The sequence below is a fragment of the Lagenorhynchus albirostris genome, chromosome 14 (assembly GCF_949774975.1).
Source record: "Lagenorhynchus albirostris chromosome 14, mLagAlb1.1, whole genome shotgun sequence".
NCBI classification, from domain to species: Eukaryota; Metazoa; Chordata; class Mammalia; order Artiodactyla; family Delphinidae; genus Lagenorhynchus; species Lagenorhynchus albirostris.
In genome coordinates, this window is record NC_083108.1 from 78,090,552 (window position 1) to 78,667,054 (window position 576,503).

The window sequence follows — 576,503 nt, forward strand, 5'->3', positions numbered from 1 at the left end:
GCCCTTTCTACAGCTCCCGCTTCTTCTCTAGCTGTATCCCTAGCCCCGACGCCAATGAACTGAGCTACTTCTGGGAAGAGGCTCTGTTCTCTCCTACCTCCTGCTTTAGCCTGTGCTCTTGCCTCCGCCTGGGACACTCTCTGCTCCCACCTCCTCTCCTGGGGAACTCTTATTACTGTTTTACGGTTCAGCTCAGCTGTTGCTTCCTCTAAGAATCTTCCTGTAACTCCCTCGGGCTGGGCCAAGGACCCTTCTCAAAAGCTGTCTCCGTTAGAGCGCCGATCACTCTGAATTCTGAATTTTGCCTGTTTAATGGTTTGTGCCGCAGCTACTGGATTGTGAGCTCCTTGAAGCAGGGGCTGTGGTTTTCATTAGACCCCAGTGCCCAGTACCGCTGTGTTCCAGGAGATGTTCTGTCAATACTCCCTGAATAAATTAATGGAGTGCCCCAGCCTTGTCCCCAAAAGGTCACTTCCTAGGCCGGTAGCTTTGATTTCCGTGTGACTCAAACCTGCATGTATGAACCCAGACTCCAGCTGACTTGCAGCCACGGGACTCTGGTTCACAATTATCATTACACTCAGGCCTTCCAGCGCCCGTCCCTGCGAGCAGCAGAAACTACCCGAAAGAGTTACTCACTTCACATAAAGCCCGCACTGAGGCGGCAGGCCCTGTGCTGCTTCTAGGATGTTTGCGATTTTACTCTGACCACTGGATCAGGCCCCCTCACTCCACAACCCACTGAATATCCTTACTACTTCTGAGCCGACATTCAGCAAGCACTTCATTTGGGTCATACCTGGCCCAGAGTAGGCTTTTTAAAACTTGGCTGCTCAGCGTGAGGTCTGGGGACTAGTATCTCCAGGCATCACTTGGGAGCTGGTTAGAAATGCAGAATCTCTGGCCCTACCTTCGACCTACTGAATCAGAATCTAAATTTTAACAAGATCCCAAAGCGATTATTGAAAAGTACTGGAACACACTGTTTTTCAACTTTGGTTGCACATTAGAATCACCCGGGAGCTTAAAAAAAATTACTAGGCACAACCTCAGACCAATTGAACCAGAATCTTAGGGAGTGCGGCCCAGGCATCAGTAATTTCAAGATGTGTCCAGGTGATCCTAGTGTGCGACCAGGGTCCAGAATCACTGGGAGTGGATGACTCCTCAGCATCAGCAGGTGCATCGCCATCACTGTATCAGTTCACTAGGAAGTAGGTACTGTCGCTGTCCCATTTCACAGGGCCTCAGAGAGGGCTTGTCTCATACCAAAAGTCACAAAGTTGGTAAGTGGAAGAGCTGGGGATTTATATCCAGGCCTGCAGGCTCCATTCCCAGCCCACACTCTTACGAAGCTTTCTAAGCTTTCTATTTCTTGCTGTACTAGCGCTGGAGTTTGTCTCCCAGGTAGGAGTTTTGTTCCTCCAGTTTTACTTGTAATTTATTTAGGAGCAGGCCTTTTACAGCATTAGCCCAGAGTTCTGAAGCCAAGATGCTCCCATCCATTCTCTTTGCTTCCTCCCTTCTCCCAAGATGTAGGTCCCTGCTCCCAAGCACTTGGGCAAAACCGTTTTAATGCAATTTCTGTTTTTTCCTGGTCTTCCTTCTTCCACTCTATCCTGCTTACCCAGCCTCTTAGGCTTACTATCATAGAGACTTGACTGTGCCGTCGGCCCAGTATTAGAAAAATTGACTGCCAAAGAGTGGACCCTTCTGCCCAGCGGATACCCAACCCCTGCCAGTCTCCTTGATTGTGACCCTCTGGTTTCTCCTCTCCCTTTATTGCTCTCCACTATCTGGGATTGATAAAGAGTCCAGGAGTCTGTTTACAACCCTACCACCTACGCAGTGCTTTATGAATTTAGGCATATCCTGTACCCACTCCAGCCTTCAGTTCCTTGACATGTAAAATGAGGGGTAGGTTCCTAGAAAAATGAAACATAGAATTACCACATGATCCAGCATTTCCATTCTTAGGCACATGCCCAAAATAACTTCAAGCAGAGATTCAAGCAGATACACATAAACCAATGTTAATCTTAGCATTATTCACAATAGCCAAATAAACACGTAATTAACAAGATGATTATGGGTGGAGATAAGAGCTATAAGAAAACAAAACAAGCTGAAGGGCGGGGCGGAGGAGAACAGAAGGACCATTTATTATTGGGTGATTAGAGGAATTAGTATTTGAACTGAGATCTGAATAATGAGAAGGAATTCGTATTTTTAAAGTCTGCAGGTAGAAGGTTGCAGGCAAATGGATCAGCAAATGCAAAGGCTTAGAGGGAGGAAGCAGCTGAGCAGTTTTGAGGAGCATTTATGTGGGTTGAAAAAGCCAGTGCCATGTCACTGCTCTTTCTGAAATCCTCGAAAGTGCCTCGTGGCCCTAAAGATAAGACCTTGATCACACAGGCTTTCTGTGACCCGGCCCCACCCTCCTCTCCAGCCACGCTTCCGACCCTCAGCCTCGAGGAAATCCTATTCTCTGCGTTCCTCACCTGGAGGACTTGTCAAAACAGATTGCTGGGTCCTACCTCCTAGAGTGCGCAACTCAATAAGCCTAGGGTGGGGCCTGGGAATTCGCATTTCCGTCAAGATCCCAGGAGATGCTGCTACTGCTGGTCTGGACTCCACTGTGAGAATCGCTGCTGGACTCTAAGCTCTGGGTCTGTGTACCTGTGAGCTCTCTCCCTGGAGTGGCCTCTCCCTCTCCCTGCCTCCTTGGCCTGGATAACCTACACTTAGGGTCTGGTTTTTCCCTGACCGCCTCAACACAGAGACGAGTACTCCTTCTGTGTGCATCCTCAGCCCTCTGAGTTGAGGGGTGATATCACAGATCGCAGCCCAGAGGCGTTGCCAGGCTGCTTGCCTACACCCCCTCCCCTCACCCTGGACTGTGGGCTCATTGAAGGCAGAGACAGTTTCCTACTTCTTGTTGAAACCTCAGCACTTGGTATAATCCCTGGCACTTAGTCTGTGCCCAATAAATTTTGTAAATGAGTTATAATAATTAGAAAGGGCACATAACTTGAATTACTTCTTTAAGAGTCAGTTACACTCTCTGTGGTTTGGGGCCAGAGCCATATTAAGTGGTCCACTTAATATTCATTCTAGCCTCCTTCAACTCATGTAGAAACCCACAGAACTGTCTTTCCAGGTCAGCTCCACCGCCCTTTTTTATTTCTAAGTTTCTGAAAGCAGGGAGCCTGTCTGTATTTCTGTTTCCCCATTTCTCCATCTCTCGGGAGACCTGTCCCCCAGAATCACCTGGCATCGTTGCCTTCTGTTCAACACCATTTTTTGTGTGTTTCTGGAACACATGTGCTAAAGATACCTTAGGTGCCTCTGACTCATCATGCAACGGGCTTAGTGGTGTGGTAAAGAGCAGTCCAGCCATGAAGCCAGAGAGCAGTTCCAGTCACACTGGATGTTTAATATTGAAGTACTTCCATTCATCTCAGTAAATACGTGCTCCTCTCATCCCCCTCCAGGGCCCACTGTCTGCACCATCCTGGTCACTCCATCCATTTCCCTGGAACCCAGGCTACCCTAGGCCTAGCATCCATCTGGTTAGTCGGCTCCATGCTGCCCATGCTCCATGCTGTTAAGTATTTTGAATATCGCTCCTGGGCTCAGAAAGGCCTAGACCTAAATCCCAGCTCTTCCACTTGTCACCACCTGTGTGACCTTGGGCAAAGCGCTTCGTCTCTTTGAGCCTCAGCTTCCACATATGCAAAGGGTGGACCACAGTAATAGCTTTGTCCTTGGATCATTATGAGAGGGAGAAAGATGACTCATGCTTAATCCAATGCAAAGGCAGACAGTAATCACTCAACAAATGCTAAATTTCTGCTCTTATTAAAATGACTCTTATGACTATTCCAAGCAAACAAAATCGTGAAGAAACTGTAAAATGTCACCCCTGGGAAGGCCCTTAGAGATGCCCAAGTCCAGGAGTTGCTGCTGGGTTGAGGGTGGAAATGTTTATGCCCGAGGAAGGCTGGGTGAGATGCAATTAAGAATGGTGGGGTCTGTGGCGAAAAGGAGAGCATTTGCCTTCGACCTGTAGTCATTGAAATTCTCTATTTTTGAATACCTTGTGGGCTTCAAACAGAACACATCTGTAGGCCAGAAATTCATCCTGTGGAGTGCCAGTTGAAGACCTCTGAGAACCCAACCGTATAATTTCCGGTGGGAAAACTGAGGCCAGAGTTAGGAATGAGTTGCCCAAGTTTAATGAGGACAGGAATCCTGGCCCTTCCAGCCTTCTGTACATTGCCCAGCCTCGTCTGAAGACCCCTTGAAGGAGAGGGGGCCAAGAGTCAAGCTTGTTGCTCAAATTCCTGAATCATAGACCCAGGGTATCCTCTATAAAGTCTAGTTGAGAGGGATTTTTTAAAAATAGCATTTATCACTTTTCTAAAAACAAAATTTATTTTGATTAATTTATTTATTTTAATCATGCCCCCCAAACAAAGTAAAAGAGAAATGCCCCCTAGACGTTCTGGATGTATAATCTCAGACAATCCCTTCGCTTCCTACAGAGCCTGCTTCAAAGGGCCGCAGCAGGGAGTAAAAGGTGAAAATGTTCGTAAAGTTCTTGCACAGAGAGGAAAGCTTAAATGCATTGGAAGGTATTCTGGGCTTTGGGCTGGCAGGAGCTTGCTTAGAATCTGGCCTGCCTGTAAGGCAAACTAAGTTTCCAGGAGGGAGATGATGCGTCAACAACTGTGGTCACGTCACAACACGGACTATCGGTTTGTTTGGTAATTATTTCTGCAACATCCAATCCAGGGGCAAGGCAATAGGGAGGGTCCTGCTGCCACAGAACTGTCCCCAAAGGCCCTGGCTGCAGAAGGTGCCTGGCTTCAGCTCTGCCTAGAGATCCGCGGCATGCAGGGGCATAGGAACAGCCTCGGTTTTCTCTTTCTGTCCTTTCTTTTTTCCAAACCAAAGGTCAGTTGCCTTTGTCTTCTGCTTCAAAGCATTCTAGGAGAGGCTTCTGTGCTCCTTTCAGGAGAAAAGAAGTAACAGACGAGACAAAGCGAGATACATTCAGAAGTTGCGTCCTATCTTTAACAGCAGAAGGCACTAGAGGCAATATACAGTACATACACACACATACACTAAATAAGGTGAGCCATCATGACAGGTGGAGGGATGCTTTTAGATGCAAAATTGGATTCTCTTAGGCAGGTTCTTTTCCCACCTTGCTGTTGAGAAGAACACAGATTTGTGTGTCCACATTTAAATATTACACCAGCATAGTGCAGTTGATGAGATGCCCACATGTGCATATGCCAGATACTTTCTGCTTATAAGTAAAGGAGCTCTGCTACACACCTCTGGGCAAAAAGGCCTTTGAGTCAAATGCTGGCAATGCCCCTTTCCAGGCCTGGAAAAGGCGGGTCAGGCTATTACACACAGATAGATGATACAATATGTCCTGAACATTAGTAGTTTGAATACTACTTTAGGATTTCTGTAGCATCTGTGTCTCACCTGTGCTCTTACTTAGTCTTGACACTTTAAGAAAAATGGAATAATTTTGGATGAGGAATAGTTTTTAAATGGAAAGATAAACCATAAAAAAAATTAAATTATCTATGGAGATAGAGTAAAGAGGGTGGACAGGACAGGGTGTCTAGACTTCTTCGAATATACTTTGTGGAATTTTTGACTTTAGAACACTGTAAATAGTTTACATAATTAAAAAATAAAGTTATATTAAAAACAATCCCTAAAAATCAAGCTTAAATGTAAATAAATACACCTCAATGTGATTTTATTCCACTTGACTTTAAAACAGTAATTTGGGGCTTCCCTGGTGGTGCAGTGGTTGAGAGTCCGCCTGCCGATGCAGGGGACACGGGTTCGTGCCCCGGTCCGGGAAGATCCCACATGCCGCAGAGCGGCTGGGCCTATGAGCCATGGCCGCTGAGCCTGCACGTCCGGAGCCTGTGCTCCGCAACGGGAGAGGCCACAACAGTGAGAGGCCCGCATACCGCAAAAAAACAAAACAAAACAAAATAAAACAGTAATCTGAATATACACCCAAGTGAGAGGTTAAAACAAAATCTGAAACTGATTTCAGTAATCATATTATAGGTGGTCGTATAAGTATGCTTATTCTAAAACGTGTGTATTGTGGGACAGAGAAAATGAGTAATTATGTTGGTGTCACTAAACTTGGATTTTTGGCATGTCAGAAAGGAAATACAAATGTGAGATTTATGGTTTATGAGAAAAACCTGCAGCGCTTATTTGAGCCAGAGATACCAGTAGAAAATCGTGATATATTTTTTTGTCTTAAAATAAAATTTCCTAGGTCTGTATATTAAAAAGTCCTAGAAACAATGACTGACTAATCTAGCAGGGATGAGCAACCTTGGCACTCATTAAAAGGAACCAGTGCTGTCTGGAGAAATGGCTGATTCCAGGTCTGGGGCAGTCAGGAAATTTGTAAGTTGAGCTTGGAATATCTGGACATAGCAGAAAGCAAGAAAGTCGTCAGAGGCTTCTAGGGTCATTTCACAGGACTCAGGAACCAATTGAATAGACTCTCCTGGCTAGAGGTGAAACAATTTTAGCATTAGTAAGGATAATAGTAGCAATTAAGGGCTTCCCGGGTGGCGCAGTGGTTAAGAATCTGCCTGCCAATTCAGGGAACACGGGTTCGAGCCTTGGTCCTGGAAGATCCCACATACTGCGGAGCAACTAATCCCCGGGCGCCACAACTACTGAGCCCGTGAGCCACAACTACTGAAGCCCTTGCTCTTAGAGCCCAAGCTCTGCAACAAGAGAAGCACCACAATGAGAAGCCCGTGCACCACAACGAAGATCCAACTCAGCCAAAAAAATAATAAAAATAGAAAATAATAATAAATTTTATTTAAAAAATAACAAAGCACATCAAATATATTTAAATCTATGAATTCATCGTAAGTATAAAAAAATTCAGTAGTACTTTCAAAGAATATTAGTACACCAACTCATTGTTATTTAAACTAGTAAATAAAGGGAAAGGATCAAGTATTTATTCTGCCTTTTCTTTACTAATGGTGCCTCGAGTTTCCCAAATAGTTGATGAGGGGATCTTTCTCTATAGGAGTATTCCAGCTAATACATAAAAATAAATGATGGATTAGAACAGCACAATTTTTGCAACCCCTAATAAATTAGGCAAAGATCTTCAGTCTCAGCTAGCGTCACAAGAAAAGAAAAAAATCATACATTATTAACCTTCTGGTGGAATTTCTTTTGAGCTTAAATCTGATTAAACTTCTAGATCTAGCCATCACTTAACAAGAAATAGAGAGCACAGAGAAATGCTATCAGTGTAATCAGGAAAATACAGATTATGGGAAATTCCACTAGACAAACAAGCAAGTTTCTTATCAAAAATAGAGAAGAAAGAGAAATGGAATGCATGTATGTATATGTGTGTGCGTGGTGGGGGGAACTTATAGAGAAGAGGATACTGAAGGAGAAGCATCAGTCAGCCACAATGAATGAGCCTTATTGGTATCCAAATTCAAACAAACAAATAAACAAAAAACAAACACTTAAGACAGTTGGGGAAAAGTGGACATTGACTGGATATTTGATGATACTAAGGAATTATTGTTAATTTTGTCTAGTGTGATAACGATATCACCATTATACTAAAAAAAAAAAAGCAATTTAGAGATACATCCTGCAGTATTTACAACTGGAATAATACAATGTCTTGGATTTGCTTCAGAATCATTTAGGAGTGTGGCAAGCGGGTCAGAGTAAGACCAAAAGCATCAACTATGTGTTGATAATTGTTGAACTTAGAAATGGGTACACAGGAGAAATGGGTACTTTATGCTAATCTTTACTTTTGAATATGTTTGAAATTGTCTATAGTAAAAAGTTGTTCAAATGTGAATCACCTCTTTACCTAACAAATTTCCTTAAAGAGGACATTTTAGAAAGGAAAAATTAGTGTCACATGCCAATAATGGAAGATAACTATAAAAATAAATACAATGAAGGCAAAGCAGCATTACTAAATACTAGGTGTCCATGCCTCTGAATCTGAAGGTACTTTCTCATTGTTGAAAAGTAAGTCCTAAGAGATGTGTTCAAGACATTTTCAGAAAATCAAAATATGGAGATTTACTTCTGGAGGTAACCTAATAGCTAGGAAGGCAAGTCATAAAAGGAATACTTTCTCATCATACATGACCATGTACTCTGAGGTTATTTAATACTTCATCTGCCTGGTTACCACCTAAAACCTTCTGTGGCGGGGGAGGGGGGGTGTGCCACCAGGGTTCCAAGGAACCTTACTTTGATAAATAATGATATAGTGTCATTGGCTTTTAAAATTGGGCAGAATAATGGCAGTGCTCTCATTTCATTGCATGGAGCATATTCCTCCATCACTAACTGTTCCATTTCTCCTCCATTCTTCCATCACTAACTGTGTTCTCTGGTCTTCAGCCTTTTTTTTGTGTGTACCCAACTCTTTCAATATGTGGTCTTTGCACACACTGAATCCTCTTACCACTCTGAAACTCAGTTTCCAAATCTGCAAAATTCAGACAATGATAGTTCCTTTCCCATAGAGTTGTTGAGAAGGATTAAATGAGATAATGCTTTTTTTAAAAATTGAAGTATATAGTTGATTTACGATATTGTGTTAGTTTCTGGTGTACAGCAAAGTGATTCAATTATATATATATATATATACAATAATTCAGTTATATATATATAATAGATTACATATATATAAATATATTAATTATATTTATGATGTAATTAAGATGTTATGGAAAATGCCAAATGAACTTTTTTGGCCAACCCAATATAATATATATATATATGGTCTTTTTCATTCTCTTCCATTATGGTTTATTACAGGATATTGAATATGGTTCCCTGTGCTGTACAGTAGGACCTTGTTGTTTAATCTGTTTTATTCATAGTAGTTTGTATCTGCTGATCTCAAACTCCTAATTTATCCCTCTCCCCCTTTCCCCTTTGGTAACCATAAGTTTGTTTTCTATGTCTGTGAGTCTGTTTCTGTTTTGTAAATAAGTTCATTTGTATCATATTTTAGATTCCACATATGAGTGATGATATATGATATTTGTCTTTCTCTTTCTGACTTGCTTCACTTAGTGTGATAATCTCTAGGTCCATCCATGTTGCTGCAAATGGCATTATTTCATTATTTTTTATGGCTGAGTACTATTCCATTTTATATATATACCACATCTTCTTTATCCATTTATCTGTTGATGGACATTGAGGTTGTTTCCATGTCTTGGCTATTGTACATAGTGCTGCTATGAACATAGGGGTGCATGTATCTTTTCGAATTATAGTTTTGTCTGGGTATATGCCCAGGAGTGGGATTGCTGGATCATATGGCAACTCTGTTTTTAACTTTTTGAGGAACCTCTGTAATGTTTTCCATAGTGGCTGCACCAATTTACATTCCCACCAACAGTGTAGGAGGATTCCCTTTTCTCCACACTCTCTCCAGAATTTATTATTTGTAGACTTTTTAATGATGGCCATTCTGATTGGTGTGAGGTGACACCTCATTGTAGTTCTGATTTGCATTTCTCTAATAATTAGCGACATTGAGCATCTTTTCATGCGCCTGTTGGCCATCTGGATGTCTTCTTTGGAGAAATGTCTATTTAGGTCTCTGCCCTAAATGAGATAACGTTTATCAAAGGTTTAACACAAATGGTGACTAGAACATAGAACACAGTAACACTCGATAAGTGCAGTTATTATTATCTGAGACAGCAATGAATGTATTTGTCTTATAGACTCTTGGGAACTACACAACCAGGAAGGAGGACTCCTGGTTTATCCATGTTGGTCCAGGGGCATTTGGAGCAGTTTATATCAATATTCTAGAAGAGAAATAGATATTAAACAGAGAAGGTGGGATTCAGATTAAACATAAAGTAGAACTTTCAAGAAGTGGGATTAGTAAGCCCTGAGTAATAGAATCATTTTTTCTCCTTAAAAGTCTGTACGAAAAAATACAGAATCTTGTAATTTGAATAGTTTAGCATGATCCTGTTTAAGGGCACAAAGATAGATGAATTGGTCTCATTATCATATTTCCTATTATCTCAGTAATTATTTGAATCATTTACTGTTCACTGGACTTTTGGAAATGGGTACAGACTGTCAAGTACCCTGGTGTCCCTTGATGATGGTGGATAATGATTAGCCATATTATACTCAGAGAATTTATGGACAGAGAGAGTAAGGGGTTTACCTCAACACAGTCATGTTAGTGAGGTGGGATTTGAACTGCCTCAGGAGGAGGGGCAGCTATTTCTCTGAGCTGGTGGTACTGCCTTTTTGCATCATCAGAGAGAAGGACGTATAAGAATCTCTTTAGCTCCTGCTCTAGAGTACCTGGGTTTGCAAATCCTGGAATCCCTTCTCCCTGGTCTCCCTTTTTCTAATGAAAGAACAATGCCGTTCAGGTAAAGAAGTACTCTCTAGACTTGGCCAGCAAATTGATTTTAATTGGAATGCCAACTCCAACCACTTAGTGGTGGCTATCTAAAGAATGTGTGGAGAAGGATTCTGAGGTCTTGTCTCAGAAAGAGTGCTGACACCGGCGTAGCACAGAGGATAGGCAGTGATTGTGCCACATGCTTGTATTCATTAACCAGCATACTGAAAGGTCTCAGCATGGTGACTGATTGCACCTGGTAAAACAGAGAGCAATATCCTATGGGAATGAGAACAAGGTGGTTACGCATAGATAAAGTGATGGAGGAACTGGAGTTTGAGTCGCATTGGAGAAGCCAGACCTAAAGTCCATTTACACACATGGTATTTGATTTTTATAGAATTTCATGTGACTGATGAGGAGACTGAGGCATAGACAAGTGAAGTCACTCTTCCAAGATCACACAATTAGGAAATAGCCGAGCTGAGATTTGAACACAGGCAGGCAGTCTGGCTTCGAGGCCCTGAATTTATCACCCAAGACTCCCAACTTAGAAGTCTAAACACTGTGTGCTTCTCCGTATGTGCCTCCTTTGGTATCTGACAGTTTTCACAGTGTGCCACCCTGGGGTGCCTGGTATCCCAAGATCCCCTATCCACCACGAAAAACCAGAAACTGTATTTTGTACAGACTTCCTTTGCTCTTATAGAATCACCTTGGGCAAGTCACTTGACCATCCTACACCTCAACTTCCTCACCTTTAAAATGCAACAGCAACAGCTTCCCCTCCCACCTTACCTGGCTGCTGTTCAGGTTCAAAAGAGACAATATTGTGCAAATGGAAACTTTATCAACATTCTAAGAACTTAGAACAGGAACATGCTGGGAAATGTTGATTGATCTGGTGGGGGTAGGATCCCATCTACCTCTCCCCCGGCATGTGACTCAATTCAGACCACAATGTCATGACTAAGGATGGTGTCAAATATCCCGGGCTACTTAAAGAGCCAGTTCTCAATGGCATTTCAAATGACAGCAACTTCAGGGTGGGAAATAGTGCCTGAGAGTGATGGGAGAGTGGGGAATTTGGGGCAGGAGGGAGAGAAGGGAACACATCTGGGCCTAGCCTCCACTTTCCTTCACCTCCAAGCTCCCCAGCCCTTACCTCCACCTGCTGGCTGGGCAACCCACATCAAGAAGCCAGCAAATGCATCTCTAGCTGTTGACCAGAAGGGGTCACTGCAGAGCGAGCAGTGCTCTCAGGCGCTCACACAAGCAGACACGCAAATATCCAAATACCCAAAAATCCAAATGTAGATACACTTCTGGAAGGATGCTCGGTGACTCCAGAGTCCTCTCTGCCTTCCTCCCCCCCTTTCTCTCCTCTTCCCCTCCTGTTGCCTTTCAGCGAGTTTCGGAAGTTCACATTGGTGCCTTGGTCCCTTTGGTCCCCATCGCTATCACCATCAGCAAGAAGTTTATTCCCACTGTGGCCAAGACCCAGTGCCAGGTGCTGGGAGGCCTTTAAGATTTGGCGAAGCCTCCTTCCAGGAATGCGAAGTCTGGGGAGTGGGAGTAGCAACTCTGCTGAGATTAAAGGACTCCAAGGGAGAGATGGGCTGAGGGGTCCCGTGTCTCTTTTCCTTAATGAAAACCCTGGGCGTGAAGGAGAGAGATTCTGCCCAGACCCTCTGCATCTGGGTTTTATTGTGATTCTGAACTTCCACTTTCTGGGATTAGGGCTGGACTGGGAAGGGGTAGCAGATGGGGAGACAGACAGAAGAGTATCCCCCTATAATCTTCTGATGTCCCCCTCAAAACCCACCCCCCAAAGCTTTCCTGTCCAAAACGGACTCCTCTCCCGAGACAAGCTGTCTTAAGGAAAAGCGGCTGCAGCAGAGTTCCGCAGGAGTGGATGGGGTGGGGTGGGGTGTGGGCACTCTTTCCTTTGCATGGGTTTGGCAGCAGGACGTTGGGCTGGCTGGCAGTGAGGCACAAAAGAGATAGCCCTTAGAGCCGCGTGCACAGATGCAACGCTGCACCCCTCTGCGGGCGGGGCCGGCTCGGCAGATGGCGAGAGGCCGAATTGTTGACGGATGGTCCATCAAACGGCACTTTCTGGGTGGTGGGGATCTCGCAGCACCCAGGCGCAAAGAGGAATTCCGAAGACGTCCCCCGTCCCCTCGCTGCTGTAGACAGCCCCTCCCAGAAGTGAGGCGGTGGCGGAGGGGCGGGGCAGGTTGGCGGGGGCGGATAGATTAAGTTTTTTTTCTCCCTTGATAGAAGATCTTCTTCAAGACTCGTGAAGGGGTTGGGAAGGGAGGCGGCGGGCCCAGAGAGCACGCAGGAGAGGGTAGGGGGAAGGCCCGCGGCGGAGGGGGAGGCGAGGGGGCTGGGAAGCAGGATCTCACGCCCGGTTCAGTTCGGGGTGCCGCGAGTGCTTTTCTCAGGGGTCAGCGCTGCAACTCCGTAGCCGCGGGGCCCCGGTGACGGGCGCGCGCCCCGCCCTTTCTCCTCCCTCGACCTGCGGGCTTTTGTTATGCAGATGGCGGCTGGAGGCTGAGGAGGCGGAGGGAGTTGGTGGGGCGGAGGAGAGGCGGAGAGGGGGGAGGAAAGTGCGGCTCGCGCGACCAGCCTCCTTTTCCAACGTCACATTGTGAGAGAGACAAAACCCGGGCGCTCCGGGGCTCACACGCGCACGCACACACGGACGACCCCGTCGCCTCTTCTCTCCGGCGCTGCCGAGAAAGCCAGCCCAGCGTTCCCTTCCTGGGGCGCGGAGGCTCTGCAAGCTCAGAGCGCAGCCCAGAGCCGACCCAGAAGGCGGAGAGAACCGGCGCACAAGCCTTCTCCCTCCCCTGCCGGCCCGGGCTGAGGCGCCCATCCCCCGCCCTGAACCCCTGTCTCTCCCACCCCACCCTTCTCGGTCTCACACGGACAGAGAGCGGGGCCGGGTGTGCCCCCGTCCGGAAGCCTCGTTTCAGCACTTCGGACAGCGCCCGGGAGCCCCGGGCCCTTTTGGTTGGCCATGGCGAGCGTTCAACAAGGAGAGAAACAGCTTTTTGAGAAGTTCTGGCGAGGAACCTTTAAAGCCGTGGCCACCCCGCGTCCCGAGAGCATCATTGTCGCCAGTATCACGGCCCGCAAGCCGCTGCCAAGGTAATGACCTCCTGCTTAAGAGGGGAGACCCTGATGGTCCCCCTTTCTGGCCTGTGCCCCAGAGCCCTGCGGGGTGGAGGCAGGCAGCTGGGCCAGAGCCCCTGTCTTTTCCCGTCACTACTCTGCATCTCCCACTGGAACATGGGAGAACGAATTGCTTGTGTGAGGTGGCAGCTGGTGGGGAGGGACGGGGAGTCTTTAAGGGGAGCAACGCTCAGCCGGCTGACCTGGCAGCCGCTGTTTGAAAGGTCTTGCTGTCTTTGGGTGGGCGGTGGAGGTGGGAGATGACTGAGAAACTTTTCTTGATATCCCAGGGCTCCGAGGACAGGGGGTGAAGGAATGGTGGATTTGAGGCAGTTAGCGGTGTTGTACAAGAAGAGATGAGGATTGAACTAGCTCAAGCCTTGTTCAGAGACAGCGGCACATTTCCGTGCTCAGCTCAGAAACTAGTGAGCTCTGACTGTTTTGACAAAAGCCCATATGCTATTCCCTCAAATACACCCTAAACAGCGCCCTCCTCCACACCTTCCTGGCGGCGGCTGCTGAACTATCTGGTCTCCAGCACGCAGAACCAGGAGTCTGAGCTCAAGAGTCAGGGAGGAGCCTTCCAAGAGCGTGAAGATGGTCTCAGAAGAGTTTTATTTGGTTTTTCAAAAAGAATCTGATTGCTTTGAACTCAGGCATAAGAACCGATCCTTGGGTGGTGGTATAGAAATAGTGTGATGGAGGGGGTATGAGGGAAGAAATGAAAGAAAGGCAGAAAGAGGGAGAAGAAGATGTGGGGTGAAACTGAGAGGAGGTTGGGGGGAACAGAAGCATTCCAATACAGAGAAGACCCAATTGTTTTCATAAATCATTCAATTTAGAGGAGTTCGAGAACGAAAGGAAGAAACCTGTGCCCTCCGTCAGGGAAAATCAAGGCTGAATGAAAACTCTTCTTTTGCTGGTGTTGGATGAGTAGTTGGGTGGGAGAAAAAGAAAGAAGTGGACCAGGGGAGACCACTTGGAGGATTTATTAATCCTGGCAGGCTGCATTAGGGAGTAGGTTGAAAACATGTCTGGGAAAGTGCGTCGGACAGAATGCCTGTTGTGGCACAGCTGCATCTGAACTTTCCAGTGGGTGTGGGGTGGAGGACCGAATCAAACTCAGACTGGAGAACTTTTCATAGTCTGATAGAGACCTGGCTCATACAGGTCTTTAAGAAAAACGGGTACCCCATGTTGGGAATGGGTGAACTAGAAACATGACGGGCCAGCAGGATGTAGCAGGCGGCAAGTGGCAGCAGCAGCAGCCAGTATTTGTGGCTGGGATGAGGGGACATCCTGTGACACAGGCTGGAGAAGGGGAACAGTAACACCAAATGCCACCAAAAGCTGGTGTTGCTCTGCTTGGAAGGAGGTTCTTTGTAGAGAGCTTTGACATCAGTGGTTTTATCTTCCTGGGTTTCTGCCATCCATTCCACCTTCGGAGTGCACCTCCTGTTGGCGAATGAGGTGCTGCATTGGCCAAAGAATATGCCCTTGTAGAAGGGACTAGAGGAAATTTCATTGGAAGCTAGAAGTGTGGCAGTTGGTCCTGAGTATTCCGTGTATTTCAGGGGTGCAGGGAGAGGAGAGCAGATTCCTGGTGGTATTTTAATTCAGATAAGCATACCTGATGGCCACCTTGCTTGGTAACTTCACCTTTTGCCTGTCAGTCTGTTCCTGTCATGCCTTTTTTCCTGGTCATCCTCTCAGTCATATGAATTGCTCACAAGGTCTCCCACCCCGCATGCTTCTGCAGCTTTGTGCAAATCCTGATTTAATCCATACGAGACTCATAATAGCCAACCCTCCCCACCCAGGCATCATTTCACTCCGGGTGTCTTTTAACGTCCTGAGTCTCCTTCCCCCTGAAAACCACTCCCGAGGTGGAAGTCTGAGCATTTAGTCCCTAATTTATGTCGTGCTGAAAGGATCCTCTTTAATACTTCTGTAACAGGCGTGGCCTCTCTGTAGGATAGATTCCACTTTGTGTTTAAGTCTTCAGGAGGGGGGGCTGGGTTGGAGTTGTCTTTTAACAGACTGGCTGTAAAGCCTGAAACATCCACATTTGCACCCACGCCAGCCACATCCGGCGATGGTCAATTTCTACCTCCTTTTTAAGGTTCTATGCTTACTTAAGGGTGAAAGTACCATGTTTCTAAAGCAGAGTTCTTAGGAAGGAAAGGGGCAGAGGCATGAGCTTAGCATCAGCAGCTTCCTCTAGAGGCAGTCTGGGGACTTGGTCTCATCAGAAATGTTGTCTAGTTCCATGAATGAGGCCCAGCTCACAGTCAGCGGATCTGCCCAAGTAGCTGTCTACAGGGAGATGGGGGAGGGGGAGGAGGAACCACCAGCCAGTCCTGTTGGTTGCACACTTAATACTTGTTTATGGATGAGGGCTACTACCCCCTGAGTGAACTTCCCCAGGATATTTTAAGTCTGTTTCTGAAGATAATTTAGTACCAGGATAGAAGCTTACATTCAATTCGTTGATTTCATAGCAATATGCATACATCATACAACCTTACTCCAAGCAAAGCATCCCCTGGTCCCTCCCTCTCCGCCTCTGTGAGGCATACTTGATGAGGCAATATCTTTATAATGTATCAAGTTGCGAGCAGATGTCTGACTCAAGTGTCCAAACGGTGTAGCAGTGTGGGAGGCGGTGCTTAAGGGCTCAGAGCTGAGCTTCGGCCCGAACCCCAGTACCTGGTTCTGCCGTTTAGCGGAGTGCCTTAGGCAAGTGGCTCTACCTTGCTGAGCCTGTTTTGTCAGCTTGAAAATAGAAACAATAATCGTAGCTGTCTCAGGCAGTGAGTTAGGAGGACTGAGTCAGGTGAAGCACTTCCCATAGTGTGAGGGACAGAGTGATTGTTTAAAACAAACAGCTCAGAGCTATAATGGCCAAAGGAAATCTACAGTTCCTTCCAGTATTGTGTTTTTCCTGCCTACCCATTTCTCGCCCTGATAATGCTGACCATAAAAATTGTGAGATTTCAGCTCCTGACAGGCGACAGGAGGTGGGGTGGGTGGGATGAGAGCAGTCCCATATTTTCCTCCCTAAGGTCCTATATTTCCTTCCCTGAGGGGAGGTTAGCTGCTTTGTGATCTGATGCTTTCAGTTAGGGGGTGGAGGGCTGGTGAAGAATTGTCTGGATTCAGAATGGATTGGTACGACATCCCTATGGAAGATTATTCTGTTTTGTGTAGGGATGACCAAGCACTGCCAGTCTAGCCAAGGCTCAAATTCCTTGAAAACCATAGTTTTAATCCCTAGCCCATCAACTCTAGAGTGACAATATAATTTGTAGTTCATATCAAGAGTGAAAAGGGTTGCCTGTGGGTGGTTATTCCAGGATGGAAGCTCTAATGGGAAGTATCCCAGGCAAACCTCACCCTGTACCAGCTGGAAGAGAGCCATCATGAATCAATAAGATACTTGGAGTGTACAAGACCCCCTCTTTTGTTCCTGCCAAAGAAGTATAGTCGTTTTCCTGGCATTAAGTCATTCTCTTTTTTAATTGCTTAGTCCAGAAAAGTTTTCACCTGAGAAGTTTAGGCTCAAAGTGGGAAACCTAGTGTCGGAGGCCAACTCAAACTGTAATATTCAGATCAACAAAGAGTAGTTGAGGACTTAATGAACACGTAACTATCATTTGTAATTAGTATCTCAGTTGTTTGTAGATACAGGAGTGTTTGTAAAGGGCTAGAGAGGTGGCCCCCTTAAGCAGACTATGCATTCCCTTTACCATTCTTTGGGCAAGCTATTAATTTTCTTCGAAAATCCTTTCCATGCAGAATAGTCCAGAAGCAGACTTCAGCCCAGTCCCTGTCTAAAGGATCATAAATTCCAAACTATTGGAGATTTTACTGCATAAAGGGAAAGACGGCCAAATTGTAAGGCAGGGAAAATGCCTTTGAACCACTTAATTCAAGTCTCCCCTTCGTGCCAAGAGATCAGTTAGCACATTTGTGCTGACTCTGTCTCTAGGAGCAGAGTGAGGGGCTGTTGGGAGGCGATGTCCTGTGGTTAAGAGCCAGGAGACGAGGGTCAGGGAAAATGCTTGCCCTGGCGATGAATGAACATTTTCTCTGGAAAGGGAGTGTTACTGTTTGGGTCAAACCTTTCTCCTTCTGAGAGGTGAAATTGGTTGAATGGTGTACAGGGTCAATGAGGGGAGCGTTTCTGACACTGCCATGTTCACCTGGCAACTGTGCTGTCTTAGAGACCCGAGCTGCGGTAGATGTTCAGTGAAAGTTGGATGCATTAATTGAATGAGTACACATGGTCCAGATCCAGTATGAGATTAGCCCTCTCCCAGCCCCACCCCGGTCCTGACAATCTGAGGATGCTGGTCAGTGCAACCCGGGAGGCTGGGAGACACACACACACACTGCAAATAGATTTGACTCTCACTAGTGTCAGGATGAAGCTCTCTAGATATAGATGTCTGTGTGGCTGGGTGAGTGAACATGTCGGCTTGTCCGGGGGCAGGAGGTTGAACTTAATGTCACTTGGAAGTGCTTTCCAGGCCCATGTCAGCCTCCGTCAACTCCACCCCAACTCCAGGCCACCAAAATGGGGCCACGTCCCTAAAAGCCTACCTCCTATAAATGAGGATGGAAGCCTGGGTCAGGTGCCTTCTGCTCCATGGCGCCTCAGTCATCCCACATGGGCACAGTACATTTTTTAAAATATCGTTTCTTTCAGAGTGGCTGGACTTACCTTCCTGCAAAGTGGAAGAGTTTGCAGGGGCTTAACAAAACCGGAGTTCTGTAATTGCTTGTTAGTAAGACTTTCTCTGAGGTACGAGAGAATATTTCTGGGGTGGAAGAGGTAGAATGGTGAAGAGCTTGGGCTCTGAAGTCAGATGGACCCAGGCTGACATTCTGCTGGGCTACTTCCCAGCTCTGGAATCTGTTAGTCACTTCACCTCTCTACGCTTCACTTTCCCCATCGGTGAAATATTCATCTCACGGAGTTGTAGTGAGATTATTCTCACTACAGTCGCCTAAAAGAGCCCCTGGAGATTTGTACAGAGCTGTTTTAAAAATCCGACAGGACCTGAAGGCAAACTAATCGCACGAAATGTTTCCTTTTACTGTTTACAGACGCTCACTGGCTCCGTGGCTTTTGGCAAGCAACTTGACCTTCTCAATCTCAGTTTCCTCATCCATAAAATGGGACTAATAATAGCAGCCACCTCCAAGAGCTGTTGGGGGGACTGAATGAGCTAATATATGGGAAGCACTGTTCGGCACACAGTGAGGGCTCCATCAGTGGTAGCTCTTACTATTAATAATAGATGATCGTTTTTATTATTCCTACGTGTCAGGCCCATCAGGGAGGAAAAGATGAATGAAATGCAGTCTTTCCATTTGAGGGCCTCGGAATTTAGCAGCAAAGGGAGACATAGGAGTGTGTATGACTGAGGCAGATCATCTTAAGTACTATAAATGTAGGTAGGAATAAAGAAAGAGGGATGTGGAAAACCAGAGGAAGAAGAGACCCTCAGTGAGACCTGGAGTCCCTTGCTTATTATCATACAGTAATCCTTAGTTATCTCACCTGTAAAATGGGAATGATTCTTTTTCTTCATCAGTTTTACCTACAAATGCAAGGAATGATCAGAATGAATGCAGCCTTTATTCCCTGTAGAGTCTCAAGAAAGAGCTTTCCTTTTCCCAGAAGAAAAAGCAGGTTAAACTCTGGAGGGGGCATTATCTGTGGGGAGTCCCAGTCAGTGCTAATGAAGGGAGGCTATGGAAAGGAACTGCCCTTATAATATAAATCTCCCAACTCCCCTGTCAGTGGCTTAAGGATACAGACTCGGGCATGGGCTGTTAGGTTTCTTGTCCTTCATGGTCCGGCGCTGGCTAAAACAAAATCCGGTCTTCATTCCTCAAGCAGCCACCGACGCTGCGGGGAGCAGAGTGAGCCCATACATGTCAAAGAGAAAATAAACCACCGGGGAATGAATGTACAAAGAAGAAGAAGCTGCCTGTGGCTAAAAACCAAAACTGTACTTCATTCATTCAACAATTTTCTTGAGCTCCTGCTTGGTATAGCAGTGAACAGCATGAAGCCCCCCGCTCTCATGGGGGAGAAAAATAGTAAATGAAGAAACAAACAAATAGTATAAGGTCAGGTGGTAGTAAGTGCTTTTAAAAAGAATGAAGCTGAGCAAAAGACTAGAGGGTGAGGGCGGGGATGGCTTTATTGGATGGAGTGGCCAGGGACCTGGAGAAGGGAGGGAGCCAGCCATGAGGATTGCTGGGGGGAAAGTGTTTGGGGGAACAGCATGTGCAAAGGCCCTGAGGTGGAAGCATGCTTGATGTATTTGAGAAATAGCAAGGAGGTCAGTGTGGCTGGAGCTGAATGGGTGAGGGGGAGACTGACAGGAGCTGACTCCCTAGACATAGGCAGAAACAGATCAAGCAGGGCCTTGTAAGACATCTAAGGACTTCCCAGGTCCTCAGCTCCTAGGCTGGGGGGATGGAGGGGGTCGCAGGGGCGCTCCTGCCCTCTCAGTCAGGGTCCCTGGTCTGATCTGCTTCTCTTGGCTCCTCTCTCCCGACTCTAGTGCAACCAGGGATGACTTTGAACGGCAGAGTCAGAAGCTTAGCTGGGCCCCTCCATGTGTTATGGACAAACATGAAATTTACACATCACTCTGATTGTGATCAATCAGATTAGGAAATTGAAAAAGACACTGTTTAGACTTCCAAATAGAAGTGGCAAATCTTATTCCCATGACGGTGAGGGCTTGGTGTATCTCTCATATCCATGGGTGCAAATCTATACTATCCCTCTCACCTCACAGCCCCCTTTGCCACACACCGTTGAAGCTACAGTCTGCGCTCGCACGCTCTTTCTCTCCCTCTCTCTCCCTCCCCCTCCCTCCCTCCCTCTCTCTCTCTCTCTCTCTCTCTCTCCCCCTCCCTCCCTCCCTCCCTCTCTCCCTCTCTCTCTCTCTCTCTCTCTCTCCCTCTCCCTCTCTCTCCCTCCCTCCCTCCCTCCCTCCCTCCCTCCCTTTCTCTCTCTCTCTCTTTCTCTCCCTCTCTCCCTCTCCCTCCCTCCCTCCCTCCCTCCCTCTCTCTCTCTCTCCCTCTCTCCCTCTCTCTCTCTCTCTCTCTCTCCCTCTCTCTCCCTCTCTCCTTCCCTCCCCCATCTCCATTGGAGATTTTGCTGAGGGAGCTCCCATATGCCACAGCCTGTATGTAGAGCTCTGAGAAATAAAACACAGAATTAAGATGTCATAGAGACAAAGCCAAACCAAATCCAGGAACCATGCCGAACCCTAAAACAGTCATTAAGTAATTCACGTCTGCATTTGTCTGTTGCAAACAAATATTAAGATCCTCTGGACGCAAATGTTTCTCATCAGAAGAATCCCTTCGTTGCTGAATTCCCTGGGCTTACATCCCGCTGACAGGTTCGCTGAGCAGAAACACCAGCGGATCACTGTTCTCTGGCTTCATTGAAAGTGAAGCTTAGGCAAGTGAGCTGGGATTTTACAAGGCAGTTACCACTCCTACGGGAAGAGAGGAGCCATCTGGGCCTGACGCGTGTGCATTCATAGCGTGTGCGCGCACTTGCTCACGGTGGGAATGTGTGTGCCGAGCTCCTTACGTTGTTATGTGCCCAGCCCTGTGCCAAACACGTTTCATCTGTTGTCTGATTCCATCCTCACAGTAACTTTAGGAGAGAGGTATTTTGAAGACCCAGTTTTACAGATGAGGAAACTGAGGCTCAGAGAGTAGAAGTGACCTGCTCATGGGAACATGGCTGGTGAGTCATAATTGGAATAAAAACCCAGAGCTCTTAACTGAGAAGTTTATAGTCTAGTACACTTTGCAGAAAAGGAAAAGCTGAGACCAGAGAGGTGAAGTGTGGCCTGTCCAAGGTCACATAGTATGTAAGTACGAAACCAGGATCTGAAATCGGGTCTGCTCAATGGCAAGTACGTTCTTCTCTACCTGCTGTACATCCTGTCACTGTGGTTTGGATTTTAAGGTCATGGGTGTTTTTGTGTTATTTTAATCATCGTATTTTACGTCCAGTCAGCTTAGGCAATTGCCATTGTTATAATCCCGTCTCACACCACTGACGGTAACACTGTCTTCCTCTGTCCTTTCCCTTCTTACCCATCTCCATGTCGAGCTAGAAGAACCTCTTTGAAAAGTAATCCAGACCATATGCACCCTCCTTACCCTCGTCTAAAGCCCTGCATCACTGTCCATTGGTTTGCAGAACTTTAGGCCTTGGTGACTCCCTGCCATGGTACAGCCCCTGGCCACCTCCCCCAAGATCATTTCTAAAATGCTGCTTCTCACTCCGTCTGCTCCGGCTGCATCCATTCCTCCTTGTAGTCACTCAAATTTTCCATGCCCTTCCTGCCACCAGGCCTTTGCACATGATGCCAAGAAAGCTGTCCCTCTCCCTTGGTGCCTAATTTATACCTACTCCGCTTTCAGATCTCAACTCAAATGTCATCTCCTTAGGGAATCCTCCCACAATGCTCTAGACTAGGTCACACCTGGCATTACAGACTCTCATCACCATAGTACCTCTCTTGGTTCTCGACACATTTGTAATTTTACACTGACTTATGGGATCATTGGTTGAAGTGTACCTCTTCTAATAGACCGAAAGCATCATGTCAATCTGCTTGGTGGTTTACCTTTTTCACTTGATACATAGTACGGGGCCAAACAAATGTTGGTTGAATGCATGAATTGTAGCAATTTCACCTCATTAAATCATTCTTATACCTAATAGTCTGAACCACATGGAATTTCCAATATTCAAAAACAGCAGTGTTTCCTTTGATTCACAGGAGAGCTCTTTGAACTACTGAGGGTGGAGACCATGTCTGTCTCATTCCTTGCTGTATCTCAGCACCTAGAACAGTGGCCTGTGGTTGGCCCATTTTCTTTAGATGTTTGTTGAATGAATGATTGAGGGTATATAAGTGCATGGTACAGATGAGGAAACTCAGAGACCTACAGACATACATCTTCAGAATTTTAGAGCTAAAGGGACCTTTAGGAGATTATCCAGTCTCCTCATTTTACACGTGGAGGACAGAAAGATATGTTTTATAATATTTATAATGTATTGGAACAACTGTACAGATATAATTTATAAATACACTTACCTGAGGGTTCATTCTCAAAACTTCTTACTGAGACAGTTAAGAGGTCAGAAGGTTTCTAGGACCTGCTCATGTAGTTCGGCTCCTCATTTTGCAGATAGGGGGACTGAGACCCACAAAAGGGGAAGGACTTGTCCAAGGCCCTTATGTAGCCTGAGTCAGCCTGGGTGAGCTCTGGGTTCGGTGAAGTGGTGTTTGCCCAACATCAAGGTTTGTGTGTGAGCTTCCCTGCTGTGGTCAGGAGATCAGACACTGCTCACTCTTGCCCCCGACCCCTCGCTGTGAGATATGGCATCCTGCCCCATGAAGACCTCTTGTGGCATATGCCGCCCAAAGCCTGGTCTGGGGATCCTGATGAGATGTCCATCTGTACTCAGCCTGGCTGTTCCTGGGATCATATTTCAGAGCTTTCAGCCACTAAGGAGGCTTTTCTCTGGCCAGCCGCCCTTCCAAGGCCAAGCGGCAGGTGATTCTGGGGCCCAGCCCACTCCCATAGAGGGTAGGTAGGCTCAGGGCAACTCTTTACCGTGTGGACGGTTTTTTCTAGCCGGAAACCATCACCACGATAGCACATCCCAGTGATCAGCTCCTTATTATCCAGTGTCAGCTCACTGGGGCATTTAGTCGGCAGTCAGAACGGGAGGGCCAGAGGGGACATTGGAGGGACTCGAACACAGCCTCTTTATTTTATAGATGGGGAGACAGGGGCACAGAGAGTCCACAGGGCACTTTGTGGAGCATCAGAATGTTAACGCCCAAGGTATAGCTGACATACGGGCCACCTGACACCCAGTTCTAAGACACCACACTGCTCAGAGTTCCTTGGAGAAGAAAGCAGAAAAATTAGTGTATTCCCATTTTACAAATAGGACAAATGAGGCTCAGAGATATGAAATGACTTGCCAAAAGTCACACCATGAAATCGTGATACATTATTGTGGTGGTGGTGGTGGTGGTTTAACTATTACTGTTGACCTCATTTGATTCTCACAACAGTTAAGTGCCAGTTTTATGTCCATTTTGCAGAAGAAGAAACTGAGGCTCAAGGTCTTATAAAGACCCAGAATAAACCCCGGGTCTCTTGACTCCAAGTTCAGTGTCCCCATCCCACTGCAGACAAAATGTGTGACCCCAGGAGCTTGTGCACTGAGCATGGATCCACCAGGCAAGGGGAGGAAAGGTGTGACCACCTCTGGTCATTGACCAGCCTGCATTGCCAGTGTTACCCCCATTGAAGCCCCCTTCTTTCTCTACACTAAGTGTACCAGCCTCATGCCTCACACAGCTGCCCCCTGTGTATGCTCCTTTTCGTAAGTGGAGACATCCCTTAGAGTGACATCCCTTTTAATGGCCAAGGGAGGAGGGAGACATTGGAGTGGGACCCCAAAACAGCAAGGGGGACTCAGAGCTCAGGAGCCTTAGGAAGAAATTTACCCCATCATTGCAGGGGCCTGATTGAGGGGAAACAGGCCCCAAACTACAGTGAGAGGAGCATGCGTCTGGAAACCTTCCTTCCATGGGGGAGGTTATGTGTGACCACCCCGCTCTCCCAAGAAAGGACATCTTGCCACTAAGAGAGTTAGGGGTGGCCTTAAGAGTCTCTTCATCCCACCCTCCCTAACTTCCTTTTATGGAAGGAATCCCACCCAGAGTAGTTAAGTAACTTGCCTAAGGCCTCACAAGCAATTAATGCCAGAGACAGTGGGTTCCTTGTAGAGCATCAGTGGGTTCCAGGGGAGAGCTAATGATTGCCATTCACTGCCTGTACTCATCCGCACCCCAAACCACTGGCTGTTCCACCCTGGACCTATAGCATTTATGGCCCTTTAGCAAATCAGCTCTCAGTCTATCCCCAGTGATAGTTTGAATGCAGGAACTGGGGACTGGTCTAAGTGCTCCTAGGTGTTTTTGATGTTTGCCGTCTTGTCGCTTGGGCTCGGTGCCGTCACAGCCAGCTGATGTTCGCTGTCCCCACTCTGGTCCAAAAGACCCCGTTGCCTTCCCTCTCCGTGGAAATTCTGGGTGCTCAGCATACTCCTCCAGCCACCCTGCTCATCCAGCCCTCAGGAAGGCATCACCTCCCATTCACCAAGCAAACGCGGCTATGACACATGCCAAGGGAAAGGGGTTGCATAGTTGGATGAGTTCTGGCTCTGTGGTTGATAAGCTTGGGCTTCAATCCTATCCCACCGTCTGTTAGCTGTGTGATTTTGAGCAAGTCACTTTGCTACCCTGAGCCTCATCTGCATCAGGGTGACAAAAGTCTCTAACTTGAATAGTTGCTGATTCCTGGTTTTACCTGTTAGGAGTGATTGCCCTTGGACATTAAGGTTCATGTTCAAAAGAGAATCAGTTTGGTAGAGGGGGAGGGTGAAAAGACACTGCGATTATACCCCTAAATCTCCGAGCTCATGGGTTCCATTCCCTATTACACAGGTAGAGAAAGAAAGGCTCAGAGAGGAAAAGGTACTTACCTGCCCAAAGATAAATAGTGAATCAGATCCCAGGTCTCCTGACTCCCAGGGTTTACTTCTCTGCCTCAGTGACCTCATGAATGTCAGTGTTTCAACTTCTTCACCTGTCAAAGTTTTAGTAATAGTTCCTAATCATAGTTTCTGAGTACTTACTACATGCCAATCACTGAGCAAAATGCTTTATCTGCAGTATATCACTTAATCCACTGAACCATTTTTTAAGGTAGTTAGATATTATGACAATTTCCATTTTGTAGATGGGAAAATTCAGGATCAGAAAGGTAAGTAACTTGTCTAAGTTCACACAGCTAGGTGATGTCAGAGATGCGATTTGAATCCTGTGCTGGTAACTCTTACTAGCTCTTGTTGGGAATGCCTGCTCTGCCAATCTCCTGGTGTAGGAAGGAAAGATCAGAAAAATTAGGAGCACCATAGGGAAATGAGGAAGTTCTTGACAAGCTGTTTACGTTGCTCCATCCCAGTGCCACAGTGATGCGTGAGAGAGAACATAGTTCAAGACATATGTCCACTAGTACTGCCCAGTTTTATTTTCAGGTGAACAAACTCACTGAAGGAGTTTGATGCTACATTAATGAGCAGCTTTCCTGGAAGCAAGTTTCCCTAGGGAAGGGAGGGAGAGAAACAAGGAGAATAAGTGTTTCTTGAGTGAGAAATCTGGGGCTTCTAATTGCAACACCTACCCCAAGCTGACCCATTTAGGTGCATCTATTATGCAGTCACGGTCATTCTTCATAGGCACAGTACTTCACACTTGCTACGAACTTGACCGACACATCCACCCATCCATCCATTAACTCATCATCTGTTCCTCTATTCATTTATTTATCCATCCACTACGTAGTCACTCATCCATCCCTCCATCCATCCATCCATCCATCTACCCTACACCCATCCATTGATCAAGGAACCATTCGTTTATTTATTCATTATTTCATCCATCCCTTCATCTATTCTCCAGCTATTTGTTCCTTCATCCTTTTTCCAGCTATTTTCTTCTCCCATCCATCCATCCATCCATTCATTCAACCAACCAGTCAATCAACCAACCAACCAACATTTATTGAGCATCTACTTTGTGCCTTTCTTTACCATTTCCCTATATTTATGGTAAAGTAAGGTTTATTGATTTCATTTAACAGATGATAAGAAATGGCAGCTCAGATCATTTATTTTCTAAGACCTTACAGGCATAAAGCCCGGTTGAACTTGTTCTCCCAATCTTAGTTCTTTGTAAGACACCTAAAACATTGTAGTCCCAAGGAATTTAGGCACTTTACGTTTGTTGGTTTTTCTCTGAGGCCTTTTGCTATTGAGATTTAAATGATTGTACTTATTCATTCTTGTCAGAAACAAAGAATCACAATTGCTATGCTCCTTTGTTAAAACTCGTGCAAGGGGATTTCACATCTGAAATCCCTTCTGATTATCCATTCATACCTTCACCCAGCACTGAGCTTCTACTATATGCAAAGCATAGTCATGAATAAAGATATCTCAAGTTGCTCACATTCTAGTAGGAGAGGCATGTCTATTAATAACTAGCAATTAGCAGGCATGGCAGGAGTTAATTTTGTCGAAAAGAGAGTTAAAGTCTGAGCAGGTAAAGCGACTGGCCAGAGATCAGCGAGTTAGTCGTAATGCCGTGCAATTGTAGATATCGCCTGCTTATAAACTAAGCTCTACGCTGGGCCATTTGTAGCTGTCACTTCACCGAATTCACCCCCAGTCCTATGCAGTAGATAGCACTGTCCCCATTTTGCTGATGGTGGAAGTGAGACTTAGAGGCTTTAAGCAACTTGGCCAAGGTTACCACCTTGTAAGGGTCAGAGTTAGGGTTATAACCGAGATGTACTTGCTGCCAGTCTTCTCTCCTACCCAACTCTTGCTTCCCCGCAGGCACGATATGGGGAATGTCACTGGTGAGGCCCAGCTTTCTCCTGCTTTCAAGTTTCTAGATGATCACTTCAGTGGAAGCTTCCGCAAAGACTGGGCTCCAGCAGAGAGGGAAGGGCCTGCCCAGCAGGGAGGCTGACCTCATGGGGCTGGGTGAGGGGTTGCCTAGGGGTAGTGGTGGTCCTTTTTCACACGGGGCAGTTACTCAGAAGGAGAGTCCGCCAGTGGGAATTGCCTTTCATGCCCAACAAGAGGATTATCGAACCATCCATGAAGAGGGACAACCCTTCAAGACAAGGACACAAGAGATATTGGTAGTTAACCATGTGTTTTCTTGCCCAGAGCTAAACCCAAACATGGCAATGCAGAGGATCGCAAGTGGAATCATTGGTGTTGAGGAAGAGCGTGGGAGAATAGATACTTGTTAAGCACAAGGATGTCCCATTTCCTTGCACTAAATTGTAGGGTGATTAAAGACAGCCTTACATTGTAAGAACACGGGTCCAGAGAGGTTATTTTACTTGCCCAAGGTTGCCCAGCTTGACCATCAATTCACACATATTACCATGGAGACACCCATCATTTCTGCCCACACGGGACTTTTCTGGTCTTACAGACCTCTCCCTCCTCCCCTCTCCTCCTCTCCCTTCCCCTCCCATCTTCTCTCCTCTCCACTCCCCAGCAGAGGCAATCTCTTTCTGCTCTGGAGAAATCTTTCTTCCTTTGTGTTTCTTCAGGACTCTCTCCTTAGGTCTGTAAATCCTCTTCCCCTAAAGGCTTTGAGTTTTCCAAAAAGCAAAAGCTAAAAACACTCTCATATTCTTCCTGTTTTCAGCCCTGACACATGCCTCCCCCGAGGCAAGGAGGGTAGAACCCATGATCTGCTTAAATGGTAAAAAAGAAAAGGGGAAAATACAGGGAGAAAAAAACCAAATAGATCAGGATCTCAAAACAGTATCCCATTTCCATGCAGTATTACCTTTACGCTTTTGAGGTGGGTACTATTAAGACATCTCCAGTTAACAGATGAGGAAGCTGAAGTTCAGAAACGTTATGTGACTTCTCCAAGGTAACACAGCTAGGAAGTGGATCCAGGATTCAAACCCAAGCTTGTAAGACCCCAGCAGTCAAGATTTTAACCACTGTGTTCTACTAACACACTACCTATGAGAAAATAATACCAAAATTGTCCAGAGATGAGAACTGACTTGCCCAAGATCATTCAACAAGTCAGCAGAATGGGAGCCACATTTGCTGATCAGAGGCACATCAGTCAATACATACATATAATGGGCACCACCTGCATGCATCTGGGCCTATGCCCATGTAGTTCAGTCTCTAAGGAGGTTACACTCAAGACCCAAGAGTAAAGTTCAGGGAGGAAAGAGATATTCATTGGAGTGTCAGCTAAACTACAGACCTATGCAACTGAGTGAAGTAAGGGCAGGATGGCAAAAAAAAAGTTCCATAGGGGCTTCCCTGGTGGCTCTGTGGTTGAGAGTCCGCCTGCCGATGCAGGGGACGCGGGTTTGTGCCCCAGTCCGGGAAGATCCCACATGCCGCGGAGCGGCTGGACCCGTGAGCCATGGCCGCTAAGCCTGCGCGTCTGGAGCCTGTGCTCTGCAACGGGAGAGGCCACAACAGTGAGAGGCCCGCGTACAACAACAACAACAACAAAAGTTCCATAGAGGATGTCAACAGCTTCAATCAATTAGTAGTATGTGCCCGAATCACTGTGCTGAGAAGGCTTCTGGGGCTACATCTGAGATGAGTAACAAAGAATGCTTTGATTCATTAGTGATGTCTGTCCTTGGTGCAAGAAAGGAAGGTCGCAGTATGCATGCTATATATTTATCTTGCCCAGGAAGGGAATGCTACAGCTTTGGGAAGGATCAGATCAAGTAGTATCCTTGCTGTTGGTGCTGCGCTTTTTACATTCATTGTTTCAATTAATGCTCATCACAAAACACCCCCTCCCCCCATTAAACAGATAAGAAAACAGACCTCACAAAGGGAAGGTCACTTGCCCAAGGCTAAAGAAGCTAGACAGTGGCTAACCAGCTCTGATAACTACTGTTAAATACATAAACCATTAGGTTGATGAATAGAAATGTCAATAGAAGAGCAATCCCGGAACCTGTTAGTTAGTGCCTGAATGTATATATCTGGCCAGAGGGCTTTGTCTTGTTTATCTCCATATACTCAGCCACTAGCACAGGACCCAGGACACAACCGATACCCAATCCATATTTACTTAGAGCTGTGAACAGGCATTGTGTTATACCCCAGGAGAGGTGGTTTAGAGAGCGAAGAGATTTGGCTGCGCTTGTTATGGGAAAGTATCTAGTTCAGTGCTTTGCACAAACTAGGTACACAGTAAGTATTTGTTGAATCAGCGAGTTCTAGAAGAGTTGGCTACCGGGAGAGATTCAGAAGACAAGACAATCTGGTTGGAGACAGGGCTCAAGGACCAGTACGCCAGGCCAAGCAGACACATTTCACCATCTCCTCAGGCCAGTCAGGGCGCTGAAGCAGGGCGAGGAGGAGAAGGGGTGGCCTGCACTGAGGGAGCCATTTCTGGCTTTGTGTTCTCCCAGCAGGATGCTGGGAGGCTGCAGGAGCCAGATCTGCTGCTGGGGCTCCGGAACTCAGAGCCAGGGCGATGGAGGCCAGCTTCGTCTTGCCTGGAGCGCCTGGGTTGCTGTGCAGCAAGGTGGGGGCGGGGAGGCAGCAGGGAGGGCTGGCCTCAGGGATGCCAGTCTTCTCCCGCCACATCTTTTTCCAGCTGTGTCCAGCCTCTGTTCAGTTTGGGGGTGATTTATCATCAGAATTGGCATACTGCATTCTTTTTTTTTTTTTTTTTTTTTTTTTTTTTTTTGCGGTACGCGGGCCTCTCACTGTTGTGGCCTCTCCCGTTGCGGAGCACAGGCTCCGGACGCGCAGGCTCAGCGGCCATGGCTCACGGGCCCAGCCGCTCCGCGGCATGTGGGATCTTCCCGGACCGGGGCACGAACCCGTGTCCTCTGCATTGGCAGGCGGACTCTCAACCGCTACACCACCAGGGAAACCCTGGCATACTGTATTCTTAAAAGAGTTTCAAATTATGAAAGCACCATGCGATGGGTCGAATTATTTTTTTCCATTTCACAGAAGAAAAAACTGAGACTAATAGAGTTATCTGTAAAAATAGTAGCAGTGTGAGTCAGACATTATACTAAACACTTCGTATATACTGACTCATTAAAGCTTCACGGTGCCTTATGAGACGGGAAATATTCTTATCTCTATTTCGAGGAAGAGGAAACTGAGATTCAGGGAGGTCAAAACTTCATCAAACCCAGTCCTATCTGATTCCAGAGCCCACGCGCTTAACCTCCATGCTATACAAACTCCTAGTCAATCAGTTAATTAGCCTATTAATTAATAATTTGCATTTATATAGTGTTTTACATTTTTCAAATACTTTGTGTATATTTGTGCCCTTGAGCTGTGCTCTAGTGCTTTAATTCTATAAGGTGGGTGGAGTAGGTATCCTTTTTCTTCACATCCTTTGACACATCAAAAATGGTGCCGGGAGTTTGGAAGATAATTTCTGCTCTGCTCGGACTGTACTTTGTACACTATGTGTGGCGTGTGATACTTTGAATAGCACAGCCAAGTAACCCCAGCATGGTACTATATTTCACTACCCCAAGCCCCAATTTTGTCACCTCTAAACTGGGGGAAATAACTTTCTTCCAAGGTTACTGTGAGCATTGGAGATGATAAGTTAGAAAAGAGCCTAGCACATCTGGCACACCAAAGAAGCACCCAGATGCACACCTGGGAGTCTCCCATTTTATAGGAGTGAGCAGATACTTCTCTTGCTGGTTCTCTTTAAAGATGGGAATGAACAATTGGGAGGTGACCGGCGGGAGTTGGCGTGGTCACCTGTAGCTAAGGAAGAGCGCCACTTACTCCTAGGATCCTCTCCTCACCCCTGCACAGCTAGTCACGGGAAAGGAAGGGACTTGGGCCCAGGCGCCATGGGATCTCCAATATATTTAACTCCAGTGGACCCTGTGTTTCCAGTGACTGGTCCTGTATTAAAGTCCATAGTGGTGTTGGTCACCATTTGGGCAAAGCCAGACCAGAGCTTTAGCCAGGATTGGGTTAAACTGTTTCTAGGTGCGAGAGAAATCTCTGGGAAAAGAGAGGCAAAGAGAACACAGAAAGTACACTTACCATTGGAACCTAGATTTTGTGATTACAAGTCATCTAGCCATGGACAGTCCTATCCTTGGGCTGTTCTGAGTTTTCTCAAGAAACAGCTAGAGGGGCTTACCTGGTGGCGCAGTGGTTAAGAATCCACCTGCCAAGGCAGGGGACATGGGTTCGAGCCCTGGTCCGGGAAGATCCCACGTGCCGTGGAGCAGCTAAGCCCGTGTGCCACAACTACTGAGCCTGCTCTCTAGAGCCCATGAGCCACAACTACTGAGCCCTCATGCAACAACTATTGAAGCCTGTGCGCCTAGAGCCCATGCTCTGCAACAAGAGAAGCCCCCGCAATGAGAAGCCCGCACACCGCAACGAAAAGTAGCCCCCGCTCACCGCAACTAGAGAAAGCCCGCGTGCAGCAACGAAGACCCAACACAGCCAAAAATAAGTAAAAATTAAAAAAAAAAGAAACAGCTGGAGATGAAGACATTCTGCTAGAACCTAACCTAAGTGGAAGCTTAGCACTCTGCATAGTCATGGGGTTGTTTGCCCAGTGGGGGAACCTGGAAGGCAGTGCCGCTGGAGAGACGGGACTTCCTTTCACGTCTCATGTTCTTTCTTAGGAATCCCTCAGACCACTGGAATCGATTCCCAGTGCTCTTTCTCTCCAAGGAACATAATCTCTCACCATGAGAGCACATCTGCTGGCTGCTTATACCATTAGACCTGAAGAATAAGTAGAATAGATATCATCTTAGATATTACAAGAAGGTCATTAAATAAAAATAGTGTGGTTAGGGTAGGCAAGAGGTAGCAGCTATGTGGGATCTCAGTGGCTTCACGTGAACCAGTCGTTTCTTGTTTGTATCTTAGTCCTAAATGGGTTGGAGGAGGGCTTTGCTTCATGTAGCCGTATAGGGACCCACCTCCGTAACGTGGCTTCCGTGCTATGTGGCATGATCCAGCTGGAAGACGAGGAAAGTGAACCAAAGTGGAGAGGTCACACCTGCTTTTAACTGCGTCCGCCTTGAAGTGACCCATTACTCCTGTGTATATTCCATTGGTGAAGGCTAGTTACAGGGTCCCTCCTAGGTGCTAAGAGAACTAGAAAGGTAATCTAGTAGCAGGTCTGGGTGGAAAGGGGAGGGAATTCGGTGCCATCCTCTCCCATACACAGGAAATGCCTTTCATTCCTGGAATCACATCCTGCGGTGAGCATCTGTGGCCTCTCTGATAAGCTCTTTCTCCATGTGAGAGGAAGGGGGCCGGAAGAATAACAGTTACTATTTCTTGAGCATTTCCTGTGATCCAGGCACTGTGCTAAAGTCTTCACATGCATTAACATTTTAAATAAATTAACTCCATCAGGTATATATTGTCATTCCCATCTTATAGACAAGGAAAGCCTCAAGGAAAGAAGTAATTGATCCAAGATCACACAGCTAGAAGCTGCTGAAGCTAGGATTTGCACACGGGTCTAATTCTGAAGCCTGTATTCTTTTTTTTTTTGAAGAAAAATTAAGTCTTATGTGTTTTTAAAACCAAACCACTAGGAAAATATATCACAGTCTTGAAACAGCAAACAGACAGGCTGTATTATCATTTCAAGTAATAAGTTGGTAAAAACACAAGGTCCTTAATAAGACGATAAGGTGCCAGAACTGCGGCAAGAGCAACGCGTGTCGCGGAAGTGGTATTTGGTAGTGGAGGGCCGCCCCGATTTTTGTAAAGCCTGTATTCTTGATTTTTTTTTTTTTTTTTTTTTGCGGTACGCGGGCCTCTCACTGTTGTGGCCTCTCCCGCTGCGGAGCACAGGCTCCGGACGCGCAGGCTCAGCGGCCATGGCTCACGGGCCCAGCCGCTCCGCGGCATGTGGGATCTTCCCGGACCGGGGCACGAACGCGCGTCCCCTGCATCGGCAGGCGGACTCTCAACCACTGCGCCACCAGGGAAGCCCTAGCCTGTATTCCTTACCATCAGACCACACTGCCTATGTCAAGAGCAACTTTCAGAGTGTTGTTGGGAGAACTAAATACAGTGATAGACAAAGTGATTAGGTCAGTGCCTCGACTGCCATTAATGCGTATTAAATGTGGCTACAAAAAAGAAAACAAGGAAAAATACTCAACTGTCAGAAAGTTTCTCTTTGATCTTTGGGAAGTAATCTCCCTTGATTGTTTTTTCCTTTGAAAATTTCATGTTCCATTTATTCACTCTCACATTCAGTAACATTTATCGGGTGTGTTTTAGGTGCCAGACCTGGTGCTGGATGCTTGGGTTGTGACAATGAACTGGATAAAGTCTCTGCTCTCCAGGAGCAGAGTTATGACATGGGATGGATTTATTCCCCCAGAATTCTTAGACATTCTCAGAAAGGACACCAGAGGTGTCAGAAAATTGGGGTCTGATTGGCCCGTTGGGATAGGACGGAAACTCAGTTGACTGAGAGGGTCTGATCTGTATCCCATTCATGGGGCAAACCTAGTCAGTAGGCAGGTGTAAAGGACCATATTATTTTTATTTGGGTCTTTCCAGGAAGCTTTCCTTTCCCGTATAGAGCCTTGCTTCCATACCAATTAGGGCTGCAAGAGGCACAATTCTATTTCTCAGTTACCCTAGATGCTATAACCGGTGCAGGGCTAGCATATGATATTAGGAGGGCCAGTCTCAGCCCTTCCCTGGGATCAGGGGCAAGGGAGGGGTCTCTCTCCTCGGGCTCTGGTGGCGAGAAGGGCCAAGCTGCACAGGAATCGTAACGCCCAGCATTTGCTGAGTGTTTATTCCAGTGCCAGGCACTGTGCTGAGAGCGGTGTGTGAATTGTACTGCTTCTATAGGTGGGTACATTTTCATCATGCTCGTCCGACACTTGAGAAGCCCGGAGGTCAGAGGAGGGTCACACAGCGAGTAAAGGGTGAATCGGGATTGGACTCACTGTACCGCATTGCTACCCATCGTCTCAGGGTCCCGGGCAGGAGGGGAGTTGTGGGAAGGCTCTGCTAGCCTTGCTGTACAGCCTGGGATCCAGGGCCAGGGGTGAGTAGATTGAACCCTTTGACTTGGCCTGCATTTCCCTGTCTTCCCTTACCCCCCAACAACAGCAGCGTCCAATCCAAGTCCTAAACCTCCGAGCTCTGTACCTTCATCGTCTCCGGTGTGTCCTGAGCCCCAGTCCCCAGGCTTCTGTGGCATTCTTGATTCTCTCAGGGAGCTGCTGCAAAAAGATTGAAGTCAGCAGCTGCGTATACCTCTATCAAAATGGAGGGCCATTTTGCATATATTTTCTGTTCCTGTTTTCCCCCAAGGGTGTGGGATTGTTAAGTAGGAGAGCTGGTAGAAGTTATGAGGGGACATAACCAACTGAAAATGCGCTGTCTTCTATGCATGAAGAGCTCAGTGCGGCTCAGATACCGCTCCTAGCACAGCTTCAAAAGGAAGCCCTCTTCACGGGCAGGAGAAAGACCACAGGGACCCTGGAACACCCCTGTCCTCACAAGCCCCTTTCAGGCTTGCCAGACGGCCTGACGTCGGTCACTGCCGTGGACTCCTTTCACTTTCACATCTCTTTGGGACCTTTGGACCTCTCAACCACGTGGTCTCCAGGTGCTCCTAAACAACCAACACAGAAAAAATGCAGAATTACCTTCCTATTCTCTCTGTAGTTGACGATATTACAAAATTGTCATATGATGAGGCAGTCGGAATATACAACCAAAAAGTCTAGAGTGTAAAGTATGATAGAAGTGGTTCAGGCTGTGTTTTTAAAGAAGGCCCCCAACTGTGTAAGCTTCGGGCCCCACACACCTGGTTATGCCCCTGGTTCTGAGATTCTGAGACCATAGGATCCCATGGTTCTTAAGTTCCATGGGTCCAAGACCTGTCATCTGCTGAGCCCGATGGGGTCACTCCCGCCTCCTCTGGGACATTGTTCATCAGGACATTTGATCCTAGACTTCACAATCGTGGAACTCCCGGCTTTGAGCCCAATGCATTTGTGGACCAGGACTGCGAGTTCCAAGGGGGCCAGGAAAGCACCACAGCTTCCCATGGCTCCTTCTCCTGGTGAGGGCAAGGGGGGTGGAGCAGAGAGCTCTCGAGGAGGCCTGATTTTCTTTGCATTTCTACATGCGTCTGAGTTTCTCTGTTATCCATCCTGCGGTTGACAGGTCTGATGGCAGCACTAGGTAGGTCAAGGTCAGGAGGGGCTCCAGTCTCCTTATTTACAGGCAGGGAAGTTGGCTGGAGCGTGCCAGCGGCCGGTCCAAGCCTGTGCAACAAGTTGGCCAACAGCCAGGACTTGAACCCAGGGAAGAGACCACCTTCCCTCTACACTTTGCTCCCCCAGACTCAGAAAGGAGAGCAGGCACAGAGAAGGCACTTTGCTTCCTTCTGAGGAGGCACCGGGGCGGGTGATTTCAAAGGCAGGAGTGAAGATGATTTCCAGAGTCTGGGAAAAACAGAACAAAACAAACCACTGTCCCAGTTTCCAGCAAGCCACAGCCCCTTCTTCCAGGATCTGTTTTCCTTTGTTCCCTTGGCGGTGCCCCAGGCTCCCCCTCCATTATGATTTCACTATATTTTGGGGGGACACCAAACGGGTTTGCCCAGAGAAGGTAAAGAATGCAGCTAGCAGCATCACAGTCCCTGTTGCTACAGATTCCAGTGTTTGCAGTTGCACAAAAGCCTGATTTGAAATAAACATCATAAAAGTTTTACAACAGGGTCAAGTGGGTATAGGGTTCCCACGCTCTAGCTGACTCTGGGGGAGCAGCTAGAGCTCTCAGCTCAAAGTTCTGGGGCCTTGACACTTTCCTGCCCCGAGCCTGGAGAGGATGGGTCCTAGTCAACAAAGCTAAAGGGGCTCCATTTTACAGGTAGGGAAACAGAGAAACTCAGCTGTCACAGAGCTCTTCTGAGATGATCAATGGAACAGTACCTGGGGAGAGTGTAGTATGGTGATTCCCAAACTGGGCTGCACAGTGGAATCACCTAGGAATCTTTAAGAAATACTGATGTCTGGGCCCCATGTCTGGGCGCCCTTATTTAATTGATTCAAGGTGACATCTGAGCATAGTGGATTTTTAAACTCATCTTAGGTGATTCTAATTTGCAGTGATGATTGGGAACCACTGGCGGTGGTGAAGGGTCAGGGTGATCTACATTTGAATCTTAGCTGCAGTGTTTTATAAATTTGTCCTTGAGCAACTGATTTCATTCATGTGAGTCTGTCTCCTCCATCTCTAAGTTGGAGCTAATAGTAATATCTACCTCATCCAGGGTCAAAGTGGAAATTAAATGAGATAGTATGAAGTGCTTAAAGCAGTGCCTATCATGTTATAAGTGATCAGTGCATGTTGGTTTTATTACTGTTTTTGTTGTTGCTATTTTATTACTAACATATATCATCATTCCAAGCCCCCAAGTTAGAAAATGAGGGGATCAAATCACAGGCCCACTGATGGATGAATTAGGATTCAGGAGACCTGATTCTCTTTTTGACTGTTCTGACCACACACGAGCTGTGTGACCTTGAGCAAACCTCTTAGCCTCTCTGAGTTTAGTTGCCTCATCTTGCCAGATGGGTCTTGTAGCGCCTGGCCATCTACTGTCCAGAAGAGTTGTGAGAGTCCAATAAGATAATGGATTTGAATGAGCTTTGAAAACCGGAATGCACCAGAGGAATTTGAGATATTATGATTATGACGGCCATCTCATCCCCCACACGCCAGGGCTGGCCCATCTGTTCTGGGAATTTTTGGGTCTCTCTCTGCATCTTTTGGCCGTCAGTCCGGAGCTGTTCAGTCTGACACGTGGGCAGGTTCCAGAGAGGATTCTGTCCGTTCTCCATCCGCCCCTCAAGTTAACTCTTTTCTCTCCCCTCGTTTGGCTCTCAGGACCAATATCTGACTCGAGTGGGTGCCAGTGGCGGGAGGAAGAGTTGCTCATCTTTTTCTTTTTCCTGGGGTCCGGAAGTAGTCAGAGGTCTTGGATTCCCCAAAATGGGAGAGTTGGAAGGTCCCCATAAGACTTTCTAGATCGACCAGCAGATGAGGCAGAGTGGGGAGATAGAGCAGGGATTCGAACCCAGCTTCCTAAAGATGCCCATCTTGTGTTCTTCTGCTTCACCTCCATCCCTGCCCCGTCGTCCCAAGCTCTTGGTGACAGGCTCTAGAATATCAGCCTCACCTGGCCCCTCAACTGCTCCTGGAGGAGTCGTTGCCCATGGGAGACTATCAGAGGATGGGGCGGGGCTCGCCGCTTCCCCCAGGAACCTGGGCTGTCTCCAAGAATCTGTATCCTTGGCCAACCGCCTTTGCCTTTGAGACTCAGTTTCCTCAGCTGTACAATGGGAAGACCTACCACGTCGTTGTCTACTAGTCACGTGAGAGCATTAAGTGGGCAAATCGGTAACCTCTGTTGCCTCGGATGCCAGTGCGGCTGCTGGGGATGGGGAGAGAGATGTGATAACTCTGCCAGGCCAGATCCCCTGGCTGGAGTCAGAGGCCAAGGCAGAGGCATCTGGGCTGCTCCGAGCTGTGCGGGCTGGGAGGAGCCTGCGAGAAGGCAGGGCCTGCCTGGATTGGCAGCTGCAGGCCTGCTGGCAGATGGTCTCCTAAGCGGGCCACCCCGGGGTCAGCTTTATGGATTTGCACATTAACCCTTCCCTCCCCAGCAGCCCTCAGACGCTGGTTCTTTATGACTTTGACCTGACCCACTGATGTTGTTGGGTCTCTAACTGAGCTGTAGACAAGACCCTGACCTACATCGTATCACTCCGCTCCCCATCTTATCACACCCCAGGAGACAAACCATGCCTCGGAGGTGTGGGTACTTTACAGTCTGCAGAGCCAGACTCTGGTCCTCACAATACTCAGGACTGGGCAAGACTGATGACAGAACAAACTTTTAATATTATCACTTGTATTCATACTCATTTTTGTAAACACATACAAAAAAAGAAAGTATCACTGCACAGAGAATAACCACTACAAATATTTTGGAGTTTATCCTTCTGGACTCACTAACTCACTCTTGTTCTCTCTTTCTCTCTCATTTTCTCATCTCACTCTTTCTCTCTATATGTTTTAATCAACTTGGGATAATATTGGGCATTTTTTTAATTTCAGATTTTTTTTTCTAATTTAACAATACAGTCCGAGTATCTTACTATGTCAGTAAATACCCAGCCACCTCGTCATTTTTAAAAGCCTGCATAATATTCCATTATAGGCATTAATCAGAAGTAATTTTCCTATCCACCGTTGTTGGATAACCTCACAGAGCAGAGGAAGAAACAAATTCAGAGAGGCTCAGTGACTTGCCCAAGGTCACACAGCTTGTCAGTAAGAGCTTGAACTTGAATTTTGGTCTTGGAACTTTAAAGTCTGTTCTGTTTTTTAGAGTAAAAGAAGTGAGGGTTTAAGAATGCTGCTCCTCAAAACCAACATGGACTGAAGCTCACTCCAAGGGCAAGTCCAGACAAGCCGTGCTTGTTGACTGTTCACTCCGCTCAGTTCTGTGTTAGAATCTCAGCCCCATCTTTATTTGCTTTGTGACTTTGGGCAGCCTCACTCCCCTCTCTGGGCCTCAATTTCTTCATCCATAAAACAGGGCTGTTAAGATCTAGCTTATCAGGCCATTGGGGGGATTAGATTAGGTAAGAAATTGTCCAGCAAGTATGTGGCACAAAGTAAGTGCTCAGCAGTGAGGCTCATATGATTTCACTGCTGCTAGGATTTTTGATATTACTACTGACAAGAATATTACTAATGTTCTTAGTATTATTATCTGATATCTATTATTATTATTATCTAATATTATCTAATGTTGTCTAATATCTAATAATATTAAAACTCTAATCGTAGTACTTGCCCCAGTGCAGGGGCTGTAAGACTTCCCGCTGAGCCTCTTCTGCTCCTGGGCCTCAGTTTACCCACCTGAAAGTGCGGTGCTGCCCTTGGTGATTTCTGAGGGTGGTTCTGTCCTCACTCCCAGCTCCTCGGGAGGATGCATGTTAACCCCTTGTGGGCTGCGGGCTGGTCTGGTCCCCTCTCCTGCATCAGTGCTCTCTCTCTCTCTGTCTCCTTCCCCCACCAGCCAGAGCCAACTGGCTGCCCCTCCTCCACCAAGTCCCCCGGCCTTTGACACTAATTGATACGGTGTTTCCCCCTCTAATCCTGCCTCTGCCTCCGGGGCCCTTGTTCCTAGGGCATCTGCTTGATGAGAGGAAGAGGAGGCAGGGCCCACCGCCACCCGCCTGTCTGCCATCTGGTCCCCTTCCCCTCCCTCCTCTCAACGCCGCCAAGAAAAATCTGTAATGAATCCGTGGCCCCCGCCCAAGGGGCTGGGGTGAGGCCAGGCACATGCTGGCTGTGTACATGCATGCGTGCGCACACACACACACACACACGCACACACGCACGCACACGCAGCTTGTAGACACAATTATTGGTAAAGCTTTTGTGCGCTCTCCCAGGCCCGCTCCAGCTGAACAGCTGCTGGAAGGGCTCAGGAGCGAGATGCTAACAGGAGGGGAACTTTAATTATCTGACCGAATGGCACCTTTGGCAGCCCCAGGGGACTGGACGAGATGGGGAAGAGGGAGGCAGGCAGGGGAGAGAAAGACCATTAAATAGGAGAATCAGGGGGCAAGAAAGGGATGGGATGCACTAGCTACTGGGGAGGGATGATGGAGGAGATTCACAGCGATCCCAGCCCCAAAGAACCAGACCTTCTCAAATCCACAGGTTGAAGAAAAGATTTGCAAAAGTTAGTTTTCTTCTTTCCTGAATCCATCTGCCCTGCATGACCTTCGCTCACTAAGCCATCAGGGCTGCCTTCTAAAGCCTGGTGTCAAGAGCAGAACTTTGGGTTCTGCACCTCTGGATTCTAATTGGCCCTCTGCTCCTTGCTGGCTGTGTGACCTTAGGCCAAGTACTTCACCTCTCTGAGCCTTGAGGTTCCTCTCTGTAAAATGGAGATAATAGCAATACCTACTCACAGGGTTTTTGAATGAGATAATATCATTCATTCAAAGGGCACATATTTAGGGAGTGCTTGCTGTATACCAGGTACTATGCTAGGAGTCAGAGATATAAGAGAACCTGTGACAGATTGGGGTGCAGGGAGGTGCTAACAATAAACAAGGAAACCAACTGATAAAAAAATAAGGTGTGAATAGGGCCCAAAGAGCAGTTGCTACAAGCAACTTTTCCAGATGCTTCTCCTTCCGCTCTTGTCAGTCAGACCATTTTCCCCCTTTGTTTCTTAGCTCCTGAGTTGGTGTGTGTCACGGCCAAAGCTGTTTGCTCTAATGTTTCATGACTGTGCCGTGGGAGATACTCTCTCTGCATCAGAACAGCTTCAGGCTCAGCGCCTGGTACATAGTAGGTGCTCAGAAAATATTTCCTGGGATGAGTCGCCCAGAGAGCCTGGGCGATGAAGTTAATATTAAGCGATTGAGGGTGAAGAGTACCAGCCTCAGAGGGAGGCCAAAGAGGGGTCTGTCCACTTCAAAAAGAATGATATATTCTTCACTGTGAGGAATTTCCTTTGCACTGTAGGATGTACATAAACTGCTGACAGTGTCACTGCTGATGAAGGGGGGTGGGGAGTGGCTGGATGTTTAGCTTTGTCTCTGTGGCTTATGTATTTAATGAGAAGGTTTTCGTAAATTACAAGATTTCCCCCTGTATTAGTTATGTGTATAAACATTAAAAAAAAAAATAAAAAAGACTAGGTGGAGGTACATGAGCAGCACTGTAGGATATTTAGCAGCTTGCCTGGGCGCTCTACTCACTAGATGCCAGTAGAGTCTCCACACTGCTCCCCCCACACCCCCGCCAAAAACACGCCGTTAGTTGTGACAACCAAAAACGTCCCCAGAGATTGCCAAATGTCTCCTGCAGAGCAAAATCGCTACTGGTTGAGACCCACTGATCCAGTCAGAAATATCTGACATGGCTGGAAAATCAGGACTGTTCAGCTTTGGAAGGCTTTGGAAATTAAAAAAAAAGCCACATTGAGTCACGTCTCCTGCCTTCCCATGGGATTAGAGAGGACCAGAGTTGCACAGAGGAAGGAGCACACGATTGGAGTCTGACAATCTGAACTTCCGTTGCCCGGGTCTCAGTCTTCTCATCTGTAAAATAGGGAGACTAACGCCTCCCCCACATGGGCCATTGTCAGTCTCTGGTATCTTGTTGCAAAGCTCTTGGGCTTTGGAATTGACAGATCTGGTTTCAAATCCCAACTGGGCACCCCCAGGCAGGCCACTTCACCTTTCTAAGCTCTTTCCTTATCTGTAAAAGGGGAGTGAGGATAACACCCACCTCCTAGGTTGGATTCAAGGATTACCTACGAGAATGTCCGCAAGCACTTCACAGTGTCCTGATGTGGCAAAGTGCTCAGTCACTGTGGCTACGACGCTTAGGGTGGCAACATTTGTAAGCTGTACTTTAGCCAAGGTCCTAATATAAGCCAATAGTAGTCACATGGGGAAGAAGGTTAGAGTCTCTCTTTTCACCTCCTTGGAAGGACATTTATTCGTGCAGCCAGCATTCACCACGTGCTCACGATGGGCCACCTCCTTTGGATAGAGATGAATCAAACACAGACACCCGCCCATGGGGAGTGCCAACACGCCAACGTAACAGGGTGTCTGAGCTGGGACTCACCCAGTGTCTTTCTAGCCAAGGTTCCCATGACATAATTCCCAGGTGGACATCCCCTGACTTAGCAACACTCCTCGGAGACAAAGCTTTCCGGGAACTCTTCCCAGCTTACCGTCCTCCCGGCCTCTGGAGTCAGCCTTTTCTACCCGTCCTCCTTGTCCCACTTTGGGATTGTAGGGCAAGTTGCTTATAATCGTTAAGAACAGTTTTCTTCTCCGTGTCCTTCAGCCTGTCTGTCCCCCCTTCCCTTTTTTTAATCAACCAATGAACGCCTCCAAGATGCTCTTTGTCTACTACTGAGGCCCTCCCTTTTCAACTGCACTCCTGCCGACTCAACCAGCTTCTTCCTTCTGCCCCACCATGGCCTCCATCTTCGTTCCTTAACCCACAATTCTTTGCAATTTCTCTGCAAAGACCCTGCAGAGTTCTTTTATTTTTTTTTTTCAGTTACCTCTCACCTAAGCGTTTCTGGTTTTCCTGTCCCTGTTAATAATATCTCCCCTGCTTAGTGATTTCCTCTGTTGACGTTTACTGTGTCTTTATTTCCTCCTACCCCAGATGGAGAATGACCCAATTTTGCCTTCTCAACTTGAGGGAAGGCAAGCATGAGCAAAATCTCGCCAGGTGTTTTACATCAACCCGGGAGGCGACGCTATTTAATCCCAGCATGCACTAGGCTACAGGCGGAATTAGCAGAAGGATGGGTGAAATTGGATGGCCCTCTAACATCTCCAATACGCCTTCACGGCCGGGAAGCATCACTATTATTTCTTTAACTAAGTAAGTGACATGATCGTCAAGAATATCCGATTGATGTTTGCACGTAACAAACAAAACAAATTTTAGAGCCAAACAATTAAGCTGCTTGCTTTTCTGCACCAGTTTGTCACTGCAGCAGCATAAAGAACATCAACAGTGACACCAGCACCAAGAAACCCATAACATCTCCAGTTAATGATGAGAAAGTCAGGTCCAGAGATTTGCCTGTGTTACCTGATGTAACACAGGTGAAAACAGAACATAAACTGCAGTTAGGATTCAGATGTTCCAAGTTCCAGATTTTAAGTCCGCTATTGAATCATCTGCTTTCTGCTAAATATTTTTTAAACAAGTTTTAATCATAAAGGTAACATTTGATCATAATTTATAAAAAGCACTGTAGAAGTATACAAAAGTGAAAGTCTCTTCATCTTCTACTCCTGTCTACTAGAGGCAATCGCTATTGTGCTTTTTTTATCCATTTTTCCATAAATGTTTTATATGAAAATACAATGCATTATGCCAGGAAAGTTGCCTTTTCTTCTGAACTTTGTACCTTGGGTTTTAAAATATATTAGTACATTTAGAGCTGCCCTGTTCTTTTTTTAATCGCTGCATTGTATTCTGTTGTATAGATGTATCATTCTTTATTTAGTCAATGTCCTATTGATTCACAGTCACTCTGTTTTCAGAATTTTCCCTTAAAAAACATTACTATAATAAGAATTTTGGTATATCTTTGCCCACTTTGGAGTTCATTATCTCTATATCTATCTATCTATCTATCTATCTATAATAAATTCCTAGAAATGGAATTGTTAATATCCCTAGCATAAGATACTGTCCTAAAAATTTTTTTTAATTTAAAAAAAAAGGAAAAGGAGGTGGGGGCAAAGAAAATGATACTGTCCTATTGCCCTCCCCAAAGTTTGCGCCCTCCCTTCCCGAGGGTATTGACATTTACAAGCTAGGGAATGGTCAAGCTCTTTCATCTATGTCACTCTGAGAGTTAGCCAGTATGTGCCTGTTCTGATTCCCCTTTCTTTTTTTTTTTTTTTTTTTTTTTTTTTTTTTTTTTTAATGATTCCCCTTTCTTTAATAATGAGCGAGGCTGCACATCTTTGCAGACTTGTTTGCTGTTTTGTATTTTTCTGTGATTGCTTTACTTCGTGTCCTTCATCCATTTAATAGAATTAGGTCATTCTCTTTTTTCTTTTTTTAATTTGTAAGGGCTCTTTGCATATTAAGCAAATTATTCTTCTGTCTGTCATGTGTGTTACCCCTTACAGTTTTTTTGTTTGTTTCTGATGAGGATAGAGATTCAGAGCAGACAAAAAAATTGTAGGTAGCATTTGGAAAAAGGATAGAAATGAAGCTAGATTGTATCTCCCTCCCCAATCCTCTCCCTCTCCCAAGAATGCTTTGCTGTAACAGATGGAGACCTATGAGTCAGAACAGGTATAAGGATCTAATCTCCTCTTCTCCTGCTGGACCTGCGTTCAAGTGAGGGCATGTATTAGAGAAAAGAAAAGCCGTCTGCAGGGAGAGTCTGGCCATTTCCCAGATCCAAGCTACACTTGGCAGCCTGGTCCCATTCCCCAAATGCCACTCCATGTTTTAAAGACCAGACACAAGGTAGCACATGGCCTACAGGAACCCTGAAATTTTTAAATTTAGGGAAGCACAGGAAGTGAGGAGGTGGCGTGCGATGGGGGCTTCCTGCAGGACTGTTCATCCTCAGAAGGTGGGGAAGGGATGGGCTTTCTCTGCTCAGTTAGGAACCAGCACATCTCTGGTCACTGAACCCATGGGAGTATACTTTGACAAAAACCTATAATCCCGTTAGAGTGGGAGTACCCTAGAACCCAGCTACACCCCTTCTAGCATGGAGAAAGCCTCAGGCACACGCCCAAATTCTGTTCCAGAAATCTGTTGAAGGCATGAGCAATTGGATGCACGTTTAGTGTAGCACTGATGTAACTGTGAGAAATCAGAAACAACCTAAGTGCCCAAGAATGGGGGAATTGAGAAATAATAAGTTGTGATCAACCCCAAATATGGAAGGCAGTGAAGCCAGTAAAAGGGATGAGGCTGAACTCCAAGTCTAGGCATGGGAAGAGGGCATGTGTTTGAGTGAAAATGCCAGCTGCAGGTGGATATATGTAGAGTAGAATTCTTAGGACAGCAGGATCATCTTTCCTTCCCCAACATATAATCGATCCGTCAGGGAGGCTGTCAGCTCCAAGTATAGCCGAAATCTCTTCTTCTCCATCCCTACAGCCCCTGAACTAGTCAGAGCTGTCATCCTCTCTCACCTGGACTCCCAGGGACAGTCTCCCAAATCCCCCACTGCCACTTACAGTTGTTTATTCTTCTCTGGGCTGTGCTTAATGCAGCCACCAGGCCGATCATTTAAAAACCAAACCTTTTCATTGTCACGCCTCTGCTCAAGACCTGCCCTGCTGCACTATGAATAAAATCCAAGCTCCTGGCAGTGGCCGCAGCTTCCTCCTGGCTCCTCTTGTGTCTCCGTGTCCCCCACTCTCCCCCCATGCTGCTGCAGGCACAGGGGCCCTGCTAGCCCTCCCACATACCATGTTCATCCCAGACTTAGGGCCTTCACACTTCACCCTGGACTGTTCCTCCCCCAGACGTGTGCCTGGCCGGGTCCTCCTCATTCTTCAGATGTCAGCAAAAAGGTCACCTCAGAAACGTGCTCTCTTACCACCTGTAACGGGCTGAATAGTGTCTCCCCTAAAATTCAAGTCCACCCAGGACCTCTGAACGTGACATTATTTGGAAATAGGGACAATGCAGATGTAATTTAAGATGAGGTCGTACTGGAGTAGGGTGTGCCCTTCATCCAGTATGACTGGTGTCCTTATGAGCCAAGAAGAGACACAGACGCAGAGGGAAGGCCATGTGAAGATGGAGGCAGGGGCTGGAGTGACGCTGTCACAAGCCAAGGAAAGCCAGAGCCAGCAGAAGCTGGAGGAGGCGAGGAAGGTCCTCCCCTAGAGCTTTTGGAGAGGGCCTGGCCCTAACAACACCTTGATTTTGGACTCCTGGCCTCCAGAACTGTGACAGAATAAATGTCTGTTGTTTTAAGCCACCTGGTTTGCCTATCTTGTTATGGCAGCTCTAGGAAACAGGTACACACACCCCACCCACCCACCCAATACAATAACACCTTTCACATTATTCTCGTCAGAGGACCCTTCATAGAGATGAGCAGGACGTGGTCTTTGCCCTCAAGAGTTCAGGGTTCAGTTCATATATATGTGTACATATACAGATTTTTTTTTTTTTTTTTTTTTTTTTTTTTTTGTACGCGGGCCTCTCACTGTTGTGGCCTCTTCCGTTGCGGAGCACAGGCTCCGGACGCGCAGGCTTAGTGGCCATGGCTTATGGGCCCAGCCGCTCCGCGGCATGTGGGATCTTCCCGGACCGGGGCACAAAGCCGTGTCCCCTGCATCAGCAGGCGGACTCTCAACCACTGCGCCACCAGGGAAACCCGATTTTTTTTTTTAAGAAAAAATAAACAGATTGTTGTATTTCCCTATAAGAAATTAAATTTTCTAATCAGAAATTATGAAAATAATATAACAGACTTTTTAATTTATGTTTTGTCTGCTAGGAGACATATCCAAATTTGCGGTTCATCACTAGTAATCCTGGGAAAGAATGCACGTACCTTACAAATCCCTGTTTTGTTTTCCCCTCCATCACCCTTGACTACTGTGTCATTTAGTTTTCTTAATACTGATTTCGTATTCTCTTGTATTTTTACCTATTTTATGGCATTTTAAGCAGCATATGGGCAGGGTTTTTTTTCCTTATATAATAACATGCTATGGGAGTGCTTGAGAACGGCAAAGTGGCAGCAGGCGGCCAGGCAGCCCATGTCTGAATCCCAGCTCTGCCACTTAGCAGCTGTGTAGCCTTCATCATTTCAGATCTCTGTACCTCAGTTTTCTCATCTACAAAATGGGGATAAAATAGTACCTACCTCATTGGGTTGTTGTGAGGATTGAATGAGATAATAATTGTAAATACTCTGGGGTCTAGAACATGGTAAGTACTATTATGCTTATTAAATATGTAGCCAACTTTAATATCCTCACGAATTAGAAAATTCCTTAACGTGGGAGCCATACCATCTACAGCCTCGACTGCAAGCCCCTTGAGACTGTTTTATTCCACTTTGTATCTCCAGCTCCTGTGACTGGCACACAATAGCTGCTTGATAAATCTTGGGTGAGCAAATGAATGAGTACATGAATGAAACCCAGGTTTTCCACCCATTAAGTGCATGACGGTAGAAAAGTCATTCCTTCTTTCTGCACTTCACTCTCCCCCATCTTGAAACCGACATACCTCTAAGGTTTCCTCCAGTTCTAAAGTTACCTGAGTCTGTGCCTGAAATGGCGCACCAGCACGCTGTTTCCTTGCTGAGACATTGCCCTGTCTCTGGATACTTTCCTCTGGAGCTTTTCCCTCACGACTGTGGACTTCAGCATCTGGGCTGCGGATTCAGCATGCGCTCAGGGGCAGGCAGCTGCTGCATTCCCTGCACTGGGGAAGATGGGAGGGGAACAGGAGGGTGGGTGGCAGGAGTAGGGGGCTTCTGGGAAGCAGGGGCGGAGATATGCATGGATGAGTGTTGCTCTGCCAACCAAACTGGGGACAAGAACCTAGGGACTTGGAGATTCTTAAAAGCAACAATAAGTGGAGTCCATTGAAGGGAGAGTCGAGAGTAAAGGTTTCTGGCATCCTTCACTGTAGGATGGGGGGGGGTGTGTGTCCATCTCCTCTTCACTTTAGCAGAGGCTCTCCTTCAACACTCCCCTTTCCCACCGTCTCCAGGCTCAGCCAGTTTACTAGTGGACTCATTCTGCCCCCCTTCCCTCAGCCCTTCTGCTCCCACCTCTCAGCAGAGGAGCGGCTCTGCTCTGCCCCATCCTCTGGACTCAGACTGACCGCTCAGACTGACCTTGACTCAAATCCTGACTCTGCTACGTACCTGCTGTGTGACCTCCAGCAAGTTACTTGACCCATCTAAACCCCAATTTCCTCATCATTAACATGGGGAAGAATAACTTAGCAGGTTGTTGTGAATATTAAAACAATGTCAATAGAAAGCTTAGCACAGCATTAGGACATAGTATGAGCTCCAAGCATGACAGCCATTGTACTTATGAGAAAAAGAGAAGCAGAGAGAGACAGGGAGGGAGAGAGAAATGCATGTGTTCTGGATGAGAGCTAGAATGAATGGGTTTAATTGGAAATACTGGGGGGCCACCAGGATGGAAGAGGAATCCTCTAGAGTAATGGAAACAATTACTCTAATTTACTTTGTTGTAAATTGGGATTTTATACCCTAGACTGATTTAAAGTGGGGCATACTTACTCTCAAGCCACCTAGGAGTCATGAGGGCCTCACTGAAGATTCTAGAGCATCTATCCTGCCATCACCACCACCCCCACACCCAGTGGTGGCTGAAGTTTGTGTCTCCTTAAGGATGGTTTGGTTGCAAGAAGCCAAAACTGACTCAATGAAGCCCAAGTAGAGTAGGGTTCATCACAGGGAAACACCCCAGAACCCAGCTGCTCCAAATGGCCAGATGAAACCCTCAATTCTCCATAATCTTCCAGATGTGCACCCCACCAATGATGCCCTGAATCTCCTTGCCCCAATTCCGCATTCCCAGAAGAGAGGACCTGACTGGCAAAGGTGATAAGTAAACCAATTTGATGTAAACCAAATCCTAATTTAAATGCTCTGGGGGCCAGCCCCTTAAATATTTAATAGAAGCTTAAAGAAAAAGGTGAGCACAAAATCCTTTGTGCCATATGGACGGTTAAGCCCTAATCACAGACACACTTGCCATCCCTAGGTGGAAATAATGGATTTGCTGCCTGCAGAAAAGGGGCCGCCTGCAGATCCAGTCCTGTTATCTTCCTTCTTCCGATCAGCATGGGTAAAAGAGGGACTCAAGTAATCCCTGAAGTTTCCCAGGATTTGAATTCCCACAAGCATGTTCCCATCATCCACTCACCTCAGCTGAGTTTGTTTTAAATTTTCACTCTCAGCCCCGAACCCCAAACAGCAACTGCTTTTCGCCTTTTCTGGCAGCGGCTGCCTTTGTACCCTGTTACCTCCTCCCCAAATAAGACATTTAGTTAATTTTTTACCCCACTATTCCTAACAGCTCCTTCCTCTGCCCTTGAGCATTCTCCCTCAGCCTCCCTTGGGTCAAACTCCTTCACTGAGAAATGAAACAGTCGTCCCAGACAAGACCTCTCTTCTCCAGCAGTTTTATTCGAGGAGTAGGGCTCTGTGCTTACGGATCATTTCAGAGCTAGAAGTGAGGGTATTTGAAGGGGAAAGGAAATACCAGCAAACTCACTGGAGGCAGGGAAGCAAGAGGCTGGAGAGACCATGCAAATGAATGGTTTTGAATCCTTCAGGGGGACTGGGATGCCTTGAGAAACTGGAAAGCTCTGGATGCTTTTCCCAGAACAATCATGCGCATACAACAGCGCCAGGGCCGCTGCTTAGTGGCAAGGCACCTTGAGTTAGGGAAGGGAACCCCTTTCTCCGGGTGGACTTCCGCCCTCAACTTAGCCCCTTAACAGGGTATCCCTGTACAGGCAGCAACTTGCACAATTGAGAGTGGTGGCCCTGCGTGGACTCCCTGCTGGATCGATCACCCCTCTCCAATTTAACACTCAACCCCTTCATTTTACTGATGGGACCCTGAGACTCAGAGTGGGGAATTGACTTTCTCAAGGTCAGACGGTGAGTCAGGTACCTGGGATGAGAGTCTTGACGCTTAGCCTTTCTAACTTTATCCCCTGCACCCCACATACGCAGACCCTTTCACCTACCTCCTGATTAAAGCCAAAGGATTATCCCCACTCTACTCAGAGGCAAAGCAACTGGTGTGGTAGATAAAAATCTGTTGTCTAAATATCTAAATTAAATCCTTGTAGAAGATGCTTGCATTGAGGTGTTAGTTAAACCCAGTGGCCCCAAGCAGGGAAGAGCTATCCATCTTATCAGCACAGTCTGGGTTGAATGATCCATTTCCAACAGTGCAAGGAATGAAATCATGGAAAGGATAAGAGTCGGGATGGAAAGGGCGTGAGTCAGGGCTGTTGGCATTGAAAAAGTGCAGCTCAAAGTTGTTCTGAAGAGTACCATGGAGGTGTGTTAAAGACAGGCCCGGTGTGAAAGCGCAAATGAATTGCCCAAAATAGATGAGATTTCTCTCGGTGGTAATTGCAGGCAGAGCTGGAGAAAGGTTTTCTATTGAGAGCACAGGAAGGAAAGAGCTGGGGAAATAAAGAGGATATTATCTTGTAGCCAAGAATGAGGAAGGGCTTTTGAAAAAAGGGGGTGATTAAGCTCATCTTTTTCAAAGAGAAATAGTCCTATTGGGTGGACAGGAAAAGGTGATGCTGATCCCCCCGCAGAGAGGAGCTATCATGGCACCAAGAAAGTGATTCACAGAGACAGTGGAGAAGAGCTATGGGTTCCATTGGTTGTCTGGGGACCTTGCTTGTGATTCCTCTTTCTCAGCCTCAGTTTTCTTATCTGTACAATGGGTATGAGCAAACTTCTATAGGCAACAAGAGTGATGGATCTTACAAACTTAGCGTTGAGCCAAAGAAACCAGGCACAAAACGGCATCTACAGTATGATTCCATTTATATTGTTGGGGCTCAGAGCAGGCTGCCCCAAAATATGCCACAAAGGCATATTGATTATTTTGAATTAAAGTTATTTTAAGAAATGGCCAATGCAAGAGGGACACTTTGGCCCTCCTTTCTGTCTCCCCAAAAGCAGGAAATAAATCTCTCATGCGCAAGATGCACTCCCTGCCTCTGGAGGTAGAAGGATGCCCTTATCACCGGAGATATAGGACCCCGTGGGCCATGGGCGCTGAGCCTGCGCATCCGGAGCCTGTGCTCCGCAACGGGAGAGGCCACAACAGTGAGAGGCCCGCGTACCGCAAAAAAAAAAAAAAAAACAGTACTAATTCAAGCCCAAACTCTGTTTAGGTTTCTTACTAATTAAGCACCCAAAACCCAAGTTTCTTTGTCCTGTCAATTCCTCACAAATTTATTGTTTCTTTGTCTAAAAAGTATAAAAGCTGCCTGCTTTGGCGACTTCTTAGGTCCTGTTTCTATGAGACCTTCATGCGCATGAATTAAAATTTGTGTCTTTTTCTCTTGTTAACCTGCCTTGTGTCAATTTTATCATCAGTCCAGCCACAAGAACTCAAGAGGGTTACAGGGAGAAATTTCCCCTCCCTAACAATATTCAGCCCCAAGACAGGCAAAACTCATCTAGAAGTCAGAAAAGTCAGGAGAGGAAGATGAGAGAGTGACCAGGAGTGAGCATGGCGGTGGAGGGGGGGTCTGGGTATTGGAAAAATTCTGTTTCTTTAATCTGGTGGAAGTGCGTTGAGCTGTATCTTGATGATTTGGGAACTCTTCTGTAGGGCTGTTATATTTCACTTAGAAGTTTACTTGAAAAAAGAAAAAGAACTAACCTGTGCTCGTAGAGGAGGTGGAATCTGTAGGCAAATGACTACCTATAAATTCAAGGCAGACAATACAGGAGTTTTGGAATTGAGGCAGAACAGTCAGCAGAGAGCAGCTGATTTGTAGGTAGGGGAGGGGTGTACGTTCATCACCGTGTGGCTTCAGAGAATGAAGACTTTAGGGACACCTTGGATCAGCCTGAGTAGACTAGAGCCTCCCAAGGATCAGACAGGTGAGGGAGTGTGGGCACCACTGCCCTCCAGTGGCCACTGGTGCTGGAATCCCTCTCATAAAGGGCTGAGAATTCTGGCTTTTGTCCTGCCGCACTAGGGGCACCACGCCTGAACTGAGGTTAATAGAAAGGGACGTGGTTGTGACTAAATCAAAAGAGGAGAACGCTTGTTTTTTTCTCTTATAGTGAAGCCTCCGCTCGACCCTCTGGTGAAGACCTCATGTTTATTTGTTCATTTAAAAAACCCTTTTTCAAGACCCACTCTGTGCTGGGCACTGGTCCAGGTGCTAGGGATCCAACCACAGCTAAGGTTATCATCCCATGGGGGGCCAAGGTTCTAGGTGGTTGTTTAAGGCAAAGAGATGATCTCCATGGGACTTGCTTCACGGGGAGAGTCCCTAAAACAGCAGTAGAAATGTAAGCCAGATGCCCGGCAGAACTTCCTGGCATCCTGACTGCATAATTAGTTGAACATCTACCTGATATGAAGGAGGGAAGCTTTACTGGACATAGATTTCATATATCATGGAGCTGAGTTCTAGCCATCACCTACGTAATATTGGCAGAGGAATTTTGAAATTTATAAGGCATTTTATATATATATATATATATATATATATATATATATATATATATAGTCTCAAATGTGGGCCCAGAGAACCTGTGCGAGTTAAGGTGTATTCAGCTGCAGGTCCCAGGAAACACAATGGAAAATGGCTTCAATGATGAGGGAAATGTATTCTCCCACTTAACAGAAGTCCTGAGGGAGGGTAGGTTAATTGAGCAACTCAACCAGACCTCAGGTTTGGCTCTGCCATTCTCAGGGTGTTAATGATATTTCCCCTCCACACTGCAAGAAGGATGCAGCACCTCCGGCCACCGCATGCAGACACAGTGAGACAGAGCATCCTCTCTCGTCCTATTTTAGGAATAGTACAATATGAATTCCCTCGAGGCCTCTCGGAATTCTATCACATGCTTATACCTAAGCCGTCACCGGCAAGGAGAATGGACTTTCCGTGATTGGCTTTGATTAATCAACATTCGTTCTGTGGTGCTGCCCAGCCTTCCGTAATGAGGCACACCCTCTTCCTCCAGCCCAAATGCCTGAACAGAATCAGGGTTCTGGTTAACAAGGACACCTGGATCACAGCATGGAGAACAACTGGGTGCCTTTGCAAAAGGACGAGACTGCCAACAGCTTAGTATTTGCTGGTGCGGTTGTGTTTATTCCCCTCTCACTCCTTCTAGACCAACAGCTCCCCTAGCTGGGGGGGACTGGGACAGCCAAGATCCCATAAGGCATAGCAACTCCTCTGGTCCCCACTGAGAGCCAGATGATAAAGGGAAAGGTCACAGGTCTCAGGTCACGTGGCCAAGGGCTGCTTGTTGTGTCTCGGGGGAGCAGAGCTAGAGGCCTCAGCGTCATCCCAACAGCAGCCCACAGGCACTGAGCCCCTGGTGCGCGCTAGGCTCTGGTCTCCCAACTGGGCTGGCTTCTGGCCTCAAATTCTTTCCTGGAGTCTGGCCCCACCTCACTCCGGGTTGCTGCTGGCTCATGGTGTATCTCTGTGCAGTCACCAAAGGTGCCCTCTCTAGGTGGTTGGATTCTGCTGATGCAACCTGACAGCTGGGCACACAGGCTGGTGGAATGAATTCGGGCTGGGTTCAACCTCTGTAAGCCCCCTAGGCTGAGCACCTTTGGGTAATTCATCAACTGCACACACACACAGAAGCGCTGCTCTTCCCAAGCCCCGGTTTGCTGTGTATTCTACACCCAACCTCTCCTTGTATGTCCTGGCTGGCCCCTGCCTCGAGCAGGCAGCCTGTCAGCTTTGATCTTTTAATCCAGGATTTGCCAGAGCGTGATTGACGTGCGTTTAAACTCAGCCTCCCTGGGGCAAAGACTTGTTCCTGTGGAAACAGAGGGCGAGGCAGGCTGGCCAGATCTCTGAGCTGGATCTTGGGGCCGTTGGATCTTTTCTGATCCCTCTACATCCAAACAGGCTGATGCTGGGGATGTCACTTGCATGTGTTTCAGGGCCCTATCAGGGACTCTGTGTCTTCCCAGCCATGTATTGGGGCCATAGGAGGAGAAGGGGACCATTAGCTGTTAAACACTTACAGTGTGGCAGGTCCTGTCCTGGGTACTGGACAAATAGGAGAAATGAGAAGACATGGTCCTGCGCTCTGCAGGCTTGATCCTCTGTGGAGAGGCACCTGAGTCAAAAGTTATAACATAGGGCTTCCCTGGTGGCGCAGTGGGTGAGAGTCTGCCTGCCGATGCAGGGGACGTGGGTTCGTGCCCCAGTCTGGGAGGATCCCACATGCCGCGGAGTGGCTGGGCCCGTGAGCCATGGGCGCTGAGCCTGCGCGTCCGGAGCTTGTGCTCCGCAACGGGAGAGGCCACAACAGTGAGAGGCCCGCGTACCGCAAAAAAGAAAAAAGAAGTTATACACTGAGGAGTGATGGGGATCTGGGAAGAGTGTGGGTGTCCGTGGCACAGGCATGTATCGTGTGTGTGTGTGTGTGTGTGTGTGTGTGTGTGTGTAGGGGGAGACAGAGGGTAAAGATTTCCAGAAGAAATGAGACTTTAGTCAAACAGGGAGTGTAGACTAAAGGGGGTGGCATTGGGGCAGAGGAGCAGCGTGTGCAAAACCAGGGGTAAAGGGGAGCCGTCTGTGTTTCAGGGTGGCCGGCACATCTAGTGCGGGTGGTAAGCAGTGAGAGGCGAGGCTGGATCACATCATGGAGATCCTCACTCTTGTGAGTCCAGGTCCTCCGAGAGGCAGATGCCGAGACAGGATTACATAAGGATTTTACTTGGGGGACTGCCCAGGAGCCAAATGGGGTGGTTGGGAGCAGGGAAGGCTGGGAGAGCATCAGACCTTAAACAGAGGAGAAAGGGGAGGAAGAAAGGTCGAGTGGAAGCATCCTAGCCTGCTGTGCAGTCTGAGGAAGTTTCAGCAAGGTTCTTGGGGAACCCTCCAGCTAAAGTCGGCGGCCGTCAGAGGAGTTTCTTGCGTCCCTGCCTTGGTATCCCAGCCATTGATTCCGCAGAGGTCAGAGCTCGGTATTGGAGGCCTTCGGCCAGTTATGCTCCCTCTGGTTGGAGATCTGGGGAATACATTCTCATGACCCCCACATCTGGATTTGATTTCATTCTAGGGAGAATTGGGAGCCCTAGAAGGTTTTAAGCAATTTATGTTTTTTAAGAAAATCACTCTAGTGGCTGTGCAGAGGATGGGTAAGAAGAGGTCAATAATATTATTTTTTTAAAGTGTGGAGTGGAGCAATTGCAGAGGTTCAAGACAAGCATGATGTGGACTGGACTTGGGGGTGATGGGATCTATGGAGAAATGGACAAATTGGAATTAAATTAAAGAGGCAGAATGCTTAGAACTTGGTTGATGTATGGGGGAGGTGAAAGAAGGGACGGAGAGAGGACCCTATCACGTGTCATTTGTGTGCTGGATATAGTGTGTGGTACAATGGTCTCATTTAATTGCCACAACAACCCTGTAAATTTGGTTCTATGTAGTGGCATTGGTGCACCCCCAAGCCAGCCACACAACCCAGGTGATAGGTCTAAACCAATCCCGTTCTCTCACCTGCAATTGTTTTAAGATGTTTTATATGTAACCCAGTCTAAGTTAATAAGACATAATGAGAAGTTTGCTGGGGAAATTTCAGGAAAGATTTCTCCTTTCTTAAGAAGGAGTCACATTTAAAGACAGTCTTTTTCTTTCTCTGGACATTCTGGTGTCTGGGTAGAATGTCTGGGACAGGCAGCCAATCTGAAATCAAGACAGTGCAGCCTGAGAGCACAGCCCTCACACCAAGGATGGGAGAGCAAAAATATGGAAAGAACCTGGGCTCTGAATGACATCATCAAGTCACTGAGTAAACCAGCTCTGGAGCCCACCTGACCACTGGACTTCTTAGAATTCAGATCATATATTTCTTTATGATTTGCACCAATCTGAGTCAGGATTTTCGTTTCTAAACTCAAGCAAAGCATAATCCCTGTTTTACTGATAAAGAAATGGAATCTTAAAGTCACATAGCTGATAGATGGCAGAGTAAGGACACAATCCCAGGTTTTCCTACAAGATCACTTTCTTTTGTCAACGACAGTGTTCCTCTTCGATGTCAACTCGAATCACCTGATAACGCTAAAGCTCAGGCTCTTACCCTGTATGATATTAGTATATGTGGCAATGAGAGATCTACGAGCAGTAGTTGTGCCCTTGCTCTATACTCTGCACGATGCAAATCATTGTGGAGGGCATAAATGACCTAGATGTTAGCCCCGCTCTTAAAGAGTCTATGGTATAACTGAGGATAAATGAACATAGTTGGAGACTAGAATAATCCATCTTTTTTTTTTTTTTTTAATGCGGGCCTCTCACTGTTGTGGCCTCTCCCGTTGCGGAGCACAGGCTCCGGATGCGCAGGCTCAGTGGCCATGGCTCACGGGCCCAGCCGCTCTGCGGCATGTGGGATCTTCCCGGACGAGGGCACGAACTCGTGTCCCCTGCATTGGCAGGCAGACTCTCAACCACTGCGCCACCAGGGAAGCCCATCGATCACTTTTAAGGGTCACTTATTACATGGTAGACAATGGGATAAGTATTCAACACGTCTTATCACAGATATTCCTCACAACAAACAACAGACTATTTTCTTTTACTGTCATTGTCATCATATTACAGATATGGAGGCACAGAGATTACTAACTCACCGAAGACCACAAAGCTGGTATAGATGGAAGTTAAGGCTTTCTGACTCCAGAGCCTGTACTCTTAACCACTGTGCTACACTGCCTGCTGTAATAGACATTCATTAGTGCAAGGCAGCATCGAGCTGAGTGACGGATGTACAGGTTGATAGCAGTGAAGATTCTTAAACACATATGTGCAGGTGCTTTGCACATGTTATTGCTAATCTTTAGTGGTTCTCAAACTTGAGCAATGAAATCACCTGGAGGGCTTGTTAAAAGCACAGATTGCTGGGACCCACCCCCAGTTTCTGATTCAGCAGATATGGGCTGGGGAGGTATCTCAGGATTTGCATTTCTAACAAGTTCCCAGGTGATACGGAATGTCTGGGGACCGCACTGTAAGGGCCACTGCCTTAGAATGAGTCCCTCTGTAGTTGAGGGATTAGTATCCCTCATTACTATCCCCATTTTGCAAATGGAGAAAGTGGACCATACTGGGAAAACTCATCTGCCCACACCTTACCATGGGTAAGTGCTAGGCCCAGGATTTGAACCTGGTTCAGGCTGGGTCCAAAGTCCATGTTCTGTCTGTTGCACCATGCTACCTCAAGATAGAAATGCATCTCAAACTCAGGAGGAAAGAACGCTGTGGGCTGGAATGCTCAGGGAAGGCTTCCTGGAGGGGGAGGAGGAGACCTTGAAAAAAATTGAGTTTAAGTTGGCCATCCTAGGCTACAGCCATGACCAAAGGAACGCTTGACTTGCTGCGTTATAGCTGTGCAAACACTCTTGGCTTGAATTTCTGCATAGCGGGAGGCTTGCGGTGATGACACATAGTGAGGGCTGCTCCATAAAAGGAGGTCTGGGCAGAATAGTAGGAAAATTGCAGGGATCTGAGGGGCAGGAAGGAGCTGATTAAGGAGACCAACACCGAAAAAGGTAAACACAGGTGGGAAAACACTGTGCCCCATACCCAAAGTGGAGGAACAACTTACAATATCTTTTTTCATGTGAGGGGATGGGTAGGCATTACACCATCCCCATTCATTCATGAGCAACATGGCCTGGATCTACTCCCACCAGCACCTGCTCCCTTATTACCATTCTAATTTCCTTAATCAAAGCAAAGGACAAGGACAGAGATTTTTCCTTTGTCATTGATTGAAAAATGATAATGTTCTGTGATTGAAGCCACCGGGGTTGTTAAGCTTCAAGGAAACAGTCAACACAGACATGAAGACACAAGCGTTGTGAGCAAACATTTCAAGAATGATATGCAAAAGAGGTTTACTCTGTGTGGTTGCCAAGATTAGAAGTTGGACCAACCGGTGGGAATTCCAAACTACGAAAGAGCATGCTAGCAATTCTTGATGTCATCCATTAATCCAGTCACTGAGTCATTCGACAGCCATCCACTAGGAGCCCACTGTGTGCCAGGGACGGTCCCAGGTGCTTGGTGAATCGAACAGAAATGGTTCTTGTCTTCACGGTTGGCCTGAATCCATCTTGTTAAAACTTAGGCTCTTTTGAAGTTGAAGTACTTTAAGTCCCTCGTCAGCGAGAGAAAATGTGGATAGTCACCAACTAACCCTTCTCCTAACACCCCCATTTCTTCCTGCAGTGATAACATATGCCTTTGATGGTAATGAAATCTGCCAAAACCACATCACTCAAATCCTGTCTCCTCCACGGAGTGGGAGCCTTGGATTCAATGCAGACACGACATGGTCAGGGACACAGTAGGCAGGCTGTACCAAGTAGAGGGGGTAGGAACACATTCTGATGTAAGGGGATAATTCCCAGCTAATGGCCCATCCCTCAGGGGCCCACACAGCTGTCCCAAGGCGCTTCTGGGATCTGGGAGAGAAAATCCAGCAGCCATTCACCACGAAGCCGGGGAGCATCTGGCTTTCTAACAGGGTCATTAGCTGGGTAACAGATGAAACTGAATAGTGGACAGAAGGGCAGAGGTAACTGAAATAGGAGAGAAAAATACATGGTGAGTTTCCACATTCTTTTAGAACACATGTTTTCCTCAAAATTCCCTGGACTGCCGGGGCACCACGAAATGTCAGAAGCCAAGGGATTTGTAAAGAGCAAATCAGAGAACCTAGGGTATGCCACAAGATGAGGAAGAATCTGTCCACAAGGGAGGGTTGACAAATTTCCAGAAACCAGCAAGCGAATCGGGCAGAGCTGTTGATGATATCACAGGGCACTTAACAGATACACTCCCAGGGATTCTGTAAAGCCTGGAAATCAGGCAGGATGATTTGTGAGAAACAAGCGTCCGCCTTATAAGCAGGAAGTTTAGTTCTGGTTTAGGAATTTATTCCGTTGTTGACTGATGTGTATTAATTAACTTTGCTTTCTGATCATTAAAAATAATATATGTCTGTTGCAGAAAGTATAGAAAGAAAGAAAATAAAAATCACTCCAAAGCCCATAATTTAAAGATAAATACGGTTAGGTTTTTATTGATATCCCTGCAGTCTTTTTCACATGCATATGTGTATATCTCTCTCTATTGCAAAATTAAAATCATACTTCCATAGTTTTATAAACTTGTTCTCACTTAACAATATGTCATGAAATTTTCACGAGGTTTTCCCACCACATTGAAAACTGTTTTTTGCGATTACTATTTTTTAATGTCTATACTGTATGAGTACCTTAGGTTGAGACATAACATTAGTGATATTTGACCTTTTTTAACCTATAAAAATGGCAATTTCATATGGTTCACCTGTATTATAATTGATTTTTCCAGCCTGATACTCATTGACATTTAGACTGTTCCCAAATGTTCTCAATTATAAAAATTTTGCAGTGAACTTCTTTGTGTCCAGATCATTGCACACATCCACGATTGTTTTCTGATGGTAAATCCTTATGCACTAGTTATGTATTGCTATGTAACAAATTAACATAACGCAAATCTAGCAGCTTAAACAACACACACTTTTTTAGCTCACGGTTTCCACGGATCAGGTTTAGCTGGCTCTTCTGCTTCAGGATCTCTCACAAGGCTGCAATCTTGGTGTAAGCCAGAGCTGAGGTCTCATTCAAAGCCTCGACTGGGCCAGCTAGGATCTGCTTCCAAGTTCATTTAGGTGGTTGTGGGCAGGATTCAGCTCCTCGTTAGCTGTAGACCTGAGACCTCCCTCAGTTTCTTGCCACGTGTGCTCCTCCATAGAATGGCTCACAGCATCACAGCCATCTTCATTAGAGCCAGCAAGGGGAAGAGTCGGCTTGCCAGATGGAAGTTACAATCTTATGTAACTTAATCACAGACATTATAGCCCATCACTCTTGCCATATTCTGTCTGTTAGAAGCAAGTCACAGGTCTGTTTTGCAGGTGGGGTTCCCTGGGAAGCAGGATCTGAGATGGAGATTAGATGCAGGGAATTTACGAGAAATGACTTTGGGGTCAAGTGACACTTGTGGGAAGGAAGGGAAGGGAAGGAAGCAGGATGCACAGAGGGAAAAGTTAGTCTGCAAAGAAGTCTCAGTGGAGACCGCAGCTGACCCCACAGAGAGCTCTGAAGCAGAGAGGACCCTTCAGAGTTGTCTGGAGTTGGGGGAAGAGGATGAACCTTTATCTCCCACATCAATCATTGGATGCAGGCTGCCTTAGGAAGAGGCAGAGCTTTGCACTCTGCAGTGGGGGCAGTCCCTGATAGGGCTGGCAGCTGAGTGTTGTCTGCTGGCAGGACTTCCAGGGTCTGGGAGAATACACCCTTCACTCTTAAAGGTGAATCTGGAAAGGGCATCCCAACCTCTACCAGTCTGGGGATTTATTTTTTCATAAATTATCCACCTATGTTCAAGAATCTTGTGCATGCCTCAGAAGGAAAAACATCTAATACATATAATTACTCAGACTTACTAATTTTTACCTACTTAGTTTTTTGAAGTACGTTAAAATATTCTAATAAAATTATGATTTGGGCATTAGATATCTATGGTTTATTTACTACTCATTATAAGTTTGTATCCTTAAACACCATCAATCATATCCCCCACACCCCATCCCCTGCTAACCACCATTTTACTCTCTTTTTAAAAATAGGTTTGACTTTTTCAGATTCCACATATAACTGATATCCTACAGTACTTGTCTTTGTCTGTCTTATCTCACTTAGCATAATATGCTCAAGGTTCACCCATGTCGTTACAAATGGCATGATATCCTCCTTTCTAATGGCTGAATAATATTCTATTGTGTATATACAGTATTTACTCATCCATAGATGGGATTTCAGGTTGTTTCAATATCTTGGCTATTGGGAATAATGCTGCAGTACACATGGGTGTGCATATATCTTACTGAAACCCTGTTCTCATTTCCTTTGGGTATATACCCAGAAGTGGAATTGCTGGATTGTATGGTAGATCTATTTAAAACAAATTTTAGGAACCTCTGTATTGTTTGCCATAGTGGTTGGACTAATTCAGAGTCCTATTAACAACGTAGAGAGGTTCCCTTTTCACCACATCCTTGCCAGCACTTGTGATCACTTGTCTTCCTGATGATGGCCATTCTAACTGATGTGAGGTGGTGTCTCATTGTGGGGATTTTTAAAAATAAATTTATTTATTTATTTGTTTGTTTATTTTTGGCTGTGTTGGGTCTTCGTTGCTGCACGCAGGCTTTCTCTAGTTGCGGCGAGCGGGGGCTACTCTTTGTTGCGGTGCGCGGGCTTCTCACTGCGGTGGCTTCTCTTGTTGTGGAGCACGGGCTCTAGGCGCGCAGGCTTCAGTGGTTGTGGCACACGGGCTCAGTAGTTGTGGCTCGTGGGCTCTAGAGCTCAGGCTCAGTAGTTGTGGCACACTGGCTCAGTTGCTCCGCGGCATGTGGGATCTTCCCGGATTCTTAATCACTGCACCACCAGGGAAGTCCCTCATTGTGGTTTTAATTTGCATCTCTCTGGTGATTAGTGATGAGCATCTTTTCATGGGCTTGTTGGCCATTTTGATGTCCTCTTTGTTTTTTGTTTTTGTTTTTTTAAATTTATTTTGTTGACATATAATTGATTTACAGTGTTGTGTTAATTTCTGCTGTTCAGCAAAGTGATTCAGTTTTATATATATATACATATATATATATATTCCTTTACATATTCTTTTCTATTATGGTTTATCATAGGATACTGAATATAGTTCCCTGTGCCATACAGTAGGACCTTGTTGTTTATCCATTCTCTATATAATAGTTTGCATCTGCTAATCCCAAACCCCTAATCCCTCCCTCCCCCACCCACCATCCCCCTTGGCAACCACACATCTGTTCTCTATGTCTGAGTCTGTTTCTGTTTCGCAGATAAGTTCATTTGTGTCATATTTTGGATTCCACATATAAGTTATATCATACGGTATTTGTCTTTCTCTTTCTGACTTACTTCACTTAGTATGATCATCTCTAGGTCCATCCATGTTGCTGCAAATGGCATTATTTCATTCTTTTCATGGCTGAGTAATATTCCAGTGTATATATGTAGCACATCTTCTTTTCGCTGTCCTCTTTGGATCAGCGAAATTTTCTTCACTGTATCTTGGTTCTCTTGCCCCTCCTTCTCGTTCTACAGTATTGGATGTTGTGGATCCATCCTTTGTGTCTCTTCGTTTTCCTTTTTCATTTACATGTTTCTGAATTAGGGGAGATTTCCTTGAGCTTATCTTTACATTTCAAAAAATCTGATCCTTCGTAATAAGCAGTCTACTGTTTTAATGCTTCTATTGCGACCTTATTTGTAACTGAGCCCGTATGTTTTTCATTTCCATGACATTTTCCAGATTTCTTAGTACCCCTCTCAGATTATCTCTTCTAGCTACATAGATGCAACACCCTCTTTCATCTTAGCAAGAAAATTTCTGAATTTTTCTCCTTGTAGTATCTCTATATTGTTGAGTCTTCTTTATCATCTTTTTCTAAACTTTGAGTCTTTTCATGTAGCCAAACATTATTCTCTGTTTGTTCATGCTTATAGAGTGAGGTACATGCTTATCATAAATTGGAAGCTTGTACAGGTTCTAAGAGGTATTTAGTAGATCTTTGATTGGATATATCAGGCCAGATGAAGGGAAAAGGGAAACGTTTAAATTTATTGCAATTTGCCTTTTCCTTTTTATAGATTCAGCTGCTTGGAGAGATAAGAGAGGTAGCTAGGGCCAAAGATATCTTTGGTGAGGAGTTTTGACTGTGTGAAAGATTTTCTTGTTTGTGGGGAAGCCAGCAAGATACCAGCAGTGCCCTACCTTTTCTCACACTCCAAGTATGAATCAGTGCTATTTCGTGTGGCCACTAGCTCCACTTCAATTTCCAGAGGTACCAGTGGGTTCCAAAATTATCCCCTGATGATTTTGTGGCCCACCCTGGCTCCAGCAGATGTTTGTAAGGTCCAGCCAGAGTCTCTTCCTTTGCTTCCAGACCCGTTGTTCTGAGCACACAGTGGCCTGTATCTGAGCCTGGGCCTTCTTTTTTTTTTTTTGCGGTATGCGGGCCTCTCACTGCTGTGGCCTCTCCCGTTGCGGGGCACAGGCTCCGGACGCACAGACTCAGTGGCCATAGCTCACGGGCCCAGCCGCTTCGCGGCATGTGGGATCTTCCCGGACCGGGACACGAACCCGTGTCCCCTGCCTCGGCAGGCGGGCTCTCAACCACTGCGCCACCAGGGAAGCCCAGCCTCCATGCGTTCCCTGTGAACCCTCCACCTTGCTGATGTTCTTCAGTTTTCCTCTGGCTTGTGAGGGTTGCCCTTCCTCAGCTTCTAGCATAAACAGAAGGTCCCGTGGTTGAATAAAGGAAGAAGACAGTTTTCTCTCTGTGTTTGTAGTCTCTTGGTCATCTCAGTGGCAGAGTAGGGACCACAAGTGGAAGGACATGGATAACACCTTTGGGGAGTTCCTGATTGCCAGTTTGGTTGCGAATACTGCTCAAGCAAGTAATTGTCCAAGTTTAAAGGAGAAGGAAAGAGGGAAAGAAGCAGTTGAATGCAGAAGGGCAAGGAAGAGAGGGGGAAGGACACAGGGCAGAAAGGAGGACGAAGCCACAGAACGGTCTGTGCTGCCCACTTGTGCCTCATGATAGCTCACATTGCTGTGACCAGCTGTGTCCAGGGTTGCTAGAGTGGTCCCAGATTCTCCAGTGGTATTTGAGGAACGTGTTGATGCTATGGATGCTGTTCTGGGTGAGCTCTTTTCACTTCTGCCACCCACTCTTCTGGGGAAAGAGGGCACCCCAAAATTTTTTTTGGTCTCATTCTCCAAAGGTCTTAGAAATTATTTGTGGTGGCATCAACAGGGGATATTGAAGGCAAGGGGGATATCCTCGCCCCCTGCTGGTGAAAACAAGAAGTGACTCCGCCTCTCTTTCTCGGGTAGCTCACCATTTTGGTGTTTCTTGGTCTAATGGGAATGCGAGGCAGAAGGGAAAAGGGAGGGAGGGAAGGAGAGGGGTAGGGACACACACACACACACACACACACACACACACACACACACACACACACACACACACACACACACACACACACACACACACACACACACACACACACACACACACACACACACACACACACACACACACACACACACACACACACGAAGACAGAGATCCCAGAATATATGCCACCCAGATTGCAAAAGGCCATACCGTATGAGGGGAAGTATACCCTGGGAGTTAAGGACCATTATCAGAAAATAGATTTTTCTATCCCGAATGCAAAACAGAAAGTAGGGGTCTTGTGGGTGAGGCAGGAGGGGAGACTAGGAGATAAGGAGAGAGAGGGCACCACTAACCCTTCCGAATGAAAACTGGATTTCTGTTGAATGTTTTATAGATGTCTGTTTTCCTCCCCATCACATTACAGTCTGGGTGAAAAATTATCCCAGGCCCACCAAGGAAAATAGAGCTGCATGAATCAAGATTCTGTTGCCAAGGGCCACGTTTTCACATGGAATTTCTCCATGGGTCAACATGGTTGATTTATTTATATGTGTACCCTGCGGGTGTCTATTAGGCCTTCCACACTGTGTTCACCACAGGGACAGCTGGCTTGTATGTGTTGCCCAGGCACATGGTAAAACCCCTGCAGTACATTTGCTCAAGAGAAGGAGAGAGAAGACATGAAAGTGTATCTGGGCTGCCTCTGAGCCCTCAAGACCTGAGTCCAGGGCTGGTGATTGAGACACCTGGGTTCCCATTCCAGCTCCATCCATTGCTGGATACATAAACTTGGGCAACAGCATCATCTGGCTGAATCTCATTTTCCTCAACTGTAGAATGAGGGTAGTTGTATCCTCTGCTAGTCCAGCAGGTCAGTGAAGTATGATTGTGGCTGAAATACTGTAGGAGTGACTAACTTGGGCAAGCGTTAATAATACTCTTACCTGCTTTTACTTAATTCATTCAACAAACACTTATTCAGCAGCTATTGGGTTGGCCAGAAAGTTCCTTTGGGTTTTTCTGTAACATCTTATAGGAAAACCCAAGTGAACTTTTTGTCCAGCACAATACTATGAGCCATGTGCTTTGACAGGTGCTGGGGACACAGCTGTGACCAAGGTGAGCCCCACCACTGTCTCTGCTCTACTCGTAATCCAGTGGCTAAGCAGATAATTAACCTTTCTCCCCTGCCTCCTTGCATCCTTGCTTCTCTGTTCTCGAAATTCAAATCATTTACCAAGATTTCTAGGTGTTTGCTTTTTCTCATTCTTTGTTCCCGGAATTTGCTCCGTCTGTTTGATTTGCCAACAGAAGTTGTTCCTCAACTCAGCAAAGTTTTCTTCATTATTTCATCATGCTCTGTTATCTCCTGTGTCCTGAATTCATGCTCTGCATTTCTTCTTTTATCCTCTTCATTTGCACGTCTTCCTGGAATGCCACAAGAGGGTGGTGTCCCTGGGAATTTGCTAATAGGAACTCCTGCTGCCCACCTAGACCCAGTTTATTATCAGTTCCCCCTGGAAAGCCATTACTCCCTCACCTTCTCTGAAGACAGGAGCCCAGGGGGTGAAAAAGGAGGAGCTGAATTGGCCTCTCAATATCCAGCTGTTTTCTTGATAACGAGCCCTAGTGATTGAGAGAGAGTAGGTCTCATCCGCCTCCGTCCTCTGTCCCAGCACTCCAAGTCCAAGAGCACAGAGCAGGAAGCTGAGGCAGTTAAGGAGGTCAGGGGCGGGACTTGGCTCAAACACAGCAGGCTAACAATTCTCATCACCAACCAGCACCACACACACTCCTCGTTCTGCTGTTCGCCCCCCTCGGAACACAGGAGAAAAGGCCACAAAACAAGATTGGTGACGCTGTGGTCAGCGCTGACACACTGCCCAGCACCAAGAAGGCCCCAGTTGTGTTATGGCCAAGGTAAAGTGTGTGCCCTTGAGAGCACCCGGGAGTGTCTCCTGGTGGGCCTGGCTGGAGGAGTCCCTGAGTGGTGAGATTAGGGGTGACTTCAAATTTTTTTACATGTTTCAAATGTTCTGTAGTCTTCATGTTTTATGACTGCTATGACTGTAATTATTATTACTTGTTTAAGCGGCTTGGGATGTCACTCATCACTTCAAAGTTTGAACCAGTGTTCAGGGTGACCAAGTGGTCCCAGTTTGCTCAGGATTTTCCCAGTCTGCTCAGGATTTTCCCAGTCTTTGCCCTGAAAGTTCTATACCAGGGAACTCCCCTCAGTCCCAGGCAAACCGAGATGGTCGGCCATCCAACCAATGTGATGTATAAGCAGTGTGGCAGGTAAATAACCACATGAAAACCAGAGTACTGACGTGAACAGCCAGGGCTGAATTTGGGAAAGCTGCAGGAGAAAAGGTGACCTGGCCCTGAGGCTCAGTGAAGACATTCATCTTTGACACCTGAACTAAGCGCTGGACCTTGAGAGCCACCTTTTCAGATGTGGCTGGAGAGTGTGAGAGAGCTTTTCTCACCCACACAGACACAGCGGGAAGAGACAGCCTGTAGAGCACCTGCATTGTCTATGTACACAGCGAACCCCCCATCCCAGTAAAGCATGACCCAGTTATTTCCCTACTCTGACCAATCGGACTGACAACCTTCACCCAGAAAGGAGTGAATTTGGGAGTGGAGAGGAGGCCAGAAATGCTCCTTATAATTTTACAGGACTGGAGAGAGAGTGGGGGAAGCCACCTCCCCTAAGGGGCAAGGCATAAATGTGAGGACGGGGGAAGACACCTGTCCCAACATCAGTAGCAGTAAGAACAATAGTAACAGTGGCTGCTCTTTACTGATTTGCTCACTGTGATCAAGGCATCATATTAAGCATCTTACATATATTAGCTTATTTGATCGTCATAATAACCCTCATTCTTTGAGGGGATTTCGTTTTAACCTCCATCATTCAAAGGAGAAAACTGAGACACAGAGAGGTGAAACCATTTGCCTAAGAGATAATAAGTACAGAGCTTGGGTTCAAATCCAGTTCTGTCTAGGTCTAATTAGGTGATCTGGGTTATAGTCAAAAATCTAAATCTGTGTGACTTTGTTGGAGCCCCTTAAGGTGTCTACACTTCAGTTTCCTCATCTGTCAAGTGAGGATAATGTCCCCTGACTATCTTACAGAGATATTATAAAGATGCAGTGAAATGGTAGCTGTGAAAGTACTTTCCTAGTCTTACTCATGTAAGCTGTTTTTACATAATTTCTATAATATCAACGATATTTCAATTCAAGAATAAAACAGCAAACCATACAACTTCAGAAGACAGCCCTGGGACACGGAGCCCATGAACGTTTAAGACACTGTTTTTTCTAGTGGGAAGAAGAGGAAAGCTGCTTTCTGCTTGCTCCCTGCTGAATCCAATGCGTTCGTAGGTTTAAGTGCCAGCAATAGTGTCGGACATTTCTGAGCGGCACTCAGGAAAGTAAAGGGATGGGGTGAAGTCTGTCCCCAGACCAAAATCCCTGTTTACTCCAGCTTTTGTAAGATGCCTGTGTGTACTGAGGGGGATCTGAGGTGCAATGTGTACAAATGGAGCCCAACCAACGCCTCGTTTGGTTCTTGACTGAGAATCACGTAGTGTTGAGACTTCCATCTGCAAAATGGGAATAATGGGACCGAGGTGATTGGATGCTCTGGCTTGCGGTCTGCATTCTCGGTGAGAGGAGAGAGTGAATAACGGCCGCCAGAGCGAGCTGAGATCTCTCTGCTCAGCTTGCCTTGGTCCCACCAGGGATCTTGCTTCAAGGCAGGGAGGTGGGACCAGATGGTCTCTTCAGGATCCTCAACTCTAGGAATCATTGACATCATTCAACAGCACTGGCCACGAAACTGTAGACTTCAGAAGCTAGGAATGACCTTGGCAATAGCTTGGTCCAGGGCCTTCATTGGGCAGGTGACAAGAGCTTAGAGAGATCCCAGGACTTTCCCAGAATAGTCAGTGAGAGGCAAAACCAAAAACTAGAGCTCAAGTCTCTTGACTCCCGGTTCAGCTCTCTTTTCGTCTGACCAACTGCCTAGAATGTAGTCGGAATCCCAGGTTGGGGAAGCAGGCTGTGCGCCGGGTGGGTGGCTGGGTGAAGCAGGCAGAGCTGGCGAGAGAGGGAAGGGGAAAGCGTCTGAGGATGAAGAAAGCGAGAGAGAAGACTGAGGAGGAAGGGGAGAGGTGGGGCGGGAACGAGAGAAGGCAGCACGAGAAACGGGATTTGCAGCCGCGAATACGAGGGATGCTATGGAAATTACTTTTTGAAAGGCATTTAATTGGTTTATTAGTGTAATTCAGTTGCAGTTTGATTTGATTCAAACCTCTGATGTGAGTGATCCACTGCCCACCAATGACACTGCCAGCCTTTGCAGACAGCAACAAACAGCAGGCCCTAGAGTGGGGGGGTGGGCGATGTAGGATGAGAGAGGGAGGGAGAGGACGGCGGATCCGGAGGGAGGATGTGGGAGGAGAGGGAAAGTGGGGCGGGGGGAGAAAGGAAAAAGAAGAGGGAGGTGGAGAGAGGAGAGGGAGAAGAGAGGTAAGAGCTGAGGAAAGAGAGGAGACGGAGAGAAAATAGCTAAAGGACCAGAAAGAAGGCTGGAGGTGGAAGGGTGAGAGAGAGGTGGGACGGAAAGCAAGGAGCGGGGAGAGACTGAGGGGAGAGCAGAAACGAGGGGAAAAATAAACACAGCAGAGGGGAGATCAGGGAGACCTGGGAGACCGAGGAAGTCAGAAGGGGACAGAGGACAGATGCTCAGACAAGGAGAGGCAAAGAGAATGAATGAATAAGAGAGAGAGGACGAGGGGGGCGAAGAGAAAAGTCTAGCGGAAGAATGAGCTGCAAATGCCCGCACCCACCCCTGCACTCAGAGCCGTGTCATGGGCACATCTCCTGGTACCCCTGGGGGCCCATCGGCTGGACATGTTCTGGACTCCTGACACTAGGGTGGCCGCCCCAAGGGCCTGCCACGCTCCAGGTTATTTTCCAGTCTCCTGAAAAGGAAATGCTTCTAGGTCACTGGCGCTAGCTCCATCTGCATGACAAGGGTCGGAGCACAGCTGAACAGCTCCTTGTGGCCACCTCGGGAGATGAGGGGGAGATCGGAGATCGGGGCCGGGGAGGCATACTGGTAGTATCTCAGAGCCGCAAAGACCCAGAGCCTTTCACAGATGGGGAGATGGGGACCCAGGGAGGAGAACAGAGTCAGAGGCAAAGTTTCCCAGGCTGCTTGTCCCTCCTCCCGGATCAGGGCTGGAACTCCCACAACAGACCATGGAAAGAGTGTCGCGGTGGCTGTGAGCACAGGCTCTGGACCCAGACTCAGTCCGGCAGACTCGGCCAAGACCCTTCACCTCTCTGAGCCGCACTTTCTGCGAAATGTAGATCAATGTTGCTTTGTGCCATAAGGCTGCCGCGAGGCACCACAGAGATAAAAATATGTGGGGAGTATCTAGAAGAAGCCTGGCACATACTAAGTGCTTGATATGTTATGATTTTCATTATTAATAAAAAGAGGGCACTGAGATGCCCAGCAGAGCTGGGAAGATTCTCCTTAGCTAGAGTTTGAGAAACTCAATATGGCGCTGTGGTTATGATATAAACCCTGTAAATTGGAATGCCTGGGTGGAGATCCCAGTTCTGCTATTTATGCACTTGGGCCAGTTAAATACCTTGCTGTGCCTCAGTTTCTTCATCTTTGAAATGGGAATGTCACCAGTTCCTACCTCATTGGATTGTTCACAAATATCAGATGAGATGATACAGAGGAAATATATCAGGGTCTGAGCCATAGTAGGTGTTAGATAAAGGTTAGCTCTCATTATTAATGTCACTGGGCTCAGCTATATGCATGTGGGGACCGAGGACCAAAAACTAGACACACCCATAGTCACAAGCAGTTGGTGCAGAGCTGGGATCTGAACCCAGACCTGCCTGCTGGCTCAAGATGTCCCCAAACTCCAGAATCCTGGGCGAGGAATCTTCCCACATGCCACACTTTCCCAAGGAGAAGATCTCCCACCCCGCTCCATCCCCACTGCCAGCACCCTGTAGCTTGTTCCTTCTGAATTAACCCTTAGCCTCATCTTTGATGCAAATGCCTCCTTTTGAGAAGGAGAAAGAGCTGAGTGTGTTGCCATCCAGACTTTGGAGCTCCCAGGCCTTTGTCACCGCAGCGCAACCCCATTCACGCAGAGATAGACACACTCAAGCACACACACAGACGCACCCTCCGTCTCCATCTGTGATTACAGAAGCCGAGTCAACGTGGTTGATGGTAATCGGCGGGGAGCACGGGCTGGGTTTACTCTAATGCTGATTCCAGGGACCTGTAATTTTCATCAGTGCCGCAAGACTTTTCTTAGAACTGAAAAATGCACACACAGCTAATGAGTTGTAATTCTGAAGAGCTCCTGTCTTGATTGAGGCTAATTATTTTTATAAAGAAAAGGATTAACAATCCCAGTGACCCACCGAGGGGGAAAAGGGGCCTGATTTGGGCACCATTAATTATCCCAGGGCTGGTTTTCAGGACCCCTTTATCTCCTCCCAGCCCAGCCTGGACGGAGGGAGGCGGAAGCAGAGTTCCTGTCTTTATTCCCATTATACTCCTGGGGGAGAAGGAGGAAAGTACAAGTGTGACCCCTTAGCCAGGGAAACGAGATCTCTTGGCTTCTATCCACATTGAAGCTCATCCAGGGAACCTTGGATCTGGAAGGGACCCTGGAGCCCTGGGGTAGGTCTGGAGGTCTGGCTCTGAATTCCAGCTGTGTGACCTTTAGCAAGTTACTTAACTTGTCTTTGTCTCAGGTTGTCATCAGTAGCTGGAAAGATCACTGGACAGATTAAATGAGACAACCCGTGAAACATCCTAGAGCTAATGACTTAAGTTATTTTCATAAATGATTCCAAATCCAGTCTCATCTTTGTTCAGTGAAGGCCCAGAGAAGGGAGAGAACTTGACCAAGAACGCACAGTCTGTGGAAAAACTGGGATCAGAACCCAGGTCTCTTTGGGGTCTGTTGTTACTGGGTTTTTTGTTTGGTTTTAATTTCAGCATGGTGCCTAAACTCTGTTATCCAATCTCTCTTGAAATATCCAGAACAATGAGAGTATGGCATTTCTTTAGCCTAAATAATCTGGATACAATTTGGTTTCTGTTTCACAGGTGAAAGGAAATAGCATAGCCTGGAGTATAAAATGAGAGGATTCTGCACTCACACAGTTCCATGGTTTTTGGCTTAGTTATGCCATTTTCTTGCTAGACCATGAGCAAACCTCTGAAGCCATCTGTTCTCAGTTTTCTTATCTTTAAAGTGGGGATAATTATTGAACCTATCACATATTTCATGGGGTAATGTCCTAATGTGACATTTAGCAAGTAGGTATGTCAGTCACCTATTGCCACAATAGTGCTGTGTAACACATCACCCCAGGACTCAATGCCTTAAAACGTTAATCATTTATTCTCACTCATGCATCTGCAGGTTGACTGGGAGTCAGCTTGTTTAGGTTGAGTCTAGCCAGGCTTGGGTTTAGATCTGCTTCATATGCCTTCATTTCCTTGGACCGCTTCCCAGGACAAATTCTCATATGATGGTCAAAGTGCAAGAGAGACAACCAGAAACACGCAATGCCCCTGAAGGCCTAAGCTTGGAATACAGTCACTTCCTCCCACCCTCCACCGGCCAAAGCAAGTTACATGGCCAATCCCAACACCAATGGGGTGGAGAAGTAAGCCTACCCCTAGTAGGAGGAACTACAAAGTCACATGACAAAGGGAGTGGACACCAGGAAGCAAGAAGAACAGAGAACAGCAATACAATCTGCCCCAATAGACAATAAATGCCCGCAATTTGTAGACAAATGTTTGAACTCAGCAGCTTGAATACTGCCTCGTGTGCATAGCACTTGGCAGTGTTCAAAGTTTCCCTTTCTCAAATGTTCTGGTATGTTACCCTCACCACAGTGCTGTGAAGCAAGAGTTAGAACCCCCATTTTACAGTTGGGGAAGCTGGAGATTAGAGAAATAACAGACAGAGCTTTCCCCAGATCCAGATCCCCACCTGGAGAGGGTGGCAAAGCCAGACCCGAGTCTGGGTCCTCCAGCTCAGTCCCAGATCAAGGCTGGATCCATGACGTCATATGGAAGGGGATGATTCCCAGTGGCCATTACCTTTCTTCTTCTTCTTTCTAGAGTCAAATTACCAAGACCTATTCAGCTAGCCCATGTGATGGAGCTAAAGGAGCTAGATAGAGCAGCAAGAAAAGGCATGGATTGTGAGCTGATGGGGTTATTCTCACTCTCTGCCCACAGTAGAGTTCTCCCAAGGCCTCCTGGTGTTTAAGAGCATGGGAACTGCAGGCAAAGAAAACTGGGCTCAAATCCCACCTGCAGCTTCCTTGTTATTTGACCTTGAATGGGGGAATTGACTTCTCTGAGCCTCAATTCCTTACCTGTAAAATGGGCATCATAATAATATCTGTTGCATAAAGAGGTTGTGAGGACCCATTCATTCATTCAAGAAATATTTACTGAGTACCTACTATGTGCCAGGCACTGTTCTAGATGTTAGAGATGTAGCAGTAAACATAAGAAAGTCTTTCCCCTCGTGGTGCCTAAGTTTTAGTGGAAGGAAAGAGGCCATAGATTGATATGCAAGTCAGTATACTTGGTGGGGAGAAAAATGAATCAGGGAAAGGGGGTTAGGGAAAGACTGGCATTGGGCAGGGGCCCCTGGTTACCTTGTATTGATACATCTGGTGTTTAAGGCAAGCCTCACTGATGAAGTGACACTTGAGCAAAGATTTGAAGGAAGTGTGGGAACAATCCAGGTGACATCTGGGGGGAAGGCAGACATGCAAATGCAAAAGCTTTGAGGCAGGAATACACTTGGCCAGCCATAGGTACAGCAAGTTTGAAAGAAGAAGAGAATAATGAGATTAGAGAGTCAACAGGGGGCCAATTTGTATGATGAGTTTTGGTGATTATAAGGACCTTGATTTTTACCTTGAGTGAGGTGAGAAGCCCAGGTTTGAAAAAAGGAATGACACGGCTGATTCCCATTGAAAGGAGTCAGATCAGGCTGCAGGGGACCTGCAGACTTACGGGGACCAGTGCAAGGATTTAAGGAGATAATGCATGTGGAACAGTTAGTACAGAGCCGGCTGTGTTTTAAACGATCGGTAATGTATTAGTCAGCTCCAGCTGCTATAACAAAAGACCACAGACCAGGCAGCTTAAATAACACAAATTTATTTCCTCCCAGTTCTGAGCCTAGAAGTCCAAGATCAAGGTGTTGGCAGGTTTGGTTTCTTCTGAGGCCTCTCTCCTTGGCTTGCAGACAGCCACATTCTTGCTGTGTCCTCCAATGGCCGTCCCTCAGTCTGTATGTTGTCCGTGTCCTAAACTCTTCTTATAAGGAAAACAGTCATATTGGATGAGGACCCACCCATATGACCTCATTTTACCTGAATCACCTCTTTAAAGGCCTTGTCTCCAAATACAGTCACATTCTGAGGTACCATGAGTTAGGATGTTAGCATATGAATTGGGTGTGGGGGACACAGTTCAGCCCATAACAAGCAGTAACAGTAGAAGTAATAATAAATTCTTCTTCTTCTTATACCCCAGCTGGGGTCTCTCTTTTGTATACCAATCACACACTCTTCATATCTGAACCTCACCTCTCCGGGTCTGACACAGGCTTTGAGCTTTTCTCAACATGCCCTTCCCCCCAACTCTTTGGTCAACAAATATTTATTAAGCACATACTTGGTGCCAGGTACTGGGATACTGTCCTGATTGAGTTCAGTCAGGTGGTTTAGTTGTTCTTGACATGGCGTGGTTTTCAGAACCGTCACTGTCTTTAACAGGCTGCTGTGGATCTGTTCTGGGGATCCTTTGGGGAAGTATTTGCTGATCACCCGCCTGTGCCAGGCACTGTGCCACTGTCATCTGGTGATGACAGTGATGAGCAAGACAGGGCTGTGCTTTCAAAGAGCTCTTAGGGATCTGTTCAGTGTAGCTAATCACACAAACAAACCCATCATGACACATCAGTGGGTGTTAATCAGTTTTCCTCTTGAGATAACATATGTGTCTTTTGGAGACCTTGCAACTCAATGGACTGCATGTGGTAGGGTTTCAGGCAGAGGGACAGGCTTGTAGAGGAGATATCCTTTGGCATGCAAGCCCAAAGCACACACTGTCTTTTATAGTAGCTTACTTGAAGGTATCTCCCAGTTGGGTGAGACCAGGAGTCATATTGCCATTTTTCAGTATAGATCAAGTAAGGGGCATTGTGGTTGGCACATAGTAGGTGCTCAACAAATATTTTTGGCATAATAGATGGACCTCAAATTACATTATCTAGAATTGTATTGTTCAAGATGGTAGCCACTCACCACCTGTAGCTACATATATTTAAATTAAAAATTAAATAATATGAAATTTTATTATTAAATGTATTATTGATTTAATATTAAATTTATTATTAGAATTAAAAATCCATTTCCTCAGTCACACTAGCCACATTTCACGTGTTCAATAGCCATGTGTATTAGTGGCAACCATATTGGACAGTACAGATACCAGCTACAGAGTGTCTCCATCACCACAGAAAGCTTGCTGATCTAGAGCAGTGGCTTTCAACCAGGATCACTTTTATCCCCCAAGGGGCATTCAGCAATGTTTGGAGATGATTTTGGTTGTTACAGCTGGGGAGTTGCTGCTGGTATCTAGTGGATAGAGGCCAGGGATGCTACTCAGCATCCTACAGTGCACAGGATGGTTCCCCAAAACGATAGTACCGAGGGTGGGAAACCCTGTTCTGGATACTTTGTCTCCATGAGGGCTAGGCCTGAGCATTTCTGCCTGGAGCAATTTGTGATTCTGCTTTATACATGATGGCTCACATATCTACAATGCTCGACAGTCTAAAAAAGTTGAGTTATCCTGTGTAATTCTTCCAATTCTGGGATTTAATTAGGGCTAGAATCACTCCCAGTTTATAGGAAAAAAGAGCAAGGCTTAGAGATGTTAGGTGTCTCGAAAGGGAGCAGAAATGGAACTCAAGGGTGCAAGTTACAGGGAGGCTGTTCTTTCTCAATTAAGTTTTTTTTCTTGGTTCAGATGGAAGAATTTTCTAACCATCAGAATTTTTCTGAAAGGAGTGAGTTTCCCCTCATGGAAGGTGTTCTGACTGAGAACACTCCGTGGAGCTGTGTCTCTCAAAGTATTCCACGGACTGTTAGCCACTAGACCGTAAAACAGAGTTTCTCTAGGTGCAGGACAAGAATAAAGACGCAGACCAGACGTAGAGAATGGACTTGAGGGCACGGGGAGGGGGAAGGGTGAGCTGGGACGAAGTGAGAGAGTGGCATGGACATGTATACACTACCAAACGTGAAACAGATAGCTAGTGGGAAGTAGCCGCATGGCACAGGGAGATCAGCTCGGTGCTTTGTGACCACCTGGAGGGGTGGGACAGGGAGGGGGGAGGGAGACGCAAGAGGGAGGGGCTATGGGGAATATGTATGCGTAGAGCTGACGCACTTTGTTGTGCAGCAGAAGCTGACACACCACTGGAAAGCAGTTGTACTCCAGAAAAGATGTTGAAAAAAGGTTCTGTGGCCACAGAGTTTTGAGAAAGGCTGCGTCACACGTTCCCTTCCTGGGCTTCCACATCGCACTTAACACATTAAAGCTGTGATAAGTCCTGTGGCAACAAAACCTGGTCGTTTTTGTTTAGCCTGGAGTTTCTCAGTTCCGTTTGAGTAGACAGCCCCATCCCCACACCATTTTAGAGGAAACAGCAACTATTCATGGAGCACCAGTGTTCACTGTAACACATTTTGGTAAATGCTGCTTTGTAGCACATTCAGGCACAGAACGGAATATCCTACAATCCCTTTGTCCCTTGGGTCTGTCTGTACTTCTCTCACTATCTGTGTGACCATGGGCAAGTCCTGGTGCCTGGAGTCATTTGCTGTAATTTGGATCTGGGCTAAATGACTTACCCAAGGCCACAGAGCTAGAGTGTACCTTTCAGAGCTTGGTAGGCATTTATTTATCATTTTCCTCTTTCTGACTCTTGGTAGTATATTCGATTCAGTGTGAAGTCTTTCTCCCCAGGAGTCTGAATCAGAAACAGTGTGCCCCAGTCATCTCTTTGATGCCACATACCCAAGGAGAATTATATCACCTGCCTTGTTTAGAATATATCACTGTGGCAACCGTGGCTGTTCTTGTTGTGTGAATGTAGATGGATCCCCGTGTAGCAGTGGGTGGACGGATGCTGGCTCATCCAAAATAGAGGGGCAGGGCAGTGAATTTCAGCTGATAAGGACCATATGTATCTGTCAGGTGGGTGTAATTGGGTGGATGTATATGTCAGCGTGCAATATAGTGCTTCCAAGACTTACCCGAGGAAAGAATCTTGTGAATTGAAGACCTTTTGATGATTTAGGATGCTCAAGGGTTGAGAGAGAGAAAGAGAGAGAGAACGCAGTGGAGTATAGACAAAGAGGGTCCATAGAGGATAGGTAAATTGGAGTTTGAGGTGCTGTGTTTTCCAGAGTTTTGGACCCATATTATTATTTGTCTGAGATATTTTAGGTGGCCCCATGGACACAGCGTGAAATAACATGTAATAACATAGTGAGAAAGTGATTGCCCTTTCAAGTCACTTTCTATCCTTCTGATTGTCAAAGTGTTGTCTAAGTTTGCGACTGCTATGTTTTTAACACCTCTCAACACTTGCTAATGTTCTTTTCTTAACAAAAGAGGGAGCCGGTGTCAGGCTCAGAGCTCAAAGCAGATAGCAGTAATATGGCTAGAATTTAATAATGTTCTTTGTTTTCATCTTACCTATTTTTAAGGCTATCTTCTGTTTCTGAGCAGGATACTCATTTTCCATTTACAGTTGTGAGGTTAGGTTTCTTTTTTAACTAAATGTATTGAAAAAATAAGTCGATTTCAATAATATTAAGCAAATATAAAAAGCACAGGGATAAATGGTCAACAATCATGATTGGTCTTGTGTGAACAGCTGAGGTTTAGGAAACATGTTTTGAGGGAGACATGGCTTTGGAGAAAGCAAGTCTGGGTTAAGTGACAGCTCCATTCCGTATTAGCTGTGTTGTCTTGAGTAAGGGTTTTGACTCTCCGAGTAGTCAGTTAAGTGGGGATAGTAAATTACCTGTCTTATATCAGTGTCTTAAATCACTACCTGTCTTATATGGTTGATGTAAAATAATCATATAAAGCCCCTAGTAGGGACTCAAAAAGTGACAGCTCTCACTGTGTTTATTTTGTGACCATCAAATCCATTTGTACACATGGTGCCTCTAAGGGTCCCAGGTTTGGGGTAAAACAATTTCTTTCTGATCCACATTCCAGTAGTAACATTTATTGAGTATTTACTATGTGCCAGGCACTCTTCTAAGCCTTAGTCACATATTATCTCATTTAATGATTCAGCCAAGTAGGGGATATTGTGTTCCCGCTTTACATTCAGGCACAGGGAGGTAGAGTAATTTACCAAAAGTCACACAACTAGAAAATGTCAGAGGCAGTCCTCCAATCCAGGAGCCTGACTCTAGTATGCATGCTCTTAACCACTCTCATGGGTACCAGAAGCTCCTACGTTTTGTAGACCTACAGTAAAGTTTTCTGTTGATGATGACAGTGATTGCATTAGCTGGGAGTCCTCTGGTTACAGGGACGTAAGCCATACCAAGGTCGCCCCAGTAATAAAGAGGATGTGTTGGTTCTCATAACTGAAAGGTAAATAGCTTCAGGTCTAGCTGCATCCAGGATCTTAAATAGTGTCGTCCCCTATTTATTTCTTAGGCATCCTCTCCTCTTGGGGGTATAGTTTGGCCTACCAGGAGCTTTCATCATATCTTTTTTAGCAACCTCTAGGATGGCGGGTCCCTTCCCAGTGGTTTCAGTAGAAGCCCCAGATTGGAGTCTCAGTAGCTCAGTTGGCCTGGTTTGGTTAGGTGCCCATTTATGAGCCTGTCACTGTGGTCAGGGGCATGTGGTGCTGTGATTGGCCAGGACTGGATCATGAGCTCATCGTGGAGATGGGGTGAAGTTACCTTTGCCTGAATCAGATGGACTGAGAGTAGAGAAGGGGCTGGTCCCTCAAGAAGAATCCACTGCTCATATTATAATAGCAGAGAATAGATGCTCAGCAGGGAAAACTATGAAATCTTATTTACAATCTTCATTGAGAATATTCATGGGTTAGAGACCTGCACCAGAAAGGATCAGACTGGGGTTCCATCACTTCTCTCCCACTGCTTTGCTCTGTGACTTTGGACAACCCCATAAACCCTATTGTGTCTCCATGTCTTTAGCTGTTCCATGGGACAGTAACTTCTTGCCATTACACTTTGCAAGACTCTTTTAAAGACCACATTCAATAGTGCTATTTATATATGTAATTAACATTGCAGTTTTTTATCCCTCCATGGATTCTATTAAAACACACACACACACACACACACACACACACACACACGCACACACACACACACACACACACACACACACACACACACACTTTAGGTTTTTTTCCCCAATGGCTAGTACCCCCCTCAGAATCCCAGTTCAGCCAGTCCCTGCTGGATCTGGATTTTTAAGACCTGCCTTTGTCTCACCACAAGAATAAAGCGCCTCACGTTTGGTACATACTTTCAATGAGCAGTTTCAAAGAGTGCAGGCGAAATCAGGTGATATCTTACCAAGACGTCTACATGTCAGATACTACATGGCAAAAGCTGTGCTGAGTGTTTTACAGGTACCGTCTCATTTAGTTGCCCTGACAACCCTGTTCTGTCGTGGGTAATAAGAGGCAGGGAGAATAGCATAGGGCAGACAGTTTGGGATCTGGAGAGCTGAGTGCAAATCCTGATTCTCCCTCTAATAGCACCAGGACCGTGGCAAGTCACTTAACCTCTCTGAGCTTCAGTTTCCTCATCTGTAAGATGGGAACAACCCAGAGGCTGCGCCATAAGGTTGCTGGGAGGACGCGATGAGCTGAGGCATGTAGAGGACTTGGCAGCATGCCGGGCACCTAGTGGGCACCTGCCGAAGGTCCCACAGCAGGCATTGGTCCCAGCCCTGTCCTCCTCCAGGACCCCTGCCATGCTGCCTGACAAAAGAAGCACGTGTCTTCTGGGTCCGTCTAAGGACGTCCTTTAGCTTTCGGCAGTTCAGGGTCTCTGGCCCCTCCGGTCTCTCCAGGTTTGCTCTGTACACGCAGGCTGCAAACTGCCTGCTGCAGTGCCCTGAAATAACTCTGCTCTTCCGGCCGGCCCCCTTCAAGCCTCCCTCCCACCAGGCCCAGAATAGCCACATACATCATGGTTCCAAAACAGTCTGCAGGATGCTTCCTCCCCTTTGATAATAGCTCAGCCTTGTCTAAGGGCTGGCATAACCAGGGCCACGGTGCCTGGTGCAGCCACAGTAAGGCTTAGGTGCAGTACGCCGTCATGTAGAGATGTCACTTACAAGGAGATGTCACGCCCATCAGTAAACCTGGGGAGTGGGGGGCGGAGGCGTGTGGCAGGACAGATGATGTTCTCTCACTTTGCCAATGGAGAAACCAAAGGGCTAGTTACAGGTCCATAGCCAGGGTCTTATGTGACATTGCATACAGCTTTACCTTTTATTAGGAGAGCTGACATCCCTTGTCTCACTTATAATCTCCTTGCTGTGGCCTGCAAGGCTCTGGCAGACCTGGTTTCTGTGCCCACCTTTCTGACCTTATGGTACTCCTCTCCTCCCCTGTCCCATTTTCCTCATGTCCTTTCCACCTCTTTGCAGTTCTTCAACCCCCCACCCCCACCCCAAGCTCTCTCTTCTGCCTCAGGACCTTTGCACATGCTGCTCACGCTGCCTGGGATGCTCTTACTCAACTCTCCTTTGAATGGTTATTTCCTTCTTGCCATTCAGATTTCAAGCAAGTCTTTCCTAGTCTCTCCCACTCCCTCCTTTCCTTTGTTGCACATATCACAAATTATAATCATATACATATTTTTTTCATAACACATTTCTTTAATGTCTGTCTTCTATGCTAAATTATGAGCTCCATTATAGTAGAGATCTTGCCTGTCTTTTTCACTGAGATTTCTCCAGAGCCCAGAAGAGTGACTGATTCATAAGAGGAGCTCAATATTTTTGAAGGAAAGACATGTTGAAAACAACATTATATGGTAAACACCATCATCCCCATTCAACAAATGACAAGATAGAAGCACAAATATAATCTGCAAAAAATACTGAATCACTATACTATATACCTGAAACTAACACAATATTGTAAATCAACTATATTTCAATTTAAAAAGTATCAAAGGATTTTCCAAGGTCACTCATAAGGCTAGAAACAGAACAGAAACGAAAAGGTCTAGGGTTCTTTCTACTCACAGCTGCTTTTAGAACAGAGATACAGCCATGATTCTCCTGGCACCCCTCCCCACCCCCCGGCAAGTGATGCCAGGAAGGCCTCTTCCTGGAAAATAGGCTCTCTGGGCTGAATCTTGATTAGCAGATAGGCAGTCACCAGGAAAGAAGACGAGGAAGGGTGTTCCAGGCAGAGGGAACACCAGACGCAAGGCATATATAAAATTGCCTCATAGTAAACACTGAGTACATAAAAAATATTTTGTTGATTTACTCCATTTATCCATCCATTCATTTATTTGTGCCAGACATTTGGGGGTGGGGGCATTAGGAATACTTAGGTAAATAATAACACAAGACACGAATAATACTAGTTAATCTTTATCGAGCCCATGTTGTGTCCCAAACACTGTATGAAGTGCCTTATGTGAACTATCTCATTTTTAACCCTCATAACAATGAGATAGATACTCCCTGAGACTGGTACAGGAGTTGTAACAGTAACAATGAGATAGATACTCCCTGAGACTGGTACAGGAGTTGTGCCCATTTTAGAGAGGGGTAGGTGGAGGCTTAAAAGATTAACTAACTTCCTCAGGTTATCAGCCCATAGGTGGAAACGCTAGAATTAGAATATAGGCAGCTTGAGTTAAAAACCCAAGTTCATTACCTGTTGGTTATCTCGCCCCTTCTATAGCTCTTCTATGGAGGAGGGTCCATCATAATATAAATTTCCAGAAATAATGACACAAGCATTCCTCAGAAATATAAGTTGCTGTCAGAAATCTCTCTTCTCTCCCTACCTCTCCTGATGCTCCCTAGAGTTGGAGACCAGCCAGCTACTCTCTCTCCTGGAGCACACCCTGCAGCCCCCTTCCTCTGCCTTTCCCTTCCTCTCTCCCATCTTTTTTTTTCCAGAGACTTTGTGCCCTTAACACCCTCACATTCTGTCTAAGGTTGGCCCTGCCCATGGCAGCCAAATTCAGTATAATCCACCCCACCTGCAGCTGTCTGATACTTGGCAGGCTCTCCAGTTGGGAGGCCTGTGATCACTTTTTCCCCTGAGCAGAGCCACACATGGAAAAGTTGCCTTCAAATCCTACAATTACGTCTCCCTGGGTTGCAGCTATTTAGCTGGAGACACCTCCGCCCGGCCCTCCTGCATGTCCAGCAAGCACAAGACCTGTGAACAACAGACAGCATTTCAGAGCCCATGGGGTAGTCCTCAGCCCTGAAATCACTTCTGTGTGGGTCTTGGCTTAAGAAACATTGACTCTACCAGTTAAGTGTCCCCTTCTCTACACACTCCCCAGGGCCTCTACTTCATACTCAGTCCCTTGCCAACTCTGTTGAAGGGACTCAGAAGGATGTTTGTTTGTTTATTTGTTCATCATTCATTCATTCATTTATTCATTCATTCATTCTGACAGGCACTGAGTAAAACTCTGGGGCTACAAGGCTGAGCCAACCAGACACAGATACCAGATAAGAACGTCCCCGTTTTTCTCTCCCTGGGTGATAGGGCTACAGAGAGGAACACATATCAAGGACTTGGGGAGCCGTGGAAAGCTTCCATAGGAAGTAATGATTGGGACAAAACTCTAGATACAAGCAAGAGTTGGTCAGGAAAGAGGAGAGGAGTCGTGGAAGTTGTTCCCAATATGTGGAAAGACTGAGGTGAGAACGAGCCTTGCCCGTCTTGGGAAATGCCACCCTGGCTAGAGTGTGGGTGCAAGTTGGGAGTCGAAAGAGAGGGAGCTGAGAAGGTATAGGAAGGGCTTGGACCCTCCTGCGAATCACAGGGGCATGTCTTACCTTAAAGGCAATGGGGAGCCACATCTTCCATGTGTCTCATGTCAATGCCAACCTGGTTCTTGACCTCTCCTCTGGATCTTTCTCTCAGGAACTCTTTGCCCACTACCAGGTCCGATCCTCGTAGCCCAGAGCAGGCCAGATTCTAAGACGGAAGTGTTCAGCATCTCTGGGGGAAGGAGGGAGGGTGCAGGGTCCCTTCATGCTGGCGATCAGATGGAGATTTGAGCTGACTGGCTTACAAGTCAGTTCTCTGCTTGATGCCAATCCAGTCCCCTGGTGCTGAGGAAACATGAGTAGGAGAGTGGAAGGACCCCTATGGTGGACTCGGTCCAGGCACTGACCCTGACTTCTATGTGAATTTGTATAGATTTGACTCACTTTTCTGGACCTCAGCTTCTCCACCTACAAATTGAAGTGATTGGAAGGTCTTTCAGCTTTGAGATTCCATGAGTATAGTGGTATCAAAGGAGAACAAAACAGAATCTGAGATGATTGGGACCTGAGAACATCTCACATATCAGTCCACGATGCAAAAACCCCTTTCCCCTGGAATTAACCACCTCCGTGGACAGATGGACAGAACAGCAAAAGCAAAGTAAAAAAACTGCCCAGGAGAACCATGGATCCAAAGGAGGAATTGCTGTTGAATATGACACTCCCATCCCACACTGTTAAACACTCATGGACATTTTCACATGTACCCATGCACACATTCCCACATTCTACATGACATAGATAACTACATGTGTGTGCGTGCACATACGTGGACACTCATATACGCTCTTATTCATTTATCCAAAGTCCCTGAGGATTTTTCTGTGCCTCAAATGTTCTTCACAGGGGTCAGACCTCTGTGAATGTTCTGCAGTTTTATCTGGGTTTGGGACACACACACACACAAATAGCAGAATCAGTCTTCGTATTTTTTGGAACCTACACAAGGCAGAATATCCCAGGCCCTAAGGCGTTTCAGCAGAGACTACGTTTCAGCAGAGACTAAGAAAGTGAGGTCTGAGTTAGCTGATTGGGACTTAGTCAACTTCCTCCATGCATCGTCTGTAACTTCTTTGACATGAGTCCCTCCCAAGAATGGTCCAGCCCCTTCCCTGGTGGTCCAGTGGTTAAGACTCCACACTCCCAGTGCAGGGGCAGGGGGCCCGGGTTTGATCCCTGGTTGGGGAGCTAGATCCTGCATGCCGCAGCTAAGAGCCCACATGCTGCAACTAAAAAGATTCTGCATGCCGCAACTAAAAAAAAAAAGATCCCGCATGCCACAGCTAAGACCTGGCGCGGCCAAATAAATAAATATTAAAAAAAAGAGAGGGAGAGAATGTTCCAAAGGAGCATAAAAGGACTTCAGCTCCCTAACACTCAACTTTCCATCCCGTCCTAAGCCTCAGAAAATGACTCCCCTATACTGGATCCTCCACATCTGACATTCCAGGTCTTCCAGCTTCATGAAGGATATAATGACTTCCAAAGACAGGCTTCTAGGATGAGATCAGCTCACTCCTACTCTTATCAGACATTTTATCAACCTTATAAGGCCCATAGTCTAAGACGGGAGGAAGGAACATAATCCTCACCTGGCAACCAAATGCTGGTCACTGGCTAGTTTTCTCTGATAATGAAGCCCTGTATTCTATCATTCACTCCCCAACTTCATCCTTTCAGAAACCCTATTTCATCTGAGCATGCCTGTTCCCTCCCAGCACCTCTTAATGTGGAGTGTGTGTGTGTGTGTGTGTGTGTGTGTGTGTGTACGCGCACATCAGCCTCTGTGGCAGCGCTGTGTACTCAGTGGCAGAAAAGTCCTTAAAGGTTGAAGGAATGAATAATGGAAGGAAAACAATCGCCACCTTGTCAAGCCCCAGACCGAAAATTCTTCAAGATGGACTCAGAAATAGCAGTTTCCCGCATGCTAATTAATTTGTTCCAAAGGTGGGAGCAGAATGTCCTTGAAATGGGGAGGCTAGAAAAGGAAAAAGGTGTAGCCCTGTGTGAGCACTTGGGCGCGTGGGCAGAACTTCCGCTCAAACCCAGGGGCTTTGCTGATTCATGTCTGTGAGAGCCTGACAGTGGTTCAGCACCAAGGACAGCGGGCGCTGATTAAAGGACTTACGTGTGTGGTGAATTCAACCGTGAACCACTACCTGTCTGTAATTCCAGCCATCCTTACCTATTGAACCTACTAGTTACATAACTTTCCAGGTATGTCTCACTTAATGGGAAATGTGTGCTCCTGAAAATTTGTATATAAATCTATATTTTGTAATGTGATCAAGTCAGAAACACATGTATTTATTTTCAATAAGTCTTCCAGGAAGCTGAAATGGGAATCTTGAAGCTTTGGTCTCCCTGATTTCTGAAGAGATAGAAGTAGAGACAGTGTAATTTAGTGGTTAAGAGCATCATAAGAATATATTGAGGTTTCTTGGCACTGTTGGCATTTTAGGCTGGATAATTCTTTGGGGAACCTCCCTGTGCATTGTAGGATGTTTGCAACCTTCCTGGCTTCTGTCCACTAAATGCCTGTTGTATTTCCCCAGTTGTGACAACCAAAAGTGTCTCCAGACATTGTCACAGGCAAAGTCTCCCACCTTCATTGAGGATCTCTGGAATAGATGGATCTGGGTTTGAATCCTGGTGCTGCCACTTGTTAATGGCCCTGGTCAACTGCCTTACCTTCTTCTTGGCACTGCTTTCTCATATGCAAAATGAAGACAACATTAATGTTTAACTTAAGGGGTTACTGCAAGGACTGAATAATATGTTGCCTGTCAGCTTATTTAGCATAGTGCTAGGCACATAGGAAGCCTTCAGTAGGTGCTGGTATCATCAATAAGGTGGTTGCCACCACTGTCATCATCATCATCTTAGCCATTGAAGAGAGTCCAGAGATTATGCTGCCATGTTTCTAAATCATTACTCCAGAAAACACTGCTGGTAACCACTAATAGTTGGCACTCTGCTAGGCAATGGATGTTCAGAGATGAACAAGCCACATTCTCTTTCCCCCCAAAGAGCTAGAAGTCCCGGATTTGATCTCATGGTCATCATTGCGTGTGACTCCCATGGTAACATATGCATTATTTATCCTGCATCTGTCAGTAAGGATGGGCTTGGTTGTGCTGAAGTAGCAACCAACTCCCAAACATCAGAGACTTAAAACAAGAGGTTTCTTTTCATGCTCACACTACACGTTCGTCACGGGTTGGCAGGAATCCCTGCTCCGTGGTGTCCGCTCTCAAGAGCCCAGGCTGAATGAACTTCTACCATTTGGAAAGTCTATGTTACTAGGGCAGTGGGAAAGGGAAAATAGTAAACTTCACACTTGCCTTTAAAGGTTTCTATCCAGAAGTTACATCAATTCCTTTCACACTTCATCAGTCAAAGCAAGTCATGGCATGTGCCTAAATTTAAGGGGGAGGGTAAGTGCAATCCTACTGTGTGCGTGAATGAAGAATTTGGAAATCAATTAACAGCCCTAGTAACTACCATATAACCATTTCCCAAGTGCTAGCCATTGGTCCATAAGGGGGATATGTGAGTAAGAGCAAAAGGGATTATGGCTAAATCCCTTTCCACGAACAGAAACAATTCAATACTTCCATCCTCCTGGTGATGAGTGAAGAGCATCTTCACTCACAAAATATGATACCATGTTCTCTTGAGAATGAAGAGGAGAGAGGAGAAAGAGAGAGAGAGAAATTAATGGAAGCCATGGGTCTGGGCTCCTGTCTCCATCCCTAAAGCCACAACATCAGATCCCCAGGATTTAACATGCAAGGATATTGGATGACGTGCTTGAAACACCATAAGAAGAGCTCATGCTTTTAAAAAGAAAATAAGCAAAGCAGTACCCCCCACGTTGGGTTGTTCCTATTATCTTCCGAAAATAATTAACAAGGAAATTTTAATGGGAGTAGCGTGAGACCAACTCCATTGCTTTACAACTCAAATAGGGATAATTCACATCAAGGCTCCATTGGCCATTTCATTTTGGCTTCGAAAGGCTCCATTATTAATTCATTTCTAAAGTGATGTCTCTCATTCCCAAGGGGTGTATCCCAGTAACGATGTGCTTACAATACTCTATTTGATTAAAATTTAACAAGCTATGTTATTGGCAAATAAACTATTTATTTTAGTGCTGTTGCCAATGCCAAAAGGAATGTTTCGAACAAAGGAATGGAATTGACACACTAAAGAGATTGTCATTAATAATTCACAATAGCCAAAAATGCATGCATAGACTTATTTTTTCCAGTGATGGCATTAGAGTATTTTAAAAAAACCAGAGGAGTCAGCCAAAGTCCTCTGGTTTCATATTTATGAAAAGGTGTAAAACCAAGAAAGTGAACGCAGGTTGTCATGCGGTATCTTGGAAAGAACATTTCAGAAAACTAACCAGAGCCGTGCTATTAAGTTGCTGTGTGACCTTAGGTAAGCCACTTAACCTCCCTGGGCTTGTTTCCTTCTTTTCAAAATGAGGCGAAGAAGACTTTGCTTATTTAAAGCTTAGGGTTTTGTCAGGGTAAAGTGAGAAAAAAAGATATAAACGTGCTTTGGAAATGCAGAAAGTGCTTTACCAATATCAGACATATTGATAAGTGCTTTTCTTTCTTGCTCCTCAAACCAGACACTGAATTATCAGGCAGAACTTTGCGGAAAAGCGGGAAAGAAAGACTATTTTCTTGTCTCTTGCAGGGGGAGGGTATAGTCCCAGGGAAAACCCCACGCCAGGTTTGGCTTCAGCTGATAATGAAGACATTGATCTGAGCAAATTGCTCCATTGACCCTTATGTTTCCTGCTCCACTGCTAACAATACTAGTTATGATTTTTTTTTTCAAATAATACTTTTTTTTTTTTACTAGTTATGATTTGTTTAGCATTTAATTAATACATACCAGGAATCATGCCAACCTCTTTATATATACATTATGTATTATCTTACAAGCACCCCCATGAGATGGGCACTATTCACACTCCCATTTTTTCTAGAGAAGAAAATTGAGGCTCACAAAGGTTACTCGTCCAAGGTCACTGAGCTGATAAATGGTAGGGCCAGCGATCAGGAATCTACGTCAGGTCTGTCTGTCTCTGGGGCCTTAATTCTTAACCACCTCTCTCCTTTGGTTTTCATCTTAGTTGAGGACATGCTGCTCTGTTTTTGCCCCCTGCCCACCTCCACCATGGTGTAGACTGCTCCGGGTGAGTCAGAGTCCCTGGATAAAAGATGGAAACAGGAGCCAACTGGAATGCCAGAAGGGCACAAATGCTAGACCCACTTGATCGAGGGTCTTGCCGTTGAATTGTATGGTACCTAGGACAGTTTTTTTGCCCAAAATAGGGGTTTAGAAAAATCTATGGATAAGTGGTTGGGTGGATGGATGGATGGTGGATGGATAGATGGATGGATGGAAAATGGTGGATTAAGGAAGGGATTTCCCACTTAATAGGTATATAAATAGACAAGCTGAGAAAAGCAGCCGTGAATACCTGTTTTCTGGCTGCCTTTGAAGTCTCGCTCGGCAAAGAGTAACCCCTTAATGTGTGTTACCCAATTTTTGTTATTTGCCAATATTAGCTACTTATAACTTTAGGGGCCCAAGGTTTTGCATGCTCATTGAAAGTAGCATTTTTTAGTCCCAGTGCCAATGCATTTTTGGCTAAGTGCTGGTTTAATCTTTTTCTCTAACAACGGCTGTTATTTATTGAGCCTCTTTTATGTGCCAAGTACTATAATAAGCCGTTTACCTGATTTACTATAAATATACAACAAATTCATAATGTTGACACTACTGGTTCCATTTTAGAGATGAAGAAAACTGAACGTTGGAGAGGTAATCCAGTTTTACCCAGATTAAGTAGGGGCAGATACTGGATTCAACCCTGAGTGCATGTAGCTGCAAATTGGGTGCCTTTTTTACTCTACACTACTGGTTCTCAAAATGTGGTCCCACTATCAGCAGAAGCAGCATCACCTGGGAGCTTGTTAGAAATGCACCTTCTTGGGTCCCAGCCCAGACGACCAAAGCAGAAACTCCTGGAGTGGGGCCTGACACCTGAGCTGTCACGAGCCCTGTAGGTGTTTCCAAGGCATGCTCAAGTTTGCGGACCACTCTTCCAGCGTCGAGCTGTTGCTTCCTTAGATTGCAGGGATGCATTTATACTAAATCATCCACACCCTTCACCTGAGGTTGCTTGTCACCAACAGCACTGATTGGATTTAGGGAACATAGTCCCTCGCTCCTTCCCCAACCTACCATCCTTTCTTGTCAGAATCCCTGCAAGGGCCTCCTACCTGCCTTCCTACCACTGGCTCTGGCCCCGGCTCCACACATTCGTATGTGGGTTCATACATACACATCCATAATATCACATGGACTGAAGCCAGAGAGGTCTTTCCAAAGAGGAAGCCGTCCATGTCACTCTCCTGCCCAGTCTCCATCAAGAGCTCTCCACTGCTCTCAGAATCAAGTCCAAACAGTGCTCATAGCCTATTAGGTTCTGCACAGTTGGCTCTTGGCTGCCCTGCCTGTCTCCCCTCACCCTCTCTCACTCACTCACTTCTGCTCCAGCCCCACTACCGCATGTCCACCCAGGACTAGCCGCTTTCCTTCCTAGTTCTTCTGTTTAATTGCATACCTTTTGCATCTTCCACTTGACTGTAATCTCCATGAGGGAAGAAACTATAACTGTTTTTCTCAACATCCTATCCCCAGTGCCTAGTACTGTGCCTGGCACATAGTAGCTGCTCAGTAAACATTTGTACAAATAAGACTCGGGAGCCCAGTATTTTTTGTCATGCTGTAGCTTATTGTAACTACCCTAGTGTGGTTTGTTACCTTTTCATGAACCTTTTGGGTCAGAGCTTGGGCTTTAGAAGCCAACAGGCATGGATTTGAATCCCAGCTCCTCCTCCACACCCTGTGTGACCTGGGGTGTGTGATTTAATGTCTCTGAACTTCAGTTTCCTTACCTGTAAGATGTGGGTCACAGAGTAGTCAGGAGACTAAATGAGGTAGTGCTGTAAAATTCTTAGCACAGTGCCTGGCAGTCTAGGGCTAAGGGTCTATTTTTATTAAATCTGGCTTCCCCCGCTGTATTTCAAGTTCTTGAATGGCTGGTGGTGCACACCTTGCCTAGCAGATGTTCACAAAAATACAAGTCTACTAGGGATGTCCGAGTGGGGACAGGGCCTAGGATGACCAGAGCCAGCACAGCCTGGCGTTTAGTGTCAGGCTCCAGATTCAGACGGAGACATGCCTGGCTCTTTCACCTCCCCCGTCCCTTGGTGGGCTTGGCCAAGCTTTGGAACTTCCCCCTTGCCTCAGTTTTCTCCTCTGTAACCCAGCAGTGGTAACATAGGAGCTAGGTCATAGCTGTTGTGAGGAGCAAATGCAAACAGAGCCCGTAGAGCAGTGCCTGGCTTGAGCCAGCACGTGGCGAGCGCTGAATACCTGTTAGCTGTCATCAGCATAACCACCATCGTCACTATTGTGACCCAGCCTCAGAGCCAGAGGACCAAAAGGGAGAAAAAACAGGCTTTGTGCAGACTGCTTACCCCACAGCCAAATCCTCTATCCTGCTGCTTTCTCCTTTCCTCCTCTTTCTAAACCGGCCCCTTCTACAAGCAGAAAGGCTGGGTAGCCGCAGTGGGGCCAGGACCCTCATCTGCACTCCACTTTCTTTTCCTTCTGTGTGTGTGCAAAAATCACCTTGAAGAGCTGCTGTTTCCATGGCTGTGGGAGTTTTAGATATTTATCTCCCATCCGCTTGGACCCCTGGGCACGGTAATCCACACCCGGCTTGCCACGGGGCTTCTAGCCTCTTTCTCAGGACTGACTTCTTCCAAGTACCCGCCGTGGAGGTGTCGCAGACAACTGATGGATCTCCAAAGCCGAGAGATAGAACGGCACGGGTTCCCGTTAATTGATCCTAAAAGGAAGGCGGCGAGGCTTAGAAATAGGACGGGATGGCAGGGAGAAGGAACAAGAAATCCCCACGCGAGGCCTGTGGTTGGTAAGGGCGATGCCTGTCCCCAAAGATACTGATCTGGGGTGTCTTTTTTTCTGCCAGGGTATAATGTGGAACTGGGAACTGAGGGGAGAGGGGGTCCGAGCTAAGCCCAAAGGATATAATTCAAGGTAGCTGAGGGAGAAAATCAGGCTTAGAGAGATCTCCTTGGGGGGAAGTTCAAGGTGAGGCAAAAATTGGAAACAGGAGAGCCCCAAATCGAAAAGTCAGCATTTAGAGAGGTGGAAGGCAGAGTAAGTGGAACACAGAGTGGTTTATCCTGTTCTCTATGGCCCCACCCCTGGCTGGGCAGTAGAATCACCCTCCTGGGAGAGCTTTCCAGAAATACAAATGCTGGAGTCTACCCCTCCGCCACTGTGACCTCTTAGATCAAAATCCCTGAGGGTGGAGCCCAGGAATCTGCATTTACAGAAAGCGCCGCCCCTGATTCTGAAGGAGCCAGATCTGCACGGGCTGCTGACACACGTGTAAGAACCATGGATTTCCGTGATTGAAACATCCCAGCAGCTGGAGACCACAGCGTCGGCTTCATGGCACTCCCCAAGCCTGATTGGGGCTGAGCCTGCATTTTGGAACCTGGGAACAAAGAGTCCTGTGTGAGAAGGGAGAAAGTGGGAGGCTGGTTGTTTCTTTCCTACCAGGGAAATGAGGACGTGGGTGTGGACCCATGTGGGCAATTCCTGGAACACCCCCAGCCAATGAGATGTGAAGTCATCTTGTCTTTTCCTGGCTAGAAGAGAAAAGGGTGGGCCTTGGTTTTCCGGGCCAGCTCTATACAGGCCAGTTAATTTCTTAGAAGCTGTCGGGGATAGAAAGCCACCACTAGATTACCAACTATCGCCCAAGCTATGGATACCTGGCAAGGCTGGACCCAGGTGTGGCTAGCTCTGTTCACTCCCAACGCTTTTGAGGATAACAGGTGGGGACTAAGGTGAGCTAGGAGGTCGCTGCTGCCTAGATCTGCCTGATGGTTGCCTTGGGAGAGCAGTGCAGGTCCCTTGTCTCCAATGCTGATCGTTCTTTTTTTTTTTTTTTTTTTTGCGATACGCGGGCCTCTCACTGTTGTGGCCTCTCCCGTTGCAGAGCACAGGCTCTGGATGCGCAGGCTCAGCGGCCATGGCTCACGGGCCTAGCCGCTCCGCGGCATGTGGGATCTTCCCAGACCGGGGCACGAACCCGTGTCCCCTGCATCGGCAGGCGGACTCTCAACCACTGCGCCACCAGGGAAGCCCTGATCTTTCTTAAAATTGAAATTTGTACATGAAACACCTGTTTTTGAAATGGCCATGAACTTGAGTGTTGGAAAGTACCATGCAGCACAAGCAAAACATGTCTGCAGGCTTCTTCCCTCCAGGAGCTTCTTTAAACCGGGGGGAAAAAACCTGGCTTCTTTCTACCTGTCCACTAAGTGAATCGATTTTGAATCACCTGTCCACTCATCTATTTATTGGGCCAGGGCACAGTTCCAGGCACAGGGGATTCGGTTGTGAAGAAGACAGACCATAGCCTTTGGAGTCATAGATTCCTCGTATTTGAGAGCTGGGAAGTCTGAGCATCCACCTCTGTTTGTAGTTTCCAGACTGTATTCTGCAGAGCTATCTCTGAGCTCACCTCAGAGAACAGGCAGAAGGTTGAACGGTCACGTATCCCGATTACCAGCCCTGCTGCAAATGGAAGAGCTCCATTTTAATCTGCTTTATGTGGGGAGATTTTAGGTGGCCACCAAGTCTACAAATGGGAAAACTAGGGACCAAAAAGATGATGTGATATGTCTTAGATCATGCACAAGTAGTCCGTCACCAAACCACCAAGAGAAGCCTCATTTCCTTGGCTTCATAAGAGCTAGAATTGACTGAGAAATCACTGCTTTTATTCCAGTTCACATTGTCCCTTCTTCTGGTCCAAAAGCCACCCTTCCACTGTCCCCTGGAGTCTGACTGGGCAACATCTCCCCCACACCTGGAATGAGACCCAGGTGACGCGAGATGGGGTGCTGGGCACGTGGGCATCTTGGGACTCAACCCTCTAACCTGATTTCAGAGATGCCATCCCACCCCCTCTCCACGCCATCTGTCTTTCAGATGCCCAGAGATTAAACAGAGGGGACAGGCACTGAAATGGGCTACGAGAAAGCAGGTTGATTGGATATCACCTCTCCCAAGGGGGCTTAGGTGTGTCCTCCCCAGGACTCAGGTCCTCCACGACAGACCATATCACACTGCGATATGACCGATTGCTTCCACATCTCCCTTCTTACAAGACTAGTAGCTCCTTTAGCTCAAATCCTGGGGTGTGTTTTAACCATATGGTTCTGAACCTAGTCCCAGTGCAGGGCGCATCGAACATCTATTGGTTGAGTGAGTGAATAAACAGATATAAATGAATCTCAGTGTGAGCACTGTGACAAAGTGGAGACAGGATAGCTTAGTGGTTGGGAGCACAGATTTATGTGTCAGAAACAGATCTGGGGGGCTTCCCTGGTGGCGCAGTGGTTAAGAATCCACCTGCCAGTGCAGGGGACATGGGTTCGAGCCCTGGCCCAACGCAGCCAAAAATAAATAAATAAATTTGTATTAAAACAAATGAAGAAAAGAAACAGATCTGGGCTGGAATCCTGGCTCTGGCCGTTCCTAGCTGTGTAATCTTGGGCAAGTTGCTTACCCTCTCTGTGCCTCAGTAATGCTGTTATGAGAATTAAATTTATTAATGCTTATAAAGGCTCAGCACATACTAAGCATACCACAAATGGCTGCCACCATTGTTACTTTTGTTTATTTTTTGATATTTGTTCACAGTACTTTTTAGGGAGAACTTACATACAATGAAATGCACATATCTAAGTGTACAATTCAGTGAGTTTTCACAAATGCACACACCCTTGAAACCTACACCCATCAAGAAAATTCCTTCAGGTCTCTCCTTAGTCCCCAACTCCCAAAGGTCATGACCGTCCTGATGACTTTTCATGGTAGGTTAGATTTGCCTGATCTAGAACTTCATAGAAACAGAATCACAATCTAGGCCATCTCCACCTTTTACATCTGGCTTCTTTTGCAAAGCGTGGGCTCTGTGAGATTCATCCATGGTGTTGCCGCCATCATTACTTCTCAGTGAAGGTCTGGGCGAGCATCCTCCCATCAGACGTAGGTCGCCTTGAGAGTGGGCTCCGAGTGTATACGTGTATCTTTGCCTTTCAGGCACCTAGCCAGTGTCTGGCACATAGATGATGCTCATAAATTATTTGATGAGTGGATGGCAGAGCTCAGGAGGTAAATCAGGGGATGAAGGTGGCTGAGTTACACTCTCAGCGAGGGAAACGAGGAGCTGGGTGTCCTGTCACACAGACCCAGCCCTTGGGGCTGGGAACGGGAGCAGAGCCAGAAAGCTCGTGTTTCAGAGCTGGACTCGGCAGCCTTTGGTCCCTGACTGCCACTTGCCAGCTGGGAAATCTTTCACTTCTCCAAGCCTTCGTTTTTTTCGTCAGCATCATGGGGACTAGTGATAGCACCTTCCTCACAAGGTTATCGTGAGACAGAAGAGATAACCTTTGCAGGCACAGTGGTTAGAATCCCGTAACAGGCAACTGTGAGTAGTTGTTAGTACTGTTCTGTCCAGCCATCCTTTAAAAAGAACAAGCGGGGCCTCTTCTCCAGCCCCCCCCCAACTGCTTATTCCCTCCAAACTCAAGTAGCAACTTCCAAGGGGGGGTGGGGGGTGGGGAGTGACAGCTGTCACAGAACCCCAGAAGTAACGGACCTAAAAATAGGTCCCCTCTTCTTACCTTCCTCCCCTACCTGCTCCCCAGGCAGCTTTTTGCCTATGCGTTCTTAGTCCCACTCTCACATCAGAGGGAAGGATGAGCGAGGGAGGCAGAGATGGAAGACATTATTTTTCCCCAGGCTCTTAGGGAAGGGAGAGTGAAGCTGCCCTCTCTGTGTTGATTGATGTTGTGCTTGGCGATCTGAATTCTCTGATGTAATTACACTGTGTGCTCCGTGCGATAAGGAGATTAATCAGTCCATTATGCAGGGGCTGTTTTACCCACAGATGGAGGTAATTGAACAGAGATATTGGACATCGCCAGGACCCAGGCAGCCAGCCAGTCTGCTCTGGTTACAGGCAGGTGGCCGGCCTCTGGGCAGCTAGACCATCTTCTCCAAAGAGGAACAACAACTATTGTTACTACCACTTACTAGTTTGCCTTGAGCCCTCGTGAGGTTCAAGGCACTTTGCATGCGTCATCTAATTCTCACAAGCGTCCTGTGAGCTGGCCACTCTTCTTAGCTCCATTGTACGGAAGGAATAACTGGGGCTCAGCTACTTTAAGACATTTGCCCCGAAGTCACAGAGTAGCCAGGGTTCTGATATGAATCTAGCTCAGATGGATTCAAAAGTATCCACAATTATTATTGCGTCCAAAGGAGAGCAAAGAAATGAGATGCACCAACAGCCAACTTGTCCATTGTCTGGCGATCTGAGCAAACACGTGAGACAAGAGGCATGTGTCATCTCAACTGGGCACACAAAGAAGGAAAGAATGTGACATTCCAGGAGTCAGGAGCTAGTTTGCAAAATGAATTGCCTGTCTTTGAAAAATCGGGAAGTGTAGTGACGAGTATGAGGGAGGTGGTTAAAACATTGGGTTTGACACTGGCATTACTACTTAGTTGTGTGACCTTGGACAGTCACATAACCTTTTGGAGCCTCCATTTTGGAGCCTCCATTTTCTCATCTAAAACCAGCATGGTAATACCTACCTTATAGTGTTACTGACCAGGGTTCTTGGCCTCCTTAGTCAATAGAAATTGATCAGAGGCCAGACAAGAAATTCAGGCAAGGCTTTATGGGGGCCCCTGCTGCAGCAGGGGGGAGCGAGAACAAACTACAGGTTCCCTTGCTCACTTGCTCGCTGAGGTGGGGCGAGCTGGGTCCTTATAAGAGGTGAGGGTAGGGGTGTGTCCACGGGTCGGGCCAGAGGGTTGGCTTAGGTGTTTGCCCACCGCTTTGGTGGTGGTGAGTGCAGGGGGCGTGCTCAGCACCCTGCTTTTGCTCCCGGCTCATCAGAAGTGGCAGTTGGGCTTTTTGGTCTCTTTTATATCTAGTTATCCAGAATTCGCCCCAACTGTGCATGCACGCAGTTATTTTTTAGTCCCTTATAGTTTCTCTGTATTTTGTCGCTTGAGGAGACTTCTGTCCAGGTGCGAGCACTGCCGCAAAGGGTCCCAGTCCCAGGTCCCAGGCCTGTCTCAGTAGGGTCATCATTGGCTTAAAGGAAGTAATATATGTACAGTGCTTGGAAAAAAAAGAGTCTGCCCAGAGTTTGGGCTCATTATTAATCATGCTGTTGCTGGTGGTGATGGTATTGATGGCAGGGGTGTGGCAGTGTTAGATATTGTGTACATTTCCTGTTTGGATTAAGCACAGCTGATTCCCTTCCTTTCCTCTGACTGCTTGCCAGGGGGACTAGTAAAGGGAAAAGGAAAAAAAAATCACATTTTGTGGGCATTTCTGATGTTCCTGGCTGCATCTAGGCACTTCACCCACATGATCTCATTCAACGCTCACCATAAATAGCTCCAGGAAATAGATATTATTTTCACCCCCAATGAAGTGATGGGGAAACTGAGACTCAGAGATTAAATAGATCAGAAGCACCATCTTTATGAGCCAGTAAGGGTCTTGGTGATTAGTATAAAAGGTTATTGCCACTAATTCAATAAACATTTATTAAGTGCTTGTTAATCCCTATGTTAAGGCTGCAGATGAAAAGACGAATAAGACCTACGACGAATAAGACCTACTCCCAATGGGTTCCCAGTCAGGTGGGCTAGAAAATCAAATATATATATGTGTATATATATATATATATATATATATATACACACATATATATATATATGTGTGTATATATATATATGTGTGTGTGTATATATATATATATATATATATATATATATATATATATATAAAAAAAATGGTCCAAAGCAGTAGTTGTCATCTCTGGCTCTATAAGACAATAAATTCCTGGGAGGAGTGAGGTACTTTTAAAAAATATGAATGCCCAAGCCCTTGCCCTAGAGATTCTGTTTAATTGATCTGAGATGGGCCTAAACATTGGCAATTTTAAAAAGCTCCCTGGGGATTCTTCAGTGAAGATGCTACTCTAGAGATCTAGCACTGGTCTAGAAGGGAGAAGTCCTAGAAGGGCTAGGAGCTGACTGCAAATAAGCCAACTAATTCACCGCATCAAGTGTTTAGGACACACCAGGTACAGAGCAAGTTGCCGTCTTTCCCCTCATGGTGTTTAGACACAGGCAGCGTGAGGGTAATGAGCACCCGTATGGGATGGAAGAGAAAGTTTTCTCTAAGGCCAAGCCCTGTGGGAGAAACTCAGAGAAGGTGGGACCAAGGAAGACTCCAGGGGCAGGAAGCATTTGAGTCTTGAAGGGGAAACGGTGATCAAGGCCAGTGTCCCCCCTGTAGAGGCTGATGGGTTGTGTGAAGGTTAACCAATAGTCAGCATCCTTAATCTCCAATGGAAATAAATGTTAAGTTGGTCAAAATCTCAAGGTTAGTAATTTTGAATCTTTCTTATTCGTTCATAAAACATCTGCCAACATTTTTCGAACACTTGACTATGTTTTTTGCAAGGCATTGTTTCTTCTTATTTTAAAAAAGTGAGCAGGATAAAAAATGATCAGAATTTTTAATATTAGTGATCACTCACTGATCAACATGTGTTGTGGACTGCATGATGATGATGATGATGATAGCTGCCTTTTATTGAGGGTTTACTATGTACCAACCACCGTGCTTAGTACTTTGCATAGATTAAGTCATTTAATCCTCACAAAAGCCCTTTGAGGTGAGTATTACTACTATTCCCATTTTACAGATGAGAAAACTGAGGCTCAGAGAGGTTTAGTAACCTGCGTTGAAGGTCAAAAGCTAGTAAGTGGTGGAGAGCAGAATTCCAGGAGAAGCAGCCTGGTGTAATGGGAAGAACCCTGGACTCAGAGGCAGGATGCATGGGCTCTGGACCAGCCCCGTCATTTCATGCTTTGCCACTTCCAGTGAATTATTCCCCGTCTCTCTGTGCCTCAGTTTCCTCCTCTGTGAGTTGAGTCTTTGAACCTCTCAGGGCTTACCAATATATGATTCAAAGATGTAAAGTACAAAATCATAATAAGAGAGGTTGGGGGAAAGGAAGCAGGGGCTGATCCCTATGGATGGAAAATTTATTGGGGAAGTCGTCGAGGTCTGGTATTCAACCACCCGAAGGAAGTCAAAGAGTGCAGCTGGCGCTTTGCTGATTCAGAGGAATGGCTGGCAGGGAGATGGGAGCCAAACACACTGAGAATCTGTGTAATCAGAGCAAATGTCTTCGTGATTTGCCATTGTAATTCTCGATAACAAACTCCGGGACTCCAGCGTCAATACTAATAACTAGTTGAAGGAGGTTGGGGTTAGGAATGAATTAAAATTTTTAAAAAACTGCTTTTTGATAAAGCACTGGGAAATGTTCTAGGCTCCTAAATTTAAATGGGATATTTTTAGCACCTGTAATCAAACCGACTTACGTAAACACATCTGCTGGAGTATTGGCATCAAAATGTCTTTGCCGTCTTCATTTTACATCTCTTGCAGCCCTCCTGGGACCTAGGGAGAGTTTCACTGATTTTCTTCCTTTGGTTATGTTTTTCCAAATCAACTGAGTGAGAAAGTCAAATGGAATATTTTAGTTGAAAGCTGCTCAGTCCCTACCTGAGGATTGGCAACAAACTCTTCAAACCTTAGTGAGTGTAAGAACCACTTAGAAACTTTGTATCAAATGCCAATTCCTGGGCCGCACCCTCAGATTCTGGAGGGCTGTGTGGGCCTGGGATTCTGCATTTTACATAAATGTTCAGCTGATTCTGATGTAGGTGACTCAGGGACCACGTTGATGAATACTGGACTAGGGACTCAAGCGGACTTAGCGTAAGATTCTGGCTCCGTCATGCACCAGCTATTGGCTCTGGGCAAGTTCCTCGAGCCTTTTAAATATCAGTCCCCTCATCTGTAGAATGGGACATTAAGGGCACCCACCCCAGAACCTTGTTGTGAGGATTAAAACTGATATGTTAACTTAGCACCATGTCAGGTATGCAATAAATGACCCACAAATGTCACCTGTTATCATTATTATTAATTTTGACTACGTGGGCAAGTTATTTTCCTTTCTGACTCCAGGTTCCGCATATGCAAAGGGGGAGAAATTAGAATAATACCTTGAAATCAGCTTTAATTCAAGGGTTGTGTATTAAATGAGAAAATGTCTGCAAAGGACTTGGCACACTACCTGGCTCATTTAAATATCTGGTAAGTATTTGTTCAGTGAATGAATGAATTCAAAGAATGGTTCAACACTTGCCTTCCACAAACTACAGGCAATAAGAGGGCTTTTAAGAGAACTTCTCTCCAACACCATCCGGTGGACCTGGAGCAGAGACCCAATGCGTAGGGTTCTTGGTCTCTAGACCTTCACTTCTTGGAGTCACTGCATCTTTCACTAACTCTAATTCTGCTGTTACTCTAAACCTCACCTGCTCCCAAATGCGCTCAGGCTTATCCATCTGAGGAATGACCTCACTGGATCTGGCTTATTTGGTGGCTTGGGAGATTCTCTCCCACCTTGGGCACCTTGAGGGGAGGCAGGTGGGGTGTATGTTTTTCCTATTTGTGACTTCGGAAAAGCCATAGCACATCTCTGCACCTCAGTCCCCCTCCCTTAGGTAAAAGGAGCTGTCGTGGGAATCTATCCTTCCTGTGTCCTGCTGTTGTAAGCATCCATTTACACACCTGTTGTGCACTGAGCTGTGAGCTACTGTAACACAGATACCTCACCTTTGTCAGCGTTCTAAAGCTCAGGTGTCCAGCTCAATGCTGGGCAATCACAGATATACAATAAATAGGGGCTAGTTGACTGAATAACTGAGTCGGTGATGTCCCCAAGAGCTCTGGTCACTGCTCCCACATCCTAAAAGGACCAGAAGAACAAGCAAACATTGAGCCTCGGCACACTCAGTCATAGTCAAAAAAGGCAAGAAAGCATCCCAGACGAGAGATGGTGCTGCGAATGCATTACCTTGTAGGAAGGAGGCTGCACATCGCCCAAATTATCACGACCATTTCTGGCGAGTCCACACCCACTCATTCAGCAAAATCCTTAAGCAGGGCTGGACACTGTGCTGGGTTCTGGGGACAAAACAATTCAACAGACCTAAGACCCTGCCCTCGTTGAGCTCACAGACAATTGTTATTTCATGTAACATTTGCCATGTTAGGAGAAGGCTCTTCTGAAAAGGAAACCTAGCCAGGTGAGAGAGTGGTTCAGGAGCATGTGATGCGGGAGTTAGTCAGGTGGGGAAAGGAGAGAAGGGTGTTCCGGGTAGAGGGAACTGCACGTGCAAAGACATGCAATCATGAGAGCATGAAAGGTTTTGAAGAACTCTGTTGGATCGGTATGTTTGGAATAAAGGATGCAGGAGTGGGGAGTGAGGGCTGGAGAAATGATGGGCTGGAATCAGATCTTGTCTGGTCTCCTGAGCCAGGGTAGGGAGCCTGGACTGCCCTAATCGCAACAAGAATCCAACGAAGGGTTTTAATCAAGGAAGTGACTCAGTGAGTTGTGCTTTATAAAGATGCCCCTAGCTGCAGTGGATGAGAAAGATTGGAAGGGGAGAGACAGGAGATAGGGAGACCAATTAGAAGGCTATAATCCAGTATTTGAATGGCAGGGATACTTGTCAGGGTAATTTCTTTGAGGCGTTTGGTCGCTGATTGCTGGCGATCTTCCCCAGCCCTGTGTGTTTGCAATGACTCCGAACTGTGCAGAGAAAAGCCATTTAATCACGCTCGCCTGCTGCATTGCACACTTGGCCCTGCCCAGTGGCCGCATTCATTGTCGGGAGAATTGTGAGTTGTACCGCAAGGATAGGGGACCTTGGGGTCAACTACCCCTCAGTAAACCCCCGAAGCATCCTGTGTTGTCACATCCTTAAAAAGCTCTGGCTATTATGCCTGATCATTTCCACCCATGATGCTGCCGGAATCGCCTAGTCAATTACTAATCAAGTGGGGAAATGTGCATTTCATTAGGAGCCTCTCACTTCAGATACACAAGGCTGTATATGAAATGAAATGTTCTGTAGTTATTTTTTTTTTCAGCCAGTGATTAGGTGCTGTAATTAAGAAGGCATTGTGCCTGATTTCCAATCTTTTTTCTTTATTTAGATTTAATTGATTTTCTCCTTGATTTAATCAACCCGAATTCAGCTACCTGGCGCACCTCTCCACTCAGATGCTCAGGAGAACTCTGGTGCTTAAAGATGTAGGGCCATACCTAGAGAACGCGGGGTGTCGGCTGGTCCTAAGCCCCAACTTCTGTTAACGGGCACGAGAGGATGTTAAGGACCCAGGTGGTTCTATTTAGGGCTAGAGAGGGAGCGGGGAGGAAGGGCTGGTTTTTAGACCTTTAAAACTTGGCTCTGCTGTGTGACCTTGGGTGAATTACTTAACCACTCTGTGACTCAATTTCCTTGTATTTAAAATAGAAGGAATAATAATGTTTTCCTCATAGCATTGTGATGAAGATTAAATGTTATCTATCTGTAAAAACTTAGAAGGAAGACTGGAAAATAAGTACTAAAACGATCACTTATTATTAGTACCGTATCACTGTCTATTCAGTAACTCATTTAATCTTCACAACATTCCTGTGGGATTGGGTTATTCCCATTTAAGGTAAAGAAATGAAGCTCATGGCTAGGGAGTGGCTGAGCCAGGATTCAAGTCCGGGTCTCAGTTCCACAGCTCACCCTCATAGATACTGTCCCTCTCACCTGGTGGCTTCTTTCTCCCCATGATGGACACATGGAAACAGAGGTTTCTGAAATCAAGTTCTTTGGTTAGGGTCACTCAGCTTGTGGTGGCAGAATCAGGACCTGAGCCAAAGTGCTCCGGGTGGATGACGGTCCCATTGCTCCTCCACTGTCTCTCAGAAAGGGCAGGCAACTTGCTCAAAGCCAGGAAGCAATTAAGAGCCATGCAATATTGTAAACCCACTCATAAGTCCTGTTGTTTTCCACCTTTTTTTCCCAGCAGTCCAGACATACGACAGATGATGTTCACATACCGAGCACATCCCCCCGCATGAACCCAAGATCACATAATGTTAACATTCAGTGCACAAACTTCATTTCACACCTTTCTTTCCTGCTCAAGGAAACATACAGAGTGCAACTCAGGGTAAAGGACTCTGTTAGAGAAAGAATCGTGAATCTATCCACTTAACTCGTTTCACAAATATTAATTGGGCCCTTACTTTGTGCCAGGCCCTATTCAAGAGTCTGGGGAAACAGCTGTGAACAAAAGAGACAAAAAAATCCCTGCCCTCACGAAACTTCGATCCTAATGGGGGAGTGGGACGCTCATACAATAAGCAAAATAAACACGTACATGGTTATCTCAGATCACAAAATATATAGTACAGTAGAGGGAAATAAAGCAAGAAGAGACCATTGTACAATGGAGAGGGGTTGCGATTTTAAATAGGGTTTATGTAGGGTTGTCAGGGAGAAAATGTCACTGAGAAGGTGACATTTGAGCAAAGACTTGAAGATGAGGGAGGACGTCATATGGATATATGGAGGAAGCATGTACCAGGCAGTGGGAATGGCACGTGCGAAGGTCCTGAGGCAGAATTATAATTGGCATGTCAGAAGAACAGCATGGAGGCCAGTGGGGCAGGAGTAGAGAAAGCAGGAAAAGAGAGTGGGAAGTGAGGTCAGGGTGGTAACAGGGGCCAGGTTGCATGGGCCTCTAATTAGTTTGGCTTTAGGGAAGCCTTTGGAAGGCTTTGAAAAGAGGAGTGCCATGACCTGGCTTGAGATTTAGCAGGATCCGTCTGGCTGCCTCTGGGAGAACAGGTTGCAGGATGGCAAGGGTGGAAGCAGGGAGACCTATTAGGAGGCTCTTGCAATAAGGCAGGTGAGAGATGATGTGGGCTTGGGCCAGCGTGGTGGTCATAGGAGGAGAGAACTATTTGGATTCTGGATATATTTTGAAGGTAGCATCTAGATTTGCTGATAAGTCAGACCTCGGGTTTGCGAGAGAGAAGTCAAGGAGAACTCTAAGGTTACCACTTGAAAGGAGGTGCCGTTAGCTGGGGTGATGAAGATTCATGTATTTATATATTTACTTCAATTGGAAACCATTCCCAAGTTTTCATCTTTAGCAATCATTAGTAACGAACCCATGACAGTGCTTACAGTTGATCATGATGGATCAGAGCGTCACACGGTGGCTGACAACCGCTGAGCTGTACTGCAGGGAGACGCTTCTCCCCTGAGCTGGTAGCATCCCTCGGCTCTGGCTTGCCGGTCTCATTATCAGCCTCATTATTCCACAGGAGTTACTGAGAGTGGGCTGAACTCCCAGTGGGTGTCTTTGCAGGGCTCTGCAGCATCTCTGAACACAAGCCAAGACCTCCACCAAGAGAAGGAGCCCCACACCCTGTCCAGCCTCTTCCCCCCACCCCACTAAAGACACAGTGGAGCCCCCTCCCCCTCCGCTGTGGATAATCCCTTCACCAGCCTAGCCTCATCAGCCCTTTCTCCGTCTCTCCCATCTTCCTTTCAACCCATGTAATTTGGGAAAATGTGGACCTGTTTGGGCTTTGGCTGGAAACATTTGACTGATTGTCTCAAATGGGCCGCCTTCTGGTGAGACAGAGAATGTGTTTGTGATTTCCCCCCTTCTTTTAAATGGCAACAACAGGCAAAATCCTATTTTCTCCCTGAGACTGCACCCGTGCATAAGGATGGGTTTGAAACGCTGAGGCAAACTGGCCCGGCTGGTGATTCAGCCCGGGGCAGCTGTGGACAGAGGTGTCGCTCGCTGCCAGCCCCGCACCCAGCAGCCCAGCTTGACCTCCGCATCCTTGCGCCAGCCCCACCCTGGGCCTCCAGCCAGAGGAAGCGGCTCTGGCTCTGGCAGAATGGGCAGGGATGGAGTTTCCAGGAAGAGCCCTTGTCAGTCAGAGTAGCCTGAGGCTTAAGATGTTAGGGGACCGGGGTTCTGCTTATTTCTCTGCCACTTCATGTGAAGCAGGTCACATCCCCTCTCTGAGCTTTATAGGAAAAAGGCTTTAGATTGGTGGACCGTAGTGTCCTAATCAACTTTACACCCTAAGGATGCTTAGCAGAGCCAGAGCTCAAGAAATGTCTGGGGAATGAGGGAAAGAAAGTAGGAAGGAAGTTTTTTTTGATAGCTTGAGTGGGAAGAACAAGAGATAAATGTTAGCTGAAATGAAAAGAGGAATTTTTGAAGTGCAGCTTGCAGGATCTTAGTGCCCCAACCGAGGATCGAACCCTGGCCCCTGGCAGTGAGAACGCTGAGTCTTAAGCACTGGTCCGCCCTGGAATTCCCAAGTGTGTCATGAACACAAGACATAAAGTGTATTCATCAGAAGCTTCAAGAGGAGAAGCAAGAAGAACTACAGTCCTGCAGCCTGTGGAACAAAAACCACATTCACAGAAAGAGAGACAAGATGAAAAGGAAGAGGTCTATGTATCAGATGAAGGAACAAGATAAAACCCCAGAAAAACAACTAAATAAAGTGGAGATAGGCAACCTTCCAGAAAAAGAATTCAGAATAATGATATTGAAGAAGATCCAGGACCTCGGAAAAAGAATGGAGGCAAAGATCAAGAAGATGCAAGAAATGTTTAACAAAGACCTAGAAGAATTAAAGAACAAACAAACAGAGATGAACAATACAGTAACTGAAATGAAAAATACACTGGAAGGAATCAACAGCAGAATAACTGAGGCAGAAGAACGGATAAGTGACCTGGAAGACAGAATGGTGGAATTCACTGCTGCGGAAGAGAAAAAGAAAAAAAGAATGAAAAGAAATGAAGACAGCCCAAGAGACCTCTGGGGCAACATTAAAGGCAACAACATTCGCATTATAGGGGTCCCAGAAGGAGAAGAGAGAGAGAAAGGACCCGAGAAAATATTTGAAGAGATTATACTCGAAAACTTCCCCAAAATGGGAAAGGAAATAGCCACCCAAGTCCAGGAAGTGCAGCAAGTCCCATACAGGATAAACCCAAGGAGAAACATGACGAAACACATAGTAATCAAATTGACAAAAATTGAAGGCAAAGAAAAATTATTGAAAGCAGCAAGGGAAAAATGACAAATAACATACAAGGGAACTCCCATAAGGTTAACAGCTGATTTCTCAGCAGAAACTCTACATGCCAGAAGGGAGTGGCATGATATACTTAAAGTGATGAAAGGAAAGAATCAACAACCAATATTACTCTACCCGGCAAGCATCTCATTCAGATTCGATGGAGAAATCAAAAGCTTTACAGACAAGCAAAAGCTAAGAGAATTCAGCACCACCAAACCAGCTCTACAACAAATTCTAAAGGAACTTCTCTAAGTGGGAAACACAAGAGAAGAAAAGGACCTACAAAAACAAACCCAAAACAATTCAGAAAATGGTAATAGGAACATACATATCGATAATTACCTTAAACGTGAATGGATTAAATGCTCCAACCAAAAGACACAGGCTCGCTGAATGGATACAAAAACAAGACCCATATATATGCTGTCTACAAGAGACCCACTTCAGACCTAGGGACACATACAGACTGAAAGTAAGGGGATGGAAAAAGATATTCCATGCAAATGGAAATCAAAAGAAAGCTGGAGTACCAATACTCATATCAGATAAAATAGACTTTAAAATAATGAATGTTACAAGAGACAAGGACAGACACTACATAATGATCAAGGGATCAATCCAAGAAGAAGATATAACAATTATAAATATATATGCACCCAACATAGGAGCACATCAATATGTAAGGCAACTGCTAACAGCTATAAAAGAGGAAATCGACAGTAACACAGTAATAGTGGGGAACTTTAACACCTCACTTACACCAATGGACAGAATGAAAATAAATAAGGAAACAGAAGCTTTAAATGACACAATAGGCCAGATAGATTTAATTGATATTTATAGGACATTCCATCCAAAAACAGCAGATTACACTTTCTTCTCAAGTGCACACGAAACATTCTCCAGGATAGATCACATCTTGGGTCACAAATCAATCCTCAGTAAATTTAAGAAAATTGAAATCATATCAAGCATCTTTTCCGACTACAGCGCTATGAGATTAGAAATGAGGTACAGGGAAAAAAAACGTAAAAAACACAAACATATGGAGACTAAACAATACGTTACTAAATAACCAAGAGATCACTGAAGAAATCAAAGAGGAAATCAGAATATACCTAGAGACAAATGACAATGAAAACACGACAATCCAAAACCTATGGGATGCAGCAAAAGCAGTTCTAAGAGGGAAGTTTATAGCTATACAAGCCTACCTCAAGAAACAAGAAAAATCTCAAACAAACAATCTAATCTTACACCTAAAGGAACTAGAGAAAGAAGAACAAACAAACCCCAAAGTTAGCAGAAGGAAAGAAATCATAAAGGTCAGAGCAGAAATGAATGAAATAGAAACAAAGAAAACAATAGCAAAGATCAATAAAACTAAAAGCTGGTTCTTTGAGAAGATAAACAAGATTGATAAACCATTAGCCAGACTCATCAAGAAAAAGCGGGAGAGGACTCAAATCAATAAAATTAGAAATGAAAAAGGAGAAGTTACAACAGACACCGCAGAAATACAAAGCATCCTAAAAGACTACTACAAGCAACTCTATGCCAACAAAATGGACAACCTGGAAGAAATGGACAAATTCTTAGAAAGGTATAACCTTACAAGATTGAACCAGGAAGAAATAGAAAATACGAACAGACCAATCACAAGTAATGAAATTGAAACTGTGATTAAAAATCTTCCAACAAACAAAGGTCCAGGACCAGATGGCTTCACAGGTGAATTCTATCAAACATTTAGAGAAGAGCTAACACCCATCCTTCTCAAACTCTTCCAAAAAATTGCAGAGGAAGGAACACTCCCAAACTCATTCTATGAGGCCACCTGATACCAAAACCAAACAAATATATTACAAAAAAAGAAAATTACAGGCCAATATCACTGATGAATATAGATGCAAAAATCCTCAACAAAATACTAGCAAACAGAATCCAACAACACATTAAAAGGATCATACACCATGATCAAGTGGGATTTATCCCAGGGAGGCAAGGATTCTTTAATATATGCAAATCAATCAATGTGATAAACCATATTAACAAATTGAAGAATAAAAACCATATGATCATCTCAGTAGATGCAGAAATAGCTTTTGACAAAATTCAACACCCATTTATGATAAAGACTCTCCAGAAAGTGGGCATAGAGGGAAACTACCTCAACATAATAAAGGCCATATACGATAAACCCACAGCAAACGTCATTCTCAATGGTGAAAAACTGAAAGCATTTCCTCTAAGATCAGGAACAAGACAAGGATGTCCACTCTCACCACTGTTATTCAACATAGTTTTGGGAGTCCTAGCCACGGCAATCAGAGAAGAAACAGAAATGAATACAAATTGGAAAAGAAGAAGTAAAACTGTCACTGTTTGCAGATGACATGATACTATACATAGAGAATCCTAAGGATGCCACCAGAAAACTACTAGAGCTAATCAATGAATTTGGTAAAGTTGCAGTATACAAAATTAATGCACAGAAATCTCTTGCATTCCTATACACTAACGAAAAATCTGAAAGAGAAATTAAGGAAACACTCCTTAATGGTGGTAACACTGCAACAAAAAGAATAAAATACCTAGGAATAAACCTACCTAGGGAAACAAAAGACCTGTATGCAGAAAACTATAAGACACTGATGAAAGAAATTAAAGATGATACCAACAGATGGAGAAATATACTATGTTCTTGGATTGGAAGAATCAATATTGTGAAAATGACTATACTACCCAGAGCAATCTGCAGGTTCGATGCAATCCCTATCAAATTACCAATGGCATTTCTTACAGAACTAGAACAACAAATCTTAAAATTTGTATGGAGACACAAAAGTCCCCGAATAGCCACAGCAGTCTTGAGGGAAAAAAATGGAGCTGGAGGAATCAGACTCCCGGACTTCAGACTATACTACAAAGCTACAGTAATCAAGACAATATGGTACTGGCCCCAAAACAGAAACATAGATCAATGGAACAAGATAGAAAGCACAGAGGTAAACCCACACACCTATGGTCAACTAATCTATGACAAAGGAGGCAAGGATATACAATGGAGAAAAGACAGCCTCTTCAATAAGTGGTGCTGGGAAAACTGGACAGCTACATGTAGAAGAATGAAATTAGAACACTCCCTAACACCATACACAAAAACAAACTCAAAATGGATTTGAGACCTAAATGTAAGACCGGACACTATAAAACTCTTAGAGGAAAACATAGGCAGAACACTCTTTGACATAAATCACAGCAAGATCTTTTTTGATCCACCTCCTAGAGTAATGGAAATAAAAACAAAAATAAACATATGGGACCTAATGAACCTTTAAAGCTTTTGCACAGCAAAGGAAAATATAAACAAGATGAAAAGACAACTCTCAGAATGGGAGAAAATATTTGCAAACGGCTCAGTGGACAAAGGATTAATCTCCAAAATATATAAACAGCTCATGCAGCTCAATATTAAGGAAACAAACAACCCAATCCAAAAATGGGCAGAAGACCTAAATAGATATTTTTCCAAAGAAGACATACAGATGGCCAAGAAGCACATGAAAAGCCACTCAGCATCACTAATTATTAGAGAAATGCAAATCAAAACTACAATGAGGTATCACCTCACACCAGTTAGAATGGGCATCATCAGAAAATCTACAAACAACAAATGCTGGGGAGGGTGTGGAGAAAAGGGAACCCTCTTGCATTGTTGGTGGGAATGTAAATTGATACAGCCACTATGGAGAACAGTATGGAGGTTCCTTAAAAAACTAAAAATAGAATTACCATATGATCCAGCAATCCCACTACTGGGCATACACCCAGAGGAAACCATAATTCAAAAAGACACATGCACCCCAATGTTCGTTGCAGCACTATTTACAATAGCCAGGTCATGGAAGCAACCTAAATGCCCATTGACAGATGAATGGATAAAGAAGATGTGGTACATATGTACAATGGAATATTACCCAGCCATGAAAAGGAACGAAATTGAGTCATTTGTTGAGACATGGATGGATTTATGGATTGCCATACAGAGTGAAGTACGTCAGAAAGAGAAAAACAAATATCGTATATTAATGCATGTATGTGGAACCTAGAAAAATGGTACAGATGAACCGGTTTGCAGGGCAGAAATTGAGACACAGATGTAGAGCACAAACATATGTACACCATGGGGGGAAAGCACTGGGGGGTTAAGGGTGGTGGTCTGATGAATTGGGCGATTGGGATTGACATGTACACACTGATGTGTATAAAATTGATGACTAATAGCCTGCTGTATAAAAAATAAATAAAATATAATTTTAAAAAAGCTTCAAGAGGATTGACATATACACATTACTATATATAATATAGATAACTAATAAGAATCTACTGTATAGCACAGGGAACTCTACTCAGTACTCTGTAATGACCTATATGGGAATAGAATCTAAAAAAGAGTGGAGATAAGTATAAATGATTCACTTTGCTGTAGAGCAGAAACTAACACAACTTTGTAAATCAACTATACTCCAATAAAAATTAATTTAAAAAGAAAGAAAGTAGGAAGGAAGGGAGGCAAGAAGGGTGGATTTGACAAAGGAATGGAGTCTGGTATTTCCTGGAATTCAGGACCCCACCTTGTGAAAGTTCCAGGGAAATTGGGCTTTGCCTGGTGGTTGGCCTTTTTCTGGGGTGTGGCCGTGACTGCAGCCCTCCAGGCGCCACTCAGTGCCTAGGCCTGGCGGAATTAGTGATGTTGCTATTTCTCTGCCCGTGTCCCCTCAGTGCCCACCATTTCTGAGGATGCCAACCTGACTTCCAACTAACAGGACCTGAGACTCTACCTGAGGGCTCTCTCCAGCCACCAAGCCCACTCCACCCAGACACAGGGCAGGAGTTAATGCCTCTGGGGAGTAGCCTTCAGTCAGGACTGATGGGAGTTGAAGGATAAATTCTCCAGGTGCCTCAGGTGAAAGAACTCGGAGTTGTGTGTCTACACTGGTTCCCAGGGCTCCCCAGCAGGATTAGGCTCCAGGTCCACATGTTAGTGGCTCCTTCATTCCCTGTCTCCCTCCTCACTTCCCTACCAAGGATGCTGGGATCACATCTCTAGGGCTGCATATAAGCGAATGGTCCTCCTCCCACGATAGCCAGGGGCATTTGCTGGTCAGCTGATTCTTCAGAAAAGGGCTCAGACTTACTGGGCCCAGAGCCAAGCTGACAGTGCAGCTGCCCAGAACATTCCGGGTGTCCACCATGGCTGTGGGTCTGCACCAGAGGACAGAAGAGCAGCTGGGGTGTCTAGATGCACAGCAGAGACCCACCCAGGAGGCTTGGCCATGCAGGGACACAGGGGGAAGGCATCTCAAGTGGGGAGAAGAGTGCAAACAAGACATGGAATTTAGAGTCATCTTTTAAAAGTCTGGAAAAGCAGTACTGCACTCTTGCCACGTACCGTGCACATCACCAGATGCATGACCTCACTGAATCCCCATCACAGCCCTGTGATGTAGGCACTATTATGCTTACCACTTTATGGGTGGGGAAACTGAGGCACAGAGAGGTGAATTCATTTGTCCAAGGCCACATAAGTAGTATGTGGCAAAGCTGGGACTGGAACCCAGGTCTCTGGGTTCAGAGAGTCTAACTGGTTGTGGGGGGGGATACCTGGAGGAGAGGTCAGTGGGGGGAGGGGCTCGGTTTGTCCTCTGACCCCTGGAGCTGAGGAACTAGTGGCCTGGAAGGTGGGAAGGGGAACAGCGGGGCATCTACAGCAGGAAACCCGGGGAGCCCCATGCTCCTTTCCTGTGTGCAGCATCCTCAGGGCAGACCGCAGCCCTTCAGTACCTGCCCATCTTGGAGAAATCTCTGTTACAAATGCCGGTGTCCTGGGACTTGGGAGCTGTCCCGAGCAGCTATCTGTAGCCACACTGAGAGTGAGATACACTGCCATCCACTGCCTGTCCCCTCAGTTAACCTCTTCCTTGCTGGCGTGATTGGGCTATTTATCCAGTCAGTTCTCCCATTCAACCAGTATTTACTGAACACACTATGGGCCTGGCACCTTGCAGGTGCCAAGGACACAGTGCTGCAAAATGTTCAGGTTCTGTCTCAAAGGCTTCACAGTCCAGGGGAGGGGAACAGAGATTTAAACTGACAATTTCAGTAAAGGATATTGTGAGCATAGAGAAGGTATATAAACGGTCTAAGTAGTCAGGGAAGTCTTCCTGGACGAGGTGGCATTGTAAGTTGAAATCGGAAGAATGGACAGGAGGAAAACTGGACAGTTTGAAGGAGGCAAGGTGAGTGATGCCATTTCTTAATTAGTAAGAAATAAGCACTGTTCTAAGAGCTTTACATGTATTCGCTGTTAATCCCTGAAATAACCCTATGAGGCAGGTACTGTTATTATCCACATCTTATAGATGAAGCTCTGAGGCCCAGAGGGGTGAAGTCAATTGCTCAAGGTCCCAGAGTGGCAGGACAAGGGTTTGAACCCAGCAATCTGGCACAGGCCGCGCCCTTAAGTTTCACGCTCTGCTGCATCTGGATGCAGGGGCTGTTCAGGGCTGTGCAGGGATGTCAGATGGTTTGCGCACAGTGAGTGAGAGAGCAGCGGAGCATGACACACCAGGAGAGGTCAGCTGGGGCTGTGGACCTTGAAGGCCCATGAGAGCCACATCAAGGAGTTTGGACTTGCTTCTTGGGGCTCTGAAGACAGAAGTGATGTGATTGAATCTGCGTTTTGGAAGAGAACCCTGCCTGCTGCATGGGGAGTGGGCGGGGCGGGGCCAGGGTGAACAAGGAAGCCGTTGCAGTTGTCTGGGTGAGAGATGATGAGGGCTTGGACCAGGGAGGTGGCAGTGGAGATGGAGAGGAGATGGGTGCTGAGATGTTTTGAAATTGAAATGGTGAAGATCTGCTGATGGGCTGGATATGAGAGTGAGAGAAAGAGGGGGTCCGGGGGGATGGCCGGTTGCTGCTTGCCTAAGAAGGTAGAAGGTGGAGCTGGAGAACAGGTGGTGGGGGTGGCGATGTGTTGAGGTTTGGACAGGTGAGTTCTGGGAGGAGAGAGAGAAGAGACAGCTGGACACTCGAGTCTCAAGGTCAGAAAAGGGAGATAGCCAGGGTGACCACAGATCCTGGGTATCTACTGTCTGTGCCCCTTTTGATCCTCCAAGTGTTCCAGTTTGCACAACGGATTCTCTGGCCACCCTGGACATTTCTGAGCTGCCACACGACGCATCTTGACATTGAGAACACCGGGGTCCAGGCTCTACCCGCCTTATACACACACCTCTGGGCACATCATATATATTCATTCATGTGCAGAGTCTTAGCTGGATGCAAGTAAAAACGCGACCATGAATACAGTGGCCAGGGAGACAGCTTCATCACGGTCGAGGAGTGTTGGACTAGTTTAAAGGGCTTTGCCTCAGTCCTGCCAGACCCCCCGCACTTGTTTTAAGCCTCAGGTCCTACCACAGGGGCTGAGAGATTTGTACCAGGAACCAAGGCTCTGTCTAAATGCTACCAAATGGGTAATTGGCGGAGTCAAGTCATTTCAGTGAATTTTTTTTAACGGCATGGTCTTTCTTTTCCATTTAAACCGTATTCCAAGGCAACCAGAGTGGGCAGCGTTTCCCCCCATAAAAAAGAGGATGCCCTACTGCAGATCCACAAAGGCACGTCCACCCTGGGCCTATGCAAAAGGATGCCACAGGGCCTTTGCACAGGAAAGGGGCAAGTGGGACAGCACATAGCTTTCCAGGTGCACTTTGCATCTCTATCAGCATAGAGCAAAATATCTGTAGAAAGAAACCAGGGCTTTGGTTAGATGGTTGACCCCTAAGGGCAATCAACACTCTAAAACAGGATTCTGAACCTAGGAAAGATCCTTCTCAAACCCCTTGCCACCGGTTTCTTTTGAAGGCTCTGTGTCTCTCACTCGGTAGAGTCCTTGGGGACACAAGTCGGGAGGCAGCTTTTCCACAGACGTCCAATCTCTGTCTCAACACACCCATCACACATCTATAGAAGGACACGACATTTTCTTGTCCCATTGCATGGTGCTTTCAGAGGCCCAAAGCAGGAAGCACTGTTGGGGTCCAAGGGGTCCACAGTGCTCAGCCCTAGAGGCACAGTGGGGGAAGGGGTTAAGACCATGGGTTCTGGAAACAGACTGCCTGGGTTCAAATTCCACCTCCACCCCCAGTCATCGGGATCTCCTCTTGCCTCCGTTTTTTCATTGGTAAGATGCGGTTGGTCACTGTACCAGCCTCAAATAATTGTGGTGACAAATATCAGAGCAAACAAATGCCAGGCGCTTAGAACAGTGCTGGCACACAGCTGCTGCTCCAGGGACGCCTGCTCTTACTGCTGGTGGTATTAGCATCTATAGTAGCGCCATCAGTTATAATCCAACCGAGAAGCGGGTGCAGGTGGAAGAAACCAGGAGCAGGAACAAAGAGAAGAGGGGTGGAAACAGGGCCTCTCGGCTGCCAGGGCCTTGCTCAGAAGTCCACAGGGGTCCATGGGATATTATTTCATTCAGACTTCTTTTTTTTTTTTTACCAGAATGAGAAATGCAGGTTCTGTGTCAGAAATCATTGCAAATTCCAAATTAGTGAGGTTGCATGGTCCGCGGAAAGGCGCTGGAGGGAAAATTGGTCGATGGGATGTTTTTTAGCTGTCTGAGCAAGCTGGCTGATTGATTGTCTCCATCAGTAGACTGTGCAGACAGCAGCCGGGGGAGTGGGTGCAGGAGAGCAAATAGGAAGGAGACAGAACACCAGTCAGCATGTTGGAGGTGGAGACATGGTCACAGTGCAAAGAGACATAGGGACACCAAAAGCTGAACTGTGTGGCCATCCTCAGTCTGGAGACCAGGGACACCCAGCTACAGTTCCTTGAGAGCTCTGGGCTCCCTCACTTGCTGTGTGTCCTTAGGCAAGTCACTACAGCTTTCTGAGCCTCTGTTTTTCTCATCTAAAAACAACCCTTACAATTCCCACCTCAAGGGCTTGTTATGGGACTTAAATGAAACAGTGTGTTTTAAATATCTGATGAGGTGTTGGCACAATGTAGGTGCTCAGTAAACATGAGGTCCCTTTACTGTAACACAGTGAGTTGAAGAAGTTGGTATACCCATGCTCCCACCTAGGAACTCAGAAACTGTTTAGAGGTGACAACTCTCATCCTTAAACTGGGGGTGAATGGGCCATGTGGGTCCCTACTGTGCCACCCCAATGTGTTCAGAAAGAGGCAAAGAGATGGGGACGACTTAGACCCAGAGGAGAATCTGACTCACAGAAGCCTTTGAATTGGACAGGCTTTTCGGAGGTCACTGGGGCCAGTCCCCTGTCTTCAGGGTCCGAAGGTCCCAGGCAGGTTGGAAGCCATGCACTCCTCAAAGACGACTGAAAGAATGATCCGTAAGCCTCCTCCCCAAGCAGAAATTCTTCCTCTGAGGGGAGCTACCAAGTCTCTTTCAGTGCTAATTGCAATTATGATAGTAAGACATTGTGCTTAGCTTAATAACTATATATTTCCCACAACTACACCAATATATAAGGTATTATCCCCATTTTAAAAATGAGAAAACTGAGGCTTAAATAGATGAGAGACCTTGCTCAAGGGTATGCTGCAATATCTTGGAGCAAAGAGAGTGCAGAATTTATTTCTTTGGGGAAATGGGCAGTGGGGTCGGGGGTGGGCTGGGGGAGTCAGAAACAGCTGAGCTGAGCCTTGACGGCTGAGTGAGGCTTTTCCCGGCAGAGAAGGGAAGAGAGGGCACTGCGGGGCAGAGGGATCCGCTTGAGCAGACAGCGGAGTTGAGAGACCCTGCCCCGAAGGCTATTTACAATGAATAATTCCAGTTACAATGACAGCTAACATTGATGAAGTGCTTACTCTGCACGAGGAATGGTGTTAAGCACTTCACGTGCATCACCTCTGCGAGCTGGACACTACCAGTTACCCCGTTCTGCAGAAGAGAGATGAAGTGACTCGTCCAGGATCACAGCTTGAAAACAGCAAAAGCAGCCTTCAAGCTGCAGTCGGCCTGATTTCAGGGCTCCTTGTGGCTCCCGGTTGCTCAGGTGCTGTCTGTGGCCAGCAGAGAAACCGCAGAGCTGAAAAAGCCCTCTGCGCACGTGCTGGGGGCCCCTAGCCGTCCCTGCCACAGCCCTTCCCCACCACCCCAAGCCCTCCTGGAGCCCGGGGACCCATCACGGTTGGTGGGAGATAGTCTTGAAGCTGACTGCCTACTAAAGATAAAGGTTTGACTTTTAAAAGGCAGGTAAAAATCCCAGCAGAGGGACAGACCTTTCCCATCAACTCCTTCCTCACAATTACTGGGGAGGAGCCGGTTTCCACAGGTGGTACAGCTGGATGCCTGGGCTGGCCTTCAGAAATGGGCACTTCCGGGTAAAGACAGAGGACTGGTCTCTCCAGAGATCCCTCTCTCCCACAGGAAGTCCTTTGTCAGGGAAGAATGACAATGGCAAAGGAGGGGCCTCTGGGCCAAGCCTACAGGAGGGTGAATGGGAAGGGTGTGATTTGAGAACTCACTGATGATTGGTGCGGGAACTTCGGAGGTGGAGCCTTTTGAGAGCTTTCTGCTGATTGGTGGAGTTGTGACCGGACCGGCCTGTCCGCTCATTCTGCCGCCGTCGTCTGCTTCATCACCATCATCGTCAAAGACGTCAAATAGCTTCATCCGATAACATATATTGGGCATTTGTTATGTCCCCATAAAATGTGCTAAACATTTTACAACCGTCTTATGAGACAGGTAATATTAACATACCCACGAACATTTGCCGTCCTCAGCTGGGAAAACATTGAAGGTTTAATGATACTAAGTAACTTCCGCTGGGTAAACATAGCCTGGAAGTAGCAAAGCAGAGCTTCAAACCCATGTCTGTTTGAACAAATACAGTACTTAACTGTTGTTTTGCATTTAGTGGTTTGGTAGAGGAAAACTTGGTCTGGGTCTGTCTTTGATGGAATTCACAAGAAATTAAGCCTGAGACAGCGATTTGGATGCACAGACTTATTGAGGGTGTGCTCTCAGGAGAAAGGGAGAGACGAAGCAAGCTAGGGCAGTACAGAAAGCTAAGAAAAGATGTACTTCCAGCTAGACTCTAGCCTCAGCTTGATCCCACAGGGAGCTCTAGAGTGTGAATTGTATTACCTTGCCGCAAGGGGAAGGTCGTTTGTACTCCCAAGTCAGTCGTTGGCTATGGGATGCCTCGCCACCCTCCAGGGGTGGATATAACCTTCTTGGAAGGGGTGCCTGTGCGGTATTTGTAGGCAACACTCACACTGACTAAGATCTGAGTAATAGCTTTCGCTACAGCTGCAGAAGAACTGATTGGTGGTCCCTGCTCAGCCCCTAACTCGCCGAGTGTCCTGGAATGTAGCACTGGCCCCTCTCTGGACCTCAGCTTCTCCTGGGTAGAGTTGCAAGGGCTGGCTTAGCTCTGACAAGTTCTGGCTCTGTGATCAGGTAACACAGCCACTGCCCCAGCCTGCAATCTCTGTTTCTGAAACCCAGGAGGAGAGATGGGGCCCCTCGGGTGGTTCCAACAACGTAAGGCGAGGTGTCTGACAGCTTCCCCCGCTGAAGCCCTTTATCTCACTTCTCTGCTGTGTTATTTTAAAACTAACGAGCCCATGGGCTTCCCTGGTGGCGCAGTGGTTGAGAGTCCGCCTGCTGATGCAGGGGACACGGGTTCGTGCCCCGGTCCGGGAGGATCCCACATGCCGCGGAGCGGCTGGGCCCGTGAGCCATGGCCGCTGAGCCTGCGCGTCCAGAGCCTGTGCTCCGCAACGGGAGAGGCCACAGCGGTGAGAGGCCTGCGTACCGCAAAAAAAAAAAAAAAAAAACTAACGAGCCCAGACCCCAGGAGCTTGCCGCCTGCTCGCCGCCTGCTCACCGCCTGCCGTCGAGATTTGTGGCTTGTCCGCTCTGTCCTCTCTGCAGATTTTAGCGGTAGCTTACTCTCTGCTTGTTAGGAATTTTCTGCCAAACCTCAGCCCCAGAAAGGGGGGACGTGTGTGTTGTGTGTGTCTACAGGAACACAAAGTCCCAACTGCACCACGCTCCCCGATGCCCTCCCTCATCACCACCCCCACCTCTGTAGTTCCAGCTGATGAAAGGGTCCAGTTGGTTGTCCCGGGAAGACAGGAAGAGAGAAATTCATCCCTGGGCTATTGAGAGAGAAAAGCCAGGACCCAGCAGCGAATGGGTAGCCACTCAGCTTGGTGGGGGGAGCAAGGCCCCAGTGTAGGGAGGATCTCCGGGGACACTCAAGGGCACCCTGACCTCCCTGCCCTTTCCCTTCCCAGAATCCCTTATCTTGAGCTGTTTGGTGACAGGGAATCAGAATGAGCAGTGAGGCTGGTGAACACTGTGATCTCTCCCTGGTATTTGAAGTGCCGCCGTGTGCCAGAAGCGAAGTGCTGGGCATGCGTCGCGCCATTTCACCCTCACCGCCGTCCTGTGAGGCGCAGACAACTGGTGCTTTCACCAGAGAGGTGAGGGGACTCGCCCGGGGGCGTGCCTTTGAGCACCGTGAGTGCCCAGGCAGGGCCAGTGTGAGACAGCTAACCACTGTGCTCTGGCCGCCCTCCCCGGACAAGCAGCTCAGCCCCCTCTGTGCCACCTGTCTCGTCTCCTGCAGGCAGTGGTGCCCTGGCTCTACTCAGGACTTCTCCTCTCTTGGGTCACTTTCACCCCACATGAGAGTTTCTTATGTACCTACCCCTTGTCTTCCTCTGAACTGTGAGCTTCTTGAGGGAAAGACGTCTGGATCATCTTGAGATGACCCTCCACCAGAAGTAAAGTGATGCTTAGCAGATGAGTGAATGAGTGATTAATGAATCAGTGAATAAATGAATAGCTAATGAAGAAATAGATGAATGAATGCATAAACAATAAATGAATCACTACATCTAAAGGAATGAATTGGAAGAATCAGACATTTTATTAGTATATTTTAAGAGCCAGTCCGCCCGGCTGGGACACTTCTATCGAGCCATTTTGTTATTCTGAAACTCCACCGGTACAACTCCCTCAGAGCTTACCTTCGTCCTCAGTTTCCCACTTCACTCTAGCCACGTGCTCCTGGTTACTCCCCAGAAGATCCAGTCTTCTGGCTTTCAACACCATCTAAATGCTAACATCACTCAAGGGCTTTTCCCCAGCGCTAATGTCTGCTCTGAACTCCAGTCTCCTGTATCCAACTGCCCACCTGCCATCTCCACGAGGGGGTGTCTAATTAGCATCTCAAAACTAACATGTCCAGAACTGAGCTCTGGGGAACCCTTACAAAACACCCCTCACCTGCAGCTGTCCCCGCCCAGTCAACGGCAGCTTATCGTCCCCGTTGCTCAGACCAGAACCCTTGGCGTCACCCGTGAGCAAACTTGGTTGATTCCAACCTCAGTATCTGTCCGGAAACCGACCGCTTCTCACCACTGCACCAGCGATAACACCGATCCCGGCCCTCGTCTCCTGTGGGGTGCTGCAATCATCTCCTCACGGGCCTTCCTGCATTAATCCCAGCTCCCTGGCTATCCACGCTCAGCAAACTGCCAAAGAGATCCTTTAAAACCTAAGTCAGATTACATCGCTCCTCTGCTTAGAACCCTCCCACGGCATCTCACCTCACTCAGAAAGAGCCAAGGCCCTGCGGTAGCCCACCAGAACATGATCTGAGCCCCCCTTACCCTTCTGACATCACCCCCTCCTCTCGTCCCCTTTGCTGACTCACTTCCAACCTCAGCGTATCTCGTACATTCCAACTTCAGGGCCTTCGCGTTGGCTGTGCCCTCTGCCTATTTTGCTCGTTTCCAGGCTCACTCCCTCATCATCTTCAAGTCTCACTCAAATGTTCCCTTCTCAGTGAAACCTTCTCTGATCACACCGTCTAAAACCACATTCCCCTCCTGGTAGCATTTTCAGTTCCCCTTATCCGTCTCCCTTTCCTTCTTTCTTTCTTTTTTTTTTTAATAGCCTTCTTGGCCTTCGATTACGCTCCATAGTTCATGCAGTTCCGCTTATTTTCTGCTCTCCTCTCCCCTCTGCCCATCCCAGGAGAATGCAAGCTCCGCCAGGTAGAGAGTTTTTTCTGTCTTATTCTCTGCTGTGTCTCCAGTGCCTAGAACATGCCCCACAGATAGTAGGTGCTTAATAAATATTTGTTGTGTCAGTGGCTGAAGGAAGGATACGTGAACGGTCCCTGACAGCACCTCCTGGGACCAGTTGTTACTCTCTCAGCTCTTGAACCAAGGCTTCTGCTACTCCGGGCTGAAGGTTTCCTCTGAGGCTGAGGGCTTCTTCCCTCTTCCCAGCAGATCTTGCTTGCTTGGCGCCTCCTCTAGCAGTAGCCTTAATGATGTCCAAAAGGGACTCATCTAGCACAGTCCCTCCCAGGGCAAGAAAATCTAATCAGCAATTTTCCCTCCATGGAGAAATCCAAAGCCTGTGTCTGCAATTCCAGCTGATAGAAAGGTCTTGCAGTTGCCCCTGGGCTGGAGCGAGAGGTGTTCCTTTTTCCTGTGGTGACACAGCTGGGTACAATCAGGGCATGAAGCCAGGTCAGTAGAACTGCAGGACCTCTGCACTTTCCCAGCATCACCTGATTACCCCTCACAACGTGGTCAAGTGGGAAACCACAACATTTTGGAATTCAGCCAGCTCCCAAGCTGGGGGCAGCCCTCATGTCAGACAACACCAAGAATCTGATTCAGTCCCCTTCTTGGCACTTTGAACCCTCACTAGGCAAATAGGCAATCGACAGGCCAGCCTGTGAAGGGCAAAATGACTGGGTGGACTGGGGGTGGATTGCAGGGCAGTAGGCTTGTGTTCTGTGCTGAGAGTTCAAAACCCAGGCAGGCTGGGGGCCTGACCTGCCTGGCTGAGCTGGGTAAGAAGTGCTGAGCTGATTTGTCTCCATATGGTTCTTTTGTCTTTTGACCTGAACTTGGGAACTGGATGGGTTTTTTTTTTAATTTATTTTATTTATTTATTTTTGACTGCGTTGGGTCTTCCTTGCTGTGCGCGGGCTTTCTCTAGTTGCGGCGAGCGGGGGCTACTCTTCGTTGCGGTGCGCATGCTTCTCACTGCGGTGGCTTCTCTTGTTGCGGAGCACAGGCTCTAGGCACGCAGGCTTCAGTAGTTGTGGCGCGCAGGCTCAGTAGTCGTGGTACATGGGCTTAGTTGCTCCGCGGCATGTGGGATCTTCCCGGACCAGGGCTCGAACCCGTGTCCCCTGTATTGGCAGGCGGATTCCTAACCGCTGCACCACCAGGGAAGCCCCAGGAACTGGACAGTTTTTGATATACAAGAGTGTTTACCACGCACAAATACACATGTTCACACACTCACATGCTCTCAGCCCTGGGAACTGAACTAAACCGTTCTCACCAGTTACCTGAGGACAGAGGGTGCTAGAAAGCTGGATCAGTCCAAATCATTTGTAAAATCTACAACCTGGCTACTCAAAGTATGGTCCGTGGAGCAATAACATCACCTGGGAATTGGTTAGAAATGCAGAAGCTCAGGCCCTAACCCAGACCTACTTAATCGGCATCTGCACTCTATCAAGATCCCCAGGTGGTTCACATACACGTGAAGGTGTGAGAAGCACCTGTCCACTTGGCCCTGAAGAATCTAGCCCTGTCTACCTCCTTAGTCTCAGCTCCTGTTTTTCTCTGCTCTGCCACGTTCATTGCAGCATTATTTACAATAGCCAAGACATGGAAACAACCTAAGTGTCCATGGATAAAGACAATGTGATATATATCATATATGTATCTGATAGATAGATAGGTGAAATGGAATTCAGCCATAAAAAGAAGGAAACCCTGCCATTTGTAACAACATGGATGGACCTTGAGGGCATTATGCTAAGTGAAATAAGCCAGTCTCAACTCTTACCTTCCATCCTCCACCCCAACTATCTCTTCCAACTTACTACTTCCTCTGCAGTTCCTTGAAGTCCATTGCTGTGTCTCGGGGCCTGGCCTTTGCACATGACCAATTTCCGTATATCTTTTAGGAGACTTTTCACAGCCACCTGCCCATGTTCCCCAGGCTGGATTAGATGCTCTTTCTGTGGTTCCATGGTTCTCTGAGCTTCTCTCCATCAGAGAACTGACTATACCATATTGTAATCCCCAGGTGAGGAATCAGTGTTCCTCTTCCAGGCTGGAAATTCCTTGAGGACACAGATAAGTTTTAGTTACTTTTGGGTCCTTGAAATCTGATACCAAGTAGGCGTTCAGTAAACAGCTGTTGAATAAATGAATGAAATAATGAGGGAAATGCCAGCCTCATAAAACTTGTTTTCTTTCTCATTCAGTTCTTACTAAGCTGAGCATCGTGGCTCCCACATCCAGATGATGCCTCCCACGGTGGCTGTCTGGAATCCCTGATCTTCCCCCAAGCTCCTACACTTCTTCCAATCGTGATAGCAAAGCTCAAAGAATCACAGCTCCCTCAGAGGATCCCCAACCAGGCTTAATTAACCTTGAAAAGGCCTTGGTACCGAGACGTCAGGCCGGGATATTAACAGGACCCAGACTGAAGCCCCGGTAGCCAAGGCACAAATTAGCCAAATCCATCTTCCCCAAGGGCTGGCTCAGCCCAGCGATAAACCTTGGGTTCTCTGCTGGACTCGTGAGCTGAGGGTCTGCGCCTTCATTGTCTACTGAAACGGGGAGACAGTAGGTGTCTGGCTAAGTGCAGGGACAAGGGCGGATCATTCACAGCCCTGGATGCAAGTGTAGAACAAGAATCTTGGATGGGAAGCAGGTTCCTTTGCCTCCCCAGGTCTCAGTGTCTCCGTGTGAGTAATGGGGATAAGTTCACCAAACTGAGTACCTCACCGAGAGCCGTGTCAGCATCTGTTGAGACGCTGGATTTGCAAGTGTTCTGCACCCAGGAGAAGCTATTAGTGGGATGGGGAAAGTAAGTGTCAGGGATGTCCCGAATCTAATGGCCAAGTGCCACTTCTGTTTGTGGGATGTAAGGTTCAGGCCAGAGGCAAACACATGAGGCAAAAATCCCTGTCGTACAGGGAAATTACTAACATTCACCCTGTGCCCCCACTTATTATTTCCTTATATTTTCAAAGTGTTTTCCAGATTGCTTTCCTTTTTTCTCAGCTGATTCTCATAAACAAGCAGGGCCTCTGGTGCTCTTGCCATTTACTACCCCTGGGTCTCAATTTCTCCATCTGTACAGTGGGGGTGGCCATGCCTGCTCCTGGGTTTCTCTGGAAGCTTACATGAGACGACGCAGAGAAGGGCTTAGCCCGGTGTCTGGCACGGAGTAGGTGCTTCATAAATGCCAGCTGTTGTTTTGATCAAAGGACGTGGGAAGAGTACTGGACTGGGGGTCAGAAGGCCACAGTTCAAGCTGCAGCTCTGACGTGAGTCGCCCTGGGGCTTTGGGCAAGACTCCTCTCTTCTTGGGACCTCAGTTTCCTCATTCTGCACAGAGGTGGGCAGGGGCCGGCGTCCTCACTCCCCTCCACCGTTGTTTGTCTCTGATTCCCCAAACGGTGTTTAACTCACACTAGTGCTCGAGGCACCCAACCGGCTGAGTGAACACTTTGTTGGAGTCAGGAGCTTTGATGGGGGAAGCAGGGAAGCAGCTAGGGAGCCCGTCATCTTGGAGAGTTTTGCAGAAAGTTCAGCCCTCTTATCACAGGCTGTGAATCTGCTGGTTGCCATGACTACGGAGAGCAGCATCTAAGCTCCAGGTCGCTGATTAGCAGGAACTGAGCGGGAGGCCTTGAGGAATGCAGCACTTGTGCCTCCCTCCCTCCTTCTGTGAAGTGGAGTGCACTGGCCCTTGACTTCACTGTTTTAGCCGTCCCCTGAAGAGCTCGCCTTCTTTTAAGTATTTTTTTTTAATGCAACATCAGAGAGCTGCGTGGAAAAAACGAGGCAGCTGCCTGTACTCCTCAGCAAGGATGGGACACAGAATTTTTCTTAAAGCCCTGCAAAGATGCAAAGCTGGAGGCAAAGAAGGAAGATGGGTGGGGCTAAGGGGGTGGAGGTACCATGGCTGAGGTCTGAGTCCACTGAAGTGCTGTGTGGCCTCAGACTGGTCCTTCTTCCTGGACCTCTGCTTCTTTATATGTGAGGAGAGGTTGCATCTGACCTGTGGTTCTCACATGAGATTGGTCATCAGAATTGATTTGTAAATTCATTCATTCAACAAATGCTTCCTGAGTAAGGAGGCATTGTCTATGCCAGGCACTAGATCTTTGGGGATTCGGTGGTGAGAGAAGAGACTAGTTCCCACACTCAGGAAGCTTACATTCTAGTCCAGAAGACAAACGGTTAGCAAATAAACATGTAAAATGGTCATTTCAAATAGTAACAAGTACTGTGAAGGAGGGAAGGCACAGCAGGCCACTGTGACGGTGGCCGGTGATGAGAGGAGCACGATTACATAAGGGGATAAGGGAGGGCTTCTCCGAGGAGGTGACATTTGAGTGAAAAGAAGGAGCCGGCCATGCAGATAGCTGGGGGAGGAACAGCATACCAGGTGGAGGGAACAGAAAGAGCAAAGGCTCTGAGTAAGGGCCCTGTTCCATCTGAGGAGCAGCAAGAAGGCCATGTGGCCAAAGCAGAGTAAGGGACGGGGAGGAGGTAGGAGATGGGGTCTAGAGGGACAGAGGCCAGGTCACTCAGAGCCCTTTAATCCCAATAATCAGTTTGGATTTATTCTTGACCTAATAGAAGTGAACTACCTGGGATGTTTCTTTGAGTTGCAGGTTCCCACGTTTCATCCTTGGAGACTGATTTATTATGGCTATGATGGGACCTAGGAATCTGTATTTTTTAAAGTTCCTTAAGGGGCCTCTGATACTGTGCCATGTTTAGCAGAGCCTGGACTACATGATCCCTGAGTCTCTTTCAGTTTTAAAAAAGCTAAGAAGCAAAGTATTAGAACACATTTAAAACAATCTTAAATGTTACATTAGGAAGGATTCCTTTCATCTTTCCCTCACCACTCCCTGTCAGCCTGGTAGAATCAATTCTGTTTTTGTTTGTGTTATAATCCCAGGTGAGGTACCCAACACCAGCAAGGGGAAGCCAGTGCTACTGGGAAAAAAAAGAACTACCACATCAGGGAGTGTCAAGCTAAGCTATAAGCTGCAGCAGCTCCATTATACCGCTCTCCTCATCAAACCATTGTCAGGGTTTCCATCCCTGATTCTCCACCCTGCTGCGGGCAGCGATGGGTGAGGCACTGTCCCTGCCTTAAGCTTTGTCCGCCAGTGCCTGGCAGTAGTACCCCCCAGCTTTCCCTGCACTGGGGATAACCCACGCCTCTATTAGCACAAGTCACTGAGACCTTCCATCCAATGGCAGCACTATTTGTCATGTATTTATTCACTGCCAAACTCCCCACATCGACTCAGTTTCTGCCTAGTGCAAGGTTGCCTCAGGCACATATTTGTGTCTTGGTTTCCTGTAATGCTCCAGAAAGTCCAAAATTCCATTCTTGTGTGTGTGTCCAACTCAAGACTCTGCTGGACAATACGCATCCATTGGTAAACTCGCTGATCACTAAGTCATTGCAGTAGTCTCCCGATCTCTTTCTTCCCTTCCTTTGAGTGTCCGAAGCCCGTGGAGAGAACCTTCTGAAATGTAAGCCAGACCACATCACCCATCTCAGCCACATGGGACCCAAAGGTCTTCCATGACCTATGTAGTCCAGGCTTTGCTAAACCTGGCACAGTATCAGAGGCCCCCAAGGAACTTTTTAAGAATACAGATTCCTAGGTCCCATCAAAGACCTCATCTCTGATCTGTCCTCTTATCACTCTAACCCCTGCTTGCTATTCCTTGTATATGCCAAGTGTCTTTGAACTTGCTATTCCTTCTGCCTAGAACATACTTCCACTGATTGCGGATACCTGTATAGAAGTTGTATATTACTGAGCAACAAAATACTCCAAATCTTTGTGGCTTAAAACAACAATAAACAGTTATGTTTTGCAGTTTCTGTGAGTCAAGAGTTTGGCTGGGTGACTGACTCACTCACCACTCTCATGAGATGGTGGTCAGATGTCAGCCACGGCTGCTGTCTTATCTGAAGGCTTGACTGCAGCTGGAGGACCCACTTCCAGGGTGGCTCAGTCACATGGCTGATAGTGCTGGCTGTTGGCAGGAGGCCTCAGTTCTGTCACATGGGCGTCTCCACAGGGCTGCTTGAGTGTCCTCACAACATGGCGACCAGCTTCCCTCAAAGTGATCAATCCAAGAGGAAGAGGTAGAAGCTGCCTTCATGACCTCGTCTTGGAAGTCACATCTCATCACTTTTAATTCAGTCTGTTCATTAAAAGTGAGTCACTAGCCCATCCAGTATTCACAGAGAGGGAAGTTAGGCTCCAGCTTTTTTTTTTTTTTTCTCTTTTTAAAATTTATTTATTTTTTTTTGAAGTATAATTGACTTACAATATTGTGTTAGTTTCAGGTGTACAGCAAAGTGATTCCATCATATGTGTGTGTGTGTGTACACACACACACACACACACACACACACATATAGATATTCTTTTTCAGATTGTTTTCCCAAATAGGTTATTACAAAATATTGAGTATAGTTCCCCGTGCCATACAGTAGGTCCTTGCTGTTTATCTCTTTTCTATATAGTAGTGTGTATCTGTTACTCCCAAACTCCTAATTTTTCCCTCCCCCCACTTTCCCCTTTGGTAACCGTAAGTTTGTTTTCTATGTCTGTGAGTCTATTTCTGTTTTGTAACTAAGTTTATTTGTATCGGGTGTTTTAGATTCCACATATAAGTGGTATCATATGATATTTCTCTTTCTCTGTCTGACTTACTTCACTTAGTATGGTAATCTCTAGGTCCATCCACGTTGCTGCAGAAGGTACTATTTCATTCTTCTTTATGGCTGAGTAGTATTCCATCGTATATATACCACATCTTCTAGGATTCAGCTTTTGATGGTATGAGTGTCAAAGAATTTGTGAACACATTTTAAAACCAACACAAACTGCAAGGTTAGTCTCTGATCCTTCAAGTCTCCACTCTCTTGTTACTTCCTAAAAAAGGCCTTCCCTGATTACTGTATATGAAATAACAGTCACCTGCTCCCATTTCCTAGCCCCATTCCACTGATTTATTCTCTCCATAAGTTATTACCAACAAATAAGCCATATTTTTACTTTCTCGTGTGTTTATTACCTGCTTTTCCATCTGTAATCTAAACTCCATGATCTCGGGGAACACCTGTGTCTTGTTCACTGCATCGCCGGTCTTAGAACTGGCCTGGACATACCGCACGCACTCAGGGAATAGGCGTTAGTGAATGTTGGGTTAGCCTTGGCTAGGACAAGTGTGGCAAGAGGCAAACCTTGCTGGAGGCTGGGCAGAAACTGCAAGCTTTGAGTTATCTGAAAAGAGCCAGGGCAGCATTCCACACAGATAGACTGGAGGGAACGCAGGCATGGAAATGGAACCCTCATCGTGGGAGAAGGGCTGCAGGGAGGTGTAGGGAAAACTGGAGTTCTGGTAGCATGGAGTTGGCAGTGAGGAGGGCTGGGCAGACCCGACTAGAATCTCCATCCTTCCTGGGCTTGAAGTACCCCCAGCTCTGCTTCTAAAGATGCAGCGATCAGCGGCTGACAGAGAAGGATGTGTTTTGCTGCCCTTCCTTCAATATTGACCAGGCTTGGCCTGCGCTCCTGGCAGCCCGAAGGAGCAGGGGGCTTATCAAATGTATGCATCCTGAGTCATAAAACCAATCTTGATGCACTGGCTGCAGGAGCTCGGTGCAGGAGAAATGCTAATGCCTTTGATCAATGCTTGACCTGGGATTTGCAGGCAGGGTGAGCAGGCTGGGATGCTCGCTGGATGGGGCCAGATCCACCTGTGGTTCTCAGACTCCTGACTGAATGACAGGAGCCAGGAGACTTGAGTGACAGCTTCTTCAAAGACTGAGTAACTAAGCAACTTCCTTTCCCTCTCTGGGGCTCAGAGAAGGAGGTGGGACGCAGGTAATTTCCCTGTGTTATTTGGACCTCATCTCAGAGGCAGAGAAGAGAACTTCAGGCCTTCATGGGAACTGCCGTCCCAAGTAGGCGTGCTCACACCTGCTAAGGACACCAAATGGGAGCTTTGGTTCACAGAGAAGTAAAGGGAAAGGGCAGTGATATTTCTTAGGTCTTCCTGTTTGCTTGTATTATCTCATTTTATCTTCACAACAACTCAACAATATATGGACTGATATTATTCCCTATTTTATAGTTGAGGAAACTGCAGCTCAGAGAGGTTGAGGGACTGATCCCAGGACCTAGAGTTACTAAATCGTGAAGATAGTGTTTAAATGAAGCTGTCTCTGTGCCATACACAGATAAGGCAGAAAAGTGGGATTGAAATGGCAAAGGAGAGTTTGAACTAATCCTATACTGCTTTGGCCTCCAGTTAAGTCTTGAGGAAGGAAGTAAAATGCTGGTTTCCAGCCTCTCCCTGTGATTCAATCAGGTTAGGCTAGGCTATGCTGCAGTAACAAGTAAGTCCCTAAACCTCAGTGGCTTAACCTAACTAAGGCTTATTTCTGTCATGCAAAGTCTGATGTGGTCCAGGCGTCTCTCCTCCATCAAGTAGCTTCACCTTTTGGAATGTGTGGCCTCCAAAGTCACTGTGACAGAGGGAGAGAGAGCTGGAGATGACACACAGATCTTACTGCCTCAACCTGGAAACAATACACATCACTCCCATTCAGAGACCACTGACCCTTGATGATGATATGGCCCCAGCTTAACTCCGAGGGAGGTTGGAAATATTCTGACATCTATGAATGTTTGATGAACAGTAAGAATCTCTGTCATATCCTAACACTTTTGCCTCCTTATTTCCTCCCCTATAGGACAGAACCCCAGAGCAGCCCCATGGTCCCAGCTCAGGATGGACCCTCGGAAAAGCTGAGCCAGCCTCTGGCCACTGAGGTCTTGGGCTCCAACAGCTGGGAGAGAGGCAAAGCCTGCCAGGAGGCCAGTCCTGCCAGAGCACACAGGTGAGACCCTGCCCCCACTCCCCTCTTCAATCTAACAGGGAAGTTCAACTTGAGGTTGGAGAAATGAAGTTTGTCTCTCTGACCACTCTTCCTCTCTCGCTTTTGCAAGTTCCTCTTTGAGATCCTTAAATCAGATCAAAACCCATCTGAGAATTAGATGGAAGCTATGAATGCCAAGAATACTCCCCAAGTTCTGTGTCCCATTTCAGAGGACTCATAGACCCCTGAGACTTACGAACAGGAGTCTCTAGTTAAGAGCCTGAATCCTGAGGCAGTGGCTTAGGAAGCCAGAGCAGCTTTCATGGATGAAGTCTGCTTCTCCACCCAGGGTGCCCTCTACCCAGACTAGCTACAGGCTTTAGTTAGTTAGGCCGTGATTTCAATGCGGGGGAAACAGTTAATCCTATCAGCTTGAAGAAGTGAAGTTCAACATCGGTTCTGGAGGATTTTCCCCAGGAAACAGAAAAAAAAATGTTGTTTCCATAAGAGGCTGAAGGAGATGGAGAGAGAAGGGGAGGGGAAGGGAATTTCCATACTTTCAAAATATTGACTCCTAGACAGCCAAAGGGGACTTAGTGTGTTGTAGGGACTTGCGTTCAAACCTGCACACCATCACTTACTAACTGAGTGACCTTGGGCAAGTTTGTTTTCTTGTGTGAGCCTCAGTTTTCACAACTATAAAATGGGGATATTGAGATCTAATTCTCAAAGTCGAGTGAAGATTAAATCAGATCAGGTGTGCACAGATTCTGACAGTGAGCCTGGTATATAAGAGGACCTTAAGATGCTAGTTGGAGTCTCACGGAGCCGAAAGAGAAGGTTCTGGACATGATAATCTAAAAATGATGCCGTGTCGTCCATTCGATTGTAGAGTGTCCAGGCCCCTTGCTCCCTTCCCCTATCTGTGACCTGCTCTCTGACGTGAGTAAAAACCACAATATTGATGATAAACCTATAGCTAGTGATAATCAAAATCATAATAATTATAATAATAGACACTACATTTACTGTAACTTGCTCCGTGCTGGTCCAGGGCACATCGCATAAGTAAGCTCCCTCGTTCCTTGTAACGAACTAAGGACACAGGTCTCATGTTTTATACCCATCTTACAGATGATGAAAGTGATACTCATAGAGGCCACCCAGCTAGGAAGTAATAGAGCGGTAGTTCAAATCCAAGTGTGTCCGTTTCTGGAGCCAGCATTCTTCATGGCTGCATACTTCCCCTCCGCGTATCTGACCACTGTGTAGTGAACCACTGTATATGTGACCGCTGCATACTTAACTGCTGCGTGTTTAGCCGCCCCTTATGTCACTGTGGTGCACTTAACCACTATTCTGGCCCTACCGCCCCACTGTGTTCAAGGGCATACCCGGGAGACTGGTGCATGGAAAAGACGTAGAGGAAAGGCATTTGGGATTTAGGGAGGGGGTTAATCACCCCCCTCACAGACATCAAATCCATCCAGATTCAAGGGCTTTTTTTTTTCCTACCAGTATTTTTTTTTTTTGGTATAGTTAATTTGCAAAGTTGTTTTAGTTTCAAGTGTACAGTAAAGTGATTCAGATATATATATTCTTTTTCAGATTCTTTTCCATTGTAGGCTACTACAAGATATTGAGTCTAGTTTCCTGTGCTATACAGTAGGTCCCTGTTGTTTACCTATTTTATATATAGTGTGTATATGTTAATCCCAAACTCCTCATTTATCTCCCCCCTCCCACCCCACTCCATGTTTGTTTTCTATGTTTGTGAGCCTATTTCTGTTTTGTAAATAAGTTCATTTGTATCATTTTCTTAGATTCCACAAATAAATGATATATAATATTTGTCTTTCTCTGTAGGGCTTTTGGGTTTTATCTCATCACTTAAATCTGAGTTTAGGATAGTGGTTCCCAAACCTTGCTCCCCTGAGACCCTGGGGTATGAGAATGAAGTGACAGTAATTGACAGAAACAATAAAATCTTTCTCTATTTTATAAGACACATTTTTAAAAGGTCTTTTCTTTCTCCTTAAGCATTTATGCCTTAAGTGTTTTCAGTTTTTCTCAAATTCCTAGCAGCTGTTACACTGGGAAGTGTTTATATGAAACAAGATGATTTAACACGTGTCTAAATTATTTCATCCATTCATCCCTCATTTGGTCACTCAACAAATGTTTATTAGGCTCTTACTCTGTGTCAATCCCTCGTTGAAGGAAAAATTTGGAAGTGACTTACCGTGCTTACACAAGAGGTCTGTTTGCTTCCCGGGTATGTGTGCTGTGTTTTGTGCTTTATATAACACGTAAGTGTAGTTAACGAGCTAGGTACTTAATCCCTATGATTTTTATTTTTAACCTGCTAAAGGTGACTCTCTTGAAACGTTCTAGATATGGCTATATGATTTGTATTGGCTGACAATGCGGAGACCTTGACATATATTCTAATCACTGTATCGTTTTTTTCTACTAACTGTAAATACCAGATTCTTAGAATGTAATTAATCATGGCAGCATTTTATGATGTTTTGTAAAGAGTTGAGAAACTTCTGAAAGCTCAGCCACACAAACAAGTGTGAAAAGGCAGCTGGTTTCATGGGAAGGCTCTCAGGCTAGGAATCACACAGGCCTCGATTCAAGTTCCAGCTCGGATACTTCCTTACTGTGCAGCTGTGAGCAAGACAGTTCAACTCTCTTGAACCTGGTTTTCTTCGCCTGTAGAACGAGACAGTAAAAATCATAGCACCAAGATGGCGTGCCTGACGGAGACCCCAATCCGCACGAGCGTCCTTTCGGAAGTAACAGCTAGCAGTCGCCACTATGTTAACAGGCTCTTTGACCCTGATCCCCAGAAAGTTCTACAAGGTGTCATCTGAGTACCCCTTTAGGATTTGTTAGAAAGGAGACCCGACTGCAGCTGCTGGATTGCTGCCGGGACGAGGGACGAGAACGAGGCTGGCCAGCATTCAGCAGCAGACCCTCTCGAGACCGTCCGCTTGCCCGTGCTCCCGTTGGGTTACCACAGGTAGAAGCAGGACACAGGCTCAGCAGCAGCAGGCCATGACCCAGGAGGCGCAGTGAGGGACAGAGCTGCCGCTGTGTGGCTGACAGGGTCTTGGTGCTCCGGCCAGGTGTCAGGCCTGTGCCTCTGAGGTGGGAGAGCTGAGTTCAGGACATTGGTCCACCAGAGACTCCCGGCTCCATGTAATATCAAATGATGAAAGCTCTCCCAGAGATCTCCATCTCAATGCTAAGACCCAGCTCCACTCAACAACCAGCAAACTACAGTGCTGGACACCCTATGCCAAACAACTAGCAAGACAGGAACACAACCCCACCCATTAGCAGAGAGGCTGCCTAAAATCATACTAAGGTCACAAACACCCCAAAACACACCACTGGATGCAGTCCTGCCCACCAGAAAGACAAGATCCAGCCTCATCCACCAGAGCACAGGCACCAGTCCCCTCCACCAGGAAGCCTACACAACCCACTGAACCAACCTTAGCCACTGGGGGCAGACACCAAAAACAACAGGAACTATGAACCTGCAGCCTGCAAAAAGGAGACCCCAAACACAGTAAGATAAGGAAAATGAGAAGACAGAAAAACACACAGCAGATGAAGGAGCAAGGTAAAAACCCACCAGACCTAACAAATGAAGAGGAAATAGGCAGTCTACCTGAAAAAGAATTCAGAATAATGATAGTAAAGATAATCCAAAATCTTGGAAATAGAATGGAGAAAATACAAGAAACGTTTAACAAGGACCTAGAAGAACTAAAGAGCAAACGAACAATGATGAACAGCACAATAAATGAAATTAAAAATTCTCTAGAAGGAATCATTAGCAGAGTAACTGAGACAGAAGAACAGAGAAGTGACCTGGAAGATAAAATAGTGGAAATAACTACCACAGAGCAGAATAAAGAAAAAAGAATGAAAAGAATTGAGGACAGTCTTAGAGACCTCAGACAATATTAAACACACCAACATTCGAATTATAGCGGTGCCAGAAGAAGACAAGAGAAAGAAACAGACTGAGAAAATATTCGAAGAAATTATACTTGAAAACTTCCCCTAATATGGGAAAGGAAATAATCAAGTCCAGGAAGCACAGAGAGTCCCGTACAGGATAAATCCAAGGAGAAACACGCCAAGGCACATATTAATCAAACTATCAAAAATTAAATACAAAGAAAAAATATTAAAAGCAGCAAGGGAAAAGCAACAAATAGCACACAGGGGAATCCCCATAAGGTTAACAGCTGATCTTTCAACAGAAACTCTGCAAGCCAGAAGGGAGTGGCAAGACATATTTAAAGTGGTGAAGGGAAAAACCTACAACCAAGATTACTCTACCCAGCAAGGATCTCATTCAGATCTGACGGAGAAATTAAAACCTTTACAGACAAGCAAAAACTAAGAATATTCAGCACCACCAAACCAGCTTTTCAACAAATGCTAAAGGAATTTCTCTAGGCAGGAAACACAAGAGAAGGAAAAGACCTTCAATAACAAACCCAAAACAGTTAAGAAAATGGTAATAGGAACATACATATCGATAATTACCTTAAATGTAAATGGATTAAATGCTCCCACCAAAAGACATAGACTGGCTGAATGGATACAATAACAAGACCCATATATATGCTGTCTACAAGAGACCCACTTCAGACCTAGGGACACATACAGACTGAAAGTGAGGGGATGGAAAAAGGTATTCCATGCAAATGGAAATCAGAAGAAAGCTGGAGTAGCAATCGCATATCAGACAAAATAGACTTTAAAATAAAGATTATTAAGACAAAGAAGGACACTACATAATGATCAAGGGATCGATCCAAGAAGAAGATATAACAGTTGTAAATATTTATTCACCCAACAGAGGAACACCTCAATACATAAGGCAAATGTTAACAGCTATAAAATGGGAAATTGACAGTAACACAATCATAGTAGGGGACTTTAACACTTGCACCAATGGACAGATCCAAAATGAAAATAAATAAGGAAACACAAGCTTTAAATGATACATTAAACAAGATGGACTTAATTGATATTTATAGGACATTCCATCCAAAAACAACAGAATACATTTTCTTCTCCAGTGCTCATGGAACATTCTCCAGGATAGATCATATCTTGGGTCACAAATCAAGCCTTGGTAAATTTAAGAAAATTGAAATCATATCAAGTATCTTTTCCTACCACAATGCTATGAGACTAGATATCAGTTACAGGAAAAAATCTGTAAAAAATACAACCACATGGAGGCTAAACAGTACACTACTTAATAACCAGGATATCACTGAAGAAATCAAAGAAGAAATCAAAAAATACCTAGAAACAAATGACAATGGAAACATGACAACCCAAAACCTATGGGATGCAGCAAAAGCAGTAATAAAAGGGAAGTTTATAGCAATACAGTCCTACCTCAAGAAACAAGAAACATCTCAAATAAACAACCTTACCTTACACCTAAAACAATTAGAGAAAGAAGAACAAAAAAGCCCCAGCGTTAGCAGAAGGAAAGAAATCATAAAGATCAGATCAGAAATAAATGAAAAAAAATTAAGGAAATGATAGCAAAGAGCAATAAAACTAAAAGCTGGTTCTTTGAGAAGATTAACAAAATTGATAAACCATTAGCCAGACTCATCAAGACAAAATTCAACACCCACTTATGATAAAACCCTCCAGAAAGTAGGCATAGAGCGAACTTACCTCAGTATAATAAAGGCCATATATGACAAACCCACAGCCAACATCATTCCCAGTGGTGAAAAACTGAAACCATTTCCTCTAAGGTCAGGAGAAAGACAAGGTTGTCCACTCTCACCACTATTATTCAACATAGTTTTGGAAGTTTTAGCCACAGCAATCAGAGTAGAAAAAGAAATAAAAGAAATCCAAATCAGAAAAGAAGAAATAAAGCTGTCACTTTTTGCAGATGACATGATGCTATATGTAGAGAATCCTAAAGATGCCACCAGAAAACTGCTAGAGCTAATCAATGAATTTGGTAGAGTAGCAGGATACAAAATTAATGCACAGAAATCTCTTGCATTCCTATACACTAATGATGGAAAATCTGAAAGAGAAATTAAGGAAACACTCCCATTTACCATTGCAACAAAAAGAGTAAAATACCTAGGAATAAACCTACCTGAGGAGACAAAAGACCTACCTGTATGCAGAAAACTATAAGACACTGATGAAAGAAATTAAAGATGATACAAACAGATGGAGAGCTATACCATGTTCTTGGATTGGAAGAATCAACATTGTGAAAATGACTCTACTACCCAAAGCAATCTACAGATTCAGTGTAATCCCTATCAAACTACCAATGGCATTTTTCACAGAACTAGAACAATTTGTATGGAAACACAAAAGACCATAAATAGCCAAAGCAATCTTGAGAAAGAAAAACAGAGCTGGAGGAATCAGGCTCCCGGACTTCAGACTATACTACAAAGCTACAGTCATCAAGACAGTATGGTACTGGCACAAAAACAGAAATATAGATCAATGGAACAGGATAGAAAGCCCAGAGATAAACCCACGCACATATGGTCACCTTATTTTTGATAAAGGAGGCAAGAATATACACTGGAGGAAAGACAGCCTCCTCACTAAGTGGTGCTGGGAAAACTGTACAGGTACATGTAAAAATATGAAATTAGAACACTCCCTAACACCATACACAAAAATAAACTCAAAATGGATTTGAGACCTAAATGTAAGACCGGACACTATAAAACTCTTAGAGGAAAACATAGGAAGAACACTCTGACACAGCAAGATCTTTTTTGATCCACCTCCTAGAGTAATGGAAATAAAAACAAAAATAAACAAATGGGATCTAATGAATCTTTAAAGCTTTTGTACAGCAAAGGAAAATATAAACAAGATGAAAAGACAACTCTCAGAATGGGAGAAAATATTTGCAAACGACTCAACAGACAAAGGATTAATCTCCAAAATATATAAACAGCTCATGCAGCTCAATATTGATAAAACAAACAACCCAATCAAAAAATGGGCAGAAGACCTAAACAGACATTTCTCCAAAGAAGACATACAAATGGCCAAGAAGCACATGAAAAGCTGCTCAACATCACTAATCATTAGAGAAATGCAAATCAAAACTACAATGAGGTAACACCTCATACCGGTCAGAATGGGCATCATCAGAAAATCTACAAACAACAAATGCTGGAGAGGGTGTGGAGAAAAGGGAACCCTCTTGCACTGTTGGTGGGAATATAGATTGATACAGCCACTATGGGGAACAGTATAGAGGTTCCTTTAAAAACTAAAAATAGAACTACCGTATGACCCAGCAATCCCACTACTGGGCATATACCCTGAGAAAACCATAATTCAAAAAGAGTCATGTACCACAATGTTCATTGCAGCTCTATTTAAAATAGCCAGGACATGGAAGCAACCTAAGTGTCCATCGACAGATGAATGGATAAAGAAGATGTGGCACATATATACAATGGAATATTACTCAGCCATAAAAAGAAACGAAATTGAGTTATTTGTAGTGAGGTGGATGGACTTAGAGTCTGTCATACAGAGTGAAGTAAGTCAAAAAGAGAAAGACAAATACCGTATGCTAACACATATATATATAGAATCTAAAAAAAAAAACCATGGTTCTGAAGAACCTAGGGGCAGGACAGGACTAATGACGCAGATGTAGAGAATGGACTTGAGGACACGGGGAGGGGGAAGGGTGGGCTGGGACGAAGTGAGAGAGTGGCATAGACTTATATACACTACCAAATGTAAAATAGATAGCTGGTGGGAAGCAGCCGCATGGCACAGGGAGATCAGCTTGGTGCTTTGTGACCACCTAGAGGGGTGGGATAGGGAGGGTGGGAGGGAGACGCAAGAGGGCGGAGATATGGGGATATATGTATATGTATAGCTGATTCAGTTTGTTGTAGAGCAGAAACTAACACACCATTGTAAAACAATTATACTACAATAAAGATGTTAAAAAAAAATCGTAACACCCTTAAAGTGCTTTTGTGAGCATCAAAGTATATAAAACATTTGGTGCATAATAAGTGAATAAACGGTAGCTGTGTTGTTACTAATAATGATAGTAACATTTTATTAATAATCTGTTTTCCCAAAGAGGTTCAGCTGGGTTGGCATGTTTCAATTCCCAAGCAGTTTTTCATCCAAAACCATATCTTTTTGCCATGGGATAGTGCTTTAAAAAAAATCCCTGGAGCCTGCCCCAATTATAAAAGGAGATAACTTGACTTCATTTAACTGCAGCCTGAGCCTTTGAATTTAATTGAACAGCGAATAATTATTCCTGAAGAGCGGAGATTTTTGAGGTTCCGTGAAGCCATATAAGAAATGTATCTTCTTACATTAGACCTTGGCAAATATAGTTTTAATAATCAGCTGTTACTTAACCTACCTTCTGCCTCCTATTTAATTTCCAGCAGGAACTACAGACACGTTGTATTGTGGAGAGAGGGTGCTGAATTGCCGATTAATTATTTAAAAACTGATTTATTTACCAAGGTGAGCCATTTGCAAATTCAATAATAAATCTATTAAGGAGCAGTTAACCTCTGTAACTCTGATTTAACTAATCAATTGATGTTTGGGTAACGTACAGCATCTGTCTCATTAGGTCAGCATTAACTCCTTATTTGAGGCATTTAATCTGAAGTGTAACCAAATCAGCCATGAGATGGTAATTAAGTATTCACTATGGGTCCTTCACCCTCCAAGGAACTGGATCCTTTCCCAGCTGCAACAGCCCTGATTGGGGGTTTGGGGAGCCCTGTGTCCTCTAATACCCAGTTCTGTTTTCCCCTCAGTGCCTCCCAAGGCAAAGACTTGACGCCACCCGCTTCCTCCAGGGGGAAGAAGAAAAAGAAGAAAGCTACCCGGAAGAAGAGAAGGAGGTGAGGGCCCCAAGGGACATGGAATACTGAAGATGGGGGAATGGACAAAAGAGGGGTAATAAGGGCTTTGGAGTCAGACAGTGACTCCCCTGGGATTCAGATCCCCTCTATGCCTCTTAACTAGCTGTGTGACCTTAGGCAGGTCACTTCACCTCTCTGAGCCTGTTTCCACTTCTATAAAATGGTAGAAATACCTGCCTCTTGGGGTTTTATGAGAATTAGGTGAGAAAGTGGATGTGGAAGCAGCTGTCTCAGTGTCTGGCACATAGTAAATGACTAGTCTGAAGCATAGTTATGACCATGAATATTTACTTATTTATTTATTTTTGGAGACCTCACGTATGTGAGCGGCTGTACTAAGCACTGTGATCTCCATGATCTCTATTACGCTTGACCACGATCTAGCAGGCAGGATTATCCCCATTTTATTTATTTATTTATTTATTTATTTATTTATTTATTTTTTGCGCTACGCGGGCCTCTCACTGCTATGGCCTCTCCCTTCGCGGAGCACAGGCTCTGGACGCGCAGGCTCAGCGGCCATGGCTCACGGGCCCAGCCGCTCCGCGGCATGTGGGATCTTCCCGGACCGGGGCATGAACCCACGTCCCCTGCATCAGCAGGCGGACTCTGAACCACTGTGCCACCAGGGAAGCCCCCCATTTTATTTTTATTAAAAAAAATTTTCCCAGTTTTATTGAGATATAATTGACCTATAACATTGTATTAGTCCAAGGTTACAGCATCATGATTTGACATATGTTTATATTGCTAAATGATTACCACAGTAACTGTGGTTAACCTATCCATCACCTCATATAGTTACAATGGTTTTTCTTGTGATGAGATCTTTTAAGATCTAGTCTCTTAGCAGTACAGTATTGTCAACTCTAGTCACCATGACTCATTTCTCTTATAGCTGTTATCCCCATTTTAGAGATGAGAAAATAAAGTCTCAGAGAGGAGGTGACAGAACCTACAGACACTTGATTCCAGGCTCCTCAGTTGCTTCCACCACACGCAAATGCCAAGGATAATGGACTTTATATTTTTGGCCAGCTATTGACTCTTTTGTACCCTGTGAGGTTTTTCTATGTACAGTACCTTTTAATTTTTTTGTATTTAAAAATATTGCCGGAGTTTCTTCTAGGCTGTCAATCCCTAGACTAAAAGCAGGTTCAGTGTTCCACACCCCAAGGGCTGGTCAAAGAGATGTTCCTTAGAGGGGCGAGTTAAAAATCCCAGCAAACCTTGGAGGCAGTATTTGAAGAAGCCTGCAGGGGGCAGCAGAGAGCAGAGTCTGGATGACTCAGGCCCTAACTCGAGGTTTTCTGGGGCCCTGTTCCCTCCACACCCGTTTCACCTAGTTCTAAGGGGCTAGGCCCAAAGAGGACCCAGAGGGGACTGTGAATGAAGACCCTGAGTTCCAGCCATTCTAGGGCGAGGGGTGGAATTGGGGTAAGTGGCCTGAGCTTCCTGATTTTAGGTATGGACAGGAGAACACGTCAAAGAAGGAAACCAGAGGGATCAGGCTCCCATCATTCATTCATTCAGTCAGTCAGTATGTCCAGTGAGCACTCTTTGGGGACAAGTGCTATGATTCCCTAAGTCCGATTGTTTCTCAACCCTTCATAACCCCTGCAGACATGTTTTATTTGACCTGCAAAGTGTTTTTTGTCTTTTTAATTGGTGGCCATATATTAAAGCCAGGAGATGTCATACGAAAATATGTTTTTCTGGCAACTTCTATTCAAAAGGCAGGAGCTCTAGAAGCCCAGGCCTGCATTCCTACCTTGGACCTTCAGCTGATCTGAGAAGCAGCCATACCCCTGGGTCAGGTGCTCTCTGGTTCACCAGAGGCCTCACCACTCCTTACTGTCTCCCCTGCTCCCCCCCCCCACCCCCCGGCAACCTGCTGCATCCATTTAAGCTATCTGAGAGGCAGGCCTGTGTTGGCATTGAGTTTGCAGCTCCTGATATGCTTCAACCTTGGTATTTTATCAGTGGGAGAACAGGAGACTTGGAGTGAGCAGTGACATGCCTGAGGTGACTTATAAATTAATGATAGAGTCAGAATTGGAACTCGGGTTACCCGAACATCAGCCTTGAGTCATAATCATGATCCTAGGGCATCTCTGTTTCTCAGGTTACCCCTTCATGGCACCGCCGTGCTGAGTGCATCCTGGCAAGGTCTCCTGCAGGGGTTTGGTCTTACCAGGGAGACACAGGGTGGAGCAGAGGAGAGACCTTTAAAGTATGTGCAGTTTTGGAAGAGGGCAGCAGACAAAAATAAATACTTATGGCCTGACCAGGAGGGCAGCTATGGGTGCTATAGTGATTGAGAGCAAAGCCCCTGGGATCAGTGAGTCTTCAATTTGAATCTCAGCTCACCCACCTTCTTAACTGTGTGTCTTTGGGCAAGTCACTTTACCTCTCTGAACCCCGCTTTCTTTGTCTGAAAAGGGAGGGTAGCAATTGTACCTACCTAAGAAGTGTGTGGAAGGATTAAATGAGATAATACCTGTAGTAAAACACATGGTAACATTTGAAACAAATGCAAACTAACTCTACAAATTATCATCCTTGATGTGTGTTACTGAAAGACCTGAGGCATGTCTGGGGGCTGGAGAAGGGTCTCTATGAAACCAACCCTGGCCCTCAAAGCCTCCCTCTGAAGTGTGTCTCCCCTCCCCGGCAGGTCCCCATCATATAGCCCATCGCCTGTCAAGAAAAAGAAGAAGAAAAGTTCCAAGAAACATAAGAGACACAGGTACTGTCCTTCCTCCTCTGCAAATAAACAGGGATGTTCCCGCTGGGGTGAGGGTGGAGGTGACAGTGGATGGCACTGAAAGGTCATTTGGAAGCCTATCATTTCAGTTATAAAAAATACTCATCTACGTGTTGTCGTGTATTTGTATCTCGTCTAACTTGGGACTCTGGTTGCAAGGACCAGAGGCCCACGAATGCTAACTCAGGCCAGAGGGGGATTTGTTCTAAGGAGACAGGAATGTCTCAGGGACCAGCCAGGCCTCAGTGAGGGGCTAGAACCGATGAATGGAAAGCTGACACAACCCAAGCCGAACCCCCTAGTGCACACAGGGGGACGTGGACCCTGCACCCTGTTCCTGTCTCTTCATGTTGCCCACCCAGCCACAGGAAGATCCTGTATCTCTCGGTCTTGTTCCTTATTCCAAATTCCCAAGGAGAGACCTTTCTGGTTGGTCCAACTATGTCCTAGAGAATGGGATCCTGTGAAACATGGCTTCTGGATCATACACCCTTGTGGACAGTGGTTAAGGGGCATTAGGAACTGGACACACAGTCCCAAAGGAGCTCACTATACACAAGTGCATGTACACACACACACACACACACACACACACACACACACACACACACACACACACACACACACACACACACACACACACACACACACACACACACGTATGCTTATGGGGAAAATAAAAGACAGGAAGGCTATATGCCAGAGGTCTCAAATCTGTGATTAATGGGCCGAGCCAACATTTTGTAATTGAAAGATTTCACAATACAAAAATCAAAGCTTTCCTCCTCCTTTGTAAAATCAGAAGCTCTCTCTTCATTGGACCAGTTTTCCCACAGGCAGCCATCAGCTGGATCTGATGAGTTGCTGGGCGTTTAGACAGAGCGGAGGTGCCGCACTGTCCCCACCTAACCTGCTCCCCTCCATCTACACACATTTAAAAGAGCTTGTGTGGCCCCCTGGGCTCAGAGAGTTTGAAGCTATCTTGGTAAGTTAAGGTATTTGCTGTGGTTGGCTGTGGATGACAGGGAAAGAGTGGTTTATATTTTATTTTTGCTTATCTGTATCTTCCAATTTTCCTACACGGGTGGTGGATTATTTGTGCAATTAAACCATCACAGCAGAACAAAAGGTAAGAGGCCATTTGGGTTCCCCTCCCCGCCGCATCTCACCCTCTCGTTCAAAGTAGCCCCCACGTGGCTTTTCCCAACCCAGGGGTGTGGTTGCCTTTCAGCCCTTGTTGCCAGAAAGGTCTCAACTCAGTTTCGTCTCACCGATTATGTCCACCACCTGCCCAAACACGCCAACTGATGCTCTCTGAGTTTGTGCTCAAGACAAGGTGTGGGCGCAAACCAGTTGTAAAATGTTGCTAATTTGGTGTTCGAAGCTTCCCCAACACAGAGTCCTGGGTCGAGGCAGGGCCCGCCTGTGACCGCAGACTGCCGTGTCGTCACCTTCCTATGCTGAGCAGTTTGTCCCAGTTTAGGGGTTGGATGCGAAGCACAAGCATTTTTCTATAAGGATCTTGGGAGCCAGGTGGCTTCTTACTCAAGGGCTTCTTCTCACGGGAAAGAGACTAGGCCAGAGGGTTAGAAACAGGCTTTCTCTCTGGGGGCTACAGTTGGCCCAGGGGTTGTTGGAGGTTTAGAGCGAAGAAGTACCATAACATGGGGAATTAGGAGGGGGAAATACAGACGCCAGTTCTTCCCAAACCCTCATCTACTGAGCATCACTCTAATTCTAGTCCATTTTCTCCAAGTTCTTGAAATGTTTGCTTAGTGATGGTTGACTTTTTGGAGCTGGGATGTAGGGGTAGAGGATGCATTGAGCGTTTTTTTCTCCCTTTCAATTAACTAAGGCTTCAGGGTTAAAAAAATATATATATATATCCCATTTTTCACATCTATTTATTGAATACCTATTGTGTGTCACGAATTAGGATTCAGGGCCCTGAGAACAGAACAGTGACCAGAACCCAGTCCCTGCCCTCAAGTTGCTCACGTTCTAGTGGGGAAAGTGGTAGTCATATTACGCAGAAGTCTGTACCTTAGTGAGGCTAAGCTCAGAAGCTCACCCAGGGTTTGCGGGAACAGAGAGGAGGCACCAAACCAGCCTGAGTGGATTGGGAAACGCTACAAGGAGAAGATGACATCTGTGTGGGGCTCTGAAGAATGAATCGGCGTTACATAGGTGAAGCTGTGTGGCCCTTGGCAACTTAACTAACGTCTCTGAGCTTCAGTGTCTTTGTTAAATGGTTGTTAATAGTACTTCACAGGTTTGGGGAAGAGATTGAATGAGATTGTATGTGAGACATGCTTAGCACGGAGCCTGGCCACCAGTAAGGAGTTCCACCTGTGGAAGTCGGTTGTCTCATGAAGATGAAAATGATGATGATGATGATGATGAAGAATCCACAACTAGGGAGAGAAAAGACCAAAGTGAGACTCGGGGGAAGGGAAGAGGCAGAGGGACTCTCTTCTGGCCCCCCTCATGCAACCTTTTCCAGGACAGGCTTACTGACAAATTTGGGTGAGCATTGAAACACTGGTAGGTTTTGACCTGGAAATTCAAAATGCAAACCAACGTTTCCCATATGATCTTCAAATCTAAAAGAGGAGGAGGATTTGCCAGGTGTCCCGGTCCCCCTGTAGCCTGATCACAAATGCACTGATACATCCATCCCGGGAAAAGAAACTTCAGACTCACATTTATTTTCTTCCCTCCCTCCCTCCGTTCCTTTCTTCCCTCTTCCTTCCTCTCTTTCACTCCCTCCCCGTCTCTCTCCTTTCCTCCCTCCCTCTCTCTCTTCCTTTTTTTTTTTTTTTTGCCCTCAATCAGGTCATTCTCCAAGAAGAGAAGGCACAGGTAAGCATCTTGTTGCCTCTCGCTACCTGCTTAGCTTTCTGCTTTCCTAACCAGGTGTAGGCAGCATCTAGGGTCAAGCTCTCTGCCTCTACCTCTGCATTCACGCCCCCTTCATCTTCCTGGGCCTCAGTTTCCTCTGAAATGAAGGCCGTGATCTGGTTTCCCCGAAAGTTCCAAGCCAGACTTTCGGTTTCCCCCAGGCCAGGTGGCTGCTGCCGGACCAGCTCCTACCGATTCCTCTCCCTGGCAGGTCTCGCCACCCTTGCCAGAGTCTGTTTGACCGTTGGTTGAAATCTTGGGTTGGGGCATGTAGAGAAGCATCAGCCCCAGACACGCCACCAAAGCCTTCCCAGGTCCTAGCCAAGGGACAGAGGCCGAGTGCTAGAAGCACAGGGTGAGCACACGTAACGCTGTCACCTGTGGGGTACTCGCTATAAACCAGATCCTGTGCTAAGCCTTTTCCATGCGTGTGTGTATTTAATCTCCATTAATCCCCTTCACAACGCTGTGTGGTGGATATCCTTATTATTTCCACTTTACAGATGAAGAAACTAAGACTCAGGAGGTGTGGCAGGCATGTCCACAGACACACGGTCAGAAGGTGGCAGGGCCAAAACTCAAACCCAAATCTGTCAGATAGAGGGTCAGGACACCCTTCCGTGGCTTCCAAAATAACAATAGCACAGTTCCAGCAGCTGGCAGAGTGCAAAGGCCTTTCATCCATTCGGTGAACAAGTAGACACTGATAACCAGTGTCATCCATCCGCTCAGCCCAACAGCTTGAGCAATGGCCCCATTTTAAGGGCAAGGAAACTGGGTCTTCAAAAGGAGAGGTAACCTGCCTGATGTCACACAGCGGCTCAGCAGCAGAGCCAGGATGTGAATTTGGATCGTTCAGTGAGGTCCTGGGCTCTCCACCTCCCAGGCTGAGTCCCAGACACATGCCAAGGTGCGATTTCAGTTGGGTGAAATCAAATTTTCTCGTTCTCAGGACTTAGGTCAGTGATACGTTCCTGGTGCCCCTCTGACGCCGGTCTGGCTTGAACTACCAAATAGCGTTCGCCGTCTGGGGCCTCTGTTTGATGATGCTGGGACCCTGAGTCGTAATTGTCCACTCTGCCCACACCCCAGTACTGTGACTTTAAAAGAAAACAGATACTTGAATATTCACGAGCAGAACGTTTCAGAATCTGCCAACTTCATGAGGCTTTAGAGCAGCTCCCTGGATATTCCATTCTTTTCTCTTAGAAATTGATTGGACAGCAGTCAGGAGGACGGGCCCTGGGGACCCATGGTCTCAGGCCACTTTCCAGCTCACCTGTGTGATCCTGGTCAAGTTCCTTAGCCCGTCTAAGGCTCAGTTTCTATTTCTGGAAAATGAGTGCTTATTAAATGTGCCGCTGCCCATAGGTTGTAGGGAGAATGAAATGAGATTATTGCCAAGAGGTATTAGCACAGTGCTTACCTGATAAGAAAGCCTCAAAGCATGGCAGATATGATGACCTTTGCTACTGCTGTTATTGTGAAGCTACCAGAGCTGATCTTAGCATCCTCCGTCCCCCAGCCCCAGTCTGTACGTGTGGGCTGGTGTGTCTAGCTGAACCCACTGGGTGAAAACGTTGGCAGGAACTGCTCTGATCTTAGAAACGATCGGCGTCCATTCCCAAACTGCCTGAATCTAGTGACCACCGTGTGTTAAGCATCTTGACTACTTTATCTTTCGCTAGAATTTTGCATCTTTCGGTTAACTGGCCATTTCCCATTCAGCTCCTCCAGCCCAAAAAACAAAAGAAGGGAAGAGAAGAGGCACAAAAAACAGTAAGTAGATTCCACCTGCAACATACTATCCAGCTTGGGGAGGTGGGGGACTGACCTGTGAACAGCCAGAGGGTTAGAATTGCCAAAGAAGTGGGGACCGGGAGAGGAGGGTGGGCGAACAAGAGGGGAGAAGGAAGAGGAAGCAGAACTGTGTGTAGACCTGCAGTTGTGGGTTTGTCATGCATGGGTGCATAAGGTTGTGTATGTGATGTGTGTGTATGCATGCATGTCTGTGTCTGCATGAAAGTGAACGGTGTGCATGTGTGTGAATTCTGTGTGCCTGTGTGCGTTGTGTAACGTTTGTACGTGTGCGTATATGTGTAGCGTGCACTGTGTAAATGCTACCTGTGCATTCTTCCATCGTGCGAACATCTGTGTGCAATGCAGGTGCATAGTGTGTGTGTGGGGGGGGGGTATATATCTGTGTTCACACGAATGCATATGTGTGCCCATGCTTACGTGAGCATGAATAGCATGCATGTAGGTGCCCTGTCTGCTACTGTGTGCTAGTTCGGTGCCCTCGGCGTGTGCACCGCTTAATCTGCGTGCATTACTCATAGGGAGGGTGCGGGATGGGGTTTACCTGTGCACTGTGTGTGTACAGGTGGGTAAGGGGACATGATCACATGCGTGCACACACGTGTGTGTGCATGTGAGTCCCAGCCCCAGCCTCTGGGCTTAGAGCATAGAGATATCAGGGGAGCTCCTACCCCCGGCCTCGGGTCCTAGCTGGTTCACGGTTTATAGCTGGTAGTAGAAATTCACATCAGCCAGCGCTGCCTGAAGAGTTCAGTTCCCAGCCAAATTAAAAGTAAATTTGGTTACAACCCATCTACTTTATACCCTTGCAGATGTTAGTGAGTGTGTTTTCCAATCAACTAACATTTTATCTCCCACCAAGAAGCTTCTAAAGCGAGAATCAAAGGCAATGGGATGAAAGTCAGTGGGCTGCTGGGGAGGGAAAAGAGGAAGCAGGGCGTGGCGCTCAGCTTTGCCGGCCTGAAGCGCCTCACCCAAGGTCAGTGCGAAAGAGGGCATTTCAGGCACCACCACGGGGGCCTGGGGAACGCTCCAGAAGGAAGCAGTAGAGCTGTGAGTTAGCTCAGGGAAGAACTTCCCGATCATCAAGCTTGTTCAGTTCACGTCAAGAGGCAATCACTGGTCATCTGTATAGAGTACACGCTCACGCTAAGCACAGACAGAGCCTGTTCTCAGAGGCTTCAGCATGGCTTGTCCGTGGAGCTGTGGTCTAGACAGTCACTGAGCTGGGGGCTGCGCCCAGACCCCAAGAGTTCTGGGAAGATCATGACAGAGGCACGGACTGCCTGCCTGAGGGCAGCAAGGTGGCCACCCTGCCCAGTGCCAAGAGTTGGACGAGTCTCAGAAATCACTAGCGGGACATAAAAGAAGGTTGTGAAAGCCAAAACACGAGAGTCAGGAGAAGGAGAAGCAAGAAACACAAGGCGCCCCTGAGATCAGGTGGTTGTTCTTGCCAAGATCCATGGTTAGTTAAGGCGGCTTGTAAACAGGGGACTGCTGGCGTAACTTACTTCCTCTTATTCAGCATCCCTTAGAGAGGCCCTAACAGGTGTCAGGCCCTGTGCGGGGCCCGAGGACAGAGATTAGACAGATGTGCCTCCCGGCCTCCAGGAGCTCGCAGCAGGACACCGGGGACAGATGTGGGACAGGTCACAGCACAGCAGTGGCAGATGGAAGCCCTGGGTGAGGTGGGAGCCCGGGTGCAGGAAAGAGGGCGTGGTGGTGAGGGGAGGCTTCCTGAGGGAGGGGCGGCTTAGGCTGGGGCAAAGGATGGAGGTAACCATTCTAGGCTGCAGGTTAGGCAAGTGGCTTAATCTCTCTGTGCCTTGGTTTCTGCATCTGTAAAATAGGAGTAATAAGAGAATCCACTTTGTAGGTTGTTTTGAGGAGTAGATGAGTCCATTTAAGGAAAATGCTTAGAACCCAGTGCCTGGCAGGCAGTATGTGTTAGAGACGGGTTACCTACCATCCCCGTCACCATCACCACCATCCCCATCACCACAATCCCCATCACCATCATCCCCATCACCACCATCCCCATCACCACCATCCCCATCCCCATCATCACCATCATCACCACCATCATCACCACCATCCCCATCACCATCATCACCACCATCACCATCCCCATCATCACCATCCCCATCATCACCATCCCCATCATCATCATCACCATCACCACCATCACCACCATCACCATCATCACCATCACCATCACCACAATCCCCATCACCATCATCCCCATCCCCACCATCCCCATCCCCATCATCACCATCATCACCACCATCATCACCACCATCCCCATCACCATCATCACCACCATCACCATCCCCATCATCACCATCCCCATCATCACCATCCCCATCATCACCATCACCATCATCACCATCACCATCATCATCATCCCCATCACCACCATCCCCATCACCATCATCCCCATCACCATCATCACCATCACCATCACCATCATCCCCATCACCATCATCACCATCACCATCACCATCATCCCCATCACCACCATCAGGGCATCGTAAAATGTGGGAAATGTGTGAGCCAGAATACAAGCACCTCGGGGTTGCTTGAGCCTTTCAAACCAGGGCTCTGGATGCCAGGCAAGGAGGCTGGAGAGCTAGGCAGAGGCTGGCTCCTGAAGGTGCTTGGGGTTCAAGGTCAGAGCTTGGACTTGACATAAGGACAATTGGAGGGCTTTAAACAGGGAAGGGATATGGTCTGATGATCACATTACCAGAATCCCTGAGTCTTTTGTTGGGATAACCAAGGTACCTCACAATAGAATCATCTCTAACTCCCACTGGCTTCCTGACTTGGCCCAAACTATTGACATTCCTTGTACATCCTCAGTGACCACTGCCACTGCTACTGCTACTTCTGAGTCATCATTATTATTTAGAGAAAGCTAAAGTAACCTGTTATAGCACCAGTTTTAGTGGCAGCGGTAACAGTTATTGGTAGTGTAATTTTTGTTGTCGACGTTTGTAACTCCCTCTGAGAGTGGGCTTTTGACTCCATGCTAAGAATCCAGACTTACCTTTCCAGGGCTGAGGTTACAGATTGGCAGCCCAAAGGCCTAATGGATTCTGCAAATGTGTTTTGTTAGCCCCAAACTGTGTCTTTTTAAAAAAAAAAATGAGCTTCCATTTAAAATAGGAATAATTTACATAAAACTCTCAACTTCTATATTCACTTGAAAAATTAGAAGATACAGCACCACGGCACTATTCTGGAGACAAAACACTTGCTTTAGCCCATGCCCTTCAGCTGGTTGGTATTTTCTGAGTGCCTGACTGATACACACATTACGGTATCTGACTGGTTCGTGAAACTGTGTGAAATCCGAGACTCCTGCTTCAGGCGAGGGAGAGGTGTTGTGTGCAGGTGACGATTCTGCTCCCAGCAGAGCCCTGGGGAGCAGGCCGTCTCCCTCAGGCGACCCCTTTCTGCTCTCTTGTGTTAGGGATGGCTGGTTACACAGGCGGGAGGCGGGGGTGATGCGAGGGGCCGGTCGGGAGAGATGCATGACCTTGGGAGGGACAGTGACTCGGGCGCAAGAGAAGGATGTGTGTCACAAGGTCAAAAACTCTGTCTCTCTCTCCTCTGATTTGTTCCTTCTCACCCTCCACCCGCCCCAAGATCGCGAAGCCGGCCCCGAAAGTCTCACCGCCACCGTCATCACCACTGCGCCTCGCGATCTCAGAGTTCGGAGTCCCGCTCCTCAAGCTGTGACAGCAGGTAACCCCCTCCCTGAGACACCTCCTCACCCCGGCATCTGCCCAGAGTCCGTCTGAGACGCGGTCACCGTCAGCTCTGCCTCCCACTGTCACTGTTGGGGAGGCCGCTTTCCCAGCAGAGGGGCGCCCCCGCCTCGCACTCAGGCTGTCTGCACTTCCCGGTAGAGAAGGGGCTGCAGACAGACGGACCCGCTGCCCCACCTACAGGACTTGCTAACACCGTGCGTCGGTGTCCAGGTGCTGAGCACTCTTCCTCATCCCCTGTGTGATCCCCTGTCCAGCCCTACGAAGGAGGCACTATTGTCATCCCCATTTTAGAGATGAGGAAACTGAGGCACAGAGAGGTTAAGGAACTTGCCAGGCACTTAGCTACTAAGTGACAGAGCTTAGGACTGAACTGGGGCATCTGGCTCTGCACTTGACTGTCTCTCACTAAGGGTTGTTCTAAGCACAGAGAAGCTAAGTGACCTATGAAAGGCCACACAGCACAAGGTACCTAGCTCTGAGGCCCTTCCGAGTCTGGTTTCTCCTAACCTGGAACCTCTTTTTGCTGACACATTGGCTGCCCCGGCCTGAGAAGAGGAAGAGGTTCTTGTGGGTGAGGGGAGGGAGTGGGGCTTCGCTGATGCTGGCGTTTGACATTGTTGAGACCAGTGGGAACATCAAGGGCCCCCTGATGGTACCAGGCCAGCTTCCAGATGTCAGAGGCTCCTTTATTCTTTCTTAAGTGCTTCTCACACTTGGCTACGTGGTCATGTCACTTGGGAAGGTTTAAAAATCTCACTGTCCCGGTCCCAGTGAAGTCAGAACGTCTAGAGGAAAGAGGAGGAGAAATATGTCCCTAAATTCTACTCCGAGCCAGGCGCTGTGCTGCAGCTGCAAATACATTCTCTCTCTTAATCACCCCAGTCACACCATGAGCTAGACCAGAGCTTCTCCACTTTGGCTGCACTGTGGTCGCTTTGGAAGTTTTTAAAAATACCAGTGCCTGGATCCCAGCTCCACACATTCTGATCTAATCCAGATGAGGTAGGGCCAGGGCAGCGAGATTTTTACATCTCCCAGGTGATGTGAATGTGGAGCCAGGTGGAAAAGCGTTTGAACGGAGAAAGCAGCCCCTGGCGTCGAGTACTGGAGCCTTGGTGTCCCCACTGGACAGCAGCAGCTTCAAAGGGCATCACCATCGCACAAGGCTGCTCTGTGAGCCTGAGTCCAGACAACAGCAAGACCCTTCTGTAATCAGGTCCGAGCCCAGACAAAACAGGAACTTTGTCCAGAACCCAAAAGTAGCCCAGCATCTCTCCATCCTGGCAAACGTGAGTGACTGCTGCTCCTTTACCAGTTACAGCCTTGACCTCAGACGCCCAATCAGAGAGTTACCTCCGCTTTCTGACAGCACCCAGTCCAGGCCGAAGCCAGCTCTCTGCGTGCTCCCAGAGTCCCCGACCATGTGCTCATAATAGGTTCTCTCTCTAACACCCTCGGACAGAGACGTCCTCCACTCCCCCGTGACGCGCATTCCCTGCCAGTGCAGGGAGCAGTAACGATGCTTGTTCAAGTACAGGGCACCCCCAGTGGGCTTTATCTGGAGGGTGTTGACGCACTGAGCTCAACTGCATTACAGACATTTACAGCCGAGAAGCCTGCGTGTTGGTGGGCAAAGGGGTCCGAGCAGGGTCACGGAGACTGGCAGAGCTGACACCAGGACCCAGGTCTGTGTGACTCAGCCTGAGGCCTGGGCTGGAGGGCGGTGCAGGGCCTGCTTGTTGACTCTCGGCGCGCCCCACTCTACCTTCTCCGAAGCTTACCTCTTCAGGAGAGGGCTCACATCGCAGCCCTGGCCCCAGCCCTCCTGCTGCTGTCACATCTCCTGCTGCTGTTGCCGCCCGAGCTCCCCAGTGCCTGTTGGGCTGAGAGGCACTACAGCACGGGTGGGAGCAACCTGAGAGCTGGCCCTCGGGCCACACACTCAGTAGAAAAGTGACCTGGAGGCCCCAGAGCAGAGAGGGACACTCCAGCGCAAGAACCAGAGGCATTGGTTCCCACGGGGACCCTCGTTCCACCACTTACAAGCTGTGTGACCTCAGGCAGGTCCCTAAACATCTCTGAGCCTCAGCTCTCTCATCTGAAAATAAGAAAGTAATATCTGCCCCGTGTATGTCTTCAAGTTGTAGAGGGGACTATGAAAGCACCTGAAGAGGGGCTTACAGGTGCCGTGCAAATCCACAAGGTGTTATTTTCATCACTGCTGTGACTCAGAGCTCACAGGTAATGCAGAGTCCAAACACACCCTCTCTAAGGAGTCAGAGATTCCTTTGGTCTCCACTGCAGACAGGCTTGCAGAGGCATCTTTGTCGTTGTTGTCAGATATTTTCTTTTTAAGTTTTGGGTGACAGTCAATAAGATGCCTCTGTTTCACAGATGGTAAAGTCACATACACAAAGACACACAAATATAAGCAGCTACATTTATAGACAAACACATGAAAACACAGATGGACACACCCAGACATACACACAGTCACAGACACAGGCAAGCAGATAGACAATCACACAGGCACACAACTACATCAAGATAGGGACCCTTCCTGTCTTCACAGCTGCATCCCCGGCCCCCACAGCACTGCCAGGTACACGAATAAACACTTGTCAAATGAACAAATGAGAGAATCAATGAATGGATGGGTGGGTGGGTGGGTGGATGGCTGCACACGTAATTCATACAGACACACCCAAGCACGCTCTGTTGCCCTCAGATCCTATTGGCCCTTCAGTCACCTCTCTGCCACGCTCTCCATCAAAAGACCCTCAGCTTTCTCTCTTCTGCACCCAGGCACCGTGGCCAGTCCCCCGAGGAAGGGCGGAAGTCCCGCCGAAGGCACTCTCGCCGCTGCTCCAAGAGCTTCTGCAAGGCCAGCCCTGAGGCCCGGTCCAGCCCCGCGCCCAGCCAGCCCCTGCAGATGCTCAGCTTCCTGTCGGCCAGGGGTGTAGTAAGTATTCCGCACAGCCTCCTCTGCCGGTCTTGGCCGTGACACTTGGAGGGGGTGGAGGCACAAGTTCAGGGCAGTGTATGACACATTTTAATTCAGTTTCGGGCAAATATCCGACTGGTTTCAGACCTCCTTATTGATTAACCAGATGGTCATTCACCAGCCTTTGGCAGCACTCGGCTTGGGAAGTGGGAGCTTGGGGGGACGGGAAAAACCCGAAGCCCCCGGCTCTTTGTCAGGGGAACTTCAAAAGTACATATTGGCCTCCAGAGTGACATCTGCAGGAAAGCATGTATGAGACACCACAGGAGGTTTCTTTGGGGAGGAAGGAAAAGAGGGGGTCTTTGAGGCAGCAGAGGCACTGCAGCTTTGCGGTGACGTCTGCATCTTTGACAGCTAGGCTGCAGCACTGACGAGCAGCTGGGGTTTGATTTCACCTGTGTAAGCTCGGCCTTGAATGTATGCGAGAATTTTCCTCCAAGGAGCTGATAGCACTCGGCCTCTTGTGTCCACACAAGATCTCAGGGAGCTGAGGATGCAGCTGCCCTCACTAGTCCCTTCCACAGGTGGGACAGAAAAGCCGCTGCTCAGAAGGGTTAAGGTCTGGAGTGAAGCCACTGAGTGAAGCAAGAGCGAATCCAGTCGAGGAACCCGGCCTTGAATGGGATCACGCAGCGGTCCCTCAGGTCGAGAAGGAGGGCTGGAATACAACTTCAGGCAGTTCGATGCCAGGAAGTTTGCTGAGCAAGGGATTTGGAGTTGGGTCTGAACTCAACTTCCTAGCTGTGTGGCTTTGAGAAAGTCACTTAACCTCTTTGAAACTCAGTTTTCTCATTGGTAACTTTGAAATAATATCACTTCCATGTGGGATTGTTGGGGATATCCAATAACAGAAATTATGTGAAGGCCTTTTGTAGACTCTAAAGGGACAGACACACAAATAAGAGGAGATTCCACACAGACGTACCCTATGCTTAACAGCGAACAGCTGGGAAGGGACCTGTCTCCTCTAGCTAGGCATAAATCTGAAAATTTCAGAGAGCTGCTCCCTTAGAAAGGATGAGGTGGAAGTAAGGAATAGCTCAGGGGTTCTTGCTGAGAGGTCAAGGAAGAGAAGGTGATGATAAGCACTGGTTGGGTCTGGTTGACACAACAGTTATATCTCCAGTGCATTCTGGGAAACTCTTCTTTACCAGTAAAGGCACCATGTATCACCAAGGTCTACTTTTGCCCAAATCTTCTACCTAGCTGGAACCATCCACAACTCACCTCAGGTCCTTCCTTTGTAGAGATACCTGTAGTTGCTCAGTATTTGCAGATGGTAAATGCTCACTTGCATTCTCCCCTCCGCGAATGTCCTATGAAAGGTCTTTCCAGTAAGGCAGAGAGTCCGGAGGCCTGGGGGCAAGTCTTGGCTTGGCAGGACAAATCCTTTTACCCCTCCCAGCCTCAGCTTCCTCAACTGGAAAATGAGCATGATTATCCCATTTGTGTCCCAAAGGAATTGTTGCAAAGGTAGAAATAAATTTAAAATACAAGCAATAAGAGGTGGAAGAATGGTTTTAAGTTGGTAAAAGCCACCCCGTCTCCCTGGTCATGGTATTTATGGCAGCCCATTCGGTGGCCCTAACTGACCCTCATTAAAAAGTGCCATTGGGAGCAACTGGCTTGTGTTCTCTCACCTGGGATGGTTTCCTAACCAGTCAGGTGCAAGGTGTTGCAAAAAGCCGAATGTTGACTCCCCCCCAACCCCAAAATTGTGGTCCTCCCACACCAGTGAGTGAGGTACCAGATTGGCTGTTGGTTCTTAGGGCCCAGCTGCTATTAGAAGAGCAGAAAGCTCATCCGTACCTAGAAGGCAGAGGCCTTAAGAGCTCACCTAATCCAATACCCTGATTCCAAACAGAGAACCTGGACTCACAGGAGAAAAATGACTTCCACGGGCTAAGGCAGGTTGGAGTTGTTAAAAACTTGGGACTATGTTTATGTGGTCAAATCCTGGCTGCGAGCTGGGGATAGTTATTTAAGCCTTTTTGAGCTGCAGTTTCCTCATCTGTTAAAAAAAATTGCAGATAATAAACCTCTTCTTCAAAAGCCTTGTTTTGGGGACAGAAGCAGAGTAATTTTGTACATAGTCGAGCCCAGTGCTCAGCACAGGGACAGAGATCAGCAAATAGAAGCAGGTGTTGTGATGAAAACATTCTAGATGCTGGCTCTGTACTTCCCAGCCGTGGAATCTTGAGCAAGTTACACAAACTCTCTGTGCCTCAGTTTTCTCCAAATCTGCAAAATGAGGAAAATAATAAGACCTACCTCATAAGAGGAATGTTGCGAGCATGCAATGACTCAACGTAAGTAAGACTTTCAGACTGTAACAGGCACGTGGTAGGTGCTAGGTTGCTGGCGGTGGATAGAAGCAGCAGCAGGATTAACCATGGAAGTAGTAATGGTAGTAGCAACAACAGTAGTGGAGTAGTAATAGTAGAATGGTTCCAGGCCCAGGCTAGTCTGTGGGTGAGTTGAGACCACAGCTAGAAGCCCTGCTTCCCCTGCTTTCAGTTTCCTCCCATCCTCAATGGCAGCTGCAGCCCAAATGGTTAACCCCACCCTGCTCGTGGCTGCCTGACTCCTGGGGCATCAGACACCCCCCAAGTCTGGTCCTCTGGGTGCTCTCCATGCTGGGCTCTTTCTCATCCTCTCTCCTGCACAGGCAGGGATGGAAGAGGATACCAGGTTGGACCAAAGGTTTTCCAAGAGTCCTGGCCCCAAGATCTTTTTGAGCTCTCTGCTGAAGAGAACAGCACAGTCATTGTCATTCCATCACTTGTTCAAATCTCCCAGTTATCTACTAAGCATCTATAAAGGGTCAGCTCTGATGTGGCTCTCAGGATCCAGTGAATAAGAAACAGCCTGTGCTTTCTTAAAAGGAAGACAGACAAGGTAAAAATTGTAAAGGACAGTGCACAACAGTGAATGCTGAGATGGGACAGGAGGTAGGCAGGCAGGGAAGGGAATTGGGGTTAGGGTTAGGTTAGGGCAGAGGAGGTGACAACTGAGAAACTAGCCAGTGGAAGCAGGAAACAAAGGCTGGAGTCAGGATGGAGAAAGAATTCCAGGGCAGGAAACGGGGTTCTGGGGGTTCTGGAGGTGAACAGGAGCCCAAGCGTGAGGGGTCTCCTATGCCATGGTTCCTGCCACACTCCATGGTGGGCATCCCCTATGCAGAGCTCTTTAAAAATCAGGGCCGGGCACATTACACCAAGGGGGCCTGTTTGCATACATGAATATGCAGAAGTAGGTTGTATCTTGTTAAAATCCTAGTTGGTGAGCTAAAGATAACCTGAAGCCCTCTTTCTTGGTCAGAGCCCAAATCCAAATGGAGGGTCCCGAGGAGTGAATCCGTCATGGCCTCATTCGTTCCTTATCTACACGCAGTCAACTCTGTTTAAAGTGTTAGGGAGACAGAGAGATGTATAAACAGGCTTCCTGAATTCCGGAGCTCACCATGTAGCCATCAACAGAAGGCTGCAATACAGTAGGATAAGCGTTGTCATTAGGGCTGAGACTGAGCTGGTGAACACGAGTACTCCTCCACTGTTCAAATATTCAAATACTTGCACACCAGTTGATAAACAGACCCTGTCACCACCCATCCCCCAGTCAACAAAGCCATCCCTTCCCTCCTCTGGTACCTTCTGGACCTTCTCACAGTCCAGCAGATAAACCGTGATACCTGGCAGCCCTTCAGTGCCAAGGCCAGCTACCTGCAGATGGGGCAGTACCCACACTCAACCACTTGTTGAATATTTTGAATATCACCCCTGGAGGTGACAAGTACAATATGTAGTAGGACCACAGAGGAAGGACCAATGTCTAAGAGATCTTGGTGTCTGAGAGGACTTTACAAATAAAGGAACATGTGAGCTGGGCTTTGAAGGATGAGTAGGAGTTCACCCAATTGCGATGGCTACTGAGATAGCTAAATACCACTGTGTGCCAGGCACTGTCACATACTTTACAGTTTTTTTTTTCTCATTTGATTCACAAAACAGTTCTTTGAAGTAGATGCCATCATTATCACCATTTTTCAGATGGAAAAACTGAGGCTCAGAGAGGTGAAGTGACTTAGGTCAGTAGCCCAAGGAGTAGGAAGGGGAGCTGGTATGAATCATGGCTTGTATCTCAGAAGCTTACTGTGATAGCCAGAGGGCCTATTGGATGACAGAGAGGTTGGTGGCCCCAAGGTCTGGCCACGCCCTGTCCTGTAGCAGGGGCTCCTCTGTGAGGTCTATCCTAATTGGAGGGGGAATCTAAAGAGGGCTGATCAAGACTGAAATAAGACGCAGGAGAGGGCAGTCTCCTCCTTTCTCCTCCTGCATCTAGCAAGCCAACAGCTGCCACATAACCCTTGCCAACAAAAATCTGCACAGATACGGCAAAAAAAAAGGCAAAACTTGGGCTCCGTAAAAGAGAACCTCATGAAACTTGTGAATAGTAGGAAGCAGGAGGTGACAGTGATGAAGACAGGAGCTTTGAAGCAGATTCGGATACTCCAGAGTTCTTGATTTCATCTCCCTATGAGACTGGATAACAGCCATAACTCTGCTTCCTGAGCACCTACTATGTGCGAGGTGCTAGGCTGAGTTCTTTACATGTGTCACCTCATGCATTTCTTATAATAGCCTTTCAGGGGACCTTCTGCTAGTTTCCTCATTTTACAGTGAGGAAACTGCAGCCTAGAAAACTTAAGTAAAAGGCAGCTGTTAAATGGAGAAGTTAGGATTCCAACCCAGAAAGTCTACCCTCAGAGTCCAGGTGCTTAATTACTTGACTTCCCTTGTGTCATTTCACTTTGCTGGGCCTCTGTGTCCTCATCTGTACCTTTAACTAATAAGCATACTTACTGCACAGAGTGGTTGTGAGGGTGGAGTGTGATAAGGTATCCATTCATTTATAAGATATGCATTAAGCCCCTGCTATGTGCCAGGCACTGGGTGAATAGCAGTGAACAAGACAGAGGAGATTTCTACCCTCATGCAGCTTCTGTTTTATGAGCAAAACTTAGCCTGATGCTTGGGACATAACCCTCAATATACAGTAGTTGCTAGTGTTACGGTTTGTCGTCATAATGGCTGAATTAAACTTGCTCCCAGTAAAAGCAGACATGATGTTTTTGAAGTATCTCTGGCCTCAAAAAGCGTAATCATTTCCAAGATCTCAGGTGAACCTCAGAACAACTCTAGGAGAATGGCAGGATATGCCTCCTACTTTGCAGGCAGGGGAAATGAGGCTGCGGGAGCATGTATGGAGGGTCCAGCCTTCCCACCTCTGACCCAGGTTCTCATGTACATTCTGCAAAAGTGAGCTCTTGCCCAAACTAGGAGCCTCACTAATCCAATGCCATTCATTGCCGTTTAGAGAACAAAGGGACTAAAATGCGGAAGCAGGGGGCCGTGAGACTGAGGCATTTGTGGGACCAGTTATTCTTTTTAAATGGAAAACGAAATAGCATTGTCAACTTTTACTTTTGCCAAGCAAGAACAGGAAAAAGAAAACCACCATTTTCTATACTGAAAGGGACATTTACCATCTGAAGAGGAAGAATAGACACGGCCTCAGAAGAAAGGATGAGCCTTTAAATCAAATGCATTTCGTTGGATGAAAAACTCATTCCACTGAACTTTTTTTTTTCTCATTTCAATTTGGACTGGTGAAAATTTTGCCTGACTGGATCCATGTAGAAATTTTCAAGAAGAGGTGGGCTGAGGGCCCTCAAAAGGGGCTTCCGAGAAATGATGAGGTTGAAGCTGCTGGTCCCCTTCAGCTTCCTGACGGAGGGAAGGAGAGACATCTGGCCCCAGGCCCAAGGTCAACTTCAGTGCACAGCCCTGTGGGACCACCCCAGCCCTAAAGGACTTTATCATCTTCCCAACATCCTCAGCAGATCCCTGTCTTTCTCCATTCCTCCCCCTCTCTAATGAACTCCTAACAGGTCAATGAATCCAGTCTTTTGATGTCTTCCTAATTAATGTGCAAAGGAAGATGAACAACAATGAGGAAAATAAACTTAATGTCTTTGTGAAACAAAAGGTTTAAAAAAAAAAAAGGAATAAGCAGAACCCTCTAGCTAAAAGCTCTGCCATGCAGCTCTACATTCACATGAGAATTTCCAGTCCCCCATATCGGCAGGGAGGGAAAAAAAATTTATAGCCATCTCTCTCCATGGAGCCATTTGAAGCTCAGTAAATGGACTTGTTCAGTTTAATTGGAATTCTCTTCTTGATTGTATTTTTGTAACCTATTAGGCTGTGCTGCCTCTTGATCTCAGAATTCAGCCGAAATTAAATTTTGAAGTGTTAGAGGTTGCCTTTTTCCCCCGTTCTTGATTAAATAATGATTTGAAACAAAAACAATAAATAACAGTGCCGGCTTCCCTGGAGGGCTGAGAGAAACTCCCAGTGAAACACCAGGAGCTGGAGTTCATGGTGGGGGGATTTAATTACTTATTAGAAAAACCCAAATGTTGACGCTGAGTATATTAAGGAAAAAGAATAGGCAAGCTTATGAGTTTAAAAGAAAAAAGAAAAACAAACTGGAGCTTCACAGTGGCGGGGGCTAAGAGAATAAAGGGAACGTATTCGTTTGTTTTCTCCCAGTGGCCGTGAGTTTGTGAAAACCAGTTTGTCCTTAAAAAACCCTGAGATTAGCAATCCTGACCCAGAAGGGAAAAGCTTGTAATAGCTCTGAGGTCTGGATATGGCTTCATGACTCTGTCTCCCGGTTCCTTTCATTGACAAAGTCCAAGAGGGTTCAAAAGGGCAGAGATGGGGAAGATGGAAGGGAGAGATGAAACAGACAGGATGCACCGTGTCTGTGCTGCTTTGAGCTAGATCCGGGTAGCAGCGAACACTTAGAACAGAGGGTCACAAACTTAGCTGTCTCAAGGGCCAGGCAGCTAATAGATACAAGCAGCAGGGAACCCATAAGGCCTGGGGCCGGGAGAGCTTGTGCTCCTTCCAAAAGGGGCAGCTGCAATTACTCACAAGCCAATTATTACCAAGCAGGAATGTCGACTCAATCTGGCCAGATCCTCTCATTTTTCAGCATGAAGTAGAAATGGGCTGTTATGTGAATCTGCCCCACTCTACAATGTTGACAGTTCATTCAAATTTATTGTCGAACATAAATTTGTTTAGCCGGTAAGTGGGCTAAAGAAAGCATATCTGAAACAAAGTATAACTTGGCCTGTCCGTTTTCCAGTGGTGGTTTGGGGTGTTGAGACAGATGCTGTCTGTTTATATCCCCTCCCCCTCCCCACTTCACACACTGCCAGCTTCCAGCTTCCAGGTAATGTTCTCTGGCTGCCAAAGACCACTTTGTTTGGCTGGGTGGCAGTTTGGACCTACTGGAGAATTGACACCCTTTGGGTGCAACCTTTAACCCATGAGTGGCAGGGAACTGGTGTATAAATATCACAGCTCCCTCCTTGGTTGTAATTAACTCTGGAGCTGTCTCTGCCTTGGCTCCCAGGGTGTCCTCCAGAAGCCCTCTGTGGCAGCTGGCTTGATAACACATCTTCATCTGGCTCCTTCTCTCCCCTGTTCATTGCCCCCACTCTCCTACTGAGGTTCCTTGCCCTCAAAGAAACGGCCAGCACTCAAATTCCTATCTCAATTTCTAGGAGAACCATATGAAGACAGGTGCACTTCACTTGGTGATTAAGCAAATCTTACAGGGGCTGAATTTTTGTGCCAAGCCCCAAAAGCAGGCCTTTGAGAAGACATAAAAAGAAGGGCAAGTCTGGGATGGAGGAAGGGGTCAGAGTGGACCACAGAAGAGAGCCCTGGTATGAGGGTCCCAGGTCTTAGACAGGGGTCCCGGGTACCATGAGGGCATTGTTCCTGGACAAAAGTGGGTCTAGGATGACTCCTCCCAGTGGGCCTCTTGAAGACCGTTTTGCAGCTAAGCTGGGGATACAGGGGCAGAGAGCAGTTATGTGCATAGAAGAGAAATTTCCAGTGGATGAAGAAGAGCTCGTCAAAGACGACTTGTGAGTGGCCTGTTATCTAAATGAGGAGACGGGGAGGAAAGCGGGGGAGCCATCCTGTCACGCCAGCGGCCAGTGGGCAGCAGTCTGCATCCTCCATGCGGAGTGAGAGTGAACATCTGACGAGGAAGGAGACACTTAGAGATGGGAGGCGAGCACACAGAGGCCTCTGTCGTCTGCCTGTCATAAAGTCCTTGACTTTATGAAGGTCTCCCCTGCATTATCATGGCATCACTGGCACATGCACGCACACACACGCACGCTCACACACACACCCCACAGTCTGCCTTTGGCCCCCCTCCGTTGTATCTTTCCTCCGTGTGTGGGGTGAATGGAGAGCTCTGGAGAAGGAGGAATCTGAGGCTAAGAGGCCATTAAACGATCCAGACATCCCTACTGAGTTTATGAAAATGTTTCTATCATCTGGAAACAGAGATAGAGCCCATCAAGACTGGTAAAGACAAAACCAAATAGAGTTCAGCTGAAGGAAGCAGGAATGAAAGTCTTCGGGCCACCACCCCTTCCCGCGACCCTCAAAGTAATCCTTAAAGCAGGCCGAACGGAGGGAGAAGATTTGCGTCTCCAGGACCTGCTAGGCATGTCATGTTACGCTGGTTGTGCCCTGTCCGAGGGTGACTGGCCTTGGAGTTACACCCCACCGACCCTCCATTTGTTGAGCCAGCTGTGAAAACCGATGTGGGGCTGCTTCAGTCCAGAGAAAGGTATATCTCTTTTCTAATTTGTCTGGCCAGAGTGGGGCACCATTTTCGAGTTCCTGACCCACGGGGAGCACCGTTCTAGCACCCGAGCAAAGTCACTGCATGGGCCAGCAGCCCTGTTGCGTGCAAGAGGCCAGACCCATTTCATCTCTTAACCCGACCTCCCAGAATAGCAGAAGGTGGAAGAGGAAGTAAGGAGACCCAACACCGCTTGTCTCATCTGGAAGGCTCTCAGGTCAGGAACTTCTCACCTTAGCCTGGAACTTATGCTGTTGAGCATGTGTAGACTGGGCTCCTGTGTACTTTCTCTGAGGGTCCTAGGTCTGATGAGGGCCAGGAGGAAGAGTGGAGGGCATTCATTCCTTCTCTTTGCCACTGGCCTGGACCTAAAACTTTATTCTAGAGATTCTCTGTGGCTCACATGCCCAGCCCTGAGCTGGTCTCAAGACCCCAACTTTCAGCCCATCCAGATGGAGACAGGAGGTAAAACAAGCAATTACTGCCCCCTCGCCTCAGTGAGCGTGCTGTGGCAGACAGAAGCCACTCATTTTTGAATGAGTGAACGAATGAAAGAGTGAATGTTAGAATGAATGAAGTAGAGAGTTTTGTGCTTTCCTGGCCTGGAGCTCAGAGAAAGCTTTCAAGAGGAGGTGATATGTAAACTGGAAGATGAATAAATTTAGCCATGTGAAGTGAAGAAGAGGGGAACAGTGTTCTAGGCAGAGGAAATGGCATAGGCAAATGGCCTGGGGTTGAGAGAGCAAGATGTGCTGGTAGAACCAAGAACACTTTCTAATCGATTGGCCTAAGGTCGTGGGGGCCAGAGTGGGGGGGCGGGTATATGGAAGAGATGAGGCTTGTGCAGGACACAGGGTTGAGCTGTGAAGTGTCGTCACTGTCACGCATGTCAAAGAATTTAGATTCATCCAAAGAAATGGGACTTTTAAACAAGCAGGAGAGGTTGGTATTTTCAAGCCCCAGGGTCAACCCAATGAGGACATTTCAGTAGTACATTTATCTCTGTTTTTCGTGACGATGGGAGAGCATGATGCCTTAGAGAGTTCTCAGTTCTGATCACACAAGTTGCACGTGGATAGTGGTCGTGGTCAGGTAGCGACACTCTGAAAGTGGCCCTGTGAGCTCAGGATGTGGGGTTGAGAATGTGAAAAAGGCAAAGTCCCCTTCTGTATCCATGAGCCCCGAGGGGCCTTATGTTCAGGAGATCCTTCCCCCTGGGGACTCTTCATGCACCAGGACATATCCTTTGAAATTAGTAGTCAAGGTGGAAACAAGTACCTGGGCAGAGAAAGGCCCAGACTGGATGCCTCCAGGTAGCAAAAGCCGTAGGATACTGGAAACCATTGTATTCATGGTCCAGCCTGGTTCCTTCCAGGAGGGGCTCACCTGAGTCACTTGTGATACACTGGCTACCAAACATTCACTGTCTCTGAGGCAAAGATTCCATGAGCCCATCCCCAGACCAAGCCCCAGCCTGAGAGCCCAGGTCCCAGGGTCTAATTGCCTGGCACGATGCTTTGTCATTCCTGACAGAGGTGGTGGAAATACACATGTAGCCATTGAACTCTCAGAGGTGGGAAGGATATGGCATCCAACTTGCAAACTGCAAGACAAAAAGGAGCTGAATGGAAAAAGGGCCTTTACGTTAATTTTTAAAGAAGTCTCACACTAGAAAACCCCACTTGGGCAACCTTATTCTGAGGCCCCTCGTCCCAGAGCAAAGCTAGCCAGATTGCCAAGCATGTACAGTGGCAGCCACGCTGGGTGGAACCTGGTAAAGCTGGACCACCACCTTGTCTGTGTGCAAAGCCTCCTGGGAGAATCCACAAAGGAAGTCCCACCTCCCCAGCTCCAGGAGCTGATATCCTGAGCTGGTGGGGTCATCACTGTTATTCTCACAGTTCCGTTGTCTCTGTATCTCACCCTCATGACCAACTGCTGAGAAGGCAGAAGTGTTTCCTTAAGAAAGCCCAGAAGTCCCCCTTCTTTAGGCCCAAGGTGCATGGGAGAAACTGGGTGGGGGAAGCAGGCTTTTGCTGGTGAGGCCTACACTAATATTTGCAGGGCCTGGGACAAGCGCATAGAAGGAGAGCCACACACTATACATGCAAATGTTTATAAGTCAATCCATCAAACTTAGATGAAATAGGTTCTCCTATCTTGGCAAGCATACCTTCGAAATGATCTGGAAAGTCAGATTTGGATTTAGAATCTTGGACCCCTTGGAGCGCCAGGCCACAACATGACAGTTTAGGGAGAATCTGCCCTGAGGCCCTGGCCCCTCCCATTCTCCCCCCGTGTCCTTGCATCGTCCAGCACCGTGATGGACCTCCCACCCAAGCACACGGACACCTAAGCCTGAACATCCAACTTCTGTTCAGATAGCCACACTTGGACCTAGGAATGTGCACACTTGAAGCATGGTCTACCCCTGGGAGAACAGATCCATGGGTGATCCTGCAGAGACCCTGGAAGGGGACTCAGGGGTCATTTAAACAGAGAATTCTGGGATTTCAGGTCCCCAGAGAGTCATTTCAGGGGGCGTGGTTTACAAGTGGTGCCTTCCCAGCCCCACAGATTTCTCACCCCAAGGGAATGGTTATCGCAGGAGGAGACCCAGGGCAGAGGTCCATCTTGCCCACATCTAAGCATGGTATTGTTGGGGGACCAGAACCAAACCCACTATGTCATTCCCAGCTGTGAGACTGGTCTGAACGTTTAAAGAAAACCATCCATTGTACTTCTAAACACACCATAGCCTTCCTGAGGGCTGTCTCTCCCTCGCCTCCTTTACTCCTTCATCTGTCCTAGATCAGCCCCACACAGGATCCTGGGGACCCCTCCTCATTCCCAGGCACCCCAAGGCAGCCCCTCCCAAAGCCGTTTGTCACAAGCACACCTTCCCTGTTCCCCGCCCCCCATCTTGACACCTTAGATTGATGCGAACTCTAGCCGCCATCTGCATTGTCAGCAAGGGTTTCTTGATCCAACTTGGGCATTAAGGGACTGATGAGGTTAGTGTTGATGGCTTGCGGTCCCGTTACTGAGAAAGCCAACCAGAAGTGATGCTTCACCTGTCAAGAACACTGAAAACCCAAAACCCAAAGTTCAGGGCCAAGTGTGAGGATGTACAGAAAGGTGTGTGTTTTTTCTTGTCATTTGCGACTCTAATGATGGACTCACCTTGCCCGCTCTTCCCTTTCTCTTACACCTTACCTACCTACTAAAGGAGGAGTTCTTGCTTGGTAAGTGGATATAATCCGCAAAGACATGAGAGAATTTATTAGAAGCCACTCGAGCGCCTTAGCTACCTTCTCCAGGGGGAAAAGGACACACGCAGATATCCGTAGAGAGCTTTTTTTTGTTTGTTTTCCGTCAGACAGTTTGACTTCCATTTTTTATTTTTTGTCCCCTCTTTCTTTTCCCCTTTAGTTGAAAACTACTAAAATATCATTTTGTGACCTTGACTTTATATTAAAAAAAACCTCTCATCTTTATTTCATTTCTTTTCCCCACGTGATATTTGTTTAGGGTTCTATTCGGGCAACTTTTTCTTTAAAAAAAAAAAAAGTCAAATTTGTTGAGGATTTGGTTGACGTTTAAAATTTTGGCTTTATCTCCTTTTTTTGTTCTTAAGTTTCAAGATATATTTTTTCAGGCCCATAGCCTCCTTTCTTTCCCCCCACTTTTCTTTATTTTTATTATTGTTTTAGGTTAAGGGTGTTTACACCCCCCCCTTCTCTTAAGTTGTTGCTTTCGTTTAATTCCTTAGAATTAAATTTTGTATAATTTCCTTTTTCTTTTGTTTAATCTGGATCGCATGCTTTTTTCTCTGCATGATACTTAAATCTTCCAGTTATCCTAGCAGGGGGTAAAAAAAAGATCTCCTTTCTGTGGTATTCTTTCAGGAATTTGTGCTTTTGTTTTTTGGCGTCTCCCCTTTCCTCTCCTCTCTCTCTTTCCTTTCGTTACAGTGCATCATGATGGTAAACATTTCTTGGTTATTTAGACACAGCCCGCAGACCCAGCGCGCAGCAGTGTCCGACGGGTGTTTTTGCTTTCAGATCACTGGGCCGGGGGCTGCTACCCTCTTTACCAGAACTGCCAGGCTGCTCGCCACGTCCCGAGGACGCTCCCAGGAGTATGACTCGGGCAATGACACCTCCTCGCCACCCTCCATGCAGATCAGCTCAGCCAGGTCTCGGGGTCAGGAGAAGGAGAGCCCCACTGGGGGCCTGAGCAAGAGCCGGGGCCCCAACAGCGGCAACACCTCTGATTCAGGGAACTCCTTCACCACCTCCTCCCCCCAGAACGAGGGGGCCGCTTTGGAGAATCTCTCCCCCACCAGCAGGGGCAGAGAGTCAAGGTCAGTGCACCTGGGCGGCAGGAGGGGGTCCTGCCTGAGCTCCACAATCTCAGTCTCTCACCCTAGCCCTACACCACACACACAGACTCCAGCTCTTTTATTTGAGAGAAAGAGAGAGAGAGAGAGATCGGCATCATTTCTGAAAAAACTATCCAAGGAGATCAGCTTCAGGTATAGCTGGATCCAGGGTCTCAAAAAATACGTCATCAGGAATCTGTCTTTCCTATTACATCTCTCAGTTCTGCTTCCCCCTCTCTTGGCTTTATTTTCAAGCAGATCCTCCCAAAGCATTGGCAAAGATGCCATCCAGTTAACATTCTATCGGTCTAGCCAGCCAATGGAAGGAAAATGCCTCTTTCCCGAGAATTTCAGCAGAATATCAGGGCAAGTGCTCATTGACTCTGCTTGGCCCAGCTTGGGTCATCTGCCCACACTAGACCAATCACACTGCCCAGGGGATGCAGTATTCTTGGCTAGAACTTGTCATATGCCACCATCAGGGCTAATGAGTCTTCCCATGTACACTAAAACTGGGGAATGTCTGGTTCTCTGAAGGAGAAGCAAGGTACTGTTATCAGGAGGAGGGATGGAGGCTGGGCAGGAAAAAACAGATGTCAGTTTACCAATAATCAGAGGAGAAAGTCTAACATTTAAAGTCACTGTCATTTTAAAATATGCCACAGTATTTACCCAAACGCATTGAAAATTTATGTCCATACAAAAACCTACACATGGATGTTTTTATAGCAGCTTTATTCATGCCCAAATTTGGAAGCAACCAAGATATCCTTCAATAGGTGAATAGATAAGTTAACTGTGGTCCATACACACAATGGAATACTATTCAGCACTAAAAAGAAACAAGTTACTAAGCAATGAAAAGACAGGGAGGAAACTTAAATCCATGTTACTAATAGAAAGAAGCCAATCTGAAAAGGCTGCATATTCTACGATTCCAACTATATGACATTCTGGAAAAGGCAAAGCTATGGAGACGGTGAAAAGATGAGTGGTTGCCAGTGGTGAGAGGGTGGAGAGGGGTGGATCTGCCTGCCTCAGGGCATCCCTGGCCTCAGTTCACACCCAAGCTCGGCTGGGAGCCAGGGCTGGGTCAGAGCAAAGTCCATGTCTCCAAGAACAGGCAGTGATGTTCCCAGATATCTACTCATATACTTCAGGGCTGTTATGCAGGAAATACTGAGAATAGCAATAACAACAACAACAACAATAATAATAACAGCAGCTATTATTTATGGAGCCCTGAGGTACTATGCCAGGTGCTTTCCATAGATAATCTTCCTAAACTCCTTCTAAAACCTTTACGGGATAGGTTCTCTTATAATTCTTTTTTAGCTGATGGGGAAACAAGCTCAGAGCAGTTAAGAACCTCACTTAATAAGGGCCGGCACTGGGATTGAAACACAGATCTGTCTCCAGAACTGGAGTTAAGCCTGAACGGCATTTAGCAGTTACCTGCTTAATCTGATCTATGTGGACAGCCAAATTAAGTAACTTAGACCCAGCCTTTCACTGTGAAGTATAAATGATCTTTAAATCCGTGGCTATTTATGTCATGTCAGCTATGAGCAGAGGGCAGAATGGAAGAGACATCAGCTCTAAATCAGGGGAACCACAGACAGTAAAGGCAGGGGCTGGCAAGGTAGCAGGGACATGGACTTCAGGGCTGGACAGATCGGGGTTTGAGACTCTGGGTGGCCGTGAGCAAGCAACTCACCCTTCTGGGTCTTCTCTGTAAATAAGGGATGATAATGGTGCCAACTTCCTAGGGTTGTTGGGGGCTAAATGAGATGATGCTGTGAAGCTCCCAGGATGTGCAGGGGCTCAGCCTGTTTGTTCCACAGCTATTTATCAATGACCTAGGACATTGGCTCTGTCCTGGTGCTGGGATACAGTGTCCAGAGACATGAGTCCTGTCCCCAGGGAGCTCCATGTCTGGGGGAGGGAGACAACAATTATAAGACCAAGCGAGCCGTCTAGGGGTGGGGGGAGGCATTGGAGGCTGGGGGCTCTGATAACACAATGGAGGTCACACAACCAGTCTTAAGGGGGTCGAAAGCCTGAACCATGAGTAGGAGTTGTCAAGTGAAGAGGGTTCCAGGCAGTGGGAATGTTCTAAAGCCTGAAGGCAAGGAAGGGAATAGGAATATTCCAGGAGGGACAAGTAGTCCACTATGGCTGGAGTCAAGAGAGGGAAGTGCCCGAGCTGAGACTGGCGTATGGGCAGGGGCTGGGTCACGATGAAACTATATGAATGTTATTTGAACTTGACCCTTGGCCCAATCCCAATGAGCATGTCCTTACCGAGAACCAACAGGAACCCAGCATGGTTCTAGGCAAGGTGAGGATATGACAGGACCCTGTGCTTTGGGTGAATTTGAACAAGCCTCCACCCTTCTTTGGGTCTCCAGTCCCCCATCTGCAAAATGGGCTACGCCAGTTTCCCAACTTAAACCAACTCCATGTCACTTTCTTGAGTCGTTCTGTATCCAGATACTACTGTTACTCTCATTTACTTTAATAAACTCACTTTTTAATATAAGGAAACTTGTAGTACTAGCTTAAATAGAAAATTTGTATCACCTGTCCTCAATAGACTGCACCTGTGAAAATACATATGATTCAATCACTGTATTTAATTCTGGTTAGTTACAGTTGCCTGCCCAAGGTTCTGAGTCTCAGGCCTGCTCTCTCTCTCTTTGGGAGATTGCAAGCATTAAAGAGACAGTAAAAACCCCCTAGTACCCAACCTGGGCCTTCTCATTCATATGATCAGAGGGACTGGAAGGGGACGAAATCTTCCACCATGTGATTTGATCATACCCATCATGCACCCTGTGGTATGTGTCCTACTCTATCTCTGCTCCACTAACATCCGTACGGGGTCTGGGAAGTCTTTCCAGAGGTAGTAAGATGGGGAAAGGTGGATGGGGGGTTCTGAGAGCACCACAGCCGAGGCAAAGTACGGAGGTGAGTATCAGCTGAAGATGCCCTGGACCAGCGGGCGGGCCAGTGCTAACAGCCATTCTCCCCCTCTGCAGAGGATTCCAGTCGCCATGTCTGGAGTGCACCGAGGTGAAGAAGTCCAGTTTGGTCCCACCCACAGCCCGGAGCTCCCCCATGAGAGGGCGCTCCCGCAGCTCGTCCTGTGCCAGCGCCCACTCCTCCAGATCTCCAAACCCCAGGGCCTCCCCCAGGTGCACCAGCAGCCGATCCACCTCTTCCGGGAAAAGGTGAGTGCAATTTTGACCTTGGCTCTGCAGCTAGTTAAGGTAACTGGAGAGGTCGTTTGACCACCAAGCGACAGAAGTGGAACAGATTTGAGTTTGAATGCCTATTCTATCTATTACTCACTGGTGGCCTTGGTTGTCAGTTAACCTGTCTGAGCCTTAGTTTCCTCCCCTGCAAAATGAAAACCGTAACAATACTTACCCTGAAGGATTGCTCTGAGGACTATAAGACACTTAGATCAGTACTTGGAATATAATATCAGTTTTGATTGTTGTTATTGGCATGAGGATGCATTCATGTGTATCAGTTATCTTCTGCTGCATAAAAATTATCCCCCCAGTGTAGCATCCTTATCAATAAGTTTTTCCTTGGTTCTTGATTCAGTGGATCAGCAGTTTGGGCTGGGCTCAGCTGAGTGGTTCTTCTTCTGTTCTCTCTTGGGTTCATGCATGTGTCTTCCATCAGCTGGTGGGTTGTCTGGGGGCTGGCTGGTTTGAATGACCCCAGCTGATTCATCTCTGCTCCATGTGGCCCCACATCTTCCAGCAGGCTTGTCTGGGCTTGTTCACATGGTGATGGCAGGGTTCCAGGAGAGAGCAGTAGTGTGCAAGGCCTCGGCTTGGAACAGGCATGAGCTCTTCAGCTGTTTTCTTAGCCATTGCAAGTCAGAGGACCAATCCAGATAGATGCAAGGGATGCTCCTCTTAGTGGGAGGAACTGCAAAATCACACTGCAAGGGGCATGGATACAGGGAGAAGAATTGTGCCCATTTTTTTCACTTTACCACTCAATTCTAATAACCCCTGGTTATTGTTTGATTTTCTCATGTGGAATAACGATATGGCAGAGTGCAGAGACATGCGATCTCAGGAATTGGAAGATTCCATCCAATCTAACCAACCCACAGCTTCATGGAGTCCAGCTTCCCTCTACAAACAAGAACTTCCAACAGCAACCCAACTATTCCTCTTCTGCAACCATATCAAAAAACAGTTGCTTACGTAGGTGGTTACCTCAAGACCAGTTCATTCAAAATAAGGAGGCAAGGAAGCTAACAGAAATATTCAACATGATAGAGTAACATAAGTAGAAGAGCAAGTCAGGCTAAAAGGAAAATTGAGAGAAATAAAATTAAATCAGGAGGAAGGTTAAGTCCCAAAGGCATGTCCTACCATTCTGTACGGTTGGCCATCTGTATCTGTGGGTTTCACATCCCTGGTTATGAAAGGCCAGTGTATTCAATATACTATGCCATTTTATATAAGGGACTTGAGCATCTGCAGGTTCTGGTATCTGCAGGGACTCCTGGAATCAATCCCCCGCAGATACCAAGGGATGACGGTTGTTGCTATGGAGGTGTGCTGCAAATGTGACTCTGAGCTCCCTGGCAGACAAAGCAAAAAGGGAAATTGTCCCTTTACATTATTAACAAAAAAGATAAAAATTGAACCAGTTGCTTGGAAGAGCAGTTATTTCTGATTTTTAAGTATGAAAAATGATTCACATGGCTCCACAGAAAAGGGACACTATGTGGTACAGTGGATAGAAATGCCTGACGTCCTTTCAAAGTGTCCAAAAGCATTATTTCATCGTAACTCTTTTTTATAATGTCTCTCAATATATAGCCAAAGAGCAAGTTGGCAAAGCAAATTTTTCAGGGGCCATAGCTGGACACTGTCCCAGGGCACTAAGACTGGAGGAGCTATTCCTTGTCCACACTCCTTCCATCACGCTGGGCAACATGTAAGAATAGAGTCCCAAGGCGATGGTTATTATGATCACCTAAGAAAGTAGGAAGGGGCTAAGGAACACCTGGGTGAGGGCAAGTCAGAGCAAGACTTCTTTTCAAACTGAAAAGGATAGGAAAACTTTGCTAGCATTCCTGTGAGGGAAAGCTGGCAAAAACAGAGCATGAGAGAGTGTCCCCCCTACTCATTCCTGTGCCTGTAGCAGACATTGCTAATCCTTCCCAGCCCTCTTTCCCACTGAATACAGACATGGCCACATAATCCCTCTGAGCCCTGGCAGGAACTACTAGCAGATCAAATCAGCAACTGTGAGATGAAAATTATTTGAAAGACTGAGAAAGAAGGGTAGATGTTCCTAGGAAAGTGGTGGAGAAACTAAGGCAGTCGTTCTCTAAACGTGGGAGGCATTAGCAAGAGGGAAAAAGACTGGAAATAGCATAGGGGTTAGTAATTCGGATGCACAACAGTGTAGTCTAGCAGAAGTCAGGAGCACTTTGTAGCCAAACAGACCTGGGTTCAAACCCCTTACCAGCTGAGTGACCTTGAACAAATTATTGGGTTGGCCAAAAGGTTTGTTTGGTTTTTTCTGTAAGATGGCTCTAGTAGCACTTAGTTGTCTTTAACTTGATTCAAAACAATTTTGTTAGAGTGTATGTGACAGCTGTCATATCAGTGTGCATGAGGGAGGATATTTGGGGATATATGTATATGTATAGCTGACTCACTTTGTTATAAAGCAGGAACTAACACCATTGTAAAGCAATTATACTCCAATAAAGATGTTAAAAGGAAAACAATATATTAAAATTAATAAAAGTATTACATATAATTATATTAAATATATAAAATAAACTTTTAAAAAATAAAGTTTCAAAATTTCAAAAAACAGACATCAAAATCGGTTAATTTTTGTGTAGCCATTTTAATATTGGAGATGGAAGAAAAACAACATTTTTGGCATACTATTCTTTATTATTTCAAGAAAGGTAAAAATGCAACTGATGCAAAAAAAGATTTGTGCAGTGTATGGAGAAGGTGCTGTGACTGATCGAACGTGTCAAAAGTGGTTTGCGAAGTTTTGTGCTGGAGATTTCTTACTGGACGATGCTCCACGGTCGGGTAGACCAGTGAAGTTGATAGTGACCAAATCGAGACATTCATTGAGAACAATCAACGTTATGCCATGCAGGAGATAGCTGACATACTCAAAATATTCAAATCAAGCGTTGAAAATCATTTGCACCAGGTTACGTTAATTGCTTTGATGTTTGGGTTCCACATAAGTTAAGCGAAAAAAACCTCCTTGACCATATTTCCGCATGTGATTCTCTACTTAAACGTAATGAAAACGTTCCGTTTTTAAAACAAATTGTGGTGGGCGCTGAAAAGTGGATACTGTTCAGTTGTCTGGAGCGGAAGAGATCGCGGGGCGAGCGAAATGAACAACCACACCAAAGGCTGTTCTTCATCCAAAGAAGGCGATGTTGTATATGTGGTGGGATTGGAAGAGATTCCTCTATTATGAGCTCCTTCTGGAAAACCAAACAATTAATTCCAACAAGTATTGCTTCCAATTAGACCAACTGAAAGCAGCACTCAATGGAAAGCATCCAGAATTAGTCAACAGAAAACGCATAATCTTCCATCAGGATAAGGCAAGACCACATGTGTCTTTGATGACCAGGCAAAAACTGTTACAGCTTGGCTGGGAAGTTCTGATTTATCTGCCACCTTTGAACAAGACATTGCACCTTCAGGTTTCCATTTATTTAAGTCTTTACAAAATTCTCTTAATGGAAAAAATTTCAATTCCCTGGAAGACTGTAAAAGGCATCTGTAACAGTTCTTGGCTCAAAAAGATAAAAAGTTTGGGGAAGATGGAATTATGAAGTCGCCTGAAAAATGGCAGAAGGTAGTGGAACAAAAGGGTGAATATGTTGTTCAATAAAGTTCCTGGTGAAAATGAAAAGTGTGTCTTTTATTTTTACTTAAAAAGCAAAGGCACTTTTTGGCCAACCCAATACATCATCTCTCTCTGCCTCTGTGTCCTCATCTATAGAATGGGATTGATAATAGTACCTAACCCTAGGAAATACTGAGGATTAAATAAGATAATATACACAAAACATTAGTTCAATAAAAATAGAACTACCAGGCTTCCCTGGTGGTGCAGTGGTTGAGAGTCCACCTGCCGATGCAGGGGATGCGGGCTCGTGCCCCGGTCCGGGAAGATCCCACATGCCACGGAGCGGCTGGGCCCATGAGCCATGGCCACTGAGCTTGCGCGTCCGGAGCCTGTGCTCTGCAACGGGAGAGGCCACAACAGTGAGAGGCCCGCGTACAGCAAAAAAAAAAAAAAAAAAAAAATAGAACTACCATATGACCCAGCAATCCCACTACTGGGCATATACCCTGAGAAAACCATAATTCAAAAAGATACATGTACCACAATGTTCATTGCAGCACTATTTACAGTAGCCAGGACATGGAAGCAATCTAAATGTCCATCGGCAGATGAATGGATAAAGATGTGGCACATATATACAGTGGAATATTACTCAGCCATAAAAAGGAACGAAATTGAGTTATTTGTAATGAAGTGGGTGGACCTAGAGTCTTTCATACAGAGTGAAGCAAGTCAGAAAGAGAACAACAAATACCGCATGCTAACGCACATATATGGAATCGAAAAAACCGGTACTGATGAACCTAGTGGTAGAGCTGGAATAAAGACGCAGATGTAGAGAACGGACTTGAGGACACAGTGCGGGGAGGGGAAGCTGGCATGAAGTGAAACAGTAGCACTGACATATATACGCTGCCAAACGTAAAGTGGATGGCTAGTGGGAAGCAGCTGCATAGCACATGGGGGTCAGCTCGGTGCTTTGTGACCACCGAGAGGGGTGGGAGAGGGAGGGTGGGAGGGAGGCTCAAGAGGGAGGGGATATGGGGATATATGTAAAGCAGAAACTAACACACCATTGTAAAGCAGTTATACTCCAATAAAGATGTAAAAAAATTAGTTCAAAATCTGGCACATAGTAGAATATATAATAATAAACATTTCCTGTGTGCTGACTATATGCCAAGATGCTAAGTAATTTACCCTAATTTACACGTTTAATTTACAATTCTATGGGGTAAGTACAATTACCCCCATTTTACAGATCAGAAAGTAGTGGCCCAGAGAAGTGAAATCAACTGCCCAAAGGTCACACAGCTAACACGTGGCCAGGAGAGGAAGAACTCAATAAGGGGACGTTGTTGATATCATTATTAACCATCCAAAAGGGAGGGGATTTCATCCTCAGGTAAGGGCTTGGTTCCTTTGCCTGGCCTCCAGAAATAAAAAGGCCTGGAGACCAGCTGAATAAAACGCTGGACAGACGGGGCAAGCCCGGCAGAGCTCAGCAGGCCCCTCAGAGGCTGTCTCCTCTCTTCCAGGTCCTCCTCCCGCTCTCGCAGCTATTCCTCCAATTCTGGCAAGAGGAGCCCGCCTAGCAGAAGCTCTAGGTCCCGCCGAAGCCCCAGCTACTCCCGCTACAGTCCCAGCAGGTACCGGCCCCGTCCCGCCCCCCCACACCGCCCCGCAGTCCCCACTCCTTTGCTCGGATCCTCCTGTCTGGCATCGCCTCCTCGACTTGCTTCTCTGGGGCGTCTCCCAAGCCCCGCGAGCTCCTCTCTGGTCAAGCCCTGCCGGGCTACGGATGGGAGATGACTCAGCATCCTAGTGGTTCCCTTTGCCGTGTCTGGAGTGGCAGTCAGGCCCCCAGTACATCCCAGCGTTCTCATGTACTCACCCCAAACACTCCAACGGCCACACCCCAGCCCTCAGACTCTTCGCACACCTAATACTACTCCTCATCCCTATGTCCATACCCCCCAGTTCTGATTCTTACTCGGCACCTGGGCCCACCTAACAGTCATATCCTCACCCTGCAATGCCCACCTTCAAAGGCTGACACCCCTACACACGTCCAGCTGCAAGGCCCTCCCCCGCCCCCGGGTACCCACCCATCCATGCAGACTCTCCCCACAGCCGTGTCATTTTCCCTCCCACCTCCCTAGGGGCCCCGTGCAGACCCCATCCCTGCCCCAGCGAGGGGGAGGGCAAAGGTAAGGAGGAAGTGAGTGCCCCCCTCCCACCGAAAAGCCAGGCCAGCCCCAGCTCCCCAGTAACATCCCCACCGCACCCCTTCAGGGAGCGGGACCCCAAGTACAGCGAGAAGGATTCGCAGCAGCGGGAGCGCGAGCGAGCGCGGCGGAGACGTCGGTCCTACTCGCCCATGCGGAAGCGCCGGAGAGACTCCCCGAGCCACCTGGAGGCGCGGAGAATAACGAGGTGAAGCCAGGAGGCACCCACCTCCTGCCTCATTTCCACTCCCTTCCCACCCGCTGGGGTCTCAGACTCTCCCCAGGCCTCCTTGGGGCTGGATCGCAGGATTGTGGGAGCTCAGGGACACCCTGCCCCCCATCAGCCACCGAAATGAAGTTTCTGTTCACAGCCTCGGGCGAGTCAGCACCCTCAGCCACCACGCGGGCTTGCAAGAAGGGGGCGGGGCCTAGGCCGGCGGGGTCGGGTAGAATGCAGTGGCTGGCCAAGGGGTGAGCCCAGCCGGAGGAATAGGGTGTGGCCGGAATATGCGCATGCAGCTGGGGCGAGGGAGGCGGGGCTGGGCCATAAGGAACGGGGACCCAAGCAAGGAACAGAACCGGGACTTTGCGTGGGGGCGGAGCCAGGCGGTGGCAACAGACCTCCGCCCTTAGACCCACAGCCCGAATGCAAGGCTTGAATAGACCCATAGGTAATTATACCCTGAACCAAGTGTAGGGAGGGCAAACAGGATTGTTTAGGTGCCAAAAGGACTGGGAGGGAGCCCTAGTGGGTAAGGGGAGGAGCACTGTTTTGGAGAGGAATGTTGGCTCTGCCACTTTCCAGGTGAGCTGGGAAAGTCTCTTCATCTCCCAGAATCTAAGTTTTCTCACCCATGAACTATTGGAGGAAATAACTCCCAGTAGTATCATAAGCATGAAATGAAAAGGGGCAAAGAGATGTGAATGCCGTTTATAAACTTACATGCAGAACACTGGAACCCACTGTGTTCCACTGTGATGGACTGAATGGCCAGACTAGATGGATAAAGATTCCTGTAACAGATAAAGTCTCGGACGAGAAAGGCCCTAGAAGAGAAGCCTGAGTCTAAATGGACACAAATTTCTCGGACCTTGAAATGGAGAGAATGGCTGAATGTTGCCCTAAAAATGGCTCTTGACAATCGGTTGGCCTACCTCCTGGTCCTCCAAGGGTCAGCTGCTCAGTCCAGAGACCCACAAGTATCCCGGCCTCCCACGCCTCCTCCCTGGAGATGACGTGAAGGGAGGAAGAAGAGCTTGTGCCCCAGATAGTAAGGCAGGGTAATGGCATTGCCTTCTCAAGTGTCTCACAGAACACCCTGCCTTGGCCTGGCACGCAGGAAGGGAGTCCTAACCCACTGCCTTGACTTTCGAAGGTATCCTTGGAATGGACTTGGAGGAAGGCTGAGAGGAAGAGAGTTGCATTTCCAAAAGACGCTCTGGTTTCCATACTCAACCCCAAATAGTCCATCATGATGAACCCATTCAGTGTTTCCCAAACTTCCATCCCCCACTTTTGCCTTGTCTGATTATCAAGTGTACCATTTACTTAATTTTCTGTAAATAGATGTGCTTTTCTTTTAAAAGGTCCATACATTTATTTCAAAAGGAAACTTGATGCACTACAGTGAGTGGAAAATCAGCCTCTTCTTTTTGCCATAAATAGAAGGTTCTAGTAAAAATAAAAATAGCAAAACAAAACTGTTGCCAGCTGGAGGTTCTCCCTGAGCCCAGCCTTGCTGTGTTTAAAAAAAAAAAAAGTGAGATTATGACTTTTCAAAACATATCAGCAGTAGACTGAAAGCATCTCCTTGATGTTCTCAGGACTGCAAGGGAAGAGTATGGGAATTTTTTTTTCCTGAGGAGCTGGGAAATGTCTCTTGGGACAGTGCCTGTGCTCCCTGGATTGAGGCTGGGAGGAGTCTTGCCCTCATGCCGTCTCCCTCTGGTCCCTGCAGTGCCCGGAAACGCCCCATCCCCTACTACCGGCCCAGCCCCTCTTCATCCAGTGGCCTCAGCAGCACCTCCTCCTGGTACAGCCGCTCAGCCAGCCGAAGCTCTTCCCGGAGCCTGAGCCGCAGCCGCAGCCGCAGCCGGACCCGGACCCGCAGCCGCAGCCGCAGCCGGACCCGCACTAGCAGCAGCTGCAGCTCCCGCAGCCCCAGCCTGGGCTCTCGGAGCCGGAGCCGGAGCCGGAGCCGGAGCTACAGCTCAGCAGACAGCTACTCCAGCACAAGGCGCTAAGCAAAGGCCCTCCCTTGAGCCAGCTGCCTGTGGTGCCCCTTTCACTCTGCCAGCCTCCCCCACTCCCTGCCCGCCCTGCCTTCTCCTTGGTATAGACATTGAGGGCTCCTGGGCCCTGTCCTTCCTGCTCCCCTGGGGGCGGGAGGAAAAGAGGGTATGGGGGCTTCAGCCTCTATGTCGAGCTCCTAGGAGCCTCCACCACACCACCCTGGGGCTCAACTCAGGCCTGAGCATGTGGAGTGAACCACCTTCTGTTGGCACAGAGAAATCTCAAAGGTTTGTAAGAAGCGATGGGTCCGTGACTCAAAAGTTTGGGTCAGGCCAGGAAAATGTAAGAGAGCTCTGCTCACCCACTGCTGGCAGGTGGCACACGAAGGCCAGTGTGCTTCCTCACACCTGCCCTCTTTCTCCTCTCATTCAGTCTCATGGCTGCATGTGTGTGGACCCTGATGGGAGTGAGGGGTGGATGTTAGAAGAGACCAAGGGCAGTTCAGGCCCAGGAGAGGGGTCAGGCCTTTCAGCTCCCCACATAGGCCAGAGCAAAAGCTAGAAGGCTGTTGGGTCCTAGAAAGGGAGACACGTGGGTAGGGGTCATGGACATTTCAGCTGGGGGTAGGTGTCGGGAGATAGGAGATGGACTCTCGGGCCATGAGTGTGGAAGCAAAAAGGAGGGGGGCAGTGTGCCACTCGCAGTACCTCCACGTGGTCAGGAAGACGGGCCCAGTAGCTTCTAGCCAGGGAGAGGCCACCGCACCGTTTACACAAAATGCCTCTTGGCGGCCCACACGGACCCGGCGACCTCTGAGAACGGACACGGTGGACAGCAGGACAGCCTGGTCTGCGGCCCCGCTTCCCAAATTTGCCTCAGTCCTGTTAGCTGGCAGCAGCTTAATTCCTGGGACCGTCTGCTGAACGTTCACCAGTGCCGTGGCCTGCTGCCAGTCCCCAGCGCCAGCCAGTCTGCCCTTACCCTCCGGTTGGCGCCTGCCTGCCCCCTCCCCACTGCCCAGACTGCCACACCCTGGATCCTCCCCAGTGCAGCCCAGCACCCCCCCACCCTCAGCCTAAGTCGCCTCCTTTGCCTTTCAGGAATCTTGCCAGGATGGGGCACAGCAGCTCAGGTTTGGGGGAAAAGATCCAAATGCAGCGAGTCTGGGGGAAGGGGGCTTGGATGCTCCGCAGCTCGCACTGGTTTCCGGAGTTTCTTATCAGCTCGGGAAAGCCCCACCTTCATTTCTGCCCTCGCCCCACTTTCCCCCGCCCAGGGCTGGGCGGCGAGGGTAAGTTGATCTCCAGCACACAAATACCACCAGCTGCTTCACCCATGGAAGGCCCCGAGAACAGGGGCGTGAGGGAGAAGATCCTTAAAATAAACTCTTGGGCATCCCCCTCACCAGCTGACTGGCTTTCCGGAGCCTTGCGGGTGAGTTTCCAGTTTGTGGTGGCAACAGCAGCAGGACAGGGCGTGGAGGGAGAGGGTGAAAGGGACAGCTCCCAGCTTTGGATGCTGGGGCTCTGGGAAGCAGAAGCCAAACATTCTTTATCCCTTACACCCCAAGGAGGGGTGCGCGGGGGCGGGAGGGGGGAACATTTGAAAAAAAATCCTTTTTCTTGGAAGCAGTGAAATCCTCCCTCCCGGTCCTTCCCATCACATCAGCCTGGGTCCAGAAACTGCCCTGCAGCCAACCGGAAAGTCCTTCCTCCGCTGGGAGAGCGGGGCCAGGCGCCGGGGCGGCAGTGGAGGACCTGGCCTTTCCACGATGCCCTCTGGCCCAGACCTGGGCCCCGCCCGCCAAGACTGACGGATGCCAGTGCTATCACCGCAGAAGGCCTGATGGCAGGTGCCTGGGCCAGGGGCAGGTGCCCTGGGAGGGCATGTGCAGCAACTGTAAATAACCCTCTTCCCCGCCCAGGAGTCCGCACTGGACTCCAGTCTCCATGGAGACAAAGGCTTTCTGGAGCCACGGAACCTCCTTAGCAGGACAGCAGGAGAGACCCAAGAGCCGGCCCCCAGTCCGGACTGCCTGCATTCAAGCAACTCGAGGGGATCATTTTGCGGGGGGCTCCTAGCAAACCTCTTGTTTATCTTATTTATTTATTTATGGTTGTTTATTTATTTATTTATTTATTTATGGGATTCTCGCTCTCTCAGTTGCCGTTAGCAGTATTCAAGTATTTATTTATATGGAGAGGGGGGTGTGTGTGTGTGTGTGTCTGTGGGTCTGTGGGTCTGGGGAGGAGGGGGAACTTCTACAGTATTTTTGTGCATCTCTCTTTTTTTTTCCCTCATGTCTCCATGGATGGGATTTGAGAGGCTGGATGTGGATGGGAATGTTGGCCTTTTCCCTGAAGGGGAGACTCACAGAGCTCTAAGCTTGGAACACCCTGGAGGTGGCCCGGAAGCACTGCAGACCAAAGGTTCATGACTAAGTCCACGTCCGGTGAGGTTCAGGCCTGCGCTCCAGCCCCCTGCCCCCCAGCTACCTAACTGAGGTACCAGAAAGATGAAAACAGTCAGGAGGCTTAGGAGCTAAGGTGCTGACCTGACATGGCAGAGTCACAGCTGACATGGGGGTCAGAGTCTAAAGTTAGCAAGTAAGGCCAAAGCTGCAGAGTCTGAATTACCTGGGAGCGTCCTTTCGGGAGGCACCCAACGTGAGACAGACGTGCACATCTTAGTCTCACCCTCGTTCCAGGGCACACAGTTAGTGGGTGAGATCATTTGCTCTTCTGAGCCTACCTAGTTGGTTTCATGTAAGTTAACACATGCTTCTGACTCCCCCTTAGCTAATTTCTCCCCATCCCCTGAGAGCTCAAGGCTGCTCTGTGGACAAGCCTGCCTTGTGACGGGGTTATCGGCCATCCTGGGAGAGACACACAAACCCAAAGCAAAAGCCTTTTTCTGTGATCTCAGAAGAGAGCACACAACTATTTCTGAACTTAGAAAACAAACAAGATGAAAGGAGCAGCCGGAGGTTCCCACCAAGAAAGTCATTCTGGAACCTGTGTTGGGAACCAGGATCCAGAGGTCTTGACCAGCCCTGCCTCTCTGAGCAGCCAGCAGTGTCTTCTGGCTGCTGGCTGGAGGGGCTCCTGCCCTTTTCAAAGTCGCTCTTCACTGCCTTGACATGGCCAGCTTGCCTGGTCTAGCTTTGGGTTTGGTGAGACTTTTGCAACATCCCTGATTGTTTCCCTGGCAATGTGACTTTACTCTGCCCTAACCCAAGCAAGGGAGTACCCCTAGCCTGGGAAAGTTTGCAAGAGCTTAAATGCCTCCTGGGAGAAAAATCTGTCCTCTCCCTGTCACTTGGTGTGTTTCTCGAATTTCCTTTACATTTCCTTTTTTTCCATCCAAAAATAAAACTGTTTGGGGGGCGCTGGTAAACCTTGTTTAACCAGAACCCCCAATCCCTGGCACTGCTGTTCCTCTGCCTAATTCACCTTCATTACACTTCTGCTTCCAGGGAATAAGGCAGATTGCCTGAAACCTGCTCATGGTGAGGACTTACTTTTAAAAGCAGTATGGAAAAAGGGAGGGAGATGTGGTTTGAGGTCAAGCAACATTCAGCCCTTCGCCCTTCCTGCTATGGATGGCCGCTAGATGAGTGGAGCGAGGCAAATTGCTTCCTTTCTCTGGGCCAGAGTTTCCACCTTTGAGTAGTGGAGGAATTTTTGAGGTACAACCCTAAACGTTGACCTGAGGCCTGGGCAATTCTTCAAAGACAGCGTGAGTTCACTGAGACTTAGAGAAAAAAGGAAAACATCCTCAAACATTTTTAGGAGGTTCTCAATCATGAGAATAAAACCTAAAAGCAATATGTGAACTCCCTTCAGTTGATTCGGAAAAGCTACTTCACATCCCCCACCCAGGGACGTTCTAGTTCATCCAGGTTGGACTGCATTCCTACCTCCACGGCTTCCCTTCTTTGACGGAAAGTCAATCTTTCAGAAGCAAAAGATAAAAAATAAAACACAAATTATGATGTTTGAAAGACACGAGGGTCTCAGTCTCAGAGAGCCCGCATCTCTTCATTTACTTAGACCCATCTTCCTTTCCAAAAGGCTTTGCTTGAAGAGACCAACATTTGGGGTGCTCCCAAAGGTTTGAAAGCACATTTATTTCTTCTCGAGCCCCACCTCCATCTTTTCTTCTGCTGTATCCCTTTCCACGAATATTCAGAATAGTCTCAGGTGCACGTGTCTTGCTTTGTTTTCTTCTCCAGCTGAACAGAAAATTTTGTCTGATTAAAAAGAAAGAAAAACAAAACAAACAAAAAAGGCTCCTCAAACCACACCTCCTCTTCCACTGGCCAGCAGTGTCCAGCTGAGGAGCTTAGGGAAGATGCAGTGTCATCAAGCGATGCTTTGTTGTGACCTTTTCCTTCTCACTTCCGCACCCATGAGCCAGTGATACTGATGGAGTTGTTGTCTCCCCTCTGTCTGTGGCTGTTGTTTGGGGTTATTTTTGGATTTTTGAGGGTTTTTTTGTTTTGTTTGTTGGTGGTAGTTGTTTTGCATTGTAAATACCATGATGGGGATTCCTCATCAGAACGTGGCTTATTTAATAATTTATTTCCTATTTATTGAGTGGTATTGGGAGAGGTGAAGGACCACCTCTTCTCCCGAATTGCTATTGGGAATCCGTCCGTCTCTCAGCTCTGGGTGCGGCTGTCTGCAGTGGGGACGTTATCGCCCAGGTAATGAGTGCTAGAACCACCCAGCAAATTGGAATTGGCGGAAATGGAGGCTTCAGTCATACAAATTAAGCTCAAAGGGAACTAAAACACTGGTTATCTCCAGGAAATCCTCATTTAGATGGAAATTAATTGAGGATCCAAACGCTTGCGCACAGACTTAACTTCTATTAAAAAGTCACAACTCCTTGAAAAAGAGAGAGAGAACAAAAAATTGTAATTCCTTTTCTGTGGCCAAGAAAAGCTATGCCTCATCTTCTAACGAGCTGAGCCAAAAAGATGGGAACAGCATTCTTTTGTGGTTCTCTTGCCTGTATGTGTCTGTCTGGGTGAAATGGAGTGGTTCTCAGGCCTCAGTCTTATCATCTGTAAAATGGGGCTTGGCCTAAGTGTTCTTGGCAGGCTGGAGGGGAGGGAATTCCAACTCTGATGCTGTGAGTTCCAAACTGTCAGATATAGGGTCCCTCGTGTCTTCTGTAGGTTGAAGGGCCGGAAGAAAATAAAGAAGCAGGGCATGGACTTATCTGCAGGGTGAGGTGGGAGCAGCTGAGTCCTGCAGTCAGACACGGGAGACCTCCAGGTGCTGCCCCCTGGGAACCCTTGTGGCCTGGGTTAAAGCCCTCTGTATGAGCTTGAACTTCTCTCCAAGCCCAGCCATCCAGTGTATTCAAAGGAGAGACCAGGATGGCTTTGCCCGTGCTCTGGATTTCACCACCGTGTATCGTGTCAGGCCATGTTTTGTACAATTGTTCAAACAAGCCAGTGACACAGGTCATATTTCCACTTTTCAGATGAGAAAACTGAGGCCTGGGAAGGGGGAACTAACGTGCCCAGGCTCCCTTGAGCTCCAGCCTGCCTGACTGCACGCCCCACCCACGCTCTTCTCGGTAGCTCTCTCTTGTCAGGCCTAGGCTGTGAGGACTTCTCTGTGTGCTGTATCTTTTCTCTCCCAATACCCAGCTGTTTCCTCCAGCAGGCACTGGCCAAGGACCTAGTAAAATCTACCACATCAGCCCTGGGGGCTTGATCCACATCAGGGGCTGGAACTCCCACCTGGAAAACCCCGACCTGGGGGATCCGCCACCAGCCCAGCTCAGCCTGAGCAGCCGGCCTCTGCCCACATGCCCACATCAGAGGGGGAGAAGCTCCTGTGTTCTCCAGCATCCTGGGACCCTGTGCTCTACCCAGTGATACAGTGGCCATGGCTTGTTTGATATCTGGTGTCCACAGCTAAGCATAACCTACCCTAGGTTTCCGATTTTTTTCAGCCTGTATGAAACGTGTCTCTGTTCTAATAAAAGGTTCCATGGTATGGTGTTCTTATCCGTGGCCCAGCGTCCTCTGTCTACGTCGGGTGCCCAGAAGCAGAGGGAGGGTGGCTGGGAGACGGGGACAGAGAACAGCCAAGTGGCACCTGCTTTGGTGCTACACATCATCACAGTGTTCATCTCGCTCCTTTCCTCACAACAAGCCTGTAAGTATTTGGGGTTCATATATACATTCATAGCAACCACCTTTCCCTAAGCCTTTTTATCTTGGTCTTCAGCACAACCTATACTAGGTATAGGTATTAAGATCTCTTTTCTACCAAGAAGGAGACTGAGGCCCAGAAAAGCAAAGTCACCAGCCCAAGGTCACAGAATCGATGATAGGATCCCGGCAGGCTGACTCCAGACCCCAGGCTGTTCACTGCTCTGCCCTACAACATCTGCTTATGCAGTAAGTGACCACTTTCCTTTGGTACAATGGCTTTTCTCCGAGGCCTTCACGGTCGGGAGGAAGTTCAGCGCAGGGCACAGATTTGGGAGTCCAGAGACCTGGATTCTAGTCTGGACGCCGTCATTATTAGCGCTGTGCCGCGGAGCAAGGACCACACCCCACTGGTGGCTCGAAAAAAACCAAATTGAGTGCATGCAACGCACTCAGTGGATGTTAGTGAGCATATGACTGTTTCCTAAACCGAGCTATGGGAGGGGCTTTCGGAAAGACAGCCTAAAGTAGCCAGCTCGGAACAGTGGGCGGCCCCCCGAGACCCCATGGAGGCCCCCGGAAATGTTCTCAGTGTCGGGTGTGAAAGTTTCTTTCCGTGGAGAACGGGTTGGAAACACCCGTGGGGACAGCCAGGTGAGGAAGTGTACAGGGTTGGGGCTCCGGGGAACCGGGGAGCCCAATATACCACTGCCAGGGAGAGTTCTCAAATTGGTGTTGCCGCATCTCCCAAGTTCTCAAGAGAACCTGAATTTTTAGATAGAATTTCCTGATGTTTAAAATGTTCATAACTCATTCTTTTTTCAAACACTATGTGGGTCCACAAAATTGCGTGCGCACACGCACACACACACATACACACCATATATATATATATATATATATATATATATATATCATCCCAGGGGCCAGACAGGAGGATGTGCCTCAGCCCCACGCTCACCCAGACCCCCAGGGCTACTGGGAGGTTGTTTCAGCCCCTTGTTTACATGCGAGGGTGTTACTAATTAGCTAGGGGAGAAAGATCAAACAAAACAGGTTACCACCATCCCTTTGGAAATCCTCCTTGGGAGTCATGTGGATGGGATCACCTCCCTGGGGTAGATCAAAGCTACCTATCACCACTCCCTCCCTGCCCCGTGCCCCCTGCCCCACCTTGTGCACTGATTCCTTCCTTCCCAAACTGGCTTGGTTAAGGCAACCACCAGTGTCCTCTTTTGAGGTTTCATCAATAAATAATAAAATAATAATAATAATTACCTTTTATGGGTCAATTATGTGCCAAGCCCTTTGCATACATTAGCTTATTTCATTTTCCTAAACTCCATTTAGCCCCATTTGACAGAGCAGAAAATTGAGGCTCAGACAGGGAAGTCCATGTAGCTAGTGGGTATTTGAACCGAGGTCTGTGGGCTGCAGGGCCATTTCTGCTGCACCTCTCTACTCCCGAAGGTGCGAGCCCCATCTGCTCAGAGCTAGCCCTCCCTAAGGGCCTCTGATGACTTTTTCTGGAAAACGTGTCTGCCAGGAGGTGGTCCCCATGATGCCAGCCGCCTCCTAGTGACTCATGGAGGAGGTCTTTGCCCTTCTCTCCGTGTTCTGGCTCCCAGCTACGGGGCTCTTGTGTTTTTTTCTTCCTGCGATTGGCCTGAACAGGTGACCCAGCCCTCCCAGTCTCCAGGGGAGACAGCCCTGCTTCCAGAAGTGCCTCTCTTTCCGGCCAGGTTGGCGGCTGCCCAGGGATGGAGCAGAGGCAACGTATAGCCTAAACTTCTCCAGCCCCAGGGGCACACACAGCCCCTCCACTGGGTGAAGACGATCAGACAAGCAGGGGGTGGGGGGCAACATCAGGAAATAAAAGTTCCCAAGGGGCAGGGGCCCCTAGTTGGCTTCATGAGGAGAGCAAACCGAGCCCTCTCTGGGCCCTAGTTACTCCACCTGATAGAGGAGGTTGGCTGAGACCAGGGTTCCTCCACCCTGGCTCCACATTAGAAACACCTGTGACCTTGATAAACCCAGCCATGCTCAAGTCCCATCCCCCCACCCCGAATAAGAATCGCCGAGAGTGGTTGCCAGTCAGCCATCTTTTTAAAGGCTTCCCAGGTCATTCTAATATGAAGCCAGGACTGAGAACCGCTGAGTTAGGTGGCACCTACGATGTCATCCGCCGTCCAGATTTGCTATCCTGCGGTGTGGTACAAGCTGCCATCGTGGTACTGAGAACACAAGAACGACGGCCACTCTTGCAGAGGACCTACTCTGTGCCGGGCACGATTCCGAGCGCTTCATGGATGTTGACACAAATTACTTATGTGATTTCAACCTCACATCCTTACGAGGTAGGTGTTATTTTATGCCAATTTTACAGACGCAGAAACTAAGGCACAGACAGGGGCCTCGGGTCACAGCTAGTAGGTGGCACAGCTGGATGCCAGAATGAGGGTGAGTCCAAAGGGACACCTAAAACAGCCTTGGAGGTTCAAGGAAGGCATTGCAAAGAGACTGACGTCTAGGCTAATGCCTGGGCAATGAGTGGAGTTGGCCAGGCCAGAAAAGGGGGCCCGAGAAAGAGGAGGGAGGGGCGGGAATCACAGGCAGGGGCGAGTGCATGTGCGCGGGACCGGAGGAACGACTTCACCTGCCTGAAGTCGGGCTCTGCCCCCGCCTATCCTGTGCAGTCCTTCCATGGTGCTTATTACTATCTGTAATTAGTGTGTTTACTTGTTTATGTGTTCGCTGCCCATCTCCAAGAGGACAGAAGCCTTGCCTGCCTCGTGCATCCCCGCTCCCCGTATGCCCAGCAGGAAGTACCGGCCCTGGCCCCGGCTGGTTGCCATGCAGTTGAGTCTGCTGGAGTTGTCAGCTCTGCGCCCCACCCTTCCAATTCCCATGCATTTCTAAACTGGTTAATTTTTACTTTATGTGGGGTGTGGGATGGGGAGTGTGGCTAGGAGGACAAAGCAGTGACATGTCCCACAGGATCTCTGGTGCGCACACCGTCCCCACCGGGGGCTGCGTCCCTCCCCCGGAGTGAGAGGAGACAGGGTGGGTTGTGAGGCGGACGGATGAGGACATCTGCCGTTCACCCAGCACCGTGTGAGGCTCTGGGGGAGATGGGAAGACGGCATGATTTTTTAAAGGCAGTTTCTGAGAGTGAGGGCTTGGGAGTCTGAAAGACCTGGGTTTGAGCTTGACTCTGCTACTTCCTAGCTGAGTGTCTCTGTGTAAGTGGCTTGGCCTCTCTGAGCCTCAGGTGCCTCGTGTTTCCAATGGGGACAATGAAAGTATCGATCTCATAAGGGTGCCGTGGAGATGGATAGAGGTGATGCGTGTAAGCACTTAGCCCAGGGCCTGATGGAGGTAGTGTCCTTGTTACTGATCCTAAAAATGTTGGGGGTTGGGGGTAGGCTGGCTGAGTTGCCTAGATACCCTCCTGATAAGTTTCTGGGATGGTGCCGGGTCACCTTGGCAAAAGCTCAGACAGCCTCTCTTCTCACCTTTCATCACCTCGAACACTGAATTCTCAAGAGAGGCGCTCCCAGCTGCCGCCCTCCATAAATATCTCCTCCACTTAGAAGAATCCAGAGTCTCCTCAGAGCTTGGCGATCTCCCCACATGTATCCCCACCCTGACATTTTCTACCAGAGTAGTTCTCACATCCCTCCATCAGTGGAAAGACACGGGGCATCATTCAGGCATTTGTACCCAGAGCAACAGGGGTTTCCACTCCCTCTGAGTCCTGGCTCTGAACCTTCTATAACTATGGCCAACCTGTGGCCCGGTGACTCATGGCAGGTTTTCTTTTCTCCCTGGAGTCTCTCTCACCTCAAATCCTATCTCTAGGTTAAGTAATCTTAACCTAAGGGAATCCATGACCTCCCGTGCTTGGGCTTCAGAGAGTCCATGGATCACCTGAGAACCCATGCCAAGTTTTTATAAGAAAATATAAGCATTTTGGTGCAGAGAAGTACATATTTCCCACCAGTTTTCTAAAAGAGCCCAACTTGAAGATTTTAGGACTCTTCTGCAAAATCTGTCTTTACTCTCTCAAGATGCAGCAGAGTTTCTAGTTGCCTCCTGATAGCCATCGCCCTTTCATCCAGAGTAATAACCCCCACCCCAATTTTTAACTGGGTTCAGGGCCACCCAGAATAAAGACTGCATTTCCCATCCTCCCTTGCAGCTACGGTGGCCATGTGGCTAATTTTGGCCAGCGAGAAAAGGCAGAATTTGTACATGGTTGCAACTGGAAGTTGTTATAGCAACTGGAAGTTGTTATAGCAACTTCCAGAAGTTGCTATAACAGAGATTCATTGTGTGCTTTTGGTTTCTTCCTCATCCCTTCCTTCTTCTCGCTGGCTGGAATGAGGACATGGTGGCTGGAACTCAGGTGGCTCCTTGGTCCATGAGATGGCTTTGGGAATGGAGCCCATACAGATGCGGCAGTAAGAGGGAAAGGTGTCAGTCCCCAAGGTCTGCGGGGAACACGGCATCATGCCAGCTCAGACAGAATGTCTCTGGACTTTAATATTAGGAAGAACGAAACCTCTCTATTCTTATGGCCACTGTTATTTTGACTCTCTGTTGTTCTCAGCTGAAGCTAATCCTACCTCGTATTCGGGGTGAATCTAAGCCAGCCCTGAGAAGGAGACATCCTATTTATATCTCCCCTTGTCCATCTCTGTACATCCTCCCAGAGACTTCAACCTTCCTCCCCCTCCCAGCCCAGACCGTGAGAACCCTCTCAGGCTGAGCCCTCCTAAGAGCTGTCATCCCCAGACCTAAAATTAAAAAAAGTTTCCAAAGCAGTTGCCTGGTGTCACGGTCACCAGCTGGTCAAGCCACCTCCTGCTCTGACCTCAGAGATATCTGGGAAAGGGGACCTCAAGATTATAGACTTTCCAGCTCTCCCCAAAGATCTCAGAGCGACCCTCTGCTAAGGGCTTTGTAATGGCATTCTGCATAAATGTCCCAAACTGGGAGGAATAGATACACCTCTTTCCCAGCCAGGTCTCTCCATAGAGAAGGAGAGAGAATGACTTACCCCTCAGAACGATGCTAGCACCGAGAAAGTTCTCTTGAAGGAACACCAACAACCACAAAAGGACAGAATTTGGAAAACTATTCATCAGAATAGCCTGGGTTATGCTGTACTAACAAAGAAACCCTGAATGTCAGAGTCTTACGAGAACAGAGCTTTATTTCCCATCCAGGAGGGGGATGCCTCTCATTGATGATGTTGGTGACCAGAGTGCAGAAGGAAAGGGGAATCACCCAAGGGTCCTGCCCTCATGGAGCTGAGGTCTCCCTGGGGCTATTATATTAAATGCTTGGGACTGGAATTGACAGACATCACTTCTGCTCACAATTCATTGGCCACAACTAGTTACATGGCTTTTCTCAACCACAATGGCATCTGGATGTGCATTGCTACCTACCAAGTGCCCAGAATTGTACTGAATCCCAGAGATGTGCCAGGTACTGTTTTAGGTGCCAAGGACAGAGCCCTAAATGACAAAGGTCCTCACCCTCAGCCCTCGTGAAGCTCTCTTTCTGGTGGATTAAAAAGAAAAAAACCCAAATAATAGAGTGGTAAAATGTAACTGTCAGTTAATGGCCAGGGCTATGAAGAAAAAGAAACCAGCTGATGTGAGAGAATATGATAGGAGAAGGTTTGTCCAAGTAAGTGACATTTAAGTAGAGGCACAAATAAAGTGAGAAACCAGAGATGCCGAGATTTGGGGAGGAGTGTCACAGGTGACCGGAAGGTCCTCAGACTGGAGTAAGTCTGGCTCTTCTGTCCCAAGGGCAGAAAGAAAGCCACTGGGACTTCAGCTCAGGGAGCAAGGGGTGGATGGGAGCAGGAAATCAGATCAGAAACGGAACTAAGAGCCTTTACTTCCTTCGTAAGACTTTTCAGCATCTGAAGGTTTTTTTTTTTTTTTTTGCAGTACGCGGGCCTCTCACTGCCGTGGCCTCTCCCGTTGTGGAGCACAGGCTCCAGACGCGCAGGCTCAGCGGCCATGGCTCACGGGCCCAGCCGCTCCGTGGCACGTGGGATCTTCCTGGACTGGGGCACAAATCTGCGTCCCCTGCATCGGCAGGCGGACTCTCAACCACTGAGCCACCAGGGAAGCCCCATCTGAGGGTATTTAAATTGTTGATTGGATTATTTGTTTATTGATCGATGTGAGAACAGAGACTTTCGCCTTGTTCACTGATTTCTCTAGCCCCTAGGGTAGTGCTTGGCACATAAGAACTTAATAAATATGAAGTGAATGAATAAAAGATTAAATGAACGAATGGGTCCCTTCACTCCCCATATCTGCTTGTCCTCACATGTTCATTGCACGGCACCGCCATCCACCTGGTCGCCCAGGTCTAAAAACTCCTAACCCTCCCCTCCCATCCAATCCCATGGTCAAATTGCTTCTGCTTCTTTACTGTATCAAGGATTATGTCCACCCTTCACCTCTTCTTAGCCAACAGGCCAGGCCTCTCCTAGCCCAGGCCACCATCTTCCCCAGATCCTACAACAAAATCTTCACTGGTCTCCCTGGAGTCTTGCCCTGTGATACACTCTCCATAAGCAGCTCGTGATTTTTCTAGAATCTCACATCTCATCACATCACCCTCCCTCTCCAGACAGGTCAGTGGGTCTTCAAAGTGCTCAGGACGAAGTCTAACTCCTTAGTGGGGTCTACGAGGCCCTACGTCACCTGGCCCATACCCACCTCCTCGACCATGTCCCCCTCACAACCTGTGCAGACAATTACCCTGTGAGATAGGTACTGTTATCATCCCCATTTTACAGCTGGCAAGACAGAGATTCAGAGAGGCTAAGACACTTGCCCAGAGCAGCACAGCTAACAGGATTCAATCGGCGTGTGTTCGCATTCTTACCCACCATGTTGTACTGTCTTTTATAAGCGGTCAATGCTGGCACTCTCACTCCTTAAAAATCTGGTTGCCTGGCTCAGAATGACTATTTGAGTTATGAAAGGGGTCTCAGAAGTCCTGATAAAAGGAATAAATAATGGGGACGTAAAGGGGCCCCTGAGAGCCGTTAGCCAGGGCTGCCCATCTTTGAAGATGGGTGGAGACAGCTGACCCCCGACTCCCTTCTGGAGCCCCGTGCAGCGAAGATCCAACCCCCTCCGCGGAGCCCACCGAGCCCTGCCCCCGCCCCGGCTCTGAGCACCTTTCACGTCAGTAACGCGTGAGGATCCTCTGGTGGACACCATGATGGCTCATCCCAGGCAGCCTCCAGGCTCCCAAATGTGAGTGTGTCCTGGTGTCGTTTGTTCTACTGGGAAGGTCCGGACGGACTGGTAGAAAGTTCTAGAGAGGAAGGCCCAGTGAGAAGGTGAAGGGAGAGGCGGGCCGTGACCCGCAGCTCAGCTGCGGTCTGTTGGGCCCAGCTGGGTTTGGAGAGCTGGTGCTCTGGCCAGGCGTCCAGCGGGGGCCAGGCGGCCCAGCTTGCTGGGCAGCTGAAGGTACAGGCTTAGGAGCCCGTCAGCACAGACCTGACCCTGCGCCTTAGACTTTTCCACATAGAACAGGATTAACAGTATCCCACTGCCTCACAGGGTTTTTATGAGGATGAAGAGAGAAGACAGACAGGGCCTTTAGCAGAGCTTGGTCTTGACATAACCGGTCTAGAATAACGGTGGGTTCATTACTGTTTAGTTGTTTTGATTGTTGTTATTCACAGAATCACGGAGTGGTTAGGAGCACAGCCTCTGGAGCCAGTGTGCCTGGATTTGAATATCAGCTCTGCCGCTTGGTAGCTGTGTGCCTTGAAAGAGTTATTTAACCTCTCTGTGACTCAATATCATCATCTATGAATGGAGATAATGATAGCGATTTCAGAGCAATTTGGCTGACGATTAAGTTGATACATAAAGCACAACTGGTACAAAATGTTAAATGTTTGCTATTTTAATTGTGATTAGGATTATTATAATTACTTTTAGAGGTGGTCAGAGGAAGCCGTCTGGAGAGAACTTTGGAGACAATGGTAGGAGGAAGCTAGAGCTTAATAAATAAGCACCACCTGCATGGGATTGGGAGGGTATCGACTTGCTAAGGGAGCGACCACGTGGGTTGTTTTTAATTTTATTTATTAATCACGTGTTTGTATGGGTGTGCAGCAGAAGAAGGGCTTGAAGTTCAGACACACCTGGGTTCGGAGCCCACAAGCTGGTGGCCTTGGGCAAGTTACATCATGCCTTGAGCCTCAGTTTCCTCATCAGTACAACTGGGGTGATGATAGTACAAACCGCAGGGCAGAGGGCTGTTGTAAAGACTGAGTAAAAACATGCTTGGAGAGCATTCAGCTGGGTGCCTGGCACCTTCTAGGCACTCCGGAAATTTCAGTCAATATTCCAGTGCTGTCAGTGTGTGGAGTCTGTCACACGTAGCAAGGCAGTTCAGACGCAGCGAGAATAAGACATGATCTGCTCAGCCGAGATCTCCTGAGCTCCCGTCATGTACCAGGTGCCCTTCTAGGCACAGGGGATGCTGCTGTGAACGAGATAGCCAAGGCTCCTGCTCTCGTGGAGCTGAAGATGCTGGAAATCCCATTACTGTCACCCACAGGGAAGCTGAGAAAAGGAAGGAAAAAAGGCATGATCATCCTTGCCTCCTGTTTGCTGGGGAGTAAGCTGGCTCTGGGGCCACGGAGAGAGGGAACTCTGAGCTGGGTCTTCCTGGGCCTGGAGCCTGAGTGAATCGGGGAGGCTGCCAGAACCCGCCTTCACGCCCAGAGCAAGAGTCCGGAACCCTGGAGTTATAGGGCAAATTTTAGGCAAAAATGACATCCAGAAAGCCATGCCTCAGAGGGCTTCATAGAGCCCCCATTCAGCTCCCACAGACCCCACCCCCATCGTGGCTGTACCTGCAGGTGAAGGGGTAAAGGCTGGGGAGGGAGAGAACCTGGGTTTCTCACAGCAGCGGAAAGAACTTGCACGGCATCAGCCTGGGTCTTCGTCCTGGCGCTACCTGTGCGAATTTAGGCTGCTGTTTCTAGTCCCAGGGCCCCCGTTTCCAGAATGCAGGGTGATGTCACCCTCCCCCTGGGCTGTCTGTCTGAGGATTAATTGTGGCCCTTCCTGTGTGAAAGCTCCAAGAGGATGGCAGCCAAGAGAACCCTTGTTCCAGGACCTGGGGTGTAGCATCGCCCCCTCCCCAGCCCCACCGGGGTCTTTCCTTCCCTGAGAGCCAGCCTGGAGGCCCTTCCCCCCCCACCCCCTGCCCCCCCGCCTCTCCTGGAGCTGACCCCATACTTCACCTGCCACCCGCCCACAGCCTGCAGGGCTTACTGAGCACTCTCCCTGTGTGCTTGCTGACTCCTCTCCAGGCCGCCTGTCAGCAGGGCCAGCAGCTGCCTCCCTGCTCAGCTTCCCGAAACAGAAGGCTGGCCTGACCCAGAAACATAGGGAGCACCCGGGGAGAAAAGGACGACAGGCACGCAGGAGGATCGCCAGACAAGGCCTGGGCAATATTGTCCCATTCTGGTTACTGGGGTCTCCCACATCCCACTGGCTCGAGTTCCAGTCCTCAGCCAGCTGTGTGGCCCGGGGCAGGTGGCTTCACCTCTCTGAACTACAGGGATTCATTGAGGCGATGAATGAAAGTGCTGGACACAGGGCCTGGTACACAGTCAGTGCTCAATCGATGTGAGCAGTGACTACGATTACAAGAGGCAGTACAGCAGAGGGATCAGGAACGAAACTTCTGAGGTTCAAATCCCAGCTCCGCTACTTAATTGGGCATATAGACAGGAGCAAGACACATCCTCTCCCTGTGCCTCAGTTTCCTCATCTGTTAAATGGGGATAATAAAAGTCCCTTCCTCATGGAGTTGTAGGGAGGATTAGCTGAGTTAATACGCATAAATTTAAAGTGCTTAGAAGAGAACCTGCACATGGAAAGTGCCAGATAAATGCTAATGATTGCTGTCGCTATTTTCTAGCTGCACAGCAGTCTCTTCCCTCCTGCCGGCCTGCATGCCGCAATCATCACTGAAATGAGAAGGTAGGTGAGGTCACTGAGCCTGTGTTCCCCACCCCCTCCCCAGGCTTTATGGAAGGGAAGACTGGGAGAAAGGAGAAGCAGCATCTTCTAGACCACACCCACCAGCAGACTCGCGCTTAGGAAGGCGAACACTGCTCCACCCCCAGCCCTGCTCGGAAGCCTCTCCAGCCCCTGCTCAGGTCGCAGGCAGGGCCAGCTTTCTTCTGTGTGTCATGCAGTGAGTCTCCCCATTCCTGGCTCCACACCCAGCCAGCCTCGCCCCGCTGTAATTACAGAGAGAGCTGAGGCCTCGGTGCCCAACGTGACGTCAGCCTGAAGCTTCCAGCACGTTGATCTCACCCCAGTCACTTGGGAGGGAGCGCCTCCATCTTCCCCTCTCGGCCCCAGGAGAAGGCAGCGGGGTCTGCGTCTGTCAGCTCAGCCCAGACTTGCAGGTTCCCACCCGGGCCCTGCCGCCCCCCAGCGGTGTGCACAGGCCACGCTCTGCGCCTCTGTTTCCTCACCTGCAGAATGGGCATGGTGACAGCGCCCACACTGCTGTTGTGAGGGTTTAGGGCGATAACATCTGCAACTGCTCACCGCCGTGGCAGGTACGCAGGGAACAGTAAACAATGGTGGTGGTGTCACCCTCCATACTATTATTTTTAGCAAACTGCCTCATGTGCGCCCTGCTTAATACCAAACCGATATCTCAACCGATGACTCACTGAATTCCTTAACACCCCCCAACCCACCCCAGCCCACGAGGAAGGCAGGGTCCCGACCCTAAGCCCGTAGAGGGGGCATAGCACGCCCCGAACTGCACACCTGCTGGGGACAGAGGAAAGATGAACCCAAGCTCGAGGGGCCTTTAGGCTAAAGGACAATTTACAGACGCATTCTCTGAGCTGCCAGGGAGGGGCAGGGAAGGCTAGAAAATAGGTCCTCTCTGGGCTTGGAATTCCAGACCAGACACTCTGCCTGCATAGAGCACCTTTGGATAATTATCATTATTAACTGTCATCATCATAATAGAAGCTACCATTGGCTAACACTTCCTGTGACAGTGTCCTCACCTGTAGGATCATCGCACTGCTCTCACCTCACGGGACTGTTGGTGAGGATGACGCAAAGCTAATGTTTGTGAAGCGTTTGGAACAGGGCCTGGCATGTAGCAAGCGTCATGTAATTGAGAATCAACATTGAAAATATAAAAGTGATGGTTTGCTAAATAGCTTAAGGAGGATGACCTCATGATACATCCCTGAGGAGGCTACCATTACATCTATTTTACAGGTGGGAAAGCTGACAGCTCAGAGCCACCTGGGGAAGAATGTTACGCCCCTCAGGAGGCAAGCTCTGAGAGCTTGAGGATGCTGGAGGCTTGGAAGGGGGGATTGCAACCCAGGGTCACCTGCCTTCCAATCCACTGGCTCCCGTCTCTCTCCTCCCCTTCCGCGGGTCCCCAGTGGGGAGGCAGGATGCTGCAGGCTCTGGAGAAGGTATTTCAGGAGGGTGATCTGAGCCCTCAGCCAGGCGAGGGTTATTAATAGCCAGGCCTTAGTGCCCCGCTAGGGGCGGGCAGGCTCTGGGGGGAAGGGAGCGGGAGGGAGGGCGGAGCTGAGCCCAGCCGAGCTGGGGGAGGAGAGTCCGGAGAGGCTGGCAGAACTTGGCCGCGAAGGCCCCTCCCAGTCCCCCCGGGAGCCCAGCTGTCCCCTCCGCAGATTCTCCGGGGCTGGTTCATCACCTCTGAATACTCCTGTGACAGGAGGTGCTTGCAGAGCCCGCCTCCAGCCCCAAGCAGGAATAAATAGAAGGCACCCAGCCCAGGAGAAGCAAGAAGTTTCTAGACCTGCGTTCCTGGTTTATTAAGCTCTCCGCTCCACTCAGCGGCTCTGGCTGACAGCCTGGACGGCCTGGGCGGACGGTGGCTGGCTCATCTCCGGTGAGGCCGTGTGGAGAGGGGTCCTTGAGAATTCTGCTGCACTGGCCAAGGGTCGCCTTTGGTGGCTGGAGAGCCTTGCGGGGCTGGGACCCCAGCCTGGTGTGTGCCTCTGTCCTTGGCAGTGGCATTTTCCGAAGCTGAAGAATAACCTTGGAAGGCCAGTGCACCCACATCACCTTGCTGTGTGACCTTGGGCAGGTGGCTCCCTCTCTCTGAGCCTCTGTTTCCCCTCCAGCTCAGCAGCCGCCATGGCTGATGGTCAGATGCCCTTCCCCTGCCATTACACGAGCCGCCGGCGCCGGGACCCCTTCCGGGACTCATCTCTGTCCTCTCGCCTGCTGGACGATGGCTTCGGCATGGACCCCTTCCCCGACGACTTGACTGCCCCTTGGCCCGACTGGGCCCTGCCTCGACTCTCCTCCGCCTGGCCGGGGACCCTGAGGTCGGGCATGGTGCCCCGGGGGCCCTCTGCTGTGGCCAGATTTGGGGTGCCTGCCGAGGGCAGGAGCCCGCCCCCCTTCCCCGGGGAGCCCTGGAAAGTGTGTGTCAATGTGCACAGCTTTAAGCCGGAGGAGCTGATGGTAAAGACCAAGGACGGATACGTGGAGGTGTCTGGTGAGTGGGGGGCAGGAAGGAGAGAAGCCGGGGAGGGGGTGTAGACCTCAGACCTGGAAGAGCCAAGAGAACGCTCCTTTGGAGGGGACGCTGTGGCTGCATGACACAGGTGACTTCAGGGCTCAGGAATGCAGCCCATAAAAGTTCTCTTTACGGAAAAGCTCTCCTCTTCCAGCTCCTGGGGGGAATTTTAACCTGATTCAGCTGCTGGGGGCTTTGGGCGCTGCATCAGCCAGCCAACAGGCAGGGGAATAGAAACCACGTTGCATGTCCTAACAGAGAGAATTTAATGTAAAGAATAAGTTGAGCAGATATAAGAGTAAAAAGCCAAAGAAGAAGTGGGGTTCACGTACCCAAGCATCACGACACAGTCCAGAAGGGGGTGTTTGATGCTGTGTAATGACAGTGTTAGTAACTAGCTCAGGTTTCAAGAGAAACACCTTCCCTTGTCCCAGATGAGGAAACTGAGGCATAATTGTCATTATAAGGCTACGACGTGGTAACCCTGGTCGAGCGCTTACGGTCTCCCAGGCACCGTACTCAGAGCTTTACCTGTGGCATCTCAATGAACACAAGCAGAAGGGGCGGGGCCTGTCTCCTCTTTTTTACAGATGAGGAAACTGAGGCACAGAGAGGTTAAAGTAACCCACCCAAGATCACCAAGGATTCCAACCCTGGCTGTCTGGGAATTGGGAGGCCAGAAGCAAGTTGACAATTTGTTGAGCACCTACCAGGTGCCAAGGGCTACAGCTTTTATATTCCTGCTCTCAAGTAATCTCCACTCCAGCCTTGAGAAGCAGAGGTGGCTAGTCCCATTTTGCAGCTGAGGAGGCTAAGGCCCAGGTGGGCACTCGTCCAAGGTCACGCCGTGAGTTAGCAGCAGGCAGAGTCTGGGCCTGCCCACATCCCAGCGTGGGAGAGGGAATGTTTAGGGAAGAGGAAAGAGGAGATGGACGTTCAGTCCCTGCGAAGCAGGGCAGCAGGGGAAAAGCTTTCTGTCCCTTCCCTCCCAATTAATGTTCCATTAAAAAGCATGTTCCTGGCAGGCTCCACTGGCTGGAAAATCAATAAAAGCCATTGCAAACAGGCTGGGTAGGGACTAGCCCCAGCAGAGCAGTCTTCAGGGGGAGTTTCAAAGGCTCCCAGGGCAGAATTATAAACATCAGAGGCTCCGGAGGGTGTGGTGGGCCAGGCGGCATTCTGGGGCCTTATGTGGGTGGAGGGAGATGGCCAGGGTGCCAGCCGCCTGAAACCATTTCTCTGGGCTTTGTTTTCTTATCCGGAAATTGGGGTTCAAATGGTTACATGGCCTAAGGATTTTTGTCTTAGATGACGCATGTAAAGTGTGTACGTAGTGCCTAGAACACAAGGGATCGGCATTGTTCTGGTGTTACTAGAATATTAAGGCCCCAAGACATACATACCTACATACATACATACATACATAAATGCTAGATGTTCTTTGAGACCCAGGTTCAAATCCCACCACCGCTGTTCAGTCTCTGAATGGATATGGACAAGAAAGTCTTTTCACTGCTCTGAGCCTCGGCTTCCCCATCTGAAGAGTGGAGATCCTAATAATATCCATCTTGCAAGGCTGTAGGGAAGATTAAGTACGTGCAGACGATCCATGATAATAAATGCAGAGTATCTGTAAAATGGAGCTAATACTAGTGTCTGCCTGGCACTCTGCAAACAAGGTGATTATTATCACCGCTCCTCCTGTCTTTGTTTGAATTAGGTTCCAGAGGCTTCCGCCCCAGGGTGGAGGGTGTCCCATGCCCTGTGGCCCCTTCAGGAGAACTCTGTCCAGCCTGGAGAGCTTTTTCCTCTCCATCCTCCTTTCTAGGTGGGGTCTGGCAGCTCCAGGCTGAGATCCCAGCTGAGTACCGTACTAACCCAGAGGCTTCGAGTGGGTCACCTAGCCTCAGCTTCCGCATCTGTAAAATGGGGTCATTGGGGGCTTACACAAGACAAAGACAGACAAAGCCTTTTCAGGTTGAAAATGCCTCACAGCTGTGCACTTAGCAACATCGGCTTGACAGAATCCAAAGCCCCCAAGAATACATACAGAGATTTTTATAACAGGGATTTAAAAACTCAAATCGATTATCAGGGGCTCCGTTTGAACAGCAACTTTCAAGGGACGTGGGAAGTCAGATCAGTCTCCCATCCTACCTCACTTAATGACACACCCATTCTTCCTCAAGCTGTTTGTGCAGGGCACTGTGCTAAACGCAGCCAGATGTTGGTTCACTGGTTCCTCACATGGACTTCCAAGGAAATATGCGTAGGTTTGTTGCACCCATTTTACAGATGAGGAAACTGAGGCCCAGAGAGACTAAGTCACGCGAGATCACTTGCTTCTCCATGGCAAGGTCTGAAATTCAAAGCCAGGCCTGCTTAGGTAGTTCCAAGTCAGGATGGCTGGATCTGCTTCTAATTGAGTGGCCTGGGACAAATCCTACGACCTCTTGGGCCTCAGCTTTACCCTTGGTCTTATGAGGAGTTGGACTAGATCAGTATTTGCCAAATGGTGTGTTTTAAGATATCACTGGGCATCTGATAAATGCAGGTCTCCTCACTGCAGGACTTATCAGAGCATTGAATTTGCTAATGGCGTTTATGAATCTCTGAGAGGTAGCCCTGTCTTATCTGACCACATATGAGTGTCTAGGCCAGGGAAGTGTTTGGAAAATGCTAGACTAGATGGTTTCCATCATGCCTCACATATACCCCTCCCCCACCCTGCAGCCACCAGCCAAGAAATGTTCTCTTCATGGGCCGCTGGCCCAGGCCCTGGCCGAGGAAGGGACTGGAAAGCCAGAGGCTTTATTCCACCCCCTCTCCTGAATCCCAGGGCCTCTGCCTCCCCTGGAAACAGCCCCTTCTTTCTTCAGCTGGGCCGATGGCTTTCCCCGAAGTGCTGATGCTGCTTCTTGGCACCTAAATTTCTCGGTGGCTGTGAGGGACCTCTAGCTTCCCCTGGCCTCCAGATGGGTTCGTTTTTTTGTTTTTTTCATAATAATTGCTTTTTTGTTTACCAACATAAAATATTTCCATGGTAGAAAATGTAGACAGGAAAGCAAAATAAGAAATTAAAAATCAGTCGTAATCCTTAAGCTGCCCCAGTAAATAGATATCCAAATACCATGCAAATTAAGCTTCAGCAGGGGCCTCCTAGCAAAACCCTCTTTCACCCAGCTTAACACCCTCCCCCAAGCCCCCCTTTATGGAGCTGCCTTTGCTTAGAGATCCTCCCCCACAACCCCAGTACCCTATTTTCAGAGCATGGACAGAGAGGTTTAGCTTCCGTGGGTCAGTTTTTTCCCCCAGTATCAAAATAAACCACAAGCATTCACCTTCACATGGTATTTTTACAACTTTCAAAGCAATTCTGTGACTCATTGGCTCCTAGGAAGTTGTTGTCACCGCCATTGTAGAGGAGAAGAGAGATGTGCTGGGAAATGTCAGAGCAGGGACTCCAATCCCCAACCCACATCCCTGCCTTGGAGTCTTTGCTCCAGCATTTCCAAGCTGTGTGACCTGGGGCACATCACTTAACCTCTCTGAACTTCCATTTCCCCATCCACAAAATGGTAATAATAAAAGTACCTGCTTTCTAAGGTACAGTTGATATCGGTAAGGTGCTTAGAACAGTGGCGGACACCAAGGAAGCGCCGCAACATAAGAGCTGGCTGTTATTATTCTCACCATCACCATCATTATCATTTATTATTGCCAGGACAGCAAGTATGCAAAAGGGCTGAGTCAGAGGCACTGGCCTGTCCCCAGGGGAAGCAGGTCTCCGGAGGCCCAGGCTTTGGGAAGGGGACCAGGGGACAGACAGTGTTCCTCTGGCCACAGGCCTGTATCAGAGCTGGTCAGCTGGTGGTCACGGACTTGGCAGGTCAGAATAAACTCTCTGAGCTTCAAGAGGCAGCACGTTGGCAGAATAGTATGTTCTGGTTAGCCAGACACTCCTGTTGAAAAATGAATTCCTGTAAATGTACCTCTTTCCGCCCAGCTGGTGGGAGACTACGTTAATGCAGCCTTTCCTAAGGGAAATTTACAACATACAGAGCAAGCCTTCGAAATTCTAGAACTTGGAATTGATCCTAGGAAGTCATGAGGCCAGGTGTGAAGATCTAGCTACAAGAATGTTCAGTACAGTGAGGTTCTTTCTGATGTCAGAAACCCTCTCAGTGCCCCAAAGCCGGGGATTGGCTAAATGAACTTATATCTCCCCGCAGCCATTAAAAGTCAGGTTGGCAGTGAATATTCGCTATAATATGGAAAAATAATTATAACTCATCAGTAAGAGAGAAAAACAATTTTCAGGTGTAACATACAGTATGATCTCATTTGATAAAACGGGTGATATACGTCTATACTATATAACATGTATGCATCTCTAAGTAACATAGAAAAGTCCGGAACGTATACAAAAATGTGGTTTCCTTGGGGTGATGGAATTATGGAGGGATTTGATTTTTTTTTTCTTTCTTTTCTACATTTTCAAACATACACATGCGTTATCTTAAAATCAGAAAAAATGTTATTAATAAAGGAATAATGAATAATAAAAAGGTAATGGATAATGTAATCACCTATAAATTATCAGCTTAAAATCTTGACTGCAGTAAGACACTATATTACACAAGGTTATTTACAGTCTAGATTCCAAAGCCCCTCAGAAGGATGTCCGCGGGTAAGTGAGGGTTCTTGGCCCTGGAATGTGGCGTCACAAGTAAGGAACGAGTAATAATAGGAGCTGATGGCTCTGCCAGGCGCTAATCCGATTTGTTTAACGAGAAATTAGAGATACTCTCTCCATTTAAAAAAAAAAAAAAGCGGGGATGGCCAACGGGCTCAGAATTTGTTACATAAATTGCAGACGACAGCCAGTTTGCGCCTAAGCCTTCTTGTAATTTCATATTTTTCCTTCCTAAGGAAAGAAAAATAGCCCTCGCCTGCCAGCCTGGAGGAGGAGGGGTGGGTGGAATTTCACATCCATGGCGACTAATGTGTCATTTCTCAGGAAAGCCCCCTTAGGGTGTTGTTTTCTTTTAGCAGGTTGAAGCATTATTTCCAGGCAGTTCTTTCAGGACTCAGTACAGATAATGGGGCCCAAATAACTAACTGGAAGCTGGAACAGGCGGAGGGGCATCGGACCCCAGCCCTTGGCTTCGATTCCAAGAGTTGGTTCTGAGACTGGGGCTGCCATGCACTTGCTGGGTGCCCTTAGACCCATGGGCCTCAGTTTTCGCATCGGTAACTGAGGGAGAAAGAGGCCCATCCTCAGAGCTGGGAAAGGGCTCTGTGCATTATAAAGCCAGCTGGGTGGCAAACTAGCCCCACTTTTTTCCTCTCACCCATTCTGGGATGTTGGCCTCAGGGGTCTCCTGGCTGGTTAGGAGAGAGGGGTGAGACGCAAGGCTTCGAAGATGCCGTGCCACATCTTAGAAGACAGGAGACAGACTGTGATTTCCCACGTCTAACGCATAATCATCTACAAACCACGGTCAAGGCCTCCCGACCTGCCTGTTGTCTTACTGCATCTTCACAACAGCCTGGGAGGTAGTATCAAGTGGGTCCACTTAGCGGATGAGGGACCAGAGGCTCAGACAACCAGAGCCTCTAGACCAAGCCCCGAGCCACACAGCGAGGCCGGGGCAGGTTTTACCTCTGAGCCTGCGTCCTGAATGATGCCCGAGGGACATAGCTGCTGACACACGGCTTTCTTCTCCCTTCCAGGTAAACATGAAGAGAAGCAGCAAGAAGGTGGCATTGTTTCCAAGAACTTCACAAAGAAAATCCAGTAAGTAACCTGGCAGTTGGATTTCAGGGTAGGATTGGAGTGGAAGTGGGGATGCCTGGGGTCTGCGATCTGGGGTCTCTCCCTCTTGGGCATCTCTACTTCAAGATACACACCCCTGCCCCCAGGGCAGGGAATTGAACCCTTGCACCTAAAGGGGAGAAGGTATCACAGCAAACGTGCAATAGGTTCCCAGAAAGGGCGGCACGTAGGTTGTGCCAAGTCATCTGCTCAGTGCCCCGGGGGGTGGGATTAACAATCTCATTCTGTAGATGAAGAATCCGAGAATAGGAAAGGCGAAGTGACTTGTCCACAATTCCATGTAAATTGGGGCGCTCACCCACGCATGTGATATGATGCCCCAAATTCCCCAATAGAATCTTTCGAAGGCTGCTTGCTCTAAGTCTCCCATGGCCAGGAGAATGCGCGCCTTCCCTAAAGCATCCACACGAATTAGGCTGGAAGGTGTCCTGCTGTCATCACTACTCACCACTTAGAGGGGTCTTCAGGCTGAGAGATTGAGACAAAGGAAAGGCCAGTTTTGCTGAGGGGAGTGAGAAGGGCTGAGGCAGGGGGTGGGGTGGGGGGGATTATGCGAGCAGCAGAAAGACCAGCAGACCGAGCCAATGAGTCAAAGCCACCCTGAGGCCCCGATGGCAACAACTGTAGGCAGAAGAGACTCACCTTCCCCCTAATCAGCGTCCTTCCGCTATGTGCACTTCTCGGTCCGAAGTCTTTTCCCAGTCCCATTTCGCCTTTGCAGCAAAGGTATGCCGTGGGGAAAGGAGACATTACCCTCCTTGTATTATGGGGAAACGAAATCTCCCAGAAGTGAAGGGACATACCCAAGGTCCTTAAAATTAGCATCTAGAACAGCCCAAACAGACCTTTGAACTCTGAGTTCACCGTGTTCATTCCTTGAGCAAGGAATGCCCTTTCCTCACCTGTGAAAGGGATGGATGCTGAAAAGGACATGAGATCATTGCACTGTGATGGGCGCACAGCAGGTCCCCATAAGTGGTGGTTTGTTGTTACTATTATTGTTGTTGTTACTGCATCTTAACTCCTCCCCTCGCCCTGGCAAAGATACCCTGTGTCTGGAGAGATTGCACAAACCGAATTCTGAGGCTGCTTTCAGCTTTAGGATTCTGTAGTCCTGTCTCTCCTGCCATGTGCCCATTCCTAACCCACCGGGTGCCTCTGGAGTACTTCAAAGGCTGCAGCCACTTCCTGATAAGGCAAACGCCAAACTGTTCTTCTCCGCCATCCCTGGCTCACCTGCCATCCCCAAGACCCACACCTTTCCCTAGTACCGCAGCCAGCCGGAACAAATGTTGCTGATGGGGGAGAGATGAGGGAGAGAGGGAGGGAGGGGGCTGATGTTTCTTTCTTTCTTTCTTTCTTTTTAATAAATAATTTATTTATTATTTTTGGCTGCACGCGGGCTTTCTCTAGTTGTGGCGAGCGGGGGCTACTCTTTGTTGTGGTGCGCGGGCTTCTCATTGCGGTGGCTTCTCTTGTTGCGGAGCACGGGCTCTAGGCGCGCGGGCTTCAGTAGTTGTGGCTTGCAGTCTTCCACAGTTGCGGCTCCTGGGTTCTAGAGCGCAGGCTCAGTAGTTGTGGCGCACGGGCTTCGTTGCTCCATGGCATGTGGGATCTTCCCGGACCAGGGCTTGAACCCCTGTCCCCTGTATTGGCAGGCGGATTCTTAACCACTGCGCCACGAGGGAAGCCCTGATGTTTCTTTTAAGAGACTGAAATAAGGTCTCAGGATGGAGTCACAGGCAGGGCAGAGCTGTGAAAGGGACTATACCGGAAAGGAGTCAGCAAATTCATCATCTCTAAAAGACAGCCATTTCCATGGATCTCACCATCTCCGAGGCCTCCGGGAAGACAGCTTGCTGGGAGTTACTTGACCAGATAGAAGTGCCTAAAGCTGCTGGAGGCTCGGCAGCTGGGCTGGGCTGCTTGTTAGGACACTGGACTGACATGGCCAGGAGCCCCCCAGAGGCTCTCCTTAGTCAACCAGTCATCCCAACGCTGTCCCTGGACCCTCCAAGCCTCCCCGCATTCCAGAGACTAAAGGGCCCCCAGGACCCTCCTCCATCACTTGGGCATGGATCCGTCCATTCTGGTTGGTCCAGCTGTGCCAGTTGTTAAATATTTTTGAACCTCGCCTCTGCGTGTAGCGAGTCCCAGCTCCATGACTGAGTGGGTGACTTGCAGCAAAATGCTGAACTGCTCTGAACTTCTGTTCCTGTATCCCTCCTTCCCTCAGGATGGGGAATGAGAGGATGTGTACAGACTCAGCGCCCAGCCCATGGGAATTAAAATTATTAAAGATTCCACAAGGCTGGAATCACACAAGAGCAGCTGGGACTTCTGGGACCTCCTGGCTCTGCCCAGACTCCAGACACCAAGCAGTGGGACTGGGGTCTGGGATGGCTTTAGCCCCATCTCAGAGGTCTCATTGCCTCTCCCAGGAAAAGCTCCAGTCACTAGAGGCCAGGGAAGCTCCTTCAGCCAGGCTGAGATCCTTCCTTGGAGATATAGCCAGGCTGAGATCCTTCCTTGGAGATATAGCCAGGCTGAGATCCTTCCTTGGAGATATCCTCCCAGACAGGATGCTCCAGCCGTTTGCCTCAGCCACGGCTAGGAATTCTTCTCAACACATCCATCCCCATGTGAAAGACCCTGTTTTGACTGGATGAGGGAGAGAGGGAGAGGTCTTGGAATTTGCCAGTCAGGTTGGGTGCAGGGCAAAGCCTGGAGATGGGGGCTTTTCCACACCCAGCTGGAGTGAGAGGCCAGGGGATGCCGGAAGTCATCAATGGAGGATGCCCAGAACCGAAGCAGACGTGAGTGTCTTTGCTCCACGTCTTCCGCGGTGTCTGTCTGATCTGCCGTTTAGTGACCCTGGTGGTATGTCAGGAGTCATGTTAAAAGATGGAGAGTTTTAATTTTGTCTCATCTTTAAAAGGATGCTATAACCATAAGCAAGATGAAAAGATAACCCTCGGAATGGGAGAAAATATTTGCAAGTGAAGCAACTGACAAAGGATTAATCTCCAAAGTTTACAAGCAGCTCATGCAGCTCAATATCAAAAAAACAAACAACCCAATCCAAAAATGGGCAGAAGACCTAGATAGGCATTTCTCCAAAGAAGATATACAGAGTGCCAACAAACACATGAAAGGATGCTCAACATCACTAATCATTAGAGAAATGCAAATCAAAGCTACAATGAGATATCATCTCACCTCAGTCAGAATGGCCATCATCAAAAAAGTCTACAAACAATAAAAGCTGGAGAGGGTGTGGAGAAGAGGGAACACTCTTGCACTATTGGTGGGAATGTAAATTGGTACAGCCACTGTGGAGAACAGTATGGAGGTTCCTTCAAAAACTAAAAACAGAACTACCATATGACCCAGCAATCCCACTACTGGGCACATACCCTGAGAAAACCATAATTCAAAAAGAGTCATGTACCACAGTGTTCACTGCAGCTTTATTTACAATAGCCAGGACATGGAAGCAACCCAAGTGTCCATCGACAGATGAATGGATAAAGAAGATGTGGCACATATATATAATGGGATATTACTCAGCCATAAAAAGAAGTGAAATTGAGTTATTTGTAGTGAGGTGGATGGACCTAGAGTCTGTTATACAGAATGAAGTAAGTCAGAAAGAGAAAGACAAATACTGTATGCTGACACATATATATGGAATCTAAGGGAAAATAAAGGTTCTGAAGAACCTAGGGACAGGACAGGAATAAAGACGCAGATGTAGAGAATGGACCTGAGGACACGGGGAGGGGGAAGGGTAAGCTGGGATGAAGTGAGAGAGTGGCATGGACATATATACACTACCAAACGTAAAATAGATAGCTAGTGGGAAGCAGCCGCATGGCACAGGGAGATCAGCTCGGTGCTTTGTGACCACCTAGAGGGGTGGGATAGGGAGGGTGAGAGGGAGACGCAAGAGGGAGGAGATATGGGGATATATGTATACGTATAGCTGATTCACTTTGTTATACAGCAGAAACTAACACACGACTGTAAAGCAATTGTACTCCAGTAAAGATGTTAAAAAAAAAAAGGATGCTATAGAGTAGGTATCATTAAGCTTACCTTGTGGATGAGAAAACTGAGGCTCAGAGGATGATGGGACTCGGCTAAGGTCACATAACCAATAATGAGCCGGTCTGGGACTTGACCACAGGTGTCTCCACCTTCCAGGCCCACGACCTTCCTGTTCGGTTAGGGGAAACCAAATGAGTGCTTCACGAACCATCTTCAACTAGTTTTTGCCTTCTGTGCTTACGTTCCCATACTATTACTTGCTCACGGCTTTTTTTCTTTTCGATCAACTCGCTTTTGATAAGGTTCAATTCTCATCAGTCAAACGTTCGCTGAAGAAGGCAATTGTAAAATAAATCCAACGGAAGCAAAATGTGGTTAAATTCTAACTAGGCCATGTTACCTGCCTGAAGGTCTAAGTCATAGATTAGCTCTTTCTTTGTTAAAAGAGAGAAAATAGCAAGAGATAGAGGCCAAGGTGTTACAGGCATGTTAACACAGAGCTGAGACTTCCCCTTAGATGTGAATGAAAGATCTGCAAGAGGGTTGAGGAGGAATAGCTCTCCCACCACGTGTTTCAATATAGAGGTCACCCGGTGAGAGCCCTTGAACAAGTCTCTCCCCATCTCGGGGCCTCAGTTTCCTCGTGTGTAACACGGGAGCATCGTCCTGGACAGTCGAGATCCTTTCGGGCTCCGACAGTTCATGGGTCAGTGCCTGTGCTAAAATCGTCGCAGCTGTCAAGATGCTCACTTGTACAGCCGATGACTTCAGTAACAACGTAGAAGGTGAGGCTGACTGAGCACTTCCTGTATGCCAGGCACGGTGCTAAGCCCTTTGCTTCCATCATCCTACATAATTCTCACACCACCCTAAGAGATAGATGCTATTTTTAACCCCCTTTTCCTATAAGGAAATAAGTTCAGAGAGGCAGGATCACTAGCCCAAGGTCGCACAGTCAGGAAGAACCAGGATTTGAACTCACGTTTGCCCGCCTGCAAAGTCCATGCTTGTGGACCATGGCTGCCCTGTCATATTGTCCCAGGTGTTCTGTGGGTTGGCGTACAAAGGGTTAAATGGAGTCAGCTCATCCCCAGCCCAGAGAGGGAGGTCCAAACTCCTGGCCTTGTCTCTACTTCAGACGTTTGGCTTGGCAACTGCGCAAGTTCCCTTTCTCTTCCGTCCTTCCCTGCAGGCCCCTTGGTAATCTCCGTGGCTCAATTTGGCAGGAGTCTCCCTGGTAGAGGAAGTTCATGTGGCTACAGGTGGCTGTTCACAGCAAAAAACTCCCCAACCCCTCCAGGAAGGGTCCTTCTGCCCATGACCAGAATGGGCTCACCTTACTTCCTGGGTCTTTCATCAAGACCCCTGCATTTACAATAGTCAGAGCCAGCCTGGACCGGTGATCTATGGGGATTGAACCTTCTGGCTTTCCCTACCGTGGACCTTTTTTCAAAAGTCTGGTGCCTGGGGAGACAGGGGAGCATCATAATAAGCTACTCTGAGTTCGGAGACCGGGATTCCAATTCTGTTCCCCTCTGCTGCTTGCCGGCTGTGTGACCTTGGGCAAATCAGTTCACCTCTCTGATCTCAGTCTCCGCATCTATAAATTGGGGATAGTAGTGGAACTTGCCTGCTGGGATTATTATCAAAATAATAATCCCACCAGGCAATATTGAAAATATTTTCTTTCAAATGAAATGAGAATGTTTGGCTATATTAAAGATAATAAATGAATCGTGTGTTTCTCCTAGGCTTCCTGCAGAGGTGGATCCTGTGACAGTATTCGCCTCGCTTTCCCCAGAAGGCCTGCTGATCATCGAAGCCCCCCAGATCCCCCCTTACTCACCATTTGGAGAGAGCAGTTTCAACAATGAGCTTCCCCAAGACAGCCAGGAAGTCACTTGTACCTGAGACCCCAGTCTTGGCCCTTCCTTGTTCCCTCCCCAACCCCTGGGCTTCTTTGATTCCAGGATACATTACTTTAGCTGAACTCGTAGATTTAGTGCGACTGAAATGTTGGGGGTCAGGGTGGATTGACCAGATTCCCTGGAGAGTGTAATAGTAGGTTTTTCCGCAAGATGGCGCAATTGGCAGGTCGTGTTCCGCTGCTTTAGGCCAAGCTGCTGGGAGTTTTTCTTTCTTTACCTTTTCTATCGTGATGAAAATGTTGCACATTCTACAGCTGCAAAACAAATAAAAGGGGACATAACATTTCACATTGTATCTTACCTTGCAGCTAATGCAAGAGTTGCTTTTCTCTGGGGACCTCCCCATCACCCAGGTTCCCATTCTGGGCTCCCAGTGTCCATGCCTGCCTCAGGGTTTGGTTGACGGAGCCCAGAAGCTCACCCTGCTGTGTTTCTGAAGACCTGGTTTACACAGGCTTATAGACAGGTCTTACATCCCCATATGGGATTTATCCAACAACCACATGAAAACAAACAGTGCCTTCCGCCCTCCACCCAGGCATTTATAGCATGTTCCCAAGCTGGCACTCCCCAAGGACTCTGGAAGCCCCTTAGTTTATTCTCTGGCTAAAGTCCCCCCTTTCTTGTGTCTCCTATGTCCAAGTCGGGATTTTTACAGAGGGGGCTGTCTCCAGACAGCTCCACCAGGAACCAAGCAAAGGCCAGACTGCCTGTCAGGCAGACTCGTGGTACTGTGTCTATGGGTGGGACATGTGTGTCATTGTTATTTGAATTGTGCTGTTTAGGGGAAAATAACAGTAAATAATAATAATAATAAAGGAGCTTGTTCTTAGCTTCGTGTGTTGTTTTGATGGGAACTAAATGCGGTACCACTTAGATATGCCACATCTATTAGGGATGCTTGTGGCAGCAAATAATAATGCCCAATGCATAGTGGCTTAAATGACATAAATATCTGTCTAACTTTACAAGAAGTTTAGATATGAGTGATTTCGGGGTTACTTTTTCAGCTGTTATGCCACCAAGAACCCAGAGTCTTTCTATCGTTTTCCTTTGCCGTCTCTGACAAGTCTACAAGTTCTGTCTTCATGTTTGCAAGATGGATGCAGCAGCTCCAAGCATCTCAGCCTCATATGACAATGTATAGGAAGAGAAGGCAAGGGTAAAAAAGTCTTTTTGTCTGAATTTCTCTTTTATCGGTAACATCTTTCCCAGAAGCTCTCAGCAGATTTCTTTCTTTTATTTCATGGACCAAAACTGGGTCACATGTGTATGCTGCAGCCAATCGCTGGCAAAGGGAAAGGGATGCCGTGTTGGGCTAAGATCAATATTGATTTGTCCTTTGAGGCCAGGAACATTGCTGCCTGAAAAAACAAGGTTCTGTCAGGAAGGAGAAAAGGGGCAATCAACAATTGAGGGATGCCCCACACTGATGCTGCCAGGAGCCCAGAACCCTGAAAGTAGGGTGGTGGGGAGCAGGGAGGCTACCAGGGTGCACCAGTCAGAACTGTTTCTGTGCTGAGTGCTGGGAAACCCCACTCGAACCGATTTAAGCAAAAAGGGGTGTTTATTGGGCACAGCTGTGAAGTCCAGGTTAAACGCTGCTTTCAGATCTCTAATGATGTTAATAGAACTGTTTGTCGCTTGGTCCTGCGGTGTCGGCTCCATCCCCAGTCTCCCTGTTGCCTCCCATGTCCCCTGCCCCTTTTCTTCTGTGTCCCCACGTCCTCTCAAGTAGTCACAAGACAGCTGCGATCACTACAGCCCCACAGCCCCACAGCCCCACATTCCAGTCCCCAGCGAGAAAAGCCACTCTTTTCTCATCGCTTCTGCTGGGAGTCATTCTTATTGGACCAGCTTGGGTCACATGACCATCCCTGAGCTAAGCACAGCCCAGGAAATCAGTGCTTTGATTGGTAAGGCCTGGGTCACATGCTCCATCCCTGGAGCCACTCTCACTTAAGCTTCACGTTAGCCCAGGAGGTAGATGTCCGATTTTACGGTGGAGAAGCTGCATCTCCGGGAAGTGGCTCAGGTAAGTCCCATGGTGATGGTAGAACTTGAACCTAGACGTTTGCTTCCGGAAGAGTTAATGAGTTGCTGAGCTTCTTTTTAAGAGCACCTCCAAACCCCGAAATGACAGCAGGAGTCAGTGACCACTTCCTGAGCACCTACTTATTTTGGTCCCATGCTGGGAGCCAAGCATATAGCAAACAGTTAGCCACGATTCCTTCCCGGAGGAGCTCAGAGCAGCAACAGGGGTAGGCAGATGATAGAAAGCCCGGCCCTCACCAAATCCTCACTGTGTGCCGTCCTCACTGTGACAGCGTGCTGAGGGCTTTATATGTATTAATAGATTTAATCACCCTACAGTTCTATGAGTGTCACCGAACCAAACTTGGGTCCCCTGGCCCACAGGCGGTAAAGCCAGTCTACTGACGCCAGGTGTGGTGAAGGGAAGTGCCGCGTTTACTGCAGGGCGCCAAGCATGGAGTCCAGGCAGCTAGGGTTCAAAATGCCTGAACTCCCGGACAGCTTTCAGGGAAAGGTTTGTTTGTGTTTTTTTTGCGGTACGCGGGCCTCTCACTGCTGCGGCCTCTCCCGTTGCGGAGCACAGGCTCCGCACGCGCAGGCTCAGCCCAGCCGCTCCACGGCACGTAGGATCCTCCCGGACCGGGGCACGAACCCGCGCCCCCTGCATCGGCAGGCGGACCCCCAACCACTGCGCCACCAGGGAAGCCCCAGGGAAAGGTTTTTGAAGACAGGGTGAGGAAGAGGGTTGCCGGGTGTTTGGTCAGCTCTTGGACGTTCTTCTGATTGGTTGGTGGTGAGTTAATTGGGAGTCAGCGTCATCAACCTTCTGGTTCCAACAGGCTGGGCGGGGGCGGGTGTGCCTGCTTATTCTCCGCATGTAGTTAACGTCTTCCACCTGGTGGGGGGGCGGGTTTCAGGATCTGCCGAACAGCTCAAAGGATTTGCCTCAGAATAGTATCTATAGCCCTCGAGAAGGAGCTAAAGGTTCTTGACTTTGTTTAAAGGCTAAACTATTATAATTTTGTCTGCTTGACCGTTTTCCTTTGTTTCTGTCTTTTCTCGCTTCTCTGATGAAATTTATTCTTTGGAACTCGGGGAACGCCTAGGAAGCTTAAAGTTTTACTACGAACAAGAGACAGGTGGAGGGCGGGGAGGGGGGGCGGTCTGTCCCCTTAAGGGTCCCGCTCGCTTACAGGAGGAAGGTTCGGTTCTTACCTCCATTTTACAGATAAGGAAACTGATGCATGCAAGGATTAGTGCATGGCCCCAAATCACCCACCTGCTAAGCAACAGGCTTAGAGAGTCTGACTCTACTATTAACCTATTACCCTGTTCTGCCTTTCTGTCAGCAAAGCAGAACGTAAGGGTGTCTTAAGTGAGTCCGTCCACCTTGTGGGAAGAGAAGTGACCTTTCAAATCGGGGCATGGCAGGGGGGGTGGGGATAGGATTGGCTTATCAGAGGAGGGGTCACTCCACGGTTGTCAGGCTTGAGCACACGAGGCTGGGGTGGGGAGGTGCCTCACAGGCCCAAGAAAACACAGGAGCCAAAGGGAAGGGTATGTCCCTTTTAAAACCTTTTGATGGTTCCCTGTTGTTCAAAGGATTGAATCCAAGCTTCTTTGCAGACTTGCAAGGCATTATGGGATCTTCCCCTGGGTCACTGCTCTCCACCCTTCCATAACCTCCTCCCTTCGCCCTGCAGCCCCACCTGACCTCCCTCGGCTCCTCTAACCAGACAGGCCCCGTCTTGCTCCCAGAACTTTGAATACACTGCTGTCTTTCTCCAGGGCTTACTCCTCCAGCGTCTTCCTTGACTAATCCTTTAGGATCCCAGCTCAGACTCCCAGCAAGCTGGCCAGAGCCTCTCACCATTACCCCCATCCCAACCCAGCACATCCTGTAACAGCTTGGGCATTTGCGTAGCAGAATAAATAATAATAACAATCACAAACACCAAAACTCATCCCAACTGCTCTACTTTTAAGGATGAAAGGAGAAATCATTCAAGTAAAGGGGAAAATCCCTACTCATTTGATATTTGTTCCACAAATATTTACTGGGCACATACGGAGTGCAAGGCACCTTGCTGGGTGTCGTGTTACCCTTTCTTTTCACTTTGAGAGCCTGGAGAGGGAAAGAGAAAAGCAAAGCTTTCCTTTCCACGCTCGTCAGTTCTGGGTCGCTGAATGGTGAGACGCTGAGCGGGTAGAGCTGAGAGCCCACCCGCTGCAAGTACATGTGTATCGAGTGGATGAGTGAAGGAAGGAATGGTGAGCGTGGGGCTCCCTGGGAAATTAGGCCAAACACATGATCTCAGACCCCAGAAAGCCAGCTCATTTCAGTTCTGAGAGCTTCCAGCTTACAGACACGAGCCTTGTCATCAAAACGGATGACTTGGCCCCTCCCCAGAGATCTCCAACGAAATGACCGAGGAACATTGTTCCGGAGCCCTCACTTTGATGATGGTGCTGGGACAGGGACCGCCCAGAACCTGCTTCCATGCTCTGCTCCCTTGACCCAACTCCCTGGAAAGTTTTATCCTCAGCCCATCCCCACCCCCTCCTAACTGCCTGCCAGCCAGTCACTGCCAATGGTGATATACGGAGATGACTTGATTTGACCTTGAAGGAAAGAAACAAATTAATGTGTCTTGAAATAAATTCCCGGAATCAGTGGCTGGCTTCTCCTCCACCCCCTCCACTTTGCACCTGCCAAGTTGTGCATCATAATGTGAAAATCAACACGGTTTCATCCATGAGTGAACACCTGGAGCTGGTGGGGTGGAGGGCCGCTGGGAGGCCCCCTCCCACCCAACGCCCTGGGCCCAGGAGTTGCCAGAAGGGGTGGGAGGCTCAAGGCTTATTGTGGGCTCTGCGCTCTGGTTGCTGAGAGCTGGCTGAGTCACCCTGTCTGCAGTGAGAGCAGCCCACCCGACCACGAGCTCCAAGTCCTGCAAGTACGAGCAGATGGGGGCTGCCTGGTGGCTCCCAAGGAAAAGGGAAGGGCAGCCGTGTGGAATGGCACTGCCGTGGTCATTCTCCAAGGAGAACTGAGATGTGGGGAGGTGAGGAGACTGCAGGCCCCGCCCATACAATTCAGCCACAGGCTCAGCACCGATTCAACTGTATGCCCAGGTACAATGGAGCCAGGTGTCCAAATATTGAAATACTTCAGCACCACTTGACAAATAGCACTGCCTCTAAGCTGCCCCCAGTGTCTCAGCCTTTATTAAGCATGTCTTTTTATTCTGGTGCTTTGACTACTGGGCGCCTTGCCGACCTTGGAGGGACTTCCCCTCGCAGAGATAGCTAGCAAGCACCCCTCTCTTAGGAAGACCAATCCGGAGACCCCACCCAACCTTTGTCACACTCTTTCCCTCTGAGCCACCGCCCACCTGCCCAGATCATTCAAGGTGAGGTACCAAACAACTAGGGACAGCCCTGTGCCCCGGAGCTAACTGAAGTTATTTGAACTAGCCTATTCTGAGTCTGTTTCCGCCACCTCCCCTGTTCCTTCCCGCAGAGACCACAATAAAGGCTCTTGTCCACATTCCCTCTGCCTTCTGACCGAACCTGGTGCTTCCCCGTGTGGCCCCCATGACGTGGCGAGCCACCCCCTCTTGGCATCTGTGAATGTATTGAGCTGTTTTTTCTATGGCACTCGTCTCCCGATCTTTTTAGCCATGCCTGAATAATGATGAAATCTACATTTTGAAATCTAGACACCTTCCTCCCTCTACCTTCTCCCACTTTTTCTAGGAATCAGCAGCTCCCTTTGGACCAGTGGCCTTTCTGAATAGCCAGTGCCCTGGTCCTGCAAGTTGTTAAAGATTCTAAATACTGCCTCCTTTCCCCAGGCCCATTATGTATGAGGTACCATGCTGCGCCCTGGAGAAAAAGACAGACATGAGTCTCTGCCCTTGAGGGTATAATGGGGATCTTGGGCCATATGTAAATAAGCAAAGAGAATAGCAGGGTCCAGGGCAGAACTAAGTGTGCGCCCTGAGATCAGGGAGCTGCAAGGCCACTGGGGATCTGAGCTGTGATCACAGCTCTGTGGCTCACCCTATATGTGACCTTGTCACTTGACCTCTGTGGGCAGGCATTTGTTTTCTTATCCACAGAAGTGGGCGATGGCAATGCAGGGCTGCTGTGGGGATTACACAAGTGTGTGCCAAGTGCTTGGCCCACAGGTACTAATGCAGAGTAAGTCCACAGTAAATGGGGGGCACCCGAGCCCAGCCTGGAAGGCGGAACCTAGGGTCTGCCAGGGAGCCGTGGCAGGTTACTGAACCAGTGGACTGAGTCTGCACCTGGAGCTGATGCTCTCCCAGCGCCTGCCTCCTAATTCTCGAGGTCTCCATTAGGGACAAGAAGAGTGGGAATTAGGGGCATTGAGGGGATTTCAGTCTCCACTGTCAGAGGTCTAGAGGGAACCTTGATAACACATCTCTATCATCTTAGTTGCCAATCCCCACCCCCTGCCCAAGAATGAACCTATTTTTGTTTTAATTTTTATTTTATGTTGGAGTATAGTTGATTTACCGTGTTGTGTTAGTTTCAGGTGTACAGCAAAGTGATTCAGTTATACATATACATGTATCCATTCTTTTGCAGATTCTTTTCCCATATAGGTTATTACAGACTATTGAGTAGAGTTCCCTGTGCTATACAGTAGGTCCTTGTTGATCATCTATGTTATATATAGTCGTATGTATCTGCTAATCCCAACCTCCTAATTTATCTCCCCCCATCTTTCCCCTTTAGTCACCATAAGTTTGTTTTCGAAGTCTGTGAGTCTGTTTCTGTTTTGTAAATAAGTTCATTTGTATCTTTTTTTTTAGATTTCACATATAAGTAATATCACATGATATTTGTCTTTCTCTGTCTTACTTAGTTTGATAATCTCCACGTTCATCCATGTTGCTGTAAATGGCATTATTTCATTCTTTTTAATGGCTAATATTCAATTGTATGTATGTACCACATCTTCTTTATCCACTCCTCTGTCGATGAACATTTAGATTGCTTCCATGTCTTGGCTATTGTATCGATAAACAGTGCTGCAATGAGTATTGTGGTGCACGTATCTTTTCGAATTATGATTTTCTCCAGATATATGCCCAGGAGTAGGATTGCTAGATCACATGGTAGTTCTACTTTTAGCTTTTTAAGGAACTTTCGTATTGTTCTCCACAGTGGTTGTACCATGAACCTATTATTTTTTTAAATTTATTTATTTTCGGCTGTTTTGGGTCTTCGTTGCTGCGCGCAGGCTTTCTCTATTTGTGGTGAGCGGGGGCTACTCTTCGTTGCAGTGCACGGGCTTCTCACTGCGGTGACTTCTCTTTGTTGCAGAGCATGGGCTCTAGGCACGTGGGCTTCAGTAGTTGTGGCACGCGGGCTCAGTAGTTGTGGCATGCGGGCTCTAGTGCACAGGCTCAGTAGTTGTGGCGCGTGGGCTTAGTTGCTCCACGGCATGTGGGATCTTCCTAGACCAGGGCTTGAACCCGTGTCCCCTGCGTTGGCAGGCGGATTCTTGACCACTGCGCCACCAGGGAAGTCCTGAACCTATTATTTTAAATCAGGAGAAACTTGCAGATATAACTTTGGAATCTGAATGATGTATTTTTTTATGGAAGAGGAGGATGACTTTAGCCCCTTAGCCTTCAGCACAGTCCCCAGAACATAGGAAGAGTTCACAATATCAGCTATTACCATCACTGTTGTTTTTGTTGGTTATCCTACAAAACTACCATGGTGGAGAGGGTTAATTTTTTTATTTTTTCATAGCATTTAAGTGCCTTTTTTTCTAATTAATTAATTAATTTTTGCCGTGTTGGGTCTTCGTTTCTGTGCGAGGGCTTTCTCTCGTTGCGGCGAGCGGGGGCCACTCTTCATCGCGGTGCGCGGGCCTCTCACTATCGCGGCCTCTCTTGTTGCGGAGCACAGGCTCCAGACGCGCAGGCTCAGTAGTTGTGGCTCACAGGCCCAGTTGCTCTGCGGCAGGTGGGATCCTCCCAGACCAGGGCTCGAACCCGTGTCCCCTGCATTAGCAGGCAGATTCTCAACCACTGCGCCACCAGGGAAGCCCCGGAGAGGGTTAATTTTAAAAGAGAACATGGCGGAAGGGAGAGGGCCAGACAGCAGGCTGGCAGTAGACTGCAGCATTCTCCTCCTTGGAAGACTTGGAAATTGAGGAGAGACGCAGGTGGGCAATGCTGCTTGGCTAGCCTCACGCCTCCCTCCATCATGTCCCAAATGAAGGTGTCAGGATGCTCTCCCAGGCTGGAGCCCAGGCACCCAGTCTCCAGCATCCCTCAGTGGCTGAGGGGAAGGTCAGGTGGGGAAATACTTAGCTCATGCTCTAGAAATCCTTCAAGGGATTCTGATGTTATTGGTCTCAGGTGGGGCCTGGGCATGGTTATTTTTATAAAGTTCCCCAAGGATTTCAATGTACAGGGAAGGTTAGGAACCACTGGAGAATTGTGGGGGGGGGGGAACGGCTGTGCAGGAGGATCCCAGGTTGGACTCAGCCTGGGTGAGGGGAGAGTAGCTCCTGGGGGCTTCTAGGAAGAAATGTTGTCAAAGCTGAAAGGATGAGAGTTAATAATAATAACGTTATTAAATGTTTATTACCTGTAAGGCGCTGTCCATGCTCTGCACGTCCATTTTTCCATTTAATCCGTAGCCAAACTACAGTGATGCAGAAATGTGCCCCAGTTCCCACAGCTGGGAAGTGGCAGCATGGCTGAGCCAGTTTTCAACGAAGGCAGACTGGTTTCAGACCAGTGTTAGCCAGGCTGGGGGGCATGTGTGGTGGAAAGAAGGATTAAGGGTTTCTGGAAGAGGGAATCATGCCAGAAAAAAACAAAGCTCTTAATCCTCACTCAGAGCCTCAGTCCCTTCGCCTATAAAATGGGGCTCATTTGTCGCTGCCCTGAATATCCCCCAGAGGGTGGCTGGGAAGATGAGTGAGTTTGTAAATCAAACAGGACCATTGCTTAGTTATTATCACCATCCCAGCAGCCCAGTAAAGCAGGGAGGGCAGAGGAGAGTCATGGACCACTTGTCTCAGACGTGTTGCCTAGTGACCTGATATCATGGGACAATGTCCATTTTCCTCTGCCTGTTTGTGCTCCATCAGAGCTGCGTGACAGCTGTGTGAATTTTGTTCTGATTCTGACAGTGAAAGCTTACAAAATCCACAGCAGACAGGATGACAGAGCTGACTGCCAGTGGCTCCTCAGATCTAAGCCAGCAAAGACACAGTTGTCAGAAGACAAGGTCTCACAGAAGTGCCGGAAATTGAGCATCTCTGGTGCGTCCAAGATTTCACACTTGGGCAGCAGTTCCTAAAGTAAGTTCCGTCAGGAGAAAAGGGAATGGGTTGGGTTCTGCAGTCAAATCGTTTTGGGAAGTCCTGGGTTAGACGATACTCAAACCTTCTTCTTTAGCTTGGCGATGTGCACTGTGAACCTTCAAGAAGAAGGTTCAGCTGGTAGCTCTTGTTGCATCACAGATTAGCCTAAAATCAAGCAGCCTAAGACAATCAACATTTAATGGTTCACAGTTTCTAAGGTTCAGCAATTCAGCTAAGGCTGAGCTGGTCGTTCTGATTTGGGGTCTCATGAGGTTGAATCGTGATGGTGGCCAGGTCTGCAGTCATCTGAAGGTTTGACTGGAGTGGAGGGTCTGCTTTTCTTTTTCATATTAGGGTAGAGTTGACTGACAATGTGTTAGTTTCAGCCAAGTGATTCAGTTTTATATATAGTCAGTCCCCTACATAGGAACTTTCAAGTGGTGAACTTTCAAAGATGTGAACGTGTGTTTGCATGTCCAGTCACGTAAGTTCGTTCCTGTGTCTGGTGTACATTGTCATGTGCGTGCCTCCTCTACAAGTGATTGTGCTTTTGTTACTTTACTGCACGGTACTGTGTAAAGTACAGTATCTTTATTTCAAGACCAGGATGTCTGGAAGCAAGTGTAAAAGCAGTGGTGAGGTAGCTGGTATTACTGTACTTTTCAAGGTACTGTACTCTAAGATTAAAAATGTTTTCTTTTTTGTGTGTTTGTTTTTTATGTATTATTTGTGTGGAAAGTATTATAAACCTATTACAGTACAGTACTATATAGCCGATTGTGTTAGGTGGGTACCTAAGCTAACTTGGTTGGACTTAGAACAAATTGTACTTAGGCGCTCTCGGAACGGAACTCGTTTGTATGTAGGGGACCTACTGTGTGTGTATATATATACACACACGCACATACCACGTGGGCCTCTCCATAGAGCTGCTTGAGTGTCCTCATGGCATGGCAGCTGGCTTCCCTGGGAGCAAGCGATCCAGGAGGGAGCGTGAGACAAAAGCCCGATAGGTCTTTTGTGACCTATCTGTGAAAATGGCATGACAGCGCTTCTGCTCTACGATATCGAACAGTGCCACCAGAGAGGGACCAAGTGGGTCAGAATTTGTTCTGACCTGAGGCAAGAGGGCTGGGCTTTAGTAGTCCAACATCGGCACTCAGAGGCCGAGGTCTACCTTAGGGACGGAAGTGGGGGAGGCAGATTCCCCCACAAGGAAGTAAACGGCAGGCTTTTGGACGCTGTGGCTTCAGTAACCCCCAGGGTGGTTCTGCAGAGAAAAGTCACAGATGCAGACCCATGTCAACAAGAGTGCCCAGCAGCCAGGGTGGGTGTGCTCAGAAACAGTAAAAAGCACATGAGGAGATCTGAGCTGATCCCCAGCAGCGTCTGCTGCATTTATACTCAGGGATAATTGGAAATGACAAAACGGCTCAACTAGGGGGGGGGGTCTAGTTGCATAGGTGACGGCGCTTCCACACAATGGGAGAAAGTATGCAGCCGTTAACTGCCACACTCCTGAAGATGATTTATTGTCACGGCGCATGGGGAAAGCCGGCCTCAAGCAGGCAGTCTGTATAATACTCCATTTAAAAGAAATATAAATTTGCATTTATACTTTAGTTGCTTTAAAGTGACACTTTTTTTTTTTTTTTTGCGGTACGCGGGCCTCTCACTGTTGTGGCCGTGGAGCACAGGCTCCGGACGCGCAGGCTCAGCGGCCACGGCTCACGGGCCCAGCCGCTCCACGGCATGTGGGATCCTCCCGGACCGGGGCATAAACCCATGTCCCCTGCATCGGCAGGCAGACTCTCAACCACTGCGCCACCAGGGAAGCCCAGTGACACTATTTTTTAAAAAAATAAAGTGGATGTTCAAGTTATTTTTTTTCCTTTGTGCATTTCTGGGTTGTTTGAATATTCTGCCTAGAGAATGTCTTGCCTTTAAGATGGGAAAAGTAAACCTAGGTGCTATATTCTCGGGACCTCCCTGGCAGTCCAATGGTTAAGACTCCATGCTTCCACTGCAGGGGGCATGGGTTCAATCCCTGGTGGGGGAACTAAGATCCCACACGGCCAAAAAAATGATTTGATTCTCATAAGAGACCCTTTCAGGTAACATATTACCTGATGCACATTTTACTTCCCCTCCGACAACATGGCATTATGTGCCATGTAATCGTTATGTAATTGTTACACACTCACACTCACACATATACACACTCACACACACACTCTCACACACACACACTCACACACACACACACACACTCACTCACTCACTCACTCCAGAGCAGGACCACCCTGGTTGGAATCGCTCTCCATCATTTATTAGCTGGGTAGCCCTGAGTGAACGTCTTAACTTCTTTGTGCCTCAGGCTCCCTGACAATAACGTAGGGGTGATGACAGACTGTTTTGTAGAGTTGCGAACCAATGAGTCAGGATACGTAAAACGCTTGGAGCAATCTTGGCACCGAGAGAGCACTTTGGCGGTGTAGCCCTACCTTCCCCTGCCCCGCTCTCATCCCTAACGCGTCCGAGTGGCTAAGGTCTTGTTTGCTCTTCCTCTTCTTGTTAAAGCTATCCTGTTCCACCTTCTGTTGCATCCCTTTGAGATCCTGCCGGGTATAAGAGGGTAGTGATGAATTAATCACGTTGCCTAATCACGGGCACCCGTGCTCAAGGCTCGCCTCCTCCAGGAAATGCCCTTTAACCCTCTTCGGAGGCTCCAGAGAGCCCTGCGCCCAGCAGTCACACCTGTGGCTTCTGCCTGGCAGCTTCCATGACCCCTTCCTCTGGTCCCAGTCCCTTAATATCTCTTTGGGGTATCCTCACCCTTGTGTGTGGTTTCATTGGGAATTGCCATCCCAGGGCCCTGTCCTTCCTTCACCAAGGGTGGGCACATGGCCCACGCTAAGCCAATCAGGGTCTCTAATGGGAATGTGAACCGTTAGCAGAGAGATGGGAGGATGGGAAAGAACTGAAGCTGATTCATCCCAGTGACGATGCCCTGAAGAGATGGTCCTTTTTCTTACTCCCTAGGTCTTCAGCCCGACTCCCTTCCTGTCCTTCTGTTGCAGGAAGGGGCACCCTTTCCAGGGCCCAAGAATGGGCTCTTGTTTAACATTAGGAGATAAATTGTCCAAGGAGACACATGTGCTGACAAAGCAGGAGACTTTATTGGGAAGGGGCGCCCGGGCGGAGAGCAGCAGGGTAAGGGAGCCCAGGAGAACTGCTCTGCCACGTGGCTTGCAGTCTCGGGTTTTATGGTGATGGGGTTAGTTTCCGGGTTGTCTCTGGCCATTCATCTTGCTTGGCCCATATTTGGTCTGACTCAGGGTCCTTCCTGGTGGCGCACGCATCTCTCAGCTAAGTTCCAGCACGAAGGTTCCAGCACGGGAGGTTGGCAGGACAACATTATGGGCTGGCGTCTCCTCCCTCCTTGGGGCCCCTCCCGAATCCTCCTGGTTAGTTTTCGGCAGCAGCACACTGTGTTCCTTATCGGGACCTCCTGTTGTGAGACAACACACGCAAGTGGTTATGGTCGTGCCTGGCCAAGGTGGGCAGTGTAGGTCAGTGGTTCCCAGACTTCCTGGGGGCCAGTGCTGAGCTTTCCTTTCAACTGTAAGTGCTCTACCAAATCCTTCTCCCCCTGAACTAGATAGAGTCCATTTCTTTCCCTTGAAAACAATGAACACCAGCTGCTATAGCGAGAGAGGAAGAGAGAGAGAGACATGGAGAGGTGCTGGGCTGAGCGGCATCTGCACGCCACCTACAAAGGGGCACCTGAGTTCCGATCCAGCTCAAAAACAAATTCCTTCTGTGACCCTGGGCAAGTCCTCCTACCTCTCCCTTTGTTCCTCCATCTCCTGGAAACATCCCATCAATGCAGTGGTGCTCGGGATTCTGTCCTAAGCCCCTTCTGCTTCTCCCCGGGATCGGCACACACATTCCTAGCTCCAATGGCCATCTCTATGTTAACACACCCAATTCCTCCTTGCAGTCCAGATCGGCTCTCCAGAGCTCCAAATACCCCCTAAGCATTTCCACCCGAGGCCTTCTCAAACTCCTCACGAGCAAAACAGAATTCAATATCTCTTCCTGCACACTGCTCCCCTCCCTCCCTTTCCCCACTTTCGCTCACGGCATCAACACGCACTCCTCCCCCAGAAAACCCAGGACTCTCCTCCACTGCCCTCTCTCCTTGTCCGCCTGTCGCTAGGCGTCGTCCGTACTCTCTGAGGTCCTCTGTCAAACGAATCCTCCTGTTTGTCTAGCACTTGTCACTTTACAACATCCATTCACCTGTTTGTCCCTTAACCCTCACAAGTCCAGGAGCTGGGTGGCATACTCCCCACAGGAGGAAGTAAGGAATCAGAGAAGGGAAGCAACCTGCCCAAGGTCACATAGGAAGTAGAAATCAGAGCTGGGATTTGAGCTCAGGACTGTCAGAGTCCATAGCCCGCGGGAGGGGTTTAGTTGCACAGGTGACGGCGCTTCCACACAATGGGAGAAAGTATGCAGCCGTTAACTGCCACGCTCCTGAAGATGATTTATTGTCACGGCGCATGGGGAAAGCCGGCCTCAAGCAGACAGTCTGTATAATACTCCATTTAAAAGAAATATAAATTTGCATTTATATTTTAGTTGCTTTAAAGTGACACTAATTTTTTAAAAAATAAAGTGGATGTTCAAGTTATTTTTTTAACTTGAGCCGGTATCCCCTCTGTCCATGGTGCCCGAATTAAGGAGGAGCAGAATTTGGGCCAGTGTCTCTCTGGCCGGTTACTAAGGTCCGTGGTGTGCAAACAGCAACAGTGTTGTTCGTGAGCTCATGGGCTCCCCCCAGTTTCTAATCTGGGCTCGTGACCTTGGAACTCATCTCCCAGACAACCAGAGCGATACAGCAAACAGAGGTGTAGCTGCCAACTTGGGGCTGAGCTGCCTGGGCAGGGCTGGCGGTGCAAACCCTGGATGTGTGCGTGCATGTGTGTGGGGCGTGGTGCCAACGTCCACAAGGGCCTCAGCCCACAACCTCCCCTCTGTGTACCTACACCGCGTCCTCCCAATGAACCGGAGGGATCCGGCACCCGTCCTGGCTGCGCCACCAGGATCTGGAAGCATCAGGAGACGGGGAGGGTGGGGACCTGCGGTGAGCACAGAACGCTTGCTGTGTGGTTCCAGGGCCCTGAGGTCCTGGGGAGGGTTCGGGAGACCAGGTTCCACACCTGGTCTTAATTCACACGTGTATCCAGCGTCTGAGCCCTCTCGCCTCCTCGCCTTGGTCTGAGCCTCTGTTACAGCCTATAGGCTATTTCTATCCTTGTCCCCGCGGTCAATTTTTGTTTTTTTGGTAAAATCTATAACGAAATTTGCCATTTTAACCATGTTTTACCGGAGCACAATTCAACTGCATTAATTACATTCACCATTTGTGTAACCATCACCACTATCTCTTTCCAAAACTTTCATTATATCAAATAGAACTCTGTAGGCATGAAGCAATAACTACCCCCATTCCTTTCTCTCCCCGGTCCCTGGTAACCGCTAATCTACTTTCCATCTCTATGAATTTGCCTACTCTAGGTATCTCATAGAATTCGAATCATACAAGATCCCTTTGTGTCTGGCTTCTTTCACTTAGCGTGTTTTCAGGGTTCACCCATGTTGTAGCCCGTGTCAGAACTTCACTCCTATTTATGGCTGAATGATATGCCATTGTATGGAGCGATCACATTTTGTTTACACATTCATCTGATGAATACCCTGCATTCAATTTGTCTGCGACAGCTGGAGCAGTCCTGGGAAAATACTACTCAGACCAATGGCACGACTTTATTTAAACCCTCCTATGGCTCCTTAATTCACTGAGCTATGGTCCTTATTATGGCTACAAAGCCCTAAAGGATTCTCTCTCTGAATACACACACACACCCCATTACCTCTGTGTCCCTCCAACCTCATCCCTTCCCTCTCTCTCCACTCCACTCCCTGCTGTTCTGTGAACACCTCAGGCTCACTGTCACTTCAGGGCCTTTGCATGCGCTGTTCCTTCTGCCTGGAATGCTTTTCCCCACCAGACATCTGCATTGCTAACACCCTCGGCTCCCTCAAGTTTTTGCTCTGCTGTCACCTTCTCAATAAGACTCATCCTGAACACCCTCCTTAAAACTATGACCTGTTGGGCTTCCCTGGTGGCGCAGTGGTTGAGAGTCCGCCTGCCGATGCGGTGGACGCGGGTTCGTGTCCCGGTCCGGGAAGATCCCACATGCCGCGGAGCGGCTGGGCCCGTGAGCCATGGCCGCCGAGCCTGCGCGTCCGGAGCCTGTGCTCCGCAACGGGAGAGGCCACAACAGTGAGAGGCCCGCGTACCTCAAAAAACCAACCAAACAAACAAACAAAACTACGACCTGTCTCCTCCATCCATCATTCGTGATCCCCCCCGTCATGATCTAGTTTCCAGAGCACTTGTCACTTCCTAACATATAATTTGTCTTTTTGTTATCTCCATTGTTTATTATCTGCACCCCATCTCTAGAATGTAAGCTCTATGAGGACAGGGATTTTTTTTTCTGCTTGCCTGTTGTGTTCATCACTATATCCGAAGCACCTGGCGTGCAGTAGGCACTCAGTAAATACTTGTTACATGAATGAATATGAGTTGGGACAAGTTGCTGTGCTTCTCTGAGCCCCTGTTTCCCCATCTGTGAACCAGGGATTGTGATCTGTCCCTGGGCTGGGGGTGTCGCGGGGGGATCGCATCAGATAATGTCTGTAACCTCCCTTTGCAAATTGTAAAGCATCGCGCAAGTGAGGGTGGGGTGGAAGAAACTGATCTTCACTGAGTCCCCTCGAGGCCTGATGCTTCTCGTGATGTATCTCATTTTGTTGCCTCCATTTGACAGATGAGGAAACTAAGGTTCAGGGAGGTGAAATAACTTGCCGCTCGATCACACAGTGTGACAGTGTTACGGAGTCAGAGCTTCAATCCAGCTGTCTGGCTTTTTCTGTAAGTTGCTTCCAGCTCTGGTATTTCATCAGCCTAGGAGAAAACCCCACCCTCTCCGGGGACCAGCTCCGAGCCCAGGGGAATGGTAATGAGGATGAAGATGTGAACAATAGCTGCCTTTTATTAAGAGCTTCCTACGTGTGTCAGGCTCACTTTACTAGTGCCAGGTGCTTTACATATGCTCTCCTCACAAGAAAGCAGGAAATGCGTGTCTTTATTCCCTCATAACTACAGTTTGCTTGGGGCGCACAACTAAGAAAGAGCAGAGCCAGCATTTGAGCCTGGAGCAATTCCACTCCCAAGGCATCTTGAAAAGGGCCTTGATCTTGGAGGTGTGGTTTCTTTAATGCCACGTGAGCTGCCCCCCCCCCCCCCGCCCCCCTGCTCCAAGCCAGCCCTGGAGGGCACCTTTGTAGGTGGGGAGGCAAGCACACCGCCAGCCCCTGGGCCTGCCCTCAGTGTGAGCTGCAGGATGCAGGAGGAATAAGGCATCAGTGGGAACCAGGATGGGGACCCCACAAGCCTGCATTGCCAGCAGAGACAAATGAATAGACCACTCAGCAAACCAGGGCACTTCCATGCCAGAGCAGAACTGTCCCCGATAAATAGATCATCGAAGCTCCACGCCGGACGTGCCAATTTCAGCGGGAAAAGATGAGCGCATTTACCTGCCTGCTGACACCCTGGCTGTCTTCAGGAGGTGATGGGGTATGAAAATACTGCCAGCATGCACTCTGCCCGGGGCTGTTTCCAGGGTCGAGGAGGAGGGTCTCATTACAGGAATGGTGTTTGTCTCAGACTTCCCGTGGGTGCCCAGATGCAAGGTCTAAATGCTTTCTATGCTTCCTTCCTCCCTTCCTCCCTTCCTCCCTTCCCTTCCTCCCTTCCTCCCTTCCTTCCCTCCTTCCCTCCTTCCCTCCTTCCTTCCTTCCTTCTTGTGTTGGGTCTTCGTTGCTGCGCCTGAGCTTTCTCTAGTTGTGGCGAGCGGGGGCTACTCTTCATTGCGGTGTGCAGGCTTCTCATTGCGGTGGCTTCTCTTGTTGCAGAGCACAGGCTTTAGGTGCACGGGCTTCAGTAGTTGTGGCGCGTGAGCTCATTAGTTGTAGCTCACGGGCTTAGTTGCTCCGCGGCATGTGGGATCTTCCCGGACCAGGCCTCGAACCCTTGTCCCCTGCATTGGCAGGTGGATTCTTCACTACTGCGCCACCAGGGAAGCCCCTCTATGCATTTTTTTTTTTTTTTTTTTGCGGTACGCGGGCCTCTCACTGCTGTGGCCTCTCCCCTTGTGGAGCACAGGCTCCGGACGCGCAGGGTCAGCGGCCATGGCTCACGGGCCCAGCCGCTCCGCGGCATGTGGGATCTTCCTGGACCAGGGCACGAACCCGTGTCCCCTGCATCGGCAGGCGAACTCTCAACCACTGGGCCCCCAGGGAAGCCCCCCTCTATGCATTTTTAAGGGATCACAGTCATAGTACTAGCTAGCATCTACTGAGTGCTTACTATGTACCAGGCACTGGGGTTTTTTAAATATACATTTTCTCACTAGCTAAAAATAAAATATTGTTGAGGAGTCTCTGTTGCACAGGGGAATGACTGCTTTGAGGGTGTTTATTAATTCTTTTTTTTTATTGAAGTGTAGTTGATTTCCAATGCTGTGCCAATCTCTGCTGTACAGCAAAGTGACTCAGTCATACACATAGAGACATTCTTTTTCATATTCTTTTCCATTATGGTTTATCACAGGATATTGAATATAGTTCCCTGGGCTATACAGGAGGACCTTGCTGTTTATCCATCCTGTATATACTAGTTTGCATCTGCTAATCCCAAACTCCAAGTCCTTCCCTCCCCCACCCCCTCCCCCTCGGCAACCACAAGTCTGTTCTCTATGTCTGTGAGTCTGTTTCTGCATTGTAGATAGGTTCATTTGTGTCATATTTCAGATTCCACATGTAAGTGATATCCTATGGTATTCGTCTGTCTCTTTCTGACTTACTTCACTTAGTATGATCATCGCTAGTTGCATCCGTGTTGCTGCAAACGGCATTATTTCATTCCTTTTTATGGCTCAGTAATAATATTCCATTGTATATATATACCACATCTTCTTTATCCATTCATCTGTTGATGGACATGTAGGTTGTTTCCATGTCTTGGCTATTGTGAATAGTGCTGCTATGAACAGAGGGGATGCATGTATCTTTTTGAATTATAGTTTTGTCTGGGTATATGCCCAGGAGTGGGATTGCTGGAGCATATGGTAGTTCTATTTTTAGTTTTCTGAGGAACATCCACACTGTTTTCCATAGTGGCTGCACCAACTTATATTCCCACCAATGGTGTAGGAGGGTTCCCTTTTCTCCAAGGGTGTCTATTCTTTATATTTATTCTCAAGCAGCAAATAACAATACAAGGTGGTCCAGCCTCAGTTCACCTCCCAAGGGTTTCATTAGCTCCCCACCCCTGGCAGTAACATCCACCACATCAAGGTTCGCTCTATGTGTTTAGACTCTGGAAAAAAAAAAAAGACAACTGGGAATAAGAAAGGGAGACCAAGCAGGAAGCAGAAGAGGAGGATGTGGAAAAGCCAGCCGGTGGTGAGGGGAAGGATGCTGAGGTCCAGGAAACCGTGACCTCAGAGCTAAGTTCCTGCCATTCAGAGGAGCCTGGTCACGCTGTCCAGACAAGTTCTGCTGTGCCCTGCCAACACACTACTGTCTTGGTGGAACGAAAGCTGCTAAAATCCATCGTCCTTGGGAGGGATTTCCAGAACCCTGCTGTGTCTGTGGAGGTGTCTGTGTTAGATCAGTGGAGTAGAGAGGGTCAAGGGAGAGGCGCTGGGCAGGCACTTTGCAGGCTGATGTAACACAATTCTCAAAGCTACCCCACTTGACAGAGGTGGGGTTCTGTCACTTGTGGAAGATCATTGTAACATCTCCCCACATGTTTGCCATCGGAAGTTCCTGAGCCCTGACTGGCTGGAGGAAGCCATAGGTGGCCCCTCCTCAGAGACCCACCCACCAAAACCCTCCTAAGTCCTGTCGGAGGACACCTTGTCCCACAGCCAACTCCCCAAGTAGCCCCAAAGCCTTCTCCATCTCTTACCTCTTTGGGTTCAGGGAATAAATCATCAACAATCAGAAATCTGCAATAATAAAAACGATGTGAAGTTGTCTTCATTAATAAGATCATAATAAATTAAAGGAATTAAGTTACAAAATAGCATGTGTAATATGATCCCATTTAAAAATTGCATAAAAACAAAAGCCCTGGGGAAAAATACACACCCGCTTTTAACAAGGAGTTTTTGAAGTAGGGGAAGGAAGATTTGTGGGTGATTTTTGTCTTATTTTAGCTTATACATACTTTTTGATTTATCAACAATGTACACATGGTGTGCATCTCACTTGGAAAATAAAGAAGAAAATAACATTATTTTCCCCTCAAAAGGAAGAATGAAGCGAATACTTTGGAAAACTTCTCTAAGGTTGCTGCTGGGAAACAGTGCAAGCACCTCCGTTAATGGCTAGCCTTGTTCTCCCACTGTGCTTTGCGCTTAGGTTTTTTTTTTTTTTTTTTTAAGGTTTCAGGGAACATAATATAGCCAGATCTGGGCTCTAAGCCATCACATGACTGTGGAACAAGTGAAAAACACAGGTAGGTCATCAGAATATCCGTTAGTCTCGTTTCTGCATGGCATAGAGAAAGGAAAAGGGGCCTGTCCTTGGGACTCACTATCTCCTTCTCCTGCTTTGCCTGCAGCTTCTAATCTCCAAGTGGATATGCCAGCAAATTCCCTTATAGCTCCTGGCTTCCTTCCTTCTTCAAAGCCCCATCTACTCAGTCCCCACTAGCAGGTCCCCACCTTGACTATAGTTTCTTTGTTCATTGATCCAGTGAAGCTCATAGAAGGTCATCTTTGTGTGAGGATGTACAGTCCACCAGCCAAGACCCCGGGCTCTGAAATTCAGCCACTAGAGTTCAGATTCTCTCTCTGCCTGAGTTCAAATCCCCACTCTGCCCTTGACTAACTAGGTGATCTTGCACAACTTCACCTGTCTAAGCCTCAGCATCTTCATCAGTAAAAAGGGATCATTTTTATAACCAAGTCCTCCGGGTGACTGAGGGAAATCATGCGTACAGAGCCCTTGGAAGCGTGTCTTCTGTTTCTCCCTCTCATGAAGGTGACCAAAGGGTCAAGGTGGTGCTTGGGGACACAGCAATGTTGTCTTCTCCTCTGAGGGTCCAAGTGCAGCTCACAGCTTTCTAGAAGGACTGGCCTGTCCCATGTCTGCCACAGAACTGAGAGGAGTGTGTCCCCATGCTGGCGGAAGAGGCCTCAGACCAACACCTGGCTGAGCTGGGCCATCAACTCACCAGTGTTCTGAATTTGCCAAAAATATCTTGAAGACTGCTAGCTTTCTTGAATATTTTCAATGAATACGAAAATGGTCTTCTTGCTAACAAATGAGTCTTGAATGTTTTCAGCGAATATATTCTCAGCAGCATTTTAAGCTCAATTTGTCTGAAGGGAAATATCATGGGAGCTCTTTAGCTTTCTTATGACGATCTTCTAATGAAGAATATATTCTTGAATATCTTAAGTGAAGTTCTGAATATAATTAAAACATCCTGAATACATTTGGGGATAAGAGTATTCAAGAAGTATAAATTCAGTGAATATCATCATTGAGCGTATTAAACTAGCACATGTCTAAGAGTGTAAGTCATTGACTGTCTTCAGGAGGAATGTATTCATATTTGTCAACTATATTTGATAAGAATTTTCCTTAAATAAGGTTTTGGAAAATTGGCAGTGTTGACTAATTTGAGCAATTGGTCGTTGGCAACTTGATTTTTCAGAGATCTTCACATCATAGAATTGACTTTCGGTGCACTGGCCAAAGCCCCTCAAAGACCACTGGGGAAGATGTCCGGAGCACCTCCTGGAGGTCGGAGGTAAGTCCACCAAGATTTGCCTCCAGTTTTGGCTGGAGCCCTGATCTTCCAGCTCTGCCCTTGACCCTCTGGGGCACCCCCATCCTCAGGGCTCTGAGGGCAGCCCACGTTTTGACAGGAGCCTGTCCACTTCATTCTTTTAACCCAGAAGCATTTATTTATGCTCCCGGAATGTGGATAAGGGGTTGAGAGCCAAAACTCAAACACATAACTCCAGCTTTTTTTTTTTTTCCCCGGTACGCGGGCCTCTCACTGTTGTGGCCTCTCCCGTTGCGGAGCACAGGCTCCGGACGCGCAGGCTCAGCGGCCATGGCTCACGGGCCCAGCTGCTCCGCGGGATGTGGGATCTTCCTGGACCGGGGCACGAACCCGTGTCCCCTGCATCGGCAGGCGGACTCGCAACCACTGCGCCACCAGGGAAGCCCCATAACTCTAGCTTTGAATCCAGCTGTGTGGCCTTGGGCAACTAACAACCTCTCTGAGCTTTAGTTTCCTCTTGTGTAAACAAGGGTCAAACTCAGTCCAGCTCTAGAGAGTTACATGGAGGATTCCACGAGAGAATCCCATAAAGTGCTGAGCTTAGCGCCTGGCACATGGTAAGAGCTTAATACGTGACAGCTTTTATGATCATTATTGTTTCTCTGAAAAATTCACTTCTAGTTTTGGACAAGTCTCTTCATGTTTCTAGCCCTTACTTTCCTCATCTGTAAAATATAAAATGGTAGAGGCAGATTAGATAGAAGAATCTGGGTGTGTTATGTGCCAAGCACTTAATATATGTTGCCCATTCACCTTCCTTCCTTCATTCATTCTACAACACATATTTAATGAGTGCTTCCTATGTGCCAGGCACTTTGCTGGACACTGGGGCTATAATGAGGAACAGGACACAGTTCCTGGTAGGGAAGAGACTGAGGGGAGTATTCTCTGGGTGAAACAGACAAGATATCTTAGGATGGTCCTTATGAGGCAAGAGGAGGGAGACTCATGTGAGCCGGGAGCAGGGCAGCAGGAAGACAGCCCAGGCAAGGAAGCCAGTGAGAGCAAAGCAAGGCAGTGAGGGTGCTCAGTTTGGTTTGCCAGAGCACACTGGGCACCAAGAGAGAGACTCAAGCAAAGAATCCATGTGAGGATGTTGTGGGTGCACAGGGGATGAAGGTCCAAGCATGTATATAGTGATTCAAGAATGAGGATCTCGGGCTTCCCTGGTGGCGCAGTGGTTGAGAGTCCGCCTGCCGATGCAGGGGACACGGGTTCGTGCCCCGGTCCGGGAGGATCCCACATGCTGCGGAGCGGCTGGGCCCGTGAGCCATGGCCGCTGAGCCTGCGCGTCCGGAGCCTGTGCTCCGCAACGGGAGAGGCCACAATAATGAGAGGCCCGCGTACCGCAAAAGAACAAAAAAAAAAAAAAAAAAAAAAAAAAAGGAGGATCTCTGCCTGGATCAGTGCCTCAGGGAGAGGCAACCAGAATGGACGTGGGGTTACCTAGAAGACATCTCAGGCTCTCTCTCCAGATCTTAAATCGTGTTCTTCCTTCCAGCTGAAACAAACTGACCTGCCCTCGCTTTTGGCTTCATCTGCCTGACTCTCCTCGCCCACCAGCACTCTGCTCCCTCTGGCATCTTGTCTAATCTAATGTCCATGGTCCCCAAGGAAGAGGTGATAAATGTCAAAGCATCTGTCATTGGATCATTCGCACCTGTTTTTCTCCCCAACTAGACAGTGAGCTTCTTAAGGATTAGAGTGGTGTTTTGTCTCCCATAGTATCCCCAGGGCATAGCTCAGAGCCTTCTATACCATAAGCGTCGTCATCACCATCATCTTTATAATTGTCATCAGAGCCATCATTTGGGTTCATATTTTTTTTCACGATCATTTTACACGTTTTAACTCTTTTTTAAATCTTCACCACAGACCCAGGAGGTATTGGGTGGCACCCTATGAAATTGCCATAGGTCCCAAACAATCAAATATTATCAGTTTCATGTGGTTCAACCAAATAGTTATTTTATGTATCCTCCTTTGACAGGTGAGAAAACTGAGGCCCCAAAAGATAATTTATTCTCATAAATAAATGAATTCATGAAGAATCCTTAGAAATGAGGGAGCTGATCTTTGTTGAGCCTCTACTGTGTGCCAGGCATTTTGCAGGCATTATCTCATCTATGTCATGTGGTCTCACCCAAAGAGATTTTTAAGCAGGAGAATGATTTGGTCAAGTTGGGTGCAGATGCATTCCCTCAATTTAATTCTCACAGCATCCCAATAAGGGAAATAGGTAGCTTTCACCACTGTTGAACAAATGAGAAAATTGAAGTTTAGAGATGTAAAGGGATTTGCCCAAGTTCACACAGCCAGGTAGTGGCAGGAGGATTTGTACCCAGGTCCATCTGACTCCCTTCCCTCAGTCAGACAACCTATAAGGGAGGCCTCTAATTGTTTGTGTAGCAGATGGGAAACTTGGAGCCCCTCACCATGGAGGAAGCCTGTATTAGTAGGCCCAGGCTACTGTAACAAAACAGTACAGACTGGGTGGTTTAAGCAACAGGTATTTATTCCTCAAAATTCTGGAGGCTGGAAATCCAAGATCAAGGTGCCCCAGATTTGGTTTCTGGTGTAACTCTTCTGGCTTGCAGAGGGCTGCCTTCTGGCTGCATCCTCACCTGGGCTTTCCTTGGTGCAGGCACTGGGGGTGACTGGGGAAGGAGCTTGTAAGGACACTAATCCTATCAGATTAGGGCCCCATCCTTATGACCTCATTTAACCTTCATTACTTCCTTTGAAGCCCCATCTCCAAATGCAGCCACACTGGAGGTTAGTGCTGCTTCAACATATGAATTTTGGGGGATACAAACCTTCAGTCTGTAACAGAGCCATTTCCAGTTGTAACTACCTCCCTGCTCTGAATTCTACGATTCACACCCCTACTGAGAAAAAGTCATTCCTGGAGCAGAAGCCTGTGGACATCTACAGAAACACCACAGAGGAAGCCTAAGCGGGCGGCTTTTCCTCATTTTTCTCACAGGAGCTACATCAATTCCTTTTCTTCCCCTCTTATTATTTTTTAAATTTTATTATTTATTTATCTTTGGCTGCTTTGGGTCTTCATTGCTGCACACAGGCTTTCTTTAGTGGCGGCGAGCAGTGGCTACTCTTCGTTGTGCTGCGTGGGCTTCTCACTGTGGTGGCTTCTCTCGTTGCAGGGCACGGGCTCTAGGTGCGCGGGCTTCAGTAGCTGTGGCGCATGGGCTCAGTAGTTGTGGCTCGCGGGCTCTAGAGCGCAGGCTCAGTAGTTGTGGCGCATGGGCTTAGTTGCTCTGCGGCATGTGGGATCTTCCTGGACCAGGTCTCGAACCCGTGTCCCCTGTACTGGCAGGCGGATTCTTAACCACTGCGCCACCAGGGAAGTCCCTCTCTTATTATTTTTTAACTACATAAAAATATTTTATGAAAGGAGAATCAGAAAAGTCAGAAGAAAATAAAAATCATCCACATTTCCTCTATTCAGAAAAGGAGATAACTGCTTTTACATTTCATTTGTTTCTTTCCCTTCAACATTCATATGTTAAATATATAGACATTTATTATTATTTTACAGAAGGGCTCTCAAGCTTGGCTTGTATCCTCTTTGTTATCATATGAGTATCCTTCCATGCTGATAAACATTGACTCTGTTTTTGATGTCCGCTTGTTCTAGTATTCCATTATCTGGATGTATTATCATTTATTTAAGCACAGTCCTATTGATGCTCATCTAAATCGTTTCTAATCTTTCACTCTTATAAACAAAGCTGAGATAAGCATCCTGGTAACTAAATATTTGTACTCAGTTACTCTTCTGAGGGTAAATTCCTAGAACCAGTATTTCTGAATTAATGGGTAAGCATTGTTTTACTGGTATTGTTACATGTTCCTAAAATACATGCATATATATTTCACTATCAAAATGAAGGCATTTCTTTTCTCCCTTTCCTTACCCCTTGTTGGAAGAGATCTTTGGAAAGACAGGGGCAGTAGTCAGAGGTTTTAAAAATATAATAACACGTCAGTGTTGTACTGGGAGAGTTCATTGATCATTAAATTCGCATCACACCCCATATATTTAACTACCTTGAATTCAGCTGGCTTTTATTAAATGTAAAACATCATCGAGTTTAAGGTACATCATTATTTTATGTAAAATTAAGAAATAAATTTTAAAAAGCTCTTCCAATTAAGTTACTACCCAGTGCCCTCATAGTCTTTTTAAACACCTTAACTGGTCACACCATCCTTTGTTTGAAATTCCCTTCATCTCTTTCGAGGGAGTTGGCAATTTCTCGTACCTCTGTTGCCTGGCTTGGTATATGACAAGGAACCCTTTTGCACGTATCTCAGTGACAAAATGCAGTATAGCGTCATCTACTGTGGTTTCTTCCCTTTTGGGGGTTCCATCAAGATTTGGTTGCTACTTTGCAAGAAGATATGAAAGTGGAATCATTCCCTCAAAGACAGGAATTTGCTTCACAATTACCAAATCTCCAGCCCATTGCTCTGCTTGGGGGTCTTCCTGTGCACACAGAAACTTTCCATTCCACGCCAGCTCGTATCATGGCATCATCTCTCTGAAGACGTGTTAAGTGGAGAATGAAATCAACATGTGGAGGCTCGGCAGTGTACGCCACGCAGTTGAAGTAACAACAATCTGAAGAGCTACGACCAGGTTTGCTTGGGCACAGGGGGTAAAACTACATCACACCTGCTGGTTGGCCGATAGCAAACTGTAAAATGCATCTTGGTCTCAGGGATGTTAAAATCAGAAAAAGCGTGCATCTTAGAATGGATGCGGTAGGAGTAGTGGGAGCCTCAAAAAGTTAAGATTAAAGAAAGAGAAGTATTAGCACAAGTGCGCTCGTAGTTATGCTCCCTGATTCCACTCAGTGAGTATGTGCCCCGGGACAGGCATGAGATGGGAAACGTGGACCTAATGAATTCCCTGTGGGGGTCATTTCCTACTTTTCTTCTCAGGGTTGAGGACAGCTTTGCCACACTGAGGGTGGTTCTAGAATTTAAAGATACATAGGTACATATATTTCGATAGATAGATATAGATACAGATATTGATCAAGATCAACATGAAACCTAAACAGAAACCGAAGAAACAGCCTTCTCCAATTTTGGAGGAAAACTTAGTGAAAGACAATGTGTAGGGGACTTCCCTCGTGGCACAGTGGTTAAGAATCCGCCTGCCAGTGCAGGGGACACAGGTTCAAGCCCTGGTCTGGGAAGATCCCACATGCCATGGAGCAACTAAGCCCACATGCCACAACAACTGAGCCTGCGCTCTAGAGCCCGCAAGTCACCACTACTGAGGCCTTGGGCCTAGAGCCCGTGCTCGGCAACAAGAGAAGCCACTGCAATGAGAAGCCCGTGCAGTGTGCAACAAAGAGTAGCCCCTGCTCGCCACAACTAGAGAAAGCCCGCTCGCAGCAATGAAGACCCAACACAGCCAAAAATTAATTAATTAATTTTTAAAAAGACAATGTGTAGTTCTCCAATATAACACCTCCTAAGGGATTTTCAAGGGCAATTTTGAATTTTGAGATTGTCACTTTTTGTGCTGATCCAGGATAGAGCTGGGACATGGGAGGAAAGGAGAAGAAAGAGGCAAGGGAATGTGAACACAGGGAGAGAAGATGGAGAAAAACTGGGGAGAAAAGACCACACCCCACTGGACCACATCTGAGTGGAATTCTAGAGGGACTGAAAGGAATTCAATGGGAAAAATGTCATTTTTGCCTCAGTCTTCAGACTCCCCATTTGTTTGAGACCAGCCACGTGTATGATTGCTTTTTGTTTTTGTTTCTTTTGACACCTATGTGCGCTTCCAGATGCTCTGACATTCATTAGCAAGATAATTTTCTTGAATGGCCACCAGATCTTACCAAGATGCAGGCACTGTGCTAAGAGCTTCCTCTGACCTCCTCACTCATTCAACCTTATGAATTAGGAATTATCGTGATTTCCATGTTATAGATGCAGAAACTGAGACTTTGGGCGACCAAGAAACTAGCCCAAGGCCACATAGCTGGGAAATAGAGAGGCAGCTAGGTGAGGAGACATGAATGGGGTCTGGAGCCAGGATGCCTGTTTCAATCATGTCTTAGTTATTATTGCTGCATCACACAGTACCACACACTTAGAGGCTTATGGGAACTCTGTAATTTCCACTCAGTTTTTCAGTAAATCTAAAACTGCTCCGAAATTATCTATTAATTTAAAAACATATATCCTTGAAACCCCACCATGCAAAAACAACCACCGTTCAGTGGTTAGACTTTCAGTCTCGTTTCCATGCAAATACATTTACATATGCAGTGAGTCCTTTCTCAACAAGGGCATGCCCATTTTTTTTTTAAAGGAAAAAGCTTTCTATTTCAGCATCTTTAACAGAATTTTTATCTTGAACTGGACTCCACAAATTACAGACAAGGATCCCTGCATTTTTATTTGCACTGCAACCTGCAAATTATGTAGCCATCTCTGACCCTAGGGTCCCTCCAAGGCACCCCATTGGGTTAGGAGGGGCATGAGTACTGGTATTTGGGGGACAGACTGGCATGCCAGGGCACTCTGAGCTGGGGTCAGAGAGGGCATGCCCATTTTTCAGAGTTTCAATACAAGTGGTCAAACCCCAGAAAGCATGAGTGCCCTTCCCCCTGCATCCTGACCAACACTGGAACTCTGCCCGGGTTCACAGGGAACCACCTGCTTCTTATATTTGTTTTATTCCCTTTATTCCCACAGCAACTGGCAGGTGCTGACGGATGCCTGGCCGGCTGCCTGCTGTACCTGGCTGTGCGGAGAGGGAACAGGAGATGGAGCTCCCCTTGGCTACAGCCTCTGATCCCAGGGCCTGGCTGTCTCCCACGGACTTCAGCTGCAGAGAATCAGAGTGGAGGCCGAGAGGAGCCAGAGGCAGGTGAGCTTTGGTTTTTCACCAGGATGACATTTGTCAATAAAGCACCTGCAAAGTCTAATCAGGATAATGTCCCATGTCCCGCCATGTCTGCCCCAAACCCTAGCCCTCTTGAGACTGTACCAATCAAAGTCAATTCGACAGAGTCCCACAAATGATTCCAGCCCAAGGGCAAGACAGCCCAGGGGTGGAGAGAGCAAGCTGGCCATCGAACTGACATTTCAAAGTGCAGAGCTAATGGTAAGTGACCCTGAATAAATAATCTTCCCCTAAACTGTAAGGTTAAAAATAGTCGAGACCCTTAAGAGCATTGGTAAGAAACCTAAAACAGAGTGATTGAGATGGTAAGTCCCGTGGCTGACCTTCAAATTCCGACCCAACGCTTAACTGTGTCACCTGGAACAAGTTACTTAACCTCTCTGAGCTTCAGTTTCCTCCTTTGTAAAATATCATAACAGTGCTCACCTCATGGGATTCTTGTGGCGAGTAAATGAGATAATCTATGTAAAGTGCTTAGCCCATCATAAGTCCTCCATTTAAAAAGCTGTTATGAATATTCAAGAGCCATTAGGGACCAGTGAATGTTCCCCCTTCCCTACTCGTTTGCAAATTAGGTGACTGGGGCCCAAAGAAGGAAATGTCTTGCCCAAAGTCACACAGTGAGTTGCTGATCCTGGCCGGAAGTTTGGCTTTTGGAGCTCCAGTCCAATGCCCTTTCTGCTGGACCCCAATGGCCCCTCTTGCAGGATGCAGAGCGCTCAGATCCTGACCTTTTCCCACTTCCATGGCTCTGTTTCGCCTCTGGGGGCCCTAACGAAACACAGGGCAGGTGCAGGCAGCATCTCAGACAGTTGCTGTCTATTTGGAACATTATTTAGGACTCGAGTCTCTTCAGCACGAAATTTAATCACTCCATCAATATTGTGACAAGATTGTCAGAAAGCCGGGGACTGGCTGGGAGGCACCCGGTTGCCAAGGATGCTTTTGTTTGGTTGGTTTCTCCTTTGGACCTTAAGGAGCCAATCCTAAAGTGGGAGGGAACCAGGAAGTTTCCATTCCCTGGGTGGGGCATCTGGTCTCCAACATACAGCAAAACTTCCCCAGACTTTCATTTGCATTCCTCTCTCACTGCTCCCTGAAAGGAAGCCTAGCTCTTCGTAGTCTCTGACGACCCCTTGTGCCGCCCCACCTCTGCAGCTTTGGTCACTAGGGTCCCCCCACCTGGAGAGTCATCCCTTGCCAGACCTTTCCAGCTTGTCTCTCTGCTTCCACTCCGACTCCTGACTCCCCTGACCCACAGAATGATCCCAGCAGTGGGTGCTGTGCTGCACGGACCAGCTCCCCCTTCGAGCACGGAGGGATGAGCTTCAGTGAGAGCTACCTCATCCCTTTCCGGGACAGCTGGTATAGAGACTGGGCATTATAAGAGGATGAAGACCCAGCCTCGTGGCCCAGTCTGGAATAACTCTGAAGCCCTGTCCCTCGTTCAGAGCTCCCCGTGGGGTCAGCTGAGCCCTTTGGTGGGATGCAGCCCAGCTCATCTTCCCCCTCCTACCCATCCTGCTTCCCTCCCTTCCCTTCCCCGAGTGTGGATCCCAGGAACACTCCCTAATCAATTCCCTACACATTGCTCTGTCTCAGAGTCTGCTCCTCAGGAACCCGATAGCCAGAGTGATCCTTTTAAACAGATCCAGTCGTGTTGCTTCTCTATTTAAAACGCCCCTATGGCTTTCTGCTGCACTTAGAATAATATTCAAACTTCTCACAAGGCTTGCAAGTCTCTGTTACTGCCCGATAGAACTATAACGCAAGCTGGGTATGTATACGGTGCATTAAAAAATTTAAAAATCAAGTGTTATTAGCTTCAATAATTTATTTAACCTAATATCAAAAAGATTACCATTTCAACGTATAATTAATATGAAAATGAACAGTTTACATTCTTTTTTGAATACGAGATCTCTGAAATCTGGTGTGTGGTTTGCCATTATGACACGTCTCAATTGGGAATTGCCCTATTGCGAGCGCTCAGTAGCCAGCACTGGTTGGCTACTGGCCGCCTCCCTCCCACCCTCATCTCTACTATGATCCCTGGTGCTTCCGTTGCTCAAACGTCCCTGCTTTTCTTTCCATTGAATACACCAGTCCCATTCATGGACTTCGCACCTGCTGTTTCCTCTGCCTGAAATACTGTTCCCAGCACTTTGCACAGCTGGTTCCTTTCCTTTTCTTTTCTTTTCTTTTCTTTTCTTTTGGTCACACCTCGCGGCAGTAGAAGATTATTTCCCCGACCAGGGATCGAACCCGGGCCCCCTGCAGTGGAAGTGCAGAGTCTTAACCAAACCGCTGGACCAGCAGGGAAACCCCAGCTGGCTCCTTCGTATCACTCAGGTCTCAACTCAAATGTCACCTCCTCAGAAAGACCTTTCCTGATGATTTTAGCTAGAGAAGTTTCCCTCCTCCCCCATCACTCATCAACAACTCACCCCAGGTTATTTTCCATAACAATTATCACCTTCAGAAGTGATCATATTTAATATTTGTTCATGCAGTATGTTGTCTGTCTTCCTCCACCAAAAGATAAGCTCCAGGAGGCTAGAGACTGGGGGCTCTTTTATTCACTGTCACCTCCCTGCCTGGGCCCAGGACAGTCTGTCATTAGTAGGAAGGAGGTTAACAGCTTTTGCAGATATGCATGTGTGTCACATACATATGAACACCTACACATGTGAAATCCCCATCCCTGGAGCTTACATTTCCAATGGGTGAAAAGGACAATAAAAAACCATACACTTACACATGTATACACACACACACACACACACACCATTCATGTATATCAGGAGGTAAAATTGCTATTTTAAATGGGGTGGAGTCAGGGAAGGCCTGGATGAGAAAGTAGCAGGATGAGCCACATGTATGTCTCGCGAAAGAGTGGTTCAGGCAGAGGATTCGGCAAGTGCAAAGGCCCTGAAGTGAGAGCGCGCCTGGCATGTTAGAGGAGGACAGAGACTAGTGTAGCTGGAGGTAGTAAGCAAGGGGGGCTGTGAGAGGAGGTGAGGTCGGAAGTGGCTGGGGATTGGAAATCATACAGGGCTTGGTAAACAGTTCCAAAGACTCTGGCTTTTACTCAGAGCGTAGGGGAGGCCCCTGGAGCATTTTGAGCAGTGAATAACTTTTTGCAGCACTTCCCGATGTTGCTTTCAGAATAGACTGAAAGTCAAAAACTAAGATACAATTTTTTGTGTGATAATACAAATTCAAAGCCGGCTGAGCATAGTAGTCAAAAACTGTGTTTAATAGGTTAAGAAATCTATGGAGAGGGAAAAAAACAATAGAATGAAGGGACCAAGGGTGCAGTTGGGAGACTATTACAATAATCCAGTAAGAAACTATGGTGGCTTAGCCCAGGTTCAAGACTGCAGCAGATAACGGCCAGTTTTCTTACAATTTCCATCCTCCCCTTCTTCCATAGTAATAGCTGAGCACATGGCTGCTTAGCTGGGGACTACATTTCCCAGCCTCCCCTGGGGCAAGATGGAATTAACCAATGGAATGTGAGCAGAAGCAATGGGTTTACTAGTGCCACGGGTTTTTTTGTTTTGTTTTGTTTTGTTTTGTTTTTTGGCTGTGTTGTGTCTTCGCTGTTGCACGTGGGCTTTCTCTAGTTGCAGTGAGCGGGGGCTACTCTTCCTTGCGGTGCGTGGGCTTCTCATTGCTGTGGCTTCTCTTCTTGCAAAACACAGGCTCTAGGCTCACAGGCTCAGTAGCTGTGGCTCGCAGGCTCTAGAGCACAGGCTCAGTAGCTGTGGCGCACGGGCTTAGTTGCTCCCCAGCATGTGGGATCTTCCTGGACCAGGGCTCGAACCCGTGTCCTCTGCATTGGCAGGCAGATTCTTAACCACTGCGCCACCAGGGAAGCCCTAATGCCACATTTGCTTAAAAGAAAATTGTGCATGGCGTTCTTTTTCTCCCTTCCCTTGTGTACAAAAGCATAGAGATGTGCTTGCATGCAGCCTAACCATGCAGACAAAGACAATGCTGGGGAAAGAACCTGGGTCCCCGAATGAGGATGTGAGCAAAGTCTGGCGTATTCCAGACCACACACCGTCAGGACTCCTTCACAAATAAGAAATAAACTTCTGTCTTCTTTAATCCACTGCATTTTGGGGTTCTTTGTTACAGCAGCTTAACCTTTACCTCAACTGATACACAGACCTTGTGGAAGATTTAGGGCTATCAGGAGTGAATTACAACGCAGTGTGGAATAGGAAACAACCTAAAATATAATACTCACCATCTCCATCCTTAAAGCTCCTTAACTAAGACCTTGCAGGGAACTGTTCACAGATTGGCTTTCCCCTTAGGTCCCTTGCCTGATACCTTTTCTGTTTATGTATTCTCATGCCCCCTGATCTACATACTTTGTGCCAACTTCCCCAATACCAGAGAATACCTGAAAACTTTGATTTTATTTTCTTAAGCAAATGAATCTTTTCTCAATCTTTAACGCAGACAAGCTCCTGGACCTTCCTCGGCATCATTCAAAATTCTTGGTGGTACATCCTCACCAAAGGAAGACACATCTAGCCCAGGCCTCCATCTTAACCCTAAGACTTAGCAGAAATGTTGAAATCATGGTGGTCCTTTCATTTGTCTCATAGTAAATTTGTTGGTGCTTCTCCCTTCCCTAAAAAAATACCCTCAATAAGGAGATAGCAGGCGGCACGGTGGTGCAGGAGAAAATATATCTCCCTCTAGCCTGAGAAAACCTTAACATTTGCTTCTGGGGTTTTAGATCCCCTCTCCCATTTACTTGGACGCAAATATTTATACAACAGGCACCCCTAGGTCTGCATCCACGTGGCTCTTTCTCGCAGGCAGACACTGAGTCATGCAGCGTGGTCCCTGGTTGTCCATCCTGTTCTGTGTGGCTTTCCAGCGCCAGCTCTCCCAGCCACGCTTCCCTGGCTCCAGCTCTGTGTCCTTCCTGCTCACTGATTCTCTGGGTGCCTGATCAGAATTCACAGCGGGGACTTTATGCTGCCTCATTTCCTCCCGATTTTCTGGTCTGTTTTATTCATTAATAACACTGTGAAGCGAGTTGAAAAATGCATCAGAAGCAAGGCTTCCTCTTAAAGCCCCTGGAAGCCAAGCCCACGCTTCCAGGCTTTGATGTCCTGTCAGAAAGGACCATCTTTTCCCCTGACTAGAGCTACTGACGGCAGGATGGCTGTGGTCTGCTGAGCGTCCACACCACCCGCCAGCTCAGCCAATAGGGGAAACACCACACACGGGATCTTGGAGAACGTCCCTGCCCAGGATGTGACCAGAATTAACCCCTGTTGCCTCCTGGGGAGTGAGGGGATGGACAGTATTCGCTGGGGAATTATATGTGTGTGTGTGCACGTGTCTGTAGGAACGGGTGTGGATGCCTGTTATGTGTTGACCGGGTGCTTACAGTATAGATTATCTACAGAGGTGTGTGGATCTCTCTCTCCCTCTCTGTTTGTGTGTATTTATATGTTATTGGTCCCTGATTATTTCTCCAGCCCACCTCACACCGTTCTTCTTCCATTCCACGTTCTAAACACATGCTCTTATTATACTCCTAATTCTCTCCAGTCTCTCTCCCTCTCTCTGATACCTTCTTTGCAGCTTTCTTTCACTGTCTCTTACTGTTTGTCCCTTTCTCTCTTTTTTTTTTTTTTTTTTTTTTTGCGGTACGCGGGCCTCTCACTGTTGTGGCCTCTCCCGTTGCGGAGCACAGGCTCCAGATGCGCAGGCCCAGCGGCCATGGCTCACGGGCCCAGCTGCTCCGCGGCATGTGGGATCTTCCCGGACCGGGGCACGAACCCATGTCCCCTGCATCAGCAGGCGGACTCTCAACCACTGCGCCACCAGGGAAGCCCTGTCCCTTTCTCTCTTAACCTGCTTCTCTCTCCTTCCCTTCTCCCTTCCCCTTCCTCCTCCCCCTTCTTCTGCTTCTGCTTCTCCTTCTCTCTCTCCCCCGCTTTCCCTCCCTCCTCCCCCGTCTCTCTTCTCCATACACCAGTTTCTTCCACCACACCTTTCTCACCTGGCTAACTGCTTCTCCTTCGCTCCTCACCTTATCCATCACTTCCTTCTGCCTGAGCCCCTAGGCAACCCTGGTCCCTACTGGGGGAGCGCCCGCAGGCCTCCCCACTTCCCCTTCCGTAAGGCTCACCGCCTGTGATGCCACTCCCCGTTTCCCTCTGCCTTCCCTTCCCATGATCACCTTACATCATGTCATCTTAGTTGAATGGAAACCTTTGCCCCAGATTCCCTTCCCTGTAGGGCTCTGTGTTCGAATGGGCCACGAGAGGAACTGGGGTGAGCTCTGGAAAGCGGGCGTGAAGCAGCAAGTGGCCATGTTTATGCTCAGAGCATCAACGTCAGTTCAGGCCCGGCTGCAACGCACACCTGCTGTCACGGATCTGGTGGTTCCCCTTGCTGGGACCTCGTGGGCAGCAGACAGGCCAGATCTGCTCTTTTTCCTCCTCCGACTCCCAGGCCCAGATTGGCTGCAGCTTTGTGGTCCTTCTGCAGGACCTAGGCACATGTGATTGCAGGAGAAATCTAGCCCGAATCCCCGTCTTTGGCTCTGCTTTTCGGGTCCCTGATCTAGATATTATTATTATTTATTTAATTAATTTATTTTTGGCTGCCTTTTGTCTTCGCTGCCGCGCACGGGCTTTCTCTAGTTGTGGCGAGCGGGGGCTACTCTTCGTTGCGGCGCGCGGGCTTCTCATTGCGGTGGCTTCTCTTGTTGTGGAACACCGGCTCTAGGCGCGTGGGCTTCAGTAGCTGTGACTTGGGGGCTCTAGAGCGCAGGCTCAGTAGTTGTGGTGCACGGGCTTAGTTGCTCCGTGGCATGTGGGATCTTCCCGGACCAGGGCTCGAACCCGTGTCCCCTGCATTGGCAGGTGGATTCTTAACCACTGCGCCACCAGGGAAGCCCCCCTGATCTAGATGTTATTGAACAAGACTGGCACTTCGGTTCTGTCTTCCTACGAAGCCTGGAGGGTGCCTCCGCGCCCCACTGCATCCTCCCTTGGCATTTGTGTTACAATTCATGCTCATCTGCGTGGATTTTCCTATACCTTCCTCCGGAGTTAGCAATGAATAGGAATTGTTTGTTTGTCTGAAAGCAGAGTGGAAGCTAACTGCTTTAGACTGTGAAGCAGTGTAATGGACACTGCGCCTGTTACATTACATTTTATGGTTCTGTAGCAATTACACTGAATTTTATGGTGTCATAACATATTACATTTTATGGCTTAATATCGGCCTTAATACAAGACACCATGGCCCAGAATTTTAACGAGGGGAGGCTTCTGGTGCGACGGCAGTGGGCTCTCCGCAAGACTACGTGCCTTCCAGCAGGAGGCCCAGGGAAGGTGAAGCTGGACCACATTCCCCTCCAGTCTCCATGGCACCCCGCATCGGGTGTCCCCTCAGTCAAGCCTGGCTTTCTTGCTAGGGGTCCTTGTGCAGACTAGTTGAATAGATGCCGCTCTGGGCTTCTCTCCTTCGTCCCCATTTTCTTCTCTGCATGACAGACAGGATGATCTTGAGCTGGCTGGAGAGTACAAGACTTAACTGAGCCGCTCACCTGGACTGGAAGATAAAGAGAGGAGAAAGGGAAAGAGGCTTTGCCCGGGGCTCCTGCCTGCCTGTGCTCAGGAAATCGGTTGCAGATGTTGACAAATACATTGAGTAAAAAGCCTTGGAAATCTTAGCACTGATAGAGAGGTGTTATAGGGGGATGAAAACCTCTCTGGGTTAGGCATTAGGTTCCAGGTCTGACTCTGCCACTGACTTGCTATGCAACCTTCTCTGGGCCTCGGTTTCATGAACTGTAAACCTAGGAGGCTGGGAAAGATGTCCTCAGATACGATCAGGAGTTAGCAGAGTTCAGTGCTGGCCAATGAGCCGTGAGGGGAAATCTGCAGGAGACTTTGGGAAAAGCTTCCCCACTCTTCAGAAGAAGGCCAGTTCCTCTGGATGTGACCATTTCTAAACAGAACACCAGGAACTGCTGTATTTATGCAACACGTATGGTGGGCCAGGCCCTGTGCTAAATGCATTGTCACGTGATCCTAACAGCACACCTTGGAAGTACTGATTATCACGATGCCCATTTTACAGATAAGGAAACTGAGATTCAGAGCAGCGAATGTCCTTTCCCAGCGTCACAGGGGTAGCAAAGCAAAAAGAGCAGAGATGGGATCGGAAGCCAGGTCTCTCTGACTGCAAAACTAGTGTCCTTGAAGTCCTCCTCTATACGGTCTCTGTGTTAAAAAAAAAAAAAAACTAATCCAGATGAGTCCCCTTCCTCTCACTGATCCGTATTCATGCTGCTCAGAACCAAGTAATTGGGGCTGCCACCGTGTGCCGAGAAGCCACCCTAATGAGCTTGCTCAGCTACTCCTTTGAAACCACATCCCCTGCTGGGCTGTGGGGCCTCTTCTGTCAATATTGACGCCTGTCTGAGACTCTTGGAACCTGCCATGAAGGGGGGAGGAGCTGCTGCTGAAAGTTAAAGAGAGAAAGGAAAAGAAAAGAATACAGATCCCCTTAACAGCACTCCCGCTTGGCATCACAGACCCAGCAGAACCCTGTGCATCTGGAGAAACTGGGGAAGAAGAGTCTAGATCAGATGCCAGCTGACCTGCAAGGTACGTGCCAGGGCTCCTCACCCAGTCTGTTCGCCTGCCTGTTCGGCAGCACTGAGACCCTCTGGGGAAATCTGCTCCGGGCAGGCTAACGCTCCCTGGGGAGCTGAGATGTTAAGTTCTGCCGAGCCCGCAGCCTCTGCAGGGGCAAAGTCATGTTTCTGGGGCGTGAGAAATCATGGGTTTGGAAGAGGGCATTTCAAGAAGGATGGTGTGGCCGTGGAGTCCGTCCCAGGTTTGAACCCTATAATAAGCGAGTGATCCTCTCTGGCAAATGGGATTTATTCACTCAACCAATATCCATGCATCTGGAGACCAGGACAGTCCAAGGCCATGAGGATATAAGTCAAATGCCAAGCACAGAGCCCGAGCCTGGCATTTAGTATGTCCTCAAGAAATGCAGAAGCTCCAGATGGATCAGGCAGGGGGTCACCACCCTGTGGTTGCCTTATCCATGGGGATAGCGACATGGCTGTGTAAGAAGGGCTTTGGAGGGACTTCCCTGGCAGACCAGCGGTTAAGACTCTGCACTCCCGATGTGGGGGGCACAGGTTCAATCCCTGGTCAGGGAACTAAGATCCCACGTATCACACCGCTTGGCCAAAAAAAAAAAAAGAAGAGCTTTGGAGACGACTTGTTCTCCAGCCCTGCCACCGACGCTGTCACACAACCTTGGACAGTTATTCCATGTGATGGTTCCTTTTACGTGTCAACTTGACTGGGCCACTGGGTGGCCAGACATTTTGCCAGATGCCATTCCAGGTGTGTCTGTGAGGGTATGTCTGGATGAGATTCGCCTCGAATCCGCAGACTGCATTTCAGGAGATCGCCCTCCCTGCCGCGGGTGGGCCTCTGGGTGGTCAGGCTGTTCAAGACGGCCGTCCTCTTGCTTCCCGGCCATCCCCTGCTTGACCAGCCCCTGCTTCACTCACATGACTATCCAATCCTCTTCATGGTAGGGCTTAGTCAGTAATTGCCTACATGCTTGCCCCCTGCCCCAGCCGCTGGTTTCCCTGGGAACTGACGAGCCAACCTGACGCCAATTCCCCATATAAATGGTAGCCTCCTCCCCCGCCTAGCAAACGTTGTTCCCACATCCTGCTTGCTGTCTGCTGTACATGGAGGGGATGTCGTTCCCGGACCCTTCGTTTCGGATGCGTAAGATCCCCTGTCATTAAGTATTGATGTCTCTGTCGCTGTCTCCAGGCTCTATCTGTGGTCTCGAAGCTGGGCTTGCAGGCCTGCGGGGTGCAGTCCAATAGTTGGCCAGCCAGGAGGCCAAGGAAACCCCCGTGAACACCCAAGAGGTCAGGAAATAAGGATGGGGAATGGAAAGTTGCAGGGCGACCCCAAGGTGGCCGTCCGCTAGCACGTGCATGGAGCCTTGTGGCAGCTGGCCACCATGGGAAGCGTCTTTTTCTTCCATTATATTGAGGGTATCCTGTTCACCTTGGAGTCTCCTTCTAGTTTAAAAGGAGCAGCCCCACGCTCATGGCTCCTGACTGCCTGGGGATGGCTGGTGAACACTGACAGGACGCAAGGACCTGGATCGTCTATTACATACTTGCATATTTTCTGGTCTGGGAAGCCAAGCTTACCCCTGACCCACCACCGCTACACCATGAGAGACACAGGCTTTAGGGATATTAACTCGGGGAAAGGCTTGTGAATTGGAAGTGGCCCATTATCCAAAACGTGGTAATGGCCAAATAACAAGAGAACCCTTGGGCTTCTGGTCCGGCTGTGGAAGGGCACAGAGCAGCAGTATAACGGGATGGGACCACAGCTCCATGCCGTCCACAGTGCGTTACAACAGGTGGGAGACGTTACAAAAGGCCAACCCGAGTCATCAAGCACCACAGAAAGACCACTACTGGGGGGGCCGTCTAGAGCAGCTGTGCACAAAATAAGGACCCCCATGGACGTCAACATCGACCAAGGACCATGAAGTCCAGGAGTGAGCTGATAAAAATGACATCCACTGGCATCTCCACCAGCCTTACAACCTCACCGCTGCCGGGCTTACGGAAAAGATAAACGGAGTACTTAACGACTGAGGCAGGAAACCCGTGCTCTCAACATGTGGGCCAGGAGGCTGACTCAAGCCCTATGAACTGTGACTGAACATCTCAGGAGCATCGTCCCAGTGTCTATGCCATATTAACCCAGAGGCAACTAGTCAACACAATCTGAGTTCAACTCTTGACCACCAAGGGACCCAAAGGTTGCCAACTGTCAGGACAATAACCCACTTTTGCCTACAGGACCTACCCGCAGAGGGACACATTATAAATGGCGTAGGACTGGCAGGTAAGACCCTGCTGGTTTGGGTTTGCTGCCTAGTGGGGAATAAGCTTAGAAAGGGACTTACAGATCTCACCTGTTGTCTACCTGGCCCCACCTAAGACTACTTAGGTAATTAATCCGGCACCTACTGGAGAAAGGCACCATTATACCTCCCCTCCAGTATTGGGCACCAGCTCTGGGGACTGCCAGTGGACAGGTGACACGACACTGCAGGCCAGGACAGACATCGCAGGCGGGGGCGGTGTGATCTCAGAGCGCTGTTACTGCTGTATTCTGCCTAAAGGTCATGACCTCCCCTGTATCGTGCCTGTTAAACATGTTACATTTCCTCCGAGTCTGAGTGGAGGGAGTCTGCTCTCAGACGGGGAGGGGGGGGCAGTGGTGGCCTCACTATGAAATGAATCTGATTTGCTGTGTCTGCAAGCGAGATGCTGTCGTTATCCTCTGGATGTGCGTGAAAAATTGACCCGATAACACCTGGCTCCAAAGTTCACCCACCTCTAGGCGAATTTTACTCTCTTTAGCACGCTAGGTATATTTACTCTTTTTTTAAAAAAATAAATTTATTTTTGCGCTGGGTCTTCATGGCTGCGCACAGGCTTTTCTCTAGTTGCGGCGAGCGGGGGCTACGCTTCATTGCAGTGCACGTGCTTCTCACTGCGGTGGCTTCTCTTGTTGAGGAGCACGGGCTTTAGGTGCACAGGCTTCAGTAGTTGCGGCTCTCAGGCTTTAGGCGCGCGAGCTTCAGTAGTTGTGGCATGTGGGCTCGGTAGTTGTGGCTCGCAGGCCCTAGAGTGCAGGCTCAGTAGTTGTGGCGCACGGGCTTAATTGCTCCGCGGCATGTGGGATCTTCCCGGACCAGGGCTCGAACCCATGTCCCCTGCATTGGCAGGTGGATTCGTAACCATTGCGTCACCAGGGAAGTCCCGGTACCTTTACTCTTGATGCTCGTTAGCTTCTGTTACTTGTTATCGCATGTGTGATGTTCGGCTGCAGTGCACCTCTATCTACCTGACCTCAGGGCAGCCGTGGAAGAGAGGTGGACCTAGACTGTACGGGTCGTGCAGGGTGTGTGGAGGTGGAGTGTGAGGTCAGGCCACTCAAGACGGCTGTTCTCTTCCCCTCTTGAGGCCCACGTACCGCAAAAAAAAAAAAAGAATACCAAGGTTCCTACCTATTACACTATGAAATGGGTAAGAACAGGGATCTGGGGCCTCAAAGGAATACATGACCCAGTCTTTAAGAGCAGATTTTTAATAGGAAGAGAGTAGTAGTAGTACGGATGAGTAGTTGATACCAGAGGAGGGTATGGAAAGTGTTTGAAGAAGAAGGAACAGAATATGCAGAGGCCAAGAGGCCAAATAGTCTGTGGCTTTATTGGAGCCTTGAACGTGGCTCTAACGCCAGGTCACAGGGCCCTTGTGTGTCACATGACTACCTTGGTCTTTATCTTGAAGGCAATGAGGAACCACTGAAGATTCTTTTTTGTTGTTGTTTTTTTTGCGGTATGCGGGCCTCTCACTGTTGTGGCCTCTCCCGTTGCAGAGCACAGGCTCCGGACGCGCAGGCTCAGCGGCCATGGCTCACGGGCCCAGCCGCTGCGCGGCATGTGGGATCTTCCCAGACCGGGGCACGAACCCGCGTCCCCTGCATCGGCAGGCGGACTCTCAACCACTGCGCCACCAGGGAAGCCCCCACTGAAGATTCTTCAGCGCAGCAGGGACTTAGATCTATGGGACTTTTAACAATTCACTTTGACCTCCCTATCAACCTCCTTACGACTAATATCAAATAGCTCCACCCACCTCACTGCTCTTTTGTGAAGATCAGATCAAGTTTTGTATCTTAAAGTGCTTTGTGAATCACTGAGTGCTAGCAATGGATGGCAGGGTCACCACCCATAAGTCAGTCCTCTTATGTCCACTTCAAGGCTTTTGTGTTCCTAGCAGTTTCTCCAACCAAGGCTGCAAGTCAAATAAGATACAGGATAAGAACTGATTTGGCAAACCCTGGAACTTTTGACTAAAGGTAGAGATGTGTTAGGTGTCTCCCTGGTATCTGTGTTAATTGGGGTCTTACAAGAAACAGATGCTAAAATGGGGTTAAACGTGCAAGAGATTCATTAGGGGAAATGCTTTTGAGGAGGGTGGAGAGGGAGCTGGCGCCTTGACACAGGTGAAGGGTAGAGAGGAGGAAAGAAGGGCGAATGAAAGCGTGTTAGACTTAATGCATCAGCCATTCAGCAAGACCACTAGGGGGTCCTTGAGCCATCGTGACTCGTCAGGAGAGCCTGTGTCTCGCAGGAAAGGGTCTGCCTTGGGATTCCTTCTGCACTCACCTGCTGGCCGGGAGCAGCCCGAGGGAAGCGTGGCCTCTGCACAAACACGGTGATGGATTTCAGAGCAGTTGAGGCCCTCGACTCATCACGCTACCTGCACACAGAGAGCCAAGAGGCGCATTCTTGCGGTCACCACAATATCCACTACGCTTCTTGTGACTGCAACCCTGAATTGTTTTAAGAAATGGGATCCTTTCCTGCTCTCACTGCTCGTGACTCAGGCCTGAGACAATCGGAGCATCATGGTTCACGGCTGTAGTGATTGGTTGCCCACATGCATTCATGGGCACGTGAACTGGGCTGGTCCATTTAGAGTACACTTCAGAGTTTTGTGAGGACCTTTAGGGAAGAGGTGATGCTTTCTTGGCTCTGGATCTGAATATAGAAGGATGGAGTCCCGGAGCCATGGCAGCCCTGTTGACCAAGTGAGGCAGGCCTCTCTCTGGGAGAGACAAGTTGCGCAAAGAAGATACCATTTAAGTTATTTTTTTCAGACATGCTTGGAGCCAGAATTATTTTCTTGACAGTTCAATTTTTAAAAATCTGTGTATTCACTTTTCTTAATAGCTTTACTGAGGTATGATATGCAACAGACAGCACATATTTAAAGAGTACAAGTTGATGCTTTGATATATTTATACCAGTGAAATCATTCCCATAGTCAAGAACATACCCATCACCCCCCAAGTTTCTTCCTGTCTCACTTAATCTTTCCCTCCCACCTCATGCCTTGGGCAATCACTGATTGCTTTCTAAGTTTTCTTTTTCTAGATTTTTATACAATTTTTGTCTCCCTGGTTCTACTCGGCATAATTATTTTGAGATTCATCTCCATTAGGTGCATGAGCAGGTCATTCCTTTCTGTTGAGTAGTGTTTCATCATATGTATATACCAGTTTGTTTATCCATTCACCTGTCAGTGGACATCTGGGTTGTTTCCAGTTTGGGTCTATTACAAATAAGTCTGTTATGAGCATTGGGTGCAAATCTTTACATGGACATAAGCTTTCATTTCTCTTAGATAAATAGCTAGGTGTGTAATAGCCGAATCATATCATAGGTATAATTTACTTTTTAAGAAAAGTATAACTATTTTGGAAGTCAGTTTGTCAATGTTACATTCCCAACAGCAGCATTTAGGAGTTGCAGTTTCTCCAGTCTTTGCCAACACGTGTCAAGGTCTGCCCTTTGAACTTTAGCCATTCTGATAGGTGTTCAGTGGTATCCTATTGTTTTTTTAGTTTGCATTTTTCTAATGAGTAATGACTAAATAAGCCGAGCTTTTTTTTTTTTTTTTTTTTTTTTTTTTTGTGGTACGCGGGCCTCTCACTGTCGTGGCCTCTCCCGTTGCGGAGCACAGGCTCCGGACGCACAGGCTCAGCGGCCATGGCTCACGGGCCCAGCCGCTCCGCGGCACGTGGGATCTTCCCGGACCGGGGCATGAACCCGTGTCCCCTGCACCGACAGGCGGACTCTCAACCACTGCGCCACCAGGGAAGCCCAAGCTGAGCTTTTTTTGATGTGCTGATTTGCCATCTCTATAGCTTCTTTGGTGAATTGTCTATTCAAACAGTTCGCCCATTTTTAAATTGGATTTTTTCCCTTATTGTAGAGTTTTGAGAGTTTTTATATATTCTGAATACAAATCCTTTATTAAATACATGACTTGGAAATAATGTCTTCCGGTCTATTAGTGGCACCTCTATTTTTTTTATTGTATTTCATTGAAGTACAGTTGATTTACAATGTTGTGTTAATTTCTACTGTACAGCAAAGTGATTCAGTTACACATATAAATACATTCTTTTTCATATTCTTTTCCATTATGGTTTATCACAGGATGTTGACTATAATTCCCTGTGCTATACAGCAGGACCTTGTTGCTTTATCCATTCTCTGTATAATAGTTTGCATTGGCTAATCGCAAACTCCCACTCCATCCCTCTCCCACGCACCCGCCCCCTTGGCAATCACAAGTCTGTTCTCTATGTCTGTGAGCCTTTCTGCTTTGTAGATAACACAAATGAGAGACTCATTTGTGTCATATTTTAGATTCCACATGTGATATCACGTGATATTTGTCTTCTCTGTCTGACTTACTTCACTTAGTATGATGATCTCTAGGTCTATCCATGTTGCCGCAAATGGCATTATTTCATTCTTTTTTATGGCTAAGTAGTATTCTATTATATATATGTTGTTTCCATGTCTTAGTTATTGAGAATGGTGCTGCAATGAACATCGGGGTGCATGTATCTTTTCGAATTACAGTTTTCTCCAGATATGTGTGGCATCTCTTTTCATTCTCTTAAAAGTGCCTTTTGGACCCACCAGGGTCATGTGACTTTTCTGTTCTGTTAAACTTCATTGTAATAAAATGAGAGAGAAAAAAAGTGCCTTTGAAGAACATGTAACGGACTGGGTGTTTTTCTCCCCAATCCCAAAGTTCATACGTTGAAACTCTAACTCCCAGAGTGATGGTATTTGGAGGTGGGGCCTTTAGCAGTAATTGGGTCATGAGGGCAGAGCCCTCATAAGTGGGATCAGTGCCCTTAAAAAGAGACCGCATAGAGCTCCCCATCCCTTCCGTTCTGTGAGAATACAGCGAGAAGTTGTGGGCTATGAACCAGAAAGCTTGTCCTCAACAGACAGCGAATCTGTTGGCGTCTTGATCTTGTGCGGCTCAGCCTCTAGGACTGTAAGAAGTTTCTGCGGTTTATAAGCCACCCAGTCCGTGGTATTTAGTCTGTTGGGGCTGCTTTAACTAAGAGCAGAAGATCTTAATTTTGATGAAGTCTGATTTGTCTTTATATAGATTGTGGTGTCATATCTAAGAAATTTTTGCTTAAAGCAGGGTCACAAAAGTGTTCTCTTCTGTTTTCGTCTAGAACCGTTTCTCCACCTTTGTACTAATATGTTGGTCCAGACACCCAGCACTGTCATCTCTACTCCTTGCAGAAGGTTCCCCAGCCTTGGGTTGTTTGCTCACATGTGTGGGCTGATCAGAGCTCCACGGTGTCTGAAGTTCTCTCCGAATAGCACCCTGCTGCAGATTCTGACTTGGGAACTCTAGCCACCACGGGTTCCCCAGACTCTCAGCAATGTCTTCTCATGTCAGGGAGTCCACCAGGACCCCTCCCTATGCTGCACCCTGGAAATCCTCTCATGGAGGAATGCAAACCTAGGGCTGACTTTTTGTTTCTTGCCTCTCGGGGATCACTGTCCTTTGTTTCCTGAGTGCCGGTAGTTTGAAAATCATTGTAGCATATATTACACCAATTTTTTGGTTGTTTCAGGCAGGAGGATATTCCCATTCCCACTACTCCATCCTCGCCTACAGCTAAAGGTTGTCCAATTATTGAACTAATTCCTGGTTTCTGTCGGAGTTCCATCATTTGTTAACTAAACAATTACAGTGCTTTTTCTTATGTGGCTTGTCAGATCTGGGGAAAATTGAGCCAGAGCACCTTATATAGGTCTGGATAAAAGGCCAGGGAATGGTGAGAGGTGGTAGCCATTCTGGTTAATTATATATTACTATATATATATCATATATAGTAATACATCAACTCTTACTACTACAGGGTAGTAATAGGAACCCAGGGCTGAGAGGAAAGGTCTTAAACCTGCTTTAATTCCCAGATATTCCCACTCCATTTCCTGCTATAATTCACAGGTATTCCTTTTGGAAACAACTTTTGTTTTCTGAACAGAAAAATTAATGCACTATCACTGGAGAACAAATTTGGAACAGAAGAAGCTCAGCAAGTATAAAAATGACCGATTCTCATTTTCTCAGAGGACCATATAACCTTCCAGTCTTTTTTTTTTTCCATGAAGTCATAGCCATATACTTTTTTTCCCATAAAACTTGGATCATACCATTTGGTATTCTATTTGGTTTCTTTAACAACATGGTATCATTTTTCCTCATTCAATATATATTCTTCTCTAATATACTTTTAAATGACTTCAGAATATTATTGCATTCTTAGGATATGCCATTAGTTGATATAATTCTTTGTCATTGGACAATTAGATTTTTCAAATATTTGTTTATTTATTTTTGGCTGCATCGGGTCTTAGTTGCGGCACATGGGCTCTTTTGTTGTGGTGTGGGCTCCAGAGTGCACAGGCTCAGTAGTTGCAGCACATGGGCTCTCTAGTTGTGGCACGCAGGCTCAGTAGTTGTGGCGCACGGGCTTAGTTGCCCCCTGGCATGTGGGAGCTTAGTTCCCCGACCAGGGGTTGAATGTGCACCCCCTGCATTGGAAGGCGGATTCTTCACTGGACTACCAGAGAAGTCCCAGGGAAAACCATTTCTAATTTCATCACGGGAATGCAGAACCCCCCGGGCAACAGATCCAAGCCAGAGAGCCTCCCATCTTTCAGTCTATAACCTCCCAAGAGTGGATCTGTCCTTTCCTCTCTCTGAAACCCACTCCTGAGTAGAGAAAGACAGAAGAAAATGAGACAGATGGAGAACTCATTAAAACAATCAATTATTTCAATGCATTTGGACATGACTGAAGTACACCAGGGCGTGTGGGCTTTTAATAAGGCCCGTGCCGGGCGAGCAGCCTCGGGACCGACTGGCAAAGAATGAGACGTTGCTTTCTAGAAGGCACCTACTGTGATAATGTTACCTGCCGTTTGCGCTGTGGCAGAAAATAGACACGGAATCAGAGAACGTTAAATCTGAGATAATGGGTTTTTTAATTGTTTTCAAATTTTGGATGAGCATTTTAATTGAAGTGGTTGGTAGGTTAATATAACTTTTATATTTGATTATCTGGTAAGGAGAGGGGGAAATGAAAAGTGGGGGAAATTGAGGTAGTCTTTTAAAGAAGAAAACAACACTCAGAGTACATATCATGATAAATTCCATTTCTGTACCGTTGTTTTCATTAGACGGCAGAGGCAAGATGATTTCTGTACATAGTTAGTGCCAAGATCAGAGAAGTGCTAACAGCCTGAGGCTCTAAGTTAACCCTCTGCATGCTGAGGAGGGGAAATCTTCATTCTTTCACTGAACTGTTCGCCCACTGACACTGAAGTTGAAGAGCCCGTCTGTGACGTTGGGCTTACTTATCCAGCCTCTTTGAGCCTCAGTGTTACCTTCTATAAAATGGTAATTATAGTAAATGGTAATAATAGCATGCACCATCTGGGTTTTTTTATTTTTTGTTTTGAACGTTTACGGAGATTAAGCCCTGAGCATGGTTCCTGGAATAGGCAAGTACTCAGTAGACATTGGCTGTTGGTATTAACAGGAACCTGCCTGTCTCTGCATAAAGTTTCTAACTATTTTCAAGGTCCTATGGGGAAAAGAAGTTTTCAAAGGCGTGGTTCTCCCCTCGGGGAACTTACAGTCTGTAGAGATAATAAATCAGGATCCCCAAATTGCCAGGTAGCTCCAGTCTGGTCAGTGGACAGATGGTTGGTGACCTTTCCCCTAGTTTGCCAGGATTTCAAATATTCTATTGTATCATCAAAACTTGCCCACCTCTTTCCTACCCCATCATGAATCTCGATTTTCTTTTTCTTTTGTCTTGAGAAAAACGATCCATTTCATCACCTAGAAAAGTATTAAACGTGTTGGACTTCACCCCCAGGCATTGAAGTTGAAGAGCCGGTTTTGCCCTTGTTTGGAAAAGTGAAGTTGCCAAGTCTATAGCCACCATGGAAGGTTTTAGGTTCCTGCATTTGGGGAAACTTTCTCTGGCAGGGCTTAAGGGTGCAGGTGATTTGAGGAGCTCTGTCTGCTACCCTTTTGGGGGCAGAGTGTCCTGATCCAGATACTTACGAGCTTCCTGCCTCCCCTAAAACTGATGCTGCCAACAAAGGGGCCTTGGGGCAGAATTCTCCAGTTTGTTTCTGTCCTCAAATTCCTTTGCCAACCCAGCAACAGTAAGGATCATTTATGGAGTGTTTACCCTGTGTCAGACACCGGTGTGTCGGTGCTAAAGGGACCTGAGGGAATGTGGGTCACCCAGCTGGTCACTGGTGAGAGTGGGATTCAAACCCTGGTTTGCCTGACGCGACAGCACTGCTTTTCTGGTGTTGCTTCCACCCCTGACACCAGTGAGGTGGGGAGTCAACCCCATTTGTGGTCCCATCCCTTCCTCTTAAGGAGTAAGTAGCCCAGAATTCTCTCCCAATACCCAGAATAAAATGAACTGATCTCTGACTGCGCCGTCTCCCACAAGAGACAGCGCGCTTCTGGGCTTGATTTTTATTAGGTGCTCAGTCAAGGTCTATTGAGTGACTGAACAAAGGGCTACTACATATGCAGCCGCAGTATGTCCAGGATTTTAAATACAAAGATTCAGTTTTGAATACTCTGCTCCATTATCCAATCATACTGTGCCATTTTGGATTTGGGGGGGGGAACATGGGCAGTATGGGGCAGGGGTCTTGATATTGCAAAAGAAGAGGAAATACTAGGAGACTTGAATGCAAGCGATGGCCTTGGGCAAATCGCTTAACCTCCCTGAGCCTCCAGTGATTCATCTGGAAAACGGGACAATAACATCTACATTGAGCTGGCGCACACCGCTTTCTTCAACATGTACACATTCCCTCCCCTCCCCCCTCCCCTCCCCCTCCCCTCCCTCCCCTCCCCCTCCCCTCCCCTCCCCCTTCCCTCCCCCTCCCCTCCCCCCTCTCCCCTCCCCCTCCCCTCCCCTCCCCTCCCCTCCCCTCCCCTCCCCCCTCTCCCCTCCCCCTCCCCTCCCCTCCCCTCCCCTCCCCTCCCCCCTCTCCCCTCCCCCTCCCCTCCCCTCCCCTCCCCTCCCCTCCCCCCCTCTCCCCTCCCCTCCCCCCCTCTCCCCTCCCCTCCCCCCCTCTCCCCTCCCCTCCCCTCCTCTCCCCTCCCCTCCCCTCCCCTCCCCTCCCCTCCCCTCCCCTCCCCTCCCCTCCCCCTCCCCTCTCCCTCCCCTCCCCCTCCCCTCTCCCTCCCCTCCCCTCCCCCTCCCCTCCCCTCCCCTCCCCCTCCCCCCTCCCCTCCCCTCCCCCTCCCCCCCTCCCCTCCCCTCCCCCTCCCCCCTCCCCTCCCCTCCCCCTCCCCCTCCCCCTCCCCCCTCCCCTCCCCTCCCCTCCCCCTCCCCCCTCCCCTCCCCTCCCCCTCCCCTCCCCTCCCCCTCCCCCTCCCCCTCCCCCTCTCCTTCTCTCTCTCTCTCTCTCTCTCTCTCTCTCTCTCTCTCTCAGGGCTGTCCTCTGGAATCTGTTTTGTTTGCACCCAAGGAAGCAGGGGGAGGTTCACTGGGGATACAAAGGGAGAATATGCCCAGGGATCTGGTCCCCAACTGAGCCCAAGTCCTCTGGCAAGAGGAAGTGAGGGCCAGAAGCTGACGGAAGCATCATGAAGTCTTCATGCCCGGGGGCACACAAGCAAACCGGTGTGAGGCCTTGGCCTGTCTCCTCACCACTGCATGGCCCATGGTCCCATCCTGCTTCCCCAAGACCGGAAGGTCGGGGGACACAGGGAGGTGATTCCCTGGCATGGACATTGTGTCCTAATGAGCACCGTGGTGATGGTATCACCACTCCCAGGGGTGCAGTGACTGAGGACATGTGAAACCCGAACAGGAGAACAGCCTGACGCCAGGTGGTGAGTGCATCTGTCTTGGGGGCTTCTGGGCACAGGTGAGAGGACACGTGGGTGGGACGAGACAGGGTGTTGGAAGTATCCTACATAAGTAGGCTTGGCCTCGGGACAGCTCAAGTTGGTTATAGAGTCCCAGCCCTTCTCACCAGCCCCGCTGCTACTGTCTGGTCCGAGCCCCCATCATCTGTCACCCAGATCCTTACGGCAGCCTCCTAACTGGCCCCCTGCTTCCTCCCCTGCCTCCCACAGACTGTTCTCAACACAGCAGCCAGAGTTGTTGAAACCCGTCAGATGAAGTTATTTCCCTGCTTGATACTCTGTAATGGATCACCGTTTCACTTAGATGAAAAGCCAAAATCCTTACAATGCCATGAGGCTCACGTGATCCAACACCTGTGCCTGTTCTGCCCCCACCTCCCGACACTGTCTGCCTAACTCCCTATGCTCCTGGATGCTGGCTTCCTTTCTACTCCCCAAAAATGCCAGACACGCTCCCACCTCAGGGCCTTTGCACTTGCTGCTCTCTTTCTGTTATACTCTATCCAAAATATGCACATGGCTCACTTTTCACCTGTGATACTGTGGTTTATAATAAAAAATACATATTTGGTCTTTCTATTTCCAACACAGCTAAAAACCCTCAGAATTTAAGTGATGAAATCAACAAAGGTGTCTTTTGTTACGTTAAGGAGGTGGCTTGAACCCCACCTACGGATGGGAGCTGGTTGCCGGGAAAAACCAGTCCTGTAATTAGAGGGTTGAAACTTTCAGTCCTGCCACTCAGCCTCCGGGAGAGTTGCTGGAGGTTGAATCAATTGCCAACAGCCAGTGAGTCCTGCAATTATTCCTAGGTAATGAAGCCTCCAGAAAACCCAAAAGGATGGGGTTCAGAGAGCTTCCAGGTTGGAGAACACACGGGGATGCCGGGAGGGCGGTGCCGCCGGAGAGGGCGTGGATACTCCGCGCCCTGAGTGTCTCTTCCACCTGGCAGTTTCCTGAGTTACGTCCTTTCATAATAAACCAGTGATCTAGTAAGTAACATGCTTCTGAGTTCTGTGAGCCGCTCTAGCAAATACGTCGAACCGGAGGAGGAAGATGTGGGAACCTTTGATTAACAGTCCGCGGGTCACAGGCGCAGGCAGCAGCCCAGGCTTTTGGCTGGCATCTGAAGTGGGGTTGGGGGTCTTGTAGGCCTGAACCCTGCAATTCCAACCCTGTGGAATCTGATGCTATTTCCCAGGCCTTGAGTCAGCAGACACCCTGCTGACGTCTGAGAACCGCTTAGTGTGGTATGGGAAGCCCCTCTACTCACCCACCCACCTCTGCTGGAATCAACACAGGAACTTTTAACCAGTGACCTTTTTCAGGTCATCGCTTAAATGTCTCCTTTTCAGAAAGGCTTTTCCTGACCACTCTTCTTAAAATTCAACCTCACCCTACCCCTACATGTGCCACCTCCACCCCAGGCTCTATTTCCCTCACAGCATCCCTCACCACCTGACTACTAGATGTAATTGCCTGTCATTGTTGGCCGACCCTCAGCCCAGGAGAACGACAGCTCCACGAGGGCAGGGAGTGTGGTCTGCTGGTCTGTCTGCTTTTCTGCCGTATCCCCGGTGCCTGGAACAGTGCCTGCCATACGCTAGGTGCTCGGTGAACGTTTGTTGAGTGAATGAGTGAATGTATGCATGAATACAGAAAGCGTGACCTTTTCATCACCCACAGGTGGATGAGGCCTGACACACATGAGCTAATGGCATCATGAGCATTAACTGAGCTCGGGTGTGTAAAGTGCCCATAGCATACAGTAGGCACTCAATTCACAGCAGCTATTATTATTGTTGGCCGTTGTTGTTGCTGTCAGTCTTCTCAGCTCTAAACCTCTCCTCCTCCCTCTCTGATCGCTCGCAGTTTTTGCCCCGTATTCCCAGCCTCCCCTTAGCCACTGGGTTGGTTCCCACTGGGTCTCCTCTCCTTGTTTATCATTTCCTATCTGCCCCTCGATTGTCCTGTCTTCCTGCTTGTCAGGGGAGCAGTGAAATCCGGCAGGCGTCTGGGACCTCATTCTGTCTCTCCACGGAGTCAGTCTCACTTCCTGGAAAAGCAAATCATCATGAACTGCTTCCTCCCTGGACCAAAAACCAAAAGCATCCTTGACAACAATGTACCAGTTCTGGCTGCCGACAGACCTTTTCAGGTGGGACAAGCTTCCAATCAATTCTCATTTCTTCCAGGTGAGAGAGAGAAGCTGTTGGGTGACCCAGCGGGCCCGTGAACCTCCCACCAGAAATCACTTGGGCTTCTACTTTTCTGCTTAGCTGAGCTGCCAGCTTCTCTGCAAATTCAGCTCTTTCTCCAAATGATTCGCAGAAACAAACGCTCCTCAAAGGCAGAGGAAGGTCTACCCCTGTGAGCTGGCATCTGGTGCCAGAGTGGCACTCACTAAAGTAAAAACAAGAAAGTAATGATGGTAATAATAATAAATTCTGATAAGCACTAACCAGGTGCCAGGCCCTAGACAGATATGGTAGCTTATTTAACCCTTACCACAACTCTGTCTGGTAGATACTTGCCCACTTTACGGAGGAGGAAAACGAGGCACAGAAAGGTTAAGTAACTTGCCCAAGTTCACACCACTGGTGAGTGGAAAAGCCAGGATTTCAACTCAGGCCATCGGGCTCCAATTATTGAATAGCTACCACCTGGCCGGACACTGCTGGGTGCTGGGAATATAGAAAAGGAACAACAGAAAACACAGCCCCTGCCTTGATGGAGCTGACGGTCGATCAGGGGATGGGGGCATTGAACCATTAAATGTACAAATCAGTGTCTAGCTACAGGTTACAATAATACCAGGAAGGGAAAAGAGCATGACAATCCCTTTGGGCTTCCCCTTGATATATTTGCAATTTCACCAGGACCCACTGGTACCTTTTAGACCCTGGAAGCCAAGTGGCTGTTGTTTCTTGGGTACCTGCTCTGTGCCAGGTACTAAACAGTATGATTTATGCCCAGACTCCCTTCAGTCATTACTGAGAGGGGACTATTTTCATTCCCTCTGACAGGTGGAACACCGAGACTCAAAGAGGTCAAGGGACTTGGTCAAGAGACTCACTTGAGGTCGTCTGACAGCGACAGGCAGAGCCGGGACTGAACGCAGTGAGTCCTATTCTATCTTCCATATGAAAGATCCGATTTCTCAACCTCAGCACTATTGACGTTTTCGGTCGGATAATTGTTATGGGCTGTCCTGTGCATTCTAGGATGTGGGACAGCATCCCTGGCCTCCACCCACTAGGTGCTGGTAGCGCCCCCTCCCTCCCCAGTCCTGACAACCAAAAATGCCTCTGGGCATTTCCCAGTGTCCCCTTTGGGAAGGTGGGAACCATTCCTATTTAAAAACCGCTGCTATAAACCTCCATCCCCACCCCGCAGACTGCGCCTTACTCACCTCTGACAACTAACACCAGGGGCTCAACTAAAGTTTGTTAAATGAGAGGATGGAATAAAGGAAGGGAGGAAGAAAGAGAAGGGAAGAGGAAGGAAGTCTGTAGATAAATCAACCCGAATTGATTTTGTAACTCAAATTCTATTTAAAGTACCTGGGGTGAGGGGAATTAGGGTTTCAAAGAAACTTGTGATAAGTTCTATGTGAAATGAACAGTCTTTCTGTGATATGATTCAGTGTTACACATACAACCACACACAGCCACAAGCACTCATGAGCACACACACACACACACACACACACACACACACACACACACAAAGTAAAAATGTCCTGCGGGTTTGGCTTTTCTACCTTAAGTTGACCTAGAGACCACCACCCAAAACGGGGTTAGCCAAGCAGCGCTTGTTTCCTCCCAGAGGGAATTCAATTACCCATCTGGCAAAACACCCCAGAGGCTCCTCCAAGCTTCTTCACGGCACAATATTTATCAGCGATTGATTATTATTAGGACCAAGAGGGTCCCAGTTGGCCTGGGATAAGCTTCTGGCTGCCCACGTCCTCCCATCTCTAGTTCTGCCGGAAGTAGCTGGTAATACCGTAATCCCCTCAGCTCACAATGTCCCCAGACTCGGGAACAGCCTTTCCGTTTGTCCATTTCAATCAACAGAAGCACCGGTGTTTCTAGAGCAGATGTTTCCTGTTGGTACTTTCTGTGTCCTGAGCAGGTGGCCCTGTTAAAGCCTCTTACTCAAGGCTTTCATTCCTGGATATGAGTGACGGGCGACAGGGAAGGGGGCTCTGACATCAAATCCAGGCAGGACAGACTTTTCCAACCTAGCAGCTTCCACGTGCTTCCAGAGGAGACCGGGATGTGTCCTTGTATCGGGTGCCTGGTAGAGTGTAGCATGTGAGAGTCGCACATGGAAGGGCCTCCAGCACTTATTAGTTGAGTGACTGTGAGATGATGGAAAACAGATGTATTGGTCTCTGCTCCATGGTTCCTGGCACAGAGCTCCTGAAACCCTCATAATGTCCTAAGTGATAACACTGGGAACATCTTCTGTTCTAATGAGGCAACTCTGGGTGGGCACTGCTCACCCAAAAGACCAAGCCATAATTAGAAGCTTGGAATTTTCGGCCCCCAGTCCCTTCTCCAGAGGAGGGGGGCTGGCAGTGGGGTTAATGATTGATCATGCCTACGTGATGAAGCCAATACTATGGAATTTGGGGGAGCTTCAGGTTGGTGAACACATCCACGTAATGGAGCAACACACCCAGCTCTGCGGGGTCAGAAGCTCCCGTGCTCAGGGCCCTCCAGACCTCGTCAACCTATGTGTCTGTTCATCTCTGTCCTTTATCATATCCTTTAATAAGCTGGTATATGTGTTTTCCTGGGTCTGTGAGCTGCTCTAGCAAATTAGGGTCATGGGAACCTCCGATTAGTAGCCACGTCTGACAGAGGTGAGGAATCTGGGGACCTACTACCTGGGATGGGAACAGTGGGTGGGACCGAGCCCTTAACCCATGGGATCGACTCTACTCCAGGTAGGTAGGGTTAGAATTGAGTTCAGTTGTAGGACACCCAGTGGGTGTCATGGAGAATTGCTTGGTGTGGGGAAAAAACCCACAGACATTTGGTGACCGGAAGTGTCAGAAGTGAAGCGTCCTGTGTGAGTAGTTAAGAATACACCCAGGAGGGAAAGAATAGTTTATTCTAATACAGTGGCTTTAGCTCTTGGAGTCACAGTGCCTTCCTTTGTAAAATAGAAATGCTACTCTACCTGCCTCATAGGGAGCTACATGTATTGTTGGCTAGTTTCAGGCTCTGTAGTAGTAGGTGAGTCATATATAAATGAATTGAAATCCTAGAAAAAGCAGTGTGACTGGGGAGGCGATAGTCACAGTGATTTGATATGTGACATAAAGAACTGAGTTGCTGACCTTAAACTGAGGTCAACTTGTTATATACAAGGGTGTGAGGCCAGGAATAAAAATAATGTGAACTTGCTTCTGTCTGGCTACTTCCTGTGAAATTGAAGGGAATTCATATTTATCAGGACAATGCCAAGTTCAGTCTCATTTCCTTTATTATCTGATGTTTGGGCTCTTTGTTTTGATTGGGCACGGACAGGAAGTCACTGGCTCAGCATAATGGTCACGAGTTTTCTGGTGTTTTGCTAAGAACAGAGCTGGTAGATACGTACGAATGGTAGTAGGAAAATCCTTCAGGTTTCTAGACAATGGTGTTGATGGTATAAGGTTTGAAACAAAAACCCTGAATTTATGTCTCATCCCACATGTCAGAATCCGTGTGTCATTTGGGCATGGCTCTTAACCTCTCCAGTCCACGATGTAACAGACACCGTAGTTTGTTTTTCCAGACCACCTCCCTCTTTCCCACCAAGAACACTCACTCACATTTTCCTGTGGGTACCTTCCCCCCACCGCCACCATCTTTAGCTCTGTTGTTTTTGGTGGAATTGATCCCGCCCTCTGCTCTAGAATGGGCCCTGATTGGCTCAAACCAGTAAGTGCTTGTATCCATCGTCCATTGTGATTGGTTGAGGGATGGGCACCTGATCTAAGTCACACCAATAAAATATGAGGAGAGGTTTTCTGACATTTCTGAGACAGACAAGTGCTCTGCCCTCCATGAGACCTGCCACAAGAACTCCTCTGTTTCCCTTTTGGGCTTTGTAATGTGAGGATATGGGAATAGGAGGGCACTATGGGTCAACCTGAGGATGAAGCGAACAAAGCAGCAGAGAGAATCATCCAGAAACAAAGCCAGAAACTTAATGACAGCACGGACCCCTGGATCAAACCATTCCTGAATCAGAACATTCCGGGGCAATTCAGTTATGTGAGCCAGCAATCTCACCACCCCCCATTTTCTTTTTTCCTAAAGCTAGTGTAGGTTGGATGTTCATTCTGTTGCTTGCAACCCAGATATTCCCAACCAGTACACTCTGTTTTCTCTGCCCTACTCCCTCTCCACGTTTCTAGAAGAATGAAACAAGGTAATAAGGCATGTGAAAATGATATGTAAAGTGTAAAGCACTGTACCAAGTAGATGTGGTGAAAATCAGAACAATTATTATCGCTGCCTCAAGGACTTCCTAGCTTAGAATAATCCAGTTGGTGCCAAGTGTAGAATATTTCCTTCTATTCCTCTGAAATATATTAGTTTCATTATGTTGAAATTATTAGATTATGCATTGATAATGGTGTTTAATGGGGCTAACAGTATTATTCTCCTGTAAACAGAAATGTATATAATTAATAACTCTGTTAAAGTTCCTGTTATTCACGGGTACAAATTACAGCCTCATCAATGTGAATCCAGTCTGTGTAGTCTGAGTGAGAATGGGCACTCAGTCCTCAAGGAGAGGAGTATGAGGCCTCAGCATCTTCACTGGCTTCCAGTTGGTAACACTTGCTTGGAGAAAACAGGAGGTTATGTTCCAGCTCTGCCACTGAACTTCTGTGTGACCATGGACATGTCACTTAATCTCTCTGGGCCTCAGTTTTCCTGAATATAAAATGAGGAGGTTAGGGCTTCCCTGGTGGCGCAGTGGTTGAGAGTCCACCTGCTGATGCAGGGGACACGGGTTAGTGCCCTGGTCCGGGAGGATCCCACATGCCGCTGAGCGACTGGGCCCATGAGCCATGGCCGCTGAGCCTGCGCGTCCGGAGCCTGTGCTCCGCAATGGGAGAGGCCATAACAGTGAGAGGCCCGCGTACCGCAAAAAAAATAAATAAATAAATAAAAAATGAGGAGGTTAGACTTACTAGAGATTTTTAACTTTTGGTGAACACCTGTGAGAAACTGCTGACATTTGTGGGTCTTCTCCAGAGAAGTTCGCTTCTACATTTTATATATGGAATAGTTTATATAGTATAGCAAAAGGCACATGGAAAACTCCATTTGCTTTTCCTTTTTCAGCAAGCAAAACAAACCTTAAAAATCCAGATTAAATGACCTCTTAAACTCTGTATTTTGAGTGTCTGTGATTCCATGATTTTTCAGAAGTAACACAGCCATTTTGAGTTTTAGAAAGATTGCTTAATTAAAATGTGGAAATTTGTTGGGCATGCATGTCAGCGGGGAGAGGTTAAAAGCAGGGAGTCAGCGAGGAAGCTATTGCAGTCATACTGGTAAGAGATGATGTGCTTCAAACAGGAATAATAAAATGAGATGGATTGGAGCCAGGATAGCTGGGAGACGGGGCTTGGTATAAATTAGATGTAGGAAAGGAATCCCAGGATTCTGGCTGTCACTTAGAATTAGATACAGCTGTGAGTAACAGGAAACCCAAAACTACAGTGGCTTACACAAGAAAGAAGAATCTTTGTCAGGTGAAAGGCATCTGGAGATAGGTAGTCCAGGGCTGTTTGGAGGCTCTTCAATATTTAGAGAACCTGGTTCTTTCTGTTTGTTCTACCATCCTGTCACATTTGTTCTAGCCTCAGGATCCAAAATGGCTGCAGGAGTTCCAGCCATCACACCTGCATTTCGGAGTATAAGAAGGAGAACAAGTGAAAGTACAAAATGGAGCCCCTTTAAAGAGATTTACTGGTAGCAAAGCTTCCACTTGTATCTTATCAGCTGGAACTCAGTCATGTAGCCACAGCTAGCTGTGAGGAGGCTGGGAAATGTAATGTAGTGTTTTCCTAGGCAGATTGCTCAAGATTCTGTTACTGAGAAGGGAGAATGATTATTCGGAGGCAACTAGCAGTTTCTGTCACAGCTTCCACTTACAAAGAGACAAAGGAAGGTAGAGGGGTGGTGGAGGAGAGTCAGATTTAGGGAGGAAGGTAATGAATTCAGTTTGGGACATGCTGAGTTTGAGTGCCTGGGGGAACAGCTATGAGAGTTGTCTAACAGGTAGTTGAATTTACAAGTATGAAACTCAGGGAAAAGCCTTGGGCCAGAGCTAAAGATTTGAGAGCCACTGTGATATGAAGGACATGTGGAACGAATCATCTCAAAACACAAATCTAATCATCTCAAACTCCCTTGCCATCTTTGAAATCGTTCTTTTCATAGCTTTCAAGATAAAGATGAAAATCCTTAATGTCATCTACACTGATTGTCATATTCTAGCCCTGACCCCCCAGCTTCCTGTAATACCACTCGCCCCTTTGCTCTCCCAACCCAGGACATGCACCTCCCTCTTCAAGGTCCTTGTGGGTGCTGGTCACTCTCTCCTCTCCATCTCTACCTCTGGCACTCTACTATATTTCTTCTGTCGACCTTTACAAGCCTTATAATTTGGGGAGACTGGAATACTTACCCCATTTTACAGATGAGCATAACATTGGCTCAAAGGGGGAAGGAATATCTCTAAGGTCACACAACTAGTAAGTGGCAGAATCAGACATTAGAGCTGAAATTTTATGAGCAGCTGGTACGCTGTTCTCTCCACTGAGCACACCAGACTGCTACTATTGTGTGGCTCTCAACTGTCTAACAAGAAAGCACAGAGGAGGGGGTGGGGGGAAGCCCCAGACGCTCAAAGAGCTGACTCCAGTGGAAGGCTTATTAAATCAGTCTGGACGAAAGCCTGCCCCATCACTCCCTCTTCCCTCCCTCCCACCTTTTCTTCCCACTTCCCAGAGGAACTTGATTAATCCATTAGGTTTAACCTCTCTTTAACTTCCTGATTAGTTACATTATAAACTCCATTTGTTTTTGCTTTCTCATCAAGCCAAACCAACACCCCCAGAAAAAAATAGGGTAATTTTCAGTGCCACTGATCTACTGCAATTTCTGAAAATCAGACCGAACTGAGGAGAGACATGACTAGAATTTCAATTCTTCCTGTTCCCGTTGTAGTCATCTTTGCTGAAATGGGAGAGAAGTGTAACAGAGAAGAAAACTCAGTAATGGCAGGACCCCAGATTTGACCAAGGTGGCAAAATACCAAGCCTGTTAATAAAGCAGATTAATAAATTCTGTAGTTTCCATCTCCTGGTTGAGCAATAAAGCTGCAAAGTGAAATAACAAAACCCAAGAGCTTATACCTTTTCATTGGTGAGGTAAAATACTCAACGATGATACTGGCTCCCCTCCTTCTATTCCCTACCCCCCCCCACAGTCTCTGGTCCAAACAACAGCTGGAGGGGATGCTTTAAAATTAAATTACTTTTTTATTTTGACAAAAATGAGACATGTGTATCGTTAAAAGCCAAACTTTATTATAAAAGTTATAACAAAATTTCAGCAGTCCCCTCTGCCTCATTCTAAAATATCACTCCCCAGGCCTGCTCTGCCAAGGCAAATCCATGCGCTATTTGGGGATGTCTTTTCTGGTACTTACCTCCATATTTTAAGTAATGTACTAATACTGTTTTTTATTGGGTTGTCAATTGTAAGCATTATTTATTATGGAAGATAATTCTCTTAATGACACCCCCCAGTTTCTTTCTCTTTCTACCTCTCTGCCCCCCACGTGTTTCATAAAATATCTTCTATACAATATCTCAATTTTTGTTTAAACCACTGTTCAGTGTTAACATTATTAGAACCATGTAAATTCAGTCCTTAGCTAAGTATTGCACTATGATTACATGTTCTTTATTTTCTAACCTTTTATTTTTCCTGGAGATAGTAATTGCCTCTTGTTTTTATTTGCTAAGTTCCCACCACTAGTTCTTCCTAAAACCTACAGCTATGATACAGAAATCTTAATACCATTTTTCCACATGCTCAAATGCAACATGTAATCTTCCACTTCCTCCCTCCCTTCCTTTCTCCCTTTCCTCCTCCTCTCTCTTTTGCTTTCTTTCCTTCCTTCCTCGCTTTACTTTCTTCTACTCTTCTTCCTCCTCTTCCTTCTCTTTCCCTGGGCTCTCCATTCTCATCCTTCCAAAGGAACTGGTTTCTTTTCCAGCCCCTGCTGCATGGCTGTTGACTTGGTATTATCTTTTGTAATTATCCTGGGGCTTTAACTTCTCTCCTGAGTTGACTACCTAGATCCCCGCCACTTTTTTTGGATAACTCATTTGCTTTGCTGTAACCTTTAGGAGCTTTTTGAGAAAGGTACTTAGGAAATATTGAATACTTTGAAGATCTGAAAATGTCTTTCTTCCTTGATTGACAATTTTCCTAGGTATACAATTCAAGATTGAAAATAGCGTTGACTATTAATTTTGAAGGCATTGATACTTTACTTCAATCTTCCAATATTACTGTTAGATGATTGATACCACTCAGATTCCTTGGTATGTGACCTGTGCACATCCCGTAAAAGGTAGCAAAGACATTGTCAGAATAGACGAAAGGAGCAATCCTGAAAGTGTGGACTTCATTCTCAATCATCTTCATTTCCTTGACGTTTTCTTCTTGTAGGTTCTTGGCATCTTGTGATCCATAAAACCTACCTGTTGGTGTCTGGAAACAGCTCCAGATGAATCAGGATGCTTATAATATCTTGGTGTCAGGCTGATTTACACACAAACTTCTCAATTTCCTGTACCCAGTCATATTGCATGAATCTTAGGAATTTCAGCTCAGACTTTCCAACCTGCTAACAGTGGCCAACCCACGAGGCACAGCTTCTAAATTAGTGCTTCTCAGATTATCTATCATGAAAGACATTCTTTTTTCCAATCCTTCCTAAGTCAGTACTTAGGGTCTACACTGTATTCGACAAGATCAGTCTTCTTATCACACACATGGATGCTGTAGAAATGTTCAGTTGCTCTGTAAGTTTCTAAATGCTTCCCCTTCATTTGTATTCTTGTCATGGCAAATAGCAAATAGTTCATGAACCAGAGTAGTCTCTCTCAGTGTTTTCAGCCATTCATGGATGGAGCGGACATCCATCATGTGTCCATGCTGTCCCAGCATCTGTTTCCTCCCCTTACTCCTTCCCAATGGCTCTTAATTCTTATCTGGGGGCCCATATTGCTCTGGGAAAGATGATACCATCTCTAGGTGCAGGTGTGGGATATGTTACCTAGGAGAAGCCAGTCAGAGCATTCCATCACTCTGGCCTTAGTGATTGATTCTAAGGTTGGCATGTGACCCCAAATGGTCATTGGCTAATTGGAATGAATCTCAGAACATTTTCTTGGGATGCTGGGGAAAAGATACTCTCTTCCCCTGGCTTTGAGGTATGTGGGTTCTCGGGCAGCTAATTTTGCTACATGAGGCAAAGCCCTCCTGAGGACAAAGACAGGAAGGATGGCAGATCTGAGGACATCGTAGAGAGGAGAAGTCACAGCCCAGATTACAGCACGAACCTTTGGACTAGGACGTGCCACAGCCCCCCTCATTTCTGAGTAAGACTTTTTTTGTTAAGCCAGTTTGAGATGGATTTTCTGTCCCTAATAACTGGGAAGTGGAGCCTTCCTTTCTGATTCCTTGGTTGTGTGCATTTTTTCCAACAGTCACCTATTAAGCACCTACTGTGTACCAAGCACTGTAGGGCTAGGAAGACTCCTCACAAAAGAGGTTGTGAAATGAGTCCAGTGAGGGATGGGTGGCTAATATAGCTGGAAGCATCCATTGATAGCGTCTGGCTCACTTCAAGAGTCTTGTGTAACTCTAAGATAATAGGTAAAGCACAGATGTTTGCTATTTATTTGCAACTTATTAACTTTGCAATTTAAAAAAAAAATAGAGCAATTTTAAGGTTACTGCTAGCAGGATAGCTTCGCTCCCTGAGCTGTATTACAACATCTGCTAATTTCACAATCTTTTCCATTTTCACATACCCTCTATTCATTTTTATTTTAATATATTTTTAAATTGATTCACTGCATAACTTAAGTGTATTTCAAGAGTAGTAAATACCACTATAAATGGAAAACTAGTACTACTTGACATGAATAGAAGGTAGTTGTAGATTAAATACAGTGAAATTATACAGTGTTACAGAACTGAGTATGGTGACTTGATCAAGGCCCTGACCCAATGGACCCCTCTTTTGTGAAAGGGGAAATTAGGAAGTGTTCTAAAAGTGTTAAAGATGGGTTAGCACCAAAACTGAGACTTTCTCCTCGCAGTGTTTGAAAGGATTGAAAAGAAATTGAAAAAAAAAATCAATTTCCCACCAAGCAATTCATTGTTATCTGATGCTGCCTCTGTGGACAACTGCAAATCATTCCCTTTGCACAAAATGTGGTATCCTTACCACTCTATGAGAAACACTATTCTGGCTAGATCCCATTTTATAGCTGAGAAAACTGCAGCCCAGAGAGGCAGTGGGACTTTCCCAAGGCTTCCTGATTCCCAGCCTGTTCAGCTCCCCAATACTGAATGATATTTGATTACTTTCATTGGATTCATATTGTGATAACTTCTAATAATGGCAAGTGACTCTGGTTTTTAATTTCTGGTAATGATATCAGATTTCCTTTTTAACCTTTAGTTGCTGTTAGACCTTCTCATTGTTGAAACCAACTTGAATCAAGGGCCTAGGCAGTGCCGATGGCTCTTTGCCCACCTCTACCACCATTGCCATCTTACCCTCTCAAGCGAAGGCAACCACAGAATTTCCACCAACCTCTACTGCCCCATGCTGATGCCCCCAGAAGTGCCCCATGATTTGATTCTTCCCTCCCCAAGCCTGGAGAGGAAAATAGAAGTTGGGATGCAGAGATTCCTCTAAGGCAGGGTCTCTCAGTACTGACATTTGGGCTTGGATAATCCCTTATGGTGAGGGCTGTCCTGTACACTGTAGAATGCCACGCAGCATCCCTGGTCTCTCCCCACCTCTCTCCCCACCAGACACTGGAAGCACTCTTCCTCTAGCTGTGACAACAAAAATACTCCAGGCATTGCCAAATGTGCCCTGGAAGCAAAGTCATCCTTGGTCAAGAGCCACAGGGCTCCTCTGCACGGCTCCAGAAGTTCCCCATAAACTTGAAATACGGAGCATTTCTTTGCCATTGAAGTCGGGGTCATTGAAGGTCACTTTTTTTTTTAAGGCCAACATATTTTTCTAGGGCAAAAAAAAAAAAAAAAAAGGCAGTAATATCAACTCTCTACCAGTCATAAAGGTCTCTCCCTTTAGACAATTTATCTGCACTCTCCCAGGCAAAGGAAGCTTAAATGATAGCACCTTTGAGGGTTTCTCACCCCTGCCCACCAGCAGCTCCTGTCCCCACGCCCCTGACCAGGGCTGATAGGTGGGGCCTGCTGGAGGTGATATTTCATTTTCTCGGAACCCTTTGCGTCTTGACTTTGGAAATTGAAAACTAGTGGAATTTTCATGCCTCCTCCTGGCATTTGGGGTCTGTTCATGGCAAGAGTGTCAATGACTAAATGCTGTACCTGAGAAAGCTTGAGTAGGACTTAGGGTCCCAGAGAGTTGTCTACCCTTCTTAAGGGAATCGATATTAAAAATAGAGGTACCAGAAAAGTGTACCAGGGTATATCACGACTGATGAACAAATGAATGAGCATGTATATTTATCTATTCATTATAATATAAAATTATAATAAATGCCAGTCTTACCTTGGGTTCCTCTAAAAATAAAGAGGAGAATTTGAGGGTAAGGAGCTTATTTGGGAATGGTCCCAGGAAGCATGGTGAGGGAGTGGGAAAATGAGCCAGAAAGGGAAGTCGGCAAATACAGGGTACATTATTGAGCCAGTTACTTCTAGGCAATGGTGTAGAACATGTTTTAATTTTGTCCCACTGAAGGGCAAGGCAGCTGGTGTCTTTGTACACCTATTCCTGTCCCTCACTGGTTGAGGGACACTCCTGAGATGTCACTCCCCGGGCACCTCCTGCCTCTTTGGAGGGGTACCGAGCACACTGCCATGGCCGGAGGCTATCCTCTGGCTGAGAGACACAGGAAGTCATCAGAGTGTACAGGAAGTCGTCAGAGTGTACAGGAAGTCACCCAAGCAGACAAGAAGTCATCAGAGCACACAGGAACAGTCTGCAGACTGTTCTAAATCTAAGGGGTCGGCCCAGGGGATAGGGACAGTCCCCAAAGCATCTCCCAATGGCATCTACCTGGGTCCAGCACAGGAGGCTGCAGAAGCCCGGAGGTTTTTACACCCGGACCATCACCCTAGTCCAGGCTGCGGTCTCTGGTGCTATTGTAACAGCTTCCTCGTCTTCCTGTCTCCATTCATCCATTCTCTACCTGAGCAACCAGAGTGATCTTCCTAAAGCACAAACCTAGTTATTTCATTCCTCCTCCTAAGACCCTGCAGGACCTTTAACACAAAGCCCACACTTCCAGCGATCCAGTCTCACACACCTCTGTGGACTTGCTTTTCACCACTCCCACACCTTCTCCGTGGAGCTACCTGAAGTCCCCTAGCAGAGCATCTGTTAATTCCCAGGACTGCGCCAAGCACTGAAATGGAGGAGACAACATCGTATACTCCATGCCGTCAATGATATCACGGAGGTCTTTGGGGCAGTCTGTCAGGGTGGAAGTGAAGCCGAATCTGGCCCCTGTGCCCTGACGCCCAATTAAATCTTGGAGACAGAGTTTTGGGTGAAGTAGAAAAGAATAGCTTTATTGCTTTGCCAGGCAAAGGGGGCCACAGCAGGCTAGTGCCCTCAAAACTGTATATCCTGACCTGGAGGGGGTAGTGAGGAGTTTTATAGTTAATGGTTCAAAGAGGGCGTGATCAGCTCATTGACATTTTTCTGATTGGTTGGTGATGAGGTAATTGGGAGTCAGCATCATTAACCTCCTGGTTCTAGCTGGTCTGGGGTCCAGTGCTTGTGGGCAGCGTGCAGTTAACTTCTTCCACCAGGTGAGGGTTTCAGTACCTGTAAAATAGCTCAAAGATACTGTTGTATCCCTTGATGGGGAACCAGGACCCTGCCCCAAGGCTGCACTATAGTTTCTTTTGACTGTTTATCTCTCCCATGTCTTGCATCCCCTCCCTTCCGTAGTTACCAACTGTTTGAACCTGCCGATTGGAACTCAAGGAAGGTCCTGGAGGCTGAATGAAGCCTATTTCCTGTAATCAAAGAAATGGGGGACACAGAAAGGATTTTGTGCCCAAGAGCCCCACAGAGTCCTGCTTGGTATCAGCAGGGGGCCAGGGAGACCAAGATGGAAACCAGGAATTCCAATGCTGGGTATGTCCAAGGAGCTACCATGGAAGGAACACATTACTCAAATGTAATCTACAAACAGAGCATTCAGTTTAGGATTAATCCCTTCTATCTGGAGTTACCTAACAAAGTCAGGGATGGGGCACAAGACTGCTATGTTTAAAAAGAGAGTTTCTCCTGATGGGTGCAATGGTTAGCAAGTGGCACGTGGACGGTGGCTGCATTGTGGGAAACCAAGAGGGAAAAACGGAAGGTGCAGAGTTTTGCCTCCCTCTCCGCAGCCTCCGTGGCCCCAGGCAGCAGCATCTCCAGGGTCTGCTACCCCAGCCCAGCCATCTTGGGCTCCTGGGAGCTCAGCAGAGGCATAGACCTTCAGCTGATTAACCTCAGAGATGGCAGGGCAACTTCAGGAGGCTGGAAGCAGAGGAAAAGCGGGAGTGGGGAGGTGGATGGGTCTAATCATGCAGGAACCATTTTCTGTTTACATAAAAATATCTTGAGTAATCAGCAGTGATGAGCAAGTGGAGGAAAGATCCTGCCTGAGAGTCTGAGGATGTTATGATCAATTAAATACCATCGTTCAAAGCATTTGCAGAGGGGAATTTTAAGGTGGAACTGACTTTAATTTGGCAAAGAAAACTTGAAGTGCTTTTCCCTGGGACTCCAAAATACATACAGATCTGCCTAGCCTGTCACTAGCTCCATGTTCTCTGAGTGTTAGCACCTCTACGTTTTTAGGAGTAAAAAAACACTTCTTTAAGCGATGAGAGTGCAAGGTGCTTTGCAAATATTACTTCCAACCTCATGAAACCCCCATAAAGATGGGCATTATAAACTCCACTTCACAGGTAAGGAAACTGAGGCAGTCTCCCTAAGGTGACCAAGCGAGATGGAGACGTGGGGTCTGTTTTCACGGCTTTGCAAAGTTGGTGTGATTCTCGTGTCTTGCTTCCAAAGTCAAAGGCAGGGTTGGGGAGCTGCAAATGCACCACTCCTCGGGAGGACAGAAGCTGAGATTGGTACAAGGATATTAAGGTTCCCAGCCAGACTCCTTTTCCACCTTCGCTGCAAAGCCAGGCTGGACGCAGCGATCCACAGGCCCTTCCAAACTCCTGCAGCCTCAGTGGGTTTGGCCACGACCTTGTTGTTAAGGAGAAGCAGCCTTTCCGAGCAATGGATCTTGGTGCATTTTGGAGCCACTTGCAAGCTGGGTGACCTTGAGAAGTTATTCAACCTCACTGAGCTACAGTTTTCACGCATGTGAGTTGGAGGTGACATTTCCTCTGCAGAGTCAGTGCAGGATTCAGCGTGATGATGTGTATTGAGTGTTTGGTACAGAGGGGATGCTTATCAAAGTTAGACATCTTCCTGTCCTTTCTCTGTCATCCTTCCCAGGTCAGCCCCAGGCTTGGGGTCCCTATCTCTTTCATGCAGTAACATCTGCCTCATGCAGCTGTGCTGTGTTGAGAGTGGGTTCAGGTCTGTAAGCTGAGCACAGACACACACACACACACACACACACACACACACACACGGCTCGTAGTAAGAACACAATGATAAGAATTATTATCATATATCAGCATGTATAAGAAGAATTATTCTAATTATTATTGTTTAAAAATATACCCCTATCATCCAAAGATAACCCCTCTTATCATGTTTGCATATATCCTTACAGATATATAGAGTAAAAGAGAGAGACCACGTTGCATATAATCTTTTTTCCTGCATTGTCCACTTCTATATTAGGAATCTCGTTTTGTGTCCGCAAATATCTATCTGCTTCTTTACTTTAAAAAATGATATAGGATTCCAGTGCATTGAAAAAACCCAAACCCTTGTTGGACATTTAAATTTACATTCTTTTTGCTCCTTTAAAATCGGCCATAAACACCGCTGTAGCTAAGCCGCCATACACGTTCTTACTTTCATTCATTCAATACAGTTTTAAAACTCAATTTATTTATCTATTTACCTGGCGTGCCACAAGTTATTTATTTGTTTATTGAAACCAGTGTCCTACTGTTGGATATTTAGGTTAGATGTAACATTTTGGCTCCTAGAGATAATATTGATATGAGTGTCTGGATAGCACATTTTCATATCTTATCTATTTCCTTGGGATAAATTCTAAAGAAGGGGAATGAATGGGGCCAGAAAGAATTTATATTTTTAAGGCTTTTGACACACTCAGCAAAATTGTCCCTGGAAAGGTTTACAGGGGTTTATTCAACCACCGTCTCCCTCAGTCACTTGCATCCATCCAGCAGACATTGACTCAGGTAGGAGGGGCTCCTTTCCTTCTGAGCACAGTGGTGCAGTGATGCAGCTGGGACCCAGCCAGAAGTGCATTGGCGACTTGGCTCTGCCCCATTTTAGGCTGTGTGACCTTGGAAAAATCACGTCACATTCCTGGGCTTCCGTTTCCACCACCTGTTCCCACCATCTCGCCAGCGTCCAAGTTTATTGCAACGATCACATGGGAAGCGAGATTTGAAAGAGCTTTGAGGCCTGAACAAATAGATGGGACTTACTGCCAACACGAAGGGTATTTCTCATGCAGCATTCTCATTATTTTGTTTTTGCACAGAACTTTATTTGCCAGGAGACTCCTTATTAGGTTTTCTTAACTCTCCCCTGCTGTGGTTACCAAGACACAGATCGAATATAATTTCTCACAGAGAAAACAGCCCCAGAGAGACTCCGTGGTTTTCTCTAGACTAGGTCAGCCTCGGGACTTCTACCCAGCCCTTCATCAGTTTGCCCTCTGAGCCGTATTTCCTCTTTCTAGATCAGCAGCATAAAAATGGCTATTACCCCCAAAAGGTGCACTTGTATTCAGAGTGAATCTGATGGCGCCAGCAATTTAAAATGTAAGCAGGCAATTTACCATCTAGTGCTTCGTAGCTAAACAAAATGCAGTGACCCTTTCTCGTACCAGAAGCTTTGGAATTCTCTCTGAGGGGTGGAAGGGAGGAGAAAGGGACTAATACTGCAGGCTTCTTGAGCTACTTGTTTCCGTATTCCCCATGGCATTGTCAACTGCAAAAAAAAATGCACAACCTAAAAGTTAAGAATTATGTTTTATTCGGCGGATTTTCTGAGGACGTAAGCCCCAAAGAGAGCCTCTCAGATCACTCAGAGGGACTCCTCAAAGAAGCAAGGGAGAAGCCAGGATATATAGGAGTTTTTGCAACAAAATCCAGGTAGTGGGAACATCAAATATTACTGTTAATTAAGGAGAACCAGACATCTCAAGTTAATGAATTTAGTGCTTTTCTATGGATGGGAAGATGCAGGAGTCTGGGCTCATTGAAATTATTCCTTTGATACGCACCTTTGCTGCCGAAGGCCAGTATCCTGGGTTTTTTTCCATCCTGGATTTCCTCAGGGTGCACAGTCTGGGTGGCTGCAGTGGCTCCTGGCTTGATGGCTGCAGCATCCTTTGTTTACTGACATGGCAGGTGACATTCTTCATTCACAGCATCTAGCGGCTCTAGATCCTCATCTGCTGTGACAAGGAATAAGCATTAGTCTCAAAGCCTAAAACCTACAGCTTAAATGGCTTTGCCACTTACTAGCTGATCAATCAACATATAACTTATCAGTTGCCTACTAGACGTCACACACTGCACTAGGTGCTGTGCAGCCTTGGCCAAGTTAGTTCACCTCTCTGAACCTTTGTTTCCTCTTCTAGATAATGGAAATCATAATTCCTACCCAACAGGAGAATAAAAACAAAAGATCTAGAGGGAGGCTTGGTCACATGGTGGAGGTTCAATGACAAATCTGAATATGTGTAAGACTCATATAATGACCTTTCCGATGACAAAGCAACGTCTTTCTGTGCAAACGTGTAATTGTGCATGTTGTGCATGGTATGTGGAGGCACTCGTGAGGTGCACCCCAAAAACTTTGGCAAAGGGCAGTATGCTTGCCCTCCTAGAGTACCACTTCAGAGCATGTCAATAACCAAGTTTGGTAACACATGGCACACATGCCTATATCAGCTTTCTTTTACCCCTGGCAGACATTGCTAATCAAGCACATTGATTTTTGCTGAAATTCTCCTCAAGAAGGAGTTCCAGCCAGTTACCACCAACAGAACAGGGTTGACTAGTGTGGTGAAACCTAGCCAACCTCAGATTAAATTGATCAGAGCACAATTATTTTAAACACTCCTCCGCGGAGGGTTTTCTTCCTGTAGTTGCTAGAACACAATGCTGCTTTAAAGATGATGTTGGAGAAGTGCCCTTTTCTCTGCACCGAAGATCAACAAAGCAAGCCTTTCAAGAGGGGTCAGACCTTGTAAACTGGCCATAGGAGTAGCTGCTTGCCAATGCTGGGAAATGCCGGGAGCTACCCATGCTCAGCCTGGGGTTTGGTCCCAGCCCAGTCAAAATGGTCCTTGTTCTCCCCTCACAACCCTCCTCCACAGAGTGTGTCCAGTCCAAAGAGAAACTAGCCTTTCTACTAGATATTTGACCTTGGGCACATTGCTGAACCTCACTGCCCCTCAGTTTCCTCAACTATAAAGTGGAACACTTAACAGTATCTACCGTACAGACTTGATGAGAACATTAAATGAGATGGTGCATGCAGAGCCCGGGCACACGGTATGTGCTCAGCAAGCTTGAATTATCATGAGCTATTATTATTAAGTGCTTACCAAGTGCCAGGCATTATTGAACTTTACCTTAATCGTGTCTTGAAAACAATCGTACGAGGCAGGGTTCGTGGTGTTAAAGTTTTTTGAAGCTTAACTGTTGTGGATTGATTTGTACAAGCCTATGGTGTTTGTTGATATAAAGCATTTAACTGTGAGTTTGTTTAGTTTCTGTGCCCACACTTTCTTTCCTGGAAGTCCTAGCCCAGTGCTGCAAGAACACCATTGCGGGGGATATGACACCCTGCATTTCACATGGCTTCAAACAAGCGAGGCACCAGTGTTGAGGTGCAGTAAAGATTTGAGCCCAGGTTGTTTTCGGTTCTGTGATGCCTAACATTTGGGTTCCTGTTATGCATGAGGTAATTTCCTATGTGTTCATCTTCTCTGCTTTACGTCATTGTCACAACAGCAACCCTTGAAGATGGCTTTCCTGGTTTAAGCCCCTCCCACCGCTTACTAGCTGTAGTAACTTGGGTCACTTGTCCATCCCCCATTTCTTTATCTAAATGATGGGAATAATTACGTCTACTGCACAAGACTGTCATTCATTCATTTGCTCACTAAACGTTTATGGAGCATCTGATGCCAAGAATTGTGCTACGAGCCGGATATATACCAGAAAACAACGAGCACCGCTTCGGACTTCAAGGAGTTTCCTGCCCAGGCTTAAATGAGGTGATTTATATAAAACTCTTAGCACAAAGCCTGGCAGATAAAACATACTCAATGAAAGTTCACATCATGATTACTATTACTATTGTGGCAGAATGCTTTCCACAAAACAGGTTTTTGTAGGGGGCCAGAATGAGATAAGAATAGAAGGAAACATGGTGACATCCAGAGAAGACTTCAAATGCTAGTTTTTTTTTAATATGTGCAGTAGCAACCCGTATGATTCCTTATACGTTCAAAGCATTTTTCGGTCTTCTTGCTGTCTTTTTCTTTAAATTTCCGTGAACATACCCCTCTCCGTGGGAAGAAATGTCTTTTCCCTTAAATGCAGACCCCGTGTGTTTGATTCGCCCGGAAAGGTGTGGAAAGCACCCAGACACAGCGCTAATGGGATGTGACAGAGCTCACAGCTTCTCCGGGCCTGGAAGGAAGAATGTTGAAAAAGGGAGCTTAATGAGCTTCCGCCCACATTTCAATTACGCTAACAAGCTGCCAGTGGAAGCCCTGTTTGCGGTACTGAATTCTGGAAAGTTTTGACAAGCCCAGGAGGAATCTCTCTGGGCTGAATCTGAGAATGTGTAAGGAAGGAAAACAGTCTTCCTCCGGGAGAGATATATACAGATGACAAGGCCAAGCTGGTCGTCAGCTTTGCCACCTGCTACTGGAGAGGGCCCTCTGCTCAAAGACGACTCCTTCATTAGCTATCCCAGTGCAATCGCATCAGCTGTCTGCTGCCATCGTAATGCCACACAACAATCAGCAAACGCCAGTGGCATACAATAACAAACAATTACTTTTCACCACGAGTCAGCGGGTCAGCTGGGCATTTCTGATCATCTGGGCTGAGCCCAGTGAAGTTCACACATATCTCTGTGAACAGTTTGGTGGCTTTGCTGATCTTGGTCGGGTGGTATCACATGTCTCAGCTCGGCTGACTCAGCTCTTCTCCACATGCTCTCTCACTCTACCCACAGGTTTGTTCACAGGGCGGCAGAAGGGTTCCAAAAGAAAAGCCAAATTCATGAAGGATCTCTTGATCCCAGGCTCAGAAAAGGTATAATACTACTTCTGTTGCAGTCAATTGAAAGCAGTTACGAGGGTAGCTGAAAGTCAAAGCTTGGGAAATAGACTCCATCCTCTGATGGGAGGGGCTACAAAGTCATGTGGCAAAGAGTGTGGCTGCAGGAGGGCCATTGATTGGGTCCATCAGTGCAGTCAATCTCCCACAACAATGTAAAAATAACAACCAACGTTATTGAACAGAAACGCTGTCCCTGTTTTGTGTACGCAAGAGGATGTTAAAGTGGGATGCTTTGGGTCTTGGTTTCAGCTGAGGTCCCACAGGCATAAAGTAAAATATATTCAAACAGCTGACGTTTCAAAGCAAGATGCCAGCCTTGCAAACGTTCCAGGCAAAAGTAATGTTGTGACCCGTGGTCCAACACCCACCTCCAGGGTATAAAAAAGTTGAAGTTGGAAAACGGGCAGAGGAGTTTTTGGAGGAAGTATTCCAATGTGAAGTAAGTCTCAGTCCCTCTTGGGAAGGGGAGAGGCCATTACTCCTGGCCACAAATTGTGAGAGAAACTTCAAGGAGATAGCTCTAGTTGGTTATGCGTTGCCTAGAGTCTGACTCAGATCTGGAAAACGTATAGATTAGCAGTCTGTGGCTGGAGCCTGTCAAGATCACAGGATGCTGTTGCTAATTATTAGACAAATGCAAATCAAAGCAGCAATGAGGTACCACTTCCCACCAATCAGAATGGCCATTATTAAAAGGTCTACAAATAATAAACGCTGGAGAGGGTGCAGAGAAAAGGGAACCCTCTTACACTGTTGGTGGGAATGTAAATTGGTGCAGCTACTATGGAAAACAGTATGGAGGTTCCTCAAAAAACTAAAATTAGAGCTGCCATATGATCCAGCAATCCCACTCCTGGGCATATATACAGAGAAAACTATAATTTGAAAAGATACATGCACCCCTATGGTCATAGCGGCACTATTTACAATAGCCAAGACATGGAGACAAACTAACTGTCCATTGACAGATGAATGGATAAAGAAGATGTGGTGTGTGTGTATATATATATATGTATGTATGTGTGTGTGTGTGTGTGTATATATATATATATGATGGAGTATTACTCAACCATTAAAAAGAATGAAATAATGCCATTTGCAGCAACATGGATGGACCTAGAGATTATCATACTAAGTGAAGTATGTCAGAAAGAGACAGAATACCATATGATATCACTTATATGTGTAATCTAAAATACAACACCAATGAACATATCTATGAAACAGAAACAGATTCACAGACATAGAGAACAGACTTGTGGTTGCCAAGGGGGAGGAGGGGTGGGAGGGGGAAGGACTGGGAATTTGGGATTAGCAGATGCAAACTATTATATACAGGATGGATAAACAAGGTCCTACTGTATAGCCCAGGGGACTATATTCAATATCCTGTGATAAACCATCATGAAAAAGAATATATATATGTACAACTGAGTCACTTTGCTGTACAGCAGAAATTAACAATATTGTAAATCAACTGTGCTTCGACGCAACTTTTTTTAAAAGATCACAGGATGATGGAAGAGGGTAGCAGTGGAAGCAGGTGCCAAGGACGCATGAGTTTCCCATGAGTTGAGTAGATGTGTAGAAACTAGGCACAAGCGAGAAAGACAGGCAGAGAGGAGAGTGTCAGCCACATTGAAGACAGTCTTTTTAAATCAAATCTCCAAAGTTGCATCCCATCCCTTTCACTGTCGTCTATTAACTAGAAGCAAGTCACTCTGTCCAGCCCCAAGAGTAGAGGATCACAAAGGGTGTAAATACCACGAGCAGGAGTTAATTGCAGGGTGTGGTCATCACAGAAGTTTGTCTCCCACATAAACTGATTTTATTAGAGCAGCATTCCACCGCCATTGGCCAAAGATCTGTTATTATTAAGACATAGATCTACAGTGTCTATGATATAAACAATTCCTACTAGTCTTATGTGCTTTACAACCCGCCAATCATATGCGGTTGCCTGGAGGACATGCTTTAACATCTTTTTCAAACATTTTAATCTGGAAATTTCCAACCATTTATAAAAGTAGGGGAAATAATATAAAATAAAATAAACCTGGCCATCCTTGTTTCACTTATGCCCCAGCTCTTTCCCCACAAGCCACCAGTTATTGAAAAGCAAATCTTATACATCATGTTATTTCATCTTCAGTAATTCAACACAGATCTCCACATACCATATTTACTATTACACATTTAACAAGAATTCCTTAATTTCATCTACTGTTCAGTCAGTGTTCATATTTCTCCAGTTATTTCATATGTGTCTTTTTTTACAGTGGGTTTGTTTGGAAGAAGCTTTCACTTTAAATGAAACCCAGAGTTTTAACCGTTACTTAAGAGGAGGCATTTTAATTACTGAGACAGAACTATTCTGTGAGGTAAAATGAGTGCAGGATGTTGTAGTACCCGGGAACGGCCAGTAAAATGATGGAAGTTGTTTAAGATTTTACCCAGGGGCAGAGAAAGCTTCAGCTCACCCCAGCTTCATCAGTGGACAGTGGAGAAAAGAATTAGGCTTCTTTCTTGCACCCTATCCCCTTCTGCTTATTCATCAGGATGGTGACACACAGGTGACCTCTAATCCTCACCACAAGCCCTTTGAGATGGGTGTCATAATCCTCATTTTACAGATGAGACAGTGTAGATGCAGGAGAAATAACTTGCCTAAGTCACATAGCTATTACTTGGTAGAGCCCATATTTCCAACTTACGTCTCTTTGATCTCCCTGAGGGACTCTGGGAGCAAACTATAAACCAATACTGTCGTAGCTCCTAGGACATGAAGATGCTGTGAATGCCTTTTTCCTTGACATTGGCAAGAACTGAACCATATCTGCTATTCACTTCTGTTTCCTAGTACTCAGCACAGAACTGGGTGCCTAATGAAGGTAGCTTCTCTAAAGCCTGGCTGGCCTGCTTTTGTCTGGAAGCCACCACAGTGCAGATCCCTATACAAAGAAACCCCAGTTCTGACAGCCAGACAACCAGTCTAAAAAGCAATCTTACTCGACTGCCCAAGGCCCCAGCAGCAAGACCTCAACTCTGACCTCCTTGGCAATGTTGGCAGCCATAGAGGAATTAGCAGAGGAGGTGAGTGAGACAGATGCACGTCCACCCTGCAGAAACTCCCCTGAGAACACTGGATTTTACTTGCTTTCTGGAAACTGGGTCTTGAGAAGAGTCTGGTGGGGAAGTTTCTAGCATGACTTCTTTGGATGGGGCAGCTTTGGCCAAGTCCACTACATTCTTTCCTTCCACGAAGCCTCTCAGAAGCTCTTACTTCTGTCTGAGACTATCCGTGTACTGCATCCCCTTCTCTTTGCCTGACAAACTCGCAGTCCCTCAGGGCTCAGCCTAAATCTCACTTGCCCAGCAAAGATGTCTCTCTCTTCTCCAGTGAAGTTTCATCCCTCTCATGTGTACCTCTGACATGCTCTGTCTGTCTTTCCCTCAGAACCACAAGCCCAGTAAGGCAGAGACTGCATCTATCTTATACCTGGAACATAGCAGGCACTCAATACATATTTGCTGACTGATTGATGCTTTTCTTTCAAAACAGAACAATTTTAGAACTGCATTTACTTAAGTCCCTTTAAAAAAAAATCACAGAGCACAGAGGTAATCCGTTCTCAGAGCAAAACTTGAAATTCACTTTCTTCTCCCCACTGCTGTTCCCGTAGCCCACTCCCAAAAGCTTTTTCCTATCGTGGAAGCTCCCTAAAACCTCCTAAAATCTCCAAACCCTGAACCATGCCAGCTGTTTTGCGTTCCTTACCCTTCTCTTGTCGTGCGCCTCTTTCTCCTGTAATTCACATGGCTCTTCTGTCTCCTTTGACTTGTCACATTCAACCATTACTCAGATTCTGGAAAGCAAAGACCTTGAAGCTGTCCCAATCATCCAACCTCGTGAGAAGGTGGGGCAGGATTGTAAAATTCCCGAAGACATGGATTTTTTTGGCCCTTTCCTTCCCTGCTGTGTTTTCAGTGGTTAGGAGAGTGCCTAGCACATATTCTTAACCGTATTCCATACGATTTATTGGTTGAATAATATATTCTCTTTTAAACTTGTCACAGATTTTGGTGGTTGTTCAGTGAATGAATAACAAGAGGCATTTTAGGAGAGAAAGGAAGCAAGGAAAAGATGGACAAAAAAATATTTTCTCTGGAGGTCTAGGATGGGGAGTTTGCCTGAAGAACCAGGTAGCCGTACCAAGTAAAACACAGCCCCTGGTCATTCTCGGACCAGAAAGGCCGTCTGCTGCTGAATCAGCAGAGAACAGCAGTGGGGCCACGGGCGAGGTACAGCTTGGCAGTGTGGCAGCAATTTGGCTGATAATTTCCTCCCATGTTTCAGCGTAATCGAATTAGCATCCACGGAGACCGTCTCCCAGACATCAGCAAATGCACTGCTGTGGAGCGAGCGCTGCCATTCATCTGGCATTATGAGGCATTCCTGCATCTCTCCTCACTGCTTCGTGCGTGCTCATTAGAGGAAATGACGTGGATGCCGCAAGCCTGGGAACAATTAAAATCTTCCCACTTCGCCAGTTCCCAGCAGTGGTGCCCAAGTTCCTCTGATAAACTCTCAGCTTTGCTCAGCCAGCGGGCATGATTGTGTGGCTGTGCTGTCATAGTTTGAGTGACGAGTATCAGTTCATTTCACTCTAGCTAAGGATATGGACTTTTAGGGCGTAGAGGAAAGAGGCGTTACAGGGACAGTCATAATATGAACCAACCAGCACAGCATCCGTGATGGGTAACGCATCGCAACGAGGAGTCCTGGGGCTCAGCCCAACTGGGGAGAGTGTCTCTCAAGACAGTTCTAAGCAGTGGGGCTCGATGGTGGGCCAAAGTCAAGGTCCAGGAAGACAGCACCCAGCGCTGAGTCCAGAGGACAAGTTCAGACTAGAAGCTGGGAGGATTAAGAACAGGATGAGGTGGGGGTGAAGAATGGCATTGGGCAGATGATTTCGAGCTAAGGTTGAGAACATTGGGAGAGTGCTAGATTGAACATACGCTGAGACTAGCAGTGGCCACTGAAAGGGTTTTGTTTTACTTGCTGGAGGGAATGGCTGACGGCTGCTGGGAAGCAGAGTGGTATGGGAGAAAGAGCAGATCTTTGGAAAAATATGAATCTGAGATTGAATCCCAGTCTTACCATGACTGATGCGTTAAACAACTTCACCCCTAGGCTCTCTGCTTCCTCAGTGGAGACAGGAAGACATCTATCTCGCAAGATTTGGAGAAGATCAGGGTTGTTCTAAGGACTAGACATAGTACGTGTGTCATGGTTTGGGTTCCACCAGAAAGGGACGTTGAGAGAAAGATTTGAGTGATGATGGAGATGCGATTATTTGGGAGATGATGAGGGGAGTGGGATAATGAGGTCAGGAAAGCCATTGAAGGTTTTGTTATCAAGCCAGTGACCACTGTGGGCATCAGGTGGGGAACTCTAGAACCATGCAGAGCACATGCCTCAGAGTTAACCCAACTCGGGAGTGAGGGATCTGGGAATTTTATACATACACTCTCACTGATCGTTGGCTGAGGGCTGCTCCTAGGGGCTTCTCATTCCCTGGCACTTCTGGTCTGCCTCATCTTCAGAGAAAGCCCCCGGGCACCTGGATGCCGATACCGGCGGATGGAAGTTGGTCTTTCCGCTCTGCTGCAGTAAGTCCTGATGGGGCGCTTGACGGTTTCTCCTGCTGGCTGACGTGTTGTCTGAATTTGGACTGGGTCCCCTAAGCAAGCCAAGAATGAAACAGTACGTTCCAAGTCTTCCCATGTTCCAAAGAGAGGGATAAGACCCCCCAGCAGGACTGGCAAAGGAGATGGTCAAAACCTGCCTCGGGACCCTTAGCCTCTCATCTGATTCAAGGGCACAAGAGGGTTCAAGGTGAAGTGTGAAGAGAGTAGGGAATTGGGGGGAGGATTTCTTCAGAGAGAGTTGATGGAGTGCTGCGACGTTTTATTCTCCCCACCCCCATGGGGGTGAGAGGGGTGTGTTGCCCTGACCTGAAGCCTAGTGGGAGGAGCTTTGAGGAGAACACTTGAGAGCACCATCTGTGTCCCCTGGAGACCCGATTCCTGTGGCCTGGAGTCTGACGTGTGCCTGAGAAGTGTAAGGGGTGGAAAGCTGGCTGAAGAGGGCTGCAGTCTGGCAAGTAGCTGCGCTCCCACCAAAGTCCAGTGTTTGCCTTGGTGGAGGAGAAGGCGAAGGGAAGAGAGAGAGAGAGCTGACCTAGAGATATATGAGAGAAGACACTTTGCCTAAGAAGGCCTCTTGGAGGGATGATGAGACCCAGTCTGTGGAGGCGGACCACAGAGAACCAAGGCCGAAGGGAACATCATCTCTGGTGCCAGAGGAACACAGATGAGAGATGTGCACCCAGGGTCACCGCAGACAGGTGGACACTCGGCGCAGTGAAGAAAGGCTCGAGAGGCATTTTGAAGAATTCCAGCCACAATCCGCCCTCAAGGTGTGCACACTGATACGGGCTTGCCAAAACGCGGAAGGAGAAGGCTTTTTCTAACTTGCAAAAGACAGCATCCAAAAATGGTTCTGAATAACCTAGGGGCAGGACAGGAATAAAGACGCGGACGTAGAGAATGGACTTGAGGACACGGCGAGGGGGAAGGGTAAGCTGGGACGAAGTGAGAGAGTGGCATGGACATATATACACTACCAAATGTGAAATAGATAGCTAGTGGGAAGCAGCCGCATGGCACAGGGAGATCAGCTCGGTGCTTTGTGACCACCTAGAGGGGTGGGATAGGGAGGGTGGGAGGGAGACACAAGAGGGAGGGGATATGGGGATATATGTATATATATAGCTGATTCACTTTGTTATAAAGCAGAAACTAACACACCATTGTAAAGCAATTATACTCCAATAAAGATGTTAAAAAAATTAAAAAATCAGCCAAAAAAAGACAGCATCCATGTGCCAAGCTGAGCACCCGTGAGGCTGCATCTGAAGGCAGAGGAGGTCTTTATCCTTCTTCCTACAAGGGTTTCGTCATGTTTGGAGGCCAATGGAGACAGAGGCCCAAAGTTCACGCAAACAGCCCAGGAGGGCGAGGCAGCCAGCAGAGCCCAGCTCACAGCAGCCCCAGTCAAGCGAGACCTTTTTCTCCCCATCATTACCCTTCAACCTCGGAGGGGCAGGGCGGCTGGCTGGGGAAGGAGTCGGAGGGCAGAATTGCGACTCGCTTAGGGGAAACTCAAAAAGCTGACTGTGTCCCTTTCCCATGGCTGCTTCTGCCTGCAGCTAAGACACTACCTTCCACTGAGCTAGTGAAGCCTGGAGGTTTGACCCTTGCCCTGGACTGGCTGTATTAATCACCGAATTGAAATGGTTTGGGGGATCACAGGCATCATGTTTTTATTACCTGCAAATAAGCAGATGAGCTCTAGGGCCTGTCCGACCTTCATTCGGAGACAGGGAGACCAGTGCTGGGATTGTACACCCGCAAGCCCTGCTTTTTTAATAAGCAGGTTATGAAGAGAAAGCCTCCTGTGGGTGTTGTATGTGGAATAAAAGCCATGAATAAAGGGCAGCTGGTTGTACGGAGGAAGGTTAAACCAGAATTTGCGGACGGTCGGAGTGAATCCCAGGGTGTTTGTACTGGCTGATCAACCCTGGGCTGGACCAGCTCCTGGCCCGGTGAGAGGAAATGAATGATGGAGAGCAGTGTCTGTGTCACCAGGCAGAGTGGGGGGGGGCCCTCCGCCCCACAGATGACAGCTGCGGGTCAGGAGCCCCAGGAAGGCTACGTTCGCTGTGTTCACGACGCCGGCTCCTGGGAGGGCGTCTTGCTTTCTCCCACTGGACGGCAGTTGGAGAAGGGGACTTGCTCATTATTCTTCCTGAGCTAAACCTCAGGGTGGGCTGGGGACAGCACAGGGGTGGGAGCCAGGACACGGTGCTGCCTGTATCAGCATCAGAGCACAGCCAACTGCTGGCCCCCATCTCAGATCCCAGGAAGGCGCTGATGAAATAAATCAGAACTAAGATAAAGGGATGACCTGTGCCTTCACTGCTTTCCCTGGAGAGCAGTGGAGATGTGCTTTTTTATCTGTGCCTGATTCGAGATTCAAAGAACTGTAACTGAGCTAGCTTCTTTTTCCTGCAAGACGTGCAGCTCTGTGAGGGCAGGACTGTATCCCAATTCATCTTTGAATCCCTGGGACTTAGCCCAGGGCTGGGGCTAATATGATCGAAGGAGAGTGGGCTTTAAATTCACACCAATCAGGGTTTGAATCCTAGCTCTATCACTTACTAGCTGTGTGCTCTCAGGCAGGTCACTTCCCCTCTCTGAGTTTCCTCATCTGAAACCTGGAGATAAAAATACCTATACCTCCCAGTTTGAGGGAAGCATAACTGTATTTAACATGCTGATTACAGTGGCACCCAGCAAAACAGAACCGTACCATCATCCCCATCATTTCCCATTGATGTCTTCTCATTTCATCACACTTACGTTCAGACAGTTCTGGTTCTCTTACAGAATTTAGTGCAAAAATGGTCAGATCAGTTATCTACTGATGACGCTCTCCATTTTCGGTACAAATCCTTAGTTACACGGTCTGTAGATGTTGTCAGAGCTGAAAATACTTTTTCATCATCAGATAAGAAGATCCCTTCTCGTCCCTTCTGCCGTCTCCTTATGCTCTAATTCTGCTCCGAGTTGGTCCTGAGGGAAAGTAATTCTTCAGCTTTAAAGTTAAAATCACATTTAGCACCCCAGTTCCCAACAGGGCAAACCCACCATGTTCACACACTTCCAAAATGCCAAAGAGAAGAGCTGCATCTTTTGTTTCAAGCCGGTTTCCTCCAAGTCAGTTTTCTACTGAGTCATTTACCTGAGCCTCAGTTGTGCCATCTGTACAATGGAGCCAGCGATACCATCCTCTCCCATAGCGTTGCTCTGAGGATGGATGAGTGACCAGCTAACTCAGGCCATGGGTGTTGTCGCTCCCATCAGCCCTGCAGTGTCAGTGGAGGAAATCAGTGGCTCTAGTCCATGACGGCTGTTGGCCAGCATCATTTCCAGGCCGAATTTGATCACATTTGCTCTGTTGAGCGAAGCTGATCAACTCTGACACTTTTTGTGAATTCTGATCAAATAACCCATCATGTGTGACTGCCGGATCCTATTTTGTTTTTGCTGTTTAACCATTTCAGAACTCTGCAAGCTACGGAAAGAGCAAGAAAGGGAGGCAGAGTGCTTTCGGGGAACAGAGGGGCCAGGCCACAAGGTCTCTGGGCGAGAGTGGTTGGGACAGAGCTAAAGGGAAGCAGGGCGGGAGACTCGTCTGGAAGGTGTCTTGAGGGAGCTTCTGGGGTTCTGGTAATGCTCTATTTCTTTTTTTTTTTTTTTGGCGGTACGCGGGCCTCTCACTGCTGTGGCCTCTCCCATTGCGGAGCACAGGCTCCGGACGCGCAGGCTCAGTGGCCGTGGCTCACGGGCCCAGCCGCTCCGCGGCATGTGGGATCTTCCCAGACCGGGGCATGAACCCATGTCCCCTGCATCAGCAGGCGGACTCTCAACCACTGCGCCACCAGGGAAGCCCCAGGGGACTTTTTAAAAAAAACTTTATGTGCATCCTTACTTTTTAAATTACTTTTGTAATTTGTTATAAAGAAAAATATAAGCCACGTGGCACATGAGGGCAGAAATAACATGACAAAACGTGCTCTTCTACTCAGTAACCTGAGTCTCAGTTTATTCATCTGTAAAATGGAGGTAAATTTGTTATTTTGTAGAGTTCGTTGTAAATATTAATGATAACGTGTGTTAAAAAGTAACTCAGCATATAGTAAGTGATTAGTAATTTAAAACTGTTATGGAGGACTTATTTGGGGGTTATTTTGTCTGTGGGTTTATTCTACATAAGCAGGTGCTTCTCTAGGGATCTATATAATGAAAAATACACCTTTATCAAACACCTAAAATTCTACATCTCACTACGGTGAAAACACATTAGAAAACATAAGGTGCATTTGAAATAGAATATCTCCTTATATTTTCTAGTATTGAACTTGACCCCTTAGACTCCCTTAGATTCAGCAGTCATTGACAGATCTTGGACTCCTCCGTGCTGGGCAGAAAAATCTGGAGTGTTTTGTTCATATTTATTTTCCTTTTTTTCTATTCCACCACAAAGCCTTCCTCTGGCTGGAAAATTCGCCAAGATCCCCACCACCACCCTCATCCCGAAAAGATCAGGAGGAAGTGAGCTTTACCCCAGATGCAGTGGCGGAGCTGAGCTAATCGTTTCTTCTGTCTTTGGGAATTCGCTTGCCTGTTGACCCAGCTGCCTTACACATGCTCACAAAAACCTGCCAAACTTCATTAGCCATTTAGGCTTCTCTGGTGCTATTCTGAGTCCCTTATTTTCCGGCATTAATTTAAAGCAACATTTTCTCACCTCTGTCAGCATGCTTCCACAACTTAGAGGCTTACAAAAATGAATTGTAATGGATTTTGCCATAAATTGCCTAAAATCAAAATGTTTGGTTTCATCTCCTCTTTCATTTCCAAATGATTAGCAGCAGCTGCCTGTAGCACCTGTTGGGAGGACTCAGACCATCCCAGACTAAACAAAAAAACAAAACCAAAACAGAACACCACCAAAAAATCCCACCATAGACTTATCAATTAATAGTTTCTGTTAATGAGTTACGGAAGTCTGCCTTGGGCATGAAATCAAGGGCTCGTGGCACATCTGACACCACAGACCTAAAAAAGCACTTTCTCCTTTGATGCCAAAGAAGCAAATTGGTGGGAATTCCCTGTGATACAGTGTGGCAATAATAACAGCTCTTATTTATGGAATGCCACTCTGAGTGAGGGGTTTTCCATACACAATACATCTTATAGAAACTCCCCAGTTATCAGGACAGTTGTAGTTGCAAGTGTCAGACAACGAACTCACACTAGCTTAAGCAAAAAGGAAATCACGCAAAGGGAATTATTTGAATTCATGGAACTAAGAGAACTGAATTAATGCTTAGAATCACAGGAACCAACCTCCAAAACTGGCTCCAGAAACTTCCTCTCTCCATCTCTCATTTTTACTTATCTCTCTTTGTCTTTGCCTGTTCATCACATTTCCTCCTACTATAAACAGGCCTATTCCATGTGAAGAGGAACATGGTTGCCATTTCCCCAATGAATATAAAGTTCTACTTTCTTCCAACATGGGTATATCAGTCCCAGGGAAAAATTCTTATTGGACTGTTCAGGTCACATGACCATTCCTTGGACCAATCACTGTTGTCAGATGATTTGACCAGAATTGGGTTATATTCCCATCCTTGAGGATAGACTAGAGGACAAGTTAAAAAGTTGAATAGGCTGATAAAACAGGGCCACTGTGAATAGTTGCGCAGGTCTCACACTATACAAGGGCACCAGCAGAAGGGCTAAAGAAGAAATAAAAGCCTCCCCTGTGCTCTGCTCAACAAGCCATGCACCCTGGCCCCAGAAACATCTGCTAGAAGAAGGAATGCCTTTTCCTAATTCAGACAAAGGTATGCAATAGGCCAGCAGCCGCCCTGAGCCAAACCAACAGTTACTGCTGCCCACTGCAAACTCTAGGAAGTAAATAATAGCGACCATTCATTTATAAGATGAGGAAACAAAGACCCATAGAAATAAAGTGACTTGCCCAAGTTTATACAGCAGGATACCGTAGAGTCAGGATTTGAATCCAGGTCTGTCTGGCTCCAAAGCCCATGTTTTCCGCATAAGAACCCATTCAGCCAACTGTGGGAAGAGTAGGGCTCACCAGTCTCCTAATACCATAAGGAAGAAGCGAGAAAAGTGGATTCTTTGTGCCTCTTCTCTCTGAAAACCCAGCTAACCCCCTGGGGGCAGACAATCTAAAGACGAAATCCAAGACAAACCCAAGACAAGACACTGACAAACACCGTGTTTGCAAACAGCTTGAGAGTCATGGTGTTTCCCTTAAAAAGGTAATTTCTTGCTTGGAACAGTGAGAAATTAGATGCAATCTGTTTTGATTTCTTCTCAATTTAGGACACGCTTTAGTGACCAATCTGAAGACATGCCAGCATCCTTCTGTCTCGAGGATATGTCTCTGTTCATAAAGGAAATCTAAATCATCCCACAGGAAAAGCAGCCCAGGATGTGTATGGCAAGCGTGCAGACAGGCTGAGCTGGCTCTTTCTAGTTATTATTAATAATAATAATAATTACCATTCACTGGGCATTTACTACATGTCATGCCTGGGGCTTGAGACACCCATCACCACACAGCCCTATTAGGAAGTCAGGGCAGGAGGGTATTTTAGCTACTCAGCATCTGAACACCCTTCCTGTTGGGGGAAAATCCCCCACTGGGAGATTCTTGGTGGGAGCTGGACCCCTCTCCCTCCACAGGACCAGAAGAGACCAGAGCTCCGTGAGCTCCCGATATCCTTCCTGAACATTGCCTTTTTGCTTAAATTAACCAAAGTCTGTTTCCGTTGTTTGTGTCCATGCACCCTGCTGCATAAAAGTGTCGTTACCCCCATCTTACAGATGGGACTCTGAGACTCAGAGAGAGTACAAGACTTGATTTAAAACATTTTTAAAAGCTCTTGAGGGACAAAGCAGAGTTCCAGAAAGGCACTGGGGAGGCGTTATGCAGTCAACACAAGCGTAGCTTTGTAGTCTGATTGGCTTGGAGGTGAACGCCTGCTTCGTCATTCATAGCCAGGGGATCTCCGGCAAGTCACTTAACCTCTGTCTCCATGTCTTCCTCCAAAAACTGCAGACAGTGATGCCAATAACATGGGATTCTTGAGAGCATTAAAAGAAAGCATGTGTGTACTGCTCTCAACCCAGTGTCCGGCACATAGAAAGCACTCAACCCATGGGAGCTAACGCATCTGTTATTACTTGTGTTCATTATCCCCTTTCTATCGTATTATGTTGTAAGTGGGCTTTCTCTTTATCTGACCATCTAGTAGGATTCTGTCTGCTTTATTTTGTCATCCTCCCACCCCTAGAGCCATGGCGGTAGGAAAGTGGAAGGTGGGCTGAGTAATAGTGCCGCCAGGGTGTCCGTGACTGGGGGTAGGGGTGGCATAACTTCTGAAACCAGCCACATTCACTCCGGTTCTCTCCGTGTCTCAGGAGGACCCTGGCACAGACCAGCGGAGGCGCAGCCTGTGCTCACTGATCACACTAATGACGGCAGATTTCCGCCCCTTCGCCACTTGATCACCAGCTGCCCCAGGTTTTATCACCGGCTCCCAGGGCAGAGCAGGCCACCCCCTTTTTGTCTTACTCCGTGTCACCCAGAACAGAGCCAATTAAAGAACTCATTCATTTCTCCACCCTCCACCCCTTTAATTACAAACAGTGCTGAGGGTTGAATAACACAGAACAAAAGACGGATTTATTTACCCCAGGACATAAACAAGATTATCAGAAGCCGGCATTCAGAATCCCTGAGCCCCTGGGAGAATTTTAATTTGCTGACCCCTACTGGAATCTTAGGCCTTTCCACATAATTATAAAACCCCAAGGGTTTTGCCTGCTTGAATGATTTGTTGGCACGCATACGCCACCCTGGCTCCTTGCTCTCATTGGCCAATTATAAGCATCTCTGTTGGGGATGTAAACCAGGCTCTTTTGAGACAACACAGGAAAACTGAAAGAAATTCTCTTTTCCTGGTGAAATGTTCTTATTGCAGGCCACCAGGAGTGACAGGTACGTCAACAGGAGCAGGGAGAGGGCGAAATTACATTGGTTAGCATGTGTTTGGTTACAAATCATTTAACCTCACATCAGAATGGCATTAAGCCCAAAAGGGAATCTGTTGGCTCCTGGAACTCAAACACTGACCAAGGAAGCAATCTTAAGGCACAGCTCAATGCGGGGGCTTTAAGTATGTCATCAGGCTTAGTCTCCCTCTATATCTCCCACCTGTCTTTCTCTGTGTTGGCGTCTCTCTCATGGGAAAGATGGTCCCTGTTGCTCCCAAGTTCCCAACCTATCAGCTCCTAGAAGAGAGTCTCACAGGGTCACCTGAACCAGTCACTGTGCCACTGGAGGATGAAATATACCCATTGGCTAGACCTGGGTCACATGCCTAAGCCTGTATCTGGAGTATGGGGCCAATCCTATCTGAACCATATGGACTGAGGCTGTCAGAGTGGTGAGTACTCCCCACCTTCCCCCCGAAAATTGGGGTGCCGTACCCAGAAAAAGGGAGATGCGTGCTGGGCAGATAAAAACAATGGCTATCCATCAGAGTACTCCTCTGGGGTTAGGATTGCAGAGCATACCACGGTCTTCCTGGGGCGACTTGAAAGTGGTCACTTTAGTGTCCGTTATGGGTTGTTGAATTGTGTCTAGGAAAAAAAAGGTACAATGACAATATTAAAAAGCTCCCAGATTCTGAGGACCTACAGTGTGACAATCTCCCTGCTGCATAGTTCTCGTACATTGTTGCCATTCCTGTCCTCAACCCACATCAGTATCCCCACTTTACAGATGTGAAAACAGAGGTTTTGGAGGGATTCATCACCTGGTCAAGGTGACATGGCTAATGAGTCAGAGCTGTGGTCCAAACCCGTGTCACCTGTCAGAACCCCAAACCCAGGCTTCTTCCCTTACAACAAAAGGCTGCTAGAACAGACTTCAGAATATTTCCAATTCAACTCCAAACTTTATCACAGGGATAAGGGGCCCCTTCCCTGCTGACTTGTGGTCAAGAATATTGTGGCCCTGTTGATCTTAAGGCATCAGAATCTCTGGTAGTACTTTTACTTTTAATCTGGTAATATTAAAAGTAGTACAAATAGTAATAACAGCAGCAGCATCGTTTGCTGAGGATGTGCTACGTGCCAGGCACCTTTTTAAGTGTTTGTCATGTCATCTTCACCACTGCTCTCTAAAGCAGGGACTGGGACCGTCCCCATTTCATAGGAGCAGAAACTGCACAGGTGTGGGCAAGACTTGCATTTGAATCCACGTTCAACTAATTCCAATGCCTCTTCTCTTTCCATGGGAGTTAAATGAACTGGCTTTCTCCCTGGCAACGTGTCCCTTCTTTCTGTGGATTTAGATGTTCTAAGCCTTTAAACTAGTGCAGGTTCTGGGGAGTTTGTGTGAGTTCTTGTTTGAGCAGCTGTTTGTAGGGGATGAGGTGCTGCGTGTCAACATGTAAAGATGTGCACGGAGGATGGATGGCGCTAAGACCTCACTTGCCCTCGCGTGGAGGGGAGGCACGGCAGAGGACTGGCCTGGCCATGGATGCCCTGCAAACTCAGGGTGTGCCGACGATGGGCAGCTGGGCCCGGATGTGTGAAGCGTGGTGGGGAATCGTTTGTGTCCGCTTGGCTGGGCCGTGGGGTGCCCAGGTACTTAGGGTGTGGCTGTGAGAGTGTTTCCAGGTGAGAGTAACATTTGAATCAGTGAGTCAAGAAGATCAGCCTCCCCAGTGTGGGTGGGCCTCATCCTATCTGCTGGAGGCCTCAGGAGTAGAAAAGGCTGAGTAGAAAGAAGGACTCTCTTTATCCCTCTCTCTGTCTCTCCCTGACTCTCCTGGAGCTGGGACATCAGTTTTCTGCCTTCAGACTTGGACTCAGACTGGAACTTAGAGCATTGGCTCTTCCGGACCTGAGGCCTTCAGGCTGGCTCTTCTGGGTACGTTCTCCTCAGCCTCCATGTCACATGAGCCAATCCTTTATAAGAAATCTCTGCACGTATAGATAGATGTATGTACACATACGGTCATCCCTCAGTATCCGCAGGGGATTGGTTCCAGGACCTGCTGTGGATACCGAAATATGCAGATGCTTAAGCCCCGTAGTCAGCGCTCTGTATCCATGGTTCCACGTCTGCAGATTCAATCAACCACTGATTATGTAGTACTGTATGTATTTATTGAAAACAATCTGCATATAAGCGGACCCGTGCAGCTCAAATCCATGTTGTTCAAGGGTCAACTGTGTATATCCTATAGATTCTGTTTCTCTGGGGGACTCTGACTAATACAGAGGACCACAGGGCATACATCATCTCCCTGATGATTCAGGCCAGATTGTTCCTAAAGGTAGTGGAAATTCTCACTGCCCATCGCCCTGGAATGAGGTCAGACAATGAGGATGCGGAGAGGTGGGTCTTAGGCCGGGCGATAGGTGTGAACCCCAAGACAGGCAATGCCCTGAGCACCGGGTGCACTGACACAGTGTGGGGGGTGGAGTCCGCAAGCGTCCAGCGAGTCGGGGCTCTGGTCTCTGAGCACGTTCCCTCCAGTCGCAGTTAGAAGCCGACACTTCACTTCCGCTCCCCTCCCACCGCCCTGGAACACTGTCAAGTCAGCATAAAAGTTGCAGCCTGTTCTTCGCTGCCACCGTGGGCAGCAAGGTCTGTCCCGTGCTTGAGGGGAGGTGCGCAGGGCAGAGCGGCAGCTGGAGGCTGAAGGAGGGCAGCTAAAGCAGGAGCAGTGTCTCGTGGGAAACGTGAAGCAGTGGTCCAGAGAACTGCGGCTGGCCGCAGGGACAAGCAAGATGAATTTGTGAAACATGCATGCGCTCCCCGGTGGGGGAAGCCTGGCTTTACAAATGAAAAGAAAAAGAGGAAGAGAAACACACACACACACACACACACACACACACACACACACACACACAAAGAAAGGAAGGAAGAAAGGGAAAGTGGGAGGCGGAGAATCTTCTAGAAATTGAGTGGGATGGAAGCTTGAGCCTCATAATGAAGATCTTAAAAGGAAATGCAGCACCACAGACTGGTAAAGTCTGGGGCCTACTCGTGAATGAATGAATTTTTTTTAATGTGTGCCCAGGTGCTGGACTGAGCCCTTCCCATGGCTCATTTAATTCACTCCTCAAAATAGCACCAAGGTCAGTATGATTATCTTACTTTATAGATGACGATATTGAGACCCAGAGAGGTTTACTAAATTACTCAAGGTCACACAGCTAGGAGCTAGTACAGTCAAGAACTGAATCTAATTCTGTCAGACTCCAAATCAGGGACTCTTAACTGCTACACTCAAGATTCTTAACATGTGATCTGCAGAACAACATACCCGAAAGATCTCTGTTTAAAAGGGGGAGGGAGAGGGAAGGAGGGCAGGAAATTTGACCAAATAAAATTGGAAAATGTAACTTATTATCACCCACTTGGAAAGTCACACAGTGCAGCAGCAAGCTGAGAGGCTGCGAGGGGCTGTTCTGGTTAGCTACTGCTGTGTAACAAACCAGTATGTAATAGTTAATTTATGTGTCAACTTGGCTAGACCATGGTACCCAGATATTCGGTCAAATGCTAGTCTAGGTGATACTGTGAAGGTATTTTTTTTAGATGAGATTAACGTTTATATCAGTAGACTTTCAGTGAAGCAGATTACCCTCTATAATGTGGGTGGGCCTCATCTAATCAGTTGAAGGCCTCAAGAGAAAAAAAGACTGATGTCCCCTGAGAAAGAGGGAGTTCTGCCTACAGCTGCCTTTGGACTTGAGAGATGGAGATAGAGGTGGAAGTGGTCTTGTTTCTCTGGAGGATGCTGATAACACAGCCTAAACTTAGTGGCTTAAAGCAAGAAACACTTTTTATGTTCACTGATTCTATGGCTCAGAATCCAGACAGGGCACAGCCAGAACTACCTGTCCTTCTTCCACGAGGGCTGGGACTTTACCTCAGAAGCCTCTACCAGCTGGGACTAGAACAGCTGGGGCTGGAGTGTGCCGTTCCCAGATAGCTTTTTCACTTCCCTGTCTGGCGTCTCAGCAGGATAACTTTTGGACTGGGCTCAGCTGGGAATGCTGGCCAGAGAGTATCCACGTGCTTCTCAGAGGGCTGGCCTCAGGGTGTTCAAACTTCTTAGGTACAGCCCAGTGTTCCAGCAAACGAGGTGGAAGTGGCATGGCCTTTTATGATCCACCCTCGGAAGTCACATAGCATTTCCACCATACTCTGTCTCGGACTCCAGGGGAGAGAACAGAGACCCCACGTCTCAACGGGAGGAGTATGAGAGATTTTTCCGCGAGGCTGTGACATCACCATAGAGGCCCTAAAGTAATCTGTTTAAATTTGCTAAATTCAGCTTTTCTCAAGATTCCACTTAGCCGTTGTTATGGGTTGAACTGTGTCCCCCGCCCCACTACAAAATTCAGATGTTGAAATCTTAACCCCCAGTATCTCAGAATGTGACCTCATTTGAAAACAGGGTCGTAGCAGATGTAATTAAAGATGAGGTCATACTGGGTGGGCCCTAATCCAATGTAATTGTATCCTTATAAAAAGGTGAATTTGGGGCACAGACACAGACATGCACATGGAAAGAATGCCGTGAGAAGATAAAGACAGAGGTCGGGGTTATACATTTACAAGCCAGGGAACATTAAGGATTGCCCTAAAAACACCAGATGCTAGGATAGAGAGGCCTGGAACAGATTCTCACAGGCTTCAGAAGGAATTAACTCTGCTGACACCTTGATCTTGGACTTCTAGCCTCCAGAACTGTAAAACAAGGAATTTCTGCTGTTGAAAGCCCCCAGTTCATGGTACTTCGTTACAGCAATAAAGTAATACAGATACAAACTCCATTCATTCATTCACTCTCTCATGCAACCAAATTCAAAGCCCTTCACAGCATGGCCCCTGCTGATAGCCACTCCCTTCTCTCCCCTTCCCTTTCATTCCCTGAAATTAAAAATTTTGTGAAGATTGAGTAAAATAATATATGCAAAATACCTGGTAATAGGAAGTACGTTATAAATATCTATCCCCTTTCTTTAGCCATTTATCTTCTCTTGGTCATTCCTGCTTATTCCACTGGCCCTACCCAGTTGGTTTGCTTTTCTTGTTGGGCCCTGCATCTTTTTTAAAAAATTATTATTATTATTTTTAAATTTGGCTGCACCGGCTCTTAGATGCGGTATGTGGGATCTTTAGTTGTGGCATGTGGGATCTAATTCCCTGACCAGGGATTGAACCCGGGCCCCCTGCATTGGGAGCATGGAGTCTTAGCCACTGGACCACCAGGGAAGTCCCAGGCCCTGCATCTTAAGCCTCCTTTTCAGACACCTGGGTTCCCAGTCTCCTAAAGAGGTTGGAGCCTGACTCCTCCATTCCCATACAAGCTCTTCCTTCCAAGTCCATGCAGAGCCCCCAGGCAGCCCCAAGGTCAAGCAAGGGGCTCATAAGGGTAAGAGCTGCCAGGGGAACAAGGCTTTTGGACATTTCTAGTTTTGATGTAAGCAGCATATAAGAGGGAATTCTGCTTGAGTCATGTGGAGACAACATTGCTGAGCCATGGCAGGAGACTGTGCTCAGTGTAGGCTCGAATAAAAATTAGCTGTGTGACTTTGGGCAGGTCTCAGAACCTCTCTGGGCCTCAGTTTTCCCATTTATGCAATCCACATCTCCTCAGGGATCCTCTTTCCTTTAAAAGCTAGACAAGATTGGTATGGATACCTTTTGTACAAATTGTAGAAAAATGTCATGCCCTCCCCAAGATTTCTGTGAAATACCAGGAATACTTTCCTTTTGTTCTTAGTTTTATTTAGGGCTCATCTTGATGTGCTGCTCAGGGAGTCCATTTCTACACTGGGGCAAACAGATGCGAAATTCAGCTCCTTACTCTCCACTAAGCAAACTGCTCCCGTGAGGCACTGTGTCAATGAGCATGTATTCAATATATTACGTTTGCTTCCCACCATTGATTCTCCCACTGTGAACCCAATTTTCTGGAAACCACTCCTTACCCAACTCAAACCAAGAAGTTGTGAATGTGACACCCTCTCTGGATCCAAGGGTGAGCATGTGATCCAACCCTGGCCACTCAGAGCATTCCATCCCTCTGGCCACAATGATTGGTTCAAAGATGGTCAAAGGGTCCCAGTCCATCCAATAAGAATTAGCCCTGGGTCTTTTTAGAGAAAACTATTGGGAGTCAATACCTAGGAGTGAACCAAGAGAAAAAGAAAAGATATAAAAAGATACCAAACGTCAGTGACATGACTTAAGGCCCTGAATCCAGCCATGCCTGGTGTATTCAATTTCATAAGCGAATAAACACTCCTAGCTTATTTTTTTCTTAATCCAATTTGAGTTGTATTTCTATCACTTGGTGGAAAGAGACCCAAGTAATATTAAGCCTTACTGAACACTTGAGAGAGTAGATGAGGTTACAGCACAGCAGTGCAAATAACAGAAATTCGGTGTTTGATATTCTTGTTTCTAAAAGTCCTCTGTTTTTTTAACTCAGCTTCTACCCTCTCTGACATGTGGCTCGATGTTCTCCATCCCAAATTTGTTTATTTCTTGCAGAAAGTGGTTCAGCTGCTCCTTTTACAGCAGCTTCCCCTCTACAAGCAGTTACAAAGGTATTTCCGTAAACAAAGAAAATTTCCTGAGGGAAATTCTTGTACCAGCTATGGGGAAAGTAAAAATTTCACTCCTCTGCATATAAAAAGAAGAGGCTGGACAAGATCTCCTCTATGATCCCACACAACTTGTAAACTCTGGAGTTCAAAATACAAAAAAGCCATTGAAATTTGACGTAGGAGAATGCTTTTCAAAATGCAAGTCACAACCCATTAGTAGGTCTTGAAATCAATTTACTGGGTCATAACGAGCATTTTTTAAAAATGAAAGAGAATAAAATGGAAAATAACAGAGTACGTCATACATAATAGTGGTGAGTAGTGGTTCATGAAACTTTTATCTCAATTATATATGTACTGTACATACACTGTACTGGATCACAGTTTAAAATGTATTTCTCATTGTGGTACCGAAAGTATGTAAGCTAATAGTGTAACTCAGTACTCACTGACAGGGAAAGATGTCAGTAAGTTTTTTAAAAATTAGTATATTTAATGTGATCTGATTTTTGACAAAAAAGAAGGGACAAGATATAGATGTAGATATAGATGTATCTGGGAAAAATACGGAATTGTATATACCAAAAGACTAAATAATAATCCCCGGCTAGGGGAACTATGGTAGTTTTTCTCCACATGTATACTCTTTTTTATCTTATGAACAAAATTAATTCTCATTTTTTTCCTTTTTTATCCATGGAGGGACCTAGAGAATATTATACTTAGCTAAGTAAGTCAGATAGACAAAGACAAATACTACATAATGTCACTTATGTGTGGATCTAAAAAATAATACAAATGAATCTATATATAAAATGTGTATACTTTTTAGCATCTAATTATAAACATACCTATGTTACTCCTACAGTCAAAAATTTCTTAAAGCCTATTTTTATTTTGAAAAGTAAGTACACTTCTAAAACCCTTCTCGAAAGAATATCTGGAAGAAATATACCAAATAATATTAGCACTTTTATTTTTGGTTAATTCTTCGTGTTTTGTAGTTTTCCCACAACCAACAAGTGTTATTGTAAAGGTAAGAGGAAAAGGGTTTGTTTTAATTCCGTGATTGTTCAGTGGGAGAAGAAAGTTTGCAAACAAAATTCAGAAAATCAGAAAACATAGTTAGGGGCAGGGCAGAGAGGGGATGGCTTGGGGTTGGTAGATATGCAAATCCTTTGAATGGATTTTCCACTTCAGTGAGTTCCTTTTTTTCTTTTAGCTACTGTCTGATAAAGGTATATGTTAGAATACAGCTATTATATATTCCAAGTGTCATATTCCTCAACACCTGTGTGAAAGAGCATATTTTATTGAGAAAGAAGTGTCACTGAAGCTAAGAGAAAGAAAGACAGTTTCTACCAAAGTGCCAGAAGTCGGGAGACTGCAAGACAAGGAACAGTTGTGCACTTCTGAGGCTGTCCTTGAGCAGAATGCAGACAGCAGCAGAGGACAAAGCCAGAGAGAGAAGGCAGAGAAAGTCTCTTCAAGAAAGATGTTATCAGGAAATTGAAAACTGGGCCACCCCACCCAGACTGTCTAAACAGTGATGGCTGGAAGAAGGTAAGAGCAGGAAAATTGCCTCCCAAATGGTTAGATGAATTGTGAGTTCAAAATTATAAGTTATCAAAAGAAATTACAGGGAAAACATGGGGAGAGGTGTAAGCGAGGAAGGAGGGAAAGAGATAGAGGAAACAATAGTAGTAAACTAAATTCTTAGCTGTCACTTTTCAGAAAAGCAGGGGGGAAATGCAGCATGGGCGAAGAGATGCATTTGGGGTCAGATACACAAAAATATGGGCATTTCAACTTCATCTTGGTAATGATCAACCTAGCAGCCTCGCGTAGCATGCCAAGCCCCCTGAGGAAGAAACTGTCGTCCCAAGCTTTGCCTGGAATGGGAAGCCATTTGTCCTTCCCTCTTCTTTTCAGGAGATTACACTTTTCTCTGTTTCTGTGTGCCCGCTGGGGAAGGGAACTGACATTTACTTTTACTTATGCATGGGGTAGGAAAAATTCAAACAGTGAAAAACCCTGTCCAGTGTAAAGTAAGTTATGCGTCTTCTGCTTACCCCTCCAGATCCACTTCTGTGGTACCAACAGGCTCTCATGCCCTCTGGCTTCTAGGTGGGTTGAGCCCATGGGCGGCACTGGCAGGAGATCAGAGGAAAGTAGCAGCATGTGTTTAGGGCACCCTTCCTGCCAGGTTGCCTCAGACTGCTTGTGTGCCTCAACTACAGGTCATTACTGCTCTCAAGGAAGCCCTCCCAATGTGATCTCTCTCCTTCAAGGAGCTGGTAACCATTCCTTCCCCTTGTCCCTTAGAAATGGCCACAGTTTCATTGATCCTAGCTCTTGGTTCCTGCACTTGCTCCTATGTTCCATGACACCTACACCTGTGTAAATGGTCCCTTTGTAAATAAACTGTCTCCATATCGCCTTGAGTCTGCCATGTGTGTCCTGCTGGGCTGACTCACGCACCCTCCCACACCTAATCCCTCCCACATGCTATTGTTCCCCCACTTCAAGGTGACCACTGGTACAATTTCTTGTGTATCATTCCAATCTCGCTCTCTTTCTAATAAAAAGGTAACATATGATATACTCGTTTTCCTCCCCTTAAAAAAAAAAAAACTTAATACAACTTGAAGATTGTGAATAATGTTTTCTATTTGCACAACTTCTGCCCAATCCATGTTCCACTCTTTTCCACAGTACTCTGTCCTTCTGGAAGCTGACCTATATGAATTGCACGAGTGGGCCCCTTGTCCTGTAGCATCTAGCTGGGTCTTGCCAGTTGGAGTCCGTCTGTAGATTGGAGGCACCTACAACAGATAAGAAGGCAGGAGGAATGCAACCTTTGGGTATTTATCCTTTCTGCGCCCTGTATGCCAGGTTGCTATGGTTGGTTGCTTCCCTCTTCAGAAGGCTACAGCTTTGTTGTTGGATAGCCGTCTTCTACAGATTCTTCTCATTCTGCTAACTGCTCCCTCCCTTTGTCCCTTCAGGTCTAGAGTTGGTAACAGCTCCCCACTGTTGCCAGCTCTGAATGACTGCACAATCCCCTGTTGGTTTCTGCTAACTTTGCCTACACCTTTGGCAGTAGCCCCTTAATTAAACTCTCCTCTGTTATTCCCCTTTGACTACGTCACCTCTGTCTTCCTGGGACCCTAACTAACATCTGGATCATCTCATAGAAATACATATAGCATGACCTCTTTTTTTTTTTACCAACTGATTAATATTCCATTGTAAGAATGTAACATATTTTATTTAACCAATTCCCTATTAATAGATATTTGAGTTGAAACTAACATTTATGTACAACCTACTATGTGCCTGGAATATTTTTACATAAAATATCTCATTTGGTCCTCATATCCACCCTATAAGTATTACCATTACTTATGTGTAGAGGAAACTGGGGTTTGTAGAGGTGATGACAGGACTCCAGGTGACATAGATAGTAAATGTAGACATAGGATTTGAAACTAGCTCTGACTCCAAAGCCCATAGCATATTGGATGCTGGTGTGACCCTTAAGATCTGCCCTCAATAACAAGTGTTGAAGGGACTTCCATGGTGGTCAAGTGGTTAAGACTCCATGCTTCCAATGTAGGGGGTGCAGGTTCAATCTCTGGCCGGGGAACTAAGATCCCACATGCTGCATGGCACGGGCAAAAAAAACAAAACAAAAAACACACACAAGTGTTGAAAATTTGCTTTATTGTTGAAATTTTAATGTATTTTAAAATAAACTTATTTATTGAAGTATAGCATACATACAGAAAAATACAGAATTCATAATGTACAGCATTTAATGTTCACGAAGTGAACATAATCAGAGAATCACCACCCTGATCAACAGGTAGAATATTATCAACAGCATAGAGCCTCCCTGGGTCTCACTCCCAGTCACCATTCCCCGCTCCTCTCCAAAGATAATCTCTATGCTCTTCTGTCTGATATGTTAAATCTATCTGTTGAGTACTTAACTTCAGCTATTGCACTATACAGTCCTATACTTTTTGGCTAAGATGGAGTTACAGGAGTCGAATGCACCCTTCTGCCTGAAGACACTAAAAAAGTCAGACAATAAATATAAACCAAGGGTTTTAAGACGTTAGACATCAGGCAATAAAGGATAGTAATCTCTGAGAGACCGGAAACGGAAAACAAGGTGAGTCCTGTAGTTGCCTGGGTTTGCTGACTGGTGAGGGTTTCTGAAGTGCAGCACAGGGAAACAGAATGGCAGTCACTACATGGAGGAGATAAAGCTGGGAGTCCAGGGAGGCTGAGGCTGTATTCAGGGGAAAATGGGATTATTGCCCAGGCACGGGTGATAAGCTCATTCCTGTGACCCTAACAAGAATCCTGTGATCAGAGCAGGGCAGGACCGTTCCCCACTGGAAGTGTGCATTCTCGACGGGCAAAAGTGGCACATGTCTACTACGTGAGGTCTTGGTTATGTGTCCTGGCACCAGGCCCTCATAATGAGGTGTGGATGGTCAGCTAATGTTGATCTCAGGTCTCTGCAATCAACAAAACATCATCCTGTTCGAATGAAACTACCCGATTGTACATCCAGGACAGGAACAGACTGGTCCCTGTCCAAGAATAAGGAATTGGTTGGACAAACTCTTGGACAGCCACACGCTGGAGCTCTATTTTAGCAAGCACTCATTTAAAAAAACATGTTTTAAAAAACACATCTGTAGACATGGGAGGATGTTTATATTTTATTATGTTTGCAAAGGCAGCTTACAAACAGGATGTATGGCAGGGGTTCCTACCCCTACCTATGAGTTAGAATCACCTGGGAACTTTATTTGTATTTAACTGAAAATTCAGTGATGCCTAATATTTAATTGTAAGTTACTGAGTCCGCAGAGCTGTGCAGTCTTCTTTTACCATTTGCAACCTTTAGTAAAATGCTACTATACTGCAGGTTTAGGAAAGTAGCATTTTGAGGGTATAAATAAACTGGGGCCAACAGGGAAATGAAGCTGAAGCAAAATGGGTGGTGTATTTGTTTCCTGGAGCTGCTGTAACAAATTACCATGAAATGGGTGAATTAAAACAATAAAACAGGGCTTCCCTGGTGGCGCAGTGGTTGAGAGTCCGCCTGCCGATGCAGGCGACACACGTTCGTGCCCCAGTCTGGGAGGATCCCACATGCCGCGGAGCGGCTGCGCCCATGAGCCATGGCTGCTGAGCCTGCGCGTCCGGAGCCTGTGCTCCACAATGGGAGAGGCCACAACAGTGAGAGGCCCGCGCACCGCAAAAAAACCAAACCAAACCAAAACAAAAAAAAACAATAAAACAACAGAAATTTATTCTCTCACAGTTCTGGAACTAGAAGTATAAAATCAAGACATTGGCAAAGACGTGCTCCCTCTGAAGGCTCGAGGGGAAGATCTTTCCTTGCCTCTCTGGATATTGCTGGCAGTGCACAACCTTCCTTGGCTTGTAGACACGTCACCCCATTCTCTGCCTCTGTTGTCACCTGGCCTTCTGTCACTGAGTCCAAGCTTGTTCTGCTCAGCACACAACAGGCCAGTAAGTTGGGAGATGAGGTGTCGGGGCGAGGAATAGTGACTTAATTTGGAAAGCCGGGGGTCTGAGAAGATGGCGGACTAATGTCCTAGAGAACCGTCTTTCCAGGCTCTGGACGCTAGTCTCTTTTATAGAACAAAGAGGGGGGAGGTGAGAAGGTGAAGTGAAAAGGCCATAAATGGTTGCATCTATCTCCCGGTTTGTGCCAGACTCAGGAGGGGATGTGTTAATTTCTTCTTCCCTGCAGCCCTTCACAGGTGGGCTGGGTCAGGTTGTTTCCTGTGAGCTGAACAAAGATATTTTAGTTTTACAGTGCGGCATGGGGGCAGGGTTCTCGGAGATGGGCCATTATGTTACTTTAAGGCAACATCCCTTTAGTGATTAACTTGTAGCAAGAGAAATAGAATACAAAGGTTAAAGTAAAAGAAACAGATCTAATATGGAGTCAGATTTGTTGTTCCCTATTACAATTCTCCTTGTGTGTCTTCTGTCTCTATGTCCAAACTTTACTCTTCTTGTAAGAAAGGATTAGGGCCCACCCTAATCCAGTATGACCTCTTTGTAACTTGATTATTTCCGCAAAGACTCTTATTCCAAACAAGGTCACACTCACAGGCACCCAGGGTTTAGGACTTGAATATATCTCATGGGTGTGGAGGACGCCCAGTTCTACCCATACGGGTAGGAAGCAGGGTGGAGTGCATGCTGAACAGGAAATTGTGAGCTACTTGGAAATCTTGGGACTACCTGGCAGGGGAGTGTTTTCCTACCTGGGATGGGGGTGGGTCGGTGTTGGAGATGTCCTTTCTTTTTTTTTTTTTTTGGTGTTTTTTTCCTTCTTATTATTATTGAAGTGTAGTCGATGTACAATGTTAAGTTAATTTCAGGTGTATAGCAAAGTGATTCATATATTTGTGTACATGTATATATACACATATATATACATATTCTTTTTCAGATTCTTTTCCCATGTAGGTTATTATAAAATATTGAGTATATTTCCCTATGCTATACAGTAGGTCTTTGTTGTTTATCTATTTTATATATAGTAGTGTGTATATATTACTCCCAAATTCTAATTTATCCCTCTCCCCACGCCCATGGAGATGTCTTATGTGGATGTTAAAGGAAAGGTTTCCCCCAGAAGGCTAGAGAAATTAAAACCTTCCAGGTGGCTTGGAAATCCCTTGTTTTGGCGGGCCTTGCAGAGATAACCCTAGGTCGTCCTGCTGTGTGAACGAACACACACACACACACACACACACACACACACACACCCCTTGAAGCATGAAGCCATTGTGGCAGAGTGCTGAAATAGGCTGCTGAATTTGGAATCATAAAACCTGGATTCTCAGGCAACCTACACCACTAGCAAAGTGCTAGGTCCCAAGAGCTTCAATTTCTATCTTGGTAAAATGGGATTCATAATCCGCTTATTCCGATCTGTCCTGCAGCCCAGCAGGTGGTGTGCTGAAGAGTGTAGGAATGGAAAGCTTTATCTATGGAGGTAGCTTCCTCCACATCCTAGATCTCCAGTGGGGGAAATTCACGAAGAATATTCCTACAGACCATACCACATCCCCTGTTGCTGGGTCTGGTGGACCAAATTAAAGAGAAAGGGGAGGAAAGAGAGGTTAACGTTGCATTTTCTTCTCTTTGTTTACAAAGATTCAAATTCACCACCCTCCCCCTGGGGTGTAATTTGGAGAATAGGGTAGGGATGGGGTGGGGCCATAGAGCCCCCAAGGGGCCATGTAGCAGGCAGTCATCCTTCTTTAACCTAATGAGGTATAGGAATCGGGGACGTAGTGCAAATAGACATTATCCAGCGATATCTCATCCCGGCAGCAATTCACCAATAGATTGCCAGCTACCAGGTGTCACAGGAGCCCCAAGTTTTACTTTTTCCCTGGGCCCCATAATTTGTAAATCCAGTGCTGACATTTCAGTAAAAATACCCAGAAGGAGTCCTCTGGGTGCTAGCTGCAACACAGACAAGTATATTAAAGATATTCAGAAAATGATGACTTTTCGAATAGGCTTTTAATGCCAGACGTGTGTAGTAGTGACTGAAATTCAGGTGTTTAGCAGGTTTGGAGATTTTACTTCGGCTACCCCAGCTGGCGTCCGACACATTCCAAAATTTTTCTTCTACTTGATACATCCATTTTTAATCCCTTCACATGCCTTTCTTTTTGGTGAATTGGGAGGAGAGAACACCCGTCGCTTCGTGTCTTTCAGTTCCTATTTTGCATAAATCAACCAGGAATTAAGATTTAAACAATCACTTCATATCCGAGTTGTCAAATATTTCACTGTTGGGGGATATATTTGCATATCTGAAAACACATTGGCCTCTGCGTGTTTAAGGGATGCAGAGAATATCCAGAAACTTCTAGAGATGTATCCATGAGAGCAGAGGTAAGGAGGTGATTATGGGGCAAGGGGACCCAAGAAGGTAGCAAGTCCAGGTCACGAGATGAGGAAGAGGGAAGATTTCCAGACCTGACTTAGTCTGACCTCCTGGTTATCCCAGCCAACATTGACCTAGCTTGGGTTCCCCAGGAGCAGACCTCGGAACAAGAATTTGGGTATATTTGGGAGGCCATCCAGGCAGCACCAGAAGGGGAGTGGGAAAGTGCAACAGGAAAAGGGAAGAAGCTAATGCTGGGTGCTTGGTGAGCAGGCAACTGCTACAGGCAATGGGGCTGCCCCAAGGCAGTCCTGAAGGGGACCTCTGGGGGACTATAGAACATGCTCCAGAGATGTCCTACCTTAGGGGCCAGGAGGCAAGGTATTAACAAACTCCCATTAGATGTTATCTTTATGTCTACTCATGTGCTTGTTAACTTCTTGCATAAAAAGTTTGCTCAGCTCAAAGAAAACAGGCCTGTAGCCCTGTGGTTCCCAAACTGTGCACCGAGGCACCCCAGGGTGCCACAGAAAATTCACAGGAGAAGATAGGAAGATTTTACAGTTTTGAGGGAAACACGGCAACATCTATCCAACACTGTGTGAGCTTTTAGTTTGAGGCAGCTCAGTGTTATAGGTTGATTTGTGTCTCCCCACAAATTCATATGTTGAAGTCTTAACCCCCAGGACCTTAGAATGTGACCTTATTGGGTTGAATAACTCTAGTGCTGGGGAGCTCATTCTCTCTCTATGGAACATACCCATTCACGAACCTAAAAGGGAACTACTAACAGCATGCCTTGAGCCCTTGCTGGATACTAGGCTCTATACATTCGTCATTTCACTTAGTCCTCCCAACTGTACAAAGTGGGCATCACCATTACTATTTATATGTAGTACATGATGAAATTGAGGCTTGCAGAGGTGAAATGACTTGACCAAGATCTCATTACCAGTAAATGACACAGCCAGGATTTGAACACAGGTCTTTTTTTTCTAGAGCCCTTTCTATTTCCAGTTCTTGCATGGCTCTGACAGGTGGGTGTTAATAACAAAAGAAAAAAGAGCTAACATTAATTGTGCACTTCCTTTTTGCTAGGCGTTGTTCTTCACATGAATTACCCATTTGGTTTCATCATAGACCTATGAGATGATCATTGAGGCTGCTCCGTGGCCAAGCCAGTCAGACTCCAGAACTCATGCCTTTTAAAACAGTGTTCTGCCGTGTATTTCCTCATATTGAGCCGAAACCTTCTTCCTATTCTTTGGGCTCAGACAAAACTAATTGAGCTTTTCTTTGCCAAGCCTGTCCCTCAAAGCTGTATGAAGACAGCCCTTTGTTCTGCTTGGGGCTGAACATTTCTCATTCTATCTTGTTTTTCTCATCCCCAGCCCCATCTTCTGAACACAATTCAGTTTATCTGCATCCTTCTGAAAGTGCTTGCTGATGGCTTAATGCTGCCCACAAAGGAAGCAGGAAGACCCAAACTTCCTGTAAAAAGAAAGGTCAGACTCAGTCTTTGGACAATGGCAGGAAAATAACGACTTCTAAGCATCAGCACCTGGAGCTGTGTGGCTGGGCATTTTGTATTCTCTGGAGGGTCATCTTGCAGCAAGGCCTTCTAAAGAGAAGGTGAGGTCATTGTGTGGTGACATCATAATCCTCAGCAGCTCAAGGGTTAGAAATAAGAGTCAGATTGAACCAGTGTGAAATAATGCCAAGGATAAAGTGTGTAAATCAGAACACGTGCAATCAATCTGCAAGCTGGACCCGACCCTGTAGGGCTACTGGAAGGATTAAATGAGTTAATGTAAAGTGCTCAGTAGAGCACCTGGCACAGAGCGTGTGCTCAATAAATATTAGTATTAATATCTGGTGTGAAATGAACACTGCACTGCAAAAATGACTAATTCTTCCTGGGAATGTGGTGTCAGGACATAATAATAACAGTTGCCAATTAACTAGGACTCCTCACGTGCTCAGCCTTTACATAATGATCTGTTTTAATCCTTGACACCTGTGGTAAAGTTATTTTTCCCCATTTGAAAGAAATGGAAGCCAGGCTTCAGCCACATTAGGCATCTTATCCAGGGTCATGAGGCTTATTGATTAAGAGGTTGGATTTTAGAATCAAACAGGTCTGGCTTTGAATTCCAGTTCACACACTTTCTGTGTGACCTTAAAGATGTCAGTCTCTTTGTGCCTCAGTTTCCTAGTCTGTAAAAGAGGGTAAGGAAGTACCTTCCTTAATGACATGCTGTGAGGACTGAGTTAATGTATGTAAAACACTTAGCACAGTACCTAGCACATTCCAAGCACTTAATTGTCATGCACACATAGACGTATATATGTATACATTTATGTGTGTATGTGTGTGTGTGTGTGTGTGTGTGTGTGTATGAGGGATTTGAAGGATGAATAGGTGTGTGTGTCAGGTGGATAAAGAAGAGAAATTTCAGGTTAAAGTGATTGCAGGGCTGAAGGCCCGCATTGATCTACCCACCCCAAGGCACAAGAAATCACTGGCGGGCTATGGCAGGACAGGGTAGTTTGGAAGGAAGGAGTCGCTTGTAGTTAGACGGAGACAAAGGGTCAAGGTCCTCAGGCCTGAGAGGAGAAACCAGAGTTTGGAGAAAGTAGCTCCCCCGGCCAGCCGCCCGCTCCCAGCCACGGACCCAACGGCTTGGGAGAGTTCGCGACCCCGCCCCCACCAAACCCAGCCAATGAGGAAGCCCTCCACGGGGCGTGGCGTTGCCAGGCGACCAAGTGGGCCCCCGACTTCGCAGTTAGCCGCGGTTTTCGCTCCCACTCCGCGGGCGCTCAGCCTCAGGATGGGTGTCTGCGGGCCTCTCCGTAGGCCCCCCTCAGACTTTGTCAGTGGAGTTTTATTTTTTTAGTTCATATTTTATTTTTGTTTCTAGAAGACAAAGATATCCCCTTCCCAAGCGGGGAAAAACTCATGAAAGTTTGTGACTGTCTAAAAAGTAAGTCCAGGCTTGCCTGATTTCACCCTGCCGGGACTTCCTTATTCTGTTGGTGGGGAGCCCAGAAGACTTGCTTTCCCGTTCCTCCCCAGCCAGAAACCTGTCTGGAGTCTGTGTCTTTAGCACCTGCGAGTCGGGGAGAAATTGCTGGAGCCCCTGACACCAGTGACTGCTGAGGTAGAAGATTCTGGAAGAAAACACACAGACACACACACACACATCTTCCCTGGGGGACACAGGGAAGCCGGAAGGATTTCCAAGATGACCAAGGTACCAGCCACCAAGAAGATACAGAGTTCCCCTGCCTCGGGGGCCCTCTGGCCCTTTTATGCCTCAGATCATCTAACGCAGGTGAGTCTCCCCTCTCTCGTGAAAGCAGTCGTGTTTTCAAGACGAAAAATAGGAATTAGCCTCCAGACCAACAAGGGACAGGGGGGAAAGAAGAATCACAGTGTAATTAAATTGTTGGGAAACATCCCCGTTGCTATCAGTGGTTGGTTACTCGTGAAGACTGAAAACGCCAGCCAGAACGGGGAGCTGGGCCATCCTATTAGCCAGTAATTCCAAAGTGATGGAATAAATCGGCAGTGACACTGTAGAACATCAGGAAGAAATTAAGATGAATTGTAGGTTTGCCATCGAAGAAATTATTTTCGGAGATCCGCTGGGCTTAGGGTATGTGTACATCCTTTCTCTTTGTAGAGACTACGGTGTCAGACTTTGGGGTTTGAAGCCTGACTTTGCGTCTCAGCAGCTATTGAGATTAGATAAATTGTTTAGCATCTCTGAGCCTTTATTTGCTTGTGTCTGCAAAATGAGAACAGGAACACCAACTAGGCAGAAACAGTGTGAGGAGTAAGATACAGAAATTGTTCATGGAGATGCTGACACTTGATAATGTGTATATGGGACAAGAAATACTGTTGTTGGTTTGAAAGACAGAGAAAAATCAGTATGTGTTTAGTGTCGGAGTCAAGTTGTTTCTGTTTTTAAATGATCACAACTGGGCAGGCCTGTTATGTCTTTGTTAAGTGTGTCTTTGTTATTGTATCTGCAAACGCCCATATTACCACTAATTGGCCAAGGTAGCTGAACAGTGGGAGAGGGTCAAAGGCAATTACTGGCCCACAGCGGTCCACGTACAGTGGCATATCTTGTGGCTCAAGGCCCTGCCCTAGGAAGGAGGGCCTGGGGGGAAGTCAGGGCACAGAAGAGAAACTCACCCGTGCTTACGTGGTGGTCCAAAGCGTTCCTGAGCTTCTGTTGATATTGCCTAAGAATTGACACAGCTGTTTGCACCCCTCATTGCTCAGCCCTCTTAATGAGCTCACTCTTCAAGTTGCAGTCTTCACGTGTCTCCTTTTGTCTCAGAAAGCTACCCGGAAGTGGGTTTTATGCAGAGCAGCCCCCTCTGGGAAAAAACTTCCCAGCATAGCAGTGGGGGAAGGGAAGGAAGGAAGGAACGAGGAATGAGGTGGAAATTTCAGGAGCAGCGATGAGTGTGAGCATGTGGGCGGTGGACCCAAGTAGCCTGGCTTGAACCTTGGATCTGCCTCTTGGCAGCCCTGTGACCTTGGGCAAGTTACGGAACTTGTCTGCTTCAGTGTTGCCGTCTGTGAAATGGGAGTATCATAATACCTGCTCATGGGATTGCTGTGAGCCTTCAATGATATGTCCAGAACTCCTGGGAATAGCGTCTTACACATAGTTAGCACTTCCTAGATTTTCGTTACATGGTTTCATTCATTTAGCAAACACTTACTGAATTTCTGTTGTGTGCTCAATACCTGCTCTTGTGGAAAGTGTCACAATCCGTAGTGTGTCTGTTTGGGATGGGAAGTAAAAGAGATAAGAAACAGATTATTGTAATGCAGGATGATTAATGCTGTGCTGGGGATGTATCATTGGGTGTGGTGGGAACGCAGAGGACAGGTAACTCAGACTCGTGTGTGGGGCGAGTGTGGGGGGAGATTGGAGAGGGAAGAGGTCATGTAGCCAAGTAAATGCAATAGAGTTTTCCATCTTGGGTTAGAGAGATTGAGGAAGGTGGAGGAAGATGCAGAGGTTGAAATGATCATCTCTTTCTTGAGGGGAGGGTAGGCAGGACTCCAGGAGGTCAAGAGATGGGAAGCAGGCCTCCAGGGGCTGTTGGATAAACAAGACCTCAGGCACAAAACTCATGGAAATCCTGCTGCCCCCGCCTCACCGGCTAGAAAATAATGAAGACCCTAGGGTGTCCCTGGCCCACATTTGAAGTATCACGCCTTCAGAAACTGCAACTTTTTAGAGCTACCGTAAAGCGTTGATTAATCTAAAGCAGACTGACTAGAAAGTGGCCAGTCACAAGAAAATATGTAGAGATTAGCATCAACTTCTGGTGTAAATCACACTAAGAACAAATTGCAGTTTTATTGGTTTCACACACTAATACCAGTGGCGATAGTGATGATGAGGGTTGGCATGTATTGAATATTCACCACGTGCCAGGTTCTGAGCTCAAGTCTTAACATGTGATATTTCACAACCATCCAGAACACTGTCACCTCCTCATGCGATAGATGGCAATGCTGAGGCCCCCTGAGGACAGGTCCTTTACCCAAGGACACCCAGTCAGCAAGGCACAGAGCAATGGTTTGAGATCAGAGTTCTCTGGCTCGAGAGTTCAAGCCCTCCCTGCCTCACCGTGCTAAGCAGACGGTGATAGTGGTTAGCACACACCACGGGGGATGCAAAGGGAAGGTGTAAGGCGTACTCACTGGCTTCAGATTGTTTTCAGGTTTGTTGGTTGGGGGCAGGGCAGGGGTGGGGAACAGAGGAATGCCACAGAAAAAGAGAGTCACAAAGGCCAGGCAGCCAGGTAAATGTCCAGTGAGGAGTGATCCGAGGAAGGATCTGGCTTCTAGAGGAGGAAAGTGAGGCCAGCTGGGCTACATGGTAATGCCACTTCCTGTGAGTCCACCGTGTGCTGGTGTAATAGGTGTAATAGGTGACACTTGTGGGGAAACCCCCAAAGGGTCCTGCAGCCCACTGAAGCTGGCCATTTTCCTTCTCGTGGGGATGGAAGTTTCTTTATCATAACTAATGTTATGATGGGACCCTTCCTTGCACGGCATCTTCATGTGGATTTTTCGATGGAAGGAGTATAAATAATGTATGCAAATCCCTTGCTTGAATGTCTTTTGTTGAGGAAATCTTCTAGCCTGCCCTAAGTCGGGCGCCCTAATCTGTTTAGGGAGTTCCTTTTCCCTTTGTTGCCCAAGGAAGCAAAAGAGAAATCTAATGGGATTTGCCATAGGGGAGGGAGGGAGCAGGGCATGTGTAGATTATCATGGACCCACATTTTCTTCTTTAGAAGAGACTAAAAAAGAGAGGGGCACTTAGAACACCCCCTCCATGTTCTAGAATGGAAATGCGGGAACGGCGTTTGGCAAAAACTCTAAAGTTGTGGAATCCTTTACAGAAGCTCTGTCTCTTGGTGGCAGAGAGGAAAGAAGCATCCTTAGTTTGGGCAGATCCTGAAACAGCCAGGAACTAGACTGGGTGCTTTGGTGATATCCTAGCTTAGTGATTAAAAGAGGAGGTTCTCAAAAATTATTTTTTTTAAAAAAAGGGACTTCCCTGGTGGCACAGTGGTTAAGAATCCGCCTGCCAATGCAGGTGACTCGGGTTCGATCCCTGGTCTGGGAAGATCCCACATGCCTCGGAGCAGCTAAGCCCGTGAGCCACAACTGCTGAGCCCACGTGCCACAACTACTGACGCCCGTGCGTCTAGAGCCTGTGCTCCGCAACAAGAGAAGCCACCACAGTGAGAAGCCGGCACACCACAACAAAGAGTAGCCTCCGCTCGCTGCAACTAGAGAAAGACCGCACGCAGCAACGAAGACCCAATGCAGACAAAAATTAATTACTTAATTAAAAAAAAAAGATTCTTCAGCAAACAACATGGGTTCAGACCCCCAACTCTGACACTCAGCTATGTGGGGGACCTTGAGCAAATCAGTGCCTCTCTGTGCCTCAGTTTCCTCCTCTGTGAAACAGTCACATTGTGTTTTATCTAAGACATCTTCCGTTTCAAGAGGCATCACAACATTGTGTGAGCGCCACTAAGAAAGAAAACTCTACTGATTAAACTATGACCTACTTTCAATTATAAGAAGCGCCCCAGTTTCAGAGATGTTGAAACGGGGAAAGAAAATGTTCATCTTAGAATGGATGAAATCCGGCTAAAAATGCTTCTGTCTCATAGGGTTCTGTGGGGATTAGGTGAGTTAATATGGGTAAAGCTCTTAGAACAGGGTCTGGCCCAGAGTAAATACTATGAAATGTTAGCCATTATGACATGGTGTGGTTTGATCTTTTAATTGACTCTGTGAAAGAGGTGTAGTTATTACCCCCTTTTGCATCTGAGTAGACTGAGGCTTGAAGAGTGCCAGGGTCTAGTTCTCTGCTGAGAGTTAAGTTGGCAGGTTCAGGGAGAAGGGGGAAAGCTATGCAGAGTCCCGTGTACGGAGAAGACCTTGGCCTGAGCATCACTGGCCCCCGTCCCCTACCATCCACCCTCTTATCGCCCCACTGCCACCACCCCTATGGTGAGAATGGAGTTACTCAGGGTTCAGCCCCCTATCCAGCTGGTCTGCCCGGAATCAGAAAAGGAAAGGTTTCCCCCAACAAGAGAAACCTCGACTCCCAGCACAATACACGTCACCGCCAACATGAAACGATTTTCCTCCTTGTCCAGATAGGAGAGCTTGTGGCCTGAAGATGTAAGTAGTGAGTCATTGGTCTTTGTTCGAAGTGGGCTCAGTGCTGGGTAATTTCTCTGGCCTCTAATCACGGAGACTGCCCCCCACCCCGCGCTGAATCAATGATTACCTTGGAATATAAAATAAAATAAAAGATCTGACAACCACTTGAGATTCAGTTCTGAAGAATCCCAGCCAGCTGCACCTTCATTTTTATTATAACTCGTGACTCAGGCCAGGAAAATAGTAATGAGCCCTTTTCTCTGTCCAAGAGCTTCTTCTGGCTCCATTGTTACTGCATTGAGACAATTGCAGAATTTAAGCTGTTGCTTTGTTTTGTTTTGTCTTCTTTATGCCCTGGCGCTCTGGACTGGCGATGCTTGCCTCGGCAAATCCTGCTGTGTCTAATTGCAGGCCCATGTGACAGTCGGCTCCCTCTGTGATAAGTCAGGGTGCGGGGAAGGCGTGTGTTCATTACCTCCTGACACAGGAAGAATGATAGGCGCTTTCTTTATGCCGGACAAAATGAAGCGAGCTCTTTCACTCATCTGTGAAGAGGCAGCTGCTACGCATGGGGAGGCGAGGGCGGGGAGAGGAGTGGTAGAAGAAACACATCAGAGAGCCTAGTTGATGTGATGCAAACCTAGTGACCAGGTAGGAGCTCTGCCTTTGAAATCAGACAAGGTGGGCTCGACTCCCCTCTTTGACACTAATAGGAGGTTCTGTGAAATGGGCTGAATAATAATAGGATCTGCTACATACATCTTTTGGAAGGATTAAATAAGATAATGCATCTGAAATACTGAGCACAATACTTGGTACACAGTGAACTCCCCAATAAGTGATGACAGTTGTTATTATTATGACTCAGGCTCCTCTCTCTTCTCTGACTGGACACATGTGCCTCCATTACCATTTTGAAGACGTAGCCCAGATATGAAGTCTGGAGAAAGCTGAGTATTAACTATAAAGGCACAGAGGGGGTGTCCCTCATTAGTGAGGCCAAGTCCCAGTTTAAGGGTAGAGGAGAAGAAGCAAGTCTAGGGATATTTTAAAGAACTAGTGTGAGAGTATATTTTTATGAAGGATAAAGTGCCTTGCAGGAGAGAGTTCATTCTGATGGCAGAAATGCTTGACCCAGTTAAAAAATCCTAGTTGTAGGAAAGCGAGTGCCCCGAGCATGATTTAAGTCCCTTGGATTTAACTTTCAGCCCAGTCCCATTGCTCATGTTTGAATCCCATTGAGAACCAGAAGGAAGTAAGAAAAAAGGAAAACCCTGTGTACCAATTAGGATCATTCTTGGCTGCAAGTAAGAGAAAAACCAAAAAGCAGTGACATAAACAAATGTGAATTTATTTTTCTCACATAAGCAGTCTGGAGCTGTATGCCTGCCGGTATTGGTTCAGGAAGACCTCGCTAATGTTGAGGCTGGCTCCTTCATGGTCACAGAATGGCTGCCCCATCTCCAGCCATTACATTCATATTCCAGTAGAAAGAGGAAAAAATGGAGGGTAAGAGCTATTTTTGCCCCTTTTATGAGGCAAATAAAGTTTGCCTAATTTCCAGGAAACTTCCCAGCATATTTCCTCTTATGTCTCATTTGCCAGAGCAGTGTCACCTGCCTTTTCTTAACTGCAAGAATGGCTGGGAAAATGTGTATCTAACCTGTGTGGAAAACAGGGGCAAGAGACAGGTGAAGGTATTGGAGATGGGTGTCTGGTTGACTAATCAAAAATAACTGGCACAAATGACTTCACAAAAAATCAGACATTGGGGGTCCCAAGCAATACAGTAACCTAAAAAAGAGAGACATCCCCTAGCCTGCACCACAACTGCTTAGGAATGTCAAGGGCACTTGTCCATAGTGATACTTTATTTATTTTATAGAAATTTATTTTTTATTTTTGGCTGTGTTTGGTCTTCGTTGCTGCGAGCAGGCTTTCTCTAGTTGTGATGAGCAGGGGCTACTGTTCGTTGCGGTGCACAGGCTTCTCCTTGCAGTGCCTTCTCTTTGTTGCGGAGCACGGGCCCTAGGCACGCGGGCTGCAGAGCGCAGGCTCAGTAGTCGTGGTGCACGGGCTTAGTTGCTCTGCAGCATGTGGGATCTTCCTGGACCAGGGCTTGAACCCATGTCCCCACATTGGCCACCAGGGAAGCCCCACAGTAGTACTTTAAAAAACAGCACAGAATCCACCAAAGAGCTGTGGGGGTCAGGGCAAGGGTAGAGGCTGCCAAAAGAAACATTCACTCATTCACCTGATATTTACTGAGCTCCAGGTATGTGCTAAGCATGATACTAGGTGTCGAGGAAGTGAAAAGACTATAACATGGGACAACCTTCCGGAAATTCTGAAAAATACAGGGAATAACATGGAGAGCCAAGACAGTGGAATATGCACCATCTTTATTCCTACCCTCCTGTGTTTTCACCGTTTGGGGAGCAGGGGGCTTGAAGAATCTCTGGTTAGACAAGCCTTTGCACAACTGTAGAAAAAGACCTATTTTGGGCCCCCTTTCAGCATTCCTGCAGCCTCTAAACGACTCAGCCATCAGCTGTTAAATTCAAAAGCTGCAGGGCTTCCCCGGTGGCGCAGTGGTTGAGAGTCCGCCTGCCGATGCAGGAGACACGGGTTCGTGCCCCGGTCCGGGAGGATCCCACGTGCCGCGGAGTGGCTGGGACCGTGAGCCATGGCCGCTGAGCCTGCGCGTCCGGAGCCTGTGCTCCGCAACGGGAGGGGCCAAGGCGGTGAGAGGCCCGCGTACCGCAAAAAAAAAAAAAAAAAAAAAAAAATTCAAAAGCTGCAGAATCCATGTGGGGTTCGGTGGCTAGTAGCACTTACATAAAATCTGACAGAAGCCAATTAAACCTTGCTTGGACTGAACAAATCAACATATTTTTCTCAGAGATCTCTCTGACAGTTAAATTCAAAATCATAATCACCAGTAATGGGATACCTTCTATCACGAGATGGTGGCATTTTCCCTTCTGAATTCCTGTTTTCAAACTCTGCCGAAAAAATTTCTTGCGGGCTCAACTTTGATCTAATGTACTTCTGTCTAAGTTGGAATTTATGCAGTAGGCAGTTTTATTTAATAACTTAAAAATTAGCTCTGTCTGGGGCTTCCCTGGTGGTGCAGTAGTTGTGAGTCCGCCTGCTGATGCAGGGGACGCGGGTTCGTGCCCTGGTCTGGGAGGATCCCACGTGCCATGGAGCGGCTGGGCCCGTGAGCCATGGCCGCTGAGTCTGCGCGTCCGGAGCCTGTGCTCCGCAACAGGAGAGGCCACAATGGTGAGAGGCCTGCGTACCACAAAAAAAAAAAAAAAAAAAAATTAACTCTGTCTGGTGATCTACTTGCAAGCCTGGAATTGCCTTGGGATCTCTGGATTTCACAAAGTGGGAAGATTATACAGCTGGGATGGCTTCTGGAATGGGTTCAGTATTGTCAGGGGCTTCAAGGGGTCCGTGGTTGGCTCTAGCTCAGTAGCAGAAAAAACAGAAAGTGACGTCCCATTGTAGCCTAGTACAGGGTCAAGGTCAAATTCTGGGGTGTCTATTAAATATATGTGACAGATGTTTTAGAGGCATTAATATGAATCAGACTTGGGGGCTTCTCTCCAGAAACCCACAATTCTGTTGGAGAGAAAATTCATAAATAACCATGAGTCAAGGTGGCAAATAAGTACCAAAAAGAAAGGTGAAAAATATTTAAGAGCTTGGAGATAGAAACAAGTTCTATCATAGGAAGAAAGGTACAGTGAAGCCATCTGATCTGCATCTGCAACGTTGGCTGGATGTGAACTTGGGGTGATATGAGACACTGAACCATGGCTGGAACTTACTTTCTCATGCATCAGGATGAGGGGGGTGTATTGCCATTCTCCACCAGGGAACAAGTTCTTTCTTGGTACCCTGTCTGACTAAATGCTCTCCCACAGAGCTCCGGTAGATAAATCTTTACACACTCTCCTTCTCCATACACAAAGTTATCCAAGTTTCTACCCTGGAGGGTTGTCACATTAGGGAGGACTTAGCTCCATGAATTCCCATTAAACCTTTCAATAACCAGAAAGCTCTAACGTTTTACTTCTTTTAAGAATTTGAATTTCAGCAGAGTAGGGTTTCTCAACCTTGACCCCATTGACATTTGGGACCCATAGGCTGTCCTGTGCATTGCAGGATATTGACAGCATCCCTGGTCTCTAGCTATTAGATGCCAGTTGTGACAACCAAAAATGCATCAAGATATTACCAAATGTCCCCTGGGGGCCAAAGTCGTCGCAGGTTGAGAACCATGGCAGTAAGGGCTACTGAAGTCCTGAATACCTTTCCCCAGCTGAATGCTTATCTGATGGTGAAACATTCCCCATTTAAATAAATGATGCCATCATGTACCCAATTGTTCAGGCAGAAACCCGAGCTTCATCTTTGATCTCTCCCCCTCCATCGCCTCTTGTGTTCAAACAGCTGCCTCAGGGCAGGTGCTCTATGGACACTGCCTCCTTCCCCAAAGATGCTACCTCATCCAGGATGCCCTCGTCTTTAGCCTGGGCTGTTCCACCAGCCTCCTAACTGCCCTCCTTACCTTAACTCTGACCTTCTTCCAACCCATTCTCTTGCACTGCAAGTGTCATTTCCCTGGTTAAAACAATTAATGGCCCTCCATTGCCCTCAAAATGAAGATTAATATCTTTAATAAGGTTTAAAAGGCTCTCCATGATCTGGTCTCTGCCAACTTTTCCAGCTTCATCTTTCATTACTTGGTCTACTTGGAAGCCATACTGGTTTTGGAGGGTGCCATGCCTTACATCTTCTTCCTCCTTCTAGAACATTGTCCCCTCCCCCAAACTGTGGCTTTCCATGGCAAGATATTTCCAGGGTTCTGAACAGTGGTGGGGTAGGTGTGGCCCTTGCCCGGAATTAGGAGTTCTGACCCAAATATCAGCTCTCTCCCTACCTAGCTGTGTGACTTTGGGCAAATCACTTAACCTCTCTAGTTTCTTGATATTCATATGCAGAACCAGGAACTCTAACGTGGCAGTTTGGAGGCTCCCTCCTTGCCGTATGACTCTAGAGAGCAAATAATGGCTACCACTTATTAAGCATCTATTGTGCATCTGCTGTGTTCTGCATATATTATTAAAATTAACTCCTCAATCCTGTGGGGCAGATGCTGTCATTGTCCCTGTTAGTAGAGATTAGGAAGCTGAGGCTTGGGGCAGTTTTGTAACTTGCCCAGAGATACCCAGAAAGTAGGTGATGGAGTTAGGATTTGAATCCAGGACCAACTAACTAGAGAGATCCTCTGTGCTCTTGCGATCAGCCTGGTTGACTGCAGCAGGAAGGGGCAGTAGGCGAGCATCTCTCTAAACGGGGTGGCTGGCACAGATTTTAAAGAGTATATTCAAAAGGCTCTGGCGGAGAAAGGAACGCGGCAATTTTAGCTGTAGGCGATGCAAACAGAATGTGACTGCTTCGCCCGTGACCACAGACAAGGACATTTGCATTTTCTTGAGCTCTTGCTAAAATATGCCAGTGAGCTTTTCTGGAAGAGAAACACAGCTAAGGACGAGGCAGGGAGGGGGAACCCCTGTATGTGGTTTAGATGCATCTTTCTAAATAATGCTCATTTCAATGAAGATTTATAAGCCATTTCTAATTAGAGTCACATTTCTAAGGAAGGCGTATTTTGATGCTGGGTCAATACACTGTCAAGGCCTGCTGGATAAAACGGTGAGGAGGACAGGCCCAGCTAATGAGGAGTGAGGTTCTGGGGGTGTGTGGCTGAGATGCTGATGATGGTAAATTGCTTAATTGGGTTGAATAATTTGGGTAAATATCTAGTTAAATGGATTTAGTCTGAATCCAGGCTCTGACCTACTGAATTTTGTATCTTCTATCAAAAATAACATAAAATAAAATACCCCGACTATAATTGTCTGTTTATTTGTCCGATTCCGCCCCTAGGCTTGGAGTTCATTGAGGGAAGGTACCCTGCCTTGCTCACAGTTCTATACCCAGAGCCTAGCACAGTGCCTGGCCCTGGGTAGGAGTTCAGTATTCTCTAGCCTCTATTCTCAGGACCAAGGATAGCTCCACATGCCAAGTGAGGCAATGCATCCCTTGGGTAACTGTAAATTCCACTTGGACAAAGGCCACAAATGTTTTATTCACAGATACAGCCGCAGCATGTGCTGGGTGCGCCATAACTTGGGATAGCATGCTAACACTTGCTGTGTGTGTGACCGTGGGCAAGCTTACTCTCTGTGCCTCAGTATCCTTCTCACATATGGAAATAACAATTCTTGCTTTGTAGGATTGTTGGGAGGATCAATGAGATAATGCTCAGAAAAACCCCTGGCAGATAGTAGGTGCTCATTGAATGCTATCTCTTCATATTTCCACTTAGGAATCAAAGCCGTTACCTCCCCAAAATATCAAGCATTAAAACATTTAAATACTGACATTTCCAGAGATGATGACTCTCATGCCAGTCATTTTTTATACATTCAGGAAAAGGCAGCCAAAAGGGTAACATGACTAAAGTGTATTATTTCCAAGAGCCCTTGAAGAAAATGCCCAAGAGGCAATTAGCACATAGCTGTTGCCTAATGTTGCTATTGCTTATTGGCTGATTCCATCCTCTACTAATCAAACTGCTTCTCTGATATTTTTAGACCTTTTAAAAAAGTCCTCTCAAAACTCAGGAAGCAGTGCTTGTTGACACATACCAAGGAATCTGCGAGAACATGAATCTGACATTCTCATAGGGAATGAGAAAATGCTGGAAGTGGGGGAGCATTCTTCAGCGTCCATGGGAATTAGATTAGGCAGCCTGGATGATTCTTTAACCCTAACTAGCCTCCTCACCTTTTCCCTTCCTGCCTCAGACTAAACAAATAACCCTCCTTGTTCCCTTTTTGTGCAGCTCCAGGACTTGAGATTTAAATTGTCTCAATAAAGGATAGTTGTTGAGCTTCCTTGGCTGGCCAGACGACTGTGTCAGGGTTGATTGACTTATAGCACCTGCGCCGTGGATCATTCCAGCCTTTGAGTCGTGGTTCTGTTGCTGCTCAGCTGCTGTGTGACCTTAGGCTCTCTGCTTCACCTCTCTGATACTAAGCTTTCTCACCTGTAATTAAATCTTGTGAGGATTCAAGATAATATCCATAAAGACTGGGTCCAAATAATAACTGAGATTGATCTATGATTAATGTTATTCCACCTTTCAGTGCTTTATAAATCCCCCACGTTATGTTGTGCATAATGCCAACATCAGTCTTTTTTTTTTCTTTTGTCAAAGAAAGATGGTCCAGTACGGAGAAAAACTACCTCCTCGTGAACTGTCATTCTCTCAAGGTTTTCCTGTGGATAGTCAAATGAATCGTGCCTTTGTATCCTCCATGAGGTTAAAAATGATGTTGATGTTTTGAAATTCCATATATGGGGTATTATTTAGTCATGGTGATGATCATAGAAATGACTGGTTGATTACTGAGTGTGTGCCAGGAGCCACGCCCTTCCGTGAATCGTCCAGGTCCATTCACTCCACAACACTAAGGCAGGCAGTGTTAACCCCATTTTGCAGGTGAGGAAACGAAGGCTGAGAGGGCTGTTCTCCACCTCTCCAACCTGCCCCAGAAGCACTCCCCAGCCTGTCTCTGTCCTCTGGGTCTTCCAGGAGGGTGTCAGAGACCAGCCTGCTGGTCCCCTAGCTGCAGGGGTCACATTTTAAGCTCTTGAGCATCGTGGAGGCCGATCTTTTATCCGGTTTGAAGTGAAGGATACAGCTTCCTCCTCCCTTTGGGGTCAGGATTCAAAGCATCTCAGCAGCTGCTGTCAAAGAAATCACTTCCTAAATCCCTCTCTCCCTTCCCACTCTCTGTTTTCATATTCTCAAAGTAGACACCAATCGAGGGTCCCATTCTCCTACCACTACCTCAGAAATTCCTTCCAGGTGGTCGTTCTCACCTTCATTCGGAGTCTGATGTCTATGGCATCTTGGATCCTCAGTCTATACTCTCCTATTACCTATTTTACTTGTTATTCTACCGTTTACTGAGAGCTCACAGTGCACCAGGTGATTCACAAACATTGCTGTGAGGCCTCATTACAACCCGTTGAGGAAGGCGTTGTCACCTCTATTTTATAGCTGAGAAAACTGAGGCTCAGAGACAGAAAGTGACTTGTGTGATGGAGAAGCTGAGACTCAAAACCGGAGCAGTCCGGATCCAAAGTCCCATTTTTTTTCCCCTCTCTGCACAGTGCCCAGACCTGCTAATATTTGCTGGGATGGAGTGCTGGCTTCGCTTTCAAGCCCCCAAATTCAGTTCCAGACCACGCTCCCCCAGCCCACATCCTCCCCGTTGCCAAAGCCTTTCTGAGCTCATCAGAAGTTACAGGAGTGTTCTGGGGGAGGCTGTCACGCTGTCCCCAGAAGTCACATCAAATGCAGCCATCTCACGGCTCCTCACAGAACAAGGTGTTCCTTTACTTCCTTTTTGATATTAGAACATGGTCCTACTGCAAATTGACTTGAAAGGAAGCCAGACCTCATGGCTCCTTGTCTGCCTGTGAAGGAAGAGAGCCACTTCTGGCACCTAAAGGACCTGGATTTAATCCATGGTAGGGGCCTTAATGAAGGGGGGGGGGAGGTTGGTCAAAGGTCAGACACCCCCTAAGCACCCAGCCCTCATTCAGGGAAAATCAAAAAATGTCACTCCGCAGAAAGCAGTTTTTATTTCATTGCAGGTTTGGAGGCTGTGCATTAAATGTCCCTCTCTGTCCTCTCTCTCTCTCCTCTCCTTCCCCTCTGCTCTCCCCACCCCTCTCCGCTTTGCATCGCGACACCTAACAGTATTTGTTAGCTCTTCATATGTTTCCTTTTAGCTTCTTTAATTATTGTAGCAATTTCATCTGTTTAAAAAAGAGAAAAAGAAAAACGCCAGAACAGCCTGGCCACTTGGACACTGAGGGAAGGCAGACGTTCAGACCAATTGCCAAGCCATCTAACCCTGCAGACTCTTGGTTTCATTAATGTTCTCTCCTCTGCCCTAGACTGTAATGGGAGCCTGTTCCGTAATGGTGCGCTTCGGGTAAACAGATCGTTAGGTAAGATTGATAGCAGAATATGGTCCAGGTAATGTTTTAAGCCCAAAGCAAAAGAGCACGCGGTGTCTCCAGCCGACAGGACCACAATTCGTGCAGTTTCAGTGAAGGGTGTGTTGGGGCTTTTTCAGCATAAACGACCACTTTCTGAAGGTTTTCTTTTCTGCCTTAACAAAGGGAGGCTTTCTTTTCAGCTAGAGACAGAGCATAGGCCTTCGGGCACATGAGGGGTTTGTTTTGATAATGAACTTGATATCGAGTTACAACTCATTAATATAGACCAAACAATGTTATTGCAGCTGCTTTCTTCATTTTATAAATCCTGGTTCTCCACAAAGCATATTATTGGCCCCAAATGAATTTAAAAAAAAAAAAAAGAGTAGATGCCACAAAGACTCAGCGGGTTCAGGGCAGAAATAGCACAGCTGTGTGCAAAGCGTGAATTCACCGGCAGCCGTTGCCACCAATTCAGGCAGGGTCACGAAGCACTCAGACTTCGGCTTGGTATTCAAGTAGAGGTAGATTTCAGACCAGTGGAGCCAAAGCCAAAGAATTCCTCTCTTGTGTTCAGGAGGCAGTATAATCCAGACCAACAGATTCCCCAGAAACTCTGGAGTTGGGGACTCATCACCTAGAATCGTAGAGTTGTTGAAAAACCTTGAAGGGCATCTCACCAGCTTTCTACCCGAAGCAGGAGGATGTGATGGGAATGTTTACTGGCTCTGGAGTCTACCTGACATCGGATGAGCCCTGGTTCTGCTGTTACCCAGCTGTTTGACCTGAGACAAACCACCCCCTCTCATTCCAAGCCTCAGTTTTCTCATCTGCAAAATGGGGATAAAGATAGTCCCGGATAGCTCCCTCTGAGAGAGGGCTGGCTGGATGTAGGTGTGGTACTTAGACGTACATTTCCTTCCTAGATGTTGTTAGGAAGTTCTTCCATTCAGGAAGCTTCCTCTGACTCCCTCCCTTGTCTCCTTTCTCCTCAGTTCTGTGGGATTCCACAGTCATAGCCCTCACCACACACCTGCTCACAGGTCTGTGTAACCACCAGCAGAGAGGGCCACCAGCACAGGGACCATCATTAATCTTTTTTTTTTTTTTGCGGTACGCGGGCCTCTCACTGTTGTGGCCTCTGCCGTTGCGGAGCACAGGCTCCGGACGCGCAGGCTCAGCGGCCATGGCTCACGGGCCCAGCCGCTCCGCGGCATGTGGGGTCTTCCCGGACCGGGGCACGAACCCGTGTCCCCTGCATCGGCAGGCGGACTCTCAACCACTGCGCCACCAGGGAAGCCCCATCATTAATCTTTGAATTCAGCATTCGCAGCAACTATTTGCAGCACGCCTGTTATGTGCCAGCCTCCTGGAAGGCACACAGTAAATATGTGTGGACTAAATTAATCCAGCATCTTCCAAAGAGAGGACCTATTATCTCCTTGTACATCTACTTGCTCTCAACAGTACAAATCCTATTTAAAATGTGTTGCTGGAATTCCCTGGCAGTCCAGTGGTTAGGACTCCATGCTTCCACTGCAGTGGGTGCGGATTTGATCCCTGGTCAGGGAACTGAGATCCTGCAAGCTGCGAGATTTGACCAAAATAGAAAAAAAAAAGTGTTGCTTTTTGGTATTTTTTAAAGTTTCCACTCCTTCTTGCCTTTAGGTTTTCTGGAAATCTTCTAGAAGTCTCTTCATTTCCAGGGACGTGGCCTCCTTGCCATCTTTGGTGAAATCTCTTTGAATATCTGAACACACTGGAGCTCTGTAGAAGTCTAAGTTTCCTTAGATGCTGCACCCCTTGCTTTGTTATTAGAACTGTGTATAGTTATTCATTTTGTTCATTTCATTAACATTTGTTAATTCACATCCATTTAATTCATTCCTATCCATTTCCTTCATTTCATTCAACATTTCATTTTCTAGCATCCCCTGTCCAATTAACACCATGTTTCTTTCTAGAGACTTCGACCATGATCACATTATCAGTCTTTCACCAAGTTGTTAGAACATTTCTTTTTAAAGTTTAGTGCAGATTGTGACCAGAATTCTCTTCCTTCCCAATACAATACCAACTTTTAGGTACATACACCGTGGTCAACTTTCCCCAAAGTTTCCATCAAGTTTTCCTCCTTTGTTGGTTCCTAGTCTGTTTTTCATTTGATTCCTGTATGTGTCCGGAAATTAAATTTCTGGAAATGCAAACACATCAGATGCTTCACTTTGGGTCTGTAACAAAGGCCTGAAGAACTGGCCTCTCACCATGGTGATATCTTGCATCAGGACCAATTTTGCAATTTCTTGCTTTCACCTGTGTGTTCTGAAGGCTTTTCCACTATTCTATTTTTTCCAAATCATTTTATTCTCCAATGCTTTCAGAAATTTTCTTGAGGTATACATAGAGAAAAGTATACAGATACAGGTGTGCAGTTTGATGAATTTTTACACGGTGACAAGAGCCATGCAACTTCTTCACCAAAATCAAGAAATAGAGCATTGGGCTTCCCTGGTGGCGCAGTGGTTGGGAGTCCGCCTGCCGACGCAGGGGACACGGGTTTGTGCCCCGGTCCAGGAAGATCCCACATGCCGCGGAGCGGCTGGGCCCGTGAGCCATGGCTGCTGAGCCTGCGCGTCCGGAGCCTGTGCTCCGCAACGGGAGAGGCCACAACAGTGAGAGGCCCGCGTACCGCAAAAAAAAAAAAAAAAAAAAAGAAAGAAATAGAGCATTACCAGAACCCCAGAAGCTCCCTCAAGATGCCTTCCAGACATGAGTCTCCTCCTCGCTGGTGTTGATCATCATCCTGATGTCCATCACCATCAATATGTTTTGCCTGTTTTTGAAACTTCATATAAGTGGCATCATACAATATATGCTCTTTTGGATCCGGCTTCATTTGTGCATTATGTTTATGAGATGCGTTTGTTATCACACGTAATTGTCATTTGCTTCTTCTCACTGCTCTATGGTATTCTACTGTGTGAATGTACCACAGTTTATCCATTTACCTGGTGAAGGACTTTTGGGTTGTGTTGTTTTGAGGGGAGAAGGGGATGGAACTATTACAAAAACGCTGCTGTGAATGTTTTCTGTACATGTCTTCTGGTGAACACATATTCTTGAATATATATATATATATACACGTATATATGTTTTTGAGGATAGATAGGTAGGTAGGTAGGTAGATAGATGCTCATCACAGTTACATTTTGTTAGAAGCCTTTCCATTTCCATTGATAAAAACCTTAAACTTGCACAAGTGAAAACAGAAGAAGACAAAAACGGAATTAGAGGCTCACATTGTAGAAGACTCCAGGGGAATGTGGCTTCAGTTATAGCAGGATCCAGGAGCTTAGACAAAGTCATTGGGAATCTACCTGTCTATATTCATTGTTCCTATTTCCAGCTATGGTGGTTCCAGTCGAAGGCAAGAGGTCTCCATTGAGTGTCAGAATGGCCATTAGCAGCTCCAGGCTTAAATTCCTCTGGTTTAATAACAGCAGGAAGAAAGAAACCTCTCTTTCCCAAATGAACCACCGCAAATACCATTTCTGAATTATCCACTTCAGGATAATTGCCCACCCCTGGAGCCCAGAGAACCAGCGTCGCCCACACCTGAATCACATGCCCTGAGAAACAGCATTCATCATGTTACCTTTAAAACTTCAGACAACGTAAAATTTTCATCAATAGGAGAGTTAAAAAAATGTCATGTACATGCATCCTATAGAATATTATGTAGCCACTGAAACAAATACGTTAGATCCATATGTACAGACATAGAAAGATGACTGTCATGTATAGTTCGGTGCGGGACGGGGGAGGTGATTGTTATATGTACAGTATAATGAGTGTGGTCATGTAATTTATTGTCCAAAATGGATAATTTTCAGGGTGAAAGGGAGTGCTATAATTAATTACACTGGCACGACAGGTATAAATTGAGATTGTCCTGGGCAAACATATATGAACAGTGACCAGAATTATAATTTTTAAAATGTCTATCTGTATCTGTCTGTCTATCTATCTGTGTTTGCTTTTATTTAAGAAGGACGTTGAGGTTGACCCCCAGAGGTGTGAAAAGGAGAAAAGGGGGGATTTTTTTCTTCCTTTTTTTCAGTTTGCTTTGTATGTCTGGGAGTCTGTTTTTGTTCTGTAAATAAGTTCATTTGTATCATATTTTAGATTGCACATATAAGTGATGTTTCATCTTTATATGCTCACCCAGTGAGCTCTGCTAAGCACAATACCAGATAGTGTGCCAAGTGCTGACCCAGAGATTAGTGATAGCACGTGGTATTTGTCTGTCTCTGTCTGATTTACTTCGCTCAGTATGATAATCTCTAGGTCCCTCCATGTTGCTGCAAATGGCATTATTTCATTCTTTTTTATGGCTGAGTAGTATTCCTGTGTGTGTGTGTGTGTGTGTGTGTATGTGTACTGCATCTTCTTTATCCATTCATCTGTTGATGGACATTTAGGTTGCTTCCATGTCTCGGCTGTTGTAAATTGTGCTAGCAGAAGTTCTTAAATTTAACAAAATCAAATTTCTCAATGCTTTCTGTTACAGTTGTTGCTTTTTACTATATTTATTATAAGGCCATAAAACAGTTAATAATTTTGCTTTAAACAGTCAATTTTCTACCAGTGTGCATGAATACTTGCTTTTTCTGATCTCTTTATTCTTTCTTGTGGGTCCCTATTTCCATCTGGGACCAGATTCCTACAGCCTGGATGGAGACTTGCTTTAGTGTTTCTTATATAGTGCATGACTGCTGCTGACAGACTCCCTCAGCTTTTGTGTGTCTGTAATGTCTTTATTTTGCTGTCTTTTTTTTTTTTTTTTTTTTCTGCGGTACATGGGCCTCTCACTGCTATGGCCTCTCCCGTTGCGGAGCACAGGCTCTGGCTGCGCAGGCTCAGCGGCCATGGCTCACGGGCCCAGCCGCTCCGCGGCATGTGGGATCTTCTCAGACTGGGGCATGAACCCGTGTCCCCTGCATCGGCAGGACTCTCAACCACTGCGCCACCAGGGAAGCCCTTGCTGTCATTTTTGAAGGATGTTTTTACTGGATACAGAACTGTAGGTGGGCAGGGGGTTTGTTTTTGTTTTTAGCACTTTAAAGATGTCACTCCATGGTCTTATGGCTTTCATAATTTCTAGGAAGGACATTTCTCTTGCTGGAATTTTAGTTCATCTAGCCTTCTTTTATTTCCACAGCTTTCCAGTGTCTTTGAAAATACGATTTTTGTCATTTCTCTTTTTAAACCCAGTGATAATGATAAGATTTCACTCACCACCACATCCTGCTTAGAAGTCAAGCTCCAGCTTGAGGAGAATTCAAGCTAGGAAACTTGCTTCCCTTCTTCCTTCCTTCCTTTTTTTTTCTGTTTTGTTTTGTTTGCTCGTTCATTCTTTCCTTCCTTCTTTAATTGTTTTTGCTTTTTTGTTTTATTCATTTATTTTTAATCAACGTTTGGGGTATAATTTTTTTTTTTTGGGGGGTATAATTTACGTGCAATAGAATGCAAACATTTTGGGTTTCCTTGGTGGTCCAGTGGTTAAGACTCCGTGCTTCCACTGCAGGGGACACGAGAAGGTATGCATGCCACATGGTACGGCCAGAAGGGGAAAAGAAAAAGCGAACATTTTAAGTCTATAGTTGAATGAGATTTGACAAATGTATGTACCCACATAATCAGCACCCCAGTCAAGGTGGAAGTTCCATAATCCCCCAAAGTTGCCTCCTGCCCCTTTGAATTCAATGCCTTCCTCCCATCCCCAGCCCCAGGCAACCACTGGTCTACTTGCTATCACTGTAGATAAGTTTTGCCTGCCTTCAAATTTCCTATAAATTGAATCATGCAGTATATACTCCTTCTGTCTCTGGTTTCTTTCATTCAGCATGTGTTTGAGACTTCTCCATATTGTTGGGTAAACCGGTAGTTTGTTCCTTTTTATTGTTGCATTGTGTTCCGTCAGATGAATATGTCAGAGTTTATCCATTTGCCTGTTGATGAACATTTGAGTTGGTTCCAGTTTTTCTTCCTTTTTGATATCTGAAATGCTATGAGTAATTCGCTGGTACGTCTTATAATTGATACACAGAGCTCAGCCCCTGCCCTTGTGTAAGCTTCAGACTAGAGGAGGAGATCTGTGTTGGACAGGTAATTTCAACCATGATGAGCGTGGCAGAAAGGCAAACACAGGCTGTCCCGGGGAGCGAACAGCAAGAACACCTTGTTTACTCCAGGGCTTCAGGAAAAGCTCCTTGAAGAAGCATTCAACATAAGAATCTAGGGCGACTGGGAGTGAACAAGGAAAGACTGAGGCAGGCTCTGGGGCATAACAGAAAACTCAGTGGAGATGGGAGGCAGATGAAAAGTAGTACATTACTGAACATAGAGACATTGTGATAGACGTTTTTAAATTATTTATTTCAATTGGGGTATAATTGACATACCATACTGTATTGATTTCAGGTGTACAACGTAATGATTCTATATTTGTATATAGTGCGAAGTGATCAACACAAATAGTCTAGTTAACATCCGTCACCATACATAATTACATAATTGTTTTACTTGTAATAAAAACTTAAAATCTACTTTCTTAGCAACTTTCAAATATGCAATATGTATTAACTTATAGCTGCTCTGCTGTACATTACACCCCTATGGCATTTATTTTATAGCTGGAAGTTTGTACCTTTTGTTTCCCTTCACCCATTTCACCCACCCTTCCACCTCTGGTGACCACCAATCTGTTCTCTAAGTTGGGTTTGGGGGTATTTTTTAGATTCCATATATAAGTGAGATCATACAGTATTTGTCTTTTTCTGACTTATTTCATTTAGCTTGATGCCCTCAAGATGCATCCATGTTGTCGCAAATAGCAAGAGTTCCTTCTTTTTCATGGCTGAATAATATTCCATTGTGTACATATACCACATTTTCTTGATCCATTCATCCATCAGTGGACACTGAGGCTTTTGTCGTATCTTGACTATTGTAAATAACAGACATTTTAAGAAATATTATTTCATTTACTATTATTTCATTTACTGTTATTTCATTTCAGCTGTGATTGTGTAGTAAGCTCCATTTTACCAATGAACAGCCTGATATTCTGGAAGATGAAACTTGTAGGTGACGCCCCTAGTGGTAAAGCAGGATTCGAACCCAGTTCTCTCTGGCTCCAAAGCTCATGCATCCCCCCAACCTGAGGTCAACACTGGTTAGACTGATTGCAGGGGAGATGGAAAGAAAGAAAAAGGTTAGAGAAACGTCAATATACATGTCCTTGGCATGTTAATGGGTACTACAAAATATATACATATTTATTACATGAATAAATGTCTTAAGAAAAAGAAACACTCTAGCATACTTTTTATATGTTTTTCATTTGTATTTACTTAATTGCTTAAAAAGAAAAATAGAGACCTTACCGCCAAATGTATCAAATCTTATCCATTCTTCCCTCACAGTGTCACATTATACAAATGTAGATTTTGGTTGTGTGTGTGTGTGTGTGCGCGCGGGTATGTGTGTATTTTGTGGTCAGAGGCAAGAGCTAGAAGAAAGTGGGATCAGAGAAATACCAAGATGTGTTTACAGACTAAAGGGCAGCGGGATCTATCAGTTGCAAAGTGAGATAAATGGAACTGCCAATTAACTTAGTATTCTCAGAAGCAGTGAGTAGAGCACGCGGCCTGAACAATGAAAGTGTTGCTGGGAGCTTTCATATTCTGTGTTGTCTGTGTGCAATTTGTTCCCTTTTACATAGAAATATATGGTATTAACTGGGGGATGTGATTAGAATGCAGGCGGAGGCTCACTTTGATGGGAAACACACAGGCCTAACAGCCGCTGAAGATCAGAGATGGTCTCTCTCCAGTAAACTCACAAATTGCAGGGACCACAGTCTGCTTAATAAGTGAAGGGCATTGGGGCCGAGATTGCAAGGTTCTAAAGATCCAAGCCTCCCGCTGGGGTTCTGGCCTCATAGTAACCATAATAGGCTGAGATGCACTGAGAGCTTACCTGCTCCCATGTACTGCCTGCACTGAGGTGCTTTCCATGCACTCACCCATTTCATCCTCAAGCAACCATAGAAGGGAGATGATTTTCTTGTCCCCACTTTAGAGATAAGAAAACTGAGGATAAAGAGGCTCAAAGATTTGGTCAACCATGCGGAGCCAGTAACCCCTTTTGCCTTTTACTGAAACCCTTGGTTTTACCCTTTGCTCTGTGCTGCATCCACACCTATCAGGGGAGAGAAAGCAGCAACGGGCTGTAGGATGCTGGAAGGCCTGAGAGACCCCACTCCCACGTAGACCAAGAGACTGTGCTCTGGAGGCGCGGGGGGATGTTCCTAGAGGCAATCCAAGTGGTCAGAGAGAATCTTAACGTCCTTAGAATACATGCACCTATTCTCCTAATTTGATGGCTAGGAAAACGGGGGTCCAGAGCAAGGCCAGTGGGCCAGTGAATGTTTCTTCCAACAAATACGGCCTTCGGGGGACTCACCTCCCTGTACCTGTGGGATCAAGGTGAGCGCCCCAGAAGACTCCTCCTAGGTAATAATAGAAGTAATAGCAAACCCTTGTACTTGCTGTGTACCAGGCACTGTTCTAACCACTTTTACAAAGATTAACTCACCTAGTCTCCATACATTCCTAAAGAGTAGGCACTGTTACCATCTCCCTGTTTTACAGATGAGGAAACTGAGGCACAGAAAGGCTAAGAGACTTCTTCAAGGTCACTCAGGCCCATGCTCCCACCTTCCGGAGTACGTCCATCCCTCATCTTCCACACGAGAGCCTTATACCTCTCCAGAAAGGGCCATCGAGTCTCATTCTTCCCCTCATTCCACGTGCAGTGGAATCATACAGTTTTCCTTCCCTGCATGATAATCCCACATCCTACATTTCCCAAGTTCCCCCAAATTCTGCACTCAGCTTATAGGAGCGTCACATCTGTCCTCAATAATGTGGAACGAGATCTCCATTTTAGCCTTTGTGTGCCTGAGCCACAGAGGCAGACCTGGTCTGAGTCCCAGGTTTACCCTTAATTGTGACCTTCAATAAGCTTATACGACGTGGAGGTCAACAGGCGAGCTCTGCCCAAATGTCCATCAACTGATGAATGGGTAAACAGCGTGTGGCGTATCCATCAATGGAATATTATTTGACCAAAGAAAGGAGTGAAGTACTGACACATGCAACGGTGCGGATGAACCTTTAAAACGTGACGCTCAGCGAAAGAAGCCGGACACAGAAGGACACATATTGTAGGATCTGTTCATATGAGATGATCATTATAGGCAAATCCATAGAGACAGAAAGCAGATTAGTGGTTTCCAGGGGCTGAGGAGTCTGTAGGACAATGGAGTGATACCTAAAGAGTTTCTTTTTTGAGCCAGTGAAAATGTTTTAACATTGACTGTGATATTCACACATCTGTGAATGTACTAAAAATCACTGAATTGTACACTTTAAGTGGGTGAGTTGTATGGTATGTGAAATATATCTTAATAAAGCTAAGAAGAAGAAGGAGGAGGAAAGAGATGGGGGGATGAAGATGGAGGAAAGGGGAGGAGGGTGCCTTAGAGCAGGACTGCCTGGGCTCAGACTCCAGATCTGCCCCTTTATAGCTGTACAGCCTCGAGCCAGTCGCCTGCGCCTCACTTTTCTTGTCTAGTAATAGCTGAAGATGAGAGCAAACAATATTAAAATGTTCAGCAGTCAGTATGGCAAGGACACTGGACCAGCTGTTAACCCTTTTGTTGCTGGATCATGCAGAGGTACAGGGAGAGCGCAGACGGACTGGGGTGACCAGGGGGGCACCGGGCATAACTCTTTGCCAGCCAAGAAAGAATTACGCCTTCAGAGTTCTAAACTTAGAGTTTGCTACCATGAAAGAAACTGCCTGAAATTCGGTTTGTCATCAACGGCGACAGAAGCCTTGACTTGCGTGAATACATCAAGGCATGTGGAGCCCATTTCCTCCTGCCCTTTCCCAAGCACCATTTTGCAGAGCAGAGATTTCCATGTAATTAACATGAGTTCATCAGTGTCGCCAACTTGGGTTTCCGTGGAGACTCCCTGCGCTTAATTAACGTGGCTAGGTTGCATCGCTGTTCCCGGTTCAGGCTAGCCTCCACTCACTTGCCATTTTATTCTTAACACCGCAAATTTAATCAGCGCTAATTATTTCTCCTTTGCTGGTGTTCACCTGGTCACGTGGCAGTTCTTTTTTCCTTTCTCTTCTTCTTTCTTGCTTTTCTTGATTCATACCCTAGAGAAGGGTAAAGCGGGGTGGGGGTGGGGAATAAAACCTGTTCTCTTTGGAGACAGGGGAGGAACCCTGGGAAGGTAAAGTACCAACATCCCAGTGCACGTCTCAGCTGATAGAACTCGTGGCTGCAGAACTAGGGAAGCAAGAGATAAAAACCAGGCAGGCAGGCAGGTTTGTACAGGAGATGAAAACTACACAAGCATGACCTTTTATGGGGCCTTCCTCGCCTCTGCTGGAGGAACGGACGCCGAGTCCAGGCCTGAGAAGTCGCCATATTTGGAGAGAAAACGCTTGCAGTGTAGGTTTTCAAAAGATTTACAATGCACAAAGCTCCCAGGCTTATCTTCCAAGAGTCTCCCTTTGAGCCCAGAAAGGGGTGAAAATTGCAAGCAGAGGGCTGACAAATGGCATTCCTCAGGGGGAGGTAGACGCTTTCCAGTTTTATTGGGTTAAAAAACACTTGCATCAAATTGCATTTCTCAAATCTGCAGAGCGGGCGAGCTTCAGAAGGCAGCAGGAGTTTAAAGCCAGATGAATCTTTGAAAGCTAATGTAAGCTCCCTGGGAATCAGCCTTGCCAGAGAAGCAGTGGTGTGCGGTAGTTAAGAACATGGGCTCACCAGCTGTGCAACCACAGGCAAGTTACTTCACCTCTCTGAGCCTCAGTGTCCCCATCCATAAAATGGAGATAATAATTGTACTTACTCAGGGGATTGTTATGAGGATAAATGGGTTGTAAAGTGAAGCAGCGTCTGGCAAGTGGTAATTATCAGCAAGCATTAGTTCCTATTGTCTCCTACCTCCCTGGTACCCTGCACAGGGCCTGGCAGAGAGTAGGGGCCAGTGAATGGTTGTTGAATGAATGAATGTGATGAAATGGGAGTCCAGAGCCCTGCCAAGGGCATCAGTAAGTGCCTCTGTCACCCAGACTTATGTCTCTTAATTCATTCCCTTAAAGCAGAGATCTCAGATTTGAATAAATGCCTTCAAGGGCCAGGCAGGTACAAATGAATAAAATAGGCTCGGGGATGCGGACGCAAACCTCTCTATCAGACACTGGGGAAGTCCGGCCGGACCCAGCTTGGGACCCGGTCAGAATCAGTAGTCACTCGACCTGCGGAAACCTCCCCAGTGTCTGGCTCAGTCCCACACCCCATCCCCGCACCGAGATGATTCAGAACAACACAATCCATTTTTAAAGTTCAGTTTCTCTCCAGCCCACAGTATTCATAAGGAATTAAGGAAAGCATATCAAATATAATCACGCATTGTTGTTAAGTTCTTGGCAAAGTTGCCAAATGTCAGGCAGCCGGCACGCCCGCGGTGCGCTCCACACTTGGGACCGACGCTTAAGCTGTCATAATAATGAATTGCTGTGCTCACTTAAGGCTCAGGAATGGGTCCAGGACACCACGTTCGCTTGAGAAAAGAAGTGCTTCACCAAGATGAAACCGTGTACTGCGTTCACAAGGCAACAATCCCAAACACACCTTGCCGTGGGATGGGTGAGAGACAAGGGTCTTTTCAACAGAGCTCTAAAACTGCACTTGAGGGCTTCCCTGGTGGCGCAGCGGTTGGGAGTCCGCCTGCCGATGCAGGGGACACGGGTTCGTGCCCCGGTCCGGGAAGATCCCACATGCCGCGGAGCCTGCGCATCCGGAGCCTGTGCTCCGCAGCGGGAGAGGCCACAGCAGTGGGAGGCCCGCGTACAGAAAAAAAAAAAAAACTGCACTTGAAGGTCTGAAATCTTTGTGAAGGGGCTGCACGGGTGGAGCATTCCACTCCTCCCTGCCCATCTCAGCAATAGTTCTGACATCCCACGATCAGCCCAGGACTCAGAGGCTGAAATGCAGATGCTCGGTAGTAACAGCGTGGAGACATTCAGCAAAAACGCTTGCACTCCAACTGTTTGGTTTAAAAGATGTGAGCAGCTTTTTAATCAGCCTGAGCCCTGGAGCCTACATGCCTCCAGCCGTTGGGCGCCTTGGCTCTCGCTACGAGAATCCATTCCTTGGGACATCCTCATCTTTCTTCATTAAGCAACCGTCGCGGGGGAATTGATTCCTTCTGTAGGAGAGCAAGATCGTGAGGTTGTGTCTACATCAGCAGAACAGATATTTGAGACAATTAACCAAAAAACAATGCAAGACCCCCAAGTGATGCCTGTGTCCGCTGAGGGCAGGGGGTGGAGGGGCTGAAATCCAGAAAATTCCAGGGGTTTTCCCCAGAGCCCAAATCTCAAACATCGTTCCCCACTTATTCCCAAGGCCTGGATGGAGCAGTGCCTCAATAAATAGCTGTGGAATGAGTGAGTGAGTGAGTGAGTGAACGAATGACTCAATGACCTGTGTGTGTCAAGGCGAACAGCTGCCTTTACAGTCAGAACTGGGTTGGAATCCCAGATCTACCACTTAGAGCCTAGCAGGTCTTGGTCAAGACACTTTTGGTTTCCTGGGCCTCGGTTTTCCCCCCATCAGAATCTCAGGAACTCTCCTAAGCTGCTGTTTAGATTTTCTAAAACAAACCCCAGCATCCGTCCACTTCTCTTCGCCGCTGTGCTTCCTAAGCTCGCGATCGTTCATTTCATGAGGAGCAGGCTTTTCTCCAGACCTCGAGAGAAAGACCACCTTGGAATTCTTTACTCTCCCTCCTGCAGAACCTGCCTGGGTACCCCTTCCTGTCGCTGGAAAAACCCCCAACAGCTGAAGCCTACATCTGCGATTAAAAGCGCTTCTGCTGATTTCCTGTGATGGCCCCATCCAGGGACCCTCCCAGATCTGGGGATCTGGGTCCAGGATGGTGGCCAAGCATCGTATTTCAGGGCCTGGGTTTTGAAGTCAGGCTAACCTGAGCTCAGTGGTGGGGCCCTCCTCTGGCCAGAGGTGCCGCTTTGCCTCTGAGCTCTCATCTGTAAGGTTGGGGTTTAGTGTCACCCTTTGAAGAGGCTTGAGGTGTAGAGCTGATGCTTAAGGAGAATGGTGCCTGAGAGCCATGCCCCCTCTCTTAGCCGTGGCGTCCAGGGTCCCAGGGTTGGTGCCAATTGGTTTCTTGAAAGCGCTGAGTCCTCAGCATCCGCTGAAGAAGTCCCACTCTTGGGCAGGCCACCTCGTCAGCAGACGTGACGTAGACTTCACACAGCACCTGGGCCATGTTGCCTAGAGGCTGGTACAAGCCACCAGCGGTACAAAGGATGATTTTTATATGTACAGCCACTTTGAATCTTGATAATTATGTGTGAATTTTGATGGTGCGTCAGGAAAACTCTAACAAGCACTTCAGAGTCGTAGTGTCGTGGATGTTATTGCTTAGGAAGGAACTAAAGTAGATACGGTTGTTTGTTCAATGTTAATGTAAAGAAAAATATTAATAGTAAAAGAAGTGGTGCATGGATACTATGATAGATTATGATTATGATTGTATGTGAATGACTGAATTTCGGAAAACTTGGAATCAGGCGGGGGGGGGGAACGTCAGGTTTAAGCTGCAGAGCAGGTGGTGGTGTCTTTACAAAGTGCTGAAATGCAAGCGAGATGGCTGACCTTGACCCAACCCCGGAGCAACTTTAACTCCCCAGTGTTAAATGGGGAGCTCTGAATACTTCTCCAGTTCCTTTCTAGTCATGATATGCCTGGCACGTAGCACATACTCAATAAACGGTTGCATTATTATGGTGCCGAAGAGGAGGTGATTGTGGCCAGTTGATCTATTGGGTTCCAATCCTGTTCAACCCCACCAGCAGCTGTGTGACCCTAAGCAAGTTGCTTAACTTCTCTGAGCCTCAGTTTCCTCATCTGCAGATGGAGGTTTTCATCAGAGCAGCCCTGTTTATCAGAGTAAGGCATTTTCATGAGTAGCTTGCTCCCAGATCACTTACGACATGCCTATTCATGCGAAACTCCGTGCCTGGTACCATGTTGAGCAGTTTCTGCCAAAGTCAGTGTGTTGGGCTTGAAACCACACCGCTGAGAGTTTATACCCCAGCTCTGCCACCAAAAGTCCATGTAACCTTAGGCAAGGTACTTCCCGTCTGGGGATCTCGGTTCCCTCATCTACGAAATGGAGGGGGGGGGTCCCCTTCATTCCCACACGTTCTCATTAAGAAAAGCTCGGCTTGGCTCCTTTTCCAGCCATCCAGATGTTTCTAAAATACAGCAGTTCCGACACTGCAGAGACCAAGCATGTGGGTGATTATCTCCATTTTTCACATTACATTTGTCATCTAGACAGGCTTTAAGTATGTGGATAATGAACTCAGAATTCCAAATGAACTTCAACCAATTCCTCTCTCGCTCTCTCTTTGAGACAAGAAAGTTTTCTTTGAAGGAAATGAGGAAAATTCATCCTTTTTTCTGCTCCCAGCAGAACACCAGGGCTTGCCCAAGGCCGAGTGGTGGGAAGCCTACTTGCCAGAGGGAGAAGACAGAAGCTTCAGGGGGAGTTTAAGGTGGCGGTTGGACACCCAGGCTCTGGAATTCCAAAAGACGTGTGTTCCTATCTCGCCTCTGCCACTTAGCAACTCTGAGTCTTAAAATCCTAGGGGCCTCCTCGTGTGGATAATAATGCCTATGTCACTGGATATGATCAAGACTAGATGTATTAAAATATTACATATAATGTATTATGCCAATTCTCCATGACAGCCATGAAGAAACTGCCCTATAAGGTTTGGTGCTATTCTTATACCCATTTTATTGATGAGAAAACTGAGGCACAGAGAGGTTAACCAAATTCCCCAACTTCGGAGATAGTAAGTGGTAGAACTAGGAAAGGAAACACTGTAGAAATAATAAATACATAGATCATTACAATTGCAAAGGAAACGGTGTGATGGGAGATGCCATGAAGGGATTTGGGGTTTAGGGACAGTGCCTCTTAGGAGTGGGTCTATCCAGACAGAAGTTTTTGCCCCCCAGGATGTGCTGGTAAATGTTTTACAACCAGCTCTCTGGGAAAAACAAAGCAAAACAAACAAAAAATCCTAGTTTGTAGTGTTTGCCAGTTTCTGGGGTGTAAATACTCCTCCCATTGTGGCCAGTTTCAAGCTACCAATGTGACATCATGGAGTGCAGAGTTGGGAAGGCGACAAACACAGCCCACACACAGTCACTCTCACTACTTTTTTGTCCCCACCTGACTTCTGATAGTTTCCCCTGAAACAACCCTTTGGCTGCCTTTCCTGGGCCACGTCCCTCCACCTCCGCTACTGAACCATCACAGAATGTGCTGGTGCAAATGAAATGTATCCATGAGGCCCCACGTTACCTCTCTAGGGGGAGCCCACTGGGGACTGAGTTGGATCAGACCAGTCAAAATAATGGGGCGTGGGCTCAGGGAGTCGGGGAGCAGTGTCCTTCCTTGAGCTGAGTGGTCCCTGCACACGGCAAAGACCATTTTCAGCAAAATGGACAGCAGTGGAGCCTTGGAGGGAAGTGGCTTGGGTGTCATTAAAATTTCATGCACTGCTGCTGCACGCAAAATGCAGTGAGTGTGTGTGTGTGTGTGTGTGTGCGCGCGCGTGCGTGCGCGCATGCACACGCATGCGCACCCGCCCAGAAGCCCCCAAGTCAGTTTTCAAGATGAATCAAGTCCACGGCTCCTTCCTGCCATGGCCACCCCCTCCCTCGGAGCTCTTAATGTAAAGTTCTGACAAATGTAGAGCTGCCTAATCAACTTGCCTGTTGTCTTCTAAAAATACGTCTTCTCTTGGCTTTCCTTTGGAGAAAAGAGCAGAGTGGTAATCAGATGGAAAGGTCACATTATACCAAGAAATGGGCCTGTGCTGGAAGAGGGCCTGCACCTCCCCCTGCCCAGATGCATGTGTTGGACACGTTTCCTCTCTGCATTTCATCAACAACCAAGAAAGCATGGCCGCCTTCAGAGAAACCCACTTGCTGCTGCCCCAGGGCAGCTTAGTGGAGGGACCCCTCTCCGAGCTGAAGGATGGGGTTTTCCTAACTGCCTTACGTGATAGAGGCTATTCCTCGACCACCTTGCTTCCTCCTGTCCTGCCTTCCCGCACACACCTGCAGGGATCCAGTTAACCAGAATGAAGAAACTGGCTCGCTCTGGCGGGAAGAACATAGGTAGTCGTGTCTACCTGGGTCCTTTGGGGAGCAGGTACCAAGAGAGAGTTACAAGGGCAAGGGAGTTGTTTCAGGTCATGCCTGTGATGGTTCAGAAGGCCAGGGAGCAGGACTGAGCAGGGTGAGCCCTCGGGCTGTGATGAGGTCTGACGCTAGGGAGAGAGGGGAGGAAGGCGGATCGAGGAGGAGATGCATCAGGCTGCAGTGCAGCTCTGAGCATCTCGGCCAGCCCAGCGGAGGGCTTCAGCGCAGATTGCCCATCGGAGGAGTCCCACGCTGGGCGGAAATGGCCAGCCCAGGACCCTCCCGGTGCTCTGTCACCGCTGGGGCTGTCCAGACAGTGAGTGTCTGCAGCTCCATTGCTGTGCTCTTAAATCACTCAGGATGCTGGCTTTGTCTGGTCCAGCTTCAGTCCTCCCTTCCATGCCTTTAAGCAGTTTGCCCTGCTGCCACCAGACTACGTGGATGGAGGTTCTACCCTCTATATTCCAGCCCAAGTCACAAGAGATGGAGCAGTAGACTAAGAAGTATTTCCCAGTTGTCATAAAGCTTCGTCTCTGTGGCCCACAAGAATCTGGGAAAGTCAAATAACCAGTTCTGTTTCCCATTATTCTCAGTGTCTACGTTAACCTTGTTAAACGGTTATGATATTATAAATAAGGTTGATGTCATCTTTGACCATCATCCCAAAGCAGTAGTTCCTACCCCAGAAGTAGGTGTTGTTAACTATTTAGTGTGATTCCTTCCATAGCGCCCCCCGCCGCCCTTTTATGCACAGCTAGCACTGGGGAAATTTGGAATCAAACCCGGGACAATTTGGTTCCGAAGTCTTTCCATTTTACCTCCACACATTTTCTCCTCCACCAGATGTCACTACTCTGTTAACCAGGCTCTGAAACGCTTTGCCAAGGAGCATAAAGGAGTGCTTACTGCATGCCAGGCTCTGTGCTAAGTGCCTCAAATAACCTTTACAACAACCCTGTGATGGGTGGTGCTATTGGTCCCATTTTACAGACACACAGACTGAGGCTCAGAAAGATTAAGTAACTGGCAATAGAGCTAATGAGTGTCAGAGATGGGATTTGAACCTAGATCTGTCTGTGTTCTTGACAAATATGACACCTACCTCCCAGGACACGGCTGAAATTTGACCTCCCTCCAACAAGTGGCAAGTGCGCTGCTAAAATTGATTTCTTTGGCCGAACTCTTCAAGGTACATGCCTAGAAAACATCACAGGCAAGGCCCTATGCACAGGCCAAGCTTGACACAGGCTTGTCATGACAGCAGGCTGTGGACCTACTGGACACGTGCGGAGAGCCAGGCCCACTGATGGAATCCTCCCTCTGTATGTGATGGCCAACCACTAATCCGAGATGTCGGTACCAACTGATGCTCAGCTCAGAGCCCACACATTCTGGTGGAGCTGGGACCAGAGCGCATGGTCACGAGATGACTGTTTTTGTTCAGTTCTCTATTCATTCTAGAAACCCCCAGCTCAGCCTGGCCAGGTCATACCAGACAGTGGCCAATTCCGACATTGAAGTGGGGAAGAGAAAACAAACAAACGAACAAACATAACAGGAGCTACTGCCAAACCTTTGCTAGGAAGCTAAAAATAGCCGTTGCTGTGATGGCCACAGATCATGAAACGCATATGCCAACATAATAGCCCTGTGTAAACTCTCCCCATGTCGGGTGTCCTCCAAGCCACTCACAATTAAGTGTAAGTGATGATGTATCGGACATCATTTTCCAGGTGGAGGACACTCCAATGCTTTGTGGCCTGAGTACACAGCAAGTGTTGGGAGGGCGGGGCTGAACTGAAGAAGAGCCAGGGCTAGCATCTGGAGCCGTTGGCAGTCCCACTGCCGTTGCTGAGTGTCGGCTGGGGACCCCCAGGACCCACAGCACTGTTCTGGGCTTTGCGGGCGCACAGGAATAAAGAGAAAGCATGGCATAGCATGGCAGAGGTTAACATCTTATTTAATCCCCACCGCAATTCTATGAAATAGACACTCTAATAATCATTACAGTGCCTGGTGCATGGTGAGCCCTCAGTGAAATTTTATTTACACTTAGTTCTTCCTTGAAAGTATTTACGGTGAAATGTGCAAACAGATCAGATGAAGATTTAAGCGCCATAGCAATGCACAGTAATTCACCTGCATATAGATGTAGATGGTAATTGACGTGTGGGAGATGCTAGACCTTGAAAGGTGATGACAGGTGTGAACTGACCCAGGGAAGCTGCTGGAGGGGGTCATAATCCTTGTGGCATGACTTAAAAGTTAAGCAGGCAGGAGTCTGAACACCTTGCTTGGATATGAAGCAGAGCTACATACAGCAGGTGAAATGCAGATGTGAATTAAATACAGATGTGCATAAAGTGGACAACTTGAAAGTCAAGCCCAACTCTGATGGTTAGTGAAATGTCTGGGGATGCAGGCAGGAAGGTACCCCACAAATGGGCATAAATGGAGTCGGATTGTGGAGTCGGACTGCAGAGAGTCTAGTCCACCTCACACACAGAGGCTCTAGGAGGTGGCCACGTGTCTCAGAGGCACTCAGATTTCCAAGGACACGCACACCTGTTTTATTGCACTTTGCTTTATTGCACTTCACAGGCATTGCATTTTTTACACATTGGAGGTTTCTGGCAACCCTGCTTCAAGCAAGTCTATTGGCATCATTTTCCAACAGTATTTGCTCACTTTGTGTCTCTGTGTCACATTTTGGTAATTCTGGAAATATTTCAAACTTTTTTCCTTATTATATTTGTTATGGTGTTCTGTGATCAGTGATCTTTGGTGTTACTATTGCAAAAAGATTGCAACTCACTGAAGATTTAGATGATGGTTAGCATTGGTTTTACATACCAATGCTGTTGCACGCTTAGACTACAGTATAGTGTCAACGTGACTTTTACATGCACTGGGAAAAAAGAATTCATGTGACTTGCTTTTTTGCGATATTGGCTTTATTGTAGTGGTCTGGAACTGAACCTGCAATATCTCTGAGGTGTCCCTCTACTGGAACTGAATATCTTGGATGCCGTTGATTTCATGTCCTTAAGAGGACAACCACGGTGGGCGGGAACAGACGTGTGCTGGCTCCAGCTCATCCTGGCTCCCAGAGCCTAGTGCCTTCATCTCTTCCCAAATCTGCATTCGGTGACATCATGAAGGTAGTTTGAAGTCAGCCATGGTGGGAGTATTTACACCATGGGAACTGGCAAATGCTACAGATCAGGGTTTTGTTTTGTTTTGTTTTGTCTCCCTGGAGAGCAGGTTGTTAAACATTTATCAGCATTACTGGGTGAGAAATTCATAAAAAAGTATAATGATATGATGAGGTCATAAAATCTCAGAGTGGAAATGGATTTTAGATCTCCTCTTACCCAATCTCAGATTTGGTGCTGGAATTCTTCTCCCGGAGGTTTCCCTGAGGGAAAGACAGACACCACTAGCAGACAGTGAGATGAGTTTTCGGCGTTACACAGACTATAACATGAGATGACATAGTGGAAAAGGTCGTCTTTTTTCAGGTCTCCTCTGTCCTTTTGTATCATGCAAAGGAGAAAGCCTCATTTTAGTGCTAGTTGCCTTTAACACTTGTCTCACCCTTGTAACTCTCCCTTTTAACCAGGAGAGGGCAGGGCCCCCAAACTCAGAGCCTTGCGCAGGCAACAGTGCAAGCTCGGATTGCATAACATTGTTTTGTTTCACTGTATTTGCTTTTATGGTTACCTTCTATTTGTGACAGGCAGTAATGGCTTTCCACCTATAGTGCTGGTATCAAGCTTCCTCTTTACTGTGTTTTTAAATGAGCCTATTTAAAGACAACTATTCAGTAATTAATAATACAGGTGGTGCAGAGAGATGGCAAATATCCTGAAGGTGGTTTGCAAATGACCGAAGTGTGAGGAACACAGATGTACCCTACGTAAGGCAGACTTCACTTGCATACCTCCCGTCACAGGGAGGTCACCACTTCACAATGCATCTCTTTTGTTACTGTAATCAGTGCGATGCCCCATTCAAATAAAAAAGGCTTCTTTCATTTTCCTCCCCACCAGCACCTGTTAAAAATTCAGTGTATTTTCTATGGTGCTTTCCTACTGGACCAAACCCACCCTCCCCCTCCCCCGCCCAGTCCTCACGGTTTCCTGTTTCTACTCTTGCCCTGTCTTTGGCTCAAGGTTCCCATTAATTATCATGGACTTTTGAGCCTCTGTGGTGCGCTGAGCTGTAATGTTCCTGAAGGTCTAATCCTGCCCTTGGTGTGTCAACATTTCTCCTGTTGAAGCTATTCTGCTTATACGGGAAGAATTGAGGTTGTGGGTACCCGGCGAAGGCAGCAGGGGAATGTGTTTCTATGCACATGATCCCTGGAGTTACATTCTGTAGCTCCTTTGGAAGCCAGCTTCTCCGTGTGATGTCCTGACGCTCAGACCCGGTGGTAGCTGCTATGAGCCCCTGTCTGTCACGGCCTTGCTAGGTACCAGGCACCAAACCGAGAGCTTCTCGTGCCTCCTCTCACCCGCACCTCACAACGGCCCTACCCCATTCCGCACACAGTTGGCTGCAGCTCAGAGAGGCCAGGTCACTCTCTCAAGGTCACCCAGCCCGTGAGCAACAGAGCCCAGACTCCTGAGCAGCTCTGTGAGTCCCCAGAGTTGGCGCTCTTAGCCCATGACGAGGATTTCTCATCTCTCCCTGCAATGGGAGGTTGAGACAGGTGACAAGGGGGGATGTCCCCGCTGTAACCAGAGAGCCTCTGAGAAGAGGTCTAGCTCGCTACAGTCAGAAGAATGTGCAGCCAGTGAACCCAGAGCAGGCCGGCTGTCTGCAGGCGGCTGGCATCTTCGCGTGATCTTCCATCCTTATCAGTGATCGACAGCGTGTGTGTGTGTGTGAGAGAGACAGACAGAGGGAGAGAGCCTACGTGACCCTTATCTAGGCAAATTCACAGCCCTCTTCCTCCCCAGCAAACAGTTTTCAGGTACTTGAGCCACAGTTGTTTTTCTCTTGCCAATATTCAGTCATTAAAATAAAATTTAAAAGATCTGTGAATGGACTCAGTAGCAGCCTGCAGTGTTTCACCACGAGGCAGAGATGTATCTTCCAGCTCTTTGTTCAACACTCACCCATTGAGCAGACATTGCCTGCTGCCCTACTGTGTGCCAGGCAGCACACCGGCCACCGCGGGTCCAAGGGAAGCCAGACGGCACCATCTCTGCCCTCTGTGTGCCTCCCATCAAGGGCTTACCACTGTGAAGGGTGTGACAGAGGGTGCAGAGTGCTGTGGGAGCACCTAACCGATGAGGGGAGGAGGGAAAAGTGTTCCTGGCAAGGGGAATAGAATCTGTGAAGGCCCTGAGGCCTGAGAAAGGAGGAGGGACTCCCAGAGGTCCAGGACGGCCCATACTGCGGGGCTGGCCCATAGCAGGTATTCAGTGAGGTATGAATGAATGAATGGGTGAGCAGAGAGGATGAGGGGGGCAGTGGGCGCTGAGGACGGAGAGGTGCACTCAGGCTAGCCATGAGGTCTCTGCTACAAAGAATTTTGGCCTTGATCCTGACAGCGAGGGGAGGGCTTGGAAGCTTTCTCAACAAGAGTGGTGTGGTCACATTTGCGCTTCTCTGAAAATACTGGGCCACTGAGCTGTGACTGGCTCACCACTCACCCTCCAATGCCAATAGGAAGCTTTCCTTCTCCCCTGGGCCGTGAGGCAGCTCAAAATGTCCCAGCCCCTTGGGAACGGTCTCTCCTTCCCCATCAGCCGTTCCTCCGAGAGAGTCGAGGAGTTTTACGCCTGGAGGGGCTGCTTCGGGCCGGCCTGCTAGCCGCGTGGTCGCAGCTGAGCTTGTGCAGGCGTGGCTGAGGTGCGGACAGCGCTAGACGCAGCTGCTCGGTCCACAAACCAACTAACAAACTTACTACGTGCTTTAATTTCGGTTTCTGCAAAAGCAGAGCCTGAGACAAGGACTTGAGGGCAGGGAGGGTATTTGGAAGGTGATCCCAGGAAGCAGGAACTGGAGAGTGGGGAAGTGAGAGAAAGATGACAAACCAAACAGGGGCCCACTTTGAGGAACCCTCTGAGAAGGGCAAGCCCTCTGGGAAACCCGTGCAGAGCAGGAGGCCCGAGCCTTCATCCACTTGCCTCATCCTCCATCGGTAGGGGGTTGCCCCAGAGGTGTGGGCTGCACCTGCGTGTGGGCTCGGCAGACTCCTGGGACTCCGGAGCAAGACACGAAGTAGAAAAGAGGACAGGCACGTGCTGGAGGTGGGACACTGCCACTGCGCATGGGACCTGTCCCCACCGCAGCAGCTGAAGTTGGAGGTGTGCCCAGAGGATACGGTGTGTTCCACTGAGTAACAATTACCAGGTATTTCCCATGTGCCAGGTACGTTAACCCACGTTCAGACATCCCTTGACTCATTCAGCCCACCCAGAAACACTGTGAGGGAAACCTTACCACCCCTATTCGCCAGATGAAGACACTGAGGCCTAGAGAAATTACGTAACTTACTGAAGGCCACAGATCTGGAAGTGGTTGCATGAATAGGTGTTTAAACCCAGATCTGCTCTCGCCAGCACAGCATCTCTTTCTGGAAGTTCTAGAGAAGTCATTCTGGCTCCAGCCACATTCCTGTTTCCACAATACCACATAACCCCACCCTCCAAGCCACAGATGATTGGACCAGAGGAAGACATCTGATACAAGCTGCACCAATCAGATTTGGTGGGAATTTGGACTTTGGATACTGATCCAGGCGACCACAGAGTGAGGACATGAGGAACTTCGGGGCTGGAAGCGCCATTTTGGCACAGCTCTTACTGGCTCTGTAAAAGGGGGCAAAAGGAGCCAGGCTGCAGAGAGGAAGAAGAAAGAAGCAGGTGTGTAGAGAAATGGTGCACGTGAGGGCCCACGCCTTTTGAAGAGTCCAGGAGACAGAGCAAGGAGCCGAGCTTTCTTGCTCGTTGGCTTCCATGGTTTCCCCCCCTGGAGTTGGATGAATATGTTTCTGTTTCTGCCAATCACAGATTCCCCCAATAAAACACGGTCTGAAAAAGACAGGAGCCATGAAAACGGCATGGTCGTGATGTGGGCGAGTGCATTATGGGCAGATGAGAAGGTGTGGAGTTTGCGTGGGTTTCTCTGTTATATCTCTGGCCACTTTAAAGAGACAGAGCAAAGATGAGGGAGAGGAAGGGAGTCAAACACACAGGTACAGAATGAAAGGTGCTTCATTGGGGGTCCAGCGTCTGATTCTTAAGAAAAGGACCACAGCTCGGGCCTCATCTTCCCGTCAGTGCTTTACCACGAACAAAAGCAGCTGGGCAATGGGTTTCTGCATCCGGCAAATCCCACTTCACTTCTCGCCCCTCTCTTGGCTGCAGTGTAAGACAGTTTGAGAAGAAATTAATACTCGGAGTCGGTGTCAGCCCTGCTGACAGCAGATGAAGGTTGAAAGACAAATTGCTCGTTACAGTTCGGGGGGCCGGAGCTGGGGGAGGACAGCCGTGCTGTCCCCTGCCAGCTCCAGGCGGCTCCCACCAGAGACTACCTCGGCGCGGGACTCGCCCCGGCTTCTGCCCGCCTGTGAGGTTTGGGGTGGGGGGCTGCAGCGGGGCTGGCTCTAGGCGAGCAGCCCATTCAGACCTCCTTGGGGCCCCTCGTCAGCCATGTCTGTAGCATGTCACCATGTCACCGGCGTGACACAAGCCTTACGCTCTAGAAAAGCTGCTTGTCCTAGGTCGTGGCGGCGGCCCTCGGCGGCAGCAGAGCCAACAGGAAGGCAGAGGGACCTTGGGACAATGACAAACGTGGACAGAATCCCCACTGTCTCCCCTTGCCTCGCATTCTCTGTCACTCCCCTCTGAGTTTTTAATTGATGACGCCGTGACTACTTGACATTCGGCGTATCGTGTTCTGTGCGTTGAGTCCCACACGAGCCCCCTGACCCAAAAGGCAGCTGGGGGCTGATACCCAGACAGTGCTGCGTTCACTTACCGCGTCCCCTGGCGAGGGGCTGCGTCTGCTCAGAGAGAGGGTGGCTTTTTCTAATTTGCACAAAGGTGCCTGAAGTGCTGAAGGAAGGTCCTGGCAACATTGTATCTGAGATCTATTGGCTTGTTCATTGTCCGTCTCCCCCGAGTAGAGTATAATAAGCTCCGCGAGGGCAGGGACTGTGCTGGAAACATTCCACTTGCCTCTCTGGGTTGGCCGGCCACCCTCCTCTCCTCCCTGTTCCGCAGCCCCCCGGGGAGGGTGATTCGTGGCCTGCATCAACGAGCAGCCTCCTTTTCTGGCATCTGGTTGGATTCAGCCAATAGGAGGCACCACTAAGAGGTCAAAGGGCAGGAGGAGGCACGGGTCAGAGTATTTGTTCTCCATCTCCTTTCTGTCCTGTCGACGTGGTGGGCTGTGAGTCTCTACCAAGGACCGCGGCTCCTGTCCCAAGTCTGTACGGCCACCCTCTTTGGGTTCTGGTCACTGCTCCCTTGCTTTGCCTCTGCACAGGCCTAAGAGTGGGAAAGGCTCCCTGCTGTTGTGGCCCCAGGGTGCTGTGCTATCCATGAAGGTTTCTTTGCCTCCTGCCCGCGCCTCTGTAAATAGTCCCTTTATTCAACATTCCTCACATCCCCAATCTGAGTGCACCATTTCTTTCCTACTGGGAGCCCCATTAGGTTATGGGAACTTTGCTTGGTTCATCACTAGGTCCCCAGCACCGAGAGTGCCCAGCACGGCGCGACCACCAGTATCTATTGAATGAATGAATTCTGGTCCCCAAAGTGGGGACAGCTTCTTGGTTTCTTGTTGCTTTGTCAAAGGCTCGCTGGTATCTTCTTTACTCAGTTACAGCGCAGCTGTTGGAAATTGGTCACCAGGACTCTCCGTCCCACCTCAATCTTCCATGTTCAGCAGACCCTAAATCTCCCCCGTTCTCAACCGTGTATTTCAGACGACGATTAGACCCTGTCTGAAAAGTTTGGCTTTTCTCTCTCGCCAAGGGGGAGCAGGGGCAGGGCGGGGAATATAAGCAATACACTTAGAGAAGCATCCATTTTGATTTCCAGAAAGTCAAATGTTTCCTCCGCCGTTCTTTTTTTTTTACACCTGCTTGCTGGACCTCATCTCCTAAATTAGCTCCAGCGGGTGTTCCTTCCCCAGGATAATCCCAGTCTGGAAAAGCGTGGGGCAGTCACGGGGGCAACAGAGCCAGTTAGTCTGGGGAGACTTCGTGCAGTGGCAGTGAAGGCACGAACCTTCCAGAGCCGCCATTCGAGGGCTGTTGGGCACAGGGACCAAGTGGCAGCGTTCCAGCCCTGGAGACCCCGCGGGATTCTCCCCCCAGGATTTTGCAGAAGTGACACAGTCAGAGAAAACAGTGCCTTCATGGCGGCCTGACAGGGACCTTGAGACGAATGCTCCCCACCCCAGAAATCAGAGGCAAACAAACGTAGGAGACAAGGGAAGGCGGTTATGACACAGCCGGTGCCTGCAGCTCTCCTGACCATCTGAGCATCACAGGAAGCCTCTCCCCTCCGAAAAGTCGAATTCATATGGCGCTAAGTAGTTGGGGGAGAAGAGTTGGTGCAGGGACACACAGGGTGGAACTTTCTATGGAGAATTCTCCAGAATCACGTAGACAGCACCCCATCCACCTTCCCTTTCTCTCCCTCTCCCCTCTTCTTTCTCTCTCTCTGTCTCACACACACACACACACACACACACACACACACACACACACACACACACTCCAATTCAAATGATGCAGCCCTTCCATCTCCCAAACCCAGTTCCCACAAAGCCTTGTTTACACAGGCTAGGAAAAGTGACATTGCCCACTGGACAAGTAGCTTTTGATTAGAAACACTGAACTCTGCCCAAGTAATTGTGCTACACACAAGAAAAACATTTGAGGGCCTGAGGAGAAGTTTCTCTTCGTTCCCAGGAAGCCTGAAATCATGGTTTAAAAAAGAAAAAAGACCTCTGGCTTGCACGGTCTGAACAAAACTTCCATCCGTACTGCCACTTGCTACATTTTTCTATAATGAGCATGTGGGATGTTTTCTGCACATTATGTTTAATGGCAAAGGTCGTAAATAAAATTCACTAGTGTTGCCAAAAATCCATAAAAAAGTAGAAATCTCCTTTGAGTATCACTTCCCGTCTATCTCCAGCCTCTGGAGACGAATCCTTTTACGTATATGATGTGGCTTCCCCATCCCCTTTCTTTGTAGGTATGATTGTATATGTATGAATCTTTACACAGATTTTATCTTGAGGATTATTTTGTCTGTCATAAATGGCGTTCTCCCATATGTATTATTTCAGAACTTTTTAAAACTTAAGAATGTATCTTGGAGATCTTTACATGGTGGACCCAGTGCATAAAAACTAACCTTATTGTTTCTGTTGGCTGCCTGGAATTCAGTAGTGTTATGGACCCATAGTTTCTATTTCTAGGTCCCTGCTGATGCACACGGCTAACATCTCATTGTTACACATGTTGCTACAATAAAATGCTGGTCTGTTGCCTATCTGGACATATGAGCCACTATTTCTATAGGGAAGAAGCAATTATATCAATTAAGATACTTTGGGCTTCAAAGAAAAGAAGACTGAAGTGGCTAAGCAACAAGGGCTTTATTTTCCCATGTTAACAAGAAGTCTAACGTAGGTCAAGTTCCAGAGATGGTTAATTCAGGGGCTCCATGCCATCATCATGGACCCAGGTGCTTTCTTTCCACGTTTACGCTCTGCCACCCTCAGTGACTTGGGAATGCCTCCCCCATGGCCACAGGATGGCTGGAGATGTCCTAGGTGACACATGCAGGCATATCTTTAGCTTCCTCTGGTCCCATGAGCCAGAACTGGGCTGCAAAGCTAACGCATACACCAGTCACTGGTGAGGGGAATGGAGCCACCGTGATTGGCCTGGACCATCATGATTTCTCCTCTGGGTCTCGAAAGAAGAAGGGAGAGAAAATGGATTTTATTCATCAAAGTACTCTCCAGAAAATATGTACCAGTTTGCAGCCTGCCAGCAGTACCTGAGTACCGTTTCTCCACGTATCCATCTACTCTGAATATGATGTTTAAACTTTGTGATGGGCAAAGAGAGCATCTCATTGTGGTTTTCTTGCATTTACCTGATTCCTAATTGATGATCGATCATCTGTATACTTATTATTTGTCTGTATACTTATTATCCATTTGTATTTTCTGAGGATTACCTTTTTGTATCATTTATTTTCTATTGTATAGTTTGCTGTGTTGTTCTTGATTAGTAGCCCTTCGATATGTATATCCTGGACACGCACAATCAAGCAATTTTAAAAGGTTGTTAAGAATTCCAGATGAGTCAAGATGAAGAGGGATCCGAGTCTGAGGACTAGATGAAGCGATCCCTTTCAGGGCTTTGCTTGCTAATAAAACAAATGAAGTATACAAGAGGAACATCTTGAAATGGACCTTTAGTTTATCAGTGAATAAAAAACATTACTCTGTAAAGCGTTCATCTCTTTGATTTAAGTGTGTGCTGTTTATATGGTGCTGGCTTTCCTTTAATACTTTTTAAAAAATATTCTTGTTGCAGTGTGGTTGATTTGCAATGTTGTGTTAGTTTCAGGTATACAGCAAAGTGAATCAGTTACACACATGCACTCCTTCTTTTTTTTTAAGATTCTTTTTCTATATAGGCAATTACAGAGTATTGAGGAGAGTTCCCTGTGCTATCCGGCGGGTTCTTATTAGTTATCTGTTTTATGTATAGTAGTAGGTACATGTCAGTCCCAATCTCCCAGTTTATCCCCTCCGCCCTTATCCCCTGGTAACCATAAGTTTGTTTTCTACATCTGTTACTCTACTTCTGTTTTGTAAATAAGTTCATCTGTACTACCCTGTTGTTGTTTTTTTTTAATACTTTCTGTAAGCAGTATTTAAATAGCCTATAGCTAGTGGAATTTCTTCCAGAATTTCTGAAGTGTACTGCCTTTGCAAATGTCCTTGAGTTAAAGTATATATATATAGTGAAAAAATGAAGCACAATTTTGGGTATAACTTTATATAATAAAATATTTAAGTTCTCTTGACAGTCTCAAAAAAAAAAAAGAAAGAATGAAGAACACTTAGATCATCTGTCTCTGTTCTTGGATTCTCAAGGGTTTCTGTAACAGTTCACAAACAAAGGAAGAAATTCCATTTCAAGGAAAAGGTTATGAAGACATGCTTTCCAAACTCTGTGCTTCAGAACAAAAGTGGCTTGACAGATGTTAAAATGCAATTTGGAAACACCACATGAAAAGTCCACCTTTCAGAGTCTCATGGCTCACAAATAGTATAGGGACCAGCTCTGGGTTTTTTTAATTCATTCATTAATTTATTATTATTATTTTTGGCTGCATTGGGTCTTCGTTGCTGTGCGCAGGCTTCTCACTTCAGTGGCTTCTCTTGTTGCAGAGCACGGGCTCTAGGCGTACGGGCTTCAGTAGTTGTGGCATATGCGCTTAGTTGCTCCACGGCATGTGGGATCTTCCCGGACCAGGGCTCAAACCCGTGTCCCCTGCATTGGCAGGCGGATTCTTAACCATTGCGCCACCAGGGAAGTCCTTCCAGCTCTGTTTTGACCATGACCTCTTCCAAGCTGTGTGACCTCAGGCCCATCATCTTACCTCTCTGAGCCTTGTTTTACTCATTGTCAGAAGTCCTCACATGGCTGGGTGGGGGGGTGGGCTCTATGCCCTTGGCTCTTCCCAGGCTCACACACATCCATGACTTCCTGCAGCAGCATCTCTGGCCCTCCACCTGGGGTCTGGGGCAGTCCAGAAAGGGCAGGAAGGTGATAGGCTCCAGAGCAGCCCCCCGCTAATGGCAGACAGATGTCCGTGGATACGTACCTGGTTGCACTGCCTTCAGAAACGACAACTCTGAGGCACGTTCTGTACCAGGAGTTGACAAACAACATCTCTGTAGCCAAATCCAGCCCATCACCTGCTATTATAAATACGGTTTTATTGGAAAACAGTGATACCCATTTGTTTACATGCGGTACATACTGCCTGTGACTACTTTGATACTTCAAGGGATAGAGTTGTGCAATAGACTGCATACCCTGCAAAACCTCAAATAGTTATTGTGTGGTCCTTTCCAGACAAGTTTGCTGAGCCCTGCTCTCTCCTATCCCCCAATGGTCCCAGTGGGATGAGCCCCAGTTGCCCACAGTGGTAACCTGCTTTCCCATTAGCACACCTTCCTCTTCTTGTCTCACTTGCTCACTGTGCTTTCTGGGGTCACCTCCCAAATATGCGACTTGTGCTCATAAAGCTGCAATGTCCTAGGCAGAGTTGGAGAAGAAGTAGATATATAGAATGGAAAAAGGAAGGGCATTGCAGACAAGAGTGGGTCTGAGGTCCAGGGCCAGAGCATCTCATGGGGTGGGGTCCCCCACCTCTCATCATTTCCACAAATCACACACGCACACACATACCCCACAGGCACGCACGCACGTACCGCACAGGCACGCACGCACATACCCCACGGGCACGCACGCACATACCCCACGGGCACGCACGCACACACGCACATACCCCACGGGCACGCACGCACGCACGCACATACCCCACAGGCACGCACGCACATACAGCGAACTTGCCATTTGTTTGGGGTAGTGGTTTTGCTCCCATTCCTGTTGGGGGTTGGGGACTTGTACACTAAATGGAAAATGCAAATGAGAAGACAAGGGTACTTTTCTCGCCTCTGCACTAAGGAGAACACCCTGATCCCTGTCTAGTAAGTGGCCACATGAAAGAGTAGATTCTCTGTAGGGAAATACCTCTGTTTAGTCTGTAACTACACTTACTTTTTGTATATAAAATAAACAGGTCATGAAACACCTCTCCTAGATGGGGAGGGGACTCCTGATGTCTCACTGTTACATGCAGTGGCACAATAATGCCAGTCTCAGTTCAGGGGACAAGGCTATAGTGTCTTAAACACGCCCAGCATCCTCCCACCTGCAAACACTTGCACAAGCTGCTACTAGAACACCCCCTTAATAAATGTACTTTTATCATTATTTGGGTCTTAGTTTAGATATCACCTCCCCAAAGGAACTTTCCCTAATTCTCCCTCCAAATGCCCCTCTGTAACACTGTTTGCTGTGCTTACTAGACTTTTCCATTGTGGTACTTACCATAGTAACTAAATCAATGTTTGTTTAATATCTTTCTCTTCCAACAGACTATAAGCTTCATGGGTACATCAGCTTCTTTTGAGCATATACCCAGAAGTGGAATTGCAGGATCATGTGGTAATTCTGGCTTTAATTTTTTTAGGGAACCATCATGTTTTCCACAGCAGCTGTACCATTGTACATTGTGTTGAGGTGCTTTCAGGATTTATAGAAGACATTCTGAGCTGTAAACCTGAGGTCTTGGATAGTAGCCATCAAATTGTTGGAATACCAGACAACAGTTCAGTGCTTTAGGCTTGGATGTAAGTGTTAGAACTTGGAATCTAGTCTCAGACCGATCTGGATTGGAATATCAACTCCCAAACTTCATAGCTGTGTGACTTTGGGCAAGTTACTTAACCATTCTGAGCCTTGGTTTCTGCCTCTGTACAATGACAACAGTAAGAATCCCTACCTGAAAGGCTGTTGTGCATGTCCCGTTGAGCAGCGTGTGTAAAGTGCATGGTACAGGGTCCGGCACGTAGCAAGGGTCGATGAACGAGAGCTGTCGTCATTGTTATTATTGTCGCTGTGGTTGATACCCGTGGAGAAAGCGAAGAGAATTTTGACGTGTAGGTTGAAGGGGCTTTTATGCATTAGGATAAGTGAAGGTCTGGTGTATTCTTCTCCCTTCTGAACCCTGGGAAATTGCTCAAGCTGGTGTTGCCACCCCTAGAAGCCTTCGACAGTGGGGTCCTGCAGCAGCGTGCCAGTGGGTAGCTCAAACCCTGTGTGGTCTCCTGCTTCACTCCACTGCAAGGCACAGAATTGTGAAGGGCAGAGGCCAAAACTCACGACAGTGCTCTGAAAATACTCAGAGATCTGTGATTTCGAGATCAGCTAACCCAAGCACTCTTGGTCATACATAACGCACACATGTTCAGAGAAACTTGATCAAAAGTGGGGAATTTATGCTAAGAACAAGGGATGTCCTGTAGTTCAGTGGCAGAAGGTGCAGTGGGGCCTCCTAAGAGTGGTCCCAGGACCTGAGACCTGAGGGTGTCCTCCCAACCCTTTGTCTCTCCCCATATCAACTCTCTGCAGACCACTATACATGAGGGAAGGTAGCTGCTTCCAGAGACCCTGCTTCTCTGAGAACTACCTTCTGCTGGACTGTAGCCAGCTTTGAACTGTGTGACACAGTTCCACCCTCTTCATCCAGCTATGAGCAGAGGTGGACACATGACCCAAGCTGGGCCAATCAGATTCTTTCTTGGGAGTTTGGAATTGAGGCTGGTTAGTCTCGGCAGGTTTTCTCAAAATGGTGATGGTAGTGATGATACTTAACTTATAGGATGGTGGTGGAACTGGATTGGGGAATCCATGCCAAGTAATTAGCCCAACACAGGACACGTAGCAAGCACTCAGTAAAGTATGACTGGTATTAGCATTGTTATCCCTAACACCAAGCTCCCTAGCACACAGCTTGGGACATAATGGTGCTCAGCAAATATTTATTGGATGAATGGGTGAATCAGTCAGTCAATCAACCAATCAACAAGAGAATGCCACAGGCCACAGTCACCCATGCTCTTTGATGCTGCTGGGGTACAACAATACATGGACTTCATGTTTGTGCAAAATTTCTGTCTTCCAAACACTTGACTTTGTCTCCTAAAGGAAACCGAGTTGAACATCCCACAACCCCAGACCTCATGGTGTGAGGTGCAGGTGCTGCATAAGAGTTTTGAGGGTTGCCAGGTGCCGATGACACATTTTACAGGTCGTTAAACCTCTAGTTAGACAAACTCAATCACGTGTATTCGTTCAAATGAGATTTGGGCCATTTCAAAGATTAGGCTCAAAGTTCAGGGAATATGGTTTATGTTTTCCTTTGACAAGGAGGAGGGGGAAATGCATTCCACAATAGTGTTGAAGATTCCACAGCGTACTTCTCATTTTATAGTTCCTGCAGTCGTTCTTTCTCTTGCAAGTGATTTCTTACTCTGCTTCCCCTACTCCCAAATAGTGTTTAATTTGTCTGAGTCTCCACCTACACCACGGGCTCAAAAATGTACATCCTAGAGATTTGTACCCGCATTAAACCGGGAGACTGTTTATATTTTTAAAACGTAGCTACGGTAAACGACTTTTGAAATGTATCTTGAACAAACGCAGACAAACATGATAAATCAGCTTACCCCCAGAGAACAAGTTACAAGAAAAGTTTTGCAAATGGAATTTTCTCCTGGTGGTTTAGGAAAGAGCCTTCGAAGTGGTACCTGTGTCCCCACCTGGGCAGGTTTCAAGAGGAAAGAAACATCAGTCAGGTAGCTTCCCTTCCGAGTGGCATTTTCAGCAAAGGGATCCGGCAAGGAAATAAGGACTCATTTAATGAAAGTCCCCTCAGAGCTGTGGACAGGGTGACGGAAGGGCAGATGGCCTTTTCTGGTCCAGCTGGGCTACAATGAAGCCGTCAGACATTAACAAGGAAGAGAGTGTTTGCACACCTTCTTTGGTCTCGAAAAACAGTGTTTAACAGCCCTAAGCATCTTGAGTTTAAACATTTTTGAGCACCCAAGATCCTGGAATGATGACAGGCCCTTAATAGGCCCCCAGAAAACATTTGTTAAATCAATAATATTCCTGCTAGACACACAAAAAAAGAATGACAGATGACAATTCACCAACTGCTTGCTACATGCCAGGCACTCCATGTACACTGTCTCGTGGTCACAACCACATTGCAAGGACTTGTCCAAGGTCACTCCACCAGGCAGTAGAAGATTGAGGATTTGAAGCCTGTGTATGTCTGATGCTGAAGTCCGCACTCTTGCTGCTTGTCCCCTCCAGCTTCTTAAGGGTCCCCTTTGGCTTCTTAAGTGCAATTCCTCTAGTTCTCTCTGCCTCTCATGAAGCAGGGGATAATTCATGGCGAGAGGGGTCTACGTGCTTAGCATCTCCCCACCACGTGGTGCTCCACGCAAGGACCATACTCCTTGCTGCCTGCTAAGCCAGAGGCACTCTCCAGCTTCTTCCAGGCATCCCCCTACCAAAAGCAAAGTTGCACTTTCCGATAGCTCCCAGAGTGGGAAGGCTTCTGGCTCTACACAAAACCGAACTTCTCATGGGTGACCAAGTCATGGCATGCGTGGCAACATGGGCAACTGGCCTCCCCAAGACTGATTAGGAAAAGTTGCTATCTTGACCTTTTTTTTTTTTTTGGCAGTACGCGGGCCTCTCACTGTTGTGGCCTCTCCCGTTGCGGAGCACAGGCTCCGGACGCGCAGGCTCAGCGGCCATGGCTCACGGGCCCAGCCGCTCCGCAGCATGTGGGATCTTCCCGGACCGGGGCACGAACCCGTGTCCCCTGCATCGGCAGGCGGACTCTCAACCACTGCGCCACCAGGGAAGCCTGTCTTGACCTTTCATGTCCTGGTCATCTTTGCATATGTTCTATGACCTCCCAGTTGTTGCATCTCCTGTTAAATAATATCAGCTCTCTCCGTCTTTATTATCCATCCCAAAGAGTCATTTAGCCAACCAACAAATATTTATCAGTCCCTAACAAAGATAAGACCCTCTGGTCTCAGGAGCTCATGACTAGTGTAATGGTGGATGCATCAGACAAATAGCTTTAGTGCATGAACTCAGTGTTCCAAGGAGAGAGGCCTGTCCAGTGTGCTATGGGAATAAAGAGAAACGCAACTAACTTGTCCAGTGGAAGGAGAATTGAAGAAGGGGGTGCTTGGGAAGGCTTCACAGCGGTGGCGACATTTCTGTTGGGTCTGGAAGGGTGAGCAGGAGTTTTCCAAGTGGGAGAGGAGAGAAAGGGCATCTCCTGTAGGAGACATGACCTGTTCCCAGGAGCACGCATGCTTCAAAGGTGTTTAGACTGGAGGACAGGGTGTGTGTACCAGCAGATGCAGCTGTGAAGGGCTCTCTAGAATAACCACGAAGAATTGGGACTTTGCTTTGAGGCCCCTGAAGAGAGTGGTAGAGACGTTTGTTTTATGGAAAGATGGTGCGTCAGTTTCCTAGGGCTGCTGTAATAAATTACCACAAACTGGGCGGCTTAAAACAACAGAAATTTGTTCTCTCACAGCTCAGGAGTTCAGGAGCTCAGAGCCTAGGTGTGGGCAGGCTTGCTTCCTTCTGGAGGCTCACTCCTAGCTCCTTCCTCCTCAGCCCTGGTGGTTGCTGGCCGTCCTCTGCGATGCTTGGCTTCGGGCAGCATCCCTCCACCCCCTGCCTCCATCTGCACATGGCCGCCTCCTCTGCTGCCCTCCCCTCTTCTCATAAGGACCCCAGTCATTGGGTTTAGGGCCCGCGCTCATCCAGTATGACTTTATCTTAATTACATCTGCAAAGACCCTCTTTCTGAAGAAGGTCCCATTCCGAAGTTCCACGTGGGCATACATTTTGGAGAGAGGATGCTGTTAAACCCGCTGTAGATCATAAAGGGGCAAGAATGTCCATGGGAACCCGCAGGACTAGCCAGGAAGCCAGTCCCACAGAGAGAGAGTGGGGCCTGGAGACGGCAGCAGCAGAAGAACCCACCGCCACCCCGGGGACTTGTTCACACGCACCTGTGACCAAGCGGGGAAAGGGAGACATAATGACACAGCGAGTCCTGCCGGAAGGGACCTTGAAGACCAAATCATCCACTTTTCCTCTGTTTACTGAGGGCCGTGGTCACGGATGCCATCACATGGTGGAACCAGCATTTTCTAACCAGGCAGTGTGTCTCAAGGATCCCTTTCTATTCTTAAGGCTGTTTCAATGCACACTCGCTCTTCCTGGTAAGGTGTCGTTTAGACAGGGCCTCCAGGAGCCAAGGAGCTTGTTGGCAGAGCCCATAATTGTCTTAATAACTAGAATTTATTAAGCACACGCTAAATGCCAGGTGCTATGTGCGGTGCCTTGAATTCATTAGCTGTGATTCTCACAACGTCCCTAAAAAGAAGAGCCGTATTTTGGATGTCCTCATTTTACAGGTGAGGAAATCGGTGCTCAGTGAGGTTATAACTTGCCCAGGGTCACACTGTGGTGAACTGGAATGCAGGGCCATGTGATGCCAAAGGCAGTTTCTAAACTAATAATAATATTTTTTAAATGCCTCCATTAAAAAAAAAAATATATATATATAGGATTAGTGGAGTGGGGTATGGAAATTTCATCAATTCAAGTAGCCCCAATTTATTCCGCTTCCAGAGAAAGTCTCCATGTCCCTAGCTTGGGGTAAAGAACCAGCTCTGGAAGCCTGGATGACAAACTGGGGTCATCCCCCCAGTCTGTGGGGGGCTTAAAGGAGACGTACACAGGACCCAGAAGGGCATCCTTCTGTCAGGTGAGGGGCCAGGGCTCCAACTTAATTAATGCCTTTCTCCCTGCCAACATTTCTTTTGCCCTCCCATCTGTTCGAAGGAAGGCTTTTCCTCTCTGGGGATTAAGGGACCTTTTCGGTTCCAGCTTATTCAGAATAAAGTTCCTTCAAAGGAGTGGCCAATTTCTTTTTTTCCTTTGAGCCTGACATGCAGAACCAGCTGTTGAATCAGGAAACTCTGCCAATAGAGCCTGTCGTGCCCAGATCTCATCTGGTGTCTGCTTGGGGGTGTGTGTGTGTGTTTATTTTTTTTTCCTTTAAAAAAAAATTCTTGTATGGTTTTTTCCATTTAATTATTATTATTCTTCAAAGGGAATCTGGAACTGGCAGATCCAAAGATCAAAGCTTCAAGAGGGGCTATGTCCCTCCCTAAAGTCCCAAACAAGACTCTAAAGACACAGGACCAAGGACAGGGTGGAAGTTATGCCATCAGCCTGACCGACCTTACCCCTCCCTTCTCCTGTGGCTTCTTGTGCTCAGATGCCTTTCCCCAGCCTGGCTGCCTCTGGGCATCCTGATCAGCCAACTGATCCCCCTCGTGTGGCCAGAGTAGGAGGTTACCTAGGGTTACCTAGGGGTGTAATCTGAGGGTGGAGCAGCTTGGTGCCCCGTAAAACATTCCCCAACACACTAAACCTGGTACATACCTGAAATTGCACCCCTTACCAAGCATCCCATTGGGTTTAGCATTGCCTACTCCCTGGCCTCAATTTTCAGGGGGAAAATGCTACTGGCTTCAATCATACCTTAAGCCACTCCCACTTTAGTATAAATTAGTCTACCGTTGGTTTCCATAGAAACCATAGAGCCTCGGGAGAATGCTTGGCACCTTGAGGGGCGGTGGAGAGGGGAGGAATAATTAAAGGGAAGAGTAAATATTTACACATCACTAGGGAAAGAAAGAAAAGCAGGAAACCAAAAGTTATTAGGTACCTACTGTGTGACAGTCCTTTCCATATCTATTATTTATATTTTCCAGACAACCCTAAGGTTGGCATTATCGTCCACATTTTGTAGTTGACTCACCAACGACCATCCCAGCTGAGTTGTCTAACCCAGTGGGTCTCAGACTTGGGTGTAGGAATCCCCAAGAGAGCCTGATGGGGATTCCCGGGCCCCACCCCCCAGCGGTCCTGATTCACTTGGTCTTGTCCGTGGCCCATGAATTTGCAAGTGTAATAAGCTCCCAAGTGATGCCGGTGGTGTTGGTCCGTGGACCGCAGTTTGAGCAGCACAGGTCTAGTCATGGTAATCTTATTCACCTAGGCAGTGATCCGTCCAAATGATGGGCCAGCCTAAAGCCCATCTGGGCCAATAAAACGTGAATGGTAGATTTGCCACAGGGACTTCCGGGAAAGAAGTCTTGACCCTGACGTCTACCAGCAGTCATTTTACAAACACAAGAGGAAGATGTCTAAGGATGAAGCTGATTCTATAGACAGTTGACTCTGTGGGAAGCTCGGTGACATTACAGAACTTCTAAGCCAACCCTGGATTCTCCTCAGGAGTCCCTCTTCCATGAAGTAATAAATTTCCTTATTGTTTAAGCAAGGGTGGATGGAGTTTCCTGTTACTTTTCAGCTCAAAGCATCCTAACAGGTATTATTGTCATTTTCACATGAAGAGAGGTTCAGTCCAAGCCCAGGGTCACTCAGCTGGTGACCCGGGTCTGTATGATGCCAATTTGTTACGCTTTCTGAGTGGCTTTCTCTCCAGTGTCTGATGTGACTCCCCATCTAGTGTGGCCCAAGTATTTGGGGCCAGATGTACCTAACCTCCCACCACCAAGAGGTTAAGGATTCCATCCATCTATCTGTCCATCCAGCCTTCCAGCCGTCCATCCAATCATCCTTCCCTTCACCTAGCGATTATCCTGTGCTGGGTGCACATCAGCCTCTGTGCTCAACGCTTGTGATCCCAAATGACAAGTTTCGGTCTTAGCCCCAAAGGAACTCCAATCTACAGGAAGAGACAGCCCCACGATGTCCACATCCCTTCTACATTCCCAAGACTTGGGCATAGCAGCCAGTCCACTGAGGCCAGATGCCCAGTCCTACTGAGTTTCCAGGCTGTTGGCAGATAATAAAAACCCAGTCTTCTTTTATTTAACTCAGGTTTATACACTTTGGAAAGTTGGAATTTTTTTTTTTTAACATCAGTAAAGCAATTCAAGATCTTCAGTAATGGGGATTATATAAATATCCAACCGTCACATTTCTGTGTTTATAGAGCATCAAAGAGCACAACACATTATACAACTTCTAATTAATCCCTGTAATGCTCTGGTGTCATGAGCAAAGGGTGGATAATAGCCCTATTTTACAGATGGGACCAACGGCCCCTGTAATTCAGCGACTTGCCCATGGTCCTGTGGCAGATCACCTGCATTTTACACCTTCATTAATAGCACAGCTTATTATCCGTAATTATAATAATTACATTAACAACTAGCATTTATCGAGAAGACCCCATAAACCCGGCCCTGTCCTGAGAACCTGACACACATTATCATGGTGAATCTCCATCACTGCCCTACGAAACCAAAGCTCAAAGAGGTATCATATTTGCCAGAGACCCTGGGTGGCATGTTGGAAAGTGAGGACCTACTGTGTATTCTTGTCCTGAGCCTTCTACTACTTTGCTGTGTGACCTTCAGAAAATTCTCAGCCTCTCTGTGTCTTGGGTTGCTCATCTGTTAGTGGAGCAGGGAGAGTACAGACTTTGGAACTAAACTGCATATTGGAGCTGAACCCCACCTCTGTCCCTTGCTTGTCATGCAACTCTGGAAGTGTATTGATACTTGACCTCTCTGCAACTCCATTTTCTAATCTGTATGATGGAGATAACAGTCCTATCCCACAGAATGTGTTGCAAGGGTGAAATGGGTTAATGCATGTAAACGTTTACAGCAGTGCTTGGCACTAAGTAAGCACTCAGTAAATGTCGGCCGTTTTTAGTTTATCTGTCGTCTGCTGGAAAGATTGTGTTGGGTGATCTCTCAACTCTGATGATCTCTGATGATTCTGAAATTAACGACCTCCCATGAGTTGTTTAGCCACAGGGTAATAGTATATATAACTCTCCTGGGGTGTCTGGGGTCGTCTAGACAAAATACTTGCAGTGTGGGCTTCCCTGGTGGCGCAGTGGTTGAGAGTCCGCCTGCCGATGCAGGGGATGCGGGTTCGTGCCCCGGTCTGGGAGGATCCCACATGCCGCGGAGCGGCTAGGCCAGTGAGCCATGGCCGCTGAGCCTTGCGCGTCCGGAGCCTGTGCTCCGCAACGGGAGAGGCCACAACAGTGAGAGGCCCGCGTACCGCAAAAAAAAAAAAAAATACTTGCAGTGTGCTAACAAACATCATGGTCAACACCCTTTTCATTGCAAATGATAGGAAAACCCAAATCAAAGTGGCCTAAGCAAAAGAGGAAATTGCCTCAGGTAAACCAAAGCCCACAGGTAAATCTAGCTTCAGCTTATTATACCTGCCTCTCCTTCGTCACTACTCTGCACCCCCTGCCCTACCTGTATGCTCCCCTTGGACTGACCCATCTTCAGTATCAAGTTCTTAGTCACCTACAGGTCTTGGCATGTGCTGTTACTTCTGCCTGGAACACCTTCCTCCTTCCTCTTCTTCTAGAGCCTCCTAGCCTTCCAGACTCTGCTTGGCCTAAGAAGTCACTTCCATCCTTGATGAATCTGATGTGCCCACAGCCTACATAGCATGGCACTGTGATTTGCTTAATTGCCTGCCTGTCCCCATGAGACTCCAGAAGGGTGTGTCTGTCCTAGCCCTGGGCTGGCACCCTAAGGGGGGCTCAGTAAGCCTTTTTTGAATGAAAGAATATCCAGTATGTCCTGCACCGTGGGGATGACTCATTGATAAGTCCAAGGGGCAGGAGAGCCAGGAGCAAAGCACAGAGGGGAGAGGGGAGTAGGGAACCCTAGACAACCGTCAGGAAACCCAAACATGGGTGGGGGCAGGTAGGTCTGCGTGAGGTTAGGCGAATGGGCACCCTCGAATCTCAGCTCTAGCTAGGATCTGACCCCAGCCCGACTACCATGTCCCAGAAAAATCTAGAAGTTGTGCCCAGCAGGACCCCTTTGGAACAAGGCTCCTCGCCACCTCTCCCCCAAAGGCACATCCAAGATGGTTTTATAAAAAATCTTAGCACTTCCTGTGTAGAATCTTGTGTTGTGAAAACAAAAATAATCTCTCACCCACCTCTGTGGTGTTTGGTTCACCTCCCTCTGGTTTGCACAGCGAACCGGCCTCTCCCCTGTTTAGCCCCAGGAAAGCATGAAAATGAACACTTGGCACCATCAAGGGCATCCATGCTTCCGCCTTTTTGGAGAAGCCTCTCTGTTCAGACTTTTCACATTTGAAAATATGCAGGTTCAGCTCATAATTTTCTCCACCCCAGGCTGCCAGCCACACTCTTCTCCCGTCTCGGCTCATGCCCACCCCCCAACCCTGTTTGCTAACTCTGAGAAGGAAGGTGTTTTCTTTTTCCAACAAGTCTGAACCCCAATTAGTTTCTCAGTAACTTGATACCCATTGGTGATGATCGTGATATCTCACCTAGCGTTGTTATTGATTTGGTCAGAAGGAATTAAGGAGATAATTCTTACTCAATTACAATTCCCTGAATTTCCTGAGGTTGCTAACTCTGCTCCCCAGTTGTATTTTCTTTTCCAAATTAATTTTGTCTTGACTCTGAAATGAGAGTGGATATGACGGGCTTGCTGTGTTGATTGTCGTGGAAACAAAGTAGGGCTCTGTATTTTCATTCCAAGTAGGGCTCTCAAATTCTTTTAAGTTTTTTTTAAAAAAGTCAATGTGAAACATACACAAGTTAAAAAGAAAAAACAGCACGGAAAGCCTCTTACCAAAGAGGAGCCCATCTTCCTTGCCCACACCTCACTCTTGATGCCATTCCCCAGGAAGCCACGTCTAACACTTTTCGTATTGTTGCTGTTTCCCGTGATCCGTGTCTCCAGATTATTTAAGTTTTACCGCTGTTTCTCAGTTGATACGTTTAAGGTTTTGATGCCTTTCTGCTGTGAAAGATGAGGGTCTGGCTTCCTTGTATCCCCATGTGCTGCCCACTCCCGAGTCCCGTTCCCCGCCCCGAGACAGCACTACCTTTAGTTCCGGTACTGGGTAATTTTGTAACCTTTAGAAATATGTTATTAGGGCAGTGAAACTATTCCGCATGATGCTACTGGGATGGATACACGGCTTTAGACATTTGTCCAAACCCATAGAATATACAGCAGCAAGAGCGAATCCTGATGTAAGGATGGGCTTTGGGTGCTAATGTATCAATGTAGGTTCATCACTTGTAACAAAACACCACTCTGGTGTGGGATGCTGATAATGGTGGAAGCCGTGCGTGTGTGGACCCAGTGCAGGGCGGGTGCTGCGGATGGGGGAGGGGGCAGTACGGGAGCTTTCTGCACCTTTCTTTCAGTTTTGCTGCGAACCTAAAACTGTTCTTTAAAAAATTGTCTTAAAAAAACAACTATGTTACACTTGTAACATAGCTGCATTCACCCTAAAGAGTATTTTGACCTGACCCCTTACTTTGTAGCAGAGGAGGTTAACTCCTCATAGGCTCTTCTTGTGGTTTTTTTTACCACTGCTCTTACATTGTGGAGATCGATAACACCCGCATTCTGTTCAGGACTTGTAACTGTTTTCCAGGCTTGGTCTATGAGCTGAGTGTTCACGTTGAAAATCAACAAATGTTACAGTGGTATTTTCCACCCGTTCATTCACTCACGCACTCAGCCAGTAACTGCCAAGAAGCCACTCTGTGTTTGTCGTTGTGCCAGAGACCAAAGACGCCGTGTGACCAGGTCACGCTCCCTGCGCAAATTGCAAGGCTAAAATTTAGAGGAGGAAGAGAGGAAACACACAATTTACAATGTAAGCATAATAACTGCTGAAATCAGTGGTTTTTAACTTTATGTTCAAAGTATGAATATGAAATGTAACAGAGGTAAGCTGACTGTAACAGATGTCTTAAACAGGAGCTGCTGGGTTCCTTTTGGCTCTGGAAGCATAAACAGAGTCTCGGTGTCTGAACCTCAGCCCGTTTTGCTCCTCCATTGATCCCCAGGCTGAAGCCACGACACTAGAGCATTCCACATACTGCAGACTGAGAGGTGGTGAGAGGCATCACAGTTGCGGTTTTGTTTCATGGTTGTAAAGATCCTTCATCAATAGGGAGCCTTTGCAGCACTGGATGCATTTGTCCAGGACACAGTGGCTGGAAATATCACTCAGAGGACAGCTGGGGACAAACGTATGCTCTTCATGAGAGGTGCCAGACTGGTCACAACAATGCCCATGGCCCAGCACGGGACACCAAGAGGGCCTCTGGGGCCACGGAGGGGAATATTCTGACTACCCTTGACATGAATGTCCCATCCAAGTGGGGCGTGTGTGTGTGTGTATGAGTGGAGCATGGCAGCACTAGAGGCCAGATTGCCAAGTGCACTAGGAAAATCTGAATTATAAGATATAGTCTCTATCCAAACACACACAGGTGTATACACATCAATTAAGAAAGTCCCAGATTGTTCTTCTATTTACCTATTTTGCAAACAGCTCAGTAGTTTGTTTACTTAATGATCATCATTGGGTCTGTTTCCTTGACTGTGTGACCTTGATCTGTCACTCTCTCTCTCTCCATGCCTTGGGTTTTTTGTTTTTTTTTTTTTTAACCTATAAAATAGGCATTTATTTCTTATGGCTTTTACCCAAAGGTAACAAGTGGCAGAGCTGGGATTTGAACCCAGGTCTCTCTGATTCTAAAATCTGTGCTTTTCAATACTACAATCTACTGTCTCCTGTGGTAGCTCAGTTATGGAATTATCTTGTTTGCAATCCAGGCATTCCCCAGGCCAATTCACATCCTGAAATGGGCCTGTGCTTTTTCTTTGCCAGTGGGTGAGACTGACATACATGGTAAAAGCAGTGACTAGACCCTAAAGAGAAATTAAATGAGTTTATATAATGCAAATCATCGATTGTTTCCTATGGAGAGTTTATTCCTCTATGGCTATATATTAGTTAGCTATGCTGTGTAACAAGTGACCCTAAAACAAACATTATCTCACAGTTTCTGCAGCTTACCTAGAGGCCTCTGGCCCTGGAGGCCACAGTCAAGATGCCATGTTGGCCTGGAGTCATCTCAAAGCTCAGCTTGGGGAGGGCTCACTTACAAGCTCACCCACGACGCTGTTGGCAGGTATCAGGTGCCTGCTGGCTGTAGACTAGACGTGTCAGTTCCCTGCTGAGTGGGCCTCTCCCACAGAGCAGCTCACAGTCTGGAAGCTGACTTTTCTCAGAGCAGGAGAGAATGCCCGAGACAGAAGCCATATTCTGTTCATTAGAAGTGGGTCACCGGGTCCAGCGTACCCTCCAGCAGAAGAGATTAGACAAGGGTGGAAATGCAAGGAGGCTCACTGGAAGCTGCCCACCACACATACTGGTGAAGGGAAAAGGCAGAACCTAGACCGTGATCGTCAACAAGCCGGGTGCCCTGGGATCTCCAGGAGAAATAAAACTTGTCTCCTCTGATGGGGCTTCTCAGTCTCAGCACTCTTGATGATTTGGGTCAGATTCAGCCTTATGGGAGAAGGTCGTCCTGCACATTGTAGGATCTAGCAGCATCCTGGGCATCTACCCACCAGATGCACCCCCCCAAGTTATGACAACCAGGAGGAGCTTCAGTGACACTTCGGGAAAATTTCTGGGTCTCTCCTGAAGGTCAACCTTCAGTGGAAATGAAGGGGAGGCATTGCACTTCCAGGTCATCAGTAAGCCCTTAACGAATGAACAATAGTCGTTATGATCAGCAAGAGGTGCTCCAGCTCTCACGCCAGCAAATAACTAGGAAAAGAGAAAAGATATGATTTGAGATTTTGTAAGCATAGAAGGCAGGGGGTTGACCCAATATCCATTTTCTTAGAAAGGCGGGGCGCTGGGGGGGGCGGGCGTCCTCTCTGCCTTTAGGTCCTTTGCACAGGGGAGCCCGGTGATGGACTCAATTCTCCAGCCCTAATGTGTGTGACTCCCAGCTTTCCAACCTTCTCAAACATGGCTGGAGAGAGAATGATAAGAATTAGGCACTGTGGCACCATTATCACACCGATGACATGTGGTTTGGAGCTGCTGCTCTTGTTTCTTTCAAGGTGGGATTTTTTGTTTTGTTTCCGAAAATAATCTATGGCCACAACGTAAGCCATGAAGAAGTGCAGGCTTCATTCTTCTAGACCAGGGCTCAGCAAACTTTTTTTGAGCCAGGTAGTAAATATTTCAGTCTTTGCAAGCCATACAGTCTCTGTTGCCACTAGTCAGCCCTGCCCTTGGAGCTCAAAAGCAGCCACAGACAATCTGTAAGCAACTGGGTAATGGTTGTATGCCAGTAAAACTTTATTCACGCAAACAGGCAGGCTTCTCTGTATCGTCTTCTTGGTACTCTTGCCTCTTTGCCAGTTTTCCTTTTGTGTCAGTCCTTAATTCTCTAATCTTATTCTCCTCTCTCTTCCCCTCTCCTTCCTTCCCCTCTCCTCTCTCCCTCTCTCTCCCCATCCATCCCTTTTGTGACCTTTTCCTCCTCCCTCTGTCCCTTCTCTTTGTCTGTCTCTCTCTCTCTCTCAATTTCTCTCTCTTCCCCCAGCCTTCCTCTCTGACACTTAATTCAACACCTCCGACCTTAATCTCCAATTCCATCCCCTTCGCCAAGCTCCAGTCCACATCCACGTATTAGACAACTGCCTCTCAGCCCCACTCATGCTCCTGGACCCAGCTCCAAAAACTCAAGAGCTGGGCGTCATCTTGGCTTATAGCCTCGTCACGCACTCACAGCCCTCTGAAACCCTCCCAGATGTATTTGTTCTTTGGGGGAGATCAGGGTGCAAACAGTACTGCCATTTGTGTGAAAAGGGAATGCTTGTGGTGGAAAAAGAAGTGTGTGTGTGTGTGTGTGTGTGTGTGTGTGTGTGTGTGTGTGTTTATTGAAGTATATAATATCTCTCTGGAAGGATACACAAGAACTTGGTAACACTTAGTCACCTCCAGGGAGGGAAATGAATAGCTTGAGGACAAGGTAGAAATAATACTTTTTAACTATACACGCTCTTATATGTTTTAAAACCATTTGAAAATATTTCCTATTCCATCCCCCCCCCAAAAAAAACCCACTAAAAAACTGAACTGAAATGAAGTAAAACTCAATGCTTCACTTTCAGTTCATAGTGAGGACCCTCATCTCTAAGCTTATTTTGCTGAAGTGGCTTCTCATGGTTTCTCAGCAGCATTAAAGCTTTAGGCATCTTTCCTCCTGCTTGGGGATGTTAAGAGAACCTTCATTGCCGTCACACTCTACATTTCAATTCCTCGTGGTAACTTCCGTTTGAAAAACTGTTCCCGCCACTTTCTGTGTTCAGCTCAGTCTGAAATTGGAGCAGTAACCCCCCAGCCCCACTGGAGGGTAGTTGAATTGCCTGTTTGATTCGTGTCTCCCCCACTAGACCACGAGCTCCTTGAGGGCAGGGATGGTGTCTTGTTCAGCCTCATATCCCCAGCCAGTATCTAACTCCCAGTAGGTATTTAAGAAATATCCGGACTACACCTGCCCTGCACCCAGCCTCGTAATGTGGCTCATGTAACTTGGTATTGAATAGCACCCTGCGGACAGGACCGTAGAATTCATACCGCAGCAGCCCTGGTCACATGAAGCCTCATCCCGATGTGAGTTCAGGCCTCAGCCAGCTCTTCTGCATCTGGGCTCTTTTCTCTGAACCACTGGCTTAAACTCAGCTCAGCTTCTGCTTCTTACATGGAAAATGAGGTTAGCAGTTATTGAGCAATGTGGGGCTGGGTTTCCTTGACCTCCAGGGGCTTCGCTCGGATTTTGCTAAGATGTTGACTTGGTCCTCTTCCAGGGAAGGAGAAAAGAGCTGAAGCTACGTGGGGACTTAACCCCTTAGCCCAACCCACAGACTCTTTCCACCCGGATATTGACAATATGAAAGGAGATTTTCTTGGGTCGCCACTTGTTTCTTTTCTCCAGGATGAATTGACTAATTTGTCTCATTTTCAAGAAAGGGAGAAAACTGTGGTGTGATCAGCAATAAAGAGCACCCTGTGATCAACTAGAGTGGCCTCTTCTTCCTCCTGTAGCCGAAATCCAGCCTCTGTACTGAATTGAATCTCAGAGGCAGAGTTTGGGGTGAAGTAGAAAAGAATAGCTTTATTGCTTTGCCAGGCAAAGGAGGCCACAGCAGGCTAATGCCCTCGAGACTGTGTGTCCTGACCTGGAGGGGGCAGTGAGGAGTTTTATAGCAGTGGTTCAAAGAGGAGGGTGTGATCAGCTCGTGGACATTCTTCTGATTGGTTGATGATGAGGTAACTGGGAGTCAACCTTCTGATTCCAACTGGTCTACCTGCTTGTGGGCAGCAAGCAGTTAACTTCTTCCACCCAGTGGGGCTTTCAGTACCTGTAAAACAGCTCAAAGATATTGTTATGTGTATCCCTTGAGGGGAGCCATGACCCCCTTGGGGCGGCCGGGGCTGTACTATTGTTTCTTGACGGTTCCTCCCTCCCTTCCCTGATTAGCAGCTGTTTGACCCTGCCGTTGGAATTCTAAGGAGGGTCTTGGAGGCTGAATGAAGCCTATTTCCTGTAATCAAGAAACGGGAGACAGAAAGACTTTTATGCCCAGGAACCCCACAGGGTCCTGCAAGGTTTCACTCCTGCTAGCTGGGTGACCTCTGGTACAGGTTATTTAACTAATCTGCGTTTCAGGTTTCTCAACCATAAAATGGGGATAATAATAGTTACAACACTTAACTTTTGGAGTGGTTGTGAAGATTCAGTGAGAAATGGCGTGTAAAGTGCCCGGTATGGGAATGGCAGTCACGATGCTGCTTTTCCTTCCTGGGACCATGGCTGACATTGCTACCACAGAACTCTTTTCTGATGAGATTGAACCGCAGGGAGCTACAGGCGGCCACTGCTTCTAATGGGTATATTGAAACTGACGCTCAAGTTGGAACCCATTTGCTATCTCTAGCCTAGCACATTTCCAGACATTAGGGAGGTTCTGGAAATTTAGGCACTGTTATCATCATTAAATAGAAGCACCTTTGGCAAGGTGGTTGTTACATTCTGGGACCCTTTTCCTGAAGCTCCTTCGGGGCGTTGAGTGACAGGCCATCATATGGATTCCCATTGGCTGTTAATGCCCAGCAGCTGGACTGCTGGCCCCTCGTATTTAGTCTTTCAAAAGAGCTGATGAGATTAATGTATTTGATTTAAAAAAAAAATTTTTTTTTAAACTAGGTGGATAGCACATTTGCTGCTGGCAGGCCAGCTCAATCCCAGGGCTGATGGGGGCTCATTGACGGTGGCAGCCAGTTTCCATTTCAATCGAGCAAGAGGAGGGAGGCAGAGAAAGGCAGAGATTGAGAGGAACCAGGACTTGATTGCAAGCTATGGCATTTGGCGCCACCTACCGTTATGTCACTGCATCGCTGCCATTGATGACTATCTTGAAGTTGTTAGCCTTAACCTGCCCTTGATGAGTTTACCTGGCAACATTTTCATAATCTCACTCAAATCTTCATGTTTCTTTTATAATTTATGATTTAACTTTGTCAAAATGCCAGATCCTCATGATGTAGTGACAACAATAGTATCATTTCCTCGGCACATTTGGTTTCAAAGACCTATGCACCCAGTGTGCCTCTTAGTCTTCTGGGTGAGGACCCGGCAGGTGCCAGGTGGGCACTGCTCCACCCGGCCCACCTTGGCGCCCGGCTCAGTACCTTGCCAGGTCCCTCAGAGCACATTTCCCATTCCCAGGGTGCTCGTGCGTAACGTGGATTTCACTGGAGGGTTCACGGAAGAGCAGGAGAGGAAGGTTCCGTTGCATCCCATGGAAGAAAACCAATGACACGGTCCTTTAAACTGGTGCTTTTTCCCTGAATATCGGTTGCCTCCTCCCCACACCAAGGCTCCCTCCTCACCCTCTGTAATACATCACTCTGCCTTTATTAACTGGAACGTTCATCCTCTGTGTGTGCTTCTCCAGTATCCATCTTCACACTCGTCTTCCTTCTCAAGGAGACTGGGTGTGTTAGGCAGAGTTCTTCAGAGAAACAGAACTCATGGGATGCATTTAGGTATAGATACAGATACAGAGATCTATTGTAAGGAATTAGTTCATGTGCTTATGGAGGCTGACAAGTCCCAAGATCTGCAGTTGGGCAAACTGGAGACCCAGGAGAGCTGGTGGCATAGTTCCAAAGGCCTAAGGACCAGGAGAGCTGATGGAGTAAGTTCTAGTCCAAAAGCCTCCAAGCTCAAGACACAGGAAGAGCCGATGTTTCAGCTTGAGTCTGAAGGCTGAAAAAAAAAACCTGACGTCCCAGCTGGAAGGCAGTCACGCTGAAGAAGCTCCCTCTTGCTGGGGGCGGTCAGCCTTTTATTCTATGTAGGCCTTCAGCTGATTGGATGAGGCCCACCCTCATGAGAGAGGGCAATCTGCTCTACTCAGTCTATCAGGTTAAATGTTAAACTCACCCCAAAGCATCCTCACAGAAACACCCAGGATAATGTTTGGCCAAATACCTGCACAGTCCACGGCCCAGTCTAGTTGACACACAAAATTAACAATTGCACCAGCCTTCTAGTCTTGACTCTGCCAGCTGACCAGCTATGCGACCTTGAATGGTTTCCTCTTTGCTACCATTTCTCTTTCTATAAAATGGGTGGTGCTTTCAGGATCCACTGCAGCTTTCATGCCAAGGCCAGGATCAACGCAGCAGCCCCCAGTCAATGAGCCGTTTCTGCCACACGCTTGGAGTCCCATCAATGGGTCAGCTTCGCTCAGGAGCTCCCCGTTGCATTGGCTGAGACTTCATGAGATGCCTATTGTGGCCTGAGGCTCTCTCTGCCCAATCTTCCTCTCTCCTTTTCTCTTTCTCACCCTCAGTAAGCCTCTTGTACTCCTGTCTCAGTGCTTGCTTCCCAGAGGCCCCAGATGATGCGTATGTTGACAGTTTTTAAGCGTTCAGGTCATTTATTTTGCAGAAGGACTATACAGCATGGTGACTGTAGTTCATAGTACTGTATTACATATTTGAAAGTTATGACAAGAGTCCATCTTAAAAGTTCTTATCCAAGAAAAATTTCCTGTAACTATGTAAGGTGATGGTGGCAACTAGATTTATTGTGGTGAACATTTTCCAGCGTACTCTACAAATATCAAATCATTATGTTGTACATCTGAAACTTAGTATGTCAGTTATATCTCAAAAATAATAAATACTCCCTAAAGGATGCACCTTGTGTTTATTGAAGAGAGTCTTTAAAGAATTCAATAGCTCACTTCATATTTTAATTGGAAGGTCTGTGTGTGGATGAGGTCACTAGTTCAGGGTTATCCCTACATAGGTAGGTACCTGCCTTATACCCTTACGACAAAAACGTTCACTCTCCCCAAAGGAAAGTGTCTGTCACCATCATAAAACCACCAAAGCTTAAATATCAGTACGCAAGCTAAGGTCTCTGGACTCATGTGTACGTCTTCCCGTGGACCCTACCCACTCTCTGCCTCTCCGTTCTTTACAGCTTGTCCATAATGAGTCTAAAATTTGCGAATCGTCTTGCCTGTTCCTCAGTGTTCTCCTCTCCAATGGCCTCCCTTCCCCCGCCTCACCACTTGACAGAGCATGGCCAGCTGACATCTGTATCAGCCCAAGTACGTTTAGCAGGAATTCATTTCCATCTTAATCTGATTCGAGGAAGTAGATCACATTTTAAGAAGTAACAAAGATGGATTTGGAACATTCTTTCATAAAAGACAAGAGAACAGCAGACATTTCAAAGATTGCCTCTCTGGTCTTGACCTTCAACAAAATCATTCTGATTTTCTGCCGTATAAAATTTTTTATGACAAAATCTAACAAAACTCAGTGGGCAAGCTTTGGAGGTACTATCTGTAAATTAATAGCTAGCAACTGCTCTCCCTCGTTTAGCCCCCGCTAGTCAAAACGGGGGGCAAAATGCAGTAGTGGTTGAGAGCACATGCTTTTCAACAACAGCAGCAGCAGCGAAACCTGATTAAAAACTGGGCAGAGGATCTGAATAGACATTTTTCTAAAGAAGACATACCCTGATGGCCAACAGGTACCTGAAAAGGTGCTCGGCATCTCTAAGCATCAGCGAAATGCAAATCAAAGCCACAATGAGATATCACCTCACACCTGTTAGAATGGTTATGATCAAAAAGACAAGAATCGGAGAATGTGGAGAAAAGGGAAACCCTGTGCACTGTTGATGGGACTGTAAATTGGTGCAGGCACTCTGGAAAGCAGTATGGAGGTTCCTCAAAAAGTTAAGAGTATGAGACCCCAATATTCCACTTCAATAGCCAAGATATGGGAACAATCTAAGTGGCCGTTGATGGATGCATGAATGAAGAAGATGTGGTGTATATGTATAATGGGATACTACTCAGCCATAAAAAGGATGAAATCTAGCCATTTGCCACAAGGTGGATGGGCCTTAAAGGTACTGTGCTAAGTGAAGTAAGTCAGAGAAAGACAAATACCGTATGATTTCACTCAAATGTGGAATCCAAAAAAACAAAGCAAACAAAAACAAACACATAAAGAGAACAGATTAGTGGTTACCAGAGGGGAAGGTGCTTGGGGAGGTGGGACACAGGTGAAGGGGGTCAACTGTATGGTGATGGATGGCAGTTAGACTTGCAGTGGGGATCACTTTGTAGGGTACACAGATGTTGAATTATAATGCTCCTGTACACCTGAAACTTATAAAAGAGAGAGAGACCAAAAAAAAAACACCCTAAAATAAGACATCTGTTTTGATGTTACTTGAGTTGATTTCAGTTCCAGACTTTGCCACTTAATAGCATGTTGTTTTCTCCTTTCAAAGCCTCAGTTTGCTCCTCTATGGGAAGAATAATAGTGAGGCGAGGACTAAGGAGAATCACGTATTTCAAATGAGAACACACTTAGGATCGTGTATGGCACGTAGGTGAACGATAATGTGATCGTAGACACCATTAGGTCCTCTTCACAGGCCCAAAGTTACCCAACACCGAAGTGACAGAATTAGGACTCCACCCTGGGCCTTTCAGACAACAAAACTCTTTACATTCGTTCCTGTCACCTCCCACTTCTCAGCTGTCAGGTTATACCAAATCACTTCCAAATGCTACTATTTAGACAGTCCCAGTACATGGATATTAGATGTGAGTGTACCTGCCCAAGAACCTTCCCCACCTAAGGCTCCACTGTGAGTCTCTGCTCTCACCTCCCCCTCCAACATTTGTCATCTTTTAACCTGACACATTACCGGATGTCGTGCGGCATTTCTCACAGTCCTGCTCTCAAAGACCCATTTACAGATGAGAGAAAGGACACGTGATGTATGTAGAAGGGACAGGGCAGAGAGTTGACCTGGTTTTCCAGGAAACAAAGAATGGAGGCATCACCCACACTCTGCAAAGCAATGGAAGAACCGAAGGCTCTTAAGACCAATGGCACACCCAAGGAGGTAAAGACAGAATTAAAATCAAGTCTCCCAGGATTGCTTTTATGAAATCCGGCTGGGAGTAGTCACAGACAGTGAAACAAAGGACATCCAAAGAGATGGTGATGGGATTATACTTGGCTTTTATTTTCTCCTAATTTTAAAATCTTTTCCTGATACCCATTAGTTAGTTTCATAACCAGATGATAATCTTAAAAGTAGAGTTGTATTGCAAATGTGTTACTTGGGTACGGAGTCACCTTAATCAGTGTCAGTAGGGAGGAAAGATTTAGCATTAGTTTGTTTATCAATGATAAGGGTCTAAAAAGTGTGAGACTTAGAACACACGAGTTTTGATGCAAGAGGAGGTGGTCTCTGAAGATCTGGAATATACAGTACTTCCTGGGGAAAGAAACTGGGAGAAGTAGGAGGGTTCTGCATTTCCTAGAAACATGGATTTTGATAATGATTTTGAGAGAGAGAGAATGATCCTAATTCTGGATATGCATCTAAGCCATGGAAATTAGGATCAAAAGGTAAGGGATTACAAAGTTATCGTCTGCAAAGAGGTCCTTGATTAAAGGGAGAACCAGCTTTATGGTCTAAAAGTAGCTGGTCAGCACCTGGAGCCAAGGCATTTGCATAAGCTATAACATAACCGTTTGTTTCGGGCCCTCATTTCCATTTCCCGGTCCCCACAGGGAGCTGATCCTTGCAAACTACATTTCCCAGGCACGCTTGCCAGCTGGCTTCCCGGTAGGTTTGGCCAATAGGAGGTGGAGCAGGAAATTGGGGTGGGGGTGGGGAGAGGGAGGCGGGGAGAGAGAGAGATCAGCATATTTCTCCCCTTCTCTCAGTTTCTGGTGGCACCTCCAACTGAGACTACGTGTCTTCCGTGAGTCCAGCTTCTGCCAGGTGGCCGAATTCTAGGGCTTTTGAAAGCTTCCTCTTCCCTTTGTCCTTCCAGCCCTGGAGGGGGGTACACACTTCCTCCTTTTGTTAAATCTCTAGCATGTCTTGCCCTCACTTACTTGGCTTTCAGCTCTTCTGACACCTTTGTAACTGCGCCCCTATATTAAAGTCCCTCTCTTGAACTATCTTGCATGAGCTCTGACTTCCTGCCTGTACCCCGCCTGATAGAGTGTGTTAAAATATACTTTTTTTTTTTGGCGGTACGCGGGCCTCTCACCGTTGTGGCCTCTCCCGTTGCGGAGCACAGGCTCTGGACGCGCAGGCTCAGCGGCCATGGCTCACGGGCCCAGCCGCTCCGCGGCATGTGGGATCCTCCCGGACCGGGGCACGAACCCGTGTCCCCTGCATCGGCAGGCGTACTCTCAACCACTGCGCCACCAGGGAAGCCCAAAATATACTTTTTTAAAAAAAAATTTTATTGGAGTATAGTTGATTTACAATGTTGTGTTAGTTTCAGGTGTGTAGCAAAGTGAATCAGTTATACATATAAGTATATCCATTCTTTTTCAGATTCTTTTCTCACATAGGCCATTACAGAGTATTGAGTAGAGTTCCCTGTGCTGTACAGTAGGTCCTTATTATTTATCTATTTTATATATAGGCGTGTGTATATATCAGTCCCAATCTCCCAGTTTACCCTCCCCCTGCTTACCCCCCGGTAACTGTAAGCTTGATTTCTATATCTGTAACTCTATTTCTGTTTTGTAGATAAGTTCCTTTGTGCCCAAAATATACTTTTAAATTACATCATTCAGACCAACACTAAAAACTTATATTTTACTTATGTTGATAGAGTTAGTCAGAATTGCTTTACAAATATGAAAATCACTATTCTTATTATTAGACAGTATAAGTAAATTATTTTAAAATCAGAAAAAAAATAACCAAAATAAAAAATTATTATTTACCTACAATTCAAACCTGAGATAACAATTTGTTATATTTACTTCCAGCTTGTTATATTATTACATATATACCTTGCCATATGTCAATATTTTAAAACATAATTTATATCAGTTTATATACATTTTTTAGGAATGTCTATAAATTTTTATGAATATATATCTTAAAATTTTCTATGATCTAAGTTCTTTATATTTGTGACATGCATTTTCCCTTGAAATTATACTCCTTTCCAAATCAGTGAGTATACATCTACAGCGACATTAAATAGTAGCGCCAAGTTCAAATCATCATATACCATTGTCTGGATAGACCACAATTTATTGCCCCAATGCCTGTTGCTGGACATTTAGATGTTTTTCACTGTTACTCACACTGCTGTGGTAGATATCCTCGTGGATAAATCTTTTCATCCTTGCTGCATAATTTCCTTGGATAGAAGCAGATTTGCTAGAGGAAAAGAATATGTATTTTTAAGCCTTGTCATACATAGGGTGAAACTTTCCTTCAGAAAGGTTGTAGAGATAGTGATTCTTGGATGCTTCGTAAACTTTTCATTGTGCTCAGATCAAAGTGTGTTCGTAAATATCCTGACAACCGGCGCTCCCTCATTCAATGCCAGTTATTACCAGTGGCTTATTTCAATTGTCATTAAACAATGGTCACAATGAAAATGGTTTCCTGAGAATTCATTGAAATGCTGCCCTAAGTTCAGCACTTGTGGAGTGGATCTTCTCCTGCTAAAGTCTATGTCAAGTTGAGGACACAATTTGGCTTTGCTGCTGTAAGTTGTTCAGCACCAATCCCAGTCTATACAAACTCACTGTTTTACAATAGTGTGAATCCCTGGTGCACGGGCAACTATCAGTAGGTGAGATTTCAGGGGAAATGCTTGAAATTTAGACAGTATCATAGTTGCTTCATGAAGGGGGTGAAACCTGAGACATTTGGGAGAGTGATGGGTACACAACTGACATCAAGCAGCATTTCAGTCATGGATTTTCAAATTATAGCAAGGAAATTTGAGTGTGTTTATTTTGTCTTTGTTCGTAAGTGTTTTCATCACAACATCTCTGAAGAAAGTTGCTTTGGTTCTGAAAGAAGGAATTAATTGGCTGCTCAAAAAAAAAAAAAAGAGGCATTAAAAAGAGACAACCTTGATTTCAAATGTTTGATCTCAACATGGCCAATCTCATCGCTTTCACTGCAAAATGCACCAGCACAGGGGTCATCTGATCTTAATCCCCAAGAGGGGGAAGAGAACTAGTTGCAATAATTCTTGATCTGTTGCTGCCTTGACACACTCAAGGGAGGAAGCTGTATCAGAGAAATCTTGTGGTTGTAGGGAAAAGGAAAGCCAATTCAAACTGATTGAAATAATAAAGGAAATGTTCGTGAAAAGTCCAGGTTCTACTGAAACTTGTTCAGTTCAACAAGGTACCACGGGACGAGTTTTTCTCTGACTGTCCTCTCCGCCTTCCCCCTTACCTTCTTCAGCTGGAGGGTGGCTCCCTCTTAGGCACAAAATGGCTGCCAGCAACCCTCACAGGTGTCTGCTTCTCTGTTCATAGTCTATGAGGAAAGAGGACTTCTTTGCCTATGGTTCCTTAGATCTAGGAATCGTGCTTTTTAGAAGCCCCTGGCAAAAGTCTGCTTGTATCTCATTAGCCCAAATTGTGTCACATGACCATCCCTCAGCCAGTCACTGTGATGAGAGGTGGGCTCTGCTGTTTGGCTTCAGCCATTTAGGACCACCCTGTTGCTGATACCATAAGTATTTTCTGAGGGGCAGGAAGTCTAACCAGGGAACCAACCAGTATCAAGAGGGAGGGAGAAGGGATACTGGGAGCATGAGAAAAGCCAGTGTCCATTATGCAGAAGTTTTAAAAAGTACTCCCAGAGATCCTATATGCCTCCTTGGAGGACTGTCTCTCCACCCACTTCACCATCCCTCAAGATGAAAACTGATAGATTTGCCATCAATTTTCAGCCAGGGGGTTGAAACACCCTGGTGTATTGGGATGAGCTTGATAATATTACCTACAAGTCATTCCTAGTGATAGCTAAAGAGATAAAGTTTATAAATGATTTTATTGTTTCATGTCTAGCTGAGCTTATTCAAGGCTGTCCCAGGTGCTTTTCTGGTATTCCGTATGCTTTATTTAGTGAACAAGACGGGATACTCTGGGGTCTTGCCGTAGATTCTCCACCTCTAACCCGAGCTGCTTGGTACAGGATACGTACTGGGTGACCCAGGAGAAAAGTGGCTGAGAATCAGGCAGGCTAGTAACAGTCCCTTCCCTGCACCCCAGACCCCACTCTCTATCCTCACCACCCCACTACAGACATCATTCAATTTTTAAAAAGAATTTTATGGGAGTAGAGTTGATTTACCATGTTGTGTTAGCTTCTGCCTTATAGCAAAGTGAATCAGTTTTGCATACACGTATATCCACTCTTTTTTAGAGTTTCTTCCAATATAAGCCATTACAGAGTACTGAGTAGAGTTCCCTGTGCTACACAGTAGGCTCTTATTGTTTATCTGTTTTATATATAGTAGTGTGTATATGTCAGTCCCAAACTCCCAGTTTATCCCTTCTCCCACCCCCACCTTCCCCCCGGTAACCATAAGTTTGTGTTCTACATCCGTGGCTCTATTTCTGTTTTGTAAATAAGTTCATTCGTACCATTTTTCTTAGATTCCACATATAAGCGATAGCTATGATAATTGTCTTTCTCTGTCTGACTTACCACACTCAGCATGACAATCTCCAGATCCATCCAGACATCACTCAGCTTTGATCCAGCTACATCCCCTGCCTTCCACAGTCCACTCAAAAGGCACCACAGCCCCATTTCATTTTCAGAGAAAGTGGGTGACGATGGCTGCTGAGAAAACACCACACCTCCTCCCACACGTCCGTATTACTATGATTTCTGTTAGTGAGTAGCTGAACTTGAGAACACACTCTCAGTACAGTACCACTGATCGGCCATGGTCAAATTTCACTTGCCACTTATTTTTTAAAAATCTTTTCTTTTTGTTTATTACGTAACTGATTCATATTTACTGCAGAGCAATGGGAAAGTCACGTAAGCTAAGAAAAAGTAATAAAATCTGCTATAATCGCACCCCCGTAGAGAATCACTGCATGGTGGGGGGGGGAGCTTATCATATCTTTTGATATGTATATAGTCAAACAGATCATTTTTCAAAACCAAAGAATCATGCAATACCTATTACTTTGTAACATGTCTTCTCCCTCAGAGAACTCCTCCAGCACCTCTAGGCTTAGATCATTATATTGTCGTTGCATTTAATTGCTGCATAGTATTCTGTCGTTTAGAGGCACCCTGATTATTGAACCTGTCTTCTCTTGTGAAGTTGTGATTTCCAAGAGTTTGCTCTCACAAGCAGCATCTTATTAGTTTTGTTGATATGAACCTCTGTGCCTGTGCGGCGACGTTCCCATAGGATGCTTGACAGAAGAAGCATCATTAGACCAAGGGCAAGCCTGCTTTTGCAACAGTTAGTATGCATTGAGGAAGTGCCCTTCAGAAAAGTCATTACAATGTGTTCTCCCACAGTTTCATTTGAGAGCATCCATTTTCCCATAATTTCTTGTCATTTCCTTTCATTTAAAAAAAAAACAATATTGCAGGAATTAATTTCACGACACGATAATCCAGATAATAGTCTTGCTATTGTTCACCAAATTGGTAGCTGAGAAAAGTGACTTTTATATTCCAGTATAGTTAATTTAACTCTCTTCTTTATATTGACCTGATAGCCACCTCTGAGTAATAAATTTAAGTCTTGTGAGGTTTCCCTGATGGCTAAGAAAGGCAAATGAATAGAGAAGAGGGAAAGAAGAACCCATGAACAATTACCTGGATAATTCACTCCTAAAATCCTGCTAGGGGAGCAGTGAGGGCGGGGGGGGGGAAAAGTACATTTGCATCTTTATATTGACGGAATTCAAGCTCTCTAAATCAGCTACCTGTGCCACTTTACAACAATGATTATCAACATTTAATTTTTTGCTTTACTTTGAGTCTAATGCTCATGATAGAAGCTTCCATTTTTCAGATGCTTGCCATGAGTCAGGAATTTAGCAATTAATTTAATCATCACAACAAAGTAGGAATTATTCCCCTGTTCTTCTGCTGAAGAAATTAGGGCCCAGAGATGTTGAGTAATTTGTCCAAGGTCACGCAGGCGGTCACCAGACAGAATGAGGATCAGAGTTCAGGTTCGTCCGTCTCCAAAGCCCTTGCTGTCGCCCGTGTGCCACAAGGCCTCTCTTTTGGTGGAAAAAAGGACGCTGTGCTGCCTAAGGACCCCTCCAAGCTGATCAGACATCTCACATGAATGCATGAACCTCCTGCGGCCTGGCTCCGCTTGGAACAGTTGTACTAACACTTCTTTCACTTCTTGACTTCCCTCAGGTCCCAGACAAACCAATGAGGAGCATCAAGTATATGCAGAAGGATATAATAAACCTCAAGAAAGACCTTACACGAAGCCGGTGAGTGAGTCCTGCACCGAATGACCCACAGACAGCCCGACAGGGACAAGCAGGCTATGGGGTGATGCCTGTGAGTGTTTGCCGAGTCTCAGTGCCCCTCAACGCTGAACATTAAGCAGGAGATTTGCAGGAGGGTAGCCCTGTAAGGGCTGGGGATGGGACCCATTTCTTGGTTGGACCCTTCAGGGAGTACCTGCTCCAGACCGACCTACCCATTCTTGCTCAGGGCAGTCCCATGCCTAGAATTCCCTCTGCTTTCCTTTCTTGGACTCAATCCAGCTCAAGAGAGTTCCCTTATGCTCCAGAAGACTCTTCTCTTTTTACTGCACGTCCACAGTTTGGTAGCCGAGAGTCAGATCGACTTGGTCGCAAATACTGGTCCTGCGACCTGCCAGCTGGCGACACTGGAAGAGTTACTTAACCTCCCTGAGTCTCTGTTTCCTTAACTGTAAAGTGAATATAGTATGAGGTTGTTAGAAGGACTGGGTGAAATAATGCACAGAAGTGCCATAGCCTTGAAGACAGTGCCATTCATATCTTTTTCCACCCCATCAATTCCTTCCTCCATAGCGTGATAGCGTGAGCAAACTGAGGTCTAGGACCATATTTTTTTCATCTCTTGGCGTGAGGTGGGATTTCTCTCTCCTCAAGGTGGGGTTATAAATGGGGCTTTTGGCCAAGCAGCTGAAGGCGGAGTAAGAGATGGAGATTCTTTTAACACAGAACACGTAAGAGACACGCTAAGCAGGGGTGATACAGGCAGCGCGGAGGGTCTGCTTATCTCACAAGCCAGACCCTGGTAAGAATCACAGCAAGATGCTTCCTTCCTCACCTCCATGGTCTGGAAGCTCTTCCTTCACTGCGCACCTGCATCTCCTCCCCACACAGCTTTGACGGAATGGATGACGGCCCAAGAAGAGGCAGGAAGGTGTGGGCTTTTGAAACGGGGGAGAAGGAAAGGGATGAAGGAGGCTAAGGGGGGCATCAGGATAGGACCCCAGAGAAGAATATTTCCCCACCGACCACAGGAAGGGTGGCTGCACCGGCTCTGAGAGGGGCTCTGGACACCTAGTGTCCAGCAGAAACATAATGTGAGCTGTTCATGTAATTTAAATTTTTTCAGTAGCCACACTAGAAAAAAAAAGTGGGAAAAAAACAAACAAGTGAAAGTAATTCTAATAATATATTTTATTTAGCCAAATAGATCTGAAGTATTGTCCTTTGACATGGAATCAGTATAAAAAGGTATTGAGATACTTTATAGTCTGTTTTGAACATGTGATGAAAAATGATGAATGGTGAAAATCCACAGCGTATGTTGCACTTAGAACATATATCAGTTTAGACCAACCACATTTCAAGTGCTCAGTAGTTGTTACGGATTGAATTGTGTCCCCCCAAAATCCGTATGTCAAAGCCCCAACCCTCAACGTGATTGTATTTGCAGAGAGGGCCACTGAAGAGGTAATTAAGGTTAAGTGAGGTCCGAAAGGTGGGACCTAATCCAATAGGATTGGTGTTCTCATAAGAAGAGGAAAGGATGCCAGGAATGTGCACACACAGAGAAAGGGCCAGGTAAGGGCACAGCTAGAAGATGCCATCTGCAAGCCAAGGAGAAACACCTTGATCTTGGGCTTCTTGCCTCCAGAACTAGGAGAAAGTAAATGTCTGTTCTTTAGACCACCCATTCTGTCATGACAGCCGCATCAGACTAACATAATAGTCAACATTGGAATAATCCTGCAGAGAATGTCCCCAGCCCAAGGGGGGATGATGGGGCTCAGAGCAGAGCTCAGAGGTGGCATGTGAACTTGTCCCTGAAAATCAACAGATGATCCCCACAGGGACCCCTCTGTTAGTTGTGGACACATTGGCCTCTACAGTGTTTGAACCCAGGTTAGAGGGGTTTTGAGGCTGATGCCTTGGGAACTTGGGAGCCCCAGGGACTGGTGAGAGGTAGTGTCAGGAGGCCAGAGTTACCTGAGTGGGGCAACATCTGGGCAGGCAGCAAAGAAAGAGGGTTGCACAGCTGAGGGTGCGCCTCCCAGCAGGGGTTTGTACTCTGCTGCTCAGTCATGCCTGAAGGACATTCCAGGTTTCAGAGGGAATGTTCCAGGCTTCAGAAGAAATGGTACAGCAGCGAAGCTGCATCAGAGGTGAGGTTCCATCTGTATGTCATGGGCACCAGTCAGAACAGACACTGGCCGTACACAGCCATTATGACCATGTCAGTTCTTACCAGCTGAGTGTTGCCAGCCTGGAGGTCGATGATTCTAATCAGGCTTCAATACATAGCAGAATCTCTAGAGCCTAGGAAATGAGCGTTTCCATGATAATTTATACTGTAGACTGAGAGCTGATAACTACAAGTACCAATACATGCCTTGATCTATGTAGGTTCCAGATACCAAGTCTCAACCCAGTCCAGGGAGGGCAACAAGCAGTGGTGAGCCAGCTTGTAACCAGAACTGATTCGCTAAATTTCCAGGAAATTTGACAGCTAATTATTAAACGCAGCTATTGTTAAAAATTAACTTATATAAACTTACAGTTAAATACATTATATTAAAACAAAGGTGATAAATACTCGCAACTCACCATTTCTTTTTTTTTTCTTCTTACAAGGAGAGCAATAGTCGCCCTTTTCCTCCTTGCATGGACCTTGTAAGGACCCAGTAAGATGGATAAAAGTACTCTGAGAAACATTAACAAATTCAGGGTATTACTTAAATACTTCTCACTTTCCCCTTGAGTCTTACTTTGCCACAGTTTAAGCCTTCTTTGTTCCTATAGCACTGGCTTTGGCATTTCATGGCGTTTCTGTCAGGAGGCTCACAGCCCTCCAGCCACCCTCCTGCTCCTGCCGCTAGCTCGCAGCTCTGTTCAATCTGCAGCACTGATTGTTAGGTCTGGATAGATTCCCTGGTCCCTGGTTAGTCTCTTCCTTTACTTCCTTAGTAACCTGCTACATCCCTATAGACATGTGGTTCTCAATTGCGGGTGATTCTCTTCCCTTCCCCCCTTCCCATGAGGAGACATTTGGCAATGTCTGGAGTCATTTTTGGTTATCATTATTGGTGGGATGGTTAGGGATGCTGGTCACCAGTTCCAGTGTGTGTGTTGTTTTCTCCCACATCAATCTATTCTCTGACACCAGCTGAGTGTCCTATCATTCAACTCAATTCTGATGCTGTCTGTCCCAGAGGTGGTATCAGATTCCAAAGGTTAAGGGCACAGTCCCACAAGACTCCCCTCCACTTCAGATGACAATTTCAGGCCTAGGTTGTTACTCATGCTTCTGACCCACTGGCTATAAATCAGAGGTTCCCACAACCCCTTCTGTGGGTTTAATTTGCTAGAGTGGCTCACAGAACTCAGGAAACCTGTATAATCACTAGATTACCAGTTTATTACAAAGGATATTGAAGGATATGAATCAACAGTCAGATGAAGAGATATGTAGGGTGAGGTCCCGGACAAAGGAGCTTCTGTTCTCATGGAGTTTAGGGCCTGGCAAGGTGGTGGGTGGAAGTGTTTGGGTTCCCCAACACTCTCTAGCTTCTAATGAAAATATCAGTTGCATAAAGGGAGTTCCAAGTGTCTTCTTTATTCCTTCTTCAGCCCTCCACCTGTATTCTCCTCTCCCCATGAAAATCATGAAGATGTTTATATACTTAACAGATGTTTAAGATTTGAGCTGAAAAATCCAAATCGATGGTGGACTCATCAGCAAAGAGAAACTGGGATTCATTCTCCAGTAAGTTCTGGATTGGCAGTGGACAGACGTGGGTTCTGGTCCAGGCTTTGCCTCTAAATAGCTGGGTTCCTTTCGACAAGTCTTAGAATTGTAGAGCCTTTGTGTTGGAATGGAATTAGGGGTCATTTAGTCCAACCTTCTTCTTTTTTTTTTTTTTACATCTTTATTGGAGTATAATTGCTTTACAATGGTGTGTTAGTTTCTGCTTCATAACAAAGTGAATCAGTTATACATATACATATGTTCCCATATCTCTTCCCTCTTGCGTCTCCCTCCCTCCCACCCTCCCTATCCCACCCCTCTAGGTGGTCACAAAGCACCGAGCTGATCTCCCTGTGCTATGCGGCTGCTTCCCACTAGCTATCTATTTTACATTTGGTATATATGTCCATGCCACTCTCTCACTTTGTCACAGCTTACCCTTCCCCCTCCCCATATCCTCAAGTCCGTTCTCCAGTAGGTCTGTGTCTTTATTCCCGTCTTACCCCTAGGTTCTTCATGACATTTTTTTTCCTTAAATTCCATATATATGTGTTAGCATACGGTATTTGTCTTTCTCTTTCTGACTTACTTCACTCTGTATGACAGACTCTAGGTCTATCCAGCTCATTACAAATAGCTCAATTTCGTTTCTTTTTATGGCTGAGTAATATTCCACTGTATATATGTGCCACATCTTATTTATCCATTCATCTGATGATGGACACTTAGGTTGTTTCCATCTCCGGGCTATTGTAAATAGAGCTGCAATGAACATTTTGGTATATGACTGTTTTTGAATTATGGTTTTCTCAGGATATATGCCCAGTAGTGGGATTGCTGGGTCATATGGTAGTTCTATTTGTAGTTTTTTAAGGAACCTCCATACTGTTCTCCATAGTGGCTGTACCAAATCACATTCCCACCAGCAGTGCAGGAGGGTTCCCTTTTCTCCACACCCTCTCCAGCATTTATTGTTTGTAGATTTTTTGATGATGGCCATTCTGACTGGTGTGAGTTGATATCTCATTGTAGTTTTGATTTGCATTTCTCTAATGATTAGTGATGTTGGCAACTCATCATTTCTTAATGATTTCATACATTTTACTGCTAGCTATGCAGTTGAGGTTATTTCTGGTTATAGTATCTGTGTGGTTATAGTATCTGGTTATACTGTATGATGGGGGCTACTGCAAATCTCCTTCCAGCTCCACATTCACTGACATCATATTGGTAGGTCAAAATCAGCTACAGTGGGAATACTTAGGTGCAGAAATCAGCAAAAGGTACAAATCAGGGCTTACTTGTCCCTCCAGAGAGGTGGTTGTTAAACATCCACCAGCACTCTGGGGACATGCCCCAAAATGACCAAGGTAGAAATTTCCACTAACCTAGAGGGGTTCAGTAGAGGGGTGATGAAAAGGTGATAAAGACAGTGGCTTTTCTGCCATCCTCGAGTTGGCAAGCTGAGTCTATCCTTTGTGCCAGACACATTTACTATGCTAGAGTTTAACATCCTCATCAGACAGGCTCGGCTTGTCCAAGTGCTGGACGTGAAGGACAACGTGGAAAGGGCCAGACAGAAAAGCCACAGGAAAGAAGGCAAGAAACGACAGTAAAACTTTCTATTTGGCCACACTCCTGGATCCCACTGACATTTAAGGAACCAGAGATTCCCCTTCAGAAGGAACACCTGTTTTCCAGGGGAAATCACCCTCCAAGAGATGCACACCCCTTGCCCCATCACCCAGTATTAAATGAGGTGAATTGTTAACAAAGAAGATATTGTCTTTTCCACTAACTATTTTTAAAATCTGCTTTACCTCCTGTTGGAATCTAGCCCCAAACACCAAAAGGAGGTGTTAGAATGAGCCAAACACCTTGACTATCTCTTGATTTTTATTTAATACTTCAGCCCCCTTATAATTCAATTGTACCATCCCTGGTTTCATGGCCAATTTAACATGATGCTAAAAAGAATAAAAATCATGGGCTTCCCTGGTGGCGCAGTGGTTGAGAGTCCACCTGCCGATGCAGGGGACACGGGTTCGTGCCCCGGTCTGGGAGGATCCCACATGCCGCGGAGCGGCTGGGCCCGTGAGCCATGGCTGCTGAGCCTGTGCGTGCGGAGCCTGTGCTCCGCAACGGGAGAGGCCGCAACAGTGAGAGGCCCGCGTACCGCAAAAAAAAAAAAAAAAAAAAAAAAAATCTAACAGCTGTCCTCCTCGCCTCTTCCACCAGATGTTTGGTGGCACTAAGCAGCACACTGTGCACTCATTTCCCAAATTTCTCCGAGCAGAAGTTGACAACTGGGGCTTCTGTGTGTGCCCAGTTCTTGGTTGACTCTTGAAATCAATGACATGTTTTCCTCCAAAGCTGCCGGTACTTTTTATTGCACGTGGGTTTTTTGTTTGTTTTTTGTTTTTTTAAGGAAAATAGACATCTCTGCAAGGAAAACAACTGAAATGTTGAACCTGAAGCTGTGATATACCCGTGGCAAAGTTTAGTTATGTACTGGCAACTGCAAATAAGCAGTGATAAATTAGCCCCCTCTCCCAGCAGATCCCAGCAAGGTACAGACTATGCACCTGTTTCCAAGGTCTGAGACTTTGCTTTCCAGCTGCATTTGGTAGACTGCGCAGGGCAGTGAGAAATGACAAAGGTGGAATTTTGGCAAAGGAAGAAGCTTTTTCTTTTGTATGAAGTTAGACACTTCTTCTTGGTCCCTCCTTAGTTTTTCTGCGCTCATTCACTTCAACAAATATTTATTGACTACCAGGAATCACCAGGTATACACCAGGCATCATTGTATATATTGGAGACACAGCAGTGCACGAAGTAGACAAAATTCCTGTCCTCAGTGAATAAGAGACAGTGATGTGCATTAAAATGGGGCAAAGACAAACAAGTTCGCAAGTAAGTAAACAGGATTGGGGCAGGGGACGTTGGCTATATCCTATGAAGAATATAAAGCAAGGCGACGTACAGGCATAGCTCGTTTTACTGCGCTTCACAGATACTGCGTCTTTTACAAATTGAAAGTGTGTGGCAAGTCTGTCAGCACCATTTTCCCAACAGCGTTTGCTCGCTTTGTGTCTCTGCGTCACATTTTGGTAATTCTTGCAATATTTCAGACTTTCCCTCCACCTTTTTTTTTTTTTTTTTTTTTTTTTGCGGTACATGGGCCTCTCACCGTTGCGGCCCCTCCCACCGCGGAGCACAGGCTCTGGACGCGCAGGCTCAGAGGCCATGGCTCACGGGCCCAGCCGCTCCGCTCCGTGGAATGTGGGATCTTCCTGGACCGGGGCACGAACCTGTGTCCCCTGCATCGGCAGGCGGACTCTCAGCCACTGCGCCACCAGGGAAGCCCCCCATTTTTCCTATATGTGGATGGTGATCTGTGATCAGTGATCTTTGATGTGACTCTTGCAAAAGATTAGGACTCACTGAAGGCTCAGAGGATGGTTAGCCTTCTTTAGCAGTAAAGTATTTTTTAATTAAGATATGTACATTGGGGCTTCCCTGGTGGCGCAGTGGTTGAGAGTCCGCCTGCCGATGCAGGGGACACAGGTTCGTGCCCCGGTCCGGGAAGATCCCACATGTCGCGGAGCGGCTGCGCCCATGAGCCATGGCCGCTGAGCCTGCGCGTCCTGAGCCTGTGCTCCGCAACGGGAGAGGCCACAACAGTGAGAGGCCCGGGTACCGCAAAAACAAAAACAAAACAGAGTGGTCAGAGGGAGCGGTTTTGTAAAGGGGGCCATGGGCGGACGCCTGAACAGTGATGCCTGAACAGAGTATTTCAGAGGACAACAGATGGACGAGTGCCAAAGCTGGGACAAACCAGAAACGCTGGAGAAGCAGAAAGAAGGCCAGCGTGGCTGGACCAGAGTAAGGGAGATGGGCACAGGCTGGAGCCCACAGGGCCTCAGGCCTCACAGGCCGTGGCGAAAAGTTTGGGTTTTAGTCTAAGTGCAGTGAGAACCCGTTGGAGGGTTCTGAACAAGAGAAGGATATGCTCTGATCTTTAAAAGAACATTCCATTGGCTACATAGGGACCAGTAGAAAGGCTGTGGTAAGAGATGTCGATGGCTTGGATCAGGCGAATAGCAGTGAATTGGAGAGAAGTGGGTGGATTCAGCATCTGTTTGGAGGCACAGGATGAGATCAGATGTGGGAGACAAGGGAGAAGGCGGGATCAACATGTTTTTATCTGTTCCGCCCTATTTCCTCACTGGGATGTAAGATGTCTCCTAACCTAGAAAATATCATGTCCACTGTCATGGTCCCCAAGTATTTAGTGATGGAATGAATTAATTCTGTTGTCCATCCCTGGAACTTAGAAGTTAAAAATAAAGGGGAAGCCCTGTACATTAACTTAGAGAAAGTGAGTGAGGGAGATGGCTTACATATAAATCTGCGGGATAAACCAGTTGATGAGATGGCTGGGCCGTTGCTGTCTCCATCAGGCTGGTCTCCCTCTTCCACTGCCTTCAAGCTGGAGTGTCCACTCTGCCTTATTGGGGAATGGCCTGTGGCTGGGAGGAGAAGGTGTTAATGTTGTCCTGCAACAGGGTCAGTCTGTCCTGGGAATCCCCAGGGTCTAGCTCAGTTCTTAGCATAGAGAAGCCACTCAATAAATATTTGCTAAAGTTTATATTTGTATCGTATCTTAAAAATCTTCCCTGAGACAGGCAGGAAAGTTCCTTTTGTTCCATTTCTCAGATGAGAAAACTGAGACTCAGCGAAGTTCAGAGATTTACTTGCAGTCATTGTATCAGTTAGCTATCACCACATAACAAGTCACCTCAAAAAGTCAGTGACTTAAAACAGTCACATATATTAGTGTTTATGAGTCTATAATTCAGTTGGGAAGTTCTCTGATCTCAGCTGGTCTCCCTTGAGTGTCTGTCCTCAGCTGAGGGTTAGGGAGGTGACTTTGCTGATCTTGGCTGGGCTGTCTTCTATGGTTTGGAAGATAACCAGCCATAGGGAGGTCTAGGATGGCCTTGGCCCTAACAACATGGTGTCTCATTCTCAAGCAGGTCAGTTAGGCCTGTTCTCACCATAGCAGGATTCTGAGAGAGAATGGGAGTGTGTGAAGCCTCTGAAGATTTATGCTAAGAACTGGCAAAACATCACTTCCACCGTATTCTTGTGACCACAGCAAGTCACGCATCCAGCCCAGATTACAGGTGGGGGAGGGGCTTCCCTGGTGGCACAGTGGTTAAGAATCCGCCTGCCAGTGCAGGGGGCATGGGTTTGAGCCCTGGTCCAGGAAGATCCCATGGGCGGAGCAACTAAGCCCATGGGCCACAACTACTGAGCCTGCGCTCTAGAGCCCGTGAGCCACAACTACTGAAGCCCGTGTGCCTAGAGCCCGTGCTCCACAACAAGAGAAGCCACTGCAATGAGAAGCCTGCACACTGCAATGAAGAGTAGCCCCTGCTTGCCACAAAGGGAAAGACTGTGTGCTGCAACAAAGACCCCAAGCAGCCCAAAATAAATAAATAAATAAATTTATTTTTTTTAAAAAAGGTGGGGGGATAGACTCCACTTCTTGATGGGAAGATCTGCAAAGTCTCCTTGCAAAAGGGTGGCGATTTGGGGTCATTTTTTTCAGTCGACCACAGTCAGATAGCCAATTCTGAGCTAGCCTTTGAGACATGAGCTAGCTTCCCAAAAGTCAATTTGTACAAATCAGAGTCTGCCTCTTGGGAATGTAGAGCGGAAGCCGCGTCAAGAGTCAAGCAGGCAGCAGTGAGGGGAGAAGCTACAAGACTCTGAGGAAGGGGGACCAGAGAGGCGTGGAGAGCTGTAGGGAAGCAGGGCGTGAGGGGCAAAGAGAGGGAAGATAAAGGAGCTGAGTGGGAAGTTAGAGGAGAAGACAGCAGCCTAAGAGAAGAGAGCCCGACGTCATGTCAAGACTCAACCTGAAGACTTTCAGATCCTGCTACTGAGGTCCCTGAAGCTCTTTTCGGAGAAAATCTCCAATTCTTCTTTGAGTTCCTCATCTTGGATTCCCACAAGAGTTTTCAAACCCTTTATCACCCCTATAGGTACCCTTACAATAAACCCCTCTTGAGTGGAATAGCTTGGCAATCAAGGACCCAGATGACTAAAATGACTTCTTAATCTGTAAAGACAGAGGAATCCAGAGGAAATGGGACACTTTTATCATCCCACTCTGTTGCTGGGCTGCTTTGTGAGTTAATGGCGTTTAATAAGGGACATTCCCTTTGGCTTATGGTTTGTGTCTAAGCTGGTAGGTGGAGTGAACTTCTCTTCTTGAAACAAAAAGAGATGAAACGGATAATTTAATTAAAAGTTAAATCTAGATGGGTGGCACATGTACCCCCATTCCTTTCTCCTGTGCCCAAGGCAGACATTACTGATGGATCACAGCACTCTTTACATTTGAGCCCAGACTTGGTCTCAAAAGTCCTCTCAATCCATCACTCCAGGCAGCTACCATTGATTAGAGTTGTTAAACAGGATGTAATTTATTTGCCATCTATAAATTACAAGACTCAAAAGGAGACTTTGGTATCTATAATATGGCACCTTGTTAATCCAAAATGAGAGAGGGAGTGTAAGAGACCAGCAGGAGAACAAACCTCACTCAGATCCCTTCATAAATGAGGCTGATCTCAATCAGCGAATTTAAACAGTTGAAAAATTGTTGTTGACCTCTGACATTTACTGACGGTTCTCAATGGCTTCTGCGTCTCATCACTCTACACCCAGGACCTCCACATCCGTAGCCTATAGCCCAGAACTTCTTCATTTCAAACTTTAAGCCTGATTCTTCCCACTGCCCCCTCCCCGGACTTGAGACTTGCCTCAAAGCCGCAGAATTGTTTAACATCGTGGATTTATATGCTGGTCAGTACTTTGGGATGCAGGCACAGTTAAGCCTTCTGAATGGTACCTTACGAATCATTCAAAGAAGACCTTAGTTCCCCCACATTACATCATCCCCATGCCCTGCAGCCAGCGGGTGGACATCAATGAGTTCCCAGCATGTTCCATGAAGGAAAGGGCTTGGCCCCGTGTCCTTAGCCCAGAAATGATCAACAGAGCCGCACACCCAAAGGGTAGGTCACTGCTGTGGGCTGGAGGAACCTGGCTCGAGTTAATTGCATTTTTATCATCTTGAACGTGACCCAGAGGCTGTACCTACTTTTTCTTTGTGACTGGTATCTTCGTGTGTCTTTGACACCTCTAGTTAACTATAGTTCTAGGGCAAGTCTTCTTCTCTGCTTTTCTCGTACCACTCTCTACCGAGGGTGGAGATCTTTGCTTAATTTCTCTCGTTATGGCTATGACTGCCTCAGAGGATCCCACATTAAGAAGGAACTCAACTAGAAGACCATGTTTTCAAATTTAAGCATCAAAATATCTTGAACCCTTGAACCTTTTGTTACATGAAGGTTTGCACAAAACTCTGTTTTCTGAAATCCTTTCCCAGGTGACAGGCAGTGTTCTCAGGCTTATAGCCAGGCTTGGAGGGTTCACACAGTATAGTTGAAAGTGCACTGGCTTTGGAGTCAGCTGTGGGTTCAAATATTGACTTGACCAGTTATTACCTGGGTGGGCATGAACGAATCAGTTCACTTCTGTAGAGCTTGGTTTCTTTATCTATGGGATGCGTTGCAGGGATAAGAAGTCTGCTTCACGTAGTTGTTGGGATTTGCGGGGGCAGATATGGGTGAAGAATGTAGGAGTAGATCGATAAAAGGTAGTTGTTAAAAAAATAAATAAAGAGGTAGTTGTTGTTGTCTTTAAGCTGGTTGTCCTGAGACTGTCTGCAGATATTCAAGGGCAGCAATGAAGGGCATGAGCTTTGGAAGCAAAGAAACCCCGTCCTGTCACTCATCAGCTGAGTGACCTCAGCCTGGTCATTTTACTTCTCTAAACCTACTTCTCATCTGTAGAACGGAATCAGTGCCTTCTTTCAAGGATTTTTTTGGTGAGGACGAAATGAGACAATGTGCGTAAAATCTCCTGTTCTGCTTCACTTCCTTCCCTTTGCTCCTCCAGTGACCTGAAAACAGAGGCAAGACCAAGGAACTCAGAGTCCCACCCAAGTGTGACAGGCTAGAAGACCTCAGGCTGGCATCTTCCGTTCCCTAGACATCAGTGGTCTTGGACCATGCAAAAACATGCTCCTTACCATTTCAGGGGAAGCCTGCATAGTACAGACAATATATGCTTCTCTCCTGTGGGCAAAAAAAAAATGATTTAACTCAGTTCTGCACTACCCTACAAAACTTTTAGGTAAATAGGTCCTAAGGTGAATTTACCTTATTGATTAAACGTGTGCACGTGCACACAAGCGTGTGTGTGTGTGTGTGTGTGTGTGTGTGTGTGTGTGTGTGTGTGTGTGTGTGTGTGTGTGTGTGTGTTAAGAGACAGAGGAAGAAAAAGAGATGGTCTGTTATCTAAAACAAAGACCTCACACTATATTTGGCTTCCCCAGAGCTGGGAGGGAACGGAGGGGATATTATGCAGGTCAGAGTTTGTTTCATTTGCATCCCTTTTTTTTTTTTTACCAGAGGGAGAGTCTATATCAGCTACATTCAGAGAGGAAATGCCAGGAGATAAAATACTGACAATGAGTGACAACTGTTACTCTTCCATCATTTTCAGTATCACTGCAGTAATGCTGACCTCAGTCCCCCCAAACCATGAGCAGAGGGAGCTAATGGTTTTAGGAGACACCCTGGATTTTAGCTCTTGAAGAGAACAGGTCACCTTCTCCAAAGTTTCCCCTTGTATGTTGAGCTGAGCACCCATCCTACAAGATGCACTATGAAGAAAAGTGTTCTGTGGTCCCATATGTTTGGAAAATGCTGTGAGCTATATCCCCACCTCAGAGATTCCCAATTCACAGTAGAATTTCAAAGTTCTGTAGTAAAGGAGTCTACTTAAACGCACGTAGCTCAGCATTGGCTAATTTTTAAACCATGGACTTCCATTTCTGGCTACGTGGCAGATTAGACACCGTGAATGAGGGAAAACAACTAGATAAAAGTCTGGATGTAAAATCCACTGATGTTTAATATGTGTCGCAGGATGGGTCACCAGGGAAGCAGTCTCAGATGGAGACTTGTGTGCCGTGGTCTATTGGGGGGTGCTGTCAGGCAGTGGAGGCCCAGGATGGTGCAGCGTCGCCGGTGGGTGACACAGGAGTCCGCACCACCGCTCACGCACCTTAATTGTGCCCTCTGACCCTGCTCGTGCCTGATTCCAGGTGTACCACTTCCATCTTATGATGGGTTATAACTGGGATCATAACTGTGTCACAGGGAATGTTACATGTGCCAAGAGGCTCTCTAGCTCTCACGCTTCACCTTGCATCGGTGATTACCCACGCTCACTCTTTCATTACCTTCTCCGGTGCACCAGTAGACCCCGCACAACAGCCATCTAGCTCCACAGTCTTCGTTACCGTCACCTCCTCCAGACCTCTCAACAGCTTGAGATGTTGCACCAGCCCGTGCAGCGCCTCCCGCGGGTGTCTGGTCCCGTCTTCCCCGCTGAGAGTGCTGACAGCTGCACTTTCCGCAACCTACCAGGGCCACTCACTACTGCACCTCCTGCCGGAGACGGGATGGGTGGCTTGCTGGCCCGTGTTTAGCACCCCACTCTTCAGTGGGGGAAAAAATCTTGATATGTTGTATTTACTCATTTTTGTGGTGTAAATACTCCCACCATAGCCAGCTGCAAGCTGCTAACGTGATGGCACTGAATGTGTGGTGGGGAAGAGATGTCCACAGTCCACACTCACAAGCTGGTGCGACTTGGCTCAGCACGCCGCTGGATCAGGTCCTCATTGCCAGGTGGATGGTGGTGAATCCAGCTCCAAAATTCCATCTCTTTTTTTTGCAGATTATATTCCAGTATAGGCTATTACAAGATATTGGGTAAAATTCCCTGTGCTATACAGTAAATCCTTGTTGTTTATCTACTTTATGTATAGTAGTGCGTATCTGTTAATCCCATGTGCCTAACTTGTCCCTCCCTCCCCTCCCATTCCCCTTTGGTAACCCTAAGTTTGTTTTCTGTGTCTGTGAGTCTGTTTCTGTTTTGTATATAGATTCATTTGTAGTATTTGTTAGATTCCACATGTGTGATATCATATAGTATTTTCTTTCTCTGTCTGACTTATTTCACTAAGCATAATATTCTCTAGGCCCATCCATGTTGCTGCAAATGGTAATATTCCATTCTTTTTTACGGCTGAGTAATATTCCATTGTATATATGTACCACATTTTTTAAGCCAATCCATTAATGGGCACTTGGGTTGCTTCTGTGTCTTGGCTGTTGTAACTAGTGTTGTTGTGAACATTGGGGTGAATGTGTCTTTTCAAATTAGAGTTTTCATTTTTTCCAGATACATACCCAGTAGTGGAATTGCTGGGTCATATGGTAGATCTGTTTTTAGTTTTTTAAGGAACCTCCATACTGTTTTTTATAGTGGCTGCACCAATTTACATTGCCACCAACAGTGGAGGAGGGTTTCCTTTTCTCCACACCCTCTCCACCATTTATTATTTGTAGACTTTTTGATGATGGCCATTCTGACCAGTGTGAGGCGATACCTCATTCTGGTTTTCATTTGCATTTTTATAATTATTAGTGATGTTGAATATTTTATGTGCCTATTGACCATCCGGATGTATTCTTTGGAGAAATGTCTATTTAGGTCTTCTGCCCATTTCTGATTGGGTTATTTGCTTTTTTGATACTGAGTTGTATGAGCTGTTTGTATATTTTGGATATTAACCCCTTGTCAGTGGTGTCGTTTGCAAATCTTTTCTCCCGTTCTGCAAGTTGTCCATTTGTTCTGTTGATGGTGTTCTTTGCTGTGCAGAAGCTTACAGGTTTGATTAGGTCCCATTTGTTTAGTTTTGCTTTTGTTTCTATTGCCTTGGGAGACTGATCCAGAATGCCACTTTGGAGTCTACTTCTGAGGATCACTCTTGCACCTAACTGCTGTAGGTCAGTTTCCCTGGGACAGACTCTGAGATAGAGATTTTCGTGCAGGTTGTTCATTGGGAAGTGCTCTTAGGAGCAACACCTGTAAGCAAGTAAGGGCAGCAGGATGGGCAGAGGGAGAAGTTGAGCTAAGAGGCAATCCCAGCGCAAACTTCAGATGATCCCGCAAGGAGCTCTGGAGCTGGGATGGCCATTCTGAGATATCCCAGCTTTAGAGGCAAGAGGACCAGACCTTTGTTCTTGGAGGAACCAGTCGCTGAATGCAGGTTTCCTCTAAGGAGGGGCATACCTTTTATTGAAGCAGCTCCTTTTATTTGATGACAGATCCCGGGAAAGCACTCAGCTATGAGCCCTCAGCAGACACCAGCACCTGGAGAAATGGGGGCCACTGTCTAGAAGGGGGATTCTGGGTGGCCTACCCCAGCATCCCCTGGAATATGTGTCCAGAAATAAAAGCTTGAATAACAAGAAGAGAGAGGTTATGAAAACACAGCTGAACTGACAATGGAACGTTTTGTCCTCATGCGCAGCCATCCTAAATTAACATCCCACAGATGTGGTAGCATTGACTACCACAGTCAGTTTGGGAATTGATCATCTAGTCTAAGGCCCCCATGTCCCAGGTGAGGAAACCATAGCCCAGAGAGAGGAATTGCCTTGTCCAAGATCACAGGATGTGTTAATAGCAGAGCTGGAACTCACATCTACTCTAGGGCCTTTGTTCCATGTTGTACTTCTTGCTTAATGTGTATAATTTTGCAATTTTGTTTAGTTATTTGAATAATGCCCATTTCCACCACTAGATTAAAGGCTCCCTAACAACCGGGGCCATATCTCTTTCTCCAAATATATTGTCAGTGTCCAGCACAGTGTCTGGAATGTACTTGGTGTTTATAAATACTTTTGTTGAATGAATGAATGCATGTTTCAGAATCCCTCTGGCTTTCTTTTTAGGCATCAGTCTGAGGGGACAGGGAGAATGGAAGGTGGCAGGATGCATCCTGAAAAGATCAGAGCCACGAGGAAACCTAGCTCAGAGCAGTAAGCAGAGACCCGTCATGTGAGTCCGTGCAGGCTTTGAGCCAGACTGCTGGGGTTCACATCCCAGCTCTGTGGCTTACAAGCCACATAGTGGAGAACAGCCTTCCTAATTTCTCTGATTCCCCAGGGTAGAGACTGCAAAAATACTTTCTTCCTCTCTCAGGGATCTCGTGAGGATTAAATGAGTTAATAAAGCACTTAGAACAGTGCCTGACACATGGTAAATACTTGATAAATGGTAGCTGCGTGTGTTACATCCTTCATGTTCCCCAAGTGACTGTAGCTATTGTGCAGTATGATTATGATCCCATGGATTTCTCCCTGTCCCCAGTCATGGGGCTACAGGCAGAGCTCAGCACGAGATCCAGCATGTCACACCCGATCCCAGATTCTGAATCTCAAAGGTCTGTGTTTAAGGGACCATTGGAGCAAATCTGATAGCAGGTAGGAGCGGGGAGTGAGGATGGATAGTTTGTAAGTGGAGGCTGTGCAAATGCAGCTGTTAGTGCTGGATTTTCATATTAATTTGAAATCTCTTCCTATTGGGATTGTTCAACAGCCATTATTCTAATGGATGTCACCACAGACTGTACAATAAAGCACTAACCCACCACTTAGCGCAAATGCTGCCTGCATTAAGCCCTGTAATTTGTTTTGAACTTTTTATTGAAATATAACATAATACAGGAAAGTGCACAAATCATTAAGCCTACAGCTCAATAAATTTTCACAAGCTGAACACACCCCTGGAAGCCACACCCCATCAAGAAAAGGAACATTACCAGGCCCCTCAGAAACCTCCTTGCGGCCCTTCCAGTCACTATCTCACCCCAAAGAAAATCACTCTTCTAGGACTTCTAGGACTCACACTTCTAGGACTTCTAGGACCTCTAGAATCACACTTCTAGGACTTACATTTAGTATCTCCTGTTTTGAACGTTGCATAAGTGAAATTGTACGGTTGGCACTCTTATCGTATCTGTTTGTTTGTTTTCCATTGGACATTGTGTTTCTGAGATTTATCCACACTGCCTCGCAGAGTTGGGGTTTGTAATTCTTCAGTTTCTGGGCAGTTTGCATTGTGTGAAGCTGGCATAACATACTCGTTCTGGGATCGATGGGCATTTGGGTGGTTTCCGCTTTAGGGCTATTAGGAAGAGAGCGGCTATGAACATTCTTAGGCATGTTGTTGGCTGAACGTGTGTATGCATTTCTGTTGGGAACATACCTAAAAGTGGAAATGTTGGCTCTCAGAGCTGTGTAGGCTCAGCTGTAGTCAATACTGCCAAACAGTTTCCCGAGCCCTATATTTTAAAGAACTTCTAAAAATACACAAAGAAGATGGTTTAGAAAAACTGGAAAATATGGAGACGTAGATATTAATAAGTAATAGAACCACACTCAATTGCATCACCTAGGAATCATCCCTGTTCATGTTTTGGTATGTCAACTTTTATCAGTATTTTTATATATACATGTGTATTTTTTTACCAAAAAAAAAAATAGAACCATTTTGCATATTCCATTTGGTAACCTGATTTTTTATTTAGCAATAGATTATGAACATCTTCCATGTCAATAAATGCACATCCACAATTTCATTTTTTAAACGTTTTAGTATGAAAATACTCAAGTATCTGTATTTGAACAGAACAATACAATGAACTTCTGTGTACCCATTGCTCAGATCAATGATTATCAACTTATAGTCAATCTTGTTTCATTTACACATCATCCTCCCCTATTATTTTGAAGCGTTTATCATTTTATCCGTAAATATTCAAACAACTATCTAGGAGAAGGACTAGAGAAGGCTAGAGAAGAAGAGAAGGACTCTTTTTAAAACCATAACCACAGTAATATTATCACATCTAAAACAAATAGCAATGTCTTTAATATCAAATATTCACTCAAATACAACCATCTTAATGGTTGTATAATATTCCAGTGTAAGAATGTAGCATAATTTATCTAACCAATTTCCTATCATTGGACTTCTTGGTTGTTTTTGATTTGTTCTCCTGTTATATAAACAGTGCTTAGATGGACATCTTCGGAGTTACATCATTCTAATACTCTAGTTCCATAAGATAAATTCCTAGGGCCTGCAGCTTTAAGGTTCTTGACCCTTAGCTGAAGTCCTCTAGATTTATACTGGGTTTCAGTTGCTGAAAAGAGCTAGTTCATAAATGCTTGAAACAAATGAGCTTTTCCCATAAGAAATGAAAGCAAAGCAACAACAACAACAACAACAACAACAACAGGGTGTAAGAGGTTGACAATACCTCAGACATGACTTTTTGCCCTTTTCACCTTAGCATAGTCATCAGACGCAAAAGAGCAGTTTATGGAGAGCAAAATGAAAACAAAAAATGGTCATGAAACAAACCCTCCCCCCAAGTTTACTGGCAATGTCCAACTGACCCATAGGCAGACCCAGTCTGCATCTGCGAGATCATTTCTCTTCCCCAGGATTCTTCACATAAAATTTTTGTCTTACTCAGTACACCCTTTAATCCCAGCCCCTCCACAAGTGATCGTTCTGATGGCTTTCACTCAGATGAGCCCATTGCCAAAGACTATAATCCATTCACCTTTGTCAATGCAAGGGAAAACTTTCATTTGTTCTCTACAGACCATAGCCTTTGACCTCGTCTTCTTCTGGATCTTCTCTGTAATATTAACTGACGCTTTGCAGTTATGATTTCACTTAAAAGTAAAATAAAATAAAATTATATTACAAAGTCAGAAACCTCACAGGTTCGCCAAGCGCATCTCCGAGAACCTGTACGGTGCCCAGGAGCAACACTTAGGATGCCAGGCCAAGAACCAGCCTGCAGCCCACTGTGAGAAAAGTGGCGCTCGGTCATTGGTCCAGCCCACGACCCACAGGAGTACAAAGCAATAGTAACAATAAGACAGCAGGCAGTTCAAACCCTGTTATTCCAGAATTAATGCTTGTAAGTATATTTCAACAGGCATACATTTCCTCATGGCTCTACTCCAGAAGTGCATAAGAACAAGAAGCATCTTTAAAACCAGTTTTCCAGTCACCTACCCCTCCCCTGATCTACTGTATTGACAGGTAGTATATCATGGCCTTTGGAACCAGCCTGAATCCTGGCTCCACCACTGACAAACTGTTTGAATATAGGCAAGCTACCTAATCTCTCTGAATCTCATTGCCCTCCTCTGTAAAATGAGGATACTAATAAAACTTCGTTGTGACGGGTAAATGAGTTAAGATGCATATGTCTGGCACTTGGATTGCATGTGTTAAACACACATACAAGAAGCACAGTATTCCTGATGGCTGGTGTTTATACCTCATTCCAACTGCTTGACCGTGCCACTGGGATTCTGTCCATTCCTTTTAGTTTTTTGAAAAAAGACACATTTATTCAGCATCATGATCAGACTATTACATTTAGCAATCAACAGCATGGGCGCAAAAAAAAAAAAACTACATTAAAACCCTTTGTTGGAATGCTTTACACTTTCCACAGAACAGAAACTAAAATAACCTGTTAAACACTTAGTCACAAATATAGTTTTTTTTGCCCGTACACATGAGTATTGTCTAAGACATGTCTTCTTTGTAGCAGCCAGGCCCTGCCAGCGCTGTGCTTGGCGGAGTTCACAAATCTGCTGTAAACTGCAGCTTCCCTGTCGCTTCCCTGGCTCCCCTCTCCCGCTAAGCGTTGTTTCCTGGCAGTCATCGAAACCTCCTGCCACTGCCACAGCTCCTGCTGCTGCTGGAACCGCCACAGCCACCTTGGTTTCGGGGTTTGGCAAAGTATTGGCCTCCACCACCATAGGGGCCAGAACTTCTGCCTCCAAAGTTTCCTCCTTTCATGGGTCCAAAATTTGAAGATTGATTGTTGTAACTGCCAAAATCGTTGTAGCTTCCATCACCTCCAAAATGGCTTCCATCGTTACCAAATCCATCATAGCCATTTCCACTGCCACCATAGCCACCGCCACCGCGGCTGCCACCAAAGCCACCTCGGCCGCTGAAGTCTCCTCCACGACCAAAGTTGTCACTCCCACCAAAACCCCCTCCACGACCACCACCAAAGCTTCCAGAACCACTTCGACCCCTTTGGCTGGATGAGGCACTAGCCATCTCTCGCTTAGAGAGGGCTTTCCTGACCTCACAGTTGTGGCCATTCACAGTGTGCTATTTCTGAATGACAGTCTTGTCTACGGAGTCGTGGTCATCAAAGGTTACGAAAGCAAAGCCTCTCTTTTTTGCCACTGCCTCGGTCAGTCACGATTTCAGTCACTTCAGTTTTCCCATACTGTTCAAAATAATCTCTTAGGTGATGTTTGTCAGTGTCTTCTTTAATGCCACCAACAAAAATCTTTTTCACAGTTAAGTGGGCACCAGGTCTTTGAGAATCTTCCCTTGAGACGGCCCTCTGGTTCCACAGCTCTCCCATCCACCTCGTGTGGCCTTGCATCCACGTCTCCACAGTGGCTTATGTGACAACCCCAAAGCCCCTGGCGTGCCTGGTGTTTGGATCACTCAACACCACACAGTCTGTGAGCGCTCCCCGCTGCTCACAATGGCTCCTCAGACTGTCGTCGGTTGTTTCAAAGTTCAAACCTCCGATGAAGAGCTTCCACAGCTGTTCGCGCTCTTTGGGTGACTCTGACTTAGACATGATGGCAGTGGAGACGGGGGGAGACGTCACCGATGCTTACTTGGCGGCGTCCACGGGCAGAAGAGCTGTCCATTCTTTAGGAGAGATTTTCTTATCACCTGTGTGGGGACCCGGAGTTTTCTCATTCCTATCTGATTGGAAGGAAAGTCAAATTCTGGAGAGCATACAACTAAGAAGCTTAGGGTGCTGTAGTTTGTCCTTTGCCTTGAGAGACAAAGAGCTAGATACTTTTCAGACATTGCTTTTAAGATTAAATTAGTTAGTACACAGAAAGCATTTAGAATATGAGCAGCTGCATCATAAGGACCATCTCTTTTGTAACATAGAGAGGCTACACATTTAAGTCACGCTTCTTATATTTTTCCAGCTAGCCATAGGAGCCATCACATGAATTTTTCACAGGAAGTCAAGTGTCTCCCTCTAGGAGCTTCTCCTCCCCCTTGAAATGTCTAATGAATAGCTTTATTGGTTACCTCCCACACCCAGAGATGGAGGGAGAAAATTGGTGCTGTGTCCTCCATTGCCCCTCACTGCCACAACGTGTCGCTGTCGAGAACAGGTCCTCGAAGCTCTTAGAGACCGTACTAGCCGTTCTTCCTGACGTCTCACTGATCCACACCATCATAGCTCTCAAATCCCATAGTGTTTGATTAGGAACCTTCCCCCAGACAATCAGGGCTACCTGCATGTAAGAGGTTACCTTTAGGGGCTCCAAGATGCCTTTTCCCTGATCAATCTGAGGGAAGCCACCCTAGTGTATAACCGTAGAGGTTTTCTGGGCTTTTTCTTGTTGAAAAACGTACAGAGAGATGAGCACAATTTTTTTTTTCCTATTGAGCAGCCCAGATACGTCACATAAATCATTTCAAAAGATGGACAGTAATGTGGAATGAGACATTTTCCCAAAGTCAAACCTCATCACAGCAGAACACTGCCATCTCCCTTGGGATTAGAAGGCCCCCTTACAAACTTACTTACCTGGACTTTATCTCCCCAAAGTTTCCCATGGAAATGAGAACAAAGCAAGAATGCTTGCAGAAGCACTTTTCTGCCCTGAACTTCAAGAAAATGCAGGACAGTCAGATCAAACAGGTTGAGAAGTGCCGAGAATGATGTTTCAGCAAAGTTCCCTTAGGTTGCATATGAGGCAGGCAGACGGAGTTTTGAGGGTCAGGAAATTCTGACTGTTTTGGCGCTGCTCTGTCAGGCCCATGGGTACCATTTAAGGAAAACGCATGTCCTGGCCCTTCAGCACATCTGACTGTGTGTTTAGCTTTAGGAGTCGTTCTGGGTCAGATTAGCTCCAAACAAGAGTTTCCTGGCAGAATGTGTGTGCAAAGTAAAAGAAACCAACTAGAACATTGCTTTGCAAGACAATCTTTAAATCAGAAGAGCTTATTCGGGAATCCATTAAATAAAGCCAAATCCAAACAACTAGTTAAGGCAAGAATCTGAATCTCCATCCCTGCCCTGAAACAGCCCAAAATGCACATTAGCTGAAAAGCACCCTTTAGATCCGGTGAACTTTCTCTGAAGGTCTCCTACCACCCATGCAAGGACAGGGGTGGGGAAAGGAGTGGTGTATGTTCAGAACAGGGCTGCCCCTTTGCACAGTTCCAGGGGCTACCATTTGCAATGTATGTTTCAGGGTGAATGGCACCCCCCAAAAGCTCAGTTTGTAGAATACAGTGTTAATAGTGGCCCTGGGGTTGTACCATTGAACAGCACTTTATTGATAGTTATACAAAGATAAAAATAAGAGCTTCAAGAGCTCTCAGACCCTGGGGCCTGGGAGCGGGGAAGTGTTGGAGAAGGGATCACAGGCCAGATTATTGGTAAGAGTGTCTATGGTGTTTTGCAGACTAGATACCGCCTTAAAAAGAGTGTGTTTGGACTCATGTACCTTTTCCCTGCAATACCTCTGTGGTTCTTTGAGTTTACACCCTTAGGAAGTGTTTGGTCTAGAAAAGTGACTAGGAAACAACCAGGTAAAAAGGATATAGAGTTGGGGGAGGGATCCCTGGCAGGGAAAGCAACACGATCGCAGCCAGGACGGGACCTGGAAGGTTGGGTGACTGTAGACACCTTTTGCTAAGTTCCTGCTCTGTCTCAGACACTGGGCTAGGGATTGATGTAAGGTCATCTCAAATGTGAGAGGAAGATGAGAGTTTAATCCTGGGATCAGGTAGTAAACAGAACATCTTTCAAACTGAGGCAGCTCAACAGACCCTGGGTAAAGGGGGGCCGGGGTTGGGGGTGTGGGCTGACCGTGGTCCTGAACAGAGGTTTTGCATCTTCCGGGATCTCTCTCAATGTCCCATGACAAGGACAGGCTGTGGCAGATAGCCGCCCCACGTCCAGGAGGCCATCAGAAGCTGCCCCTCCTGGCGGCAGGCAAGACCCAAGTTGTGAATTGAGAAGGGAACCCTTTCACCACACACTGCCCCCAGCAACTGCACCTCGCCTCAGACCCCTGTAGTTTCCCCTCATAGTGACACTTGGCGAAGAAGCTGTTGTGAATCCCTGAGCAGTTCTTGTTCTCCAGCAGGTAACCCCCACCATCAGTCAAGCAGAAGAACACGGGTCAGAAGCTCCCAGGCTTGTGGTCTTGTGCTGATTCCATCGTCTGTTGTCTGTTTCAAAATGAAAAGCCGGTGGTTCTCTGGAGATTGCCAGTGTGCTCCAGAAAAAGCCTATGTTTCTCTGCTGATGCATGTTTTCTGTCCACACTGGCTGGTCCATGAACAATCCTTCCATCCCATTTAGTCACTGAGCACGATAGGCAGTAATGGGCATTGTAGGGTGGGGCTTACATTCTTTAAAAAACAAAAAGAATACTCAACCAGTTTATCTCAGAACCGAAAACTGATTGCCGAACTGCCTCCTTTTTTCAGGTGGGGTAAGTTTCTGTGTGTTGATGGATGGCAGGAGAGGGCAGTGGTTAGGAAAACTACTATATATAAAATAGATAAGCTTCAAGGATATATTTTACAGCGTGGGGAAATATAGCCATTATTTTATAATGACTTTAAGTGGAGTATAATCTATAAAACTACTGAGTCATTATGTTATATACCAGAGACTCATATAAAATTGTAAGTCAACTATACTTTAAAAAAAGAAAGAAAAAAAATGTCGGCAACTCCTAGATTCAGACAGACCAGAGTGGAAGTCCTGGCTTTGCCACCTTCTCATTGTGTGACTTTAGGTAGGTGGCTTCATTTCTGTGAACCTCAGTTTCTCTGCCTTTGAAATTATAGTACCTGCCTTGCAGGGCTCTCGTAGGGATTAAATGAGATAATACGTGTGAGGCCTTGGGGCCCTGCCTGACACTCAGAAAGTGCTCTGTAGGTGATGGCTATCATTAGGGTAATTTTCACAGCCTAATCCTCCCCAGGGTTTTTGCACTCAAGGATAGTTAGCTTCTTCCACACCCCCTCCAAGTTCTAATTTGCTTCTAAATGTGATGGGGTAAATAGACAAAAGGCGGGGTGGGGAAGTGAGGGGAGCAGCAAGAGGCACATTACACTCCTTCACAGGCCGACTTGCCAATCTCCCCTTCCCGAAGAGGTTCAGAACTCCTCATCGCAGTTGCCTAGAAACCGGAGCTATGGGGGCTTCTGCTCCCTTCCAGAAGTCGCCCTAATTGGGATGCATATGGCACGGTTTGTTGCCACTTGGCGAGTTTTTATTCTTCCTCTTCCAGAAGGGATGCATACATCTCTCACACAAATGCTGACTCACATTAATTAAAGAGTAGCCCTGGGCCAAGGCACCTTTTAACCACAAAGGAACCAGTGGGGACGGCAGCCTTGCTCAGCGTCCTCTGACAAAATGACCATTTTAGGTTGCTGTCGCTGTGCTTACATTTCAAGATGTTTACAAGGTCTGAGATGGATTTTGGAGGAGGATGGTGTGTGAGAACAAGGGTGTGTGTGTGTGTGTGTGTGTGTGTGTGTGTGTGTGTGAATCGTGAGGTCACAAAAGCTTGCAAAGTCCATGAACTTGTGCCATGAGTCAAAGCACACGTGTGCCTATTGTGTAGCCTGGTATTAAGGGCTGGATCTGTGTTCCTCTGAGGGGTTTAAGCACCACTTGTGGTCACTGGGCACAAGGTAGGTCAGAGACCACATTACGAGCTAAAGAAATAACTTTCCCGAGAGGCACATGGGGAGCCTGTTTCATTTGATCACTTCTTCCAGAACACCGCTATAGTCTAGTTCCCAGATGGAAAAAAAATAAATTTCAAAGGCATCCCTTTATCTCTATCCTATTCGGATGATTCAGCTTCTGCACAGACGGTTCTGTACACCCACTCCACCCAAAGAGAATGCGAACGTGCCACATCAGAGTAGGGTTGCGCCATTGGTACGTGCCCCAAAGGAGGTGTGTATTTAATGCAGATTAGAGATGCAAGAATTTCAAATGGTTAGTTATTCAGGCAACAGATATTTTCTGAGGACTCCCCATGTGCTGGTTCTGGGGACGCAGAAAATATTTAGAAATTGTCCTGCCCTCTGGGAGCTCCGTCTGGTAGTGGGGGTAGGAGGAGGGCGTGCGTGGACAGAAACAAGTCACCCGGCAGCTGAGGGCAGCACATACCAGAGGTGCCTGCTCCAGCACAGGAAAAGCAGAGGCAACTTCCACACAGGGTGGGGTTTATACCTGAGTAAGTTCTAAAAGATGAGTAGAAGTTAGCCAGGTGAAGAAGAAGAAAGGGCATTCCAAGCAGAGGGACAAATGCACGAGATGAGGCAGAGCATGGCTGTGCAGCATGATGGTGTTGCTAGAGCATCAGGGGGCAAGGAGGAGGCTAAGGGGGTGGGACAGGTCCAGCTCGCGCAGAGCCCTGGAGGCTGTACTGGGAAGCCTGGAGATGATGTGCAACGTTGGAAAGGGTTGGAGAGGAAAAGACTTCCAAGATAGGGAGGCCAGTGAAGAGGGAACGGCGGGGGAAAGGCAACGGCAGCCTGATTTCAGGGCATGGCATCCAGGATGGAAAACTTTTGTTACTTAGCCCCTCAGAAGTGCACAGCCCTGAGACAAAGCAGGGTGGAGCCAGACCAGGTGGTGGGGAGCTGCGAGGACAGCGGAGTGGTGCACTCTTCCTAGGATGTGCAACTTCACGTTTCAGAAGCTGACTCTGTTGCCTGGTGGAGGACCAAAACATCAGGGGAGCAGTGCTAAGAGGCAAGAACATTTGAGTCATTACGTTGCCAAGACTTTTGGACTCCAAACCCCCAGCCAAATACGTCATGCCTTTTTCAATTCCTTGAGTGGTGCCTAAGGTGGCAGAGGGTTTAGCAGAGAGCGCATAGAGATTCACAGAGGTACAGCTTTTTTTGCATCTTAATTTTACTCGTCACCAACTTACCTATGTGTGTACCCAATTGTGCTTTGTTGTACAGATTGTACTCTGACTTTCTAAAAAATGCTTTCACATCTAGTTCCTCATTTTTCATCTTTCACAAGTCAGATAAGATAATACTATCTCAAAAAGACAGATGAGGAAGACAGGCTCAGGTCTGGATACGAGTCCAGACTCCACGGCACCCCATCTGGGTGACCTTGCATAAGTCACCGAACCTCTCTGTGCTTCAGTTTCCTCACTGTGAGATGGGGCCGTAAGACTGCTAATTGCTGCCTTGGAGAATTGTTTTAGAAGTTAGAGAGATTAGTAACTTTAAAGCCTTTTCATAGTTATTGCTACGTGGTAATTATTGATGTTCTCGTGGTGATGGCAGCCGTGATAGAGGCAGTGGGGTGATGCCTATCCCTAAATCAGTAGGCTAACTATTCTGCCTAAATCACACAGCCAGTTAGTTGTTGGTAGAATTAGAATTAGAACCTGGCTTCCTAACTGACCTTAATGTCCCACTTTCGCCCAAACCCGTCGGCCTCGTGACCATCGCCTGTCCTCAGCCGGTCTCCCAGGCTGGTGTGGGCTCCTTACATTCTTCTTTCCATCTCTTTCTCCTCCTCTTTTACCTCTTTGTCTTCCTTTCCTGCTTTCTTCATTTTCTTTTTTTTTTTTTTTTTTTGCAGTGCGCGGGCCTCTCACTGTTGCGGCCCCTCCCGTTGCGGAGCACAGGCTCCGGATGCGCAGGCTCAGCGGCCATGGCTCACGGGCCCAGCCACTCCGCGGCATGTGGGATCTTCCCGGACCGGGGCACGAACCCACGTCCCCTGCATCGGCAGGCGGACCCTCAACCACTGCGCCACCAGGGAAGCCCCTTCATTTTCTTTAGTGAAGGTCTGAGATAGAGGTTAAATAAAGGAAGAACCCAGAAAAGAAAACCACTTAAAATCATTAGAAGGTCTCTGCATGTCAATTTTTATTCAGCAGAGCAGAGGTTAACTCCCTGGCCCTTTAGCTTAATAAATTTCATTACTTAACATGACAACCAAGCGTTGATCCTACCACCACCTTTATGAATTACTGTGTCATGCAGTTGACCGAACCCCAAAATAATTGTGGTCTAATTAGACTGTTCTTGCCGCTACCCTCAGAGGAGAGAAACTCCTAAGCTTGACACGTGAGCCAAGTGCCGCTTCCCAGAAGCCTGTGGAGGCTCGGAGCCAAACGGCCATCCTGTGTGCAAAGCAAGAGAGTTGTTGTAACAGCAGTCATTTATAGCTTCATGGAGATGATGATGATGATGAAAATAGTGGTTGTTACCATTTATTGAAGATCTCTGATGTGCCAGGCCTCATGCTAACTGCCTCACATATATGGTTTCAACAATATCCTGGGAGGGTATCAATTTATCCCAATGCTACAGATGAGCAACGTGCATCTCAAAGAGGTAAAAATGACTCACCCGAAGTCACAGACATTGAGTGGCAAGGAAGCGATGAGCAGTTAAACCTAGAAGAGACCTTTTCTAAAACCAGCGCATTTTCCTCATGCAACCCTTTGGAGTCAGGCTACCCGGGTTTAAATTCCAGCTCCACCAGTTACTAACCTCTGGTCAGACTACTCCTTGACCTCTATGAGCCATGCTTTCCTCGACAGCAAAATGAAGAGCACTTCCTTCATAGGGATGGTGTGTGGATGCGAGGAGAGAGCTGCACATCGAGAGCCTAGCTCAGTGCCGCTCAGGTCATCACTGTGCGCCTCCTCCCACCACCCCAGACAGTACCTGCTTCTCTCCAACTGTAGCCACTCCCCTGGGCCGCCAGCCTTCATTCCTTCCAGGCTCAGACCCTCCTGTTGTGTGTTTCCCAGATGTTCAGGCACCCTCAGGGGAGGTGCTCCCAGACCTTCCTCTCACAGAATAGTTTCATGCTTGAAAGTTTCCTTGCCTCATTTCCCATGATCCAAAGTAACCTCTCCTAATATCTTTCCCTAGTCCACGGCCAGTGATTTAGCCAAGATGATGGCATTTCAAACGTGATAATCATGACAGTTTAGTCAAGGAAAAACGAGAGACAGAGACAGAGACTAAGAGAGATTGTCAGTTGGGGTCTATATTCAGCTGCTTAGCAAACAGAGTCCTGAAATTACCACGACTTAAACAAGGTAAAGGCTTACCTCCCTCACATAAAAGAGGTTTCCCTTCTGGAGGAAGTACCCAGATTCCTTCTATCTTTTAATCCACTATCCTTAGTGTTTGCTTCCACCTGCAAGGTTTCCTCATGCTCACATAATGGCTACTGGCACTGCAGACATTGTAGCTAAGTTCCAGGCAGCAGGAAGGAAGAAGAGGAAAAAGGGACCAAAGGGCATATGCCACCCAGCTGTGTTAACCTCCTTTATAGAGTTTTCCCAGAAGTCCCTCCCAACGATTTCCTCTTGTACCTCACTGGCTTGTCCTATCTGCCAGGGCAGCTGGAAAATGTGGCTTTGTTTGTTGTTGTTTTGTTTTGTTTTGTTGACTTTTTATCTAGGTATTTGATGTCCAGGATAATGTGGTCTTTACTAAGGAAGCTCAGGAAATGGCACTTTCTGCCATTGGGAGAAAGGGCGAGAGGTAGGGAAGGAAAACCAGTAAATGCTGACTGCCTGCTCTGTATCAGGCGCTGTCTTCAAGGAGTCTGCATTCTAGTGGGAGAAGCAGACAAGGAACTAGGCAATTGCCATATAGTGTGGCGAGTGCAGTGACGGGGAGCACATGGACACGGGGAGCTGTGAGGGCACAGAGGAGGCACTTGACCTAGCCTAGAGCTGGAGGGAAGGAGGGAGTAGCAGTATTGAATGGTCAACAGTTGACAGTTTTTCCAAAGCCTTGGAATCAGCAAGTGAAAAGGGGGAGGAAGTGCTACAGGAAGAGGCAGAATCATAGGATTCTGAGGGGTAGAGAGATACTAATGAATGACTGGATGAGTGGGGTATGTTGCAGGAAGGGGGCCCCCTCTCCAGGGCCCGAGAGTCGGCTCTTGTCTAACACTTGGAAATGAATCGTCCGAGGAGACACACGTGCTGACAAAGCAAAAGATTTTATTGGGAAGGGGCGCCCGGGCGGAGAGCAGCAGGGTAAGGGAGCCCAGGAAGACTGCTCTGCCACGTGGCTCGCAGTCTCGGGTTTTATGGTGATAGGATTAGTTTCTGGGTCAGTCTCTGGCCAATCATTCTGACTCGGGTCCTTCCTGGTGGCGCGCGCATCACTCAGCCAAGATGGATTCCAGCGGGGAAGATTCTGGGAGGTTTGTAGGACATATGGACTGGCGTCTCCTTTTGACCTTTCCCGAATTCTTCCGGTGGGTGGTGGCTTGTTAGTTCCGGGTTCCTTACCAGGGCCTCCTGTCGTAAAACAACTCATGCAAATGGTTACTGTGGTGCCTGGCCAGGGTGGGCGGTTTCAGTCAGTGGTTCCCCTAACAGTTAGAGATAAAGCCCAGATCTTAGAGGGACTTATTGCCATGGGAAAAAGTCTGAACTTCATCCTGAGAGCAGTGGGAAGCCACTGAAGGGTTTGGAACACTATGATGGGAATGAGTCTGCATTTCAGAAAGAGCCCTGTGACAGCCAGGTGGACAATGGATTGGGAAGGAGAAAGACCAGGTAGGAAGCTACTTACAGTAATAGATGATTTCTGGCTAGGGTGGTGGCAACAGGAAGTCAGTCTAGTGACATTTAGGAAATAGAGTGGACATCACTTCATTATGAATTAATGAATATGAAGGGGATGAAGGGGACAAAAGCAATCTCTCCATTTTACAGGTGAAATGAATTGTATTTTGCCACTAAGGTCACTTCCTGGATAGCAAAGGAAGACTGGCCTGTGGCCAAAGAAAGACTCTAGGCCGTGCCTTCTTCCGACTCAGACAGCGTCTGCTAGGTGCAGGTGCGCTGTTTGCCCAGACCTCAGAAATGCCACATGAATTTTGCAAAGGAGCCAGAGAGAATAAAACTGAAGCAGATAAAGCGACTTCTCCCTTGCGAGTCAGTTTTGCTGTGTCTTTATCACAGTCTCAGTAGCATCTCTCTTCCATCTGATTAAAAGGAACCCTTGAACTGGGCCTCGTCTTTGGGCTGAGTCATTCAGACAGGAGAGAAATCCATCTGAAACTTTTGATCTGAGAGGTGAAATCCTGACTTGGCGAATCTCCCATTGTTAGGCATTACAATTAGCAAATAACCCAGGGAGAGTAAAGAGATGTTCGGATGTGATTTAATAAGAATATAGTTGCAGTAAGCACTCCGAAGATGTTTGCAGTCAATTGGCTGTATACACGATATGCTACCAGAGCAATCTTTTGTGTATGCAGTTGACCTTTATCTCTGGCAATCTTGTCCTATAAAGACGAGTGAAATCCTCCATTGCAAAGCATTGGCCCTCAGGAAATGGCTTTAATTTGCATGCTGACAAAGATATTAACTTGGGGTGGGGGTGGGGTGTCGGGAACGCAACATGTCCTTTTGTCTGAGAGGTAGTTCAGAATCTGTGTCGTGCCTGCAGTTGACTGAAGTTCAATTACTGTAATAAATGTATTCCAAATTTCATCTCAATTGCATTTGCATTTTAATGAATGATTCTCACCTTCTTGTCCATTTGGCAGCCAGGCAGATTTATTAAGTTATTGTATAAACAGGGCATTCTAACGCGGGAATTTAAATGCAAAATATTTGCTTGGTGCGTTTGAGCTAGGGCTGGGTTATTAATTTGCCTGTAGGGGTTGCCTGAAAATTCAAGAATTTCAGGATAGTGTTTCAGATCCATCCCTCCATTCCATCGCGTTTGCCCTCTCCTCCTCTGAAATCGATATGTCTGGGTGGGCTGACAAAGCAAGATGTGAGCCAGCCAGATGAAATGGGTTCTCCAAGCCTTCAGCCTCCACAATCGGGGAAGAATCTGATTTATTTGCCATTATTGGAAAACAGTAAAATTTGTTAAGTGAAAATTTCCCATGTAGGCAATTCCCTTCTGCGAGAGCAGGACATCCCTGAAATTGGATATTGCCAGGAGTGTTTGTTCATTTTAATGTCATGCTTCCTCCCCCATGGAAGCTCTCCTGGCTTTATAGTCCCATATTTCTTGCGGGCAGAGACAGAAAATGTGAGTGAAAACCAGCTGGACGCAGAGCAATACTACCATTAAAAGTTGTGTTTTTTTGTTTTTAAGTACATCTGGGCTGTTGATTTTTAACAAAGTGATTTGCGGTGGTTAATCCCATGCCCCCCATAATAGAAAGGTGGCACGTGAATTTCTTTCGCTGCCTGTCAACTCTCCAGTACTTGCAGCTTCCTGCAAGGCCCCTGTGAAGAGCTGGGGCTGTCTGTTTCTTTTCCATGTTTCCTCTGGGGCCCTGGGGATGGAGCTGCTGATTCAGGTAATGGGAGACTCATGACAAGCAGAGTGCCCTCAGAGAGTGAGAATGGCTGCTAGAGCTGTGCTTGAAGAACTTTCTGAGATGAATTGACTGCTAGTGTGTGTCAAAGTTTTATTTCAAACTTGTAGGAAGGGAATTGGGCTTCTAATAAAGCCAGTTCGAAGATTTCTTTCTGGAAAGAGTATCTTTTAACAGAAGGGAGAGGACAGCTAGACCAGTGCAACTCAAACTTATATGTGTATATGAGTCATCTAGGGGTCCTGTTAAAATGCAGATCCTCATTCAGGAGGTGTGAGGGGGGCCCAAGATTCTGCATTTCTAACAAGCTCCTGTATGTTGCTAATGCTGCTGGTCCAGGGACCACACTTAGAGTAACAAACAGCTGGATAGCATCACTCAAGAGTAGGATGACTAGTAAAGATTAACAGCCTTGTTACAAGTCTGACAGGCCAGATGTGGGGGTAAATCGAACACCCCAAGAAGGACTCTCAGTCTCATCAGAGAATATCAGAAAATTGCTAGATACTTCTCTGAAGGGGCTGTTAATTACCTTTATGTTCCAGGTTCTGTTCCAGATCATCTTTTCTCAGGTCTGCGGCAATTTCTTTCCTAATGCCATATTTTATATCGAATAGGCACATTTTTTCCCACATTTTAACATCTCTGAACTGGAGATGCAGTGTACAATCATGTCTTAATCGAACTGGCATGGAGTTTTCCTTCGTTGTGGTTCATAAAATAATGTCACCTCTTATAACAAATGATGTATTGGTCAGCGATTTTCACCATAATGCTGTGTAACAAACTATCCTAAAACTCAGTGACTTTCAATAAGTATTTCTTCCTTGCTCATGTGTCTGTGGGATAACTGGGGTTTGGCTGATTTAGGTTGAGATTAGCTGGGTTCAGGTCTGTTCCATGCCTTTCTCATTCTTCTGGGTTCAGCGAAATAGTGGGGTTTTTTTTCTTGTCATGGACCCAACTGAGCAAGCTTATTTCAAGCTTCTTTTCAGGTCGTATGTACTAACATCCCATTGGCCAAAGAAGTCATATGGTGAAGTCCAAAGTCAGGATGCTGGGAGAACATTCCCTGCCTGAATGTAGGGGATGGGGGAGGGAGTGAGTATTTGCTGAATGATGACCTGATCTGCCACAGGTGGTGACTTGGATTGGGTAAAACATGCTCTAAAGGAGGAAAGTGTAAGCCACCAGCTTCTCTTCTGTGGGCCTAGCGGTGAACTCTGCACAATAAGAACAGCCCAGAGATGCATAGACTCAAAGCTCTAAAGCTTCCTTCTGAATATTCTTGTGTTTGCAGCATGCAGATGGAGAGAGAAATTCTGGAATCATCCCTGCTGGCTCCCAACCCTTGCTTTGCTACTTCCCAGCTACTATGACCCTCATCGTTTACTTAACCTCTTCCCTCTATTTTCTCAACTGCAGATCACACCACCCTCTCAGCACTGTTAAGCGAGTTGACAGTAATAATTGTAGCGCCCAGTCATTGAGTCCTAGGTACTAGGCACTACACTAAACTCTTTACACCCACTGTCATTTAATCCTCCCAACAGCCCTTTGAGGCAAGAATCACTTTTTTCCTCATTTGGAGATGAAGAGGCTGTGGTTTAGAGAGGTTTAAAACCTGCCTAAGGGAGTGGCAAAGTAGAGACCCCATCCAAGAGGCTGGCCCCTCCGAGGCTTACCACTGTGTACACTGGCCCTCAGGCCTGAAGGTGCTTGGGAGTGAAACCTGCCCCTTCGGTGTGGCTCAGCTCAGCCCCATGGAGACTATTCCTATTGCCATACTGCGAATGTTTCATTCATCAGCTCACACAGGCTGATGAATGTACAGAGAACACATGTCCCTTAAATGTGAAAACCTACCCGCATGCATTGGTTAAGAGGAAGTGGCTTTGGGTAGAGGAAACTTTCCATTTTATAATCCGCTTCTTCCTCCGTTTGCCTGGCGCAGTAAATTATTTGACTCCCCATCGTTCCTCTTGCCACGTTAGCCGTGGGAGTTTTACATCGCGGAAAGCAGTGAACAGGAGGCCCCGGGTGAGTGGATTTAAAGAAGAAGACTGCTCTTCCCTGCAAATAGCTCCCTTCAGGCGAATAGCCTGGTAATCAACAATAATGATGAAGAAAATGGAGGGAACATACAGGGAATTAAATGGGGGTTTGCTAAAATACTAGGAATTTTTAAATGGGCCTCTGCAGTAACAGGGGAGTACTTCACGGTGCACGGAGCGAACACCCCGCAGCCTGAAGTTCCCAGAATAGGCTGGTGGGTCTGACCTGAGGGCCCAGACAACCCCTGTCCCCCCACACACACACATCACCACCTCTGTTCATCTCTCAGCCAGGTCTTTCCAGAAGATCTAACCGCTAGCAGTCCGGCTGCCTTGGTTGAAAAGGGCTGCAGTTCTACCAGAAAACTTGCTAGATTCCTCAAATTGCCAACAGCAACTCCCCGATGCTTTTCTGTGAGTCAATCGGTAAGACAGGCATTCATCGCTACCCGCATCTAGAGGTTTGTTGCAGACTTCTCTTTTCACAGTGTCGTCCCTATACAGGTCCTTGAAAGAAATCTCTTCTTCTTCCACCAGGAATGGCTAGGCATCACCTGAACAGCTGTTTCAAAATCTCATGGTCATGAGGAATCACATGAGGGATTGTGTTTCCCTCCTTGTGCTGGCCGCTAGGATGCTGAGGGCCAAATCTGGGCACTAGCTCATGTGTCGTGGGTTTCGATACTTGTCTTACCTGATACTGTTTTCTTATTTTTTCATGTCTCCTGCCCTTCTCACTTTAAAAATTTTCTGCTCGTAATCCTTTTTGGCATAAGGGCATAAAGAAGTCAAATAAATCTCTTAACAACCTCTTAATTTCTACTTTTGTAGAAATGAGATAACTTAGAGGCAGAGGTGAAGACTGTGAATTCTTTGAGGATGTGTTCGCCTTTGTAGTGCCAGTGCTTGAACAGAACCGGACACATCATAACTGCCTAGAACAGTATCTGACACAAAATAGGTGTCCAGCTCAGGGCCTGGGACATAATATTCAGGTCCCTTTTATTTACTGTGGCGTGACCTTCAGCCTGTCATTTATTATAAAATTAATTTAATAAGGATTTCGTTAACCCTTGCAGTCAAAGAAAATAAAGAGTTGGGCTGTTGCATGAATGTAGGCTCAGATATTTGATCATGCTGTAACAGTTTACTAGGGCTGCTGGAACAAAGTACTACAACCTGGGTAGCTTAAACAACAGAAATTTATTGTCTCACAATTCCAGAGGCTAGAAGTCCAAGATCAAGGTATCAGAAGGGTTGGTTCCTTCTCGCGTCTGAGAGGGAAAATCTGTTCCATGCCTCTGTCCTAGCTTCTGCTGATTTGCGGGCAATCTTCGGCATTCCTTGGCCTGCAGAAGCATTGCCCTGATCTCTGCCTTCATTTTCACATGGTTTTCTCTCTGCCTATGTGTCTGTGCCCACATTTCCCCTTTTTATATGGACACCAGTCATATTGGCATAGGGACCCACCCTCCTCCAGTATGACCTCATCTTAACTAATGACATGTGCGGTGACCCTATTTCCAAATAAGGTCACATTCTGAGGTACTGGGGGTTGAGACTTCACCCTGTGAATTTGGCTGCCGGGTGGTACACAATTCAATCCATAACACGTGCATTTCAGGATCTAGTTGGTTACAGTTTCTGCAGGGAAAGACAAAGGCTTTTGTTCAGTTACACAGTGAAATCAGAGCGCAAAGCCCACCATGCTGCCTGGGTCTGCTCCAGGTCCCTGGAACCCCTCCCCCTGTTGTGCGCAGTTATCACACATGAGACTTCTCAGTGCCGGTCCCACCCTCTGCCTCTGAAGACCATGGTCTGTTCTGGGACCTGAGAGGCCTTGCTGACAGCCTTCTACTCCATGAGAGAATCTGGGCAACAGGTAAAGGCGAGCCCCTAACACCGGGCCAGTCAATGACAAGCCACCCAAGTTAGCCAAGGACACCTGGTGGCCTATAGAATCTCCAAGTCGAGGACAGGGATTTCCAGGACAAGCTGGTGAGACTCGCCAGTGGAAACATCCTGACCTCCTACAAACCAGCAGACTCTGTAGTCCGACCCCACGGGGAAATCCACCACCTGGGTTCAGACCCCAGATCTGCTTCTTTCCAGCTTTTCTGACCTCACCTTTCTGGGCCTGTTTCCTCATCTGCAGATGGAAATGATAACAACAGTGCCCACAAGGTCGAGCTGTTGTGAGGATAAATAAGTGAACTCCCACACCCAGAAGTGAGGGACTCGCGGGAGGGCAGACACAGAACTGTTGAGCTACAGGGCTAAGTTCTACCACAGGTGTGAAACCACAACATGGCCTCGTTCACTGAAAAAGCCTCTTGTCCAGATGATTTGCTGCATCTCAGGAGCACCCTGGGTACGCTTGAGAAGTCTCACTGAGGTCCGATGGCAGAGAGGGACCTCTCCGATTGCTGGGGTTCGGAACTTGAGGATGTTAGTTGGAGTTATTAGAGATGAGCTTCTTAATGAAAGTGGTAACATCTATTGCTTCCTAGAGTAGCACCCAGTCTGGGACACAGCAGTGCTCTTCTTCCTTCTCCCCTCCCCTCCCCTCCCCTCCCCTCCCCTCCCCACCCCTCCCCTCCCCTCCCCTCCCCACCCCTCCCCTCCCCTCCCCCCTCCCTCCCTCCCTTCCTCCCTCCCTCCGTCCCTCCCTTCCTTCCTTCCTTTTTCAGAGCAGATCCTTTCTGTGAAACAAAAGTCTTAGATAGAAGACCAATATCTAAATCAGACAGATATAATCTTTCAGGAGCACAAACTGTACTATGTGATGTCACATAACATTTTATTCAATGAAAGCGAAACTTTTCTGGATGAAAAGTTTTACTTGCCCAGGGCCTTTGCACATGCTGTTCCCTTCCCCCAGGCATCTGCATGGTTTACTCCATCACCTCCTTTATGTCTTTCCTCAAATGTCACCTTCTCAGCCAGGCCCTTGCTGACCATCAATTTAAAATGGCACCAATCCACGCCCCACCCCCGTCTCTCACTCTCCCGCGTCCCTGCTTTATGCTTCTCCCTGGAACTTAGCGTGTCACCTACACTTCACGCTGTTTTGTGTCTGTCTCCACCCCCTGGAATAGGAGCTTCACGAGGACAGGAATGTTGTGAGCTGTTTGGTTTGCTGCTGTACCTCAGCACCTAGAGTAGCTCCTGATACACAGCGGGTATTCATTACATTTTTGTTGAATGGTTAATAAGGATGCAGCTATTTAGGCAAACACACACATTTGAAATTGGGCGTGAATTAACGTAATGAAGAGTCTGACCCCATTTTTGACGTGCGACCTTTGACAGCATTTGAGCTGCCCGCCCCCCTCCTCCCCATTCCCTCTGCCCCACATCTGGGCAAAAGCTGATAAGAAACCCAAGGTGCTCCTCGTTTTGGTGCTGGCGGGAAGTTGAGACCACACCCAAACAAGGGACCCCTCACCCCAGCCCCACTCCCAGAAAACCCTAAGCCGGCCCTCCCTTCACCCCCCCCCAACCCCCGCTCCCTCAGCTGATTGCAGACCTGCTTCGGAGCCCACAAAGCCTCATAGTGTGAGTCATGCCATTTCACACCCTTGTGCTGCGTGTGTGACGTCAGTCTTGACCTATGAACCACGTTTTGAGCGAGGAGTCTCTGGGAAGTAACATAACCACGAAAAAACAGTTGCTGTCAGCCCCAGCTCCCAGAACAGCTCTGCGTTTGCTTTGTGCCGCATCCAGAAAATCGTCCCCTGTGAAATTAAGGGGTTGCTCCTGGTTACGGTTTTCATTCTATCAGGTTATCCGGCAACCTCAGGATGCTCTTTGATGAGTGGATTTCAGAAGCTTGAAAGCAAAACCGAAGCACATTTTTGTTTCAAATATGAATTCCACCTCAGATCAACGGCTTGCATCCCTAAACTTAAAAATAAGAGCCCAAATGGACAATCCAGGGCCAGTTCTGTGTGATCTGGTTTCACTGTGTTCCACCAGTGTACACGTTCATTTGGTTTTGCACAATTTTACACATGAGGAACCTGAGAGACTAGTTTGCTGTAACAAGAATATGGGCTGGGCAGATGATGCCTGATCCGTACCTGCCAGTGACCGGCTGGGATGCGCATGTGTCGTGTAGCACAGAGATTCAGAAAACGTTACGTGAGCTGAGAAGCGGGGTCTAAATTTAGAAAAAGATTGCTGGTGACCTTCCGGTGACACATGTATAAGAAACTCAAATACCGCATTTCACTGAATCTGAGACACACCATGAAAAACAAAACAAAATAAAAACGCCGCCAATTAAATTAATTCTCTGGGGTGTGAATTACCATGCTCATTTCAGTGGACATAGCAGAGTGCCTAGCACATAGTAGGCACTCAATAAATGTTTGTGGAGTGGTGGAACTGAAACCAGGAGAGGTTAGATAATTGGTACAAGGTCTTTGGTAAGAGGTGGGTCCATAATCCAAGCTCAGGTCTCTGTGACTTTGGAATTCTAAAGGCAGGAGGTCTCCTGCTACTGGGCATGAGAGCGCCCTTCAATGGATTCTCAGTCCCAAGACAGTAAGACATTTCACTGATAGCCAACTCGTCTTCCTCTCTCTTTCTCTTTCTCCAGCATCTTGATCCAGTGGGTGAAGATTGGCCGTGGATACTTCACTATTCTGAGGGAGGAGAGTGCATTGAAAAAGAAGCAACAACAACTTCAGAAACTCAAAGAGGAAGGAAGAAATATATTCCAGCCAGCCAAAAAGATGTCAGATGTCCAGTATGGGGATATTCTTTTGACGTAAGTAGACACCATCACCGTGGCACCCGTGGTCTTGGGAAGGACCACTGTGAAGGAACACTGCCTGGTTGGGTTGAGGGGTGGCAGCTGTCTCACGTGGGGAGCCCCTTCTTAGGCTGGTGTCTAATGGCTTCTTTTAGTCTGGCTCAACCTGCCTCGCCAGCCTCACCTCCTGGTATTCAGTGAGGTATCTTCTACTACATATGTCTGTCCTCATATCCAATGCCAAGAGCTACCCAAGAAATCTTGCTGGTCCCCAGGTGTGCCTCTTTCCCTCTCATTCCAAGGCTTGTCCCTACCTCTAGGCATTTTCCTGTGCTGTTCTCTGGGCCTTAAGTACTCTTCCAACTAAAGTTCTAATTATCATTAAAAGCCCAGCTTAAATGCTGCCCTCTCCTGATCCTTCCCAGATTTCAGCCCAACCACCTCCAGAGCCCATTTGGACTCTGAGTTCCCTTAATGTGTTTGCACACTACTTTGTTTTTTTTGTTTGTTTGTTTTTGGCGGTATGCGGGCCTCTCACTGTTGTGGCCTCTCCCGCTGCGGAGCACAGGCTCCGGATGCGCAGGCTCAGCGGCCATGGCTCATGGGCCCAGCCGCTCCGTGGCATGTAGGATCTTCCCGGACCGGGGCACGAACCCGCGTCCCCTGTATCGGCAGGCGGACTCTCAACCACTGCACCACCAGGGAAGCCCCACACTACTTTGTTTTATTCCACATCAGTATCCCTATTCTAGACCTTCTGAAACCCCAGGTCATAGCTCGGTATCCACCCAAAGCAAGTGGACCAAAAAAAGGCTTGTTGGTCTGTTGAATCAGTAGCCTCCCTCTTTTCGTAAAGGTCTTTCCTCTGGCTGAGAGAGAACCATCAACAGACTGGGCCATCCTGAAATGCCCATTCACGTAACAGTAGCAATCCTGCTAATAATCACAACCACAACGCTAATTTATGAGTGTCTACCGTGTGCTTTGTGCACGTCTTTTTGTCAAAATTTCAAAACGTTCCTATGAGATAGATACTATGATTAGCCCCATTTTAGAGATTAAGCATGAGGCTTAGTCATAATTCCCCCTATGACTAAGGTCATAGTTGGAAAGCACCCCCATGTCCCAAACTGAGTGACACCAGCATTCATGGACTGCTACATTCTGCAGCAACAAACTCCCGGAATACTTAGCTTGTGCAGACCAAACGAGGCACAAATCAGTGGTGGAAAGGAGGTGCTGAAGCAGGAAGAGGGGAAATATATATGGTAGAAATGGCCTGCCGTTGCCCTATTGGAGCAGTGGTCTCAGCCCTGCCTCCACAATTAGAATCACCTGGTGCCCGGGGTGCTTCCCAGACCCATTACATCAGACCCTCTGGGGGTGTTACCCGGGCATAGTACTTTTTTTTTTTTTTTCGGTACGCGGGCCTCTCAGTGTAGTGGCCCCTCCCGTTGCGGAGCACAGGCTCCGGACGCGCAGGCTCAGCGGCCATGGCTCACGGGCCCAGCCGATCCGCGGCATGTGGGATCTTCCCAGACCTGGGCACGAACCCGTGCCCCCTGCATTGGCAGGGGGACTCTCAACCACTGCGCCACCAGGGAAGCCCCCGGACCTAGTACTTTTTAAAGCTCGCCTAGATAATTCCCATGTGAAGCCAAGGTTGAGAGTTACTGTGCTAGGGCTGCTTTTAGGAACCCAAATTGACATGTTGCCGGCTAAAGAGGAAATGGAATCCACAGCAGGTAATGCACCATTTCCCAGATTCTTCACAACGTTAACGTAAAGAAATACGCATGTGTACGTCTTAAAAACAACGGTCCTATCAATGGAACCATACAATATGGGACCTTTTTGTGCCTGGCTCCTTTCACTTGCCATAGTTTGTTTGAGGTTCATCCCAAACAGGAAACAGATTGGTGGTTGCCAGGGGTTGAGGAAGTGGGGGGATGGAGAATGACTGCTTAACGGGTGTGGGGTCTCCTTTGGGGCTGATGAAAATGTTTTGGAGCTAGATTTAGGAGATGGTTGTACAGCCATCAATTCAAATGCCATTGAATCGCACCCTTTAAAACAGTTAATTTTATGTTATGTAAATTTCAACTTAATGGAAAAAAAAAAAGGAGGGAGTTCTGGTCTGTGAGGCCCTGGTGTGGGGGGTGAGGGGGCTGGACACTAGTGGTTGGAGGTCTTCTTAAAGCTCAGGGTTCCTGGTGACTGGTGGGAACCCTGAGTGTGAGACCATGAAGGGCTGGTATATTTCTAGTCACCTTTCCCCTGAAAGTCTGGCCCTTGGGAATCCCAGCTTATTGTAAGAAGGGTCTTCTCTTTGATTCCTCATTTGTGCAGACCACGGACTATGCTTTTTCCTTGCCCTGGGACGCTGTTAGAAGGAAAGTTAACCTTTTCTAAATTGGCAAATGTCCTTAGGACCAAAGCAGCTCCCAGGCCGCCTTACCTCTCTGGTTTCCAGTCTCTCTTTAGTTTTGGCCGAGAGATTCCCACTTCGTTGTTGGCTCTTTGCCACTCTTTTTATTTTATTTTATTTATTTTTAAAATTTATTTATTTATTGTCTGCACTGGTTCTTCGTTGCTGCGTGCGGGCTTTCTCTAGTTGTGGTGAGCGGGGACTACACTTGGTTGCGGTGCTCGGACTTCTCATTGCCGTGGCTTCTCTTGTTGCAGAGCACAGGCTCTAGGCTCGCGGGCTCAGTAGTTGTGGCTCATGGGCTCTAGAGCACAGGCTCAGTAGTTGTGGCGCACGGGCTTAGCTGCTCTGCGGCATGTGGGATCTTCCCGGACCAGGGCTTGAACCCCGTGTCCCCTGCATTGGCAGGCAGATTCTTAACCACTGCACCACCAGGGAAGTCCCTTTGCCACTCTTTCTAAAAAAATATTTTGTCCAGCATTTTTGGTTATTTTTACCCAGTGGGTTGGTTTAAGTAAGCTAGCTTACCATTTATGCATTCATTTATTAACTCATTCATTCATTCTGAGACTAGAGAAAATATCTATGATTTACAATCCCCACCACATGCCTTCCAAGGAGTCAGCATCCCAAGGAGAAGCTTTCTTTGGTGAGCAAGTGTATTCAAGTGAATACGCAGATAGACAGGAAGAGCAGAGAGGCTTCCCTGACAGATAGAATGGAGACATTCAGGAGACGGGCCGAGAGTGTGAGCGGAAGGGACCCTTCGGAGGAGAGAAGAAAGGAAAGGCAGCCATCAGTGGGAGAGAACGGAGATGTCTAATGAGGGTTTTTACGAGGTTTTGCCTCATAGTGTGACATGTAGATCCATTCCTCAGTTTCCCCAGAAGATCTTCAGTAAAATACCCATGGCCCCTTAGTGCATTATGTCTTGGACCTTTATCCTGGCTTCCAAGTAAGTGTAGGGGTGAGAATGGGAGACGACCTTGACCCAGGCCCGTTCTCATTGTACAGCCAACCGTTTGTATTTTGAAGACCTACTGCGTGCAGGCCCTCTGATGGCACGGAGATATGAAAAGGATTGGGGGACAGTCCCTACCGCATGCGGTGCCACAGCACAGTACCGTGGGGTGGACCTCCAGTGCCCTGAAGTGTGCCTGTAAAGGAAGAACACTCCTCCCACGTGTTTCTCCTTTACTCTCACACCATGATCACACTCATACTTCTGACACCAGATGTGTGGGGTTTTCCCCCACACCAAGCAAATGTCTGCGACACCAGCAGGGCATCCTACCATCCTGTTCAGTTCCGACACTTTCTACCTGGAGTTAGCATCAGATCCCACAGGTTAAGGGTTCAGTCCCACAAGACTGCCCCCCCCCCACGTCAGATGCCAGTCACGAGTCCCAGGTTGTCACCTGTACTTCTGACCAACCAGCTATAAATCAGGGTTCCCGTGACCCCCTTCCTTGGGTTTGATAATTTTCTAGAATGGCTCACAGAACTCAGGGAAACACTGACTTACATTTTCCATTTTATTACATAATAAAGGGTACAGATGAGCACCCCGATCAAGAAGTACACAGGGTAAGGTCTGGAAGGGACCCAGGCACAGGAGCTTCTGTTCCTGTGGAGTTGGGGAGTGCCATCCTCCCATTATTTGGACGTGATCACCAACTCGGAAGCTCTTCAAACCCCGTACTTCAGGAATTTTTATGGAGGCTTCATCACATAGGCATGCTCTGTCATTAACTCAGTCTCCAGCCCCTCTCCCCTTCCCAGAGGACTGGGGGTGGGGCTGAGAGGTCCAAGCTTCTAATCACGGCTTGGTCTTTCTGGCGACCAGCCCCCATCCTAAAGCTGTCCAGGAGCCCACCAAGAGTTGCCCCATTCCCCAGAAAAAGACACCTCTATCACCCAGAAAATTCCAAGGGATTTGGGAGCTCTGTGTCAGGATCCAGGGTCTAAGACCAAATATTAAAACAAGAGATGCCCCTGGTACTCTTTATCACGCAGGAAATTCCAAGGGTTTTAGGAGCTCTGTGCCAGAAAGTGAGGGCAGAGACCAATACATATATTTTTTCTGTTACTTCACAGTGTCCGCCCGCTCAGCTTTAGGGGGTGAAAAGGAAATCTGGAAAGAATCCCCGTAAGTGTGATTTCTGAGCAGGGTCTTTAATGCTGAATGGGAGTTCAGTGGGTGACAAAAAAAGAGGTATGGTTAGATCCATCTGTATCAGCCCGCCGGAAATCCTGCAGCCCGCATGTCTGGTTAGAAAGGCCAGGGCTGGAGAAGGAGGATGTGGTGGTGTTATCTATTGCCAAAATCAGAAATACGATTTTCAGAATGAAAAAAAAAATAAAAGCAGGCAAGTCATGACCTGAGCCACCTCCATCCAGCCACTCAGTGGACCCCACTGAAGTGTCCTCACGGGACCTTGAAGAGGCGCAGGATATAGAGAAAGCCACTCAGTGAGCCGAGGGGTTCTTACCCTCTCCGTGAAGGTCCCACGAGCTCAGCGCAAGTTTTGCCGTTAGTGTCATCTAAGAGCCTCGATGACCCTCTCTGAGTCTGGTACCTCTAGGGGCACTAGTCACCTGGCAGCCTTTCTCTAGAATAGAGAGAAGGAACGAACTAGTGGCTCTTTTCGCAGGAACTTTTTGCTCAGATTAGTGGGCAAACAGACAGGCTCTGGGGAAGGTGGCATCTGTAAAGATCCTCCCGTGACTGTTTAAATAGTTTGGTTGTAACGTTGCCCTTGTTTGCATGGGGTTTTTAATCCATGGTCACAGAACACAATTCTTCCCTCTCCGATCCATGTTTCAGTGTGCAAGACATGGTATATTTGAAGTTTAATAAGTTTAAATATGCATGAGATCTTTCCTCACGTGGACATTGGTCTGGTTATGACTTATCCAGTGGATTCCATGAGCTGTGCAAGGCTGGTCATTAAAATAAAACTGGAGGCTGTTATTGCAACATAGCCATCAAATGCAGGTGGGGGCGGCAGGGGTTATAAAATAGCACTGGGAGATTATCCCTACCAGTAGGGAGTAGTGGTTAAGAGCACAGGGCTGGGGTTCGAGCCCAGACTTCCCGCACACAACTGTTTAGCTTTGGGCAGGTCGTCGCTGTGCTGCTCTGAGCCTCTTCTCTCTACACCCTTATGAATGGTACCAAACTCCCAAATTTGTTATGAGGATTAAAAGAAATAACACTTAGCACAGAGCCTGGCTTATGAGACGTGCTTAGTAATTGCTAGCTATTATTATGCAGTGAAATGAAGTTGATCTCTCTGGCCCTCAATTACTTAAAACCCTCAGATCTATGGCTAAAAATCTTAATTTCCAGGCAGGCTAGAAGGCATCTCACATGTAAGAGCTATGTTCTATAAATATAATTCCAATCACAGAATTATCAAAAATACAAGTGTTCATTTAGAACTGCTTTTTTAACACAGTATTTGATCCTGCACATTCTAAAAGCAAAAGGGATTTTTTCCCCCCTCTGGGTCTAAGACCATAGGATAAGTTCTTTTAGACCAAAGTTTTAAGTCTGACAAACTATGTAGGGAAAAAAGAAAATCAAGCATGTCCCCAAAGATTCCGGCCTGCAAGCAGTCTTTCCCACTGTGTTCATTGACCTCATTTCTCAGCTGCAGGTTCGGCTGAAAAAGGAGAAAAAAACAACGGGTAGAACTTGTCTTATGTTTGCAGTTGAGACGAGACATAAAACAAGAGATTAAGGCGTGTAATAGCTGGGTTAATTTCCCCATATTCTAGACCACTGGGTTGAGCCAGTAAGCCTGGGCATGCCAACAGATTGGCTTGTGGTTTCCTCAGCTCTAGGGTTGAATAAAGAGCCTGTGGAAATGGAAAGCAGGGGACCTAGATTCTGGTCCTATTTTTTAGTTAGCTCTGTGACCCCAAGATTGTCCTCAAATTCCCAGGAGGAAGGTGACTTCCTAATGGCTGCCTCCACCTCTTCTGGCTCCTTTCCCCACGCTAAGCCAGAGCGAGCTTTCCAGATGTAAACCACTCCCAGTTTAAAATCCTCAGTGGCCACCATTCTGTATCGGAGAAAGACAAAAGTCTGAGCAGGGGCTACAAGGCTCTGGATGGGCTGGCCCTTGGCTTCCCCTCCAGCCACACTGTCCCCCTCTCCCTCCTCCCCAGGGCCTCTCCCTCTGCCCTCTGCCTACTGAATTCCCATTCAACCTGCAGATCTCAGCTCAATATTTACTTCTGTTCCAGTTACTGTTGCTGTGAGCAACCACTCCAAAACCTATTAACTCAAGACAGCAAACATCTATTTCACTCACAAATCTGCCATTTGAGTAGGGTTAAGTGGGGAGGGATTCAGCACTAGCTGGGGCAGCTCAAAGTGTCTGCTTCCGAGAGAGCTCGTGCACACGGTGGCACCTGGGGGCTGGCTGTCAGCTCTGAGCTCATCCAGGACTGAGAGCCCGCAGTCTTGGTCCTCTTCCCTATGAGTCTCTTCACAGGCTGCCAGCTTCCTCCCAGCATGGTGGTGCCTGGGTGCTAAGAGTGATCATCCCAAGACATAAGAAGGAAAAGCTGCCAGTTCCTGGAGCCGGGACCCAGAAATTGGCATCACACCACTTCCGACACATTCTATTGGCCCAGCCACTCAGAAAGCCAAGATTCCAGGGGAATGGGGGCTATAAAGCCACCTTCCCATTAGAAGAAACTTGAGGCCCACGTTTCTAAATGAACACAACTCCCTCCAGGAAGTATTCCCTGGCTCCATTTCAGCCAGATTCTCTGTTTGGGTCTGTCAAAGCACCACACACTCTCCAACTCAGCCTTATCACAGCTGTGTTTGTGTAAAGCCCGTCTCCGCCAGGAGGCTCTTAAGCTCCGGAGGGGAGGGGCTGGATCTGTCTCCATCACCGCACCTACAGCCCCCAGCGCAGAGATGTTCCATGGATATGGGTAGATGTGAATGAATCAGGGAACCCGTCAATGATTCAATCAGTATTAAACTCCTCAGGCTGAGAAACTACAAGGCTTTAAAGGAGCACACTGGTAGCATAAATATGTAAGGCAAGCTGGGACTGAGATGCCAGGGGTTTTTGAGTCTCAGGCAACCCAAGAGGCACCACCTCGTGCAAAGTGGGCAGCGATCTTGACCTTGGGCCTCACCCAACTCTTACTCAGAGTGGCAAGAACTTTCGAGTCTTCAAGAACCAAAGCTTTTCCATCTTTATGTGACATCTCCCAATTTTAAAATATAGACAATCAATTCCATTACGCACACAGTAGGCTTATTAAAACATGCCTATGGGCTAAATTTGATCATGGGCAAAAAATATATACCCTGTGACCCAGGCATGCCAAAAAGGAAAAAACACAAACAAACTAACCCCATTTTCTCTGACTGAAATGACTTACTCCACGATGGTGTTGAAAAGAAAAACTTAACTGTGGTATTAAATGTAACTTAATATTTTTCACTTTGAAACAGTCTTTTTTGGATAAATGTGCAGTGGTTTCAAAGATGAACTGCCTGGGCTTCCCTGGTGGTGCAGTGGTTGAGAGTCCGCCTGCCGATACAGGGGACATGGGTTCGTGCCCCGGTCCGGGAAGATCCCACATGCCGTGGAGCGGCTGGGCCCGTGAGCCATGGCCACTGAGCCTGCGCGTCCGGAGCCTGTGCTCCGCAAAGGGAGAGACCACAGCAGTGAGAGGCCCGCGTACAGAAAAAAAAAAAAGATGAACCGCCTGTTTGGGCAGTTCTCCTCTCTGAGCATCCTTTTCCCCACCCCCCCGCCCACCCCTGCTTCCCCCAGATGGTTTTGGCTTCAGAGGAAGCTTCTGTATTCTCTGTGAGGCAGGGGGTGGGCTTCCAGAGAGGTACGCCTGGTCATGGCTGATCTTTGAGGGCACACTTGTGCTGACGTCTGAAGCTCGAGATCCCCACGTCTCACGGCTGGTTCATCCAGCCAGTGAGTCAGCAGTCTGGAGAGTTGGGAGAAGCCCCTTCAAGGAAAGGACCGCAAATAAAAGCCGCTGACTCCAGGCAGTTCCTGCCCTGTGTGCACCCGCCATTTCCACTTCCCACCTTCCCTGTCGCTAGGACCCTGGGTGCCGGCCACCTTCCTCTCTCAAGCTGAAATTATTGTGATACTTCTCACTGGTCTCCTTGCCCTCCACTCCCACCATCGGCCATTCTCAAAACAGCAGCCAGAGGGATCCTTGGTCACATCATGTCCTCTTTCAGCTCAGAGTCCTTTACTTTCGTTGAGGGAAAAGGCCAGAGTCCTCGCACTGGTCTGCAAGGCCCCCATTCTCTCTCCATCCTTCCCTCCCTCTCTCTCTGTTGCTCACTCCAGCCACATGTGCCTCCTTGCCATCTCTAAAACACAGTCCCACCTCAGGACATTTGCACCTGTTGCTCCCTCTCTCCAGAATGCTCTGCCCCCAGACATCTGAATGGCTCACTCCCTTCCACTGCAGATTTTTATCAAATGTCACCTTCTCGGTGATAACTTCCCCAATCACTCTATTGAAAATTGCAAGCCCCAGCTCTCCCAGCCCTTCTGAGCCCCCTTCTCTTTTTTCTCCCCATAGCACGTATCACTGTCTAGTGGGGGTGGGGATGGGAACGGGTCAGCAAACTCCAGCTCATGGGCCAAATCCAGCCCCCAGGCTGGTTTTGTAAATAAAGTTTTATTGGAACCCTGCCATTTGCTTATTGCTTACATTCTGTCAATGGCTTTCCTGCTACTAAGTAGTCATGACATAGACCGAATGTCCCACAACATCATAAATATTTGTCTAGCCAGGTAACAAAACATATCCGACCGCTAGTCTACTATACCAGTATACCACACAGCTGCCAGATTTATCTTATTTGCTCCTTCATGGGAATATGTGTTCCATGAGAGAAGGGGGTCTAATATGCTCTGCTTACTGGCTGCATCTAGAACCTTCATCTCTCCAGCGGGAATTACTGCCTGGCCCACAGCAGGTGCCCGGTGATATTTGCCAGACAACCCCTGATGAGAGAAGAGGGCATTTAAAACAGCTCCTGCCCGCTCACTCTGCTGCTCTCATTCTGCTTCACCTTCAGCGCAAACGGGGACAAGAAGATGAAGAAGGTGGGGATGGGAGTCCTCCTGCGTCCGTTCACCCCCGTGCACAGCTGCATCATTGCGCCCTCGCTGCCTCAGGCTCACGTGTAAGTAGCCCCACCTCTGGCTCATCTGCTTATCATGCGAAGCCAAGGTCAAATGACTCAAACAGCTGGGAGCTGTCGAGCTGTTCCTTTGTCCTCTTGAAAAGGGACAGGGAGCCTGGGGCCAGCAGTGTTATGTGGTGTATAAAAATAACAGAAGGCAAACATGGGGGCTTAGAGCTAAGTGGCAGTCCAGCTGGGACTGAGTCATTCCATCCCTTACCACACCAGACACACTAATGTCAAATAGTTTGCAAAGCCTGATAAAAGCTGTCTGCAGCATGTGCCTAGAAGATGTCTCACCCAGGGCTCCGGGACATGTTTTCCCCAAGACTCAAGGAGCTATTTCCCAGAGAAGCCCCTGCCGCCTTCTGAGCCGGCCCCAGGCACAAACTCTTCATTGCGTGATGTGACAGGCGCTAACCAGCCCTCCAAAGAATACTTGGGCTTTCCGAAACCTTGACACCTTGTTCCCCTCCTATCTGTTCCAGAGAATTCTAAGCCCAGCTTTTTCTTTTTCACTAGTTAGCACTTTTCAACTGGGAGATTTCAGGCACAGAGATAGAAATTGACTGTAAGGCAGGATTGCTCAACCTCGGCACTATTGACGTTTGGGGACAATTACTTCTTTGTTGGAAATGACTGTCCTGTGCACTGTAGGATGTTTAGCATTATTCATGGCCGCCACCCCCTAGTGCCAGTAGCACCCCCCTCCCCAGCTGTGACAACCAAAATGTCTCCAGAGATTGCCAAATGCCCCCTGGGGGCAAAATCACACCCATACCCCCAGCCGTCCCACATAAGAACTACTTTAGGCCAATGAACATGGTGCACTGGATTCTGTCTGCTCATTTGTCAGGTATTTATTAGGCCCCTACAGTGTGCACAATAAAAATAGCACTACTGACTGCTCTGTGGGCACTGTCTCAGTCCTCTCAGCAGCCCTTTTGTGTAGGTGTATTATTATCCCATCCCTGCAGATGAGAGAGCAGAAGCTCAGAGAGGTGTACTAGCCTGCCCAAGGTCACAGAGCTCAGTGTGTTGCCGCACTGGGGTTTTAAGCCAAGTGTGTCTGACTGCAAAGCCTGACCTCTCACCACCACAACACGACACAGAAGGTATATCCCAAGGCCTTACCTTTGAGGAGCTAGTGATATATTTGGACAGCCAAGTCTCATGTACTTGAAGAGTAAAATAATGCAAGAGTGAAACTGTAAGACGAGATGGCAGATCCTTAATAAGAGCACCTAGTTCGTGGGTGGAAGATGGCACTGTCACCAACCCCATGGGCGTCATCTTCATCATCGCCATCATCATCCCTACCACCACCACCACCACCATGTATTTGGACACATTCCTACCCCTTACTAATATTTCAGCTTTTGCTGAGCCCCACTCCATACTTTCCTCCTATCTCCCTTTGATGAATATTAGGACTGGCTTCTTCATAGACTTATTTGTTCAGGGACATTCCAACTGGCAGCCTCAGCTTGATGTTCTTAAAAGTCTCCTTGCCAAAGCAGTCTTTGCAATTTCTCATAACGTCCCATGGAAACACTTGCGCTTTTGCCTTTCTTTTCCATGGACAAGCCCTCTGAAACCAAATGGTGTAAATCAGTGTTTCTTAGGCTTTCACTTGCATTTGAATCATCTGGGGCTCTGGGCTTGGGTGCGGGGATAGCAAAATAAGGAGATGCCTGGGAGAATGTGTATTCCTAGGCCCCACCCCCATTTCCTTTGGTCTGAGCAAACTGAGGTTTAAATCAACTGTGGAAGTGACTGGAGAGTTTCTTGCTCATCCTCCTTCAGTGCCAGATGGGGAAACTGAAGCCCAGAGAGAAGGCAGAACCTGCCAAAATGCTCACAACAGGAATTCTGATCTCCTGACTCTTCAGTCAGTCCTTTGTATAGGTTTGTTCGGTGATGGTGATGGTGATGGTGGTGATTATCGCAGTGGTGATTGTTATTTGTTATGCCCTAGACCAGGGATCAGCAACCTTGTTCTTAAAGGGACAGACAGTAGATATTTTAGGCTTTGCAAACCAGATGGTATCTCTCGCAACTACAGTCATCCCTAGGTATCTGCGGGGGATTGGTTCCAGGACCTTCTGCCCATACCAGAATCTGTGATGCTCAAATCTTTTATGAGTATAAAATGGGGTAGTGCTGTCGGCCCTCTGTATCCACAGATGCAGAGGGTCAACTGTACTTTACCTTGTTGTTGCAGCAGGAAAGCTACAATGAATGGATGGGCCCGTGCTCCAATAAAGTTTTATTTGCAGACAGAGGCACACACTCCTTCTCTAGATTGAAGGCTGCCCCTTCTTCTCCTTGGCTGTTCAAAGGCTCTGGCTGCATTTGATGATTGTATCGGTATCTATTGCTGTATTACGGACCACCTCGAGGTGGAGTGGCTTAAAACAGCAACCATTTATTCTTGTTCAAAGTCTGCAGGTCAGCTGGGTGGCTCTGCTCGTCCGCAGCAGTTCAGCTGGTCCTGGCTGGGCTTGCATATGTGCGTGGTAAGCTGGAGGCTGGCCCATCTAGGGTGGCCTCAGGCCCAGGCCTGTTGGTTTGTTGGTTGGTTGGTTGTTGGCTAGGGCGACAGGAGTGACTGTCACTGTCTTCACACAGCAGGCTAGCCGAGCTTGTTCCGTGGCTGTCAGGAAGGGTTCCGAGGACAAGAGCCCAAGCACTCCACGCCTCTTAAGGCTTAGGCTCAGAACGGACCAAGGACCTTTCCACCCCATTCTGCTGGCCAAAAAAGACATCAGGCCTGCCCGGATGCAAGCGACGGGGAAAAGAAAGATTCCACCGCCTGGTGAGAGGATGCAGAATCACCTTGGGAAGTGCATGGATGCAGGGGGGAGGGGAGAACCCGAGCAGTTTTGTCATCATTCTACCAAGAGGCATCCGGGCAGAGCCCGCCTGGTCAGTTCTCAAATTCTCAGTCTTCACGTCAGCCGAGGTGGATCCGAGCCTGGTCAGTCCCTTCAATCCCAGTGCGATTGATCCCCAAACCAGCTGAAGATTCTGAACTGACTGTATGGGGGTCAATTCAGTCATGCCAAGGAAGACGGGACCTTTATCTTTTTAAAAAAAGAGGTGGGGCACAGTCTGCAGGAAGGAGGACAGCCCCTCCTTTCCTCTGAGAGATGGCTGGCCTGTCCTTACAGCCCTTCCCGAGCGACTGTGCGACAAAACAGTGCCTGCAGCCACTGTCTGGGTTTGCCCTTGGCAGTCGGCATCGGGTGCTTTGTAGCATTTTCTGATTTCTCTTAGTAAAAGTTTTGAAAAAACGTTGTTTTTTTCTCAGGGATGTTGACGCCCACTCGTATTCTGGTTGGTACAGCGGTTTCAACAGAGAGGGCTATTCAGATGCACTGACTGCTAGATGCTCCCCCAGGGTTCTGAGCACAGGGGTTTTAGAAGCAGGCTTTGTGCACCCTGGTCAGCGTTTTCATCTATTATGCCCCACATTTAAGAAAATAAATGCTTTCTCTTTTAATTTGACAAAATCCAAGGTATTGTGCTTTGACCTGACATACAATCATTATGAGAAAGGAGCGATTTCTATCAAGCATGTTTCTGGGGACCCTTTCTTTCTCCCTTTCTTTCTTTCTCCCTCCCTCCCTCCCTCCCTCCCTCCCTCCCTTCCTTCCTTCCTTCCTCCCTTCCTCTCTCTCTGTCTCTCTCTTTTAGTTTGCTTCACTGCATGTTAGATTAGAGATCATCGGGTTTGAGGCACTGTATTTTTTCATTAAGACCTTATTTTTTTAGAGCAGATTTACATTCAGATCAAAATTGAGGGGAAGGCGCAGAGATTTCCCATTTCTCTCCTGCCTCCCCCATTATCGACATCCCCCACCGGAGTGGGATGTTAGTTATAACTGATGAAGCTACACTGACACATCATAGTCACCTGCAGTCCCTAGTTTACATTAGGGTCCTCTCTTGGTTTTGTATATTCTGTAGGTTTGGATGAAAGTATAACGACATGTATCCACCCACTCAAGTATTATACAGAGTATTTTCACTGCCCTAAAACTCCTCTGTGCTCTGCCTATTCATCCCTCTCCCCCTCCCGCCCCGGCAACCACTGATCCTTTTACTGTTTCCATAGTTTTGTCCTTTCAGAACATCATATTGTTGGAATCATACAGTACGTAGCCTTTTCAGATTGGCTTCTTTCACTTAGTAATATGCTTTTGAAGTTTCTCCTCGGCTTTTCATGGCTTAGTAGCCCGTTTCTTTTTCACGCTGAATAACCGTCCATTGTCTGGATATACCATAGTTTATTTATCCATACATCTCTAAAGGTTGCTTCCAATTTTTGGCAATTATGAACAAAGCTGCTGTAAACATCTGTGTGCAGGTGTTGTAAGGCACTTTCTATAAGCAGAGAAAAAAGGTCCAGACCCATTGGATGAAACCCTCTTCTGCTGAAAAGGGCGTGAGGGCTCTACCCTATAATAAGAGACATCAACACTGTATTAAAGCACAGATTCGGGAACCGGACCATCTGGGCTTAGATTCCAGCTCTGCTGTTTGCTGCCTTTTCTGACCTTGGATAAGTTATATGACCTCAGTTTCTTCATCTGAAAAATGGGAGTACTAATAGTACCTTCCTCACAGTGCTGTTATGAGAATGACTTTAATTAATGGATGTAGAATACTTAAAAGAGTGTCTGGCACAGAGTAAGCGCTCTATGGGAAGTGTTTACTATTATTGTTATTTTGCTGTTGTTGCTACTATTCTTTGTTATCTCTGTGGTTGTGCATATGAGAATTGTGCCCAAATTATCAGCTCTGGAAAGTGTCAGATCCCAGCCAATTTATTCCCGCCATCTCCCATTCAGTAACCAGAAATGTATTGAGCCTACTCTGTGCATACCTGTGATGGACAAGACTCTGTAGCTCACAGGCTTGTGGGCTGCAGAGACAAGTAAACAGGTAGTTACAAGACAGCAGGGACACAAAATGTAGGGACAGAGGGACACATTGTAGGGTGGGGGGTGCTTTAGAACCCCTCGGAGAGAGGATGCTCGAAAAATCAAGGAAGGCTTCCTGCTGGAGGCGACATCCGAGCTGAGACCCAATCACGGAGAGGCAGAGGAGGAGGAAAGGGAATGTGTATCAGGAGCAGAGGACAGTGCCGAGCACCTCACCTCACTTTCACTAGAACGATTACTGCCATTATACAGATGAGAAAACTGGGGCTCAGGGAAATGAAGTAATTTGGCCAAGACCACATAGCTAATAAATGGCAAAGCTAGGATTTTAACCCAGTGCAAAGAGAGTATGTACAGTGAGCTTGCGCTGCAGAGCAGAATTTCACCAGGCTGCAGGTGGCGGCACAGGGGTGAGAGAGGAGGCTCGAGGCTGGGGAGATGGATGGGAGTCTCCCATGTGATGGGGTGTTGGTTTGCCAGGGCTGCCATAACAAAACCCCACAGACTGGGTGGCCTAAACAACAGAAATGTATTCTCTCACAGTTCTGGAGGCTGGAAGTTCAAGATCAAGGGGCCCACATGCTGGTTTCTACTGAGTCGTTTCTCCTTGGCTTTCGGAGGGCTGCTTTCTCGCTCTGTCCTCACACGCTTTTTTCTTTGTGAACGTGTACCCCAGTGTCTCTCCGTGGGTCACGGCTCCTCTTCTTCTAAAGACACCAGTCAGATTGGGTTAGGACCCACCCTCTTGGCCTTATTTTAACCTCATCACCTCTTTAAAGGTCCCCGGTACAGTCACATTCTAAGGTACTAGAGATTAGGACTTCAGCATATGAACTTCGGGACATAACTCAATCCACAGCAGATGGTTTAGGGAGTCCGAAGATCTTAAGCAAGGGAGGGAGAGGGCCACGTTTGTGCCCGTTCCTGTCACCTGCAGAAATGAGTCTGATGCTCACATGCCTCTCGGCCCCCTGTGACGAAGCACATCCCACCTCACCAGTTAACTCCCTTACCCATCCCTCCCCACCCGCAATGGACACAACGGCACGCCCAGGCCTGCAGGGGCTCTGAGTCGTGAACAGAAGAGGGGGCGTCTCCTTGGGCTTTTCACAACTGCCTGGGGTCACAGTGAGGGTACAGGGAGGTGTCTGCACAGGGCTGGGCACATGGGACAGCCACTGCTACTGTTGGTACCCAGAGCTGCCGAAATGCACTTACCTGTAGGGACCAAGCTGGTGTAAAGGGGGGAGACACAGAACTGGGAAGGCTGTGGGCTTGCGGGTCCTGTAAATTAGAAGGGAGGGATGTGTGGCTGCTTATTATTAGAAAATAATTTGCGGATGGAAAAAAAAAGGAAGGAAGGCGCTCTAGATGAAAAAAGAGAGACAGAGCTGCTGACTCTAGTTTTCCTAAGACCGGGTGGACACGGCTGCCCCAGAGCATGGGGGCGGAGGAGTGGGGTGCACGGGGGCAGCTCCCCTGCAAGCAGAGTGACATGGGTGCCTCTCAAGGGGCTCTCCGGGACACACCTGGGCCTGCTCCACACTTGAGCCCCAGGGCTCGCACTCCATCTTCTGAGCTGGGGCCTTCCTGGAAGCTGGAGGCCGGATTCCTGCCTGCCCCTCTGAGCATAGGCCCAGGAGCCCTGGGGAGTATCGATCAATACAGTAGCAGTTTCAGAGAAGAGCAATTACACAGGTTGGTAATGGAGGCATCTGACCCATTAGTGTAAGAGGAGAAATCATGCAGGGAGGGGCTGGCTAGTTAGGACTCCCCCTCACTTCCAGGAAGAATGCAGGTAGCAGGTTAACCCTCTCCTGACCTTGCTCTCGGGGTGGCCACTCATTTGGCCCCATCAGCACCTCAAACAATAAGAGCTCAGGTCCACAAAAGCACCGTCTCTGGGATTAAACAGATGCGGGTTCAAATCCTCACTAATCCTAGCGTGACCTCAGGCAACTCTACCTCTCCCAGTCCCTTGTCTGCAAAGAGGATGGGATAAAGTCACCCTTCTTATAGGGCTGTCGAGAGCATTGAGTGGGATATTCAGGCCCCATCTCTGCCACCAACAAGCTCTGTGACCTGGAGCAAACCGATGGCCCCTCTATGAGCCTCAGTTTCCTCTTCTCTAAAATTCAGATAATGATTCCTCTCCGGCAGGGTTTGGGGAGAAATAAATAACATGTGTCAGGTGTCCTACCCAATGCCTGGCTCATCGTAATACCGAATGCCCCCCAAATCAGAAAATACAGGTTAGACCTATTTTTAAATGGTGTTTTAGTTACATTTTCAAATCATGTGTTCAATGTGGTTTTCCTCAACATCCAGCTACATTTGGGGCAAAGGATTTATAAATTTAAAGCAGTGGGTCTAGTTGTTAATTGGGGTGGAGAGAAAGTACAATAAATACACTAGTTTCCTGTGTTTCCGGACGTTTTGGACCCTGCTAGTGTATTTATTGTATTTTTATCAGATGAAGAATCGGATGCCTGTAGGATGTTCATTTCCTTCAGTCCTCTCATTTGCCTGAATCCAGTCCTCTACCTGTGGGACACCCTCCCTTGTCCCTTCCCACTGTGCATGCAAATCCCCAGTAACTGGCATAGGGTCACCTTGTGTCAGATCATAGCTCTGCCGCCTACTGGCCCAGTGACATGCACAAGTTCCTCACCTCTTCTGAGCCTCAGTTCCCTCATCTGTAAAATGGGGCCAATAAATAGCTCAGGAGCCCATTGGGAAAGTTTAATGCTGGTGCGTGGGAAATGCTGCCACACTCCTGGAGCCTGGAGACAGCTCTCCAGCCGGGAGCCAGCACCACTCCTGTCTCTGTCGCCACTGTTGTGAAAAATGTTGTTCTAACAGGAGCCCCCTGGGCTTCCTCCCTCTGTCTTTGCAGCGAGCCCATCTTCCGCCAGCTCTGTGCCCTCCACTGGCTCCTGGAGGCCCTGACTATCGACCACACCCACCACACCATGAAGCCCGTGATCACCTGCTGGAATCCGAAGTAGGTCTCAGCCCTTCCACCTGCCGTGTAACTAGCAAGAGACTGGGCCGTGGGGGAGGAAGCTCCCATGGGTTCCCTTCCTCCTACTGCTGTTTCTTGGTGCGTGGGTTGCTTTAGGAGTGCTACTATGTGGGGTCCAAACGGGGGGTGAGCTGGAGCCAGGTTATACGGGTCATGCGGTGGTGACAGCCCCCCTGTGCATCCCTCCCAGCATCTCTCCCCAACTCCACATCGGAAGCTTGAAATGATTCAGCCACGGTGGGAGTATTTACACCACAGAAACTGGCCAGCAGGCCCAGTCCCGCCCTGGAAGCACAGCTAGATTTCTCTCCAGCTCTCTTCTTGGACCATGTTTCCCCAGCGCTATTCCTCATTTGTTCCTCTTCTTTTTCCTCCTCTCCCGCTCCCTTTTACTCCTCTCATTCTCCATGTTTTTGTGTTTTCCCTTTCAAAGTTTTGTTGTGTGTCTTTTTTTTTATTAACATCTTTATTGGAGTACAATTGCTTTACAGTGTTGTGTTAGTTTCTGCTGTATAACAAAGTGAATCAGCTATATGCATACATATATGCCCATATCCCCTCCCTCTTGCGTCTCCCTCCCACCCTCCCCTAACCCAGCCCTCTAGGTGCTCAGAAAGCACCAAGCCGATCTCCCTGTGCTATGCAGCTGCTTCCCACTAGCTAGCTGTTTTACGTTTGGTAGTGTATATATGTCCATGCCACTCTCTCACTTCATCCCAGCTTACCCTTCCCCCTCCCCATGTCCTCAAGTCCATTCTCTACATCTGCGTCTTTATTCCTGTCCTGTCCCTAGGTTCTTCGGAACCTTTTTTTTTTCTTAGATTCCATATATATGTGTCAGCATACAGTATTTGTTTTTCTCTTTCTGACTTACTTCACTCTGTATGTTAGACTCTAGGTCCATCCACCTCACTACAGATAACTCAATTTCGTTTCTTTTTATGGCTGAGTAATATTCCACTGTATATATATATATACCACATCTTCTTTATCCATTCATCTGTTGATGGACACTTAGGCTGCTTCCATGTCCTGGCTACTGTAAATAGAGCTGCAATGAACATTGTGGTACATGACTCTTTTTGAATTATGGTTTTCTCAAGGTATATGCCCAGTAGTGGGATTGCTGGGTCGTATGGTAGTTCTATTTGTAGTTTTTTAAGGAACCTCCATACTGTTCTCCACATTGGCTGTATCAATTTACATTCCCACCAGCAGTGCAAGAGGGTCCCCTTTTCTCCACACCCTCTCCAGCATTTATCATTTGTAGATTTTTTGATGATGGCCATTCTGACTGGTGTGAGGTGATACCTCATTGTAGTTTTGACTTGCATGTCTCTAATGATCTTGCTGTGATTTATGTCAAAGAGTGTTCTGCCTATGTTTTCCTCTAAGAGTTTTATAGTGTCTGGCCTTACATTTAGGTCTTTAAACCATTTTGAGTTTATTTTTGTGTATGGTGTTAGGGAATGTTCTAATTTCATTCTTTTACATGTAGCTGTCCAGTTTTCCCAGCACCACTTATTGAAGAGGCTGTCTTTTCTCCATTGTATATTCTTGCCTCGCTTATCAAAGATAGGGTGGCCATATGTGTGTGGGTTTATCTCTGGGCTTTCTATCATGTTGCATTGATCTATATTTCCATTTTTGTGCCAGTACCATACTGTCTTGATGACTGTAGCTTTGTAGTATAGTCTGAAGTCCAGGAGCCTGATTCCTCCAACTCCGTTTTTCCTTCTCAAGATTGCTTTGGCTATTCAGGGTCTTTTGTGTCTCCATACAAATTGTGAAATTTTTTCTTCTAGTTCTGTGAAAAATGGCATTGGTAGTTTGATAGGGATTGCATTGACTCTGTAGATTGCTTTGGGTAGTATAGTCATTTTCACAACGTTGATTCTTCCAATCCAAGAACATAGTATATCTCTCCATCTGTTTGTATCATCTTTAATTTCTTTCATCAGTGTGTTACAGTTTTCTGTATACAGGTCTTTTGTCTACTTAGGTAGGTTTATTCCTAGGTATTTTATTCTTTTTGTTGCAGTGGTAAATGAGAATGTTTCCTTAATTTCTCTTTCAGATTTTTCATCATTAGTGTACAGGAATGCAAGAGATTTCTGAGCATTAATTTTGTATCCTGCTACTCTACCAAATTCTTTGATTAGCTCTAGTGGTGTCCTGTTAGCATCTTTAAGATTCTCTCTGTATAGTATCCTGTCATCTGCAAACAGTGACAGTTTTACTTCTTTTTTTCCGATTTGGATTCTTTTTATTTCTTTTTCTTCTCTGATTGCTGTGGCTAAAACTTCCAAAATTATGTTGAATAATAGTGGTGAGAGTGGGCAACCTTGTCTTGTTCCTGATCTTAGAGGAAATGCTTTCAGTTTTTCACCATTGAGAACGATGTTGGCTGTGGGTTTCTCATATATGGCCTTTATTATGTTGAGGTAGTTTCCCTCTATGCCTAGTTTCTGGAGAGTTTTTATCATAAATGGGTGTTGAATTTTGTCAAAAGGTTTTTCTGCATCTATTGAGATTATCATATGGTTTTTCTCCTTCAATTTGTTAATATGGTGTATCACATTGATTGATTTCCATATATTGAAGACTCCTTGCATTCCTGAGATAAACCCCACTTGATCATGGTGTATGATCCTTTTCATGTGCTGTTGGATTCTGTTTGCTAGTATTTTGTTGAGGATGTTTGCATCTATGTTCATCAGAGATATTGGTCTGTAATTTTCTTTCTTTGTGACATCTTTGTCTGGTTTTGGTATCAGGGTGATGGTGGCCTCATAGAGTGAGTTTGGGAGTGTACCTCCCTCTGCTATATTTTGGAAGAGTTTGAGTAGGACAGGTGTTAGGTCTTCTCTAAATGTTTGATAGAATTTGCCTGTGAAGCCATCTGGTCTTGGGCTTTTGTTTGTTGGAAGATTTTTAATCACATTTTCAATTTCAGTGCTTGTGATTGGTCTGTTTATATTTTCTGTTTCTTCCTGGTTCAGTCTCAGAATGTTGTACTTTTCTAAGGATTTGTCCATTTCTTCCAGGTTGTCCATTTTATTGGCATATAGTTGCTTGTAGTAATCTCTCATGATCCTTTGTATTTCTGCAGTGTCTGTTGTTACTTCTCCTTCTTTCATTTCTAATTCTATTGATTTGAGTCTTCTCTCTTTTTTTCTTGGTGAGTCTGGCTAATAGTTTATCAATTTTGTTTATCTTCTCAAAGAACCAGCTCTTGGTTTTATTGATCTTTGCTATTGTTTCCTTCATTTCTTTTGCATTTATTTCTGATCTGATCTTTATGATTTCTTTCCTTCCGCTAACTTTGGGTTTTTTTGGTTCTTCTTTCTCTAATTGTTTTAGGTGTAAGGTTAGTTTTTTTATTTGAGATATTTCTTGTTTCTTGAGGTAGGATTGTATTGCTATAAACTTCCCTCTTAGAACTGCTTTTGCTGCATCCCATAGGTTTTGGGTTGTCGTGTTTTCATTGTCATTTGTTTCTAGGTATTTTTTGATTTCCTCTTTGATTTCTTCAGTGAACTCTGTGTTACTTAGTAGCATATTGTTTAGCCTCCATGTGTTTGTATTTTTTACAGTTTTTTTTCCTATAATTGATATCTAGTCTCACAGTGTTGCGGTCGGAAAAGATACTTGATGCAATTTCAGTTTTCTTAAATTTACCAAGGCTTGATTTGTAACCCAAGTTACGGTGTATCCTGGAGAATGTTCCATGAGCACTTGAAAAGAAAGTATATTCTATTGTTTTTGGATGGACTGTCCTGTAAATATCAATTAAGTCCATCTTGCTTAATGTGTCATTCAAAGCTTGTGTTTCCTTATTTATTTTCATTTTGGATGATCTGTCCATTGGTGAAAGTGGGGTGTTAAAGTCCCCTACTATGATTGTGTTACTGTCGATTTCCCCTTTTATGGCTGTTAGCATTTGCCTTATGTATTGATGTGCTCCTCTGTTGGCTGCATAAATATTTACAATTGTTATATCTTCTTCTTGGATCGATCCCTTGATCGTTATGTAGTGTCCTTCTTTGTCTCTTGTAACAGTCTTTATTTTAAAGTCTATTTTGTCTGATATGAGAATCGCTACTCCAGCTTTCTTTTGATTTCCATTTGCATGGAATATCTTTTTCCATCCCCTCACTTTCAGTCTGTATGTGTCCCTAGGTCTGAAGTGGGTCTCTTATAGACAGCATATGTACAGGTTTTGTTTTTGTATTCATTCAGCCAGTCTATGTCTTTTGGTGGGAGCATTTAATCCATTTACATTTAAGGTAATTATCAATATGTATGTTACTATTACCATTTTCTTAATTGTTTTAGGTTTGTTTTTGTAGGTCTTTTCCTTCTCTTGTGTTTCCTTGTGTTTTGGTGGTGCTGAGTTCTCTTAACTTTTGCTTATCTATAAAAGTTTTAATTTCTCCATCAAATCTGAATGAGATCCTTGCTGGGTAGAGTAATCTTGGTTGTAGGTTTTTCCCTTTCATCACTTTAAATATGTCCTGTCACTCCCTTCTGACTTGCAGAGTTTCTGCTGAAAGATCAGCTGTTAATCTTATGGGGATTCCCTTGTATGTTATTTGTTGCTTTTCCCTTGCTGCTTTTAGTATTTTTTCTTTGTATTTAGGTTTTGATAGTTTGATTAATATGTGTCTCGGCATGTTTCTCTTTGGGTTTATCCTGTATGGTAGTCTCTGTGCTTCCTGGACTTGATTGACTATTTCCTTTCCCATATTAGGGAAGTTTTTGACTATAATCTCTTCAAATATTTTCTCAGACCCTTTCTTTTTCTTCTGGGACTCCTATAATTCGATTGTTGGTGCATTTAATGTTGCCCCAGAGGTCTCTGAGACTGTCCTCAATTCCTTTCATTCTTTTTTCTTTATTCTGCTCCCTGGCAGTTATTTCCACCATTTTATCTTCCAGCTCACTTATCCGTTCTTCTGCCTCAGTTATTCTGTTATTGATTCCTTCTAGAGTTTTTTTTTTTTTTGTGATACGCAGGCCCCTCACTGCTGTGGCCTCTCCCGTTGTGGAGCACAGGCTCCGGATGCACAGGCCCAGTGGCCATGGCTCACAGGCCCAGCCACTCTGTGGCATGTGGGATCTTCCCGGACCGGGGCACGAACCTGTGCGTGCGCCACCACGCTGCGCCACCAGGGAACCCCTAGAGTATTTTTAATGTCAGTAATTGTGTTGTTCATCACTGTTTGTTTGCTCTTTAGTTCTTCTAGATCCTTGTTAAATGTTTCTTGTATTCTCTCCATTCTGTTTCTGAGATTTTGGATCATCTTTACTATTATTACTTTGAATTTTGTTCAGGTAGGTTGTCTATTTCATTTTCATTTATTTGGTCGTGTAGGTTTTTACCTTGCTCCTTTGTCTGTAACATATTTTTTTGGCGTTTCTTTTTTTTTTATTTTGATGGGTGGTGCTGTATTCCTGTCTTACTGGTTGTTTGGCCTGAGACGTCCAGCACTGGACTTTGCAGGCAGTTGGATAGAGCTGGGTCTTGGTGCTGAGAGGAGGACCTGTGGGAGGCCTCACTACGATTGATATTTCCTGGGGTCTGAGGTTGTATGTTAGTCCAGTGGTTTGGACTCAGAGCTCCCACCACAGGAGCTCAGGGCTGACCTCCAACCTGATCCTGCAAGTTTCATGGTGCAGTTAAAAAAAAAAAGGAAGGAAGAAAGAAAAAAGATTAAAAGGAGCAGTACAATATCAAAGAATAAAAAACAAAATAAAATTAGAAAGATAAAAATATATTAGGAAAAATAAAACTATAATTGAAACAACTGCAACAAGGTAAAATAAAACCACAACAGAGAAAAGAAACAAAAAGGTGTGTGGGGGGGGGACAAGGCAAAAGGAGAGAACACTAACAAAGTATAAAGAATAAAATAAAATTAGAAAAATAAAAGCTTTATTAGGAAAAATAAAAATATAAAAGAATCAGGGCTTCCCTTGTGGCGCAGTGGTTGCGAGTCCGCCTGCCGATGCAGGGGACACGGGAAATTGGGGGGCCCTGGGTGGGGGTGTGGGGTGGGGCTTGGACTCTGCACGTCAGGAGGGAGGCTCCCAGGGCAAAGGATTAAGACCCAGCCTGCTGGGCTCCCCAGTGCCTAAGTGGACAGGGAAAGCGCTGGCCCCATTCTCCTCCGTTCCTTCGCGCCCCTCCCCCACCGTCTCCCCCAGGGTCTCCCCCGTCGCTGGACCCCTAATCGTGGGTGGGTCCCACTGGGTGTAGGAACTCCCCCCCTCCCCCAGCCGCCCCTCAGGGGTGCTGGTCCCAGAGGTCTGGCCTTTACTTTTGCTCCCCCTTCCCTCCCTCCCACTCCCTCAGGACCCGCGTGGCTGGAGGCCGCCTCCTTGGGCAGAGGGTCAGGCCCAGGATCTCAGCAGGTTCCTGGGGGCCCAAGTGGGCAGGGGGAACCTGGCCACACTCCCTTTTGATCCTCTGCCCTCCCAGTGTTCCCCCAATTTCCCCCTTGGGGCGAGGGATCCCTTCCCCTCCCCCAGCCATGCTACTAACCTCAAATGTAACCAGAAATATAAGTCATGCATCTATTGATAGATCAGTAACTCCAACTGATTCCATGTTTTTGGTTGGGATGAATTTAAAACTGCAGTTCCCCTTGATGCAGTGGTTTATAACCTTTATTTTTTTTAAGCAGCAGAAATCCTTTTTTAATAATAGAAACCCCAATGATGTTAAACAAAATTTTCAAAATGGACCTTCTACATGAATCAGGAGGTTGGGAGAGCAACTCACTTCCACCCCAACCAAGGCACCCTTGTTACTTCCAAGGTACTTTGTGGCATACAGAATTTGTTTGAAAACCACAGCTTTAAAACATTTCCCACACATTATTTTTGTGTAAAACAAAACTGCTCAAGTAATAAATGAATACAATCTATTTCTATTAAAAATTTCCAAAAAATTCAGAAGCATATAAAGTGTGAAAGCCTTTATCTCCTCCTGCCCCAAATCCATTCCCCTCCCTAGAGGAAATCCTTTTAAAGTCTGAGGTATGTCCTTCCTCCTTCCGCCTCCTTTCTAATGCTGCGCGCGCGCGCGCGCGCGCGCGCACACACGCACACACTTTTTTTTTTTTACAGAAATGGGATCATGCTCTGCATATTGTTCTGCATGTGATTTTCCCCCTTTTACAGTGTCTTACGGACATCTTTCCATCATGGTTGTAGGGGAGCAGAATTTGCCACCCCAAAATGTCTCTTTGGCATGTGGATTACTTTGAGCTAAAAACAATAAAGGCCCAAAAAACTCAGGAAGAAACTTTGACCTTCCCCCTAACTGGCTAACAGGATTTAGACAGAGGGCCTCTTCTTGGAATAGAGCTATCACCAGAGATGCCTGCAAAGAACACGGGCTGGGTGTAGTGAGTGAGTCCACCCTGTGTCCCATTGAATCTGCCTGGCCCAGCAAACATTTGTTTACCAACATGGTACAGGCAAAGCTTCCACATTCTTTTAACATTTTTACCATATTCTTTTCATATTTGAGTATTCTTTGGTCTGGACAGACCATATTTTAGATAGCCATTTCTCTACTAATGGACACTAGGGTTGTTCCCCAGTTTTTGCCATTTCAAATAGTACTGCATGGAATATCCTTGCACATATATTTTGTGCCGGGTTGAAAATATTTCTGTTGGCTAGGTTCTGAGAAATAGAATTTATGGGTCCGTGCAACATCTAATTTTTTTCACAGTTGATACCTAGATTCTAAGAGAAAGGCCCCTGAACCAGTGGACCTCTAAAAGCATTGTATCTCCCTGAGTGAGCTACCAGCGGCGACATCTTGCCTCTGACATTTGGGCACCACTCTCCCAAACTGAGGAAAGAACATAATAGAGAATTTGGATTGAGAAGACAAAAAGGACCATCTTTATTTCCTTTGATTGGTTTTAGAAATATGCCCATAAGGGGGCCCAAAATTGTTATCCAAAAAAAAAAAAAAGACAGTGGTTACATTGAGTCAAGTGGAGGTTTTCCTGTGACTCGTCAGGACAGTATCCTATCAGAGAACCGAGGATGTCCAGCTCTGTAAGAGCAGAACCTCAACCAACCAGAACCTCAGCCAGACCTGACGGAAAAATGCAGCCCAGGAATGATTCCCCCAGAAAGTCAGAGTACTTGTTGGGGGTTGTTTTTTTCAGTGAACCCTTTGCTCCTGATGGTGATTTCACTTGGGGGTCAGTGGTATGCTGGTCAGTGTTTAATCACCAGTTCTCCAGAGAGGGAAAAACCATGATTTGCAGCCATGCCGATTTCCATGGTATAAATACTCCCACCCTGGCTGATTTCAAGCTTACCACCATGATGTTACTAACTTGGAGTTGGGAAGAGATGCACAAATGTAGTTCTTGTGATGCAGTATGAGCCAACTCTAGCACACCATTGTTTGGGATTGATTAAAAAAAAAAAAATTAGGGCTTCCCTGGTGGCGCAGTGGTTGAGAGTCCGCCTGCCGATGCAGGGGACACGGGTTCGTGCCCCGGTCCGGGAAGATCCCACATGCCGTGGAGCGGCTAGGCCCGTGAGCCATGGCCGCTGAGCCTGCGCATCTGGAGCCTGTGCTCCGCAACGGGAGAGGCCACAACAATGAGAGGCCTGCGTACCGCAAAAAAAAAAAAAAAAAAAAATTAGGAATGATGGGGGCAGGGCGAGTGTTATGTTCCCTAGCAAGTGCCAGAAAGATTTTTTTTTTTAGTTAGTAAGAAAAGGGTGTCTTCTCTTTAATGCTTAATCCCTATTTATGATGTTTCACACTTATGCCATAATGTGAATTTCCCCAAATCTTCAAACACATTTTTTAAGGCCCAGAGGGAGTAGAGTGATTAAGGTCAAGGACTTTGACCTCAGAAGGACATGGATGAGTCCAGGCCCTGCCACTTAATGGCTGTGTAACCTTGGGCAAAGTCACTTAATATCTCTGGGTCTTGGTTTCTTCATGTGTCAAATGTGTTCCTGTTTCAGAAGAGTTCTTGCAAGGATTAAGCAAGACAGAACACATAGAACATTTAGCCTGATGTCTGAGAAGACGATAGCTATTCAAGATCAAAATCCCGATTTTAAAGAGCAGTTAGGGCTATGCCTGTCAATACCATTGAGACTTAGGGCTAGGGAAGAAATAAACCTCTGAGCAGAATTTTACCAACAGCTGAGATCCATGTTCACTGAGCGAATGGACAGATACAACGAGATGGGGGCGGGCGGGGGGAAGGCTACGTGAGTTCAACCAAAATCTGGTTGCAAAGATGGGCAATCCAGGGAATGACCCCAAGAGGAAAATACCACATCTTCAGTTCCCCTGACTGTGCTTCTCAGAGTTTCCACCGTCAAGCAAGCATCTTCTGTTATTAAAGTGCTCGAAACATAAACCTTGAGTCCTGATACCCACCATGCATTTTCCAGAAGGAAACATCCATTCTCCAGGACCTGTAGATCCCACAGGTTCCGTTTCTGTTAGACATTATGATGGCTGTAGGTCCAATCCTGCCCCCTTATGGATTTTATAGTAAGAAAGTGGGGTGGTTCAACACCTCAAAGTGGGCTTTCTACAGGCAGCAAAACTTTACTAACTGGCATCTAGTGTGCTACAAACAGATGATCTTTGTTCAGTGCAGGAAGAGCCCATATTTGGATGGATTGGCAAATGGTTTGGTAAATGGACAGATGAGAGACTTTAGCATTGCATTCTTAGTTGCACCGGAGTCTCTGCTTTATTTAGAAAAAAAATAAAAGGAAAAAAGGCCTTCCCAATTTCATCATGTGGCAGTTGAAACACATTATCATTTCCCAGCATCCTCATTAATTCTCCTAGCAGGAGAGTTTATTTCAATTGACAAGATGATCAGGTCCACACAGAGCAGAAACTGAGCCTTCAATAATGAATGTACTAATTACCCTTCTCTGAGAGATGTAGGCTTCTGTTTAGGCAAAGTAAGGCTTGTTTCATATATCAGGGCCCACAGATTTTTATTCAAACCTTTGGGACCAGCTGGGTTTCAGAATTCTGATTTTTTTTTCTTTTTCGACATTTTAGAAAAGAAATATGGGACATATACCATATAGAATATCTTACTCCCAGAGGGAACTGGGGCAGCACCCTATCATCAAACATATTTCTGCAGGAAAAAAACTGAATGAATATTTATACTAAGTGGATACTCAAAGGTAAATAAAGGTCATCAATAGCCTCCCATCAGTTCAGGTCATGTTTTGCTGCCAAATAGGTTATTAATTTTGCTTTTTGGTTGTCAAGGCCCTTTGGATTTTGGAGTTGGTTCAGGGGTTGTGAACTTCTACTGGTTTTATTCTTATTAGAGACTCACTTTCCAAGGACTGACTAGAAACGAATGGATCTTTACAGAGAAACAGACAAGACCCGGTGTAAGCAAGCACTTCAAGCCTTAGTGCCACCTCTTCCCAGTGCCACTCACCCCCACCCAATGGGGAAGGACAGGACAGACCCCAGGCCTTAGAGGGAAGTGAAGAGTTACTGATGTACCTTCCAGGCAGAGGAGAGGAGCTGTTTCAACAGCCTTGAGCCTCCATAGGCAGGTAATCATGTGCTCTCCGCTGGGGCAGTCAGGTATGTCTTACTGCCTCGGGCTGTCCCAGAGAGACACCATTGGACCCACTCTTTTTTTTTTTTTTTGGCTTGCAGGATCTCAGTTCCCCGACCAGGGATTGAACCTGGGCTACGGCAGTGACCACTAGGCCACCAGGGAACTCCTGGACCCACTCTTAAGTGGAGAGTCCAAGTGGAAAATCCTGATTTTCATTAAGAGAGTCCATACGCTCAAAGGCTGGGCTTCTCAGGCACAAAGAACCCACACCTGCTTTAGAAAAATATAGATGCCTTTCTATATATAAAGCCTTTCAAATATGACACAGTCACCTAAATCCAGCTACTGTGTTATAAGGAAAATAGCTGACATTTGAGTGCTTTCTTTGTCAAGCACTGCTCTGGATATATGACCTTAATTGAGCCTCATTCTGACTTACAAATGAGGAAACTGAGTCAAAGAGAATTTAAGTAACTTGCTCCAAGTTACGCAGCTAGTAGAAGTCAGGACTTGAACCCAGGTAGCCCAGATGCAAAGCATGTGCACTTAACCACTAAATGATTGTCTCCTCTGTTTCTAGCCAAGGCCCCCAAATCTTCAATTAATTTAGGGAACAGTCTGGTGTCAAGAAAAAAAAAAAAGAATAACTCATTTATTTGCTAGGATACAAAAGGGACCCCAACTTACCAAGATCATATGATATCTAAATATATAATTTCCTTTAAAAAAAGGCCGTTCTACATTTATTGTTTTGCAACTAAATTTTTGTTATTTAATAAATAAGTTAAACATCTCTCCATGTCAAAACCTCTTTTAACGACTGTGGAGTTTATCAACATACTTAACCAATTCCCCCCAAATCTTTTAAGTGTTTGCCGGATTGTCACTATTGTGAAAAAAAGGTGGCATCATTCTGAACAACACATTAGCAGCAATGCTTCCCCCCACCCCGACCCCAGAAAGTCTCGTTTTCCTTCAACCCACTTTTTTCAGGCACTACTGGGGATTCACCCATGAAAACAAAACAACATTCCTGCTCTCTGGAGCTTCTATTCCAAGGGATGTGGAGGCGAGCAACAGATAATAAACATGTAATAATTAAGATTCCTTGAGATAGCATTAAGCGTCATGAAGAAATTGACAGGGTGATGTGATAGTGACAGGGTGGGGGGGGTGACTTTTAAGTTGGGTCGTCAGGGAAAGCCTCACAGAGAAGGTGACGTTTGAGTGAAGTCTCTGATTTTACCTGCACTGACCTAATTGCATTATTCCTCCACGCCTGTTCTCAAGTGGACATCTCTACAGGAGTCGGAAAACATGGCAGGATCATCAGAGCACCTATCATCACTCAGGAGTTGGGACGGGCACCCTGGCCTGGGAGATCCTGAGAGCTTTGAACTCTGTTCCCTCCCTGCTGCAAAATCAGCAGTTACGTCCGTTCTCCCATCTTTTTGTGGACACGTGAACACATCCTAAACCAGCCAGCAGACTTTCCACCCTGAGGAGCAAATGCGGATTCAGAAAGAGTGAAGTATTTGAGAAAATTACTCTGATTGCCACTGTGGATAGATGTCTTCAAGTGGCTGCTAGGAACAAAATGTGCTTGGCGGTACAGTTAAAAGAGATGCAGCGGTGCTCAACGACTTCTTCCCTTGATTTCTGGCAAATAGGATCCCCCAGAAAGCTTCAGCAGAGAGAAAATGTGGTCTCAAAATCACAGCCACTTCTCCCCCACGGATGTGCCCTAGTGCCTCCTTGCCCACCATCAGCCCCTCCTCCAAGCCACATTAAGGTTTCCGTTGAAAAAAGCATGCGTTGTTCATAGTTCAGCTGTATTCAGTTCTGTATACAAGGCACCCTGGAAAGCTCCTAACGAGCCCCATTTCATTGCATCTTCACTCTAATCATCCTCTGACTTAGCTGATATTCCCCCATTTGACAGATGAGGACACTGAGGCTCAGAGAGGGTAAATATTACACAAAATCTCACATCTAGGAAGCAGCAGGGCAGGCGGAGGACTCAAACAGCTGGTCCACCCGATTCTTAAACCCACTGTTAACCACCCAGGTACACCCCTTTTCCTGGTTCTGATGCTCAAGAGAGACTGGCCTGAGGTCACACAGACAGTAAATCAGAGGCATCGATTAGGTAAGGTCAATTAAGCTGCCGTGATGAGCAACCCCCAAATCTCAGCAGCTTAGCGCAGCGCAAGTTCATTTCTCGCTCACCCTTTACGTGTCCACCACACGGGACTCTGCTCACCATAGTGGCCCAAGGACCCAGCAGGAAAGGGAATCTGACCTGAGCACTGGCCCTTAAAGCATCGCCCTACAGGCCACGTGTCACTTTCGCTCAAGTATTTTTGAACAAAACAAGTCACAGAGCGACCCCCAACTTTAAGAAGCCGAGAAGACCTGGGACTGTGGTGGGTGAAGGGCCCTGACTGTCCCTCCAGGCCGTGGGCAGGAACTTCAGCTTGCCTGTGTAGTAGTGTGCAGTGAGCGCACTGTGGATGACGACGCTTGGGTTATTGCCTTTTCTCCCCCTATCGATCCTCCTTTTTGGTTTATTTGCTACTGAAAGTGAAACCTCAGAGAGACGGATTCTGTCCAACCAGGCCCTTTCTTTATCAGTGGCTTTGCAAGAACGATGCTCAGGGCTTTTTAAGATCCCTGGGACCTTGCTGCATTTTTAGCTCATTTAACCTGCTGCCTGAAGTCATAATAGATTTTGGGTCGTCTTGGAAGTCTGCGTGAACGAGAAACCTCCATCTTCCCGATCGGGTCTGAATATTTAAGATTTTGAAAGCTTGGCCGTACCAGATTTAATTTTAAAAGGGGAAGAGGGTTTCCTTTTGAACATCAAGAAGAAGCCTGGAGGCACAGCAGGAGCTGCGTTAGCAAAGGGGAAAAGCGAGAAAAGCCCTGTGGTCTTGAAAGAAACGCTCCAAAGCGGAAACACTAAAGCTTCCAGTTGGTGAGCCTTAAATTAGACTTCAAAAGTGCCGCTAGTTTAAATATTGTTTATAGGACTGAAGTATTGCTGCTCCTTCCTCCAGCTGGATTTTAAACATTCCCTAATTTGATTACGCTGGGGAGAGGCAGGCAGAACCAACGTTACATGAGCTTCACTGTTAATTATTCAGAGGGCTTTTTATTGTGTAATCAAACATAAAGTCTTACAAAAAGCTTGGAGGCACATTCTCACCCCACCCTCCCCAGCCGGACTTTCACCTTGTCGTCTGTGTGCATTTCTCAGTTTGTGGCTGTGAGCTGGTAGGTGCCCAGCAAGGGCTCTGCCGATAAAGAGCGCACACATCCCCCTCCCCGTCTGGGCTGGTAGAAACCTTTGATTCTGCGGCTCAGACCCGCATGCCATAAGAATCGAGCTTTATTTATCTTGATCACCTTTGCCTCCTATCTGAGCATCTCCCCCCACCACCAGCACTTGGCAGCCCCTGCTAAGTCTAGACTCCTGTTGGTGCCTCCCCACATCAAACTGGTCTGGCCATCTCATTCCCTCAGGTCCCTCCTCTACGCTGGATGACAGCCAGCCAAATGATCTAAAGGCTCCCAGCCATCTAAAACCCTTTCTGCAGAGAAAAAGGAGATAAAGAAAGAAAGGGATGGATGGATGGGTGGATGGATGGAGAGATCAACAGATCAATCAGTCAATACGTAGATAGGTAGAGGTCGCTGAGAGAGCTTATCAACAGGGACCCACCACCCCATAGCCACAGGTCCAGAATCCAAAAGGCTCTGAAAACTCAGTTTTGCCATAACTCAATCTGACAGCAAAATCTGACATGAACCAAACTGATTTGATGGCAAAACTTGACTTGAAGCTATTTATGGTCTTTATCCCACCTAGTGTAAATATTCATATATATCACTGCAGAAATATTAATGTGTTTGATTATAAGATGCTGCCGAGACCCCACTGGAAGGATTATGTTAACATATGGTATACGTGCAGCATATTTCCATTCCAAAATGCCAAGATTCTGAATTTGGCAACACATCCGGTCCCACAGGTTTCTGATCAAGGGTTATAGGTATGTCACCATCCAAACTTGCTGGGGCTTCAGTCTCATACCCAGAAAGTTCCAACCCATGAGGGAAGATCCAGGTTTCACGCAACCTGAAGTTTATTTAGTTGGGGAGAGGGGCGCTTTAAGAAAAAGGATACAAAGTTAAACTACAAAATTAGGTACAGGGCCCTGGCGGGACCCATGCAAGTGAGGGTCATTAGATTCATTGTGAATATGCACCTGGATGAGTGACTTAAGACCCTGAGTTTGTTTTCTCATCTGTAAAATGGGATGATAAATGACTGCATCACAAGGTTTTGTTGAGATGATTCAGCGAGAATGCACAGAAGCGTCTTGCATGTAGAAGTGTGTAGAATTTTCACTCAATAAACTCCAAACCAGTGATTTTCATTGTGCAACGCACCCTGTAAGCTCCCCCCGCCCAAGCAAAGTTAGTAATTCTCTCTGTGCGTTTACTCAGAAGTGACCCTGATGGTGGGACCCTTAGGCACCAGAGCAGGCAGAGATTTGGAAATGAACATGCTTTTTAATTCACCCCCAAGAGGAACCGCAGACCTGCCCTGGAGTCTATGAGAGGACCCAAGTCCAAAACGCAAACAGATGCGGAATGTGTACAAATACACTCCACCTCCCTCAGTCCCTACCCAGTAAGCGGTGGTCTCTCCTAACCTCGATTCCCACTCGCGAGACCCGGCTGTGAAGAACTGTCCCTTCCGCTGCTTCCCGAGTATAGGAGGGGGAAAAAATCAGAGCAGAGAACAGCCACCATCCATCATCTCTTTATTGCATTTCTTAAAAGTACTTGTAATAAACTGAGGCTCTAGAAACGGAAAACTCATTAAGCTGTTTCTCACTCAGGGACCCAGGTGGAAGCAAGAGCACAATAAAAAAAATCAATAAGGACAAGTCCATGGGACAGAGGTGGGAGCGCTTCATCACAGCCCCAAAGGTAACTGTCAGCACGTGACTCTGCCGCCTGGCTACCAGCCCCAACTTGGGTGGGAGGCATTTTCGCCAGTCTTGTCTCTGATGGGATTTTTTTTTTCTACTTGGTTCTCTGAGTGAAGGGAAGTCAGAACCTCGTGCTGCTGGGTGGTTTTTATAAATTTTAATTAAAATGATTATCTGGGGATTTTAGAAGAAATGTCGTTTGGCTGGACACCACCTCACGCAGCAGGGAAGGGGTGGCCGAGCAGCCGCCTCATAAGATGTCACTGGAAGGAAATGGATTCACTCACTGTCTACGTTTAATCAGTAACAGTCACCTCTCTTTCTCTCTCGCTCTCCCTTTTCTTTCAAACTCAGTCAGAAAATAAGTGAGTGATTGAACAGACAGGGTTTTCTACAAACTAGAACGTGTGTTTATTATTAAGAGAAAATCAAGAGGTCTATTCTTTTCACTCAAAACCATTCCTAACCCCCAAAACCCCCAAACTCATCCACTTAACAAACAAGCACCGTAATAATAATAATGGCAAGAGTAGAGAGCTGAAGGCAGTTGAGAGAACACACAATGAGACTTTTGCTGAACCTGTGCTCCAACCCACAAAATGGATATAATGCTGGTTTCTGCTCACTTCTTTTTGTTGTTGTTGTTAGTTTCTGCTTTGTAACAAAGTGAATCAGTTATACATATGTTCCCATATCTCTTCCCTCTTGCATCTCCCTCCCTCCCACCCTCCCTATCCCACCCCTCTAGGTGGTCACAAACCACCAAGCTGATCTCCTCGTGCTATGAGGCTGCTTCCCACTAGCTATCTATTTTACATTAGTAAAGAACCCCAGGAAACAGTATGCAATCTCACTTTGAAAATGTGAAAATGCTGAGCATTATTGTGGTTATGTAATTTTTAGAAGCCAATCTTGAACAGAATTACAGTGGGCCAGGTTCTGTGCTAAGGAAGCTCTTTAGGTGTAGTAGCCAGTCCTGTCCTCCTACTAACCAACCCCGTGGGGGCAGTATTCTTATTTCCAGGTAGGAGAGCAGAAAGTTAGGGCTTGAAGAGGTTGAGTGATTTGCATGAGGCCACACAGCTGGGCAGTGGCAGAGCCCAGAGTTAGTCCTGGGTCTGTTTACTAAACCCTGTTTATTAAAACACTGAGCTCTTCAAAAGCATGTTCTCTCTGGTAGGATTATCACTGCCCCTCATGAAGTTTCACCGTTTCCTTGCTGTTTCATCAGGGCACTTCTAAGTGCCCTGAGAAGGAGAGCCTTTGTTTTTATCACAGAGAGTTGCTGTGGAGATAGCGTGTGTATCTGTCTCCAGAGAGGCACAGAAAAAGCAGGAGCCACAACCTTTAAAAAAATGTCCTTCAGGAATAGTCACAACTACAGTTGGAGGAAGGACGAGTGAGTCACTGCACTTGAACTCTCACTGAATTGAAATCCCCCCTGGGCGAGTTTGCAGATCAAACTCTGGGCTGCAGTGTGGTCCATTCTGAGGATGAGGGAGCACTGAATTAGGAATCAGGAGACCTAGTTTAGCCAGTGTGGCTCTGTTCACTGCATGGCATTGGAGAAGTCCTTTCCTCTCTCCTGACCTCAGTTTCTTCAGCTGTAAATTAAGGACTTTGAAAGAGAGGCTCCAGTCAACTTCCACAGCAACTGATAGTGTTCTGTATGTGTGGAGCTTGTCAGTGCCAAGGCAGTGATCATTAAGAGCCGGACAAATGGCATAAATGAAAAAAATCAGGCTGGGTAACACAGTAGGGAGTGGTGAGGTCTGTGGCAAACAGGAATTCTGCACAGCTAAAGGGAAGAACCTCTGCTTAGTTCTACTCATCTCGCCATGTGAAGATGGGACCCAGGGCTTATCATTTTCAAGAGAGGCCGGTAACCTCAGTTCTTATATAAAGATATCCCCAATCTGTAGAATTCTGGGCAGCTGAACATGTCTCCCCATGGGCCACCAGTTTGAAATCCCTCCTTCTAAGAAAGTACAAGGAATCATTCGGGGAAATCTTTTCCTTTGTTGCCAAAAAGCAGTCCCTCCTGAGGTGCAACACGGCAGCCAGTTAATACCACTCCTGAGTGAAATACAAAACAGAGAGAAGAAACATTTGGGGATTTAAGTCAATTCAGGGAGAGTCAGTTCAATAAAGGGCAAGCAGGATGCTGAAACTGCCTGTCACATCTTCCCCCCACATTTTATTTTTCCGCCACTCTCAATTAATGAGAAGTGTCAGCCCTTCGCTCTGGGTTTCCTGTCTGTGGCTTTTAATTGAATTTTAATTAATGGCAACTTTAGGAGCACAGGATGAAATCCTAACGCAGGGAAGAGGCACACAGAACTCTGGGCATGGAAAGCTCTTCTGAGATCATCCCAGCCCGTCCTCTCTGTTGTATAGACGAGGGGACGGAAGCAGGGGAGAGTGACCAGTTCAGGGCCCCCTTGAGGTCCCCTGGCTCTGAGTCTGGTGCTCATTGCAAGACTCCAGGCTGCCCTGGTGACACAATCTGTCCAGCCTTCAAAAATGACATTGATGTAAAGAGTGTGGTTTCCAGAGTCAAGAATTCATGTCGTGCCAGGTGAGACAGGAAGAGTTGCCTTCTACAGGTATTATCCCTGAGCGCTGACATTCTCTCTCCCTCTGGGGGCAGAGAGCAGAGGGGCTGTCAGTCTGGCAAGCTCTTGTCCAGTTGCGATGCCAGGACAAAGGGGCCATTGCATCAAGCCCCTAATTTATCAAAGGGAAGAGCATGCCAACTTTTGGCATTTGCTTTTTCTTTATCACAGTCATTTTGTAACTCCCATGCTCCCTCGGAGATCCGGTTAAACCCAGTTTGAACTCCAGTGCCCCAGGCTATCACATTCTGAAGCGTTCCGTCACTTGTGTAGAATTTCACTGAATACATTGGGGGAGGTGGCCTTCCCAGCAAGATATCACATCTTAAACCCCACAACCTTCTTCCGTCTCTCTTCCCTCACCCTCGCCTTGCCCTGTGCAAGCAAGAAATCCCTCCGCTCTTCCGGAGCAGGGAGGTTCCACCTACACTCAGGGCCCCATGAGGTGGCCAATCAAAACATTACTTCTGATCACCCACAGTGGACTCTCGGTGAGTCCTGCTGAAAACAATTCTCTCCACCCTGTTAGATATTTATTAAATGTTGTGTGGTCTTCAGTGCTGCCTCTTCTCCTTATCTTCTTCCCTAGGGTATCACACACTATGAGTTTCATCCAAAGAAGACCTTGGACTACCCTCCAAGGGCTTTCATTTCAAATGTTCTCAAATGAAATTGTTTCTCTTTTAATGGAGTGTAAACTGTAGCCCAGACCCTCACTGAGCTCTTATCCTGGAGCAGCTGAGCAACTTAGGGCAAGTTAGGAAGCCTAAGACATGAAGCATGAATTAAATGAAGACATAAGCCCACACAGTACATTCTGAAGTGACACCAGTCATGCAAGACGGTGTGTGTGCGTGCACGCACGCACACACACACAGACACGCACACATTCCTGTAACCTGTCCACTCTGACTCCTTCCAAAAATCCCCATTCTTCTCGCAGGACTTTCCCTACCTACTCCCTTTCACCTCCTAGGACTTGTCATCTAGGTCTTCCCACCCACCTCCATCATGGCTCCTCCCCCCTCCACCCAAGAGTGCCCCCTCATCAGACAAATCTGCATCCCTCACCTGCACCTCCTGAGTGTCAAGCCTAGAGTTTTCTCCATCTTGTATTCTTCAGAAAACCCCAGTGAACATAAATCTTTATTCTTTGAGCCCCAGGTGTCATTTGGTGAACAAAAGGTTGATACATAGAATTGGGGGTCGAAAGCAAGATGCAGCTAAAGAAATTAGACCCATCCTCCCCCAGTTTAAGAATCAACTCTGATGATTATTACAAAAGAAAAGTCAAAAACCGTTGTCGTCCAAGGCAACATCATTGGAATACATGTTTGGCTTCCTGTGGTGACTACCTGGGCAACCATTGCACTCACAGAGTAGAATAAGTCCCATCAAACTCGCTTCCAATAAACACATGTGTATAAATTATCTTGATTTGTGACAGAAGGTCTTTCCAGACCCAGGATATGTCTCATGGTGTTCGGAAAGAGCCAAAAGGAATTCACATTCAGAGCCAGGTTTTCGCTTTTTTTCTTTCCTACTTTCCTCCCTCCCTTCCTCTTTTCCTCCGTTCTTCCCTTCCTTCCTTCCTTTCTAAAATCCCTCTTTATTTTCTCTTTCCTTCAGACCAAGAGATTCAAGGTTCCTGTAGCACGCGTCACCAGCTACAAACCAAGCCGGCGAGGCTCCACCCTCAGTCTGTCTCGGACAAGTGGAGGGTCATCCCCCCAGAGCAGCATGGTCTCCGTGAACCCGGGCTCAGATGAGCCCCAGAGTGTGATCACCCAGGCGACAGGCAGCAAGGACGTTGAGGACAGTGAATCGTCTTCGGCCAAGCCTGAAGAAGAACCTCTCCATGTCAGTAAGTCCTTCCTTAGATCTGACGAGTCTGCCCTGACTCTGCCCTGAAGCCAGATATCAAGAGCCCCATGTGCTTCACCTTCGCCCCACTCAGGTAAAGGAGACACACAGGTCCCCCAGCCCTGTTCAGGCTCCCTGGACCCCTTTGCTTTCCCTCAGTGGAGATCAGAAATATACTCTAACTTGGGTTACTCTGAACCATTTCTCCTTGGGAGACAGCCCATGGTCATCAACTGCTCTTTTAAAAACTTTTAATAGTATATTTTACTTAGCCCAATTCATAAGATATTGTCATTCGACATGTGATCATGTAAAAAAGTATTGATAAGATATTTTACGTTTTTCATACTGGTTTTGAAGTTCGGCGCCAGCAGCTTTATTGGGGTACAACCCGCACACCACAAAGTTCCCTTGTTGCAGGCGCACGCGCCAACGGTTCTGTGTAAATGCATGGAGTTGCATAACCAACAGCACCATCTAATTTTAGAACATTTCAATCAACCCCAAAGAAAACCTCACGTCCACTGGCAGTCCCTCCCCTTTCCCACCACAAGTCTACTTTCTGCCTCTGGAAGTTTGACTTTTCTGGACATTTTATATAGGGAAGTTGTATCACTCTGTGACCCCCCCCCCACTCTGAAACAAGCCTTCTCAATGGTTCACTGTTTGGGGGACACAGGTTCTTTAGAAAATCTGTTGGAAACTATGGGCCTCTCTTTAGGAAAAAAATTCAAGCATACACACATACATGTTTTTGCACACTCTTTTAGGGGGACCCTGTGGACCTCCACCAGGTAGAATTGTGACTGGGTTCCATAAGTCGTGTTAAAAAGTTCATTTTCAGGACTTTCTGGCTTGAGCTTGTATAGTAAAAGGAGACAGGAAAAGAAAGGATTTATGCAGAAAGATGGAGAAGGCAGAAGGAAGAAAGAGAAAGGGGCATGAAAGAGGAAGGCTCACTGCAGAACTACTGACTCTGGTGCATGAAACACCTTCTCTGCCATATCCCCACATGCTTTGTCCCCTCAGTGCCACCTAAGCTGAGGCCTGCCTGCTCAGTCAGTGTTCTTTCACACAATCTGGACCAGGTTTAGTACAGATACAAGGAGGTTGAAAAAGAAGGTCAAGGTGAACCAGAAAGCCTGATTAGGGCGCCGATTATCAAAGCCAGAAATGGGCAAAAGTGCAAAAGTTCAGTAAGTGGTCAGGACTCATAGTAATGATGGCCAATGAGAAAATTTTCCACCATCCCCCTTGCTAACAGGAGACCAAGAAAAGTTCTAAGCCCTGAAAAGCTGTTTGCTGAACAGAAGTATTATCGCAGATGGAGAGGAACTGAGATAAACCGTCATCAGATGTATGACTCTTCTGGATTTCTTGAACCTTCTTTCATTCAAAATGTATTTATTGAGCAGCTACTGTGGAACCGAGGATGACAGTACCTGCCCTCCCCAAGCTTATATTTTACAAGGAAAAAGCAGACATAAACAAGAAAGCCATAAGTAGCAAGCCAATTGCAGATAATACATGATTGGAAGATAATAAAACAAGATTCAGGCTAGAGAGAGACTATTGGTGGGAATGGAGCTAGGTTAGACAGGGTGGTCAAGGGAAGCCTCTCTCAGCCCTGACATTTGAGTTTCTGAAGACACGAAGCTGGGGAGGGATGCAGGGGTGAGAGCATGCGTGGCCTTTGTAGAGCAAGGTAAGGACTTCAGAATTATTCCAAGTGCAAGAGGAAGGCTCTGGAAGGTTGCAAGTGTAGGGGTAACAAGACCTGGTTTTCTTTTCAAAGGTCTGTGTGTGGTTATTAATGTTGTGTCCGCGCTGTGTCTCTTAACTCTGAAAACCTTGCTCTCAAGTAAGACAAGCAGAGAAGAGTCCCCAGCTTCAAGAAGTACCTCAGGCCCAGAGTTCACGTATGGTTCTCCCAGTGGCAACCTGAGAGCTGAAGGAAGGAGGGACCAGAGGGAGAAGAGGCTTGGCAGTGAGGGGAGGGGAGAATAGTGTCCTCTCTCCAGGCACCTGAGACACCACAGACCCTTCCCTAACGGCCACCCTACTCCTACTCTCAGTCTAACCAGTTGCCTGCCCCAACCAGTGCCATCTCCCAAAGCTCTTTTGAACCCTACCCTCTTCATTCCTATTGCTTTTGTCTTAGTTTAGAGATAGAAAATTGGGGCACACGGGCTGGTTCCTGCAGACTGTGTTTTGTTTACCACACAAGGCTTTGTTTAAAAAAAAAAAAAGTAGGAGTGACTTTTTAAGATTGAGAGATTGGACATCAAAATTCTGATTTAAAAAAAGTTATTCTTTGTGGCAACAGTGGGCCTGCAACCCTGCATGACAGCAGTCAACTGGAGCTGCCCTTCTTAGGTGGGGCATGTGCTCTCTAGTTTTCCACAGTCCCCACCACTCCCTGTTACTCCCAATCATTACATTGCTCCCAGTTGGCCAAGTGCTTGCCCATTTATCATCTCCTTTGCCCTCTTGTTTGTCTTAGAATGATAATGATGATGATACAATAACTAACCCTAAGAGGACTTTTATGTGTCAGGCACTGTATATGTGAGTGTGTGTGTGTGCGTGTGTGTATGTGAATATACACAGATATACATACTCATTTAATCCTCACAACAACTTTTTTTGCCTATTTTGCAGATGAGGAAATTGGGGCACAGAGAGGTTAAGTTATGTGCCCAAAGGCACACATCCGATAAGTGATGAAGCCAGAGTTTGAAACCAGGCAGTCTGGCCCTCATGTCACACTTAATTTCTATGCTTTACCCAAGTCTCTAGAAAAAGTGGGAAATGAAGGACCAAGAGAACAGCCTGATTTTTCTCACACTAGCTTTTGTCACTCACCTGTGGTATCTGCTCCCTGTAGGCACCTAGGCTGGGGAGCCCTGGTCCAGTTTTCATCACCTCTCATCCAGATGACAGTAGCAGCCTCGTAATTAACCTCTGCTTCTTGTCTTACCCTCCCTTGCCTGCAGATTCTTGTCCGTGTTGAACCAGAAGGAACTTTCTCAATTAAAAACTTAACGTAGTGCTTCCCAGCTTAATATCTTTCAGAGACGCCCCCCCCATTGCCTCTAAGACACTGCATCTGATCTTGTCCCAGGCTGCCTATAATGGGCTCCGCTCTTGCCATGTCACACCTTATACCAGGTGCTCCAGCCTCACTAAAAATACTCTCTCCTTCTAAACAATGCATCTTCTTTCATGCCCTCCTCTGTCTGTGGTGCCCTTTCACCTCCAACCCTTCAGTCGAATGGACTCCTATTCAACCTTTAAGACCCAGCTCAAATATTCCCTCCCCTGTAAAGTTTTCCCTGACTCTCATTCTCTCAATTCTTTTAGTATTTTGTATTTGCTTGTATTAAGTACTTAATTTTAATTTACAACTACACCTCACTGTATCAGGTAGGAACTTCTTTTGGCTAGGTACAGAGACCTGAAAAAGAGTAGCTTAAAAAAGATAAAAACTAATTTTTCTTACAGATTAGAGATAGGGTGGTTCCAGAAGATCATCAGGGATCCTACTTCCTTCTGTCTTTCTTCTCCACCACGGATCACTTCATGGTCCAAAATGGCTGCTGGAATGCCAGTCATCAGAGTCACATCCTACGAGGGAAGCAGAAGGAAGTAGGTGAAGTAGAGAAGTGCTCACTTCCAGCTGAGTTTTAAGCAGTCTTCTCAGAAGCTTCATACAGTATTTCTCCTAAAATCTCATGGCCCAGAATTTAGTCACAGGGGCACACCTAGCTACAAAGCATGTTGGGAAATTGGGCTAATAAATGCTTCCCTCACACACACAGACACAAAAGTATACACACACACACACAAAAGTACATATGCATACATATATTTCTGTTACTAAAGAAAGGAGAAAGGAGTGTGAGCTCCCTTCAGGCGTGGAACAGCGTCTTACTCACCTTCTACCTGGCACACGGCAGGTGCACAGCAATTGGCTGGGAGATGCATTCCCACCAGAGACCAACACCCAGGAGAGAAAGTCCTTCTCCCTCAGCCTCTTCACCCTTTTTCTCTATTTATACCTTAACCTCCATTGCATTTGTCAGAGCCTTCACAAAAGTAGATTAATTTCCCAGACTTTCATTGCCTTCTAAAACCTCCTCCAACTGATTCTGAATTCATGAATCCTATTCTAAGAGACATGCCATCTGACCAAGGTTTAATTTCCAGGGCTGGCTGCATAATGAAGTCTTTGTGGACACAGATCGCTGGGGACAGCAGGCCGTGGCCTCTCTGTGGAATGGTCCCTTCCCAAATCAATGGCCAAGGGATTCCGGAGGAAGCAAAGCCCAGACCATTCCTTCTGCCAGTCTTGAATCTTCCAGTCTTGGAACTGTTAGAGGAGAAACTCACTTAAATAGTAACTCAAAAAGAGGGGTCCTGTGCCTTCTACTGTTCCCCCCACTCCGCCACCGAAACAACCCCATACAAAAAAAGGACTTCCTCTCTTTTCCCCCAACAGAGAGGAAGAAATGGGTATAGTTGCTCTCGAGGGGGATTCTTAGACAGGCCGGGGATGGACCATGGAGGAAGGGAGTTAGAATTTTTCCTTTAGGGGTGTGATTCGGCGCTGAAACAGAGGATGCTGTTATCTCTGAGCACTGGGCAATGGCCTCCCCATAGCCCTGGGGACTGAGAACTAAGCAGGTTCCTCTGAGTGTGGACATCCATCACAAGACTGTCTTCCTCAGGGAGACTATTCTGTGGCACCTGCACCTTTTCCAGAGAAATCTCTCCTTCCTTGGAGCGCAGGCATGGGCCTTGGTGGGTGGACATGGGCCTCACAGTCCCAAGGCTTTGTTCCAGTTCATACATATCCAACCTCAGCTACGTGACGGGTGGAGCTTGATGTCGGTGGGCACCGTTCCTGCCCAGAGGCATTATTGGCAGAAAGAAACCTTTGGTGCATTAAATGGCACATGGAGCCTTATAGGGGACTCTCTGGGGGAGCTGCCCAGTGTGCCAGGTCTCTGGGCTCGTTTGCTGGTATCCACCCACTAGACTGGTTTGCTTCCGGGTAGGGGCAGGAGTGGGGGAGTGGTCAGATGGTGCTGCTGGGTCCCCAAGAGAAGGGAAGAAAGTGGAGGAAGCATCCAGAGCTCCCTCATCAACAGGCTTCTGGACACACCCCAAGGATTCTGGGATGCATGGCAGTAGGGAAGGTGGGCGTGACAAGACAAAAGTGAAGATCAGATCCAGGTCAGATGGAATCATGCCCACCAGTTACTGGGAAGATAAACTATCAGTACTTGAGAATGAGGAAGGGGGAGTGGAAAGTGGCTAAATGCTGACGTTTGTCACAGCCTAGATGGCTCCCAGGTCACTGACGGGAGCACCCTTTCCCTAGCACCCAGTGACTTGCATTCACAAACAAGGTTGGACACAAACGGCGCTGGGAAGCACTGCCTTCACCCTTGCAGGTACGGCTTTTGGGACTTGACCTTGCGCCGACTACAGGCACCTACTAAAGAGTGAAAGGTGTCCATGTTGGCCCTGTCTTCCTTCATTGATATTCCAAATCTAGCTCATAGTCTCCCAAACCCCTTCCTACTTTTTTTTCCTCCTTAATTGTTTGCTTATTTATTTAGCAAATATCGACAGAGATGCCTGTATGACAAGCTGGGTGCCAACTGCTTGCCCATCTGTATTTGTACAAAACACTTAGGGCTTCCACTCTCCCACTTTTCTTGGAGCACCTAGCTTACTCCAAATATATATTATTTTCCAACTTTTAAGAATGTCCATGTGTTAGATTCCCAGGGCTGCCTTAACAAAGTACATTTCCTGGCTTAAAGCAATAGGAATTTATTGTCTCACAGTGCTGGAGGTTAGACTCCAGATGAAGGCGTCAGCAGGGCTATGCTTCTTCTGAAATCTGTATGGGAGAACCCTTCCCTGCCTCTTCTAGCTTGTGGTAGTTGTTGGTAAGCCTTGGCATTTTGGCTTGTAGGCACATCAGCAGTCCAGTCTCTGCCTCTGTCATCACATGGCCATCTTCTCCCTTTGTGTCTCTCCCGCCTTATTGCAAGGACACCAGTCGTGTTGGATTGAGGGCCCGTCCTACTCCAGTATGACCTCATCTTGGTTACGCCTGTAGCCACCCTATTTCTAAATAAGAATATGAATAATTCACATTCTGAGGCACTGAGGATTAGGGCTTGGACATTATCTTTTGGGAGGACGCAAGTCAACCCATAATAGTCAGGCACAAAGAAATATCTCTACATCGTGTAAAAAGCAACAATGTGAAGTATGAATATACAAGTCAACTAATGCAGCGAGGAGTCGGAGGGGGCACGGGGAGCTGGAGAATGCACTGGAAGTTCTAAAGGGCCCCATCAGCGCGGGACGAGCCCCACCTCAGAGTCTTTTCCAGGGAAACTGGAGGCCCAGATTTGTAATGTGAAAACTTCCAGTTATGAAAAGTTTGGGCATCTACATCAAATCAAATCAAACACATTTACGAGCTAGAGTCAGCTGCGAATCACCGGTTTGGAACTTCAGGTCTTTGGGATCAGAGAGGGTTTTCCCGGGCAAGTTGATCTCTTCTTGGAATTGGAAACAGTTATCTCAGGCTACAGAAGAGTGTTTAAGGGCAGGGTGGAGGGGGACTGCGGCCAGGAGGAATGAGATGAAACAGGAAATAGAAAGAAGCCAAGACCCTCAAGGCCTCACAGGCCACGGGGAGCAATTTAGCTGTCGTCCCAGAGGAGGTGGCCAGTCACTGGTTGGAAGCAGACGAGTCACGTTTACAACCTGCAGACTTCTAGACCCCGGTCACATCCTTCTCCGGCTCCCCAGTACGCCAGAGCAGAGGCGATATCGGCCTGGGGGCTGGGCCGTGACCCGCGCAGTTCTGTCTCACGAGCACCCTGCAGACAGTGACCTCTTGTGTTCCCATCAGATCTGCAGAAGCTCCTGGAGATGGTTCGGGAAGATGCTCAGAGAACAGTCACAATGGCAGATGGGATGCAAAAACAAGCGGCCAGGTATGTTCTTTTGACACCTGGGCAAATAAAGGATGTCAGCATCATAGTGATAACATAAAGGACAGCAGTTCCCAACGGTTGAGCATTTCCTCTGTGACAAGCGCTGAACCATGTACTTTGCTCGTGTGTATCACCTCCCTGAGTTCTTCCAACGACCCTACAAGGTAGGTACTGTTGTGTTCATTTTACAAATAAGGAAATGAGGTTCAGAGAGGCTAACGAATGGTAAGGCCACATCTCGAATCCAAATCTTTCGTATTCCAAAAACTGTTCTCTTATCCACTCCGCTGCCCTGCTTCCCAGGAACCCAGAGGTTTATTCATTCATCCTTTTAGTGAGTATTTATGAATATGGATGGACCGTACTAATTATTGCAGGAAGTGTTATGAAAGAAAAGCTCAGACCTGTGAGAGGACATAATAGGGGCATCTGATCTAGTCCGGGATGGGAATGAGAGAAGTTCCCTCCAAAGAAGAAACTTTAAGCTGAGATTTTGGATGAAGCATGAGAAGGAGCTCACCGGCCAGAGTCGCTGGGGGGTCGCCAGGAGAGCCAGCACGGGGAGTGAATACTGCAGACGGCACATGTGCAAACATGGTCCAAAGGGAGCGTAGCACCTTCAAGGAACTGAAATGCTTCCCAGATGGGATGGGCAGAGATATAAGTCTGTCTGGGGACCTTGGAAGCCACCTCTAGGATTCTGATTTCTATCCTAGGAACAAAAAGAACCCTTTGAAGTTTCAAGCCGGCAACCAATGTAATTGGCTCAGAGAGTCAGACTTGAACCTGAGGTGTCCTCCTTCCGGCGGAAAGCCCTGTCCCCTGGACCTCTGGCCTCTAAAAGCCTCAGGGAGCATGCAGGCTAGAGCTGAAGTTCCCTTGCCAAGTGTGGATCCCTCAGAGTAAGCAGAGGACTTCCTGAGAATAAATGAGGCGCTGGAGAGGTTCATCGTCACCTTCAGCCTCCTGGGATGCCGGCTATGACTTATTGGTTATTGTTATTAGCATAAGTACGGTTCACCAAGCACGTTCACATGCATCACACCCGCCTCTGCTTGTTAATGATGAATTGGCTGCTGCTGCCTCAACTCACATCGGGGCTCTGGAGGGTGGCGTTGAAGGCTCTCAGAGACAATGTTGGCCCTTAAGGCCCCGGTCGCTGCGCCTGATTTATCAGTGTTAAAGACAGATGACAGTGATGAAGCATCAGCTCCAAGAGGCTCCTTCCTTTGCAAGAACTCACACCATGAAATACTGGCTTTGGAGTCAGACCGACGTAGGTTCAAGACCTAGTGCCTTTGAACAAGTCCCTCAGCCTTTCTCTAAACCTCAGCTTTCTTATCTGTAAAATGAGATTGTGTTTCATCAAAGCACTGGCGGTGGTACCAAGTAGACTAGGGTCAATCTCCATTTCCGTGATTTAATTGCTGTGTGCTGTTGAGCAAGTTGCTTCACCTCTCTGAGCCTGATTCCAATTCTGTAAAATGAGGCTCATTAACAACCTATCCCAAAGGGTTGTAATGAGAATTAAATGATAATTTCCTAGTAAAGTGTTTTTATTGTTGTGGAAATAATGTCTACGTCACTGAGTCATTTGAAGCATTTAATGAGATAATGCATTTAACATATTAGCATGTGCCTGGCATACTGTAAGCAAACAAAAATTGGTGACAGTGGTGGTGGTGGTGGTGACTTTTGTTTCACATACAGCGTCCTATGGAACCTCTGCAGCCACTCGCTGAGACAGGTTGATTAACCAGTACCCAGTACCATGGTCCCATCTCATAGATGGAGAAGGATGGCTGGGAGTGACCTGCTTCAGGTCCTCAAAGACAAAACCACACAAGAACCTGGTTCTCACAGAACTCATCACGTGGCCTCTGCATTCACTTTAATGATAAAATAACCATGGTTACAGTGCAAGAACCTGTTGAAATTTCCCATCCTCTTCAATTCCTCCGGGAGAAAAATCTCCCTAATCCCTTGCTAAGGCAGCAGATATTGAAGGCTTCTCTGTGGAGCTGCCCAGAGACAGTTAGGGGAAGCTGCAGGTTTGCTTTTGCCCTCCGCACTTTAAAAATGTAGATTCCTATTTCACTTTAGACAGCAGGTCTGCTCCCATCAAGACTGACGTAGAATTCTGGGGGTTTTAGGAACCCCTGAAAGCCTTCTCTCCCAGCCCTCAGCCTCAAGGGCCAGACCGCGCTCTGGTCACCTGTCTTAGGGCATTTGGGCTGGTGTAATAAAAATCCCATAACTGAGTGGCTTGTAAACCAGAGACATTTATTTCGCACAGTTTCTGGAGGATGGAAAGTCCGAGATCGAGGTGTCAGCGGATCAGCGTCCGGCAGGGACCCTCTTCCTCATAGACGGCTGCCTTCTCACTGTGTCCTCACGTGTAGAAACAACAAGCTAGCTCTCAAGGGTCTGTTTTATAAGGGCTTCAGTTCCAGTCATCAGGGTTCCACCCTCATGATCTAATCACCTCCTAAAGGCCACCACCTCCTAACAGCATTCTCCTGGGATGAATCTGGGGGGCCATAAACATTCAGACCATAACATCACCTAGGAAGATGACCTTGTCTTAAAATCCTCTAGCAGTATTTTACAAATGTCCCTGAAGATCAGAATCAGCTGGGACGCTTGTGAAAACTACAAATTTCTGGTCTTCATCCCAGACCCACTGGATCGGAATCCTTAGAGGAAACCGCGTTTCTTAACAGGCACTTCAAGCAGGCGTCATTTCATGGTATGCCAGGAAATGCTAAGGTTTGCGAAGTATGCTCCCTGCACACCTGCATCGGAAGTCTGTGTGTGTGGTTTTAAATGCAGCTTCTGGGGTCCCACTCCAGGCCTGATGTATCCAAATCTCTGGGAGTGTGGCTCAGGAATCTGCATTCTCATTCTGAGCAATTTTTCCGGGTGATTCATGCCCTCCTGTAGAGCCTAGGATCCCTGCTCTAGAAGGAGAACTCTCCATTCTCCCACAGATATTTAGTGCCTTGGGGAGCATCATTTGTTCAGCGCCTTATTAAGTGACTCATCTTGCTTTGCAGTATCTTCTCAACGCTCAGACAAAACAAGAGTGATTCTGCCTATAAAGACATGCAGACCACCCGCAAATCAAGGTAGGAAGGCCTGGGGCCCCAGCAGGTGGGTCCGGAGGCGCCGCACAGTTATGGGTGGCGTTGCAGAGATGCCCCTCACCAGACTGTGGAAAGTGGGGCAGGGAGGGGCATCTGCTTCCTTATTCCCTGGAAATAAGTTCCTTAACTCCCAGGTCTCGGGGGTGAGTGTTCAGCCATTTCTTCCCAATAACCGTATACCATGAAGTTACAATCTTCTGGTAGTGGAGGGATGAAGTGGGGAGCGTATGTTACAGAACTACCTCTTCCCTTTTTACTTGGGTGACTTGTAATGGGGGAGGTAAAGGTCTGCCCTCAATTCATTTATTCATCTATAGACTATTCCTCAGTCCCCGCTGTATGCCAGGAACTGTGCTCAGCTCTTTAGAGATTCAGCAGCAAACAAGACAGGAGCAGTCTGACCACGTGGGTGGATCCCACTGTCTGGTCTGGGGTCATAACTCCTTTTGTGACATAGATTCTTTGACCATCCGAGGAAGCTTACAGACTCCTTTCACAAAAAATGCTTTCAAATGCGGACTATAAATGACAAAGGTTTACAAAGAAATCTATAGTAATATCGATTACAATATTACAACCAAACGTGAGATATATAGTCGTCTGGGAGCTTCTTTAGCAATACCTTATACAATAAGACTTAGCAGCAGGTCTAATAACTACTGTAATTTTAGTGTCAAGTGTAAATGATTTTTCAAAATCTCTCCCACAATTTTAACGTGATGTGTAGAAGTGGTGACTTCCATTTCTGTGAAAGGCTGGGTGAAGAGGTAAAAGCTGGTTTTTTTCCATCTGCGTTCACGGACCCCTTGCATCCTGCCCATGGTTGAGAACTGCTGTTCTAAGGGGAGAGTCATGCGTTTATCAAATAACACCACAGAGGTAGCTGTATAATCATGACTGTGGAAGGCATTCTGAAGGAGGATTATGGAGGATTTGGTGAATGTTGAGCACCAGGGTTCTAACCAAGGCTGAGTTTGACATTTAAGCTGAGACCTGAAGGAAAAAAGAAGAATTAGCTAGCCTGTGTCTGGGATCTGGGATCTGCATTCTCATTCTGAGCAATCTCTCCAGGTGATTCCTATGCCCTTCCCCCTGTAGAGCCTACGGTCCCTGCTCTAGAAGGAATAGTAGGAATAGTGTTCTGAGCAGAGGGAATAGCATGTGCAAAGGGTCTGAGGCAGGAGGAAGCTTAGAAGCACTGAGCAAAGACCAGTATGGCTAAAACTCAAGGAGGGCCAAGGAGAGGGGAGACTGAGACAGGCAGAAGGGTCTTTTGTTGTTGTTTGCTGGTTGGTTTATCACAGCTAATAACACCGCTTCCTTCCTCTCCTGCCTCCCCGCCAAGTCACACTATCAGCCCTAGAAGAGAGCCGTCTACAGGAGGAAGGTCAAAGCCAGCCTGCTCCCCCAGAGAGTTCAGCAGCAGAGGTTGGGGCAGCTGGGTGGAATCCAAACACATGGCCTTCTGGGTACTATTACTAGGGCTCTGCTTCCCAGCAAGGTGGGATAGGGCTTGCTCCATCACCTGCCAGACCTAAGGTCTCTAGGTCTAGTCCAATGAGCCTCTGGGAAAAGCAGCAAAGGCCGGGCCCTTTCCTATGGGGAGTGGTCTGGGAAATGGCCTGAAGAAGCCCCGCCTGCCACAGGGCTGGAAGGGAAGGGTTAGCCACACATCATAGGGATAAGAAAAACAGTCTTACCCTCTAGAGTCACACAGATAAAGCAGTCAAGTCAGTTTCTCAAATGTTTAGAGAAACAAAGGGAGGCAGCGTGTGAGAGAAGATGCTGCAGGCCCAGGTCACTGAAGGAGGACCTGGAAGAATGTATGGGGGGATGCGCACGGGCAAAGACCTTCACCCCCATCTAGGGACCCTAGCCAGGTAGAGTCACAGGAGGGAGCAGCTGCTTAAGGAATTCACCCCCACCCCACCCCCACCTAGAAAGGGTCAGATGACCAGGAATTGACTGATGACAGATGAGGAAACTGATGACCCAGAGCAGAGGTGCTTATCCACTGCCTGGGAGAAGGCAGCGCCAGGGCTGGGCTCTGAACCCAGCTCTGCCTGCCTCCAGAGTTGAGTGCAGCGGGTGCTCAGCGCCAGGGTCCAGCTTAGAGAAGAGCAGCCTTGAATGAAGAGGCGGCCTGGGGCCGGGAGCACCACAGACAATGTGCCCAGGAGGACTCGACCCCACCCCACCCCACCCCCACCCCCCTCCCCCCCCACCCCCCCACCCCCCCCCCCCCCCGGCCAGCAGGTCTGCACTCAGCCCCAGGGTAAGTGCTGACAAGTGCAGAGAGGAGGATGGTGGGAGGGTCCGAAATGAGCCTGTCCTCCAGATGGAGAGACCGAGCTCATCCAGATGAAGCTGGGATCCAGACAATGTGTCCTCCCAACAATATGCAGAGGCAAGAGGCCACAGCTGGACTTGGAGAGTCAGAGCAGACAGAGCTTGCTCTAGGCCGTGAGACAGGGCGGGATCTGAGCAGGTAGAGAAGAAACGAGGACTGTCCAGGCAGTGCATCCGGTAGGAGTAAAGGCCAAGACGCGGGGGAAATGCACATCGTGTTCTATTTCTGATGCCTCGATTAGAACCACCGCCCTCACCTGAATCCTGGTGGCCAGCAGGTGTCATGGGGGCCCTAAAGTCACCCTTTCTGGAAATATAAGGCTCCAGGCAACCTGAAACCAACCTTTGTGTTTCAGTGACAGATCCAGCAGTACAAGTGGAGACAGCCACTCCCAGGTGCCCCAGAAGAAGTCTAAAAGGTAGGCCAGCTGGGCAGCGGAAGATGCCAGGTAAGAGGGACTGTGGCAACTCTCCATCTTCCCAGGGATGTAGAAATAACCCGGTGCACACCAGACTCCCTGAAGCCATAGACACACCTGAAGGACAAAGGACTCCCAGGGCAAGGGGCTCACGGCCAAGATGCTGAGCAACCAGACAGACAACGGCAGCAAGTTCTTCCTTCATGCTTGGCGCTGGGCAAAGCATTCTGTATTCATTATCTTGCTTATTCTTCAAAACCAATCCTATGAGCCAGGGCTGGTGTCCCATTCTGCAGAGGAACAGACGGAAACCCGGCCAGGTGAAATGTCTCGCCAGAGGCCACACGGCTAAGAAGTGGTGGTACTCTCAGTTCCATCACACCGTCCTTAACACCTGCTGGGCTGAAGAGACCAGATGTCTCTCTGTGGGCTCGTTTAATAAGGCTTGACCCACCAGCCTGATGTTTTTGGGAAGATCTATCTTTCCTACCTCCAGGGGAGTGCTGAAGGAGGCTCGAGTGAGGGTGGAGAACCTGGGTGGGTGTTATTGCGGAGCACCTTGGGGCCCGAGGAGGCCAGCCTCGTGGGCCTGTCCCTTGGGCTCCATCCCCCAAGCCCTTCTCATCTGTGTCCACAGCCGCAGCAACCGTGACATCATCCACTGCAAGAGTGGGGTGTGTAACGCCCTGAGGGCCAAGTTTAACAATGTGGCCCAGGAGGCTGGCCTCTGTCTACAGGACAAGATGGAAATCCTCATGAAGTAAGGGCACACATATATCCGTTCACTCAAAGGACATTCATCTGACACTTACTCTGTACCCACCAGATGCTAGGAGTTGGGGTTATAACAGGGAACAAGAAGGACCTGTTCCCTGCCCTCAGGGAGCTTGTAGTCTCCTGGAAAATATGGGCGGAGACAAAATAACTGAATTGATAAATTTATAGGTACAAATTATGATCATGCTATACTGTAAGAGAACAGGGTTCTCGGAGAGAGAGAGAAACCATGGGGTCCTCCTAATGCAGGTTGGGTAATCCAGGAAGACCTCTCTAAGGAGATGGTGTTAAGGCTGAGCCCTGACACATGGAGAGGAGCTGGTGGTATGGTGAGAAGGTGGAGAGACATTCCAGGCAGCAGGAAAAGTATAGACAAACTCCCGAGGTAGGAAGGGACATAGAACATTTGAAGAGGAGGGAGAAGTAGTAGGTGAGCTCTGCATCGTGCCCAGCCATAAACGTCATGACTGAGACTTGGAACTTGACTTTCCAAGCAGCAGGAGACAATTAGAAGCTTTTCTTTTCTATTCTAACCAGCCGGTCACTGCCTCCCTTCCCACCTGACCCCTTGACTACAGTGACTATTTTCACCCCAATGAACTCATCCATTCAGCGAAGGTTTCACGATGACCCTTTGCCCTCTTGCCCTCTCAGGGTGGAGGGACCAGCTGCTCTGGGCCACAGGTCCAAAGTTGACTTGCCCCTACCTTCTGGGAGCTCCCAGTCTAGTGAGAGAGACAGACAAATAAAGAGGCGATTACCACACAGGGTGATGAGGGCCAGCATGGGAATAAGGAGGGGGCTAAGGGAACACAGAAAGGTCCAAGGGAAATCAGAAAGGTCTTCCTGGAGGAAACAATATTTTCAGCTTAATAAAAATAGGTGATATTTCCAGGGCACTTACTATGTACCAGACATGGGTGTAAGAGCTTCGTTTTTATTACTTGGGCCTCACAACAGTCCTGTGGGGTAGGTGCTATTATTAGACCCATTTTACAGATGAGAAAAGTGGGCTCAAAGATGTCTCTTGTCGACGGCCACACAGTGGTTAAGTATTAATAGTAAAGGTGGAATTCAAACCTAAACCGTCACACAGGAACAGTAGGAGGGAAGAGAGTTCCAGGGAGAAGCAACAGCGAAGTCCCAGAGGCAAGAAGGGGCACAGTGGGCCATAAACTGCCAGTAGTCGGGTGTGCTGGGGCTTAGGTTGTTTACAAGGTAAGCGGAGAGACAGACAGAGGCCAGATCATAAAAGTCCTTCCTAACCCAGCTGTGGAGGCTGAACTTCATCTCAGAGTCTTTGTTCACGAGCCAAACCGTAAAATGCTGGGAGGAAAAGGATGGAAAGGATAGAGATAAAGCTGGAAGATGTCGTAGGGGCTGAACAATCCAGCGCCTTGGAGGGCAAGTCACTTAGAGGACTTTACTCTGAGTCAATGGAAAGCCATTGAAATTCATAATATATAGGTGAGGACATGGTTATATTTGTAATATAGTCTCTGTGGAGAGATAGGACATATACACCAAATGATAAAGGGAATGGGGAAGAGAGGAACCAACGTGAGTTAAACACCTACTGTGTGTCTGGCACCCAGCGCAGCACTGTACACACATTGTCATTTCCTCCTCACCACTGGGATCCAGGAATCGTTGTTATCCTTCATTTTACAGACGAGAGAGCCGTGTAAATACAATCAAAAGTAGGGAGAGAACGAGGGCTGATTAGAAAGTGACTGGATTTAGCGAGACTTGAGCATTTCAGGACCTCGGAGAGAGCTGTATGCTCTTGTGCCCAAAGCCAGCTTGTATATTAGAGTGGCCGAGAGGGTTAAGAAGGACGGCAAGAAGGAAGAGGTGTTTAACTCAGATCTCGAAGGGCAGCTAGGATGGTTAAAGGAGAAGAGTATCTGATTCTTCTTCCTCTTTCTCATGCAACCTGTGATGCAGGCGCCAAGAAGAAAGAGGTCTCCAGAAGTTCCGTTCTTTTGACCTTGTCTCAAATTTCCAAAAGGATGTAGCAAAAATGAGACACCACATCTCCATGGCAAAAGGGGATGCAGAAGAAATTGCACAGCACTGGTAAAGATCCTGAGAGCCAGATAAGACAGTCCCTGAAGTGGGTGAAGGGGGGCAGTGGTGTGACAAAAATGACCTTTGATCCCATTATCCTTCAAGACACAGAGAGGCATCACTCCAGAACTGTCCTTGGCCACCAGTACCACCCCCACCCCCAAAGCAGGCTATATCCAGAGTACAACCAGGCAAGAACCCCTCAGTTCCTGAACTGCACATAATCTACCCAGCTGTGTTCTCCATATTTACCTTGTCTGATCCAGCTTGCAAATCCTATCCAAGCTATCTCCTATAAGAGAGGCAGAAGAGGCAAACCAATCTGAAACTTCTACAGATTCTGAGGTCTATGGGGGGAGAACTATATTTCTCCAAATAATTTAACTCTTAAAGATACAAAGCCAGACAGGCATATCCCAGGACCCCTGTGCGCTAGCGCAGGGGGGATAATAAGTACAACAAAAAGCAGTGGGAATCGAGTGATTACTGGATGGCAGACACTCTCATAAATTATCTATTTTATTCCCCACAAAAATCCCGAAGGGTACATATTAACCCCCCACTTTACAAACGAGGAGATGTTAGGATTTAAACCTCTGTCTGACCTGTCTCTGTGCTTAGCAGCAATAAAAAAGTGGAGTCTGATTTCCCAAAGCTCCGTCCTGTCAGGGTGAGTAAATCAGGATCTACGAGTAAGATGGGAAAGCCTGAGAACGCACCCAGAATCCCTCCAAAAACGTTAATAACGCAGAGCGGGGGCTTACAAAGAGACAGGAATAAATATCTAAACGTATATCACAGATAGAAAGCAATATGGGCAGCCAGATGTATGATGGAGGATCAAGTTCTTCAACTCTTTCTGCAATCAGGGAAAAAAACCTTTTTTTCATGAGGTACCACTGCTGCCGTCACCCGCACCTGAGCCCCCAGGTTAGAACCTACCTCGTTCCCACCATCTCAAGGATGGATTCCCAGACTACCTTCACATGCTGTCATCATATTAATATATATTCTTGAAATACGCAAAGCTGTGACTCCTGCTTACTCGTTATCAGGGACACAGAAAATACACACACACACACACACACACACACACACACAGCAGCACCTTGTGTGTGAGAGCCTCTTGCATCCTAGAAGGTATCCCACAGATGTGTCTATGTCCTCCCTGGCTTGATTAACTCTCAAAAGAGAAGCTTCACAGCCGCATAGCACAGGCAGATCAGCTCCGTGCTTTGTGACCACCTAGAGGGGTGGGATAGGGAGGGTGGGAGGGAGGGAGGCGCAAGAGGGAAGAGATATGGGAGCATATGTATATGTATATCTGATTCACTTTGTTGTAAAGCAGAAACTGACACACCATTGTAAAGCAATTATACTCCAATAAAGATGTTAAAAAAATAAATTAAAAAACCTTCAAAAAAAAAAAAGAGAAGCTTCAGAATACCAGCGTTCTTCCTTTCTTGTAACTTTTCACGTTGTCTGCTTGGTAGAAAAATCATAAACGCATCACTTTAAAGCATGCCCTTAATTTTTTTAATGCGATGCAAATCGTGCTCCAGCTTTTACTATCCATAAAAGTAAAGACTTGCCTGACCTGTGGGCACTTTACATTGAGCGGGGAGGAAAGTCCCCCAGATAAAGACCGACGCTGCCTTGGAGACGCCACATGAGCGATAGAGATAGTGGAGATGGGGTCCCTGTGGTGCCCAGATCCATCTCCCAGCAGTTTCCTAACTGACCCTCTCCTCTTGGAACTGAAGGTACTTTGACCTGCTGTCCAAACTCCCTGAGGATCTGAAGAATTTCCGCCCTGCCAAAAAGATCCTGGCGAAACTGCAGAAGTTTGGGGAAAATCTGGACCTGAGGATCCGGCCGCATGTTCTCTTGAAGGTGCTGCAGGACATGAGGGTCTGGGAGCTGTGCTCTCCGGACATCGCGGTGGCTGTCGAGGTACTGACCCCTTCCTTCCCCCTCACAGTGCCTCCGGCACACTCATTCATTCCTCTCTCAACATCCAGGCACTGTTTAAGTTTTTAAAGTTTTAAAAAGACATAAAGGCCTTCATAGAACTCATCATCTAATAGGAGAGGTGTTGTCACATGACCTTGGTTGTTCAACTCCAGGGGACGTTATATTCTGTGTAAACGGTGCCCCCTGGAAACTTGGAGGTTTTGGAGAGACATAAATAAATGGACATGTGAATACAGTAACTGGCGATCATGAAAAGGGGCACTCTAAATCTGGCAGCTTAAAATTGTGGCCCATGGACCTCACGTGGGTACTCATTAGGAATGCAGAATCTCAGGCTCCAAAGCGTATCTCATCAGCTCAGGATCTACATTTAAATGAGATGCCGGGTGACGTGTATGGACAATAAAGTCTGAGGAGCCCTGACTTAAGGTAAACGTAGAGGAGGCTCATCGTAACTAGAGCCACTGGGGAAGATGACTGTAAAGCTGAGATCTGAACAACGTAAAGGCAGTGCCGTGAAGAGAAGGGGAGGAGCAGGCCAGGAAGAGGGAACAGCTGGTGCAAAGGCCCCAAAGCAGGACAAAACTTGACCTGTTCAGCGGCAGTCAGTGGGTTTGGGAGGAAGAGAACAGGAAGATGCACAGTTCCAAGGGGACTGAAGAGGTGAGTGTGTGCAGATCTCTGATGGTCAGGTTAAGGGTTTCGGTCTTATCTGGAGGGTGCTGAGGAACCACTGAAGGCTTGGCAGTAGTGGCTTACCTTCCCTACCCCCTAGAAGTTCCTAGTTCCCTTAGGGCATCAAAAGGGGCCAGCAGATGGGGGGCGGGGACGGCCCACACTAAGGTATTAACAAGTGTCAGTGGAGTCACTCCTTAGCTTTATCTGATGGCACATGTCCATTTTAATAGGGCTTTCAGTGCCTCAAGGTGAAGAAGTGACTCAAGGGGTAGCATTCTCAGTCCTCTCGCCGTTTTCATGAGAGGTTGGACCTTCCACAGGCTGACCTGGGTTGTGTATATGGGTACAAGGTCAGGAGTGGGGGAGGGAGGATGACCCTGTGGGCAAGTTCATCCACCCAGACTCTACTTCCCACATCCTGGGAAGCTCTTTCGGGAGAGGCTCTGGCAGGCTACTCCAAAACTAAGTCTAGGGCATCTGTCCAGTTACGGGGTCTGCATTCCCCCTGCCAATTGTGGAGGCCGTGGAAAAGGCAATCGCTGAGTGGGTAAGAGGGGAGGGGGCCCGGATGCTCCCCTTGCGCTGAGCTGAGTTCGTGGCCCTAGCTAATAAAGGTTAGCATGCTCTTCTCCCCGTGAGAACATCACAGAACTTCTGTTAACCTGGGTGTGGGAGTCTCTCAACCTGGAATCTACATGAAGCTCTATGTTTTGTGTCTTAACCCTTTCCTGGAAGCAAGTCCATAGTTGTCCTCAATTCTCGAAGGGGTCTATGAACCCAAAAAGTTTAGGGTCAAATGACTTTTTTAAAAGATATTCAGGAGTAGAAAAGAAAGAAAGATGCAGACGACTGGGTTTTCCTGCTCTCTCCAAATTTCTTGGGGCCAGTGGTGACAATGAGGGACTTAACATTAGCCTGCTGAACCGGGAAGCTGGAAAGAGACCCTTTTCTTGAGAGGACCATCCCCAGCGTGAAGCTCCAAGCATTCTGAATGCCTGAAGGGTTGGACGTATCCTGGGGCCACAGCCTCAATCACAGACCTCCCAGGATCTTGTTGGGGAGGGCGGGGGCATGGAGTCTAGCTTTCAGACCAGATCTGAGGCTGTCACTGTGTCTGCCCCTCAGTTTGTGCGAGAACACATCATCCACATGCCTCACGAGGAGTATATCAGCTGGCTGCAGGACCGAATCAACGTCCCCATCCGGCCCCACAGTGCCCAGACGTAGTGGGCCTGGGTTGACCAGCGATCCCAGTGGAGGAGGGCTGTCTGCACTGTGTTCCTGTTTCCTACCTACTCTCATGGATACTCGTTATGACCTAGTAGGGGCATCTGGAGACCAGATGACCCTGCCAGCGTTCTAGAGGGAGCTCCTCCCGGGTGGGAGCTCCCTCCTGCCTCGCACGCCAGCCTCAGTCTCCCAGCCTCCGTTCCTCGCTGGTCTAGGCTGACTCTGCCTGCTCCTTCTGCAGAATCCTTCACCCTATTTCTCCTCCTCAAATGCTAGATAATAAAATTGAGTCGAATGTTTGATGTTCAGCTGGGAAAAAGTTGGAGCTGTGGAATTTGGGCGTGGTGTTCAGATCCTGATGATAACATACAGTTATCATTTATGGAGTTTTTGTTATACAACGGGCCCAGCGCTGGGTGATATTACTGCCTAATAATATCATTTAAATCTCACAATTACTTGGTTAAGTAGGTACTGATGTTATCCCCATTTCACACCACTGGAGCTAGAGTGTATTTCTCAGCTTTGCATATACTGTCCTGGATAGAGGTGGGTGGGTGGATGGGTGGATGGGTGGGTGGCTGGGTGGGTGGCTGGGTGGGTGGCTGGGTGGCTGGGTGGCTGGGTGGCTGGGTGGCTGGGTGGGTGGCTGGGTGGGTGGGTGGCTGGGTGGGTGGCTGGGTGGGTGGGTGGCTGGGTGGCTGGCTGGGTGGGTGGCTGGCTGGGTGGGTGGGTGGGTGGGTGGCTGGGTGGCTGGCTGGGTGGGTGGGTGGCTGGGTGGCTGGGTGGGTGGGTGGCTGGGTGGCTGGGTGGCTGGGTGGGTGGGAGGCTGGGTGGCTGGGTGGCTGGGTGGCTGGGTGGGTGGCTGGGTGGCTGGGTGGCTGGGTGGCTGGGTGGGTGGGTGGCTGGGTGGGTGGCTGGGTGGCTGGGTGGGTGGCTGGGTGGCTGGGTGGCTGGGTGGCTGGCTGGGTGGGTGGGTGGCTGGGTGGGTGGCTGGGTGGGTGGGTGGCTGGGTGGCTGGGTGGGTGGGTGGCTGGGTGGGTGGCTGGGTGGGTGGCTGGGTGGGTGGGTGGCTGGGTGGCTGGGTGGGTGGCTGGGTGGGTGGCTGGGTGGGTGGGTGGCTGGGTGGCTGGCTGGGTGGGTGGGTGGCTGGCTGGGTGGGTGGCTGGGTGGGTGGCTGGGTGGCTGGGTGGGTGGCTGGGTGGGTGGCTGGGTGGGTGGCTGGGTGGCTGGGTGGCTGGGTGGCTGGGTGGCTGGGTGGGTGGGTGGCTGGGTGGCTGGCTGGGTGGGTGGGTGGCTGGGTGGCTGGGTGGGTGGCTGGGTGGGTGGCTGGGTGGGTGGGTGGCTGGGTGGCTGGGTGGGTGGCTGGGTGGGTGGCTGGGTGGGTGGCTGGGTGGGTGGGTGGCTGGGTGGCTGGCTGGGTGGGTGGGTGGCTGGGTGGGTGGGTGGCTGGGTGGCTGGGTGGCTGGGTGGGTGGGTGGCTGGGTGGCTGGGTGGCTGGGTGGGTGGGTGGCTGGGTGGCTGGGTGGCTGGCTGGGTGGCTGGGTGGCTGGGTGGGTGGGTGGCTGGGTGGCTGGGTGGCTGGGTGGGTGGGAGGCTGGGTGGCTGGGTGGCTGGGTGGGTGGCTGGGTGGGTGGCTGGGTGGGTGGCTGGGTGGGTGGCTGGGTGGCTGGGTGGGTGGGTGGCTGGGTGGCTGGGTGGGTGGGTGGGTGGCTGGGTGGGTGGGTGGCTGGGTGGGTGGCTGGGTGGCTGGGTGGGTGGGTGGCTGGGTGGCTGGGTGGCTGGCTGGGTGGGTGGGTGGCTGGGTGGGTGGCTGGGTGGGTGGGGCATTTCCCAACAAGGCAAACAGTGTGCCAGAAAATCTGGCTCTTAAGAGCCCTTGTAATATCTTGTGCTGGTTTGGGTTGTACAAGGAGCTTAACTTCCTGTCGTCTCCAAATGTGTGTGGGCTCATTGCCATTTAACCTCTTTTCTCATCTTGATCTTCTGCTTCCCTACATCCTCACTAAGCTATAGGACCTGTAGTCATTTTAACTCTGTTACTGATGGCCAAGCTGAATTAACAATGAAACAACTGGACTTGATTTGCGGTTATGCCCCGATTATCAGAACACTCATATAGGCTGGAGCCCAGCATCTCTCCATGATCCAGAAGGGGTGGAAAGGAAGAGAGTTGAACTGGAACCATTCTTCTGTCTAAGAAACATCTCACTCATCCGTTCACCTATTCAGTTATTTACTCACTCATTCAATGAATATTTATCAAGAGCTCAACATGCATCAGCCAGGTTCTGGGTTCTGAGGGTAGAGCAGTGACCAAAGCAGACAAGGCTCCTGATCTCGAGAGTTTACACGGAGACAGTTTACACGGAGTCAGCAAAGGCTGATGGGGAGGGCAGAGGGACTGCATGACACCCACACCGATACCCTTTGTTTAGTGTGACTCTGGGACAGCCATTAGGGTACAGAGGTGAGATGCGGTCTGTCAGGAGTCTGCAAAGTTAAGAGATCCTAAACTTCTCTGTATTCAGTAAGAATTGGGGTGAGGGGGAGCAGAGAAGAAAGGAGGAGGGCAAAGGCCTAGAGGCAAAAAGAAGCTTAATGTCACCTGAGGAGCCAGAATAACACGCGTCTGGTGGGACTGTAAGATCAGGTTGGTAGCGCAGAACAGGGGTTGGGAAGAGAGGGAGTCTGGGGAGGGAGGTGGCAGCCAGATTTTTAGATGCCTTCTAGGCTATGGGGCGCCATGGAAGGATTTTCAGCAGGGGAATAATCAGATTTGCATTCAGGAAAAAAATAACGCCTGTGTGAGGACGAGGCAGGGAGAAGGGCACTGAGATAAGGCTACGGCAGCGACCGTGGGTGGCAGTGGTTGGGGGGAGATATTAGAAGGGTATTTAAACGGTGGAATCAGCAGAAGTTGGTGTGGCGTGGTACAAGTGGACAGAAGACAAGAATGTCAGGAATCATGTCCGGTTTTTCAGCTCAGAGCACGGGGTGGAGGATGATGCCTTTAATGTACCAGAAGGAGAGGAAGAAAAGAAGGTTCAGAACAAGAAGGTAAGGAGTTCTGTTTTGAGATGCTTGTGGGACAGTCGAGTCGGGGGACTTGAAACTCAGGAGACAGGGTAGCACTAGGGATAGAAACATGACACCAACATCCTATGGGCCATGATTGTTAAAGCAGGAAGTGGGAGGAGAGGCTAGAAGAGGAGAGGAGAGGGAGGGTCTTGAGGACCCTTGAGGGTCACAGAAAGCTTCAAGCAGCCCACTCCCAACCTAGCATTGACTGAGGGACTGCTTCGCTCCAGACACTGTGCAGAATGCTTGCCATGTGTTATTTCATCTTCGTGATCTTGCAAGGCAGGGCTCACCTGCTTTACAGATGATGAAATGGAGCTTCCAAAAGGTGTTCTGTACTCATGTCCCGCTGACTCTGAATTCCCTCCCTTCTGCTGCTGCCCTCTAACGCCCCAGCCCTGACTGTATGAGACAAGAACGTCATGAAAGTTATCTGGCTTTTGGAATCATGTCCCAGGAATAGCTCTAATGATGGGGCCTCCTGGCGTCTCGTTAACTTACATTTACTCTGCATTCTACGGTTTGCATCTTACTTGATGATCGCAGCATCCCTCTGTTGTGGGCATTGTTATAATTCCCATTTTACAAGTAAGGATGCCAACACTTACAGTCATTTGCCAACAGTCACATGGGCAGCAAGTGGTAGAGCCAAGTGGAGAACGTGTCTGTCTTGGGCAGGGGAGATGCTGGAATTACAAGACTTACTCCGCCCTCCTGCTTGCCGCTTTCTGGGAAAGCCTATTGCTCAAGAGCTGTAGCGCCATCTAGTGGTATATATTAGTATTATGCTTCCATCATGCTCTCCAGCAAAATAAAACCTGCCAAAAAGGAAGAAAGCAAGCATTAACAGCTTAGGCAAGGAGTATTTATTCAAACAAAGGAAGCTCTTTTACTACTAAAATAGATTAGGGACCAGAAGGAGGCAATACATCACCTCCCAGCTCCCAAGCTCAAAAAATATTTCTCAGGGAGAAATATTTTGCTGTGAGCCTTTTCATCAGAATCATAATTGAGCCCCTACCATATGCCAAGCCCGTGCCAGGTGGTCCTCTGTTCCACTGCCCTGACTGAACCACCTGAGTGGTTATCATGAGAGTTTTTAAAACCCCATGCGCCCTGAAGAAGCTTTTTCCGTAAAGGAGCAGATAGTACATATCTGTTGCATATTCTTCTTATGTACGTGGCCCTTTAAAAATGTAAAAACCTTCTGAGGTTGGAGGTCACACTAAAGTAGACTACAGGACAGATTTGGACCATGGGCCGGAGTGGAACAGAGGGATGGACATGTAAAGTAATCCAGTAAAAGTCACCCCCTGAACTTGTGTTGGAACTGGTGAGAAAGGGGCTTTCTGCTGGCATTATTGACAATAAGGACAAAATAAGCCTACAGCCTGTGGAAGCCACCACACGGACACTGCCAATAAAGAGAGGAGAACACAGCTGAGGAATGCAGTGAGAGAGATACCAAATCTTGGTCACACCATGGGAGCACCTGGATCTAGCCAGACCTTTGAACTTTTGAGTCATGGGGATAAAGCCTGCTTCCGCCAGATTCAGTTTGGTCTCCTTCACTGGCAGCAAAAGGATTCCTAATTAAAAGGAGAAAAGGGATCCGTGTATGAGTGTGACCAAATTCTAGACAGCCCTGGAGAAGGGCTCTTCCTTTCACAGGGCTGGTGGGACAGTAGTGGGAGAGACTAACATCAGATACGTCATGCAGGTAAAGCTAAGAGAAAATCCTGAGTTAAACCCCACGGCACCAATCAAGACACAAAGGGCGGACTAGGAACACAGATGTTTTATCACTCAGCTTTGCAGCAGGTGTGAAAGTGCTAATTTAGCTTTAAAAGAGCATAAATACACGTAAGGTAGGGGTTGTGATCAGAGCCAACCCTCCCGTATGTGGCAGGAGATGCTGGATAAGTGAAGTCCCCAGCTCCGTGGTCTCCAAAGTGTGGGGTGAGGGGCTGGAAGGGGTGGCCGTGCACTAGATGATCCATTAGGGAGAAGAAAATATCGGAACTTAGAGTTATCTTAACTAAAGTCTATTTTAAGCATTACTAGTAATTTAGATGTGGCTTGACCCTGGAACCTTCACTCAGTCTGTACTGAGAATGGCTCTACGGGTCTGGTATCAGTCAAGCCGGGAAACCCAAGAGGAGAGGAGAGTTCCACAGTATGAAAGGGTTCATCAAGGCATCATCGTCTTCTCATCCTGTCTTCCAGTAAACTACAATACCGCTTCTTTTTTTCTATTTTTAATTGTCTTTTGACATACAGTTGACATATAACAGTGTATTAGTTTTAGGTATACAACGTAATGATTTGATATACCACAGTAAGTCTAGATGTCATCCATCATCACCTCACACAGTTACTTTGATTTTTTTCTTGTGATGAGCACTTTTAAGCTCTACGCCCTTAGCTACCTTGTCCAACATGGTAGCCATTACTTGCTTGTGGGTACCGAGCACATGATATGAGGCTGGTGCAAATTGAGCTGTGCTGTAACTGAAAATATACTCAGGACTTCGAACATTTAGTATGAAAAAAGAAATGTAGAATATCTCAATATTTTTTAATGTTGATTACCTGTCAGAAGGATAATATCTGGAATATATTAGGTTAAATAAAATATTGCATTAAGATTAACTTCATCTTTCGTTTTACTTTTTCTTTTTTTATTGAAGTAAAGTTGATTTACAATGTGCCAGTCTCTGCCGTACAGCAACGGGACTCAGTTATATATATTGAATACATTTAAAAAATACATTTATTTATTTAGGCTGCGCCAGTCTTAGTTGCAACACACAAGGTCTTCGTTGTGGCATGCAGGATCTTTTTAATTGCTGCATGTGAGATCTTTAGTTGCGGCACGCAAACTCTTAGTTGCGGCATGCATGTGGGATCTAGTTCTCTGACCAGGAATCGAACCTGGGTCCCCTGCATTGGGAGCGCAGAGTCTTACCCACTGGACCACCAGGGAAGTCCTACAATCTTTTTTTAAATATTCTTTTCCATTATGGTTTATCTCAGGAGATTTGATATAGTTCCCTGTGCTATACTGTAGGACCTTGTTTATCCATTTTTTGTTTTACTTTTTTAATGTAACCCATAGGAAACTCAGAATTACACATGTGGCAGGCATTATGATCCTGTTGGAGTAGAGGGCTTGAGACTGAAGGTGAGAAGACCAAGGAGGAGCCTTTGGAAACACCCAGGAGAAATCAGGAGAGGATGAGACATCCCTGGGCAGTGGGATGGGGACAGAGAATAAGGGGGAGAAACTCAGGCTTCTGCTGTAGGATGTTGTGTAGTGTTGTAGTTGTATTGTTGTAGGATTAAAAGTATGGACTCTGGGACCAGATAGCCCGGTTCCAAACCTGACTCTGACACTTGTCAGCTGTGTGACCTTGGGCAAGTCACTTACCCTGTCTGTTGTGCTTCAGTGTCCTCAATAAGACAGTGTGGGTAGTAGCAGTACTCACTTCATAAACTTGCTGTGAGGATTTAATGAGTTCGTTCACTGATTCTCACCCTTGACTGCACATTTGAATTACCTGGAGAGTTTTTAAAACTCTTGCTGCCCAGAGATTCTGATTTCACTGATGCAAGGTATGGCCTGAGCATCAGGGCTTTTAAAAATTACCCAGGTGATTCTAACATGCAGCAGAGTTTGCGAACAATTGAGTTAGTATACACAGCTTAAAACAGCGGCACAGTGTGACCCTGATGTAAGTGTTCGCTGCTATTATATTTTAGCGTCTTGAATAATTCATAATGTGTTTATATTATGGTAACAATTGAGAGCCTACTATGTGCCAGTCATGTCGTTGCAGGAGCATGGCATCTTCCAAGTCCATTCGCAGAGCTCACAGTGAGTGTTTCGATACGTCCTCCCTGGCAAGTACAGGTGCGCCAATCGGACCAAGGCTGCATCTGGTGGCTCATTCAGCAGTTCCAACTTTTCAAAGCCTCGGTTGGGGAAATAGGACAGCCCGTTTCCCAAAACACTTAACTCCAACAACAAGGTTTTAGTGTTTGGCAACGTACAAGCAGAATGCAATTAAGCCTTGGAGCTGTGCACTGGGTGCCTACCAGCTGGAGCCAAATGGAAATGGAGTGAGGTGAGGCTGTGTTTGGAGTATGGGATAAAGTCGTCTGTCTCAGGCCCCCACGGTGGGAGATGCTTCAGTGAGAACTGGCTGAAAATGGTGAGGGCCCTTCAGAACTCAGGTTGTCATCAGAGAAGGAGGCGTGGCTGAGACGAATAAGGACAGAAGACAGAGAGGTACTGAAGTCATGAAGAATGAGCCTTCTGTCTTGGGCAGAGTGGAAAGAAGAGTCCAAACTCTCTTCTTATTCAACAGACTTATAGTGAGCACCCACAATGCCTCTAGGCACCATGGGTGCTGATTTAAATAATAATCATTGTTAACAATTATTGGGCACTTACATGCCAGGTGCTCTCTTAAACACTTTGTATGCAATATCTTTTTTTTTTTTTTTTTTTTTGCGGTACGCGGGCCTCTCACTGCTGTGGCCTCTCCCGTTGCGGAGCACAGGCTCCGGACGCGCAGGCTCAGCGGCCATGGCTCAGGGGCCCAGCCGCTCTGCGGCATGTGGGATCCTCCTGGACCGGGGCACGAACCCGTGTCCCCTGCATCGGCAGGCGGACTCTCAACCACTGCGCCACCAGGGAAACCCGCAATATCTTTTTAAACTATAACAATTCTATGAAGAAAGCGTTATCGTCATCACTTTCAATGAGAAAGCTGAGGCCCCAAGAATTGCAGCACGTTGGTTGCAAGCGACAGAGCTCAGACTCACTTAGACTAGAGAGAAATTTGTTGCCTCAAGGAATACAGTGAAGGACTGAAACAGCAAGCTATGGTATGGACGAAGACGCATCTGGATCTTTTGATGCATCTGGTACCAGGGGCCCTTCCTGTGCCTCCCCTTTACTTCTGTCTGTGCATCAGCCATATGCTATCCTGCAGCATGCCATCCTCTTAACGCAGATGGCGATATGGTTTCTGGCCTTCCCAAGGCTGTTCTCCTCTGTTCTGGTTTTTCAAATTCCAGGGAAAAGCTCTAATTGACCCAGCTTGGGTCAAGTGTCCACCGGGGTCAGTGCAAGCTTGAGCCAGGGAGGTGACAGTGATGACGGGAGGAAAAGGACAGATTCCAGAGGCATCATGCCTTCAACACACTGGAAGCAACCTGTGTGCAGTCATAAGGGTCATGTAAGTATGGTACAGCCTGTCTGAATAATTGCTCTACATCCATGAAAATAAAGATGCAGATGAATAAGTAATGAAACCAAAAGATGTTCACAGTATATTAAGTGAAAAAAAAAGGTTACAATACAAAATGTACATCATGGTCCCATTTTCAGGTGGATGATATATAGTTAGATCAGGAGGGCAGATACTGAGGGAAAAAAGACCTTGAAAAAGCACACACGTAAAGATGTGAATAATGACCATCTCTTCTAAGCTAAACTTCCAAGAAGTTACTTTCCATGCTCTATTTTATTTTCCTCGTTGCCCTTAATGCTTTCTGAAAATGTCTGATCCATTTGTTCATCTGTTTATAAATTCCAGGAGGGAGGGAGTCCTTCATTCTCCCTCTATTCCCAGAACCTAGAATCAAGCCATAGGAAAAGCTCTATAGATACCAGCGAAGTTGCTCAGTGATGAGATCCCACTTTTTTTTCTTACCTATTTTTAAAAATGTATACAATGAATTCATAAGAAGAAATAGCAAAGAAGCAAGACATTAAAAGGTGTCATTCTCACCACTGGCCATACTATCACCACCACCGCTACCAACGCCACTGGTTCCTTGATCATGGCCGTGGTCCCCAGAAGGACCTCGCAGTCAGAGGCTAACGCCAGACACCACTGGCACAACATCCAAGCGCTTTGCTCAGCCTGTGAACCCACCCAATGCGTCTCTCGCCTTTCTCCAGCTTCCTGGGTGCCCACTTTGTCCATCTGTGCCCACTCGGTACAGGGGATGTTATTAACGCCATCACACCCCCATAGACTCAGGAGCCCAGAGTAACCTGCCACCGGTAGGGCATACGCTCAGAAGAATGTTTCCAGGAAGAGGAGGTGACCAATCTGTACCCACGCTCGTCCTATCCTCACCCCCTCACCTCCTTTGCCCCCAGTCCTGAGGACTTTGAAGATCATTATGAAACACCAGAGCTGGCTAAGGTTGGAGAAGGAACTCGGGCTGTGGGCACGGAAAAGTAAGAATGGAGGCAAGTAGACCGCTTGTTCTGACCCTTCGGAGTTGGGCCCCAACAAGGGTCCTCCTGCCCAGTGTCGTTCGGGCCAATAGAAGCAGACTGAATTCAGTTCAGAAACAAAGGAAAGCTTTATTCTTTGATCAAAGAATGGAGAGGTGCCACCTCGACAAGCTCTCCCGGCAGCCCGCCAGGCCGTGGGCGGGGCTGCTTTATAGGGTCCTGGGCAGCGGAGGGGGCGGGGTTCTCGCAAGTCGGGCACATGCGCTGCTCAAGGCTCCAGATCTCAGAGCCGGGCGGCAGCAGTCCTGCACGCGGCCCGGGAGCAAGGACTCCGCGCGCAGCCACCTAGGAGGAAGAGAAGCCAGACTAAGCACAAAAGGAAAAAAGGTTAGACTTTATTATCATTTCCTGGGAACTGTGCCTGCGCTTTGCGAGCGGCAGCTCCCTCGTCTGCCTTTCTTCCGGCGCTGGGCGTCTTCTGTAACTGCCTCCTGCTGAGGCTGGGCGTCTTCGTGGCCTGGGTGAAGGAGCAGAGCTCCCCCAGCCGCCTTTAGACGTGTTTGATGGTCAGCAGGCCTCGGCCCTGACTGTTTGCCCCTGAGCGCCCCCCATTTGTCTAACCTCTTGGAGACAAAGGACGCCAGGCAATTGCGGGTGCGTGGCCCAGACGTTAGCAAGAGCGTAATGGTCACATGTCAGATTTTTCCTAAACATGAAGCTCTTGGTCTTCAGCCTGCTGGCCACTGTGCCTGATGTGGAGGCTCGGTCGGGGCGGACTCTCCCTGGTCACACTTGGTTGTTTTTCGGAGGAGAGGCTTCAGGTCAGAGAGAGGTTAGCACGAGTAGTCAAGGGGGGCCGTTGCCCCAGGTTGTCTCTGGAGGTTCCCTCCAGCGTGATGCCCCCCCCGGAGTGACCCCTGCGACTTAAGGGCAGACGGGTGATTGGGGTCACAAGGGGGGTCCGTCCACTTGGGGGTGAGCTGGACTTGGAGGCCGCCGCTTTTCCAGGGTTTTAGGTGCACCCAGACTCCTGGCTGGAGGGGGTGCAGGGCCATGTAGGTGGGTGGGTGCGGGCAGCACCTGGGCACCATATTCAGTGAGGGCTTTCACGTTTTCTCCCCCCTGGAGGGCCCACTTGAGTTGGTCCATTTCAAGGGGGCTCAGGTGTCTCTTCTCTCAGGCATGGGGAATGGGTCTACCATTCGTGAGTTCTAACGCACTAGATTTACCTTATCCTTGGGGCTAACTGCCTGCCAGCCGGGCAATTGGAAGCAACTGAATCTAATTTTCTTGAGTCTTCTGGCATAGCTCAGCTGAGGTTCGTTTTCAGGTCTGATTGGATCTCTCTACTTTCTCGGATGACTGGGGTCTCCAGGCAGAGTGCAGAGTCCATTTTATGCCCAGGGCACTCGTTATTCACTACGTCACTTGCGACACAAATGCCGGACCATTATCACTTTGTAGGGATCCTGGGACCCCAGACCTAGGGATTATTTCTTTTAGTAATGCCTTAGCTGTTTCAGCTGCCATTTCAGGTCTAGCGGGGAGTGCTTCTATCCACCCAGATAACGTGTCTGTCAGCACCAAGAGGTACCTGAAATTACCAGGTACTCTGGGCATGACAGTGAAATCAAAATCTGCCAATCGGGCTTCCCTGGTGGCGCAGTGGTTGAGAGTCCGCCTGCCGATGCAGGGGACGCGGGTTCGTGCCCCGGTCCGGGGGATCCCACATGTCGCGGAGCGGCTGGGCCCGTGAGCCATGGCCGCTGAGCCTGTGCGTCCGGAGGCTGTGCTCCGCAGCGGGAGAGGCCGCAACAGTGAGAGGCCCGCGTACCGCAAAAAAAAAAAAAAATCTGCCAATCTTCCCCAGGATATGTTCCTCTGGCCTGAATGGCTCTTATCTGGAGGCCTCTGGGGGATCTGGTGTTGGGTTTTTCATTGTGCAGATGGGGCAGGTCTCAACTCTCAGGCCGATTATACCTTTCATGCCAGGAGTTACCATGACCTCAACTAACCAGTTATAAAGGGCTTCCCTCCCATAATGGGTTACTTGATGAACCTTCATGATGGCTTGACAAGCTGCGGCTTGGGGGAAAGAAGTATTGTTCATGTTCATTAACTAGCTACCCCCATCTCTATTGAAGCCCCGTTTTCGGGCTTTGTCTAATTCTTCCTTTGTGTGGTTTGGAGAATAATTGGATGGATCTGGCCTTCGAGGTATGAGAGGTAGTTGCCAAGTTACTGGTTCTAAGGCTGCCCTTTTGGCAGTTGAATCCGCCTTGTTGTTTCCCTTTATTACCTCTGCACCCACTTTTGGTGACCCCCACAGTGAACCACTGCCGCCTTTCTTGGCATCTGTCCTGCTTCTAAGAGCTTCAGTATGCTTAAGCCATGCGTCACCTGTTTATTCTCTGCAGTAAGCATAGCTCTTTCCTTCCAAATAGCCCCGTGTGCGTATAGGATGGCATATGCGTACTGGGAGTCTGTGTAAACATTGAAGTTCTTCCCTGTCCCGAGCTCTAAGGCTTGGGTGAGGGCTATCGGCTTGGCTTTTTAGGGCAGAAGGCTTTGTGCCTCCATGCCTTGGGTCTGGGAGGTCACCGTGTATCCCACCAGGCTTTTTCCTTCTCTCATAAAATGACTGCTGTCTATGAACCCGTCCTCTTTGGTGTTTAGTACAGGCTCACTTCCTAGGTCACAGTGACAGGAATAGATCGTGTCTATGGTGTCTATATAATCGTGTTCCAAGCGGCCCCATTTCTGTGGGTAGAGGGGTGGCAGGATTTTGCATGTGACAGGTTTTTATGGTAACTGCTGGCTTGTCTAAAAGCATAGCCTGAGCTTGGATCAACCTTCCGGAGGATACACATTCTGTTCCCTTAGAACTTAACCAAAGCCTGAACCTGGTGTGAAGTCCAGGTTGACCAGACATTAACTTTTCAGCTTCCTGTAGCAGAGTGGTAGCAACTGTCCCTGCCCGTGGGCAAGGAGGCCACCCCTTAGCAGTTTGATCTAATTGTTTAGAGAAATAAGCAACCACCTGAGAAAGGGGTCCTAGGTTTTGAGTGAATACCCCAATGACAATTCCTCTTCTCTCGTGAATATGAAGGTTAAGAGGGTTAGCTAAATGTGGGAGGGCCAGGGCAGGGGGCTGAGCTAATTGCTTTCTCAACTTTTGACAGGCCCCTTCGCATTCTGAATCCCATTCAAAAGGATCATCATCCTTTCCTTGCAACCTTTCATACAGAGGTCTAGCTATTAGATCATAGTTAGGGACCCAGGCGCAACAAAACCCAGCCATCACCAGGAAACCCCTAAGCTGTCTTCCAGTTCTGGCAGGGGCGAGGCTACACGTGTATTCTTTCCTTTCCTGGTATAGGCCTCTCTGACTTTCTGTGAGAAGGGAGCCTGGGTAACTCACCCTAGTTTGTGATATTTGAGCCTTTTTCTTGGACACTTTATATCTTTTATTGGCTAAGTGGTTCGGAGCAGCTCAGAGGCCTCCTTAGTAGGGCTGGCTATCAGAACGTCTACATCCAGGATGTAGATCTTTTAGGTCTTTAGCTAAGATTTCCCCAAAGATGGTGGGTGAATTTTTGAACTCTTGGGGCAGGACTGTCTAGCAGTATTGCTTTTTGTTGTGAGTTTGGGTCCTGCTGCTCAAAAGCAAAAAATTCTGTGACTCTGGAGCTAATGGAATACAGAAGAAGGCATCTTTTAAATTTAATACAAAATACCAGGTCCTGGTGGACGGTAGAGTGGTCAGCAGGGTGTAGGGATCAGGGACCACTAGATGCATATCCTCGGTGGCTTCATTGATTTCCCTGAGGTCCTATACCATCCAGTATTCCCCCCTGGGTTTCTTTCCAGGGAGAATGCAGTTGTTACAGGCTTATTGGCCTGGTCTAATAGGCCCTGGTCAGTTAGGCCCTGTATGACAGGGGCGATGCCCAGCAAGGCCTCCGGATGGGGCGGGTACTGTTCTCTATGGGCCACGTATGTGCACTTCTGCACACGGTACGCCAGGTGTTGGGCACAGCCTTTTCGCCCTAGGGACTCTGGTCTGAAGTGCTGGGTGCAAGGCCTCTGCACATGGTACCCTGTGAGCAAGTGAAACTCCACTAAGCACAAAGGGGAAAACAGTTAGATTTTATTACCCATGTTCCATTTTTATTTCCCGGGAATTGTTCATGGGCTTTGCCGGTGAAACACTCAAATTCATCTTACAACTTTGCGTATTAATACCTACACGCAGGTCCCAGAGTTCTGAACCAGAGGCTAAACACCCCTGGGATAGAATTCCTATGAAGCGAGGTATGCGTAGTCATGGTTATAGTCATGGGTCACTAACATATAGTACCAAATTTTAAAATAATATTTATAGTAACTTAGTATATAGTTTATTATATGTAGTGAATATATTTTACTATATGATGTGCTGTACAGAGAAAAGTACATATATTTATACAGTACTATACACTACACAATATATATGATATATAAAAGCATATAGATTATTATATTTTACCATGTACATATATGTGTGTATATAGAAAGTACACTCATTCATTAATTCATTTGTGCTGTGAAACTGGACATTTTCACATGATATTTTGTACCACCTCTCGTCTTAAAGTGGAAGACACACCTACTTTAAAGCCATAGTATTTTTTCAGTTGCTCCTGAGATAGAGGTTGAGTTCATCATAGGAAGAAGAGAAGACTTCTATTTTGTTTAGAGGCCTTTGAATTAAGCAAAGGAGAAACAAAGGCCTCGTCTAAAAAGGTCTTCATTAAGGGCAGAGATGTCTCTCTAAAGAGATTTCTGTGTCAGCAGGAAAGGAGAGACTCTCCTTCCTCTGGAACAAAGTGGGAGTTGGCATCTTCAACCCTGATTTGGGGGAGAGACGATCCAAAGCACTGGCAACTCTGGGAAACAGGCTGACCCCACTGAGGCAGGAGAGGAGGGGCCAGTTGGGACATTTCAAGGCCAGGATTCAGGGTCTAGGTCACCCTTTCTATGGTACAGTTTCCTGCTCTCACCTCCATGCATCTAGTAAATGAAGTAGGGCTAAGGTGATGAGAGATGCCCAGCAGAGAACTTAGGAGTGGGAGCCCAGAGGAAGGCCCTTAGGACTGATAGGGAGAGCAGGGAAGCATTCTGCAGGAACCCCCAGAAGTACCTGGGAAGGGCAGCCTGGTACAAGACTGCAACTGCAGTGGATCAACTAGGAGAAGAGCTCAAACAATTGTGATGCAATTATGAATGGAAGATGAATCCCAGGACATCTGGGATACAATGAACTCAACAGTATTGACTATCAATTCTGTATCCAGAACTAGAAAGACCATGGTGAACAAGATAGACATGGTCTTGAACCTCACAGATACAACAACTATGTACAAATATGAGGTTGATTCCAATAGAGACTACAGTCTGTGAAAGTGTCAGCAAACTTTTTCTATCAATGACCAGATAAAAATATTTTAGGTTTTGGGCCATATGGTATCTGTCACAACTACTCCACTCTGCCACTGTAGTGTGAAAGCAGTCACAGACAATGAGTAAGAAAACAGGCATTGTTGTATCCCAATAAAGTTTTATTTATGGACACCAAAATTTGAATTTCATACAGTTTTCACATGTCACAGAATGTTGTTTTTTTTCAACTACTTAAAAATTCAGAAATTATTCTTAACTCACAGGTTATCCAAAAACAGGTGGCAGGCTGGATTTGGCTCCTGGGGTGTAGTTTGGCTATCTCAGGTTGTCAGTTAACCTTAAATATAAATAAGAATAATTTTTAAAAGCCTGTGGTTTTGAGAATTTGCTAAGTGTCAGGTGCTATGTTAAGTATGTTTCACTATAATAATATTACACTTATAATTTGGCTTTCCAGTGGACTTTCTTGAGTGGGAAAGGAGAGAGTGACAGTGCAGCTACTTTTCCAAGTATTGAGCATAGCTGTGGGTGATGTCACTCTATGAACATCAGCCACTATATCTGTCTCTTTTTTTTTTTTTTTTACTTTTTTCTATTGGAGTATAGTTGCTTTACAATGTTGTGTTAGTTTCTGCTGTACAGTAAAGTGAATCAGCTATATGTATACATATATCCCCATATCTCCTCCCTCTTGGACCTCCCTCCCCACCCCATCCCACCCATCTAGGTCATCACAGAGCACCGGGCTGAGCTTCCTGTGCTATACAGCAGGTTCCCACTAGCTACCTATCTTACACATGGTAGTGTATTTATGTCAAACCTAATCTCCCAATTCATCCCACCCTCCCCTTCCCCGCCATGTCCACACGTCTGTTCTCTGCCTCTGTGTTTCTATTCCTGCCCTGCAAATATGTTCATCTGTACCATTTTTCTAGATTCCACATATATGTGTTAATATACGATATTTGTTTTTCTCTTTCTCACTTCACTCTGTATGACAGACTCTAGGTCCATCCATATATCTACAAATGACCCAATTTCATTTCGTTTTATGGCTGAGTAATATTCCATTGTGTGTGTGTATATATATATATATATATATATATATATATATATAGCCAAAAGGCTACCTCCCCAGAAGCCTACGAAGGGAGCAGCATGAAAAGTTCCACTTCCAAAGAGGATGCATGGGAGTGAGCTACCATCCTTTAAGAGGTGCCCCTCCTCCAGGAATTAGTCAGCCACTCCACCCTGGCCCTGTAACTTCTTTGGAGCAGTTTGCAGAACTGTAATTAGTCACTTGTATGTATGTTATACCCGCAAGCCCCAAGCCTGTGTGCTGTGCTGTACTAGCAAAGTGCCAGGCACATGGTAAAAACTTATTGACCACAATGAGACACCGCCTCACAGCCATTAGGATGGCTCCTGTCAAAAGAAACAGCAGGGCTTCCCTGGTGGTGCAGTGGTTGAGAGTCCGCCTGCCGATGCAGGGGACACGGGTTCGTGCCCCGGTCTGGGAAGATCCCACATGTCGCGGAGCGGCTGGGCCCGTGAGCCATGGCCACTGAGCCTGCACGTCCGGAGCCTGTGCTCCGCGGCAGGAGAGGCCACAACAGTGAGAGACCCGCGTACCGCAAAAAAAAAAAAAAGAAAAGAAACAGCAAGTAACACGTACTGGTGAGGATGTGGAGAAATTGGAACCTTCGTACATGGTTGATGGTAAAATGGTGCAGCTGCTATGGAAAACTGTGGCAGTTCCTCAGAAAGTTAGAAATAGAACTACCATTTGACCTGGCAATTCCACTTCTGGGTATATATCCAAAAGAATTGAAAGCAGAATCTTAAAGGGATCGTTTTACACTCATGTTCGTAGCAGCACTATTCACAACAGCCAAAGGTAGAAGCAACCCAAGCATCCATCGATGGGCGACTAGGTAAGCAAAATGTGGTATAACATTCGATGGAATATTATTCAGCCTTCAAAAGGAAGGAAATCCTGACACATGCCGCAGCATGGATGAACCTTGAAGACTTTATGTTTAAGTGAAGTAAGTCAATCACAAAAAGACAAATATTGTATGATTCCACTTACATAAAGTAGCTAGGGTAGTCAGACTCATACAAGCAGAAAATAGGATGAATGTTGCCGGGGCTGACAATGTCAATACACTTAACATTACTGAACTGTACACGTAAAAAATGGTTAAGATGGTAAATTTTATGTTATATGTATTTTACCACAGTTTTTAAAAGTGAGTTTTAAAAATAACCAACTTCTTGAATAAAAGATCGCTGCTGGGGAGACTGTCAGCTATGTGGAACAAAATCCAATGCAAGCCTAATTAAGCCAAAAGAAAATTTTATTGGCTCACGTGACCAAAAAATCCAAAGGTAGATGCTTCAGATATAGCAGGATCCAGGTGTTCAAATGATACCATCAGGAATCTGTCTCCATCTCAGCCCTGTCCCCACGTTGTGGGAAAGATGAGCACACAACTTTTGCAAGATGGATTTGCTGTTCATCAGTGTAAGTTTCTCTCTGAATTGGACACTAAGTGGAGGCTACTTTAAAATCCTCTCAGGCTCACCTCACACTTCAGGGAGTGTGGGATTGGGTGGGAACAGTGGGGAAGAGTGTGACTCGAAGGGATTTTTTTCAGAGCGATGAAACTTGTGGTGGTGGTGATTTCACAGATCTATACATGTGTTTAAATTCCTAGAACTGAACAGTCCCAAAAGCCAGTTTTTCTGTGCATTAATTAAAAAATAAAATTTATAATATATCAACAAAATGTAAGGGGGGACAAAAAGAGTGGACGAGAAATAATAACCTGCTTAGATAATCAGGAAATTTTGAAAAGTAAGGTAATGGAACTACTAGAAGTTTTTTATTTTAATTTGGTAATTTAAAACCCAGAGGAGGGGCTAACAGGCAATTTAAACCTAGCTAAATAGAAAATTGATGAACTAAAAAATTCTAAATAAATTACCCAGAAAGCCACATGGAGACATAGAGATAAAATATATGAAATAAATAATAAGTGACATAGAAGATAAGAGGGCCTAACAAATATCTAATCAAAGTTTATGTAAACAATAGAGAGAATGGAAAACATAATATTTGAAGGTATGATGGTTGTGGTTTTTTTTAAATTAGTAAAAGATATGAATCTGGAGATAGGGATCTGGATCAGCCCAGCAAATCCCAACCAGAGTACATAAAGGTCTTACTTACGCATCATGGTACAATTACAAATAGCAAAACAAAGATCTTAAATGCAGCCAGAACGAAAAGAAGGTCATTTGTAAAGGAAACAAGTCGACAGCACACATCTTATCAGTAACATGGAAAGCCAGCTGTGAGTGAATACAAAGCAGAAATAACTGTCAGACTAGTTTGTGCACTCAAACAAAGCCATCTTCCAAGAATGTGGGCTACATACAGACATTGTCCAAAACTCAAAAAGTGGAATAGTTTATTACCAATAGATCCCACTAATATAATTTCTAAAAGATATATTTCAAAGAGAAGAAAAGTAAGCCCATAAACAAAATATAAAATTTAAGAAGGAACAATACCAAATACATTGGTAAATAGGTAAATATAAAATATTATGTAAAAAAAAGTGAACATAATAGTAATACTTTATTCATGAGGTATAAAAAGATAGACTTAAAATACTATCATATGGGAATGTGAACACTCCCCAAGGCTTTACAAATGATTATATCTATACAGTTGACCCTTGAACAACATGGGTTTCAACTGTGTGGGTCCATTTATAGACAGAAATGTGGGTCCATTTTTCAGTGCATACATACTACAGTACTACACAGTCTGCTGTTGGTTGACTCTGCAGACACAGAGCTGCAGATATGGAAGGCCCACTCTAAAATCGTCTGCAGATTTTTGACTGCACATTGTGTGTGTGTGTGTGTGTGTGTGTGTGTGTGTGTGTGTGTACACACACACATGCATATAGATATGTATGTGTGTCTATGCATATATGAATATTATTCAGCCATAAAAAAGAAGGCAATCCTGCCATTTGAAGTTTCGGACAACATGAATGAAGCTTGAGGGCATTATATTTATGTGAAATGAGCAAGACAAATACTGTGTGATCTCACTTACATGTGGGATCTCAAAAAGCCAAACTCATAGAAATAGAGAGTATATTGATAATTGCCAGTGAGCTCAAGGGTGTGTTAAAGCCTTATCGTGGTAATCATTTCTCAACATATATGTATATCAAGCCATCACATTGTATACCTTAAGCTGATACAACATGGCATGTCAACAATATCTCAATAAAGCTAGAAAAAAATAGTAATACAAGTTAAACTTAAAAGTAGTCATCACATTAGGAATAACAAAAGGAGGAGATATTCTACTACTATTTGAAACTGTTCTCCAATTCAAAAAAAAGTTGCTCACATCATTGACAAATAAGTGAAATTCCCACAGGTCTTCATCCTTTCAGTTTTGCCTTTCTCATTAACCTACAGCTCAACTAACTAAACTAACTAAAAAGCTCAACTAACATTCTTGTCAAAGCTACACTCATTCATCCGTGCAATCAGAGATTGACTGAGGACACAAGAGTTTGGTGAAAATCAACAAAAGGATTCTGTAAGAATTAATTGGATATTTGGAGTTTACAGTAAAGAATATTGTATTTTTAATTATTTGTAAATTGAATGTTACACATCCTTTGTATGATAAAATTTATAATAAACACATATCATTTATAATATATGTAGATAGATAGTAATATCCAGAGCAGCCACTACAAAAACCATGTGAGATACATCTAAATATACTAGAAATCAAGTTGGAATCTTAAAGAGCATTCAAATAACCTACAGGAACGCAAGAAATGAGAAACAGGGAAGCAAACAGAAATCAAATAATAAAATGGAAGACTTAAGTTCTTAAGTTCATTGTCTTAAATGTTAAGTGGTCTGAATACACCAATTAAAAGGCAGAGATTGGCAGATTGGTAAAGCGGATAACAAAGCAAGATCAACTATATCCTGCCTTCAAGAAACTCAGTTCAAACTCAATGTCATAGGTAGGTTAAATTAAAAGGATGAAAAAAGATATCCCGTGCAAACAGTTTTATTAAAAGGCAGAAGTGGCTATAATATCAGAAAAAAATAGACTTCAGAGCGAAGAAAATTACTAGAAACAAAGAAGACATTACATAATGACAAAAGGATCGATTCATCAGGAAGACATAACAGTTCTAAATATGTGCATATCAAACAGCAGAGCCTCAAGATACATGAGAGGAGAAATAGAAAAATACACAGTTGTAGTTAGGACTTCAACATCCCCCTCTCAGCAGCAGAACTGCTGCAAGAGAGTCAGCAAGGATATAGAAAATCTGGGCTATGCAGTCCACCAACATGATCTAATTGACATATATGGAACACTCCACCCAACAACAGTAGAATACACACTTTTTTTTCCCCTAGTGCTCATGGAATATTGACCAAGATAGATTGTATTCTGGTCCATAAAACAAACCCCACAAAAATTTTAAAATTAAAATCATAAAAGTGGTCAAGGACATAAAAGATGGGGATAAACTGAAGAACTATTCCAGATTGAAGGAGACACAATAAGATGCAGTGCATGTTCCTAGATGCAATCAGGACCGCCTGTTGGGACAGATAGCAACATGTGAACAGGGTCTGTAGATGAGATGGCAGTGTTGTATCAAGGTTGATTTCCTTCCTTGAAGGGTTGTATGATGGTTACATAGGAGAGTGTCCTTGTTTGGAGGAAATACACACAGGAGAATTTAGAGGCGATAAGGCAACACATCTGTAGCTTATATTCAAGTGGTTCATAAAAACTAATGATAATGAGTTTGCACACACATACAGACATTATAGAAAGAAAAAGAATGATGAATTAATGAAGTGAAATGTTAAAAAGTTGAGAATCTGAGTAAAGGAGATATGGATTTTGCTGTTCTTCCAACTTTTACATAAGTTTGAAATTATTTCAAAATAAATTATTTTGAAACAATGAAAGTTAAATGTTAGCAAAGGCTGAAGGAATCCATCCACTAAAAGAAACACAAAGTAGGTTCTTCAGGCAGAAGACTCATGTAGTTACAGAAATTAAGACAGTGGTACTTGTGTGAGGAGAGGCAAATAGGCCAACCAGTGGAACAGACCCACATGTATTTAGACATTTGATTGATGACAAATTATTAACAGTGCTATATTAATTAGATATCCACGTGGAAAAAGAATACTGACCCCTTCTCACCCCTTTCACTAAATATCCTGTTTTCATAAAGGATGCTATGAGGCTTGAATTCACAATTAGGAGACAGAATACATCCTCCCCACTTTTTCACTGATTGCAGGTTACCACTTAGCACTTCAGCTGTTGGCAGGCTTAAGTTGCACCAACTTTGGCATGGAAATCAGGGTTTCAGAGTGGGACCAGCAGCAGTGAGGGTACATAGGAGACTCGATATAGTGACTATAGCTGGCAGACCTGTCTGCAAGCATATGTGACATGCCCCCAGGGTCTACCACACAGGAACGGAGGGTCCCTTGCCGTATTCTAGAAGTTCTGGGTGAGCAGGTGGAGGCAAGGGCCAGTTGGATATTACTGTTAGAGTGACTCCAGGGGGCTTCCCTGGTGGCGCAGTGGTTAAGAATCCACCTGCCAATGCAGGGGACACAGGTTCGAGCCCTGGTCCGGGAAGATCCCACATGCTGGGGAGCAACTAAGCCCAGTGTGCCACAACTACTGAGCCTGCATTCTAGAGCCCGTGAGCCACAACTACTGAGCCCATGTGCCACAACTACTGAAGCCCATGCACCTAGAGCCCCTGCTCCGCAACAAGAGAAGCCACCGCAATGAGAAGCCCGTGCACCACAGCAAAGAGTAGCCCCCGCTCGCCGCAACTAGAGAAAGCCCGCGCACAGCAATGAAGACCCAATGCAGCCAAAAATAATTAATTAATTAATTTAAAAACAAAAAGTGATTCCAGTTGAACTCACAGGAACACAAACCTATGAGCTCCCCGTAGGTCTGAATTAGGTCTTATCTACCTCTGTGTCCTCAGTGTCACGCATAGAGTAAGTGTATCGGTTTGCTCAGGTGGCCATAACAAAGTACCATAGGCTGAGTGGTTTAAACATGGAAATTTACTTTCTCATAGTTCCGGAGGCTGGAATTCCTTTGTCGGTGTGGTTGGTTTCTTCTGAGGCCTCTCTCCTTGATGAGTAGATGACTGGCTTCTCCCTGTGTCTTCACATGGTCTTCCCTCTGTGTATCTGTGTCCAAATTTCCTCTTCTTATTAGGACACCAGTCATACTGGATTAGGGCCCACCCTAATGACCTCATTTTGACTTAATCACCTCTTTGAAGACTCTGTCTCCAAAAACCATCCCTTTCTGCAGTCCCGGGGGTTAGGACTTCAACACATGAAAGCGTTGGGGGGTACGATACAGCCCATTTGACACTCTGTGCTAAGTAAGTGAATGAGTGCGTGAGTGAATGATAGATGCCTCCGTTACAACATCTCTTCTCTGAAAGAAGGTTTGAAGCCCAGATGCCTGAGCGGAGAGTATGTAGGCATTTATGATGGTCCTGGACCCCTCCTCTTCAGCCAGTGAAACAAAGTGGAGGGTGCAGCCATCCCCAGTGGGACACCAGCGAGCCAAGCTTAGTGCTAATACAGTCTACTTATGTTATGGCTACGGCTTTGATGTCTTCAATATTCCAGCACTAAACCTTGAGGCTAATTTTCCAAGTGCCAAGGAGGCTTTCAAGTGTCAAATGCAGTCACCTTTTGGAAATTAACCCTCACCAATCCACAACTCCTGTAGAACACATTTAGACACACAACCACCACCCTAAGAAATACTTTCATTGTCATGATATGTGGTAGGAGGATAAACTGACCTATAGCCATTTACTTCCATTTTTCCAGATCAGGACAACCCTTATAGCCAGAGTCCTAATTTCAAGTATATAATTCCATTGTCTTCACATATATCCTTGTGATCAGTGGAATACATGCCCAAATTTTGGTAACTAAGGAAATGGTGGTATAAAGCTTGGATATCAGAATATTAAACCTGGTCCTACTCTCTAAAGATATCGCCACCTGTAAATATGCATGCTTTGGAGTTAATCATCTCACTGGTCCCTTTAAGTCTGACTGCTTATCTCTAGATACCCTTTATTGTTTATAAAATTATGGCTTTGATATCTATCACTTCATATTTATTCATTTATTTTTTTGATTAGTATTCATTCAACATTCTTTCATCTGATCAATATTTACTGAGTGTTTACTATGTGTTAGGCACTAAGACCTCATGTACAGCAGTGAAAGAAGGTTCCTGCTACCATGAAGCTTATGTATTAGTGGGGAGATGGATACTAAGTAAATAATAACAATTATAATTAGAATAATTGAAAAATGTAATTGAAAACCATGTGAAGATCAGAGTATAATCCAGTTGAAGGGAACAGAATATGCAAAAGCTCTGAGGTAAGAACAAGAGTTTTTAGAGGAACAGAGAATAAGTTGAGTGTGGCTCTGAGTATCAGAAGTTCAGTAAGTGTCCAGAATGGTATGTTCTGTCATTTGGTTTAAGCTGAATTCTCCCAAGCATTTGGGAACTAGGAAAGGACATTCGTTCTTGTTAACAAGTAACTTCTCCATTATCCCTTTCATGAGTTTAGGTTTGGATCATGGCTACTCTTAAGCTTCATCCTCTAACTTGAAGCATCCCAGTGGTTTTAGCTTATCTCATGCCACCTCAAGTCCTCTCGATAAAAATAACTTTGTCCTTTTTCCATTCCCAGTACTTAACACTTAGTGAGCTCTTATCATGTGTCAGGTGCCCTGCTAAGCACTGGACATGCATTATCTCCTTTAATCCCTACAACAACCTTGTTAGGGATGGTATCATTTTACAGGCAAGAAAACTGAGGCTCAGGGAGACTGGATGACTTGTTCAAAATCACTAAAGAAAGAAGTGGGAGAACAGAAATTTGACTTGTCCAGGAGTTTGCCATGCTACTTTTGGCCGCACTCTACTGGCTGCCCTTCTCCCCCACATGATGTACATGACCCTTGACCTAACTCAGTTCCTAAAATCATGGAGGATCTCAGGGAATCCTCAGGCTCTTCTAAGGGACCTTTCAGTTCTGCCAGTTTACTGGTTCCAAATGCTGTTTGGGACCAGATGCAGGTTGACTTCATCTGAGTCTCAAGGGAGGATTTAAAAAAAAAAAATAGATGCTAGGATTTGAACCCAAGGCTAAAAATCATCTGCCTCTTTTGGAAAGCTCCCCCAGGTGATTCTGGTAAGCAGCAAAGAAGAGGTCAGGTTTATCCAGCCTGAGCTTCCTGATATAAGCAGCCTGTGCCAGGAAACTTTCAGAAGTGGAGAGATGATCACATACCAGTTTGATAGGCCTAGTATTTGGAACCTTCTTTCTTCTTTGCCTGAACTCTGCTCTTCCCAAACTTTGGTTGCCTGAAGAAATGAGGTCATCCAGTGTCAACCAGTAATGCCATATGGTTGAAAATTCTTATAGCTGATAAACAACATCACATCCCATTTCCTAGAACTGTGCTGCTTTGTTCTGATTTTTGTAAGGGAAAAAAAACACAAGCAAACACAGCACTTCAGAGTGCAAATCATAAAAGAAAAGCATGTGTGCCTCACTATATCCACTTTGCAAAAAGATCAAAGGTACAGAACGAAGAGAAGGAATTGGAAAGAGGAACAGGGGAGGAAGAAGTCGATGGGGATAGAAGGAGAAAGAAGAAAGATTAGGTCAAATATGGGCTCTACTGACTAGTTCTGAATTTTTAAAACCCACTTTCACTCTTACTCAAAAGAACCATAGAGAAAATTTTCCCTTACCAAGAGTGTTGTACCTTCATTGGCCCAAAAGATCCAGGAAAGTTTTAATCCTTAATGCACAAAAATTCCCCAAGAGCCCTAGAAGAGCTTCTTTGCTGGATTGTGATAGAAAGCCCACGCCTTCATGTATAATTGAAGATGTTTAGGGCAGCAATACAACCCTTCCTGCTTATACACAGACTCCAAACCATCGCTAATGTGCAGCTATCTCAGGAAGCTCTCTGAAGCAATTAAAAATGGTTATTCTGCTGCCTAGGAAGAGTCTGAGCTCATCCTAGCCTTTGCATGGATTGTGACAACACACTAAGGAGTTATTCACTTCACTTGTACTCATTCTGCAAACTTCTCAAACTGCGATTGCTAAACATGTAGGTAAGGCTCATTACTTTTTTTTTCAAAATAACACAAATAGTGAAGATTGTTTTTGATAAGCATTTCCTCTTAATTTATCCAGTTGATTTCTAATTTGCCAAGTGTAGGAGGTAAAATTATATTATGTGTGGTCTCCGCCCCCTCAGGAAAATTTTGCTTCTGAAATTGTAATGCTGCAATCTTCATCTTCCACATAGGAAACCTAATTTAATTCATAGCAAATGTTGTACTGAATGGAGTGTTATTTTGCATTTCATCTGTGATATACACAAGTCTCCAAAAATGGAAGGAAAAAATTGGTTACCTCATTAGGCTGTGTAGTTTAGAGCAGTGTTACTCAATGTGTGATCTACAGTCCAGCAGCACCAACAGGACCTAATATTTTGTAGAAATAAAAACCACTGCTTGGGCTTCCCTGGTGGCGCAGTGGTTGAGAGTCCGCCTGCCGATGCAGGGGACACGGGTTCGTGCCCCGGTCCGGGAAGATCCCACATGCTGCGGAGCAGCTGGGCCCGTGAGCCATGGCCGCTGGGCCTGCGCGTCCGGAGCCTGTGCTCCGCAACGGGAGAGGCCATAGCAGTGAGAAGCCCGCGTACTGAAAAAACAAAAAACCCACTGCTTTAGAGCAGTGATACCCAGTTGGAGGAAGTTTTGCCTCCGAGGAGGCATTGGAGACATTTTTGGTTGTTACAGTTGCGGGTGGGGACGCTATTGTATTCTGGTGGGTAGAGGTCAGGGATGCCGCTCTGCAGCCTCTATGGCACAGGACAGTTCCCCACAGCAAAGAATCATCTGACCAAAAATGTCAGTACTGCTGCTCTTGAGAAACTCTGATTAAAGGAAAGTGAATTGGAAATAGTAGGGTGGGAGTGGGGAAAGTAAAAAGAAAGTGTTTCAAGATGATAAATAATAGAAGGAAAAGAGAAAGAGAAACATTGGCAAAAGACTCATGGAACTTGGGCTGTGATCATGGGGACTTTGTGCCCTTAGGGAAGTCATTTACCCTCTCTCAATTTCATTCTGCACATTTTATAAAATGTGGGAAAAGATTGAACCAAAAGAATGGGGTTATTATCCCTAAGGTTCTTTTCAGATAGATGCATTATAACTTAGGCAGTATTTCCCAAACTTGAATAATCCATAGACCACCTTCACTATGTTTGCCATATCTGAGTGTCATCTTTGCTATTTAAATTTTTACTTTACTTTAACATATTTTCTACTTTTAAGATACATATGTCTTTTATTTATATTTTATTTTTGGCTGTGTTGGGTCTTCGTTGCTGCGCGTGGGCTTTCTCTAGCTGCAGCAGGCAGGGGGCTACTCTTCGTTGCAGTGCGTGGGCTTCTCATTGCAGTGGCTTCTCTTGTTGTGGAGCACGGGCTCTAAGTGTGCGGGCTTCAGTAGTTGCGGCATGCGGGCTCAGTAGTTGTGGCTCACAGGCTCTAGAGCGCAGGCTCAGTAGTTGCGGCGCATGGGCTTAGTTGCTCTGCAGCATGTGGGATCTTCCCGGACTAGGGCTCGAACCTGCGTCCCCTGCATTGGCAGGCAGATTCTTAACCACTGCGCCTCCAGGGAAGCCCCCAAGATATTTTTTAAAGGAAATGTTATGTCACTATCATTAATTTATAACCACTTCTACTTGCCTTAACTGGAAGTAAACACCATTAAAAGAAAACAATGTTATTAAAGTCTAGCTAGATACCATTGCCTTACCAAGACTTAGAGCCTGAGGACAGACCTGTCTCAGTTGAATGGGAAATTAATGAGGGTTTGAGGAGTTAAAGGCTTGTAAGCACCAAACTGCGACCCTCTGTATCACCTTATATGATTTTATATTTACACCAGGGATGCATCTACACTGTGGAAGATGGTGGCATAGCAATTGAGAGGGCAAACTTTGGAAGCAGATCCATTTGGGTCCCAGACTTAACTCTGTGATTCACTGGCTGTGGGATGTTGGGCCAGTGGCTTAACCTTGCCAAGCCCCAGTTCCTCACCGGGAGTTAATAATAGGACCTAGGGTATTATGGTAGGCAGCTTCTCAGGTGGCCCTCAAGGGTCTCCACCTTCAAGCATTTATGCTCTCGTATATCCCCTCCCCTTGAGTGTGTGCTGGATCTAGTGACTACTTGTAACCAATAGCATACAGCTATGATGATGATGGTGTGTCACTACTGAGATTAGGTTGCAAAAAGACTTTCTCCCCCTCTCTCTCTCCCTCCTCTCCCTCCCTCTCTCTCTTCCCTCTTCCCTCTTCCCTCTTATTCTGGAGAAACAAGCTGCCATACCAACAGCCATCTGAATGAGCTTGGAAGTGAATTGCCCCCCAGTCAAGCCTTGAGACGGCTAGAGTCCCAGCCTGTGAGACACTGACAGTTTATCTATCTAAGCCACACCCAGATTCTTGACCCATAGAAACTGTGACATAATACATATTTATGAGATAATATATATTTGTTGTTTTAAGATGCTAAATTTTTAAATAATTTGCTATGCAGTAATAGATAACAAATATAGTTATCATGAGGGTTATACAAGATAATGGTCTTCCATTCAGGGGAGAAGTCCTATTGGAAATATTGTGGAGGAAATCCACAATAGCTGCTAGCTTTGGCTAACCAATTTCATTATAAATATGAATGGACAACCAAAGCTCCCCAGACATGAGAACCAAGATGAAAGTAGCACAACTGACCTACGATGAAAAGAAAGTATAAAAGAAAACGTCCTCAAAGTTATTAGTATCTTCAGAGAGATTCAAGAAGATACTCATTTTTAGATAATAATAAGTATAGGCTCCAATCATTCTGAAGATATCAGTAAATAAGAAGGAACTCTTAGAAATTTAAAATGTTACTACCTAAAATTTTTTATGTAATGGACAGCCGGGAAAAATTTTGAGAAAGTCTTCCAGAACATAAGGAGAAAAAGAGATGCAAAGTAGGGTATTTTGCTAAGAGACATAAAGGTGCAACCCAGGAGAGTCAAAGTTCATCTAATAAAATATCCCAAAAATGAGAATGGAAAATGCAAATGAGGAAATAAGATATATAGAAACATCATCTTGATACATGCAGGAAAAGCATTCAATAAATCCAACACTTCTTAATGATTTTTAAAATACTATTGAAAACTTTTTTAACGCAATGAAGGATATCTATCCTCCCCCCCAAAAAAATAAATAAATAAAGCTAGAGCAACTGATTGTAAGACATTACTCTGAATTACCTAGGTTTACTGAAATCTGTTTTGGTCAAACCTGAATGATACGCATGTAAAGTTATACTTTAAATTTCTTGTAAAACGTAACTTTCATAAAAAGAATTGATTAACATTTTCTTTAAAAATCTACCACAAACAGGTTTATTGATGAAACTCTAGGCACATCGCCGTTAGCGTCAGGAGCAATAACAGTAAAACTTGCTAGTTATAATCAAAATTGTCATTGAGATCTTAACCCCTCCAGTCAGACGAGAAGAATAAATGATGCTTAAGAAAAAGAGGAAATAATCTACAACCAATATGATTAACTATAGAGAAGATACAAGAGGATCTATAGGTAAACTATTAGAGCCAATAAGGAAGTTCAGCAAGGTTGTTGTGTAAAATAAATATCAGTGAAATTTCCATATCCCAAGAACTACCAGTGAGAAAATGTCAAAAAATATATATATATCCCATTCAAATAGCAACAAAAAATGTAATGTACCTAGAAATAGAAGGCCTTTATGAAGAAAATTATAAAACATTATAAAAATACCTAAAAGAAGTCCTAAATAAGTATAAATTAGGGAAAACTTGGAAATTTTATATTTTTGGTCCCTATCCATGTAATATATGTGCATTATGGGTTTCAAGAGACTTATTTAAAAGTGAATATGAATTGTGTAAACCAATTTTGCAAATAAAAATGATGATGAGGGTTCACCCTACCATATTTTACTGCATCATACAAACTCATAGCAATAAAAACCATGAAGTGCTGGTGTAGGAACTGGCTATCAAACAAATCCATAATCATAAATGATTTGGGGAAACTAGCTCATTATTTGGACAAAAATGAAGGTGGATCCCTACCCACACCTTTACAAGGACCTCCAAATTCCTTGAGGACCTAAATGTCAAATGTAGAACCAGAAATCTAATATAAGAAATCGTCAGAGAGTATTTTTGTAGTCTCTAAATGAAGATGGACTTATTAAATGAAATCCAAAATATCATGCCGTAAGTGGAAAACTGGTAGTTCTGAGAACGTCAAAATGAAAGGTTCCTGTTTAAAAAAAAATCACATAGTTAACAGGTAGATTGTAACCTGAGAGAAGGTGCTTGCAACATATAAAACTGACAAGGGATTAACATCTAGAAAATAAAAGAAACAATTAAAATCAGTAAGAAAATATGTGAACTCCAAAAGAAAAATTCAGAAAAGGATACTGACAGGCAATTTGCAGATGGGGAAGCCTGAATGGCTGACAGTGAAATGAAGAAAGGCCCAATCTCACTAGTAACCAAAGAAATGCACATTAAAACAATAAGGTACTGCTTTACTTCCATTGGACTGGCAAGTAAGGTAATAACAGGAATCTTAATCCATTGCTGTTGGGAATGTAAGTAGGTACAGTCATTCCAAACTGGCAGTATTTAGTGAAAGCGAATCTATGTATGCCCCAGGACTTAGCAGCCCCTCCCCTGAACATATATACTCCATAGAAACTCTCACACACAACCAGAAAGTGACGTATATAAGGATGTGTATTGCAACACTGTGTGTGTAGTAGGGAGCTAAAGACCACTAGATGTCCATCAATGCTGGAAGTGTAACAATCAACTATACAGGTTTATGCTTTGGAATACTATGCAGCAGTTCAAAGGAATTAGCGAGAAGTAGAAACAGCAGCATAAATATCTGAAAATCATGATGTTACTTTTAAAAAGTAGGAAGTAACTATTTGTGTTGTTTGTGTCATTTAAACACATATTCACACAAAATAATATCCATTTTACAGTGATACACGTGGATCCAGGCACATATGTCAAACACATTTGAGTGTGTGTCTAAGGTGAGGGCAAGTGGGAAAGACATGGAAGGGGAGTAAGAATATGAGAATGGAGGGGTCAACAAATAAAACAAGGGCAGCGCCTTGAATGGGCCAGTTATAATATGTTAAATGAACAGAAGTGTGTTATTAACTCTACCCTCTGCACTTGAGATCAAAAAACACATTTCACAAGGAAGAACAAAGGGCCGAGAATACCCAAGAGAATTTTGGAGAAGGAAAGCAAGGTGGTTGGGTTTGTCTTGTCAAATATCAAGGTGTTTTATAAAGCCGTAGCAAGTAAGGCAGGTGCAGTAGAAACAAATCCCAGGATGACATCTGTGCAGTGGACATGAAAACAAATGGCTCGAATTAGAACAGGAAGGGACTTCCCTGGTGGCGCAGTGGTTAAGAATGTGCCTGCCAATGCAGGGGACACGGGTTCGATCCCTGGTCTGGGAAGATCCCACATGCCGCAGAGTAACTAAGCCCGTGTGCCACAACTACTGAGCCTGTGCTCTAGAGCCCTCACGCCGCAACTGCTGAGCCTGCAGGCTCTAGGGCCCGTGTGCTGCAACTACTGAAGCCCGTACACCTAGAGCCCATGCCCTGCAATGAGAAGCCACCGCAATGAGAAGCCCGCGCACCGCAACGAAGAGTAGCCCCCGCCCGCCGAAACTAGAGAAAGTTCGCGTGCAGCAGCAAAGGCCCAATGCAGCCAATAAATAAATAAATAAATAAATAAATGTGACAGGGAATTGAATGATGTGTGGCCTCATCTGCCAGCTTGCACATCAACAATAGATTCGTTTAAATTTCAATCTACTAACAACAACCTACTGTATAGCACAGGGAACTATATTCAATATCTTCTAATAACCTATAATGAAAAAGAATACATATATATATATATGTCTAATTGAATCACTTTGCTCGACACCTGAAACTAACACAACATTGTAAATTAACTACTTCAATTAAAAAAAAATTAGAACAGGAAGTCAGGGCTCTTAAAAAAATAGGTAAATCATTTAATATATTGTCACAGAATCCAGATGAACTTGATGAAATGGGATGGCATATAGTAAAAGTAACAATAGTATATGGTTATGTTATATCCTCTCCCCCGCAAAGCCTCCCTCCACCCAGTTTTTATTAATTGTATCTTTTTTGATGAACACAACTGTAATAACACAGGATTAAGTCCTTCTCTATAAGTCCAATCACGCAACTTGACTCTGCAGTAAATGATATTTATGTAACACTTTTGAAACTATCAGTTGATGATTTCAATTTAACTTGTAGAAAAGCCTCAAAGAATTAATTTCTCTTTATGATATAGAACGAAATGTAAATGTTATCAGCACTGATGATGTACAGATAATGGCAGAGAGCAGTTAGGAGGTAAAATGATTTGGGCCTTGCTATTTAGAAGAGGAGGACAGGTGTACAGCCTCTGAGTGGGAGATTGGTGCCTTAGGGAAAGTGTCTGTCATTATTTCAACCAGTGGAATATGGTACAGAAGCTCAGAGGCAAAAAGACAAGAGGGCAGGGAAGAGGGGCTTCAGAGAACCGAAGAGCAAAAACATCCAGAGCTTCCCTGGTGGCGCAGTGGTTGAGAGTCCGCCTGCCGATGCAGGGGACACGGGTTCGTGCCCCGGTCCGGGAGGATCCCACATGCCGCGGAGCGGCTGGGCCCGTGAGCCATGGCCGCTGAGCCTGCGCGTCCGGAGCCTGTGCTCCGCAACGGGAGAGGCCACAACAGTGAGAGGCCCGTGTACCGCAAAAAAAAAAAAAAAAAAAAAAATCCAGAAAAGATGAAAATGCATGCTCTCCACTGTGGTTGAAGGATAGCAAGGATCTAGTCCACAAGAGTTCCTGGAACTCATGTGACCCCCAAGTCCGGGTGCTTTTGTTTCAAAGTATTTCAGAAACCACAAGTAGGAGTGTGGAAAGGAAAAAAGTTCCATCTTCAAATTTGAAGCACTTAAAATCAGTTACGAATAACCCATTTTTAGGGTTACTGAGATTTGGTCATTCACAAGGCAACTGAAGCACTTTACAGTCGGTCCACTAGAGGCCCTGAAGTAGAGATTATCACAGCCATTTCCCAAGATACTTGTTGAATTATGTCCCTTTGGAGAGAGTATGTCCAGTTCACCTCAATTCCTTTCTCTAAGGGTGTGTGTGTGTGTGTGTGTGTGTGTGTGTGTGTGTGTGTGTGTGTGTGTGTGTGTGTGTGTGTGTGTGTGTGTGTGTGTGTGTGTGTGTGTGTGTGTGTGTGTGTGTGTGTGTCTCCAAGCACTTTCTCATTTGGAGCCTCTGCTCGTGCTCTTCTTCCTGCCTGGTGGGATTATACCCTGCTCCTACTTCTAACGCTACAGATCTCAACTTAAATGTTAACTTCTTTTTTTTTTTGCGGTACGTGGGCCTCTCACTGCTGTGGCCTCTCCCGTTGCGGAGCACAGGCTCCGGATGCGCAGGCTCAGCGGCCATGGCTCACGGGCCCAGCCGCTCCGCGGCATGTGGGATCTTCCCGGACCGGGGCACAAACCCGTGTCCCCTGCATCAGCAGGCGGACTTTCAACCACTGCGCCACCAGGGAAGCCCTTAAATGTTAACTTATGAGTGAGGCCTTCCTTGACCATTCTTTTAAGTAAGTCCTTTGCTATTATCTATCTGTCAGTCCACTCATATTTATTAAACACTTTGTGCCAGGCTGTTTATTCTCTAGGTATAAAACTGTGACCAAATAAAGGCCCTGACCTCAAAGAGCATTTTGAAATAACCTGTTCGCTTTTTTTCTAGTGGGAGGGGCTCTCTTCCCCTTAGAATAAAGGTTCTGTGAGGGCATGGACAGGTCTGTTTAGCTCATCATTATATGCACTCCCAGCACACATGACAGTACCAGGCATCCATTTGTCACAGGGTTTGTGAATGAGTCAAGGAGTAGATGATGTCTTCACTACATTGGCCACCAACTGACTGGAACCCTAGACCTGAGCTAAGCCAGATTCTCTCTCCCAAGAGTTTAGAATTTGATCCATAGACACAGACAGACGAGAAGAAAGTGACTCCAATGGTAAGGTCCCCAGATCTGCCCTAGTTCCTGCCTGTCCCTAGGCCTGGTTGTCTAACTCTTTTTGGAGCTCATGAAACAAATCTTCCTTCCAATAAATTTCCCAAAGGCAATTTTAATCGTTCTCTGTATCTAGCAACTCATTAATGCAACTGATTAGCACAAAAAAGCATTAATCAGCTCACATCAAAATCTGGCTTCAGTGGCTTCCTGTTGTTTTAGAATGAAATCCAGACTCCTTACCAGTGCTGGAAAGGTCCTATGTGGTCTGGCCCTGCTTACCTCTCCTACCCTCAGTGGGCTTCTTTCTGTTTCTTAAGCAATCTGAGTTGTTTTCCACCTCAGGGCCTCTGCACGTGCTATTCCCATTACCTGGAATGTACTTCCCTCAGCTCTCCAAATGTCTGGCTTCTCCTTACCCATCAGCTCTCCACTCAAGTGTCACCTCCCCAAAGAGACCTTCTAAGTCAGTCTTGGACCCAGAACTCCTCAACTGACACATTCACATTAGAACATCAGAGGAAGGACTGTTTACAAAGGTGTGGGGAACAATAGTGCAGTACCGCAGGAACAAAAGAGGGGTTGGTACCCCTCTTAAGTCTGAAGGGAAGAAAGCAGGGGCTGTCTGGGACCCAAAAGGAGAGTTCCATAGAGAGGGCTGCCCCCAGAGGGGCTTTGACCTTCTGTCCAGTGAGTCACCAGCTCAAGGCAACCAAGCTCAAGCAAGGAGAGAGCCCTGGAGGAAAATACCCTGAAATCGTTCTCCTCTCTCCGTCTGTTCTCCTGCCAGGATTCCCTGTTGACCAAACCCATCTGAAACCAGAGGGCAAGGAAGCCTCTTGAAATGGAACAGGAGTTGGCAAACTTTTTCTGTAAAGGTCCAGATGGTAATATTTTCAGCTTTAGGGGCCATGCAGTCTCTGTCATAACTACTCAACTCTGACATGGTAGCATGAGAAAAGGCGAACAATACATAAATGAATGGGTGTGGTTGTGTTTCAGTACAACTTTATTAACAAAAACAAGCAGTGAGCCATATCTGCTTGGGCTGGGTGTAGAACATTCAAGATAATCTACGGGGTCAGAGGACAGGGTGGAAAAACGTGGGGAGTGGCTCTAGGGTTCACCAGAATGTATCTAGCATCCCTTCTCCGGCTACCCCATCTAAAATACTCCACTCCCCTCGCAGATACAGAGAACAAACTAGTAGTTACCAATGGAGAGAGGGGAGGGGCAAGATAGGGGTAGGGAATGAAGAGGTTCAGACTACTACCTATAAAATAAATAAGCTACAAGGATATACTGTACCAAACAAGGAATATAGCCAATATTTTATAATAACTGAGTATAATCTGTAAATATTCTGAATCACTGTGTTGTACACCTGAAACTTATATAACATTGTAAATCAACTGTACCTCAATATAATAATAGTTTAAAATTTAAAAATTTAATTAAAAAAATACTCCACTCCCCCAACTCACTATCACATTATCCTGTTTTATTGCCTCCCTTACAGATTGTAAGTATCTCATTTGTTTGTCCATCAGAGTAGGGATCATGGCTCTCTTGTTTGCCACTATATCCCCAGCACCTGAAATAGTGCCTGACATGTGGTAGCTTCTCAAGTAAATATTACTGAGTGAATAAGAAGACTTAACTGACAAAGTGTGATACAGGTTGACAAAACCAGAACATCTGGTCTCCTTAACTCAGGTGCACCAAATGATACACTCCAAACATAGAGACTCAGCTCTCCCTCTCTAGCCCACAGGTAGGTGCAATCCTTGTCTACTCTTCAGTCTTCCTAATACCCACCAGATCAAGCCTGCTCAGCTGTCACCCCTAGCACCTCCACCACCCATTCCTCCAGGCTGCCATTCCACGGGTCAGTTTTCAGCCTTTGAGAACCTAATCTGGTTTGCAGTCCAGATTCTTTGGAAGTGATTCTGCTTCAGGAGACCTCCTGCGAACATGGCGAGCCACATGCAAGTCCCCACTCGGCAAGGGAAGGAGAAGGCTTTTGTAGAGGGGAAGAGGCAGTGGGAGGGCTCTAGGAAACAAAGAGTCCATGGCTTGTCATTGGCTGAGTCCTTGCCAGGAAAAAAGAGGAATCTTTCTTCTTGTTGGGCACTGTTATCATCACAGGGCCTGAGGGCTCCCCCTTCTGGTCTCCCAACTCTATTTAGTTGAAGTTTCTGTTTATTAATTTTTTATAGCAGGTTCATCCATGAGTTGCAGAGTATAGTCCAAAACACAGCATTTTCTCTCTCTATATGTACACATATGTATGTGTGTATATCATTATTATATATATATATATATAAAAAATTATAGGCTGGATACAGTTCTTCTCTGGAACAATGGAGGATGAATGGGAAAAAGATTTTTAAGTCAGAGAGTTTGTGTTTTATGCCCCTCCATCTTCAAGTGGTTTCATTAAAAGGTGTTGTGGTTTAAAAAATTAACAGGACAGAATCTGTTTCACCCTCATACTCCCTCTCCCCTGTTTTGCTCATTTTTTCCCCCTTGTGAGAGGATCAGAATTGTTGGAAATTGGAAACGTAAATGGTTTTCTAATAATATTAGCCAAAAAGGCACTGTTCTTTTGTAGCAAAGCCCTGAGACCATAGCAGTTACTTTATGACTGCTAAAGCCAGGTAGTTGAGACTAATGCAGAATCTGGCAGCAAATGTACTCGACTTCTTACCATTCCTGAAGATCTGGAACCTTTCTCTTGCATTTTCACAGATCAGCAGATTCTCAATCTCTCTCTCTCTCTCTCTCTCTCTCTCTCTCTCTCTCTCTCTCTCTCTCTCTCTCTCTCTCTCTCTCCCTCTCCCTCCCTCCCTCCCTCCCTCCCTCCCTCCCTCCCTCCCTCCCTCCTTCCCTCTCTCTTTCCCGCCTTCCCTCTCCCTCCCTTCCTCTATTATGGAATCCTAGATACAACTAACATCAAAAAGCATACATTCAACATCACCCCATTGAATATTGTAGATCTAGGGATCCATTTAGCATTGAGAAGTTGTTCTTTTTCTTTCTTTTTTTTTTTTTGCGGTACTCACAGGCCCAGCCGCTCCACGGCACGTGGGATCTTCCCGGACCAGGGCAGAAACCCGTGTCCCCTGCATCGGCAGGCGGACTCTCAACCACTGTGCTACCAGGGAAGCCTGAGAAGTTGTTCTTTGAATCCATCTCATTTCATCTCATTTGAGTCATCTCATTTCTGTAGTCCATTGAATCTATGATTGTGTCCTTGGCCTACATTTTAATTTTACCTTTGGTACATACCTTATAATATAATTTCTCAACCAGCAAGTCTGTTTTCTTTGCCTTTCAAAGACAGACGTCTACCCTGTAAAATCATGAGTCATAAAGAAGTGATCACAAATGCTGATAACTGGGTACAAAAGATGTCCATCACAGCATTTTTCATGTTTTGTGTAACAACAGAAACCCACTAAAAAGAACCTAAATAGCTAATTATCAGGGAATGGTTACATAAGTAATAATCCATCTAATTAACAGGAAATGATGCAGACTATGAAAATAGCTACAAAGAACGTTAATAGTGATATAACATGTAGGAGGATTAGAAGGAAATATTCCCTTATTTTCATGGTGGTTAACACTGGATGGTAGGATATAGGTGATATCTCGTCTTATTTACGCTTTTATTCATTTCCCTACTTTTCTAGAATGAAGGTATATTAGTTTTACATTTGGAAGTAAAACTGTTTTCAAAGGTCAAAAAGGGTAAGTTGCTACCTCAGGATCTAGAAAGCTGGAGTGAGTTCTTCCCTCTCCTACACTGGCTATTAGGAAGTCACTTTCTTCTCTCCTTTTAAAAGAGGGAAGGTATTTCCACATTATTAAGCAATCAGCCAGTAGGGTTCATTCAAGAGCAATAAATTGACCTCTCAAGAGAAAATTAGTGAAGCTCAGGAAATTAGAGCTAGAAACCCCTACTGAGTGGTCTAACGCATCCCTCAATAATCAACGCCATATACATTGCACTTTCTGGTATGGGCACTTCTTTTCAATCTAATTGTAAACGTTTCAAGTGATTGCAATTTCACTGCTGTATTTTAGACCAGTCAACAAACTATTAATCCATCTTCCCTGAGCAGAATATAATAACTCCAGCAAACTTCAGAGATGCCAAACTACCTCTCTTGCCTGGACCTGCTAGCTGAACAAGTATCTTAGACCTGGTTCAAATCCTGGCACCTCCACTCAGCTATAAGGCCTTACACAAGACAGTTTACCTATCTGATCCTAGGTTTCCTCAGCTGTAAAAAGAAACCTCTCAGGCTTCCCTGGTGGCGCAGTGGTTGAGAGTCTGCCTGCCGATGCAGGGGACACGGGCTCATGCCCCCGTCTGGGAAGATCCCACATGCCGCGGAGCGGCTGGGCCCATGAGCCATGGCCGCTGAGCCTGAGCATCTGGAGCCCATGCTCCGCAACGGGAGAGGCCACAACAGTGAGAAGCCCGCGTACCGCAAAAAAAAAGAAACCTCTCCACATATCTTACAAATGGTGCTGTAGGAATTAAATGAGATGATGCATCTAGGGAGTGCATTGAGTGCACACAGTAGGTGCTCAGTAAATGTTTGGTGATTCCAGAGTGTTGGACCGGTGTTGAACAGTTGTTTTCCTGACAGAGGAGATGGGCTATGCTGAGTCAACAACCCCTTTTTTGTGTGTATTTCCCTGGATGACACAAGTGGGTTGGAGTGGATGGTGCAGTTCATGACCTTGAAACAGCAAAATTCCATTTGGTACCCAATCCTTGGGCTTAGTCACACCAACTAATATCACCAGGCTCACATCACACATATGGCTCATACAGCCACCATTGGAGCCTTTCCATTGTTGACAAGAGCTGCAACTAGAACACTGGCCATGCGGATGGGAAAAAAAAGGATGGAGTGGAGAGTCATGTTTGACATGGAATCAGTAGGGTGTGATGAACTGTTCATGTAGAAGCTGAAGGAAAGAGAGTAATAATGCCCTCCAAGTTCCTAACTTGGATGACTACATGCACAGTTTATTGAGTCAACAAATATCTACTGAACACCTATTAAGAGCCAGGAACTGGGCACGAGGAACACCACAGTGAACAAAACAAACAAAAATCTCTGCTTTTGTGAGTTTATCTTCTAGTGGGAGAGACAGACAATAACTAGTAAACAAATAAATAGGACAGTTTCTGGTTGTGGTAATGTAGTGAAGGAGATAAATAGGATAAAAGGATGGAGAATAAGATTATGGAAGCCTGCTTTAGATATGATGGTCAGGGAAGGACTCTCTCAGGAGGTAAATACATGAGGTGATGGGCTCTGAAAATGAGGAGACAAAAGGTGAGGAGAGGGAGGGATACAGTCCGGGAAGAAGGAATAGCAGGTCCAAGACCTTGGGATAGGAAGAGGCTAGGTGTACTCCTTGAGAAATGAAAAGGAAAAAAAAAAAAAAAGGCCCTTGAAACTGGGCATAGTGAGGGGAGAGGATTGGCCGGGGAGGAGGTTAGAGAAATGGGTGGGACCCATTAGCCAAGGACCAAGCCTTGAGAAGCAGGTTCTTGGGGAGGACGTTTTCACATTTGACATGCTGAGTTTGAGGCACCAGAGGCAACCTAAAAACTAAAGATCCAGACCTACATCCTGCGAACTAGAGACCGTATTGGGATTTGGGAAAACGTTCCGTTCCGTCAAAATCACTGGGGAGTGTTCTAAAAATACGGACTTCTCAGGCATTCAAAATACAGATTTCTGGGGTGCCCCCCTGGGAAGTTCTAATTCAAATAGATCTTGGTCAAGATCCGGAAATCATTTTTCATTTCTCCCAGGTAATTCTGATCCATTCATTCAAGACCACTGCTTGCATTCCTGGTATGTACCAGGACCATCCTAAGTGCTGGGGACACAGCCCTGAACGGCTTACAGAGCTTATAGTCTCGAGAAAGAACAGACAGCAAGCCAGTAAACAAAGTAAATTACCGTAGTGATACATGTCACCCCCCCAAAAAAAAAGCTGGTAAAATGTATAATAATTATGGGGACCTACACTAGATAAATCTAAAGGGCTCCCTGTCTCTCTGAGGAAGTGACATTTCAGTTGACAGCTGAGGCATAAAAGCAGCCATGTGACAGTCTTGGGGAACCCCATTCCAGGCAGAGGTAACAGCCAAGGAGGCAAAGGCTTACTTGAGAGCTCAGTAGATGAATCTAATTCTCTGGCTTATTCTCACTTGATAACCAACCAAAATGGGGGAGAAGGCATGGTGGGAAAGGTACTGTTGTACTGTTTCATCATTTTTTAAATCATTTTTAAAAATTGAAGTACAGTTAATTTACAGTGTTTCAGGTGTACAGCAAAGTGATTCAGATAGATATGTAGATAGATAGATATCCCTTTTCAGTATCCATTGTAGGTTATTACATGATATCAAATATAGTTCCCTGTGCTATACAGTAGGTCCTTGTTATTTATCTATTTTATATATAGTAGTATGTATATGTTAATCCCAAACTCCTAATTTATCTCTGTCTCCCTACCCCACCCCTGCTATCCCCTTTGGGAACCATAAGTTTGTTTTCTGTATCTGTGAGTCTATTTCTGTTTTGTAAATAAGTTCATTTGTATCTTTTTTTTAGATTCCACATATAGGTGATGTTTCATCTTTATATGTTCACCCAGCAAGCTATGCTAAGCACAATACCAGATATTGTACCAAGGGCTGACACAAAGATGAGCGAGACAGTTCCCTGTCTCAGGGAGTTTGCAGTCCAGTGAGGGAGGTAGATATTCAAATCACTGTGGCCCATGAAATGAGTGAGAGCATCCCAGATAATCAAGTGATGTTCTGAGAAAGCCGAGCAGATGAGTAATACTTTCTCACCTCATCTCTCTGTATGATGGTGTGAGCAACTTTTTTTGAGACTCTACACACTAAAATTATTTGCACTTCTTTGTGACCCTGCCAGCTGAGACTATCTGGATTTTTCATGAAATATTTGCAACAATGGAGATTGGGTTTGAGATACTGTATAACGACTATATTTGGGGGAAATATCATTCTAATAATAGCTAACATTTATTGAGCCCTTAGGATCACGCACGTGGCTTGACATGCAGTCTCATAGTCTTTACAACATCCCTATAAGGCAGGGTCTCTCATTATTCCACCTCTTTTGGATGAAAAAATCGGAGCTCAGTCAGGTGAGGGAATTTTCCTGAGGTCATTCAACTCAGATGTGATGACTTCCCAGCTGTATCTGGGTTCAGAGCCCCAGTTCTGGTCCATACCGTCTTTCGTAAATTGCCCAGATACTGGTACGATTGCTATCCTCACCCCAGTTCCCAAAGTGGATCCCTGGCTCTCCTTTCCATCCCAGTAACCACCTGGGTTGTCTACACTAGTTAGATCCATCTGCTTCTCTCTTTCCTGTAAGTGGGAAAGTGGAGCAGAGAAGGACTCCTTGTTTCCACGCTTGGGGGAAAGTGGAGGGCACCGGGGCAGGCCCTGACCGGGTGGTGTCCACTGCCTGTCTACACTCCACTCCAGTCTCCAGAGGCCCCCTGTGCAGCGTGTGAAGGGTTCGGCCCCAAACTGAGCACCTTGTTCCCTGCCCACCTGTTGAGGAAATCAGTGGGGCTCAATGTTCAAAGTCTTAGAAGAAGGAGGATGGGGCAGGGGAAGCTAATCCTTAAAGTCAAGAGGAAGTAATAAGTCTTTGGGCACCTCGGTAGGGTTGGATAGCCAACTGGATAGAGCTGTGTCGTCTGCTGTGACGCTGAATGTATTCAAATTCAGCTGCTTAAAAAGATGAGCTGGTCATCTTCAGCCTGTAGGTCAGCCAGTCTACAACGTAGAGTCTTTGCTTTCCCTTCCCTGAGCCTCCTTTTACTCCGGACTCTTAGGTGTGAGTCTGGGTGTCTGCCTGTTGGGCCCTGGGTGTGTCGTCAAGGAGTGCCTTCCCCCTATTTCTCAGGCTGGCGGGCTCCCTGTCTCCTCCCCCACGCCCTCGCTCCCTCCCTCCCTCCCTCTCCTGCGGAGGCTCTTGGCCTGGGTCCCTGAGGCCAGGCGGGTGCAAGTGAAGGGCGCCGGAGGGGTGAGGTTACGTCTCCCTGGAGCCCCGCGCCGCTGGCTTTTCAGCGACTCGCCGGGAGCCCGTGGCCAGAGCCCCAGACCGCGCCGACCGCCTCCCTGCACCGTGCGCCTCGCCCATGTCTCAGTCCGCTCCCAGCTCGGACTTCAAGAGGGCTTTGGACAGCAGCCCCGAGGCCAACACTGAGAATGACAAGACCGAGGAGGACGTGCCCATGCCCAAGAACTACCTGTGGCTCGCCATCGTCTCGTGTTTTTGCCCCGCGTACCCCATCAACATCGTGGCTTTAGTCTTCTCCATCATGGTGAGTGAATGAGGGCCCGCAGCAGCCAGGGAGGAGAGACCTGGGCGTGTAGAGCCCCTCCTGGGGACTCTTTGCACTCTCCGCCCTCGGCCGCTCCCTTCCTCACAGCCCCCCGTGCACCGGGGGTGTTCTGTCCTCCGCAGCCCCTGCTCACCTTTTTCGGGCTCTCCGCACTCTCCCCCCAACCATCAGCGCCGCCACTGCGCTCCCTGTGGCTCTCAGAGCCCGGCCCAAGCCTCCCCCAGGCCCGCTTTTCACTTCTTCCAGCAGCGCCCGTGGTGCATTCTCTCCGTCCCGGGGAGGTTCTTCCCCGGACATTCCCGCTTCTCTCCCGGCCTCCTCCGACATTCCTGGGACCCATCCGATTCTTCTCAACCCGTTTTTCTGGAGCCTCAAAGCGCGCCACCCTCACAGGCAGCAGCACGCCCCGTCCCCTGAGCACGCAGGCTCCGCGCCGCTCTTCGCCCCGCCGGGGCTCGGCCTCTCCAGGGCGCGGCACTGTCTCTGTCTTTTAGCGCGGAGTCCTTTCTTTGCCGCGCCGGAGCGCCGCCTCCGCCACTCTCTGAGGGTCCCCAGGCGATCCCCGATGTCCTCTAGGCCCCTGGTCCCACACTTCAGCACGCCCTCTCTGCGGCTCCCGTCCCTTCGCACTTCTTCCTACGCCAGTTCCCTCTGCCTGGCTCTCTTCGGCACCCTTTGACCCCGCTTTCCAGTGAGCCCGCTCTCCAGGCCTTTCTTGGGCTACCCCTGTGCCCCTCTCACCAGCAGTGTGCGAGCACACCTTTTACTCTTTCTGCCCCAGCATGTCGTAGTCCCTCTCTCACTTCCTGCGCGGGGCCCTATGCCCGCCTCTCTTGGTGTCCCCCAAGGGCTCCCAGGTGCCCCTCCACCGCTGGGTCTTACGGCCTGGGAGCTCCCGGGAACCCACTGGGGACTCCTGCGCCCCGTGCAGCTCCGCGCGCCCTTTGCGCTGGCCTCCCGAGCTGCGCGCCTCTCTCTGACCGTTCCAGTCCCCCCTTCCGAAGCTCGCCTCCACCGCCCTCTTCCGCCCAGGTAGGAGCTCCGTGCGAACCCCACCGGGAGGGCAAGGAGCGCCCGCGAGGTCCTAACCTTATTGACTGGAGCAGCTGGTCGGGCACTGTCCCGGGACAACCCTTGCACTGAGCTCCCTCCCCACCTCTCCTGACCGAACTCTCCAGCCGCAGACCCGGGAGAGTCCGGATTCAGCTCAGTAAAGATCAAGAGCCGCCGCCCCCCTCCCCCCTTCAAGCCCGCCCTCACTTGCCCGTGGGTGGTTCCGTATTCGCTTCGTGGGTACACGCGAAGACCTCATTTGCACGCGCAGCTTGCCCTCTCTCAGACCCCGTTTGTACGCTATCTGCACCAACATTCAAGCGTTCAGCCGCTGAAGTTCTGACTACCTGGGTTCAAATCCCAGTGCCACCATGTACTAACTAGCTGTATGCATCTCTCTTAACGTCAGTCTCTTTGTCTGTAAAATGAGAATAATCAAAGCCATATGTCTTAGGGTTGTTGTATTAATGAGATAAAGTGTGACCCGCTTGGCACAGTGCCCAGCATGGTGGAGGTATCAGATCTTTCCTCACTTGTCACTTGCTGAGGGCTTCTCTGATCGCTGTTTAAAATCAAACCCCCACAAGCTCTATTCTCCCTTCCCCGATAGTTTTTGCCCAAAGCACTCGTCTGCATCTGATATATTATTTCACTTATTAACATGCTTACTGTGTGTGTCCCCTTGTTAGAATATAAGCTCTCTGAGGGCCGGGATATTTGCTTGTTGCTTGTTTTTTGTTGCTGTACCTTTACCTAGAAGAGAATCTGACAGGTGGTAGATGCCCAATAAATATTACAAAATGAATGCCTGAATGAATGAATGGTGTGAATGGGTCACAATGTCTGTTTTACTCCTGCTGCTCTATCCTGTACTGGAGCCCCGGAACCACCGTATCAGGTTCCTTTGGACCAACCAGCCAGTTTCCTCCTTTCCTCTCCCAAGATATCCGGTCTTGGGTTCTTTTTGTTTTTTGTGTTTTTTGGCAGCAAAGCAGGGTGGAGGATGCGGCAGCCACATTCTCCAGGCAGCAGCAGACTCTCTGGCTGGTATTGGTGTCCACACTCTGTCCTGGTTTATTAATGAATCGACAGCTGATTTACCCCTTTCCCAACTGCCTGCAAAGGCTCCCCGCACCCCACATTCATCTGAGATGAGCTAAAACTCCAGCGGGTGGTGACAGGTTGGACGCTAGCGATGCTACTTGGTGTGTCCTGGGGGATAAGACTTGTACGTGTTTCGAATAGAAAGCTTTTTCTGGTCCCCTCATCCCCATTCCGTCCACCAAGACTTTTTCACTAGATTTACAGCAAGAGTCCATTCTGTTGTCAGAAAGTAGACACTGGAGTCAGAAAGTTGACTATGGCCAAGTTCCATACCCTTTCAAAGCCTTGGTTTCTTCACCTAGAAAATGAGAATGTAAAAGGTATTTTAAGTGGAGGCAAAACTGTTGTAAGGATAAAACAGAAGAAAAGCGTGTCAAGCCACCAGCTTTGTGCTAGGTACGGGCAATAATTGTCAGACAGATGGATAGATTTGGAATCTGGAAACATCATATGCCATGTATGAAAACAAACAGAACATCAAATTAATGAAATCCAAATTCTAAAAACAGCTTCCTACACTCTCCTCATTGCACTCCCTCTAAGGTACTGGAAGCTTTTTCCCTTTGAAACAGTGCACATCCCGATTTGACAGGTTTCATAATAAAGACTCCAAAGTCCAAAGGATGAAGAGGAAGTGGAAGGGTGTGTAAGAGGAAGGTGGCCCACCAAATGCCAGGTGTGTTCTTTCCCTAGGGAGTCTTGTGATGTTCAATCCTGGCTATTTTCAGATCTTACTCATCTGTAATTTGTGATAAATTGAGGCACTAAATAGTGATGCTATTCCCCATGGAAGCACTTGGACATATTGGGGAGTATTTGTGTATCTCGGTGATTTGGGGCACTACTGGCATTTGGGGAGGGGCTAAGAGTATTAATATTCTACAGCGCTGGAGGCTGTCGCCCGAATGAAGAACTGACCTACCCCAAACTCAATAGCACCCCGATCAGTAAACACTGGGAGATGATGCATACTGACAAGGCTCCATATAACTAGTTCCCAGAGCTGTAAAAAGAGCCAGCAATCTCAAAACAATCGATATCTTTATTGATTAAACCAAGCCTGAGAAGTCTTCTGTAAAATCCCAGAGCTGAAGTAGGTGCTAGGGGATAATAAAACTATTTTGAAAAATACACATTTGAGAAGAGTGTTCTTCAAGCTGTGGGCATCTGTGCTCTTTTAACCATCCCGTGCAGAGCTAACAGAGTCCTGCTTGTGAGGCAGTGCACCACCGATGAGAATCAGTACAATATGGTTTGTTGTATTGAAACACTGGTGGGTCAAGCATTGTCAGAGGCAGGGACATGAAAGTCTTTGCTTCCCCCAAGTACTGAAAGTCTGTTTGTTGCAGTGCACTTAACTGTACTCAATTTCAGGGACACATATCTCAAGAATCTCCCCCAGACTGGGCCATTGCCAGCCCACATTGCACATGTGAATTTGAAAATGGCACCCTTCCTCCACACAGATGCAGCACATGGCTTGGAAAGTAAAGCCCAGGGTGGTTTTCAGGCCTCATGCATTGTGGTCCCGCTCATCCCTGGCTATCTCTGTTTATTCCATCCGAAAGATAGAATGCTGGAGACTATCCACATGGCTTTTACCCTGGAGAAAGAATGTTTGCTCAGCCTACAAATATTTATTGAGCACCTATTATATGCCAGGCTCTATTCCAGGCATTGGTATACTCCTTTACCTCTGTCAAGTGGTAAATAAGATCGGCAAGGTCTCTGCCCTCTGGAAGAAAAAAGGTTCCAGGCAAGTTGCAGGAGTGTTGGCAAATTTAGCCTGTTGGTTTTGTAGCTGGAATTTGCTGCCTGGCTCAAGAGACTGGAAGTGAGTCCACGCCGAGCCTCCATTTTTTATGATGTTATGATACAGTCTTTTGCATAGTTGAACCAATTCAGTCACTCTAAGTACGGATACAAAATAGCCAATGAGTTTTAATTAGGTGAATTATAAGCCTTCTTTCAATAGAACTTGTCCCTCACACCAACAGAATCTGTCTAGATACCAACCAGCGAGGTTCAAATCCTTTTGTGCTTTTTGCTACATTTGTGCTTTCATGCAGCTGTCTCAATCTTTCTGAGGCTTGATTTTTCAACCCTGTAAACTAAGGGTTGTGACAGTACCAACTCAGGGGCTGTTGTGGAGATTAAACGATAAAAGTTAAATGGTTTCATGGCATTACCTAAAACACAGCTAGAACTCATAAGTATTGATGATGATGATGATGAACTCAATAAGGATGATGCAGCATATATTTTAGGGATACAAGCCATTACCTTTTCCAGTAGCAGTAGCAGTTTTTCTGTTTTTATTGAGACTAGCAAAATTTGATAAAAAATAAAAACAGTGACCAGCAAATGTGTCACTGGAATAAATAACTGCTGTGGTCTAAAGGTAAATATTAATTTCAGACATTCAAGATCTCAAAAAAGATCTGACATATACCTTTTCTCAGAAAGCTATGGGAGGATGTGCTCCCTGAATACAAGGAAGTAAATCAGGAAAGAGAAAGACACAGGATCCAGAAAATGGCTCCAGCACGGAAAAAAAAGGCAAAGAGAAATCCTCAAAACAAGGCAACAGGTCTCATAAACCAGCAGAAGATGCAGTTGATAATGGATGATTGATCTGAAGCCATTGTCAAAATCCATTATCTGGACGTGGGCTGGCTCAGTAAGCCACAGTCCTGCCCAGAGCCTGACCACACCTGCTCTAGAAGACAAAGTCTGTGGTCAAAAAGAAAGTAAATATCCACAGGATGAAAGACAAACCAAACTGGGTGTTCTTTCTGACCCAGGCTCTACCAGGGCTCATCCGTCAACGCTGTGTTCCAACTGGACTTCAGTAGGTTTAGAAGGGGGTTGTTTTTTGTGTACGTTTTTTGGGGGGTTTGATGGTTTTTTGTTTGTTTGTTTTGGGTTTTGTTGTTGTTTTCAGTGACCAAGGCAGAACTTGGAAATAACAGATCTTGGTCGAGGTAGCTGACCCAGGAGGCTTACATTGCTTACAAGTTGAAGCTCTAAATATTGTAGCTCGTTGGGTCTCTCAGTGTGATTTCTCTCTTCCTTCTGTGGCTCTTTCCACATCATTGTCATCTGAGAAATAGGTTATTAATATTATGGACACCTATGACTTATTTCTTATGAATTCCTGTGCTTGAAGCTCTGAAGAGTGTTAAGATGGTTTCAGATGACAGAGACCTTGCCTGAATTGTGTCAGCTTTGTTGGAAAGCTCTATTATAAATACCCATAGATTTTTATTTTTTAATAAATTTATTTATTTATTTTTGGCTGCGTTGGGTCTTCGTTGCTGTGCGCGGGCTTTCTCTAGTTGCAGCGAGCAGGGGCTACTCTTCATTGCGGTGCACAGGTTTCTCACTGCGGTGGCTTCTCTTGTTGCAGAGCACAGGCTGTAGGCGCGTAAGCTTCAGTAGTTGTGGCACATGGGCTTAGTTGCTCCGCGGCATGTGGGATCTTCCAGGACCAGAGCTCGAACCTGTGTCCCCTGCATTGGCAGGCGGATTCTTAACCACTGCACCACCAGGGAAGCCCCAATACCCATAAATTTTAGATATGCGCCTCACCCAAGCAGCCCCTTGCCTGGATGCCTACTTTCATAAGTTTCCCCAATATGTGGCAGAGGGTGGCCACTGACATTTGGTATTTGGGAATATAGAGTTTAAACTGCTGTTAGGATCCTTTCAGTAGGTCCTTTCAATCTAATGAGTCCTAGATTATTAGAGGTACAGGATGATAATCTGTGTGTTCCTGTAAAAGAAAACATTTTAGGGCTTCCCTGGTGGCGCAGTGGTTGAGAGTCCGCCTGCTGATGCAGGGGACACGGGTTCGTGCCCCGGTCCGGGAGGATTCCACATGCCACGGAGCGGCTGGGCCCATGAGCCATGGCCGCTGAGCCTGCACGTCCAGAGCCTGTGCTCCGCAACGGGAGAGGCCACAACAGTGAGAGGCCCGCGTACCGCCAAAAAAAAAAAAAAGAAAGAAAAGAAAACATTTTAATTTACTGATAAAATTTTATAATGGCTTTGTTATAATATGGGAGATATAGATAAAACAAGATTGGCCACTAATGGGTGGTTGTTGAAGCTGAGTTATGGGAGCATGGAGTTTTGTTACATTATTCTGTTAATTTTTTAATATGTTTGAAAGTTTACATAATAAAAAGGTTTTTTTGTTGTTGTTAAGGAAGAAAGAAAGTCCCTCCCAAAGTTGTTAAACATTGCCCAGATAACAAAACAGCAGCTATTAGATGAGTTGGCAAAGCAGGCCATGGTTGAGGTGCAGTTTGCCATTCGTTAATAAGCAAACTATGTCTGACTTGTAATAAATTTTTTTAAGTTTTTATTTTATATTAGAGTATAGCCAATTACCAATGTTGTGATAGTTTCAGGTGCACAGCAAAGGGACTCAGCCATACGTATGCATGTATCCATTCTCCCCCAGACTCCCCTCCCGTCCAGGCTGCCACATAACACTGAGCAGAGCTCCCTGGGCTATACAGTAGGTCCTTGTTGCTTATCCATTTTAAATACAGCAGTATGTACATGTCAATCCCAAACTCCCTGACTATCCCTTCCCCGCATCCTTCCCCTCTGGAAACCATAAGTCTGTTCTCATAAATCATTCTCTAAGTCTGTGAGTCTGTTTCTGTTTTGTAAATAGGTTCATTTGTACTATTTCTTTTTAGATTCTGCATATAGGAGGCATACGATATTTATCTTTCTCTGACTTGCTTCACTCAGTATGACAATCTCTAGGTCCACCCATGTTGCTGCAAATGGCATTATTTCATTCTTTTTAATGGCTGAGTAATATTCCATTGTATGTATCTACCGCACCTTCTTTATCCATGACTTGTAATGAATTTTAACGATGACTTTGAAGGACACCTTCAACTAGTCCTCAAGAGAAGGCCAGGTAGGAGGGCTCATATCCTAGAACAGTGCTCCTCAAAATATAGCCACTTGAAGCTCTTGTTAAAATGCAGATTTCACTCCTCTTTCAAAGCTCAGCTGGAAAGTCACCTCCTTCGTGAAGCCCTTCTTGATTGCCCTGTTGCCCTCACCCTAGGTTGTACTCACTATACTCTGACCAGATTTCTCTCAGAGTACGTTTCCTTCTCTGCACCCCTTGCGGCTGCACTGTTAGCTCCAGGAACTTAGCACAGTGTTGATAAGTAATGTATACTTGATGAATGAATGGATGGATGGATGAATGAATGGCTCCAGAGGCCGAAATTTGTTCCTACCTTTATCTCTGAGGATTACACTCCCTTCCCCTCTCTGTTCTGTGTTTCTGCCAAAACTTTTTTGGAAAATATCCAGGAGACCCAGGCTAATGCCAAGCATTGCTGAGAAGTTAGCCAAGGCTTGGTTCCCAGGGATAGCTTTCCTGGCTCATCTGGAGCTCACCAGCACCCCACACACTGCAGGCCAGTGGGTCCACCTTTGGAAATTGATTTCTGTTCTCAACTAACACTCTTCAGTTCAAAGCTGCTCATCCAGAAGTACGATGCCTTCAGAGCAGGAGCCTGAATATATCTGAAATCTCCAGTTCTGCAAGTTCAGGAATTAAACCATATTTTCCAAAACCATGCTTCTCAAACAACTGGTTCTGCCTGATATAAACAAGTTTTATCAATAAAAAAAGGGTAGGGAATACGGGGGAAAATTGAGAAGTCAAATGCTAAGTTAAGCAAAAGTGAACTGTTTGCTTTCCTTGGAGGTCTTGTGAAGCCTTTGGCCAACCGCTGTTTCCTGTGGCTCTTGGAACAGTATAGCATGGGACATTTACTAAGCATGTGGCCTAGCATCTTTTGATCTTCAGGCTAATACGCCACAGAACACACTTTGGGAAATACTGTTCTTAATGATGCATTGCTTCTCACTTTTAATGAGTTGATCCGTTGTTGTTATTAGAGTAATAATGCAGGGTGTTTCATCCCTAACATTCTTGCCTAAAGACCCACCTCTCTACCTTTCTTCCAACACAGTTTTTTATTTTCCTGCTCAGATGTTGTGCTTTTATTTTTTTGTTGAAGTATAGTTGATTTACAGTGTTTCAGGTGTACAGCAAAGTGATTCAGCTTTATATGTATATTCTTTTTCAGATTCTTTTCCATTATAGTTTATTACAAGATATTGAATGTTCCCTGTACTATACAATAGGTCCTTGTTTATGTATTTTATATATAGTAGTGTGTATCTGTTAAATCCAAATTCCCAATTTCTCCCTTCCCCCTCTTTTTCCCCTTTGGTAACCGTAAGTTTGTTTTCTATGTCTGTGAGTCTATTTCTATTTTGTGAATAAGTTCATTTGTATCATTTTTTAAAAATTCTACACGTAAGTGATATATGATATTTGTCTTTCTCTGTCTGACTTCACTTAGTATGATAATCTCTAGGTCCATCCAAGTTGCTGCAAATGGCATTATTTCATTCTTTTCTATGGCTCAGTAATATTCTACTACAGACACACACACACACACACACACAGACACACACAGACACCACATCTTCTTTATCCATTGATCTGTCGATGGACATTTAGGTTATTTCCATGTCTTGGCTATTGTAAATAGTGCTGCTATGAACATTGGTGTGCATAGATCTTTTTGAATTAGAGTTTTCACCTTTTCTGGATATATGCCCAGGAGTGGGATTGCTGGATCATACGGTAGCTCTATTTTTTGTTTCTTAAGGAACCTCCATACTGTTCTCCATGATGGCTGCACCCATCTACATTCCCCAGCAAGAGTGTAGGAGGGCTCCCTTTTCTCCACACCCTCTCCAGCATTTATTGTTTGTAGACTTTTTGATGATGGCCATTCTAACTGGTGTGAGGTGATACCTCATTGTGGTTTTGAATTGCATTTCTCTAATAATTAGCAGCGTTGAGCATCTTTTCATGTGCCTGTTGGCCATCTGTATGTCTTCTTTGGAGAAATGTCTATTTAGGTCTTCTGCCCATATTTTGACTGGCTCGTTTGGTTTTTTTTGATACTGAGCCCAACACAGATATATATATATATATATATATATATATATATATATATATATATATATTTTGCTACACCGCGTGGCATGTGGGATCTTAGTTCCCTGAGCAGGGAACGAACCTGCACCCTCTGCATTGGAAGTGCGTTGTCTTAACCACTGGACCACCAGGGAAGTCCCAACGCAGATATTTGTAATGTGTCCCCCAGCCAGACTTCTGCTGATGTTCCTCCTCCCTCATTAGCTTCTTTTCTACAGGTGGAATTCAGAAATTTGTCTTTCTGTTTCCTTTACCCTTTACCTCATGCTTTCTATTCCCCAAACTAAAGGACACCTCCTATATTTAACTGCCTCTTCTGATAACTTCATTTGTTCTTTGTTCTGGATAATTTTGATAGTGTGCTATTGCTGTTATTATTAGTATTGTTAGTATTATTACACTTTTCCATATGTATTTACTTCTCAAAGCATTTTCATATGGACACAATTCCACTTGTTCGGCACAAAATTCCAGCGAGACACAGACGAAAGCGGTTCTCCCCGGTTATCCATGAGGAAACAAGGCTCTGAAAGGCGACCCTAGTGGACAAAATCAAACATGACAGTCCTCACCCCCATGAAGTTTACCGTCTGGCCTCTTGAAGCATTATAATCAGATGACTGTGCTTGCCCTTGGATAGGAACACAGCTTTGATGTTCTGAGAGCTTTTTCTTTTAATAGCCTTGCTCCATTGATATAAGAAACATTCATGTAATACTCTCCATCAAGCCTGGCAGAATTTCTCTCTAGTTTTTTTATTTTAGTGATAGACGGGCAAAAGGGCAATTCTCACTTGTCCTTGAAGATATTTATAGAGAGAAACAGCCCAGAAGCCCAAGAAGGAGACAGATTAGCATGAATAGATGAATGGTGATGACAAGGAAATGTGCCTTATGATCTAAACGCTTAGTCTCTGAATTCCCAGCACTACCTTTAGGCAAGGAAACTTAGGAGCAAGCAAAATCTAAACAGGAAACCCCAGAGTCCTCTGAAAACTCAGACATTATTACTAAAAATATTTACCGAGTACCCACATCCATCAGGCTATTTTTTTTTTTTTTTTTGCGGTACGCGGGCCTCTCACTGTCGTGGCCTCTCCCGTTGCGGAGCACAGGCTCTGGACGCGCAGGCTCAGCGCCCATGGCTCATGGGCCCAGCCGCTCCGCGGCATGTGGGATCTTCCCGGACCGGGGCACGAACCCATGTCCCCTGCATCGGCAGGCGGACTCTCAACCACTGCGCCACCAGGGAAGCCCCATCAGGCTATTTTGATGGAACCTGCTATCTGGGAGTTTGGGATCTAAGACAATATTGATCTATATAAAGAGAGTTCTTACACCTGGACAGAAGTATCTCCGACTATGTTCAGACATGGATGTAAATTTGCACAGGTGTGTGAGTGAGTGTGTGTGTGCGAGAGAGAAACACAGGCAGAGAGAGAGACACATACACAGACAGAGAGAAAACCTTACTTACTTCCCATTAGGCAAATATCTACGAGAGATAAAGGGATGATAAAGATGAGCATGGTTTTGAAAGAGAGAATAGGTGTTTTGAAGCAAAGGGAACATGTTCTGAAATTAGGAATTCAGTATTGGGAACTCGATAGATCAAAATACTGGCAAAGTCACAATAGCAAATAAAAAATTTAAATACCAGAAATAAACCTAGGAAACAAGCAAGATCTATACAAAGAAAGCTTCACCAAGAGTGAGCTGTGACAGGGCGAGAGAGAGTCATGGACATATACACACTAACAAACGTAAGGTAGATAGCTAGTGGGAAGCAGCCGCATGCCACAGGGATATTGGCTCGGTGCTTTGTGACAGCCTGGAGGGGTGGGATAGGGAGGGTGGGAGGGAGGGAGACACAAGAGGGAAGACATATGGGAACATATGTATATGTATAACTGATTCATTTTGTTATAAAGCAGAAACTAACACACCATTGTAAAGCAATTATACCCCAATAAAGATGTTAAAAAAATTAACTAAATGAAGAGGCATAACGTTACATATTACATGTTCGTCCCAGCATTAGTTATGAAATGAATTATGAAGTGAGTTAATATACATGAATCATGGTGCCTGGCTCAGAGTAACTGCTTAATTGATGTCTGTCATTGTTGTGGTTTAAATGTGAAAGATTAAAGATGGAGATAAAGATTGATTCCAACAGAAGAGATTGACTAAATTATAATACATACATTTAGAACATAGAATATTTTATAACTGTTAGAATCATGCTTTTGAGGAATTTTTATGATGCAGGGGAATGTTTAAAGTAAAAGATCAAGTAGGGGAAAAAAGACAATATAAAGTTGTATATGCAGTAAGATCACATGTTCTTATACATTCTGTCAATTAAAAGTATCCACACACCTATATGCACACACACACATGAACATGCATGGGGGGAAAAGTCTGGAAAGCATTCCAAAATGTCTACAATGATTCTAAGTGGCAGGAATATGGACAGTGTTATAACTGTAAAGGTTAAGGGCACAAATGCTATTATCAGGTCCACCAGGGTTTGATTCCTGGCTCCCTGCTTGCTGTCATGTGACATTGATGAAGCTAATTAACCTCCGAGCCTCAGTTTCCTCATCTGTAAATTGGAAACAATATTACCTACCTCCAGACTTCCCTGGTGGTGCGGTGGTTAAGAATCCTCCTGCCAATGCAGGGGACATGGGTTCGAGCCCTGGTCCGAGAAGATCCCACATGCCGCAGAGCAACTAAGCCCGTGCACCACAACTACTGAGCCTGCGCTCTAGAGCCCACGAGCCACAACTACTGAGCCCACGTGCTGCAACTACTGAAGCCCACGCACCTAGAGCCCATGCTCGGCAACAAGAGAAGCCACTGCAATGAGAAGCCTGTGCACCGCAATGAAGAGTAGCCCCTGCTCGCTGCAACTAGAGAAAGCCCGCACGCAGCAGCGAAGACCCAATGCAGCCAAAAATAAATAAATTTATTTATTTAAAAAAAGATATATCACCTACCTCCAAGGGGTTGCCCTGTGAATGCAATAGGATAATATATGCAAAGTACTTGGTAAATCTTGGCTATTATAACTTCAGATTTTACTATAAGTTTTTACTATTTTCCAATTTTTCTATAATAAATGTTTAGACTTCATTTCTAGTCAGAAATAAGGATTTTTCTAAAGACAATAAAAATCTTCAGCAAGAAGGAAGAGGGGGTGGTGGTAGATAAGTGAATCCTTCTCCACCTTGAAGGGTGGGGCTACTTCTACATCATACATTCTTTTTTTTTAATGTCGGTTCATTGGTTTGTTTATTTATCTATTTTTGGCCGTGTTGGGTCTTCGTTCCTGTGCGAGGGCTTTCTCCAGTTGCGGCAAGCGGGGACCACTCTTCATCGCGGTGCGTGGGCCTCTCACTATCGTGGCCTCTCTTGTTGCGGAGCACAGGCTCTAGACGCGCAGGCTCAGTAGTTGTGGCTCACGGGCCTAGTTGCTCCGCGGCATGTGGGATCTTCCCAGACCAGGGCTCGAACCCGTGTCCCCTGCATCGGCAGGCAGATTCTCAACCACTGCGCCACCAGGGAAGCCCCATACGTTCTTATCAAGCTGAAATGGTCAGCTCTGTAGCTCAGTCAAGACAAAGGCTATTTTATTCTGATGTTTTGTTCTAGTCTTGAAAATCTCTAAGGATAGAGAAAGCACAGCTTAGCACAGTTTCTGCCCAAAGGAAATGGTTAGAAAATAGCAGTTTTGTTGTTTTGGGTCTGATTTTACTGGGGTTTTACCTAAGCAGAAACTCACCTCCACTAATATAAGCCCACTTTTTTTTTAAATTGAGATATAATTGGCATGTAATTTTGTGTAAGTTTGACATGTATAACATATTGATATGATACATTTATGTATTGCAATACGATTGCCATCATAGCATTAGCTAACACCTATATTATGTCACATCATTATCTTTTCTTTTTTCATGGTGGGAATAATTAAGACCTAGTCTCTTTGATATTTAGAAGTTTGATGTTTATAATACAGTATTGTCTATAATCACAATACTGTGATTAGATCCCCAGGACTTATTTATCTACTAGTTGCAAATCTGTACACTTAACATCTCCCCAGGTCCCCAGCTTCCAGCCCCTAGTAACCACCGCCCTACTCTCTGTTTTTGTGACTTTGGCTTTTTTAGATTCCACATATAAGGGATATCATACAGTATTTGTCTTTCTCTGTCTGACTTATCTCACTTAGCCTAATGTCCTCAAGGTCCATCCATGTTGTTGCAGGATTTCCTTCTTTCTCATGGCTGTATAGTATTCCATTGTATGTGTGTGTATATACCACATCTTTATCCACTCACCTATTGATGATCCCTTAGGTTGCTTCCATATCTTGGCTTTTGTAAATAATGCTGCAATAAACATGGGAGTGCAGATATCTCTTCAAGATCCTGTTTTCATTTCCTTTGAATATATACGCATGGGTGGAATTGCTATATCATGTGGTAGTTCTATTTTTAATTTTTTTCAAGAACCTCCATACTGCTTTCCATAGTTAAGCCCATTTGTTTGTTCTGTCTCTCACCCACTTAGAAGGCCCCTGATGCTCCTGAGATGAGTTCTTTGTGCTTTTGAAGGACACGTGGTTCATAATATTTTCCCTTGAGCCACACTATCTCCTCAGTAAGGAGCTACCAACAGAAGGAAATGGCAGACACCAGAGAGGATGTCTCCATCATGTCAGACATCCCATGAACCCCCCCAAAAAATCTCTTCCACATCTGTGCTTGATTGTGGCAAAGTCCAAGACCCGTTATCAATGAGAAGGAAAACAAAGGAGGCAGGATGTGGCAAACAGGCATCTGCATTGCCAAAGACAGAGAAAGCCTGGGTCGCCAGGCTTCTCTTCCATTTATGGCCGTTCCTCACCCCTGCCACCATGGTAGGAAGCCGATTGCGTGGCAGTTAGCTCTGAAGTTCAAAGAGAAAAGCTGGGAGAAGGAATTCAGATGAGGGAGGAGAGATTTAAGTCAACACAAAGAAGCATCACTTGAGTGTGCTCAGTTCCCTTAGAGAAGGTGGCACAGGACCTGGGAAATTTTCAGCTGACACTTCTCAAGGGTAGAAAGCAGGGAACGGGGATTCTCACACATTCATTCATTCAACAGTTTTGTACACTTACTATGTGCCAGACACCGTGGCGACCAGGTGGATAAATACAGCTGACACTCTGGACATCTGTGAGCTAACAGGTTCTCGTGACTAAAAGCAGTCTGCATGTTAGGTCAGCAAATTAAACACTGCTTCCCCTCAAGAATTCTGAATCACTTAAGAAATAAAACACAGGAACTAAAACAGAGGAGGTGTTTGGAGCATGTGGCGTCAGACTCACAACCAAGGGGATCTACTCTGCCCCCAAATTGGGCAGAATTACCCAATCCTCCATGGGCAGCACAGGACAACCACCGCCTTCCCCTGCTTGTCGAGTGGGACAAAGTCTCAGCTCTTTGGCAACTTACATACGAGTCGGGCAAGACAGACCATACGCAAGTTAGCACATAAACGAGATCGTTTCAGAGTGATAAGCGCTGTGAAGAGAATAAACAGGGAAGTATGAGAGAAGGATTAGTGAGGGCAGGTGGTGAAGAAAACCTACTTTAGAAAGGGTGATGGGCAAAGACTAAAGGATAAGAACTAGCCAGCCATGGAAAGACCTGGACAGAGCCAGGAGGGGCAAAGGCCCTGGGGTGGAATAAGCTTTGTGTGTTCCAGGGACATGTGCTATGACATCTATGTCATCCACTTAAAATGGATTTAACTCCCCCAGGAAGGAATCCCAGAATAGGCCACAAAATAGAAAGGTAGGGGGCTTCCCTGGTGGTGCAGTGGTTGAGAGTCCGCCTGCCGATGCAGGGGACACGGGTTCGTGCCCCGGTCCGGGAAGATCCCACACGCCACGGAGCGGCTGGGCCCGTGAGCCATGGCCGCTGAGCATGCGCGTTCGGAGCCTGTGCTCTGCAACGGGAGAGGCCACAGCAGTGAGAGGCCCGCGTACCGCAAAAAGAAAAAAAGAAAGGTAGGGCTCTGTTATCCAGTGGGATGTCACACAAGAGCTCTTAACAGACCATTACTTTGCTTTGGTCTCAAGCCAGCCTGCTCCCAGATTTAGCATCAATTCTTGGTTTACTCTTACTTCGACCGTCATTCCAAATTAGAACAATTACTCAAAGTTAATTTGGTCACTGAAGCTCGATCTGTTTTTGTCTGGATCCCAGTTTCCCTAGGCATTAATGACCTGTGCATTTAAATGGGGCTTACATTTCTACACAATAGCCCAGGATTCACTGGTTTTTATCCCTCCCTGCTAAATCAACTCCCCACAGAATTTCTTTCCATATTTCTAGGAGATGTTTCTCACATGCTCACACAGAAGTCTAATCTGCCATTAACACATGCAGGCCTGGCTGCTGCTTCCGGTGGGCTCTGGGGTAACCGCCAGGCACCCCCATGCTGATTCTAAGCCCTGCCACCATCTCTTGCCAGATCCTGCCAGTTTCCTTGGGCTCCATCATTGAGCCACTGGAGCCCTCACTGTGCAAAAGCTCTGTCACTTGGTCTTGTTTCTTTAAAAACAAAGCAGTGTACAACTTAGTGGGTTTTGGTATCAGTATATTCACGAGGTTGTGCAATCATCACCACTGTTTAATTCCAATAAATTTTTACCACCCCTAAAATAAATCCCATTCCCGTTAGCAGTCACTCCCCATCCCCTTGTGCTCCCAGATCCTGGCAAGCACTAATCTATTTTCTGTCTCTCTGAATTTAGTTATTGTGGATATTTCATATAAATAGAATCATACATCATGTGATCTTTCATGTTTGGCTTTGTCAGGGAGGGGAAATTTTCCCCCTCTACCCCTCTTGAGTTCTTGTGGCAGGACTAATAATAAAATTGACACAAGACAGATTAACAGGAGAAAAAGAAACAAATTTTAATTTGTGCACACAGAGTTCTCTAGAAATGGGACCAAAGAAGTGGCCAAGGTAGGCAGCTTTTATACCTTTCAGACAAAGAAACAATAAATTTGTGAAGAAGCGACAGGACAAACTTAGGTTTTGGGTATTCAGTCAGTAAAGAATCTGAACAGGGTTTGGGCTTGGGCTAGTAAATTTTAAAAGAAACAAGGACATTTGAGTATTCCATTTGGGGGGCTGTTATAAATAATGCTGCTGTGAATACTCGTGTACAACTTTTGTGTGAACATACGCTTTCCATTTTCTTGGGTATATACCTAGGAGTGGAATTGTCAGGTCATAGAGTAACTCTCTGTTTAACTTTTTGAGGAACTGTCAGTTGCTTTTTTTTCTGAAAGCAGCTGCACCATTTTACATTCCCACCAGCAATGTATGAAGCTTCCAGTTTCTCCACATCCTCAGTAATACTTGGCATCGCCTGTCTTCGTTATTCTAGCCAACCTAGAAGGTATCTTGTTGTGGTTTAGATTTGCATTTCCCTGATGATTGATGAGATTGAGAATCTTTTCATGTGCTTATCGGCTGTTTGTATATCTTATCTGGAGAAATGTTTATTCAGATTCTTTGCCCATTTTTAATTGTTTGTCTTTTTATTGTTAAGTTGTAAGAGTTCTTTATATATTCTGGATACAAGTCCCTTATCAGATATCTAACTTGCACATATTTTCTCTTCTTTTAGTGGGTGGTCTGGGCCTTGTTTCTTTCACTTGCTTTGTGACCCTTGTTGGAGGGAACTGTCTGCGTGTTGCAAAGTTTTTAGCGAAACCCTTCCTTTTTCGCCTGTAGCCTTTCTCTCCTTTGCCTTGCGATGTGAACACTAGGCTGGCAGTAGATTCAAAGGCAGACACTGTGAGGGATCAGGCTCTGTGCTCAACTCCTGGGTTCAGGTCCCAGCTCTGTCCCTTCACCTAATTTCTCTGGGTCTAGGTTTTCCCACCTCTACAACAGGAATGTTAACGCAGACCTCTTTGCATTGTTTTCAGAATTACGCGAGATAATGCTGGGCCCTTTTATACTCATCTCAGTTAAGTCTCACCACCAACCTGTGTTGTAGGTACTATTATCCCCATTTTGCAAGTGAGGAAAACTGAGGTTCAGATCCATCCCTCCAAGGCTTTATTCTCCTTTAGGTTCAGCTGCTACCATATTAAGGATCCATATATCTATTGTATAACGTCTGTAATAAAATTGGGCAGAGCACAATTCACATACACACATACAAATGTTGGGAGGGGAGGTTCCATTTAAGTGAAAAATCGCCAGTGACTTTGGCCTATAAAGTGAAGGCTAAAGAACTAAAATTCCTTCATGAGTGCTTGACCTCGAGCCCAAAACTCTTTCTTCTGGTCATTCAGACAGCAAACCCGTGTCTGCCATTCTAAGGCAGAAGCCTACCCTTCGGAACTCTGACACAGAAAGTTAGGTGACTCAGTTTACCCTTTGTTCTGCCAGTACCAAAATAACAGGTCGTCTTGGTTGGTCAGAAAGTTATGCTGGTCGATGGTTTTGTTTTGGGGTCTGTCTGCTTTGCTTGTGGATTTGTTTGGTTTTCTGACCTCATATAAGGGAATTAAAGGAACCCTAAGTGCCCTCCATTAGGGACTAGAAATGGAGTGCTGAGTAAAGAGAGACGTGGTGTCTGCCCTCATGGAGCTCACAGTAACACACACTCAGGTCAATAAGCAACAGAGTCAATAACCGTGAGTCACACCAAGAGCTGTTGACCAAGAAAACGCAGAAGCCTGCAAATAAGAAAAGAGTTCATTGGGATGTTAGGAATTGCAATTCAGGAGACATAGATTCAGATGAAACTGAAAGAATGTTCCAGGGAAGAGAAAGAGTCAGGGACTTATAAAGGCAAAAGCCACAAGGCTGTTAAAGCTGTCTGGCAGGAATTATGATTGATTCTGACTCAAGAAAGGAAATAGCTTGTCCTGAAGGGATGCACTGACATGAGTTATTTTAGGGTAAGTGTCTGATAAGTATCTGGAGTTTCTGGAACAGCAGGCAGATGTTCTGGACGCTACATTAAGACGTAAGTGGTTGAATCTAAAGAAGAGTGGATATATGTATATGTATAACTGATTCACTGTGCTGTACACCTGAAACTAACACAATATTGTAAATCAACTCTACTCCAATAAAAATTTAAAAAAAAATTTTTTTTTAAAAATCACCTTCTTTGCGACCATAATTCAAAAGGAGTCATGTACCACAATGTTCATTGCAGCTCTGTTTACAATAGCCAGGACATGGAAGCAACCTAAGTGTCCATCAACAGATGAATGGATAAAGAAGATGTGGCACATATATACAATGGAATATTACTCAGCCATAAAAAGAAATGAAATTGAGTTATTTGTAGTGAGGTGGATGGACCTAGAGTCTGTCATACAGAGTGAAGTAAGTTAGAAAGAGAAAAACAAATACCGTATGCTGACACATATATATGGAATCTAAAAAAAAAAAAAAGGTCATGAAGAACCTAGGGGCAAGATGAGAATAAAGACGCAGACCTACTAGAGAATGGACTTGAGGATATGGGGAGGGGGAAGGGTAAACTGGGACAGAGTGAGAGAGTGGCATGGACATATATACAGCACCAAATGTAAAGAAACTGATAGCTAGTGAGAAGCAGCCGCAGAGCACAGGGACATCAGCTGGGTGCTTTGTGACCACCTAGAGGGGTGGGTTAGGGAGGGTGGGAGGGAGGGAGACGCAAGAGGGAAGACATATGGGAACATATGTATATGTATAACTGATTTACTTTGTTGTAAAGCAGAAACTAACACACCATTGTAAAGCAATTATACTCCAATAAAGATGTTAAAAAAATATCACCTTCTTTGAGAAAAGGTATTATATTAGCAAACAACATTAAGAATAGGAAATTATGCGTTGTTTATGTTGATTATGTCTTTGTTCTCAGAAGAATGATAATTGACCTGGATATGGTTAAACAAGTAATATTATGAAATAATTCAAATGCAAAGGAGGTAGAAAGATTAAATAAAATGCATGACTGTTAAAAAAAAAAAAGACATAAGTGGTCAAAGTTCAGATTCCATCCAGGCTGAGATGTGCATAAGCCACACTTTCTTAGCGGCCTGGAGAGCTCTCTTAGCAATACCAGCTCCATTTTGATTGTGCTTTTCCAGAAGGAAACAGACCAGGGCTGAGTCAGAGCCTAGATCAAGGGACCTACTTAGGATGGGGTGACCTGAGAAGGCTGCCCTGAGGAAGTTGACCTGTAAGCTGAGACAGGAAGAATGAGCAGACATTGGCCACATGGGACGGACAGGGAAGAGAGCTCCAAGCAGAGGAAATAACCCAGACGAGGACCAGGGCCAGGAAGGAGGTAGGGGGTGAGCAGGGAGGAGAGCTCCAGAAGAGGCTGGAGAAGCATGCCACGGGCCAGGCCTTGGAGGGCTTGGAAGGCCACAGTTGAGAATGAGAATATGAGTCTCTCCCCAGGGGCAAGGGGAGCCAACGATGGGAGGCCACTCAGAGCTTCCAGTCCCATCCCCTCACATGCTATCAGATATCAGGAGCTTTCCAGAAAAGCCACTTTCCACTAAGGTGTCACTGACTGCTAAGGCATCACTCTGCTACCTGTCCCAAGTGACAGAAATGCACCTTCTGTGCCTTACCAAGGAGGAAGGGGACTTAATGGTGGAACTCTTGATTTTTACTGAGGTCTTTTTTTCTTAACACTGGGAAAAATCATGAAGGAGAGCAACTGGGCAAGGGGATGTGGACTCTACCAAAGTATATTTAATAGCTCATTTGTTTTCATCTTCCTCAGTTGGCATATGACATAATAATATCAATATAATAGCTCATACTTATTGGTATTATTTCCCAACCACTGGTCTAAGCACCTACGTGCATTAATTTACTGAATCCATAATGACCAGGAAGCCAAAATAAAAAATAACTGACAATGTCTTCCATTGTTATTATTTGGTGTTTGGGGGCTAGTTTTATTTGAGGGTGAACGTGGAAATTCTGAGCACGTTTGGTGTTAGAAAAAAAAAAAGAAAATGAATGAGTTTTTGTCAGAGAGATCAGTAGCTCAGATGAGAGATATATTTGCCCCAGTTTTTTAATCAGTGGCCAAATTTTTATTAGAATCAAGTCAGCTCTCTGGTGCTGGGTTATCAATAATGCATTAAATCTAGCTCTTGGGTTTTGGGGGACATAATGAAGTAGTTATTGTAAGGGCTTTGTCAGTGAATTTACTGTCTTTTGCTTAAGTTTGTAGCCCCTTAGCAAGTTGCCTTTGACAACAGAAACATTATTTGCTTCCCTCTCTCTGAGTCTCAGTGTTCTCATCTGTAAAATGGAGGATAAAACGTCTTGCTCCCATGAGGTTACTGTGAAGGTGCAATTATATGATGCACATAAAGTGATTAGGTCAGGACCTGGCCTGTACTAATCTATGGTTACTTAAAATATTAGCATTGGGGACTTCCCCAGTGGCACGATGGTTAAGAATCCACCTGCCAATGCAGGGGACACGGGTTCAACCCCTGGTCTGGGAAGATCCCACATGCCATGGTGCAGCTAAGCCCGTGCACCACAACTACTGAGCCTGCACGCTAGAGGATAAGCACTCCATAAATATTATCTATTATTTTAGCATGATAATTCATTATTGTAACTATCATAGCCCCTGGTTTCACCTCCAGCCTCATCTCATGTTCCTTCCTCTCTCTCTCTCTCTCCCTCCCTTCCTCCCACCACCCCATTTTTCTTACCTTACTAATATTCTGTAATCTTGTTTATTTGCATGTTTGAGTATTTATTTTCAGTCTTTACCAGAATGTAAGCTCCATGAGGGCAGGGAACAGTGCCTGGCACATAGCTGGCGCTTAATAAGTAGCTTTTCAGTGAATGAATGAATGAATGAATGACTGTCCATCAGGATAGTGGTTCTCAACTCTTCTCACAATGACCCGAGAAGCTTTCCAAAAAATACTGATTCTGGAGTCCTATCCCCAGAGATCCTAATTCAGTTGATCTGGGATGGAGCTTGGGCACAGGAATTTTTATGGGCATTTTTGGGACCATAGGCAATTCTAAGGTACAGCCACCAATATAGGGAATCTAAAAAGTGTAATTTGAGAGAGTTTCAGTGCAAATCTTCACCTGACAGCCACCCCATAGGTGATGCTGTCTCAGCTGGTATCATCGTGTGGAATGCAGCAGGAGTTCTGCTGTAAAGACCAGAGAGAATAGACAAAGTACTTTCCGTATTTTCCTGGCTCAGGACAAGAGAGCAGCTGTATCATTGATGTAAAGTGCCACAAATTCCCAGAACACTGGACCCATTGGTGTTCAACTCCAGTTACCACAATTTACGGGGTTATTCTGGGTGTCTCCTTGGAAGTGTGGATGCCGGAAGTTACCTGTACATTCTGACAGGTAGCCAGGAGGCTTGGCTGCATGGCCTCACAACACAGTCTTGCTGGTCCCCGCTGCAGTCTTCCTGAGATTGGGCATAGAGACAGTCTCCCTCATTTCTGGCTCCTGAACAACTTTCCTGCCAGGGTATTTGCATATCATGTGTCCATCCAGGGAAGGGACGTGTAAATAAGCTTGAAATTACTAGACGCAGTGAGCATGACGTCACTAGTATTTACTACAGGAGAAAGGAACTTGTCCACTTTTCTGTCCAAGTGTGACCTTTGCTGGCTCGAGGCAGCTGACCAAGACCTGGAAGCTCTTTTTAGGTTTTGTAATGACTTATATTTTGCCAGCACAAGCCCAGGCTCACAGAAAAGGGAAAAGGCACCACTGGGGACTCGAGCACCTTGTAAAATGTGTGAGGACAGCCCATTTGTTCAACATGCTGAGAAACGTTCATTTGACTCGCAGTGGAAGATAAAAACCGGAAAGAATCTAAAGGTCCTTCATTTTCTTTAAAAAAATAAATTTATTTATTTATTTTTTGGCTGTGTTGGGTCTTCGTTGCTGTGCGCGGGCTTTCTCTAGTTGCAGCGAGCAGGGGCCACTCTTCCTTGCAGTGCGCGGGCTTCTTACTGCGGTGGCTTCTCATTGCGGTGGCTTCTCCTGTTGCGGAGCACAGGCCCCAGGCCCATAGTTGTGGTTCTGGGCTCTAGAGCGCAGGCTCAGTAGTTGTGGCGCATGGGCCTAGCTGCTCCGCGGCATGTAGGATCTTCCCCGACCAGGGCTCAAACCCTTGTCCCCTGCATTGGCAGGTGGATTCTTAACAACTGCACCACCAGGGAAGTCCCTCTATAGGTTCTTTCTAACATACTTTGCAGGGTGAACAGAGACAGCGAATTGCTATCTAGCACCTTAAAATAAGGGTCATCGGTTTATGAAATTATGAGGAAGTCTCACAGCTTGGAAAGGAACTCTGGGCAATATCCAAATGCCACAAATCTAAGTTAAAAGACAATGAACATGGACATGGAGAGAGGGTGTGACTTACAAACAGTAACATGAGAGAATTTCTTCTTTTTAGTTCAAGTATAGTTGATTTAGAATGTTGTGTTAATTTCTGCTGTACAGCAAAGTGATTCAGTTATGTATATATATATATATATATATATACACACACATACATATATATACATTCTTTTTTATGTTCTTTTCCATTATGGTTTATCATGGGATATTGAATATAGTTCCCTGTTCTATACAGTAGGACCTTGTTGTTTATCCATTCTATGTATAATAGCTCACATCTGCTAACCCCAACCTCTCACTCCATCCCTCTCCAAACCCCTTCCCCCTTTGCAACCACAGTCTGTTCTCTATGTCTGTGAGTCTGTTTCTACTTCATAGATAGGTTCATTTGTGTCATATTTTAGATAACACATATAAGTGATATCATATAGTATTTGTCTTTCTCTTTCTGACTTACTTCGCTTAGTATGATATTCTCTAGGACCATCCATGTTGCTGCAAATGGCATTATTTTGTTCTTATGGCTGAGTAATATTCCATTGTGTGTGTGTGTGTGTGTGTCTGTCTGTCTGTCTGTCTGTGTGTTTGCCACATCTTCTTTATCCATTCATCTGTTGATGGACATTTAGGTTGTTTCTATGTCTTGGCTGTTGTGAATAGTGCTGCTGCTATGAATATAGGGGTGGTGCATGTATCTTTTTGGAATTATAGTTTTGTCTGGATATATACCCAGGAGTGGGATTGCTAGACCATATGGTAATTCCATTTTTAGTTTTCTGAGGAACTTCCATACTGTTTTCCATAGTGGCTATACCAACTTACATTTCCACCAACAATGCAGGAGGATTCCCTTTTCTCCACACCTTCCATGAGAGAATTTCTTTGTGGTGATGGTCACTCCAATCCACATGGGACAAAATTTCATAGAACAATACACGCACCAAAAAAAAAAAAAAAAAAAAAGGAGTACATGTCAAAACTGGTGAAATCTGAATAAGGTCTATAACTGAGTTAATAATATCATACCAATGTCAATTTCCTGGTTTTGACCAAGTAGTATGGTTACTTAAAATATTATCATTGGGGACTTCCCCAGTGGCACAACGGTTAAGAATCCACCTGCCAATGCAGGGGACATGGGTTCGAACCCTTGTCTGGGAAGATCCCACATGCTGAGGAGCAACTAAGCCCATGCACCACAACTACTGACCGTGCTCTCTAGAGCCCTCGAGCCACAACTACTGAGTCCATGTGCCATAACTACTGAAGCCCGCACGCCTAGAGCCTGTGCTCCACAAGAGAAGCCACCGCAATGAGAAACCCGCGCACCGCAACGAAGAGTAGCCCCAGCTTGCTGCAACTAGAGAAAGCCCGCATGCAGCAAAGAAGACCCAATGCAGCCAAAAATAAATAAATAAATTTATTTTTAAAAAGTATATATATATATATCATCATTAGGGGAAGCTTGGTGGAAGGTACATGGGAACTCTTGGTATTATCTTTGTAACTTTTTGTGAAACTTAAACTACATCAAAATAAAAGTTATGAGACTTCCCTGGTGGCGCAGTGGTTAAGAATCCACCTGCCGATGCAGGGGACACGGGTTCAAGCCCTGGTCTGGGAAGATCCCACATGTCACGGTGCAGCTAAGCCCGTGCACCACAACTACTGAGCCTGCACTCTAGAACCCATGTGCCACAACTACTGAGCCGGTGTGCCACAGCTACTGAGCCAGTGTGCCACAACTACTGAAGCCCTCATGACTAGAGCCCATGCTCCACAACAAGAGAGGCCCTTGCAATGAGACGGCCGCCCACTGCAGCGAAGAGTGGCCCCTGCTCGCTGCAACTAGAGGAAGCCCGTGTGCAGCAACGAAGACCCAACACAGCCAAAAATAAACAAAAAATAAATAATTAATTAAAAATATATGTTTAAAAAATAAATAAAAGTTATAATTTAGGGAAAAAGACAATAGAACAGGAGAAACTGGGAGAAAATTTTGCAGCACACCTAACAGATTAATGTATATTATCTTCTGTGCTATTCATAGAGTTGCCACTAGCCATGTGACTATTGAGTATTTGAAATAGTGCCGTAGTTTTTAATGATAATAGTTTGGCGTGTTGGGTTAAATAAAATATATATTATTAAAGTTAAGTTTGTCTTTTTTTTTTTTTTTTTGCGGTACGCGGGCCTCTCACTGTTGTGGCCTCTCCTGTTGCAGAGCACAGGCTCCGAACGCTCAGGCTCAGCGGCCATGGCTCACGGACCCAGCCGCTCCACAGCATGTGGGATCTTCCCGGACCGGGGCACAAACCCGTGTCCCCTGCATTGGCAGGCGGACTCTCAACCACTGCACCACCAGGGAAGCCCAAGTTTGCCTTTTTAATGTGGCTACCAGCAAATTTTAAATTACATATGTGGCCCCCATTATATTTCTTTTTTACACTGCTGATCTATAATATATAAAAAGTTCCTGCAAATCAATAAGAAGACAAACCAATAGAAAACTAGACAAAAGATACAAGTATAAAATTCATCAAGAAGAAATACATTTGACAAATAAACATCCATACATATATTTGTTAATTCAACAAGTATTTACTGATCTCCAGGCACTGTATTAGTCACCAGGGAGAGTTTTACATAAACTCATCTGAGAAGGCCTCTCTTAGGAGGTGACATTTGAGTGGAAGTGTGAATTTGACTTAGTTTCATTATTAATCAAGAAATGTTATTTAGAGATTCTTTTTCACCTGTTAAAATAGATTGATAATATACAGTGTTAGCAAGGTTGTGGAGGAAAGGACACTTAAATACTGTTAGTGGGAATATAAATTTATATAGCTTTTTTGCAATGCGATTTGACTATGTCTCCAAATGTAAATACATCTATCCTTTGACTCTGTAATCCCATTCCTAGGAATCCATCCTAAGAGGCTCAAATGTGTACAAAAAATATGAATGAGGGTGTCCACTGCAGCATATTATGTAACTGCCACAAACTTTAAATAACTGAAATGTCTTTTGGTGAGGTGTGACCATTTAAGTGACTACTACAAACCCATTAAAAAGAATGAGACAACTATACTTGCAACTTTTCTGAAAGTTTGAAGTTGTTTGAAAACAAAAAGTTACCCACCAAAAATGCATCATGACAAATTAAGATTTTCCCCAAGAATCAAGGATAATGCAATATTAGGGAGTTTATCAATATACTTTAAATCATGACTGGAGAAAGAAAACAGGAATGAGATAGACCCAGAAGCACTAGCTTGGAAAGCCTCCCACCCTATAACAAGTGGAAAAAAGCAACTTTCAGAACAAATATAGTATATAATACTATTCACATTTTTAACTAAGAGGAAAAGGAAAAAATGAAAAACTCTGAGTGAGAGAGAGAACCAAACTAGCTACGTGACTTTGGGCAAATCATTTTAACTTCTCTGTGCCTCAATTTTCCCATCAGTAAAATGAAAACAAAGCATCTGCCTCACTGGGTTGTTATGAGGACTAATGAGATAACCCTTGAAAAGTATTTAACACAGTGTCTGGTACATAATAAATGCTCAATAAATGTTATCTGTTACTATCATTTTGTCAAAGAAAAACTCAGAGGCCAAAACAACTAGAAAAGAAAAAATTTTATTTGAAAAGAAATACAAGGAAGTCCAGCCTCAAAATGACCAGCCAGCCAAATAAAAAGCACAGCACAAGTATTTAAAGGAAACAAATGCAAAATTGCCAAGGTTACCAAGTTTTACATTAATCTGTTCATGATTAAAAAGCAAAGCAGAACAGTATCTTTCTCAAAAGATTACATATCCACAAAAGAAGTGACCTGTGTTTAGGCATCCATATAGCAAAAGGCAAGGATGAAATTCTTTGCCAAGACTTAGGGGATATACTCAAGGTTTCAATATCAGAGGGATGCGGGCTAGATAGACTAACCTGTTGTTCTTGGTTTAATCTCAGGATACAAATTGCTATTTCTTTCTCATGACTGTGATACATGATGTGCTTAGTGATAATGAAAACAGGAGAAAGTGTCAGTTGTTTTCGTTTCATATTATTCATGGGAAAAAAATCTAGAAGCAAACATACCACACTGTTATCTTTGGGAAATAGAATTGGGAGAAGAGCTTACTATTTACTGCATATGTTTCTGTAGCATTTGAATGCTTTACATGTTCACAAATTTCATTCATAATTTGTGAAAGAACTAAGAAGATCATATAAATTTTAAATATTGAAGCCATCCCTTGTTTCTTTCTAGTTCCTCCACAGCAGATGGGATAGTTTGCTTTTTAAGCTCTTCAGAAAAAGATTTATAAACCGTGCATTTTCTCTAAAAGCCATTTCTACCACTTCAGTCTGTAGCATCTGCCAGGAGACACTTAATATGCAATTCCAGTTGGGAGAGAAAAGAATTACAGCCAATGAATTGGGGAGGGGGGGTAATTAATCCTTTCCTGCTTCATTGTTAGATGATGACCCTGAAGCGCAAGCCCCACACCAGTGAAGTCCTGTAGAGTAGAAATCTGGGAGTTCTAAAATATCCCACCCTCATCCCTCCCCCCATATCCTTACATCTACCCAGCAGATTTACCCATGGGCAGCCCCTTCTTCAAGAACCAGAGGAAGAAACGGATTCATTAGAGGACTCCTGGGGAGAAAAGAGTCCACAGTTAATACTGAAAGAGGCTTTTCATCTGTTTTTCAAGCTAACCATGGACCCATTCCTGGAATGACTCAACATCTCCCTTATGAGCCCCAGAGGGATGGTGAATTGCAGAGAGGAGGGTCACATACAGGATGCCAGACTGGCAACAGGTGATGAAGGTTGGGCAGGATTTGCTCATGTCTTGCACTCAAATCCCCCTTAACCAGGCACCAGCATGACTCTTCTGACCTGCAGCAGACAAGTCAAGTGGCCTGGGTAGCCCCCATCTCACCTGTGCTCATGGGCAATGCACAGATGTAGACACACCCTTCAACATGGCACACACTGGCTGTTCTTCCCACTTCCGTTGTCACTGCTGTTGAGAACATGAAACTGGCTATTCATCCAGACAGCCAAGAGTTGACAATGTTTGTGGGGAGATTGGCGGGGGGTGTCTCATTATTTTTTCTCTGGTTACAGCAAAACACAAACATCACCAGAACTAATCTGAAAACTGGGTTTTCCAAGGTAGCATGATAGAATAATGATCATTTTGGGAGAGTCTGAATCTACGTAATTTTAAACTGATCATGAACTCACAATTTGGGATTCTAGGATTCTATGCACTGACTTTGATTGTGAAGCCTCTAAAACAAAGTTTCCCAAACTTGGGTCCCCAGATTCTATTCTGTCAAGGGGTAGAGATTGATCACCTGTAATTCTGATAAGTAGCCCAGATGAGTCTATCGCACACCAAGGATCTCAGCTTTAGAAGAAGAATAAAACAGGCAGTGGCAATTCACAATAAAAGGCAACATGTATTGAGCATATATTATGTCCTGGACCGATGCTAACCACTTTGCCTGCATTAACTCATTAGCACCTCTCATAGGAAGGAGGTGTTATTACTGTTGCTCCCAACTTACAGATGAGGACACCGAGGCTTAGAAAGCTTGGTAATTTGCTCTAATTCTCACAGCTGATAAGATGTGGAATCTGAACTCAGATCTCTCTGCGTTTAGAGCCCATACTCTGTGACACACTTCCTTGGGTTAAATCTTAAGGTGGTAAGCATCTTGACCTTGCAGGGTGTTAAGGATAGCTCTCTAGACCAAAGCTTTTCAGTCCTGAGACTGCCAAATACTGTGGCAGCAACCCAAGTATCCATCAGTGAATAAGGAGATAAACAAAATGTACTCTATCCATAAAATGGAATGTTAGCCTTAAAAAGGAAGGAAATTCTGACACATGCTACCACATGGATGAACCTTGAGGACATTACGCTAATTGAAATAAGCATAAAAAGACAAATATTCTATGACTCCACTCGTATAATGTCCCTAGCATAGTCAGATCTATAGAGACAACATAACATGCCGGTTGCCAGGGGCTGGAGGGTGGGAAGAATGAGGAGCAGGTGTTGAATTGAGTGCAGAGTTTTAGTTTGAGACGATTGATTATGGTGATGTTTGCACAGCAGCGTGAATGTACTGAGTGCCGCTGAACTGTACACCAAAAATGGTAAATTTTATGTTGGGCACATTTTACCACAATTTAAAAAAAAACTGGTGTCTGGTTCCTGCACCAGTTAAATCAGAGTCTCTGCAGAATAGGGCCCAGCTATCTGTATTTTTTAGAAATATACTATCCAAGTGTTTCTAACGGGCACCCAGAGTTAAGAACTCCAAGAATTCAGCGTACAGAATTCTGGAGCTCACCCTGCTGGCAGTCCCTGGCATCGTTGCACGTTCTCACTCTCCCATTCACACAAGAGGCCTAAAAGCAGGACTCGCTGGGAAAGGCGAATCTCCCAGCCTGTTGCTGACTAAGGTGGCCGGGTCCAAGCATTAATGGAAGGTCCTGGAAGCAGAAAGCTCTGTGGTATACTGGGTGCTTCTCTGGCTTGTAATTGTCTGCATATGCCTCATTCCCCTTAAGAGTCGACGAAGAAGGGTGATTATTACTGAAGGGCTGAGCTTTCAGGATCAAGAATAGAGTTCCCACGGAAACCTACAGTTCACGGCATGGATCAGGTCACTCTGTCCCTAACGTATAAGTGCATATTTCCGGTCTTATTTGGGCTGCAGCATGACTTTTGGGGAATTCTCAGCAATGGGAGTTACGATAAAGAGAGCTTATTAGAAGAGAGAAGAATGGCATCTGGCCTCCAGCTCAGCAGCAAGGATTCTCTGAGCACCTCTACTTTGCCTGGGACTCCAAGATGCCCTCAATGAACTCATATTCTTTAGGGAAACGGATGTATTCATTCAGCCAATACTTACTTCTTGAGTCCCTGCAATGGCCCAGACATTGCTCAAAGGGGCACAGAATCTGATTCTGGGCCTTTGCACAAGGATAATCTGCTGAGCCCAGTGATACCCTGCAGTTGCTGGATCATGGGGAAGCCTGGGGAACTCAGAGGAGAGGCCAGGATGGCTGGGACACTGGGGACGGGTAGCAGCTGTTTACCAACCAGTATGAAAGTATTCCAATATTTTAACAGCTGGGAAAGCTGTATGAGTGGGTGCCAGATGAATGGCAGCTTGGCTTGGGCAAAGAGGTGAACAGTTCAGCCAATGTCCCTGACCTTCTTGTGTAGGAACGGGCAATCTTTTTCTGTCGTAGACCAACTAGTAAATATTTTAGGATTTGGTAGACAGTATGCTCTCTGTCCCAGCTACTCAACTCCATCGTTGTAACATAAAAGCAGCTACAGACAGTAGTAAACAAGTGGTTGTGACTGCATTCCATACAGACTTTGTTTATAAAAACAGCAGGCTGGATTTGGCCTATGGGCCATAGTTTGCAAACCCCTCTTCTAGTGGATGAGACAGATATACCCATTCATCCTTTCATCATACAAATATTTATCGCGCATCTTCTACATGACAAATATTGCACTGGGCACTGGTATACTGTGCTGAACAAGTTGGAATGGTCCCTGCCCACAAAGCACTTAATGGGAGAGGCCAAATCGGTCTGTTCAATATGCTACGGTAAATATTAAGATGAAAGTAATCAGGAAATACAGAAGAGGAAGTTAACTCAGACTGGGAGTTCAGGGAAGACTTCCTGGAGGAAGTGGTAACCGTGCCACCTGCTCAGATCAGCCTGGGAAGCCATATCTTTCCCTGTGGGTTGTCATCACCAGCTCTTCCCTTGTGTCCTCCAGTCTCTGAACAGCTACAATGATGGAGACATCGAAGGATCCAAGCGGCTTGGGAGGAATGCCAAGTGGGTGGCCTTCGCCTCCATCATTATTGGCCTTCTCATCATTGCTATTTCTTGTGCAGTTCACTTCGCACGAAAGTAAGTAGGCTTTTTTAATCCCTCCCAATGTAAAATGTCTTTTCTTTTTTGTTGTTTTTTTTTAATTTATATATTTGGCTGCACCAGGTCTTAGTTGCAGCACGTGGGATTTTTAGCTGCGGCACACGGGATCTTTTAGTTGCAGCATGCAGGATCTTTAGTTATGGCATGTGAACTCTTAGTTGCAGCATGTGGCATCTTTTAGTTGCAGCATGCAGGATCTTTAGTTATGGCATGTGAACTCTTAGTTGCAGCATGTGGGATCTTTAGCTGCGGCATGCGGGATCTTTTAGTTGCAGCATGCAGGATCTTTAGTTATGGCATGTGAACTCTTAGTTGTGGCATGTGGGATCTTTTAGTTGCGGCATGTGGGATCTTTAGTTGTGGCATGTGATCTCTTAGATGCAGCATGTGTGATCTAGTTCCCCGACCAGGGATGGAACCCAGGCCCCCTGCATTGGGAACATGGAGTCTTAGCCACTGGACCACCAGGGAAGTCCCCTAAAATGCCTTTTCCTGAATGTCCACTGGAGTCAACAAGGATAGGTTAGATTGTGCTTAGTAACAAACAATCCCAAACAAAAGGTTTTGATTTTTCCTCACTGCTGTTCCATGGGCCTTGTAGGTTTGCGGAAGGTCTCTCTTCCACACAGTCACTCAGGGTCCAGGCTATCTGAAACTCCACCATCTTATAGCTGCTCTATCTAAAACAGGAGTCAACAAACTTTTTCTTTAAAGGGCCAGATAGTAAATATTTTAGGCCACTGTCAGCATCTCAGTCGCAACTACTTAGCTCTGCCATTTTAGCACAGAAGCAGCCATATCCGATCTGTAAATGGATGGGTGTGGCTGTGTTCAATAAAACTTTATTTATAAAAACAGGGAGCTGGCCCATGGGCCATAGTTCTCCAACCTCTGATCTAGAGCATGAGGGCTTCTCAAGCTAAGACAGGGGACAGAAAAACCAGAGAATCCCACGTGGGTTTTCACTGCCTCAGCCCTGGAGTGACACATGTCACTTAGGCTCATAATTGATTGGCTAACACCAGTCACATAGTTCGACCAAACTGTAAGAGAGTGAGAACTGTAGGGCAGTAAGTGGAATATTTAGGTTATTGCTTGCTCTGCCTTAGCATCTAATCTGCTAAATGATTTGCTACATGACGTTGCATCCAACTAGCCTAACTATTCTTAGTTTAAGAGCAGAAGGGTCTCCACAGATGTTTGGTATTTTCAGTGAGCTCTCATCTCATAAAGAGATGGGTGCTGTTGATGTTTCTCTCTGGATTTGGACAAATTTATTCTGATTTCTCCAACCAGCTGAGATGGGCTCCCTCTGCTAGAATCAATGATACTTTCCACCAGAGGTTTGCCAGAGGGCAAGGTAGTGTGATGGACAACCAAGACCTGGAAATGGCAAGTACAGATTCATCTCTGTCTCACTGCGTAACTCCTAGCAAAACAGATAAGAACTCAGAAATCCTTTCACTCTTCTGTCAGAGCAGCACTGTTCCTCCTACACCATTTCCCTCAAGCTGAGAAGATCAGTCTTTCTGACTTGGTTTCAGGAAAGGCCCACTGGGTGGATAAGAGAGGAGCGGCACACCCTTTAGCCTGCCAGGTCAGCCAACCCCACCTTGGCAACCAAGAGTGTAGTGGATGTCACAGTAGGTCAGCTTCCTAACAGGCAAGCCAAATCCATGAGCAATCGGGCAGTTGGATGGAGGGGGGAGATGTCAAAATACAAAGAGTCATAAAGGAAAAAAATAGATGGCTTTGGCCAAAGAGAGGAGAAAAGGACACTAAAATATCAAAGGAACCTCAAACTTTCTTGCCTGCAAGATGGCAAATTGATGATGTTGGCGTATGAAGGAAAAGACAGTTGAAAGATAGATGTGAACACACCAACTTTCCTCTTAAGGAAAGCGTAATGTGCTTGTGTGTGTGAGCACAGGGCTGTGAGCTGTGGAGTTAATGGTGCGGGTTTGGGACCAGACTTCCTGGACACAAGTACCCCCTTTACCACTTACTTACGGTGAGACCATCAGCCAACTGCTTACCTTTCTCAGCTTCAGTTTCTTCCTTTGTCAACTGGGGATTATAGTAGCACCCATTTAATAAAGCTGTCGTGAAGGCTGATGAGAATGTGTATAGGTTGGCATCTGTTCTTTAGTAGTACAGAAAAAATACAAACCATTTATTCTATTATTACTATGGTTGTCAACATGACTGGGGGAGGACATCAGAGTTTAAAATGCTACTAAATAGAGTTCAAGTCTTTGTACACATGAGCCGAGCTCAAAGGACGGTGTTCCAGGGGAACGAGGCCAAGTCCTGGCCTGACTCCTGGGGACTTGTGAAAATACATACTGCCCAGATCGGTGTTTGAGCTAAGTGGTTATAATAATAGCAGCTGACACTGACATAGAACTTACCATATGCCAGATACTGTTCTAAGCTCTTATATGAATTAACCCTCACCGAGTCCTCACAGCAACCCCATGAAGTAGGTAGTATTATCCCCATTTTTGCAGATGAAGAAACTGAGGCTCAGAGAAGTGAAGTGACTTGCCTGCTGTCTCACAGCTAATAAGTTGTAAAGGTGGGTGTTAAGCCCGGCATAATCTGGCTCTGGAAACTGTCCTCGGCCAAACACCACACAGCCTCTAAGCTAGCACGTCCTTTCTAGTACATCCGCTAACAAAGGCCAGTGGACGGCGCTAACCTTGTGGCTAACTCGAGAATTATTTATATGGTGCTGGTGCGGTGAGGTTCCAACCTACCACAAGAATGGGATGAGTTAGGGCCCAGGGTAGCAAAATCAAAGGGCTGCAGGGGTTAGGCAGGGAACGTCCACGCATGAAGCAGCCTGGTCGCAGGACAGTAGGTAGCAGTGGGGGCGGTGGTGCGAGGAGAGAGTGCAGTTTATAGGGAGCAGCCAGCACTCTGCTCTGGCTACTTGGCACCGCTTGGAATGCAGATCTCATGGGCCCATTTTCCAGAAGACATTGAAAAGCTCGGTCTTCATTTAAAATCTGATTTTTAGATTTTTTTTTTTCTTGTGGTACGCGGGCCTCTCACTGTTGTGGCCTCTCCCATTGTGGAGCACAGGCTCCGGACGCGCAGGCTCAGCGGCCATGGCTCACGGGCCCAGCCGCTCCGCGGCATGTGGGGTCTTCCCGGACCGGGGCACGAACCCGTGTCCCCTGCATCGGCAGGCGGACTCTCAACCACTGCGCCACCAGGGAAGCCGGATTTTTAGATTTTGACAACCAGTTCACATCGTTTAAACACATGGTGAGGGCCCAAAACAAAAAACACAAAAATCGCACCTGCAGCCTGGACATTAGCTACTTTGCAGTCTCCGGGGGACAGTTTGGCTTTCAGAGTTCAGTTTGCCTATTAGACACCATGCAAGAAGTTTTACTAGGGACGCAGAAGTCTTCGTGTATGGGGACTTTCTCCATTCTTAATATAAATGTTTCTATCTGGAGATAAAGCATTGATGTTTGTATGCTTGTGATTGAGGTTTTGTTAGTAGTAGTAAAGGACAGGAGAGGAAGTCCCCTCTCCACCCCTTCTCCCTGAGGGGAAGTGTTTCACAGCTGTTAGAGCCTGGCCCGCAGCAGGATTCAAATCCTAGTTCTACCACCCAGACCGCCCGGACGTGTCATGAAACTCTCTGTGCCTCAATTTCCCGCTCTCTAAAGTGAGGATAGAATTTTCCCCACATCTGTATGGTCAGCTTCCTTTTAGATACTTTTTCTTCCATGTTATCAAAGAAAGCAAAAATGTCTTCCAGAGTTAGAATCCCATGGAGACACTCAAATTTAAAGGCTTTGGCGTGTGTGTGTGTGTGTGTGTGTGTGTGTAAGTGTAAGAGACAGCAAGAAACTAGGCCTCAGTGAATGAAATCAATTCTATCTTCCGTTAAGACCAGTAACAAGGCCGATTTCTCAGTAATCCTTTGAAATAAAATTTCCCAGCCTGGCTTAATGCAGGAACTGAATGGCAATGTGGAATTGCTAAGGCAGAGGTTCCCAAGCTTTGGGCTGCAGAAGAGTTACCTGGGGAGTTTTAAAAGAGGTGGACATCGTCGGAGCCCTACCTCAAAGGATTCCAACTCACAAAGCCAGAAGCAAGGACCAAGAATCTGCATTTCCAAGCTCCCCTCTCCTGCCCTAGGGCTCTGGTGCAGGCGATCAGAACGCACCGAACTTTCTCCCTCCCGAATCTAAAAGGCAGAGGCACTAACAGTAGCCAGCCGTTAACAGAGTGGTCAGTTTTCATTTACCTCAGCAAACTTGTCATCCTAACATGTTATATCTAACTCAAGGCCAAGGATGGGGGTCATTTTACAGCCTAGGAGACGGACCCGCAGAGAGAGGCTGTTTTGTAGCAATCTAAAAGGCAGCAAGGACTTCCTTGGAGGGGCTGGGAAAATCTGACTTTAGAGAAGAACTACCCTAGAGATAAGACCGAAAGGTTTGAATATGTCAGTTTTCTGCGTTTCATTAAAAAAAACTGTCTGAAGTCACCTATTGCCTTTTAAAAATGGTGAAGTTCTGCCTTTCAAAAAAGTATTCCTTATCCTTATTAAGAAAACTGTAACCAATCTCTTGTCCCTCAAGTGACTGGAATCTCGGGTAGTTTGTTTTCTCGGAATAGACTCAGGTCGTGATAGTCTCTTCACCCAAACTCATAAAAAAGTCTCATTCATCCTAATTTTTTTCCTCCCAGTCTTATCAAGATATAATTGACATATAGCACTGTGTAAGTTTAAGGTGTCCAGTGTAATGACTTAACTTACATACACCATGAAATGGTGACCACAGTAAGTTTAGTGAACATCTATCAGTTCATGTAAATACAAAATTAAAGAAATAGAAAAAAATATTTTTCCTTGTGATGAGAACTCTTGGGATTTGCTGTCTTAACCACTCTTATATGTAACGTACGGCAGCACTCATTATATTTATCACATCGTACGTCATGTCCCTAGCACTCATTTATCTTATAACTAGAAGTTTGTGCCTTTTGACCACCTTCATCCAACTCTCCCTCCCCCCAACCCCTGCCTCTGGTAACCCCAAATATGATCTCTTTTGCCATCATTCGTCCTAATTTTACAGGTTGTCTGTGTGAGCCACATGGAGCTTAGAGCAAAGAGTTGCATGACATGCGGGCCGTTAGAACTGGGAATCATCGAACTAAAATAGTCAACAGTTTGGGATAGAATGCTGAGCCGTCAGAAGAGAAGTGTTCTGGTCCAAATGGAATCAGAAACTTGCAGTCTCTTGCAGTTATAAAGCCCGCTGCCCGCAGGTTATTAGGGAAAGCGGAGGAATGGATCACAGAGGTGAGACGTTTAAATACTGCAGCCGTCTCGTTCTTGGTCCCGCTTCTTCACATGCCCAGCCTACGTCAGCAAGTCTACAGAGTTTTACTTTCTGCTGGTGTCTGAGGATTCAGGCAAGTGAGGTTGTTGTAGTCATGTTTCACAAAGCACAGGCCTCACCTGTGACAGATTCAGCAGAGATGTTTGTGTTGTATGTTTAAACACTGGAACCACGTCCCGAGCTCAGTGGGAGCCCTGTACCCATTCATACTCATGAGTGTCGAGCGACCTGGTGGCCAGAAGCTCCATTTAAACGGTTGCTTTTTTCTCTTTGAGGAACATGCATAGTTGATTTCTGTAAATGCACATATATTGCAATTCCACTGACCTTACATCTCTGGGTGTTCTTGTAGGTACCTAAACAGCTAGGCACATTCCCACCATGTATTAAAAATGTTTGTTTGTCATTCTTAGCAATAAGAAATTTCATGTTCCAGAGTTCCATTAAGGAAGAACTTGACTTCTAAATTTAAGGATCTCACGACTCTCTCCCATTAGTAGGTTCAGAGTTAGTAGATGTTAACGCATTCTGTACGGCAAAGCTTCCGTCTCACAAGCAGACTGGAAAGGTCCTTTCCCGACCTCAAAATATCCTCCCTTTGCGTTAGAAGGGAAGTAGGCATATACTTACTTACATATATACTTAAGCCTGCATCTCAAGGGGGATAAGAAGCAAGGACTTGGTCTTGCAAAAACATAAAAGCAAATCTCTCTTATTCCCTGTATTATTGGCTGGTGTGAGGCTTCTTGGTGATTGTTTCGCGCAGGATGTGTCTTCAGAGAATTTTTATGATTCCATGATGAAAAATGGGGAACATTACCTGTTTCCAGAAGATCAGAAGGGCTTTCTTTGTTGGTTCAGATGAGTTGCAGTAAAGACAAGACCTAAGTCATCAACAATGGACAGATTTTTGCTTTGAAAAGTTTGTAAGCTGGTGGGACATTGATGAAAACATCAGAATAAACATGTTCAAAAAAATAAAGAAATGTTTTTAAGAGAAAGACATTTTTATAAAGGAAAGAAAAAGATGTTCAACCTCTTCAGTAACCAGGGCAACACAAATTAAAGCAACAACAAAATACTCATATATATATATATATATATATATATAATTTTTTTTTCTGTCTGCCAGATTGAAACAATTTAAAAGATGGATAATGTCAAGGTGGGTGAGAGTGTGAAGAATTGGATACCACGCTGTCGGTGGAACAGTAAATTGGGACAGTCTTTTGGGAGATCAATTTGGTTGTATCTATTAAACTTTAAAATTTATGTGCCCGCCCACCCAGCAACTCTGCTTTTCAGCGTCACAAAAAGGCATGTAAAACAGTAGTTCTCCTCCTTACACATTAAAATCACCAATGCCCAGGGCGCACCCTGGACCAGTTAAGTTAGAATCTCCAGTGAAAGGGCAGGGCATTGGTAGGTTTTAGGGCCCTACAGATGATTCTGACCTGCAGCCTAGGGATGAGAATCAAGGATGTGCAATGATGTTCATTGAAGCTCCGTTCGAAATAGGGGAAAGCTTGAAACAACCTAAATGTCCATCAGCAGGAAAATGGTTAAATACACAGTGGTTCATTCATAGGATGGAATAATACACTGCAGTTTAAACATGGAAGTATCTCCCTTACTGTGGCTTTATAAGGCCCCAGAGGATCTGGTGGCTGCTTCTCCATCCTCATCTCCCAGGACTCTCCCCCTCACTCCTCCACTTCAGCTACATTGAATTCCTCTCTCTTCTTTGAGCAACAGAAGTATGCCGCAGGGCCTTTGCACTTGCTGGCCCCTCTACCTACAATTTTCTTCCTCCCAATATTCACATGGCTTGTTCCCATCTCTCCTTGAGATGCTTGCTCATATGTTACTTAGCAGAGAGGCTGCCCCTGACCAACTTCTCTAAAATAACACCCACAGCCCCACGTCTCTTCCCTGTGTCCCCTTAACCAAGTTTACTTTTCTTCCTAGTATTTACTTCTCCCTGACAAGTTTTATATATGCATATAATTTTTTATATAAATATATAAAATATATATTTTATATATATATAAAATGGTCTGTTTCCTCCTACTGGAATGAAAACTCCAGGAACATTTTCATTTCATTACTGGCATTGCCCATAACAATGGAGCATAACACTTAAGGGTGCTTCCCGTGAAGCTAGACCATTAGGGTTTAAATCTAAGTAGTAGTGTGCCTTTGGGCACGTCTTTTAACCAATCTGTGCCTCAGTTGTCTCATCTATAAAATGAAGATAAAACAGTACCTACCTCATAGGGCTGTGAAGACTAAACTGTATAAAGCACAGTGCCGGGCACATGGTAGTAACTGCTGGGTATTGTTATTAACACCAGCACCTAGAGCAGTGCCTGGCATATAAATATTTATTGAATAAATGAATGAATGAGTGTAAATAAATAAATGCACATGCACACACACAACGAATTTCTAAGTGAATATTTATGGATTTAAATGTAGAGGAAAATGCCTGGAGGATGCACCCCAAATGCTAACAGTGCTACTAACCCTTGAGGAGGAGAATAAGATTCAAAAAGACTCACGAACCAGGAGTATGCCTACATCTGTATAGTTTGGGTTCTTCTGCATGTGCCACACCTAAAACATAACATGTTTCCAATAAAATATTTCTCAAAAAGAAGCCAGTGCTTAGACTCAACAGCGTGCAGACCTGCTCGTCCACACCAGCACTGGTTGAATTAGAGTACTTCTTAAAGACAGAAGCCCTCGGTGACCAGGTTCTGCTCCCTCTCTCTCTCCCTCTCTCCCTCCCTCCCTCTCTCCCTCTCTCCCTCTCTCCCTCCCTCCCTCCCTCACTCCCTCACTCCCTCCCTCCCTCCCTCTCTCCCTCTCTCACCCCCTTCTTCCCTCCCTCCCTCCCTCTCTCACCCCCTTCTTCCCTCCCTCCCTCCCTCTCTCACCCCATTCTTCCCTCCCTCCCCTTCTTCCCTCCCTCCCCTTCTTCCCTCCCTCTCTCCCTCCCTCCCTCTCTCTCTCCCTCTCTCCCTCCCTCCCTCTCTCCCTCCCTCTCTCCCTCCCTCCCTCTCTCCCTCTCTCCCTCCCCTTCTTTCCTCCCTCCCTCCCCTTCTTCCCTCCCTCCCCTTCTTCCCTCCTTCTCTCCCTCCCTCCCTCCCCCTCCCTCCTTCTCTCCCTCCCTCCCTCTCCCCCTTTCCCTCCCTCCCTCTCTCCCTCCCTCCATCCCTCACTCTCTCCCCTTCTTCCTTCCCTCCCTCCCTCCCTCTCTCCCTCCCTCCTCCCTCCCCCCTCCCCCCCACGCCCCTCACTTTATCTCTTGTACACACAGGGCCTGAGCAGCCAGCAGCCAGCATGGAGGACGGACCTCATCCACACACACCCCAAAGGAGTTTCTGAGGAATGGATCCTTGACTTCAGACTGTGAGATCTTTTCCTCCAGGACTCTCCCTGGCAAATGAACTAAAAACGAAAAGAAAAAAAAAATGTCCACAATTTAGGAAAACCAGGCAGCAAAGCCAGGCCAGCCAGGGTCATTGTTTTGTTGTTTTTTTTTTTAAGAAAGAAAATCAAGTCTCACTGTTTCAGTTTATCAAAAGCCATTGTGTCCATGTGTCCTTTCCTCTTCTCCAGAGATAAGCCTCAGAAAATCTCATTACTTTTAATGGGGGAGAGGGGTCCAGATCCAGAAGGAGAGGGAGGTTCTGGGAAGAGCAAGGGATGCTGGTGTTTGCGATGTTGAGCACGTTTGTAGCATGTTTAAAGGCATCAAATAGAGCTGAATTTGTGGATTGTTTCCTTTTATTTCTACATGTTGTAGCTTCGCTTCAGTCTTCAGTAGCTCCTCCGTCAGTTCCCCAGAGTTCACCATCCCGTCTTTGAAGACTCCGATGAAGGAGCTTTCTGGTCTTCTGTCTTGATCTCACTTCTCGTAACTCCCTCCCACCCACCCCTTCCTTGCATCCACCCCGGGTGAACTTGACCACAGCCACAGTTTTCACTCAGACTCTGAGAATGTACTTAGTGGTCAATTCTAGGTACGCGGCCACCTTTCCCATCCCGGTTTTGGGAATATGCTGGCTGTGTTTATAGGATGTGCTTTTATTCAAGCTCTCTCTCCCCTCCTTCTCTCTTTAGAAAGTCTCAGGCAAGACCTCTGATTTTCCTGGAGGCCACCTGGAAATGCCACCCACTGTACTTACTTTCTGTCAAATGTAAACCCTTTAGGTGTGACTATACTGGTTTAACAAGGCCACCATTATTCTGCCTTCCAGAAGACGCTAACCTGGTGGTACACAAAGATAATTTTCAAGTCATTTAAAGCCACGACATTAAGTGACACTGAATCACAAAGAACATTTGCCCTTTTCTATTCTTTTTCAATCCTGATTACAGCTCAGAGAAAGTCTCTGTGTAGTGCTCATGGGTCCTTTGGTTCTTTTTCCTTCTTAATAAAGAAAGAGCAGCCCTCAGGTTCAAAGTCTTTTGTTTAGATAGAATTTAATAACTTACTGGGTTTTGTTTTCATTCTATGTATTTTATTAATTACCTTCCATTTATAGCTGTCTACTTAGGGACATTGTTTTCTGTTCAAATACATTTACTTAAGAAAAGGAAGTGGACTCAAAGAAAATATTAAGTGGTTAACACAACAAGTGATAGGTATATATGTCAAAAATAACTTCAAACACTAATATTAGAAATAGTGAAAATAACTTTCCTAAGCAAGAGAAAAGGCAGCTTATTCTAAGTGAATGAACAAGAGGCTGAGTCAGAACGCCTGAGTTCCAAAGCCTTTTCTGCCACTAACTAGCTATGCAAGCTGATTTCAGGCAGGTTTCTTAGCCTCTGTGCCTCAAATTTCTTCATCTGGAAAATGGAGATAAGAACGCCTGCCTCCTTACCTCAGAGTGTTATTATGAGAATTCATCGCCATGATAGATATGATTGCCCCTGGAGGGAAATTCTAAGTGCTCTACAAAGCATTGTTCTTAGATATTGTGAATCTCAGGCGTTCGTTAAATATCCTGGACCCTCGCAAAAAATAAACACTGATGGACACCAGATTCCACCTGTCATTTTTCCCAGACGTCCGTCACGAGCCAGCACTTGTCCCAGGAGGACATGAATCAGGGACACCAGTTCTCAGCACACAGAGATCCTGGCATCATTCCAGTATATGGGATCCTGATTTCTGTTTCTCACACCTTGTTTTTTGTTTGTTTGTATTTGAGTCCCTGATCTTCTACCCAGATCAAATGAAGTGTTGCTGAGAGGCAGAATAAAAATGGTTTTAAGAAAGCCTGTTTACCACGGTGTATACATTGTATTTTCTTGGGGTTCCCAACCTTCTAGAGACTCCCATAATCGAAACGGGCTCATTCATCCCAGCCTCAGCCTATAGAGAGGACCACAGAGAGGCCCAGGGTGGGGCTAGAGAGGCATCAACTCAGATCTAACTCATGGCCTGAAATGCCCTTCTGGGAGGCATTAAAAGTGTTGGTCCCACTAAAGCCACTGAGATTTCTGGGATCAAGATGAGGATCTGATTTTTTTTCTGGGCCCCTGGGGCCTGGCAGCGAGCTTTAATACTGACAAAGTGAGATGACGGTCTTCTCTGGGACCTCCTGCAAGGCTGAGATCGCCCCTGCTCCACTCCAAAAAGCACAGTTAGGAAACAGATTGGCCAAGACCAGGGGACTCTTGCAGCAGCCAATGACCAAAAAAAAAAAAAAAAAAAAAAGGCTACAGAAAGAAGAGTTCACTTGATCATATAACTGAAAATTCCAGGGATAGCTTCAGGTATAGCTGGGTCTTGGTGTTCAGCATCATTAAGAACGTCTCCCTTATCTATTTCTCAGCTTCAACTTCCTGAGTACCTTTTGGTTTCACAGTGGCACAGTGGCTGCCGGCATCTTCAGGTTTCTTCCTACCAGCTAAACAATGCCTGTGGAAATAAAGTAACTCTTCCCTAATAGCTACAAGGGGAAAAAAAAAAAAGTTTCCATTTGAAATAATGCACAATTGATTTGGAGCAGGAACCAAGCCATCAGAATGGATACCAGCCATTAACAAACAGTTGTGGCCACCCTTTCCAACACAAAGGGAAGCTGTGTCCAGGGCTGTGTGGTACCCTCTTTGGGCAGAACTGGGTCACGATTCAGCCAGTAAAACTGAGGGTGAAGTCAGCTCCACCCAAACTTTATGGATTGAGAGTGTGGGAAGGGTGGTTTCCCAAAGGAAAACTAAAATGCTTTTACCAGAAGGAGAGACAGATGCTGAGCAGGGGAAAACAAAACAAAACACAACCAGTCTGCATTAAGCAGGCTGCTTCTTACAGTGCCTGTCACAAGCAGGGTAAAAGTCATCTACTAGCTTTTCAAACAATTGACCCACTCTGCTGTCATTCTCCATTTCCTCATCCGACCAGTATTGACAGAGCACCTGTTCAGCCATAGAAACTGGGCTAGGCTTTGGAGGTTCCAATAGGATGACAAGAGACCCTTGGGAAGAGTTATCAGGCTAGTGGGGAACAAGCACATATAGAAACAATTAGAAGGAAATGTGAGAGTGCTAAGACAGGCAAGGAACAGTGTCATGCGGTACCTTTGCAGGAGGGGGCACTGGCTGTATCCAAGGGGCAAAGCCTCAGGGAGGGAATGTCCCTGTCCCACTGCTCTGTGCATTGCTAAGGCTGATAGGACTACAGCCTTTGAAGTGGCTCTGTCTTTGCCCACAAGTTATGGGCAGAAGCAGATGCAGACATAAAATCGCTGGTCTCAGCTCCTGGATCAGCAAATTATCTTTGGCCCATACGAGACAGCTGCATTCAGCAGAACAGCATTATGCGTGTATCTTGATACGTAACCCTAGATCCAGGCTTCTAAATATAAGAAACTGTCTTGGGCTGCTGATTAAAAAAAAAAAAAAAAAAAAGGAAAAGTATTCTAAGTGTCCACATTCATTGGTTACTACCAATCCTTAAAAAAATACTCATGGATGTTGAATATTTGAGCCTGGGGAATTACCCTATAATAGGCCCCTGGGGGCTTCCCTGGTGGCGCAGTGGTTGAGAGTCTGCCTGCTAATGCGGGGGACACGGGTTCGAGCCCTGGTCTGGGAGGATCCCACATGCCACGGAGCAGCTGGGCCCGTGAGCCACAACTACTGAGCCTGCGCATCTGGAGCCTGTGCTCCACGACGAGAGGCTGCGACAGTGAGAGGCCCGCGCACCACGATGAAGAGTGGCCCCTGCTCACCGCAACTAGAGAAAGCCCTCGCACAGAAACGAAGACCCAACACGGCCAAAAATACATAAATAAATAAATTTATATAAAAAAATAGGTCCCTGGACCAAGATACTTTGAATTCCGATTTGGCAAATACAAAGATGCCTGATACCCAGGCACCACCCATCATCCCTAGAGAAACCACAGAAAGAACAGATCCCCTTTCCAATAGATTGATTGATTGATTATTTGTTCCAACAGATTTATTTATCAGGGGTCAGGAGAGGGAAGCACAAAGTTGCCTTTGTGTGTTTTATTGTGTCAGGCATCTGAGTTTCATCTGTGTACCTGTCTGTTCCAAACCTCAGATGAGCAGCCAGGTCAAATCTGCGATAGTCCAGTCAAAACTTTTATCCCTCTTCCAGTTCAAGTGCGCGTTTGCCCAGTTCACAGTCATAGACTGGTTCACCGAGGTGCCCTGCCATTTAGTTTTCCCAAGCTGTCTGCTCCTGGCACTGCCACCAAGCGTTGATTCCACTGGGTGGCATGGAATCCCACGTATGGGGACTGCTTGTGCTTTGGAGTGAGTACATTGACAGGAATTCGTGAAAGGACAAGTCCTGCCTCTGTAAAGGTGACAAATGGCCTGACGGCCAGGGTGAAAGAGGACCTAATACAGATCCCAATATTTAGTAGGTAAGGTAAATATTTCTTGAGCCATCTCTAGAAATCTAAACAATTACAATGGTTTTCTTGTAGGTCTCCCTGTGTATTGGTTTCTGATCGATGCTGTAACAAAGACTACAGACATGGTGACTTGAAAACAGTCCACATTTATTATCTTCCTGTTTTGGAGGCCAAAAATCTGAAACAGGTCTCACTGGGCCAAAATCAACATGCCGGCAAGGTTGCATTCCTTTCTGCAGGCTCTCAGGGAGAATCCCTTCGCTTGATTTTTCTACCCTCTGGAGGCCGCCCACACAAGCCGGGCTTCGTTTGGGTCCATAGCTTCGTGAAATAAGTTTTGGGCGTACGTGGATTTTCATAACTTCTGTTTTCTAAACCATCATGATGAGTGATCAAGGAGTATGTGAGAATGTTTGGGGACAGGAATTTGAACCAACTCCTCGTATGGGTGGCTTGTGAGGCCGCCGAGGCTGGGCTGCCCCCTCGTGGAAGAAGTGGAGAAAGGCAAGTCAGGGTGTTGCCCTTTAATGAATGGCATGGTTCTATTGCCTTTTATAACCCTCTGTGTCTGTGTAATGGGCTCCAGAAACAAGCTGGAGGGAAATTGCACAGCTTTGACAGAGAAAAGAAGCAACAGGGTCTGGAATAACCAGCTTTCAACAAAATGGAAATGGAGCTGATGCTTTTTAAGGGCTTACATTATGTCAGACACTACTCTAAGCACTTTGTACCATGTAATTGTCCCAAGAACCAACTGAGGAAGCTACTGTTTTTTTTTTAATTTATTTATTTATATTTTTGGCTGCGCTGGGTCTTCGTTGCTGCGCGTGGGCTTTCTCTAGTTGAGGCGAGCGGGGTATACTCTTCGTTGCGGTGTGCAGGCTTCTCATTGCGGTGACTTCTCTTGTTGCGGAGCATGGGCTCTAGGCACGCGGGCTTCAGTAGTTGTGGCTCGCAGGCTCTAGAGTACAGGCTCAGTAGTTGTGGCACACGGGCTTAGCTGCTCCGCAGCATGTGGGATCTTCCCGGACCAGGGCTCGAACCTGTATCCCCTGCATTGGCAGGCGGATTCTTAACCACTGGGCCACCAGGGAAGTCCAGAAGCTACTATTTATTTTCCACTTTTGACCAACAAGGAAACCGAGGCATGGGAAGGTTAAGTAACTTGCCCAAGGACCCATAAGTAGAAGTAGGATTTGAACCTGTGTAGTCTAGCTCCAGAGTCTTAGGTTCCAACATGACCATACTTGCCACTAGTCACTAGTTCAAAGAACAAAAGGACAGTCTGCTGCTTTTGAAACAGATTTATTGTCTGATTTCCATGGTGATTTTCAGGATAACTCACTCTAGGACTTAGTTCTGGCCTCAAAGTTCTCAAAAGCAGTGTAACATCTCTGTTCCTTGGAAACACAAAAAGTAGAGAAGGTCGTAAAACCTCCGTGATGGAGGAAGACAGAGTCGGGCTAAATCAGGCTTGTTCTTCAGTCTCTATTCTGCAATTCTAAAAATAGCTCTTTTGCCCCCAAAGAAGTTGTTTAACCATTAAAAGAAAAAAGTGGGTAACTATAATAATATTATGGCTCGCTATCTGCCAAGTATTGTGCTAAGCCCTTAAAATGTACTTTCACTCAATTGCCAGTAACTACCCTAAACATAAGTACTACTATTAATTCATCTTTGTCTTTGAGGAAACTGAGGCACAGAGAAGTTAAGTAACTTGTTCAAGGTCACACAACTGCAAAGTGTTAGGATTTGAGCCCAGGCAGTTTGATTCTAATATCCATGTTCTTAATCACTACATTAACTCCCATAAATCATAAAATGACTCTAATATTTTAATTCATAACTAAGAAAAAATAACAGAACTACTTTTTACACATAACAGAATGAAATGACTTAATTGCCTGTTGCCCATTTTCCCTAATTAGTTGCAAGCTTGACATAAATTTGTGCCGGCTGAACTTTGGGGACAGATTTGCGGTAACTACAACATATTTTCTTTCTGGGATCTTATCAGATATTTAAGAAGCTCTGAGGTCTCACCTTTATGTCTAAAATTTATTTTCTATGTACAATAATTGATATGCACAGAAGAAAAAAACTACTACATTCCTATTGTTATATTCTTTTTTTTTTTTTTTTTGCCATCTTTTTTTTTTTCCCCCTGCAGCATCTTAGTTCCCCAGCCAGGGATTGAACCCAGACCCTCAGCAGTGAAAGCGAGGAGTCCTAACTACTGGACCACCAGGGAATTCCCCATTCCTATTGTTTAACAATAGGAGCTACTCTGAGTGTATGATTTAGAATGCTTTTGGTTGTAAGCAACAGAAAATCCAATCAGACAGAGGACAAACTTCAAGGTTGATTTGATCCAGCAGATCATATAGTCAGCACTATGGCTCTGATTCTCTTTGATTTTCTCAGGTCTGTTCTCTTTTGTGTATAATTCATTGTTCTCATCTGGCATCCCTCATGAGAGGAGCATCTCAAGCTAAAAAATTCCTCATCAATGTCCTGAGAGAAGGAAGGCCTCTCTACCCCAAACCATCAGACAAAAGCCCCGCTATTCCTTCTCACTGTAACATGTCATTGGACCATGTCTGAATCCAGGTTCATAGGTCTGGCTTACAAGCCCATCTCTGAAATAAATACTTTAGCAAGAGGGGTGAGATAATCCACAGGACCTGCCTCTGGAGTTGTTCAGTAAATACTAGCTCTTATATTTTACTATTTTAAAAAATGAGATTCTTTTCTACCTAGGTGAAGTATAAGTAGAATGACCAATAATGAAAGGTTGGTCCACCTAACTCATGAATCAGCAAATATGTAGCAAAACAATAAAATACTACTTTTACTAAGGCTGCCAAAAAATTTAATGTGATAATATTAAGTTTTGAAAAGGGTGTGATAAACAGTCATCCCAAACATAATTCCTAGAACATTTTTAGAGGTAAATTTGACAAATTCTAGCAAAATTTTAAAGGTATGTACTCTTAGGTTCAGTGATCCTATTGTTAGGAATTATTCCCACCATTTTGCTCACAAAACTACACTAGATATGTGAATTGGTTGAGTTGTATGGGTATACAACCGCAGTGTTATTTGTGAAAGTCCAAGATGAAGAACAAAAATGTTAGAACAATTAGGCACCCATGTGCCAAAAAATGAACCTCAACCCATACCCCGTACCACACATATAAATTGACTGAAAATGGATTAGATCTAGATGTAAAACCTAAAATGATAAAACTTCTGAAGAAGATATATGAGGATGTGGAGAAATTAGAGCCATTGTGCACTGTGGTAGGAGCATAAACTGGTGCAGCCGTTATGAAAACAGTATGGCAGTTCCTCAAAAAATTAAAAGTGGAATTACCACATGATCCAGCAATTCCACTTCTGGGTATATACCGAAAAGAATTGAAATCAGCATCCCGAAGAGATATTTGTACACCGATGTTCACAGTAGCATTATTTACAATAGCCAAAAGGTGGAAGCAACCCAAGTGTCCATCAACAGATAAATGGATAATCAAAACAGAGTATACACCTAACGGAATATTATTCAGCCTCAAAAAGGAAGCAAATTCTGGCACGTGCTGCAACATGGATGAACCTTGAAGACATTATGTTTAAGTGAAATAAGCCAGTCACAAAAGGACAGATACTGTGATTCCACTCATATGAGGACCCTAGAGTAGTCAGATTCATAGAGACAGACAGTAGAATAGTCGTTGCCAGGGGCTTCAGGGAAAAGGGAACAGGGAGTTATCACTTACTAGGTACAGAGTTTCAGTTTTGCCAGATGAAGAGTTTTGGAGATGGATGGTTGTGATGGTCGTAAAACAGTGCGAATGTATTTAATGCCACTTATAAATGGTTAAAATTGTAAATTTTATGTTCTGTATATGTGTTAATCATGTTTTTTATTTTCTATATTATATGATGCTTTGATATCTTGGGGCCAGTGACTGGGGAGAGACTTCCCCTCCCAAGGTTAACTAATTCCTAGGGATAGTAGATGACTTGCCTAGAATATGCGAACCAACAGCTCCAAAGCCCATACTCTGAACTACCCCCTTTCTCTGGCTTTTCCACTCCAGGAGGCAAAATTCCTCGGCCCTGACCATCCCAGGGCCAGGTAACAGACAACTGGGGACCAGCCCTATAGCCCAGAGCCCACTGAAACTATTCAAACTATCCAATCTTAGACCTGCTCAGCTGCTTACCCTGCCTCCCCTGTTCCTTCTCTCAGAAATCACAGTAAGGACTCTACACATGCTTTCCCCTCACTCTCTCTGCTTGTGACCAACCTCAGGGTTCCCTCTTGAGGCCATGTGTGGCATGGCGCACCTCCCACCCCCTCCTCTTGGGAACTGAGAGTAACAAACTATCTTTCTTTTTTTTTTTGGTTGTACCGGGTCCTAGCTGCGGCAGGCGGGCTCCCTAGTTGCGGCTCCTGGGCTTCTTAGTTGCGGCATGAAGCTCCTTAGTTGTGGCATACAAACTCTTAGTTGCGGCATGCATGTGGGATCTAGTTCCCTGACCAGGGATCGAACCCAGGCCCCCTGCATTGGGAGCATGGAGTCCCATCCACTGTCACACCAGGGAAGTTCCCAAACTATCTTTTTTTTTTTTTTTTTTTTTTTGCGGTACGCGGGCCTCTCACTGTTGTGGTCTCTCCCGTTGCGGAGCACAGGCTCCGGACGCGCAGGCCCAGCGGCCATGGCTCACGGGCCCAGCCGCTCCGCGACATGTGGGATCTTCCCGGACTGGGGCACGAACCTGCGTCCTCTGCATCGGCAGGCGGACTCTCAACCACTGCGCCACCAGGGAAGCCCCCCAAACTATCTTTTTGATGGCAATCATATCCTGATCTGTTGGCCTCACCATACACGAATAAAACGAAAATCCCAGGTACATTTTACAACCATATATTTTAGCACAGTTTTCAAAAAATAGATAATTTTTTAAGAGTCTTGAGAAAACGATTAAGTCAATTATGGTACGTTTATGCTGTAGTAGTTTAGCATGGTCATTAAGAGTGTACACTTGGGAGTCGAATTTCTTGCATCTAAGTCCTGGCTCTCCTGCTTACTAGCTTTGTGATGTTGGGAAGTGACTTATCCACTTGTGTCTTAGTTTTCTCATATTTAAAGTGGGGGTAATAGGGACTTACCTGGTGGCCCAGTGGTTGAGAATCTGCCTGCTAATGCGGGGGACACGGGTTCGAGCCCTGGTCTGGGAGGATCCCACATGCCGCGGAGCAACTGGGCCCGTGAGCCACAACCACTGAGCCTGCGCGTCTGGAGCCTGTGCTCCGCAACAAGAGGAGCCGTGATAGTGAGAGGCCCGCACACCGCGATGAAGAGTGGCCCCCGCTTGCCACAACTGGAGAAAGCCCTCGCACAGAAACGAAGACCCAACACAGCCAAAAATAAATAAATAAACAAATGTGGGGTTTGAAAAAAAACAGTATAAACCGGGGATAATAATAGAATGTACCTCCGAGGGCTTTGTGAGGATTAAATGGGTTAAAGCAAGGACAGTGCCAGCTATATAGTAAGCACTCTGCAATTGTTAACTATTATTGTTATGGAATCTGCAGCCCTTTAAAAAAGGAGGGAGCTCTGTATGTGCTGACATGGAAAGATACACTAAGGGGGGAAAAGTTCCAATTGTGTCAATATTTTAAAGGAGAGAGATATAAGCAAATACATTTTCTGCAAAAAATATTACACAATCATAAGAAAATATGCCCCCTAAAAGTAGACAAGAGGTTATTTTGGGAGGAAAAACATAGGGATATAGGGGGAAGGTGTAAGGAGGACTTTTCTTTTTTTATTCAATACCTCCTATACTACTTGAAATTTTTATCATGTTCATTCATACTTAAAAATACATTTAATTTTTGGAAGACTGTGGGAACATTTTTCGTTGCTCTTTCTTGTCACCTAGCGGTTGCTGGAGGCATTGCCTGGAACGATCACTGTCATTGGTGTTCTCTTTATTCACTATTTCATAAGTGATCCACCTTCTTGATTTAGTATCTTATGCCAAGCAATTCATAGCCTCCAACTTTCAGATGTTAATGAGTTTGGTAACAGTAAGAAACATGCACCCATAGTTACAGAAGTCAAAAGATGTTAAAAAAACACAACAAAAACAAAAAAGCCTCTAGTTTGGTATCCTTCACTGAATGACCATTTCAGTTTTATATTTATAATCTTGATCAGCCTGACCCATTGGTCCACCTCAAATGATCTCTTACCGATTGGCCCTTACCCAATGATCTGTCCACTATGCCTAAATTTCTACATCAGTCTGGCTGCCGGAGTTTGATTGAATATTGGTTCCATGATTTCCTTGCTGTGTGAACTTAAGTAAGTCACTTCACCTCTCTGAGCTTCAGTTCCTTCAGCTGTAAAATACAGGTGATAACAATAGTAGATCCCTCAGAGGACTGTTGGGGTGTTATGAGTTGATATATCAAGCACAATGACAGGCACATAATAGGGCTTGATAAACAACTTTCGCTATTAATACCTACAGGCTTCAGATTGCAACTTAACTGTCACTTCCTCCAGGAAGCCTTCCTTGACCTCCTGGCTAGGTCACATCCCTCTCACTAGGGCACAGTTGTCCTTCCTAGCATTTGTCACGGACAACTGCTGGATGATTATTTTATTAATGTTTCTCTTGCCTACTAGATCATAAGCTCTATGAGCATGGAGCCTGGGTCTGGTTTTGCCCATCATTCTATCCCCAGCATCTACCCCAGTGCCTGGCAGATAGTAGTTGTGCCATAGGTAATTATTGATAAAGAAATGAATTAATGAAGTTAGAAAACTGAAGGCCTCCAAAAAAATTGATGTTAACTAGAATGAGTGCCATGATTAGGTTCTGATGGACTGAGCCATCTGTGTCATGAGACACAGTAGCAGACCTGGGGTCGACAGGTTGTCCTGCAAGATGGTTTGCATATGGTGAATTGGAAAACAGATAAACTGTACACCTCTACCATTTATCCTAGGACCAATCCTAGTTTTTTTTTAATTGAGGTGAAATTCACATAACGTAAAATTAACCATTTTAAAGTATACAACTCAGTGGCATTTAGTACATTTTCAGTGTCATGCAACCACCATCTACACTGAGGAAAAAACATTTTCATCACCCCCAAAGGAAAATGCTGTGCTCAGTAAGCAGTCACTCCCCATTCCCTCTTCCATCCAGCCGCTGGCAACCACCAATCTGCCTTCTTTTTCTATGGATTTGCCTATTCTGAACATTTCCTACAAATGGAATCATACAACATGTGATCTTTTGTCTCTAGCTTCCTGCACTTAGCATGATGTTTTCATCATCGAACGCGGAATCTTAACCACTGGACTAACAGGGAAGTCCTGACTCCTGAAATTTATAAATCTGTGTTTTTATAATTGGCTGAATTCTAAGATTTAGTCCTACCCTCAAATTCTGTGATATTGTAAAGTGTATATTCATCATCACATGAATCAGATAGTATTAATCCCATATACAAACCCTCCTGTGAAATCCCACTGACTTGGAATAATATCCAGAATGTTCACTGTGACCAATGAAGTTCGAAAGGATCAAGCTTTTCCTCCTGCTTCCCAATAAACTCCAGCCACCATACAAATTGCCTCTATGTTTCTCTAGCATGGGAAGCTCATACCTACCCCAGGGCCTTTGCACTTGCATTTTTCCTCTGCCTGAAATGCTCCTCCCAAACTCTTCTCCCACCTGACTCTTTCTTGTCATTGAGGTCTCAGCTCAACTCTCACCTCCTTAGGGAGGCCCTCCGCGACCATCTCATTTAAAGTAGTACCCTTGTCACACATAATTCCATTTTGTTTCCTTCATAGTAGTAGGTCACTCTGAAATTATCTGGCTTTTTTGTTTGCTTGTTTATATATCTGCCTGCCACGAGGGGCCCTTCAACTTTGCAGAGGGATAAACCGTGTCTGTCCTGTTATTCCTTTATCCCCAGAACCCAAAACAAAGCCTAGCATATATTGGTTCTCCATAAACATTTGTGGACTGAATACTATAGAATGAACTCCATTTACTTCTCTGCCAGTGACTATTTCTCCGTCACAATGACAGTTGCATCTCAGTGGGGAGAGAACACAGGGATGCCTAGCAAGAAAAGATGGGCACATCTGCCAAAAATTGTCAGTGTTATTTACATTGGCTAGATAAATTTCAGAAAGCCTGGTGGAAATCCAAGTAGACCAACTGAAAGCAAGCTTATAATTCTTTCCCAACAGCTCATACACATCGTGGTCTGTCTTAGCTCGGGCTGCCATAAAAAAGTATCACAGATTGGGTGGCTTAAACAACAGAGATTTATTTTTCCACAGTTCTGGAAGCTGGAAAGTCCAAGATCAAAGTTCTGGCAGGGTTTGGTTTCTGGTGAGAGCTCTCTTCCTGGCTTGCAGATGGTGACTTTATCCTCACATGGCCTTTCCTCTGAGTGGGCATGAAGAGAAGGAATGAGAGAGAGGGAGAGAGAGATCTGGTATCTTTCCCACTTCTTTGAAGGACGCTAATCATATCAGATCAGGGCCCCACCTTTATGACCTCACCTAACCTTAGTCACCTCCTAGAGGTCCTGTCTCCTGATACAGTCACATTGAGGGTTAGGGTTATGAATTTGGGGGGAATACAAATATTTGGTCCGTAACAAAAGGTGCTTTTCTCCCCCAGGTCTCTTCAGCAGCTCTAAACTCAACTAGCTAACTAAGTCCAGAACCTCAGACTCCAAATGGCCAATAGTTGAGAGATTGCACTGGAAGCTTCCATAGTTACTAAAGAAATGCCCCTGCCCAGGAGTCCTTGGAAAGTGATCATCTGGCAGGCATGGCTTGAGCCAGATGTATTTTTCTAGAAAGGGTTGTGAGGAAAGAGGGTCAAGATATTATTCTCACAATCAAAGGGTTACAGTGCTGGGCAGTGTATAGTCCAGAAATGAGGCAGGGTTCCCTTTTCCAGAGCTGGGCACCTCTCTTTTCTTTTTTTTCTTAAAATTATATTTATTTCTTAAATAGTTAACATTCACATGGTACTAAATTCAAAAAGTGTAAAATGGAATAAAGTGAAAAGTCTGCCAGCAGCCGAGCTGCCTTCCTTAGAAGCAAACAACATTTTCAGTTTCCTATGTATTCTTCAGGTTTTCTATACTTTTACCAGCAGATACATGTGTATCTTTTTTTTCTCTCTCCCCTTAACTGCTAGCATACGTTGATAACCTGTTCTGCACCTTTCTTTTTTTTTCCTCCTTGTTGATATACCTTGGATATTGATCGATGTCAGCATATAGTGTTTCCTCATTTTTTAAGTCTGTATAGCTTGCCATTGCATAGCTATGTTATGATTTTTTTATTATTTATTTATTTATGGTTTATTTTTTAATTTTTGAATTTTATTTTTTTATACAGCAGGTTCTTATTAGTCATCCATTTTATACACATCAATGTATATCTGTCAATCCCAATCGCCCAATTCATCACACACACCCCAACCCCCCACCGCTTTCCCCTCTTGGTGTCCATACATTTGTCCTCTACATCTGTGTCTCAGTTTCTGCCCTGCAAACCGGTTCATATGTACCATTTTTCTAGGTTCCACATATATACGTTAATATACGATATTTGTTTTTCTCTTTCTGACTTACTTCACTCTGTATGACAGTATCTAGATCCATCCACGTCTCAACAAATGACCCAGTTTCATTCCTTTTTATGGCTGAGTAATATTCCATTGTATATATGTACCACATCTTCTTTATCCATTCGTCTGTCGATGGGTATTTAGGTAGCTTCCATGACCTGGCTATTGTAAATACTGCTGCAGTGAATATTGGGGTGCATGTGTCTTTCTGAATTATGGTTTTCTCTGGGTATATGCCCAGAAGTGGGATTGCTGGATCATATGGTAATTCTACTTTTAGTTTTCTAAGGAACCTCCATACTGTTCTCCAGTACAGTGGCTGTATCAATTTACACTCCCACCAACAGTGCAAGAGGGTTCCCTTTTCTCCACACCCTCTCCAGCATTTGTTGTTTGTAGATTTTCTGATGATGCCCATTCTAACTGGTGTGAGGTGATACCTCATTGTAGTTTTTTTTTTTTTTTTTGCGGTACGCGGGCCTCTCACTGTTGTGGCCTCTCCCATTGCAGAGCACAGGCTCCGGACGAGCAGGCTCAGCGGCCATGGTTCACAGGCCCAGCTGCTCCGCGGCATGTGGGATCTTCCCGGACTGGGGCGCGAACCTGTGTCCCCTGCATCGGCAGGCGGACTCTCAACCACTGCGCCACCAGGGAAGCTCTCATTGTAGTTTTGATTTGCATTTCTCTAATAATTACTGATGTTGAGCAGCTTTTCATGTGCTTCTTGGCCATCTGTATGTCTTTTTTGGAGAAATGTCTGTTTAGGTCTTCTGCGCATTTTTGGATTGGGTTATTTGTTTTTTTTAATATCGAGCTGCATGAGCTGTTTATATATTTTGGAGATTAATCCTTTGTCCGTTGATTCATTTGCGAATATTTTCTCCTGTTCTGAGGGTTGTCTTTTTGTCTTGTTTATGGTTTCCTTTGCTGAGCAAAAGCTTTGTAGTTTCATTAGGTCCCATTTGTTTATTTTTGTTTTTATTTCCATTACTCTAGGAGGTGGATCAAAAAAGATCTTGCTGTGATTTATGTCAAAGAGTGTTCTTCCTATGTTTTCCTCTAAGAGTTTTCTAGTGTCTGGTCTTACATTTAGGTCTCAAATCCATTTTGAGTTTATTTGTATGTATAGTGTTAGGGAGTGTTCTAATTTCATTCTTTTACATGTAGCTGTCCAGTTTTCCCAGCACCACTTATTGAAGAGACTGTCTTTTCTCCATTATATATCTTTGCCTCCTTTGTCATAGATTAGTTGATCATAGGTGCATGGGTTTATCTCTGGGCTTTCTATCTTGTTCCATTGATCTATGTTTCTGTTTTTGTGCCAGTACCATATTGTCTTGATTACTGTAGCTTTGTAGTATATTCGAAGTCAGGGAGTCTGATTCCCCCAGCTCCATTTTTTTCCCTCAAAACTCCTTTGGCTATTTGGGGTCTTGTGGTCTCCATACAAATTTTAAGATTTTTTGTTCTAGTTCTGTAAAAAATGCCATTGGTAATTTGATAGGGATTTCATTGAATCTGTAGATTGCTTTGGGTAGTATAGTCATTTTCATAATGTTGATTCTTCCAATCCAAGAACATGGTATATCTCTCCATCTGTTGGTATCATCTTTCATTTCTTTCATCAGTGTCTTATAGTTTTCTGCATACAGGTCTTTTGTCTCCCTAGGTAGGTTTATTCCTAAGTATTTTATTATTTTTGTTGCAATGGTAAATGGGAATGTTTCCTTAATTTCTCTTTCAGATTTTTCATCACTAGTGTATAGGAATGCAAGGGATTTCTGTGCATTAATTTTGTATCCTGCAACTTTACCAAATTCATTGATTAGCTCTAGTAGTTTTCTGGTGGCATCTTTAGGATTCTCTATGTATAGTATCATGTCATCTGCAAACAGTGACAGTTTGACTGCTGATGGGTGGGGCTGGGTTCCCTCCCTGTTGGTTGTTTGGCCTGAGGCAACCCAACACTGGAAGCCTACCTGGGCTCTTTGGTGGGGCTAATGGCAGACTCTGGGAAGGCTCATGCCAAGGAACACCCCCCAGAACCTCCGCCACCTGTGTCCTTGTCCTCAGGGTGAGCCACAGCCGCCCCCCGCCTCTGCAGGAGACCCTCCATCCCTAGCAGGTAGGTCTGGTTGAGTCTCCCCTGGGGTCACTGCTCCTTCCCCTGGGTCCTGAGGCGCACACTACTTTGTATGTGCCCTCCAAGAGTGGAGTCTCTGTTTCCCCCAGTCCTGTCCAAGTCCTGCAATCAAATCCCACTAACCTTCAAAGTCTGATTCTCTAGGAATTCCTCTTCCCATTGCCGGACACCCAGGTTGGGAAGCCTGACGTGGGGCTCAGAACCTTCACTCCAGTGGGTTGGCTTCTGTGGTATAAATGTTCTCCAGTTTGTGAGTCACCCACCCAGCGGTTATGGGATTTGATTTTGCTGTGATTGCACCCCTCCTACTGTCTCATTGTGGCTTCTCCTTTGTCTTTGGATGTGGGGTGTCTTTTTTGGTGAGTTCCAGTGTCTTCCTGTCGATGATTGTCCAGCAGCTAGTTGCGATTCTGGTGTTCTCGCAGGAGGAGTGAGCGCACGTCCTTCTACTCTGCCATCTTGGTTCAGGGCTATCTATCCATCTATCTGTCTATCTATCTATTTATTTATTTATTTATGGCTGTGTTGGATCTTCGTTGCTGCGTGTGGGGTTTCTCTAGTTGTGGCGAGCAGGGACTGCTCTTCATTGCAGTGCGCGGGCTTCTCAGTGCAGTGGCTTCTCTTGTTTCCTATGTCATGATTTATTTAACCAGTCCTCTACTGATGGATGCGTAGTTTTCCTCTTGCAAACATGCAGATATTGCAATGGATGACTTTGTCCATCGTTTCGCATGTGCATGAGTATATCTATAGGATAAATTCCTAGAAGTGTTTGCATTAAATGTCATGGACCTTTTAAATTTTGCTAGAAATTGTCAAACTTTCCTTCATTATCTTTTGACCAAATACACTCCCAGCAGCCCTGGATGAGAGTCATTGTAGGATTCTAATTCAGCCTGAGACGTGGCATCATGTGGAAGGAGCATGAGTGATTGGGGGACCATGAGCCAGGCTATCCAGCATCCAGCTATCCCAGCACAAGCTGCGATCATCTGAGTGGCCTCTGCACATGGTTTGACCTCTGGGCCTCAGACCACCCTCCCTTATATAAAACCAACAGGTTGGTGGGTCCATAAGTGCCTTGCTGATTCCAATCTGTTCTCAGGAAGGAGGCCCCAAAATATTAACCTCAGGCTTTTTAGTCATGGGTAAAAGGATTAATGAGATTTTTCTCTGACTCTGGATGAGACTTCTGAGGACTTGAACACCTGTTTCTCTCTGGGCTTAAATCTGGTTGAGCTGGGCTCCTGGCAATGGCCCTGGTTTGTTTGGGGGTAATTTATGAAATCATCCATCTTTACCCTGACTCCAGACTGAGACCAGTGAGCAGATGATGCCTCTGACACATGATGCCCTACCATTTATACCTCCTGGGACACCCCTGCCTTCCCCCCTCCCTGCCCCCTGCCCCTGCAACAGAGTAGTCTGACACCCATGCCAGCAGAGGGTCAGGGAAAGAAGAGGCATTTCTGATGCTTGGGAGAATCATGAACTATTGTTGAGTGAAGATAAATAACACAGAGTAACCCGTGAGAGATGCAGCTGAAATCCAAGTTGACACTTGTAATTGGAGAGTCTACCCTATCTGTGATGTTCAATATGGGGCCAAAAGCTGATACCAATGTTAGTTTCTCTGTCCATGAAGTCTTAACACAGTATGGCAAGACTCCCTCATCAGCAGTTACACAGACCCCTTGTTGTACTCATCTTTATCTCTTTGAGATCTCCCTGAATGTGTCCCAAAGTCAGTTTTTAAAAATTTTTTATTTGGCCACACCGGAACCCCAACCAGCGATCAAACCCATGCCCCCTGCAGTGGAAGCACGGAGTCCTAACCAGTGGACCACCAGGGAATGCCCAGTTTTGGGAATACAACGTAGCATTGTAAGTCAGACTGTCCCAAACATATCCTCCAAATTTGGTGTAAATCTATCTATCTGCTTTCACCCGATACAATTACAAATAGACACAAACTTAAAAAAGAAAATGAGCTCAATGAAGGCAAAAGTGGTCCTTTCTGAAATGTCAGTGTGTCCTAGAATTCAATTGTACATCCCTATTGTGTTGTGTGGCGGACACTCTGTAAGTAAGAAAAGACTTTACACAACTACTTCTGGTTCTCATGGTCAAATGTTTCTGTTGGAGAGAGGCCAGGACCACGGCTAGTCCATATGGCTGTATTTGTACAAATTAGAAAAAGGCACCCGTTCCTCCAGGCAGGTGGAACCTTGGGACCTACTTGTGTCCTCGGGTAGGCACCCCTGTGCAGGGTGCACCTGTACAATCCCAGTTACCGGGCTGTCTCAGCAGTTGAAAACTTCAGGATATCACTTATCTTATCCGAGCCAGAGCAGAAGTCTTGAAACTTTCTTCATGCATAGAAGTATCTGGATTAGGGGTCCATAACTCATGTGTTTTTCCTTATCTCTCAAGTTGTTTGGGGAAGAACCAAAGATCAACATCTTTATATCCATGGCTTCTTCATTGCCTATTGTGAGCAATAAAAACAGGTCAAGGAATGTGTTCTGGGTTATCCGTTGGCCTGGCTTTAGTGCTTTCAGGGCTTCTCTAGAACCCCTTGCCTCCTGTATTGCTGCCTTTCTGTGAGTGTGTTTTCACCTCTATTCTATAGATTCCTTTAGGGCTGGAACCACGTCTTATTTACTTTTGTCTTTAAAAAAAATGTTTTTAAATTACAAAAGTAGTACATCCTTGCAGTAGAAATATTTTAAAACAGTAAACTAAAAAGTGAAAATCCCCTATCTGTTCCTGTTTCCAATTTGAGTCCTCTCCCAAGAGGGGACCACTGTTAACAGCGTGTTGTACATCTTCCCAGAACTTTCCATTTGTAAGCATAAGGATGCTCATAAAAGTGCTAGTGTTTATTGGATGCTTACTAAGTGTCAGGTGCTATGCTAAGCACTTTTCCTGTGTGTTCTCAATTAATTCACAAAACAAGCCTATGAGGTCGGTGTTTTTTATTCCCCATTTCACAAAAGAGGAAACCAGGTGATATTACTAAGTGGTAAAGCCAGAATTTGAATCGAGGCAGGCTGACTTCAGAGCTCATGCTGTTAAAACCTCTATTGTTCTGCCACTTGCTTTGGGGATTTGGAATGTCATAGACATTTCTCTATAGTTGCCCACATAATTCTATTTCCTCCTTTTTAAAAGTTGCTCATTATTCTATAAAATGAATGTATTTAATTCATTTAGCCATTCTCCTACTGACAAACTTTTTAGGATTCTGCAGTTTTCCATTTCCTTATTTCATCAAATCTAAGATTCCATTGATTGTAAGATGCACCGTTTCAGAGATTAAAATGTGAAATAAAATGTGCATCTTACAATTAATGTATTATGGCATTAGAAACAATGCTGCAAATGAACATTGCATATAATTTTCACATGTGTATTTCTGTAGACATTTTCTAGAAGTAAATTTGTGCACCAAAATGAAGGTGCATTTTTAAAAATTTTATAGATACTGCCAAATTCCCCATATCTTAATCATCTGTGTCTCCCATTTACGTCACACAATGTCTGGCATTATGTAGGTACTAAATAAATGTTTGTTCAGTGGACAAAATGCATGACCAGGCCCAGCAAATGCAAAGCATTTTGGCATACTCGCATGCAAACACACAGGCCACTACCACACACACCACCACCAACAAAAA

The 576,503-nt window shown here is 46.5% G+C and overlaps 4 protein-coding genes and 1 pseudogene across 6 annotated transcripts; 4 read left to right on the top strand and 1 right to left on the bottom strand.

Moving 5' to 3' along the window:
- The first annotated feature begins 13,493 nt into the window (after positions 1 to 13,493).
- Positions 13,494 to 175,081, top strand: SRRM4 (serine/arginine repetitive matrix 4). The gene is made up of 13 exons (XM_060121630.1): positions 13,494 to 13,624; positions 127,232 to 127,378; positions 136,225 to 136,311; positions 139,010 to 139,081; positions 141,935 to 141,961; positions 143,729 to 143,779; positions 147,470 to 147,568; positions 150,400 to 150,556; positions 163,405 to 163,706; positions 166,766 to 166,957; positions 172,148 to 172,258; positions 172,905 to 173,045; positions 174,796 to 175,081. Exons 1-13 carry the CDS (start codon positions 13,494 to 13,496, stop codon positions 175,079 to 175,081), a joined length of 1,803 nt encoding a protein of 600 aa, XP_059977613.1.
- Positions 175,082 to 193,018: 17,937 nt separating this feature from the next.
- On the top strand, positions 193,019 to 206,509 carry HSPB8 (heat shock protein family B (small) member 8). The gene is made up of 3 exons (XM_060170754.1): positions 193,019 to 193,839; positions 199,597 to 199,660; positions 205,501 to 206,509. The coding sequence occupies exons 1-3, from the start codon at positions 193,473 to 193,475 to the stop codon at positions 205,658 to 205,660; spliced, it is 591 nt and encodes a 196-aa protein (XP_060026737.1). The 5' UTR covers positions 193,019 to 193,472; the 3' UTR covers positions 205,661 to 206,509.
- Positions 206,510 to 226,942: 20,433 nt separating this feature from the next.
- On the top strand, positions 226,943 to 475,681 carry CCDC60 (coiled-coil domain containing 60). The gene is made up of 16 exons (XM_060121620.1): positions 226,943 to 227,042; positions 233,829 to 234,003; positions 258,019 to 258,112; positions 379,896 to 379,975; positions 417,871 to 418,041; positions 427,551 to 427,658; positions 435,504 to 435,611; positions 451,153 to 451,243; positions 455,490 to 455,724; positions 462,667 to 462,751; positions 465,808 to 465,879; positions 468,603 to 468,665; positions 469,303 to 469,425; positions 471,390 to 471,521; positions 473,276 to 473,465; positions 475,290 to 475,681. The coding sequence occupies exons 4-16, from the start codon at positions 379,911 to 379,913 to the stop codon at positions 475,389 to 475,391; spliced, it is 1,545 nt and encodes a 514-aa protein (XP_059977603.1). The 5' UTR covers positions 226,943 to 227,042; positions 233,829 to 234,003; positions 258,019 to 258,112; positions 379,896 to 379,910; the 3' UTR covers positions 475,392 to 475,681.
- Positions 399,471 to 400,422, bottom strand: LOC132504387 (heterogeneous nuclear ribonucleoprotein A1-like; annotated as a pseudogene).
- Positions 475,682 to 516,669: 40,988 nt separating the features above from the next.
- Positions 516,670 to 556,845, top strand: TMEM233 (transmembrane protein 233). Of its 3 annotated transcripts, XM_060121468.1 has the most exons (3): positions 516,689 to 517,005; positions 547,542 to 547,678; positions 556,400 to 556,845. In XM_060121468.1, the coding sequence occupies exons 1-3, from the start codon at positions 516,820 to 516,822 to the stop codon at positions 556,404 to 556,406; spliced, it is 330 nt and encodes a 109-aa protein (XP_059977451.1). In that variant the 5' UTR covers positions 516,689 to 516,819; the 3' UTR covers positions 556,407 to 556,845. The 3 variants fall into 3 exon arrangements, with proteins under 3 accessions (XP_059977452.1, XP_059977453.1, XP_059977451.1); XM_060121469.1 differs by lacking the exons at positions 547,542 to 547,678; positions 556,400 to 556,845 and adding an exon at positions 518,059 to 518,884 and having other exon boundaries at positions 516,670 to 517,005; XM_060121470.1 differs by lacking the exon at positions 547,542 to 547,678 and having other exon boundaries at positions 516,676 to 517,005.
- Positions 556,846 to 576,503: the final 19,658 nt, after the last annotated feature.

Excerpts from the sequence above, each read along its gene's own strand:
- SRRM4 (XM_060121630.1), top strand. The coding sequence starts at position 13,494 with ATGGCGAGCGTTCAACAAGGAGAGAAACAGCTTTTTGAGAAGTTCTGG. Across the intron at positions 147,569-150,399 it reads TCCTCAAGCTGTGACAGCAG|GCACCGTGGCCAGTCCCCCG; the intron begins GTAACCCCCTCC and ends TTCTGCACCCAG. Across the intron at positions 172,259-172,904 it reads TCCCGCTACAGTCCCAGCAG|GGAGCGGGACCCCAAGTACA; the intron begins GTACCGGCCCCG and ends GCACCCCTTCAG.
- HSPB8 (XM_060170754.1), top strand. The coding sequence starts at position 193,473 with ATGGCTGATGGTCAGATGCCCTTCCCCTGCCATTACACGAGCCGCCGG. Across the intron at positions 193,840-199,596 it reads CGGATACGTGGAGGTGTCTG|GTAAACATGAAGAGAAGCAG; the intron begins GTGAGTGGGGGG and ends TCTCCCTTCCAG. Across the intron at positions 199,661-205,500 it reads AACTTCACAAAGAAAATCCA|GCTTCCTGCAGAGGTGGATC; the intron begins GTAAGTAACCTG and ends TGTTTCTCCTAG.
- CCDC60 (XM_060121620.1), top strand. The coding sequence starts at position 379,911 with ATGAGGAGCATCAAGTATATGCAGAAGGATATAATAAACCTCAAGAAA. Across the intron at positions 455,725-462,666 it reads AGAAGAACCTCTCCATGTCA|ATCTGCAGAAGCTCCTGGAG; the intron begins GTAAGTCCTTCC and ends TGTTCCCATCAG. Across the intron at positions 465,880-468,602 it reads CAGACCACCCGCAAATCAAG|TGACAGATCCAGCAGTACAA; the intron begins GTAGGAAGGCCT and ends TTTGTGTTTCAG.
- TMEM233 (XM_060121468.1), top strand. The coding sequence starts at position 516,820 with ATGTCTCAGTCCGCTCCCAGCTCGGACTTCAAGAGGGCTTTGGACAGC. Across the intron at positions 517,006-547,541 it reads CTTTAGTCTTCTCCATCATG|TCTCTGAACAGCTACAATGA; the intron begins GTGAGTGAATGA and ends TGTGTCCTCCAG.